Source organism: Dendropsophus ebraccatus, chromosome 11 (assembly GCF_027789765.1).
Source record: "Dendropsophus ebraccatus isolate aDenEbr1 chromosome 11, aDenEbr1.pat, whole genome shotgun sequence".
NCBI lineage: Eukaryota > Metazoa > Chordata > Amphibia > Anura > Hylidae > Dendropsophus > Dendropsophus ebraccatus.
In genome coordinates, this window is record NC_091464.1 from 60253105 (window position 1) to 60829820 (window position 576716).

Consider the following 576716-nt stretch of genomic DNA (forward strand, 5'->3'; position numbering starts at 1 on the left):
GAAGTTGCATAAAGCCCTAAGGCTATGTGGAAAACATGGATATAGTCATTGGCTGTATCCATGTTTTCCAGACAACCTTAGAGCTTTATCCAAGTTCAGCAGCTACCACTAATCAAATACCGAACGTTCGGGTTCAGATTGACTCGAAACCGAACCCGGTTCGCTCATCTCTAGCTAAGAACTCTTATGGCAGCCATATTGGTGGTTCTCCAGATTTCCTAAAGGTGCCTATTAGAGATGACCGAATATGATTCGATCGAGATGGTATTCAATCGAATATTGCGGTATTCGAAAGATTCAAAGAGTAGTGTGACGAATACACGGGAAATATTCAAAAGCCCTCCCATTCCACTTGGCGCTTTTTTTAATCCAATTCAGGGAGGCTGTGAGGGACCCTGGGAGTATGCACACAGCGCAAAAACAGCGTCTACACTCATTGGATGGCTGAACCACATGACCTTGAATATTTAATAATTGACTTCCGCCTCTCGACCACAGATCTTTCACTTTCAACCTAGTCATGGAGAAATCGTCGAGCAGGGAGAGATAGGTTTTAGTAGCGTTTTGGTTAGGCAGGCTTACTACTGAACCCAAAAGTCCTTTTCAGGGCTAAGATCCAGCGAAAAAGGTCATCCCTGAATCAAAAGCACTTCTTAGTGCTAAGACATAGATGATATAACAGCATAAGCAGCATCAGCAGCTGTATTCATTATAGTACCCTGTGTGTACAAGTGACTTATAGTGTCCCTGGTTTAGCCGATTAAGGGCACGTAAACGTTATACATATTGTGCCAGTTGCCCAGTAAAAGGCACTTGATACCTATTGTGCCAGTTGCCCAGTAAAAGGCAAGTGATACCTATAGTGCCAGTTGCCTAATCTCTGCTCTGCTGCGGCCTAGCGTTCGTACAGCGTAATGTGTGATATGCACGAATAACGTGACGCTTTACGGACACACATTGGAATCATGTATGTAACACTGCGCACGAAATACAAAGGAAATGTATTAACATTGCCGTAAACATTTGTAAAGCGTTTGCAAATGTTTTTCCTTCGCAACTGTGGAGAGTGGCATTATACTGCGATTTTGGGGTGTTGCGTGCACCCAGGCATGCTCCCCCTGATGTCACAGTGTCCCTCTGGAGGTGTTGGCATCCTTTAGGGAGGTTTCATGGGGGACTTGGTGACTTCCAAGTGGTCGAATTTGGATTTCCAAGTGCCTCAATTTTTTTCCCCATAGACTATAATGGGATTGAATATTCGTTCGAATAGTCGAATATTGTTGCCTATTCGATTCAAATTCTTGAAAGTCGAATATTTTACTACTCGCTCATCTCTAGTGCCTATGAATAAGAAAGGAGGAGTAAATATTCATCCTTTGTCTTCTTGAGTTCAGCTTTATACTTGCCTCCTCAGGCATTAGACTACACTTCCTGCCATCTCTGCCATTTACTTTATCATTTATCATTTTCGAACTTTCCAAACTAATGCAATGAATAAGACTGGAATCATGAGATGACGTTCTACAATGAGTCTGAGCAAATTACAAAAAATTAGACCTTGCCCTAGTCCATAATTCTACTCTTCATTCATGGCTTTTACATTTACCCTAAATTCCTACAGGCTCCTAGATATGCAATATTTATTAAGACCCACATCGGCCAAAAACAGCCACTGGCCAAACAATAAACTGCCTGGAAATTAACAGGAGAAAGGATCATGAATATAGAAATCAATACTGAAATCATGCTGAATCAATGGGATCCGTCAGTCACCATTTGTATCTAAAACAGGAAGGATCCAGTATTGCGTTATGGCTTGCATTATAAATCTAAACAATCATGATGATTTGACCAGAGCCTAACTTTAAAGGGGTTTTCGAGGATTAAAAAAAATATAACAGATTTCTTTTTCAAAAAACAGTGTCTGTGTTATTGCAGCTCAATTCCATTGAAGGTAATGACAGGTGTGGTGCTGTTTTTAGTAGAAATTGCCTCTTTTTCTGTTCCTTGATACCCCCCTTTAAAGTCAGTATTGCAGGTTACTATTGCAGGTTTGCATCACTTCCTCGAGTAGCCTAATTTCATGCAGAATAATGACATATTTTCAAGATTTCCCAAGAATTGTTATTGTGCACATGTGCCTGAGGCACATGTGATGATTGAACGGTCCTGTTCAAATAGGGCATCACCTGTATTGACATAAACAGTCTGAAACTACAGAATTGTGCAACATTGGGAACTACCTACCTATGAAAGCCTAGATAACCCTATGGAAGACTAATCTGATAAAGGTTTGCTTCTTGCAGCTGGTTACAGATTACAGGAAATAAGTGAGATTAAAAACGCAACAGGCAAAAATGTCATTCATTTCTTGTCTAGAAATGAGAAAACCTTGAGCACACCTGGGTTCGTCCAAACCCGAGTGTGCAGCATTTGATTACCGGTGGCTGAAGAATTTGGATGTGGCCCTAAGGACTCCTGAAAAACTTGGATACAGTCATGGGCCATAGGCTGTATCCATGTTTTCCAGGACTCCCTAGGGCTGCATCCAACCTCTTCGGTCACCGGTAATCAAATTCTGCCCCTTGGGTTCAGGAAAAACCCAAGTGTGCTTGGTTCTCTTACCTCTACTCTACACCCTGGGTGTAATAGTAGAACTATAAAAGAGTTTATGTTGTGTATCGTACAAGTGATGGCACATTCAAGTCCTCTAGGAGGACTAATAAAAAAAAGTTAAATATAGTTTTTGAAAATATAAAACAAAAAAAGTCAGAAACGATAAACCCCTCCCTTTTATCATATTTAAAAATTTAAAGGCGATCTCCAGGATTAAAATAACAGAGCAGTTTTCTCCCAAACACAGCCCCACCTGTGTCCTCAGGTTGTGTGTGGTATTACAACTCAGCTCTATTCATTTCCATTAAACAGAGCTGCAGTAAAGGAAACATATTTACATGTTTATTAAGTACATATATATTTATTAAGTCCAACGTTTTTTACGCCAGACTTAAAAATGTCATCGCATCTCTGGCGCTACGGAGATTTATGTAGAGGCGGACTGCCTCTACATAAATCCCGTGCGCGTCGGTGCGCACAGCCGAAAACCTACACTAGCTGAGGGCTGGTTTTCGGCGTATCTTTAAGAGAAAAAAATGCTGAATTGCGCAGACTATGAGTCCGCGCCCCCCCCCGTTCCGCCCCCTCCACACCCCCGCCCCCTGGCGTACTCGCCGAAAAGAGACGATTTGCGGATATTTTATTCGCAAAACGGACGATTTGCGGATAAAATATTAGCAAATCGTCTCTTTCCGCCGAACAAAATAGATGCGCCACATGATACATGTCCCCCATAATGTGTATCCAACAGAAATGGCCAAAGTAGTAAATTGTAAGGTTATAAATCTATTTGTCTCCCTGTAAAATAGAATAAAAAGACACATCTTACCTTATATAGAACCAATCAATAGTACCAAACTACAGCTCACTCCATAAAATGAGCTCCTATACAGCTTTGTAGGAAAAAAAAGCTATAGGAGCCAGAATAAAAATTTTAAGGGTACGTTCACACTTACCTGATCCTCAGCGTATTTTCTGCTGCGGATCCACAGCAGATCCGCAGCAGATTTCATTTAAATAACTGAACACAGCATCAAATCTGCACCATCAAATCTGCTGCGGATCTTCTGCAGATCTGCTGCGGATCCTGTAGGTGTGAACGCACCCTTAATGTAATAAAACATAAAAAATACATGTAAAAACAACAGCCGTATTTAATAACACTGGCCATTGTTATGCGAATAACAAAATTGTTTCAAAATTGATGGCCGTTATTTGCACAACAATGGCCGTTGTTTTGAAAGACCGCCGTTGCTTTTACACAGTGTGAACATAGCCTAAATGAGGTATTGCTATAATCACACTGACCTGCAAACTAAAGATAACATGGCAGCATTGAGGTTTTTTTTTATTTATTTTACTCCATAAATATATTAGATATTATATAGTAAAATAAAATTTGCCATAATAGAATACAACTTAAACTATTGAAAAAAAAAAAAAAAAGCTACTGGACGCCACTACATACCCCTATAAAGCGCCAGTGTATTGACATAAGAATATAAAAATCTAGATTCTGGAAACAACAAATGAAACAAGTAAAACTAGAACGAGATTATTGGCAAAAATTATATATGTGTAAACATAAAAAATGTCTCGTCTGAGCGGCTGTGTTGTTTCTGTTCATGACCAATAGGATCCTTTCTTTTTATTCCCCTACTAAATTTACAATAGAAACAATTAGGAATAACCCGTATAAAGACAAATAGCCACAACTCGTCCCCCAGGGCATTGAAACCTTACACTAGCTAGGACTAATTGTCGACATGACTCAGAGCCTTTGATGTCTGTGGGGTACATGGAGACAGGCACGCCGAGGCTTCTGGCTTTAGTTAGGATCTTTTACGGCATGTATTATTAATTCCATTTAATAGAGCTGAAAACACAACAAAGCATTTTAGTATTCCTAGACATAGTCGTAATGGAGCACTTATGGAGGTCCTGTTCCTAGAGATGTTCACATTTCAGCTCCAGTCCTGATCAATGAAGAAAGCTAATTGATTTTTCCGAGTTTGATATCTTTATATGGAATGAGTTTTTGCTATAATGCTTTTTATTTGTTTTACCTTTATTCACCTTGGAAAACGAACAGGAGTCCTCAAAATAAAAACAAGCTAACCAACCCAAAATAAAAGGGTTTTTGTTGTAGAAAGAAATATTACCCATTAGCCAATTCTATCCTTCCTTGTGTGTCGCTTTGTTCTCGCCTTTAGTTTTTTTTGGCAGTTTTAAAGTCAGGAATGGAATTTTAAGTCTAAGGGTATAAACCCACACACCTTATACGCAGCAGATTTGCTGTGTTCAGTTATTTAGATCTAATCTGCTGCGAGTTTGCTGCGAGTTTGCTGCGTATCGCAGCAGTAAATACGCTGCATATACGGTGTGTGGGTTTATACCCTTAAAGTGGACCTGACAGAAGGAAAATGGGTATAAATAAGCTAATTACTAGATAGAGTAAATGCCCTACTACTCCAAGCAATTATCGGACGTATTTGGCTGTCTATCGTCTGTCACAGGCAATAATCGTGTGGTGTAATAGGTAGTGTTAAAAGGCAACGATCAGCCGATATGCACAATGTCGCTGATCATTGTCTTTTAACAGGCTGAACTAACGAGATAAGAATATCAATTGTTTGCTGGCCATCACTCCGCGCAATGGGACCGGCACTATCTTCAATGATCGTCTCGCTCGCTGTTGGTGCATGTAATAGCACTGACAGCAAGAGGGGAACAAGGAGCAGGCAACTGCTGACTTGACAGGTCGGCGCTTGCTTGCTCCTATAGATTGGCCGTGTAATAGGGCCTTAGTCATCAGGTTTCTGAGCATATATTTTTTTTTTTAATAATCCTCTTTTTTGGCAAGATATAAGCATTTTTTCTTAATATGCAAATGAGGTTGAATTGTTCCCCAGCAGGGCAAGAGCCGAAGTAAGCCCAGTAAGTATTGTGGAGCTGGGGAACGCCCCATGGGCACTTGATCCTTTTTTGCATATTAATAAAGAGAATATATTTTTCCAATGAAAGAGTATTGTTGAAATAAAAAAAGGTATGCCCAAAATCACGATGACTAGCTCTATCAAGCCATTGGCTTAATTACACCCTTGTTTTCTGCTGACAGGTACCCTTTAAGGGGTGGGGATTTATTGAGACTGGATTCTTAAAGTCTTAAATAATCTCCTGCCAGTGCAGAGGTATGATGGATATATGTAGAGAGGCACACTTCTACATGAACCCAAAAGCTCCTGAGCTCAGAGACTATGGAGGTCCTTGTCTCTCTCCATTGCACTTACCTTCATGTCTGTGACAGGGGATGGATGTGACCACTACTTCTATTGCTATACTCTATGGTTCTATTCAAATGGGTTTTCATGGCAAATGTGAAACTTCACATAGTGCCCCCTCCATGTATAAACACTAGGGATCAAAGGAATTACAGCAATATGCGAAGCACTGCGCTAAGCTCAGCCGTAAGCTTGTCAACCAGCTGCCTTTGAACTCCATGCCACTCCTCTCTGAGTCCCTGGAAAAGCTGGATCCAGTCCTGGGAAACTGGGTGCAGGCTTTTCCTAGTGTCAAGATTGAGACATATTGGACAGGGCAGGTGAGTACACATTTTTTTCATTACAGTAAAACTTAAGCTCTGGACAACCCCTTTAAAAATACAAAATGAACTCCATTTTTATCCAGGTTTGCATTTAGAAAGATGGTTTGGGTTGTAGCCATTTTTTCCTGCATGCGGGTCAAAGGTTCCTAGCTTTGTATCTGTAACCTGGCAAAGGCAAAGTGGCATGTTGGTAGTCTCCTGGCACCAAGTAGTCAGGCCACACACCCTGATACTCACCTATCTGCTCTCCTATAATAAGTGCAATATGTAAATGTAAGGAAAATATAATTGGGCAGATGGTCCTGTATAAGTCTGTATATTACATCTCCTATCACCATCAACCCTGGTTTGACCTGTTCTACCAGATACAGCTACAGTCTCTATCTATCTATCTATCTATCTATCTATCTATCTATCTATCTATCTATCTATCTATATGTTATGCCAGTTGAAGCCAAAAAGTAAAAGCTATACATAAAACCTATAGACTGATATTTTATATCAGCTCAGACCACATCTATTTTTACTCTGTAACATGAGAAAACCCAGAGGTGCCTAGGAAACGGAACATATCCTTATGGAAGGTGACATCTAAGACGAGTCTCGTCAACATCTTGGCATATTTCATTGCTCAGCCTCTTAAAGTATCAGATAGTTACTTGAAAATAATAGGTTTTCAGCGAGAAACAGCACAAGGTTATTAATACAGTACTATTCCATTAGTATGAGATTGATGGAGTTTGATAGGTGTTGGATTAGATATTCTGAGTTATTAAATGGTCAAAGAGATGGATATACAGTACTCAGCGCTAGGGAAACATAAAAGAAAATGGTCACAAGCCAAAAAGACAGAAATGGCTGCACATCGCACCCATGGCTGACACGAAAGCTTATTCAGCTACATTTAAAACCAACATCAGAAGTTAGTATATAATTTGGCCAAACCATATTGCCTCATGTACCACGTGCAGGTCTTCTGATACACATGAGTCCCTAACCAAAAAACATCACTGTGCGGGTCAGCGACCACAATCCCCGCAAAACGTGCGCAAGCAGAGAAGGGGGGCCACGGAATGGCCCTGCAACCCCATTGTCACAGGACCAGACCCTAAAGGGCCCCCCCAAACCCTGCAGGCACCACCGGCGGAAAAAGTGGAAGCCAAGCAACACAAGTGTGAACAAGCTCTTACCTCTCTCCATTCCTCTGCAGACAGAATGGGAGAATACTAGGAGATCCTCCCCTTATGTACACAGGTGCTTCCTGCTAATTTGGATCACATGGGTCTTACACAGCACGAGTGCTAGCCACAATGAAAAAAGGGACAGAATACATAAAATATGCACAAGCCAAAAAGACAGAAATGGCTGCACATCACACCCATGGCTGACACGAAAGCTTATTCAGCTACATTTAAAACCAACATCAGAAGTTAGTATATAATTTGGCCAAACCATATTGCCTCATGTACCACGTGCAGGTCTTCTGATACACATGAGTCCCTAACCAAAAAACATCACATTGCAGCCATTTCTGTCTTTTTGGCTTGTGCATATTTTATGTATTCTGTCCCTTTTTTCATTGTGGCTAGCACTCGTGCTGTGTAAGACCCATGTGATCCAAATTAGCAGGAAGCACCTGTGTACATAAGGGGAGGATCTCCTAGTATTCTCCCATTCTACCTGCAGAGGAATGGAGAGAGGTAAGAGCTTGTTCACACTTGTGTTGCTTGGCGTCCACTTTTTCCGCCGGTGGTGCCTGCGGGGTTCGGGGGTGCCCTTTTGGGTCTGGTCCTGTGACAATGGGGTTGCAGGGCCATTCCGTGGCCCCCCTTCTCTGCTTGCGCACATTTTGCGGGGATTGAGGTCGCTGACCGGCACAGTGATGTTGTTTGGTTAGGGACTCATGTGTATCAGAAGACCTGCACGTGGTACATGAGGCAATATGGTTTGGCCAAATTATATACTAACTTCTGATGTTGGTTTTAAATGTAGCTGAACAAGCTTTCGTGTCAGCCATGGGTGCGATGTGCAGCCATTTCTGTCTTTTTGGCTTGTGCATAAAAGAAAATGGTAAAGGGTTTATGAAACTAGAAAAAACATAGATTTGCCATTAACAAAACTAAGCAGATTGTGTAAATCAGCCATCCCAGCCTTTTTTTTGCTTCCCAACCATCTATGGTCACTGCAAGCAGGCTGGAGGTGGCCATCTTGTAGGTTTGTAGGTAAATCCTTTCAATGAGGAGAGCATTGCACATGACCAACCTGTTTCCTTCTGGTTTCTCTTCCCTTCTCTTTTGGACCATATGGCCAATTTTCTTCTTTTAAATTTGGTTTAGACAGACAGACCCAATCTATCAAAAGACGTAAAGAGCTTTAGGGGTAACACTACTGGAGAGAGGCAGCCACTTGCCATGATGACCTTGACATTCAGATCCTGAACCCTGATCCCATAGTGGTTCCCCAAACCTATGGGAAGGCAAACTTATTAGCACTGTATGATAAACCAATGAACAGAGACCAACCAACCTATGGCCATTACTGCCTATGAATACACTATATATTTCATTGGTTCCAATACCCTCTTAAAAGCTAAAGGCCCCTCCTCTCCCTTACATGAATGGACCTTTATCATTTCACATATTAGCTATAAACTTAGGACCCTATGAACAAGACTTTATTACAGGTCCACATTATATAGACCCTGATGGCACCTGTAGGCTGCTGTAGGCCCCTACAGTTTGTACATATACATATGACACAGTTATATAGCTGTTAGGGTAGGGAGACATATGGTACCTTTCATATATTTGTCTGTGCTTTCAGAAAATAGAAAAATGCAAATCTCTGGTGCAAAGAGCCAGACAGGCGTTCCCAATCCACTGAAGTGCTGAGGGCTGTCACACCTCCACACACCCTCTCCTATCCCTATTGATCAGCTGGAAGCAGAGCCTAAGCAGGGATAGGGATTAGAGGTGAAGTGAGGAGGCTTTACAATCATGTGTGCTTTACCCCCCTCCCCTCACTGCTCTGGCTGTGTAATTTTCTGGTCCCGACCCCTTTAAATAGAGCCATTGAGTGTAGTAATAGAAGTAGTGGTCACATCCAGGCCATGGGGTCTGAGCACCATTCAGCGCTTGCACAGTAATATAGAGCAGTGGTGCCAGGATCTCTATATACATATAGGAGGGGACTGACTATCCCAATGTTCTGTCAGACAAGATATGCCCATTCGGCAAGTCTACATACAAAAGCTATTCTAAAAATATTCTATGGACTAGGAACAATTGGGATCAGTTTTCTGGAGACTACAAGGTGTCAAAAAATCCACCTTAGCACCTTGGCTTATTTGCATGTCTTTAGTGACTGCCCGCAAGGGGCTCCTCTTTACACTTTACAATATTCATGAGAATAGAAAAAAAAGGAAAAATGAGATAATTTATTGCATTTTATTATGTGCAGAAATACATAGTAATAAAATTGAACAATTTTTTTTACCATGACATATTTTTTTTATTTTTTATATCTGTAACTATTTGAGACTTTCTAGCTTTATGTTCCATCTTACTTGGTATTATTGCCGGTGTATATAACCTTACAGATTATTTCACTTGACATGAAGTCCCAGGTTGTCCATATAAGAAGATCAGCAATTCCGGGGATGGTGAGCAACAATCGGAAATGTCTCTAGAATATGAGCCATCCAGGAGGTGTTCTCAGACGCTTCCTCTATGCTCCCCCCCACCCTCTTTGTATTGATGACCGTATTGATTGTTACTCAGTTTTCCAGAAAAAAACAGGTACAATTAAAGGAGTATTCCAGTTTCAGCAAATGAAGGTTATTCTTTGTATAATCAAGGTATAACATTTTCCAACATATTTTTCAATCAGTTCTTTACATTTTCTATTTACTGTTGTTCAGGAACCTTCATTGTTAAATACATTGGATATCAATCAAATTTGGTCATGTGGAGACATCAGTGTTCATGAAACAAGGAAGATCCCTTTTGTCCTTTTCATGTTAGCACTTATATTTGTTGCCAACCATTGGTGCCTTTATGTGAATTGGGCAAACATGACGTATGGCAGAAACTTGGTGAAAATGTGATCTGCCGTGTTGGATTTTTCTAATAGTTGTCAATGTTGTAATTGAAGATGGCAGATGTACATAGTATCAGGGGATGACCAAACTACTCACTAGAGATGAGCGAACCTTGTGTACTCTTGGGTTTGTCCGAACCCAAATGTGCAGCAATTACCGGTGGCTGAAGAAGCTGGATGCAGCACTAAGGCTGCCTGGAAAACATAGATACAACCATAGGCCATATCCTTGTTTTCCAGGACTCCCTAGGGTGGCATCAAACCTCTTCGACCACCGGTAGTCAAATGCTGCATGCTCCGGCCCAGATGAAGCAGAGCGTGCTTGAAGTTCGCTCATCTCTTACACACACTGGATTAAACTTGGATGAGCACCCTAATTTTCGTGAAATTGGCTAGCCATTTTGAATGTATGGGGAATGTCCAAACTTTTTCCAGACTTTCCTAATATTGGAGGAATTGGGGGAAAGAGGGATTAATTAGGCTGTTGGATTTTAATATGCCGATTTTTGTTTTCACAGGAAGGATACATTAACAGAGGGAGGACACCTTAGTAATTTTTCTTTCTCCAAAGCTGAATGCCAATTATTTAGTACATGAGTCAGGGAGGGGGGGAGATTAGAGGCAGGAGGGTCTTGTCTGCATGTCCTACCAGTATCCTTCTCTGTGGTTCAGCATACCGGCTGGGATGCTTGCCGCCTCCCATGATTCCTACGATTCCCATCTGCAGAAGGCAGATTGGCACAATGCCTGGCCCAAAGGCCTGAAAGGTTCTGTTATACTTCTGAGGGAAATTTATACAAGTTTCGCCTTTTCGTTACCTCTGCTACATTCAGTCTTGGATTAGGGTAAACAACAAGTAAATATCAGGTTTTCTGCAAAAGCAACTTAGCCCTAAGTGATCCTTGCTAGGCCTACTCACCCCTGAAGGGGAATGGACAGCATGGGACTCTAACACTCTTTTCTTAAGGAGACTCAGACCTCAACTTCCTAATTTTCCTTTCTTTCAGGGCAGAGGGGAAGTCCCAGTGCTATCTGCTCCCTACCTAGAATATTCTCAATATGTCGTGTATAGCTAAGGGCCCATCTACATAGCCTGATGGGAGGCAGCAAGTGAGTGCCGATCAGCAAGATCAGTTCTCCTTTGCAGAGCCTTTACAAGGCATGGTTAATCTTCCGATTGGTAGATTGTTCATGTGCCCATTTAGATGCATTATTATTGGACACACATCGGACAAGGAGATGTGTGGGCGATAATAATTTATATGGCTGCACACAAGATTCAGACAGCAAATGAGCATTTTCACGATCATCGTCCTATAGCTGGCCCTTTTACACAGGCCGATTGTCGGGTAAATAGTCATTCCTAGGATTACTGACTGGTGTAAAAGAATCCTAAGGTAGCCCATAGTAGTGCCCTTATGGTGCATAGGTTAACCCCTTACTCACAGTTAGACGGTATTCCAAATACAACAGCTCAGAGACAATCAATTATGTAAAAAAACCTGTAAATCAAGTATAGCACCTAACTAACAAACCCATAAGCTGCCTAGTGGGACAAAGAATTGGCCAATGTCAGAGGTTTCTGGTATTGGCTTGGGAGCGTCTACAGAATCAAACTAGCTGTGTGGGCCCCAAAGAAGATCCCTTTATCGTTTGTGCGGCCATTTTAATACAATGATATTATCTGCCCATCCCCTGGTAACACAGGGAGATGTGAGGCAAGTAAACAATGACTTATAGGCCTGCTCAAAAGATGCGATCAGCCGAGGAGCGGACATTTTCCAGCTCCTCACTGATCACGGACACTTATTTATGAGTGCTTTGAAGGAATAGCTGTCAAATAGATGGGCTTTTGGCAGACAATTACAGTATTTTCCTGCGTATAAGACTACTTTTTAAATCAGGAAAATGTTCTCAAAAGTCAGGGGTCGTCTTATATGCGGGGTGTCGTCTTATAGGGTGGGTGCTGAAAAACTTGTGCAACAACTTATGGTGTGCAGCAACCGTAAGAAGGGCAGAGCAAGCTACAGGTGTCCAGGGTATGGAAAAAAGAGATATGGTAGAGTGGCGCTGTGCCCAGAAAAACACACATCTTCCACCCTTGTATCCTACCTGTATTACTGCACCTCCTGCTCTGCCTCTCAGATCTCGCTGCTGTCTGATCTTTTTAATAATTTTTATTTGGTGTGCGTTGGAAGAGGGGTCGTCTTATACGCCCAGTCATCTTATACTACAGAAAATACGGGTATATAAAGTACACGACCAACTTAAAAACCAGACCGCAACCGAGAGAAATCCATTTTGTCACACTTAAGACAAAAACCTTTACAGACCACTTACAGGCATCAATCAGTTCAGAGAATGGACATCTGAAACCCTTAACTAGTTTTGGGGACCTTGTTAGGGTCCAAGAGGACCAACCACCACTAATAACATTATAGCATATCTTAGTGATGGAGCAAAGCATTGGAAAAATGCATGATAGTATGTAAGCTCATGCATGCGAGCAGGGACCTCACTCCTCATGTATGGATAATTATATGTATCTCTGTAATGTCGATTTTTTTGTCTATGTATGTACCTCCAGAATTGTAAAGTGCTGCGAAATCTGTTGACGCTATATAAATAAAAATTATTATTATTATTATTATATAGCAATGACTTCAATGAGTGACACTGTCTTGTCAGAAAGCAGCCGGAGATGCGGAGACGTTCAGGGTGTTAACTCTCATAATATGACCAAGTTTTCAAAACATGAATTATCAGGAGTGGTTCCTCCGTCTGACAAACAGACATCAGTGTCACTTAATAATTAAACATGCATTAAATGGGTGGGGACAATATGAAGAAAAGCAGCAATCAATACACCCTAATGAGGACCTTCCAAAATAGCCTCCAAATGATGCGGGGAGAAAATAAAAGACTCATCTGCAAAAGACAATGGTGTCCCAAGGGGAAGCTAATACTCCCACCAGACAGAGACGTAGCCATTATCGGGCCATCTACTGATCTGCAGAGCCACGAAGATCAATGTCTGATGTGCTGAGGTCAGGAAGAGCTGTTCTCGGGGCCTAAAGTAATTGATGTGAATGACAGGAATAATATTATTTCACTGACATTCTCCATCATGATGTGCAGGGTGGCCCATGCTTATTGGGTACATGTTGTCTGAACTCGTTGATAGTCATTGAAGAGTCTTAAAGGGAATTTGTCACCTAGATTTTTTTTTATTAGAGACAGATATTTAATCTTTGGCACATTATTATGGGGATAGTTATGTTGCTGTTAACAGCACAAAAATGAATTCCTAAACTATTACAAATCTCACACATCACAGCAGACCCCTTCATTTTTTCAGACTCCAGACCAGACCCTACATTAATTCAGGCCTCAGATCAGACCCTTTTATTAATTCAAACCCAAACTACTGTGTTTCCCCAAAAATAAGACATTGTCTTATATTCATTTTTGCTCCCAAATATGTGCTATGTCTTATTTTCAGGGGATGTCTCATTTTTTTATAAAGAGCTCCTACTTTTGTGAACAAAAAAAAAAAAAAAAACATTTATATACTGTACAACAGGTGTCATTAGAGATGAGCGAAGCGAATCTGACAAATTCCGACTCGCAGCTAATCGGGCGTTTAATTTGCCTCATTGTGAATTGTGAATTCGCCAGATTCGCTTCGCAAATTTGCCAAACATGGTGGCCACAATAGCAAACGCACGTTAGCTTACACTTACACCGTTGTGTACATTACGTGCTTGAATATATTACACAGTTCCGAATATTACGCAGTTGCAAATATTACGCAGTTGCGTACATCACGAGATGAACGTTCCCATGTTTGAAAATGACTCTTATAACCATTCCGATCATCAAACAAATTGTTCGGATTGGCGAACACGAACAATTAGTCGCATGTTCGTATGAACATTTACGAACATGTTCGATCGCCACTATTTCTAATGAAATTCGTTTGTATGCAATTCGCGAATACTAGTGGAATATTTGCGAATTCGTGCGAATATTCGCGAACTTCATGAAACAAATTCGAGTGATTCGCTCATCTCTAGTCTCTAACACGGCTCATCTAACACGGCTTGCAGTGGGGGTCTTACATTTAGGGGATGCCTTATTTTCAGAGGGATGATTTATTTTAGGATATCCTGTAAATCTTTTACTATGACTTATTTTCTATGACTTACTTATGTCTTATTTTTGGGGAAATAGGGTAGACCTACATGAATTCTGGCCCCAGGTCATAAACCTTTATTAAATCAAACCCCAAACCATACCCTACAATAATTCAGACCCCAGAACAGACACTACATTGCCCTTTTATTAAATCAGCCCCCAGACCAGAGCCCTTCTTTAATTCAAACACTAAACCAGGCTATTAGAAATACAGTAGTTCCTACCTCAGACCTCCCTAATTTAGTCCCTGAAAAAAATTATACATTTCTAAATAAATTTGACTCCAGACCAGAATTAAAATATAAACCAGATCCCCGACCTCTAAACAAATCAGACCCCAGACGTCAAATTAAATTGGACCCCAGACCTTATGAGCAAAGACGTTTTCAGACTAATGCTGCGTTTACATGAAACGATAGTTGGCCCGATTGTACGATTAACGATGTCGGAGTAACGATTTTTTTTCATACAGATCAGCGTTTAGACGGTACGATATATCGTACGGAAAATTCGTTTTGCGATCGCTTAAGCCTATCTCACACATTGGTTAAATCGGCGAACGACTGTTTACACGTAACGATCTGCAAATTTTTTGTGAACAACGATTTGAGAACATGTTGTAAGATCAAAATTAACAAGTTCTCGTTCGTCGTTTGATCGTTCGCTGCGTTTACACTTACGATTATCGTTCGAATTCGATCGTTATCGCGCAAATTCGCACGATAATCATTACGTGTAAATGCAGCATAGGATTCTGCAGTAAACTTGTTTTAATTAAGCATGACCTCTACATGACATTGTGATTAATGCCGTGCATTTATGAGTCTCACCTATGCAATCCTATACAAATAGGCTAAGAGTACAGCACAGGAGAAACTAGTAAATGCACTCCTTTAATCACAGTGTAATGTAGGTAATGTAGCCGCCATGTTTAATTTAGAAGACATTTATTATGGTAACCTTTAATTGTACTTAGAAGCTCTTAAATTGAATTTTCTGCTGGCTGCTCCTCAGATCTTTCCTTCTCCGCATGCTGTGTACTCGGTGCACACCACTTGACGGCACCAGGACCCAGTGTGCAGCAGGCAATGCCTAGAACCTGAAGAGCGGTGATATATTGCAGATGGGGCCAACCTTGGGCCCTTTGGGGAGATCATTTTTTTTTTTTTATTGTTGCATTCTAAAAGCTGTAACTTTTTTTTATTCTTCCATTGATGTAGATAAACGAGGGCTTTTTTTTTTTTTAAGTTGTATTGGAACCAAATGTAAAAGCATCAATTTAATCATTGAGGTTTTTTTTTATGTTTTATACTTTGCACTGGTCAATGTCTCAGCTTTCTGCTGCAGCTGAATATGATTATGTTAAAGCCAAACTTATAAAGTGTTTTTAACGTTTGACTTGTTAAAAACTTTTTTTTTTACGTTCTTTTAAAGAATCACAGTCTTTATAAATAACTTATGTCATCAGGCATGTCAAAAGTTATTGATTGAAGGTCTCAGGTTGCAGGAACCTCTGTGATATGAAGTTATAGCCTGGAAGAGAGCAGCAGCGCATGTGACTCCCCGGCCGCCCTCAAATTCCAACACTTTAGCGTCTTAGGTTATTATTCCGATCAACAATGCAAACGAACGCCGATCTACTAGATCAGCGCTTGTTTACTGGGCCTATTCCACGGCCCGACAATCGTTAGCGAGGGCTGCAGGGACATCGTTACTGATGTCCTTGCAGCTTTTGTTTCATACATTACCTGTCCAGGCGCAGGTCTTCTTCTCCCGATCCCGCACGGCAACATCAGCTTCGGAGCGGCCTGACTGAACTAACAGAGCGCTCAGCCAATCACTGGCTGCAGCGATCCTGGCCAGTGATTGAGCGCTCTGTCAGTTCAGACAGGCCGCTCTGAAGCTGATGCTGCCGCGCAGGATCGGGAGAAGAAGACCTGCGCCTGGACAGGTAATTTATGATGTTTGTGTAATCGTCAGTCGCCCGCCGCCCTCGCTTTTCCACGTAGCGATGCGTCGGTGGCGACCAATGATTTTAGGTATGAACCTAAATGAACGATCAGCCGATGACCCGATCGTCGGCTGATCGTTCTCTCTATTCCATGGAGCGATAATCGGCCGATTATCGCTCCGTGGAATAGGCCTCTTAGACTATAATGGAGGTTAAAGTGTCAGAATTAGCAAGCGGCCAGGGAGTCACATGCACTGCTGCTCTCTCCCTGCTATCTTCATATTGCAGGGGTCCCAGCAGTGAGACCTGCTGCAATCAAAAACTTTTGACATGTCTGATTACACTTGACCATGGGTATTGCAGATTTACAGGGTTTGAATTATTTAACCCCTATTACTCTTACTGCTTTTCCCATTCCCATTAATAATGGCCACAACAGCCTCTTTATTAAATAAATAACATGACAAATTAGAACTCTCATTACCTTAAAATGTAAACATATACAAGAACAAAATCCCATACTCACTCCCAGCTCAGGGTTGACAAGTGTGCCAGCTCCTATAGAATCTGTGGTAACGAGTAAAACCCTGACCCAACCATATTGCTAGATATAGGGAGTTTTCCATCCTTCAAATAGGCCCTGAAAACTCAATCAGTGCCACCCGTGACCACCCCCCCCCCCCTCTGCTGGCTACCGTGACGAAGACACACCAGATATCTTAGCCCACCACCCACCGCCATCATTTTAAAAAAGGGCGGGTGGACAGGCTGTCACTGGTCTGGGCCTGTGGAATCTTATGTAAATACCCTAAATCACTACACTCCCTTAAGCCTCCCCTAACTGCTTGATAGGCTCCTAACCTTCTTCCAGCCCCCTCCCCGTGACCTCCTGTTAACTCTCTGCCCAGCATCTGATGCCAGAACCGTTAACCTTTGCCCACACAGCATTGTTTGCCCATAGGCTGTGTCCATTTTTGTCCTCCCTATTTGATCAAATGGTATGCTGAGAACCTCATTTTTTTCAGTTTTTTTCTAGTCGGGTATTTGACCAAGATGGTATACAAAATAAATTGCAATGCTATTGTCTTCTATTTGCCTATGACTCTTGCAGAGCCTAATAGAGGTACTAACATAGCAACTCAATGGCACCTCACAATTGTGGCTGGGTCAATAAGCATTCTGCCTGCTGCAGTTCCTATTCCCCATGGCATCTAAGGGGTTAGACAGAAGTGACCAGAGTTATATCTGGCACCACGGAACAGCGTGCTGGCACGCTGTAATTCTTCAACATATTATTACATCATGGGTGGAATGGGTTTACATGACATGTCTTTAAGTCAGCTATGTGCCCTGCTTGGTGTCGAGGTGGCCCCCTCTACCAATAGTACTATAATCTGGATCTGCTATCAGAGCACAGGAGATGGCCGCCCACGTAACATGCACAGAATATAAAAGAAAAAAATCTACAATCAGGCTGAAGATGAAGATTCCAACAAATGAATATGTATCTAGGTGACATTCCCTTTAAATAAAAGCTTTTATTCATTTAAAGCAAGAAACAATGTATGTTACGTTGGATGAGGCGTGAGATAGACTTTGAGTTTGCTTGATGCGATTTGTTATGTAGTAATAAATGGCGGCACGCGGCGTCTGTGGACGACACTACGTCAGGTGGGGTTGAATCACTGGAGCTGGAATCTACTGTACATATTGACACGGGGACGAAGCCGATCAATCAGTGCAGGGAGCCAATATTCCTGTTCTGTGCTCTATTGTATTACCAGCCCGGGAGAAGTCATAAACATGTTTTCGGCTTTTCTTTGAAACTGTAACAGGAGCGATGAGTTAATAAATGACAAGGCTGCGATATTACCTGGCAGTTCTTCGCACAATCTGCTTCATTGTCTACATCAGCAATAACCCCTTCGAGTTATAGTGTATTTCTGGGTGTCACAAGCACAGCTATTTCTCTTGCACAAATAGCGCCACTCTTGTCCCCAGGTTGTGTGTGGTATTACAATTCAGAACTATTCACTTTAATGGAACTAAGCTGCAGAACCCGCATCCAAACTGAGGACAAGTGTGGTGCTGTTTCTGAAAGAAGGCAGCCATATTTTTCTAATCCTAGATAAACACGTAAACCAACCCTCATATTCGTGGAGAACAAGGGCCCAGTGACCTCCATTTGTCACTCGTGGCTGGTTGCTATGTACATAGACACATGGTAACCAGTTAAACACAGTTGACAGGGTGGGGGAGTTCACCTAACTAATGTACTTAGCAGACTTCATTGGAGAAGTTACCCATAGCAACCAATCAAATTCAAGCATTCTTTTTTCAAAAAATGAAATCTAAACTCTGTTTGGTTTCTATGGCTGACTGCTCCACTGCTCCTCTGCACAATGTTTGATGCTCCCCTATATGAATGGCATGGCTCACTTTCAGGGTATGCTGGGAATTGTAGTACACCTTGATAGCTCACTAGTTTAACATTCCTTCATTTCCCCTTATTGATGACTAGGTCCTGTTGGGGGTTGTAGTTATCCATCTGCTGGAGTCCTATAGTGCATAATTTCCATGGGGGCTGGTGACACTCACCTTTCTTCTTAAAAGGAGTGTCCTAGGTTTCATATGGTGTCATGAGAGAGCGATACTGTGGTCAGCCTGGCATGGTGCATACCTCTGGGTTTTTTTCATTGTTGTTTTCTTGCTTTGAAACAAAATGAAATGTGCAAAATGTGAAATAAATCAGAGACTAAGCATTCTGGGTGACTCATACACAAGGAATGGTAGAAAAACCTTGAAGACTGTACACACAGAGTATTATCATAGCTGCCATGACATGGTACCGGATGTGTCATACTCTACCAGCTGGTATCTCTGGCACAGCCCATCACTAGTGTATGAGCCGCTCATTTATCCAGACTAATCACTCCTGGGGGAAACATATAAAACTACAACAACCAGATGTACTTGGTAAAATATTACATTGAGGGGTTTCCATATCTATTCTTAATGACTCCTCAACACAGTGGTCTCTAACCCATGTCTGTCACAGAAATCTGGATGTTGTAGTTCTGCAACAGCTTGAGATAGATGCCACTTCTACTTAGATTAGCATGGAATGCAGACTTCACACTCTTCTTAGAGTAAAGACTGGGAGTAGTAGTTTTCCAGCTGCTGACACCTGCTGTTCTGCACAATGACCTCAACACAGGTCACGGAGCATGTCCAGAAAACTTATCTGAATCACATCAGACTAAAATAATCTATGGTTCATGCTGTAAAGCATATCTTGTACAATCATGTACAAACAGTAAAGTAAAAAAATAAAAATAGGATTTAGTAATTAAAATAAGATAGTAGGAACAGAATGTGTGTCAGTATTTGGTTTTAATAAAAAAAAACCTTTAAGGAAAAAAACTTAGGGCCTGAGGGACAGAGCATGACACAGGGATCCACACAGAGCTATATTCATAATAGGGGCAGGACCAAGGGTACTGTAGTGTTCCAGCACAGGTGTGCCACTAAGTTCTTTGTGCACCTGGGCAAAGTAACTTCCTAAGGTTCTCACAGTGGGATGAAGGAAAAGTGTATTGTTTGTTTTTCCCACTAGATGTCTTTGTATTTCTTATGTATGTTTTTGGTACCATGCACAGCTGAAGGAAGCAATGGGTTAAGTGTTTGTGTCACATGTCATGTTTTATCCTGTCACAGGTGCAGGTCTTCTTTCCCTCTTTTTGTACCCTTTTGCCTTTCTTTCCTCTCTTGCACACACAGCCCCAAAAATCACCAGTAGGCTTAGTTTGCCCCATAAAGGGAGGTTAGTTCCTGGTGGGAGGAGTTCTCTTAGTGGTTCTGTTAGAGAGAGTGCAACACAAGAGGACAGTTCCTGCTGCAGTAAAGCCAGGGCCTTGCTCAGGCCAGGGCCCTTGGGGAGTTCAGGAGTTCTCTAGTTGAGTTGGAGAAAGAGGCAGAGAGTTTTTTCTTTTATGCAAGTAGTGTCCGCTAGCATGCAGTGCTAGACCCCTCAGGAGGAAGGACGTCCTCTGAGGATCACCTTGTCCATGCCAGGGATACAGTCTACACCACACAGGGCAGCATATCTGAGCTACATACTGACCCCAGTAGGACAAAGCAGAAGTTATGCCTACCTATCCTACTGCAACCTACGGCTATTCTGGGTAATAGTGGGAAGTCTGCTCAGCCCAGTACAGGTACCTGGGACCTCTTACTATCCTCACAGGACAGGTATTTTGACACCGTAGGGCATAAGGTAGTCAGATCAAGGTTATCTATACGTGAATGAAGACGAGAATCTTCTTCTTATCTTCACTACACTATTCTGGCAGAGTACACAGCTACCTTGGATATGGCCCTCAAGACGCTCCTTTACTCTACTTTCTGCTTGTCTACAAACTAATTCTACTACCTCTCATCTGCACCTGCAGTTGCCAAAGTATTATTGTATTGCAATGTTAGGCTATGTACACACTATGGAAAAGTATGGCCGTTGTTGCCATCGGCAACAACGGGCGTACTTTTTGTGGGGTGGAACAATGCCTTATTTTCAATGGGATCCCGGACGGAGTGTATACACATCGTACACGCTCCGGTCGGGATCCCGTGCGGTGCAGCAAATAACTGACATGTCAGTTTTCTGCAGCTGCAATTTAATGAATTGCGGCCGTAGGAAACCCTGTCAGTTCACACAGTGAAGCGAGCTGCTCCGGTCGCTTGCTTCACTGTGTGCTATGGGAAGCTCTGATGCGGGCACGCATCAGAGCTCTGCGGCTGGAAAGATCCGTCCGAGATGATCCAGGCAGAGACCGGCCATTCCATGACCCGGCCAGGGTCACGGACCAGCCAGCTGTTCACGTTTTGTGAACATAACCTTATCCTGGTTAAGCTATTGGATTCTGGTCAGTTCTTGCTGCACCCACACCTATAAACCAGGCTTACACTTGGGTTATCTGAACTCTGGGAAACAGCGCCTGTTTGCCCGGAAGGGTATTTCAATGCCACTCCAGGCTACCGTGACAAGTGCTTAAGTCACCCTACATCAACAGAGCTGCCACAGCACTGCACAAGCTACCCCGGCCTAACGTGGCCGGCCTTCCGCAGTACTGAGATGTAACTTCAAGTATTTGGGCCACTGGGCCACCTAAGAGGTGGCATTTATAATACTGGTGTTTTGTTGTGATAGCCCCCCACTCAGACTCCAGGGTGCAGGTCCGACTGCTACCTCTGTACACCTGCTGTTATCTCCTGTGAGCACAGTTGTTGAGACTTTTTCAGCCTCCATGTTGTTCATAATTAGGGAGAAGGGGTATGTTCACTTTAAGGGTTCAGATTGAATGACAGAAGGCATCTTCTTTATGAAGCACAAACGTCTGGCAAAAGGAACGGGTGAACTTTGTTCTGTGTATCTTATGGGGAGCGCCCTTAACAAGTACTGACTAATCATCGCCAGCGCCGAGCCTGCTATTTACACCTCTGACCTGACTTCACTGTCTGTGTTTTTTGCTCCGTCTGACTTTTCTTGCTGCCTCATTTCACCTTCACGATTCCTCTGCAGCCATGCAGAACGGCGGAGTAAGTGCCAGGGAGAGGGAAGGGAACCTGCAGAACACCTGCTTTATTACCAATTAACAATGGCTATAATAAAGATTGGATACAGGCATACATTATGGAATTGTGCGTTGAGCGATTGTCCTGTGTGTCTCTATTATCAGAACTGCACATTCTTTAAAGATGTATCTCTGGTACCAGGATTCTCTGGGTAATGGTCTATAATAATCATACAACTCCAGCTAATAAATGATAATAGTTGGATATTAGGAAATTGCTTGTCTCCAACATAATAAGTGAGGATTCACATTAGCACTGGTGTCTAAGAATAATGGGTGCTTTCTGTTTGTTTGTTTGTTTGTTTTTTTTAACCAGGAATACTTATTGATAGCAGAGCCGCCCTTAGAGGTGTAAGATCTGTACGACTTCTTGACAACGCAAGAAGTCATTGGCTCCTCGCGCTATCAGTTACTCTTGAGACCACAGGCAGCGGTCACAAAAAGCTGCTCCTCCTGCGCTCACAAAAGGCTGCTCCTCCTGCGCTCACATGAGGCTGCTCTGTACCTCCAGGGAAGGCCGCGCTATGAATAGCAGACGTGCTGCGTTAGAAGCAAATTTTGCACAGGCGCCATCTACACTAAGGTCCCTATTCCACAGGACGTTTATCGTTCGCCTAATCATTAACGATAAACGATCCAAACGACCGCTATTGTGAAAGACCTGCAATCGTTCACCCATTTACATAGAACAATAATCGTTACTTATGATCGTTCTTGCGGTCGTCTTGTCGTCGCTATTGCGTTCGTCACTACTGCGAACGACCGAACAACATCTTATTCAATGCCAACGATTTGCGAACGAGCAACAATAAAAATAGGTCCAGGTCTTATTAAACGATCAACAATTTCTCGTTCGGTCGTTAATCGTTAACTGCTATTCAAACGAACGATTATCGTTTGGATTCAAACGATTTAACGATAAACTGAACGATAATCGTTCTGAGGAATGGGGCCCTAAGGCTGGCCCTGACTGATAGTATAATGATTGGATGTAAAACTTTCTAATACACTTCGGGGCGTAGTTGCAACTTTTCGCTAAAAAAAAATAAAAAAAATTACATTTTATTTGGCAAAACTACACAAAAACAATAATTTGTGCCCCCATAAAGTAATGCCTGAATTTTTCAATTTCCTCTCTTCCCAAGGATGTAAGGCCATTCGCTCAATGGTCCATCTACCAATGTTTCTGGTATGACTAAGGGGCAATATAGTGTATGTCTGGTCTGCACCTCTTCAACCCAAAAATACCATACAGACTAGTTTTGTAGCACTTTATGTTAATTGCAGCATCCATGCAGAGGTATCTGGCAGCATCTTTCTCTCCATTGTACAGACATGCATGCTTGGCTGAATGGAGCGTGTATGTGTATGAGGGGGAGATAACTGTGACCTAAATGAGTTGGTCAGCCAACAATTGTGTTATGTGTATAGCCAAAACTAGGAGCATAGAACAAACACTGGGACACTGTATGCTCCTGCAGTGTACATTTCTGATCGTTCGGAAATTGATTACCGGTGACTAAGGAAGTTGGATGCCACCCTAGGGAGTCCAGGAAGACATGGATACAGCCTATGGCTATATCTATGTTTTCCGTACCGATTATCGTGTAAAGAATCCCTATAACAATCGATCGCTAGTGATAACTAGTGATTTAGTAGGGAACAATTCTAACGTTATTACATTCACCGATTGCTGTTATACACGATCATTTTTGCGTCATTATATGGTCGCTAATTGTGGCTCAGGACAACCGACACCGCATGTTTCATCTGTGACTTATTAGACAAACAGATTTGCGAATGATTGATGTCATCCCACCCATGATTTTTTTAACATGTTGAAAGATGACTTTTCGTCCGTCGCTTGATTGCTGGGTGTTATCACACGGCCAGAGAATCGCTCATTTTCTGTAGTTTCGGCCTTAGGGCCTTTAGGACTGCATCCAATTTCTTCAGCCTAACATCTATGTTTTTTTAAAATTCTGGACAACTCCTTTAAGGGGAATGTATCACCTAAATGTTCTTTTACTAATTAGAATCAGATACTAAAACATGGTCTCTCATTCTAATCTGTTTCTATCTTCTGACTATAATTTTTCTATGTCACTCTTTTTACATTGTTATGGAAGCTGCCATTTTGTCTGAGGTGTTTTAACAGCATTTAGTGACATGCTTTACAGCACGACTCATGGACATAGACGACAATAGACAGTTTGTCCCCTTAAGATGAATGAGAAACATTACTGAGCATACTCTGTGACCTGAGAAGAGGTCATTCCACAGGGAGCTGCTACTGTCTCCTTTATCAGTGTCATATGTCACTGCAATGCTGTACAGATCACTTAACTGCAGCCTCCTCTCATTACCACAGACTCCAAATGGGGTGAGAAGGAAAACTGCAAGATTCAGGATTATTTTATAATATAGATAGCAAAAAGGAAAATTATTTAAAAAGTCACCAACAATTCTTAAAAAATAGGTTTAACATAACATTTTTAACAATAAGGAATTTTCTGATTACACATTCCCTTTAAGTAATTAAATGGTGAACCATCGGACTTGAATTGCGCTCATCTCTAGTAGTCATCCTTCATCCAAAGATGGGCCATCAAAGTTTTGTTGAAAAAAAAAAAATCATTTTAAATCCAGCTTGTGTCTATTGCAGTTAGTGTTTATGCAGATCAGTATAAAGGAGGAGCTGGACTCTGTCATGGCTGAGGCTCCAGGCAGCAGAATAGTTAGCGATGAGCAATGCCACGAGCCTGGTAGGTAACTGAGGGTATGTTATCCTGCCAGACAGGAGGAATCACAGCCGCCTTCCTCATATCACATGCTTAACCGATGACGCCTTTGCTACTCATTTAAAGAACAACTGTAAGCCCTGAGGACAAACTCTGAGCTGGTATTCACAGAATAATGTACTCTACAAATAAGTGGTCATAGATCTGCACTGACATCATTCCTCCATTGCTACTCTCCTGTGTCACTTTTGCAGAGTTGCCAACATTTGAATTTTTTTCCAGGGAAACTTTAGCATTGACAATGGGTGTGGCTTATTGTGGGTGTGGTCTCTGTGTGTGGCCTAATATGAGTGTGGTTTCCGGCGTGGGGCTTGTCACCAGTGTTTTTTTTCCCCAGAAAATTTTCTAGTTAGAGTTTTACATTCAGAACAACACAAAATAAACATTACACGCCCCAGGTCCCCAGTATATTGCACACCACAGTATCAGGTCCCCAATATATTACACACCCCAGTGACAGGTCCTCAATATATTACACACCCCACTCAGAGCAGCATACAGGCTGTGGCCCAGAGATAGCACTCTACTGACTGACTGTATATACTGGTAGTTTGTGCCCAAATGATGCAGCTGCACCCCATATTATCATTTTACTACCCCTTTCATCCTCCTGCCCCATCATCATACTATTACCCCCTTCATCCTCCTGCCCCTCCATCATCATACTACTACCCCCTTCTTCATCTTCCTGCTCCTCCATCATCATACTACTACCCCATTCATCCCCTTGCTGCTGATGCTCCTCCATCATCATACTACTACCCCTTCATTCTCCTGCTCCTCCATCATCATACTACTACCCTTTCATCCTCCTGCTTCTCCATCATCATACTACAACCACCTTCATCCTCCTGCACCTCCACCATCATACCACTACCCCTTCATCATCATACTACTATCCCCTTCTTCATCTTCCTGCTCCTCAATCATCATACTACTACCCCATTCATCCCCTAGCTGCTGATGCTCCTCCATCATCATATTACAACCACCTTCATCCTCCTGCACCTCCACCATCATACTACTACCCCTCCATCATCATACTACTATCCCCTAATGCTCCTGCCCTTCCATAATCATACTACTACCCCCTTCATCTGTATTTAAAACAAAAAAAGCTATACTCACCCCACCGACTCCTCTCCCTGTTCTACATGACTGAGGTAACTCACACCAGCAGTGGGTGGGGATTCCAGTGGCGGGGGTGGAGTTTCCTGGGACATACCCAGAACATGGTTTTGCTGGGGCTGCCCCCTCAAAATCGGGACAGCCCCAGCAAAACCAGTACTGTTGGCAACTATGCTTCTGTGTCCCATCCCCCCATGGTGATATCACTTTGTCACTCATGTCAAACCTGCCTATGGCAGGTTACTACTCCCTGCCACAATGGCATCACTTTTATTCTGTATTCCCTTTTTTGGGCTCATCACATGATGCCAACACTAAGGGGGACATTTATTAACTCCAGAATTTTTGCACTGGGCTTAAAAATGTCCCCGTGGCACAGACGCTCGCAGGATTTATGTGAAGATGTAATGCCTCTATATAAATCCCGTGAACACTGGAGCCCCCTACATTTGTATGGAGTGAAACTTATGCAAGCTTTGAGGTTTTACTGACTTCTCCACTTCGTAAGGCAACACCCTCTCTTCCCAAAAAATTATGCGCATTGGGCCCCTTTAAGCCACAAAATGGCATCTTTACTAGATAATGTCTCTCCTGTATCCCCTCTGGCCAAGCATTTGACCATGGTAGCCAACCTCTGTTTGACATGAGGACATCACTATGGAGGACATTTATGAAACGTCCACCCGAGGTGTACGCCTGTAGTATGCCCCGCTTGTCTGATAGGTAGGCTGGGGGAGCTTGGGGAGCGTGACAAGGCGGAGAGGAGGCTTGGCCTCCTCCTGCGCCTCATTTATCGTTATTTATGCCTGCTCGCAGGCGTAAATCATGCTCCAAATCTACACCTGCTGGAAGCAGGTGTAGATTTCGTACTCCGGGCGTGCGCCTCTAAGTGAATCCTGCTGGGGGGAAGGGGGCGGGGCCTAATATATAAGACTGGCGTACTTGTATGCCGGTCTTCATAAATTCCCCCCCTATGTCTCTCCTGTGTCCCCTCTTTTGGGGCATGACTCCTGTCCATGGTGGTTAATTATTATCTGCCTTGATGACATAGCTATGACTTACACTGCACAGAGAACGCATCAGAAATCCAGGATACAAATGAACCGTCAAAAAACTTAAGTGTATGAAATCAAAGGCCACCCTCAAAGTGACCATGTAAGCCCAGCCTAATAGTGAAGGCGCACTTTAAGTATATTAAAAATAAATAATACAAAGCCCTTTTCCTCCCCGCGGTTATTTGTAGGACTCTTTGTCAATCATTCATGGTGGATCCTAATGAAAGGATAAATATTTCATATTCGCTAAGTACAATGTCTGCAGCTTCTCCTGAGAACATCGATACGACTTCCCCCAGTCTCAGCAGCTATCTGGCAGTGATCAGCAACTGCAATATATCCATCTATACATAACAGTGATCTGATGGTATGGCTGCCTATAGACCTGCCCAATCCCACCTTGATGGTGTCACCTTACATAGCAATGTCAGAAGGCAGCCAGTAAGGAGGGCGATGTGCCAGATAGCTGGTGTTGTGACTGACAACTCTGTTATGTCTCCAGCAAGATTTATGGTCCTTTACTTATTGTCTAATATAATGTGAGATGTTACAGATAATGGTTTGTAAATGTGCTGTCTATTTACCCTTATATTGTCTGGTCTGGGGACTATAGATTATTATTTGGAGGTCTGGTCTTGGGTCTCTATTTGTTTAAAGGGTCTAGTCTGACTCTGCATTTGTTTGCTAGTCTGGTGCAAAGCTGGGTCTAATCTAGGGCCTGTATTAGTTTTGGGGTCTGGAGTCTGGATTACTTTAGGGTGTTTGGGCTAGGGTCAGTATTTGTTTAGAAGTCTGTATTAGTTTAGGGGTCTGGTTTAGGGTCTGAATTTTGGGGTCTAATCTAGGGTTAGTATTTGTTTAGAGGTCTGGTCTGAGGTCTGAATTTTAGCGGTCTAATCTAGGATCTGTACAGTGGTCCCTCAACATACGATACTAATTGGTTCCAGGACGACCATTGTATGTTGAAAATATTGTATGTTGAGACCAAAATTCTATGGAAAACTGGTTATTGATTAGCGGTGGCTGCTGAACTTGGATAAAGCCCTAAGGCTATGTGGAAATCATGGATATAGTCATTGGCTGTATCCATGTTTTCCAGACAACCTTAGAGCTTTATCCAAGTTCAGCCTCGCTCATCAAATGCCGAACGTTCGGGTTCGGATCGACTCGAACCCGAACCTGGTTTGCTCATCTCTAGTTCTGAATCCAAAAAAATGTCATCCCAAAATGAGAAAAAAATAAGAATTAAAGGAAAATAAGCATATAATTAATATGGATAAAGCAAGTCATTATATACAACAATTAGAAAGAGCGACTGGAGACTGTAAATTACTTTCTAAGTAGAAGATGGGAGCGTCTTCAGGGTCCTGTACAGATCACACAGAGTCCCAGAAATATAAAATAAAGCCACCCTCACCTGGTGCCCAAAGGAACATCTCATCCTAGCACAAAGAGCAGTACAGGACATGTAGTATCACACAATACTCTAGAGAATCGCTACTAAACATCCAACCAGTGTATGCATTTCACTAATACTGGGGTTCTACCAGTAAAATGGCCACTTTCTTTGGTTAATCATCTAGTTATTTGCATCCTGACTGTCTGTAGCATTGTATGTTGAGTCTGGTCTCAAGTTACAATGGTCCAGAAAGGAACATTGTATGTTGAAAATATTGTATTTTGAGACCAATGTAAGTTGAGGGATCACTGTATTTGTTTACTTGGTCTGGGGGATCTGGTTTTACTTGGTTTGGGGATCTGATTAGTGTTGAGAGGACTTGCCATACTGTTTGGGTTTGGCAATGTTCTCTGGACCAGAACGTTTGGCATTTAACTCCTGGCAGCTAAAGAATTTGAATACTGCCCTAGAGATTCCTGGAAAACATGGATACAGCAATAGGCCCTATGGCTACAGCCCTAGGACGGCATCTAACTTCTACCGCTGCCTGGAGTCAAATCAAGTCTTCTCAACACTAGCTCTGATCTGAGTTATCAGTTTTAAAGATCTGGTCTGGGATCTTAGTAAATCTGGAAGGTTTTTCACAGCACAAAACTAAAACCCGACCATCCCGCCTCTCTAGAAGTGGCTGGTTTTTATAACAGAAAACCTGTAAAAAAAATTATGGTTTCCTTAATAAATCTGTCGGTTGTGGTGGGTTTTAAAGGACACATCCACGACATGCCCATGGGTTTGTGGACAAAAATTTGGGATTTGACTGGTTTTTGGAAAAATTTTGTTGCACACTATTAGTAAATATGTCTGAACACTGATAAAATGGACAAAAACCTGAATTTGCTATCGGAAACACGTTAGTAAATCAGCCCCATTGACTATAATAGTATCCAAATAGGCATGTGTCCCACTCCGGCACTTATTAGGCAGTGGGGCTCCACCATTGATCAGACATTTATGGCATATCCATTTGTATAACATGATCATTCATAATTTATTCTAATCCAAAGCTTTTTAAATGTAGGGTCACACTGTCCTCTGTGTCTTCCTCCGCCATTGATAGTCATATCAGATTTGGCCATGTTGCTCCATTTGACTAGCAGCTACGTTAGTGATATTATTCATGTTCGGCTCACTTAATGACACATCCCCATGGAAAGTCTCTCCAGTAAGAGCATAAAAGGCTTTTATTATCTCCATAGAATATTTTCTCACCTTAAACCATGGACGGAAAGAATGCATCCAACCTTCTGTCTGGTTTCTCTGTCTGGCTGTCTCCATCTATCCCATTGGTCTTTTCTCATGCAAACGGAGGCGAAGCATCTGCAACCTGGCAGGCTGCACAATACACAATTGTTTTCCTTCCCTTCATCTGGGCTGTAAATAGAAACAATAAGAAATTTCCACCTCTTACAGCTTCATCCATCTGCCTGAGGTGGTTTCTTGGTTGCCTATTACTCACTGTATTTTATCGTTTCATGAGTCACTAAGGGGGTTCTCCTCTATTGACAACACCCTTTTGTAGGGTTATCCAAAATAAACTGTGATCTGATTGGGATTTGGGGGCAAATGTTCAATTTCCCTGCAGCACCACCACAGGTGAAATGAAGAATTACATGTTGTTCAGTTAAATCAGTAGGCTGTCTGTCTGCGTACAGATATGATAGACTGGATGATAGATAGGAATCCCAGATTGGAATAATGGATTTATAATGGGTTTACCATGCCTAATATTGTCAAGTGCCACATCTGTCTATAGGTCAAGTGCAGGAAATATTACTGAGCTGCAATACCACAAGCAAACTGTGGACAAGTATGGCACTGTTCTAATTATGTACAACACCAGAAAGATTTTCTAAATATTCATGGATACTTGTGATTGAGAGATCTTTGACTGTCAAGGGAGCAGAAGATGGCTAAAGTGTTCTTCTCCCTGGAGCTGAAACTTTTTAAACTCCCCCCACCCTTCTGAGATGTGGGGGGACATGTCGCAATAGTAAAACATGCAAACACGTGATGTCCAATACCTTCAGTATCGGAGACACCGTGCAGCTATTTGACATTGCCACCTCCACGTCTTGGAAGGCTTACTTCCAAGATGTGGAATTTCAGGAGCACTGTCAGGGAGCAGGAGGAGCTCTTTTGTTGCTTATCCCCATAGAAAACTTCTTTTGCTTTTCAGACTGGAAAGAATACACCACTTCCTGCAGGACATACAGCAGCTGATAAGGACTGGGAAACGTAAGAATTTTTATAGAAGTAAATTACAAATCTATATAACTTTCTGACACCAGTTGATTTAAAGGAATTAATTTTTGCTGGAGAACCCCTTTAATTTTTGTTTGGACAAAGAGATGTGTGGTCAATAATTAATTAATAGCTTAAATGGCCGCACAAACTCTTCACAAGCGCTTGCTTTAAAACAGGCCGATTATCGGGATTCATTTGCTCGATAATTGTCCCTTGTCATAGGGCCTTGACTGTGAGTATCTCCAGGACAAACTAAGAGATTGCAGCTGAACTGAGCATGTGTGACCACCATGATGCTTGCCCTAAGATGGCCGTAAGCAAGGGCAAAAGTTTATCAAAACAAAACAAAAAAAAGCAGTCACATGGGCTATTACTAATTAATATCGCCTAAACAGAACATTTTTAGAAGTATTTGAACTTGTTGAATTTCACACAGTGCATCCGTTTAAAGAGAATTGAAAAAAATCATTGTATATGCAGAAGTCAATGCATGGGAAATAGCGTATAGAACGTTCTCTAGGACATTCTTACAGCACTGTTACATAACGGCCCTCCATTTACAGGAATGAAGGGCTAAAAATTCCTCCTTTTTACTAGCTGCTTGCTTTGCAGTATGTGATAATATTGCAGGCCACTCGTGTTCTTAAAGGCGATGACGCAACATTAGTGAAATCTAACTTTCGTGTCAAAATGTTCTCCTTCTCTACTTCCCTCTAAACATATCTTGTGTCTAAACTTCCCATAAATGAAGCAATCATTTGTAAGCCTCCTTTTCTATATTGCAAGTAGAAAATACTAGCACTAAATAATTTTTGTCATTCTTCTTGCTACACCCGCTCTTATGTACTGACCACAGAGGTTTACTGTAATCTTCACCAGATACCACAAGATCATCCTGTACTGGCGTCTTACGCCATAAGGGTATGGCAAGGTAGTGAGCACCCAGTGGCATACATGCAATGTGTGTGTGGGGGTGGCTGGGGAGAGGGGGCAAGTTCAGCTGAGGATGATGGTCACCACCCAAAGGCAATACCTGGGATCAGAAGATCCTCTAATCCAAAGGTATAAAACTGTCGCCTGATAACTGTTGCAAAGCTACAATTCCCATCATGCTTGGATAGGCTTGGTTCTTAAACTGCTCCATTCTGAAACAGCCTTATAGAACACATTGGGGGACAGTTATCATTTGAATTTTTTTGCGAATATTTTTGAATTTATTTGGTTATATGTTTGCGGCCTAGTCAAGTATTAATGAATATTCATATGTTGGTCATAAATCACCTGACATAACTGTGGCACTGTGAATTTTATTGCTGGTATTTATGAATTTACCTTAGTAAGTAATCTCCACTATCCTGGAACTGGAGTACAGATGCAAATAAATATTTGAAAATTCCAAAATGCGACCATGATACATCACAGAAAATTATAGAAAAGAATAACTACGCCCACTAAAATCAAAAAGGAAAAAAATAGGCGCAAGCTGACATATTCACACGTACACCGAGTTACATTGTTCAGTAAATTTGACGAAGGTCTGTGTGCATCACACATACAGTACGCCAAAAAATGGTAAGCCGCACAAAGTAAGGTATTACTTTAAGGTATTACTTATGTATAGAACCTATCACCCCTCCCCCTTCCCTTTATCCATCCCCTCCTTGGTTGAACTTGATGGACATGTGTCTTTTTTCAACCGTATTAACTATATTGCCACCTGTTCTCTAATCCTTGTTGCTGAATCCTTATTCTCATCTCAGCTATAATTATACTTGTAGGACTTGTAAAGCTAAATATTTTTGCAAATACAATCATTAAAGAGAACCTATCTAACTACTGTCCCTAATGTGTCTTTATAAGTGTCCCTAAATCTAACTATAAAGATACAGACTGCCTTTGCCTAGCTGTATCAGTGGGCGCCGCCATCTTGATGACGTCACTGCGTTCCACCGCTGAAACGCACCATGGGAACGCAGTGACATCACCAAGATGGTGGCGCCCACTGGAACAGCCAGGGAACAGAGGATCAGGTAAAGTATCAGATACAGACTGCAAAGGCAGTCTGTATCTTTATAGTTAGATTTAGGGACACTTATAGAGACACATTAGGGACACAGTAATACACAAAGATCTCGTGCTGGATAGCGCAAGATCACAGTATATTGACAGAGCGGCGGGCAAAGGATCATGGGATCCTAGCCCGCCGCTCTGCATGCCAGGAAGAACCGGGCTCGCTCCGGCCCTTTTCAAAAGAGCCGGCGTGAGCCCATAGCTAAAATTAGCTGTGGAGCCTAAACGCGGCCCCCAAAAAAGTTAGTTATATAGTATAATTAAAATTACATCATTACTGATCTAATGAGATTGGTTCATGCTGCTCTTTCCCTCCCATTGTTGACAGCTCGTTGTCTAGGTTACCAACCAGCACTCTGCTCTAAAAGCACTGGTCTGGCTGGTGTTTATATAGCTATAATGTAGATGTATTGAGATACAGAGTATATATACTGTATATGTATAAATATATGTATATAAGGTATGTATAAAGCACTACACTTCCGGGTACACGGGTGGGGGTGGGGGGGACACTGGGAAGGGGGCCATTCACAGACATAACATACATTACAATGTTGTATAACTTTGTAATGTGTGTTATTCTGTGAATAATTTTTTACCGCCGCACTACCCCTTTAGGGTATAAACCCACACACCGTATATGCAGCAAATATGCAACAAATACGCAGCAGATTTGTTGGTACAGATTTGATGCTGTGTTCAGTTATTTAGATCTAATCTGCTGCGAGTTTGCTGCGTATCGCAGCAGTAAATACGCTGCATATACGGTGTGTGGGTTTATACCCTTAATGTTTACCTGTCCTGGTAAGCTTGCTTACCTGTAACATGCTTACTGTCCTGCTCCTTTTATGTGCTGCTTCCACCAAAAATGGACTGCATACTGTCTATGCTGAGTGCTTATTTCTGATGGGGCACATGAACGGATATTATCAAATTATGACAGTGGTGGAGAGCGAGCGGCCCAGGAACTGGCAGCTGTGGCGGAGCAGGTAAGCATGCTGCATTGTTAGGTCCCTCAGCCCCTGCAGTAGCTTTAACCATTACATGATGTACAATGTTGTTATACATTACCAATGGAGACACAAAAAGGTGGAGTTCAATTTTTTGTGCCTTTAACTTAATTAATATGGTAATATATAAAATTAATAACTATACATAAATATAAATGGAAATGAACTGCGTTCTTGCAGTCCGTTTAATGGATTTTTAAATGGTTACTTTAAACATCCAAAAAAACATGGTCAACCACGTTTAAGTGAGTGCTAAAAATGAAAAAAAGATCAGTTTTTTTATTCAGTTTTTTTGTTCTGTTATTTATTTATTTTCTTTCATAATGAATGTCAACGAAAAACAGATTTGAATTAGAGATGAGCAAACCGGGTTCGGGTTCGAGTCAATCCGAACCCAAACATTCGGTATTTGATTAGCGGTGGCTGCTGAAGTTGGATAAAGCTCTAAGGTTGTCTGGAAAACATGGATACAGCTAATGACTATATCCATGTTTTCCCCATAGCCTTAGGGCTTTATCCAAGTTCAGCAGCCACCACTAATCAAATGCCGAAAGTTCGGGTTCGAATCGACTCGAGCATGCCCGAGGTTCGCTCATCTCTAATCTGAATGGATGGCAAACAATTGCATCCAATTTTGCATTTGTTTTCCCCACATAAAACAGATATATTAAATAGACTGCAAAATCGCTGAGTAAACCCAGCCTAAGCAAACATACAGGATTTCAGACTGCAACATCAATGAAAAATTTTAAAAAGTTATGGCTGTCATAACGCATCGAGGTAAAAATGGAAAAATACACAGCATTCTAAAGCCAAAAATGAAAATGTCTGTAATAGGATAGAGGGAAGTGCAGTTTTTGACTTCCCCTTTTTTTTTTCTTTACTAATACCAGTTTTGTAAACAGATTATTATTTTTGAAGATATATACATTACAAAACAACTTGTTCTACAGGAGAGTATAGTGGGCATGCTCTGTGACCTGTGCAGAGGTTACTATGTAGGGAAGGGGAGGAGGGAAGCTATAACCAACCCCTTTGATATATAGTGGATATATGCTGTCATTGAAACCCAGTCTGTGATGATAGTGAGGAGACTGCTACGGTAGACTAGAACAGGTAAGTCTTTTTTTTCTGGCTCAATGGTCTTTGACAAAAGATGGCAAGATTTTAGGATTTATTTTAAATAAAAACTAAAAACATGAATGAAACATATAGGGCAGTGATGGGGAACCTTCACCCCCCCCCAGCTAATGCAAAACTACAATTGCCATCATGCCTGGATAGCCAAGGTTAAAGCATTGGATGTCCAGGCATGATGGGACCTTTAGTTTTACAACAGCTTGGGGGCTGAAGGTTCCCCATCCCTGATATAGGGGATCGGCAGAGATAGCGGTTGGTGAATGAGCAGCTAGATTATGTGTATGGCTACCTACGGTATTATTTCTACAGGAAAACATAAGTAAGGAAATTTTCTCCCCCACTCTCCATGGTGCCCTAGGCAACTAACCACTGTGCCTATCTTCCATCCCGCCTATGCTGTTCTGTTTTGCTCACTTCTAGAGATGCTTGAGTCGATCCGAACCCGAACTTTCGGCATTTGATTAGCGGGGGCTGCTGAACTTGGATAAAGCCCTAAGGCTATGTGGAAATCATGGATATAGTCATTGGCTGTATCCATGTTTTCCAGACAACCTTAGAGCTTTATCCAAGTTCAGCAGCCCTAGCTAATCAAATACCGAACGTTTGGGTTCGGATCGACTCGAACCCGAACCCGGTTTGCTCATCTCTACCCACTTCCTTCCTTTGGATCAACACATCTAAGGCTTTTGTGTCATTAGTATACGTCGACTCCTTAGAGACCGTTTGCTTGTTTATATATTTATGTCGTACGTCTCTTTGGCTTTTTTTGTCATTTGTCTATAAACTCATTTTATGACTGGTTGCTATGGTATCACGACCGTCCTCAGCCTTTCGTGTTTAAAGTATCTATTTGCCGGTCACGCTGATCCCATGAGCCTCGGCATTGTTTACCATAGAAGTAGTCTGGCCTCACACTTAGCCGACACAAAAGAAATAATGAATTGTGTTTATATTTTTCTTTTCCTCTTATTGAAAATTTTTGGCTCAGACGAGACCTTTGCTCTGCATCAATGACTGGTAGAAAGCAGACTGTCCTTATTATGCTGGATACCTAGGAAACAGCGTGTGTTTATAGATAGAGTTAACCCGGGCGACCACCACCAGCAGGAATACGCCTCGGCAGAGGCCATTTATAGATCGGGGAAATTGAACGGAATTTTAAATGTGTCTTTTTAATTGTTCCTGAAAGAGAATTTTCCACCCGCGTTATATATACACACGGACAGTTTCCCAGTCTGTGGATAAATATAGAATTGATGTGTTCTACCATCTTTTAAAGGGTTTTCCTTGGAAAAAAATTGTTGTCTTCAATGTGTGTTTCATCCTATGTACATGACCCATATTGATCAATGGATTGAAGGAGCATCTGTAGCTATGTTACCACCATGCATGGTGACATGTTCCATTAACCCTCCAAGCACTGTGGTGGTCACTTTAGCACCCTTTTCCCTCCATGCACAGTGGTCACTTAAGCACCATTGCCCCTCCATTCTGTTAATCAGGTAGGGCCTTGGAGGCTTAAATAGGAAGTCCCACAAAATTGGAAAAAAGAAAGGCAGGAGAAAATAATAAACAAGTAAACCTACCCGTCCTTGCGCCTCCGTTGCACTGCTCCTTGGTCTCGTTGACGGTGGCCGGTTGTCAACTTCTGCTGGAATCTTGGCTGTCAACAGGACTTGGAACGGCGCTATGGGACATGAAGATAGGCAATTTTATGTTATTATTTTCCCTCACCCCCCTGCCTGTCTGCCTTTTGTCAATTTTATGGGAGACCTCCTTTTAACCCTCCATGCACTGTGGTGGTCACTTTAGTATCATTGTCCCTCCATGCACAGTGGTCACTGGCACCATTGCTCCTCCATGCACAGTGGTCACTAGCACTATTGCCCCTCTATACTGTTGATCAGGTAGGGCTTTGAGGGGTTTAACCCTTTATGCACTGTGGTGGTCACTTTAGCCCCATTGCCCCTCCATTCACAGTGGTCACTTTAGCCCCATTGCCCCTCCATTCACAGTGGTCACTTTAGCACCATTGCCCCTCCATGCACAATGGTCACTTTAGCCCCATTGCCCCTCCATTCACAGTGGTCACTTTAGCAACATTGCCCCTCCATGCACAATGGTCACTTTAGCACCCTTGCCCCTCCATGCACAGTGGTCACTTTAGCACCAAGAATCCTATTTTCCTGCATGTTAGGAGAACGGCTAAACAGAATAATGTAAGTGATACACCGATCTGTTCAGCATTTCTGTCACTAGTTTATGCTGCCCTCATTTAAGACAACATAAACCTAGTGACAGATTCCCTTTAAGTGCAAAAAGTGGAAACTGCATGAGTTCAGGATAATTTTTTTGCACTACTACTTTGGTTTTGTATAGTATATTTTTGCAGTGTTTGGTAGTCGTGGTGATTAATATGAGCGGACCATCGGACTTTTGGTCCGATGGCTTGGGCGCTCTCTCGTCATGCCTGTGATTCCGGCCGCATAGTTGCGATCCTGCGAATATGCGGCCAGGGTATTCCAGGGATTTCAACATGGATTCCCTGGAATATCCTGGCCGCATATTCCCGGGAGCGCAACTATGCGGCCAGGATCACAGGCATGACGAGAGAGTCCGAACAGTTCGCTCATCTCTAGTGATGATGTGTGGTATTAAAGTCAATGCATGATACTATTACACAGACACTAGTGAACCCTGCGGGTTCTTGTACCATTATCCATAGATCAGAGTATTATAGAGGAACTGCAGCTCTGAATCTGTTGTGCTGTGTGCATCACAGACAATTTGTTCCGGATGTGCTGTCATGGCAACTACATTGTAAAGAAATGTCATCTTCATAAGAGACAGCAATTTATCTGCAGGAGCAAGGGTTAGGATGGAGGAATATGAGCCAACGCGGGGGGATGTTGTCATCTCACCTTGCTAAGTCTATTACACCTTTTGTTGAGTTGATAGGGAAGTGACCCTAACAATACGGCTTATATACTGTAGGTGCTGGAGAGAGGGCACGGAGCGGGGGTACGCAGCCTTAGCGCAGGCCCGGCATAACTGGATCAGCTGGGGCAAAAAGCAAGGGGTAGGGGTTAATATGGATAATGTATGGTGTGGGAGGCAAGGGAGGAGCTTTAAGGGTTAAAGGCTGGTCAGGAAGTGTAGGGCCAAGTTGACTAGGAAAAGGGGAGCATTAGGTCACATACCAGAGGTGGAACTATCAAGCCTATAAAAAGAGGTGAAGATCACTTGGGGCGTCAGTTTCCTGCCAAACCAGCTTCCGCCCGCCCTGGGTAGCAGCATGGTAATGGGCGAATGTAATGGTAATGGGCATTTTGTTTTGATTCTGTCATGACAGCCTGCAGAAGGGAGGTCTTGCAGGGCACATCAAAGTGGAGTCGGTTAAAAGGGGACCAGGTAAAGGGATGATACTCCCACCAATGGTGGTGTAAGTTGTGGTGATATGGTGTTGTTCCAGTTAGGGTAGGACCCGGGGAACGGTGGTGTGGAATTGCAGTGCCACTTGACTAATTGTCAGCTCTTGAGTCGGCGCAGTGCGGCTAGGGAAAAAAGTTTCGGTACTGGTGCTGCTAGATGGCGCCCTGCCAGACCTGGATATGTTCAAATTATTTAAACAGTAATTATTTCTTTGTTCTGGTAAGCACTTTAATAAAGAAGCTGTTATGGCCATTTACACTAACATTAACCCGCATGTCCATGGTTTGTGGGATATTTTTGGGAAAGGGGGGTAGTTGGGGTAGATGGGTAGACGCACTGTAGGTTGGGAGGTAAACGTAGCTGGAGGTAACTCAGCAATACCCTGAGTCATGGAGCTCAGAGCCCCTGTGTAAATGGCGATGCCATAAGAGGGCAGAACTGCAGAAGGAGAGAGGATCGACGGGGGAACGCAGGGTAGGCGATTTTGTTATTTTTGTGTTATTTACTGACTGGGGGGGACCCTCTATAAGGGAGGGGGGAAAAGAGGGGGGCCCTCTATAAGGGAGGGGGGAAAAGAGGGGGGCCCTCTATAAGGGAGGGGGGAAAAGAGGGGGGCCCTCTATAAGGGAGGGGGGAAAAGAGGGGGGCCCTCTATAAGGGAGGGGGGAAAAGAGGGGGGCCCTCTATAAGGGAGGGGGGAAAAGAGGGGGGCCCTCTATAAGGGAGGGGGGAAAAGAGGGGGGCCCTCTATAAGGGAGGGGGGAAAAGAGGGGGGCCCTCTATAAGAGAGGGGGGAAAAGAAGGGGGCCCTCTATAAGGGAGGGGGGGAAAAGAGGGGGGCCCTCTATAAAGGGGGAAAAGAGGGAGACCGTCTATAAAGGGGGAAAAGAGGGAGACCGTCTATAAGGGAGGGGGGGAGAGGGGGACCATCTATAAGGGAGGGGGGGAGAGGGGGACCATCTATAAGGGAGGGGGGGAGAGGGGGACCATCTATAAGGGAGGGGGGGGAGAGGGGGACCATCTATAAGGGAGGGGGGGAGAGGGGGACCATCTATAAGGGAGGGGGGGAGAGGGGGACCATCTATAAGGGAGGGGGGAGAGAGGGGGCCATCTATAAGGGAGGGGGGAGAGGGGGACCATCTATAAGGGGGGGAAAGAGGGGGACCATCTATAAGGGGGGGAAAGAGGGGGACCATCTATAAGGGAGGGGGGAGAGGGGGACCATCTATAAAGGGAGGGGGGAGAGGGGGACCATCTATAAAGGGAGGGGGGAGAGGGGGACCATCTATAAAGGGAGGGGGGAGAGGGGGACCATCTATAAAGGGAGGGGGGAGAGGGGGACCATCTATAAAGGGAGGGGGGAGAGGGGGACCATCTATAAAGGGAGGGGGGAGAGGGGGACCATCTATAAAGGGAGGGGGGAGAGGGGGACCATCTATAAAGGGAGGGGGGAGAGGGGGACCATCTATAAAGGGAGGGGGGAGAGGGGGACCATCTATAAAGGGAGGGGGGAGAGGGGGACCATCTATAAAGGGAGGGGGGAGAGGGGGACCATCTATAAAGGGGGAAAGAGGAGGACCATCTATAGAGGGGGAAAGAGGGGGACCATCTATAAAAGGGGAAAGAGGGGGACCATCTATAAAGGGGGGAAAGAGGGGGACCATCTATAAAGGGAGGGGGGAGAGGGGGACCATCTATAAAGGGAGGGGGGAGAGGGGGACCATCTATAAAGGGAGGGGGGGAAGAGGGGGACCATCTATAAAGGGGGGAAAGAGGGGGGGGGGCATCTATAAAGGGGGAAAGAGGGGGACCATCTATAAGGGGGGAAAGAGGGGGACCATCTATAAGGGAGGGGGGAGAGGGGGACCATCTATAAGGGAGGGGGAAAGAGGAGGACCATCTATAGAGGGGGAAAGAGGAGGACCATCTATAGAAGGAGAAAGAGGGGGACCATCTACAAAAGGGGGAAAGAGGGGGAACATCTATAAAGGGGGACCATCTTCTAGATGATTAGCAGCCTCCTCTCCTGACATCCTCTGTGCTGCTGGGACCTCCCCTATAGATCAGCACCCTCCTCTCCTGACATCCTCTGTGCTGCTCGGACCTCTCCTATAGATCAGCACCCTCCCCTCCTGACATCCTCTGTGCTGCTGTGACCTCCCCTATAGATCAGCACCCTCCTCTCCTGACATCCTCTGTGCTGCTGTTACCTCCCCTATAGACCAGCACCCTCCTCTCCTGACATCCTCTGTGCTGCTGTGACCTCTCCTATAAGATCAGCAGCCTCCTCTCCTGACATCCTCTGTGCTGTGGGAACCTGTGACCTCCCCTATAAGATCAGCACCCTCCTCTCCTGACATCCTCTGTGCTGCTGTGACCTTGGGGGGGGGGGGGCAACATCAGGGGACCATGTGAGGTGGCAATATGTTTATTGGGGGCAACAGTGGGGGAACAAGTGGCAATATGTTTATTGGGGGCAGTGGAGGTGGGGTGCACAATGCTTACTGGAGGTAGCAGCAAGGGACCGAACATTATGTTTATTGGGGCCAGCAGGGAGGGGAGGCAGGCAGTGTTTATTGGGGACAGCGTGGAGGGGGGGGGGGGGGGGGGGGGCCTGGCCGATTATAATGTGGGCGAATTGACTGGGGGGGGGGCCCAGGTTGGGTGGACAGCCCGGGGCCCAGGGTACATTTAATCCGCCACTGGCATCATCACACAGCACATGGGACCGGAGTGGCACACAGGGGAGCAGAGCCGGGAGAAAGAGGCATCAGCACTCAACACACAGGACTGGAGGCGGACAGGGGAGCAGAGGCGGGAGCAGGAGGCATCATCACACAACACACTGGACCGGAGGAGGACAGGGGAGCAGAGGCATCACACAGCACACAAGACCGGAGGCGGACAGGGGAGCAGAGGTGGGAGCAGGAGGCATCATCACACAGCACACAAGACCGGAGGAGGACAGGGGAGCAGGAGGCATCATCACACAGGACCGGAGGCGGACAGGGGAGCAGAGGCGGGAGCAGGAGGCATCATCACTCAACACACAGGACCGGAGGAGGACAGGGGAGCAGAGGCATCACACAGGACCGGAGGAGGACAGGGGAGCAGAGGCATCACACAGGACCGGAGGCGGACAGGGGAGCAGAGCCGGGAGCAGGAGGCATTATCACACAGCAAGCGGGGAGCAGGAGGTATGTTGCATGGGAAATGATAGAATACCTGTAATGACTAGTCAGGTACAAGAGCAGAGACACAGACAAGTGAGCCCTGAACGGACCCAATCCAGTGCCCCTGCCTACTTACCACAATCTGCCCTAGATGACAGCGGGTAACTTGGAGACGTTCCCTACACTGAGTAGGTGAAACACAAGACAAAACAAGACAAACAAAACACAATAAAGAAAGGTCAGCAATCCGGGTCATACACTGTCAGGTAGCAGAGGTACAGAGTCACAAGGCAAAAGCAAGGTCAGAACACAGGCAGAAGATCAGGGCAAGCAGCAAACAAGGAAGGTCCAGGAACAAGCCAAAAGGTCAGAAACAGGAGACAATACAAACCAGGGAGCTGAAACACTGTGTGGATACACACCAAAATACCCAGCAACTCCTACAGACACAGGAGGAACCAGGAATCTGGTTCAGGACAGGATTGGCCCAGCCCATAATCTCCAACCAGAGACACCTGAAACACATACACACACACACACTGGGAGCAAACCTGCCTGTCACAGAATGCAAGCCAAACCAAGGTTAACCCTGCAATTGCCAGAGAACACAACAGAGGCAACCTGAGCAGAGAAATAGGTCAGTGTACAGATTACCATCAGCGGCGTCTTGTTCGCGCGCCCTGAGCACAGGAGACCGCTGCTGATGCAAAGTCAGGTAAGTTGCTAACAATACCATTTCATCATTTCCCTGAAAGGGATCAGTGATTTGATCAAATCACTGACTTTCTGAAAATCCTTGATGCCATGTTAGAATCACACAGTAACTGCCGCAATGCACACTTATTGCCATTGCTGTTTGTAAGGAGAAACTAGCAATCTCAAAGATGTCTTCCATAGTCCACTGGCTACCCCACTGAACAGTGGCCTATGTCTCTGTTATCATTCTGTTTACAGATGGTGCAGACCATGGTGCTACTTAACTTGACTTTATTACTTTCATCTTCTCCTTTTAGTTTTAGTTGTGGCCTGCAGCCAAAGGTGGAGTAAGTGATCGGAATCACATAAAATAACATGCTTGGCCTTTCCTTCCTTGTGTCACATAATAGTAAATGACAAATGCCTTTCATTGTGCTTAAGTAGAACGATCTAATGTTCTCTCATATTGAGTCACCCACATTGCGCAATGCAAGGCCATACCATGGGCACGTCTGACGCACAACTGTGGATGTTGTACAGTGGCCTATGTCCAAAACCACCCTCTGGATCTGGGATGGACATCAAATTAAAAAGGTAAAGAATAGGGAAAATGCCAATAGAATGATCATACCAATTGATCATACCAAAAAAAGGGACACAGCAACCCCATTCCCAAAAGGATATCTAATATTGTACCTCATCTCCACTGAAGTCCAGTTACTTGTGAAACCCTTTGGTAATAGTTTTTAGATGTTATAGGATAATGGGACATTCTCGATACTGAGACAGTCTCAGTATCGAGACAGAACGTGTAGGGCATCTTTGGGCCGCAACTTCCATGCCACGCCACCCGGTGATATCTATTCATCCTGCCTTGCACTTTATTCATATCTGTTACTTGTTTACACCTTCATGCATACACTGTTATATAGGCACTACTGATTATTTATTTGACCAGGGATTGAGATATATATATATATATATATATATATATATATATATAATTTGTGTATACTGGATACAGGTAGGAGTTGCCTATTGCCTATGTGGGTTGCAGGCCGGTGGGACCAGATTTATTGATTAGGTCTCCATTCTGTTGGATGTTTTTAATGTTTTTAATAGGATTAAGGACTTGTTTGTTTATTGCATACTTGTTATTTAATAAAGATTTTTCCCTATATATTATCTGGTGTGCCGTGCATTATATGACATACACTGTTTACTTGTAGTGATGAGCAAATAGTGAAATATTGGAATATTCGATATTCGTATGAAGATCTCCCAATTATTCGATAATTCGATCCCATTTAAGTCTATGGGAACAAGTATTCGATTATTGAAAAACATCTATTCGACCACTTGGAGGTAAAAACCAGAAGCTGGGGCATTTGAACGCTTATCGACAATTTTTCGAATATTCGGCAAACTATTCGATAATATTCGATAGATCGAATACCTTACTATTAACTACTATAGTAAGGTATTCGATCTATCGAATATTATCGAATAGTTCGCCGAATATTCAAACAGTATTCACTCATCACTATTTACTTGTGTTAATTACTGGATGTTTTCCTGGTAAGTCAGTCAATGAGCACCCATTACCAGGTGGTGCATATCCCTCATTCTAGTTTATTTGAGGATAATGGGGGGTGAGTGAAACATCATATATGTTATATTAGGTGTGTAACTCTATAGGTTGCAGGGGTTGCGGTTGTATTTCGACATTGGAATCCAAGGATGTTAAATAGGTTTGTTCCCAGTTTGAATTGACCAAAACTATAAATGATTTACGATAGTTTGGGGCTCTGTCTGTACATTCAGGCTATGATATGGTAGTCTATCTAGACCTGGAGGAATTCTTCAATGCCACAATACTACCATACTGGAACATGCTACAGTGCTTGCAATAAAGAGTTGCCCCCCCCCCCCCATAATAGAGGCAAATCCATTACCTCCATTGGCAACCATTGGATTGAAATTATACAGATTGGGGGACTACTTGGCCCCTGGAGCTTAAGAGGGCCCAAGAGCCCTGAAGTGTTAGTGGGCACATTTTGCATCATAACCCAAGATTTTCAAGTTACGCCTCCAACTGGCTTAAAAGACATTGACCTTTATTTATTATTCTTTCCTTAAAATAAAAATAAGAAAAAAAAACACAGACAAATAAAATTATTCTTATTCTTCCCGGGCGTATAAATCCAATATCTGTTTTCTATTGTTTTTCATTATTCACTGACCCAACCCTACTCTGCAGCGGAGGCTACAGAGCTCGCCTCTATTGTGTGAAATCTCCAAGTGCCCATTGAGAAATATTTTTAGAGCTTTGGGAAGACTTGCTTAAAAATACAAAGAATGCAATTAGAATAGAAAATGGGAATTGAGAATTTTTAAGGTACGGGAAGCCTTACACCAATTACAGTCTGCTGGATGACATCAATGGCCGTGTTGAGTAAGAGGAGCGATTGTTAAACTTCCTTCCTACATTAAGTGCTATTTGTTCATACACAGAGCCATGAATGAGATATTTTAGTTCATGTTTCTTGTCGATACAAACAAAACATTTGACACGTGACGACTTGGAAACCTTCAAAGAATGGTGAGAAAAGAGCCTGGTCTAACATTCACAACTATTTCTGATATATTTCCAGGGTTTATGTAGACAGGTAAAAATTCATACAAATGATCTGTCCTCCAAAGCGAAGAAGATTGCTTCTAACATTATATGGATAGCCCCAAAGTCTGTATGTCCCGCTAAAGTTTTGTTATGGTCACCATACTCTTTGTTCAAAAGTCGTCTGACAACAACTTTGGTGGGAATGGCCAGCTGAATTTTAATAGTAGTTTCTTGACTCTAACACATGATGTTGGGGAAAGAAGGATCAGCTATGTTGGATTTCAACTGCCCTAGTCTTTCTTTGCAATACATGACCACTTGGATGCGGAAGAGAAACATTTGGCAAAAAGCTATTTAAGGTGTCTAGACACCTATAAAATAGTACTTGCATAGGTATTTGCCATACAGAAAAGCTTTACATAAACTTTATAGCATGCAGACATATGACTGTTACATCTATCTATCTATATAAATATATATATATATATATATATATATATATATATATATATATATATATATTATATTGAGAGACACATATGATAAACATAATATTTTGATACCTAACATGACAAATGCAGACAGAAGGGCTCTTGATTCTTTGATCCATGACCACGATCTGATCATCAAACCCGCTGATAAAGGGGGTGCGATCGTGGTCATGGATCGCAAAAAATATGTGGATGAGGCAATGAGACAATTGAGGGACCCAGCAGTGTATGAAGTTCTACGTAAAGATCCTGTTAACAGTATTAGTTTTATGCTCACTGATATTATTTCGAAAGGCTTGGAAGAGGGTCTGATTGATGAGGGGTTAGCTGACTTTTTGAAAGTTAAATATCCAGTTACACCTATAATATATTTTCTACCAAAAATTCACAAATGCTTACACCCCCCCAGGGAGACCAATTGTCTCCAGTAGGGAGTCTGTATTACAACATACATCTATATTCTTAGATCGAGTATTGAGACCACTTGCCACAAATACACAATCATATATCAGAGACACAAGCGATTTTCTAGACAAAATCAAAGGGCTGGACATACCAACACACTGCATTTTGGCCTCTTTTGACATTGTCAGCCTCTACACTTCAATTACACACGAACTTGGAATGACAGCAGTTAGACGTAATTTACACAAACTGGATCTGTCCGACACAGCACAAAGTTTCATTTTGGAACTATTAGACCTCACTTTAAAATACAACTACTTTGTTTTTGATGGCACGCTGTATTTGCAGAAGAGAGGAGTTGGGATGGGGGCTAATGTAGCCCCTACCTTTGCAAATATTTGTATTGCCACTATGGAGGAGGACGTTGTCTATGGATCCCACCACTTCAGGCATGTCCTGGGGTGGTGGAGATTCATTGATGATGTCTTCCTCCTGTGGACAGGTGACGAGGACACATTGAATGACTTTCATCTTTTTCTCAACAGCATTGATACCAATATACAGTTTACTTTAGTGCAATCGAGGGAACGGATTAATTTTTTGGATGTCAACCTTACGTTGGAGAACAACATACTGAGAACTAACTTGCATAAAAAAGAAACTGATACTAACATGTGCCTTCATTTCAACAGTTGCCACCCCCGACCTATGATTAGGAGTCTCCCATATAGCCAAATGATACGAGCTAGAAGGATTATTGATTCACCTGAGAGGTTGGATGTTGCACTTAATGGTATGATGAGTGACTTCCGGGATAGAGGATATCCTCAGGATTTGTTACATAGACATAAAGAAAAAATTAATATGACAGATGTACCCCAAGGTAGGGAGAAAAAGAGTAGAATTCCATTCGTCTCTGTATACAGTGACTTATCTCCCAAAATTGCCAATGTTGTGAGACACCATTGGAATATAGTCAAAAACAGCTTCCAGATGATCGAGGAGTTCCAAAGCCCCCCTCTAATGTCTTATCGACGTAGTGGCAACTTGAGAGATAGACTGGTGAAGACTGATATTAGTAAAAAGACTACAACAGGACAGAGGTTCCTTACGGTGCAAAGTAAGGGGTCATTTCCGTGCAGACAATGCATCACATGCACGTACATGACTAAGGGTATAAACCCACACACCGTATATGCAGCGTATTTACTGCTGCGATACGCAGCAAACTCGCAGCAGATTAGATCTAAATAACTGAACACAGCATCAAATCTGTACCAACAAATCTGCTGCGTATTTGTTGCGTATCTGCTGCATATACGGCGTGTGGGTTTATACCCTAAGGGAAGTAAGTTTACACCCCCCCAAACAAAACGAGTGTATGATATTAAATTTTACTTGACATGCACATCCAGCTGGATAGTGTATGTACTCTGGTGCCCGTGTCAACTCCTATATGTAGGAGAAACTACCTGTGACATGCGCACCAGACTCAATCAACATCGTTACTCTATAAGGCAAAAGAAGGAGGATCTGCCGGTATCCAAACACTTTCTGGAGAAGGGACATGGTGAGAGAGAGTTAAAATTTATGATTCTCGATCACATTCCTCCGCTCTCCAGAGGTGGAGATCGGATCACAGAACTCAAAAAGAGGGAATTATTATGGTTTTTCCGCCTTGATACTCTACAACCTAAAGGACTAAATGTAGAGTTCAAGATGAATGCAAGAATGTACAGATAAAATATGTGATGACAATAACTGGTTTGGTCTAGTAAGGATTAGGTGATGTGTCCCAGCAATGAACTGGAGGACATTTGGGTTGATGCTCTGTAATTTTCGAGTTATTACATCTTTTTCTCTTCTTTTTTCTCTATAGATTTTGTTGTGACTGAGCGAGGAAACCCACCACAAACCACTGCTGAACTCATGTGCTCAGGAATAGGCAAGATGGGATACAATGGGGGACACCTCAAGCCTTGGAACTTTACATCTAACTACACGTAGAAGGAGGTACTACAACTTAGTTATGGGTTTGGGCAGGTAAGGGAGCCACCAACCCGGCGTTGCTGGGTGGGGGAGGCACCCTATTACACTTTCATCTTGCCGCAGTGTGTGAACACGGCGGTAGGATGTCAGGCCAGATAACCCCAAGTTGGATAGGATGGAGATCCTGGTAGTCCTTATGTGTAGCAGACGGTTATGTTTGTTCCCTGTCGGTATAGCAAGCTCCTAGGTATAGGTATCCAAACTTTTTATCACACCGATTAGGGCTAAGAGACAGTTACTCCCATGACAACAGATGACGCTCCGAAGTATCTGCCTACTGACGACGTCATCAAGTATCCACCCAAGGAGGCGGACCTAGAGGAGAGCCCGCACGTACCTGTATCAGTATTACCTACTACATGCCTACGTCCTGAGTTGGAACAGTTTTTATGAATGAAAACAGCAGTGGTGAGTGGTGGAAGACTACGCCCAGCAATCAAGCACTTTTTATAATTAAAGGACACTATACACTTACGAATTTATGAAATATCTTTTTTATGAAATTGAATTTCATCATATGTAACAACACTGCGTCCTAAGGGGACCTTAATGGATATCACTTTGTTTTGCACTATATGTTTCACTGTTTTCACAAATTAATTAGGATGATTTGCATTTAATTTGTATTGTTTACACATGTATATATAATGGATGTAATGCTCACAGAAACTATGCTTGAGAAAGATCTCGTGATGAGATTGAAACGTTGCATGTATTTTTCTACCTGATATGGAATAAACACTTTTTGGATTTTTTCACTATATTTGGTTGTGCCGCGGGATTCTTGGACTGTGTATAAGTGAGACGTGGATTCGGTCTCCAGCCGCCGGCACCCAGCATACCTTGATAGCGGAGTGCTCTCCACTGTGGAAGTTTATATATATATATATATGTATATATATATATATATATATATATATATATATATATATACACACACACCAATGGTATTGTGTTTGGGAAGCAGCCATTGGTGACCAATGATTTAATAGAGGAAGAATTTAAATGAGCAATTGTTCTTTTGATCATTTCAACCCCTCGACCCATTTGCTGTTTATACCCTATTCCTTGTATACAGCTAATTCCAAAAAATAATAATTTAATATCTGCATAAGAAATGTGATCAAATGAGTGTCCGCTTGTCTAGATTGGACAATGATCAGGAAGGAACATTCAGTATGTTCAATTAGTTGATTAGCAGTCTCAGTAAGAGGCCTGCACACCTATACATGCTAACAAATTAGCTTTAGTAGTTAAAATGTATATGTTTTTTTTTATCCAGTAGCTGACAGGACTATAAATTTCCTTGTCAAGAATGCCAAGTTGAGAGGACTACATCTTCACTAAAGATGAGCGAACTGGTTCGGCTGGTATGGGATCCGGTTTGGATTTTTCCAAAAGTCCGAGTCCGGTCGGATTCGGATTTTTGGAAGTCCGCTCCTAATTTTTTTTTCTTGCTTTCTAAAATGGCAGCCGCCATTTTAGAAAGCAGGAAGTGTTCCAGGCGGGAAAAGCGCTTTCCCATGATGCCCAGAACACATCCAATCAGACCCTGTAATGGTGAATTTCCTGCATAGACCCTGTAATAGGGATGGTCCAAACCGAGTTCGGTTTGGGTTCATACGAACACAAACGCTCGGCAATGATTCCCGCTGTCTGCCCGCTCCGTGGAGAGGGTGGATACAGCGGGAGGACCGCCTGGAAAACTGCGATACAGCCATAGCCATAGGCTGTATCCCAGTTTTCCAGGCGGTCCTCCCGCTGTATCCACCCGCTGCACGGAGTGGGCAGACAGCGGGAATCTGATGCCGAGCGTTCGGTTCATACGAACCTGAAACTTGTCAGTTTCGGACCATTCCTACCCTGTAATGGTGAGTTTCCTGCATAGACCCTGTAATGGTGAATATTGAAGTCTAAAAAAAAAATTGACTTTGAGATATTGAAAAGATAATGATGTTACTGACATGCAGAGCCCTAAATTCAACCAAATACACTACCCCCGTATCATATCGATGCTTTAAACTATGAAATCCGAACTTTTGGAAAAGTCCAGAACTTTTGAAAAGTTTGCTCATCTCTAATCTTCACCAGTGAGAATAAGATCTTACTGTAATCTGGGACCTGTTGGGCTTCAGGCCGGGCCTAGTCATCAGATTGGTGGAAAGAGCAACCCAACCATTGTGAATTAACCCTATTCGATGAAGTGAGTGAACTGTAGCTACTTTAACCTAGCTGTGTAAGGTACTGTCTGCGTAGATACTATCTCAGGGTGTTGCCTTGTTTTGGTCATTTACTACCAAAAAATTTGAATTTATTGCTGCTTTATTGCAAGAGACTGCCTTTTTTTATACCTACTGCATTATATTTCGCACATTACCATGTGGGGTGGGGGTCTATACTGTCAGTGCATACCCCCATGTACTTTGCACTAGTACTCATGAATGTGGATCCACCTACAAGATGCCTCGATCCTTCCTGACCATGCCCAACTGCGGTACTGTAAGGCCCAACCTGCACACAGGCTCCATCACCCTAGATGGCGCTCCACCTGAGCTGTGTCACCCAAGGTTGCACCTATGTGGTTGGACGAATCAGGAAAGGTAGCATAATAGCTTAAAGGAATTTACAGAATTACGAAAATATGGCTGCTTGCTTCCCAAAACAGCAACACTCCTGTCCATGTTTGGCAGCTAAGCACTTAAACAGACGTCATCTCTTTTCTGGAAGAGGACAGATATGTTTTTCTAATCCTGTGCAAGTCCCTTAAGAATGCTGTGATAAATTAAAACCTAGCCGAAGTGATGCAGCCCTTGAAATAATATTTTATTGTGTAACCAACCTTTAAGATGCATGGTATCAATCAGAAAACCAGTGAAGAACATGGAAGGAAGTGAGTTAGTTTCCATTTAGCACAGTCATGAAATACAAAACCACAACAAAACAAGAATTCCTTTGAAAAATTAGATCACTCAGTATTACTTGAATAAAGAACCAACATTTTTTTAAAGGGGTATTCTGGTAGATGCAATTGTAACCTATTCACTGGATAGGTGATAATTGTGAGATCAATAGGGTTCTCACACTGATTGCCAGAATCTTATTCTCCCCATCTAATTTTACATAACCACTGTATCCTGATCCCTTGTTCTTCCCTCCACATAACCACTGTATCCTGATCCCTGGTTTTACCGATCCACATGACCACTGTATGCTGATCCCTTGTAGTTTACATCCACATGACCACTGTATCCTGATCCCTGGTTCTACCGATCCACGTGACTGCTGCCCCCATCTCAGGCTGGTCACCCTGTATCTTCCTGCCCCCACCCCAGACGTGTCACCCTGTATCTTCCTGCCCTGGAAACCAAACTGGTCATCCTGTATCCTCTTGCCCCCACCCCAAACTTGTCACCCTATGTCCTGCTGCCCCCAGCCCAGACTTGTCACCCTATGTCCTCCTGCCCCCACCCCAGTCTGGTCACCCACATTATCGTTCGCATAATCGTTAACGATAAACGATCTCAAACGACCACTATTGCGAAAGACCTGAAATCGTTCACCCATTTACACAGAACGATGATCCTTACTTATGATTGTTCTTGTGGTCGTCTTGTTGTCGCTATTGCATTTGTCGTTACTGCAAACTACCGAACAACGTCTTATTCCATGCGAACGATTTGTGAACGAGCAACGATAAAAATAGGTCCAGGTCTCATTAAGCGATCAACGATTTCTCGTTCGTCGTTTAATCGTTAACTGCTATTCAACCGAACGATTATCGCTTCGCTCTGAATGATTTAACGATTATGCGAACGATAATCATCACGTGGAATAGGGCCCTCAGTCTTCCTCCTCCATAGTGCAGACTGTACAGGACCTGTGGTGACATCATAGTCACACTTTAAGGTCCTTTAGTATGTTCTCTAATGTTTCTGAATAGTCTTCTGGCTGCAGCAGTAAAAAAGCAGCATTTTTTTTGCAAATCATGGCAGAACTGTAGCCAGGAGACAATACACCACTGAAAGTATAAGTCTGGGTGGCCATGGGCTTCCTGTTCCATCTCCAGCTTGAGCCCCAGTGTAATGTTACTCTATGGGGCAAGGCTGCAGATGGGTGTTATCATGGGGTTAAAATATAAAATATTGCACCCCCCTCACAATTCAATTCACAAATAGAACTAAATACAGACACTATACCTAAAATTAATTCACATGCTGATCCCATGACCATGCTCTCTTGTATCCCTGCCCCCACCCCAGGATTGTCACCCTATGTTCTGCTGCCCCCAGCATAGACTTGTCACACTGTATCCTCCTGCCCCCACCCCAGACTGGTCAGCCGGTATCCTCCTGCCCCCATCCCAGTCTGGTCACCCTGTATCCCCCTGTCCTCACCCCAATCTGGTCACCCTCTATCCTCCTGCCCCCACCCCAGACTGGTCACCCTGCATTCTTCTCTTTACTGATTGTCTTCCCTGTCCCTTTGCCACATACCTGTAGCTTTAGACCTATTACAATCCACTACTGCACATGACCACTGTATCTTGATCCCTTGTTCTTCCCATCCACATGACCACTGAAACCTGATCCTTTGTACTTCTGGCCATGTGACCACTGTATCCTGATCCCTTGTTCTTTGGATCTACATGACCACTGTATCCTGATCCCTTGTTCTCCTAATCCACATGACCACTGTATCCTGATCCCTTGTTCTTCTCATTCACATGACCACTTTATCCTGATCTCTTTTTCTTTCCATTTACATGACCACTGAATTCTAACCCCATGTTCTCCCCATCTAGATGACCATTGTACCCTGATCCATTGGTCCTCCCATCCACATAACCACTTTATCCTCATCCCTTGTTCTTCCTGTCCACATGACCACTTTATCCTGATCCCTTTTTCTTCTCATCCACATGACCACTGTATCATGATCCCTTGTAGTTTACATCCACATAACCACTGTATCCGAAACCCTTGTTCTTCTCATCCACATGACCATTGTATCCTGATCCCTTGTAGTTTACATCCACATAACCAATTTATCCTGATCCCTGGTTCTACCAATCCACATGACCACTGTATCCTGATCCCTTGTAGTTTACATCCACATGACCACTGTATCCTGATCCCTTGTAGTTTACATCCACATAACCACTGTATCCTGATCCCTGGTTCTACCAATCCACATGACCACTGTATCCTGATCCCTTGTAGTTTACATCCACATAACCACTGTATCCTGATCCCTGGTTCTACCAATCCACATGACCACTGTATCCTGCTCCCTTGTAGTTTACAGCCACATGACCACTGTATCCTGGTCTCTTTTTTTTCCATTTACATGACCACTGAATCCCAATCCCATGTTCTCTCCATCTAGATGACCATTGTATCCTGATCCATTGATTGTCCCATCCACATGACCACGTTATACTCATCTCTTGTTCTTCCTGTCCACATGAGCACCGTATCCCAATCCTTTGTGAGTAAACCTGATAAAACCAGGCAGCGGGTACCAAGAGCTTTCAAGATGGTGGAGTCAAGAATAAGTCTTCAATTGGAGGGGGGGGGGGGGGGGGGGGCAAACTACATCAGTGGTAGTCAGAGAGAGTTAAACTTCTTTCAAAAGACTGAAAAAGAAGTTGAATGAACCGCTATAGGCTTCCTACCATCTGTCATGAAATAGCACAATGTTATTGAGGGTCCAGCTGGACTGCTGAGTGATAACTAGATTATATGATGTCATATGGTCACTAGTGAGGAGGATGTTTCAGCATAAATTAGAGAAAATATGAGAAAAGTGAGAATAAAAGGAAAATCCTAGTCATCACATAATGTAATATTTACGACCTCCATCCGTATAAGATGATCATAAGGATCATGAAATGCAGAATGGAAATATGTACACCCATCTGTAGAACTTAGTCATCACATTCGAACAACTAACTATAGAAGACAAGGGGGAGAAGCCTGGCACATTTAATGACAAGTATTATATTGTATTATTGATATAAATTATTAATATTCTACACTAGTCGCTATAATGGGCTGCATCAATATGGACTGAGAACATGAAAACTTCAAGATGGCCACACACGTCAGATACCCTTTGGCTGAAAACTAATCCAACAGTTATTTATCCCGGCCATCCTGTACTGGTGTATTCCTGGCTGCATATCATTGGGTAGAGGCAGGTACAGCGCTGCCAAATATATCTAATCTGAAAAGAAGAGGGCATGTTAACAGCAAACTACCCAATCCTTCTTTCTCCTAATGTTCTTTATTGAGAAAGAATCAGGAATCCACTGATTAATAAGCAGTGTCAAGGGATTGTGAAGTATTGGTTATTTTTTATTGTTAAAAGAAACACTCCATTTTTATTCTTCTTATACAGTGCAACATAGGCTATTATTAGAGAATAATGTAGAAGTTCTTGTGTATGCCTTGTTTTTACAAGTTTAAGCTAAAGTGACAGACATAGGTTTTTAGCCATGTTGATTCATATTCCACCTTAGCAATGATTCACTAATGCCGCCTACATGCCCCATGGATCCTCTAGCTGTGCAGAGAGAAGGGGTGGCACATCATCAATGCAGTTCATCTAATGGGGGGGGGGGGGGGAATGATGGTGCTAGGGTTCATCCAGGTGAACTGCTGAAACTTATTGTGAAAATTCAGGAAACATGGCAAAACGGCAACCTGTGAACACAGCTTTAGAAGAGGTATATAACTGCTATGATTTCATAAAGATGTTAAATTGATGAGGCTGGATAGCGAGGGGTCTGTGAGCTGTAAGAAGGGATTTGATAGATGGTGATATCATTAAGTAGTTCAGAAAAAGTCAGCTGACCCAGGACAGACCATTTCCAAACACATTAAACACTGTGATTTTCTGTGGGTCAGGTTGGTGATCACATGACCTAGTTATAGTAATGATATGTATGCATGCATATGAATGCAGCTGTGCCAGAATGAAACAGATGGCACCGTAGGACTAATGGTGGTTAGTGTACATGAAAAAATAACCTGGGCTGTTTCTTTAAACTAGCCTTAGCCCATAATGTTTTTCCTTAGCACCATACAACCCCTTTACAGCCCATCCATGCTGAATATTCTTATTGTTGGACACTTTCCACACGCGGTTCAGTTTTGGGTTTCCGTAATCACAGTTTTCTTTTCTCTGTGTATTTGTTCTGCACTGGTAACCATAATATATTCACTTCCTACCATTTCCTTCCTCCCCTAATAATGTTATCATCAATTGTTTCCTCCCGCTATCTCTTTTTCATTGTCTTATTTTTATGGTAGACAGTGGAATATATCTAAGCAGACATCATCTATTAGTCATCCGTCTCTCCCACCAGTGACTTCACGTCCTTTAAACACAAGGTCGCACATTGGGAGAATATGTCCATGTTGGTGATGGTAAAGATTTCATTTCACAATGATCATTAGTAAAAATCCTCAGACATAGAGTGGATAAGCTTGGGTGCCTTATTGAGTTACTCAAGAGAAAGAAGAGCATTGAAGTGTATGCTTCCACTTATACCAGTTCCTTAGTTCCTCATCCTCAATCAATGAAGCCAATTTTACAATTTCTTTAAAAAAAAAAAAAATTTTATTCTTAAAATTTTCTAAATATTTGTACATTTACAACTGTGGTAGTAATGCTTATGGATCCATTTTCGTGATGTACTGGTCTACTTGCAGGACATCTATACCACATCTATACCACTTTTTCGTGGCAGTAGGATAACGAATATTGTTTTATGATTATGGTGATTCCTAATTCTTTAAAGCTTCAAATTATGTTAGTGCTTTAGTTTGATGATACCTGTCACTGAATACCTAGGATAGATGTGATGTTAAATGTAGCCTACACATAACACAAAGAGTGTGATTAAGGGATGAGCAAAGGGGCAATCAATCCTTAAGATTATGTGACAATATCCTTCTGATTTATTTGTGTCCCATTTCCCCTTGATGAAGCCACCTTGGTTTGGTGAAACATGTTGGGGGAGAACCGTAAATCTTTTAATATGCAGTGTTTAGAATCCCTGTAATGGGCTGAATGATGACACAGTAATTTTTGTAGTCTTTGCATGGCATCTACAGCAGTGCTTCTCAATTCCAGTCCTTATGGCCCACCAACAGGTCGTGTTTTGAGGAGATCCCATACAAAGAGCACCTGTGATAATACCTGAGTATAATTATATCACTTGTGAAATACTAAGGAAATCACACAGTACACATTTCAGGGCCAGATTACTAAATGGGAAGACCGTACCATTGTTCCTTCAGGTCTTTTCTCCTCACCAAAACCATGTGTGACAGAGGTTAAAAGGAGGTCGGAAAGGATCCTGTGCTTTGTTAGCAAATTAGTCCATAATTACCCAAAAAGGTGTGAGATTGATTCTCTTCACTAACAGCACTAGGGACTAGCATCATGGCTGTCTTCCTTTGTTCTGCTGCTCTGTGCTGAGCTCTGCTGTTCTGGGCTTAGCTCAACTACACCAACTTTGACAGTTCCAACCACGGAGTTAGTCATTAGCCAGGCCACTGCTGATAACAGTGGTCAGGAACCTAGGCAACCAGCTGTCAACACATCAGACACATCAGAGGGCCTAGCGGGGAGCTGGAGCTAAAAAGGTAATAAGAACCAATTGCAAAGTTTTTTAACTTTTAATTACCTAATGTTTTAGATATAGTTATGGAGATGGGAATACCCCTTGTGACTTATATATGAGCGACCGAGACGCCATTAGATTGTGGGTTACAGACTTCATTGGAATAATAACTTGATTATGAATGGACTTTCTTATTTAAGTGGTTAACATAATATTTTCGACTGAAAAATATCAAAATCTATGAGTCATCCCCAACTCATTAACTCATTGTTGTCAAGTTATCTCAGTCTTTTCTATGAGTGCAGCATAGTATGTGACAACTACAGATTTGTAGGGGAAAATAAGCAGCTATTCTCACACCTTGCGTGCTCATTTAAAGGGAACCTTTCACCAAGACAATGTTATGTAATCTATCACCATCTTGTTATAGAACAGAAAGGACTGAGCACATTGATATATATCTTTGTGGAAAAAAACTCAGTATAAGGGTACTATTACATGAAGCGATTATCGGCTTGCGGCCGATAATCACTTTCTGTAATAGCTCAATTTGTAAATTTTTAAATAGAAGTAATTTACATATCTGTATAACTTTCTGACACCAATCGATCTGAAAACCAATTTTGCCCCTCCAGAGTATCCCTCTAAATACAAACTAAAATGATCACCCAAAGGTAAATATTTCAACAAAACAAAAGGTAAAAAATAAAACTGTAGTAAACAATTTGTGTCTGTGGACAATTCTGGCTTTTCAGAAAAAGCATACAATATATGACACAAAGATTCCTGGCACCAGATTTCTATTGATTCATATGTAAACTGTAGCCGTCATAGTAAACATAGGCTGACGGGCAGCGAGGTCCGGAGACGCAGCATGTTGTCATGTAAACCTTAGTGGGCCGCATGTCTCAAACAAAATCTGCTTGTGGTTACTTGCTAGGAATTACGCAAGCAAAAGTCTTTCAGTCATGCCCTATATACAGCGTGTTGTGCTGCGGCCACTTACTGGCCTCAAGTAACCTTCCTACACAACCTCAGTGACTGACAGGTCCACAGGAAATCCATATACATGGTGCTGAACAATAGAATGAGTCAGGGAGGGAAGGTGAGGCAGATTGGCAAAAAAACCCCTGCATTTATATATGCCCATAGACAATAAATAATGACTGACATGTCATTTCTCACTGGTTCTTCATTGGTGGGCTCCCAGGATGATTTCTTCTGGTGGGCCCCACATACCACAGTCTGACACTGGTGACATGTACCACCTACCTAACCATTATACACACATCCCTTAATGGCAGTGGGACCCCATAAAGAGATAAAGACGGTGACTTCAAAGTACATGCATGGGAGCTGTATACATACAATAGTAGATCTTTTTTTCACATTCAAAACTTTTTACAAAGCTGATTTCTTTTTATTTTATATGCCCTGAAGCAATAAAAGATGTTGTAAATGTGTGTATACCCTTCAAACACTTATGTAATCTTACTCAGCCTCTTTGCTTCAGGCCCTGTCTCAGGCCACACGTCAACCATGTAATCCCTGTTGCTCATATATGATGGCATGGGTGATCCAAGTGTGAGTGTGCAGCTACCTGTGCCAACTGGTGACAGAGCAACTGGGCAGACAGTAGGCATAACAGAAGTAAGAGAAAATAGAACAACGCTCCTTAGCACAGATCAGAACACACTGGTAGGTAAGAGCAATAACTGAGAAGCTCTCACCTGGTGGGGTTGTGCAAGGGGAGGCACAACTCTCAACAATAACATGTAGCAGGACTGCAGCCGCTCCCCAGATTCACCATAAAAATGGATAGCACTATCGACAAAAAAACCTTCCTCTGACTAGGGTTAATTTGGGCACAGGCCCAAAAGGTACACAGGATAAATAGTTAAAAATTTATTATAAAACATTCATGGCCACACAACGCATTTCTAAACCGATCCGGTTTCTTTCTCAAGTTTTTAGAAACGCGTTGTGTGGCCATGAATGTTTTTATAATAAATTTTTAACTATTTATCCTGTGTACCTTTTGGACCTGCGCCCGAATTAACCCTAGTGAGAGGGAGTTTTTTTGGTTGAGAAAGCATAACATGGCAGAAATAAATATCCTTGTATTTTCCTAAAATACACTGGGCTCCATTTCCCACTATACTGTATGCTTTAGTTTGACGTTTTTTTTAAATGTTTGTCCGATTAGGACTTTAGGTTTTATCTCGTTCCCCACTCGATGCCTGTGCTATTACACACACAGACAGCAAGTGGGAGGCGCTGTGGGGAGCAGCGGGAGAGGCTGCCCAGACGATCCTTAGGGTCCTATTAGAAGAAGCGATTTTTAACGATAAACGATCACAAACAAGATTGTTTATCGTTAACCTGAAATCGTTCATCATATTACACAAAACGATAGTCGTTAGTTATGATCGTTCCAACAGTCGTTACTACGTTCGATAACGCCATCTGATTCCAGCAAAGGAAGGAAGGATTTGGAATTACACTGAACGATTAGTGAACAAATGTGGAATTACAATCAACGTTTACTGAACAGTTAACAATGATTTTGGGGCGAGATCTAAATCAACGATCAACGACACACAAACGATTTTTCGATCATTGCCTGCTATTACATAGGACAATTATCATTTGAATTCAAACAATATAAGATTTTTTTTGCATGATAACCGCCCCTGTAACAGGGCCCCTAGATCACTCAGGCTTCCCATTGACGTCAATGGCAGTCTGCTGCCGCAGCTCCTATTACACAGTGACGGGCAGAAGACCGTCAGTAACATAATGGGGAATTTTTAACACATTGAAAGACCACGATCAGCCGACATTGTGCATGTCAGCTTATCATGGCCTTTTAACATGTCCTATTACACCGAACGATTATTGGTCAGAACAACCGGTAATTGGCCAAGTATGGACAATAAATGTTTAGAGTAATGTGAATACATTTCTAATAGTTTAGAATTCTTACTAAACATGGATTCTCTCTTTGGTGTCACTGCAACCTTGGTGCTCAAGGTTTTGTTAAAGAACCCTAAAGGTTTTTTCTGACCAATATTAATGCAGACCAAAATAATTTTAGTAATATATTTGCATGTATAAAACATGCCCTTTCTTCCTGAGCAGGTCACATGACCTCTGATGTCACGTACATAGCACAGGTTCCATCCGCTTTACTGTATGTTATGTCAGCACTGACCCACAGGAGGAGGGTGTGCTAGGCTGCTTAGATTGATAGAAATAAAGTCATGACCCGCCATCATATCAGCCAGAATCGGACGTGCAGCAAACTAGAAGAGTGGTAGTGAACAGACAATGCTGAAGGAAAGCCACTGAAAAATAGAATGGCGTTGGCGAAGTGAAGGAAGGAGATACCTTTTAAAGTGTGACTTTGGGGTTGGAAGACCCCCTTTAAGCTCACTTTATCTACCTAGGAGTTGAGTCAACTTTTTGTCCGACTGGGTACAGGGGGGAAGCTCCTGCTGCAGCCAGTTGTATCATACTTGTGAGAAGGGAGGACATGGTTGATGTCATAGAGCAGGTTTATTCATAGATTTCTCAATTTTAACTGTAATATGAGACAATATAGGTTAAAAGAAAAGGAGAAGATAAAGAGATGAGTTGCTGAGATTTAGTTTTTGTTCATTTTTTATCCTTACTGTTCCTTATAATGGGCTCATCAGATAGGAGCTGAGTATTATTGCATATCCAGCTCCTGGGGCCCCACCCCTATCAGTCAGCTGATGTAGGTGGAACAGTTGTGACCATCCAGGCAGTTAGTATTACATTTCATGCTTAATATGAATGACCAAACATGTATTACATTACACAGGTTGTCTGATATATATATATATATATATATATATATATATATATATATATTTGGGGGGGAGGTTAAACATGAAAAGAAGTTATACTTACCCTGAACCCCTGAACCCTCACAATTGCCTTTCTGATTGTTCCTGGCCTTTACTTGTCTATGTAGTTTCCTAGACCCCTATGATACATGGTTCCAGCAGGAGCTGCCGTTCAACCAATCACTGGCCATAGTAATGTCCCACCTCAGTCAATGACTGGCGGATCTGGCAGTCCTTATGGGGCAACACATCATGGAAATTAGGAAACAACAGTTGTAGGAGATAGGAGTATGTGAATATAACAGCTTTTTTTTTATATGTAACTTACAGAATGTCACTATATTGGCTTGTAGAGGTAGGTCCTGGGAAGAGCATCACTCTCTAAAGGGATATGGACACATATCATCTTCACAAGACAACCCCTTTAAACAAGAAGCCTTCACAGACTTATATCAGTAGCCTCATGTGCACCCTTGAGACTGAATTCAATCCAATTTTTTTATTTTATTTATACATTGAGGGACAGTGGTATGGGGCAACACAGCCTCTCCGCTGCCACCAATGGTTGTGTAGGAAACTACAGGGCTGCTCAAGCCATGGTCCTGCCATAGTTGCATTTATACTGAGCCTCTCCTGATGTTTATATAATACATGTTACCATTAGAACAGACATTACTGTTGGGGAAGTTGTCTCTGACAGTAGTGTTGTAGGTGGGGCACAGTGTAGCAGAGTGAGCAGTAATTGACAGTTATCCCCGTTCACTCTGCTACACTGTGCAGCGGCTGCAGCTCTACTGAAAAAGACAGCTTTCCCAAGTGTATGTCTATTATAATACTAACATGCATCAGAATAGGCATCACAGGTTAGTATTTCTCCTACTATATGCCCAAGCAAAATTGCCAAGTTAGGTGATGATGCAAGGGCATCCGTGTCAGAAATGGCAGCTCTAGTGGAACCTGTTCTCCCTAACAGCTGAGGGAACAGTCCAACTAGTAGTGGGCGGGATGGTATTGTAGGTAGGCCTAGACAGCTAGTGGTTGTAGGAGATTCTATAATCAGGAAGACTGATAGAATAATTTGTCGCCAAGACCGCCTCAACCGAATGGTTTGCTGTCTCCCTGGTGCCAGGGTTCGGCATGTGGTGGAAAGGGTGGATAAATTACTTGGGGGGGCTGGGGATGACCCAGCTGTCGTGGTCCATGTGGGGACCAATGACAGGATACAAGGTAGGTGGAGGTCTATTAAAAATAATATTAGAGAACTAGGTGCTAAGTTGAAGGGGAGGACCTCCAAGGTGGTATTCTCTGGAATACTGCCTGTGCCATGCGCATCGCAGGAAAGACAGCGGGAGCTTAGGGAGTTAAATGCATGGCTCAAGTCATGGTGTAGAGGAGAAGGGTTTGGGTTTTTAGAGCACTGGGCTGACTTTTCATTGGGGTACAATCTGTTTTCCGCAGATAATTTGCACCTTAATGGAAGGGGGTCCGCTGTGCTGGGGGAGAGAATCCTAGAAGGGGTGGAGTGGTTTTTAAACTAGGGATGTGGAGGGAGGACAATGTAGTATGTAATGTAGTGGCAGATAGGTTAGAGAGGGGACAGAACATTGAGGAGGGAGGAGAAGGGTCCTGTGGGGGGAGGATAAGAGCAGTGGATAGGGAGATCCATATGTTGCGGATGAACAGTGAGGATGATTGTGGCCACAGCACAGTAATAAATCTCATTTCTTATAATGAAGCGGTTAAACTCGATGGTAATATAAAGTGTATGGTTACTAATGCCAGAAGTCTAGCCAGCAAGATGGGGGAGCTAGAGGCCTTGGTTCTGGAGGAGTCCATTGATGTGGTTGGTGTGACTGAGACATGGCTGGACTCCTCACATGACTGGGCTGTCAATATTCAGGGATTTACGTTGTTCAGAAGGGACCGGTGGGCAGAAGGGGAGGAGGAGTATGTCTGTATGTCAGAAATGATATTAAAGTCAGTGTAAAAGATGCAATAGTGGGCGATGACTGTGATGATGTGGAAGCATTGTGGGTAGATCTACAGAAGGAGGTAGAGAGTGAAAAAATTATTCTTGGTGTAATCTATAGACCCCCCAACATTACTGAGGAGGTAGATGGCCAGTTGAATAGACAAATAGAGCGGGCTGCCCGGGAGGGGACAGTAGTGGTAATGGGGGACCTCAACTACCCAGATATAGATTGGGGTCACGGTTCAGCTAAAACCACAAAGGGGAGGGAATATCTTAACCTCCTGCAGGATCATTTTCTGGGCCAGTTTGTGGAGGAGCCAACTAGAAGTGATGCCTTGTTGGATCTGGTGATTTCTAACAACGCTGAGCTGGTTGGGGATGTCACTGTCCATGAACACCTGGGGAATAGTGACCACAATATAGTGACTTTTAGCTTAAAGTGTAGAAAAGAAAAACATGTTGGGAGGGCAAAAACTCTTAATTTTAAAAGGGCCAATTTTCCTGGGTTAAGGGCAGAACTTCAGGGCATAGACTGGGGGCGGCTGCTGTCACATACTGATACAGCTAATAAATGGGAAATCTTCAAATCCGCATTAAATAACTGTACTGCCAAATATATTCCTATGGGTAACAAATATAAACGGTTAAAATCCAATCCCACATGGCTTACAACCGAGGTTAGAAGGGCTATAAATGAGAAAAAAGGGGCATTCAAAAAATATAAATCAGAGGGGTCAGCTGTAGCATTTAAACATTACAAAGAAGTCAACAAAACCTGTAAAAATGTAATAAAAGCAGCAAAAATTCACAATGAAAGGCAGGTAGCTATAGAAAGCAAAAGAAACCCCAAAAAATTCTTCAAATATATTAATGCAAAAAAACCAAGGTCAGAGCATGTAGGACCCCTAAATAATGGTGACGGGGAATTAATAACTGGGGATCAGGAGAAAGCTGAGTTACTTAATGGGTTCTTAAGTTCTGTATATACAAAAGAGGATGGAGCTGTGGTGGGTGGGGCCAGTACTGAGGTGGGTGGGGCCAGTGCAGCTAACACATGTAATGTACTGAACTGGTTTACTATAGATATGGTCCAAGATAAATTAAACAAACTCAATATAACCAAAGCTCCAGGGCCTGATGGATTACACCCCAGAGTTCTTAGGGAACTCAGTTCTGTAATTTTTCTACCCTTGTATGAAATATTCTGTGATTCTTTGCTTACTGGTATTGTGCCGAGGGACTGGCGTAAGGCAAATGTAATACCGATCTTCAAAAAGGGCTCTCGAACTTCCCCAGGTAACTATAGACCCGTAAGCTTAACGTCCATTGTGGGGAAACTATTTGAGGGGCTTATAAGGGACTACATCCAGGAATATGTAGTGGCTATTAGTATTATAAGTGATAACCAGCATGGTTTTACTAAGGACAGAAGCTGTCAAACCAACCTGATATGTTTCTATGAAGAGGTAAGTAGAAGCCTGGATGGCGGCGCGGCTGTGGATATAGTGTACCTGGATTTTGCAAAAGCGTTTGACACAGTTCCTCATGGACGTCTGATGGGTAAGTTAAAGTCTATCGGTTTGGAAAATTTAATGTGTAACTGGATTGAAAACTGGCTTAATAATCGTACCCAGAGAGTGGTGGTCAATGATTCCTACTCCGAATGGTCCCCGGTAATAAGTGGTGTACCCCAAGGGTCAGTACTGGGCCCTCTTCTGTTTAACTTGTTTATTAATGATATTGAGAATGGAATTAACAGCAATGTTTCTATCTTTGCAGATGACACCAAGCTTTGTAGTACAGTACAGTCTATGGAGGATGTGCAGATGTTACAGGATGACTTAGACACACTGAGTGTTTGGGCGTCCACTTGGCAAATGAGGTTCAATGTGGATAAATGTAAAGTTATGCACCTGGGTACTAATAACCCACATGCATCATATGTCCTAGGGGGAGTTACACTGGGAGAGTCACTGATAGAGAAGGATCTGGGTGTACTTGTAGATAATAGACTACAGAACAGCACACAATGTCAGTCAGCTGCTTCTAAGGCCAGCAGGATATTGTCATGCATTAAAACAGGCATGGACTCACGGGACAAGGATATAATATTACCGCTTTATAAAGCTTTGGTGCGGCCCCATCTGGAGTATGCTGTCCAGTTTTGGAACCCGATTCATAAAAAGGACGTTCTAGAGCTGGAGAGGGTACAAAGACGGGCAACTAAACTAATAAGGGGGATGGAGCATCTTAGTTATGAGGAGAGATTAAAAGAATTACATTTGTTTAGTCTGGAGAAGAGACGTTTAAGGGGAGATATGATTAACTTATTTAAATATATAAATGGCCCCTACAAGAGTTATGGGGAAAAGATGTTCCAGGTAAAACCCCCTCAAAGGACAAGAGGGCACTGCCTCCGCCTGGAGAAAAAAAGGTTCAATCTCCGGAGGCGACAAGCCTTCTTTACCATGAGAACTGTGAATCTGTGGAACAGTCTACCACAGGATCTGGTCACAGCAAAAACAGTAGAGGGCTTCAAAACAGGGCTAGACAAGTTCTTAGAGCAAAATAATATAAATGCATATGTATAGAACCTATCACCCCTCCCCCTTCCCTGTATCCATCCCCTCCTTGGTTGAACTTGATGGACATGTGTCTTTTTTCAACCGTATTAACTATGTAACTATTACTAGGGTAACTTTATATCTATTTGTGGTGGGACCAGAGCTTCAGCAGCCCTGCAGTTCCCGACACAGCCATTGGTGGCAGCAGAGACGTTGTTTCACGCCTTATTGTAAAATGTAAACAAAATAAAATTAATTACCTTTTCTTTAATAAAGTTGTATTACAAAGTTATATAACTTTATTAAAGAATTTTTTTTTTATATATATTTTTTATTTTCTGGAGTACCCTTTTATGGGGCTAGACAAAAAATCTTGCATGCTCAGAACAAAAACATAAAACCAATTATTATGGAACTTCATAGATGAGTGAGAACTGGTGCAGTTGGAAATGCGTTGGCCCTTCATTTGTGTATTTTATGGACTTACTTATTATGCTTTAATGAGGTTTATGAGTTTTTCATTTTTGAGAGCTGGAGATCAGTGCACTTTATTCATATAAATAGATATATGTCTACAGAGATGGAACCTAAAATCTTCAATATACTACCCCCTAGTGTTTATAACACTGATGCCCTTAATGGGACAGAGGGGTATTTGGCCCTCTTAGACACCAGAGTACAGCTGCACTTGGTCTAGCTACACAACTACTCATCATTGTCTTAGAATAAACAAGTATTTATATGATTTCTAAAGAAGAACCACTAATTCCTCTTGGTGCCAGCTATGTTGAAAGCGCCTACGCCTACATGACCTATATATATATATATATAATGTAGAGACATGATATATATTCATACAGTAGATGCTGTCTTTGTAGTCAATCTGAGATTTAGATGATAAGTTTATTTCTTATTGTTTTATGTTGTTTGTTATTGTTTTATGTTTTTCAGATATTGCTTTTGTTAGGACTATATAGAATACTCTGCTTTTTTGTTACACTTTATTGTGTTTATTGTGCTCCAGGTGATGCAGTTATTGTCCTAAAAAAATACTTTTAAAATTAAAGCCCCGTGCCAAACGGGAGTATCTGTGCCCTAACTTTGCACCACCCCTCCGTCCCTCCTCCCCACCCTTTTCATCATTAGAAATGCCACTGAAACATTTTCTCCATGCTGAACATTGCACAGGTGCCTTAACAATCCAGCCCATGTGCCGGGCTGCCACAGGTGGGGAATAGGAAGCAATATGCCTGGAGCATTACTAATGATGAAGAGGGTGGGGAGGAGGGATGGAGGCGTGGTGCAAAGTTAGGGCACAGATACTCCCGTTTGGCATTGGGCTTCAAGTTTAAAAGAATTTTTTTTTGCATCACCTGCCGAACGGACCCCAGGACAGATCTTGGATTAAAAGCAGCTATCTGATGGTACAAGTGGTTTGGGGGGGTCAGATTGTGGGTACAGAGTCGCTTTAAGAGTGACAAGAACTAATATAAATATAGATTCTAATGGAAAGATAAAAATGTGTGCGTGTATAAGTAATGACTGTACTGCAGTAATATAGTCATTCAGTAACTTTGTAGGTAAAGAACATTGGAGTGTACTAGTCAATGTCTATTCTAATTCCCTGAAGCCATAGTCTCATTGCTAAGCAACGTGTACATTTATAGGTTACAGCGTTTCAGCATTAACACCATGTACAGTATGTCGCCCTGTACTGTTCCGGGTAATTAGAGGGAGTCGGGTCCTTTCACATGGGGGCCATTATTGTCACTCTTCTCTTTCTACTTTATTGTTGTTTGAAAGGTCAATGGATTATTAAACTTTGCTGTATTTTTAGACTTAATGTAATGTTCTGGAAGTGATATGCATTTCAAAGGCGGGTTTATTTTGCAGCAGGTGGAAACCATTGACTTGTATGATGTGCTGGAATAAAAAGTATTTAACTGCGCCATCCTCTCGGGTCACTATATTGTCCCACATTTCCCACCATACATAAAAGTGAGTGTGTTTCCCATTAGAAGTGGATTGCTAACATGTTAGGTGCCATAGTGTGATGTGTCCCATATGTTTGTGTACTTGTAGCCTTGTGATGTAAAGGGCTGCCAGACCCTGTCAGTATCACTAGGCCCCAGGAAACAGATTCTTGGCTGTCAGGTTGCAGGAGGAGCCAAACATCATGGGGAGGAGGGGCCAAACATCAGGAGGAGGAGGGGCCAAACGTCAGGAGGAGGAAGTACTAAGGGGGAGATTTATCAAAGGGTGTAAAATTTAGACTGGTGCAAACTGGCAGACTGGTTGCTATGGGAGGTTTGCACTGGTCTAAATTTTACACCCTTTGATAAATCTCCTCCTAAGTGTCAAGAGGAGGGAAGGAGGTGCCAAGTGTCAGGAGGAGGAGGGGCCAAGAACAAGAAGGAGGAGGTGCCAAGTGTCAGCAGGAGGAGGGGCTAAACATAAGAGGGGAGTGCTAAATGCCAGGAGGAGGAGCCAAGCATCAGGAGTGCCAAGTATCAGGAGGAGGTGCCAAGCATTAGGAGGAAAAGGTGTCAAGCATTAGGAGGAGAAGCCAAGCATCAGGAAGAGGTACTAAGCTTCAAGAGGAAGAGGTGCCAAGCATCAGGAGCAGGTCGTGCTGTCAGGAAAAGTAGATGCCAATCATGAGGAGCAATGCCGAGCCTTAGAATCTAATGTGCATGGTCAGCTGTGCATGACACATCCTGGCCAAGAATCCTGGTAAGATTTCATGACCCCCTTACATGTCCCAAGCTGGAGATGGCTGTAAGAAGACAGCACATTGGATTTTAAATCCATGTCTATGCAGAGGACTCAGAGCTTTGACACAATCCTAAACATATTTAGTTTGGTGTTCAAGAGAAGTGAACTCACCCTGTACCTGCACCATTCCTTTCCAGCACTGCCCCTATATACAATCCATCAGGGTGTGGGCAAGAATAGCTGAAAAGGATTAACTTAGCTTACATGTGCTCTGGGATTGCATCATGTCCTATGTGTTGTTCCACTTAAAGGGGAACTATCAGCAGGTTAGACAAATCTAACCTGCTCATAGCCCCCTATTGCACAGTAAACATAGAAGATGGAGGTATATCTCTTACCTTCCTCCTCGTCGCTGTGCGGTATAGTGCCAATCGCCCCCTGCCGGCCTGACACTCTCTAATTATAATTAATAAAGCGGGCCAGCCAGGGGTGGGCCACATTGGCATTATGGGGGCGGGCAGTGCAGCTAACGGCCTCATGGAGCAAAAGACTAAGTGCACCAGAACTGCGCCGAGGAGGAAGGTACGACATATACAATGGAGGGCTATAAGCTGGCTAGATTTGTCTGACCTGCTGATAGTTCCCCTTTAAAGGTGAATTTACTGGTACCCAGAAAATGGCCACAGCCAGATCAATGGCATTTCTCTACCTGTTGCCACCACTAGGTGGAGCTCCTGCTGTATAGATTTATACAGGTATTGAAGTCAATGTTTACTATATCTGTATAAATCTGAATGGGGTCACACTGTTGTTCTGCAGAGAATCTTGAAGGTATTATTTCTCCTTTTGGAGACCAGCTGATGGGGGAGTCTAAAATATCAGGCAGTGCTCCATGGGAAAAAATGTGCAAATTAGCTCCCACACAGAAGGAAGAAGGTTATTCCCCTAATGCCACCTATAGGCAGATACCCTGAAGGTCAACGCCTTAAAACATGAATTAGGAATATCAGGAACACCAGGAACTTCTCCAAATCAGAGAGCACCCATCTGTAGTCCGCCCTTTTGGGGGCTCCTGGTCCTTGACAGATCTGAATGCTGGTTAACTGGGTGATATGGTTTCAAGGGGGTAATGTGTCTCCACCTGCTGGTGTCGCAGGTCATAGAAACTGAGCTCTGATTGGTCGCTATAAGCATCAGATTCCTATAAGACTTTGTAGCCAGGGTCCAGTGTGAGGAATGCATTGCCCCAATATAAAAAGAAATAAATGCGCCCTGCCCTGTGTCTACCGCACTGTAATCACTTACTTAACAGCATCTTATCCAGGTCTTGTGGAGCCTTTAAGAGATGGAATTTCCAAGTCAGCAGAGATTCCAGCAGTGTAATTCCTTCTATTGTCCATAGAATACATATGATTAATGTCATCTCTATATGGATGTACAACCCTGGAATTGCCTGGATGTGCGGAGAGAAGCTGCGGAGCATAGGAATCCTCTGTAACCTGGGCTCCTGCCATCTTTCTTCATTCATGTTGACTCATATGGGTGTATATATTTTATGTCCCAGGTGAAGGCTGATGTATAGAGTATATCACATTCTGTGAGTGTAATGAGGCCAGTCATACCCAGGCCAAAGACTCGGCCTGCTTCTCCTGCCCTATATATCGGCTAAGGAAGAATGGCTTGTTGGTGCCCCCCTCCCCAGGGCTCATGCAGGGCAGGTTTGGATGGTAGTAAACTAGGCAATTACTCAGGTCCCTAAGTCAGCACATAGTAATATTTAGCAGCGTGTGGCAGTATTTTTTAGGATGTTAATTACAGTATTAGGCTATGTTCACATTCAGTAGGAGACCAGCCGTTCCGTGACCCCGGCCGGGTCATGGAACAGCCGGTCTCTGCCCGGATCATCCCGGCCGCTACTTAAGTACCAACCGGATGATCTTTCCGGTCGCAGGGTTCTGATCAGCACGCGCCCGCATCAGAACCTCCCATAGCACACAGTGAAGCAAGCGGCCGGAGCCGCTCGCTTCATTGTGTGAACTGACAGGGTTTTCAATTCATTGAATTGCGGCCGCAGAAAACTGACATGTCAGTTATTTGCGGCGCCGCACACGATCCCGGCCGTAGCGTATACAATGTGTATACGCTCCGGCCGGGACCCCATGGAAGCAGAGGCAGTGTTCCACAACGTGAAAAGTACGGCCGTTGTTGCCATCGGCCTTAGGCTATGTTCACACTACATAAGTTCCAGAGTACGTTTTTACAACGGCCGTGATTTCTATGCCACTTACGTAGTGCTGCCTTCTGAAAGCACCACGAGAAACTCACATGTCAGTTTTCTGCGGCCGCTATTCAATCAATTGCGGCCGCAGGAAACCCTGTCAGTTCTCACAATGGAGCGTGCGGCTCTGGTAGCATGCTCCATTGTGTGCAGTAGGGAGTTCTGATGCAGGCGCGCATGGATGCGCTAGCATCAGAGCTCAGCGGCGCTAAAGATCATCAAATGCAGTATTACGCGGATGCAGTATATGGCAGTATTATGCCACACTACATATTGATTCATGTTAGACTCTTGTACGGCAGGACTAAACCAGTTCACACTACACATAGTCACAAGGTCGAAGTGACGGTGAACGGCCATAAATCTGCCCTGAAGAATGAACAACAATTACAACAAGAGATGAGTGGAGATCTTGTATCGCTTTCCCATATCCATGGCCTATCTCCTGTACAGTACAGGACAGTATTATGGGGCACACATCTGGGCAGCTGGTGGTGATTGTACTCGTCTTCTATGACGGGACATTCTTTGGATGTTTTACAAAGTTACTGGAGAATCTCAGGCAGGAGATGAGGGGAGCTGCTCATGTGACTGCAGTGAGGCAGACGGAGCCATGAGCTCATCCTGCTATCACATGGGAGAGTGGAAAATACTCTGGGAACTTTCCAATATCCACTGACATCATACAATGTCAATAACCAGATCCCACTGGACAGTGTTACATAAGACGTATACATTGTATCACCTGGGTTGTACAATTATGTTTTCCCATGTTTTTCTTTACAGAAGCCAAATATATCTCTGCTGCCTCAGCGATATCTAATGGCATCGGACAGCAGAGAGACCAGAGACCATAAGGTGCAAAAACGTGAACAATTCTCACAGGTTACAGGTGGTTACTGGCAGATGAAGAGTCACCCCGTGTAGGGTGAGTGTTGTGTTGAATCTAGAGCCAACCACTGGGTTTCTTTGCGATATTGATGTCACAATAGTGGAATAATGTGCACAATGATGTCATAGCACAAGGACTATAAACATAGTGATTTAGCAGCACAATAATATGCACAGTGATTTTTTATCACACAGATTATACACACAATGATGTCACAGTACACCGATAATACACACAGTGATGTCACAGTACCCCGATAATACACACAGTGATGTCACAGTACAGTGATAATACATAATACAGTAATAATGCTTTTAATATAATTTGCAGATCCGCAGCACTTCACCTATCTGTATGTTTTTGGGACAAAACCGGAGTACCCGGAGGAAACCCATGCAAACACGGAGAGAACATACAAACTCTTTGCAGATGTTGCCCTTGGTGGGATTTAAACCCAGGACTCCAGTGCTGCAAGGCTACACTGCTAACCACTGAGTCACCATAAAGCACACAGTGATGTCACAGTACAGAGATAATCCACACAGTGATGTCACAGTATAAGGATAGTACACACAGTGATTTCACAGTACAGGGATAGTACACACAGTGATGTCACAGTACAGAGATAATCCACACAGTGATGTCACAGTACACGGATAATACACACAGTGATGTCACAGTACAGGGATAATACACACAGTGATGTCACAGTACAGGGATAATACACAGTGATGTCACAGTACAGGGATAATACACACAGTGATATCACAGTACAGGTACAGTACACACAGTGATGTCACAGTACAGGGATAATACACACAGTGATGTCACAGTACAGGGATAATACACACAGTGATATCACAGTACATGCATAATACACACAGTGATGTCACAGTACAGGGATAATATACACAGTGATGTCACAGTACAGGGATAATACACACAGTGATATCACAGTACAGGCATAATACACACAGTGATGTCACAGTACAGGGATAATACACACAGTGATGTCACAGTACAGGGACAATACACACAGTGATGTCACAGTACAGGGGTAATACACACAGTGATGTCACAGTACAGGGGTAATACACAGAGTGATGTCACAGTACAGGGATAATACACACAGTGATGTCACAGTACATGGATAATACAAGGATGTCACAGTACAGAGATAATGCACACAGTGGTGTCATACTACAGGGATAATACGCACAGTGATATCACAGTAGAGGGATAATGCACACAGTGATGTCATAGATGTCATAGTACAGGGATAGTACACACAGTGATGTCACAGTACAGGGATAATACACACAGTGATGTCACAGTACAGGGGTAATACACACAGTGATGTCACAGTACAGGGATAATACACACAGTGATGTCACAGTACAGGGATAATACACACAGTGATATCACAGTATAGGTACAGTACACACAGTGATGTCACAGTACAGGGATAATACACAGAGTGATGTCACAGTACAGGGATAATACACACAGTGATGTCACAGTACAGGAATAATACACACAGTGATGTCACAGTACAGGAATAATACACACAGTGATGTCACAGTACAGGGATAATACACACAGTGATGTCACAGTACAGGGATAATACACACAGTGATGTCACAGTATAGGTACAGTACACACAGTGATGTCACAGTACATGGATAATACAAGGATGTCACAGTACAGAGATAATGCACACAGTGGTGTCATACTACAGGGATAATACGCACAGTAATATCACAGTAGAGGGATAATACGCACAGTGATGTCACAGTATAGGGATAATGCACACAGTGATGTCATAGATGTCATAGTACAGGGATAGTACACACAGTGATGTCACAGTACAGGGATAATACACACAGTGATGTCACAGCCTGTTATTTTCAGTCATGCCCATGTAACCATAACTTAAAGGGTTAAATTACAGATTTAGCAGCATACTGCCTCCTCTCTTCGCATTGCAACAGTGTTGGGTTATGTAAATGTTCCTCCTTCATAGACTTTTGGAGACATTTGTGCTTTGGATTAGCAGGATATATAGTGGACGGACCCCCCTGTATGGACATTGGAGCCAGACCTCAGCTATGACTATTCCACCGCCTCAATTTTCTTTAATATTTTAGGCCTCCATATCTCTCTTGTACGACTTTTAAACCCATGAACACCATGTACGGCCAAGACTAGCGAAGGCTGAGGATAGGTTTGCCTGTCAGGTCCAGAGCAGATGTTTTCCCTTGTAGATTTCACTTTATCAGTTTGACAGTGAAACTTTTATTGGAAAGTTTGAGGTTTTTCTGTATGAAATAGATAATCAAAAAAAATAAAATAAATTCTGTGAATGGGAAAACTGCAGATACCTTTGGGTTGGATCAGTGTCAGAAGCCGCTGAGGTCAACACCTGCAGGAGATGACAGGCCACATGAGCTAATTCATGGCAGGGTTGCAGTTTGCCAAAAGATTTGCTTCCATTGCCACCTGCTGGTCAGTGGGGAGAATTGCATTTGGGAGGAAGTTTCTGTAGAACATTTGGAACAAATAAAAAGGGTTCTCTGTGAGGTCAGAGATATTTTTCTCATTTCTACTTGTAAGAGAACAAATGTGTGTAACTATATGGCATTTAACCTGTCTGCGAGACAGATGTCAGCTCTGGAGAAAATAAAGCAGCTTTGTTGGCGATGAGGGGATGTGCCCTTCTACTGCTGCCTGTTTCATAATAACATTGTAGCATCACAGATAATCTTTAATCATGTATGGTCTGTTAGTAAGTGACACAGCAACTGCAACCCGCTATAACAGGCCCCATGCTATATAGGGGGAACTCACGCTTTAGGAGGTGTATACACTGTGCACATGAGGCCTGGGGTATGGGGTTACATATAGCTACATAGATAAGTTATTAATAATGTTATTATGACCTGATAGTATTGGCAGACATTATAATGGAGGGTCACCCCAGTATGGAAACATGGAAAGAAGGGAACGAGGGAGAGATGGAGGAAAGAAGAAAGAAAAGGCACAAAGAAGGAAAATAGTATTAAAGTAACGGAAGAGGGAAGGGGACATGGAAAAAGAAAGGGGGGGGGGAGCAAGGAAGGAATAAAAAAAGAAAGAAATAACATTTCACAACTAAAAAACTGGGCTGTGGGGAGATCACTAACTAGAGTTCATAGTGATCAGTGGCTCAGCGTATAGAGAGCCCTTGTGTATTATTAACCATCAGCTTCACTCAGAATAGTCATTCATTTTACCTTACTGATTTTTTTTTTTTTTTTTTTATGTATTATCTACTACATTTACTACTACTGCTACTAAGGCTGGGTTCACACTACGTTTTTCTTATCCCTTCAACATATCCGTTTTTAATCGGTTACTTTTAACGGACAGAAAAACGTAGTCAACACTATTTTTGTGTACGTTAAAAAAACGCATCCGTTTCGATCTTTTTTTTTTTTTTTTCATAATGGAAGTCAATGGAAAAACTGATCCAAATGGCTGGCACACAATTACATTTGTTTTTTGCACCTGTTTTTTGTTTTTTTTCCCATAAAATGTATACGTTAAACGGCTGGGAAAAATGCAGTGTGAACCCAGCAGTATAATAATAATAATAATAATTATTATTATTATTATTATTATTATATGATTATTATTTCATATTTAATGTTTGTTTCCAATGCATCATTACAGCCACTAGAGGGCGCACTATCTATATGTCAGCAGGACATCCTTGCTAAGTGTCACCGCACACACGTATGGTCACTATCCATACCCAGTAGCAGTATAGCATAAAAATTTAGTATAGTAGCAGACAGTAGACTTTAGCACTGTAGCACTGCACAGATTGTCATGTACAGTGTTGTATACTATAGCATAGTGACATACAATATAGACTACTGTATAGAAACATAGAAGATTGTCGGCAGTATATTATTTCCTTTCTTATTATCCTAGGATAGATATAAGTTTATCCCAGGCAGTATGGTACAATACAGCTGAGCATAGCTGAGTTCAGTAATGTGTGCTATATGTAAACATACTGTATAGAGCCTCAGTCCTTGGTTTCCTGCCACACTCAGTAATACATATTCATAGAATAAGAAACACTATGTAACAGAAAACTATAGTAAAGTGCTTTGTGGCAAAGTGTGATATAGTATACTGTATGTGGGATAGTAAACTAGTATAATAAAGTATAGCATAGTATATTGTAGTAGAATGTAGTGTAGTAGGTTACAGTATAATAGGCACACTATAACCTAGTAAAGTACATTATAGCTTAGTGTTTTATGGTATACACTACAAAGCACAATAAAGTCTACTGGTAGAATAGTATATTGTAGTATGTAGTATTATATCTATTATATAGGATAGTAAAGTATACTGCACAATAGTGATTATATATATATATATATATATATATATATAGCACAACAAAGAGTAGTAAAGAACAGTATAGTATATTGCAGTTTAGAGTCTAATATAATATCTGTTATATACCATAATACATATTGTATACCCTATGTAGCAAAGAAGAGTATTATTGTATATAGTACCACTATATACTATAGTACAAAGCAGTATTGTATATAATAGTATAGTGTACCCTATGTAGCACAGAAGAATACAGTATATTATAAGGCTATGTTCACAAAACGTCTTTTCAGATTCCTTTAAAATGACGTCTGTTATTTTGAGTCTAAAATAACGGACGTCATTTAGCTGTCTTGCAATGAACGGTGTTGCCACATTATTCTAGTTTGGGGTTACTAATTTGCCTTTGCATGCAGCTTAACTGAAAGGTTCATTAAATGTAATAGTAAAAACGGAGAAAGAACGGTGACAAAATAATAACTGCGTCTGAACAACTAATAAAAAAAGTCAGTTGTCCGAAAATAATGAACATGAACATTATTTTGACATCAGCGATAATAACGTCTGTTAGGCTATGTTCACACTACGTATGAGACCGGCCGTTCTGTGACTCCGTCCGGGTCACGGAACGGCCGGTCTCAGCCCGGATCATCACGGCCGGTACTTAAGTACCGGCCGGATGATCTTTCCTCCGTGGAGCTCTGATGCAGGTGCATCAGCGCGCGCCCGCATCAGAGCTTCCCATAGCACAGAGTGAAGCAAGCGGCCGGAGCCGCTCGCTTCACTGTGTGAACTGACAGGTCCTTCTGCGGGCAAATAATGGACCTGTCAGTTGTTTGCGGCATCGTATGGGAACCGGCCGGAGCGTATACGATGTGTGTACGCTCCGGCCGGGATCCCATATCAAATAAAGTAAGGCTGGACGCGACCCCACCCACAGTGAGCGGAAAGCCGCCATGATGGGGGAGACAGGCCTGATAGGGTTAAATGGTGCAGGGGGATAGAAGGAGCGGGAGTTGCTAGGGGGTTGCTAGGGGGGGAAGGAGGAAGCGTGGGACAGAGGGGTCAAATAGGGGCTAACGCTCTCCTCACTTAACACTCGGTAGGAGAGCGTCTAGTTAGAGTGGAGCGGCGTGTTACCTGAACCCGAGATGTCCCTGTCGGCCCTACTGGAAGACCTTCGGGAGGTGGCTGCCTCTACTGCTGATCCGGGCTGGTTGGAGCAGCAGGTCCTGGCTGCCATTCGTCCTCCGGTTCCCCCTGCTGCTGGCGAAGGATTGGTGGCAGGCTTCCGTGCTGCGGCTTCAGCAGCTTCCCCGCCTGCTCCTGGTGCTTCCTCTCCTCCCCCTCTTTGCCAGCGGAGTGTCCGGTGGTCTCGTCCGCCAGTTCGCCTGAGCCCTGATGTCCTGAAGTGTACGGCATGGAGTTCCGGTTCCTCCGGCTGGCAAGTGGCGCTGGCGTTAGGAGTGGGGTTGGGGGTGAGTGTGTGAATTGGCAGGAGTTGTTTGCGGGTTTTCGGGCGTTTCTGGCGGCGGGGTGCGTGAGTGGGGGTGGGGCGGCCCCTTCCCCGGTTGCGGCATGGGTGGATGCTGGTACGGCAGCGATTGGGGGTGCGGCGCCGGCGGGGGCTTCGGTGGACGGTTCAGCGGGTGCGGGGTTGGCAGGGCCTTCGGGGGTGTGGCTGTGGCGGTTTAGACTGATAAGGACAAGGAGGTGTACTGGGTGCGGATGAACGATAGGGTTAAGGGGGAGGTGTACGTTTACTTCAAGGGCCCCTTGGGGGCCCACTTGAAGCAGGAGGTGAAGGATAAGATCTGGCGGGACGAGTATGTCGAAATATTTTCGCTGGTCCCGCTGGAAAAGTTTACCCTGGACAAGGGGAAGCGGTTTGAAAGCAAGAAGGAGGAGGAGAAGCGCCGGTGGCGGCTTATTACTCAAACGTTCACGAACTGGCTCCAGGCGTTCTCTATCCTGGCGAGTGTGATCGGTGATAAGGCGCCGCAGAATTGCTTTGGGCTTTTCTGTTATCTAGACTCCATCGGGGAGGCCTATTGGGTGTATGGGGGCCAGTTTTGGCTCCGATATGATGAACAGAAGGCGGTCCGTCCTAGCATCCGGTGGGATCAGAAGGACATCGGCCTCTGGTTGCGGGTGATGGGGACAGCGCATTTTGGTCAGCCCTTTTCGGGGGGGGGGGGGGGGGGGGGGCGGCTCGGTGGCGAATTTGGAGTCGGTCGTTCACTATCTGGATGACTTTCTGTTTATTGGCCCTTCGGGACCCCGGTGTGTGGTTCGTTGTTGGGCACGATGGAGTGGGTGGCAGGTCAGTTTGGGGTCCCGCTGGCCCCAGACAAAACGGAGGGTCCGGCGACTATGCTGAATTTCCTGGGGATCACTATTGATTCCTCTAGGATGGAGTGCAGGTTGCCCGAAGACAAGCTTGAGGCTCTGAGGGCCGAGGTGCGGTGGGCTCAGGCTTTGCGTAAAATTCCTCTGCGGGAACTGCAGTCCTTGCTGGGTAAATTGAACTTTGCCTGCAGGATTATGCCCATGGGGCGTTTTTTTTGCCGGCGGATAGCGGGGGCGACGGCGGTTGTGCGGGCGCCTCATCATTTTGTGCGCCTGGCTCGGGAGCACCGGGCCGATCTGGCCATCTGGGCGGGGTTCTTGGATACTTACAATGGGAGGTCCCTAATCATGGCCCCAGTGGTGGATATTTTTGACTGGGAGTTGTGGCTGGCGGCGTGGGGTTTGGGGCTTATTGTCAGGGGGAGTGGTGTGCCGGGTCGTTGCCCCGGTCGTGGGGCAAAACTTGGCCTTCCTTGAGTTGTTTCCTATCGTGGTGGCCGTCACGATATGGGGGGCTAGGTTCCCGGATCGGAAGGTCCTGGGGTTTCTAACACGGTGGCCGATTCTCTTTCTCGCCAACAGTGGGAGCGTTTATGGTCCTTGGCTCCGGAGGCCGCCGTGGAGGGGATCGCCTGCCCTCAGCATCTTTGGAGTTTGGTTGGTTGACAGCGAGGGATCTCCTCCGGTCGTCTTTGGCTCAAAGTGCCTGGAGGTCTTATTCTATGGTTTGGGCTGAGTGGGAGGCTTGGTTAGCGAATTGGGGGGAAATGCAGCCTGAGGGTGGAAATACGATGGCGGTGTTGTGTTGGTTGGGCTGTGCGGCTGCGGACGGCTGGTCGGTGGCTAGAGTTAATCGCTTTGTGTCGGCATTAGCTTTTTGGTTTAACGTTTCAAAGAATTTTTATTAAAAGATTTTTTTTTTTTCAGAATATACAACAGTAACAAATGACAGAAATAAGTCACATATATCAGGAACATACAACTGTAAAGCATGTAACGTAAGGAATAACATCCAGTTAACTTAATACCAGTCGTAAGGGAAAGGGAGGGGTAAGGGGAAAGGGAAGCGCAAAGGGAGGGGAAGAGGGAACAGTGTAGGGAAAGGAGAGGGACAGATAAAGGAGGACGGAGAGGGTGGGGGGGAAGGGGGTCGAGAAAAAGGGGGTGGGAAGGGAAGGATGGAAGGGGGGAAGAGAGCGGTATTGAGGGAGTTCTAGGGCTTGTTAGCGTGACTCTCATGGGAAAGGGAAGCTTTTTGGTTTAAGTTGAGGGGTTGTCATGATGTTACCAAGGAGTTTGTGGTGGTGCAGGCGCTTCAGGGTTTTCGGAGGGGTAGGGCGAAAGTGGATTCACGCCGCCCAGTGTCTTTTTCGTTGTTGGAGCGTTTGCTTTCTTGTCTGGCGGGTATTTGTAGTTCCGAGAGTGAAGTGGTGTTGTTTAGGTTGGCGTTTTCTTGGGCGTTTTTGGGGCACTGCGAGTGGGGGAGTTGGGGTCTCCTTCTGGCAGGCCGCCAGGGGGGTTGTTGCGGGAGGATGTGGTGCTGGAGGGTAAGAGAGTGGTGTTTTGGATCAGGAGATCCAAGACTGACCAAGTCGGCAGGGGTAGGAGGGTTGTGTTGGGAGCGGTGTGCGGCTCTCCGGCGTGTCCGGTGCACTGTTTGCGGGGTTATTTGGAGGTTAGGGGAGGGGGCAGGGGCCCGTTGTTGCAACATGTGTGGGGGGGGCTTCCTGTCACGTTTTCAGTTTACCGATGTTTTTCGGCGGTGTTTGTCAGCTTTGGGTTTGGATGAGTCCGCTTTTGCTCCGCACTCCTTTAGGATTGGGGCAGCTACGGAGGCGGCGAGTTGGGGTTTGGGGGTGGATGTGGTGCGGCGCATTGGCCGGTGGGAATCTGGGCGTTATAGGTCGTATGTGCGTCCGCACCTTGTGTAGTTTGGGGGTTTGCACTGGTTGTTTCATGTTCGGTTTTTCTGTGTTTTCTGTGTTTCAGATGGGCCCTTGTTGGTGTGGATAATGGGCCACTCCTATGTGAAACGTGGAGCGCAGCGGGCGGATGTTCGGCCGGACGGTCATCAGTTGGGATTTGCCAGACATGTATTGGTGATTCGGTTGCTGTGCATTGGTGGTATGTCATGGCTACGAGTATTGCCGGAGTTCCAACGGTATGCTGGACTGGACAGAGCCCCAGACGTGTTGGTCCTACATTTCGGGGGCAATGATTTGGGGGTTAGGCCTTTTTGGGAGCTAATTCGGGATATACGGTATGACATCTTACAGCTGTGGGTGGCATTCCCGGGTGTTCGCATAGTGTGGTCCAATATAGTCCCGCGCAGGTGTTGGAAGAGGGCTCGGTCTGTGGTGGGCCTGAACAAGGCACGGGTGAAGGTGAATCGGGCGGTAGGGGGTTTTGTGGCGCGTAATGGAGGTGTTGTAGTTCGGCATTTGGATTTGGAGGATGGGCAGGGCAATTTTTGGCTTGGGGATGGAGTTCATCTCAATGCAGTGGGTACTGACTTGTGGGCGTTGGCTATCCAAGGGGGCATTGAGCGAGCTCTGGCTTTGTGTGGGGGTTTGCATGCTTGAGGGGGTCAAGGCATGCTCCTGTGGCGGGTTTGGGGTCCTTGGGGTTGGTTCTAAATTGAAAAGGGGTGGATATATTGGATTTAATCCCCTGATGTAATAGGGTCATCCGGTGGAAGTTTGGGCTCCTGACAGTGTGGTGTCTCACGGGGAGTGGTGTACCCGGCAGTTAGTTAGGTATCTGCCGGTCGTATTAGAAGTGGGGCTCCTGAGCCAGCAGCGGGCGGCTGGGGGTCAAAATACATGGGGTGGGGCAGATGGCAATTTAAAAGTTGGAGCCTCAAGGACCCCTCCCTTGTTAGGTTCGGAAGTTTTAGGATAATGTTGGGTATATATATATATATATATATATATATATATATATATATATATATGTATGTACATGGGTGTGTATATGTTGGCATCCGAGATGTTGTCTTTACATGTATATATATATATATATATAAATATATATACTATTATATATATATAAATATATATACTATTTTATATATATTTTCTTGATGTATGTTAATAATTTATGTTAATAAATTGGCTGCTGTGCTTTTTTCCAAAACAGGTCTCAGTGTTTCTTTTAGGGTGGCCCGGTGGGTGGTGGATGGAGTTGGGAATGAAGGATAAAGGGTTCCGGTCAGGATCTGGCATACCTGCGTCATGCTATGTTCCACCCCACAAATTTACGGCTGTAGCTCTGCGGCGAGAACTACGGCCGTAGATTTACGTAGTGTGAACATAGCCTTATTTAATACATTGTGTGTATTGGACGTCCGTCTTTACATTGACTTGAATGCAATGTCATTGCAGTCAGTTAAATCGTGGCAAAAACTGACGTTATTTAAGTTAAATTGCAAAAGCGTCCGCCTTTTCTCTATTTTTGTTGTTGTGTGAACATAGCCTAATACAGTGTACAGAACAATATCCTCTATATACTATAACACGGTATTGTATGTAATAGTATAGTGTACCCCATGTGACACAGAATAGTTTAGTATGTTGTAGTACAGTGTACAGTATAATATCCACTATATACCATACATAGTCAGGGGCGGATTAACTTTACCATAGGCCCCGGGCTGCTCACCAAGCCTGGGCCCCCCCACCCCACTGTAACTATGGCGGCACTAGCCTGGTGTTCATAGTACAGTATAGATAATGTCATGATGTCCTCATTTGTGCAAAATTGCCATAAAAAAACAGTGATTTTTTGCAAATCATGGCGGAAGTGTAGCCAGGAGACAGTACACCACTGAAAGTATAAGTCTTTTTGGGTGGTCATGGGCCCCCCAGGAGCTCAGGGTCCCGGGCTGCCGCCCGAAACGCCCCTATTATAATCCACTACTGAGTATACCCTATATAACACAGAACAGTACAGTATATTAGAGTACAGTACAGCATTGTATATAATAGTAAACCCTATATAACAGAACAGTACAGTATAGTATAGTACAGTACGGTATTATTTATAATAGAATACCCTATATAACACAGAACAAATAACTATATAGTATAGTACAGTACGGTACTGTGTATAATAGTATATCCTGTATAACACAGAACAGTACAGTATAGTATAGTACAGTATGGTATTGTATATAATAGTATACCCTGTATAACAGAACAGTATAGTACAGTACGGTATTGTATATAGTAGTATACCCTATATAACAGAACAGTACAGTATAGTATAGTACAGTATGGTATTGTATATAACAGTATACCCTGTGCAGCACTGAACAGTACAGTTTAGTACAGTACGGTATTGTATATAATAGTACAATATACTCTGTGCAGCACAGAAGAGTATATTATAGTACAGTACGGTATTGTATATAATAGTACAATATACTCTGTGCAGCACAGAACAGTATATTATAGTACAGTACGGTATTGTATATAACAGTATACCCTGTGCAACACAGAACAGTACAATATAGTATGGTATTGTATATAATAGTACAATATACTCTCTGCAGCACAGAACAGTATTGTATATATTTGGAATCTTTGGTTTTCAATAAGGTGCAGTAGATTTGCGCTGCTCGGAGGGGCTCGGACACGCTGCAGCCATCCCCCTAATCCCGGGATTTCAGTTCTTTAAAGTGGAATTTCATTTTACATCTGCTGCGCTGCCAACAATGTGATATTCATTGCTGCGCAGATAACGCTCAGGGCAGTAGGAGAAGGAAGGAATCTGCTGAGCGTTGAACCACTTGTTGATAGTTGAGGGTCTATTATGCGGCAGTACATGGCAGAGGATGAGGTGTTTCATATCTCGTCTGCTGGGTCCTGGGTAGATATCACACAACAACACAACCCATTAATCCCAACTCTATGAGACCTGATGATAATGGTCACATGTGTAACGACATAAAAGAGCCGAGTATCAGGGAGAGTCCATGCATCTCTCCCTCAGCTGCTCCACCTAGTGGTCAGATTGGGCAGTGTCCGCTCCAAGCTGTGTGATTTGTTGCGTGCCGGATATTTATTTTGGTTTCTAAATCTGAAATTCAAATGAAATTGAAGAATCACAGATCAGTCACGTATGAAAACCTGAGATGACTGGGGAAAATGCAATTTGTATTTAGTTTTTCAATGTAAGGGATGAGATGATCCAAAAATGACATATTGTTCTGTAGGTTTTATTATAATATTTGTATTGTTGTTTATTTCTTTTTTTTATGTGACTATATAATAAAGAAGAAACTTAAATATTGCAGTTCTCATACCAGCCACTGTTTTTTTTTAACTTGCTTGTTGACTTTGCTGTATGTACTTGGACAGTATGAGCAGAGTCATATCCTTATCATTATAGGGTAGGAGATTTATTGGCAGCTTTTCTGTATAGACTTGAACAGTATGAGCAGAGTTATCTCCTTATTATTTTAATGTAGGGGAGTTATTGACGGCTTTGCTGTATAGATTTGGACAGTATGAGCAAAGTAATTTTATTATTATAGGCTAAGGGATTTATTGGCAGCTTTGCTGTATAGACTATGACAGTATAAGCAGAGTCATCTCATTACTATTAGAAGATAGGGGATTTACTGATGGCTTTCATGTCTGGGGGTCTAGATAATAGCAGAATGGTAAAAGGATACACACAGATACGGCTCTGTACACAGCTCTCCCTGTCATTTCCTGGTGTCAACTCCATCACTTCCTGGACACTATATTATTCTATTGTCACTTTACTGACCATTCGGTCATGGTCACACATCAATTTTTATGTCTTATTTTCAGCTATTTTTCTGTTCTCACAACGTTCTCCTAGCATTTCTTTTTTCGCTCTTGCTCTATAATTTTAGTGAACACGGCCTTTGGCTTTGTTCACATGTTTCTTTTTAGCCGTATTTTGGCCATATTTTTAGTTGTATGTCACTTTGAGGGGAAAATACGACAGTATTTTGCTAACTATAGCCATTCAAAAATATGGGTGAAAAACATTAAAGCCCATATACTAATTTCCCTAACTTTATGAGCTGTATGAAGAGCATATTTGGGGTACATGTGGTTTTCTCATAGCTTTTAAAGTGATACTTGATGAGGACTTCTCTACACAGTTGTAAAGCCTAAATTCTGCAGTTTTCATACCTTACTTTACTATAAATTTCTTGGTGCTTGGTCCAGTGAAAAATGCTTTTTACCAGTGGTGGTGTGTGCCACCTGGTCGGGGCTTCACGCCTGCAGCACCACTTAGCCCCACCCAAATCATTACCATACCTTCTGTGACGTCATTGGCCTTTAGCCCCCACCCCCTCAGCAGCCAATGTAAAGGGCTGACCTAGAGGTCTAGGCCCCCCCACTAGGCTGGCCTATTCCAATGGCCACTGAGGTGGCGGGGACTATATGTTAATGATGTCACTGAGGGGCAGGGCCTCCCAGGGGGCACAAACCACCAACGATAAAAAGCATTTTTCACAGGACCAAGCAAGGTATGAAAACTGTAGTGTGTAGTTACAGCTGTGTAGAGGAGTCCTCATACAGAAAGGGGGGGGGGGGGAGGCAGTATCATTTTAATGGGGTTAACAAATAAACATAATCCATCTTATTGATTTATTAATTTATTTTACAGCATTTACCCTGTGGGCTACAGTTTTGGATATAAGTGTGGGTTTTATTTCTTTTTTTTTTCTTCATTTTGTTTTAATGGCAGCGTAGTACTTGTGTGTAAATGTAAAAGGTGTAAACGTGCCTGGACTAGGGCCTGAGCAGCGGTGCAATTCCCAACACAGCTATAGGCTATGTTCACACTGCGTATGAGTCCGGCCGCATTTCATATGCCGCGGCTGAATCTATGGGCGTGGGAAAAATAGACATGCAGCCGGATGCGTACAAACCGTGAACATACGCCCGTAGTACAGTTATGCTTCCCTAGCTTGTTTCAAAGCGATCTGAGGCAGGTCATTTACTTGGAAATCTTCGCCCAGCCCAATAAACCACACAGAACCTTTTGGATCGAAAAATAAAGTGTTCAATTTGGCTGAAATAAGTACTTTGTATGGGACCGCATGGAAATCCACGGCCGTGAGTTTCAACATTTCCGTCCTCAAACAATGGTCTTGTTCATTTTTCTCGGCGCCGTATACGATCCGGCCGTAAGCTCATACGTAGTGTGCACTGTGCGGGCGTATATCGTATACTTTCAACTGAACGCATCAACCTCAAAACTACGTGCGTATATTTGCGGTTCGCACTACGGCCGGAAACATACGCAGTGTGAACATAGCCATAGGTAGCAGCAGAGGAGCTGTGTCACCCTTTACTGCTGGCACTCAAAGTAAAATGATACAAAAGTAAATAAATAAATATAAATATATATAATATATATATATACTGCAGCATGTCATTTCTCTGCACATCAGCAAAATCTGCAACACATCTTAATGAATAATCTGCAGTGTCTGCTCTATGTGTTACTGCACCCTAAAATTTAGACACAACAGACGTCAATCTCCAAGTATTCCCTGTGCGGTGGTTGCTGGAATCTTGGTGGATATTGGTGATTAGCAGATTCTTGGATATTTAGCAATTATGTGATCTACATTTCTACTCATCCCTATAATGAAGGCCTCCGCATGTTACCTCCATGGACACTATGTAATGGCTTCCAGCTGCCAATCAGCTTGGAATTAGGAAAATGTTTTACTCATTACATGAATCCTGATGTCAGGATCCCTATAACATTACAGGCCATTGCCATGAACCGTATCTACTGGATGGCAACTGGTTGTCTGTTTTCACCCACTAATTTTTAGGATTGCAATAATCATGGGCAGCATGTAGTTCAGTGGGTATCAGTGCTACCTTGGGGCACTAGGAGGCGGTGGACTTTTTCAGCAGACTCAGCACACTAAAAATGTGTTTATTAAGGAGGAAATAGATCAAGGTGGTGACTTGACCTCCAGATTCACCAGATATCCATCCAATCGATGCTGAAGAAACAAGTCCCATCCGTGGAGGCCCTAGCTCTGTTCTGAGGCCTTACATTAATTGGATCTTGACTTACAGGTGGCACCCGAGAGACAATTTTTACTCCTTCTTGAGGAGAGCTCATTTGCATACATTTCTCCCCATGGGTCAGAGGGCCTCATTTATTAATTGGAAACCTGCACAGAACTGTGGGAGCCATAAGAGTCTGTGTGTTGTGCACCATTTACATTTTTTTCCCCAAAAAATATTTTATTATATCACCAAACAATGATATGTACATTGCTGTAATACAAGTAGTCTCATCAACATAAGGCATTTTTTTATATCATCTCCCAAAAAAATATAGAACAAAAAGAAATCAAAATGTCTTGACACAGGCTTATCAATTAATAGATGGCATCACAAAGGAAATTAATCTTTTCCCAACTTTTAACATTTTCTGCTTATGTTTTTTGAAGGTGTTATTCAGCGCTACAAAAACATGGCCACTTTTCCCCCCTCTCTTGTCACCAGTTCAGTTGTGGTTTGCATTTAAGCTCCATTTACTTCAATGGAACTGAGTTTTAAACCCCAACAAACCGGAGACAAGAGGGGGGGGGGGGAAGTGGCCATGTTTTTGTAGCACTGGATAACTCCTTTAACTTCTCACCTTCTAAGTAAGACCCCTAACATTTTTATTTTTCTATCTTAAAAGCCAAATAGGGCTTATACTTTGACAAGTCATTCTTATTATTGGTCACACACCGCAGGTATAGCAGGTAGACAAGACGGCTTACCTATGTTGTTGGCCACACTTTATGTATCATAAAGCATTCTTATGAATTCATATAGCAACAAGACAAAATCCATCAAAACATGTACAAACAGGCTGTGTCCCTTGGTACTCCTTCCCTTCCTCTGGTGCTCCTCCCGCAACTCTGGGGCTCTTCTTAATCCTCTTGTGCTCTTCCTGCTACTCTGGGGCTTCTCCCAATTCTCTGGTGTTCCTCCCCCTCCTCTGTGCTCCTCCCCATCCTCTGGTACTCCTCCCCATCCTCTGGTACCCCTCCCCATCCTCTGGTACTCCTCCCCTTACTCTGGTGCGCCTTCCCATCCTCTGGTGCTGTTCTCATCTTCTTATTCCCCTCCCCATCCTCTGGTGCTCCTTTCACTCCTCTGGTACTCCTCCCCATCCTCTTGTGCTATTCCCACTACTCTGGTGCTCCTCCCAATCCGCTGGTGTTCTTCCCCCTCCTCTGGTGCTCCTCCCATCCTCTGGTACTCCTTTTTATCCTCTTGTACTTCTCACCATCCAATGGTACTTTGCCCTTACTCTGGTGCTCCTTCCCCTACTCTGGTGGTCCTCCCCATCCTTTGGTACTCCTCCCATCTTCTGATGCCCCTCCCCCTCTATGGTACTTCTCCCCATCCTCTTGTGCTCCTCCCATCCTCTGGTGCTCCTTCCCATCCTCTGGTTCACCTCTCTATCCTCTGGTGCTTCTCCCCATCCTTTGTAATCCTTCGTATTTTCTTTACAGGCTCCCCCTCTTCTTCAAGCTCCAACACAAATTCTTTAAAAACTAAAAAAGCTATGGCAAAAAACAAAAACAAAAATGCTTTTGACAAAATGGTTATTATATGAAAATATAACATATATGGTTATCCAGGATTACAAAAACATAGTTGATTTCTTCAATAAACAGCGCCACCCATGTCCTCAGTTTGTTTGTGGTATTGCAGCTGTTTCACTAAAGTGAAAGGAGCCGAGTTGTATTTCCCCACACGACCTGAGAACAGAAGTGGTGCTATTTTTGGAAGGGGGGAAAAAAGATGTTTTCGCTTGAAAATTCGATAAGAATTTTTTTTTTTTTCCAATTTTTTTTTTTTTTTACATAAAGTAAATACCACCTAGTTGTAGAATGGCAGTAATACAGACCAACACTAAATTACTGTATGCAGCTAACAAAAGGGGGTCTGACCTGTACATACGGTTTGAAGTTTAATGCAGGATATATAGTTTTTGAGTTTTGATGCAAATGCTTACATTTTATTGTAATTATTTTTAATGTTTTTAACTGAAAAAAAAATATAATATATATATATATATATATATATATATATATATATATATATATTAAATTTTATAATAAATGTTAAATTATATTTTAGTTTTGTTTGTAATGGATATTTAGCAATTTTTCCACATTTTGCCACATCACGAAGAGCCTGTAGCCACCTAATATGTTCCAGTCAACAAGTGACCATATGACTTCGGCCCGCCATTGCTATCTGAGTGTCTATTTTCCGAGCGTTTAAGCAAAAGTGATGTGTACATTTTTCATGTGTAATTAGGCGATGTAACATGATCCGGCGCTGCTGCCATGTGCAGCAGCCTCGCTGAATAACTTCCAGATTTCAATCCAATCTTCTCTGTCTAGACTCTACGTTGCTATTTTTTTCCCCTCCAAGCTTAAAACAGTCTCCGACATGGAATGCCAAAAACAGAAGTTTATGTGTCTTTTGCATGGAGATGTAAGGCTGTGTTTCGGCCGTGCCCGTGTAAGTGCTGCCGGTACAGGAACGTGAGCCCTTACGGCAAATATTCCGCTTTTATACTAAGGCTGAATTATGATCATTATGTTTAGATTGTGCTCTGCCCTAAGGACCTGACATCTGTTAAACAAATGGAGGTGATCAACCTTTAAATTACCGCGTGGCCCACTGCTTCAGGGCTGTGAAAGTTATCCAGTCCACTTTTTCAGTGCTGCCAAAAAATAAAAAAAAATTTAAAAAAATATTTTTTGGCATGGAGGGTGATTACTAGTGATGTGTTCATCCAGTGCTTTCTGCTAATAATTAAACTTTCTGTACAGTTACCAAAGCTCTTCAAAGTATTTGGCTAATCATAAAGTTAAACTGGACTCATCGTCTACTCACTGTGGAGGTGGCCATTAAAGACTTAAAGGGAATGTGTCACTTAGATTTTTTTTTTTCTTTTTACTGATCAGAGCCAGGTACTAAAAAAAAAAATGAATCCATTTCTGATATGGTTTTTAGGGGTGCGTTCACAGGTACAAGATCTGCAGCAGATCTGACAGTGCAGATTTGAAGTTGCATATTTGAAGCAAACACAGCACGTCTGTGTTATCTATATACTGGTGTCACCTGTTACTGTACTCCTGTTTGTGTTATCTATATACTGGTGTCACCTGTCACTGTACTTCTGTCTGTGTTATGTATATACTGGTGTCACCACTGTTCTCCTGTCTGTGTTATCTATATACTGGTGTCACCAGTCACTGTACTCCTGTCTGTATTATGTATATACTGGTGGCATTGTATTCCTGTCTGTGTTATCTATATACTGGTGTCACCTGTCACTGTACGCCTGTCTGTGTTATCTATATACTGGTGTTACCTGTCACTGTACTTCTGTCTGTTTTATGTATATACTGATGTCACCACTGTTCTCCTGTCTGTGTTATCTATATACTGGTGTCACCTGTTACTGTATTCCTGTTTGTGTTATCTATATACTGGTGTCCCCAGCCACTGTACTACTGTCTGTGTTATCTATATACTGGTGGCATTGTACTCCTGTCTGTGTTATCTATATACTGGTGTCACCTGTCACTGTACGCCTGTCTGTGTTATCTATATACTGGTGTCACCTATCTCTGTACTTCTGTCTGTATTATGTATATACTGGTGTCACCACTGTTCTCCTGTTTGTGTTATCTATGTACTGATGCCCACTGTCGCTGTACTCTTGTCTGTTTTCTAAATACTGGTGTCACCTGTCATTGTATGCCTCTCTGTGATGGTAAGAAGGGGGCTGCTGGGAAATGATTTGTACAGAACAGGAAGTCTCATATTGGTTTTAGGCCTAATGGCCATAATGGAAACTGCAAGATCTCAGGATTATTTTAAAATATAAATAATAAAATGGGAAAAAAACACCAAAATTTCCTAAATAATTTATATCCCCATTAAATAAATTCTTATAACTCTCCACTATTCCATTCCTCTATTTTTTCTCCTGGTAACATATGAATAAACTGATAACTTGGTGTTACCATTCCCCATGTCAAAGAGGTGTGCCCCTACACAGTGTGACATTGTAATAATATCAGTGTATAGAACCATACCTCAAACTGGTAACACCTTGTGGTAAATTTCCAGGAGCAACAATAGAGGGTCAGTACATACATTTCCATAATAATGACAGACATTCTATACTGTTCATAGACAGAGAATGTTCACTGAAATAACAAAAAAATAATAATTGAGAAAACAATAAAAAAAAGTAATATTCATAGTCCTAAACCTAAAGAATAAGCCAATGCACTAATACACTTATTTACGTTTTTTAAAGATTTAGTAAAATTATGAAAAAAAAATCTATAAACTCTAATAGCACCAGGGTGCAATACCACTTTTGACCAGTAGATGTTATTAAAATATTATTGCAATGAAACAATGAGAAAGAAAATTGTAAAGTTAAATTGTAATATGATATAAAGGAAATATATATATATATATATATATATATATATATATATATATATATATATATTATATAAACATAAAAATATGTTTCTAATAATTAATCTTAATTTCTCGTTTTGTTATAAGAGTCCCCTGATTATACCTGATCCTGCAGGGACTTCCAGATGTCAGCTGTAATCTATGGAAGATGCTATGTGTCAGCTGTTCAGTTTCCCTGCAGTGCCCCCACAGGAAAGATGAGGTATTACACATGTTTAGTAGCCAAATTGTGGACTGCATGGACCTACTAGGCCTCCAGGGACGCTTTTCATTCTGTTCTTTGACCTTAGAGGGACTCATTTTAATAGAGTTCAGAATAAACCAGAATAATTATTATGTTTTTTTAATATGGTCTCAGGTTATGACTAGGTGTTGGCTGATTCCATTTTTGGTGCTGGAATTATTTACACCCTGTTTTGCCTACTAAATAATCACATTTGTTTTGGCGACAAAATCCAAATGCCAACTTGGGTGAGATGCAGGAATTAGATTTACTTTCACGTTAGTCATAGACATTAGGTAAATGTATAATAATTATATCATCGCTGTTAACCCTGGTGTCTGTCTCAGCATTCTGCTGGTAAATGTAAATGTCATGTTTGGGGGCAATAATTTTGGTGATGGTTTGCGTGATGAGAGTTGAAGTTTTTTTTACCTAGAGCCAATAGGACATGAACTTACTAAATAGAGTCCTACCTATAAACTGGGAAGGGGAGATGATGCTAGATTTGTTGAACCACATGTCATCCACTTCCATCCACATTGTCTTAGTCACATGGCTACTTCTTCTCTAAGATAGTAGTTTTAAAGAGTCAAGGTGTTTACTTGTCTTACTGGTGTTCTTCCACCTAACACATGTGTATGGCATTTACAAATGTATGAAAGCTGATCGAGCATCTTTTATCTTTGAAGTTGAGCCCCACAATAAGGAGTTTATCCATTACTATCTTACATGCGATATACTGTTTATGTCTTATTTTTTGTCCAGGTGGGATCGGCAGTGCCGGCTCTGATCCTCTCTACTGTTTAGCATCATTTACTTGTGTTACTGCATCATTTTTATGAATATGCTGCAGTACTGCAATGAACCTCCAACATGTGTGAACATAGCCCTAATTTCACTGCAGACTCTTGCACAATCAGTGAAGCAACACCTGCTTCTGGCTGATCAGAGATGGTGAATCACTCAGAGGAAAGGGGGTTCCAGCCAGGCCTACTGTGACATCACGCCCTGCGCCCTGTTAGTCCCACCTATAGAAAACAGGGCTGTTCAAGGACTAGTAGGACTCCCATTGGTCATAGAAATTATTCATTGCCGGATTGTCTTCTAATTCCCTGCAGCGCCACCACAGCGGAAACAAAGCATTACACAGTTTTGGTTGTCAGCACCTGGAGCAAGGCAAAGTACTGCCCCAGGTATGGTGGTTAAACCTCCAATCATGTCCCTGATATGGTACCATAGTTCATCTCCAATTGAAGGCACTGGTATGATAGTTAAACCCCAATGATACCCCTGGTATGGTGCTTAAGCCCCCAATGATGCCCCTGGAATGGTGCTTAAGCCCCCAATGATGCCCCTGGAATGGTACTTAATGTGGCAATGATGCCTCTAGTCTACACCAAATAAAATAATGGTTTATCAAGTGTAAAGAAACTTATCAAGACGAAAGTGCACTGTATTCTCATGTATCACGTATCTTCACAGTAAACAAGATTTTATTTATTTTAATGGGACTCTGTGGTTCTTCACTAACCACCGACACAGTAATCACTTCCTTGGGTTATCTCCCGTTTCTGTGGGTGGCAGTGCCAACAGTCCAGATAGGTCACTACTCCACTCTGGACCACCGTGAAAATTGCCCAAGGGACTGTGCAACAGCCCGGCAGGTTACTGTCCACAGGGGGAAAAGGTATAGCCAGCCCACTAAAAAATGAAAGCAGGTGTGCCAGCATACCTGTGTGCCCAACCGGCACTGGCAAGAAAGAAGAAAAGGGCAGGGCTGTACGTCGGCCGACTACCAAACTAGCGACCACCACATAACACCAAACATCACACTGTATTCTCTACCTGTAACGCCACACAGCACACTGTATTCTCTACCTGTAACACCACACAGCACACTGTATTCTCTACCTGTAACACCACACAGCACACTGTATTCTCTACCTGTAACACCACACAGCACACTGTATTCTCTACCTATAATACCACACAGCACACTGTATTCTCTACCTGTAACATCACACAGCTCACTGTATTCTCTACCTGTAATACCACACAGCACACTGTATTCTCTACCTGTAACATCACATAGCACTGTATACTTTACCTGTAACACCACACAGCACTGTATTGTCTACCTGTAACACCACACAGCACACCGTTTTCTCTACCTGTAACACCACACAGCGCTGTATTCTCTACCTGTAACACCACACAGCACACTGTATTCTCTACCTGTAACATCACACAGCACACTGTATTCTCTACCTGTAACACCACACAGCACACTGTATTCTCTACCTGTAACATCACACATCACACTGTATTCTCTACCTGTAACACCACACAGCACACTGTAGTCTCTACCTGTAACACCACACAGCACACTGTATTCTCTACCTGTAACACCACACAGCACTGTATTCTCTACCTGTAACACCACACAGCACACTGTATTCTCTACCTGTAACACCACACAGCACTGTATTCTCTACCTGTAACACCACACAGCACGCTGTACTCTCTACCTGTAACACCACACATCACACTGTATTCTCTACCTGTAACACCACACAGCACACTGTATTCTCTACCTGTAACACCACACAGCGCGCTTTATTCTCTACCTGTAATACCACACAGCACGCTGTATTGCTGTATTCTCTACCTGTAACACCACACAGCACGCTATATTCTCTACCTGTAACACCACACAGCATGCTGTATTCTCTACCTGTAACACCACACAGCACTGTATTCTCTACCTGTAACACCACACTGTATTCTCTACCTGTAACACCACACAGCGCACTGTATTCTCTACCTGTAACACCACACAGCACCCTGTATTCTCTACCTGTGACACCACACAGCACGCTGTATTCTCTGCCTTTAACACCATACAGCACGCTGTATTCTCTTCCTGTAACACCACACATCACACTGTATTCTCTACCTGTAACACCACACAGCACACTGTATTCTCTGCCTTTAACACCATACAGCACGCTGTATTCTCTTCCTGTAACACCACACATCACACTGTATTCTCTACCTGTAACACCACACAGCACGCTGTATTCTCTACCTGTAACACCACACAGCACTGTATTCTCTACCTGTAACACCACACAGCACACTGTATTCTCTACCTGTAACACCACACAGCACACTGTATTCTCTACCTGTAGCACCACACTGTATTCTCTACCTGTAACACCACACAGCACGCTGTATTCTCTACCTGTAACACCACACAGCACACTGTATTCTCTACCGCTAATTCTGCTAATATTGGATTAAGGTAAAGAACTTTTTGAAATATTTTTTTTTTTCATCTCCACATATTATGATCAAGCATCTTTTATCTGTAAGGTTAAAGCCCCACAATAAGGACTTTATCCAATATTATCTTACATGGGATATACTGCTTATGTCTTGTTTTTTCTTCAGGTGGGATTGGCAGAGCCGGCTCTCATCCTCTGTGCTGTTTAGCATCATGTATTTGTGTTACTGCATCATTTATGTGAAGATGCTGCAGTAGTGCAATGAAACTCCAACATGTGTGCACATAACCCTAATTTTACTGCAGACTGATCAGAGATGGTGAATCACTCAGGGGATTGGGGAATCCAGTCAAGCCTCCTGTGACATCACGCCCTGCCCCCTGTCTGCATCATCAGCCTGTGCTCAGCAAACACACACAATGTGAGACAGAGGCATGGAACATTTGTCTCCTAAGGTGGGATAGCAGAAGGAGCAGGAGACAATGTGAATTGGCACAGAGGCCATTTTTCTTCACTTCCTGGATTTTTATCAGTGTACAGAACCGCACAGATACAGTAATACATTATATAGACACATCTTTATAACTTTTAATGTACTTTTAATAGAAAAACTGTTTTCTTTATCTGAAGTTCCCCACACATCACACTGTATTCTCTACCTGTAACACCACACAGCACACTGTATTCTCTACCTGTAACACCACGCAGCACACTGTATTCTCTACCTGTAACACCACACAGCACGCTGTATTCTCTACCTGTAACACCACACAGCACACTGTATTCTCTACCTGTAACACCACACAGCACGCTGTATTCTCTACCTGTAACACCACACAATACTGTATTCTCTACCTGTAACACCACACAGCACACTGTATTCTCTACCTGTAACACCACACAGCACGCTGTATTGCTGTATTCTCTACCTGTAACACCACACAGCACGCTGTATTCTCTACCTGTAACACCACACAGCACGCTGTATTCTCTACCTGTAACACCACACAGCACTGTATTCTCTACCTGTAACACCACACTGTATTCTCTACCTGTAACACCACACAGCACGTTGTATTCTCTACCTGTAACACCACACATCACACTGTATTCTCTACCTGTAACACCACACAGCACGCTGTATTCTCTACCTGTAACACCACACATCACACTGTATTCTCTACCTGTAACACCACACAGCACGCTGTATTCTCTACCTGTAACACTACACATCACACTGTATTCTCTACCTGTAACACCACACAGCACGCTGTATTCTCTACCTGTAACACCACACATCACACTGTATTCTCTACCTGTAACACCACACAGCACGCTGTATTCTCTACCTGTAACACCACACAGCACGCTGTATTCTCTACCTGTAACACCACACAGCACGCTGTATTCTCTACCTGTAACACCACACAGCACACTGTATTCTCTACCTGTAACACCACACTGTATTCTCTACCTGTAACACCACACAGCACGCTGTATTCTCTACCTGTAACACCACACAGCACACTGTATTCTCTACCTGTAACACCACACAGCACGCTGTATTCTCTACCTGTAACACCACACACCACACTGTATTCTCTACCGCTAATTCTGCTAATATTGGATTAAGGTAAAGAACCTTATTGAATTTTTTTTTTTTTTTTTTCATCTCCACATATTATGATCAAGCATCTTTTATCTTTAAGGTTAAAGCCCCACAATAAGGACTTTATCCAATATTATCTTACATGGGATATACTGCTTATGTCTTGTTTTTTCCTCAGGTGGGATTGGCAGAGCCGGCTCTCATCCTCTGTGCTGTTTAGCATCATGTATTTGTGTTACTGCATCATTTATGTGAAGATGCTGCAGTAGTGCAATGAAACTCCAACATGTGTGAACATAACCCTAATTTTACTGCAGACTGATCAGAGATGGTGAATCTCTCAGGGGATTGGGGAATCCAGTCAAGCCTCCTGTGACATCACGCCCTGCCCCCTGTCTGCATCATCAGCCTGTGCTCAGCAAACACACACAATGTGAGACAGAGGCATGGAACATTTGTCTCCTAAGGTGGGATAGCAGAAGGAGCAGGAGACAATGTGAATTGGCACAGAGGCCATTTTTCTTCACTTCCTGGATTTTTATCAGTGTACAGAACCGCACAGATACAGTAATACATTATATAGACACATCTTTATAACTTTTAATGTACTTTTAATAGAAAAACTGTTTTCTTTACGTGAAGTTCCCCTTTAATGGCCTAAGGACGATGTTTGAGTCATTTCCAGAATTTATTGTACATGTGTATTGTCTTGGACCATAAAAACAGCTGCCCATATTTTTGAATTACATATATATGTTTAGGAATTGATATGAACATAGTCACCAGTTGACTTTATACGGGTTATTAAAGTCAATGGAACCTATACCTTTCCAGGCACATATATTTTGATGTCCCATTCTGATAGTTTGCTGATGTATATGTTCCGTAGATTTGTGGACCCTGCATTACTCAGTAGGACCCTTGATCTGCAATGGTTTTGTCCATACTGGACTGTGTCCCCTTTAAATCTGCCCCAGTATATTTAGTTCCATATGGTCTAATGCATTTGTTGGCAATATGCTTTTGTGAGTCTTTTCGGGGCAAATCTGTTTAATTTTTCATCCAGCTTTAATTTTTCACGTCATAAAGGAGCTATAGCTCACGTCTATACATTACGTCCCTGACATTGTTTATATAATGTAACTAAACAATGGCGCTTTAAATACAGCCCTGAACACGCAAATATTTATCCCATAACTCTGAAATGTTCTTGTCCTCGGCGACCTATTCTTCACCAGATCTGTCAGTTCTAGCAGTTGACAGATGCTCCGGAGAACATGCGGCTCGTCTTATTGTGTGCAGTCAGTGGATTGATAGGAATTACGCGCTGTGAAACTTTACAGAGCGATTTGTGGTTATAACATGTGATTAAAAACCTCTGTGCGCAGCGAAAGTCAATTACACAAAAGCTCCTAATTGAATAAAAGTGTGCAGGAAAATACTGAACGGTGGGAGACCCCGCTACTGCTGGGATCTATCATTTCAAAGGGTGAATGCTACACTCTTCCTATTCTTAAAGGGTTTATCTGGGACTAGAAAAAAATGCATCTACTTACAAAAACAGTGCCCCCCCTGTGTCCAGGTTGTGTGAGGTATTACACTTCAGTTACATTCACTTCAATTAAAAGCGGCCATGTTTTTCTAAGCCTGGATAATCCCTTTAAGGTTATAATAGAATAAGAGCTGCTTACAATGATAAATGATACATGCAATACTAAAATTTCTCTGTAGGGGCCACTGTAGGGAAACTGACTGGCAGAACGTGATCCTCTATGGATCAGCGATCACTGTGATACCTAATATATTATAGGAGCTATCCCTAAAGAGGAAAAAATTGTTATAATGTATAATTTTTTTAATCGTATTAATTATTGTTGATTTCCAATCTGCCATTAAACTGAATATAAATCCAAATTAGTGGGTGGGGGGATGGGGGACTTGTGTGCAGTGTCTTACTCCAAGTATTCAGGGACAACATAAAAAAACTGACAGACATAGTGAGAGCAGAGATGGGGGAGCGAGCTGGAGGGGGGGGAGTCTTTGTAAACCTTCATGCAGATGAGTGACTGGATAACCCAAACAGCTCTCCATATGTTTTCTAATAGCTGAGTACGGCGTCAGCATGCTGGAATAATTATGTGTGCTATATGAAGGATATCTGAAAGTCACGAACTGCCCCCATACATAACAGATTGACAGCGATTCACATGTCAGTAAAGTCTGTCTGTATGTCTGTCAGATAGATAGATAGATAGATAGATAATAGATAGGTGATAGATAGATAGATGCTATATAGATATATAATAAATAGATAGATATCAGATAGATGCTATATAGATATATAATAAATAGATAGATAGATATTAGATAGATAGATAAAGAGAAATAAATAGACAGATAACAGATAAATAGGAGATAGATAGATAGACAGACAATCTATCTATCTATCTCCTATTTATCTGTTATCTGTCTATTTATTTCTCTTTATCTATCTATTTATCTATCTATCTATCACCTATCTATCTATCTAATATCAATCTATCTATTTATTATATATCTATATAGCATCTATCTAATATCTATCTATTTATTATATATCTATATAGCATCTATCTATCTATCTATCTATCTATCTATCTATCTCTGTCTGTCTATCTATCTATCTATCTATCTATCTATCTATCTATTTCTCTCTATCTATTTATTATATATCTATATAGCTCCTATCTTTCTATCTATCTATCTATCTATCTATCTATCTATCTATCTATCTATCAATTTATTATATATCTATATAGCTCCTATTTATCTATCTATCTATCTACTGTATCTATCTATCTATCTATCTATCGAATATCTATCTATCTATCTATCTATCTATCTATCGATTATCTTTCATTTATTTATCTCCTATTTATCTGTTATCTATTTATTTCTCTTTATCTATCTATCTATTTATTTATTATATATCTATATAGCTCCTATTTATCTATCTATCTACTGTATCTATCTATCTATCTATCTATCTATCTATCTATCTATCGATTATCTATCTATCTATCGATTATCTTTCATTTATCTATCTCCTATTTATCTGTTATCTGTCTATTTATTTCTCTCTATCTATCTATCTATCTATCTATCTATCTATCTATCTATCTATCTATCTACACCCCCTTAAGGTGACCATACCACCTTTGCAATTTTGGGTTGTAGCTACAACACATTAGCTGTCTATCTTTTATCTTTTAGCACCAAGTTGTGTTGAACAAGAGTGACAGACCCCCCCCCCATCCAAACATGCATGCTGTTCACCAGCCACTTTGTAGGAGAATCAGTCTGTGTCTCCATGGGTCACGGTGGCCACTACCCCACTTGATTTAATGGATCACAACCTTCACATGTTGCATACAACAATCCAGGTCCTGGGCCCACAGGTGGCAAGTCCAGTTTTAGTCCATGTTCCATATTTTTGGACCAGTCACTTTACTTTAGTTGCAAAGTACATTTACTACTGGAGTTTGTAGCACCTCTTTAAATATTTTTTTCATTTTTTACCCCCATTTAATTTTAGACAAAACTGTGACAAATCCTACTAGCGAGCCCCTTCCTCTTGAATTGTGTTGGAGGGCTATACATGGCAGATAGGATTGGCATCCCCTCACCCTCTCTGAAATCTTTTAACCAGATTTATCGCATGTACTGATTTTTTTCCTTCATTTCCTCAACGAGCTGCCAATCCGGGCCTGTTAAAGTATCGTATGTCTCCACTTTACTGGGGATCCTTGTAACCTCTGCTCCGTCCATGGCGAGCCGCGGTACCATCTGGCAAATACCCGGCCCTGAAAGGTATAATCTCTAATAACCGTGGTAATATTCCTGTTTTTTTAATTTCCTTCAATGAGATTTCTGCTAATCTTTCCCCACTTTCTCCTAGATTTATGTCCTTTGAAGATTTAAGTGTATTAGTGTGAATAATCCGACGCCATTACCTTATATAAAACAGAATCTGTGACTTCCTCTCTGGTGAACGTTTACAAAGGAGAGACAGACGGCTACTTTCTCATGTAATTCTCACGAGCGGCGGGTCGTAAAACATGGAACGCAGAACGTCTCCACCTGCGAGCTCAGAACGTGAACTTTACGACTTGCAAAAAGTATCAGTTTGGAACCGAAAGTGAGAATTTTTGTTTTTGGCTTGGCTCCTTTTTGGGGTGTTTGCAGTGATGTGGATTGGAATGTACATTGTATTATTGTGTTTTGGCTGTTGTGGGGAGTCATTCTATGACATTGTAACAAACATTACTCTAGTTCTCCTTTAAAGGGTTTATCCAGAATTAGTAGAACATAGCCGCTTTCTTGCAGAAACAGCATTACTCGTATCCTCAGTTTGTGGTTGGTATTGCAGTTAGGTTATATTGAAGTGAATGGCGGAACTGTAATACCTCACACTAAGGACAGGGGTGGTGCTGTTCTAGTTTGGGTACCTGTCGCAAAAGCTTTGTATTTTAGAGTAAAGTGGTGATGAAAGTGTATATACGTTTCACCACTATGTCACTATGTATCACTTTGTATGTTTTACACAGTTGTAGGCACTCAAGGGTTACTGTCCTATTATGTGATTCAGTGCACCAATGAAAGATAGTCTTTTCTACCTACCTACCTACCTATCTCTTTTCTTTTCTGCACACTCTTCTTCACCACTCACAGGGACTGTTACACACTCCCTGTAGGAAGTATTCACATGGTCAGAGGAAGTGTAAGGTCACTTTTAGTTAGTTCTCTGATTCTCAGTGGAGCAGGACACACACAGATCAGGCATCCCTGCTGTACTTAGCCAGGAGCCTGTCTCTGCCAGGTTCCCTGTCTGAGACAGACCAGCTGTGTTAGTGAACACATGTATGGAGAATGCAGAGACTCTTTTCTTAACAGCTACACTTACAGTCAAGATGCAGTGCTAAGCACTTCAGGAGGACAGAGGACAGAGTCATAGAACACCCCAATCCATGCCGAGAACATCTCTATACAGTGCAGGGCGGTATCCTAAAGCAGAGGAACTGACCCGGATAGAGCAAAGCAGCCATATCCAAGGCCTACATACTCTATTTCGCAGCGCAGGTGACAACGAGACAAGCTCAGACACTTAGCTCAACTCAGGTAACCAGGACTGGGGCTTGTGTCACCCTTGTAAGACGGGTAACCCGACACTGCAGGGCAGAAGGTGGTTATAGTGACATTCAGGTCGAAACACGGCACAAATATTCTTCTTCTTCTTAAGTATCTTCTAAGAATTTCTTCCCACAAGTTCCGGCAGAGCATATTACTTAACTGGGTTGGGGCTCTCTCCCGACAAACTCCTCTCAACTCCTCTGAACTCTCCTATTCTACGTCAGCACGTCAGCATCTCTCAGCACAGATTCAGTGAACTCAAGTCTGTACCTCAGAAGCCACTCGTTACCCTATTATCCTGTATTGCAAGAGACTAGTAAGTAAAGATCAGTTTATTTATTCTACTGGGACTCAGTGATAATTGCACCAGCACCTATACACACTGGCTACACCATCCTTGTGTCATTTTTCCCGATCTGTGGGTGGTGGTACTGACAGTCCGGGTGGGTCATCTTCCTACTATGGACCACCGTGATAAGATCCCAAGGGACCCATCACAGCCCGGCAGGTCACCGACCATTGGGGATCAATAAAGCCAGCCACTAAAACTAAAAGCAGGTATACCATCACACCTCTGTGCTGAACCAGCACTGGTGTCATGACTAAATCCTCACCCGCTAAGCTATATACCACCAACCAACCACCACAGAAGTGGGGTCACCAGGAACAACTTAGCAGGTGCCCGGTCAAGCTACCACACAATCATATTACTTCCATTTACAAACCCATGCATACACTTTAATCACTCTTTTATTGACCTTACACTAGACATTCAGCTACTCATCTCTTCTTGCTCTTTCCTTTACTCCCAGCCAATACAGCAGACAACATCTGGTTGGTACTTGGAATCAGGACTTAAAGCATATGGAGCAAAGGAGTGGGAGAGTTTGATGGGCATCCAAGAGATTTGCCAGTTTTTTGAGGAGTCTTGGAGAGTGTTTTTTTTCCCACACAAATATAATAGAAAAGATTATATAATATTTTCAAGGTTGCCATATGTCCTTTGATATGTCTCCACTAGTTGTCTTCTTGCACGGTCATGATTGTGGTCGTGGCTTTTGAGTATTGTCTGTTTTTGCTACTCCCTCTCCCTGGACTGTTCAGATACTCACCTCTCCCTGTTCCTGCTCTTCCTTTTTCTTCTGGCCACAATAGCAGACAAAGCCTGGACATCACTTGAAATCAGGACTTTGTGGTGGCCCCTGGGAGCCTAGAAAGCAAAGGAATGGGGAGAGGTGGGTTTGATCCAGGAGATTTGCTGGCTCTTCCAGGAGTCTGGGAGTGCTACTCTTTTTCTATTAGTGACACGGAGCATGGTGTAATAATTTACGAGTTGTCATTGGTCTTTGAACAAGCCCACACTAGTGATCTCCTTGCATGGTCATGAGCCTGCTCATGGTTTTTGAGTATCATCTATTTTAGTTACTCATCTCTCCTTGTTTCTGCTCTTCTCTTTACTCCTGGTCACTGCAGCAGAATACTCTGAGGAAGCCATTGGAAGGGTAGGAAAGCAAAGAAATAGGGGAGGTGAGTATTGTATCAAATTAGAAGGCGTGTTGTAATACTTCCAGGGTTATCATAAGTCTTTTGGCAGGCCAAAAGTCACTAGGGGTGACTTTGATGTTATTTAATGGCTCCCATCTTTATTTTGCTAACCTGCTCCTCATTTCTTAGCATTGCTTTTTTTAAAAAAAGCTTAAAGTTGTTGGCCACTTTATAGTAAAACAATTCAGTATACAGTATTAGTAAGTGTACTTACTGTATATACTGACAGCAGCTCTCTGTGTACCTCATACAGTTAAAATCAAAGCCCCCTCCTCCAGGCTGTGCTGCCCTTCTCTTTGGTGTTTCTGTCCATAAAATGGCCGACATATAGGAGCATGTGACCAGGCCCAGCCCCCCCAGTGTCCACCACTGAGTCTGTATATGCCTATGGAGGACACAGGGGCGGGGCATGGTCACAGTATATGTCAGTGAGTACACTTACTAAGGCTATGTTCGTACAATGTAAGAGACCGGCCGTTCCGTGACCCAGCCAGGTCACGGAACAGCCGGTCTCAGAAAAGATCATCCCGGCCGGTAGTGCAGTACCAGCCGCATGAGCTTTAGGGCCGCAGAGTTCTAATGTGGGTGCATCCGTGTGCACCCACATCAAAACTCCCCACTGCACGCTATGGAGCAGGCGGCCGGAGCTGCATGCTCCATAGTGTGCACTGACAGGGTTTTCTCAGCAGAAAACTGACATGTAATATTTCTACGGTGCCACGAAAGATCCCGGCCGGAGCATATACCATGTGTATACGCTCCGGCCAGGATTCTATAGAGGCCAGGTAACGTATATTTTCGTATTAAGCACGGCCGTTGTTGCAGTCGGCAACAGCGGCCGTACTTTTACGAAAATATACGTTGTGTGAACATAGCCTAATACTGTACACTGAACTATTTTACTATAAAGTGGCCAACCCCTTTAATATTTGAGCATGATCTCTCCCTTTAAGTATCTTGCTCATAAGACATAAGCAATTTAGGAAATACATAATATAGCACAGTATATACAGGCCTGTAAGTGTGCCCTGAAGAAATCTATGTGATCGCCGGGTCCGCTGATTAATAACTAAGGAGCAGACACTTAGTAAAGCCATTAATACTTGTATCCTATGAAAATACACTCAGACCGTCAGACTCAATGGCGAAAGAAGTCAAGTCATTCATCTTCTGACTTAATGTTGATCTTAAGTTATTTCCTTCTCCCTTGTGGGAGGAGAAGTGCAATATAAGAAGAAGCAAGTCTGGCTGTACAGAATACATACACGATTACCATGTTCAGGTTTACCTCAACACTACGCTTACATGCGGTTAGTCTGGCGCTGATGCTCAATAAGCATTGGGATTTTGACATTTAATCAAAATTTAGGAATTTTAGGCCAACACTAGTATGATATTAACACCATATAATGAGCCATCGCCTGGATTCTATAGTTTGGTTATAGTGCCACCTTTCATAAAAATGATATATATGAAGGAATTCTTCCTGTATCTACTTTATTGATGTTATCATACTTTCCAGTTTATTTTTCTCTATTCAATGGACAAAAACAAAAAAATAATGTGGATACCTGGAAACCATCAGTAAGCAGGTTGGACATTGTTAATGGATCTCTATGTACTGCAGAAATGTAACTTAAAGGGCTTCTCTCTGGGGGCTGGGTTAGCTGTCTTTTGACTTGGAGACATTATCTGCATCGTCTCCATGCACCTGTGCTGCTTCCACAGACTTACATGCGTCCCCGAAGTCTAGGTTTATGTAATATGTAAAGTTATAGTCCTATTTCTGCTTGCTGTCAGTGAATGCAGGCATATGTACCTGTCTTTGTGTCACAGCTCTGTATGATGTAAGTGTTATGGATGTTCTTAGAGTCTGGATAGAACTAGAATGTTTTCATTTACAGTCAGCAAGCAGCGATCTAAACCTACACTACCCCCCCCCCCCCCCAGTAAACAGATGCCCGTTATACAGCACATAGCTACACCATGCAAATGTCAGCTCTGCTACATCATCAGCTAGTATGGAATACATATTGGGGTGATGTGATGCAAAATCAGTGAAAAAACTGTCCTGTGTTTACTGTGCAATAGTGATGACAGCAGTGGGCAGAAAAGAAAGCTAAGGGGGCGAGTACTCAAATGGCGCAATCAGGGAAATGCATGATGGGAAAAGTCGTTTCCTCTCTTGGTTATAGAACGGCTTTTAGAAAAACTTGTAACCCAGGAATGGCAGCAGCCAGAAATACAGGAGATGGTGCAAAATACTCAGGCAGACTCAGTGAGTAGGAACAGCTAGCATTTCTCTTTTTTCGCTCTTAGGTAGATAACCCGTTTAAACACCTACAATGTGTCATTGAAAATATGGATGCAATTATATGTGGCATTGGGGGCTTTGGGTCAACAGAACCTGCCATGACTTCCGACTCTGCTCCTCTTATAAGTACACTAAGGCCTATGGGTCGGATACCATAGTTGTTTAGTAGGTGAATACATAATTATCCGGTATCGTGGATCGAAATGTTGGCGTGACCATTTAGATGCTCTTGGCGCAAAGTAATAATTTATAAATAATAAGAGGAATTATAAAGCTGCAGCAACACATTTTACCTGCTGGTTGATAGTTTCCATCCAAATCTATATGCAACACTTTCAATAGCAAAAAAAAAAAAAAAAAGATAAAAACAGCAAAAAGGTAATAGATGATGTTTGCCTGATTGAATAACTAATGATCAATATATTCAGGGGCCAAAAATGCCCACAGGGTTAATTTCAAATGATCAACCATCCAATAGTGTTTCTAGTGTCCTATGATTTCCTGTATATCGGACTTGTACGTTCCTAAACTCGAAACCTCTCTGGTTTTCATTTTACATGGTTGTAAAATATAATGTGATGTAATCGGCTGCTACATGTGTTTTATCAGAGAGCCGGACCTCCGAGGACTGGGAAAAAGAGTCTTGTCTGTATTATTATTATGACATTCTTTCACAGACCTTAAAGGGGAACCGCCTCCATTCCTGATATGTCTAATCTTATTCCTCATATATATGTAGAACTCGGCATTTTGTTATTCCTCATTTACTCCCCTGGGAAATATAGGACTAAACTGGCAATGGGGTGTCACTGTTTCCCTTGTCAATGGGGCGTAACCTACTAGACAGTGTGAATTGTACAATGGTTTCGAAATGACAACTTACTGAGAAAATTAATACTGGATGGGTTTTGAGTACTCATCTGTCATGGAGGAGGTGGCCACTGACACAGATTGGGGACATTAAGGTTCCAGTGGGTACTAAGAACCTAAACAAGGTATCTGTTTTCCATGGCCTGGGCACTGAAGCTCTACCAAGAAAAAGAACCAGACAGTTGACATGTGAGAAATGGGACCACTTAGAAGATTTCCTTGGTATCCAAAGACAGTATCTCAAAATCTTAGGGTAGTGCAGAGGAAAGAATGATCAGGGTGTATATACATTATCTCACAAAAGTGAGTGCACCCCTAAGTAAAAATGAAATGTCCAAATTGTGTCCAATTAGCCATTTTCCCTCCCTGGTGTCATGTGACTCATTAGTGTCACAAGGTCTCAGGTTTGAATGGGGAGCAGGTGTGTTAGATTTGGTCTTATTGCTCTCACACTCTCTCATACTGGTCACTGGAAGCTCAACATGGCTCCTCATGGCAGAGAACTCTAAGATGGCCTAGGCTATACGAAGACTGCCAACACCCTGAAAATAAGCTGCAGCAAGCCTGATGACAAGCAGACTACGGATATGGATTGGAACCGTGTCCTGTGGTCTGATGAGACCAAGAGAAACGAGGAAGCAAGCAGAGGGCAGGTGAAGACTGAGAGCGTGGACAGGTAATGTATACAATTAATTCAATCTTTAGCCGACGACTGTGCATTGCTATTCACACATCTGTAGTGCGGCCCATAACTGCAGATTCGCAATTGTGGATCACATTATGGCTGTACCTCTATAGTGCAATTCACGGCGCAATTGAGGTGTTTCTTATGCTACACCTGGCACAAAAAGCCCTTTACTCAAAGTCAGGTGGTGATGAAGGTATTTATTGGTTTGACCACTAGATGTCAGTGTTTTGTACGTAAGCTTTTACCTATTGCACAGCTGTAGTAAACAAAGGGTTACTTCTCCTTCTATGTTATGTCTTTTATTGTCCAATAGAGTTACTTTTTCTATCTAACCTATCACTTTCATTCTCTTCTTGCACACATTCTTTTCCACCATTCACAGGGGATTTCACATATCCATGTAGGAAGTAGTCACTTGGTGGGAGGAAGTGTAGTTCAGTTCTCCTCAGATTCTTGTGGGAGGAAAACACACAGAGTAGGCATCCCTGCTGTAGTAAAGCCAGAGCCTGGCTCTGCCAGGACCCCTATCTGGGACAGTCCAGCTGTGTTAGCGAGTACGTACCCACGTGTATAAAGCAGTTAAACATACTCAGTTCTTCTAATCTATATACTTCCACTATGCAGTGCTAGACGCTACAAGGAGGACAAGTCGGGGATCATCCCAGCCCACGCCGAGAACCACTCTACACAGTGCAGGGCAGTATCCTAAGCTAAGGAGGAACTGACCCGGATAGAGCAAAGCTACCATAACGAAGGTCTAGGCACTCGATCTCGCAACGCAGGTGAAACTGGAACATTTCGGACACTTAGCTTCGCCCATGTAACCATGACTGGGGCTTGTGTCACCGTAGTAGGACGAGTACCTCCACAATGTAGGGCAGAAGATGGGCAGGACTGCCGTGACAGGAGCTCAAGGGACCCATCAACAGTACAGCCAGTCATAACATAAAAGCAGATGTACAACCAAACCTGTGTGCTGAACTAGCACTGGCGTCACGACATTACCACCCCTGGCTGAGCTGTACCACACCACCTGTCACAACATCATCACGGGCGTGCAACACCACACACTGCATACAAGATAGTTATCTATGCTGTAATTATGAGTCCGCACTATGACCTATCCTTTTTTTTTTGTGAACAGGGCTACTGAAATGAATTGGTCATAAGTTCTATCCACAATTGTGGGTATGCAATTGCACACGAAACCACGGACGTGTGAATAGGGCCTTACATCTACCAGCTCTGCGATGTTGTCATGGAGGAGTGAAGAGGAGTCCAGTGGCAACCTGTGAAGGTCTAGTGATCTCCATGCCCAAGAGAGTTTAGACAGTGCTGAAAAATAATGGTGGCCACACAAAATACTGACCCTTTAGGCACAATTTGGCCATGTACACTGACTGCTTTACATTGTATCACAGGGTCATACAGTACCTTCAGTCTCGTCCCATGAAAAGATATAATGAAATATTTACAAAAATGTGACTGGTGTACTGACTTAAAATACATATTTTATTGTCGTGTGGAAAGCACTGTTTGTCAGTATTATTTATATACTCCATAGCCTTATTATTTTTTACATTATATGGCACTATTATACAGACAACACATTATGGTATTATTTGGGAGTCATATTTTTAGCACTGTTTGGCACTAATATGACACCACTGTCTTGTACTATATGCCGCTATTACTATAGAACTGTAAGGTGGCAACATTTAGGGGCTGTATGGTAGGTTTATTTGGGTCTTGTTTGGTAGTATTGAAAGGGCACTTTGGGAATAGTATGAACGTGCCACTTATCAGTACTTTATGTCACTTTTACAGTATTTAAAGGATTTAAAGAGAGTACAGCAGGATTATATGAACATGGTTCACAGTATATCAATTCTTTTTAAAACTGTATGATAGTATTATAATGGCACTTTTCATCCGTACTATGTGGATACTGCAGGAGCTTATTGTTGTTATATGTGCCACTTGTACCTGAGAACTGTAAGGTGATACCACTGTATGGTTAATTTATTTAGTTATTGTATAGTAGTATTGTGAAAACACCCAGTATTATCTGGTTGCAGAATAAATATGCTGCTTTTCCTACTATATGCCGCTAATGTGTGAGAACAGATGGTAACATTTAGGCACTGTATGGTAGGATTATCTAGGCAGTGTTGGGGCACACTTTGTCAACACTATTTGGGTATTTGTTTTTGTACTGTACTGTATGTCCTCATTATTTCAGAGTTGTAAAATCCAGATACCATGTGGTAGAATTATCTCTGCAGTGTATGATACTATTATGTTGGAACTCTATGTTAATATTACTTGTATATGATATGAACTTGTCCTTTTTGTACTATATCCCACTATTATTTGTGGATTGTTAAGTGGCATTCTTTATGGACTGTGTGGCAGTATTTTTTATAGACTGTGTGGCGGTACTATTTATTGACTGTGTGGTGGTATAATTTATAGACTAAGTGGTGGTATTATTTATAGACTGTATGGTGGTATTATTTTCTGCATTGTATGGTGGTATTAGTTATGGAATGTGTGGTGGTATTTGTAGGAACTGTGTGACGGTATTATTTAGGGACTGCATAATTCTGCCATAAAGCACTATGTAATTCAAATATATAAGGATAAATAGATATGGTGATATGGCCATTGATGAGCATTAACCATAGCTGTGCTGTAGGGTTAAAAGTTCATCCTCTTTATTTAAAAATCTAAATGATTCTAGTTGACCTATAGGTCATGAATATAAAAGAATTCATAAAAGTGTGCCCTAAATGTTATGCACTTTTTCGAATCTTGACCAACACTTGAGACAAATCCTTTAAAGTAGGTAAAGCTTAACCCGTATCAACCAATAAGATCATAGCTCCAGAAAACAACAATTGCAATCTAATTGATATACAAGGCCTGGCTAAGATTTCCCAAGACGTCGCATTACGCAACCCAAACCGGCCCATGCGGCAGAGCACCTGAACGCAATAAGTTCCAGTTCTGCACTTGGATAATTTTATACTTTCTCTTACAAACAGGAAATAGAACCGTGAAGGATTTCAGACTGGAGCTGAGAACTGGAGTAAAGACACAACAGGGAGGCAGTAAGTGGGAATCTACAGCGTACGGGGGCACACGTTCCATCCGATCAGCCCATGCCTTCACCCAGATCAGGGGGTCCTCACTTGCTATGTTTGCACTTTTTTTTTTTTTTTATACCGTATTTCTGCTTTTTTCTATTATTTTGGCAGACTTTTTGGAATGTCTAGGAGCTGAGGGCTTTGCTTCACGGAGCAAAATCCTGAAGCGAGAAAAAGGGAAAGTTATAGACTAAACCACAGTAATGTAAACATGTCTGCAGCTAAAATAACTCCACTTTCATTGGAAACACAGCTCGGTCACAATCAGACTTCTGTGTGCTCCGCGCAGTCAAACGGCACCTTAATGGCCACCAATTAATAGATTATGCAGTGCTTCAGGACCCCGGGCTGACTCAATTCTTTTTCTAGCTTCAGGACTGCAAGAGCTTTGTGTATTTTCAACTTAAGTTTCAGCCGTGTAAACACAGGGTATGAAAACGCGAGTCCGTGGGCTCCTCGAAATCTAGAATTTTTGGATTTTTTTTTTTACACTTTGATCAGTGGTGTCGCTGTCTCCCCTGCTGTGCACCCACAAGTTGTGGAAAAGAGCCCAATATTTACCTTTTTTAGCAAAAATTTCACCTCCACTGCCGATCCCCCCAACACCAAATTGCTGTCAGTGCTGCATAAGGCATGAGAAGAACCAAGGAGGGCTGGCAAGTCCTAAAGAGACGGATCTGGAGCTCTTCCTAGACAACAGGAGGGGGCCTCATTTTTACAGATACACAACACACCATCCCTATAAGGACCCAAAAGACTAAAAAAAAACCTTGTGTCACTTGGTAGGTTGATTGACGAATGATGAACGACCACTAAACCAAGTGCCGCCAGAAGTAGGTGCATTTAATTTTACTATAGAGATAAATAAAATCCTTGATTCAAAGGGTTGTCTCCCCACTGATATCTACTTTTGTTAGAGAGAAGTTATGGGAAGTGTAGTTTTACATGGTGGTTATTTAAATGAATGGGGGTCCATGTAAAACATGGATGACTTGAATGCACTAGAACGCCATTGTATAGTAGTATTATATTATGAAGACATTTTATGTCAGTATAGAGTGCAATAGAGCGCCATTGTATAGTGATATTATGAACTCTATGTCAATATTATTGTTTGTATAGTAAGGGCCAGTTCACACTAAGTAAACACTAAGTAAACTAAGTAGACCTCTCTGCCGCGGAATCCCACAGTGCTCAGTGTGCTGCTATAAGTGAATGAGAGGGCGCGCGCTCATCCGCTGCCGCAGCTAATCGCTCTGAGAAGTAACATTTTAGTTCTTTGAGTGGAGAGGAGAGGCAGCGGACAAGCACGCGCTCCCTCTCATTCACTTACAGCAGCACACTGAGCACAGCGTTTTTACTCAGTGTGAACTGGCCCTAAGAGCTTTATTTCTTGCACTAGGTAGGTCACTATTATTTAAAGGGGTACTGCGGTGAAATGTCTTTTTCTTTCAAATCAACAGGTGTCAGTAAGTTATATGATTTGTAAATTACTTAAAAAATCTCGTTTTCCAGTACTTATCAATTGCTATATGCCCTGCGGGAAATTGTATTCTTTCCAGTCTAAAGAGCAGCAGTGGTTTTCCATAGGGATTTTCTCCTGCTCTGTCATGGACAGAGGTGGCAGCAGAGAGCACGTTGTCAGACTGGAAAGAATACACCACTTCCTGCAGGGCATACAGCAGCTCATAAGTACTGAAAGACTTATTACAAATCTATATATGTTTCTGACACCTGTTTATTTGAAAGAAAAAAAAAATTCTCTGAAGTACCCTTCAAGAACTGTGAGATGCTAGAATATAGAGATTGCACATTAATATTTCATGGGCACTGTGTGACAATATAATTGAGGCATATGTATCCTAGTTATTATTTTTATTGTATTGTTCTGATAGTAATTGGAAGTATTGTCTGGGCACTATATGTACTGGTAAATGAATCCACTGTATGGTTTTATTATTTGGACACTATTTGGCAGTATATTGTGTAGGCACTGTATGGCAGTATAATCTAGACTGTATATAATTTAGTCGCTCTAGACACTATGTAGCCTAATATATTATTTTACTATATGGTCCTAATGTTTGCATATTACTTGGCAGTATTATAGGGGCACTATGTAGTAGTATTATCCAGGCACTATCTATCCTAATAAATTATTTTACTGGACGGCTCTATTATTTGGATACTGGTATGTGGGCACTAAATGTCCTGGTAGATTAATTTACTGTATGGTTTTATTATTTGGATCCTATTTGACAGTATTGTTTGGCCACTGCAGGAGAGCATTATCTAGGCACTATAGGGGGTATTTACGAAGCGTACGCCAGAGGCGTACACCAGGGTGAAGGTTCAGATTCGCCCCTTGTCCCTGGCGTACACCTCTGGTACACCCTGCTCGCCTGATGGGCGGGCTGGTGGAGCTTGCAGGGCAGGGAGAAGGTGTGGCCTACCCCGGAACCTCATTCATCATGATTTACGCTTGCTCGCAGGTGTAAATCATGTTCACAATCTACACCTGCTGGGAGCAGGTGTAGATTTTGTACGCCGGGCGCAGATTCGGGCACCCAGCCGGCTGGATTCACTAAGAGGCGTACCCCCAAATAAATTAGAATTGTCCCTTTTCCCCAGCTTCGGGCACCCAGCCGGCTGGATTCACTAAGAGGCATACCCCCAAATAAATTAGAATTGTCCCTTTTCCACAGCTAAATAGGTATGGCCGCCATTCCCATTAGAGGATGCCATGATGCAATTACAAAGCCTCTGTGCGTCCAGGACAGTAGAAACCCCCCACAAGTGACCCCATTCTGGAAACTACACCCCATAAGGAATCGAACAAGGGGGGCAGCGGGAATATGGCCCCCTGGTGACGGCCACATTTGGGACGTGAAAATGAAAAAAATTGTATTTTTTATTTTCACTGCACATGTTCTACATATGTGCCTGTTACCAGTGGGGTCCATATGCTCACTGCACTCCTTGTTAGATTCCTTATGGGGTGTAATTTCCAGAATGTGGTCTCTTGTGGGGGGTTTCTACTGTCCTGGCAGCACAGGAGCTTTGTAATTGCGACATGGCCTCCATCCTCCATTCCAGCCTCTAAATGGCGCTCTGTCCCTTTTGGTGGCTTGCCCTGTGCCCATATGGCACATTATGTCCACATGTGGGGTATTTTCGTACTCAGGAGAAACTACCCTACACGCTTTGCATTTATTTTCTTTTTTAACCCCTTGTGGAAATGGAAAAAAATCAAGGCTAGACCAACATTTAGTGTAATTTTAAATTTTTTTTTACTCTAAATCATTGATCTTGTCTTGATTTTTTAATTTTCACAAGGGGCTAAAAGATAAAAAAACCACAATGTGTAGACCAATTTCCCCTGAGTACGGAAATACCCCACATGTGGACATAAAGTGCCATGCGGGTGCAGGGTAAGCCTCCAAAGGGAAGGAGCGCCATTTGGTTTTTTGAGGCTGGATTGGATTTCGAGGGGCCATGTTGCATTTAAAAGGCCCCTGTGTTGCCAAGACAGTTGAAACCCCCCACAAGTGACCCCATTATGGAAACTACACCCCTCATGGAATGTAACAAGGGGTATAGTGAGCATATGGACCCCACTGGTGACGGGCACAAATGTGGAACAATGTGGCGTGAAAATGAATATTAAATTCTTTACACTATAATGTTGGTCTAGCCTTGAATTTATCATTTTCACAAGGGGTTAAAAGAGAAAAAAAAAACACAAAATGTGTAGAGCAATTTCCCCCGAGTCTGTAAATACCCCCCATGTGGACATAAAGCGCCATGTGGGTGCAGGGCAAGCCTCCGAAGGGAAGGAGCGCCATTTGGATTTTAGAGGTTGGATTTGGCTAGAATGGATGATGAACGCCATGTCGCATTTTCAGAGCCCTCGTGCTGCCAAGACAGTGGAAACCTTCCACAAGTGACACCATTCTGGAAACTGCACCCCTCAGGGAATCTAACAAGGGGTGCAGTGAGGATATGGACCCCTGGATGACGGGCACATTTGTGCCATGAAAGTGAAAAAATGAAAATTTTCACTTTCACGTCACATTTTTCCACATTTCTGCCCGTCACCAGTGGGGTCCATATGCTCACTGCACCCCTTGTTAGATTCCTTGAGGGGTGTAGTTTCCAGAATGGGGTCACTTGTGGGGGGTTTCCAGTGTCTTGGCAGCACGAGGGCTCTGTAAATGCAACGTGGCCCTTGAAATCCATTCCAGTGAAATCCAGCTTCCAAAAGCCAATTGGCGCTCCTTCCCTTTGGAGGCTCGTCCTGCGCCCCCTTGGCACTTTATCGCCACATGTGGGGTATTTCTGTACTCGGGAGAAACAGCGCTACATGTTTTGTGTTTTTTTTCCTTTTATCCCTTTGTGAAAATGAAAAAATGAAGGCTAGAACAACGTTTTAGTGTAAAAAATACTTTTGTCTTTTTTCACGCCATATTGTTCGGAAAATCTGTGAAGCACCTATGGGGTCCAGATGCTCACCGCACCCCTTGTTACATTCCTTGAGGGGTGTAGTTTTCTAAATGGTGTCCCTTTAGGGGTGTTTTTTAGGTTTTGGCACCCCAGAGCCTCTGCCAACCTGAAGTGATACAGTCAGAAATGACCAAATATAACGGAGCCATTGAAACTCACTAGGCGCTCCCTTATATCTGAGGCTTGTGGTTGCGTCAAATAGCGCATTAGGGCCACATATGGGGTATTTCTATAAACTGCAGAAACGGGGCAATAAATATTGGGGTGCATTTCTCTGGTAATAGGTTTATAATTATGAAAAATATTGGATTACAATAAAATCTCTGCACAGAAAATTAAAATTTTCAAATTTCTTACACACTTAGCTTTTATTTCTGTGACTCCCCTAAAGGGTTAAAAAAACTTTCTGGATGTGCTTTTGCAGAGTTTTGGGGGTGCAGTTTCTGAAATGGGGTGCTTTGTGGGGCTTTCTAACATACAGTCCCCTCAAATACACTTTCAGGCTATGTTCACACTACGTAAGTCTCCGGACATAGCGCGTTCCGTGAATAAGCAGCCGGAGATTTACGTAGTTTGCATACAATGGAAAGTATACGATCTACGGCTGCACAGTTCACACTACTTACGAACTTACGCCCGGATAGTTCGCTGCGCCGTAAAAAATGAACCAGACCATTGTTTGAGGACTAAAATGCCGTAACTTACGCCCGTAGCGTTACATGCGGTCTCATACGTAGTGGCGATTTCTTCATTTTTCCACTTTTCTTTGCCGATCCAAAAGGTTCTGTGGGGTGTCCGGGGCTAGGCGAAGATTTCCAAGTAAAAGACTGCTGTCAGATCGCTACGTAGGGCGCTCGAGAAGCGTAAGTAGACTACGGGCGTAAGTTCGCGGTCCGTACGTAGCCGGCCGCAACTTGCGTAAATTCCCGACCGGAGTTTAACACTTATATGCTCGGCCGCGAAAAAATGCGTCCGGACATATACGTAGTGTGAACATACCCTAAACCTGAACAGGTCCCTAAAAATATCTGATTTTGAAATTTTACAGAAAATTTGGAAATTTGCTGCTAATGTTTTAAGCTTTCTATTGTCTAAAAAAAATGAAATATAGTTTAATAAATGCCGCCAACATAAAGTAGACATGTTGCTAATGCTATTTAACCCCTTCGGGACCAGGCTAATTTTCGTTTTTGCGTTTTCGTTTTTTCCTTCTTGTGCTTAAAAGGCCATAGCACTTGCATTTTTACACCTACAGACCCACATGAGCCCTTATTTTTTGTGTCACTAATTGTACTTTGCAATGACAGGCTGAATTTTTGCATAAAGTACACTACGAAACCAGAAAAAAATTCAAAGTGTGTTGAAATTGAAAAAAACAAACACATTTCTTTTATTTGGGGGGAATGTGTTTTTACACCATTTTCCCAGGGATAAAACTGACTTGTTATGCATGTTCCTCAAGTCGTTATGATTAAAACGATATGTAACATGTATAACTTATATTGTATCTGATGGCCTGTAAAAAATTCCAACCATTGTTAACAAATATATGTTCCCTAAAATCACTCCATTCCCATGCTTATAACGCTTTTATCCTTTGGTCTATCGGGCTGTGTGAGGTGTCACTTTTTGCGCCATGATGTTTACTTTATATTGATACCTTGATTGCGCATATAAGACTTTTTGATCGCTTTTTATTCCATTTTTTCTGGATTTGATGCGACCAAAAATGCGCAATTTTGCACTTTGGGATTTTTTTGCGCTGACGCCGTTTACCGTGCGAGATCAGGAATGTGATTAATTAATAGTTTGGGCGATTACGCACGCGGCGATAGCAAACATGTTTATTTATTTGTTTACTTTTATTTATAACCTGGGAAAAGGGGGGTGATTCAGACTTTTATTGGGGAGGGGGCTTTATACTAATGACAACACTTTTTTTTTTTTACACATATACTAGAAGCCTCCCTGGGGGACTTCTAGTATATATACTTTGATCTCTCATTGAGATCTTTGCTGTATAGATATACAGCAAAGATCAATGAGATCGGCACTCGTTTGCTTTCGGCTGCTGCAGCCGAATACAAACGAGTGCTGAGCAGGGGACGAGTTCCCGGCCGGCATCAGACAGGCATGCGCATGCGCGCGAAATGGCCATCATGTTAACGCTGTAAGGTGTATGGCGTCTGCCCGCGTGTCTTGATGTCTTGATGTCTTCATGTCTTCATGGACTTTTAACTGCACATGTTGTGAATAAAGAAGTCGTAGTGCCACATATGGGTGAGTGCCCTCATCTTTCTCTCTTTGTTTGGACTGTTCATATACTATTATATGAGGAGCACCCCATGGACGACTGAGACATAGTCCATAGTGCCTGGAAATATTCCACAAGTAAGCCGCCGATAGAGAGTGGTGCCGGTGATCTCTACACATGTGTATCTGTTTATTAATGAATAAAGTGACACTGGTCATATTCATAAGATTTGCTCCAGTCCTTAAGGCCATTTCAGACCCTGTCCTTAAAAAAAAAAAGAAAAAAAAGGGGTGTCCTTTTGTGGCACAGCACCATTGCAGACTGTGATACCTTAAAATAAACAATATCATCCTATTGGTTCCCCTCACCTCATTTCAGCATGGAAATAGCTATAGGAGGTGCAGAAGTAACAGTCACTCTTGGGTCCTGGAGCCTGAGAAGGATCAGAGAAGACTTCAGTATTATAAATGGCACATGGTGGGTGGGGATGTTGATACAGATGTTTTACTGGGGTCTAGGAGCTTTAAGTTATACCTTAAAGGGGTACTCTATAGGGATATATACATTTTGAATCAACCAGTGGCATAAAGTTATATAGATTTGTAATTTACCTCTATTTAAAAAAACTGAAGTCTTCCAGTACTTATCAGTAGAGATGATCGAACATTGGGAAATCTTAGGTTCGATCAAACTCGAACATTTTTGAACGTGCAGCATTTGATTCCCGATGCCTTCCCAGTCCGTGGGGAAGGAGGAGACAGCCCGGGTACCGCCTGGAATTCTGGGATTCAGCCTAAAATTTCCCGATGTTCGATCATCTCTACTTATCAGCTGCTGTATGTCAGTCTGACACGTGCTTTCTGCTGCCACCTCTGTCCATGTCAGGAACTGTCCAGAGCAGGAGAGGTTTTCTATAGAGACTTGCTCTGCGCAGTACCTGCATAGTGTGTGACTCCTCCCGTCTATTAATATACCATGTTGGATAGTCCCAACATGAGTGGAGTAATCACCTCTATGGTAATATTAGCTTCAAAGTCCTCTTAATGCTTAAAGGACAAGTGCCATGAAAAACTTTTTCCTAGTAATTGTAGCACATTACAAAGTTATATAACTGTGTAATATGCTTCAATCACCTATCTGCCTCCCTTCCCTGTCTTTCCCCCCCTCCACCCCCCACCAGGAAGTGTCCTGACTCACACAGACCTGATTACTGTCGTCACCGTCACCAAGCTCTTCTCTCAGCTCCTTTTCCTGTTACAGCAGCCCCCCCCCTCCCCTATCATTTGACTCAGCTTGCTCAGCTCCCATTGGCTGAACAACTGCAAGCCATCACATTGACTGGGGAGGGGGGGGCTGCTGTAACAGGAGCTAGAGCAGCCCTCCTGCTGATGACTCATCCTCACAAGAAGGAGCTGCCTGGTGACGGTGACAGCAGTCATTAGGTCTGTGTGAGTCAGGACACTTCCTGCTGGGGGGTGGAGGGGGGAAAAGACAGGGAAGGGAGGCAGATAGGTGACTGAAGCACATTACAGAGTTATATAACTGTAATGTGCTTCAATTACTGGGGAAAAGTTTTTCATGGCACTTGTCCTTTAATCAAGAATTTAGTTTATTTGGGCATCTCTTTGCTCTATCTGTTTCTAGGAAATCTGGGTGACACCTATTATGGGTAGAATTATAGCTCAGATCCTAAAAGGTAAATCTGCTTATTTATGCTGTGATACATCAAGATAATACCCTACAAATCTGCCTTTGAGGATTGTGGGGAAGCTGGATGACAATTTTCATGGGAACTGTTAGGACTGATTTGATTGACACATGGGGTGGCAATATAGGTCCTGCCTTGGTTTGGGCCCTAACTGTGTACAGATCTATGAATTATTATTATTAATAATAATAATAATAATTATTATTATTATTATTATACTTTTTATTTATATAACTCCAACAGATCTTGCAGCACTTAACAATTCTGGGGGTACATACATAGACAAGAATCAGACATTACATATAAGTATCCATACAAAGAGGTAATCCAGTGAAAAAAAATGTTTTTGAATGAACTCGTGTGAGAAAGTTATACATTATTAAATAATTTCTATTTAAAAAATCTCTAGATTTCCAGTACGTATAAGTGGCTGTATGTCCTGCAGGAAGTGGTGTATTCTTTCCAGTCTGACACAGTGCTCTCTGCTGCCACCTCTGTCCAGGTCAGGAACTGTCCAGAGCAGAAGAGGTTTTCTGTTGGGACTTACTACTGCTCTGGACAGTTCCTGACATGAACAGAGGTGGCAGCAGAGAGCACTGTGTCAAACTGGAAAGAATACACCACTTCCTGCAAGACATACAGCAGTTGATAAGTACTGAAAGACTTTTTTAATAGAAGAAATTTACAAATCCGTATAACTTTCTGATCGCAGTTTATTTGAAAAAAAATTTCCCCGCCAGAGTATCCCTGTAACCCTTATGTCTTGTAAAACACTCTATTTAGCTTATATAAGTATAATTTTTTTTTTTTTTTATTTGTATTTTTTGCTAATAGTGTTTTTGTTTTTTTCTTTTTCATGTTTTTTAGTTGTTTTTGTGCTTATGTTTGCCTTCAGCTCTGTGACTTTAACTGGAGGAATGTATACAGTACACATTGAGAGCTTGTGAGCTGGCGTGCTGAGGTTTGTTTTGCAGGCTCGTGTGTGGTGGTCTGTGGGGTATATGATGCTGCAGTTGTGGAAGTTTCAGTCTGGGAGGACTCTGGTCGATTTTCACTCATCTATGATTGGAGAAGGGGATAGACTCATACTCTGGGCTGAGACCACTGCCAGGGACTGAGTCAGTTCACATCCCTCTCCATCCACAAGCACAGGGCTCTGCAATATATCCACATTTACCACCGCCTCACAAGGGATATATATATATATATATATATAACACAAAGACATTTCCACCGGTTGCTGCTGCTCCGAACACCAACCAAGTATCCGAAAAAACTCTCTTCCTGTATCCAGCCTCCTCCATCTGTTGCTGCTTTGTGAAAGTGCCTATCCACGGATCTATGACTTTTCCCACTCTGTAGACTCGGTGAGTTATCAGGAATTTTCTTCTTTTTAAAGATTTTATACGTTTTTCAAGTTCGACATACAGAGGTAGCACAGAGGTAGCAGAGCTGAGTCGGTGCAGCTCATGATTCTGATTTGTTATCTGTACTTTTTAATTTATTTAGACTCAGACTCTACAACAAACTCAGCTCTGCTACATCAATATTCATCAACCTCTGCTTTTTCTTAATGCTTGCAAGCTGTTTTATATAAGACATATTGCCAGGACTTTGTACCGGTCAAAGCTGCAATAATACCGTATTATTAACAGAGTTAGCTTTTATCGTTTCATTTCGTCAAGATGTAGCAGAGAGGAGTTTGTTATTAATTCTTAGTAGATGTTTTGCAGTTTGCGTTGTCATCATGAGTTGCGTCTAAGCTGTGCTACATATGACAAACACAGCATCTATGACTTATGACCAACTCAGCTCTGCTGTATCACATGTCATTCCATGTTTCTTCTCATTGACCGGGATTGAGTTGACAGATCATTCCATTCTATTAACCTGGATTTCAGGAAAGTCGATGACTATTTTGTCATTTCAGTAACAAATGATGTCTTGGAGAAGTCCAGATTTCTCCTTGAGAAGCCGAGATTGGAGGTGTTTTATTTTGACAGATGACATAGGCCGTTGCTAGGTTTAATAAGGGGAGGAGGAGGTCTGTTGGTGTTTGGTAAATGACTCTTCTTGCTTGTATCATCCAGATGGGATTAGATTTTACGTTCCGTTGTGTCGTCGGTGATTGGGATGAATGGTCATGTGTATTCCAGAGGGTGAGTGTTAGTAAGTGACCCATCGTACCCACCATACTGCACTCTGCCTGAGCTGGAGACTTAATATCTTGTAGTTTTTCGGATTACATCATTTAGAAACGTTTAATCACAACGTCTTATTCATAAAGCTACCGCCTTAAAGGGACATGCTACCTTATATAAAACAAACAGCATGTTACAGTATTGCATCTTGAGTTTGACTGTAGTATGGCTCTATACAGATCAATTCTCTATATATGGAGACATCATGTGGCAGGACATGGAGTACCTACAGTCACATATTATGGCTCCTGGGATTGTGTATACCGCCATATAGACACCATGCATACGGCTGGGGCTGAACAGTAACTTTCCATAGAAAAACCTAAATTTGTGCATTATGGCTGAGAGGACTGCAGATACCGCCATATATACAATGTGCACAGGGCTGCATAGTAACTTTTTATAGAAATACCTAAATCTGTGCATTATGGTTGCCAGGTTTGCCGATACCGCCATATATACAATATGCACAGGACTGGGGCTAAGCAGTAACTTTCCATAGCAATACCTAAATCTCTGTATTATATTTCCATGAGGACTGTGTATACCGCCATATAGGCACCATGCATACTGTAAGGTGGGCTGAACCGAGACTCTCCATAGAAATGCCTAAAAATTTGTATTACGGCCGCCTGGATTGTGTATACTACCATATAGGTTCCATGCATAATGCTCACAATTTGATCTAGTATCAATATCATTTCAAAAAGCCAAATGTGTATAAACTATCTAAAAAAAAAAAGTCACCTATAACAACTAATTAGCCATTCCAAATGGCACAGAAAGTAGTCCATGACCGGTTGCTATAGAAACAAAACTAGTCTATAGAAACGACTGTTGTTACCTGTAGCAACCAATCACTGCTCAGCTTTCATTTCTTAAAGTGTTGCAAAAAAATAAATAAAGCTGAGCTGTGATTGGCTGCTATAGTAAACAAATATAGATTTGATGAACTAGGCCCTTTGATTTCATAGCAACCAGAGATTACTATCAATTTCATGGTGCACATTAGAAGCTGAAAGCTGATTGGTTGCGATAGGCAAGTCCATGGTAATACCTCTAGGCTTAGGGGCTATTCACATTACAAATTTTCTATCTGTCAAGTGTATAAGTTTTACTAGCTGAAGAATTAAATTAAACATGATTTATCCATAGACTTTAATTAGAGAAACATGACTCCAACCAATTATCTTATTTATGACAGCATACATTTTTATTGTAAAGAATGGCGTATCAGACCTTACATCTGTCCTACATGAAAAACGTATACCAAACGTATACAGTCAATAGGAAACGTATAGAAACTTAAAGCAGCTTCCAGACATTTAATCATTTATGCGTTTTTTTATTGTCAGACATGCACAGTATTCATTCCATTCAATTCCATTTCATTTACAAGTAAAAGACGTAAGAGGAATAACATATACCCTTTACATGTAAAAAAAAGTATAGAAACGTAAAGTTATAAGTTTCAAATATAGATGTATGCAGAAAATTTTTATCAGTCGTAAAAAAAAAAATTCAAAAATTGTACCGGCGTCTGTTGGAAATTCACAACATAAACACATGGATTGGAGTGAAGCATTAACAGTCTTGTAGTTATAGATTATAGACAATCACATGGCTGCGAGGCATTGCTACTGCTATACGTCAAATCTTGTAAATTTGTAACAAAATGCTCAAAATTTGTAACAAATGCTCAAAATGGCAATTTTTTTTTCTCATATTGAACCTTTTGTCTCAGTGAAAAAATTGGTGAAATCCATGTCCTTTCTGCCATTACATCCCCAGATCTTTAGTCTGCTATGACTGTGCTAGATGTTTATCTACCCTTACGGTACATTCACACTGAGTAAATGTGATGGAATTCACCGCGGAATCCCACCTGCCTCAGTGCCAGACGGCATCTCTATGGGAAGGCTCGCGTGCCTCCGCTCTCCACTCAAGCAATTGACCTGTCAATTCTTTGAGCGGAGAGCGGAGGTGTGTGAGCCCTCCCATAGAGATGCCGTCTGACACTGAGGCAGGCGGGATTCCGCGGCGGAGAGTTCCACCACGGAATTCCGTCACATTTACTCAATGTGAACATACCCTTAAAGTTTTCCTCCATGCTCCACTAGTAAGAGCAACTGCAAAAGGCATGAGGCACAGTATACCCCCTATGCCTCATCTTCTTGAGGTTTGTACTCTTTATATGCCTTTTTTTTTAAAGATTTCATCAAGTGGTATATTACGCAGTAGGAAAGTTACCCCCCTAGGTAATGTCATGATGGAGGCATCCTATCTCAATAATGCTAGTGAAATGGTGACAGTGTGCCGCATACTTAAAGCGTAACTGTCATGTTTTTTTTTTATTGCAGAAATCAGTAGTATAAGCGATTTTAAGAAACTCTGCAATAGGTTTCATCAGCCAAAAAAGCCTCCTTCTGTACTCAAGAAGCAATCTCCCAGCCTCCCCCCCTGACTACTTATCTGTGCATTATCAGGCAAACACGTCTTCATTACAGAGAAGCCAGTGAAGACGGGTTCTGCTCTCTCCATTGTAAGCCTATGAAGGGGGGAGGGGCCGAGGGAGATGAGGGAGCAGGAAGAGGTGACATGAAGGTCAGCTGTTTGTAGACTTTCTAGGCACCTAAAACGCTAAATTCAGGTGTCAGAAAGGTCAGTGCTTATCTATGAACTTACTGAGAGAAGATTGCAGGGTGTTGTGCTGTGCAGGACTGCTCCGTGCTCAGTCCCTCCTAACAGCCCCTCCCCTCTCCATAGCCACATAATGGAGACAGAAATCCTGCTTCATCTGATGTGAGGGGGGAGGCTGGGAGATTGCTTTTTCACTACAGAAGGAAACTCTTTTAGTACATAAAACCTATTACAGAGTTTCTTAAAATCGCTTGTACTGTGAGATATTTAATGTTTTCATAAAAATGGCGCTGAAATGACAGTTACGCTTTAAATAATAATTTGAGCATAGTTATAACTCTCTAAGTCCTGCAATAATACATTAAGATATCACCAGGCGCTGTGCCCAGTGACAAATTCTGCTACGTCTGCATATTTGAAAAATATGATATAATAGAGACACATGGCACTGGGCGCCTCGCTCGTATGTATTTTCTTTGGGTTCTACTAGAACTGTGCCTCCTTTATTTTGCCTGTATCTTGCATTTGTCCGGCTCCGCATTAGTAAGCAGCTCTTGTTGAGCGTCTGTCATACACTGTAGACTTCACACCTTAAAGAGTAACCCAAGTCTCACAAGAAGCCCATGAAAGCAGATAGGGCATCTAGACTTCTCTGCCAGAGATATAACACAGGAAGGTCACATCCAGAGCTGGTTTATTAAGAAAACATGCGGAGAAGCCACTAGGGAGAAAAGTTCAGCTTTCTCTTACGGCTGAGCCCCAGTGCCGTCTCCTTAACAAGAAGCTCACTGTAGGGGTGGGAGGATTTAACCTTTTACAGATGCATAAATGTACATGCTGTGGTACTGGTCCTGTTGTACGTGTGGTTAGTATTTGTTTTACTTTTAATTCAGATGGAAAAACAAATGTGCAAATAACATTGCTGATAGTCATAGTAAAAAAAAAAGAAATAACAAATATATATATATATATATATATATATATATATATATACTTTCAGTAATAATAGAAGCACATGCAATAATATTTGGAGAGACTTTGGAGAGACTATTCACTAATCCTTGAAGGTAAAACAGACAATCAATAGTCAATTTATGAAATTTCTCTATGTTCTCCTTTCCTTTCTACACATATCATAAATTCAATTTATCATTCAGAGAAGCTGCTATATGTCTGTCTTGCAAGACCAGACTTATTGAGGGATCAGGTTACATGCTACCCATAGGAGTCTATGATGAGAGAAAAGGGAAAAGGAGTCAGCGGCAGAGGAAGACACAGAGAAGCTGTTGACAGCTCCAGTGTTCTTCTCTTACACTTTTCGGCTTACATTGTTCAGTGCTACTCTAAAATGCCCTCTATGCTGCTACTGCTTATGAAGGTGTGCTTTATAGGTATAGGTGAGCAAGATCTTATCACTCTGTCTGCAATGTATGGGATAGCAAATAGAGGATAGCGGCAGTCTGCTGCTGCCACTCCTATTCCACGGAGAGATGACAGCAGATCGCTACTATCACAGTCGTTTGTCTTTCAGCATGTTGAAAGACAAATGACAGCATCGATCAGCCGACATAGTTCATGTCAGTTTACCGTTGTCTCCTATTACACAGGACGAATACGGCCGATAGTTGTTACGTGTAATAGGGCTTTTAGCAGTATAATAAATAAAATCACAGGAAGCAGACTCTCTGAGTCTGTATCAGGGAAGGAGGAGTAGAAGTGGGGAAATATCTGATAACATTTCTCTACTCAGCGTGGTTCTTTTCCGTCTCTGAAGCTGATGTCAGCAGGTTTTGATGACTAAGGTAAAGGCAGTGTACAATAGGGTATCTTACCCTAAATCAGAAGATAAAAGTAATATTTCGAACTATCGCTCCAGTGCTGAAATAAATATATAAGCTTTAGAAATGTTATGCAAAAGCCCAGAAAGGTTCACAGAATGGGTGTTTACATGAAGACATAGGGGCTTTAGTTAGGAGGGAAAGGATTGAACATTGCTGGGCTTTTGCTTTAGCTCTTAATTTGAACATTCTAAAGCTTATATCTCAGCGCTGGAGTGACGGATTCAGGATAAAAACTCAGTTGTACACTGGTTGTAGTAAAAAGTTGCTGACAGGTCTTCTTTAAAAAACTATATATCTTCCATTAAGAAGTTTTTCACCATTAAGCTCCGGGTTCCTAACCGTCCTATTTCTTATTCAAACACTCGAAACAACTAAATACCTGTCCTTTTCAACACAACCTCCGAATTTCTTACATAGTACAATTCCTATTTTATATCATATCACACAGAAGCATAATAATATACAGTAAATATAACTCTATGGCTCCTGAAACTTTTATGGCTCCTTGTGCCCCCCCTTACTCTCTCATTGGTTTCTATAATATATAACAGTAAGATTTTCTGTTTACATCCACCTTGTTGTATACAGGAGTCCTTTGTTACAGTCCTTACTCTAGAGACCGTCTATAATACCGTAATACTCCCAGGGATGCATCTGATCTCCATTCATCACATTCTTCCTTACACTCAGCACTTAAAGAAACCTTTTCTTTCAGATATTTAGAGCCTACAAAACCAATTACAGCCAAATTCTGAAACATTTGACCTTTGTTTTATCCCCTACTGTGCCTTTAAATCTCATATTTACCGTACTTGTAATTGTAGAACACATAATCGTGTCACTAGGTGACACAAGTCAGCTACTGAGCTCCCAACAAGTTGCACAGTGTTTACAGTAACAGTGAAGTAGATCAGCCATGGATTTCCTTTAATCCATTTATTTTAACCCCTTAAGGTCAAAGCCAATTTTCGTTTTTGCGCTTTTGCTTTTTCCATTTTATGTTTAAAAGTCCATAGCGCTTGCATTTTTTCACCGAGAGACTTATATGAGCGCTTATTTTTTGCGAAACCAATTGTACTTTGCAATGACCGGCATTATTTTTCCATAAAATATGCTGCGAAACCGGAAAAAAATAATTTGCGCTGTCAAATTGAAAACAAAAACAAATTTGTTTTGATTTCGGGGAGTTTTGCATTTACGCCGTTCGCCCTATGGTAAAACTGACTTGTTATGCATGTTCCTCAAGTCGTTACGATTACAACGATATATAACATGTATAACTTTTATTGTATCCGATGGCTTTTAAAAAAATCAAAACATTGTTAACAAATACACGTTCCTTAAAACCGCTCCATTCCCAGGCTTATAGCGCTTTTATCCTTTAGTCTATGGAGCTGTGTCAGGTGTCATTTTTTGCGCCATGATGTGTTCTTTCTATCGGTACCTTGATTGCGCATATACGACTTTTTGATCACTTTTTATTACATTTTTTCTGGATTTGATGCGACCAAAAATGCGCAATTTTGCACTTTGGAATTTTTTTGCGCTGACGCCGTTTACCGTGCGAGATCAGTAATGTGATTAATAGTTCGGGCGATTACGTGTGCGGCGATACTAAATATGTTTATTTATTTGTTTATTTATTAATTTATATTTATAAAATGGGAAAAGAGGGGTGATTTGGACTTTTATTAGGGGAGGGGACTTTTTATTAATAAAAACACTTTTTTACTTTTTTTTTTACTGTAACTAGAAGCCCCCCTGGGGGGCTTGTATATACATAGCACTGATCTCTCATAGAGATCAATGCTGTGTATATACACAGCAAAGATCGATTAGATCGGTCATAGATTGCTATGGCCTGCTGCAGGCCATAGCAATCTATTGCCGAGCCGGGATCAGCGTCATTCCGACGCTGAGGCCCGGCACGGGCAGAAAAACGGATCTCCCCCCCGTGATCGCATCGCGGGGGGGAGATCCGACCCACTAGACACCAGGGATAGTGTGCATAAAGCACTTCAATGCAGCTGTCAGGTTTGACAGCTGCATTGAAGTGCTTAATTAGCCGGCGCGGCAACGGGACCCGCGCCGGCTAACAGAGGCACTGCCCGGCTGCACGTGTCAGCCGGGATCAGCGCCGTTCAGAGCGGGGTCCCGGCGGGACCCCGTTCTGAACACCCTCCGCGGCACCATGACGTATCAGATACGTCATGGGTCGCTAAGGGGTTAAGGAAGCTCCGGGGGGGGGGGGGGGGGGGGGGGGGGGGGGGGTTAAATCAACCAATGGCTGAAAGTTATACAGATTTGTAAAATATTCTATTCTTCAAGTTCTTATTAGCTGCTGTATGTCCTGCAGGAAGTGGTGTATTTCAGTCTGACACAGTGCTCTTTGCTGCCACCTCTGTCCATAACAGGAACTGTGCAGAGCAGGGGAAGTTTGTTATAGGGATTTCTGCTGCTCTGGACAGATCCTGCTATGGACGTAGGTGGCTTAAAGTGAATGTATCAACTAGATTTTATTTCTTTTTTTTACTTTGACATGTTCTTTTTTTAACCTGTTCCATTATTTTTTTTATTTATTATAGGAGTGACCTAATGCCTGAGCTTTTTGTAATGGCATTTAGAGAGATGCTTTACTGCAATCCCTATGGACTAATAGATTGCTGGAGGAGCTATTAATTTTTTTGGGTGGGAAAGTTTTGTAGGCATGCTCTGTGACCTGCACAGAGATCAATGTGCAGAGAGGGGGGGGGGGGGGGTCGGGGGTAAGGTTTGTTAAGAATGTTCTGCTCCTGTCTTATCTATATACTGGTGCCCTCTTTTAGTGTAAACCTATATGTTATGATGAAGACACTGCTGGAAAGTATCAGGACTTTTTAGACTTAATCGCTGAAATGAAACTAAAAGATTTCAGGATTATTTTATGGTATAGATAGCAAAGGGAAAATTGGTAGAAAAGATCCCCAAACATTCTTTAAAAGAATGTATTTAATATAAAAACTTGACTTGTCACTGTTGTTGTAACTTTCAAAATCTAAATCAGCAAATAAAGCAAGTTTGCAATTTGCATTAATTATTTTTTTTTAGTTATCATGGAAAACATGGCACTTCCTGTCACAGCCGCGGCGGCGTCCCGCGTTCCGGGCCGCCGCCGCGACCGCTTCCTGCCCCATGCAGCAGCCGGTGTCCATAGTCGGGGACTCGGCCCCGGGGGGCGCCTCACCTCTCCACGCTCCTGTCTCCCGCTGTGCCGGCCGGCGCGCGCGTCCCCGCCTCCTAGGGCGCGCGCGCGCCGGCTGTCTCAGATTTAAAGGGGCAGTGCGCTCCTAATTGGTAGTTGCACCTAATCACTCCCCTATAAATCCCAGCATGCCCTGTCCCCTGGGTTGGAGCCTCTACATGCTTCCCATAGCGTTTGGCCCAGCTCCCTGTTGTTCCTGTGTCCTGTCCGTTACCTGGTCCCAAGTCCCTGTTCCTGAGTCCTGTCCGTTACCTGGTCCCTAGTCCCTGTTCCTGGTTCCTGTTCCCCTGTCACTCCACCTGTTCCCGTGTCCAGCCTGTCACGTGCTCTCTCATCTGCAGATTATTGCCTGTGCCATCTCCTGCCACGCCTCGCCTGCCGACACCAGCAACCAAGCCAGGGGTAGCGACCTGGGGGTCGCCTGCCGCAGCAAGTCCATCCCGCCTTGCGGCGGGCTCTGGTGAAAACCAGCGGCCCCTTAGACTCCGCTCCCTGGTGAGGTTTGTGCCATCGCTGGTGCCGGTCCAGTGGATCCACTACTCCGGGCGTTACAGTAGGCTCCAACCATGGATCCCGGCGAGGTGCCCGATCTCCGTGACGTCGCCAGAGTGGTCACTCAGCAGGCGCAACAAATCCAGAAACAGTCACAGCAGATCCAGCAACTCACTGCCGCCTTACAGCAGCAGACTACTGCCCAGCGCACACCACCTCCTGACGCTTCTTCTTCACTCCGACTGGCCCTCCCAAGCAAGTACTCTGGGGACTCTAAGTTGTGCAGAGGATTCTTGACTCAGTGCACCATGCACATTGAACTTTTGAGTAGTCAGTTTTCCACCGAGCGCTCTAAAGTGGCTTTCATCATCAGCCTATTAGAAGGTAGAGCCCTGGCCTGGGCCACGCCACTGTGGGACCGTGATGATCCAGTTGCTGCCAATCTCCGGGCCTTCCTATTCGAGTTTCGCTCCGTCTTTGAGGAACCTGCCCGTGCTTCTTCAGCCGAGACTGCTCTCCTCAACCTCTCTCAAGGCAGCTCCTCTGTTGGTGACTACGCCATCCAGTTCCGCACCCTGGCAGCCGAATTGGACTGGAACGAGGCCGCCCTATTGGCCACCTTCAAGAAAGGCCTGTCTAGTCGTGTGAGAGACGTGCTCGCTGCCCGAGACCTGCCTACCTCCCTGAACGAACTCATTCTACTGGCCACCCGAGTTGATACTCGTTTTTCGGAGAGGGAGGAGGAGGTTCGGCATGAACATTTACTAACCCGTTCCCGTCGCCATCCCCAGCTGGCGCCGGTTTTCCAGAATCTTGACCTTTCGATGTCCCAACCCTCTCCTGAGATTCCTATGCAGGTGGAACGGGCTCACCTGACGCCTGATGAAAGAATCCGGCGCCTGGAGCAGAATCTCTGTCTCTATTGCGGTGGTTCCGATCACTTCCGGCTGGGATGTCCCCTACGTCCCCAAACATCCGGAAAATGCTCGCACCTAGGTCCGGTGGGACAGGTGTCCCTAGGTGTGAATGCCACCATTCCAAGTCTGTCTATGCCAGTTTCCATCCGGACTCTCTCAGGACGAAATCATCAGACTACTGCCTTCCTCGATTCTGGGTCAGCAGGCAGTTTTATTGCGGCAACATTGGTCCAAAGATGGCGGCTACCCGTGACCCGACTAGCCAGGCCCCTGACTATCTCCTCGGTCACAGGCGAAATTCTTACCGACCGTGTGTACTACCAGACCGCACCTTTAGTCCTCCAGGTGGGTCCTTTACATCAAGAAGAGATATCCTTCTACGTCCTGCCCCATTCTTCCCCCGCGGTCCTCCTGGGACTCCCGTGGCTGCAAGAACATGCCCCTCAACTGGACTGGAGAACCGGGGAGATTCTCAGTTGGGGTCAGGACTGTTCCAACCAGTGTCTCAGGTCACCTCAGACCAAGAGTACTATGTCGTTTCCTGTCCCAGCCAAGCCTCTATCCGACCTACCGGCAGAAGACCAAGACTCGGCGGATGCCTTCTCTGCTGAGGTGTACCCTCTCTCCGTACCCAAGACTAAGGTCGGGTCCTCTCACCACCGGGAGAACTTACAGAAGGTCCTCGTCCACAGACCCACAGTCCCTTGCCATGTTTTACCGCCTGATCGCCTAGCACCAGTCGTCACCTCCTCGCTTCGGAGAGTACCCCCCGGAAAGACTCATGTTCACCCTGCGCTTCGAAGAGGTATTTTGAAGTGGGGTCATTCCTCGTTGGAGGCCGGGCACCCTGGAGTCCGTAAGACCGGCCAACGGATCTCTCGCCACTACTGGTGGCCCAGTTTGTTTCAAGATGTCAAAGACTTTGTGGCTTCCTGTGCCATCTGCAGGCAAGAAAGAGGGGGAGGCCAAAGGGGGGGGGTACTGTCACAGCCGCGGCGGCGTCCCGCGTTCCGGGCCGCCGCCGCGACCGCTTCCTGCCCCATGCAGCAGCCGGTGTCCATAGTCGGGGACCCGGCGCTGCTATCACCTCGGCCCCGGGGGGCGCCTCACCTCTCCACGCTCCTGTCTCCCGCTGTGCCGGCCGGCGCGCGCGTCCCCGCCTCCTAGGGCGCGCGCGCGTCGGCTGTCTCAGATTTAAAGGGGCAGTGCGCTCCTAATTGGTAGTTGCACCTAATCACTCCCCTATAAATCCCAGCATGCCCTGTCCCCTGGGTTGGAGCCTCTACATGCTTCCCATAGCGTTTGGCCCAGCTCCCTGTTGTTCCTGTGTCCTGTCCGTTACCTGGTCCCAAGTCCCTGTTCCTGAGTCCTGTCCGTTACCTGGTCCCTAGTCCCTGTTCCTGGTTCCTGTTCCCCTGTCACTCCACCTGTTCCCGTGTCCAGCCTGTCACGTGCTCTCTCATCTGCAGATTATTGCCTGTGCCATCTCCTGCCACGCCTCGCCTGCCGACACCAGCAACCAAGCCAGGGGTAGCGACCTGGGGGTCGCCTGCCGCAGCAAGTCCATCCCGCCTTGCGGCGGGCTCTGGTGAAAACCAGCGGCCCCTTAGACTCCGCTCCCTGGTGAGGTTTGTGCCATCGCTGGTGCCGGTCCAGTGGATCCACTACTCCGGGCGTTACACTTCCTGTTTTCTGACTCTTTTTTTTCCTGAAAAAACAGGAAACAGTCAGAAAACAGGAAGTCAGGTGTATCCCAGGCCATCTGAGCGCTCACAGAGAGAAGGCAGTCATGTGACTAATGGACACATTAAGCCGTGACTCTCTGTACTGGTTGGAATTCCTGTGTTTAGTCTGTTTTTTACAATCAGCACAAGTTAGAAAATCTGCCCTCTAGAGAATGAACCTGTATTTTTGGTAAGCACAGCTTTGTTTTACAGCATGATAACAACAACAAAAATAATAAATGTAAATTTCAAACTTGCTTTATATCACATCTACTGTTGATTTAGATTTTGAAAGTTATAACGACAGTAACACTTTAAACAATAGGTAATTTCTGATGACACATTCCCTTAAAATTCCCTTAAATTTTTTAAACTGATCAGAGCTGGACATTAACCCTTAGACGACCCAGGGCGTATAGTTACGCCATGGAAGTCTGTCCCCAGACGACCTAGGGCGTAACTGTACGCCCTGGGTGTTTCTCACGCTATGAAGCGTGCTCCGGAGTGGAGCGCGCTTCATAGCAGGTGGGGGCCGGCTGCAATCAGCAGCCGGGACCTCACCGGTAATGACACGCTGCAGCGATCGCGCTGCCGCGTGTCATTAACTCCTTAAACGCCGCGATCGCGGCGCGACCGCGGCGTTTAAGTGTAAGTGACAGGTGGAGTCCCCTGTCACTTACCGATCGGGACCCCCGCAGTGTGACTGCGGGGGTCCCGATCGGTAAACCGGGCCGCCGGAGGTCTCTCACCTGCCTCCGTACGGTCCGATCGGCGATCTGCTACACTGAGCTCAATGAGCAGAGCGCCGATAACACTGATCAATGCTATGCCTATGGCATAGCATTCATCAGTGTAAAAATCCAAGTAGTGGATGTAAAAGTCCCCCAAAGGGACTTCAAATGTGTAAAAAAAAAAAAGTTAAAAACACACACACACAACCCCAAAACCCCTCCCCCAATAAAAGTTGAAATCACCCCCCTTTCCCATTATATAAATAAAACATATAAAAATAAATAAATAAATAGATAAACATATAATATACCGTAGCGTGCGTAATTGTCCGATCTATTAAAATATAACAAGTGTCATTGTGATCGGTAAACGGCGTACACGAAAAGAGGGGAAAAAGTGCGCGGATTACCGATTTTATGTTACATTATATATATAAAAAAATTAATAAAAAGTGATCAAAACATCCGATCTTCACAAATATGGTATTAATAAAAACTAGAGATCATGGCGGAAAAAATGACACCCCATACAGCCCCGTAGGTGAAAAAATAAAACCGTTATAAGCGTCACAATAGTCCCATTTTATTTATAATTAATTGCCAAAAAAAAGGATTTCATTTAAAAAAAATATATAACATTAGAGAATCTGCGTAAACCTGCATATGGTTGTGTTCGGACTGACCTATAGAATAATAGTATCATGTCGCTGTTACCGTATAGTGCATTACGTAGACACAGGAACCCCCCAAACGTTACCATATTGCATTCTTTTTTGCGATTTCACCAATTTATATCTTCATAAATAATATATTTGGAATTCCATCGTACATGTTATGGTAAAATGAAAGATGCCATTACACAGTACAACTATTCCTGTAAAAAACAAGCACTTACATGGCCTGTAGATAAAAAACTGAAAGTGCTGGAGCTCTTAGAAGGGGAGGAGGGGAAAACGGAAACACTAAGATCAAAATTTGCGCGGTCCACTGGGTCATTTTGGGCCTGGTCCTCAAAGGGTTAAAACATGCTACTTTTTCTAATATGTTTCTATTTTATAAAATAATTCTGTTTTACTTCTAGTACATTCTTATGGTGGCAGCCATCTTGCCTAAGCTGTTTTTTAAAAAAAATATTTAGAGAGATGCTTTACACAAAAAAATCCTAGATACAAAACAGTCTGGAGGAAACTCATTGACTTCTACAGGAGAGTTTTCTAGGTATGCTTTCTGATCTGTGCAAAGACCCTAGTACAGGGATATGGAGAAGTAGAGCTGTGACCATCACCTATTGTGAATGGTAGATCTCATCTATTTACTGGTGTCACCTTTTATTTTAATCCTGCCCTTGATGATAAGGAGGAGATATGCGTATGGTATGAGCAGTATGCTTGTTGCATACTGCAGAAAGTGGGTCGCATCGTTTCTTCTATTTGTTGATTTATGGGGCCACTAAAGGTCCAACACTCAAAGTACAAGTCATCGGTGTAGAGTCCATATTCTCTATTTATTCTTTATATGAAGATTTTTTTTTATGTTACTATAATTCTTTTCTTTTTAGGTACATTAGTTCTAAAAGTTTTTCCATAAGACCCTGAAAAAAAAATAGATGGATTTCAATGGAAAAAAAAGATATTTTAAGTGACTGGCTAGCTCTGTGGTTACAGAAAGTCCATTGCAACCGCTCCGGATTACTTACTTTTATTTTCCAGGGAACATGGCAGGATCTGGGCTCATTACGGCTTGTTTTCATTCTCACAATTTTGCATCTGACCCAGAAAAGCTATTTGAGGTTGTAGGGGTGAAAACAAAGAGGGCAACACATTGGAAGCACATTGTGTGGAAGGGCTGATACATCTGGTAACCTGCTCCTACAGCTGGTGCCAAGATTATTTACAGCAGCTATTGAACTTTTTTTCCTTTACTTTTTCATCTATACACACTCCTGCTAGATAGATAAATAGCAAACTTGATAGGTAGTGGATGGTGGTGGCCGCTGAGAGAGAGCTGACGAGAGTTACAGAGGCTGCCAAGGTAAAGATACAGAACAAAAAGGATAGGCTGCCATCTGACAGCTGCTCCATTGCTAGAAGAAGAAAGCTGAATATAGTTATAGAAAGGATAGGCTGCCATCTGACAGCTGCTCCATTCCTAGAAGAAGAAAGCTGAATATAGTTATAGAAAGGATAGGCTGCCATCTGACAGCTGCTCCATTCCTAGAAGAAGAAAGCTGAATATAGTTATAGAAAGGATAGGCTGCCATCTGACAGCTGCTCCATTCATAGAAGAAGAAAGCTGAACAGTTATAGAAAGGATAGGCTGCCGTCTGACAGCTGCTCCATTCACAGAAGAAGAAAGCTGAACAGTTATATAAAGGATAGGCTGCCATCTGACAGCTGCTCCATTCACAGAAGAAGAAAGCTGAACAGTTATAGAAAGGATAGGCTGCCGTCTGACAGCTGCTCCATTCACAGAAGAAGAAAGCTGAACAGTTATAGAAAGGATAGGCTGCCATCTGACAGCTGCTCCATTCACAGAAGAAGAAAGCTGAATATAGTTATAGAAAGGATAGGCTGCCATCTGACAGCTGCTCTATTCATAGAAGAAGAGAGCTGAACATTGTTATAGAAAGGATAGGCTGCCATCTGACAGCTGCTCCATTTCTAGAAGAAGAGAACTGAATGTTGTTATAGAAAGGATAGGCTGCCATCTGACAGCTGCTCCATTCCTAGAAGAAGAGACCTGAACAGTTATAGAAAGTATAGGCTGCCGTCTGACAGCTGCTCCATTCACAGAAGAAGAAAGCTGAACAGTTATAGAAAGGATAGGCTGCCATCTGACAGCTGCTCCATTCACAGAAGAAGAAAGCTGAATATAGTTATAGAAAGGATAGGCTGCCATCTGACAGCTGCTCTATTCATAGAAGAAGAGAGCTGAACATTGTTATAGAAAGGATAGGCTGCCATCTGACAGCTGCTCCATTTCTAGAAGAAGAGAACTGAATGTTGTTATAGAAAGGATAGGCTGCCATCTGACAGCTGCTCCATTCCTAGAAGAAGAGACCTGAACAGTTATAGAAAGTATAGGCTGCCATCTGACAGCTGCTCCATTCATAGAAGAAGAAAGCTGAACAGTTATAGAAAGGATAGGCTGCCATCTGACAGCTACTCCATTGCTAGAAGAAGAAAGCTGAATATAGTTATAGAAAGGATAGGCTGCCATCTGATAGCTGCTCCATTCCTAGAAGAAGAGACCTGAACAGTTATAGAAAGGATAGGCTGCCATCTGACAGCTGCTCTATTCCTAGAAGAAGAGAGCTGAACATTGTTATAGAAAGTATAGGCTGCCATCTGACAGCTGCTCCATTCATAGAAGAAGAAAGCTGAACAGTTATAGAAAGGATAGGCTGCCATCTGACAGCTACTCCATTGCTAGAAGAAGAAAGCTGAATATAGTTATAGAAAGGATAGGCTGCCATCTGACAGCTGCTCCATTCCTAGAAGAAGAGACCTGAACAGTTATAGAAAGGATAGGCTGCCATCTGACAGCTGCTCTATTCCTAGAAGAAGAGAGCTGAACATTGTTATAGAAAGTATAGGCTGCCATCTGACAGCTGCTCCATTCATAGAAGAAGAAAGCTGAACAGTTATAGTAAGGATAGGCTGCCATCTGACAGCTACTCCATTGCTAGAAGAAGAAAGCTGAATATAGTTATAGAAAGGATAGGCTGCCATCTGACAGCTGCTCTATTCCTAGAAGAAAGCTGAATATAGTTATAGAAAGGATAGGCTGCCATCTGACAGCTGCTCCATTCCTAGAAGAAGAGAGCTGAATATAGTTATAAAAAGGATAGGCTGCCATCTGACAGCTGCTCTATTCCTAGAAGAAGAGAGCTGAACATTGTTATTGAAAGGATAGGCTGCCATCTGACAGCTGCTTTATTCCTAGAAGAAAGCTGAACATAATTATAGAAAGGATAGGCTGCCATCTGACAGCTGCTACCATTCCCAGAAGAAGAGTGCTGAATGTTGTTATAGTAAGGATAGTCTGCCACCTGACAGCTGCTCCTTTCTTTGAAGAAGAGTGCTGAATGTAGTTATAGGCCCAGTTCATACTGAGCAAAAACAGCGTAATTCTGCAGCGGAATCCCGCTGTGCAGGACGCAGTGTCTATTCATCTATTCATAATAGAGAACTGAATATAGTTATAGAAAGGATAGGCTGCCATCGGACAGCTGATCTATTCCTAGAAGAAGAGAGTTATAGGTATTATAACCCACCTATATAACTATATTATATATAGTAGATCTTCAGCAAAACAGATATAGAAGATCTGACACTAGATTAGGCCTGGAAGGAAAGAAAGTATAGGCTGCTATCTGACAGCTGCTCCATTCTTACCGTGTCAAATCAGTATGTGATTAGTATGTGGTAACTCCTCCAGATCACCAAAGTAGATCTCCAGTCATTGGTTTTTAGGGATTGTTGCCCCAGTTTCTTGTGGCTCCTTAATTGATACCCCGTTCTTCTGTATCCCAAAATTTAGCATCCAGATCAGTCACATGATGCTTCTTGGTGCATTGTACCTGGGATTAGCATAGGAGAGAGAGAGAAAGGATAGGCTGCCATTCGACAGCTGCTTCCTTCCCACATTACTAGAAGCTTTAAGATTACCCTACTTGCAGTTACTTACAGTAACTAGGGGAGAAGACACCACTATATGAGGAGGATATATGAGGTACTGCTCCCCTTCCTATGCCCGTCTACTTGTGGTGTAAAGAGGGATTTTTTAAAGCAAATTTCTTGATGTGAGCCAAGTCAAACACATACTTGTTCCTGATACATTTCCTTGTTTTGTGCTTCATTTCTGATCTGTTGGTTCTTGTCTCGAGTTTAAACAGTCATCATTATTGTGTATTATAGTTGGCAAAGAAAATGTCATTTATTATACCTGTTTTATAAGTGCACTGACCCTTCAATTATAATAGTCACAGTGTCCATGTAACAGTGCCAACCAAAATATGCTAAAGCCTTGGCTGTTGGCATGTCCAGATTATTCTTATATATAGTGCCAACCAAATTGAATAGTACCAGCTAGATTGGCTTTCTATATTCTGTAGTACCAGTCAGTTAGTTTATTATAAATAGTACCAGCCAGCTTATTATAAGAGATGAGCACAACTAGAGCATGCTCGACCCCAATTACCATTTTATACTAGTGGCAGAAAATGTTGGATGCAGCCCTTAGGCTGCCTGGAAAACATGGATCCAACCATAGGACAACCCAACAAGGAGCAGCAGCAGCCAGCTCGCCACTGGGATAACCCAACAGGCAGCAGCAGCAAGCATGCCACTACGATAACCCAACAAGGAGGAGCAGCAGCTAGCTCACCACTAGGATAACCCAACAAGGAGCATCAGCAGCCAGTTCTCCGCTGGGATAACCCAACAAGGAGCATCAGCAGCCAGTTCTCTGCTGGGATAACCCAACAAGGAGCATCAGCAGCCAGTTCTCCGCTGAGTTAACCCAACACGGAGCATCAGCAGCCAGTTCTCCACTGAGATAACCCAACAAGGAGCATCAGCAGCCAGTTCTCCACTGGGATAACCCAACACGGAACATCAGCAGCCAGTTCTCCACTGGGATAACCCAACAAGAAGCATCAGCAGCCAGTTCTCCACTGGGATAACCCAACAGGGAGCATCAGCAGTCAGTTCTCCACTGGAATAACCCAACAAGGAGCATCAGCAGCCAGTTCTCCTCTGGGATAACCCAACAGGTAGCATCAACAGCCAGCTCGCCACTACGATAACCCAACAAGGAGCATCAGCAGCCAGTTCTCCGCTGGGATAATGCAATAAGGAGCATCAGCAGCCAGCTCTCTGCTGGGATAACGCAATAAGGAGCATCAGCAGCCAGCTCTCTGCTGGGATAACGCAATAAGGAGAAGGAGCAGCCAGCTCACCACTGGGATAAACCAACAAGTTTTGTGTCTAATTGGCACAGCCATCCCAGGGGAGAACTTTCTTTGATGTTTTTTTAGTGAATAGTTGCAGCCGCAATATCCCCATTTATAGTGCCAGCCATCGTGTTAAATAAACAAGACGAAAATACAAGCTATTCCTCAACTTTGCTCCAGCATATCTGCTGTCTGGCAGGGAGTAACATGTTAGTACCAACAAACAAAGATCATGCAGGTACAATGTGTCCAGTAGAAGTATACACTGATGGTTTCTATTAGATTTCTGGCCTTTTGAATTTCTTCCTCATTCTCCATTGATGTCATATTCTTAAAAGAGTACCCCATCCCTAGGCTAAAGATGAATATTGTACTGGTGGGCCCCTTACAAAATAGAAAAAAAACATACTCACCTAGCACTGCTCCCCTGCTGTTCCTGCAGCTCCTGTTGAACTCTTATCTAGTCCCTGATTTTATCTCTTTCTTTGACTTCTGAGATGAGTGCCTGAAAGAGGGACCTGCTTCCACAGCCAATGACTGGTCAATATGGGACACTGCAGCATCCATTGATTGGCAGATCCTGCTCCTGAGCAGTTGTGACACAAGTAGGAGAAATGGAGAAGATCTAGGGACCAAACAGAGCCAAATGGGAGCAACAAAGAACCAGGACAAGGCTAGTATTTTTTTTTCTATTTTGTAACGGGCCAAGCATGATATTAATACTTAGCCTAGGGCCAGAATACCCCTTTAAGAATGACTATCAATGTATTATACTGATCCGATCCCAGGATTAATCAACACACCAAAAGGGGCTGAATCTATCAGTGTATGGCCACATCTGGTACTTGTTTTTCTGCCAGATAGTCCACCATTTCTAAGGTGTCCATCAGTTATCTCTTATGGCCACCGCCTGTCTGAGTGTTCCTGAATCCTCTATAGGGAACAGAGCAGTAAGCTGCAGCCAGAAAGCTCTGACTTCAGCTTATCTCTTGCAGAACGAAGGGGTCAGGCAGAGATTTTCCATCACACCGACCCCTATCTTCACCACCATCATCTGTCAGTGGTCTTTCAGAAGAGCCTCATACACCTTACACCAGCAGCTGGACCCACCATGAGTGACGGTACGGCAGATGAAAGTCTAAGGTGTATCAGGGACCTTTAGACAGTCACCTGGACAATCTGTGAGGCTCAGGTCAATATGTTTTATATTCTAGATGACATTGTTCTTATTTTTTCGGTTTTGATACTTAAGTGGGAGTTACTAGTAAGACATTTAACACACTGCTAAAACTAATGGTGGAAGCCGACAGAGATGGGGCTGCCCCAGAAGCTTCACATTTCCAAAAAGCTTTTGACGACTAAAGCCGACATTTCGGAGCGTGGATATTACATCGTAAAAGTTCATTTCTAGTTTGCATTTTTTTCAGACCGCTAAAGGAAAGCTTCATATAACATGTCCAGAATGATGTTTTTGTTCTCCGGCAAAAAGGTTTAGGTCCCAAGACTGCCAATTAAAGCATACCATAAATCCTGCATTATAGGTAGTAAAACCTAAATTTAGTGTTCCTGCTTCTGCAGTGTCTAGCTTGATTGCTACCAGTTGCATGGTGGCAGATCCTGTGCGTGAACGTGCAGAGGGTATACTCGGGGTGAGGCGGGTTTCCTTGCCACATGGAAAAGCTCCTGTTTTTATTGTATACTTGTATTTCATGCGTCCAAATCCTCTGTGTTTGAAATTCTTGAGTGAGTTTGGTTTGTGAGTCAGGCATTTCATGCCTATTAATCAATGTGTTTTTTAATGTGTTGGCTTTGTGTATACAAATAGCATGTGGATAGAATTAATCTGCCTAAACTGACAAGCGGAGGGAAATTCAGATGGTGAATGCTGATTGCCGTCTGTGTGCGATTAACTGTTTCAATGACCACAGAAAGTATCTCTTACTCCAGAGTTCATAAAAATGGTGTAATACTTATTTTATCCTGTAGAGGCACTGTGGGGAAATTCTCTAGTTTACAGGTGATTACTAGGGAATCTAGCAAAGTGCACCAATGATCCTACTTAAGATTAAGGATGATCAAACATCAGGATTTTTCAAGTTCCTTCAAACTCGAACCATCGGCTTCCCATTTAAAGTGAATGGGAAGCCAGTGGTTCGAGTTTGAACGAACTTGAAAAATCCCAATGTTTAATCATCCCTAGAGATGAGCGAACCTGGAGCATGCTCGAGTCGATCCGAACCCGAACTTTCGGCATTTGATTAGCGGTGGCTGCTGAACTTAGATAAAGCCCTAAGGCTATGTGGAAATCATGGATATAGTCATTGGCTGTATCCATGTTTTCCAGACAACCTTAGAGCTTTATCCAAGTTCTGCAGCCCCAGCTAATCAAATGCCGAACGTTCAGGTTCGGATCGAATCGAAACCCGAACCCGGTTCGCTCATCTCTAATCATCTCTACTTAAGATCCTCACACTTATGCTAAACCAACATGACTGGGTGACTTCCCCTTAATAACATCCTTAAGACTGGCCACTTCAGTCCTTGAGGCTGGCCACCATGATGTTTAATGTCTTCTTAAAGAAAGTCCACCATAACTTGCTTGCAAGTTATTCAATACACTGTGCATTGGATGTCTGTCTTCCCATTGACTTTAATGCATCGCCATTGCAGTCAGGCAAAATCTCGGCAAAAACTGACTTTTTTTAGATATGGAAATCGTCCGCCTTTTCAATATTTTTGATGTTGTGTGAACATAACCATAGTCTGTTGAGTGAGTAGAGAAAATGTAATGTCAGGATCAACCTTCTCAGTATTTATCTGTAACCATGGGGCCCACAGATCTGCATAGGAGCTATATATACAGAAGATGGTTATTTTTTTTATGTTATCTCATTTTTTCATGTTAAATGCATTAGAACTATAAAAATGGATGATAAATTCTATATACCCTATAATATTGGATTTGTTTTTGTTTTTGTCTGGCCTATAATTTTGGTTGGAGAATTTTCAGCTAACACCGTAAGTGATCTGCATGAGTTTGGTTCTGGTGGAAACACGGCATTCACATCCCCCGCTTCTGTAGACACAAAACAAAATGTAACTTAAAATGTAAAGTCGGGGAAAATCTTACACATTCCCATCATGCTTCCACAGAACGGTAGTCATGTTTCACTGCCATTGCTGCTCGGAGCTTTCCATACCCCACAAAATGAATTACAAGCTACAATTCCATGTTTTGTTTGACTCCAGCTAATCTGATTGGCTTACACCACAGGCGTTCTTCCCAAATGTTTCCAACACTGAATTATCCAATGAATTGAAATGTGATTCGGAGGCCTTTAAATTTATTCAACATCTGCCCAAAGCCGAGTGTGGTTACTTTATGATCCAATGGTAAAGCCAGGAAATAGAACTGGTCAGGATGAGGAACACATTCATGGATTAGTCTCTGGATAGATACAGAGGAGGTCATAATAAAGGGTTATATACATTTTAGTTTTTTTTTATTACGGATTTAAGAGGGGTCCTGTCTGGGTCATGTGTGCACAGACAAAACTTCATTGCTGTAGCAAAACCACTTTGGCCACAATATGGCTGCCTCGGCAGCTGGGCTGTCCTGCTGACATTGCACCCACTTGAAAACCTTAGTGGTAGATGTGTCCAAGTGTTTGTGACAGTGTCACTTAAAATGTTACATGACATATAAAGACTATGGTAAAAGAACTACTCTAAAAGCTAGCTTGGGTGGTCAGGAGTAGACCAATGACCTCCCTTAGGAAATGTGACCTGGCCCTAGTACCTTATAGCTGCCAGGCATAGCCCTCCAACGCTGTCCCCACAGTGTCTGGCAGGGGTGGCAATTAAAAAAAATTGATATTTAATGCTCGGTCCCATTGACCACTAACTGGCATGGGGTGGAGCCGCAGCACCATGTAGTTGTACTGACTCTGCCCTCTTCCCAGCCACTTACACTTACTTGCCAGCCTGAGTTACCAGGCATGGACAAGCAGACAGCAAGAAGAGAAACGCTCAGCCACATGCTCGTTCTAGCTGCCAGTCAGGGTTTGAAAAAACAGACTCTGATAAATTAAAACTTTTGACATGTCTCTACAACACATAAAAAGTTTTCTTTAAAGTTATAGGTACACTTTAAGTCCCTCAGTGCAGCTCCAGCAGTTTATTTAGTGCCTCATTGTGCTGCTTGTTTCTGCATTTTACTGTGAGCAGGTGTGCAGGCCCTTAGATCAGTTAGATTCCTCAGCTACAGCACTACATAGGGGCAATACAGGGGTGCGCACAGCTGCTAGCCAATCAGCATTCTTCTTCCCTGGGCCATTATGTGCAGAGCAGAGGGACATCTGACATCATCTGAGGGTCATCTGACATCCGCTTTTAGAAAAGACCAAATGTCCTTAGTCACAGAGAATCGACTGCAGTTTCCAGTAAGCAAGACACCTAGTGGCCAATTTTATAGCATTGGTTTTTGATATAGAAAACAGGCAAAAAAATAAATTAAGTAAATTGCAAAGATGTAGTGTATCACCTCTCCTGCTGATTTACCATTATTTATTGGTAAGAACAGTGCCCATTTAATTCAATGCCATGGACATATAACTAACTAAAAAAGTACATGTCCAGGCAATAGTAATAAATGGTTCCCAAAACAACAGATCATCGAATCACAAAGAGTCATCCTCCAGCACTCAGCAAAAGAAAAAAAACCCTGTGGAGGAAACCTTTGGGAAACCATGGCTACAGAATAGCATTTCTTTTGTGTTTAAAGGATTAATTTTAACCTGTTAATCAAATTCATAACAAAATTGTGCATGAAACCATATAAACAGTGGGGAAATGTTTGCTCCAGTTCTTCTAATGATAGAAGTGGGAATGATGGGAAGTTTCATCTCTACCTAAATCTCTACCTAAATCCTGTCCTCTTCATTGTAATACACTGGTCACACAAACAGTATACTTCTTATAAAACAGTACTACTTAAATCTATACCAGCATATAGACAGTACTGCAGGGCCTATATGTCCCCAGTCCAAAAGCCATGTCTCCCTTTGCTTAGGGCTCAGGGGGAGTCTGGAACAAGAATCTTTTCATATGAAGTACTTGTATCAAATGTAAAGTAAATAGGCTTTATATAGCAGTCATTCATTGACCTAAAGTATTTTATCGCTCACTGAGTACATTGTAGCAAATTCACAAGAGCCGTAACTTGATGCTTCTGTATCAGAGCCCCACACCCCCACCCCACACACACAAACACACACACACACCAACCATGTGCCATTTATAATACTGATGTGGCTGAGGAATCATTGGTCCCCCTCAGGCATGTGTCCTAGGTGTGACCAGTAGTGGATTATAATAGGGGCGTTTTGGGCGGCAGCCCGGCGCCCTGGGCTCCTGGGGGGCCCATGACCACCCAAAAAAACATACTTTCAGTGGTGTACTGTCTCCTGGCTACACTTCTGCAATGATTTGCAAAAAATCACCGTTTTTTTATGGCAATTTTGCACAAATCAGGACATCATGACATTATCTGTCCTGTACTATGAACGCCAGTGCTGCCATAGTTACAGTGGGGTGGGCCCAGGCTTGGTGAACAGCCCCAGGCCTATGTTAAAGTTAATCCGCCCCTGGGTGTGACTGCCACTTCTGCACCCCCATAGCTGCTCCCCTAACATTCACTGTATCTGACTTTAATCCTGTTTGTCAGCTACATAAGTAACAAGCTGGAATCTGGTGGAATGTGACCGTCAGGGGAGAATCGCTATGCAAATCCTTCAGTTTCTGGCAATGAAATATGACAATGTGCCATCTCCAGGGATCACTTTATCTTGTTGGTGAAGCACGGCCAGATACTCTCCAATGGGCATGCCCCCCACCCCCGCACTGTAGTGAAGTCACCTGATCGTACAGCGCGTATGAAAGACATTGAGCAAAAGATGAATATCTCTATGAAAAAAATCACATTTTTGTTACATAAGTGATTTTTTTTTTCTGTATCAGTCTCACAATTATTGTAAGAGTTTCAAAAGGGAGAAAAGTTTACATATGGCCCCAAGTGATTTAAAGAGTCAAACAATGAAGGGATTGATTTGTAATACTGACCATAGATAACTAGATCTATTAAGGCCTCCTCTGTATGGCCCCTGCTGGGCATGTTATAGGGGCACTGCTCCTGGCTATGGTAGCACTGTGATTGGCATAGTTGTGGAGGCGCTCCACTCTTAGAGGGTGCCATGTTCTAGGGGCACTTACTGACACAGGTTTGGGGGCAGTACTTCTATAGCCACACTTTTATAGCAGTACTGTGGCTGACAGTGTTATAGTAACAGTGGCTGGCGCTATTAGGGCTCGTTCACACAGAGCAAAAGCAGCCGAATTTCTGCGCTGAAATTTCAGCCGTTAAAATAGGTGCAGAGCTAATTTCCATTGTGTTGAATGGGAATTCTGCTCTGCAGTTCACACGGTGGAATTTCCGCACTGAACTAATCCGCTTTCCGCCAGAAGAATGAACATGTTCATTCTTCCGCTAGCGGAAGCCTATACAAATCAATGGGGCTCTGATTTTCTGTTTCAGCGCGGAATACAAGCGTAATACAAGCGGAAATTACTCGCTGAATCAGCGCAGAAATGGGGAAAAAAGGGGGGAGGAGGATTCTAGTATATATTCTGGTATAGTCTAGTTTACTCGCCAAATATTCGCTGAATTTCAGTGCTGAATGCATGCGGATTCAGCGCGGATTCCTCGAGTATTCCGCGCTGAATTTGTCAAGAGCTGATTACGAGCTGAACACTTTCCTAGAGGAATATGCAGGGATTCTGCTTACATTCTGCTCGGAATTCAGCGTCAGTTGATTTCAGGCGGAAATATTTCCTTGCGTAATCCGCCCCTTTTGCTCTGTGTAAATGTAGCCTAACAGTGGCTGGCGCTATTAGGGCTCGTTCACACAGAGCAAAAGCAGCCGAATTTCTGCGCTGAATCAGCGCTGAAATTTCAGCCGTTAAAATAGGTGCAGAGCTAATTTCCATTGTGTTGAATGGAAATTCTGCTCTGCAGTTCACACGGTGGAATTTCCGCACTGAACTAATCCGCTTTCCGCCAGAAGAACGAACATGTTCATTCTTCCGCTAGCGGAAGCCTATACAAATCAATGGGGCTCTGATTTTCTGTTTCAGCGCGGAATACGCACGTATTCAGCGCGGAATACAAGCGTAATACAAGCGGAAATTACTCGCTGAATCAGCGCGGAAATGGGGAAAAAAGGGGGGGGAGGAGGATTCTAGTATATATTCTGGTATAGTCTAGTTTACTCGCCAAATACTTGCTGAATTTCAGCGCTGAATGCATGCGGATTCAGCGCGGATTCCTTGAGTATTCCGCGCTGAATTTGTCAAGAGCTGATTACGAGCTGAACACTTTCCTAGCGGAATACGCAGGGATTCTGCTTACATTCTGCTTATATTCTGCTCGGAATTCAGCGTCAGTTGATTTCAGGCGGAAATATTTCCTCGCGTAATCCGCCCCTTTTGCTCTGTTTGAACGTAGCCTTATAGTGCACTGTGATTACACTTGTATAGGGGCACTGTAGTTGGCACTAAGACACTGACCTCATACCTGTATAATAACATTGTGGCTGGTAGTGATATAGGGGAACTTTGTTTTACTGAAAAGTCTTTTCCGTACATGTAATTGGAATCTTTTTGCAACATGTTTAGGACTATCACAGAATCTGCTGTGTGTGAATGGCGTATGGCTGTTTGTGCACTGTTCCCTTCCCTCTGTTAATATGGTGCAACAGATCCATGAAATTCCCTCACTATATCCCCTCTATGGCAGTAAGTGATATGACCGGTGAAGATGGACCATACTGTGGGTAGTAATATACATTTACTCAGGAGCGGATTAACTTTACCATAGGCCCCGGGCTGTTTACCAAGCCTGGGCCCCCCAACCCACTGTAACTATGGCGGCACTAGCCTGGCGTTCATAGTACAGGACAGATAATGTCATGATGTCCTGATTTGTGCAAAATTACCATTAAAAAACTGTGATTTTTTTTGCAAATCATGGCGGAAGTGTAGCCAGGAGACAGTACACCACTGAAAGTATAAGTCTTTTTGGGTGGTCATGGGCCCCCCAGGAGCTCAGGGCCCCGGGCTGCCGCTCGGAACGCCCCTATTGTAGTCCACTACTGCATTTACTGGATCCAGATCCCTCAGCGGCTGAATCACATGGAGCTCTCGTAACATCTTACTCTTCTATTAGTGATGGTGAGAGCAGAAAACTTAGCTGCCGATTCCGTGTAAAGAAATAAACCACAAGAAAATGACAGTCTTCAGAACTTAGTTTAGTTGACATATGAGAAGGAAAGTATTTCATGGATTCTTGAGCTGGGTGGAGGGATTTCAGTGGAATTTAGAGTAATATTTTACTATTCTTACGTTTTTTAAGGTAGCAGAATGGACTGGAAAAAAATGTCTATCTATCGATCTATCTATCTATCTTCTATCTATCTCTTATCTCTCTATCTATCTATCTATCTATCTATCTATCTATCTTTCTAAATTTTTAGACCTCAGACCAGATTCCTAAATTATTAGACCTTAGAGCGGACTCTGATATACTTATCAGTCTCAGGTCTTCTTGGTCTTTATCTGCCGTTGACATTGGTAGTCACAACTGCACACAATTCCCTGATGGTGGCTAGTACCAGCAGCCCCTATGGCCAAAGTTCCCTAACACTTTGGATCCTGTAGCACCTGCCATGATGACAGTGGGCAGTGGGATGGCGTCAAGGACTTTCCAATCTCTAAAAATTGCATTCACATGGTTAATGAAAATGATATACATACTTTAAGTATACTTCATCTGAGAAAAAACAGACAAAAAAATTATATTGCAAACAATGGTACATGTGGACCAAACAATAAGCTCCCTTAGCTCCTGGATACAGAATGAATGGGCAGGGCACAGCAGTTTTCTCCAGAAGACACCTTTGTAGTATTAATTGCAGCCATTATGTCTATGAGCAACTGGAGACGTAGGATTGGTTCATCTGTCCGCAACTTATCTGTCTATCACCAATTTTGGTGCGACTGGTCAACAATGTAATGTGTGGTGGCCTCCCCTGACAGATAATGTAGACGGGAGAAGGATTTGGCATGTTAATTTTCAACTGCCCAATCTTTTTGTTTTCTAAGATAGTACACACCCGGCCAACTTAGTGTTCATTTGTATATGTGGATCAGGAAAGAAAGCTTTTGTCCTACAATAAGGCTTATGCTATTTCCCTGCTTTTGTATTGATTTACTCTGGGGTGGCCCACATAAAGCATGTATTACTTATTCACAAGCTAGATGATGAATGTATGATGACTGGAGTGATCTGAAGACTGGAGGATGAAGTGGTAATGCGCTTGTGTGAACCCTGCTCAATGGGACTGAATGATCCCAACTATAGTTTTCCACTAGTGCCATAGCCATTAGCCATTTTGCCATGACCACTCCATTCACAAGGGCACTCTGGAACCTCTGTTCTTCAGGTCAGAGTGTCAGACAACTGTAACCTATCATGTGGATAGTTAACCAACTATGGATTGATTCTACCATGTGGATAGGTAATATTATCCAACCCGTTTAAGGGTTTGCTCACATGTTGCAATCATTTAAAATTGGTCACTATGGGGGAGATTTATGAAACATGGTGTAAAGTAAAATTGGCTCAGTTACCCCTAGCAACCAATCAAATTATAATTTTAATTTCTTTGGAAAATGAAAGGTGGAATCTGATTGGTTGCTAGGGGCAATTGATTCAGTTTTACTTTATACCATGTTTGATAAATCTCCCCCTATATGTACATGTAAAACCAGCTCACCTTTCCATTGGCACTGCTCAAGCAGGACCTTATTCTTATCAGTGTACAACAAGATACTCACTCTGCAAATGTGGTATGAGATTAGAAGATGTTATTGCGCTTCCATATCAAGGACTCACATACAGCTAATACCAATGCAGTTCAGTCATAAAATGATCTTATTCATGGTTATGTCTAGAATGGGGATCCCCAGATACCTTCAACTTATTCCATAGAGATGTACTGTATCAAGAAAGTTGTGCATGGCCATTCATTCCATGGATGGGATTCGGGATAGAAAATTGGGACCCATATTGGAGATAGTGGAGGTCCCTGAGGTGGGATCTACACCTATAACTTATTTATGGCATATGCCATCAATGTCTGCATTGGAAACAACTTTTCAAGGATCCATTTTTTACTGTGAATATTTCTTGTAGAATTTCACAAACTATTTCCTCCCACAAACTCCTCTTGCTTAAAGCAGAGAAAAGTTTTTCTTTATATTACTCATCTGGTTCTAGGCCAATACTCTTAAAACCAAAAGCTTAATGTCAGATATCAAAGCTTTGTCAGGCATGACTTATATCCTGGTAATCTGCTCGCTGAAGTGACGCATCATCGCTGCTCTATTTATAAACCATCAACTTTTTTTTATTATTCTTATAGTAAATTTCTTTTATAAATTGTTTGGCAAGAAGTCCTGAGCTGCAGAGGGAAGCCAATGAGAAAGCTGTGCTGTATTATGTGCTATGGGTTATAATGAATCTGAGTATGTGATGTCATCAGAAGTTACTTGGGTGCTGCTCTGTTCTATAACATCATTGGTGGAATTTATACAAATCGGTGGCCACGTCACCCTCACAAAATATCTATGTATGGGAATAATCTACAGTATATAGTACAGGATATAACTCAGGATCAGTACAGGATAGGTAATGTAATGTATGTACACAGTGACTGCACCAGCAGAATAGTGACTGCAGCTCTGGAGTATAATACAGGATGTAACTTAGGATCAGTACAGGAAAAGTAATGTAATAGATGTACACAGTGACCCCACCAGCAGAATAGTGATTGCAGCACTAATGCCTGTAATACAGGTTATTATTTTTTTTTGCTTTAAAATAAATAAATAATAATAATAATTTTATATATATATATATATATATATATATATATATATATATATATATATATATATATATATAGTTGATCCCGAGATCATTTGCTTACATAATAAGTGTGATACTCCTTTATTATTTCTGTCAATTTTAAATTGACAGTCAACTAGGTCCTGTCTTAGGGTCCTATTACACTTGCTGACTACAGCCCGATCATTTAAGTAAACGAGCGAGATCTGCTAGATTGGCGCATTTGTACTGGACCTATTACACGGGCCGATAATTGGGCAGTAAGGGCTGCATGGACATCGTTAGCAATGTCCATGTAGCCCTTGCCCAAAAACCTTCCCGGTCTGCAGCTTCCCGATCCTGGCGGCAGCAGCGTCTGAGCAGCAGCTGTCAGCTGATAGGCCGCTCAGCTAATCACAGGACGGGACCAAGGATCAGGAAGAAAATAGGTGTACAGTAAATAAGTCAATGAATTGATAGGTGTAGTTCTCATGATTATGGGTATACCTTTCTTACCTCCATAGGCCTTTTCAGCATTGATAAATGATCCTTTTTGTTAATATGTAAATGAGGCTCAAGTCCTTTTTCTCTTATTCACTGCCTCTGTGCCCACTTGCATCCATGTACCCCATATGACTAACAGCCACTAGAAATGGAGGAAATGGTCTGTATTTACCTGGGCTCTTGGCAGGAAGCAATGCCCCCTGGGCTTTTCAGCCATATTAACATAAAAGCTTCATATCTTTATGCTGGAAAAGATAGATGAAAAGGTACGCCTGGAATCAAGAGCCCTAGCCCCAGGGCCGTATTAACAGCTACTGCTGACCTAGGCACTAATCCTGAAGATGTCCCATCTTCACTCACCAATTAGCATCAGGATTGGTTAATTGGTAGGTTATACCCCCCCTTTTCCCCTTGCTACCATGTGCCTAGTGGTAAATACGGCCCTGCCTAGCCCTCTCTAGCTATGGTCTTATTCACACAACTGTTTTCCTGTTCACAGGTCCACTATAGGGTAGCCATCCAATGTGTATGGCTGGGCCTTGTCTGTGTCAAGGGAGAGAAGGATAGGTCATGTTGAATTTCAGTTGCCCTATCCTTTTGTTCTTGGGGAGATAAACTATTGTTAGAGTGGTCTAGCAGTCTTCTGGGGGGATGGAGAGAGATAGCTGTTGGCTATCATTATCATTTTTGATTGAAAGGGAAATGTAAATCTTGGCTGTACACACAGACATGTAAATGAAAAGTGTTAATTATTTTTTATTAAGTATTTTTTTGTATTTTTAGGCTATGTTTATATATTATACCTATTCAGTATATTATAAAATAGTAAAAATACCATGTTTACTTTTCAGTGGAGAATAATAAAACTACAAGGACCAAATTACAGTCTGTGTCGGCCTACGCTTCTCCCAAATTCTTATGTAGGCTTAGATAAGTAACACCGCTGGGACCCCGGCCAATGTCGTCAGTATGGGGGTTTATCAGATTAGAACAGGGGTGGTTTGTCCGCATACAAAGACATCATTTAAATACAGGAGACCTCCATGTGGACTTCTACACGCAGATTCCTTAACTCCATATGAAGGTTTTCTTGGAATTTCGACAGAGAGTCCTGGGGAACAGAGGCCAAGAACAGCTCTCACACTGACACTTTCTAAGGGAACTTTTCTGGCACCTTGTGAATCCAACTTTAGAAAGTCGATCCATTCACAGGCGGAGAGATGAGGGGTCTCCATGCTCCACTCCTGCCATGAGTCTTTTGGCTCTGCTACATACATCCATAAGTGGTGGTTGGACCTTTTTCTCTATTGCTAACAGGCTTGTTTTATGATCTTTTATTCACATTGGGAGGACATGAGAGTATTGAGTGTGTGCCTAATTGTAGGGAGCAACACAATGAGGCATTTTAATAAAACCAACTTGTAGACTCAAAACATTTTTGTGTGCTTTTATTGTGCATTTGTATGCATTTGAGCCTTTTCACTTGCTGTAGACTAATTTGAATCCTTTTTCTCTTGGTGAATTGCCTCTCCACACACCACCAGGTCTCTTCAATGAGAATCAGTACTGCCCTGAGTATAATATAGTACATGAATTGGCCAAATAGTGCCTCCCAATGCCCACATACAGTAAATGATGCCATAGACTGATTCCAAATAGTGCTCCACTAGTGCCGTATTGTGCTTCATATTAGCCATATACCATGATACAGTGCTGAAACAGTGTTTCACTAGTGCTGTATTGTGCTTTATAGTATCCATATACTATGACACAATGCCCATATAGTGATCCTCTAGTGCTGTGTTGTTCCTTATAATATCCATATACTATGATGCAGTGTCAATATGGTGCTCCACTAGTTCTGTATTGTGCATTATAATATACATATACTATGACATAGTGCCCATATAGTGCTCCCCTAGTGCCGTATTGTTCCTTATAATATCCATATACTATGACATAGTTCCCATATAATGCTCCTCTAGTGCCATATTGTTCCTTATAGTATTCATATACTATGACACAGTGCCCATATAGTGCTCCACTAGTGCTGTATTGTGTCCATATACCAGTCCATATCCAGTATCCATATCCAGTGCCAAATCCAATCCAAACGAGGTTGTCCTAGCCAATAGGCAGGTGCAATCATTCAGAAGGGGGAAAGGTTGGGTTTATCTGCAGAAAGGAAGGCTAGCGCTACATGGGGATTTCTGGTTTGGTTGCTTGATTCTTTAAACCCCCACATTTGGCCACAATTATGACCCTGCATACAAGAAGATGAAAAAAAAAATCCAAGAGGGATTTGTTTACAACTGTGGAGTTTCGGACATGGCCATGTGTGGGTTAAAACGTAGCCCTATTCACTTGTATAAGTGGCAATGTTGTATAATTAGGTAGAATGATATGGTAGTTTCTGTTCCTGCAACCAGAAATTGCCATGAAACTTAAAGGGGTACTGCAGCGGGGGGGCACTTTTGTGCTGGGCCGGGGGAGGAGGTGGCAGAGGGAAAAGACGTCCACTCACCTCCCCGGTTCCAGCGGCGGGTCCCGCATTGCGGCGCACCGGTGCCCAGTTCCCAGCTGCTTCTGGGTGTCTGAAGCGGGCCCGGTCCCAGCAAAAAAGTGCCCCCCCCCCCCCGCTGGATTACCCCTTTAAAGGGAACCAATCACATATAAAATCACTATTCAGCTCGAGGAGTGTGCTGATAAATCATTCAGCAACCTCCCATACATATTTTTATATCCCCCGTCCCTGCAAATAAAAAACTTGAAGGGGGAGATTTATCAAACATGGTGTAAAGTGAAACTGGCTCAGTTGCCCCTAGCAACCAATCAGATTCCACCTTTCATTCCTCATAGACACTTTGGAAAATGAAAGGTGGACTCTGATTAGTTGCTAGGGGCAACTGAGCCAGTTTCAATTTATGTTTGGTAAATCTCCCCCATAATATTAATTTTATACATTGGCGCACTGTATGGCAATCTCTGGCAAGTAGTCATTTGGGTGGTGGGCTGTGGGCAGGTAGTCACGGTCCCCTGTGCATTTCGGTGTGCTATTGTGTCCGGCAACCCACCGACGTTCTCATCTCACCCTCTACAGCACAGAATGGGACTTGCCGTACCGCGCATGTGCAGCGTGATGAGAATGTCGGCGCGCCGCCAGGCGCTGCAGCATACCTCCGGAGGACGTCACAGCTTTGCCGGAGTGTGAATCACGCCCCTCACGCCCAGAGGGGCGTGATTACATTTCAGGACCGCCCAGGGGACCGTGACTACCTTCCCACAGCCCACCGCCCAGACGACTACTTTCCGGTGATTACCATACAGCGCGCCAATGTATAAAAGATTATAAGTTTTCATTTGCAGGGATGGGGGATATAAGGATATGTATGGGAAGTGTGCCGAATGATTTATCAGCACACTTCCTGAGCTGAATAGTGATTTTATATGTGATTGGTTCCCTCTAAGTGTTCAGTTTCTCTACAGTGCCACCACAGGAGAAATAAAGCATTACATAATGCTCATTTATTCCTATGAATTACAAAATGTAGTTGCTCTATTCCAAAAACAGTGCCATCAGTGCGTAATAATGCATCTCAGCCCCATTCACCTCAATGAAGCCTAGTTGCTATACCGGACACCACCAATCCACAGGCAAGGCACTGTTTTGAGGGGAAGTAGTAATTTACTTATACACTGTACAACTCCTTCAGTGCTAGGAATCGGTGGGATCTTCTCTGTGTCACCGTCAGCTCTGTCATAGGTGAGGTGTTGTTCTAGCGGTGTCACCTTCTTCTGGTGGTGGCTGTTGCCAGTCAATACCAAAGTTCTTGATACAGCAATGGAATTTTTTTTTTATGGAGTTCCCCTTTAAAGCTTGTTGCATGGATGAGATCTGGAGAGAGAACAATAAGCCTCATGCCAGGAACCTTTCCTTGTTGGCTTCTCATTCACAAGTTTTTTTTTTGTTTTTTTGTGTGGACTGCAGAGTGAAAAATAAATAAATAAGGTGCAGCAGCAAGTGAAAGCAATGAGAAAAAAGAGTTTCTTTCTTGCAATGTGTCAGACATGACTCACGTCTCCTGCTCCATCTATAGGAATGATTTTGTTTATCCTAAGCAGATTTGTAAATGGCCGTGATTGTGGAGCCGACGTTCGGGGGATTCCAGGCTCCTTCATAAACAGATGTCAGCACCAGGAATGGTTCCATTACATTCCATTCTGCAGAATAATCCAACGGATTGCAACATGTTTGTTTAGGAATATTACTTTTAAAGTGACGCACCGCCTTTAAGACGTTATACAGCTTAAAATGCATTGGTTTTGTGAATCTATTGCTCAAATACTGAATTACTTTGGGAAATAACCTAGGACAGCCATAGACAATCCCTGCAGATGCTCCCCCCCCCCCCCCCGCTCCCCCCATTTATCCCATGAGGGTCTCCACCACCACTATACTGAACCATAACACAAGCTGGCTGCAAACTCATGATGTATCAGCAATAAACCAGATCAGGCTATGTTCTCACAGTGTATTTACAGCAAAGTAAGTCTTCACTTTATTTTTTAATTTTTTTTTGCACTTTTTGTTGTGTGTCTTTTGTGTTTTGCTTTTTTGACATTTTTTGGCGCAGTTTAGGTGCACTTTCCTTGCATTTTAAAGGTTACTCCGGCAAAAATGTTTTATTTTAACTGGTCAACTGGTGTCAATAAGTTATACAGGTTTATAAAGATTTATAATTTATTTCGAATTAAAAAATCTTCCAGTACTTATCAGCTGCTGCATGTCCTACAGGAAGTGATAAATTATTTCCAGTTTGACATGGTGCTCTTTGCTGCCACCTCTGTCCATGACAGGAACTGTCCAGAGTAGTAGAAAATCCCCATAGAAAACCTCTCCTGCCCTCAGTGGGCCCCAGCACGCTAGTCCTCCTATCCCTGCTATAGATGGGGTGTCAGGAGGAGCAGGACGCTGCAGCTATGACAGGAGCGCTGGCTGCTCACCTCCTCACCAGCTGTCCTGCTATGAGAGAAGTGAAAGAAGTTCTTATCAGCAGCCAGGAGGTCAGATGTAGAGGTGTGGCTAAACAGAGGTCAGAGGTCAGCTCCCACCTCCCTCCTCTGCTGTCCTGGGGTCTGAGGAGGAGAAAGCCCCAGGTATACAGACAGGTATGGTGGGTAATGGGAGGTCTGACATGTGACTGTAGGTGCAGGGTGTATATACTGTATGTCAGTGACTGAATCTAGTGGGTGCATAGTGTATATATGTGGGGAAAATATATCAAACAAGGTGTAAAGTGAAACTGGCTCAGTTGCCCATAGCAACCAATCAGATTCCACCTTTCAATCATCATAGACACTTTGAAAAATGAAAGGTGGAATCTGATTGGTTGCTAGGGGCAACTGAGCCAGCTTCACTTTACACTAAGTTTGATAAATCTCCCCCAGAATATGTATATAGGTATAATGTGTGGGGGTGCAGAAGGCATAGCTCCCAACTGTCCCAGATTCCGCGGGACAGTCCCGTTTTCGGGGTGCTGTCCCGCGGTCCCGGAACGGCACCCAGTGTCCCGCATTATATGTGGTCCCACCGAAAAAAAACAATAAACCAGTAACTCACCTGTCCGCCGGTCCCAGCAGCTCCTCTCCCGGCAGAGCGCGCACTCCCGTCATCCTCCGGGGCGGGCAGCGGGGTATACAGACACTGACTGTGCCGGAAGTGTCCTGCAGCCTCTGTCATGAATTACTTCCGGCACAGTCAGTGTCTCTGTACCCCGCTGCCCGCCCCGGAGGATGACGGGAGTGCGCGTTCTTTTGGGAGAGGAGCTGCTGGGGCCGGCGGACAGGTGAGCTATTGGTTTATTGTTTTTGCTGGTCGGGCCACAAAGGGGAGGATTGGCTACTATGTGGGGTGCTATATGAGGGATTGGCTACTATGTGGGGCACTATATGGGGGCATTGGATACTATGTGGGGCACTATATGGGGCATTGGCTACTATGTGGGGCACTATATGGGGGATTGGCTACTATGTGGGGCACTATATGGGGGCATTTGCTACTATGTGGGGCACTATATGGGGGATTGGCTACTATGTGGGGCACTATATGGGGGATTGGCTACTATGTGGGGCACTATATGGGGGCATTGGCTACTATGTGGGGCACTATATGGGGGGATCGGCTACTATGTGGGGCACTATATGGGGATTGTCTACTATGTGGGACACTATATCGGGGCATTGGCTACTATGTGGGGCACTATATGGGGATATTGGCTACTATGTGGGGCACTATATGGGGTATTGGCTACTATGTGGGGCATATATGGGGGCATTGGCTACTATGTGGGCACTATATGGGGCATTGGCTACTATGTGGGGCACTCTATGGGGGATTGGCTACTATGTGGGGCACTATATGGAGGGATTGGCTATTATGTGGGGCACTATATGGGGATTGGCTACTATGTGGGGCACTATATGGGGGCATTGGCTACTATGTGGGGCACTATATGAGGGCATTGGCTACTATGTGGGCACTATATGGAGGGATTGGCTATTATGTGGGGCACTATATGGGGATTGGCTACTATGTGGGGCACTATATGGGGATTGGCTACTATGTGGGGCACTATATGGGGGCATTGGCTACTATGTGGGGCACTATATGAGGGCATTGGCTACTATGTGGGCACTATATGGAGGGATTGGCTATTATGTGGGGCACTATATGGGGATTGGCTACTATGTGGGGCACTATATGGGGATTGGCTACTATGTGGGGCACTATATGGGGGGATTGGCTACTATGTGGGGCACTATATGGGGGCATAGGCTACTATGTGGGGCACTATATGGGGGCATTGGCTACTATGTGGGGCATGATATGGGGCATTGGATACTATGTGGGGCACTATATGGGGGCATTGGATACTATGTGTGGCACTATTGGGGGGATTGGATACTATGTGGGGCACTATAATGGGGGATTGGATACTATATAGGGCATTTTGGGGGGGATTGGATACTGTATAGGGCACTATTCAGTCAGCAGCATGTGGTGACTGTAGGGGAGTGGCTATGGTGGGGTGCTATGGGGGCGTGGCTATGAAGGGTCGCTATGGGGCGTGGCTATGGAGGGTCACTATGGGGGCGTGGCTATTGGGACCACGGCGCACATGTCCCTCTTTTCTCTTTGCAAAAGTTGGGAGGTATGCAGAAGGTATATATGTGTAGCTGTGTGATTGAAACTGCAGTGTGTGTGTATAGATATAGAGAAACATTTATTAAAAGGCGAAAATGCCTTTTTTAAGGCGCAGATGGACCCGATCGGCAAATGGTCTATTTGTGAATATTTTTTTCACATCGGGCCGATCTGCGCCACCTTCGCCAGTGTGGCGGAAAGGGGGCGTTACGGGGTGTGTGGCAGCACGCAGAGGGGGTCAGCACTACATTGCTTTATATACTTATATATAGGCCAGCATTACATTGCTGTATTGTTTACACATGTATTGGAGTAGTACAATAACATTCTCATTTTTCCATATTGGTCCTGTTCATACTAGGGTCGGTTGGTCTGAGAAGTGCTATGAGTCACTATGTGGTGGTAATATTTGCCCCTTGTATATTGGTAATATTGGTCTTGGTTTTTTTGATTTGGTCAGTAACAGTGTGACTGTATAGTGAATATATATATATATATACACATATATATATATATATATATATATATATATATATATATATATATAGTGGTACGTCGGTTCTCGAACTTAAATGGTTCCGGAAGGAAGTTTGAGAACCGAGCAGTGTTTTTCTATAGGAAATAATGTAAATGTGTTTAATTGGTTCCAGCTACCACCAATAATTACCATCCAGTACTCATTTATTACGTTGGAACGTGCCGAGTTTTATTCCTTCAGAACAGTGCAGAATAATACTATACTGTACAGGACATTACTGTATATACAAGAAATGTTCATCAAGACCAGCAATTATAGTTGTAGTCACTAACTCCTTTCTCATCCTTTACTGTATAGAATCCCCCCATCCCAGCACTGTAACATATGGGAGATGGTGGTGCACTGTCTTTACTACTACTGTGCTGTATATGCACTCCAGCAATTTTATACAGTGTTATACAGGATTGGAGATGGTGGTGCACTGACTGTACTACTACTGTGCTGTATATGCACTCCAGCAGTCTTATACAGTACTGTACAGGATGGGAGATGGTGGTGCACTGACTGTACTACTACTGTGCTGTATATGCACTCCAGCAGTCTTATACAGTACAGGATGGGAGATGGTGGTGCACTGACTGTACTACTACTGAGCTGTATATGCACCCCAGCCATCTTATTCTGTACTGTACAGGATGGGAGATGGTGGTGCACTGACTGTACTACTACTGCACTGTATATGCACTCCAGCAATCTTATACAGTACAGGATGGGAGATGGTGGTGCACTTACTGTACTACTACTGAGCTATATATGCACTCCAGCAGTCTTATACTGTACTGTACAGGATGGGAGATGGTGGTACACTGACTGTACTACTACTGTACTGTATATGCACTGCAGCAGTCTTATACAGTACAGGATGGGAGATGGTGGTGCACTGACTGTACTACTACTGTACTTTATATGCACCCCAGCCATCTTATACTGTACTGTACAGGATGGGAGATGGTGGTGCACTGACTGTACTACTACTGCACTGTATATGCACTCCAGCAGTCTTATACAGTACAGGATGGGAGATGGTGGTGCACTGACTGTACTACTACTGAGCTGTATATGCACCCCAGCCATCTTATACTGTACTGTACAGGATGGGAGATGGTGGTGCACTGACTGTACTACTACTGCACTGTATATGCACTCCAGCAATCTTATACAGTACAGGATGGGAGATGGTGGTGCACTGACTGTACTACTACTGAGCTGTATATGCACCCCAGCCATCTTATACTGTACTGTACAGGATGGGAGATGGTGGTGCACTGACTGTACTATTACTGCACTGTATATGCACTCCAGCAATCTTATACAGTACAGGATGGGAGATGGTGGTGCACTTACTGTACTATTACTGAGCTGTATATGCACTCCAGCAGTCTTATACTGTACTGTACAGGATGGGAGATGGTGGTACACTGACTGTACTACTACTGTACTGTATATGCACTGCAGCAGTCTTATACAGTACAGGATGGGAGATGGTGGTGCACTGACTGTACTACTACTTTATTTTATATGCACCCCAGCCATCTTATACTGTACTGTACAGGATGGGAGATGGTGGTGCACTGACTGTACTACTACTGCACTGTATATGCACTCCAGCAGTCTTATACAGTACAGGATGGGAGATGGTGGTGCACTGACTGTACTACTACTGAGCTGTATATGCACCCCAGCCATCTTATACTGTACTGTACAGGATGGGAGATGGTGGTGCACTGACTGTACTACTACTGCACTGTATATGCACTCCAGCAGTCTTATACAGTACAGGATGGGAGATGGTGGTGCACTGCCTGTACTACTACTGTGCTGTATATGCACTCCAGCAGTCTTATACAGTACAGGATGGGAGATGGTGGTGCACTGACTGTACTACTACTGAGCTGTATATGCACTCCAGCAGTCTTATACTGTACTGTACAGGATGGGAGATGGTGGTGCACTGACTGTACTACTACTGTACTGTATATGCACTCCAGCAGTCTTAAACTGTACTGTATGTAAAGCCTCACCAGTGCTAAACTCACCACGTACAACTCACCATCCACGCTCACAAAAATGTTCAGGTACCGAGTACTTCAAGACTGGGGGCCCGAAAAGTGTTTGAGAACCAAGCAAGAGTTTGAGAACCAAAGCAAACTTTTCTTGAAAATACTGTTTGAGTTCCGAGCAGTTTGAGAACCGAAGTACCACTGTATATTTTATTTTTTTTACCTGTTATATCCCCTATTAGTGCTGTTCCGGAGTCACTTCCAAACACTGAACCCCCACAGAACTATGTATTCTGGTCTCCCATACAGCATCCAGTGTACAGTACAATACACCTAGGACTCAACTACAACTCCCAGCATTTATTGACAGAACACAGTCATCAGGATATGATGGGAGTGGTAGTATATCTGAACGGACAATCCCCTGATAATTGCTGGTGCTGTAAATAGATTTATTGATGGATCTTCAGGGCTGATGGTTGTATCAGACTGCTGCCACCAGAATCCTCTTTACATCCATTGCACAAAACTGATAAAAAAACGGATTGCAAAAACACAGTGTGAACCCAGCCTTAGTTCTACGGCGCCACTAGACATCCCGGCTGGAGCGTATACACATAGGGGGAAATTTATCAAGAGGTTTGCGCCTAATTTTTGGTGAATAATTGCATTTTTTACCCATTTTTGGTCTTAGTTCTATTTATGAACCAGTATTCGACAGGTGAATATTTTTAGATGCGACTTTTTTTTTAATCTGCCTGTTTTAAGTATTCACCCAAAAGTTTGCATAATCCGGGATTAGCGCCCAATTTATCATTTGCGACTTTTTAAACAGGCGCAAGCTTACGTCTGGTCAGAACCAGGTGAATAAAACTGCACATTTTTTTCATGGTTGAGCCTTTTTTGCGCCTTTTTATTTAGATGCATTTACTATGGCAGTGCTACATGTTAATGAATCAGTCACAAAATATTAGAACAAAATACACACCAATCCCCATTAGAATAGTTGTACTTATTAGACTCCTTAGTAAATGTCCCACATAGTGTATTCCTTCCAGTCTGACACAGAGCTTTCTACTGCCACCTCTTTTCAGAGCAGTAACAAATCACCATAGAAAACCTTCTCTGCTTTGGACAGTTCCTGTCACAGACAGAGATGGCAGCAGAGAGCACTGTGTCAGACTGGAAAGTATACACCACTTCCTGCAGGTCATACAATCAGTCATTGACTCATCTCTAGAGTGACAGCCCGCTCAGCCAATCAGTGACTGAGATGGGACAGCACCGCAACCAGTAATTGGCAGAGCAAGCTTTCACTCTTGTTTGGAGAGGCTGCTGGCTGGCTTTGGAGAGCTGGCTGAACTGCACCAAAACATCTAAACAATAGTTTTAGGTTTTGTTTGCAGGTTCATGCATTTTATGCCAAAAATTTGTCAAACTGTATTTTTTTATAAAATTTGCTTGTCTCAAGTGGTTATATATAAAGTATAAGGGACAATATTCAGTCCTCCCATGACATATTCTTATTACAACACAGATTTTGTTTTCCCCCAGGCAGGTTAAACCATTTTCATGTCATCATTTTGCCATAGCTGAGTCTTTCATTCGGGCCAATGACACCACTTCAAAAGTCACTTGTTCCAAAATACCAAGTACGAGGCATCAATCTTCCCATCATATTCCAGAGGGTGTAATAATAATGTGATACACCCTTCTCTGTGCTGGACCACTGCTAAGTACAGGGCGCCAATACATGCCACTGGTAAAAATTACAGGGAGACGTGAGGTCTGCCACGTGAGACTCTGTACAAAGCGAGAAAACATTTCAGCTATAAATATTCTTATACAATTCTTGTTACAATTTTATATGTACCTGCATCTGGATGTATAAACAATATGGCCTCCTTTGAGGCGTCTCTTAGGTTTTGTGCCTAGTTGAAGCTCAATGAGTAGTATATCGGTGTAGAGATGTGCACTATGTCAATTCTTTGAGGGGAGAGCGGTGAAGAGACATTGAGACACAGAGGCAGGCAGGACTGTTTTCTTCAGTGTGAACATTCTCAGCTTTAGCTATGTACGCAGATTGTAACTGGAGCAGCTATTTCTCCCCTACTCTTAGCAGGAAGTCCCAGTACAACCTGAATTGAAAACCATTGTCCCTGTTTGTAAATATTAAAGGGGTACCCCTGTGGGGAAAAAATGTTTTCAAATCACCTGGTGTCAGAAAGTTATATAGATTTGTAAATTACTTCTTTTAAAAAAATCTCCAGTCTTCCAGTACTTATCAATTACTGCCGGAAGTGGTGTATTCTTTCTAATCTACTCTCCCCTACCAGTAGCAAATCCCCAATCCCCTGCTCCGGACAGCTCCTGACATGGACAGGGGTGGCAGCAGAGAGCACTGTGTGCGACTTGGAAGACCGGAGATTTTTAAATGGAAGTATTTTACAATCTGTATTGTGTTTCCCTGAACATAAGACAGTGCTTATATTACCTTTTTCTCCCAAAGAGGCACTATGTCTTATTTTTGGGGATGCCTTTGTTCTCTCCTGACACCCCCCTTCCCTGACGGCCTCCGCGAAATACTCACCAACGTGGGACCAGCAGTGGGACCAGGAATGTGCGGCAGACATGCATTGCGTGACCTTCGGTGTTCGTCTGGACGTGTGGTAGGATGTGGGGGCCATGGACCAGTATGCCTGTGGCCTACCGGCTGTGAAGGTCCACAAGGGGATAAGGTGGGTCCCGGGGGCGGTGGGTAGGCGGCCTTACTTTCAGGGGGTGCCTTAGTTTAGAGTGGGGGTGCCTTATTTTCTGGTGATGCCTTACTACTGAGGCTAGTTGGTAGACTAGTTGGGGTATGTTATTTTAGGAGTATATCTTATTTTCGGAAAAACACTGTATAACTTTCTTACGCCAGTTAATTTGAAAAAAAAAAAACAATTCTGCTGGAATACCTCGTTTAATAAGACTCCCTCAGTATTTTTTTTAACACTTTTCACACTATACATATACTATAGATAACATACATTCTGTAATTCTACTTTATTGACAAGGAACTAGTAATCTTGCTAAAAGTGTATCTCTCCATCTCGGTTGACTGCTAGCAGCCCCCTATATCCTCCTGTTGGCTTGCGCGGTATGCACTTTATAACCCCTCTAAATAAGCCGATTGAAAGTAAATCTTCCTAATCATTACAAATATATTACAAATTTTCTCCCAGCTGCAAACATTCAGGAACAGGTACGACCAAAGCCAGGCATCGCTGCGCTGTAATGCACGTGGCTTTTTCACTCCTTTAAAGAATGATAGTTTGATGACGTGTACGGAGAGGTGCGGGACATAGACTGGATTTTCTGTGCCGTCTGGCTCGCTCGAGAGAGTGAAGGGAAAAAAAAGGGAATGAAAAGCTTGTGATTAAGCACACATGGCAGTGCAGGAGCAGATTTATGTAGTGCGAGTGACTTTTTACAGAGTGACTTATTTAATCGAATGTACACTTTAATACACACGCTTTCTGGAAGCTCGACAGATTAAGGCTTCCAAACCTTGACTCCTCTGTCTGTGGGACAACTTAAAAAAAAAATTTAGGTCAGAATTTCCAGGAGGACAAAGGCGTTACTACATGCCATACTGGGTGACAGGGGTAACTGGGCATCTGATATTGGGCCAAAATCCCGTCAGATCTTATACATTATAGACTTGGCTGAGGATACCCCCTTCTTATTTTCTTGAATCCGGGCCACAGTCTTTATCCATGTTACTGTATCCAGAGCTATTTAATCGCTAGTGCATAAAGACAAGTTGGGTGGGCGAGCGGCTTGCATGCAGCTCAGCGTTGTTTAGACTTTTAACAGTTCCAAGCGGCGGTCTTACGTGTGTTTTGCACATTATTTCAGTATTTTATCTATGGAAAATGCTGACTGGAAACAGCTAGGAGCCTTGTTAACACAAGGAAGGCTTTCACAGTCAGTAAACAGAGAACGTTATAGTAAAAACAAAAAACAAACAAAAAGACAGACGTATAGGCATCGGGTTAATGCAGTGTATGGATTGTTTAAGTATTGGGAATAAGACATTCACTCAAAAAGCTCTAAAGCCAGATAAAATAATAGTTGAATGTACTGGGAAAAACTTGCACTGGATCAAAAGTCATTAACATATCTCAGTAGTGCAGCCTTAGGCTTTAGGCCTGTAATTGATATGGCCAGGGTAAAGGGACATTGACTCATAAAGAAGTTTATAAAAGACCTCTCAATGTTTATTGTATAAAAGAATATTGACGGATTGAAATTACATGACATAATTAGAACCTGTCGGTAGTGCAGCCTCAGGCTTTAGGCCTGTAAGTTTACAGTATCTTAATGAGAGAATTTCATGAGCAGGTTAAAGTGAATCTGTGACCCTCTAATTGCGTAGCAAGCTGATGGCACCGTTAAATAGATACCAATAAAATAATTCAGGAGACATCTTTGTTGCCTGTGTCTGTATTTTTATTCTTAAAAAAAAACCTTTATGTCCCAGAATGGGTGTGCCACTACTGTTCTTAGCACTGCCACTAGGTGTCTCAATGTTTCATGTACTATGCACAGCTGAAGAGAATATAAAGGGTTAGCACTTGTTCTATGTTATGTTTGCCACTTTGTTATTTAATCATTGAGCTGGGTACCTCACACACTTCTACTTATCACACACCAAGATTCAGTCCTTTCCAGAAAGTCCCCCAGCAATGGAAGTTTAGTCCTGTTCCATCCTATAAATCTCCCTGATAGTTTCTGATACAAATCTACTATGCAGTGCTAAAGCCAAAGGTGGGGTAAACTTTGTTGGGGTGACTATTCATTCTTACTCAGGACGTTCCAGTAACAGAAATACATCTGCAGTGGAGCAAAGTGCAGTTACAGCCAAAGTACTCCGTTGATCTTTGCTCGGTCAATCTTGGGAAACCTCAAGTGGCTAGTTACACCCGGCTGTGCAAACCCGGAACCCATGCTACCAATTCTGGCCCTCAATGATCTGTCTCTCAAGAGGTGGTATTCTCCAGCCATGAGTATGTGTGTCTTCTATCAAGTATGCTACAGTCCTGTCACCCTGACAGAGGTCTTATCCTTCCTAGGCAAGGTCCCCTTGAAAGCCCCCTAGTCTTCCTCCAAGTACAAGTCAAGCCTAACCTAACTTAACTTAAACTACAAGTAACCTAAGTATACAGAAACTTATCATATATTCCTATATACCTCAGCACCCAGCTCAAGTGATCTGTGTTGTTCACAAGGAGAAAGAGTATTATTTTTCTATTGCACCTTATTGCCAAGTTCTCATATTTCTGTATTGCACTGAAATTCCAGGTTAAGTTTTGGATTATGTGGTTACCTGGCTCTCACACCAACACCTGTTCTACTTCAAAGTTGCATGCCAGTATACCCAGGGGTGGGCATACCATTCCTGGCCACCATGAGAACTGATTAGTTGGTACACCAAGACCTAGCCCACTGCTAACCCAACACCTAGCAAGCCTAGGTTACTGCAATAGTGTCAAAGAGGGGAGCCTATCGTTTCCCAGATCAGAGCACTGCTACATCTCACTGTGCTGTATGCAGAGTGTATGTCGCTGATTATGTAAGGGGTGAACATACAGCACAGAGAGGGCTAGGCCCCTGAAAACAGTAGGCTCCACCTATTTGACTCTTTTCACAGGCCAAATAAAGGTTTCGTTTTTTTTTTCAATTAAAAACCAGACAACAAAATTATGTTCTGAATAATTTCATTAGAATCAAGCCAGCAGTGCCGCCATCTCGGCTGTGACAGATTCACTTCATCAGAACCTGTCACTAGTGCAGCCTCAGGCTTGAGCCTGTAATTTCATATGAAGAGGATTATATGGCCAGCTTAAAAAACATCTGAGAATGAATAATCTATAAAAAAGGGGATTTATAAAAGACTCTTTAATTTATCCTAAAATCGTAGAAAACAATACTGACAGATTGTGATGTCATTTGAGCCCGTCAGTAGTGCGGCCCCGAGCTTTAGGTCCGCTCGTCACTATAACGGGAAGAATAGTGCTGCATGCTGTGCTATTCTTCATATACAACATGATGGAATCTATGATTGCGACATAGCCACCATTAAAGTTAATAGAGTCTGTGGGGTTGAGGGTTTTAAAAGCAGGAACAGGGCATTGAAAGTGACTGAGCTGTAATACCACACACGGCCTGTAGACAGGCTTGGGGCAGTTTACAAAGATTACAATGATCACAGCTAGAGATGAGCAAACTTACTGTAAAGTTCAGGTTCATCCAAACCAGAACTCTCGTCATTTGATTACTGGCGGCTGGTGAAGAAGGATGCAGCCGTGGGAAGTCTTGGAAAACATAGATACAACCATAGGCTTCCTATGGCTCCATTCAACTTCTGTAGCCACCGGTAATGAAATGTTGAGAGTCCAGGTTCGGACGACCCCAAACTTACTGTAAGTCCACATTCCCACGGGTCATATATACGGGCCATATGGAACGTGGGAATGTAGCCTTAGTTTAGTCATCTCTAGTCACAGAACTGTGCAGAGTCTAGGGAGTTTACCAAAGACTGTCTTCAGTCCATAAGTGGTCAGAGTTTTAATCTGAAAGACAAAATTTGCAAGACAAAAGAGGGAATAGCTGAGCAAGGACTCTTCTGCAATATGTAATTTTTTACGGGCTTCCAGCCAGAGTTAGTGCCCACTAAGCAACTATTAAGGGAACTATGACCAAATTCCTACTTACTTTAGTACTCTAACTTTACAACCCTGTGCTTTAGTTATTGGCTGGATTTCTGCATATCCCTGTTTGCAAGTTACTAGTGTGTCTGGACTGTTCATATTGCCCACCCAACATTATGGGTATACTACACACCTAGACATCTTACTCAAGTGTACCCAGGGGTCAAAGACTTTCTGTGTACAGGTCCACATTGACAAACGCTGAGACTGGCATCTACATTGTGACTTTGCTTGAGGGGCTATTCAGAAAGTTGCTTAAAGCGGTATATATATATATAATATTGCTGGTGTTACAGAGAAAATGAGAAAATAATAAAACACCGCCTAACACGCCTTCCTTCCTCCCTTCCTGGGTCCTCCTGTGACAACTTGATCTGTTTCAGTAGTGACAGCCCACTCAGTCAATAACTGACTGAAGTGAGACCGTGCCACGGCCACTTCAGATTGACTGAGTGGGCTGTCACTGTCGGGACCTAAAATCATCACAGGAGGACCCCTGAGATAGTGTGTTAGGTGAGTAATTTTTTTTTATTATTATTTTCTCTGCAACCTCAGCACTATTTAAAAAATATTAATGTGCAGAGTCTCACTTTAATTTTTTTATGTGTTTAAGATCAATTTAGAAAATTGGTTGCCAAGTGTACATACCCTTTAAAGCGACTCTGTACTCACAATCTGACCCCCCCACCCCAAACCGCTTGTACCTTCAGATAGCTGCTTTTATTCCAAGATCTGTCCTGGGGTCCGTTCGGCAGGTGATGCAGTTATTGTCCTAAAAAACAACTTTTAAACTTGCAGCCCTGTGTCCAACGGCCGGGGCTTAGATTGTGTATGCATTAGGCTGGCACAACCTCTCTGTCCCTCCTCCCCGCCCTCCTCATCATTAGGAATGCTCCAGGCATATTGTCTTCTATTCATCAGCTGTGTGGATTCTGAACATGGGCTGGATCGTTAAGGTACCTGTGCAATGTTAAGACAGGAGAAAATGTTCCAGTGGCATTACTAATGATGAAGAGTGTGGGGAGGAGGGACGGAGGGGTGGTGCAAAGTTAGGGCACAGATACTCTAGGCCACTGCAGTTTGGCACAGGGCTGCAAGTTTAAAAGTAGTTTTTTAGGACAATAACTGCATCACCTGCCGATCAGACCCCAGGACAGATCTTGAATTAAAAGCAGCTATCCAATGGTACAAGTGGTTTGGGGGGGGTCAGATTGTGGGTATAGAGTCACTTTAAGGAAGCTAAAGGCCTGTTCAGGGGTCATCTGTGAGATAACTGTGAGGAAGCTGCATTGATGGAGTCCATGTGGTTTGAGCTATTGCCATTAGTTCTGGTGAAAAGTATTTTTCATACTTATTTTAACACAGTCCAACAAAAAGTATTTTCTCCCTGTGCCTTTCACCATACGGCCTATTCATGTGATATAAAGCTTGATGAGAACATAATACTTTTTTTGTTTTAGTTACAGTTGGCATATGGCACGTGGACCACCTGAAAGTGGAGCCATCAGCCTTTGCCAATAATATCAACTGACCCTGTTTTATTTGGTTCATTTGGCACCCAGGAGGAATGGGCACAGATGATTAGGGTACGAGCCATTGACTAATGCCTATTAATAAGTGACATGGTGGTCCGCGCTCTGCTCTGTACTGTAGATCAGCTCATAAGTATGTCAGTACATCAGCATGTGAGTGTGGGGAATACTCAGGGACAGTGGTTGTGAATAATTCTTGGCAGGAATCTGTAAAATAGGTCCATTGGGTAAGTGTAGGGATTGTCTAGGATTAAACAATTAATAGCCTATTCACAATCTCTGCATGTGTTCCCACATTGTCCCTTGCATCTGCATGCTCCCCCCCACATTCCCTGGCGTCTGCATGCTGCCCCCCACATCCCCCGGCATCTGCATATTAACCCCCCCATACATCCCATCGGCCTCTGCATGTGCCCCCCCTCCCCTACATTGCCCCTTGTCTCTGCATGTGCCCCCCCGGCTTCTGCATGCCCCCCCCCCCACATCCCCCCGTCCTTTGCATGTGCCCCCCCCCCCCCCACTTCCCCCCGGCCTTCGCATATGCCTCCCCATCCCCCCCGGTTGCTGCATGTTCCCCCCTCCCCCACATTGCCCCTTGTCTCTGAATGTGCTTCACTCACATCATCCCTCAGTCTCTTCATTTTCAATCCCCTAATAGTCCCTCTGTATCTGCAAGTACCCCCCCTCACCCACATGGTCTCTAAGTGTCCCCCCACATTCCCTGTGCTCTTCCCTTGTTCCCCTCACATCCCCCCTATCTGTGTACACCCGTTCTCCCATGCCCACCACAAAAGATAAAACCTGGCCCTACCACAACATAGCAAAAGATGAAAAGATGGCTGCTCCTGCTGTGGTATATATAGCACAGAACCATGTAACCATCAGGAGTATGTGACCAGCCATGTCAAACCTTCTTCTGATAACTCCATTATAGCCTCATTCTTCGGCAGCTCCCCTGCCCTCTCCACCTTCAGCTGCACTGCCCCCTAGGTAAGGGACCTGGGAGATCATGGTCATGTGACCAAGATCAGGACACCGATAATGGAGGGCCGTCATTATCACTGTAGTTTCTGGCTGGAGATCCTGCTGTGTACTGACATCGGGCACAGACAGGGACCCCGCTTCTTACCAGACTATGCATATCACAGTTTGAGAAACACTGCTGTATAATATCTATCTATCTATCTATCTATCTATCTATCTATCTATCTATCTATCTCCTATCTATCTATCTATCTATCTATCTATCTATCTATCTATCTATCTATCTATCTATCTCCTATCTATCTATCTATCTATCTATCTATCTATCTATCTCCTATCTATCTATCTATCTATCTATCTATCTCCTATCTATCTATCTATCTATCTATCTATCTATCTCCTATCTATCTATCTATCTATCTATCTATCTATCTATCTCCTATCTATCTATCTATCTATCTATCTATCTATCTATCTATCTATCTATCTATCCATACATACCAGGAAGAACCTTGCTTTTAGAGCAGAGTGGTGGTCGGTAACCTAAACAACGAGCTTTTAACAATGAGAGGGAAAGAGCAGCATATCAGGAGAAGGAGACAAAGTTGGTAAATGAAAGTATTTGCAAAAATATTTAACCTGACAAGTCCTACGACATCACCTGGAATTTCCTCTGGCTTTGCTGGTTCACTATTCAAGACTTTTGGCAAGTTCTTCAAAGATATATGCCTATGAGACAATGTCATTGTAATCCTGATACACTTTGAGAACCCAGTAGGGGTTTAGGAAAAAAGTTTTTAGAATTTTAGTTCTCGGAATACTATTCTGAAAAAAACAAAAAAAAACAAACGATTGCTTCATTCTGAAGGTCCAACATAAGTTATGTGACTAAAGGGTTAAAAATGGAGAAATAAGGAACAAAACCATAAGTTGTTATTAACATTTTAAAGGGTGTAAAGTGAGAAGAGGGTGTCACACTGCAAGGAAAACACGTCATCAAGGGGTTATTAACGTGGGTGTAAGGAGCGGCACGCCTTCACCTTTACCTTGTAATCTCACCGACTGTATATATTTCTATGGTATACTTTATATACCGAGCCAAAATGAACACACGTAGAAGGAGGCGTATTCCTACAAAGATAGAATAGGCAGATATAGCAGAGCTGAAGCTGCTTCTTTTCTGTATAATTTGTGATATGATATTAAGATGTGAGAAAATATAAACGTCACTCTGCTGTGATTGTACCTTTATCTATATATTACCGTTAGTATAGTGTGTGGTCTATACTGGGCCAAAAATGTTAGACTGGTCGGTGTTGAAATCTATATGTTGTGGCCAGCATCCAGCTGGAGAGGACTTCTGAGAGATAGCCCATCTATCAGCTGCTCTCAGCCAATCAGGAAAGCTCAGAACACTCAGCACATTCCTCATTGGTTAAGAGCAGATGATTGACAGCATATGATATTCTTAACATCTTTTTATTTTCAGCTGGATGCCATGCTCAATATACAGTACAGCCTAGCAGAGCTGGTACTGGAGCTATTTATGTTTATGGAAATTTTTTTTAAAGGTCCTTGACTGATATTCTCACATATAGGAGCAGTATTATTGTGGTGAGCCCACGGATGATGTTGTAGAGGTGAGACGGCCAGTCACTTGCTAGGTGGAAGTGTGACGCCACTACTGTGGTGGATGGCCGAGATACAGCCGGACCTGGTGGGCACACAGGTGTGATGGCACGCCTGCTTTTAGAAAGTAAGCTCTGTTGTACCCTTTTCCCCTCTGGTCGGTGTCCTGTTGGGTTCCTGCAGGGATCCTTGGGATTATGTCACAGGTGGTCAGAGTGGTGTTGTAACCCTCCCGAGTAGCAGGGCTGTATTAACAGCTGCTGCTGCCCTAGGCACTAAACTTAAAGGCGCCCCATCTTGGGGAGCGTGGGGGACAGTGGTTTTGCCACATGCATTTCATTACATGTAGGACCATTGTCTGAATTGTGTTTTTCATGGTTTTTAACTGCTTAAAACAAACAAATTTCCACATTGAATCAATGATTAGAGCAGTCTGCATACTGTCTGAAGGAATTCTCACCACAGGATTGGTAGCTCCAGCTCCAGACCTGACCAATGACACCATACCCCCCCCCCCCACCAGATTTACTGACAAGTATGAATGGGAGGTGGGAAACTAAAAAGATAAAAACAAAAAATAAGTTGTTACCTTCCCCCTGCTCCCTGGTGCTGCCCCCCTGCAAGGTGCTGCCCTAGGCACCGGACCACGGGTGCCTAGTGGTAAATACGGCCCTGCCGAGTAGTAGTAGGACCCGCCACCCACAGATAGGGGAACTGTCCCAAGGTTGCGGTATAAGTGCTGTGCAGGTGGTGGTGAATAATCACAGACTCAGGTGATAACGTTGACTTAGTTTACTACTTGTTAAGGTGCAGCAGGTAATACAACGAATCTTGAAATATACTTGATACAGTTCCAATAAATACATGAACATAGAACCACCAGATCTGTGAGATAAGTGCTAAGTATGATTTAGTAGAGTTGATAAGGTTGTACTGAGGTAGTAAAGAGGAGAGTGCCGTGAGAGTCTCAAGCCAAGTTGTAATGTGCTCTGCGGGGAGGTTGGCGTGCATAGAAGAATACTTGTAGAAGAAGAGAAACAACCTGTGCCTGTGTATTGACCTTTCCTGTAGTCTTTACAGCGCCTTCTGCCCACTAGCTTTGGCTGAACGGTACTGATGGGTGACACAGGCCCCAGACCCTGTTACCTGGGATTAGCTCCTAGGACCTAGCTCTTTGGCTTTTCTGCGGAGACTGTCCTGCACTGTAGTGACTCCCAGTCCTCGGCGTGCATTGAGGTTATCTGTAGGCTAGTCCTCTTCTGAAGGGCTTAGCAGCGGATCATACAGCTTGTTTGGTGCTTCAAGAAAGAGGTTTGTTAGAGCTGACTGGTTTGTGTCCTACTCATGCGGGGTACTGACTAAGACTGATCCTTGTAGAGGGGACCTGGCAGAGGGCCAGGGCCCAGGTAGAGCCATGGTGGAGAGTTATCTGAGGTGCGTCCTGTCTCCACCAAAGCTCAGCTAAGACTCCTCCTCCACCCAAGGGACTTACTTCCTAACCAGCGTGTAAGAGACGCTGTGGTTGGGTGGAAAGGGTGCAATTAAGAAGAGGGAAAGAAAGAGCGGATAGGATAGAAGACATAAGTGATCCTACTGGACAACAAAATCTGGTACATATACACAAATAACCCTTGAGATACCCTTCTGGATAGTTATACCATACAGTGACATCTAGTGGTCATCTTTGGTAACACATCTTCTATAATAAGACCACAAACTAGTACAGACTTTTATGAGGGGTGTAAGGAATAGCAACACCCACAGTGGGACACCACATTATAGTAGTATTTATATTCTTGTAAATAGGGGGCAGTATTATAGTAGTTATATTCTTGTATATAGGAGCAGTATTATAGTAGTTATATTCTTGTATATAGGAGCAGTATTATAGTAGTTATATTCTTGTATATAGGAGCAGTATTATAGTAGTTATATTCTTGTATATAGGAGCAGTATTATAGTAGTTATATTCTTGTATATAGGAGCAGTATTATAGTAGTTATATTCTTGTATATAGGAGCAGTATTATAGTAGTTATTTGCGGTAGATAGAGAAGCCGGCACTATATGAAAAATGGCTACACACTAATAGCACAGGAATAGCAAAGTCCTACTGTATACCACACAGAATATAACTACTATAATACTGCTCCTATATACAAGAATATAACTACTATACTATAACAAGGGAAGAAAAAACTCAAAGCACTCACTGGGTACGCGGGTCTTCGGTGGATTTATTAATCAAACATATTTTAGGGAGGGAACGGTGACATAGGTGCGGGAGCGTCTCAACAGACAGTGGTTTCGCTCCCTGATATGTTTGATTATTAAATCCACCAAAGACCCGCATATTCAGTGAGTGCTTTGAATTTTTTCTTTCCTTGTTATATTATAGTAGTTAAATTTTTGTATATAGGAGCAGTATTATAGTAGTTATATTCTTGTACATAGGAGCTGTATTATAGTAGTTCTATTTTATATTTTTGTACGTAGGGGGAAGTATTATAGTAGTTATCAGCTCCAACAGAACGTACCTCCGCAGCTGCCCGAACTCGGCTCAATCACCTCTGGGGGTAGCTGGTCGGCTTATCCTTCCACCGGACACCTATGAACGGTGCTCTGCATGCTCAGAAAGAATCTCTGAATGTAGTACAATAGAAACAAAGATGATGCGGCACACGTCCAATACTTGCTGGTGATTATTTATTTATCACATGCTCGTGGATACAAACAAGTCATCAGGCTACGATCGCTCGCGCTCTCACCGCGCTTTCTCTCGGCCCATACGGGCGCGAGCGATCGTAGCCTGATGACTTGTTTGTATCCACGAGCATGTGATAAATAAATAATCACCAGCAAGTATTGGACGTGTGCCGCATCATCTTTGTTTCTATTGTACTACATTATAGTAGTTATATTCTTGTATATAGAAGCAGTACTATAGTGGTATATTCTTCTATATAGGAGCAGTATTATAGTAGTTAAATTCTTGTACAGTATATAGGGGCAGTATAATAGTAGTTATATTCTTCTATATAGAGGGCAGTATTATAGTAGTTAAATTCTTGTATATAGGGGACAGTTTTATAGTAGTTATATTTTTGTATATAGGAGCAGTATTATAGTACTTATATTTTTGTATATAGGAGAAGTATTATAGTAGTTATATTCTGTATAGGAGCAGTATTATAGTAGTTATATTCCTGTATATAGGAGCAGTATTATAGTAGTTTAATTCTTGTATATAGGGGCAGTATTATAGTAGTTATATTCTTGTATATAGGAGCAGTATTATAGTAGTTATATTCTTGTATATAGTGAGCACTATTGTAATTGTTCTTGTACATAAATGGCAGTACCAATAAGTCAACCAGTTAGTCATAAGAATATAAGAATATAACATATATAAAAATCTAATCGTGTCTAAAATACTGTACCTAATTGTTCAGATCTTCAATGTTTCTTGTCTGTTTTCAGCTACACCTAGAACCTGATGTGTGGTATGAGAGGCAGACTGCAGTAAGGACATGATTCAGACTGTTCCAGATCCATCAGCTCACATCAAAGTAAGTGATAAATATTAATATTATAAAATGACTTTTTAGGTGTACACTGCTATAATATATGTGGAGAGAACTATTACTGTAGGATGAGACCATAGTTTTGGCTTCAGCTATGCTGCTCTGTATTTTACAGCGTAGGTTGAGTATTGATTCAGTCCCCCCCAAAATGAAGCCCTCCACCATGTTCATGCAATGTGGACATTTTGTGTTGCAGATTACTGAGTGTGAATAGTTTATTATGACGTATAATGCACATTTGATACAATTATAGACACTGTCAGTATGTTATCCTCATTGGGTTTGCACTTTATAGGCTTTTGTCCCCAGTTATCAGCTATAGAGTAGCTCGCTGTAGTGTTGTTCTATATGATGATTGTTTTTATGATCGCTGAGTTATGTTATATCCTTCCAGTGCTTATAATTTTTAGAATTATTTGCATATATGCATATGTGATATCTCTTTTACAATGTTGCACTTTATATAACATGTTAAAGGGGTATTCTACCCAAAAGGATCTATTACCTATTCACTGGAGGAGTGCTGGGGGGTTCTAACGTCTAGGATTCCCCTTGATCGTCTGAACAGGTGCCCTCCAGTCCCCATGTATCAGCCAAATCGCCGCTAGGAGCATTTGATAGGCGCCATGGTCATACATGTGTTATAGCATTCCATTCAATATCTTTGACAAGCACTGTGATCCCATTGGTTGTTCTCTATCAATATAGAACTTACCAACTATGACCAGCCGGAGCATGTGAAAAATCCACTGGATGGCAAGTATGAATGACCCCTTCGCCATTTTACAGCCCCAAGGATGTTTATATTTAGCCTTTTTCTACCGTAGACCAATAGGAATCTTTACACTTAAATCCTCCCCTGGACCACCTGGGATGTTGATATTAAAATCTTTAAGCTCTAGACCACCAGGGATTATTCTATTAGGATTTCCCATGCTATGAACCACCAGGAACAATAATACTATCTTTTTTTCTCTCCTCTACACCACCAGGATTAATTATATTAACCCCTTTCTTGCCCTAGCCCACCAGAGCTTTTTATAGGAAACCCTTGCCTGCCCTTGACCACTAGAAATTATTCTAGTAACTTTTTCTCTCCCCATTCCTCTAGGAATGATTAGAGTAACCCCCCTACCCTAGACCACCAGGAATGTGTTATAGAACACTTTTCTTGTTCTAGACTACCATGAATATTTATATGAATTCCTTCCTTCCTTCTCCTAGACCACCAGGAATTATTATAGTAACTTCCTTCCCTTGACCACCTGGACTTATTATACTAACTTCTTCCCTGTTCTAAGTCACCAGGAATGACTGCCCTAGAACACCAGGAATTGTTATATTAACCCAGTCCCTGCCATACATCACCAGGCTTACTATATGAGCATATGACCTGCCCTAGATCACCAGGGATTTTGGAACTGACCACTTTAATACTTTAGACCATCAAAGATGTTGGCTTCACCGCTTCCAGTACCCGGACTCTCAGAAACTAACTATCCTAGACTGGTAAAGATGTTAGTAATAGCCCATTTACTGCCCAAACCCCAGGGATATTAAGTAATACAAGGTATATCTTGAAGCCTTGCACCAGAGCAACACCCATTTTATTTGTAATATAAGTGAAAACCTAAAATGTGATGTGCCCTCTCTTAAACAAGGATAAAGCAAACTCTTTTATCCTAATCCCAAAGGTCTTTGTGTTATTGAGGATAAAGAAATCCCATGCAAATAAATTCTATATGTTTTATGTAATAGTAATAGGGTGGACGACTCAAAAAGTCTTTGTTGCATTACTATAAATCTGATAAAATATCAGTGATATAATCGCAGAATATGTGATAATCCGGCATCCCTGGGACCAGGCGTAACATTACTGTATATGGAAATGAGTGGCATTCCTTACTGTGAAGTTTTATCCCTAAAGAATTCACCAACGCACCCGGCAAGGTAGCAGATCTAAGCTCTGGGACGGCCACAACCTCTTGGATCTGGAACTGATTTAATTCACATCTGTAGTAAAAGTCCTGAAATCCGTCACAGATAGACTGGTATCTTCTCATCCAAATAAAAGCATCCTGGCAATACGATACAGATGGGGGCGACACATATGCTCACTGGCCTATAGTTAAGGTGAAATCCACCCAAAGATTCCCCCTAAATGGTCAATGAAACAAAATCTATCCATCCATCCACCCATCCACCCATCCATGTCTACCTGTGAATTTTCTGCTTCTTCATCCTACAAGTATAAGACTTGACTTTGCTTTTGACATTCTTTTCATGTACCAGAAGGATCAGGATGAGCAGTGCTATAGACAGCGGACATACAGGGATTGTTAGTCAGTGGGGTTATGCTTAAACATGAATAATGACCAAACAGGAATTAAAGGAACACTCTAGATTATTATATTATGTTATTCATAACAAGGCAATGTACCACCCAAGGATTAAAGAAACTGCAAATCAAAAATTTCAGTTTTGCGTCTCCCTTTAAGCCCCACAGTAGGGGTTAGGCTGGGTTCACAGTACATTTTTGTAGTCAGTTTTTTAGATGCATTTGTGTGCATCTGTTTCAATCCGTTTTTCCATTGACTTCCATTATAAAAAAAAAAACGGACCAAAACGGACCCGTTTTTTTTTAACGGACACAAAAATAAGGTTGACTACGTTTTTTTGTACCATAAAAAAAAACATCTGTTTCCAGACATAGCCTGTTAATGCATTTTGAGATGAAGGTCAATATCAGTGGAGAGCACCTACAAAGAGCTTCTCTCTATTTCTGGAGGACCCACCCTGACCTGAATTAAGAAGACAACCTATTGATAGGTACAGACACCGTGTAATGCTTCATTTAGCCTGTAGTGGCGCTGCAGGGGCAGTGAATAATTAGTAATAGGTTTAAACACAGATAGATCACTGGGTGTGATCAGCTTATTCATAAAGAACCTATCTAACAAAGTGGACAAGTCCTTTGAGGCGTAAATAAGAGGTTAAACAACTAAGCACAACTACAGGAGTACAAGGATTAAAGAGCATGTTCTAATAGTGAGTATAATATTGAATGGGAAATCTGATATAGCATTAATGTGTACAAGTAGCAGGCACCGCACCTGTGCCGTACCATCCCCCCCATGCCAGTAATCCACGGCCAAGTTACCTCCTCGACTATACAGGAGTTCAGCGACCTCCTTCTCTGCACATTTCTTATTGGAGAACAGATAATATTTACATAAGAAGGGTAGAAAGTGAAAACCCAGTCGTGTCTGTAATTCAAGAAGTCCAGCAAAATACCGCCACCTGCAAACCTCTGGGCCGCTGTATTATTGCACAGAGCTCGGCGTGCTTATTATATCATTGGGAGAGATTTGGTTTGGAACGTATTGCTTGTAGACCCGGTGATTCCAGATTAAACCCTAATGGATTTTCTTGGAGGCGAGCTTTTCCAGGAAAGGCTCAGTGCCAGGGCCCAAGCTATTTGTGTTTGTTTACAGCGCTGTGATGCCAATATAGAAAAAAAAGACGTCGCTGCGGTATCATTTTACTAACCTGCTGGCAGGCGATGTCTCGCTCCGGCCCACGCTTCTGCTGCCGAGCAGCGCCCCTCAATGATGGGGAAATAGTTTAATATCCCCCTTTAGATGCTGGATATAGGACACTTCCTTTGATATGGAAATAGCATCTTTGAAGGATTAGGTTTGATTTTTTGTCCAGAATAGGAGAATATGTATTAACATTAAACTGGGAATCTAGTGATAGCAGGTTACAGGAATCTTATTACCGGAGACTTCCTCTAACCTGACATCCAATAGTCTATATATGATAATAAACAGGCGGCACGTGATAACCTGCAATTTCACCAGACAAGAACAAAGGTCAAAATACTCTTTACAAAATAGAATAAAATACAATACAATCATTGGGTACATGCATTACATTCCTTATCCTGTACTGTTACATCCTGTATTATACTCCAGAGCTGCACTCACTATTCTGCTGGAGGGGTCACTGTGTACATACATTACTTATCCTGTACTGATGCTGAGTTACATCCTGTATTATACTCCAGAGCTGCACTCACTATTTTGCTGGTGGGGTCACTGTGTAAATACATTACATTACAGATCATGTACTGATCCTGATTGGTCAGTTCTTTCCATTAGCGGGGCCCCTTTCAGCTTTGTGGACTACTCTCACAAACAATTCCATACATTGTGGATATACAGATCCTCAGGTCTTCATGTTTGGGGTTGCTCTGCCAGATGAATATTTTGTCTCAGACCTGAATGCCGGTTTCTCTTCTCGCTCATAATTCTGGCTCTGCGCCTGATTATGTAGAAATATGCAGCCGGAGAGAGGGGCGCACTTACTTTTTAATGCTATCTTTGTCCAAGTCTATTGGAAGTCAGGGTTGGCTTGCATAGTTTACCTCCAGAAGTCGCTCTGCACAAATATACAACGTCTCTGGTTACTTTTTTAGCTCCATAGAAATCAGGCTCAGAAATTGTCATATTTAAAAGGGAGCATCTGTTATTTTTCAGACCCAAAAAATCTGGACTAACTTAAAACAAATGAAGAAGAAAAGATTTGGATGAGACTTTTAGCCAAAGTATTTGCTTAGCGCTAAAAAGAAAGTGTGAAATTAGTTCAATACCAGCAATTTCCTGTGAACTCTGCTCAAAAGTTCACAAAACTTTATTGTAATGGTTTGACTTTTACTGTGCAACCTGCTCCCATTACAGAGTATTGCCGTATTGTACCGGGAAAGTCTGACAGTATTATATACAGAATATTGTGATACTTACAGACTTAGTCATCTTGTAATCTCAGCCTATATAATACTGCCATATTGTAACATATGATCCCTACATTACCACAAAATAATTAAATAATATGTTGATACTTCTTTAGAGAACCCACATAAAATAATGACATACACAACCCACATATTATCACCTTATATGTGGCTTAAAAATATGTAACATTCAGGTAAAACTTCATAAAAGTACCCACATAATACCACCATATAGTTCCAATATACACCTAATATATCAAATCTAGATTCTGCAATAGTGCCAATATAGTACTAATATATAAAATGGACAGAGTGCCACCATATAGCACCTAAATATTATGTAGCATTCATATAATATAATCTACATAATGCCAACATTTAGGGGGAGATTTATCAAAGGGTGTAAAATTTAGACTGGTGCAAACTGCCCACAGCAACCAATCACAGCTCAGCTTTCCTTTCACCAGAGCTTAAAGCTGAGCTGTGATTGGTTGCTGTGGCCAGTTTGCACCAGTCTAAATTTTACACCCTTTGATAAATCTCCCCCTTAGTGTCTAAATAATATGTAACATCATTTAAATATTTAATCAAAGCACTCACATAGAACCACTATATATATATATATATATATATATATATATATATATATATATATATATAATATATATATATATATATATAATGATTCCTTGATGTAGCTGAAGCACTGGAGGCTGGCCGGCCCGCCCCCAGTGGGAGGAAACCCCCACCACCTCTTTGACATGTGTGGTGTGTACCCCACTGGCCACGTGTTGAGTTGTTCCGGGTGACACCACTTCTGTGGTGGTTGGTTGCTGGAATATAGCTCAGCCGGATGGAAGGTTGTTGTGATGCCAGTGCTGACTCAGAGGCACACCTGCTTTTAGTTTTTGAGGCTGGCTATACCCTTTCCCCAATGGTCGGTGACTTGCTGGGTTGTGATGGGTCCCTTGAGCGCTTATTACAGTGGTCCGGAATAGAGTTATGACCCACCCGGACTGTTGGTACTGCCACCCACAGAAAGGGGAGATGACACAAGGATGTTATAGCTGCTGTGTAGGTGCTCTTGCAATAACCACTGAGTCCCAGTAAAATAAACTTGTTCTTTACTGACGAATAAGTTGGCATACAAGTAAACAATAACTTTGGACTTGACTTGATCTGCACCGAGAACTGTAGAGGTAGTGAACATAAATTAGCAGTGCTGACTTGGTTGCATGCAGAGAAGGATAGAGTGAGTTGAGAGTAATGGAGGAAAGTAGGTTGTAAAAGTTCAGAGTAGTGGAGAGGAGGTAGAAGTGTTGCTTTAAGGAAAAGAGTCTCTGTGTCTTCCATACGTCTGTCTACTATCACACTCAAGATTAGACTACACTGTATTGGGTAGGTGGACCTCGCAGAGCCAGAGCTCAGCTGGACTACAGCAGGGACCGTCCTGTCCCGCGTCGTCGCTCTACAGAAACTTGACTAAGACTAAGTGTGGGTCTACACTTCATCTCCCCATGTGACAACTTCCTACAAGGTGTGGTGGAGAAAAGAGCGCAAAGAGAAAGAAGGATAGAGATAGATGAAGGAGAAGAGCAGCTCTCATTGGTGGTGCAGATGCTGAGCAAGAAATTAACCCTTAGTTCACTACAGCTGTGCAAAATACATACATGAATATACATAATACTGACTAGTGGTAAAACTACCACTATCTAGTGGTAAAACTTATACATGACTTCATTACCACTCTACTTTGAGTTACAGGCTTTTGCGAGGGGTGTTCAGGCTAGTAACACCCGTGGTGGGACATCATTCATGGCTCCATTAGAGTCAAAGGAGCCGCGTCATAGAGGGGCGGGTTTTTGTTCCCACTGAGGGCGTGCCGGCCTGTCTCCAGTGCTTCACCCCCGGCCGATGCCCAGGAATAGATAGGCTCTGTGCGTGGGAACTGGCCTGCAGTCCAAAGAAGGGACCACAGCACTTGCTTCTCCTTGCCGGCACAATTCTATTCATGTGTAAACCTTAAAGCGAATGTACTAATGGTACATTTGCTTTAAAGCTTGTGGTTGTAATGCAAAAGCTTTATATAAGCCTACATGTCCACTTGTACATAATACCAACAAATGATATGGTGCACAAATGATATGCAGTATACAAATAATACTGCCATGAAGAACCTACATAATACTACTATATAGTTCCCCCTTTGCCGCCGGTGGTGAGGGAAATAGAGCTATTGAAGGTGTATGGTCGTCATTATACTCTGGGCCTAGCTGTTCTCTTGTAGAGTTGTGCAAATCCATTACTGAGGGGGTATGTGTATGTATGTATGTGTGTGTGTGTGTGTGTGTGGGGGGGGGGGTTCTTAGGTGGCTCACACCTATGTTTGGGGTCAGGGTGTCTATATTGCTTTCTTTGATGCTGGTGTCTTTTATCTAATGTATTCACCTAACGCGATCCATCATATGATAAGACAATCCACATTCTCAGGGCCTGAGCTGAAGATTTACCACCAATAAGATCAAGAAGGAGGCAGAGGCTTCTAATCAGACGGTAGTGTGAAGCAGATGTAGCCGGGCGCTCCAGGCTTTCATCCAGGCCAGCGGGGGTCACATACTTTTATAGATATCATACGTACCATGTAGACTGACAGCGGTGACAGGAGGACGCTGTGGAGATGATGACAGACCCACATCTCAGCTATTGCGACAATCATTCATCTGCCCACAGTGTTATTGGTCAGTGTACACCTAGAATGATGGCAGAGAGGCCTAGAGGAGACGTATCCACATCTGGAAAAGCTGGGTGACCACCTGTGTCCTGCCTCTTCCACTGTAACCAAATGTTATAACAAGGTGGATTTCAGAACTGTACATCCAGTCATCCAGCTTTCTAAGACCCCTGAATGACCAAAGTGTCAGATTAAAAAAAAAAATGTATATTGTGTAAGGATAAGGCCATGTCCACACTTTGTAAAACACCGGCCGTCCTGAGACCTGGCTGGGTCACAGAACGGCCGGTGTTTGACAAGATCATCCCGGCTGTGACTGCAGTACCGTCCAAATGATCTTTGTTTCTGATGAATTGGGGCACACTGATGCGCCCACGTCCCAATTCACCGCTGCACACAATGGAGCATGCAACTGGAGACGGAGGCTCCAATGTGTGCAATGACATGTCTTTTGCGGCCGCTATTCAATGAATGGTGGCCGCAGAAAACTGACATGTTTTAGCTGGAGTGTTTACTATGTTTATATGCTCCGGCGTTGATGCAAATCGGTGGCAACGGTCGGGATTAACACTTAATTTACGTTGTGTGAACATGGCCTTATGCTGGGAAAGCTGAGATACAGTGCCCTGTCCTCATAATGGGAAAGAAGGATTGGGCATAGTGGATTATATCATGCCTAATCCTCTGTTCTAGCATGAGATAAGATGTGCCAGTGAAAGGAAGGAAGTTAAGAAAGTAACAGGAAGGAAGGAAGGTAAGTACAGTAAGTAACAGAGTAAGGAAGTAAAGTACATAAGAAAGTAACAGAGAAAGGAAGATAGGTAAGAAAGTAACATATCAAGGAAGGAAGGAAAGTAGGTAAGAAAGTAACAGGGGAAGAAAGGAAGGTAAGAAAGTAACAGAGGAAGGAAGGAAGGTAAGAAAGTAACAGAGGAAGGAAGGAAGGTAAGAAAGTAACAGAGGAAGGAAGGAAGGTAAGAAAGTAACAGAGGAAGGAAGGTAAGAAAGTAACAAAGGAATGAAGAAGAAAGGTATGAAAGTAACAGAGGAAGGAAAGAAGCGAGGTAGGTAAGAAAGTTATAGAGGAAGAAAGGTAAGAAAGTAACAGAAGAAGGAAGGAAGGTAGGTAAGAAAGTAATAGAGGAAGGAAGGTAAGAAAGTAAAAGAAGAAAGGAAGGTAGGTAAGAAAGTAATAGAGGAAGAAGGGTAAGAAAGTAAAAGAAGAAAGCAAGGTAGGTAAGAAATTAATAGAGGAAGGAAGGTAAGAAAGTAACAGAAGGAAGGAAGGTAATAAAGTAACAAAAGAGGGAAGAAACGAAGGTAAGAAAGTAACAGAAGAAGGAAGGAAGGTTGGTAGGTATGTAAAAAAGTAACAGAGGAAGGAAAGTAAGAAAGGAAGGTAAAAAAAAAGTAACAAAGGAAGGTGGGTAAGAAAGTAACAGAGGAAGGAAGGAAGGAAGTAGGGAAAGAATGAGAGAAGAAATTGAGGGTGGGAAGAAGGGCAGAAGAAAAAATAAAAGGAAGGAGGAGAGAAGGAAGGATGGAAGGAGAAAACGGACAAAGGGTAGAAAGAGAAAGGAGGAAAATAGAAGAAAGGAGGAAGTGAGGATGAGGTAGAAAGCAGAGAGGGAGAGAGAGACAATAAAGGAATGGAAGGAGGGAAGGAAATATAGAGGTTAAAGGGAAAGACAGTAAAAAGTAAAGAGGGAGGAAGAAAATAAAGGAATAAACAGAGGGTTGAAAATTGGAGGGAAAGGTAGAAGAAAGTAGAGATGGAAGGAGAAAAGGTTATTTAATTCCATAATGTACATTGTTTATACACCAGAGCTACAGAAGATTCTCTAGGGTCGGCTCTTAGTTTGCCCCCTGTGTTGGCTGCTGCTGCAATTTCTTCTAATAATACCTATTGCACTTGGCTCCAGAACTTTCCAGACATGAAAGTAAATGCTGGGACTTGTAGTGTGTGGCCAGTGAAGCTGTGTCGTGCCTGCTGCTGCCCTCATTCATCCCTCCAGACTGGTCCAGATGTTTCATTGGATTTCATAAGATTGTGCAGTCCTGAATGTTGAGTATCTTGGTCTCCATCCAAAATAAAGAAAACTTTGTGATGAGGCGTGTGGACGGCATCTGACTTCCTCCCGCAGAAATCCTCAGTGAAACAATAGCTGCTGTAATGTGAGGGCGGAGGACGGAGCGGTGACAGATGTGTGAGCTCCCCACACTCCTCATCTCTATCACAGGACCCTGCACCCCACATGTATAGTATGAGCGGAGCCCCAGGCCAAGATTTAACCAAAACCTATCACTTTATATACTCATAAAAATTATAAAGTCTGAACCATTATAAAGTCCTTCTCTGAGATATGCAAAGTGCTCGGCTTTAGTTTACAGCCCGGCTCTGCCGTTTACTGGACATCAATAAAATGTGTATTTTTAGCGACTTGATCCCACGTGAATGAGCCATCTGGGTCAGGAGCCCGGAGGAGGAGGAGGAGGAGGAGGAGGAAGAGAAGCCTTGCCATCAGGCTTTAACTCTCCAAAATTTCAGCACTTTGCAACTGGAAAATAGAGCAGATGAGACATTACTCATACTAAGACTGCTGCTGGAACCATCTCTCTAGGACAGGGATACGGGCCTAGATCTCATGGTATAAAAAGAAATATTACATTGACCATTCAGTCAGCCAAAAACTTTTTTTTTTATTGATAAGCTTTGAAATTCATTAATAAGCTGGAGAAATTAAGCATTACAACTCCCACTGAAATCATTGAGCTGTTGGTGTACTGCAAGATGATTTTTTTTATATGTTTATAAAAAGTTATAAAATCATGTTTTCCTTCTAAGCATCTGAGGCTGGGCTGAGCTGCAGCATGCACACCTCCTCCCTCCCCACCAGCCATATGCCTCAATCATGCAATCAAGCTGATGTGTTTTGGGGAAACTATAGTAGTCCGTCATCTTGGATGTTGTTGTGTAAACTTTTTTGGTGACATCTACAGCTCTGTGTGTGCCTCCTTTTTCTCCAGCATCTTCTGTGGAAGCACCTTGGTCCAGAATTCATACTTTCCAGCCTTCAGCTGTTTTGCAGCACTTTGCTTTATGCCAATCTGCAAGTATTCTTCATCTTGGCCGTACTGTGGCCAGTGAATCAGGCCAGGCGCATTGGGATTACTGTGGATAAAAAAAAATAAGGAGGCTGTAGTGCCCCATTGTTCTACTGTGTATTAATGCTGGGACTTGTAGCCCCTTCCATATCACTATATACTTTATTCATTTTGAGGTTATGCTGGGACTTAAAGTGTCTCAGTGTTCAACGGTATATTTATTGACAACCTCGGTATGCTTTACCTCGTAGTGCCCCTGCCCTACTGTTTAACTGAGTGATTATTTTAGGTTAGGCTTGGTTCACACTACGTTTTTCCTATAGGTTTTTTTTTTTTTTTTTTTTTTAAACGGATGGAAAAAAACCCTGATGCATTTGTATGCATCCGTTTTGATTCGTTTTTCCATTGACTTCCATTAAAAAAAAAAAAACGGATCAAAATGGACACGTACATTTTTGTGTACGTTAAAAAAAACTGATTCGTTTTGATAATGGAAGTCAATAGAAAAATTAATCAAAACAAATGTACACAGATGGCTGTTTTTTTCATCCATTTTTTGAAGAAAAAAAACAGATAGGAAAAACATAGTGTGAACCCAGTCTTATACTGTGATTTGTAGTGTTTTAGTGTTCCTTTATGTCTTTATCACCTGATTGCACTGTGACTTGTAGTGCCGCCGTTGCTTGCAATTTTGCCACCATTAGCCTCAATAGTTGCACATTATTAATTACTACTAGGTTGTGCTGGGACTTGTAGTGCCCATGTGTTATATCATGTATCGATTCATGGCTGGGTTATGCTGGGACTTGTAGCACCCCACTTCGCTAGTGTATATTTATTATGTGGTTTTGCGGTTACTATTATGTGGCTCAGTGTTACTTACTACTATGTGATGCTACAACTTGTTTTGTCCTGGCGTTCTATAATAATTATTTTTGACTATAGTATGCTGGGGCCTGTAGTGCCTCTACATTCCACTGTTTATTTTATTTATTACTCAGTAATAGTTGGACCTGTAGTGACTCAAATTTCCACTGTGCAACTATTCATGACTACTGTAGGTTAAGCTAGGACTAGGTTAAGCTGTAGAACCCCACCGTACCTCTGTATATTTATTATGTGGTTTTGCTGGGACTTGGATTGCCTGGGGGTTCCACATTCTATTTATTTAGTAAGTTATGCTGCAACTTTTAGTGCCCCAATGTTCTATTGTAATTATTCATGACTGTGTAATGCTGGAACTTGGTAGTATCTCTAAGGGAGTAAGCAGATTGAATATGCCCTGTGTAGTCCCACCAATGGTAGATTAGCCCCAGTGTTGTCCCACCAATAGTAGATGGGCCCCAGTGTTGTCCCACCAATAGTAGATGGGCCCCAGTATAGTCCCACCAATAGTAGATGGGCCCCAGTGTAGTCCCACCAATAGTAGATGGGCCCCAGTGTAGTCCCACCAATAGTAGATGCCCCTTTCTGTTAAGAGATGGCCCCGTACCACCACAGCTGTCCCTAATTGTGCACTACTCTTGTGTCTTCCAGTATAGGAAGCGCTTATGACAGATGCTGCCTGCGCCAGAAGTCCTGGCCGTCTGTCAGCGTTTGGAGCATGCAAGCAGTATCCTCCTGTGGGTGCCCAAGTGATGTGCAGGTGCAGGACAATATCAGATGTGGGCTGTTTGGGCGACTGTGGGCCCCCAGGAGCCTCGGGCCCTGAGTGGCCGCCCACATTATGATCCACTACTGTGTGCACCAGTCACTTACCCAGTGCGGGCAAAGTTGGCCCAATATTTCATTATGGTCTTACTTAGAATCTTCTCTTCTTCCTTGAAATCTTCAGTGAAAATAAAAGCAGAGAATTAGACCAGAAAGTGAGCTACACAATACAAGGGTGCTTTGTGTCATCTGTACATTTTAGCAGTAAATTAAACACAAAAGGGTAAACTCTGTGTCAAAATGTGGTTTCAAACAATACAACCAAATTTAACCATCAAAATTCTGCTGTAAAAATTTCACAGAATGTTATTTGAGTGTGTGACAAAATGGGGCAATGAGAAATGTACTAATTACATGAGGGTTTCACAATGGAAACTGACAGTGATGTCCTAATTTCCCTGTCATTTCATCAGTGCCTGGTCTGCATCACTGCGGACTATAAGGGGGTCACCTGTGGGATGAAGGCCATCATCCAAAAATGGACCTCCCATCACAAAATACACCTCATCTGTGTGATCGGCCTTCACAAAGTCTGGCTTAGAGTCCTCAAAGATCGAGGGACGGTGCTGGAACTCGTAAAAGTAGGTGGGGTGACCAGAATCTGAAATGAGAGGAGAAGTAGTGATATCATATGTCATGCAACCAAGAGGAGAAGACCCAAACATTACGGGGAGGAATAGAAGATGTCCAGTATGGTACATCACACATCATTTTAGTAATACATCATACATAAGGAAGTTATTCTACATTTTGTAACTCGTACCTCTGTGATACTTGGCCGCTCTCAGTGCCGGGATGACAAAAATGAAGTCTGCAATTAGATCTAGAATGCGGTTACGGATTTCATTAGGATCGGTCTCTTCTCCGACATACTCGTCTATAAGGAGGCTGGTGGCATTGGAGAATGACCTCTGAAAGATATCAAGATATTCTGAGATGGCTTGAAGGTGGCAAAGCTGCATGATAGAAGGTTTGGTGGGGGTGGGGCCATCAGAGTATTAAATAATGGATGTTCCAGGTCAACTCTTTGTTTGATCTTTTGAGTGAGTACTGCATGGATATATAGGATACAGGGTTTTTTGGTAGGAGTAACTGTAATGTAAGGCCTATCACACAATGTAAGGCACAATCATGTTTTTACCACCTTACTTCAGTGCAGTGGAGGTTGGCTACCTATTTTGTTGGAGGATTTAAGGATTTTTATTTCCTCCACCCTCTCCACTCTCCAAATGAGACAAAATTATAATTTATTAAATAAAATAATAATAATAAAAAAAAAATTAGCCCACAAAGTCACTGCCAGGTGGACCTGTAGCTATGCAAATCATACTACAACATGTCCCTCTTGGTTCTTGCAAAACCATGTTTTCCACCACTGAACGCAGCAAGTCAGATTGAATTACAACATAACAAGAAATACACTGAAGGGCCCTTTGTCCAATTTTGTCTCTTTTGGAGCAGCAGAACACCCCCTCTCCCCCATAGGCTCTGCATTAGCAAAAATTAACATTGCTACCCTGTGTTTATTAGCATTGATTGCACACCCCAAGTAGAACATGACAAACCATCGGGATACCCCAGATTCCTACCAGTATAAAAAAACTTCTTAGTAGATCTTCTGCCTTCTCTTTTTCCATTCCTTTCTGGAATACTTTGAAGTTCATAACCTAGAGATGATACAAGGATGAGAATTATCATCATTATTAGGATCATCTAATGGTTTTTTACTCTATTGGTCTTACCGATGTAAGGAGCCATCCAAACTCATGGTTGTTGACTCCAGTCATAAATGGGACACTGTTAACCTCTTTATCAGCCAATATCTGTTCCACTGATTTAGCGAAGATCACCCCATCGATGGTTGCAGGCAGACTTATCCATTTCTGAAAGTTAAGAGTGCACCCTGAAATATTACTTATCATACTGTACAAATAAGAGAAACAGCTTTTTAAACTGGAAGGGATAAAAAAAACTCCTGGCTTTACATATCTCATACTCCTCCCTCATCACCTGTGGTGGTATTCTTTATCCAGAGCCACATCTACATATTTACCGATTGACCTTATAATCGCAGTCTGTTTGTTTTGCTGAGGTCTCATGATGCCTTGCTCTCTGGTAACAGGAAATTTGTGAAACAGTTTTTGTCACTTTGGAAATAAAAGTCCCCATACACTTTATACTTCTGTCAGCCAAATGATCCCCAAGCATATGGGTCTCCAGAGACTCCACTGGTAGATGATATCGGTGGATGATGTTTTGAGAACTAATGGAACTTACCCCTCCCCATAAAGAGCGCAGGAACGTTCATGTGTATGGGGAGGATAGGATGGGAGAGATAACCGTTGGCTGAACAATCATTCAGTTAACAGCAATTTAAGGTGTTTGGCCTTCTTTGTTGGAGAAGAAAGCAACCCACTGCCTCCATGCAATAGGGATACCTTGACTAAGGTCTAAGCAATGACAACAGGCTACAGGATATTCAACGCTATAACTGCATGGACCATACCATAGTAACTAAAAGAGACAGCATCTCTTCTTCAGATTTTGCCTTCAGACAATCAAACATGTCCCCATCACAGAGCAAAATGTTGGCCAAAATCTGCAAAAGTAAGACATAAAATCTCATGATAAGCGATTTGAACCTCCATATAATTAGTATCTCTTGACCCAATCTTGCCTTCTTCTCATAGTATAGCTTATTTCACAGTATAATAGTTAGTTACATTTCTCATAAAAGCAGCTTCTTCTGTGGACTTGGCCACCAAACCCGGCATTATGGCTACGCCGCTCTCGGCAATGGCTCTGTGGAATAAGCCCTTGGCTAATGGAGAGGTCACCTGAAAAGAGAAGTAGACAACAGAGGATGAAACTTTCTGGAGCTGTCTTTTACACCTGCGCCGCCTTGACTGCATGGTTGCTATGCTATTTATGATAGCCATAATATCAGACTTGCAACCATTGCATCTCACCATTGCAGAGACACTTAATCCCCCTGCAGACTCCCCAAATATAGTCACAGAGTTGGGGTCACCACCGAAATCTGCAATGTTCTTCTGAACCCACCGAAGAGCCTCCACCTGGTCCAAGAGGCCATAGTTTCCAGTAGAACGTTCATCTCCAGTGCTGGAAGAGGGAAAAAAATTTTGTGTCTTTACTGGGTTGACCTGAGATGTACATATTGGGACAACATTTGTAGCTGATGCGGTGGAAAATAAACAGATGTACCAAATTTAACACAGCATGAGCCACTATAAATTTGATGTATAGAGTCTTGGTATTAATACATCTGGCCCATTGTGCATAAACTGTTCCTTACATAAACACAGTATTGCATAACACAGGTGGTCAACCCCTGGGCTTGTATGCACGGTGTTGGGGAATACCGACAACTTACCTAAAGAAGCCGAGGACCCCCAGCCGGTACTGGAGGGAGACAACAACAACATTCTCATAGGCACTCAATGCAGAACCCTCAAACATCAAGGCTCCTCCTATCACCAAAGCTCCTCCGTGTATAAACACCATGACCCGGAGAGAAGATATAGCTGTCAAGTACTGATAAACACAGATCAGTGTGAATGTAGTGTCCACCCCGCTTCAACAATCTACCGTCAGCACTGTGTCAGAAAGAGGGGTGTAGTAGGGTGTGATGTTAATTAAAAAAAAGTAAGAAAAAAAATGGCAGCTTCAGAGACACTCTACCTTGTCCACATTTATCGTGTTGGGACAAAAATGCAGAAGGAACGGGGTACAGTCCGCAGCAACAAATCCACAAATGAAAAAATGCAAAAAAAGTCCTTAAAAACACTTACTTTATTGTAGAAAAAACTTCCATAAAACACAGCATGTGTACAGGTACATGTAAGCTAGACGTGTTTCGGCTGTCACCAGCCTTTATCACAGCTAAATGAGTAATGGACACACAACTTAGATATATATATATATATATATACATATATATATATACAGACAAAACAACAGAAGAAAACACCCCCTCATGGTATCCGGTCAGGTTTGCACATCAGATGACTAATAAATAAGAAAGGTTTATACCAGACTTGGGAGTGGGGGAGGGGAAAAAAGAGACAACCTGCACAATGCTGATTAGCTATTACCATTGTAGAGCAAAGGGGTAGTGACTCTCCTTAACCCCTTAGCGACCCATGACGTATCTGATACGTCATGGTGCCGCGGGGGGTGTCAAACCTGACAGCTGCACTTAGAGGCTTTGCTCGCACGTCCCTGGTGTCTAGTGGAACGGATCTCCCCCCCCGCGATGCGATCGCGGGGGGGGGGGGGGATTAGTTGTTCTGCCCGTGCCGGGCCTCAGCGTCGGAATGACGCTGATCCCGGCTCGGCAATAGATTGCTGTGGCCAAAGCAATCTATGACCGATCTGATCGATCTTTGCTGTGTATATACACAGCATTGATCTCTATGAGAGAGCAGTGCTGTGTATATAGGAGCCCCCAGGGGGACTTCTAGTTAAAGTAAAAATAAAAGTAAAAAATTTTTTTTATTAATAAAAAATCCCCTCCCCTATGAAAAGTCCAAATCACCCCTCTTTTCCCATTTTATAAATATAAATTATTAAATAAACAAATAAATAAACATGTTTGCTATTGCTGCGCACGTAATCGCCTGAACTATTAATTAATCACATTCCTGATCTCGCACGGTAAACGGCATCAGCGCAAAAAAATTCCAAAGTGCAAAATTGCGCATTTTTTGTCGCATCAAATCCAGAAAACATGTAATAAAAAGTGATCAAAAAGTCGCATATGCGCAATCAAGATACCGATAGAAAGAACATATCATGGCGCAAAAAATGACACCTCCCACAGCCTCATAGACCAAAGGATAAAAGCGCTATAAGCATGGGAATGGAGCGATTTTAAGGAACATATATTTGTTAACAATGGTTTGAATTTTTTACAAGCCATCAGATAATATAAAAGTTATACATGTTATATATCGTTGTAATCGTAACAACTTGAGGAACATGCACAACAAGTCAGTTTTACGATAGGGCGAACGGCGTAAATGCAGAACTCCCCAAAATCAAAAAAAATTCCTTTTTTTTTTCAATTTGACAGCGCAAATTATTTTTTTTCCAGTTTCGCAGCATATGTTATGGAAAAATAATGCCTGTCATTGCAAAGTACAATTGGTTTTGCAAAAAATAAGGGCTCATGTGGGTCTTTAAGTGAAAAAATGCAAGCGCTATGGACTTTTAAACATAAAGTGGAAAAAGCAAAAGTGCAAAAACGAAAATTGGCTTTGACCTTAAGGGGTTAAGGAGAGCTCGTCATAAAGACGTGTGGAGACTTACAGACCATTGCTGCTCCACTGAGAATTCTGGGAAGAAAGGATATGCAAAGTAGCTCTCACACCTCCCCCAGTCAGTGTTCTAAGGCTCCTTGACTGAGCGAGACTTGACTTGAAGGGACATCTCTTTGCTTAAGACAGGCATGTCCAAAGTCCGGCCCGCGTTCTGACCTTTTACGGCCCCCCAGTTATCCAGCAGCAGCAGATACCTTGCAGCTTTGCCGCTGCCGCTCTAGTGCACGGAAAAGGAAAGCCGAAATCTCGTGATGTCCGAGTTTTCGGCTTTCCTTTTTCGTGCACTAGAGTAATGAGTACTGACATCTCGGACATCGCAAGATTTCGGCTTTCCGAGATTTCAGTACTGAGTACTGACGGTGATCCGGCCAGCTGGAGATCTCGCACGTCGTGAGTTCTAGGGCTGGAGATTCTTACAACTCCTCAGAGGTCAAGGAGGCTGATGACCTCAGCTTAGTTATACACAACTTATATAAATAATATATATATTAAAAGTTCCAACGCCACCCTACTCTTCCAGAAGGGTTAGACCAGCAGGGTCCTCGAACAAAAAATTTCTGCAGCCATACATAGGTAGTGGTAGTCTCTGAAGAGGAGTTGGCTACTGTAGGCAAGGAAAAGCAGGGCTATTCACTCACGATACATAAAGGGAGCATATAGAAATCTGTGGTAGCAAGCTGTCATACCCTTCATTAACCCCTGACTGCCTTTCACTGTGCTATAATTTCATTTATCTGATGTGCGACTATTTCACAGCTTGCTATTATCTGCCTGTGTTATAAAGCATATAGCATGTAGCATGTAAAATGGTCGGCCCTCGCACATGTTCACTTCATCAAATTTGGCACTCTTCGAAAAAAGTTTGGACATGCCTGGCTTAAGAGGTGTGAGAGCTACTTTGCATATCATTTCTTACCACCATTGTAGAGCCAAATTCACATGAAGAGAAAGCTGACGTCCTAAAGATGAATGAGTGGTGCCCTAGAAGTATCAGTATAGGTTTAAAAAAAAAAAAAAAAAAAAAAAAAAAAAAAATATATATATATATATATATATATATATATATATATACACACACACACACACATATCAGCCCAGATACTGCCGAATCTGTAGTGAGAACAGGCACTTATAATAAAAATACAGTTTGTAAATATTTTACATATAAGAAACTTGGGGAGGTCGAAATCTATAAGCACACAGAGCAATGATTTACATAATCTCCCCAGTTACACAGGTAAATGTGACACTTACAGGCAGTTTTTTCCCTTTTATTCCATCTGCTGGTGTGAAGATGTTCAGATATAGGCAGTCCTCAGAGAATGACGGTATAGTAATCTTGTACTTCCACTCCTTTAATACTGACTCCATCGAGTCTCGATCCTGCAGACACCTGTAAAATACATATAGTGTATGTATTTTATATCTGATAATACCTGTCACTGAGCTCTACCCCAACAACCTCTATGGGCACTTACATTGGAGCATAGCCTGAGGCCTCCCTGGTTGAGCTCCATGCCTCGGGGGGTTCTGGGGCTGCAAATCTCAAAGCCCCAACTGGAGGTTTGGCAAAGGGGACTCCATAGAAGGCGTGTACAGTCCTATCTGTTCCCTTTACAGACATTGTCTTTCCCCGCAGCTTGCCATATTGTGTTTTCACCTCAGGGCGACCATCCTGCTGTCCTAAAGTCACAGAAACAGCTAAAAGTTGAATGCAATAAAATTTAGGTACTTCTTACTCCAGTAGCATCCCTTGCTTGTTCAGTGTCTGCAAAGAGTGTGCTAAGTCTTTGGGATTGTCTCACTTTCTGTTTCCAAAAATAACCTGCAAATTCTGAATTGGAGCACAGTTAACAGCTTACACTCTACAGGAAAGAGGACCCTGCCCATAAGAGCTTACACTCTACAGGAAAGAGGACCCTGCCCAAAAGAGCTTACACTCTACAGGAGAGAGGACCATATCCATAAAAGCTTACACTCTACAGGAGAGAGGACCCTGTCCATAACAGCTTACACTCTATGGGAGAGAGGACCCTGCCCATAAGAGCTTACACTCTACAGAAGAGAGGACCCTGCCCATAAGAGCTTACACTCTACAGAAGAGAGGTCCCTGCACATAAGAGCTTACACTCTACAGGAGAGAGGTCCCTGCACATTAGAGCTTACACTCTACAGGAGAAAGGACCCTGCCCATAAGAGCTTACACTCTACAGGAGAGAGGACCCTGCCCATAAGAGCTTACACTCTACAGGAGAGATGTCCCTGCCCATAGGATCTTACACTCTACAGGAGAGAGGTCCCTGCCCATAAGAGCTTACACTCTACAGGAGAGAGGACCCTGCCCATAAGAGCTTACACTCTACAGGAGAGAGGACCCGGCCCATAACAGCTTACGCTCTGCAGGAGAGAGGTCCCTGCCCATAAGAGCTTACACTCTACAGGAGAGAGGACCCTGCCCATAAGAGCTTACACTCTACAGGAGAGAGGACCCTGCCCATAAGAACGTACACTCTACAGAAGAGAGGTCCCTGCACATAAGAGCTTACACTACACAGGAGAGAGGACTCTGTCCATAAAAGCTTACACTCTACAGGAGAGAGGACCCTGCCCATAAGAGCTTATACTCTACAGGAGAGAGGATCCTGCCCATAAGAGCTTACACTCTACAGGAGATAGGACCCTGCCCGTAAGAGCTTACACTCCACAGGTGAGAGGTCCCTGCCCATAAGAGCTTACACTCTACAGGAGAGGGACCCTGTCCATAAGAGCTTAGACTCCACAGGAGAGAGAACCCTACTTATAAGAGCTTACACTCTACAGGAGAGAGGACCCTGTCCATAAGAGCTTACACTCTACAGGAGATAGGATCCTGCCCATAAGAGCTTACACTCTACAGGAGAGAAGATTCTGTCCATAAGAGCTTACACTCTACAGGAGAGAGGACCCTGCCCATAAGAGCTATCACTATACAGGAGAGAGGACCCGGCCCATAAGAGCTTACACTCTACAGGAGAGAGGACCCTGCCCATAAGAGCTTACACTCTGCAGGGGAAGAAGACCCTGCCCATAAGAGCTTACACTCTACAGGAGAGAGGACCCTGCCCATAAGAGCTTACACTCTACAGGAGAGAGGTCCCAGTCCGTAAGAGCTTACACTCTACAGGAGAGAGAACCCTGCCCATAAGAGCTTATACTCTAAAGAAGAGAGGATCCTGTCCATAAGAGCTTACACTCTACAGGAGAGAAGACCCTGCCCATAAGAGCTAACACTATAGAGGAGAGAGGACCCTGCCCATAAGAGCTTACACTCTACAGGAGAGAGGTCCCTGCCCATAAGAGCTTACACTCTACAGGAGAGAGGACCCTGCCCATAAGAGCTTACACTCTACAGAAGAGATAACCCTGCCCATAAGAGCTTACACTCTACAGGAGAGAGGACCCTGCCCATAAGAGCTTACACTCTACAGGAGAGAGGATCTAGCTGCACAAAAAAATCCTGTAAGTTTTGCTGCATTGAGAACTATAGTCTGTCATTGCTCTCACCTCTCCTGCTCATATGACACTGCACATTGCACAAAAAACTTTCTATGCATCCTCCGGTGTATTGTTCCTGCACCCACATTGCCCCCTTATTATAATATCTCCTTACCTGATGCCGGGACCCCCACAGCCAGGGTCCACAGCACAACTACTCTCATCAGAGCCGCCATCAGTGTAGAGCATACAGCGTCCTAGTTCTACCAGATATGCAGATCTAAGGCAACTGCTCTAGGCAGAGTAGTAACCTGTTTGGCAGAATTGCCCTGGACTTGTGATTGGCTACTGAGGGTGTCAATCACTGAAGATAAAAAGGAAACCAGGCGGGCATCATTACAATATATAATATATGACTAATGAGTGCCACAAGTGCTATGTGATTATCTAAAAGAAGAAGAACAAGAAAGAAGAGGTAGCACTAAAACTGCACAATCCATTGTATGAAAATACTACAGCTTTGACACAGGCAAAATAAAAAAAAAAAATAAAAATCACATATTAACACTTAAAACGGCTCTAATCCTCTTCTTGCAGTGTCATGGTACAGTATGTGCATCTTGAGGAATCACCCGACGCGGATTCCGCAACTCGCCTCACCGTGTGCATCTCCTCCTGTGCCATAGACTTCATTCTATGCACAGGCGCATTACGCCGTCTGCCCAAAGAATAAACCGATGAATCGGTGAGTGCAGGGGAGTAGGCAGGCAAGTAGGCAGGAATAGTTTTGGGGGACTTCGCTCTATGGCTCACTGTTGTGTTTACTCTGCCTGATCTCTCTGGTCTTATGGTCCTGACAATACATCAGAAATCTATATTATAAGCAAAATAACCAGGCAAAAGCCAAACACAATAGCGGATCGAAGTATGAGGACATGAAATAAGATATACCAGACAAAACTGTGAACAAGTATTATAAAGGCTATATAGATCTGCATATGCACAATAGACAGCTGAACCAGAGAGTTAAACCCCATGCATAGCGCTGCTCACGGTAGCTTAGTCAGGATTAATGTCATTTCGCACAGTGCTTGTTTATGTATAAGATTAGTATTGATATTGTGTTGACCCAGGGCTTCAGGTGTTATGGCAGGAGCTAGATTTTGTGGTAACACTGCAGCACTTGTCACGGGGCTTGGTAGCGTGGTAGTTAGCTCTCCCTGGGACCCAAGTGTTCCTATTACCCTCTTGTGCAGTGCAATAGTAGGGAGGTAGTTTCATTCACAGGTAGTTTCAAAACAAATAACTTACTGAACAGTCTCTTAAAGGTACGGTACAATACAATGCAATAGCATTATTCACAAGGTGCTCTTTAGTTTGAGAATACATTTTTCAGCTTTTCTCTTTTAAGATGCCCATAATCACTGTGGTAGTAGGTAGACTTAGAAGTACTCTAACTTGAAAAGTCTCTTTAGAGGGTGACTTTCATAAGCTTTAATGATAGTTATCAAGTGGACTACCTAGAGAGAACCTTTCTAGTTAGCACAGTACTCTGCTTCAAGGGGCTCTTTTAACTTCAGAGTCAATTGCATATAATTGACAATCACCTGTACTCAAGGGGGGACATTTATGAAGTCTGTCATTTTTTATGCAGGCTTCCAAATATCCCTGCAGCTCCGGAGCTCAGGGGATTTATGTAGAGGCGCACTGCCTCTACATAAATTCTGATTGCACAGAGCCTGTCTGTGCGAAAATTTTGAAATGCTGGCTGAGCTGGCATAGGTTTTAATATCGTTTTTCCACCGGAAAAATGATAAATGTGGCGCACACAGAGGCCGCGTCCCGTCTGCATGCTGCCGCACCCCCCGTAACGCTCCCTTTCCACCCCACTGGCGAAGGTGGCGCAGTTGGGGCAGATGCAAAAAAAATATTTGCTAAATTACCATTTGCAATTATTTTTACACCAATTAGCCCCATCTGCACCTAAGAAAGGCTATCTGCACTTACCTAGCCATTGTCTTGAGAATCTTGGAGGAATCATCAGGATGAAAAAGGAGATGTTGCTCAGCGTGGATAGTTTTGTCCCGTACCATCTACCACAGTATCACCATGCTCTAGCCAGACATAACTAGAAGATCAGATGTGGTGGAAAAAGAAAAGGACTGCATGCACACTCTGATTCAGTGTAGTAACCCACAAATGGGTTCTGGCCTCCAGGCCAGGCCCTGAAAGAATCCCAGCAGCAAGCTCTCTCTTGTCTAGTGCTCTCTCCAACCAACTACTACATGCCCCAACTAGCTCCATCCCAACCCTATATAACTCCTGAGAGAGAATCTAATTTGCCAAGGGAACTTAAGACGCCCTCTAGGGTAGGCTAATATCCCCCTGAGATACCTTGCCCAGTGTTGTATATTGTATGTTGGATATTGGTGTGTATCCTAAAGCATCATAGAGTGGCATTACTGTGGTGTTCAACCCCCGGTGTGATGTTATATCGGAGGATTGGCCGGTCACTTGCCAGATGGTGATGTGTTACTCCATGCTGGAGGTGGTTGGCTGAGATACAGCCGGACCTGGAGTGTTATTTCGTGACACCAGTGCCGGTTGGGCACACAGGTGTGGTGGCATGCCTGTTTAATTTTACAAGGCCGGTTGTACCCTTTTCTCCTGTGTTCAGTGTCCTGTCGAACTGCTACGAGGTCCCTTGGGTTAGAGTGATCACGGATGGCCAGAGTGGTGTAGTGACCCTTCCGGACTATCTGATCTGCCACCCACAGAAAGGGGAAGTGTCCCAAGGTTGCGGTGCGTGCTGTGTCGTGGATAGTGAGAAATCAGAGTCTCTTTAACGTGAAGAAGACTGGTTTACTCAAAGTTGCAAATGTGCGAGGGCCGGAAATCAAGACAATCGATTGGTAATTAAAAGAGAAGGTGTTGTATGGATGGGAGGTTGGAAGTGGAGGAGCCTGACCGCCCGGAAGTGGCTGCTGTTCATTATACGTGAGCGGTGGGACCTTTTGGACTGGTGGGGCCAGCTGCTCATGGGACCTGGGGGACCGGGTTCATGGGCAGTTGGGATGAATGAAATACAGCCTGTTCTTCCCTGGTGAAGCCCTTGACAGGGGTATATCTGGTGGAGGTAAAGAGCTAGAAGAGTGGATAAAATCAACCAGCTGAAATGGTAAATGCAAAGATTACTTTCTCTTTATTTGTGTTACAGAATGGTGGCATTGGGTGGGGATGGATTTTGACCCGGCTCCATGGCTCTTCGCCTCTCGGTGTCGGGGGGGGGGGGGGGGGGGGGGGCGCGGCTGACCGGCGACCTGGGGGTGTGAATGGGATATAAGTGTTAGTATAAATTATAGAGGGTGGAGGGTAGGATATAGTTGATAGGAGTAGAAGTTAAAATAAAAGAATGGCGCCCTGCAGGTTTGACTCAACAGGAAAATAATGATATGTTGGAAGGGAAAGGGGGGGGGGAGGGGTCAACGGGGGAATGGGGTGGGAGATTGGTAAGGGAAAAATGATGTAATAAGTTGATAATTTGTTAATTTTGGTAATAATATATATTAATTATTAAAAAAAAAAAAAAAAGTTGCAAATGTGCAGCAGTTCATACAGAATCAACAGTATGAGGTTTCTCTTGATAAATCACTCGAGAACACACTTGACAATAGTTCCAGATAAGTACTTGACAATACAGCAACCTGATCTGTAGTAAAAGTGCAATGTAGGATATAGTCGTGTTGACTGAGTAGTGTTGAGTAATACGAAGAAACAGAGCAGCAGAGAGGAGTATGCCATTAGAGTACTGTGCTCTGCCGGGACGTCGGAGGATGAGGTAGAATACTTAGAAGAAGAAGAACACCTGTGCCCATGTATTGACCTTTGCTTAGTCTTCACACCACATTATGCCCACTAGACTCGACTGAACCTTCCTAGAGGGTGACACAGGCCCCAGACCTTGTTACCTGGGATGAGCAGAATGCTCAGGGTACCCTGCTGACATCCGTGCTGCGAGATAGAGTTCCTAGGCTTATTGCAACTTTGCTCTATCCGGATCAGTTCCTAGCTTCTGTGGCTTTCGTGGATACTGTCCTGCTCTGTTACTTCTCCTAGTCCACAGCGTGGGTTGATGTTGTCTCTGGCTTGTCCTCTCCTAAGAGAGGTTTAACAGTGCATAATGCTGTGTAGCGTTACTTGTAAGAAAGTTGTTAGAGGTGTACTGTCTTGTGTCTTTCCCATACAGGGTTCTAGCTAAGACTGACTTACTTTTCCTGTTTCCCACATGACTTACTTCTCCAGCATAACTAACATGCACTGTAATTAGGTGAAGAGTGCAATAGAAGAAATAAGAAGAGAGGTGCTAGGAAAGAAGGAAAACAGATTCCTACTGGTCTGCAGATTCAGGTGACACATAAATAAACAATAACCCTTTACATCTTTCAGCTGTGCAGATTCCAAATACACATATACAATTCAGTGACATCTAGTGGTGAACTTTAGTACTACTTTTATCACCACACAAGTACAATAAGTACAGACTTTTGCAAAGGGTGTATTTAACTGTAACACCCGTGGTAAGACACCGCATTACTCATAGAGAAATACATACAATCAATACAGTAACCGATTAACCCTCAAGCAGTTCCTCCTTCAGCTGAGCAATATAACATATAAATTACATTGACACCTGATGGCAGGAGCAGCAAACTACAGGCTTCAGTTTCAGAGCATTTACATATACAGTACCTACCTTTACCTGCTATATAGAAGCAGTGGATTCCCAATCTGGGACACTGCATATGTAGGTATCATACATAATATCAGGACACATATATAGGCATCATGCATGCTATCAGGACGAATATATAGGTGTCATAAATGATATCAGGACACATATTTAGGTGTCCTACATGATATCAGACTGGTGCAGAGTCACTTTTATACAGGTCACATTAGATTAGTGCATACAGATCTTCCTGGCATCATGTTGCTCTCAATGGTGAATGTAATAAGGCGTCTGTGCATGGCTGCCCAACCTCTTAGCTCACACAAAATAGCAGTACTAGGCTGTAATTGTTCTAAGTTCTCCTGCGCATATGACACTGTACATTGCACAACAAAACTTTCTGTGTTTCTCAGTTTGTTCCTGCACCAACAGTGCCCCTCATTGTAATGTCTCCTTACCTGATGCCAGGACCCCTAGAACCAGAGTGCACAGCATAACCCTTATTGGAGCCCCCATCAGTGCAGAGTGTACAAAGTCCCAGTCCTAACAGATCTGCATGTCCTAATATGTCATCTGCCCTGGGCGATATGATATGTTACATGTTACAGAGTTTTTCTGGACTTTGGCTGTTGAGGGTGTCAACCATTGTTACAGGATCCATATCAGGATCATGCAGATTTCTCTATACAGTAAACATCACACAGGCATTCACTCTGTACACCAGTGATATTCAGCTAGTGGCTCCAGACCCCTTGCTGTGTGAGTTGCCATTGGACTTTTGAGTCACAGCCATATGTACTAGCAACTAACTGGTAAAACACTGATCCGACACTGACGATATTACCTGTCATTATTGGTAGGTAATATTGCCAGGACTGGGATACACCATGGGTTAGCAGAAACATGTGAGAATCTCAAGAGAGTGTAAGGCTACATTTACAAGTTCAGTGGTTTTCAGTATAGTTTATGTTTGCAATCTTCGTCCACAATCCACAAAAAAAATAATCATCCGTAATTCATTTGTATTGCATCCGCAATCCATATTTTTTGCAGATTAGCAAAAAAGGGGAAGGTGATAGTTAAGTAAGTGGGAATGGTTTAAAGATGACTCGCCTCCTCTTTATTTTCTGGTTTTGCGGACATTGCGGATGTTTTGTTACATTTTTTTATAGATCCGCAAAAATTATGGAAGTTCTCATAGAATTACGGACACTCTCATAGACTTCTATGGGACATCTGTGCTTTAGTCCATACTAAAGCTTGTCAGTAATTTTTGAAGATCCGTACTACATGGATTACAGATCCATAAAATAATGAACAGTGTAAAAAGGCCAATTGAAATCAATAGGCCCTAAATTTGTTCGTAATTGTGGATCCACAGTTACGGGAAAAGCTACATGTGAATGTAACCTAAGCCAAGTCAACAGCACTGGACCATCACCCCTTCATTCAATGTATTGCACTATATGGACAAAAGTAAGACAGGGAGTGAGGCCGAGTGTGGTCAAGACCACATGAAGTGCCAGGAAAAGCTGTGAGACTCCGATCTGCACCAGACCTGTTGCCTGCGCTGATTCTCATATGGGAACCTGTTACAGAAGCCTTGTTAAAACTACTATGCAGAAGGAAGATAAGCAGCTGCCACTGATTATGCAGCTTCTTGTCCTTACTATAGAGCTGAACGCATGCTGGCAGTGCACACCATTCTTTCGGGAGATAGGTGAAAGTCCCAGTAGTTGTACCTCACTCAATAGCTTTTTAAAGTCCTCAGGTCATAAACACAAGAAAAACCAAACACGCCATAAGAAAAATGCTCAGACACTCAACAAGTTTGGTGGCACTAATGAACGATCTCTGAAATATATGAGCTCAGTCATCTCCAGTGCTGGGAGAGGGAAACAAATGTCCTTACTGGGGTGATCTGGGATAGATAAAATTACCTCAAACCACCAAGGCATTGGTGCATTCCTAGGGCCGTATTAGACTAGCGCTTATCTCATTGATTTCAGCTTGTTTACAGTTTGTGCAGCCGTTTTCTACAATTAGCCAATGACTTTTTAACAGGTTAGACCATCACGATTAGTTGCTAAACACATTTTTGGTCATTTATTGGCTGATCTTTAGCTTTATTACACAGAGTCATATCGGCATGTGTGTCTGATAATCGCCCCATGTAGTAGGGCCATTACTCCAAGGCAGACACTTGTTTCACCTTATAAGACAAGGGTATATGTCTTAGTGAACACAGCTTGGTACAAGCCTCTACTTTGTGCCAAAGTTGGGCAATTGGTCTAGAGCAGGGATGTCAAACTCAGGCCCTCCAGCTGTTGCAAAACTACAAGTCCCATTATGCCTGGACAGCCAAAGCTTTAGCTTTGGCTTTCCAGGCATGATGGGAATTATAGTTTTAAAACCGCTGGTGGGCCTGAGTTTGACACGTCTGGTCTAGAGTATAACAGCTAAAGTATAAGAGGTGGCCTAGGATTTAACATGTGTGTCGAAATTCTTAGTGATTTAAATGTAAGATGGTGCCCCACAATCTTTTCCTTACATATACATGAGAAATTGTGTTCTGGAAGTGGTCAACTCACGGCCTTGCATGTATGATGTTGGGAAATGACTGATGACTTACCCCATAGGCATATGAGTGACAGTCAATGGATACATTACCTAAGACAGCCGAAGATCCCCAGCCAGTACTGGATGGAGACAATAACAACATTTTCACAGACACTCAATGCAGAACCCTCAAACATCAAAGCTCCTCCCATCTGCAGACCTCCTCCATGTATGACCACCATGACCTGAAACAATATAAAGCTATCTATTACTGGTGAACACAGTCAAGTCCATGTTTGCGATGCAACCCCAAATATACAGTCAAAATATTTTCATACACCTCTGAAATCATGTTTTGAAGACATCCTATTTCAAAGACAGCAAAGGAACTTTATACTATGATGCTCCCTTTACCATGCTTCACAGTTGGGATGACAAGTATCCAGGTGGTCTCGAGCAAAATTTGAGATGACCTCAGTTGTTCTTGGTCACTAGCATCTTTTTTTGTGGTGTCCTTTTACTTTTCTTATTCGGATTGCCCATTTTGTTCCTAGAGAGATTTTAACAGGATTCCAACTCCTAAGGAAGTCCTGAATTTTATAGTGCACCTCTATTCCACCCTCTTTAGTCCTATCAGGAAACCCTGAGATCTGAATCTATGAAAACCAACAGCAGTGTTCACATACACCCTTAGTTACAGAGATACCCAGTGACACAAGCAGCTTCTCCTTCTTCTCTTGGTCAGCTGGTGTGAAGACAAGATACAGACAGTCCTCAGACACTGGGGGTACGGTAACCTTCACTATCTGCACCTCCAATACAAGCGCCATTACATGCCGATCCTGTATACACCTGTAGTATAATGGTATTTTTTGTTTGCCTTTATATACTGTATATATACTAGTGATGTCACGACACCAGAATGTTGAGTTCGATACCAATACCAACTTTTTTATTTTGATACTTGATACCATTTCGGTAATTAGCGTATAATCCACCCCCCCCTAATAATATAATAATAATTCTAAACTGTTCACTATGTAATAAACTTGATGTTATCTATATTCTTCAGGTCTGTATTATTACAATATATATTCATTTTAATTTACAACTTACACTTTATAAAAGTAAAACATTTTTTAAATATATGTTCTTAAAATTGCTTCTGATTCCAATAACTTTTTTAACCCATAACTGTAAGGCTGTCTAAGAGTCATCTTTCTGAGTCATGATCTGCAGCTTTGATTGGTACCATGTTTGCATATATATTACTTTAGCTTTTTTTTTTTTGCGCAAACACTGTATACCGTGCAAGATCGGGAAGGCGATAATTTAATAGTGCAATTACGCATGCAATGATGCCAGTTTCTTTTCCATTTTTGGTTTTTATTATAGTTGTTGGAGTTAGTAGTATAATGGCTGACACACAGTATAGTGTGCTGGGGGTAGTAGTTGTATGGCTGACAAATAGCACTAGTATAGTATATTGGGGATAGTAGTTGTATGGCTATGTGTCAGCACTAGTATAGTATATTGGGGATAGTAGTGGTATGGCTATGTGTTAGCACTAGTATAGTATATTGGGGATAGTAGTTGTATGGCTATGTGTTAGCACTAGTATAGTATATTGGGGATAGTAGTGGTATGGCTATGTGTTAGCACTAGTATAGTATATTGGGGATAGCAGTTGTATGGCTATGTGTCAGTACTAGTATAGTATATTGGGGATACTAGTTGTATGGCTATGTGTTAGCACTAGTATAGTATATTGGGGATAGTAGTTGTATGGCTATGTGTTAGCACTAGTATGGTATATTGGTCACAGAAGTTGTACGGCCATGTGTTAGCACTAGTATAGTATATTGGAGATAGTACTTGCATGGCTGACACATAGCACTTATATAGTATATTGGGGATAGTAGTTGTATGGCTGACATATAGCCATAGAACTATTATCCCCAATATACTATACAAGTTCTATGTGTCACCCATACAACTACTATCCCCAATTTACTATACTAGTGCTGACACATGGCCATACAACTACTGTGACCAATATACTATACTAGTGCTGACACATGGCACTAGTATAGTATATTGGGGATAGTAGTAGCTGTAGTAGTGGAGTTGTTGCTACCTCTCAGTGTAGTCCTGCTTCTGCAGCAGAACCTTCAGCTCCCAGCTCAGTCCCGCCACGCAACACCCATATGCAGATTGGGTGTCATATAGGCCGTGTTCAAACACATTGCAGTATTCTGTCAGTGCAGTTTTTTTTACTGAAATGACACAGTGCCTCGACAATACTGCAATGAAATTGCTATGTGTGAACAAAGCCTTAAGCTCCATTATTTTCTACAAAAATCTCTTATATAGTCACTTAGAACTGGAGACTCCTGAAGACATTTGCATGGGACTGATCGGAGTGCCTATTATTACAGGCATACATTATTGTACATTATAAAGCATTGAAATCTTTCAGTCTATGGTTTTAAGGCCTTTATAAGGTCACAGGGTTTTACAAAGAACATGTACAGAAGGTGCAGTGTTATTGTGCATAGGATCAAAGCACAGGTCGCAGCTCCTTCACCCAGTGCCCTTAGTCACTTAGTCAGTGCCCTTAGCCCTTAGTGCCCTTTGTGCATAATACAAGATAATACTTACAGCGGCCGCTCATCCGAGTCACAACACAAAGAAGACCATGTTAGCAACTGGTCAAAACGTATCCAAAAAATGCACCACCATGAGGAAACAAATGGCTGAGAATGTAGTTTTTTTTTTTTTTAAATTATTTTGAATTTAGCAAAAAGATAGAATGTCTACAAGTAGAAATTAACCTTACAAGCGAGATAACCAACAGTTGTATGGCTATGTGTCAGTACTAGTATAGTATATTGGGGATAGTAGTTGTATGGCTATGTGTTAGCACTAGTATAGTATATTGGAGATAGTACTTGCATGGCTGACACATAGCACTTATATAGTATATTGGGGATAGTAGTTGTATGGCTGACACATAGCCATAGAACTATTATTCCCAATATACTATACAAGTTCTATGTGTCACCCATACAACTACTATCCCCAATTTACTATACTAGTGCTGACACATGGCCATACAACTACTGTGGCCAATATACTATACTAGTGCTGACACATGGCCATACAACTACTGTGACCAATATACTATACTAGTGCTGACACATGGCCATACAACTACTGTGGCCAATATACTATACTAGTGCTGACACATGGCCATACAACTACTGTGACCAATATACTATACTAGTGCTGACACATGGCACTAGTATAGTATATTGGGGATAGTAGTAGCTGTAGTAGTGGAGTTGTTGCTACCTCTCCGTGCAGTCCTGCTTCTGCAGCAGAACCTTCAGCTCCCAGCTCAGTCCCGCCACGCAACACCCATATGCAGATTGGGTGTCATATAGGCCGTGTTCAAACACATTGCAGTATTCTGTCAGTGCAGTTTTTTTTACTGAAATGACACAGTGCCTCGACAATACTGCAATGAAATTGCTATGTGTGAACAAAGCCTTAAGCTCCATTATTTTCTACAAAAATCTCTTATATAGTCACTTAGAACTGGAGACTCCTGAAGACATTTGCATGGGACTGATCGGAGTGCCTATTATTACAGGCATACATTATTGTACATTATAAAGCATTGAAATCTTTCAGTCTATGGTTTTAAGGCCTTTATAAGGTCACAGGGTTTTACAAAGAACATGTACAGAAGGTGCAGTGTTATTGTGCATAGGATCAAAGCACAGGTCGCAGCTCCTTCACCCAGTGCCCTTAGTCACATGACCAGCAAGCAGTGCATAATACAAGATAATACTTACAGCGGCCGCTCATCCGAGTCACAACACAAAGAAGACCATGTTAGCAACTGGTCAAAACGTATCCAAAAAATGCACCACCATGAGGAAACAAATGGCTGAGAATGTAGTTTTTTTTTTTTTTTAATTATTTTGAATTTAGCAAAAAGATAGAATGTCTACAAGTAGAAATGAACCTTACAAGCGAGATAACCAACAACATCCCATGTAGCCATCCCATAAAATGTAGCAGCGTCAGCTTTCTGTTATCAGGGGCCCCACAGACAATGCTGAACCACTGTATATATAGCGCTAGCTCAGACTACAGAACAGTGCAGCCAGGAGTACAAAAACTACATGACAAATATAGAAAACATCATGCTCAACAACGGCTCGGGGGGCACCTGGGGGAAGGGGGTGTTTGGGGGTAAGCTATGGGGTCCTGGGGGGGGGGAGCGCTGGTCTGGGGTCTGCTGTCACGGGGAGGTGGGGGGGTAGCCGCCCTACAAGTGCCAGCAGCCCCCCCACCACGCAACAGCAGACCCTAGACCAACACCCACCCCCCTAAGGACCCCACAGCTCACCCCAGCACACCCCCTTCCCCTGGGTGCCCCCCGAGCCACACTGAGAGGAGGTGCATCGCCTCCTGTGATGCCGTCTCTCTCCTATCCGATACAGCAGCAGGAGAGAAGAGAGAGAGAGCAGAGAGACACCGCATCACAGGAGGTGATGCAAGCTATTGGGTCCTTAGGAGGGGGGGCGCTAGTCTGGGGTCTGCTGATGCGCGGGGGGGGGGGGGGGGGGGGGAGGGCGGTAGCAGCCGCACTACAAGTGCCAGCAGCCTCGTCCTATGTGCCGTGGACGGGGCTGCTAGCACTTGTGATGGGGGTAGTTTGGGGATCTTTAGGTAGTGGGAGTGTTCACTGGGGGCTGCTGGCAAAGGAGCAGTTGCACCACAAGTACCAGCAGCCCCATCCTATGTGCCGTTTTTCTTACAATGTAATTTCTCCATACACTGCTGGACGCTTCACTCAGCCCTGCCCATAAGAGCTTACATTCTACAGAAGAGAGGACCCTGCCCATAAGAGCTTACATTCTACAGGAGAGAGGACCCTGCCCATAAGAGCTTACACTCTACAGGAGAGAGTACCCTGCCCATAAGAGCTTACACTCTACAGGAGAGAGGATACTGTCCATAAGAGCTTACACTCTACAGGAGAGAGGTCCCTGCCCATAAGAGCTTACACTCTACAGGAGAGAGGACCCTGCCCATAAGAGCTTACACTATACAGGAGAGAGGTCCCTGCCCATAAGAGCTTACACTCTACAGGAGAGAGGTCCCTGCCCATAAGAGCTTACACTCTACAGGAGAGAGGACGCTGCCCATAAGAGCTTATACTCTACAGGAGAGAGGACCCTACCCATAAGAGCTCACACTCTACAGGAGAGAGGACCCTGCCCATAAGAGCTTACACTATACAGGAGAGAGGACCCTGCCCATAAGAGCTTACACTCTACAGGAGAGAGGACCCTGCCCATAACAGCTTACACTCTACAGGAGAGAGGGTCCTGTCCATAAGAGCTTACATTCTACAGGAGAGAGGACACTGCCCATAAGAGCTTACACTCTACAGGAGAGAGGTCCCTGCCCATAACAGCTTACACTCTACAGGAGAGAGGACCCTGCCCATAAGAGCTTACACTCTACAGGAGAGAGGACCCTGCCCATAAGAGCTTACACTCTACAGGAGAGAGGACCCTGCCCATAAGAGCTTACACTCTACAGGAGAGAGGACCCTGCCCATAAGAGCTTACACTCTACAGGAGAGAGGACCCTGCCCATAAGAGCTTACACTCTACAGGAGAGAAGACCCTGCCCATAAGAGCTAACACTATACAGGAGAGAGGACCCGGCCCATAAGAGCTTACACTCTACAGGAGAGAGGACCCTGCCCATAAGAGCTTACACTCTACAGGAAAAAGGTCCCTGTCCATAAGAGCTTACACTCTACAGGAGAGAGATCCCTGCCCATAAGAGCTTACACTCTACAGGAGAGAGGACCCTGCCTATAAGAGCTTACACTCTACAGGAGAGAGGGTCCTGTCCATAAGAGCTTACACTCTACAGGAGAGAGGATCCTGCCCATAAGAGCGTATACTCTACAGGAGAGAGGACCCTGCCCATAAGAGCTTACACTCTACAGGGGATAGGACCCTTCCCATAAGAGCTTACACTATACAGGGGATAGGACCCTTCCCATAAGAGCTTACACTATACAGGAGAGAGGACCCGGCCCATAAGAGCTTACACTCTACAGTAGATAGGACCCTGCCCATAAGAGCTTACACTCTACAGGAGAGAAGACCTTGCCCATAAGAGCTTACACTCTACAGGAAAGAGGTCCCTGCCCATAAGAGCTTACACTCTACAGGAGAGAGAACCCTGCCCATAAGAGCTTACACTGTAGAGGAGAGAGGTCCCTGCCCATAAGAGCTTATACTCCACAGGAGAGGGACTCTGCCCATAAGAGCTTACACTCTACGGGAGAGAGGACCCTGCCCATAAGAGCTTACACTCTACAGGAGAGAGGTCCCTATACATAAGAGTTTACACTCTACAGGAGAGAGGACCCTGCCTATAAGAGCTTATACTCTAAAGGAGAGAGGACCCTGCCCATAAGAGCTTACACTCTACAGGAGAGAGGACCTTGCACATAAGAGCTTACACTCTAAAGGAGAAACATCCCCGCCAATAAGAGCTTCCACTCTACAGGAGAGAGGACCCTGCCCATAAGAGCTTACACTCTACAGGAGAGAGGACCCGTCCCATAAGAGCTTACACTCTACAGGAGAGAGGACCCTGCCCATAAGAGCTTACACTCTACAGGAGAAAGGACCCTGCCCATAAGAGCTTACACTCTACAGGAGAGAGGACCCTGTCCATAAGAGCTTACACTCTACAGGAGAGAGATCCCTGCCCATAAGAGCTTACACTCTACAGGAGAGAAGACCCTGCCCATAAGAGCTAACACTATACAGGAGAGAGGACCCGGCCCATAAGAGCTTACACTCTACTGGAGAGAGAACCCTGCCCATAAGAGCTTACACTGTAGAGGAGAGAGGTCCCTGCCCATAATAGCTTATACTCCACAGGAGAGGGACTCTGCCCATAAGAGCTTACACTCGACAGGAGAGATGACCCTGCCCATAAGAGCTTACACTCTACAGGAGAGAGGTCCCTGCCCATAAGAGCTTACACTCTACAGGAGAGAGGACCCTGCACATAAGAGCTTACACTCTACAGGAGAGATGATCCTGCCCATAAGAGCTTACACTATACAGGAGAGAGGACCCTGCCCATAAGAGCTTACACTCTACAGGAGAGAGGACCCTGTCCATAAGAGCTTACACTCTACAGGAGAGAGGACCCTTCCCATAAGAGCTTACACTCTACCAGAGACAGGACCTGGCCCATAAGAGCTTACACTCTACAGGAGAGAGAACCCTGCCCATAAGAGCTTACACTCTACAGAAGAGAGAACCCTGTACATAAGAGCTTACATTCTACAGGAGAGAGGACCCTGCCCATAAGAGCTTACACTCTACAGGAGAGAGCACCCTGCCCATAAGAGCTTACACTTTGCAGTAGAGAAGATTTTATCCATAATTTCCATAAGTTTTACTGGAATGATGCCAGCAGGCTGTCAGTGTTTTTGCTTCCTCTGCTTTTGGAGTATCTTAACTTTACCATTATGAGACTGCATATTGCACAATAAACCTTCTGTGCTGCCTCCCCTGTATTGTTCATGCACGCCTGCGCATTGTAATGTCTTCTTACCTGATTCCAGAACCTGCACAGTCAGAGTGCACAGCACAACTACCCTCATCAGAGCCGCCATCAGTGCAGAGCGTACAGCGTCCCAGTCCTAACAGATGACCTTTATGACAAGACAGCTGCTTTTTACTGGGCTAAGATACAGGGCCGTCTTAACAGCATTATGGGCCCCTGGGCAGAGGTGCGAATTGCCCCCCCCCCAACCGCCACCATCAAATCCCCCACATCTTTGCATATAGTGCCACACATAGTAGCCAATGCCCACATATAGTGCCCCCCATAGTAGCCAATCCCCCATAGTAGCCAATCCCCCCATAGTAGCCAGTGCCCCCCATAGTAGCCAGTGCCCCCCAGAGTAGCCAGTGCCCCCATAGTAGCCAGTGCCCCCTATAGCAGCCAGTGCCCCCATAGTAGCCAGTGCTCCCATAGTAGCCAGTGCCCCCCATAGAAGCCAGTGCCCCCCATAGTAGCCAGTGCCTCCCATAGAAGCCAGTGCCCCCCATAGTAGCCAGTGCCCCCCATAGTAGCCATTGCCCCCATAGTAGCCAGTGCCCCCCATAGAAGCCAGTGCCCCCTATAGTAGCCAGTGCCCCCTATAGTAGCCAGTGCCCCCCTAGTAGCCATTGCCCCATAGTAGCCAGTGCCCCCCATAGAAGCCAGTGCGCCCATAGTAGCCAGCACCCCCCATAGTGGTCAGTGCCCCCCATAGTAGCTAGTACCCCCATAGTAGCCAGTGCCCCCCATAGTAGCCAGTGCCCCCCATAGAAGCCAGTGCCCCCCATAGTAGCCAGTGCCCCCATAGTAGCCAGTGCCCCCATAGTAGCCAGTGCCCCCTATAGTAGCCAGTGCCCCCCATAGTAGCCAGTGCCCCCCATAGTAGCCATTGCCCCCATAGTAGCCAGTACCCCCCATAGTAGCCATTGCCCCCATAGTAGCCAGTGCCCCCCATAGTAGCCATTGCCCCCATAAAAGCCAGTGCCCCCCATAGTAGCCAGTGCCCCCCATAGTAGCCAGTGCCCCCATAGTAGCCAGTGCCCCCCAAAACAACAAACCAGTTACTCACCTGTCCGGCGGCCCCAGCAGCTTTTCTCCCGTCAGCGCGCACTCCCGTCATCCTCCGGCACAGGCAGCGGGGTACAGAGAGACTGCCTGTGCCGGAAGTGTCCGGCTGCACGACACATCCAGGACACAGACAGCATCTCAGTACCCTGCTGCCTGTGCCCGGAGGATGACGGGAGTGGCGCGCTGACGGGAGACATCAGCTGCTGGGGCCGCCGGATGGGTGAGTTCCTGGACTGCCTGCCCCTTCTATCGCCGCTTAGCTGAGCCGATCAGAAGCCCAGGAAAGTGCTGCTCATTGAACTTTCCTGGGCTTCTGATCGGCTCAGCTGAGCAACGATAGAAAGGGCGGGCAGGGCGGGCGGAGGGGGTCGCTGAGGGCCGCTCACTATGCATATGCATAGTGAGCGGCAATAGAGGGGGCGGGCAGGACGGCTTCCTTGCGGTGCTCAGCACTGATTGGGAGCCGTCTTCGCTTTATAGGACGCACTTAGTTTTATAAGTGCGTCTTATAAAGCGAAAAATACAGGTATGTCACAGAGGGCAGGGGCCCCCTAGGACGCAAGGGCCCCCGGGCAGCCGCCTACCCTGCCCAATGGGTAAGACGGCCCTGCTAAGATATAACATGTGGGGCAGAGTTATCCCTGGACTTGTGATTGGTCGCTGAGGGTGTTAATCATTATGGTGTAGCATGGCTGATATCAGGACATGTATAAAGGTGTCATATACTGTATGATATGAGGATCGTGCAGAGTGACCTGTGCACACTGAACATAACAACAGCATTTACTCTGTACACCAGTAATTGTATGCCAGTGGCTCGGGACCCCTTATTATGTTATTTCCCATAGGACCCCTGAGTCACGGCCATATCCACTAATAACTAACTTAACATGTTGAGCTTATATAATATTTTCGCCAACATTAACTGTAAAAATTGGTGAGGAATGGGTGGAAGTAGAGGAAGGAATGAAAGATGTAGGTACCTGGCATATAATCCTTCAGTTGAATGTATTTTTGCAGTGTTATTTGGAGCCACTACATAGCACTCTGTATCACTGACTATAAGAGAGTGGTGACAGGAAGTGAGGAATGTGTGGCTGAGACAACATGGAGTGCTAGGGAAGACTGTGAGGCTCTGCTGTGTATCAGGTACAGGAAAGTGCTGGTTATAGAATCCTTGTGGCATGTACAGAGGACATACAGAATGGATTGGCAGCTCTCATAGATTATGCAGCTTGTCTATAATACCTGGCACATAGTTCACACAACCCTAGGGTTGGCTGTGAGGAAACACATGGTTGACTGAGCTCGCACAGCCCAGGCAGACCACTAGTAGAGAAGTTTGTTTAATCCACCCATAGGCATGAGCAGCACCTAGATTTACCTTTGTTTTTTTATATATTTTTTGTACAGTATATGGCCTCTGATGAATTCAGGGACCTTGTGTCCCTTTCCGTTATGGTGGAGCAATATGGACAGTCTCTGTTTCTACATAACACACCAGACAGCTCTAACAATTAACAAATCCTTCATTTATTGCTTCATCACTAAAATTAGTTCCAGTATCAAAATATCCCAAAAATTATTCTATTCTTCACATTTTAATTCCGTGTAATCCTAACAAACTTGACATAGATGACAGGTTGGAGGCCACTTGTGTCCATATCTGTATAGTGGGGGTCCCTGCACCTTCCTATATGCTGGAGAGAGTGGCTATAGAGTGCAACATAGGTATTGTAATGTAGACTAATTCTGTACATAACCTGTATGTAATGCAGAATATGCACTGTAGGGGGAGCATTTCTGTGACCTGTTTTTGTCAAGTAGATATTACAGTATTATCAATGATGGAAGTCATTCTCCTCATCTGCCCTTTTGCTTCTAAAATAAGAGGGAGAAGGGGTGACCCTCTTACTGCAAGCTGTGACTATGGGTCAGGCCACCCCCCTGCTTTGGGGATATCTACAGCTCTTTGCGCTTTTCCTTTCCTGGTATCTGCTCCTCAGAAAGCAACTTGGTCCAGAATTCATACTTTTCAGCCTTCAGCTGTTTTGCGGCCCTCTGTTCCAAGTTAATCCCCATATAACCTTCATTTTGGTCGTACATAGGCCAGTGCACCAGGCCGGATCCATTTGGATTACTGTGGAAGAAAAGGAAACAGTGGGAAACCATATAAAATATAGAATCAGTTCAAAGGTAGAAAGAGTCGGCACTACTACGGCTTCTATCACTTTAAAAGCCCCACCAGCTGCATGTAGTAACAAATGTTCACTCGTACACCCACCATCTCATGTGGTGCAACAATCGGACAAAGTTCAGTGATAACTCTTGTAGTACTAGGCAAAGAAAAAGAAAAAATATCCGAGTGCACTCACCGGTGGGTAGAAAAAATGTTTCCTTTATTCGTGCATATTAGCGCGGTGCAAATTCAAGGGGAGAGGGACGCCAACACCTTCCACCAGGGATCCATCCACCCATCCCTGGTGGAAGGTGTTGGCGTCCCTCTCCCCTTGAATTTGCACCGCGCTAATATGCACGAATAAAGGAAACATTTTTTCTACCCACCGGTGAGTGCACTCGGATATTTTTTCTTTTTCTTTGCCTAGTACATATAAAATATAGAGTGATATAAGCTACTGGTACAGGGAATACGCAGACAATAGCAACCAGTCACACCTAGCAAATGTGACTAACGTTTGCTGGGTGTGACTGCTTCGTATTGTCTGTGCATTCCCTGGCTCCTTCAAAGTCCCTAATCTGTTTACCTGGAACATCTCATGTGTGTACAAATCTCTTACCCAGTGCGGGCAAAGTTGGCCCAATACTTCATGACAGTCTTACTCAGAATTTTCTCTTCTTCTGTGAAGGTTTCTGTGAAAATAAATACGGAGACCCAGACCAGATAATTTGATTAATGACAGCACTGTGCAGCTGATCCAGAGATATCCTCCTGAATAACATGGACAATAAATAGTCTTCTCCATTAAGTGCATGAGCCCAGTAGTCCTCAATATTCATGAGAAGCAGAAAACTCCACACACCGGCTGCTGATCGGCTGCTATCTATCCATGCGATGTGTAGGCATTCAACTGTCAATCAGCAGCTGGAGGGCAGGGGAGGGGTGCGACAATAATCCTATTATCCTGCTTATTAGGAGAACGGCTAAGCAAAATTATATAAGTAATACATCGATCCGTTCAGCATTTATATCACTAGTTTATGCTGCCTTCATTTAATGCGGCTAAACCTGGTGACAGATTCCCTCACTGCTGACACCCCCTTTAATCAGATGATATATACCGGGGAAAGATTGCAGCAGAGCGATCCACTCCCCTTCCGTTAACTTAAAACATCAAAATTTCCCATAAACTTCCATTATGAGATTTGATGGACTGTGCTGCTGGGCAGGGATTGCATGGTATTGCTGCAATCTCTTCCCGGCTGAATCTTCTGATCAGAGTGGGTGTTAGCAATCTGATGACTTGTCAAAAGTTATTTTTAGTGACAAGTATGCTTTAAATTGTACAATTAAGGGTTGCATGAGGGTTCTTTTTTTCCCAATTTATATTATGTTCCAAGACTATATCACTGCAGATTCTGAGGCCTCTGAATACCCTCTAAGTGGGTCACCTTTAAACTTAAAGTCATCCTCCAAAAATGGACCTCCCATCACAAAACACAAGTGATCTCCGTGATCGGACTTTACAAAGTCTGGCTTAGAGTCCTTAAAGAGTGAGGGACGGTGCTGGAACTCATAGAAGTAGGTGGGATGGCCAGCATCTGGAATAAAAGGAAGAGTGGTGTTATCAAATAAAAGCAACACAGGGAGGACTAAAGTGACTATGTATATGAGATACAGAAGCAATGTATGTGAGGAAGTTATTGTTTCTCTTGTACCTCTATGATACTTGGCCACTCTCAGTGCTGGGATGGCAAACATGAAGTCTCCAACTAGATCTAGAAAACGGTTACGGATTTCTGCAGGATCGGCCTCATGTCCAATATACTTGTCCATTAGGCGACTGGTGGCACTGGAGAATGACCTCTATAATATATAAAGATATTGAGAGATGGTGGGGGATCCGTACGTCCATCTGACAAAGCTGTCAGGTGGAATCAGAGTATCTTACACTACACAGCATGAGGATGTCAGAACAAGTGAACATGAGGCAGAGGGGCGTGTGCATTGGGATAGATGGATATATGGTTCAATTCCTAGAACTATCTGTGGTTGGCATGTAGTAATTTGTGGCTTACCTTCAGGATTTTTTCAGCCTTACTTCCACTTCCAGAGAGATGTGAATGCTGTGTATTATCCCACTTGGTCCACTACATAATGTTCATGCTGTTTGATACTTTGAAATGTAATTCTGTGCCTTTGGTGATTTATTTGGCACCCCTCCAGTCACTAATTGGCTGATGGGCTAGTCCATCAGACGGTACAGGCCTTTCCCCCCTGTCATCACAACTTGTGGGGGGAATTGCTTTTCGGTGGGGGTCCCGCACGGGGAGAGGTAAGTTAGTCCTTGCAATCAATTCCCCGCCTGCCTCTGCTGGCTGACGGATTTTACAATCCGCCGGACTTCTTCTTTAATGATAACCTAGCTTCTCTTCAGCAGTCAGTTAAATGGGTATGTTTTTTAGCTTCAGAATTGCCACACCCAAATATTTCGGCAAGTCCGCTTAAGACTATTCATGTATTTATTAGCTTTAGCAGCGTATCTCAAGTAGCATATGGTTCACCATCTGAATAACCCACAATCCCCATCCTGTGACCATATCTCCTACCAGTAGAGGGAAGGTCCTTAGTAGTTCTTCCACCTCTTCTCTTTCCATTCCTTTTTGTAATCCAGTGATGTTCATAGACTGAAAATAATATGAGGGTGAGAATAATTATCTTACAGATCACTGGGATTATGTGATCATTTCCTCCTCTCTTAATCTTACCAATGGAATGGACCATCCAAACTCTTGGTTGGTGATTCCAGTCATAAATGGGATGTTGTTCACCTCTTTTTCAGTTAAAATTTGTTCCACAGGTTTAGGGATAAACACTCCATCAATAGACGCTGGAATTGTTATTAGTTTCTGCAAGTACAGGAAAGCTCCAAATAAACTGTGCACCTTACAAACCATTAATATCACCCATCATACTGTGCATGTAAGAGAAGTGAAGGGAATTGCTTTACATGTGTACAGTATATGAATTTTGTACTCCTATATCACATCCCGAGTTGCTACTCGTGATAAGGAGATCTTATTTTTACATTATAAACCAGGAGCTTGGTCTACGCAAGGCCTAAAGACAACTTCCTAATAGAGATCTGAGTGTTGGATGTTATGACTGCATGGATCATACCATAGAAACTACAAGAGACAGCATCTCCTCTTCAGATTTTGCCTTCAGACAGTCCACAACCCTGTCCACATCACATCCCGAAATGTTGGCCACAATCTGCAAAAGAGAGGAGTAAAATTTTGTCTTCATCTCTTTGTGTGCTGATCTAATACCTTTTCCTTTATGTAAGCAAGTATAGGACTGATCCATTTGGTAAATTAAGACCTTCAAAAGTCCACCTAAAAAGCTGCTAGTACAGTAACCATAAAGTAGGTTAAATCACTCTATAACTTTATACTCACATTTCTCCCAAGCAGAACTTCTTCTGTAGACCTGGTCACAAACCCTGGAACCAAGACTACACCACTCTCGGCAATAGCTCTGTGGAAAAAGCCCTTGGCTACTGGAGACGTCACCTGGATATAGTAATAAATAGTGGGAGATGGGATGAAGTTTTCTTTTCCACCCAGAACTAAATATAAACCAATATAAACCATACCCCAGCTCACCATTGCAGAGACACTTATTCCACCTGCAGACCCCCCAAATATAGTCACAGAGTTGGGGTCACCACCAAAATCTGCAATGTTCCCCTGAACCCACCGAAGAGCAGCCACTTGATCCAAGAAGCCATAGTTTCCAGGAGCTCGGTCATCTCCAGAGCTGAAAAAGGAAATAAAGTATCTTTACTGAGCTGGGGTGACGTTCGTAGCTCAAGCGGTCCAAAAAGACATGAAACTCTCGGCAGAAGTTTATCGCAGAGTTAAAATGTGCCATATTTATTAGGTATTTTGCCTTTTTTGAGCCTTTCTAGTGTAGCTGATTTGGCGGGCATTGGTTAAGACTTGCCGTAAAGTCCAACTTTTTGCTAAAATTTTGGCACAACTAAATTGTTGTAAATAAGCCTCTAAAAAGAAGGTGACATAAAGTTAGTCAAATTTAACTTTAGTGTGCAGCATATCCAGCATCCACAAATCAAAAGCAACAGATTTAGATTTGCAACTGAAATCATTTTTGATGTTAGGTGCATATGGCAACTAGGAGACTCACTGTAAAAGCTCTTCATGTTGTAAAAAATCTCTTACTGTTTCCTCCCAAGGAATGGTGTCTTCTGACAACATCATCATTCAAGATTTTAGCCAAGACTTTATTGTGTTGAAGAATAAATAATATAAAATAATATTATGGCTGAAAAGGTCATATTCCCTCTGATTACTGTTAGTGGTTTTAGTTATTTTTTGACTGTGAAGCATATTGGCCAAATTGTGACCATTTGAGATACTCAGTTCAATAGTATCTGATATAGCGTCCAGGGCCGATAACTTTTCTTACAGGTATACCCGTAATGTGATCACAATGACTGCTGTTGGTATTTAAGATGGTATCACCTGTGGAGTCCTTTTTGAATAATGATGTCTGTACAATATATCCAGTGACCTCACTATATAAATTTTTCTTATTTATGTATTTAATAAATGACCACTACATAACTGTTGTATACAATAAAAACATCATCAATGTTGGGACCATATGACCAATACAATCCCTAAAGGAACTGCTAGCAGAAAACACAAGCTCCTCCTCTCACCATAATATGAATAGATTCACAAGGGGGGTTGAGGAGTATGTCTGTTCTCAATAACATCCTGAAAGTCTCTGAGGAACCTGTTTTATGTGTTTTTTCCAGTACACTACAACGCTAAACTACGTCAGCACAAAATAAGATATAAAGAAATGCCACTTTTTTGGATTTTAAGGCTGGGTTCACACTACGTATATTTCAGTCAGTATTGTGGTCCTTATATTGCAACCAAAACCAGGAGTGGAACACAGAAAGGATCTGTTCACACAATGTTGAAATTGAGTGGATGGCCGCCATTTAATGGCAAATATTTGCTGTTATTTTAAAACAACGCCTGTTATATTGAAATAATGGCCGTTATTTACTGTTATATGGCAGCCATCCACTCAATTTCAACATTGTGTGAACAGATCCTTTCTGTGTTTTTAATCCACTCCTGGTTTTGGTTGCAATATGAGGACCACAATACTGACTGAAATATACGTAGTGTGAACCCAGCCTAAACCGATAGTTTAAATGTTTTTAAAATGTTGGTGTTGAATATACTATGTGTGTAAGCACCACTGTGATAATTCCGAGCAGTCTAAATGTGAGACAGTTTTATTAATTCTTTGTGCACCATTTTTTCACACGCAAGATTTCCTATCGCAGGTGGTTAATATGCAGCCTTATGTATGATGTTAAAAAGTGTTGACCCAAGGGCATAGGAGTCATAGTGACTGTATATAATACCTGAAGAAACCGAGGAGCCCTAACCGGTACTGGATGGAAACAACTACAACATTTTCATAGGCGCTCAATGCAGAACCAGCAAACATAAATGCTCCTCCTATTACCAGGCTTCCTCCATGAATGAACACCATGACCTGGACAGAAGATAAAGCCATACGTCACTGGACAACACAGTCAGTTTGAATAAAATGTCTTGGACTTTAACTCTTGCTTCAAGGTCTATCATTACATAGACTCTGTGAGACTTATGCTCAGGGCACTCTATCTTTACAAACACTGGCTCTTACTTCACGATCTACTCACCCTTAGGGCCCTATTCCATCGGACGATTATCGTTTGCATAATCGTTAACGATTAACGATCTCAAACGACCGCTATTGCGAAAGATCTGAGAACGTTCACTCATTTCCATGGAACGATAATCGTTACTTATGATCGTAATTGCGATCGTTTTTCTTCACTATTTCTTCGCTATCTACTGCGAACGACTGAACGATGTCTTATTCAATGCGAACGATTTGCAAACGTTTTGCGAACGAGCAATGATAAAAATAGGTCCAGGTCTTATAAAGCGATCAACGATTTCTCGTTCGGTCGTTAATTGTTAACTGCATTTCAAACGAACGATCATCGTTTAGATTCGAAGGATTTAACGATTATCTGAACGATAATCGTCCGGTGGAATAGGGCCCTTAGTCTTTTTCCACCTCCAGAAGCTCTCACACGTTCTCTCAAGAACCCTTTCAGTAGAATACGCATGGCATGTCTTCATGTACAGCCCACTCAGTAATCCCCTGAGGCTTGGGCCAGTTGTCTCCAGCAGCACATGGATTGTCTCTCAGCCCACCACTCATACCATGAATACATCCATCATCTCTGCTGCTTTAACAGTCTCAACAATCCTTCTGGCAGGAACTCTTTTTGTCTTATGCATGTGGACGCATTTGGTCACACGCAAACTTGGCAACCTTCCTAATTCCAGTATGGTGCCAAAAATTCCCCAGCACTTTCTTGCCTAACTACATAGAAACTGCTAATTTGCAATGGTAAATACAATAAACATATACAGACAATTCAGTTGACACATAAATAAAATCATAATTTCACAGCAAGGCAACATATTTGGCAGTACAAGCAATGACATGTGACACTTACAGGCAGCTTCTCCTCCTTTCCATGATCTGATGGTGTGAAAATGTTCAAATATAGACAGTCCTCAGACACTGAGGGTATGGTAAGCTTGACCTTAAACATCACCTTAAACATCTCCATCATCTGATGATCCTGAAGACACCTATAGGATGATATATATATCTTACCCAATGATACTTTATGAGTGAGTGCTGAGCTTTGTCCCACCTACCTCTATAGGCACTTACATTGGAGCATAGTCTGTTGCCTCCCTGGTTGAGCTCCATGCCACGGGGGCTTCTGGGGCTGCAAATCTCAATGAACCAACTGGAGATTTGGCAAAGGGGACTCCATAGAAGGCATGGACATTCCTATCTGTTCCCTTCACAGACAGCTTCTTTCCTCTCAGCTTGCCGTATTGTGTTTCCACCTCAGGGTGACCATCCTCCTCACCTAGAGTCAAGAAAACAGATTATTGGATGCAACATATACATCATGCATTCTTTCTAGTTGCCCTCTAGAATACCATCGCCAAACCTATATGAACGTTTCCTTAAAGGGGTTTCCCCACAATGGACACTCATTATTTATACAAAAAGTGATAATAGTCTGATCCATGGAAGCCCCATAAGTTACAGGATCCCATGTCCCCACAGATGAAAGCAGTGATGGTTGGACATGCCAGCTGCAGCTGCAGCTGCAATAAACTCTTAAGTTCCCTCCATTATATTGTTGCTGCCCACTCATTGTGAGGTCTCCTTACCTGATGCCAGGACCGCCAGAGTCAGGGTGCACAGCACAACTACCCTCATCGGAGCCGCCATCAGTGTAGAGTGTGCAGCGTCCCAGTTCTAATAGAGAATCTGCAGAACTCATCAAGTCAGCTGCTCAGGGCTGAGATGTAACATGTGGGGCAGAGGTATCTCAGGATTTGTGGTTGGTTGCTAATCTTGTTAATCATTACAGTGAGTCCTGGTTAATATCAGGACATGTATAAAGGTGTCATATATGGCATAAGTATTGTGTACCTTGTGACCATATTGATCTTATGCCAGTGGCTTGGGACCCCTTGCTTTATGGTTTTCCTTAAGATCCCCCCTACATCATGTCCATATAACTGGGAAAACAAATTGGGTTGTGCTAATATTAATCTCACACTGACAATAATAATTGACAAAACTGGATAAAATACCATTTGATTTTTAATATCTACAATTCCAGCTGCAACATGTTAGTGGGCTGGACATTACCTCAAAGAACCACCAGGAATGTTACTCATATACCTGGTGATACGATGCCAGATGTAACATGACAGATGTAATTACAAATGTCTGTGCATTTCTGCTTGTTTCTGTCCTCACACATCGTCACAATTCCAATGATCAAGATGGCAGAGTGTTAGGCTAAGGGGTACATACTGTTCTTGTGGTACGTGTTACATAGGAGCTGTAGATATTGCTTTAGTGGAATAAAGTTTTTGCATTCTTTGAGCCATCTTTGAGTGGATGCAGCTTCCTTTTCTCTATAAATTTACACTCTGACAAAATATTAATGCACCCAGACATAAGAGGGCATAAAAGTGCTTTCCTCTTTGCCCTATAAAAAAGACTCTCAGAGGCTACTTTTGGGAAGTGAACCTCTGTGAAAGATTGGTGACTGCTAGACAAGACTCTACAATGCATCAGAAGATATTTTGCCAGTTGTTAGACTTTGAGAGGGGGTGCAACACTGGACTAAGATAAGCAGGATGGTCTGTCCACATATTGCCCACCATTTAGACCATTATGACCAAGCTATTAGGAATGGGTTACATGAGGACACGCATGGCTAACGGGCTCCAGATAGGACAGGCTGAACCCCCAGTAGAAGGGGCAAAGAGCAGCTCCCACAACTACCTTGTTCTTCTTGGTACTTTATATTTTTTGTCAGTGAGGTTATATGGCTCTTGATGGATTTGGAAACTGTGCCACCTTCTGTCCCTTTCCATTATAGTGGAACAATATGTACAGTCTCTGTTTGTTTCTATGATATAGAACAATCTGTGCTACAATTAAGGGATTACTCTATTTGTAAGACCAGGAATCACAGGATTCAACCGAAATTTCATGCAAATGAAGATTTTATTCCAATGTTCAATAATTTATAATCCATCCAGACCAATAGTAGGATAATAATAGAAGGCATGTTTAAAGGGGTAGTGCGGCGCTAAACTTTAATTCACAAAATAACACACATTACAAAGTTATACAACTTTGTAATGTGTATTATGTAAGTGAATAGCCCCCTGAGCATAACTGTGCTCAGCCAATTGCGGCTGAGCAGCTGATGACGCGGCATAGGAGGACCGGCGTGAGGGTCGGCTGGAGTAGTCCGGCTGTCCTCCCGAGGATGACGTCATTGTCACAAGATGGCGGCTGGGGGTCGACACGAATGCGGTCTAGCCTGGGTGGGTGGGAACATGGGGAAGGGGGCCATTCACATACATAACACAAATTAGAAAGTTGTATAACTTTGTAATGTGTGTTATTTTGTGAATTAAAGTTTAGCGCCTCACTACCCCTTTAAGGGCTACTTTTCAAGGCTGTTTCTTTAACACACATCAAACTGCAAATCATTCATTTATTCTGGATGAAAAACTAAAATTACTTCCGGTTTCAAAATATCCAAAAAATTATTTTATTCTTCACATTTTAATTCTAAGTAATTCTCACAAACTTGACATAGATTACAGGTTGGAGTCCACTGATTCAGAGAGTAAGACTTGAGTCCATAGTTGTATAGTGGGGGTCCCTGCACCTTCTTATATAGTGGAGAGAGGGACTATAAGAACAGAAATGATCTGCTGACCCCATTACAGTGCAAAATAGGTAATGTAGATTATTTAATATATAACCTGTATGTAATTCAGAATGTGCTCTGTAGGGGGAGCAACACATTTCATAAACATCTATGTGATCTGTTTTTGTCAAGTATATAATACGCTGTTATGAATGATAGAAGTTAATATCCTCATCTGCCAAAATGGTTGTTCAATTTTGCTTGTTAAAAAAGAAGGAGCAGGGTTGACCCCCTTACTGCACTACAAGCTGTGACTATGGATCATAGTCCATCCTCAGCTTCGAAAACATTTACAGCTTCTTTTGCGCTTCCGTTTTTTGGATCGCCTCCTGAGAAAGTAACTTGGTCCAGAATTCAAACTTTTCAGCCTTCAGTTGTTTGGCAGCCCTCTGCTCCAAGTTAATCTCCATGTAGCCGTCATCTTTGCCAAGTTAATCTCCATGTAGCCGTGTACTTTGTCCAACCTGGGCCAGTACACCAGGTTGGGCCCATTGGGATTACTGTGGATGAACAGAGATCAGAGGGAAAACATGAAAAAAATATACAGAGGGACCTTGAAGGAGTAAGGGAATGTGGTGAATATAGCATCCTCCATCCTACATCTAGAACACCACCAACATACAATCATACCCAACAAATGTGTGCCGCCCACATGAAACAGTCCTAATGTTGTGAGAATCAGTCTCTTACCCAGTGCGAGCAAAGTTGGCCCAATACTTCATAATAGTCTTACTAAGGATCTTTACTTCTTCCTTGAAGGATTCTATAGAAAAAAAGAAAACCAGATCAGAATTCAGAATAATGATACAGCACATAAAAATAATGTGCTGTTGTATGATGTGTAATCTGTACATTTAGGGTAGCTTCACACGTACTGGATCCGTAGCGGATTTTTTGCTGCGAGTTTGCAGCGAAATCCGCTGCAGATCCTGGTATTATAAAGTGAATGGGTCACATACCCACAGCGGAATTGTCATTCTGCTGCCAGCATGTGACCTGGCCCCTTTAACCCCCCGCATCCCGCTGCCTGCAGCCCCGGCTTGCAGCATACTTTACTTGCTTGGCGCCGTGGCTGAGTGAGGCTCCCTCGCTCCCCATCAGCCAATCAGGGAGCAAGGGGAGGGGAGCCAGGAGCTTCACACACAGCCGTGGCGCCGAGCAGGAAATCTATGCTGCGGGCCGGGGCTGCGGGACACATATCTGCAGCGGAATGAAAATTCTGCTGTGGGTATGTGACCCCATAGACCTTCACTATACCAGGATCCGCAGCGGATTTTGCTACAAATCGCAGCAAGAAATCTGCTGTGGATCAGGTACGTGTAAAGCTACCCTTAGTAATAAAAACACAAAGGAGCTCAATTTTCTCACATGTCCTAAATTTATTTTGACGAAGTGATATCAAGTCACACAAGTTTTAAATTTAGCAATGTACAAAATTTAGAATAAAACAAGTTTCATTATGGTTACACATGTCTATTCTAAAATTTCCCAGGCTGGATCACTGCATAAACTGAGGGCTCTGAATAACCTCTAGGTTAGCGAGATTAAATAACCTCTAGGTTGGTTACCTGTGTACACAATGTCATCCTCCAAAAATGGACCTACCATCAAAAAACTCAACTCATCTTCATGATCGGACTTAACAAAGTCTGGCTTAGAGTCCTTAAAAAGGGAGGGACGGTGCTGGAATTCATCGAGATAGGTGGGATTGCCAGCATCTGGAATAAAATAAGAGGTAGTGTTATTGGATGACAAGCAACACAAGGAGGACTAGAGCGACTAGGTACGTGGGATACTCCTATCACAGAAGCTACGTATGTGAGGAGGTTATTGTGTCTCTCGTACCTCTATGATACTTGGCCACTCTCAGTGCTGGGATGACAAACATAAGGTCTCCAGCTAGATCTAAGAAGCGGTTACGAATTTCACCTGGATCGGTCTCATCTCTAATATACTCGTCCATCAGAAGGTTGGTGGCACTGGAGAATGAACTCTGTAATATGTTAAGATAGAGATGAGAGGGAGGCGGCAAAGCTGCCACATGGAATTAAAGTTTCCTTCACTAGATAGGCAAAGCTATGACTGTGAAAGATTTAACCATACTAACATGTAGGAACATTCTGGAAAGAAGGCAGAGCATATTTATAATCTAGCTTCTCTTTAGCAGGAAGTCAGAGTCAGCGAATAGTTAAATGTAGAACAGGGGACGGGTCATGTCCATCTAGTCCTGTATGGCTAGTTATTTGCACATTTCCATCAAATACATCCCAACTTACATCAGCACGGAGGCTTATATGCACAGGGATTACTACCATCAACATCCCAAGTAGCACATGGATCATCAACTGAATAGCACAAACTACCCCTGCCCCCCCTCAACCCCCACATTGACCAGATCTCCTACCAGTAGGGGAAAGTTCCTTAGTAGTTCTTCCACTGCCTCTCTTTCCATCCCAGTAATTCTAAATTAATGTACAAATTTTACTCAAATTTCTGATAGCCACAACTTCTTCTGTAGAATTGGCCACCAACAGTGAGTGAGTGCTGCAAACTCTTCCTTATAGTTTTACTGTACAACTTATACTTACATTTCTGATAAACACTTCTTGATCTTTAGACAGGGCCACCAAAGTTGGCATTAGGATTACACCACTCTCAGCAATAGCTCTGTGGAATAAGCCCTTCGTTAAGGGAGATGCCACCTGGATATAATGATAAACAGTGGGAGATGGAATGATTAGAAGTTATCTTTTCCACCTAATGCCCTTTGGTTACTCCATCACTATTTAATGGCCAGAACCAGTCATAATATCCCAATATCAACCAAACCCCAACTTACCAATGCGGAGACGCTCATTCCATCCGCAGACTTGGATAAGAAAATAAAGTGTCTTTACTGGGAAGATCTGGGGAGACATTTGTAGCTAAAGTGGTTGAACATAACCTCAAACTCTCAACAGAAGGTTAGAGAAGCTTTAAAATGTGCCATGTTTATGAGAAATTTACACTTTTTGATGATTTTGGTGCAAAATATGCAAAACCAAACCATGAAGTTAGACAATATAGAATATAGTTTTCAGGGCCCCTGGGAACAAAGAGACACAGGACAAGTGGGCCCTATAGCTAACACCCCCTAAGCTGTCCCTACCTACTTCGACACAATCCGCCCTAAGATGGCGGCAACTGGGCGGCGATCCCTGCACTCAAATAAGTGCAAAACACAGACAAGACACAGTACAGGAACAAGGTACAATGACAGCAGACAAGGCAAAGTCACAAAAACACACAGAAGGACAGGACCAAGAAGGCAGCAAGGAACGGAGGGCCAAACGAACGGAGGACGAAAGCCAGAGACGCAGCAAGGCAAACAGAGAAAGAAAAGCCAGAGATGGTAGCAGGAACTAAGCAAGGTAAACTGAACCAAAAGACAAAAAAACAAGCGAAGGGATAAGGAAACCAGGAATACAGACAATCTGAGAAAAGGCAGGATCTAGCTGACAGACAAGCTGAACAAAGCTATCAAGAGCCCAGACTGAAGGGAGGGAGAAGCTTATAAGGGAACAGAAGTCCAAGCTGAAAGCTGAAAGACGGAGCAGGAGAAACACACAAGAGAATGCCAGAATGCCAGAGGTGAAGACCTGTCAATCACAACACAGCAGAGACAATTAGTGAACAGACCACAACAAGGAAAGTGCAGGGAGAACTAAGAAAACATGGACCGGATCACAAAAGACACAGGCAAAGAACAGAAGAAAACCAGGCACGGACTTAATGCCAAAAGCGCAGTCTTTGGCGCAGAGGTCGAATCTTCGCAACAGAGGGTGGCACTGATGCCTTTTCAAGCGTGATCATGACAATAGTATATCGAACGTCCACAAATTATAAGGAAAATAATTTTTTTCCCCTGCAATTGATGTAATTTGTGATGTTATACCTGTAAGCACAGCAAAAAGTATCAGTGACAAATATGTATTGCAACAGTTTTGCTGTATTGCTGTTTGCTTCTCTAAACCGAGTTGTAATGTGCAGGGGCGGTCTTGGCATTTCTGGGGCCCCCCCCTCGACATGCGTTCCAAAACAATAGACCGCTGTGTGTTGCCCCCAGTAGTATATACCTCTTGTGCGCTACCGCCAGTAATATATACTCCTTGTGTGCTGCCCCCAATAGTATACACCCCTTGTGTCCTGCCCCCAGTAGTATATAGACCTTGTTTGCTTCCCCCAGTAGTATATAGACCCCTGTGTGTTCCCCCAGTTATATATAGCCCCCCCGTGTGCTCCCCCAGAAGTATATAGACTTCCTGTGTGCTGCCCCAGTTGTATATAGACCCCCTGTGTGCTGCCCCCAGTTGTATATACCCCCTGTGTGATCCCTGACTAGTATATAGGCCCCCTGTGTTCTCCCTCAGGGGTATTTAGCCCCCCTGTGTGCTTCCCCACTTGGATATAGACCTCCTGTGTGCTCCCCCACTTGGATATAGACCACTGTGTGCTCCCCCACTTGGATATAGACCACTGTGTGCTCCTCCAGTAGTATATACCCCCTCTGTGGTTCCCCCAGTAGTATAAAGACCCCCTGTGTGCCCCACCAGTATTATATAGACCCCTTGTGTGCTCCCCCAGTTATATATAGACCACCTGTGTGCCTCACAAGTAGTATATAGACCCCCTGTATGTTCCCCCAGTAGTATATAGACCCCCTGTGTGCCCCACCAGTAGTATATAGACCCCTGTGTGCTCCCCCAGTAGTATATAGCCCCCCTGTGTGCTCCCCCACTTGGATATAGACCACTGTGTGCTCCTCCAGTAGTATATAAACCCCCTGTGTGGTTCCTCCAGTAGTATAAAGACCCCCTGTGTACCCCACCAGTATTATATAGACCCCTTGTGTGCTCCCCCAGTTATATATAGACCACCTGTGTGCCTCACAAGTAGTATATAGACCCCCTGTATGTTCCCCCAGTAGTATATAGACCCCCTGTGTGCCCCACTAGTAGTATATAGACCCCTGTGTGCTCCCCCAGTAGTATATAGCCCCCCCGGTGTGCTCCCCCACTTGAATATAGACCTCCTGTGTGCTCTTCAAGTTGTATATAGACCCCATTCTGCTGCCCCAAGTAGTACATAGACCCCCTGTGTGCTGCCCCCAGTAGTATATAAACCCCTCTGTGAAGCTCCAGTAGTCTATAGCCCCCCTGTGTGCTCCCCCTGTTATATAGCCCCCCTGTGTGCTCCCCCCATTTATATAGATCTCCAATGTGTGCTCCCCCAGTTAAACAGACCCCTGTGTGCTCCCCCTCCCATATAGTATATAACACAATAAAACAAACACTTATACTCACCTGGGTCCGGGCGTCTCCTCTTCTCTTCACTCTTGTGGCGGCAAGGGTTTTCCCTGCGATCACAAGAGGCCGCACTCCCCTTGTCCTGGCGCAGATGCTTCAGTGATGTCACTGGAGCACCGGCACCACAAGGACAAAGCTGCCACTTGTGACAGGGAAAACCCTTCCTGCGGCCACAAGAGTGACTGACAGGAAGGGGGCCAATGTCTCCCGCCCTGTCAGTGCTGCAGCATGTAACTATAAGCGCTCATAGTTACAGTTCAGATGGCAGCAGCGAGCAGGGCAGCGACCCTGTCCAGCGGTATTAAGCACAAGAGTGGGGCGTGGGGGCCCCCCTGGATGTTGGGGGCCCCAAGCGATCGCTTGGGGTGCTTGGTGCCAAAGACCGCCACTGGTAATGTGCTCTCAGTGACTACCATTGGCTTGTCAAAGGAAATTACCTGTGGACTTCTTTCTGAACAATGATTTCTGTGCAACATATCGAGTGACATCACCATGTAAGTCTCTGGGGAAAGTGTTTTATCTGTCTTTCCCTATTCCCTAGAACTTTGAACTACAATGAGATTCCAATTGTTTGGATTTTAAACTTTTGAATGCTTTCAAATTGTGAGTGTTGGATGTGCTCAAAAAAGTGTCCTGTTGAGTCGCCACTGTCATAATTCTTAGGAGTCTAAATGTCAGTATTAATAATTACATACACAGATAACAATGTGTATGGCAGGTGGTCAGCGGTAATTAGGGAATACTGATAACTTACCCTATAGACATGTGAGTCACAGGGACTGTATACAGTACCTGAAGAAGCCAAGGAGTCCCAAGCGGTACTGGATGGAGACAACAACAACGTTTTCATAGGCGCTCAGTGCAGAACCGTCAAACACCATGGCTCCTCCTATCATCAAACCGCCTCCGTGTATGAACACCATGACCTGGCCAGAAGGTGGGGCTGCATATCTCAAAGAACCAACTGGAGGTTTGGTGTAAGGGACTCCATAGAAAGCATGGACAGTCCTATCTGTTCCCTTCAAGGACAGAGTCTTTCCCCACAGCTGGCCATATTGTGTTTTCAATTTAGGACGGACATTTTGGTGTCCTAAAGTCAAGAAAACCAACAGAATATTGAATACAACATAATATTGAATACAACATATACATCATGGATATTGGGATCAGTTCTTGCATCGGTTTCCCTTTAGAATTTTACTACCTCACTGAATCACTGACTTAAAGGGCATATGTTCATAGAATAAGTGATAAGTGTCTGACCAGTGGGGTCCTGTGTCCCTCTAGTTTAAAGCCACCAATTAAGAAGTAAAGAGGGGTCCCTGCCCATAAGAGCTTACACTCTACAGGAGAGAGGACCCTGCCCATAAGAGCTTACACTCTACAGGAGAGAGGACCCTGCCCATAAGAGCTTACACTCTACAGGAGAGAGGACCCTGCCCATAAGAGCTTACACTCTACAGGAGAGAGGACCCGGCCCATAAGAGCTTACACTCTACAGGAGAGAGGACCCTGCCCATAAGAGCTTACACTCTACAGGAGAGACATCCCTGCCCATAAGAGCTTACACTCTACAGGAGAGAGGACCCTGCCCATAAGAGCTTACACTCTACAGGAGAGAGGACCCTGCACATAAGAGCTTACACTCTGCAGGAGAGAGGACCCTGCCCATAAGAGCTTACACTCTACAGGAGAGAAGACCCTGTCCATAAGAGCTTACACTCTACAGGAGAGAAGACCCTGCCCATAAGAGCTTACACTCTACAGGAGAGAAGACCCTGTCCATAAGAGCTTACACTCTACAGGAGAGAAGACCCTGTCCATAAGAGCTTACACTCTACAGGAGAGAAGACCCTGTCCATAAGAGCTTACACTCTACAGGAGAGAAGACCCTGCCCATAAGAGCTTACACTCTACAGGAGAGAAGACCCTGTCCATAAGAGCTTACACTCTGCAGGAGAGAGGACCCTGCCCATAAGAGCTTACACTCTACAGGAGAGAGGACGCTGCCCATAAGAGCTTACACTCTGCAGGAGAGAGGACCCTGCCCATAAGAGCTTACACTCTACAGTAGAGAGGACCCTGCCCATAAGAGCTTACACTCTGCAGGAGAGAGGACCCTGCCCATAAGAGCTTACACTCTACAGGAGAGAGGACCCTGCCCATAAGAGCTTACACTCTACAGGAGAGAGGACCCTGCCCATAAGAGCTTACACTCTACAGGAGAGAGGATCCTGTCCATAAGAACTTACACTCTACAGAAAGAACCCCTCTTTCTATAACAGCAATTGAAAATATTAAAATGTCTCCTCACCTGATGCCAGGACCAGGGCTGTATTTGCCACTAGGCACCCGTTGTTTTTTTTTTAACCCCCTCCGCCGCCTAGTCCGCGCCGGGGGGGGGGGTTGTACTGATCGGGGGGGGGGGGGCATGGGGGGTTGTACTGATGGGGGGGGGCATGGGGGGTTGTACTGATCGCAGGGGTCCGGGGCTTGAGCTTCCGGCACAGACAACCTGACAGAGGCCGGAAGCTCACAGCTGCAGCCACGCGATGCTTGAACTTCTCTCCTGCTCGGCGATGACGTGACCGAGCAGGGAAGAAGTCCGAAACCGCGGGGGCTGCAGCTGTGAGCTTCCGGCCTCTGTCAGTTTGTCTGTGCCAGAAGCTCAAGCCTCGGACCCCTGCGATCAGTACAACTCTTGGCCCCGGCGATCAGTACAACCCCCCATGCCCCCCGGACCCCGGCGATCAGTACAACTCCCCCAGACCTGCATGGGGGGGACCAGCCTGCCCCTGCTCCCCCTGCCCTCCGGCCGCTCCGTGTCTCCCCCCCCCCAGCCTCTCACTCTGCAACCTCAGCTGCCCCGCTGCTGCTCCCCCTGCCCCCAGCCTCTCCCCCTGCCCCCCCCAGCCTCTCCCCCAGCCTCTCCCCCTGAGCTTCAGCCTCTCCCCTGACCCCCAGCTTCTCCCCTGACCCCCAGCCTCTCCCCCTGCCCCCCCAGTCTCTCCCTCTGAGCCCCAGCTTCTCCCCTGCCCCCCAGCTTCTCCCCTGCCCCCCAGCCTCTCCCCCTGCCCCCAGCCTCTCCCTCTGCCCCCAGCCTCTCCCCCTGAGCCCCAGCTTCTCCCCTGACCCCCAGCTTCTCCGCTGCCCCCCAGCCTCTCCCCCTGTCCCCCAGCATCTCTTCCTGCCCTCCAGACGCTCCCCTGCCCCCAGCCTCTCCCCGTGCACCCCCCAGCTTCTCCCCCTGCACCCCCCAGATTCTCCTCTTGCCCCCCTACTTTCCCTGCACCCCCGAGCTTCTCCCCTGCCCCCCTGCTGCTCCCCCTGCCCCCAGCTTCTCCCCTGTCACTCCAGCTGCCCCCCCTGTCACCCCAGCTGCCCCCCCCGTCACCCCCTGCTGCCTCCCTTCCCCAGTCACCCCCAGCTGCCCACCTGCAGACGGGCAGGGCTGTATTAACAACTGCTGCTGCCCTAGGCAATAAACCTGAAGATGCCCCATCTTCACGCACCTATTGGCGATACCAGACCTGACCAATACCACCATACCCCCCACCCCCCTGGAAAAGACACCAGATTTACTGGCAAGTCTGAACGGGAGGAGGGAAACTATACAAATAAAAACAAAAAAAATAGTTTTTTCTGTCCCCCTGCTCCCTGGTGCTGCCCCCCTGCAAGGTGCTGCCCTAGGCACCGGACCACGGGTGCCTAGTGGTAAATACGGCCCTGCAGATGAGTTGTGGTCGGTGAAGTCTTCATGATGCTGCGCCAGATGGAAAAAAAAGCAAAAAGTGTGCGACGGCAATCGGAGAAGACGTCTCTTGTGAGTCATTAGTAACTGCACTATAATCACTTCTATAGTGTGCAGAGCCTGGGTACCATTGGGGTCTAAATGGGTCAGTGTATTGTTTGCAAACTTTTAAACTAGAACCCAACTACAAACAGCTGCAGGCACTACAACTCCCAGCATATCCTGAGGGCTGCAGACTGTCAGTACATGCTGGGAGTTGTAGTGCCTGCAGCTGTTTGTAGTTGGGTCCTAGGTGCATTATACACTGGATGCTTTGTGGCATATAAGAATACATAGATCTGTGGGGGCTATGTGTAGGGAAGTGACCCCAGAACAGCACTAATAGGGGATAGAACAAAAACATCTCCCCCTATCCTCTATTAGTGATGTTCTGGGGTAACTTCCCTACACTGACCCCCACAGATCTCTGTATTCTGATCTCCCACAAAGCATCCAGTGTATAATGCACCTAGGACCCAACTACAACTCCCAGCATGTACTGACAGTCTGCAGCCCTCAGGGTATGCTGGGAGTTGTAGCACAGTAGTACAATCCTCTGATAGCTGCCACTGTAGACAGATGTGTTGCTGGACCTTCAGGGCTGGTGGTTGTCACCCGCAGATTGCAGCCACCAGGAGCCTCTGCACACAGTGATTTATTAAAGGGTTGTCCTCTCAGAGACTACAACTCCCAGCATACCCTGAGAGCTGTATAAATGGAGGGATTTGTCACAGATACAGATGAATCCAGGAAAGGAGCGTGTCAGCATGTCGTGTCTCACTGGTTCTATATTGGTGGGCTCCAAGGATCATTTCCTCTGGTGGGCCCCAGGTACCCCAGTCCGACACTGGACTGAATCGGTCCCCAAACTAAGACGTCCCCGGCCTCCTTCCTTCCTCCATCACGTCTGTTTGATGAGAAGAGCGGGTATCAAGCAGAGCGCCACCCAAGTGCCAGGGTATATACCATGCATGTAACCTGCCAGTGCCGGGGGGGGGGGGGGGGGCGCCTCAGCATGCAAAATGCCTAGGGCAGCATGAACTCTAAATACAGGCCTGGCCAGGTCCGCCAGAGCCAGAATGCACAGCACAACTACCCTCACCAGAGCCGCCATCAGTGTAGAGAGTGCAGTGTTTCTGTCCTAAGATGACCTGCAGGACTTCTTATAAGGCAGCTGCTCTGGGCTGAGACGTATCATGTGAGGCAGGCTCGTCCTTGAAATTATGATTGGTTGCTGAGGGTGTAAACCATTAGCTCATGGCATGGCCTATATCAGGACAGGTATATAGCTGTCATATATGGTAGCAGATTTGTGCAGGTATCCTTATACAGTCAACACAAATGATAGATTATTGATTCCCAACCGGTTGACTCACACAACCCATGTTTGCAGTATTTCTTGGTGCCACTAGATGCTACTGTGTATCATACTCTATACCAGTGGTGACAGGAAGTGAAGAGTGTGTGGCTGAGACCACATGGAGGGCCAGGAAGGATTCTGGGGTGTATCAGTCAGGTACAGGAAAGTGCTGGTTACAGAATCCCTGTTGCAGAGGGCAAACAGAAGGTGGGGACAGATTATATAGATTATGCAGCTCCATCATACATAGAACCTGTGGGTGCAGAAGGTTTATGCAGAGAGGATGCAGCTCCCTGTACAGGCAGACATTGCACACACACTGGACTGAAGGAGGCAGGATGGTTTTTCGACAAATTTTTGCCATCTAGGCCATTCTGAGCAAGCTGTTGGGATTCATGGTTATGTGAGAACGAACAAGGTCCGGCAGCCCAGACAGGCACCAGTAGGGAGGGTTGTTTGATCCTCTGACAACTCCGAGCAGTAAGTACGGTTTCCTTTTATTGTTTCTTTATATTTTTGTTAGTGAGTGTATACATGGCCCCTGATGGACCTGGGGACCCAGCAACCAGTTACATTATTGTGAAGCACTGAGTCTCTGCTTGTTTCTACGTCACACACCTGACACCTCTTACAAGTAACAAAATCCTTCATTTATTGGTTCATAAGTAAAGTTAGTTCCAGTATAAAATATCAAAAATGGTATTCTGTTCATTACATGTTAATTCCACAAGCTCAATAGGGATCACAGACTGGAGGCCACCGATCTAGAGAGTACAGACCTGACTCCATAGCGGTTTAGTGGGGGTCCCTGTATCTTCTTTTGTATCTTATTCTGGAGAGAGCAACTATAGGAACAGACATGTCTCTGCTCACCCCATTACAGTGTAAGATAGGTAATGTAACATAGATTAATTCTATATACAACCCAGGGGCGTAACTACCACTATAGCAGCCATAGCGGCTGCTATGGGGCCCTCCACATCAGGGGGCCCCATGGCCTGCTCCTGCAATACACTGGGCCCCCTGAGCCGTCATCATTTGCAGCACCGGGTGGCCCTGTTGGTCTCCTGGGTTTTGCAAATGTCCCTTTAACTGCAAGTACTCCTGACCAGAGCTAGCAGTTATGTAGTTATGACTTTACTTGACCGTTTAGTGGTCAGTCGGGCGGGGGGGGGCAATCAAAAGTTTGCTATGGGGCCCAGCCATTTCTAGTTACGTCCCTGATACAACCGCTTTGTAATTCAGAATGTGCACTGTATGGGGAGCAGCAACTGTCATGGATAACTATGTGATCTGTGGTATTATCAATGATAGGAGTCAATATTCTCTTTTGCCAGAATCGTTTTTCCTTGTGAAATAAGAAAGTGCAGGGATAACCCCCCCCCTTCCCCCCCCCCCCCCCCCCCAACTTCATTAGAAGATTACAAGATGTGATTTTGGGTCACACTCCATCTTCAGCACTGGATACATCTACAGCTCTATGTGCTCATCTGTTTCTGGTATCTGCATCTGAGAAAGTGACTTGGTCCAGAATTCATACTTTTCAGCCTTCAACTGTTTTGCCACCCTTTGCTTCAAGTTAATCCCCATATAAGCTTCATCTTGGTCATACAGAGGCCAATGCACCAGGCCAGGACCATTGGGATTACTGTGGATGAGAAGAGAACAGTGGGAAAGCATAAAATATACAGTGACGTAAACTACTGGTACTGTGAAGGTAGATATCTTGTAAGGGGCTTCAAAGGAGTCAGGGAATGTGGTGACTATAGCATCCCCAATCCTTCATCTTGAAAACCTGTAACATACAGTCACACCCACCAAATGTGCGCTGAACACATAGAACGTCTGCCTGACACAGTCCTGTGGTTGTGTGCACCAGTCTCTTACCCAGTGCGGGCAAAGTTGGCCCAATACTTCATAACAGTCTTACTTAGAAGCTTCTCTTCTTCATTGAACGCTTCTGTGGGAATAAAACCAAAATTAAGACCAGATAATGAGGTTAATGACCCAGTACTTAAACATAACATAATGCTGTATAATTTGTACTCTGTATGTTTAGTAATAAACGTAACAAAAGTGGAGTTCAATGTAACTAAATGTTCTAAATTCAGTGCAAGAAAGTGATATCACGTTACATAAGTGAAATCTGAATCATAGATTCTTATAGAAAGATAAAGTTCTTCTATATCAGTGCAGATTCTGTGACCTCTAACTACCCTTTAAGTGGGTCACCTTTATAAACAATATCATCTTCCCAAAATGGACCTCCCATCACAGAACACATCTGATCTCCATGATCGGATTTCACAAAGTCTGGCTTAGAGTCCTTAAAGATGGAGGGACGGTGCTGGAACTCGTAGAAGTAAGTGGGATGACTGGAATCTGAAATAAAAGGGGAAGTCATTTTATCGGATGATAAACTGCATTCTGCAGAGGAGGTGAAGACCCCAACATCACAGAAGCCATACGTGAAAAGGTTATTCTGCATCTTGTACCTCGTACCTCTGTGATACTTGGCCGCTCTCAGAGCTGGAATGACAAAGACAAGGTCTCCAACTAAATCTAGAAATCGATTACGGATTTCAGCTGGATCGGTCTCATCGCTGATATACTCGTCCATCAGGCGGCTGGTGGCACTGGAGAACGACTTCTATAATATATCAAGTAATGAGGGGTCAGATGGAATCAGAGTTTCCCACACTAGATACCATGAGGATGTCAGAACATTAGGACATTATCTGTGGAACAGAATTACAGGATGTGCATATTGGTAGAAGGACATGCTGAATGGTTCATTTCCCAGGGGTATCTGTGGCTGGCACTTGTGGCTTACCTTTAGGATTTTTTCAGCCTTACTTCCACTACAGGTGCAGTGGGTTGTGGGTGCTTATTTGTCATGTTATGTAATTTCCTACTGGGTCCACTACACACCGTTTATGGTGTTTTGAAATGCAATAACGGACCTTTGGTTATTTGTTTCCAAGCAAAATTTGGCTGTGAAAGACTTACCCACTAAAACTGTAGGAGCCGTCTGGAAGGAAATCACAGCGTAATCATAACCTATGTTTTCTCTAGCAGGAATAAACCTCCAGATTTAATTGAATGCATTATTCCTTTGGCAGGTAAAGAGAACTCTGATTTATCATTTTCTTCAAGTAACCCCTGTATGGCTAGTTATTTGCACATTATCATCATGGACATCCCAATTTACACAAGCCAGGAGGCTTACATAAGTAGGGATTACTACCATCACCTTGCTAGTGCAATCCCCTCTACCCTGTGCCAGCCCAAACAGTGTGGGAGGTTTGGTGGAAAACCCTAGCTCTAGTGACCAAACTGAATCCTTCTAGGACTACAGCCCACAAGTTCAACCTACAGTATATATCTCGCTTGGTCCTCATCACCATACACCCATTCTTAGTAGAAGGGTTTTTTACTCTCAAAGATTTTTATATAGCCTCTTATATTTATTAGCTTTGAAATCATATCCCAAGTAGCACTTGGTTTACTGTCTAAATCACCCACAATCTCCCTCCAGTGACCACATCTCCTACCGGTAGGGGGACGCTCCTTAGTAGTTCTTCCACAGTCTCTTTTTCCATTCCTTCTCGTAATCCAGTAATGTTCATAGACTAAGAAGAATATGAGGGTAAGAATTATTATCATACAGATCAGTAGGGTTATGTGATCATTTCCTCCTCTGTCAATCTTACCAAAGGAAGCACCCATCCGAACTCTTGGTTGGTGACTCCAGTTAGAAACGGGACGCTGTTTACATCTTTATCAGCCAAAATCTGTTCCACGGGTTTAGGGAAGAACACCCCATCGATGACTGCAGACAGAGTCAAACTTTTCTGTAAGTGAAGAAAAGTTGCAAGTAAGGCATGCACCCTTAGACCCCTAAATGTCCCTCATCATACTGTGCATATACAGTAATAGTGAACACAATCCTTTGCTTTACATTAATTTTTGTATTTAGTACCCTTACATCAAACCCAGAGTTTTCCTCATGATAAGGAGATTTAATTTGTACATTATAAACCAGAAGCTTGGTTTGCAGTACGCCTACAGACAACTTATTATTTAAAATTATTTATTTATTTATTTATTAAGTTAGGGTGTAACAGTGTATAGATCTTACTGTAGAAATTACAAGAGACAGCATCTCTTCTTCAGATTTTGCCTTCAGACAGTCCACAACCCTGTCCACCTCACAGCCCGAAATGTTGGCCACCCTCTGCAAAAGTGAAATGTACAATTCAAGATTTATATCTGGGGGGGGGGAGTGGGGGGGGGAATTATCAGGACCAGCGTACTTGCACGTCACGTCCCTTTTTCCCGGCTGGATTCACTAATCCTCACGCCTTTTCGTAAATCCGACTAACCGTGCGCCCAGGGGATACGACAGGTGTATGCCAGGGAGAAGGGGCGAATCTGCACCTACTGCCTGGTGAATGCCCCAGCCGCAACCTTCATAAATGTCCCCCTTAGTGTGTTGATCTTTTGCTTGTTCCCTTATGTGAGTATAGGACTGGTCCGGTTGGTATTTCAAGACCTTTATAGCTACATCTGTAAATTTGCTGGTGCAGTAACCACCATAGTAGTTGAATTCTGTCTATAACTTTATACTTACATCTCTGCCAAACACAACTTCTTCTGTAAACCTGGCCACAAAACCTGGAGCCAAAACTACACCACTCTCGGCAATAGCTCTGTGGAATAAGCCCTTGGCTAACGAAGACGCCACCTGGATATAGTAATAGACAATAGAATAGATGATAATTACAGGTTATTTTTTCCACTTGTACTGTATCTGCTTGCTTACTCTATCATTATTGAATGGCCAGAACCAGTCATAATAACTTAATATCAACCATACACCAGCTCACCATTGAAGAGACGCTCATTGCACCCGAAGACCGCCCTAATATAGTCACAGAGCTGGGGTCACCACCAAAATCTGCAATGTTCTCCTGAACCCAATGGAGAGCGGCCAGTTGATCCAATAAGCCATAGTTCCCAGGAGCTCGGTCATCTCCAGAGCTGGGATAAGGAAATTATAATTTTTTTTTGACTGAGATGACCTGGGGTGACATTGGTAGCTCAGGTGGCAGAACATGACCTCAAACGTAGGGCAGATTTATGTCACTTTTTTTGTCACTTGCACATTTTTTCTGTGCTGCACAGAAATTCTCAGAAGTGGCTAAAAATGTATTATAAGGCGCAATGGCCTTGATGAATCTTGTGTATTGTTTGTCCCATTGCAGTTTTTCTGCACAATTATTTGACTAACCAAATTTGACTAAAAAACTAGGATAGGAGTGGAGTACTGCTGTGCATTGTTTTGCACAAAAGCTTAAAAAAAATTGCACAGGATAAATCTAGCTAACATGAAGCCATGCCCCCACCACCTTACCCCATGGGGGTAGAAGTCATAGTGATTGTATACAATACCTGAAGAAGCCGAGCAACCCCAACCGATACTGGATGGAGACAGTTACAATGTTTTCATAGGCACTCAATGCAGAACCCACAAACATCAAGGCTCCTCCCATCACCAGACCTCCTCCATGTATGAACACCATGACCTGGACAGAAGAAAAAGCTGTCCATTACTGGAGGATACAAATAGTGTGAATTCATTTTGAACTAGGTTCTAACTCTTGCTTCAAGGGTTCTCACTACTCTTAGTCTTTTCCCTGTTTGTGAGGTCTTCTGACCAAGAGATCTTTCAGTAGGGTTTGCATGACATCAATTCCTACAAGACCCGCTCAGCAACACAACTTTTAGCATCAAAATCAATTGTTCTGGTGTAAATCCTTCTCATTTTATTTAGGCATGGGGACGCACCAACACCTCCACCCCTGGCTCTGTTGAGATCCCCTAATAATTACGCCACATGATTTTGGCCCACAACAAAAACCTGGACCGGACCCTGCCTGCAGCCTTCCAAATCCAGTATAATGCACAGGGTCAGAATTCCCCAGCGCTATCTTACCCAACCACACAGAATGTGTAATAGGAGATAAAGTTTACACAAACAAACAATTTAACAGCAATGCAACATTTTGCAGTATAAGCAATGATTGGTGACACTTACAGAAAGCGTTTCCTCTTCACGATCTGATGGGGTGAAGATGTTCAGATACAGACAGTCCTCAGACACCGGAGGTATAGTAAGCTTGACATTAAACGTCTTCTTAAACGTTTCCATCATATGATGATCCTGAAGACACCTATTGGATGATTGATTAAATATATAGTATATACATACCTTAAACAATGATGCACAACGATGAGTACGTGCTGGGCTCTACCCAGGGCCGATTCTGGGGTTTCTGCCGCGGCCACCCCGAGTGATGGCCGGCATCCCCCCCCGCAAACCCCAACCCCCCCCCCCCCCCCCCCCCCCCCGCAGCCAGCCGCTTACCTGTCCCACGCCGCAGCCGGCCCGCGCTCTCCGCTGTCTCCACATCCCGTCAGGTCCAGCGATGTCACCCTGCAGCTGTCACAGACCTCCAGGCTGTGGTGAGTGAGTGGGGTGATCGGGTCGCGCAGGGCGGCCCCGTGCGACCCGATCACCCCAGCGCGTCCCCCACCGACCCCGGGCACTCACCACAGCCTGGAGGTCCGTGACAGCTGCAGGGTGACATGGCGGGACCTGACGGGATGTGGAGAGTGCAGGCGACGGGACAGGTGAACGGCCGCTGTCATTTTTGTTAAGTGATACAAAATTGTTAAGTGATACAAAAATGACAGCAGGGGGGACATAATCCCGCCCCCTGCCGGACCGCTAAATCTGCCGCCTGAGGCGGAAGGCTCATTCCGCCTCATGGCAGAAGCGGTCCTGGCTCTACCCCACCAACCTCTATGGGCACTTACATTGGAGAAAAGTCTGAGGCCTCCCTGGTTGATCCCCATGCCAAAGGGGGTTCTGGGGCTTCAAATCTCAATGAACCAACTGGAGGTTTGGCAAATGGGACTCCGTAGAAGGCATGGACAGTCCTATCTGTTCCCTTCACAGACAGTGTCTTTCCTCGTAGCTTGCCATACTGCGTTTCCACCTCAGGGCGACCATCCTCCCTACCTGGAGTCAAGAAAACCTTCAGATTAATGGATGCATTATACGGTAGCGCATATATATGATGCATCATGAAATCAGTTCTGTCATCAGTTTCACTTCAGAATTTCACTACCATGCTGGAACACCAAACATATATGAACCTGGCCATAATAAAAGTAGTGATTGTCGGACATTCCAGCTGCAGCTCTATAGCCATAACATAGATAGCCAGGCACTGTACTTTAATACCTTTATCAGCAGCACATGTTTCTGACCACAACTCCTTTTAACCAGGAGGACCCAGGACCCCCATACAGTAAAGACGTCCCTGCCCATTAATGCTTACACTCTACAGGAGAGAGGTCCCTGTCCATAAGAGCTTACACTCTCCAGGAGAGAATTCCCTGTCTATAAGAGCTTACACTCTACAGGAGAGAGAACCCTGTCCATAAGAGCGTATACTCTAAAGGAGAGAGGCCCCTGCCCATAAGAGATTACACTCTACAGGAGAGAGGACCCTGCCCATAAGAGCTTACACTCTACAGGAGAGAGGTCCCTGTCCATAAGAGCTTACACTCTACAGGAGAGAGGACACTGCCCATAAGAGCTTACATTCTACAGGAGAGAGGTCCCTGTCCATAAGAGCTTACACTCTACAGGAGAGAATTCCCTGTCTATAAGAGCTTACACTCTGCAGGAGAGAGGACCCTGCCCATAAGAGCTTACACTCTACAGGAGAGAGGTCCCTGTCCATAAGAGCTTACACTCTACAGGAGAGAGGTCCCTGTCCATAAGAGCTTACACTCTACAGGAGAGAATTCCCTGTCTATAAGAGCTTACACTCTACAGGAGAGAAGACCCTGCCCATAAGAGCTTATACTCTACAGGAGAGAGGACCCTGCCCATAAGAGCTTACACTCTACAGGAGATAGGACCCTGCCCATAAGAGCTTACACTCTACAGGAGATAGGACCCTGCCCATAAGAGCTTACACTCTACAGGAGAGAGGACCCTGTCCATAAGAGCTTACACTCTACAGGAGAGAAGACCCTGCCCATAAGAGCTTACACTCTACAGGAGAGAGGATCCTGCCCATAAGAGCTTACACTCTGCAGGAGAGAGGATCCTGTCCATAGGAGTTTACACTCTACAGGAGAGAGGACCCTGCCCATAAGAGCTTACACTCTACAGGAGAGAGGACCCTGCCCATAAGAGCTTACACTGCAGGAGTTTTCCTCAGACAGGGCCTATAGACTGTCAGTGCTCACTCTTCTTCTGTGTACTCTGTCACTCTGTACATTACACAATAGACCTTCTTTGCATCCTCCAGTATAGTGTTCCTCACCCCACAATACCCCCCTCATTATAATGTCTCCTTACCTAATGCCAGGACCCCCAGAGCCAGGATGCACAGCACAACTACTCTCATCAGAGCCGCCATCAGTGTAAAGTGTGCTGCGTCTCAGTTGTAACAGAGGACTGCTAACAGGTCAGCTGCTCTGAGCTGACATATAACGTGGGGCAGAGTTATCACAGATCTTATGACTGGCTGCCAATGTTGTTAATGATTGTTGTATAGCCTGGCTGATATCAGGACATGTAGATAGATATCATACATTATAGCAGGATCGCAGAACCATGCATAGTGACCTCTGTACAGTGAACATCACATAAACATTAATTCTACATACCCCCTTCTCCCCGAGCCACGACCATTTGCTCTAGCTAACTAACTGTTAATACACTTTGGGTTTTGCTGGTTTTAACCTTAAGCTGACAGTATTAATTGTCAAAGTTGGGTAAACTCTCTTTGGTCTCCTATATCTACAGTTCCAGTTTCAACACTGGCTGCACATTACCTCACGGACCACCAATGTTCTTCATACATGAGTACCTAGTGGATGTAATTAGAAGTGTCTGTGCACGTCTGCCGCTATTTCTGCCTCCACACAACATGGCAGTTCCAGTTATTAAGGTGGCAATGTTAAGGCCTTATGCACATGTTCAGCATTTTTTTCAAGTCCATAGATTCCTCCCGCTATCTACAATCCGCTAAAAATTGGGCATATGTAGTGTATCTGTAGTTGTGTAAATCTTTTATTTTTTTCTAACATGTCAATTATAACTCATCCGTATTTTGTTACGGAAATGCAGATGCCAAATGGGTTACAGTCCATAAAAAATAGCGGATCCTATTGATTTCTATGAGAGGGTCCATAGAAGAAATCTTGGTCCGCAGTAGGACATGTCTTTTTTTCTCAGCATTGGTTTGCTCGTGTGACTAGTCCTATAGACAACAATGTGCTCAAATTCGAATACGAAAATATGGATCCATAGATTGCAGGACGTGTGAATAAGGCCTAACTGTCCAGGAAGCCGGAGAGTGAAGAGAGCTCAAGTCAGGGAAAGACCAAGGTTTAGTGGGAAGATGTGAGGAATGGATATAAATGAAAGGCAGATAAGTGCCTTGCATTGTCTCTTTTCATTGATGGTACTGTATGTTTGCAGTGCTACTTCATGCCACTAGATAACACTATGGGCGACATGTATCATCCGGCGTACGGATGATTTTCTGCGGAAAGTGCCGATTTGCGTATTTTTTTTATTCGCAAATGGCCGATTTGCGAATAAAATATTCGCAAATCTACACTTTCCGCCGAGTACGCTGGGGGGCAGGGAGGGGGTGTGAAGGGGGCGGAACGGAGGGCGCGGACTTAGAGTCTGCGCGATTCACCATCCGTTCCGCCAAAAGATACGCCGAAAACCTACTCCAGTCCTCAGCTGACGTTGGTTTTCGGCTGTGCACACCGACGCGCATGGGATTTATGCAGAGGCAGTCCGCCTCTACATAAATCCCCGTAGCGCCGGAGATGCGGGGACATTTATAAGTCCGGTGTAAAAAACGCCGGACTTAATAAATGTCCCCCTATGTATTTTACTTAGAGGGTGGCGAAGCAGGAAGTAAGGAGTGTGTGGCTAAGGGGGGATATACTGTTTTTGCAGTAAATGTCACTTAAGAGTTGCACATGTTGCTGTAGTGGAATAAAGTTTTTGTACTACAGTGGATGCAGCTGCTTTTCTTTCCACATGGATTAACACTGTAACAATATCATAGTGCATGAAAATAAAAATCTGGAATTGCTTAATAACTCATGGTGCAGTTATGTCTTAGGCAGATATGTAATGGTTATATGTGTGCACTAATCAAACACTGAGTTTTGCCGCAAGAGGGTGTAAAAGTGCTTCCCCAGCTGCCCTATAAAAAAAAGGCTCTCAGAGGCTACTTTTGGGTATTGTACCTCTTGGTGAGAGATCAGTAACTGTTAGATGTCTCTACAGTGCAGAGTTAACAGATCTTGAAAGGGGTCATATGTTTAGACTTAGAAAGGCAGGATGGTCTTTACACAAATTGGCCGCTCTCTTGGCTGTTATGAACAAGCTATTGGTAGAAGGGGTTACTTGAGCGCTCACGCATGGCAAAGAGGATCTGGTTGGCCCAGGCAGACAATCAGTAGAGAAGATGGTGTCATCCATTGACAAGCATAAGCAGCTCCCACAATTGCCTTCTTCTTTGCACTGTATATTTTTTGTCATTAAGTTTCCAGCACCTGATGGATTCTGGGACTGTGCAACCCTGTGACCCTTGTAATAATGGAACAATGTGGACATTATCTGTTTATTTGTACATCACGCACCAGACAGCACATAAAAACAACAAATCATTTATTGGTTCATCAGTAAAGTTAGTCCTAGTATCAAAATATCAAACAAATTATATTCTTCACATTTTAAAGGGGTTATCCAGCGCTACAAAAACATGGCCACTTTCCCCCTACTGTTGTCTCCAGTTTGGGTGGGGTTTTGAAACTCAGTTCCATTGAAGTAAATGGAGCTTAATCACAAACTGCACCTGAACTGGAGACAACAGTAGGGGGAAAAGTGGCCATGTTTTTGTAGAGCTGGATAACCCCTTTAATTCTATGTAATCCTCACAAACTTGGTAGGGATCACAGGTTGGAGGCCACTGTTCCAGATACAGTGGTTTACAAAAAATGTGAATATTAACAATTTTTTTTTCAGTATTTCAATTCGAAGTGAACTCATATATTCTATAGAGTCATTACATACAGAGTGAACTTTTTCAAGCGTTTATTTCTGTTAAAGTTGATGATTATGGATTACAGCCAAGAAAACCCCAAAAGTCAGCATTTCAGAAAATTAGAATAATTAACCCACAACACTTGCAGTGGCTTCCTAAGCATTATAAAAGGTGCCTTAGTCTGGTTCAGTATGAAACACAATCATGGGGAAGACTGCTGACTTGACAGATGTCTAGAAGGCAGTCATGCACACACTCCACAAGGAGGGTAAGCCACAAAAGTTCATTGCTAAAGAAGCTGGCTGTTCTCAGAGTGCTGTATCAAAGCATATTAATGGAAAGTTGAGTGGAAGGAAAAAGTGTAGTAGAAAAAGGTGCACAAGCAACCAGGAGAACCGCAGTCTTAATAGGATTGTAAGGAAAATGCCATTCAAACATTTGGGAGAGATTCACAAGGAGTGGACTGCTGCTGGAGTCAGTGCTTCAAAAGCCACCACATCCAGATGTCAGCAGGACATGGGCTACAAGTGTTGCATTCCATGTGTCAAGCCACTCCTGACCAATAAACAACGACAGAAGCCTCTTATTTAGGCCAAGGAAAAGAAGGACTGGACTGTGGTCCAAGGTGCTGATTTCAGATGAAAGTCTACCAGGAAATTTTAGAGCACTTCATGCTTCCCTGTGCTGAAAAGGTTTTTGGAGATGGAATTTTCATCTTCCAGCAGGATTTGGCACCTGTCCACACTGCCAAAAGTACCAATACCTGGTTTACTAACCATAGCATCACCATGCTTGATTGGCCAGCAAACTCACCAGACCTTAACCCCATAGAGATTTTATGGGGTATGGTCAAGAGGAAAATGAAAGACACCAGACCCCACAATGCAGACGAGCTGAAGGCCGCTATCAAAGCAACCTAGGCTTCAATGACACCTCTTCAGTGCCATCAGCTGTTCACCTCCATACCACGCTACATTGATAGAAACATAGAAACATAGAAGATTGTCAGCAGAAAAAGACCACTGGGTCCATCTAGTCTGCCCTTTTAGTATTTTCTTTCTTATTATCTTAGGATAGATATATGTCTATCCCAGGCGTGTTTAAATTCTGTTATTGTAGATTTACCAACCACCTCTGCTGGAAGTTTGTTCCAGGTATCTACTACTCTTTCAGTAAAATAATATTTTCTCACATTGCTTCTGATCTTTCCCCCAACTAACCTCTTACTGTGTCCTCTTGTTCTTGAGCTCAGTTTTTTATGATTCCGTCATTCATGCAAAAGGTGCCCGACTAAGTATTGAGGGCATTTTCTGTACAGACTTTTCATTTGGTCGACATTTCTGTGTTAAAAACATTTTTTTTTCAGTTGGTTTTATATAATATTCTAATTTTCTGAAATACTGACTTTCGGGCTTTTCTTGGCTGTAATCAATAATCATTAACTTTAACAGAAATAAACGCTTAAAAAGGTTAACTCTGTATGTAATGACTGTATAGAATACTGTATATGAGGTCACTTTTTGAATTGAACTGGAAAAATTTTTTTTTGTTGATATTCTAGTTTATTGCAAACCACTGTAGTACAGACTTAAATCCATAGCTGTATAGTGGGGGGTCCCTGCACCTTCTTATATGCTGGAGAAAGTATCTATGGGAACAAAAATGTCTCTGCTGACCCCATTACAGTGTAAGATGGTCATGCAACATATATTAACTATATAGCCTGTATGTAATTCAAAATATGCACTGTAGGGGGAGCAGCACATTTCATTGACATCTCTATGATCTGTTTTTGTCAAGTAGATATTGAGTGTGATCAATAATAGGAGTCAATGGGCCTCATTTACTAACAGTGCATACATTTCAAGCAGTTATGCTATTGTGTTTTTTTTTTTTTTGCATCAAATTCATTAATGTGGTGCATGCCCTATGTAAATCTAGAAGGTATTTTAAAGGACAAAACTTGAAACCAAGGATCCCGCCACATTAGATGTGGCTGGTTTTTAGAATAGAAAACCTCTAAAAAAAATGATGGTTTGCTTAATAAATCTGTCAGTTTTGGCAGGTTTTAAAGGGAACCTGTCACCCCCCGTGCCGGGGTGACAGGCTCCCGACCCACCGTTAGAGCCCCCTATACTCACCTAATCCCGCCGGGTCCTGCTTCTGGAGGTGGTCGGGTGATGAAGATCTCAGCCGCTGCAACACCCATAGAGAATGACAGGAGAGTCCAGCGCTCCGTCATTCTCTATGAGCGTTGGACTCATCTCCCAGCGCGCGCCGGGCTGCAGCGGCTGATATCTCCGTCACCCGACCGGATCCAGAAGCGGGACCCGGCGGGATTAGGTGAGTATAGGGGGCTCTAACGGGGGGTCGGGAGCCTGTCAGCCCGGCACGGGGGGTGACAGGTTCCCTTTAAGGACAAAAATAATGGGTTTACCGGATTTTCGGGTTTACCGGACCTTTAGTAAATATGTCGGAACACTAAACTGACAATTTGTTGCCTTGAACGCGCTAGTAAATCAGCCCCAATGTCTTCAGCTGCCCAAATGGTTGTTCAATTTTGCCTGTAAAATAAGAAGGTGCAGGGGTGACCCCCTTACTGCACTAAAAGTTGTGACTATGGGTCACATTTTACCCTTAGCTTTGGTAACATCTACAGCTCTATGTGCCCCTCCGTTCCTGGTGTCATCTTCCCAGAAAGCAACTTGGTCCAGAATTCATACTTTTCAGCCTTCAGCTGTTTTGCAGCCTTCTCCTTCAAGCTAATCTCCATATAACCTTCATCTTGGTCGTACACAGGCCAGTGCACCAGGCCGGGACCATTGGGATTACTGCAGATGAGAAGAGATTAGAAAGAAAACATGAAAATATACAGAGGGAACTTAAAGGGGTTGAGGGATATGATGACTATAGCATCCACCATCCTACATCTAGAACACTATCTTACATCTAGGATACATCTACAACATACAGTCGCACCTAGCAAATGTCAGACGCACACATGAAACTCCTGAATAACACAGTCCTGATGCCATGTGCCCCAGTGTCTTACCCAGTGCGGGCAAAGTTGGCCCAATACTTCATAACAGTCTTACTCAGAGTCTTCTCTTCTTCCTTAAAGGATGCTGTGGAAATAACACCAGAGAATCAGATGAAAAATTTTGGTAAATGACACAGCTCAACACAAAAAAGTTACACAAGTAAGTTCTACATGACAGGTTCTTATTTTGTGTTACAAAATCGCACAATAAGAAATATGTGCAAGTTGCGTTAGGGTTGCACTTCTCCTATATGTTTCAGAAATTTCCCAGACAGTATAAATAAAATGAGGCATTTGAATACCATCTAGGTTGGTCACCTGTAAACACAATGTCATCTTTCAAAAATGGACCTCCCATCACAGAACACAACTCATCTCCATGATCGGACTTCACAAAGTCTGGCTTAGAGTCCTTAAAGAGGGAGGGACGGTGCTGGAACTCATAGAAGTAGGTGGGATGGCCAGCATCTGGAATGAGAGGTAGTGTTATCAGATGATAAGCAACACAGGGAGGACTAAAGAAACTGGGTATGTGGGATGTCATATAACATAAGTGAGGTAGTTATTGTGTCTCTCGTACCTCTGTGATACTTGGCCACTCTCAGTGCTGGGATGACAAATATAATGTCTCCAGCTAGATCTAGAAAGCGGTTTCGGATTTCAGCAGGATCGGTCTTATCTCCGATATACTCATCCATCAGGAGGCTGGTAGCACTGGAGAATGAATTCTATAATATTTCAAAATATAAAGAGATGAGGTGGGGGTGGTCCGGCTGTCAAATGGAATCAAAACTTCATGCACTAGCTAGTATAAGAATATCATAACACTAGGACATGCTTTAAGGGAACAGGAGCAGAATTATGGGATGTGCTTGGGGATAGAAGGATATATGGTTAATTTTCCTGGGATATCTGTGGCTGGCACACATAGGCTTGTGGCTAACCCTTAGGAGTTTTGAAGCCTTATTTCGACTATAGGTCCAGTGGTGTGTGCGTACCTGTTTGGCAAGTTGTTTAGTATTCCCCTGGGTCCACTACATACTGTTTATACTGCTTGATATTTTTTAAATGTAATTCTTGCTGATCTGCCCCAAGACAAAACTATGACTGTTAAAGATTTAACCACACTAAACCTCATAGCCTTGGGCTAGGTGACTGGTGTCCAGCATGGCCTAGCACATAAGTGGTTTTCAAGTCATGTACATTTCTCCATTTTCAACTTGATGTGTTATCTGTCTGTTTGCCAAGTAAAGAAAGATAAATGTAATTTATGATTTTTTTTAAATAAAGTGTCACTGTCGTTATAGCTTTCAAAATTTAAATCAACAGTAGATGTGATATAAAGCAAGTTTGCAATATAAATTCATTATTTTTATTTTTTTTAGTTATCTTTATTTTTTTTTAGTTATCTTTCTCAAAGAGTCCGAAAACAGGAAGTCCTATGTTTCCTATTCCATCTGAGTGCTCACAGAGAGAAGGCAGTTATATAATTGATGGACACATTGAGCTGTGACTGGACAAAATTCCTATGTTTAGGGTGTTTTTTTCCCACCAGCACAAGCCAGAAAATCTGCCTTCAGGAGACTGGACCTGGATTTCTGGAAAGTTCAGCTTTGTTTTACAGCATGATAACAACAACAAAATAATAAATGTAAATTGCAAACTTGTTTTGTTTCACATCTACTGTTGATTTAGATTTTGAAAGTTATAACAACTGGGACACTTTAAGTTACCATTGTCTGTGGCTAGTTATTTGCACATTTTCTAACTTAGATCAGCCAGGAGGCTTACATACATAGGGGCTACTATCATCACCCATCCCAAGTAGCACATGGTTCACCATCTGAGTAGCCTACAATACCGCCTGTTGACGAGATCTACTACCAGTAGAGGGAAGTTCCTTAGTAGTTCTTCCACCGTCTCTCTTTCCATTCCTTCTCGTAATCCAGTGATGTTCACAGACTGAGAATATTAGGGTAAAAGTAATTATTATCATTCAGATCATAGGGATTATCTAATTATGTCCCCATCTGTCAATCTTACCGATGGGAGGATCCATCCAAACTCTTGGTTGGTGACACCAGTCAGAAACGGGACACTGTTCACCTCTTTATCAGCCAAAATCTGTTCTACAGGTTTAGAAAAGAACACCCCATCGATGGTTGGAGGCAGAGCCATGAATTTCTGCCAGTACAGGAAAGACAAGTAAGATGTGCACCCCAAGACCCATAAATATAATTTTTCATATAGTGCATTTGTAAATGCAAATCCATTGCTTTACATTTGTATGTGTGTTTTGTAATCTTACATCACATTTAAAGTAGCTTCTCATGATACAGAGATCTGATTTGTACATTATGAACTGGAAGTTTTGTTTACATTAGGTCTAATTATAGCTTCCCTACAGGGATCAGGATCAGTCGATGCTATGACTGAATAGACCGTACCATAGAAACAACAAGAGACTGCATCTCTTCTTCAGATTTTGCCTTCAGGCAGTCCAAAACCATGTCCACATCACAGCCCGAGATGTTGGCCACAATCTGCAAAAGTGAGGCAAAAAATTTGATCTTCATCTCTGAGTGTGCTGATCTTTACCTGTTCTTATGTTAACGAGAATAGGACTGGTACAGTTGGTAATTCTAGACCTTTATAATTCATCTGCAGTGCTCTTGATGCAATAACCACATAGTACGTGAATTCACTATATAGCTTATAGTAAAACAAAGCGCAAAGAGATTCAGCACTGCTAGACACATTTATCAGCTGCACATTTTTTTTCTATGCTGTGCAAAAACTCAAAATTTACCAATAGGCCTTGATGAATCTTGCAAATTTTTTTGTGTACTTGCACATTTTTGACTAACAAAACTTGGCTAAGAAACTGCACCAGGGTAGGAGTGGAGTTGGAGTACTGCTGCACACTTTTTTGCCCCTCCACCATGCCCCCTATGAGCGCTAAAAAATAAAAAAAACGCATCTGGCCTAAACTGATGTTGCACAAAATGTTACCCTGTGCACAAAAACACCAAATTGGACAAAATAATGGCAAAAGCAGAATAATAAAAATTGTCCCATATTCCTTTTGGATGGGCTTCAACTTACTTGATGGCGCACTATAAAGAATAAACCACAACATAAAATCTTGTGATATATAATTATTGCAGGTTTACAGATGTACACCACAGGCCAACGCCCTCACAGATTTCTCAAGGCCATATCCTTGAGAAAGCTGTGAATTGTGAAACAGACTTTGGTCTGTGCATCTGTTAACCTGCAATAAATATATCTCCCAACATTCAGTGAGTGCTGCAAACTCTTCCTTATAGTTTTACTGTACAACTTATACTTACACTTCTGATAAACACTTCTTGTTCTTTCGACAGGGCCACCAAAGTTGGCATTAGGATTACACCACTTTCGGCAATAGCTCTGTGGAATAAGCCCTTGGCTAATGGAGACGCCACCTGGATATAGTAATATACAGTGGGAGATGGGATGATTAGAGGGTATCTCTACTAACAGTGACCCCAACAACCCAACATCAACCATACCCTAACTGACCAGTGCAGAGACGCTGATTCCACCAGCGGACTCTCCAAATATGGTGACAGAGTTGGGGTCACCACCAAAATCTCCAATGTTCTTCTGAACCCATTGAAGAGCTGCTACCTGATCCAAGAAGCCATAGTTGCCAGGAGCGCGGTCATCTCCAGAGCTGGGATAAGGAAATAAAGTGTCTTTACTTTATTTTACATTTGTAACTCGAAAATGACCTCAAACTCTTAGCCGAAGATTATAGAAGACTTATAAATTTAAAGTTTATTATGTGTTTAACAGTTTTTGATGATTTTGATGCAAAAGGTGGCATAAAGTTAGACAAATCCAACTCTAGTATATAGTATATCAAACATCCACAAATTTAAGGCAACAGAGTAGCGTTAAGGCCATTTTTATGTTATACCGTTGTGTGCCTTTGTAAAAACTCTCCATGTTGTGTCAGGTCTCAAATCTAAACTGGGTAAGAAAGTTTCTCCCAGTGAATAGATTCTTTTGGCTACATATCTGACATTATCTTGCTATATTTTAGAAATTATATCATTCTAATAACGCATAAGTATGTTTTTCTTAACAATGTTGGATGATTACTCCATGCCATAGGTGGCTAAAAAGGTCATATTTCTTCCAATTACTGCTGGTGGTATCTAGATATCTGAATATCTTATTATGGAGCAATGGGATTTTATGACCAAAATGTGACCATTAGGTGTTTTCTGTGTAATGATTTCTGATATGCAGAATCTGCCAGGACCGACATGCAAAAGGTTTAGGGGCAGATCCAGGTTGGATTTTGTGATTTTCTGAACAGGTATTCTCATAATGTGCTTTCAATGACTGCTGTTGGCTTGTCAAATTATACTACCCGAACAATGATGTCTGTACAATGTATCCAGTGACATCATCATACAACTTTAGAACCAAAAAGGGTGTGATGTCTGGGATGTATTGGCAGTAAACCGAAAGCTCAGATACAGTAATTTTCATTTATGTATATAATGAATGACCTCTACATCACTGTAATATACAATAAAAACGTCATCAATGTAGCGGCCATATCACCAATATACTTCCTGAAGGGACTGCTGCAAAAAAAAAAAAAAAAAAACACAAGCTCATGTCCCACCGTGATAAGAATAGATTCACAAGGGGGTTGAGGAGTGTATGAGCTACTGTACATCGGCGGAATTCCGCGGCGGAATTGTCTGCCGCAGAATGCCGTTAGCCTCCCGCTCATAATGGGAGTCTATGGGAGGCGCGCGCTTCTGCCCTGTCCACGCTGAAGAATGAACATGAACATGGAATTGTCCGCCGTGGAATTCTGCTAGTTTTGCTCAGTGGGAATGGGGCCTAATACCTGACAACGACACAAGGAACTGCCACTTGTTAGGATTTTAAACTTGTATATTTTAAATGCTTTCAAATAATGGATGCTGGATGTACTATAGCCTCAAAAAAAGTGGCATTCATAATTCTGTGCCATAGTTCACAAACTTGTGAACACTGTCCTGAGCGGTTACCCAGGCAAATACCCGGTTTTACCCTTAGGTTAAAAATTAACTTTTATTGTTCTGCATTAAAACATAAGTGTAGCTTCTGCAAACATAAAATATTGCTACTTCTTCAAATGTGCAATCAGTTTTAGTGTCAGTCGACACCCTGTATATTGATGGGTTGGCTTCTCAGTATCAGGGGTACACAGTCCCCAGCCTGGGTGATCTGTGTCCCTTACTGTGTTATTCCTGTGGGTTCTTGGTAAACCAGTGTCAGAACTCCACTCTAAGCTCTGGGCAGGAATACACACTTACAGCAGGTTACTGCTGTACCCTGAGCGATTTGGTATACGCTCTAACCCCACTGAACTACTGTTCTATGAAGCCACAATACCCATTCATTAGAGGCGCAATAATTAAAATGCTGTCCGTACAACTGACATGTTTCACCGGCTCCGCCGACGTTCTCAAAGTTACGGCACAGTGGGCGGGGTTAAGCTATCTTTTATGCTTTCTGTCAGCTCACATCCCACCCATGATCGTCATGATAGAGTCAGTGGTGATTGGTGCGGAATAAAGGGGGAGGGGAAGTGGGTTGGCTGCGGTGTCAGAGGATGGTGAGTTCGCGGTCATTTTTTAAAAACCTGTCGGTCCGTTTTTAGCATTGCGCATGTGTGCGGACTTAGAATCTTGATGGCACAGTTGTACTGCACATGTGCTGGTACTTAGTCTCTGGGCGCTCACAAACTTATCATTTTATACACAGATAACATTGAGTATTGCAGGTGGTCAGCCGTAATTAAGGAAAACTGACGACTTACCCTATGGACATGTGAGTAACAGGTACTACAGTATATACAGTACCTGAAGAAGCCGAGGAGCCCCAATCGGTACTGGATGGAGACAATGATAATGTTTTCATGGGCGCTTAATGCAGAACCTGCAAACATCAAGGCTGCTCCCATCATCAAACCGCCTCCATGTATGAATACCATGACCTGGACAGAATGTGAAGCCATATTTTACTAAAGAACAATGTGTGAGTCAACTGTCTTGAATTGTCAGCGCTCGCTTGCTCCTCGTTCCGACTGTCTGGGTGATCACTAGATTGTCCGGACAGCCCATAGAAGATAGTGGCGGTCTGCTGCACTGAGCGACGGCAGCATATCGTATTGCTATCCTAATCATTGTTGTTTCAACATGTTGAAAGACAACGATCAGCCGACATTGTGCATGTCGGCTAATCGTTGTCTTCTATTACACTAAGCGATTATTGGCAGTAACGATCAGTATCGGCCAAATACAGCCGATAATCGCTTTGTGTAATAGGGCCTTAACTCTTGCCTCAAGGACCATCATTAGATGGACGGTCTGTGAATCCTTATGCTCAGGGCACTCTATCTGTACTAACACTGGCTCATACTTCATCTACTCACCCTTTGTGTTTTTTCCTGCCCCAGTAGCTCTCACACTTACAGTACCTCTGCTTTGGGCACAACACTTTGGCCCTTATCAAGCCTAGCAACATAAGTGTAAGCTTCAACAATTCTTCAGACCCCATCTACAGGAGCCAAGGTCAGTCTACAATCTACCAGACTCCAACCTTCCTAATTCCAGTGTAATGCACAGGGCCAAAATTCCCCAACAATACCTTAACCAACCACACAGAAACTGCAGCTAATACACACTAGTAAAACCAAAATAATTACAGACTTAAATGCACAAGAAAATCTAAAGCAGTTTTACAGCAAGGCAACATTTTACAGTACAATCAATGATATATTACACCTACAGGCAGCTTCTCCCCTTTTGCACAATCTGATGGGGTGAAGATGTTCAGATACAGACAGTCCTCAGACACCGGGGGTATAGTAAGCTTGACTTTAAAATTCTCCATTAACATCTCCATCATCTGATGATCCTGCAGACACCTATAGGATGAATAATTATATATAAACCCTTTACATGGTGATACCTCATAAGTGAACACTGAGCTCTGTCTCTATGGGCACTTACATTGGAGCATAGTCTGTTGCCTCCCTGGTTGAGCTCCATGCCTCGGGGGGTTCTGGCGCAGCGTATCTCAATGAACCAACTGGAGGTTTGGCGAAGGGCACTCCATAGAAGGCATTGACAGTCCTATCTGTTCCCTTCACGGACATTGTCTTTCCTCGCAGCTTGCCATATTGTGTTTCCACCTCAGGTCGACCATCGCGCTGTCCTAATGTCAAGGAAAATGGCAGATTATTGAACACAACATAGAAAATATACATAACTCATCATGGGATCAGTTCTAGCATCAGTGTCTTTAGAATTTCACTACCACGCACTGAACATGTAAATCCAGGCTTAAAGTGAATCTGTATCACCCAAACACCACTCCGAAACCACCTCTACTGTTTGTTAGCTCTTTTCAATCCATACCTGGTCTGGAGGTCCATCTGTCTCCTGGGGCAGGTGTTTGGGTTATTTAGGAGGTGTGGCGCCATGCCCTAAATGAAGATCCAGACCAGGAACAGAGAGAGGCGCTGCAGGCCAAGGGCACAGATGCTCTAGGCCCCACCCCTTTGGCATGATGCCACACCGCCTGAATAGAAGAAGTTTTTTTACTTGAATACTGGCCCCAGGAGACAGACAGATCCCTCGACAAGGCATGGATTGGGAGACACTAACAAACAGTACCAGGGGTTACATAGTACAGTTCAACCAAGGAGGGGGAGGGTGAAGGGAAGCCGAAGGGATGATGGGAATATTCTATACATATGAAATAATGTTATTTTGTTCTAAAAACATTTCTAAGCTTGGTTTGAAGCCTTTCACTGTTATTGCTGTGACCAGATCTTGAGGTAGACGACTGTTCCAGATTCACTGTTTGGAGATAATCTGTACATAGGATGCGCGATAAGCATCTGATGGGTGGGAGTCTAAGTGCTGGAAGACCCATAAGTTATAAGTAAAGGGTCCTGTGTTCTAGTTGAAAGCAGTGATTGTCGGACATGCCGGCTGCAGCTCTATAGTCATGACATAGATAGGCTCTGTACTCCACTATCTTTAACAGCCAAGAGTTGTACCAGCAGCACATTTTCCACCACCTGTCATTTTATTCAGGTGTACTCAATGCCCCTGTACTCATCATCTGGAGGTATCCCTGTGGTCAGACCTCCACCTGTGGTTCTTTGTTGTTAAGACCCCTTTAAAGATGATCTGAGGCCCAATTATATGCAACCAATGAAGAATTAAATGGCTGCAAGGAATTAGAATTTACTTTACAAAAATAATCCAATAATCCGTTTTGTTGAAAATTCATTCATTCACTATCCAGACATGTCACAAGTGACTTGGGAAGGACTTCATATACTGAGCGGTTACTCAATAACCTTTGTAACAAACTCATAAAAACAGCAGTGTGAAAAGCTTCTTATCAGGGGCCCTGTGACAATGCAAAACATCTGTTTATATAGCAGTAAAGATCCCTATACACCTTGGACTCACAACGACTGGTATAAAGTGTATGGGGCCATCTAAAACAACCACCAGCAAATTATGTCGGATGTAATAGGGGTCAGCCCAGGTGGAAAATCATGACCGACTCCTTTGTTTAGAGAGAAATAAGCCTCAGTTAGAGCGCTTTAGTTGTGGCTTACCCCTCCGCTCTCCGTAGAGAACACAGGATTGCCTGGCCATGCCAAATGCTCCTGTATATGGGGAGGACTGGAGATATAACTGACGGCTGGATGATCATTTGACCGCCAGTTCTTTAAGGTGTATGGGGGTAGCAAGTTATCTTCTTGTCTAAATACCTATCATTTAAGATAAAAAATCATCACTTGTCATATGATAAACAAGTGATTTATCTGTGCGTGTAAAAGGACCCTTACATCTACAGGAGAGAGGATCCTGTCCATAAGAGCTTATACTCCACAGGAGAGGGACTCTGCCCATAAGAGCTTACAATCTACAGGAGAGGGACTCTGCCCATAAGAGCTTACACTCTGCAGGGGAAGAAGACCCTGCCCATAGGAGCTCACACTCTACAGGAGAGAGGACCCTGCCCATAAGAGCTTACACTCTACAGTAGATAGGACCCTGCCCATAAGAGCTTACAATCTACAGGAGAGAGGACCCTGCCCATAAGAGCTTACACTCTATAGGAGAGAAGACCCTGCCCATAAGAGCTTACACTCTACAGGAGAGAGGACCCTGCCCATAAGAGCTTACACTCTACAGGAGAGAGGACCCTGCCCATAAGAGCTTACACTCTACAGGAGAGAGGACCCTGCCCATAAGAGCTTACACTCTACAGGAGAGAGGACCCTGCCCATAGGAGCTTACACTCTACAGGAGAGAGGTCCCTGCCCATAAGAACTTACACACACACACATAAGAACTACTACTTTCTACTTGCACTTCCTCTGCTCCCAGTGTTATGTGACTGTTATTAGAAGACTGCACATTGTACAATAAAACTTCTGTTATATTGTTCATGTCCCTTCTTTCCAATGTCTCCTTACCTGATACCAGGACCCCCAGAGCCAGGATGCACAGCACAACTACTCTCATCAGAGCCGCCATCAGTGTAGAGAGTGCAGCCTTTCAATCCTAAAAGATGCCCTCCTTCTTATAAGACAGCTGCTCTGGGCTGAGACATATCATGTGAGGCAGAGTCGTCCTTGAAATTGTGATTGGATATCAGGACAGGTATATAGCTGTCATATATGGTAACAGATTTGTGCAGGTATCCTTATACAGACAACATAAGTGATAGACTAGTGATTCCCAACCGGTGACTCACACAACCGGTGTGGTTACCATATGAACTAAGGTTGTCACCTGACTGGTAAACCCCTTGGACTTTCAGTTCCAGCGCACAGGATGGCAGCACTGTGAAGGAGCTCCCACAGTAAGTCGCTATAGACTCGGCTCCCAGGTGTTACCCGTTACCACGGTAAATACCAGAGCACCTGACATACTCCTCTACCCATTAGGGACATGGAGAAACAACAGCAGCGCGCTGGGAAGCAACACAAAGCCTCCTCTTCCTCTATACCTCTCCCAAAGAGGGAGAAAACAAAATCCAAGATGGCTGTCTCCTCACACAGCAGCGCAGCACAGGAGACACAAGTGGCCAAAATAATAATACCAGACATTACTGCTTCTCTGGAAGCCACTATAATGACCTCACTATCTGCTATACAGGGAGACATTTCTCATCATACCTCCCAAATACATGAATTAGAAGAGCACCTAGGGTTAGTGGAGGATGAACTAGCCATGACTAAATCTAAGCTACAAACAACTATGAAACTTACAGCAACATTAACCCCTAGACAACCTAGGACGTACCGGTATGTCCTGGTAGTCCCTGCCCAGACGACCCTGGACGTACCGCTACGTCCTGAGCTATGAAGCGCGCTCTGGAGCAAAGCGCGCTTCATAGCAGGTGGGGACGGGCTGCAATCAGCAGCCGGCACCTCACCGTTAATGACACGCTGCAGCGGGACATTAACTCCTTAAACGCCGCAGCGTTTATGTGTAAGTGACAGGGTGAGTCCCCTGTCACTTACCGATCAAAACGTCCGATCTTCATAAATATGGTATTAATAAAAACTAGAGATCATGTCGGAAAAAATGACACCCCATACAGCCCTGTAGGGGAAAAAATAAAAGTGTTATAAGCGTCACAATAGGCCCATTTTCTTATTAACTAATTGCCAAAAAAAAAAGGATTTCATTAAAACAAAAATATATATAACATTAGAGAATCTGTGTAACCTGCATATGGTTGTGTTCGGACTGACCTGTTGAATAGTGGTATCATGTCGCTTTTACCATATAGTGCATTACTAGACATAGGAACCCCTCAAACATTACCATACTGCATTCTTTTTTACGATTTCACCAATTTATATCTTCATAAATAATATATTTGGGATTCCATCATACATGTTATGGTAAAATGAAAGACGCCATTACAAAGTACAACTATTCCTGTCAAAAACAAGCCCTCACATGGCCTTTTAGATAGAAAACTGAAAGTGCTGGAGCTCTTAGAAGGGGAGGAGGAAAAAACGAAAGCGCAAAGATCAAAATTTGCATGGTCCACTGGGTCATTTTGGGCCTGGTCCTCAAAGGGTTAAAGCTTTTATCCAGCACTAAAAAAAAAACATGGCCACTTTTCCCCCTCTCTTGTCTCCAGATTGGGTGGGGTTTCAAACTCAGTTCCATGGAAGTAAATGGAGCTTAGTTGTAGTTGCAAACCACACCTGAACTTGAGAAAAGAGAGGAGGAAAAGTGGCCATGTTTTTGTAGCACTGGATAACCCCTTTAACCCCTTAAGGACAAAGACAATTTAGATTTTTGCATTTTCATTTTTTTCCTCCTTGTGCTTAAAAGTCCATAGCACTTGCATTTTTTCACCTAGAAACCCAAATGAGCCCTTATTTTTTGCGTCACTAATTGTACTTTGCAATGACAGGCTGGATTTTTTCATAAAGTACAGTGGAAAACCAGAAAAAAAATAAATGTGTGGTGAAATTGAAAAAAAACAAACAAACGCATTTTGTTTATTTGGGTAGAATTTGTTTTTACGCCATTCGCCCTGGGGTAAAACTGACTTGTTATATATGTTCCTCAAGTTGTTACAATTAAAACGATATATAACATGTATAACTTTTCTTGTATCTGATGGCCTGTAAAAAATTCAAACCATTGTTAATAAATATAAGTTCCTTAAAATCGCTCTATTCCCAGGCTTATAGCGCTTTAATCCTTTGGTCTATGGGGCTGTGTTAGGTGTCATTTTTTGCGCCATGATATTTACTTTCTATCGGTACCTTGATTGCGCATATGCGACTTTTTGATCGCTTTTTATTACATTTTTTCTGGATTTGATGGCACCAAAAATGCACAATTTTGCACTTTTGAATTTTTTTTGCGCTGACGCCGTTTACCGTGCGAGATCAGGAATGTGATTAATTAATAGTTCGGGCGATTACGCACGCGGTGATACCAAACATGTTTATTAGTTTATTTATTTTTATTTATAACCTGGCAAAAGGGGGGTGATTCAGACTTTTATTAGGGGAGGGGGCTTTTTATTGACAACAAACCTTTTTTTTATTTTTTTTACACTTATACTAGAAGCCCCCCCTGGGGGACTTCTAGTATATACACTCTGATCTCTCATTGAGATCTTAGCTGTATACTTTTACAGCAAAGATCAATGAGATCGTCATTTGTTTGCTTTCGGCTGCTGCAGCCGAAAGCAAACATATGCTGAGCCGGGGTCAGCGCCATCTTGGCGGAGACCCCGGCCGTCTTCAGTCACGGAGATCGCTCCTCCGGGACAACATCCTGGGGTAGCGATCTCCGCCGCTAGACACCAGGGAAGTGTTGCGTCCGGTAATTGGATGCAGCTGTCAATTTTGACAGCTGCATCAGATTACCTTATTAGCGGGCACGGCGTTCGGACCGTGCCCGCTAATAGCTGCGGTCCCGGGCTACACGCGGCACCCGGGAGCTCGGCGGTTCGGAGCGGGGTCGCCGCACGGCCCCGTTCTGAATGCCCTTAACGACAACAGGGCGCAAATATGCGCCCTTTGTCATTAAGGGGTTAAGGGACAAGACAGATGATCTAGAAAATAGATCAAGACAGAGTAACCTCCCCATAATAGGTCTGCCTAAAAGCATACCGCTGTCACAATTATCCATCATCTGTTCCTCAGAATTACCACAGACCCTAGGGTTACAAGGCTTTTGTCAAGTAGAAAGGGCACATTGTATAGGCCCGCCAGCAAACACTTTAACCATTTCCAAACAGGGTACAACTAACAAACCGAGACAAATAATAGTCAAATATCTTAATTATGCAGATAAAGCTGCTATTTTAGAGGCGTTCAGGAAAATGAAAACTGAAGTTCTCATAAGAGGTCACAAAATTCTGATATTCAATGACTATTCTGCTACAGTAGTCAAAAACTAAAAGCATTTGCACCAATATGTACGGCTCTAGTACATCAGCAAATAAGATTTGCACTCCTCTTCCCTGCTATTCTAAAAGTCTTCAAATCAGACGGATCTACCAGTGTATACCAGACCCCTGAAGAAGCTTCGTCTCTCCTAGAGAATTTGAGAGACCCGACTTCTGCTACTCCTCCTGGGGATAAGAACAAGAGACGACGTCTTGATAGTCCTACATCTCCTTCAGCAGATATGGAGTGATGAACTATACTGACTAACATGTCTAACAAGAGTCATCATCTTACTTCAGATATTTATTTATATCTCCTATTCCTTTATATTCCATCATTTTCTCCCTTTACTTATGCTCCTCCTATTCTACTATGATCTCTTAAAGTCTCACCTTAAAGAAAGAGTTTTCCTTTATCAAATTAGTCATGACGGTTGTTTACTTGTATATTTTTAATCCTGCTTAAATAGGAAAATGTATAGGAAGATATATTGCTATGTAGTATTATTGATATTAGCGAGTTACGTTTTCTCGACGTGTTTCTATTTGTTTTCTTTTTTTAAATTATTTTATAAATCTTTATTTACATTTTCTTCTTTTTATCCCCATAATCAAAATAAAATAGAAAGTAATCACACAGCATCCCCCCCCCCCAAAAAAATAAAAATAAATAAATAAATAAAAGCAGCCAAAGCACCACACTGGATGGCCGAGGACCCCATAAACTCTGTCCCTTAACATTTAACAAACCCATTGTAGAGCAAAACGACTCATCCAGGGCAACACTATATTATAAAAGGGCCCATGAAAACAGCCTCTGCTCCTGGATAAATCCAAAAATTTGTCATAGGTTTCACTTTGAGAACAGGAACCCCATCTTTCTGAATCGGATTATATCAGACTGTAGAGATTCTGGGTCGGTCAGGTTTACGGATCTCCCGCTCAGAATAAAAAAAGGGGGGTTGTCACTCTCATTCATAAAAATTTAACCATTATTTCCCAAACTTCTGACACTGATGGGAGAATGCATCACATGATTATAGATACTCCTTCTGGAAATTTTAGTATAAATAATATTTATGGTCCTAACAACAGACGTACTCCTTTTTTCCAGCAATTAGAGACAATGCTTCTCCAAGATGGAGAATCAAATATTATTGTAGGAGGTGACAGTCCTACACACAAATGAAGACAGAAAACGCTCTCTCTCATTGATGAGAGATTCTTGCTCCCCTGAATTGTTTTTAACTCATTTGTTATCTACCATTAATCTTATAGATTCATGGCGACACCTTCATCTGGAAGATAGAGAATTTTATTTTTCTCACACTGTGAGATGGCCTGGTCTAGACTTGATTACATGTTAGTCTCACAGGGAACCATGAGTCTTGTAGATGATACTGTTATAAATGATCTGGTGATATCTGACCATTCTCCGGTGATTCATTAATTACTAAAAAAATTCTATAATTTATATTGGGAAAAAAAAAAAACATCAGTCCCTTCAGTATTAATACTAGTATCATACATATATGGACATATATAGCTTAGTCTTTTATTTCTGCAATTCTACCTGTATCACACCGATAGAGCGGGATATTACTTTATAGGACTCCATGAGTGGTGATGCAGATGTACCTGCCATTATTCTGTGTTCATAAAAGATGGTGGTTTTAATAAGGAGTGTCTGTGCATGGCCGCCCTACCCCTGCCCTCATGCAACATGCCAGAATCTCCTGTCCCTGGACTGGGAAACACTGAGGATTAGCAGGAGTTTTAGGGAGGTAAACTGTAGAAGCCCACCTGCATATATTGTCTATATTGTCATATATACTCTGAGAAGCACTGCATGTGATGACATTGCACTTGTTATCTCTGAGCTGTATTATACCCTGCATTACTTGTATGTTATATAAGGAATTGGATGCATGTTTGGGCTGCGTTCACACTACGTATATTTCAGTCAGTATTGCAACCAAAACCAGGAGTGGATTAAAAACACAGAAAGGATCTGTTCCCATAATGTTAACCCCTTAGCGACCCATGACGTATCTGATACGTCGTGGTGCCGCAGGGGGTGTTCAGAGCGGGGTCCCGCCGGGACCCCGCTCTGAACGGCACCGATCCCGGCTGCAATCTGCAGCCGGGCAGTGCCTCTATTAGCCGGCGCGGGTCCCGTTGCCGCGCCGGCTAATTAAGCCCTTCAATGCAGCTGTCAAACCTGACAGCTGCATTGAAGTGCTTTCCTCCGTGCATCCCTGGTGTCTAGTGGCACGGAACTCCCCCCCGCAATGCGATCGCGGGGGGGAGATCCGTTCTTCTGCCCGTGCCGGGCCTCAGCGTCGGAATGACGCTGAATCACGGCTCGGCAATAGATTGCTATAGCCTGCAGCAGGCCATAGCAATCTATGACCGATCTAATTAATCTTTGCTGTGTATATACACAGCATTGATCTCTATGAGAGATCAGTGCTATGTATATACAAGCCCCCCAGGGGGGCTTCTAGTCCATGTAAAAAAAAAAGTAAAAAAGTGTTTTTATTAATAAAAAATCCCCTCCCCTAATAAAAGTCCAAATCACCCCCCTTTTCCCATTTTATAAATATAAATTAATAAATAAATAAATTAATAAACATATTTAGTATCACCACACACGTAATTGCCCGAACTATTAATTAATCAAATTCCTGATCTCGCAAGGTAAACGGCGTAAGCGCAAAAAAATCCCAAAGTGCAAAATTGCGCATTTTTGGTCGCATCAAATCCAGAAAAAATGTAATAAAAAGCGATCAAAAAGTCGCATATGCGCAATCAAGGTACCGGTAGAAAGAACGCATCATGGCGCAAAAACTGACACCTCACACAGCCCCATAGACCAAAGGATAAAAGCGCTATAAGCCTGGGAATGGAGCGATTTTAAGTGACATATATTTGTTAACAATGGTTTGAAGTTTTTACAGGCCATCAGATACAATATAAGTTATACATGTTATATATCGTTGTAATCGTAACGACTTGTGGAACATGCATAACAAGTCAGTTTTATCATAGGGCGAACGGCGTAAATGCAAAACTCCCCGAAATCAAAACAAATTCGTTTTTTTTTTCAATTTGACAGCGCAAATAATTTTTTTCCGGTTTCACAACATATTTTATGGAAAAATTATGCCTGTAATTGCAAAGTACAATTGGTTTCGCAAAAAATAAGCGCTCATATAAGTCTCTAGGTGAAAAAATGCAAGCGCTATGGACTTTTAAACATAAAATGGAAAAAGCAAAAGCGCAAAAACGAAAATTGGCTTTGACCTTAAAGGGTTAAAATTGAGTGGATGGCCGCCATATAACAGTAAATAACTGCCATTATTTCAATACAACAGCCGTTGTTTTAAAATAACAGCAAATATTTGCCATTAACCTCTTAAGGACCCATGACGTACCGGTACGTCATGGATCACTGTCACTTAATGACCCATGACGTACCGGTACGCGGGTCCTTTAAGAGGGCGCCGCGGCCGGCCGGGTCCCGATCGGGGGAGATAGCCTGCTATATTACATAGCAGGCTATCTTTCCCTGTCGGCATGGGGGGTTGTTAACCCCCCCCATGACGACGATCGCCGCTATTGGCTGATTAGCCCATAGCGGCGATCGGAACCTTTCCGGGCCATCGGTGACCCGATGACCCGGAAAAAATAGTGGTCGGTGCTGTCCGAGGACGGCACCGACCACCATTACTGTAAAAAGTAATGGTGGTCACGGTACCACCTGCCCGATCGTCGTCCCCTTGTGGCGATCACAGTCCCCACAAGTAATAAATACCTGCTCTGGACCCCTCAGCTACCTAGCTGAGGGGTCCAGAGCAGGTATTTGTACATTACTCACCTGTCCCGGGGTCCTGCCCGGCGTCCTCTTCTTCTTGTCGGGTCTTCGGCTTCTTCCGTGACGTCCCGATCGGCTTTTTTCGGCTCCAGCGCGGGTTTTTTCGGATTTTTTCGGCTCCAGCGTCGTCTTTTTTCAGATCTTGCGCTCTGCTGCTCTCTAGCGGCTGATAAGTGTAATACACGTATCAGCCACTATAGGGATGTTCAGAGTGTAGTAAAAGTTTTTTTTTTTTTCCAAATTTTTTTTTTCTATTTTCCGCACCCTATCGCCGCTAGGTAAGTGCGCTGCTAATCAGCAACTCCTCCTTTTTGGCGTAGGGTGTTTTTTTTCTATATCCTACTGCCACGGTCTGCTGATAAGTGCTGCACATAAGTGCGGCATTTATCAGCAACACCATTTTTGGCGTAGGTTTTTTTTTTTATACTTACTGTAAAAAAACACGTAAAAAACACTACATTACACCACACTACACTACATTGAAGTTTGACACTACACCACTACATACCCCATATACCAATCTCCATATAAAAGTGGCCCCGGCGTGTTTTCGGTATCGGACGCATACGTTATTATTGCCTCCGACACCGAAACAGCCAGTGAGGATGAATGGGGGGATCCTTTATTCCTCCATTCATCCTCATCCTCATCATCCAATGACACGTCTTTTCCGCCAGTACCGTCCCAATAAGAGATGACGGTATGGCGTGAAATTCTACAAACTCTGTGAGAGTACCTCAGAGTACACTTACAGATTTAGGGTACGTGCACACTGCGGAACGGCGAAGAATAACCCTTTGTGCATTCCGCAGCTGGCACCCGCCGGCGGACTGATGCAGGTGTGCGTCTCCGCCCGGGTCATAGACTCCACTCTATGCACGGGCGGATTCCATCGTCCATCCAAAGAATGAATACGTTGGACGGAGAGAGCAGAATCCGCCAGTGCATAGAATGGAGTGTGACACGAGCGGAGACGTGCGCCCGCATCAGTCCGCCGGTGGGTGCCAGCTGCGGAATGCACAAAGGTTTATCCGTCGCCATTCCACAGTGTGCACGTACCCTTAGAGTGTATGAAGGAAGGGACACCCGAATCCAGCCCCCAGATGCCCTCCCCCCCCATCCTCGGAGTTAGTGGGAAGATCGTTTGGGAACTGATCTTCCCACTGCTGGATAAACTTTTATACCAGCACCCCCTCTTCCGATCCCTCGCTGCCCGAGCTACTGTATCTTGCTGCACGATCCGAAAATATCAGAAGTAGTAATAGAGACTATTTAGCAGCCATGGAGCGGACCCAGCGCTTCTGGATATGAAGGAGGACAACATTTTCCAGGTGACGTCCCCCACACTGGAAAACAGGAGACCCCAGAAGAAGTGCAGAGTGTGGTGTAACAGGGGGATCAGGAAGGACACCATTTTCCAGTGTGACACCTGTCCTGATCCCCCCGGCCTCTGCATACTGGATCGCTCCAAGGCGCACTACACGTCATTGGAGTTCCACATTATCTAAATTCTGTCCCTTATTCCTATTTCAGGGGTCACGTTGATCCAGGGATTATTCTGATCGCCATTATGGAGTCGGGAAGGAATTTTTTCCCAGTGATGAAGCTATTGTCGTCTGCCTTACGAGGGTTTTTTGCCTTCCTCTGCATCAACACAGGTTGAATTTGATGGACACCTGTAATTTTCAACCTTATAAACTAATAATTGGCCTAATACCCCCAAATAAATTAGAATTGTCCCTTTTCCCCAGCTAAATAGGTATGGCCGCCATTCCCATTAGAGGATACCATGATGCAATTACAAAGCCTCTATGCTGCCAGGACAGTAGAAACCCCCCACAAGTGACCCCATTCTGGAAACTACACCCCATAAAGAATCTAACAAGGGGGGCAGCGGGGATATGGCCCCCTGGTGACGGCCACATTTGGGACGTGAAAATTAAAAAATATATATTTTTTTATTTTCACGGCACATGTTCTACATATGTGCCTGTTACCAGTGGGGTCCATATGCTCACTGCACCCCTTGTTAGATTCCTTATGGGGTGTAGTTTTCAGAATGGGGTGACTTGTGGGGGGTCCCACTGTCCTGGCAGCACAGGGGCTTTGTAATTGCGACATGGCCTCCATCCTCCATTCCAGCCTCTAAATGGCACTCTGTCCCTTTGGTGGCTTGCCCTGTGCCCATATGGCAAATTATGCCCACATGTGGGGTATTTTCGTACTCCGGGGAAATTACACTACACGTTTTGCTTTTATTTTCTTTTTTAACCCCTTGTGGAAATGGAAAAAAAATCAAGGCTAGACCAACATTTAGTGTAATCTTTTTTTAATTTTTACTCTAAATCATTGATCTTGTCTTGATTTTTTCATTTTCACAAGGGGCTAAAAGATAAAAAAAACACAATGTGTAGAGCAATTTCCCCTGAGTACGGAAATACCCCACATGTGGACATAAAGCGCCATGCGGGTGCAGGGTAAGCCTCCAAAGGGAAAGTGCGCCATTTGGTTTTTTGAGGCTGGATTTGGCTGGAATGGATTTCGAGGGGCCATGTTGCATTTAAAAGGCCCCTGTGTTGCAAAGACAGTTGAAACCCCCCACAGGTGACCCCATTATGGAAACTACACTCCTCAAGGAATGTAACAAGGGGTGTAGTGAGCATATGGACCCCACTGGTGATGGGCACAAATGTGGAACAATGTGGCGTGAAAATGAAATATTAAATTTTTTACACTATAATGTTGGTCTAGCCTTGAATTTATCATTTTCACAAGGGGTTAAAAGAGAAAAAAAAACATAAAATGTGTAGAGCAATTTCCCCCGAGTCCGTAAATACCCCACATGTGGACATAAAGCGCCATGTGGGCGCGGAGCAAGCCTCTGAAGGGAAGGAGCACCATTTGGATTTTAGAGGTTGGATTTGGCTAGAATGGATGATAAACGCCATGTCGCATTTACAGAGCCCTTGTGCTGCCAAAACACTGGAAACCCCCACAAGTGACGCCATTCTGGAAACTACACCCCTCAAGGAATCTAACAAGGGGTGCAATGAGGATATGGACCCCTTGATGACGTGCAGATTTGTGCCGTGAAAGTGAAAAAATGGAAATTTTCCCTTTCACGTCACATTTTTCCACATTTGTGCCCATCACCAGTGGGGTCCATATGCTCACTGCACCCCTTGTTAGAGTCCTTGAGGGGTGTAGTTTCCAGAATGGGGTCACTTGTGGGGGGTTTCCAGTGTCTTGGCAGCACGAGGGCTCTGTAAATGCGACGTGGCCCTTGAAATCCATTCCAGTGAAATCCAGCTTCCAAAAGCCAATTGGCGCTCCTTCCCTTTGGAGGCTCATCCTGCGCCCGCTTGGCACTTTATGTCCACATGTGGGGTATTTCTGTACTCGGGAGAAACTGCGCTACATGTTTTGTGTTTTTTTTTTCCTTTTATCCCTTTGTGAAAATGAAAAATTGAAGGCTAGAACAACGTTTTAGTGTAAAAAATACTTTTGTCTTTTTTCACGCCATATTGTTCGGAAAATCTGTGAAGCACCTGTGGGGTCCAGATGCTCACCGCACCCCTTGTTACATTCCTTAAGGGGTGTAGTTTTCTAAATGGTGTCCCTTTAGGGGTGTTTTTTAGGTTTTGGCACCCCAGAGCCTCTGCCAACCTCAAGTGGTACAGTCAGAAATGACCAAATATAACGGAGCCATTGAAATGCACTAGGCGCTCCTTTATATCTGAGGCTTGTGGTTGCGTCAAATAGCGCAGTAGGGCCACATATGGGGTATTTCTATAAACTGCAGAAACGGGGCAATCAATATTGGGGTGCATTTCTCTGGTAATTAGTTTATAATTATGAAAAATATTGGATTACAATAAAATCTCTGCACAGAAAATTAACATTTTCAAATTTCTTACACAATTAGCTTTTATTTCTGTGACTCCCCTAAAGGGTTAAATAACTTTCTGGATGTGCTTTTGCAGAGTTTAGGGGGTGCAGTTTCTGAAATGGGGTGCTTTGTGGGGCTTTCTAACATACAGGCCCCTCAATTACACTTTAAACCTGAACAGGTCCCTAAAAATATCTGATTTTGAAATTTTACTGAAAATATGGAAATTAGCTGCTAATGTTTTAAGCTTTCTATTGTCTAAAAAAATGAAATATAGTTTAATAAATGCCGCCAACATAAAGTAGACATGTTGCTAATGCTATTTAATATATAATTTTTGTGGCATAACCATTTTCTGAATAAGCAGAAAAGTTTTAAAGTTGGAAAAATGCATTTTTTCACAATTTTTCACGCTATTTTGGTTTTTTTCATAAAGATTCATTATAAGTATTGACTCCAATTTACAAGAATTGTGAAGTATAATATGTCACGAGAAAACAGTCTCAGAATCAGCCGGATAGGTAAAAGCATCCCGACGTTATTAATGAATAAAATGACACTGGTCAAATTCATAAAATTTGCTCCGTTCCTTAAGGCCATTTCAGGCCCGGTCCTTAAGGGGTTAAATGGTGGCCATCCACTCAATTTCAACATTGTGTGAACAGATCCTTTCTGTGTTTTTAATCCACTCCTGGTTTTGGTTGCAATACTGACTGAAATATACTGACTGAAATATACATATACTGACTGAACTATATGTAGTGTGAACGCCGCCTTGTAGTGTTTCTTGGTGCCACTAGATGCTGCTGTGTATTATAGATACATAAGTTTTGAAGTAGGAAGGGAGGAGTGTGTGGCTTAGACCACAAGAAGGGCCAGGGAAGGCAGTAAGACTCTGCTGTGTATCAGCACAAATTATTCACTATCTAGGCCATTAGACCTAGACCACTAGACCCTGTTTGTCACGTATGGGGGCACACGTGACAAACAGGCTCCAGCGGCCCAAGCACACCACAAGTAGAGAGGATTGTTTGACCCACTGACAACCCTGAGCTGTTTCCACAGTTTCCTTGTGCTTCTTGTTACTTTATATTTTTGTCAGTGAGTGTATATTTGGCCCCTGATGGATTTGGGGACCTGCAACCAATTACATTATTGTGAAGCACTTTAAAGAGTTTCTGCTTGTTTCTATATCACACACAAGAAAGCTCTTTAAGTAAAAAAAATCCTTGATTTATTGGATCATCAGTAAAGTTAGTTCCAATATCAAAATGTACAAAAAAAATGTATTCATAGCTGTATAGTGGGGGTCCCTGCACCACCTTATTTGCTGAAGAGAACAAATATGGGAACAGAAATGTCTCTGCTCACCCCATTACAGTGTAAGATAGGTAATGTAACGTAGATAAATTTCATATATGACCCGAGCATGCACTCTATAGGGAGCAGCATATGTCATGGACATTTCTGTGATCTGTTTTTGTCAATATTAGAGTGTTTTTTAAACGATAGGAGTCAATGTCCTCATCTGCCCAAATGGTTGTTCTCTTTTGCTTGTAAAATAAGAAGGAGCAGTGGTGACCCCTTTACTGCTCTATAAGCTGTGACTATGGGTCAGATCCCTGTCAGCTTTGGGGACATCTACAGCTCTATGTGCTCCTCTGTTTCTGGTATCTGCTTCTCGGAAAGCAACTTGGTCCAGAATTCATACTTTTTAGCCTTCAGCTGTTTCGCAGCCTTCTGCTCCAAGTTAATCCCCATATAACCTTCATCTTCGTCATATGGGGGCCAATGCACCAGGCCTGGACCATTGGGATTTCTGCAAACGAGAAGAAATTAGTAGGAAAACATGAAATTCTACAGAGGGAACTTGAAGGTGTCAGGGAATGTAAGACTATAGCATCCAGCCTCCTACATAGAAACATAGAAGATTGCCGACAGAAAAAGACCACTGGGTCTATCTAATTTGTCCTTTTAGTATTTCCCTTCTTATTATCTTAGGATAGATATATGTTTATCCCAGGCAGGTTTAAATTGTGTTATTGTAGATTTACCAACCACATCTGCTGGAAGTTTGTTCCAAGCATCAAATACTCTTTCAGTAGAGTAATATGTTCTCACGTTGCTTACTCTAGAATATCTCCATCATACAGTAACACCCAACAAATGTCAGCCGCTCATAGAAAGTCTGTGTGCACGAGTCTCTTACCCTGTACGGGCAAAGTTGGCCCAATGCTTCATAAGAGTCTTACTCAGAGTCTTCTCTTCTTCCGTAAAGGGTTCTAAGGACATAAAACCAAAGAACGACATTAGGTTAATGACACAGGAGTTATACAGCACCATATAACGTGTAATCTATACATCAAGTAATAAACTTAACACAGAGGAGTTCAATTTTACAAAGTTTTCTAAATTCATTGTAATAAGTCATATAATGTTACATAACTGAGTACTACATCACAGATTCTTATTTTGTGTCACAAAACAGGCAATAAGAAATGTACAAGTTCAAAGAGGGTTGTACATTTTTTTCAGAAATTTTCTATCATATCCTTAGTGCTCAAACTATATCACTGAATAAACTAAGGCCTCTGAACACCCTCTAGTAGGTTACCTGTGAACACAATGTCATCCCCTAAAAATGGACCTCCCATCACAAAAGCCAACTCATCTCCATGATCAGCCTTAACAAAGTCTGGCTTAGAGTCCTTAAACAGTGAGGGACGGTGCTGGAACTCATAGAAGTAGGTGGGATGGCCAGCATCTGGAATTAGAGGTAGTGTTAGATGACAAGCAACACAGGGAGGACTAGAGCGATAGGGTATGTGGGATACTCCTATCACAGAAGCAACATATGCCAGGAGGTTATTATGTTTCCCGTACCTCTGTGATACTTGGCAACTCTCAGTGCTGGGACAACAAAGACAAGGTCTCCAGCTAGATCTAGGAAGCGGTTACGAATTTCACCTGGATCGGTCTCATCTCCAATATACTCATCCATCAGGCGGCTGGTGGCACTGGAGAATGAACTCTATAATATATCAAGATATTCAATAATGAGGTGAAGGTGGCAAAGCTGTCAAATGGAATCAGTGTATCCTACAATAGATAAGATGGTGTTGTCAGAACATTAGGACATGCTCTGGGGCACAGAAGAATTATACAAAATTGTAAAATGTGCATGGGGATATCTGAATATACAGTTTCCACACTAACGGTGTGCAACAACGGCCACGATTAATTCAAAATATGCATTGTGCTAAAATCAATGGGATCCCTAGCGGCCGCAGCAAAAAATGACATGTCAGTTATACAACCCTGACAGTGCACACAAACCACCGTTACCATCACCACCGTTACCATTACCGTTATAATTTTGATGTGCTTATCAAGGCATGTCCAGACCTGGGGTCTGCTGGTCTCTTGCAACCAGTATTCAGAGTAAAATCCATTTATTTCAAAGGAGCAGCAGAGTGCATTTGTGCGCTAGGCCGGCAGCGTCTATCTCCCTGTCTTTTTTTTTCCGCACGCCTCCTGCTTTCTTTTTTGGCATATGCCATACATAGGGTTAACACACTGAATTGTAAATAGAGATATGAATGTGACTTGAAAGCCATTGTTATGCTAGGTCCACCTGTAGCCTGTGGTCTAGTTCAAGGTTTGAGGTCCTTGTACAAATTTTCCTTACAGACTAAGGCTGGGTTCACACTACGTATATTTCAGTCAGTATTGTGGTCCTCATATTGCAACCAAAACCAGGAGTGGATTAAAAACACAGAAAGGCTCTGTTCACACAATGTTGAAATTGAGTGGATGGCCGCCATTTAATGGCAAATATTTGCTGTTATTTTAAAACAACGGCTGTTATATTGAAATAATGGCAGTTATTTACTGTTATATGACGGCCATCCACTCAATTTCACCATTGTGTGAACAGAGCCTTTCTATGTTTTTAATCCACTCCTGGTTTTGGTTGCAATATGAGGACCACAATACTGACTGGGCATTCGGGGTAAAAACTAATTTTTCCCGGCAACGCTGCAAGGTTTATCCTACATAATAAATGGTTTACCATATACTGTAAATAACCTACAATCCCACCTTCCCGCAAGACCACATCTCCTACCAGAAGGGGGAAGCCCCTTAGTAGATTTTCCACCATCTCTTTTTCCATTCCTTCTTGTAATCCAGTGATGTTCATAGCCTGAGAATAATATGAGGGTAAGAATAATTATCATGATACATATCTTTGGGTTATCTGATCAGTTTCACATCTATCAATCTTACCAACAGAAGGGCCCATCCAAATTCTTGGTTGGTAACTCCAGTCAGAAACGGGACACTGTTCACCTCTTTATCAGCCAAAATTTGTTCTACGGGTTTAGGGAAGAACACCCCATCGATGAATGGAGGCAGAGCCATCCATTTCTACAAGTGCAGGAAAGCAGCAAGTAAGCTGTGTACCCCAAGACCCATAAGTATAACTCAGCCTACTGTTTAAGAGAAGTGGACAGAATCCTTTGCTTTACATTTCTATGCGTATTTTGTACTCTTACATCACATCTGGAACTGCTCCTCATGGTAAGAAGATCTGATTTGTACACTATAAACTTGTAGCTTGGTTTATGCTAGAACCAATGACAACTTTCATGCAGGGATCGGGATATTAGATGCTATCACTGTAAAGACCATACCATAAGAATGACAAGAGACTGCATCTCTTCTTCAGATTTTGCCTTTAGACAGTCCACAACCGTGTCCACCTCACAGCCCGAAATGTTGGCCACAATCTGCAAAAGGAAGATACAAAATTCGATCTTCATCTCTTACTGTGCTGATCTACTACCTGTTCCTTTATGTTAGCAAGAATAGGACTGGTCCAGCTTTTAATTCTAGACCTTCATTGTTCCACCTGCAATGCTAGTGCAGTAACCACATAGTAGGTGAATTCACTCTATAACTTTTACTTACATTTCTGATAAACACAACTTCTTCTGTAGACTTAGCCACCAACAATGGCAATAGGATTACACCACTCTCAGCAATAGCTCTGTGGAATAAGCCCTTGGTTAAGGGAGACGCCACCTGGATATAGTAATAAACAGTGGGAGATAGAATGATTAGAATTTATCTTTTCCACCCAATGCCCCTTGGTTACTTCAAATGGCCAGAACCAATCATCATATCCCAATTTCAATCATACTCCAGCTTACCAATGCAGAGACGCTCATTCCACCCGCAGACTCCCCAAATATAGTCACAGAGTTGGGGTCACCACTGAAATCTGCAATGTTCTTTTGAACCCACTGAAGAGCTGCCACCTGATCAAAGAAGCCATAGTTCCCAGGAGCTCGGTCATCTCCAGAGCTGGGATAAGGTAAGAAAGTGCTGTTACTGAGGTGAAATTCATATCTTAAGTGGTTGAACATGACTCCAGACTCCAGATTTACAAGTTAAAATGGGCCATGTTTATTAGGTACTTTAGACTATTTTTGAGCCATTCTAAAAAAAGGCGTTTTGGCTAACATTAAAAGTGGGTAAGGTGGCATGAGGTAAGACAAATCCAACTTTAGGCCACGTTCACACAATGTCTGACACAGGCCGTTCTGTGGCCCGGCCGTTCTGCGACCCTACCAATAAACTTCTGTGACCCTGTCGTTCTGCAGTATCGGCCGGATAATCTTCTAAATTTCTATTGAATTGGGATTTAACCACATCCATGTGCGCCCGCATCCCAATTCACTATTGCACAAAATAGAAAGTGTTGCAAGAGTCGCACTCTCCATTGTGTGCACTGTCAGGGTTGTGCGGCCGCTATTCAATGAATAGTGGCCGCACAAAAGTTACAAGTCAGTTTTCATTGCGGCTGCTAGCAATCCCGGCCGGAGCGTATACTATGGAATCCAGACAGGATTCCATTCTTTGTCAATGTAAAGTATCTTTTGAATTAATCATGGCCCTTGTTTCAAATTGCAACTACGAACGTGATTTATTAAAAAAATAAGTTGTGTGATCATGGCCTAAGTATGTAGTATACCTGGCATTCTAAAATTAAAAGCAACCAATTAAGAGTTGCAATTCATGTAATTAGTTTTAGTTTTAGACCTAGTGGTGAGAATGAAAACTTCAAGATTTCAGGTTTATTTTATAGTGTAGACAGCAAAATTGAAAACTGAAAAAAAAAGAACTGTAAAAATGTTTGACATAAAAATTAGATTTAAACAATAGGTCAATTATGGATGTTGAATATAAGAAAATAAAATAAATCTCTTTAAGTGTCTCTCTAAAGGTGAGACGGTATTAATAATTCTGTCCCACTACATGCATAGATAACATTGTGTATAGCAAGTGGTCAGGGATAGTTAGGAAATACTCAAGACTTACTCATAGGCATATGAGTTACAGTTACTGTATACAATACCTGAAGAACCCAAGGAGTCCCAACCGATACTGTATGGAAACAACGACAACGTTTTCATAGGCGCTTAGTGCAGAACCGTCAAACATTATAGCTCCTCCCATAACCAAACCTCCACCGTGTATGAACACCATGACCTGGAAAGAAGATGAGGCTGTCGATTACTATAGAACACAGTGTGAATGAAGTGTCTTGGACTAGGCTCTCTCGAACCCTTGCTTGAGGGCTCTCATTACATGGACTGTCTGTGAACCCTTATGGTGATGGCACTCTACCTGTACAAACACTGAATCTTCGTGAACTTCTTATCATCAGTCTTTTTCCTGCTTTAGAAGCTCTAACACTCATTTCTGCTCCAGATGTCTTTTGACCAACTTGGGTCAGTTGTGTACAGCAGCCCATGGCTTTTCCCACCACTCATACTATTAATACCTGCCATCATCTCTGCTGCTTTAACAGTCTCAGGCCACAACACTCTGGCTTTCATTAGGCCTGACAGCAAAACCTTCGCTATCAACAGCAATTGTTCTGGAAGGAATCCCTCTTGCTCTATGCAGGCATGGAGGCTCAATCAAATGTGCACCAAACGGCACCCACCTATAGCAGTCACTGCAGCCTTCCTAATTCCAGTATAATGCAAAGGGCTAGAATCCCCAACACTATCTTATTAACCACACAGAAAATGTGGCTAATATGCATTAGTAAATGCAACATACATATAGAGATATAGGCACAAGAAAATCTAAAGTTTAACAGCAAGGCAATATTTTGCAGTACAAGCAATGATGCATTACACTTACAGGCAGCTTCTCGTCTTTTTCATGATCTGATGGGGTGAATATGTTCAGATACAGACAGTCCTCAGACACCGGGGGAATAGTAAGCTCGACTTTAAATATCTCCTTTAACATGTCCATCATCTCACGATCCTGCAGACACCTATAGGATGATTGATTATATTTACACACTTACTTGATAATAACTTATGAGTGAGTGCTGAGTGCTGCCCCACCAACCTCTATGGGCACTTACATTGGAGCATAGTCTGTTGCCTCCCTGGTTGAGCGCCATCTTACGGGGGGTTCTGGGGATGCAAATCTCAATGAACCAACTGGAGGTTTGGCGAATGGGACTCCATAGAAGGCGTGGACGGTCCTATCTGTTCCCTTCACAGACAGCGTTTTTCCTCGCAGCTTGCCATATTGTGTTTCCACCTCAGGGCGACCGTCCTGCTGTCCTAAAGTCAGGGAAACCAGCAGAATATCGGATTCACAACAGCACGTATATTATGCATCATGGGATTAACTCTGTTATCAGTTTCTCTGGCTTAGTCCTATCTCTCCCAGAACAAAGGGGTCAGGTGGTGATCTTCTATCACACCACTGACATCATTTGTCAGTGGTTTTTCAGGGAAGCCCAAAGCATTATATACAAACGGCCTTAAGGCCCTATTACGCGAAATGATTATCGGCTGTATTCAGCCGATATCGGCCTTTACGGCCGAAAATCGTCTTGTGTAATAGAAGGCAACGATCAGCCGACATGAACAATGTGTTAAACGTGTTAAAAGACAAACGACTAATATAGCAACGATCTTCTGCCATCGCTTAGTGGAACAGAAGCGGCAGCAGCAGACCGCTTCTACCTGTTATGGGCTGCCCGGACGATCCAGCGATCTCCCGGGTGGTCCCTATTTGAAAGCAGCTATGGTCAGACAGACCAGTCTCAGCTGACTTAGAAAGCCAGGCACTTTACTCAAATATCTTCATTAGTTTTATAGAGTTAAGACAGCAGCACGTTTCCGACCACCAGTGCTTTTAACCAGGGGGACTCAGGACCCCTGTACTTGTGATTAGTGTGTATCCCAGTGGTCAGACCTCCACCTGCAGATAGGTAAGACCCCTTTAAAGAGCCCCCTCATGTTGAATTATCTGAGGGCCCAGCAGATGCAACCAATGAAGAATTTAATGGCAGCAATGAAATAGGATTTGCATTATAAAAATAATACAGAGTAATACAACACAAGTCGTCATACAGAATCAATTTATGCACTGTTCGGATATGTTGCAAGTGACTTGGGAATGACCATATACAGTATACTGAGCTGTGCCTCCTGAAGTTAATCAATAACCTTTGAAAGAAACACAGAAAATACTGCAGTGTCAGCAGCTTCTTATCAGGGCTCTTGTAACAATGGAAAACTTTTGTTTATATAGTACTAAGAGATTAAACTCTATAGGTGAGAGGACCCTGCCCATAAGTGCTTACACTCTACAGGAGAGAGGACCCTTCCCATAAGAGCTTACACTCTACAGGAGATAGGACCCTGTCCATAAGAGCTTACACTCTACAGGAGAGAGGACCCTTCCCATAAGAGCTTACACTCTACAGGAGATAGGACCCTGCCCATAACAGCTTACACTCTACAGGAGAGAGGACCCTACCCATAAGAGCTTACACTCTACAGGAGAGAGGCCCCTGCCCATAAGAGCTTACACTCTACAGGAGAGAGGACGCTGCCCATAAAAGCTTATTCTCTACAGGAGAGAGGACCCTGCACATAAAAGCTTACACTCTACAGGAGAGAGGACCCTGCCCATAAGAGCTTACACTCTACAGGAGAGAGGACCCTACCCATAAGAGCTTACACTCTACAGGAGAGAGGACCCTGCCCATAAGTGCTTACACTGTACAGGAGAGAGGACCCTGTCCATAAGAGCTTACACTCTATAGGAGAGAGATCCCTGCCCATAAGAGCTTACACTCTACAGGAGAGAAGACCCTGCCCATAAGAGCTTACACTCTACAGAAGAGAGGACCCTGCACATAAGAGCTTACACTCTACAGGAGAGACGACCCTGCCCATAAGAACGTACACTCTACAGGAGAGAGGTCCCTGCCCATAAGAGCTTACACTCTACAGGAGAGAGGTCCCTGCACATAAGAGCTTACACTCTACAGGAGAGAGAACCCTGCCCATAACAGCTTACACTCTACAGGAGAGAGGACCCTGCCCATAAGAGCTTACACTCTACAGGAGAGTGGATCCTGTGCATAAAAGTTTACACTCTACAGGAGAGAGGACCCTGCCCATAAGAACGTACACTCTACAGGAGAGAGATCCCTGCCCATAACAGCTTACACTCTACAGAAGAGTGGATCCTGTCCATAAAAGTTTACACTCTACTGGAGAGAGGTCCCTGTCCATAAGAGCTTGCACTCTACAGGAGAGGGGCCCCTATACATATGAGATTACACGAGAGGCGTGTAGACTTTCACTTCCTTTGCTCTCAGTGTAACGTGACCCTGTTATAGTGAGACTGCACATTGTGAAAAGATCTGTGTTTCTTACGCTGTATTATTTCTGCACCCACAATTAACCTTATTATAATGTCTCCTTACCTGATACCAGGACCCCCAGAGCCAGGGTGCACAGCACAACTACTCTCATCAGAGCCGCCATCAGTGCAGAGAGTTCAATCATAAAAGATGACCTGCAGGACTTCTTATAAGGTGGTTGCTCTGGGCTGATCCATATCACGTGAGGCAGGGTTATCCTTGAACCTGTGATTGGTTGCCGAGTGTGTTGACCATTATATCATAGCATGGCCTAGATCAGGGCAGGTGTATGGTTGACATTTATGGTAACAGGTTTGTGCAGTTATCCTTATACAGTCAACATAAGCGATAGACTAGTAATTCCAGACCAGTGACTCACACAACCCCTTTACTGTTTGGTTGACCAGTAAACTATCAGCCCCATCAATATTAATCATTTTTAAAGAAAAATATTTATATATATGTAGTTTAGCCTTTCATTCCTACAAATCCAGCTGTATCAGCCGAGTGGGGTATTACCTCATAGGACCACCAGGGTGGTAATGCACATGTATGTGACATTGTGTTATGCTCATAAAACATGAATGCAACTAGGAGTATCTGTGCATGGCTGCCCTACCTCTGCCCTCATAAAACATGGCAGTGGAATAGGGGGAGAGTTAGGGAGTGGAACTGTAGGGGCCTCACACCAACCCACCTACATATATTGTCATATGTGCCCTGAGTAATACTATATGTGATGACATTGCACTGGTTATCCCTGAGCTGTATTATGCGCTACATTATTTGTTATATAATGCATTGAAGGTCTGCAGTGTTACTTTTTTGCCACTAGATCCTGCTGTGTATTATAGACAATTAGTAAATGGTGAGGCAGGAAGTGAGAAGTGTGTGGCTGAGACCACATGGAGTGCCAGAGAAGGCTATGAGACTCTGCTGCGTATGGCTGATCTGCTGCTGCTCAATACAGTACAAGGAAATGCATATTTCAAGGTATCTTCATGCATAAGTGCATGTTCTTCACCTTTATAAATAATAAAGAACTTAAAACTGAAAATGTTACTTCTGCAAAAATAATCTGGGTGTAATAGTGGAAAAGGCCAATCTACTAAATACATCCTTCTTTACTGAATTTACACAGGAGAATCCTATAACAAATTACATGACTTGGGATCATGTAAATCCTAACATAAACCTCACCTGCAACACAACAAGAAGTGGGGCGATGCCGATGACTTAAAAACATTAAAATCCACAAATCACCGGGCCTAGAAGGCATGCATCCCAGTGTTTTGCAAGAATTAAGTACGGATTCCGCTGCTTGTCCCCACATGCTCCCACTTGACTCTCCACTTGTGCCATAGACTCCAGTCTACGGTCAGGCAGATTCCGCCGTCCACCCAAAGAATGGACGGGTTCTCCTTATTCCCAATATTTAAAGACTCTATAATCACAGGGACTGTTCCACAGGAGTGGGGCATAGCTAATGTGGTACCAATATTGAAGAAGGGGTCAAACAGTCACCCTCGAAACTATAGGCTGGTAAGTCAAACTTCAATGGTGGGTAAAGTATTTGCCAAGGCTAATAAAATAATGGGATACATAAAAAAAGGCATGGATTCTAAAGATGAGAACATAGTTTTGCCTCTTTACAAATCACTGGTCAGACCACATATGGAATACTGTGTACAGCACCAGACACCTGTATTAGAGAAGGACACAGCTTAACTGGAGCGGGTGCAGAGGAGTGCGACCTCATTGAGGAAATGGGATGTCTAAGGGGTGATCTGATCACAATGTACAAATATATGAATGGACAGTATAGAGATCTTTGTAGTGATCTTTTTTCACCTATCCCTGTAACCATAATGAGGGGGCATCCTCTATGTCTAGAGGAAAGCAGGTTTCACCATCAACACAGATGCATATTCTTTACTGTAAGAGCAGTGAGACTATGGAACTCTCTGCCACATGATGTTGTCGTGGCCGATTCATTAAATAGGTTCAAGGGAGGCCTGGATGCCTTTCTCAATAAATATAATATTACAAGTTATGGGCATTAGATAATATGTTATAGAACATAGAGCGTTGATCTCCTACATCAAAAACCAGACTGAAAATAAAATGAATACATTTTTTATGTACGAAGTAGATTTGTGCCTGGTTTACTCCTGCTTCCCCATGTGTGTTTTTTTTTTTTTTTTTTCACTGAACCTAAAAGCACTGCAATACCAGGTCAATGCCAGGAGAGGACAGAGTGAGCGCTTTTTCCATTTCCTTGTTCTATAAGTTCATTTAGTATATGGTCCCCAGATAGGGGACGTATCAGATATTAAACTGATAAGAACAGATACTACACTTGATCAAAGCCAAAAGGCCGAAAAGCTAAACTTGTAGGGGACATTTATTAAAGGGTTAAAATGCCTTTTTTAGGTGCAGATGGGCCCGATCAGCGTAAAAATATTCGCAAATGGTCTATTTGCAAATAATTCATTCGCCTCTTGCCAGTGGCGTAGCCACCGTGGTCGCGGGGGTCGCCGCCGCGACCGGGCCCGCCACAAGGGGGGCCCGCGGGGCCCCCCGATCAATCACTCTTGTGACCGCAAGCATTGTTTTGCTTGCGGTCACAAGAGACTGGCTCCGTCTTTCCCCGGCTTCTGCGCGGCTGCCGGGGGTGTCGCGTCTTACCCCCGGCAGCGCGCGCATCCCAGAACTCCCTGCGCGCCTTGGGCCCTGACTTCCGGTTTCCGGCGCGCAGGGAGTTCTGGGATGCGCGCGCTGCCGGGGGTAAGACGCGACACCCCCGGCAGCCGCGCAGCAGTCGGGGACAGACCGAAGGCGAAGGAGTGAGGATCAACGTGGGAGCGCGATGTCAGGTGAGTTAAGTTTTGTTTTTTTATCAGCCTGTACGGGTGGGGGGAAAGAGGGGGACATCTATGAGGGTGGGGGGAAAGAGGGGGACATCTATGAGGGTGGGGGGAAAGAGGGGGCCATCTATGAGGGTGGGGGGAAAGGAGGGGGCCATCTATGAGGGTGGGGGGAAAGGAGGGGGCCATCTATGAGGGTGGGGGGAAAGGAGGGGGGCATCTATGAGGGTGGGGGGAAAGAGGGGGGCATCTATGAGGGTGGGGGGAAAGGAGGGGGGCATCTATGAGGGTGGGGGGAAAGGAGGGGGCCATCTATGAGGGTGGGGGGAAAGGAGGGGGCCATCTATGAGGGTGGGGGGGAAAGGAGGGGGCCATCTATGAGGGTGGGGGGAAAGGAGGGGGCCATCTATGAGGGTGGGGGGAAAGGAGGGGGCCATCTATGAGGGTGGGGGGAAAGGAGGGGGCCATCTATGAGGGTGGGGGGAAAGGAGGGGGCCATCTATGAGGGTGGGGGGAAAGGAGGGGGCCATCTATGAGGGTGGGGGGAAAAGAGGGGGCCATCTATGAGGGTGGGGGAAAGGAGGGGGGCATCTATGAGGGTGGGGGGGAAGGAGGGGGGCATTTATGAGGGTGGGGGGGAAGGAGGGGGGCATTTATGAGGGTGGGGGGGAAGGAGGGGGGCATTTATGAGGGTGGGGGGAAAGGAGGGGGCCATCTATGAGGGTGGGGGGGGGGGAAAGGGGACCATCTATAAGGGAGGGAGGAAGGGGACCATCTATAAAGGGAGGAAGGGGACCATCTATAAAGGGAGGGAGGAAGGGGACCATCTATAAAGGGAGGGAGGAAGGGGACCATCTATAAAGGGGGGGAAAGGGGACCATCTATAAAGGGGGGGAAAGGGGACCATCTATAAGGGAGGGAGGAAGGGGACCATCTATAAAGGGAGGGAGGAAGGGGACCATCTATAAAGGGGGGGAAAGGGGACCATCTATAAGGGAGGGGGGGAAAGGGGACCATCTATAAGGGAGGGGGGGGGGAAGGGGACCATCTATAAGGGAGGGGGGGGGAAGGGGACCATCTATAAGGGAGGGGGGGGAGAAGGGGACCATCTATAAGGGAGGGTGGGGGGAGAGGGGGCCATTCATAAGGGAGGGTGGGGGGAGAGGGGACCATCCATAAGGGAGGGTGAGGAGAGAGGGGGCCATCTATAAGGGAGGGGGTAGAGGGGGCCATCTATAAGGGAGGGGGTAGAGGGGGCCATCTATAAGGGAGGGGGTAGAGGGGGCCATCTATTTGGGGGGGCAACATAGGGGGAGAGGGAATACACAGAGGGGGGCATATATTATTAGGAGGTCACATAGAGTCAGGGCTACCCACTAAATGAGGGTGTAAAGGGGACAGTACAGATGTGCAGTGTGTAGAGAGATGAGGATGGTGTCAGAGTGAGGAGACTAATATGTCTGTCTGGCAGATTCTGTGGATTCGTGGCTCGGAGAAGTTCTCATAACGGCCCAGGACGGATGGAGAAGATGATGAAAAGGAAAGAACTCCGATCAGAAAAGACGTCTCCTGTGAGTCACCTGATATAACTGCAGTGTAATGTATATGGTGTATAGAGCCTGTGTAGAGCTGGGGCCACCTCTATATGACTGGATGAGGTGATTTAGTGTACTGGATTTGGTCAGTAACAATATGGTGGTGATGGTAGTGGTTGTGGTGTGGCGGTAATGTTTCCTCCCTATATACTGGTATTACTGGTAATATTGGTCTCAGTATACAGGATTTGGTCGGTAACAGTATGGCAGTAATAGGTAATATCTGTCTTGGTGTGTGTGTGTGTGTGTATGTGTATATATATATATATATATATATATATATATATATATATATATATATATATATACAGTGGTACCTTGGTTTAAGAGTAACTTCGTTTAAGAGCGTTTTGGTTGAAGAGCTCACAGTTTTTCAAAATTGTGACTTGGTTTAAGAGCATTGCTTTGGTTTAAGAACTTCCTGTATTGGGTGGGAGCGCGAGTGGAGAAGGGGCATGGCCTGCATAGCGGGGTCTACAGCACTGTACTCTAAACACCTTCCAAATCATAGCAGATCCCCTTCAGGCTGGGGCTTACATCAGGGGACAGGACTGTGTGTGGGGGGGTAATCTCTCCATAGCTGTAACCCCTCTCTCCCCGGACAGAGAGTGCTGCATGTATGTGCCCACATCTGCCCTGCTCATTCCTTCATACTCCCTGCAGTCTCTGTCCACCCTTGTGTTTCCCATCCTCTTCATTACTGTACAGTACAGAATAATAAATATATTTGGGGTGTGGAACCAATTGTCTGCATTTACATGATTTCTTATAGGAAAATTTGCTTTGGTTTAAGAGTGGATTTGGATTACAAGCACGGTCCTGGAACGAATTATGCTCATAATCCAAGGCACCACTGTGTATATATATAATATATATACACACACACACACAACAATAGCATCACTTGGTCGTGAAAGGAGGGGGGGGGGGGCCCAAGTTGGCCTCTCGCACCAGGGCCCAGGAGACATTAGCTACGCCCCTGCCTCTTGCGTCAGTGGGGCAAGGAGGGGGTGCCGCAGCATGCAGAGGGAAGAATGGAAGTGAAACCTAAGCCAGCTGTGACCTGACATAGGTTTCACTTTGTTTGATATTTCTCAGCCTTTGCTTTTGTCTCTGGGTCCTTATGTATTCCTGTTAGATGTTTTACAGTAAGTTATGCTGATTAGAGTTTTCATCAGTAATATTTTCAGGGTCATGGAGAGTAAGTGAGGGTGGGTTTCAGGGAAAGATCTAGGGATAGATTCATGAAAACCTAGTTAGGGACAGTTATTGAAGTTTTTGTTTCGTCATCCCTTTCAGTTCCTGGCTGCGAACCTCATCAATCATGGGTGCCATCATTTCTTTATCATTACTCTTTTTCTTTCATCTATTGGTGAGTTCATATTCTAGGTTTTTGTTATCTGTTTGCATTGATGCTTCAGACATCTGTTGTTGTGACTGTCTAGCTGTTACAAAACTTGGCTCTACAGTCCTGGGGATAGCTGTGGCCAGGACGCCTCAGTGCACTAAACTGCTCTGGCCACGCCTCTATGACACTTCAGAGCAGCAATAATAGGTGACTGCAGCCTAGGACAAGTACAATAAATATATAGATAGTCTTACTGCTTACATGGCTTTTTTGCAATGTAAGCAGTTTGAGTTGTCTTTTATAGCTGATAGTACCCCTTTAACTTATGCCTATACCACATACATCATGCATAGGAACCTATGTTGAAAATACATATACGGCATACTATACTCTTTAAGGGGATCCAGCAGGATGAAAACGCACAGTACTCTGCACTAGATGACAAAGTCTTTGCCTCTGTTAGGTAAATGGGCTCTGTGGTTCTGTTTGATGCCTCATACCCATAATGCACTGTTCTAAGTTACAGCAACCTAGTATATTTGTTTGTGCTACCTGGGTAGTGACTGGGGTGTAGTGCAAGAACAATAAAGTAAATCATTTTGTCCACATGACAAGAAGCTCTGACATGGAGTCTAGCTGTAATGTAGGCCTTATGGATTTTTCTCTTAAGGGATGAGGATATCGGACACAGACCATCCCATAGAAATCATGATAGACAGGATCTCTTGTTCAGATTTTGCCTTCAGACAGTCCACAATCGTGGTCCATATCACAGCCTGAAATGTTACACAATCTGTAAAAGCGAGACATTATGGTGATTATTTTTACTATTTTTTTATTTTATGGTGATTATATTTACTGTTATTTTACATAAAATGTAACGTCTCGGTGGCGATACGTTTCTTAACCACAAATGATACAGTTCAAAATACCACGGCACTCTTTAAGATTTGCAGTGAAGTGTTGTATTTTTATTATTTATAACATACACTCTTTTAAATCCAACCAGATAAATCAGTAAACAGAGATAATGGGAAAGATTTTTTAAACATGGTGGAAAGTTAAACTGGCTCAGTTGCCCCTAGCAACCAATCAGATTCCACTTTTTATTTTCCAAACAGTCTGTGAGAAATGAAAACTGAAATCTGATTGGTTGCTAGGGGCAACTGAGCCAGTTTCAATTCACTCCAGTTTGATAAATCTCCCCCAATGTTATTAGCAGGCAATGTTTCGGTCCTCCCGTACCTTTGTCAAGCCCAAATCTCTGGTAGAAATGTATGGGAAGCGTGGAGCTTGGTGAAGAGCCAAACTCCATGCTTCCCATACACTTCGACCAGAAACTTTATGGGGAATACAGATGACTACAATAAATATTCTGTCATTTTGATAACGTTACAGATTAGCCATTATGTGCTGTATTCATCTGTTTTCCTCACAAACCAGACTGCCTGAGATCAAGGGTGACCCCTTACTACACTTGGCTGGTGTGTTTCTGGGGAAACTATAGGTTAGAGTCCACCATTTTGGAATCTGGAGACATCTACAGCTCCACATGCTCCTTCATTTCTTTCAGTGTCTTTTGAGGAAAGACCTTGGTCCAGAATTCATACTTCCCAACTCTGGGCTTTTTCGCAGCCGTCTGCTTTATGTTAATCCCCATACAACCTTCATTGTGGTCGTACTGTGGCCAATACACCAGGCCGGGCCCATTGGGATTACTGTGAATGAGAAAAAAAGTAGAGAAATAATTGACTACTGTGCCATGTAAAGCATTCAGTGATGTAAATTATTGATGCTCTGTGTTGGTGGCCTGGAGGAGTCAGGGAATGTAGGGACTACAACATTGGTCCTCCTAGCTAGCAGACTACTGTATGTAAATGACTGTGCAGCAGGTAGGTCACATATAGTATCCACCTCCAACATACTGTACAGTCACACTCAATAAATATAAGGGTCCTTTTACACACACAAATGTCTGACAGATTTTTGAAGCCAAAGCCAGGAATGGATTATGTTTATAGTCTGTTCCTGGCTTTGGCTTCAAAAAATCTGTCAGATAAATTGGTCAGATATCTGTGTGTGTAAACTTCACACATAGAACATCTGCCTGACACAGTCCTGATGCAGTGGGCACCAGTCTCTTACCCAGTGCGGGCAAAGTTGGCCCAGTACTTCATGACAGTCTTACTCAGAGTCTCCTCTTCTTCCGTGAAGGCTTCTGTGAGAATAAAACCAGAAAACCAATAATTCTCAGTGTCACAGAGCTGCCTTCTACATTGCAGAAAGTTTCTTGTGTCACTAAATACAACAGAGTTGTGGAAGTGTACAAGTTGTACAAGTTGCTTGAGGGTTCAACAACAAAATTGAAAAAAAAAAAACAAAAAAAAAAAACTGATCCTAAGGACCGATACACACAAATCAGTAGTTCTTCATCTAGCTGCAGAAGCACTATGGAATTGCAACTGCAAGCTATCCACATTGGCATAGACCCCTTAGATAGTTGCCAATATAGATCTTTACCACATACAGACATGTGTATGGGGCCATAGAAATTAAAAGGTCCACATTCTGTCTGCATTTGCAAGCAGATTTATTAAATGTGTGAAAGGGACCAAATTCCTGACTTTTTTTTATGAAACTTTCCATCATGTCATTAAGTCTGTTATAGAAGAATATTCTGAGACCTCTGTCTAGTCTCTAAGTGGGTCACCTCTGGGCTGAAGGTCGCCCTCCAAAAATGGACTTCCCATCACAAAGTACAATTCATCCATGTGATCGGCCTTCACAAAGTCTGGTTTAGAGTCCGTAAAGAGCGAAGGACGGTGCTGGAATTCGTAGAAGTAAGTGGGGTGGCCGGAATCTGGAATATAAAAAGATGAAGAGGAGAAGACCCCCCATGTCAAAAGGTGAAATAGAGAACATCCTATGTAATTATACACACACATTTGGGGGTATTTCCTATGTTTGTAGGGCAGTACATATAAAGAAGAAGTTATTCTGCATCTTGTACCTCGGTGATAATTGGCGGCTTTCAGTGCCGGAATTACAATCATGAGGTCTCCAGCTAGATCTATAAAGTGGTTGCGGATTTCAGCAGGATCGGTCTCATCTCCCATGTACTCATCTATCACAAGGCTGGTGGCATTAGGGAATGAGCTCTGAAATATATCAAGATTTTCCCAGTAAGTCACAGATAAGAAGCTTTAGATGCAGGGCAGAAGCAGGTTTGTTTTCATTAGGCAGCATAGGGATCTCAGGACCCTACAGACATCTTAGTCCATGACTAATGCAAGTGATTTTACAGACTTTTAGGTGGGCACGGGAGAATCACTGTGGGTGGTTTAAACACCTCTGGTTTGGTTCAACCAGAGGTCATTAATATTAACCTGAACTGTGGGTGCTCCATAATAGACATGAAGGGGGGGGATTTATGAAGACTGGCATACAAGTACGTCGGTCTTATATAAGGACCCGCCCCCTTTTCCCGACAGGATTCACTAAGAGGCGCACGCCTCTTAGTGAATCCAGACAGCCGGGCGCCCGGCGTACCAAATCTACACCTGCTCCCAGGAGGTGTAGATTTTGATCATGATTTACCCCTGCGAGCATGCGTAAATCATGATAAATGAGGCGCAGAAGGAGGCCACGCCTCCTCCTCGCTTTATCGCGTCCTGCAAGCTCCGCCAGCCCGCCCATCGGGCAAACGGGGCGTACGGGAGGCGTATGCCAGGGAGAAGGGGTGAATCTGCACCTTCTCCCTGGCATACGCCTCGGGCGTATGTTTCATAAATGTCCCCCGAAAAGTACAACCATCTCTGTGGTAATAGTGAGATTGTCATTGGCTATAATCATGACTTAAATAACAAATAAAACCAGATATTATAAATCTGTACACAAATATAGGTAATTTCAAGGGTTCACTTTCCCTTTTCTCCCTACACTGTGAATGTTTACGTAATGTGCTCAGTAATACATAACCCACAATCACCCGCTATATGCAGCTTGCCTACCAGCATTGGAAAGTTCTTTATAAGTTCCTGCACTGTCTCTTTTTTCATTCCTTCTCGGAATCCTGTGATGTTCATTGACTGGAGATGATACAAGGACAACAGTAATTATCATTATACAGATCATTGGGATTATGGGATTATTTCCTCCTCTGTTATCCTTACCGATGGGATCATCCATCCAAACTCTTGGTTGTTGACTCCAGCCATAAAGGGAATACTATTTGCCTCTTTATTAGCCAAAATCTGTTCAACAGGTTTAGAAAAGAACACCCCATCAAGTGTTGCAGGCAGAACTATTGATTTCTGCAAGTGGAGAACAGTGGCAAGTTACTTGTGCACCCCAATGTAACTCATTATACTGTGTGTATCTAACACTTTACAGAAATACTCAAATAAAGTCATAGTCAAAGGAGGTATCTAAGCAGTCCAGTTGCGGTTGTTTTGTGTCCTACGGTCTCCCTGGTGTTTGTGTTAGGGTCAGTTTTGAAGGTAAGGGTTTCATTAGGGATATTTGCTGGGAAATTAAGGGGTTAAAGGTTCAAGATTCTGTTTGTTCCCCACAGCAACCAATTAGAGCTCAGCTTTCGTTTTACCAGAGCAATATAAGAAATGATTGGTTAATAATCATACTGTGTCACAGCTTGATAACATTCCACCAAGAGAAAAACTTTTGTCTTTGTTACCAATAGCAACTAATGACAGCTCAGCTTTAATTTTTTAGGAGCGAAGAACAAAATCAACCCCTTAATGCTATGGAACATACATGTATGGCATATGGGCATTGAAAGAGATTATGTGCTGAGTCATACTGGTGAGAACCAGCTTCTATTAGCAGCTGGCACTTACTGCTAATGACTGACATCGGTGATCACGCAGATGACGGTCATTTAAATGCCATGATCAATAACAATCAAATAAATGGCTAAATATCCTATCACAAGGGTTTCCAGTGACCAAATGGTACCTAAGCAACGTGAGCACAGGTTGCTGATTGGTTAGTATTGCATCTTGAAGCCTTTACAAGGCCTTGTGCAAGCCATTGTAACTCTATTTATACAGTCTGCCTCAGGCAGGCTCTACTGGCAGATCACTGATCCAGTAGAGCCTATTTTGAAAATTGAAAAAAACCCTTCTTTAATAAAAATTCATTTAATTCCAGAATAGAATTGGTGCAATTTTTACATGCGAGTTTGGATTTTCACATGATTTTCATGTGAAAATCAAAACTCACATGTAAAAATCGCACCAAACACGCAGCGATAAATATGCAGCGTTAAATACGCAGCGATACGGTACGTGTGAAGCTACCCTTTTACAGTTTAATAAATCTCCTCCATGACTGCACAAGGCCGTACCATAGACTTTCTGATAGACAGGATCTCGTCTTCAGACTTTGTCTTCAGACAGTCCACAACTGCGTCCACATGACAGCCTGAAATGTTGGCCACCATCTGCAAAAGATATGAGAAGAGATCTTTTGTCATCTACTGCATAGGTGGATGTATCGAGGGGTAATATAGTGTGAACTGAGTAGCTAACCCGGCTCTACATCCATCTAATTCCTACCAGATAACTAGATAATGTTCCTGGCCATTTTCCCCTCAGATGCTGATTTCTCAATACAATTTTGTAAATTAAATAAAACTGTTAAAAAACTGTTAGAAAATACAACCTGTCCTCCAAAAAATGATGATTTCTCAGTGTAAACTATACTTACATTTCTCGCAAACACAATTTCTTCTGTAGATTTAGCCATGAAACCTGGCACTGTGACTGTACCACTCTCGGCAATGGCTCTCTGGAATAAGCCCTTGGCTAATGGAGATGCCACCTGGATATAGTAATAGACAGCAGGAGATGGGACTATAAGGGGTTATGTTTTCCACCTGCAGCTATTGATCATAATAACCCAAATATCAGCCATACAAGATCTCACCATAGCAGAAACACTGACTCCCCCTGCAGACTCCCCAAATACAGTCACAGAGTTGGGGTCACCTCTGAACTCTGCAATGTTCCCATGAACCCACCGAAGGGCTGCCACCTGATCCAAAAGGCCATAGTTCCCAGATGCTCTTTTATTTCCATTGCTGGGATAGAAAAACAAAATTTGTTTACTGGGGTGACCTGAAATATATTGGGGGCAATATTTGATCTGCAGAAATGAGTGGGTACACTAGATGCCATTGAATAGGTTGTGTTGGGGGTTTGTTAAGGTTAGTACTGCTATTTGTAGCCCATTATTCCTCTTATTTTCTGTTATCCTGCCCAACAGCTCATTTAAAGGGGTAGTGCAGCACTAAGAAATTATTCACAGAATAACACACATTACAAAGTTATACAACTTTGTAATGTATGTTATGTCTGTGAATCGCCCCCTTCCCGTGTCCCACCACCCCCGCACGTGTACCCGGAAGTGTTGGTGCATTATACATTACCTGATCCGCGTCGCGCATGTCCGCCATCTTGTGCCAAACGTCATCATCGGACGGACAAATCGCTGCCGCCGTCCCTCCTCTGCCGTGTCATAACTGTGCTCAGCCGCGATTGGCTGAGCACAGTTATGCTTAACCCATCGCGGCTGAGCAGCTGATGACGCGGCCGCATCATCAGCCGCTCAGCCGCGATTGGCTGAGCATAACTGAGCTCAGCCAATCGCGGCTGAGCACAGTTATGACACGGCAGAGGAGGGACGGCGGTAGCGATTTGTCCGTCCGATGATGACGTTTGGCACAAGATGGCAGACATGCGCGACACGGATCAGGTAATGTATAATGCACCAACACCAACACAGTTGTATAACTTTGTAATGTGTGTTATTCTGTGAATAATTTCTTAGCGCCGCACTACCCCTTTAATGTTTGTGAACCTTACCAGGCATGGGGGTACGGCTCCGAGGACAGTGGGCATTGTTTGGTGGAAGGCACCACTTGGTGGTGAGTCAGTCAAGTAACCAAGTCAACCAAGACAAAATGTGCAAAGATGTGCCCAGTCTAACATTCAGCATCTAGTCTAGTCACTATATATAATACCTGAAGAAGCCAAGGATCCCCAGACGATACTGGATGGAGACAACAACAACGTTTTCATAGGCACTTAGTGCAGAACCATCAAACATTATAGCTCCCCCCGTCACCAGACCGCCTCCATGTGTGAACACCATGACCTGGACAAGATTATAAAACTGTCAATTTCTGATAAATACAGACAGATTAGTGAGAATGTAGTGTTAACACGTCAGTGGTTAACTGCATAGAAATCTCATTTCACAGCGAGACATGTAAGCACAGGATAATGTAACCTGGGGGAAGGCAGAGACTATGTACAGTGTAGTGGTGTAGCTACCATGGAGGCAGACCACACAACTGCTACAGGGCCCTTGCACCATCCCCCGTGGACCAGTGAGATCAGTGCACAGGGGATCTGGGAGATCAGAATGCCTCAGGACTGCAGTGGGTTATGTGAGTATGGGTGGGGCTCTTACAGGATTGATGGGGCCCCGTACAGTTTCTTGCTATGGGACCCCAAGAATCCTAGCTACAGTTATCCCCAATGTCATCCTCTTTTACCCACATATCATTATACCCTGAGGCTTTACATAGTCACTAGTTGGGGAAGATGCATGTCATGTTTGTGGCCTCTGTGGCACAGATATGTTGGAATAGCTTGAAAATGGGGTGTAAATGTATCTGTATATGAAGAGGCACAAGTCCTTATACTTTCAGTGACATCAATGAAATCAACTATTGTCTACGATTAAAGGAGAAGTCTGGTGAAAATATGTATTAAAGTGTTGTATTGTCCCCCAAAAGTTATACAAATCATACAAAGCTTTTTTCCCTGCACTTACTACTGTATCAAGGCTTCACTTCCTGGATAAAATGGTGATGTCACGACCCGACTCCCAGAGTAGTGTGGGCTGTGGCTGCTGGAAAGGATGATGGCAGGGGGATGCTCAGTGTCCCTCCAGTGCCCTGTGTTCCTCAGTGTCACCCTGCCATCATCCTCTCCAGCAGCCACAGCCACAGCTACAGCTCTGGGAGTCGGGTCATGACATCACCATTTTATCCCGGAAGTGAAGCCTTGATGCAGTAGTAAGTGCAGGGAAAAAAGCACTTTATAAGCATTTCCCGTAATAAGTGTATATTGGTGATTTGTATAACTTTTGGGGGGCAGCACAAAACTTTAATAAAAATTTTCGCCAGACTTCTCCTTTAACCCCTAGGCGACCCTGGACGTACCCGTACATCCAGGGCCGCCTCCATATGTTCAGAGCGGGGCCGCGCGGTGGCCGCGCTCTGAACCACCGCGGTCCCGGGTGCCGCTTGTAGCCCGGGACCGCGGCTAATAAAGTAATTGGATGCATCTGATCCACACATTTTACCCCATCTGATCCACACATCTTACCCCATCCAGGGCGCTGATCCTGGCTCGGCACTCGATTGCTTCCGGATGCAGCAGCCGGAAGCAATTAATGAGCATAGATCTGTATGAGAGATTAGAGTGCTTATACTAGAAGTCCCCCAGGGGGGTTTCTAGTATAAGTGTAAAAGTAAAAGTGTTGTTATTAATAAAAAGCCCCCTCCCCTAATAAAAGTCAGAATCACCTCCCTTTTTCCATGTTATAAATAAAAATAAATAAATAAACATGTTGTTTCGCCCAAACTATTAATTAATCACATTCCTGATTTCGCACGGTAAATGGCGTAAAGTGCAAAAAAATCCCAAAGTGTAAAATTGTGCATTTTTGGTTGCATCAAATCCTGAAAAATTGTAATAAAAAGCGATCAAAAAGTCACATATGCGCAATCAAGGTACCGATAGAAAGAACACATCATGGCGCAAAAAATGACACCTCACACAGCCCCATAGACCAAAGGATAAAAGCGCTATAAGCCTGGGAATGGAGCGATTTTAAGGAACATATATTTGTTAACAATGGTTTGAATTTTTTACAGGCCATGAGATACAATGAAAGTTATACATGTTACATATCGTTGTAATTGTAACGACTTGAGGAACATATATAAAAAGTCAGTTTTACCCCAGGGCGAATGGCATAAAAACGAAAAAAAAAAAAAAAAAAAAATAAAAGAAATGCGTTTGTTTTTTTTTTAATTTCACCACACTTTGAATTTTTTTCTGGTTTTGCAGTGTACTTTATAAAAAAATTCAATTATTGCAAAGTACATTTAGTGGCGCAAAAGTTTTGTCTCATCTCAAAAGTGCTGCAATCCCCTCTTTGGAGTTTGAAAGTACTGGTATATGCTCAGAAAATTACTAGCTAAGTTTGGGGCCCTTGCCTCTCTGTGCATCGATTCGTCAGGGGCCCATTTTCACATTTTATCAACATATTCTACCATGGAGCTCAAACATGATGCAAGCTAACTGACACTTACCGGCAGCTTCTCCTCCTTCGCTTGTGCTGCTGGTGTGAAAATATTCAGATACAGACAGTCCTCAGAGACCGGAGGTATAGTAACCTTTAATTTCAATGTCTCCATTGTCTGCTCAATCATGTGACGATCCTGCAGACACCTATGAGATACATATATATTTTATATTTGATGGTTCCTTGTTCTAAGTCCATTAACCTCTATGGGCACTTACATTGGAGCATAGTCTGTTGCCTCCCTGGTTGAGCTCCATGCCTCGGGGGGTTCTGGGGCAGCAAATCTCAATGAACCAACTGGAGGTTTGGCAAAGGGCACTCCATAGAACACATGGACGGTTTTATCTGTTCCCTTCACAGACAGCGTCTTTCCTCTCAGCTTGCCATATTGTGTATCCACCTCAGGGCAACCGTCCTGCTGTCCTAAAGTCACAGAAACCAGCAAATTATTGGATGCTACAAAGTGCAGATACATCATGCTTTGTACTCCAGCGGCATATACTGTATAGTCACCTAATATAGGCGTTATTAGTGGTCGTCTGACTGTTTCCATTAACAACCACCAATAATGCATAGGCTGATGGATCCATGCTGCATATTGCCATGGTGTAATATTCTGTACAATACAGATCAAGCCATTAAAGCTAGGTTCACACTGCATTTTTGCTATTCGTTTAATTTATGGGGGGAAAAAATGCAAAAACAGATGCAATTGAATGCCATCCTGCAGGATCATAAAAAAAAACCCATTAACCATTACGTTAACCATTTGTTAACGTAAACAAAAATGTGGTTGACCATGGATTGAAACGGTACAGTAAAACGGAAGCAAAAACGCAGTGTGAACCTAGTCTTATAAGCACCACAATAGTGGCTAATATTATCACCTATAACTGGACACGCTGGGTGACAGCAGATACATTATCGAGGCTGGGTTCACACTACGTATATTTCAGTCAGTATTATGGTCCTCATATTGCAACCAAAACCAGGAGTGGATTGAAAACACAGAAAGGCTCTGTTCACACAATGTTGAAATTGAGTGGATGGCCGCCATTTAATGGCAAATATTTGCTGGTATTTTAAAACAACGGCTGTTATATTAAAATAATGGCCGTTATTTACTGTTATATGGTGGCCATCCACTCAATTTCAACATTGTGTGAACAGATCCTTTCTGTGTTTTTAATCCACTCCTGGTTTTGGTTGCAATATGAGGACCACAATACTGACTGAAATATATGTAGTGTGAACCCAGTCAAACAGTAACCAGGTCTGAGAGCTTCATACTGTCACAGTACAGAAGGTGCAGAATTAACATGTATGGGATTGGATTGCTGAGTCACAGGGCACGACTCCATCTCCTAGTCACGTGATCAGAAGGGGAGCATAATACAAGATAATACTTGCCTCACCTGTCTATAAATTTATTACCTGACACCCAAACCACCTGCCATCTAACAAATGAACATTGTGTTACAGTGAGACCTTATATAACGTGAGAAGGATCTAAGGATCCAGCAGAAAACTGCTGATTCCAGTTTATATAACCTCAGTTACCTGGACAAAGACAGTTTTCCTGTCCATGGGATCTTACACTCTATAGGAGAGGGGGGCAGGTGTTCTCACTCTCCTGCTCTCAGTGTAATATGACTCATTGTTAGGCTGCACATTACGCAATAAACATTCTGCATTGCCTTGCATGTATTGTTCCTGCCCCTCATTGTAATGTCTTCTTACCTAATTCCAGGACCCCCATAGTCAGTGTGCACAGCACAACTACTCTCATCAGAGCCTCCATCAGTGCAGAGCGTGCAGCTTCCCAATTCTTAAAAGATCTCCAGGTCTCCTTATCAAGTAGCTGCTCTGGGCTGAGATATAGCATGAGAGGCAGAGTTTGCCGGAACTTGTAATTGGCTGCTGAAGGTGTCAATTACTGATTTATAACCTGCCCTTACCAGGACATAGACGTCATGTATGATATTAGGATCCTGCACCACAGTAATGCACATAGTGAACATTGCACAGGCATTTATCCTGCACACCAGCGATCCCTTGCTATGTGGTTTGCCATAGGATTTCCGAATTGTATGATCATATAAACCAAGGTATCCTACAATTCAAGTGGCAGGACATTACCTTTTAAGACCACCAAGGGTACTTCAGCTCTGAGTATGCAAACAAACATGTATCTGGCACCTGCCCCTCTGCAAACTTAAAGGGGTTTTCTGGGTAACAAAACCAATATTCTAAACAACCCCCCTTCCCAATACCACCATATGTCTAATATACATGTATAACCTATCTTGCACCCTTTCTGCTCTGGAAGTCTAAAATCCTCTACTCTCGTTCCACTCTGACCATACTCAGCTCCCTCTTCTCCCCTCCCTTTGTAGTCACAGGACACGTGATCTCCTCTCTGGGGGCCGGGTTAGCTGGCTATTGACTTGGTAACCCGAACCCCAGGAGACATTATCTGCATCATCTCCATGCACCTGTCCTACTTCCACAGACCTACATGTGTCCCTGAGCCTAGGTTTTTGTAATATGAAATGTTATAGTTCTATCTCTGCTTGCTGTCAGTGTCTCAGCTCTGCATATTGCAAGTGTTATAGATGTTCTCTCTGGATGGAACTAGAATGTTTCCATTCACAGTCAGCAAAATCTAAACCTACACTACACCCCCCAACCCCCAGCAAACAGATGCCCATTATGCAGCACATAGCTACACCATACGCGCGTCAGCTCTGCTACATCAGCTAGTATGGAATAAATATTGGGGTGATGTGATGCAAAATCTGTGGAAAAAAACAGTCCTGTGTTTACTGTGCAATAGTGATGACAGCAGTGGGCAGAAAAGAAAGCTAAGGGGGTGAGTACTCAAATGGCGCAATCAGGGAAATGCATGGTAGGAAAAGTAGTTTCCTATCTTGGCTAAGATTGGATTTTAGAAAAACATTTAACTCAGGAATGGCAGCATCTAGAAAGACAGGAGAGGGCTTAAAATACTCAGGGGGACTTGGCAAGTTTTTAGGTGGATAACCCCTTTAATTGTAATATATGTCCTGAGAAGCACTGAATGTGATGGTGTTGCAGTGGCTATCTCTGTATTATTTGGTTCCACTAGATGGCACTGTGTATCATAGGCTATAAAGTGAAGCAGGAAGTGAGGACTGTGTGGCTGAGATCACATGGAGTGCCACGAGAGGACTGGGAGATTCTGCTCTGTCATAGTTGCCAATAGTCCCGATTTTGGCGCGACTGTCCTGATTCTGAGGAGACAGCCCCGTCAAAATCATGTCCCGGGAAGCTCCGTCCCCGCCGTGGGAAGCCCCGTCCCTTGCAGCGTGAGTGATGTCACTCATGCAGAGCAGAGAGAGGAGTCCCTGGGGGACTAGAGGAACCATACTGGTGAGGTAAGTAAAGCTTTTTTTGTTTTAAATACAGATGAAGGGACAAGAGGATGCTGAAGGGAGTACTGGTATGATGATGAAGGGACAGGAAGAGGATGAAGGGGGAAGAAGTATGATGATGAGGGGCAGGAGTATGAGAGGAGTAGTACTATGATGATCCAAGGGCAGGAGGATGAAGGGGGTAGTAATATGATGATGGAGGGGGAAGGAGGATTAGAGGGGTAGTACTATGATGATGGAAGGGCAGGAGGATGAAGCGGGTTGTAGTATGATGATGGAGGGGGAAGGAGGATTAGAGGGGCAGTACTAGGATGATGGAAGGTCAGGAGGATGAAGGGGCTTGTAGTATGATGATAGAGGGGCAAGGAGGATGATGAAGGGGGCAGTAATATGATGATGGAGGGGCAGGAGGATGATGAAGGGGTAGTAATATGATGATGGAGGGGCAGGAGGATGAATAAGGTAGTAGTATGATTATAGAGGGGCAGGAGGATGAAGAAGGTAGTAGTATGATGATGATGGAGGGGCTGGAGTATAAGGGGGTAGTAGTATGATGATGGAAGGGCAGGAGGATGAAGGGGGTAGTAGTATGATGATGGAAGGGCAGGAGGATGAAGGGGATAGTAGTATGATGATGGAGGGGCAGGAGGAGGATGAAGGGGTATTAATATGATGATGGAGGGGCAGGAGGATGAAGGCGGTAGTAGTATGATGATGGAGAGGGAGGAAGATTAGAGGGGCAGTACAATGATGATGGAAGGGCAGGAGGATAAAAAGGGTAGTAGTATGATGATTTGGGGTGCAGCTGCATCATATGGGTGGGGTGTGTAATATACTGGTGACCTGTAACTGGGGTGTGTAATATACTGGGGACCTGTAACTGTGGTGTGTAAAATACTGGGGACCTAATACTTGGGTGTTTAATGTTTAATGCTCCTTTAATGCTCCTTGTGTTGTTCTGACTGTAAATTCTAACTGGAAAATTTTGAACCCACACCCATGATAGGCCACACCCCACCGAGACCACACCCACAATAAGCCACACCCTTTTTAACGCTAAAGTGTCCCTAGAAAAAAAATTCAAATGTTGGCAACTATACTCTGTATGGAGGGAACAGCACAAGACTTGTGGCAAGTATCGTGGGTATGTATGGAGATCGCTTTGGCAGTCTCCCATTATAACGTCACTCTGAGACTGTACATTACACAATAAACCTTCTGTGCTGCCTTCCTTGTATTGTTCGTGCACCTACAGTGCACCCTCATTGTGAGTTCTTCTTACCTGTGAGGACTCCCAGACCCAGGGTGCAAAGCACACTTACCCTCATCAGAGCCTTATGCAGGGTCCCAGTCCTAACAGAAGGTTTGCAGCACTCATAAGAAGTCAGCTGATTTGTCCATGACATATAGAATTCTCCCTTGACTTGTGATTGGCTGCTGAGGAGGGTGTCAATCATTTTTTTGTAGCCTAACTTATAATAGAACATGTGTAAAGGCGTCATATACGAAATCTGGATCATGCACAATGACCTTTAGAAAGTGAACATCACCCAGGGCCTTACTCTAGAGGTACTGGTTAGCTTCCACCATGACCTTTGGAGGTGTTATTGCTATCTTCATGAGGGATTCAGTAGAGACTTCCTGGAGTAGTGTCTTAGGGATACATAGTATTTTTACAGGTTAGCTTTTATGATAGAGAAGAGCAGTACCATCACCTAACAGTAGTTCCGCAGGGGTGGTGCCAGCTAACGATTGGCTGCTCAAATACCAAACTCACTATGCACAGTCCTATGCAGGGATTTGTATGTAGGGATTTGAGTCAGAATCTTGACCCTGGTTGAAAACAAAAGCCTTCCTTTATACAATATTAGCCACAGAGAGGCCAGGACAACAGTGTACACCTGCTTCTGGGGTCATGTCATCACTTTTGGAGGCAAAAATAGTGTTGCATGTAAAAACTAAAGGAAAAGACATGAACAGCAACTGGAGGAGATCGTTTTTTTCTCCTACATCAAAAATAAGACTTACAAAAATATTAACAAATCCTTCATATAATTCACTCAGCCGTTAGTTCCACTATAAAAATTTTATAAAATTTATTTTATTTTTGACGTATTAATTCTTTGTAATGCTGACAAACCCCATAGGAGACACCTGGAGGGCCAAAAGTCGGAGGGCATTGATCCAAATAGTACAAAGCTGAATGTATAGCGTATAGTGGGGTCTCAACATCTTATATGCAGGATAGAAATGTCATTGCTGACCATGTTAGAATATAAATAATGGAACGTAGATTCATTCTGTACCCAACCTGTATCGTGGGGTATAGAGCATGCGCTCTACGGGGAGCAGGTGTGTTGAACGCAGCTAATTTTAGGGACATTTCTGTGATCTCTATATTTTTGTTAGGGAGATATTACAGTCAGAAATCAATGTCCTCATTAAGAATTTCAAGTCAAATGGTCGTTCCCTTTTGCGTGCAAAATAAGATAGATAATGGACTTGTGTGTTTTTGGGGAGACAATGCGTCCATATCCTGGATGTTCTTGTGTCTTTGGTGACATCTACAGCTCTATGTGCTCCTCCTTTTTATTCAGCATCTTCTGAGGAAGCTTTTTGGTCCAGAACTCATACTTTTCAGCCTTCAGCTGTTTTGCAGCCCTTTGCTTTATGTCAATCTCCAAGTATTCTTCATCTTGGCCGTACTGTGGCCAGTGAGCCAGGCCAGGCCCATTTGGATTACTGTGAATGAGAACAGTTGAAACTGAACTAGTATCATCCCAAACATTAAAAATGTTCAATGGCTTATTAATGTTCTGTGATGGTAGACAAGTTGTGAGGAACCTTGGGGAAGTCAGGGATTGTGGTCACTATAGCATCTAGTATCCTGCATCCAAAACACAACATAAACACACCACATATTGAATCCATCTGCTACGCACAGTGACACCTAACAAATATAGAATGTTTGCCTGACACAGTCCTGATGTCATGTGCCCCAGTTTCTTACCCAGTGCGGGCAAAGTTGGCCCAATACTTCATAACAGTCTTACTCAGGATTTTCTCTTCTTCAGTGAAGTCCTCTGTAAAAATAAAGCCAGAGAATATGACAAGAAAAAAAAAATACATGTCACAGTACTTGAAAACTGAATTGGGTACTGTGCACAATTTGTTCACTTTGTAGTACATTAAACACAGGATTAAATTAAATCAAACTAAATTTGCTAAGTTCTGCTTCATAAAGTAGTACCAGATTACACATGTTGTATAAAAAATGTTTGGTTTTTTACAAAACTGCATCCCAGAATGTTATATTGTTATTTCAAAATGAAACAAGAAATGTGCAGGTTGCATGAGGTTTCCAGAACAAAATTAAGGAAGCTGATTCAAGCTCCTTACTGTGATGATGTTCTAATTTGTTCTGAAATTTCCTATCATATCATCGGCATCCAGACTCTGAGGCCTCTCTGACTACCCTCTAAGTTGGTCACCTGTGGGCAGAATGTCGCTTTCTAAAAATGGACCTCCCATCACAAAGAAAATCTCGTCCACGTGATCTGCCTTCACAAAGTCTGGCCTAGAGTCCTTAAAGATTGAGGGACGGTGCTGAAACTCGTAGAAGTAGGTGGGATTGCCAGAATCTGAAATGAAAGAAGATGTATTGTTATCAGAGGGTAACATTTTGCAGACGATGAGAAGACCCCAACGTCACAGAAAGTAATAGAGAACCTATACACACAATCTTAAGGGTATTTCCGACATTCCATGTATGAGAAGTATATTTCACATCTTGTATCTCGTACCTCTGTGATACTTTGCTGCTTTCAGTGCTGGGATGACAAAAAGGAGATCTCCAACTACATCTGTAAAGACATTACGAATTTCAGCAGGATCGGTCTCATCTCCGACATATTCATCCATCAGGAGGCTGGTGGCATTGGAGAATGACCTCTGAAATATATCAAGATAGTAAATTAATAATTTACATGCAGTTGTTCCGATTCAGCACATTAAAGGGGATATCTGAAGATCCAAAGTTATCCCCTATCCAGAATAGAGGAGCACTGGCTGCTTGGTGGTGGTCTGACCCATTCTAAGAATGGACACCTTATAGTCTAAATAGAGCACTGGCCATGCATGCAGAATGTCACTCCATTCTGGCGAACACTTGTCCTCCTTTCTCTGTGTTGGGGATCACAGTGGTCGGACTCCTACCTATAACTTTTCATCTTGGGATAATCCTGGAGGCTGGGTTCACACTATGTATATTTGAGGCTGTATTTGGTCCTCATGTCAGGTCCTCATAGCAACCAAAACCAGGAGTGGATTGAAAACACAGAAAGGCTCTGTCCACACAATGTTGAAATTGAGTGGATGGCCGCCATATAACGGTAAATAACTGCCATTATTTCAATACAACAGCCGTTGTTCTAAAATAACAGCACATATTTGCCATTAAATGACGGTCATCCACTCAATTACAACATTATGTGAACAGAGCCTTTCTGTGTTTTTAATCCACTCCTGGTTTTGGTTGCTATTACAGCCTCAAACATACAGCCTCAAATATACGTAGTGGGAACATAGCCTTAAAGTAAAACAGCTCAAGAATTTAATAACCTTTAGATCTCTTTTAGCAGAAATCTCATTTTTTTTTACCTTTTATCCCTGCAAATGTCTATATGTCATGGGAGAAGTAACTGTGAATCCCACTCTTCCCATCTCACCTGCTATAACAATTTTTATCAATCAACTGTTGAGGTCATTACCAAAAAGGTTCACATAGTACTTTCTCCCTGCACTATAGATGTTTACTCCAGGTGATCAAAGAAACACATGAACTATACAACTGTTTGTGTTTTATTAGTTTTTTTATATTGTGTTTGCTTATAATTCAGACTAACAGAACAATTAGACTAGCCTGAAAAAGTATTCAATAGAGTAATCAAGTAATCAATATCTTACCAGTAGGGGGATGTTCCTTAATATTTCTTCCATTGCCTCTCTTTTCATTCCTTCTCGGAATCCTGGGATGTTCATAGCCTGGAACAATACATGGAGAAAATTTATTATTACTATAAAGATCATTAAGATTATATTTTAACTTTCTCCTCTGTCGATCTTACCACCGGGCCGAGCCATCCAAACTCTTGGTTATTGACTCCAGCCATAAGTGGGACATTGTTCACCTCTTTATCAGCCAAAATCTGTTCCACGGGTTTAGGGAAGAACACTCCATCAAAGGTTGCAGGCAGAGCCATCATTTTCTGGACGTGTAGAAAAGCAGCATATAAGCCGTGTACCCCAAGACTCATGAAAATTACTCATACTGTGTGTGTATATTTAGAGCTTTATATAAATTCCTTCATTTAGGGATAAACAGGATGTGGTTTTCATATCATTACTGTATATTCTCCTATACCTATCCCTGCCTTTTGCAGTTTGGTGCGGATTATAGCGTATTTCTCTAGCACTTTGTTGTAGCCTTGTTTTCTTCTTTCTGGTACAGTTTGGCAGAAGGTTGGGGTAGGAATTTATGACCATTTAGACTCTGGCTTTTGCAATATGCTGCAGATTAGAATGTATGATCTGTGTGATTGAACCCATTAATCCTCGTATTTCACAAGTACTGTATCTTGTTATAACCTAGTTTGCTTCCCAGTTCATTCTTGTGTAAACTGTATCTGTATCTTGTAGTTGCTGTTATTTCTGCAAGTTTGGTCTCCTCTGCTCCTAAGTTTAGTACTGCTTGGGTTTGAGGCCTAGAGCCCTCCTCTAGTATATGTTAGAGTCACTGTTGCAGATTAGGGTTTTCATTATTGATATATTTTCAGGGACGTTGAGGGCAGGGCCGGTGTCAGCACCAGGCTTACCTGGGCAAGTGCCGGGGCCCACAGCACCCTTTAGAGGCCCAAAGAGTGAGAGGGGCCTGGTGCTCTAATGTTCAGCCCACTCTCTGTAGTGTAGGATGAACGGGCTGAACATCAGAAGGCAGTGTGTGAGTGCGTCAGTCAGTGTGTGTGTCAGTAAGTGTGTGTCAGTTAATGTCTGTATCAGTAATGTTTGTTTGTTTATGTTAGTGGTGTCTTAAGTGATTGTGCATAGTGTAGGGATGGATGAGGGGCCCACTGAGGCTCTGTCGCCCAAGGGCTCGCAAAAACCTGGAGCCGTCCCTTGTTGAGGGTCACTGGTATCTGTGGTTAGGGTAAGTGTTCAGATATAGATCTAGACAAAAATTCAGGGATTGTTAGTTATGATCAGTTCTTGTAGTTTGTTTTAGTTTGTCTCTCTTCAGTTTCTGCCATCTTAATCACTATTTAGTTCCCATCACCTATCGGTGCTTTTTCTATTCTTGGCGTTTCTTACTTAGTTAAGGCAATTCTTCCCTTCGAGTTCAAGGGTTATATGAGTATTAGAGCCACTGTTAGGCTCTGTTATAGGTAAAGTGCAGTTCTACCATCTAGTAACCAGCTGGTGTTTTTACACCAACAATGCACTGATCTCAAGTAAATGGTAGTACAAGAACTATAATTGAAAATTTTCCGCCACTTAATACAGAGATCTGATTTTTCAACTTGGAGCTTGACCCAATGGCAGCTTTCCTTTGAGGTTTTCAACAGGGATGACTTACGGAAGCTAAATGAAACTGCATAAAATGAACGCTGTACTGTGATTGCTTGCTATAGGCAACAAAGACAGAATCCCTTTTTATTAAGGGACCGTACCATGACAACTGAGATGGATGTAATTTCGTCTTCTGATTTCGCCTTCAGACAATCTACCAATGTGTCTACATCACAGCCCGAAACGTTGGCCACAATCTGTAAAAGTGAGACATAAATCCAATGAAACGAGTTAAAGCGATTGTACCAGATGATTTATTAAAAAAGGTTTCCATACCAATGGCAATGGCACCACCGCATAGATTGTAGCGGTGCTGTCCATTTCTCATATCGCCGCCTTGTTCCTGAGATCTCCGGTTTGTAAATATGCCAATGTCTAGTTTGGTGCACTAGAGGTGGGCCAAGCACTCTCAGTGTACTGATAGTCCCTTCCTCTCGGTGAAGTGCCGCCTTCTGAATCAAGTCTGTCCACGGCCTGGACCTTCACTGAGAGGAGGAGGAGCTATCGGTGCACTGGGGGTGCTGGGCCTACCTTCAGTGCACTAATCTAGACATTTGCATATTTACAAACCGGAGGAGATCCCAGGAACAGAGCAATGATACAAGAAATGAACAACACTGCTAGAATCTGTTCAAAAGTCTTTAGTAATTCATCAGGTATATTTATCACCTACGACATAGGATGTACATACTCTGCCACTTTGGCAAATTTGCTATTTAAGGAATTTGTTAATGTATAGGGAATTTTTTTCAGGGTAAATATGTTGTGGGTCTCAGGAGTTGTGACTACTCCACACAACCAGACACCCACTGATAACTCTGATCCTGGTCATTTTCCCCTCAGATGCCACAGTTAATAGTGACCAAAGCATCTAAGGGTTTAGACAAAGAATGGATGTCCTTCCATTACCCAATAATTCCCTCCTTTGTGCCAGGTTCTCATCGTGCTGCGATTAAGAGATATAGCCGGGGCACAAAGCACATGGCAGCTGCACTTCATACCCCAGCCACCCGTGAGATACTTACATTTCTGACCATTACAGCTTCTTCTACAGAGCTGACCACAAAACCTGGTATTAAGGCTACACCGCTCTCAGCAATACCTCTGTGGAATAAGCCCTTGGCTAATGGAGACGCCACCTGGAAATAGTAATAGACAGCAGTGGATGAGATTATTGGAGGATGTCTTTTCCACCCATGGCTCCTTGGCTTCTCCATCACTATAGAATGGCCACTGGATAAGATGATTTTTCAAGACCAAAAGAGAATTAGTCATAATAACCTAAGTATCAGCCATACAACATCTCACCAGTGCAGAGACGCTGATTCCTCCTGCAGACTCCCCAAATATAGTGACAGAGTTGGAGTCACCACTGAAATCTGCAATGTTCTCCTTTATCCACTGAAGAGCAGCCACTTGATCCAAGAAGCCATAGTTCCCAGGAGCTCGGTCATCTCCAGTGCTGGAATATGGAAACAACATTTCTTCACTTGAGTGACCTGTTATACATTGGGGCAACATTAGTAGCTGATATGGTAGGTAATGACTGCAAACTGGTGACTCTCAGTAGTAAACTGGGACTTGGTGGAAGGCATTACTTTGTTTCCAAATTGTGTTGCAAAAGAATTGTTCTTAAGTAAGTTACCAAGAAGTGAGGTACCAAAGATAGCATAAAGTATGAGCCTCCTTGATACATTTGGAATAGTTCTTAGTTATCTAAATTTAAGATGGTATTAATAAATCTACCCCATCATGCACATCATTTCATCAAACACACAGATAACATTGTGTATCGAAGATAGTCAGCATATGGCTTTGTATGTATGATGTTGGAGAATACTGACAACTTAACTCATTAGCCTATTAGTGACAGTCACTTTATATAATACCTGAAGAAGCCAGGGACCCCCAGTCGGTATTGGATTGAGACAATGACAACGTTTTCATGGGCACTCAATGCAGAACCATCAAACATCACGGCTGCTCCCAACATCAGACCTCCTCCATGTATGAACATCATGACCTGGACAAAACATAAACATGGCGGCTCCATAAAACATACATGGTGCATGAGGCAAAATTCTATCTCTTGTTGCAAGGGTTCTTACTACAGACACTATATGACTAGTATTGAGCAGACAAATTGTTCGGTTTTGGCAATGTTCTCCTAACCCAAATGTTCGGCATTTGACTCCTGGGGGCTGGAGAAGTTGGATGCTGCTGCTAAATCCATGTTTTCCTTGTAGCCCTAAGGTGGCATCCAACTTCTCCACCTGCCCAGAGTCAAATGACGAGCGTTGAGGTTGAAGAATGATGCCAAACTGGAACAGTTTAGAAAGTCTGCTCAACACTACTAATGAACAAGGTTCTCTATATAAACAGTTTCTCCCTGCAATTACTACTCCCTCTGGTTTTGACTATGGTTCCAAGAGCTCCAACAATCTTAGTACTATAGTTGTCCCGCTGTCTAGTTGCTCTTGCTTTCTCAGACTAGGCACAGACTTCTACCCGACCTGGCACTGCCTCTGCTTCAGAGGTCTTCTCAGGTGCTTTCTTGGTAACAATGTTATGCCATCTATTCCTCCGCAGCTCACACAATAATCCTCACAGGCTTTGGTAAGTGGTCTTCAACATCTCAAAGCTTTCTCAGCTTCTCGATCCATCACCACCAATGCTTCCCATCATCCATGCTGCTTCAGCAAAGACACCATACTTCCTCACTACCTGCTGGTTTGGGGCTATATTACTCACTATCATTTGCACCTCTTCCCTTTTGGGAAATGAGCAGCAATAGGCCTTCTCACCATGTAGATTTATTTCAGATCCAATTCATTGAAATCCGCTGTTGGACTCGATTTGGTCTGAAAAAAATTCAGTCCAAATTCAAAGCCCCACAATTCACCTGACTAGTCATGCATATGACTCTGAGGTTGCCTAAATTTCAGATCCAAGCTTTTACATCACCACAGAGATTGCTTGTGTTTTGGGGCACCACATGTACATGTTACACTTACAGGCAGCTTCTCCTCCTTTTCTCGATCTGCTGGTGTAAATATGTTCAGATATAGACAGTCCTCAGACATTCGGGGTAAAGCAAGCTTTAATTTAATGTTTCTCGATGACTGTTCCATCATATCACGATCCTGCAGACAGCTATAAGATAGATGTATTTTATATATGATAATACCTTGTGCTGAGCTCTCCTACCTCTATGGGCACTTACATTGGAGCATACTCTGAGGCCTCCCTGGTTGAGCTCCATGCCACGGGGGGTTCTGGGGCTGCAAATCTCAATGAACCAACTGGAGGTTTGGCGAATGGAACTCCATAGAAAGCATGGACATTCCTATCTGTTCCCTTCACAGACAGCGTCTTTCCCCGCAATTTTCCGTACTGTGTTTCCACCTCAGGGCGACTGTCCTGCTTCTCTAAAGTCAAAGAAACCAGACAATAGTGATAAAGTGATGATACATGAAGCTTTGGAGCTTTGTGTATAGTTGCACCTCCTGCTTATTTAGTGTCTGCACAATGATTGCTCTGGTCATTTGCCTTCTGGGATGGGACATCTTTACATCAGATACAAAGTACAGTCATCTGAAGAAGCTATTAGAGGGCGACTGACTTGCTTTCGGTTCCATTAACAACCAGCAGAATTGTGAGGGGGTTCCTGGTTCTAGATTGTGTTGACTGATGTATTTTATAAAACAATTGCTTTCCTCACTCTCTGGGTCCAAGGTTTATATAAGGTCACAGATCATTTACAGAAGCCGCAGTGTTGATATGTATGGGCAGGATCAGAGTGTTGAATCACTGGGCACAATTCCATCTACGAGTCAAATGACCCATGAGCGGAGTGTAATACAAGATAATAATCACCCTGTTCTGATAAATGTATAACCAGTCACCAAACCCATGTGCTGCACTACACAACGAACCATAAGAGCTTACACTCTACAGGAAAGAAGACCCTGTACATAAGAGCTTACACTCTACAGGAGAGAAGACCCTGTACATAAGAGCTTACACTCTACAGGAGAGAGGACCCTGCACATAAGAGCTTACACTCTACAGGAGAGAGGACCCTGCCCATAAGAGCTTACACTCTACAGGAGAGAGGACCCTGCCCATAAGAGCTTACACTCTACAGGAGAGAGGACCCGGCCCATAAGAGCTTACACTCTACAGGAGAGAGGACCCTGCCCATAAGAGCTTACACTCTACAGTAGAGAGGTCCCTGCCCATAAGAACTTACACTCTACAGGAGAGAGGACCCTGCCCATAAGAGCTTACACTCTACAGGAGAGAGGTCCCTGCCCATAAGAGCTTACACTCTACAGTAGAGAGGTCCCTGCCCATAAGAACTTACACTCTACACGATAGATCTCTGCTGGATAACAATTCCCTTAAGTTTTCCTATGAGTTAGATTGCAGGCTGTCAGTGTCCTTACGTACTCTGTTCCCAGTGTAATATGACTCTGTTATTATGAGAATGCAAATTGCACAATAAACCTTCTGTGCTGCCTCCGCTGTATTGTTCCCATGCCTACAGTGCCCCTTCATTATAATGTCTCCTTACCTGATGCCAGGACCCCCAGAGCTAGGGTGCACAGCACAACTACTCTCATCAGAGGCTCCATCAGTGTAGAGAGTGCAGTGTCCCAGTCCTATCAGAGGATTCACACGTCTCCTACTAAGGCGGCTGCTTTGGGCTGAGGCATAATATGTTTGGCAGAGTTGTCCTGGACTTGTTATTGGTTGCTGAGGGTGTCAATCTTTGTTTTGCAGCCTGGTATCAGGGCATGTAGATAGGTGCCATATATGATATCAGGATCATGTACAGTGACCTTTATACTATGAACATCACACAGGCACTTACTCCAAGGGTGGGGACTAGCTCCTTTAATTTTGACATCAAACCACAGCCAAAGGTTGTAGGGTATATTTTTGACTAAGGCTCTATAGTCTGAGGTACAGTATAGGGGTCTGTAGCCTGATGTGAGGTATAGCGGATCTATAGCATGATGTGAGGTATAAGGGGTCTATAGTTTGATGTGAGGTATAGAGAATCCATAGTCTGATGTGAAGAATGGGGTCAATGGTTTGATGGTAGGAATGGGGGGCCCGTAGTTTGTTGTGAAGAATGGGGGTCTATGGTTTGATTGGAGGAATGGGGGGTCTATGGTCTGATGTGAGGAATGGAGGTCTATAGTCTGACATGAGGAATGAGGGGGTCTAGAGTCTGATGTAAGGAATGAATAATAGGCATGGAGGTCTACAGTCTCATATGAGGAATGGTGGTCTATGATCTGATTTGAGTAATTTGAGTCTATAGTCTGAGGTGAGAAATGGGGGTCTGTAGTCTGATGAGAGAAATTGGGGGGGGGGGCTATAGTCTGAGGTGAGCAATGGGGGGGGTCTATGGTATGATGTGAGGTATGGTGGTCCATAGTCTGATGTGGGGAATGAGGGTGTCTATAGTATGATGTGAGGACTGTCAGTCTGTATTTTGATGGGAGGAATAGGGGTCTATAGTTTGATGTGAGAAATAGAAGGGTCTATAGTTTGATGGGATCTGTTCCTGCATTCAATCTCATGGCGACACATGGCATCTAAATATTTCCATACAGATATTCAGCCCCCCACAGATTTAAGGGAACTTTGATGGGATAACATTACCACTATGTACCAGCTCAGTACCACTCGTAACATTCACGTACGTGAGGTCTAACACTCGCCAATTCACCCGTCGTAAAGAGTCACATAAATTTTCATTAAACAAATCTTTCCTCGGATTTAGCAGCCTAGAAATGCTGATATATTGCCCTCCACGAGTGTTTCCGCATAACCAATAAAGCAAATATAGACACAAACTGTAAAAATATATATATGAAAAGTCTGAGACTTTTTTTTTGTTGCCAAGTGGTATAAAAGGTGATATATTGAATTTGGCCCGGGCCTTGTTTTAGTTTGTTTAAGTGCACTTTTCTACATTGATGTTGAGTTCCCCTCCATCGATGCTTGGTCTACTGCATGGAAACATTTCAAGGAATTGATAATAAAATTTCTTCTAATCACTTTGCAAACAGTTCGATCTTGTGTCTGCCTAGATGTTTGTCCAGGGTTACTCAAGGAGTACTAAAACATATGTTTGGCAAGTATTCCAGGTTTTACGCCGCTGCGAATAAAAAATTTATATTTGCAAGAATATTGAATAAAATTTCAAGAAAATCTAAATTTAGTTTTCAATAAAGTCTGATAAAAAATAGAAATAAAAATTAATTTAGCAATAAAAAAAATGTCTAAATGAAGACATGGATAAAAATTCAAAAATTCAAAAATCTAAAAATATATAAGATATTAATTTGCAAATGAAATACGTGAGCCCCCTTAAGAGAGCACCATGACCACCCATGATGTCCACCTTTGGCAAGAACCAGGAAACCAGAACTGGTAATCTCAGCCAGATGGTAGGATGAACCACCATACTTCTCCATACTTCACCTTCTTCCTCATCTAAAGTTATATTTTCTCATTTGCTTTAGAAACTTATTAGCAATCCAGCTGCTTCAGAGAAGGAAAAACTCCAAGCCGAAAAAAGTCACTGTATTTTATAAGGAATATTAGATGTTGGCATTGTGTTTGGTCACCTCGAGTCTTAGTCATGGGGATGGGCAAGCAGAATAAGGTCACTTGAAGCATTTCGCTTTCTTATTTTAGCTCTCACCTTAAAACACCCTAGCAATTATGTAATGATGTCTTTTTTTCCACCTCGTTTCCCCAATGAATTCCAAAAACTTCATTGCCGAGTAATCTTACTTCATCTCTGTGTAAATGTTTCCATTGATGATCTTTCCGACCAAAGCTAAAGAGCCAAAGAGCGTGTGGCAAGTTCATAAACAGCACACAAGGCTAGCTGGGGGCTGTCTACCTAAATAAAGAAAATCAGTATTGAGAAGAGTTGTTTGCCTAATAATATCTCTCACAAGGGCCAATAAAAGTTTTGGTTTTTATATTACTTCTATAACTGTCGCCATTACTCATTCCTCTTATACATGCAAACTTGAGCTGCATGTGTTCTCAATGGGAAGCAGGAATCTCTGGAGGTGGCATATCTCCCTTGAGATCAAAAGGATCAAAGGATCAGGCACTAAAAATTTACATACATGATCCTTCTTTCCCTGGTCAGCCATTTTGAACTTCTGAGCCTTTTTTGACACCTTGTCACCTAACAACATGTCAACTATCATTTCAATACCAAATTTAATGCTACAGTCCTGTCTACCCAAAGAGCCTGGGATTCTTTAACTTTGGTTAAAGTTCATCCCTTTTGACATTGTGTTTCAATAAGCCAGTCTTGAGAAGAATGGAATAGTTGGCGGGTATACACAAAGGGGGAGATTTATCAAAGGGTGTAAAATTTAGACTGGTGCAAACTGCCCACAGCAACCAATCACAGCTCAGCTTTCCTTTCAGCACTGTCTAAAGCTGAGCTGTGATTGGTTGCTGTGGGCAGTTTGCACCAGTCTAAATTTTACACCCTTTGATAAATCTCCCCCAAAGACTCTTCTTTGACCTCTATGCGTTTCATATCAATCAGATTTATGTATGTGACACCCATAGTCAAGACTATGTGGATTAATTGTCATTAGTACTTTAAAGTGCTGCCATGGAGGTAGGAATGTCCACATGACAGCCCATACGTACGTTAAGCCTATAAATGAGTACGTTCTTTCTCAAGGGTTTTCTTCAAAGAAATGTTTCTATCCTATGGCTCATCCACAATTCAGGTGGAACCACTGCTAGGACAGCAGGGAACCCCCAAACCCTCACCCCCACTAAAGATACATCTATCCACAGAAAGAATAGACAGATGGCCCCTATATAAGCATGGCTCTTTCCTTTCGAGTCTAAAGAATAGACATGTATGGAGACTTGAGCCATCTTTAAAATATTTCTTAAAGTAGTAAAATATTTTTTAAGTTTGAGTAAATCTTAGTCAGCGGCTGATACACGCTTCTTGACATCTCCGGCAATCTAATTTTAGAAAATAAAAGAATTTTTATTCACATTTGCGGAATGCATTAGTCAATTGTATCTGGGAAGCAGGATGCAGATTCACTTTGGAGGCTTGCCGCCATGGAATGCAGGTCATCCACTAATAGGGACTTTTTGGATTTTTTAGGGTGGACATGGTATCTTTTATTATTCAAAATGTTTCCATTTTAAATTTTAAAAAGTGTTTGGAATGAAAGCAGTGATCTCCAACCTGTGGCTCTCCAACAGTCACACAAATGCAACTCCCATCATGCTCTGATAGCAACTAGTTGTGGGGACATGCTGGGGGTTGTAGTTTTGTAGAAACTGGAGGGCAGTTGGTTCTAAAGTCAGTAGTGGTGTACCGCAAGGATCATGTAATATTGATTAATGTAATGCACTTAGGTCGCTGCATTTTTAGTAGTGCATATACTGGACAATAAATGAGATAAAACAAGGGATTTCAAGGAAACAACTCTGACAACAGGATAATCCTGGCAGTGGTGCTCAAAAGCAAAATTCAAAAAGCAGATATTACTCTGTCATTTAGCTTTTGTGACAGGTCGCTTTTCTTACTGCAGCTCTTGTAGCAGACTGTCTCTCTCTTTCTGCAGAGTAGCACATGTTGCAACTTGCAGGCTGTCTTGTTTTCTGATCAGCAACTCTTGTAGCAGACAGTCCCCCTCTTTGCAGAACATCTCTTATAGCAATATGTAACCCCCTTCTCAAAACTGCTCCTGTAGCAGACTCTCTTCCTAACTGCAGAGCAGCTCTTGTAACAGACTTTTTCCTTTTTTTATTTTCCTTTCTTGCTCTGCAGAACAGCACATGTACGGTAGCATGCTGTCTCATTTTCTGTAGCAGCTGTCTACCTCGCTTCTTTTGTAGCAGACTGTCCCTTTCACTGAGACTGGACTGTGTACACCACAACTTCTCTGCACAAATGTGCCTGAACAAGGACAGCTCTCCTTTTCCTGTATTTGAAGGGCCTGTACAGCCTGGTCATGTGACCACAGCTCCTTTAACAGCTTACTTTTGTACATTACCTCCCAATTCCCTGTAACACAAAATTTAAAATATGTGATTCAGCATTAGGCTCCACATTGTGACAAGGATATAGGATAGTCTGAGGTAGAGGTAGTTATTCTGGTGTAAGGTGAGCAACTAGATAATTTAAGGGTAAGCCATCACTTTAGCTCCAAGAAAATTTTTACTGTGTGTTTAAATTTCCCAATCTTTCATTAGCCTGGAGCAGGGGAGTCAAACTCATGCCTCCCCAGCTGTTGCAAAACTAGCAAACTAAAGCCAAAGCTTTAGCTATCCAGGCATGATGGGATTAGTAGTTTTACAACAGCTAGAGGGCCGCATTTTGACACCTGTAGCCTAAAGTTTGCCTGCTATTGGGCACATTGGGAGTTGTAGTTCTGGAGCCGAAGATTTGATAACCATTCAGAAAAGTCCATAAAATTACTTTCTAAAGCCTTCTGGGGTGTTTCAACTCCATAAATGACTTAATCCAGTTGTGAATCTTGAAAGCAAATATGTCTGTGAAGAAATTCAAAGAGCGTCCTCTCCATTGTGTCCGCGTTATCAAACAGCTCCGATAATTGGGCCCATATTTGTTATTTCATCAGTTTTTAGCAGAGCGTTTCTTTTTCAATGCTGCTAAAGTTATCTGACAAACACGGATTGTGAAATTTTTTTGGCTTTGGCTAAAAGGCAATTCCTTATGTCTGCCTATTATTATACAGGCTTTCTATAATGATGTGATAAGCACGCACCACTAGGCACCGAGCCAACCTTCATAGGAACCCTTATGAACGGAGGGATCTAAGACCAGTGTAGACAAGACTAACCGAGATGTATTCTTCATTAGCCTGCGTCTGGGCGAGTGTGAACTCAGCTGATAATATACTGCACCTCCTCTGGTCTGGACCGAGCATTAGGGGAGATTACCAGTAAAGACTTTCCTTAGCCTCATGCTCAAATAAGTTTGGGATTTTAAAGGGGTTGTGTAAGATTAGGGAAGATAAATAGCACCACCATAACCACAGGCTGTGGCACAGGCTCAGTGCCATTTACTTTAAGAACTACTTTCCCTTTCATGTGTATGGTAACTGTGTCATAGCACATAGCATGCTGTTCCTTACTCCAACCACTAGATGTCTCTCACGGCACAGCTGCAGCTAACACTAGGTTTCGCTACACAAACACTTACCTTTATTGCAAGGACTTTCCTTTAGTGACTGCCTGGCTACAGGCCAGACAGGAAGTGTATATAATTGTTCCTGCCACTAGTTACCCAATCACCATGGGTTGCTAAAGTAAACTCGGGGGAAGGCCGGAGACAGGGGAGCCTTCACCCTTGCCTACGCCATGGATCAGACAGCTAGAACAGGACAGTTGACCACCTTAGAGAAAAGAGACAAATTATTGAAGACTGAATCTGCAGTAGAGCACAGTTTCAGCAAGCCGCTCTCTACTGACAAGACTCTCAGCTTTGTAGGAAAGTTTCTACTAGCCTGCTCCACCAAGAGAAGGGATCTGGGACTCGTACTTCCCAAATAGGATGGAAACCCGATACTGTGGGACAGTAGTTGGTTAGGTGAGATAACTAGACTCATCCACACGTGAGTACGAGGATTCTTCAAACACTAGAGACACTTCACCACATCCCGGCAGACTACATAGTACACTAGGCAAGGCCCCTCCTATCCGGTCCCTGACACTTACAGTTGCAGTTTCTTCAATCAACTCATCTACTCTATCTACCTGCTGGTCTATCATCATTGACCTTTGCACTAAGTACCTGAGCACTGTTTATCACTGCTTTGCACTAAGTACTTGAGCTGCTTCTGGGGCAGAGCTATTGTATTGTATACATTGCCATTCATTTTAAATCTATCTGGCCAGGTTGGTAGCTGAAAAAGAGTGAGACCCCCTTAATAAAGGTAATCTAGAAGACACTTGTAGAAATCTGCCCCAGCAGGTGCAGTAATATCTCATAGATGCAAGTCATAAATCTATGATTCCGTTTCTCAGAAACAGTCAAGCACATACTAAATAAAGCAACTCTGTTAGAAAGCAAAAAGTCACAGCAACATGACAACTGTATCAGCTGTCTCTAAACTAAGCTGTGACTATATTCTTCCACCTCTCCTAAATGATCTCTACTATTGTATCTGCCCTTAAGGAAAGCTTCAAAAGACCTGTGGAATCTTATAGACCATGCAGTGCTCCACTACTCTAGAAGGCAGAGATCTTTCTCTCTGGTGCCACCTACTGGAGACAAGATGTGTTAATATTCTCTTTGGAGGAGGTTATGACTTGTTCAATATGACTTGCACGGTCGCTAACTCCAAGAAGTGGAGAGATCAACAACATTTTGATCTTTAGAACTTTGATTGCTACAAATATGCCTGACCAGTTTAGGATATTTGTTTTCCATTGGCAGCTTGTCTGTATTAGCAGCCATGCATGGTACTGCAGCTCGTTCCATGTGGCCCCAATCTTAGTGATCAGATCCTTAAAGGTAAAACCTTGTCATAGTCCCATCATAGAACCACTTTATAAATAGTAACATTAGGAGTGATCTGCCGGTAAGCGATGCCCTCATTTTATACAGCCTCACCGTCAAGTGGTCATCCCCAGGGATGTAGGAAAATGTCTGAGTGCTCCTATTTGCATTATTAGGCTGAGCTAATATTATAGTCATCCTTCTCATTTTGGCTGCACTTTCCCCTTTGATGAAAAATGTGTTGGAATTAATTAAACAAAAAGGCCGTTATTGAGCGCTCCCACAAGTTCTGTACTCGCTGGTAGTTTTTGGCTCCTTGGCCGCAGGAAATTTGATGGTCGGCCAGAAGTGTGACTTATTTGGCTTCCAGTAAAATGTGTCTTTTCTCCGTCTCTCTGGGGAAGTGGCTGTAAGTGAAGACACAATTTGTTATATGGTTACGTCTGTCTACCGCCAACCAGTGACTGATGTCCCACAGGCACACGACGCCTGTATCTTACTGTGAGAAGTAGTAAGTCAACCTTGGAGATATAGAGAGAGAGGGAGAGAGAGATAGATACGCTTGAAAATGGTGGAGGAGTCCATCGAAATGTCGCATCCTGCCATATGTCGTTTCTAGTTACTGCAGGAGTGATGGAATAAACGCACAAGTTTTTTCACTTTATCTTTGTGTGCTGCGGAGTATATTTTCTATTGGACTGACTATCTGCATCCTCGGTCAGGATTATCCGCTGGCACCAACTACTGCATATTGGAGTGCTGCTCTGTATTTTGAATTTAGATAGATAGATAGATGAGATAGATAGATAGATGAGATAGATAGAAAGTTGATTGATAAGATAATAGATAGATAGATAGATAGATAGATAGATAGATAGATAGATAGATAGACAGACAGACAGACAGATAGATAGATAGACAGAAGATAGATAGGAGATAGATAGATAGATAGATAGATAGATAGATAGATAGATAGATAGATAGATATGGAAGAGGTTAATTTTAGTCAACCATGTGAAGTCACTATTGTTACCTATGTAGATAGATGGAGATGGCAATTCTCCGAAATGTAAAACATATGGTCCCACCCCAAGGCAACACAAAGGCAATAAAGTCTGTAGATCTTGCTGTCATACCACAGGCTACCATCAATGGAGCAGGAACAAAAAAAAAAAAAAAAAAAAAAAGGAATTTTAATATTGCTGTCTGGCCAAGTATATTAATTTAAATTGGATGCGCCTTATTGTGATACTATGGCTCTGAGGCACAATGTTCTCCTGGCACAGCCTCCTCCATACTTCAGAAGGTTCGGATCAGATCATGAGCACAGGCTTTATCGGCTATTAGCATTTTCTGAGGGATATCCAGGAAACTCTGTTATATAATATAACTTATGCCTTCCCTCCAGAATTATTCACTGGGGTAGAAATGGTGTCACAAACAATTGCAAGATAGATAGATAGATAGATAGATAGATAGTAGATAGATAGATAGATAGATAGATAGATAGATAGATAGATAGATAGATAGGAGATAGATAGATAGATAGATAGATAGATAGATAGGAGATAGATAGATAGATAGATAGATAGATAGATAGGAGATAGATAGATAGATAGATAGATAGATAGGAGATAGATAGATAGATAGATAGATAGATAGATAGATAGATAGATAGGAGATAGATAGATAGATAGGAGATAGATAGATAGATAGATAGGAGATAGATAGATAGATAGATAGATAGATAGATAGATAGATAGATAGGAGATAGATAGATAGATAGATAGATAGATAGATAGATTAATAGATAGATCAAATGATGGTTCGATTTTTATTGTGCAAATATCATAACATACAGATGTACACACAGATGTGTCAGGGAGCTAGGTTAAGTCAGTTAGAAAGTCAAGTTAAACGTGTTTTTGTGATCAAGTTAATCCTGGCTACAACTCATGTTAAGCCTTGGTACATCTGTACATGCATGTACGTTATGATATTTGCACAATAAAAAATTGGCTGATCCACGGGAAACTGGAGTGCTGTAAGACCTCTGTTCGTGTAAATAAATAGATATATAAGAGATAGATAGATAGATAGATAGATAATCCTTTAGTATGAGCACAGTCCTACAACCTTCAGAAAAAGCTTATTTTGCAAAAAAAAAAAAAAAAAGTTTCTATCTTCAGCTCATCTGGACTGCATTGGCCACTAGTGGACACTAGTAGCATTACATGGAGCTTTTTCAAATGGACAATTCCTGCAATCAAGGGGTTGTCCAGTGAAAATCTTTTTGTTTCAAATCAACTGGTGTCAGAAAGTTATATAGATTTGTAAGGCTTTCTATAGGGATTCCCATAGGAAACCTCTCCTTTTCTGGACAGTTCCTGTCTCGGCCAGAGATGTGAGCAGAGAGCACTGTGTCAGACTGAAAATAAAACATTTCGTGGATGACATACACCAGCTAATAAGTATGGGAAGACTTGAGATTTTTTAATAGAAGTAAATTACAAATCTATATAACTTTCTGACACAAGTTGATTTGAAAGAAAAACATTTTCACTGAGCAACCTCTTTAAACAAACTGGTTCCACCAGAAGAACAAAAGCTGCTATATATTTTTTTTTTTTTGGGTATGGTTAATAAAAGGGATCCTGAGCAGCCCCCCCATTTACCCCCTTCCCCCATTTATAAGGTTACCTAAGATGAGACAAGCCGTAATTTCAGGCATGGAGTCTTGCTCGTTGTGTGCGGGGCCTGTGCTCTGATGTGTGATTGAATAATAAGACTGGGTCAAGGAGCTCCGCCATACAATCTAAGCACTTGTTGAACATCTGGATTCCATATAGCAGTGAGGTAGTGTTACTCTGTAGAGCAGACTGTGTGTAGGACAGGGATCAGAGCACAGGGGATGGGGTGTCACCCACCACCCCCATCAATCACACACCGCTTCACTTACAATCCCTTCGCTTCCTATGGCTCCTCTATGAACTCATGTTTACACCTCTATGCTCGGAGGTACTGTGGGCCGTAATGTTCACTATTGCTCATTACTGGCTTATTCAAGAATAAATACTATAGCTATGGGGCTTTTAGACTATGGATGTAATTTTTTGTGGGGTTTTACATGTCAAATAAGACTTTTTTGTGGCTTTTGCATCCATAACAATTGTTATAATACATTACGTTAGGGCTGCTGCATGGGGGCTGATATTTTTGGGTGGGGGATTTCAAAGAAATTTTTTAAAAGTGGGGGATTTAAAAGAAATTTAAAAAGTATAGCAATAATAATAATAATAAATAATATAAATTGTCTCTCTCTCTCTATTTGTTTTTAATATTACTATACTTTTTTATTTCTTTTAATTCCCTTACTTTTTTTTATTTCTTTAAAAAACCCCAGTTACAGGAGACAATTAGCACTGTCAATGTGGTGGAGCCATTCGGGCTTCAGGTAGACCCAGAGGCTCAATCCTATGTCTTAGAAGACTGTGGTATATAGTAGACTTCCCATAGGTCTTCCCTGTCTTGCATGCAATATCAAGCAACAACATATTCCATTCCATTCTGCATACAGAATGCATTTATCCAGTTCCTGCTCCCAGTAAAACTAATGATGTGAATACCAATAACCTACAATGGGGTCCAGTGCTGGAACCACTTTCTGCCATCCCACCCCTAACACCCAAGTGCCTTGGTTTGTTACGCCCTTACCCCCTTCCCATACCTTGTAGCATTAACCCTCTGCCCATAGTCTGAACTGGATGTTCTTTGGCCTTACTGCAACTATCCTGTATGTAGTGCTTCAATTAAGTATATTTTTTATAGTTTAGAATGTAACTGAGCACCTGGAGATGATGCAAATCCCCGCAGATATCACCTGGTTGGATTCATCCCCAGTTCACTTTTATACATAGTTGTAAGGTGAATCTATAGGAATAAAAAATAACAACCTCATTGAATGTTGTCGATGTATCGGCAATTCCCACATCTACCACAAGGGGCATTAAACCATCTTGGTTGTTGCCATTCTGGAGAGATTTCTCTCTAATAGTCTACGTCACACGCTGCGTTATAACTGGAGAAAGCAGGAGTTTAGGATAACAACCACTATGAGATGGGCCGTGGGTGGATGGGGGTGGAGGAGGCTATTTTTATACGTCCAGTAGATATTTTAACCTCTGTGTTTATGTTACGCTGAAGATTTTGCTTTGGGCACTCACCCTGTTGGTTTTGGACATGTAGTAGATATGAATCTTCTCAAAAGTTCAGAATTATTTGCTTGAGTTACTTTCAAGCATATTCATGTTGATAAGTTTCAGTATTTGTATTACACGTTTAAAGGGATGTTCACTTTAAGCTTGTTTTATTAGAGGGGCCCCTTGGAAATAGAGTGATCACAGAGATCCTCAAGAATCAGTTGAAACCTGGAGACAAGTGTTTAGTTTCTCTGTACTGCCCCCACAGAGGAAATCAAGCATTGCACATTTCCCATTGAGATTAATTGGCTGTCCATATAATGCAAGAGAAAGGCGCTCTTTGTAGCAGCTCTGCTTTCTGGCTAATAGATGGAGGTTACGAATAAGAGGCCCCTTTCTTCTATTAACCTGGAATTTCCTAATAAGAGATTTCTAAGCTGACATCCCGGCTGAGCAAACATTGATCCAGGTAATGATGAAGGCGGCCATAGACCGCGCACATGACTCCCAATAAGATGCATATTTAATTCAGACACAGGTATTATTTCAATACAGCAGAAAGATACGCCGCTGCCACACACCTCTGGTGCCCCCTTATCTCTAGGAAAACAAACAAAACCAACAAAAAAAATGAGCACAGAAACTTTACTCTGCCCACATTTCAGACATTTTTTGGCAGGACCAACTTTAGTTTGTATTTAATTTATTTAGTATCTTTTTTGCAGTAATAGTATAGTTACATCTAGTATTACAAATAATTGTATTCTCCCAATATAGACGTATGCAGAGCATTTCACAAAGTAGCAACCTCCTAAATCTGTATGTGCAAACTTCCGGCAGTCCTTATTGTGTATAGGGGGTCACTCAAAGGGTCCTAACGCTGTCAACTCTTCTGGGCAGTAAATCAGAGCATCAAGACAATACATTGGCCTCACCATGTAGACACATACTTAATGCGGTTGCCTCTTAATAGTATAATAGTTCAGTGTACAGTATTAGTAAGTGTAGTCACTGTATATACCGACAGCAGCTCCCTATGCATTCCACAGCACTAAAATCAGATTTCCCTCCTCCAAGCTTTGCTGCCCTGCTCTGTGGTGAGTCTTTTCATAAAATGGCTGACATGATGGAGCATGTGACCATGCCCCGCCCCCCAGTGTCTTCCATAGGCATATACAGGCTCAGTGGTGGACACTGGGGGCGGGGCATGGTCACAAGCTTCTCCATGTCAGCCATCTTATGCACAGAAACACCACAGAGCTGGTCAGCCCAGCCTGGAGGAGGGGAGTGTGATTTTAGCTCCATTAAAGAAGTGTCACCCTTTGACAAAGTATGATAGTGGGGGGAATGTCCGCTGAAGCCCCCTTCAATCTGGAGAACAGAGACCCAAGTCAGCCATTAGAATAAAGTGAGGGGTCATACATGTGTAACACCATTCCTTAATTATTTATGGGAGCTGTGGAAAGAACCATAGAGATCCAGTGGAGTAGTAGTACAGATGCTTACAGTAGACTGGAGTGCCCTTGAGATCATGAGGGGTCCTTCTGTTCATAGGGGATAACTGTGAAGTGGGAATACCCCTTTAGAGTTTCTCTCATGGAGACAACCCCTGTCGGTATGTTCTAATAGAGGGGGACTCCATCTATAAGGCAGAATAAAGAGGCGCTCTACAAGCCATCCTTATATTATACAGACAGTCATACATCAGTATGGTTGAGATATGATTCTAGGGGAAAGCAACTTGTAACTGCGAGGGAAGGTTACAATTCTGGATGACCATATCCTGTCCTGTATTACACAAGCAGAACATTGATATGAATGGACACAGTGCAATACTTCATTTCCCCTGTGGTGGTGCTGCAGAGAAACTGAAGACTTATTACCGGACTACCACTGAAGGTCCCAACAGGAAGACGCTCTCTGATCTAAATAATTGTCCAAAGGTGCTCGATGCTGGAACCCGACACATCAGGTTATATCTCTGACATCACCCGGAGCTGTGTATCAGAGAATTATACGGTGCTAGCTTTAAAGCTTTTTATCTATAGATCAGAAGCAGATGAGATCACAACAGCCAAAGAGCGATAGACTTGGTCCAGTGAATGAGTTCCAGTATCCCTCCGCGATGTGACGACTACACCGCCCCCCTCGTCCTCAGGACAGATGATTTCATCCTTAGTTAATTATACCCCAATATTTTATATTGACGATCTGACACGACTAGTTCTCCGATAGAGCCAAATCCTCACTTGATCAATGATTGCCGGGGTATGGATGACATGTGATTGACACGCTTGGTGGGCTACCCCTATATCTTCACCATAAGTTCATTGAGGATAGGGCCTGGAACCACACATTTAGATGAAGAATTTGGAAGACTGAGCCGGGGGGATGTTATACAGATGTGATCATACGGAGAGCCGGCTGCCATAATAATGCAGAAAACTCCAGAAGACTTTCCATCCCCGACCAGAAAGGAGGAAAATGCAAAACAGCTTTGTGCAATATGGGAGAAGAATCTTTGATAAGACGGGTGGGGGGCATCTGCTGGGCCACCGATTCCCCGCTCCTGCCTCTTGTTAGACATTGGATTAAAGAAATCTCCTTTTAATTACCAGCTGGCAGTAAAATCAAAAAAGTTTAATAAAACTGAGAAGAACTTAAAGATGTTCGTAGTTTATTAGAACTTTCTGCCACCGAGCAGGTGACCTTCTTTGTTTCATGCTTGCGCCCAGACGGTCGTCTTGCAGACTTCTGTTTTACAAACAGAATATTGGGATGTAATTATAAGAGAGTGTGGCGCCCTCTAGTGTACGTCGAACCTATAGACTTTTACAGTACAGAGAGAATCAGCAAAATGAATCCAAGCGACTGAAAATGGATGCAGTGAAATAATTGAATAAGGCTAGGTTCACACTGCGTTTTCAGCATCCGATTAACGGATCCGTTTTTTTTTACGGTTAAAAAAGTAGAGTCAACAGTACTTTATTTGGCATAAAAAAACCGCATCCGTTTAGATCCGTTTTTTTTTAAATAATGGAAGTCAATGGAACAACGGATCAAAAACGGATGCACACAAATGCACCCATTTTTTGCAATCTGTTTTTTGCAAAAAAACGGATCCTTTAAACGGATGCTGAAAACGCAGTGTGAACCTAACCTAAGCAATGATTGGAAAAGTCGTCTATTATATGAAGGTCTCATTATAGGGGCACATAGAAAACATGATTGTATGGCTGAAAAGAAGGTTATTAGGATTACTGGAGTAATAGGAGGAGATTACAAAAGCAGACGTTCAGTACAACCAGCAGCATGGTGGCTCTTGAGAGTGTCATGTACAGATTTATAAAAGATGGGTCTGATCTTAACTTACAGTCTGTATTACACTCCAGAGCGGCACTCACTATTCTGTGGGTCGGGTCACTGTGTACATATATTACATTACTGATCCTGTACTGATCCTGAGTTACATCCTGTATTATACTCCAGAGCTGCACTCACTATTCTGCTGGTGGGGGTCACTGTGTACATACATTACATTACTTATCCTGTACTGATCCTGAGTTACATCCTGTATTATACTCCAGAGCTACACTCACTATTCTGCTGGTGGGGTCACTGTGTACATACATTACATTACTTATCCTGTACTGATCCTGAGTTACATCCTGTATCATATAGGGGACCCATAAAAACATTTATTATACATATCGTGATCGCTCCCATCATATACATTAATCACAGTATAGCCTAAACAAGGCAAGTCTAGATCAGTTGGAGTCTGGACGATGCGGATGGTGATAATGGATCTGATCTATATTGATTGTATTACGTCAGGATGTCAGCATGGTAGCGTGAAGCATAATAGTCCTTCCTGTGTTTTCCGAACCCGTGTAGATCCCTGGCTGCCAAGTCGCTCTTTGTTCTGTCTCCTGAACTCTTTACTTTGATGTGATCGTGTTATGAGAACCTCAGTGACGCAATGAATCTGTATACTCCGTCCTGATCACAGGCAATCCTGGCTGATTACATGTAACAGAATTGTTGGCTTTTATGGGAATACTGGGGAGAACACTTTACTAGGACTTGTAACAACTCCTGACATGTTTGTGTTCCCAACAAAAGATTCTGAAGTGAATGGGAGCTGAGCTGCAGTAACCCAGCACGGCCACTACACAATGTATGGTGCTGTCTGCCTGTCCTGTCTCTCTGTGTATGCCTGCACTGCAGTTCTGGCAAATAGCTGGTCAGCTGGGATGGCAGCTGTCAGCCCCACCGGTATATATATATATATATATATATATATATATATATATATATATATATCATTAATGAAACTAAAATTAAAGTGGCAGGAGGGTGCACATAAATTAAAGGAAAGATTTAATATGTACTAATGCCTAGCATAGTTATCTATGACCATCAAATAGTCTGTAACCTTTAATATTCTGCAACTATAAACCCTCATTAATGGTAAATTGCGGACATATGAGGTGGGTGAAGCGCCCCCTGTTGTGGCTTCTCCCATACTTCGCATTTAACCCCTTGAGCCCAGACAAGGCCAGTCTTCTCACAGGAGAAGCTAAATGTATCTCGCATGTGTTTATGTGGGGGAAGTGATAAGAAAACAATACAGCGTTATCTCACCGCACCGAGTTCAGGGCGCAGATGACAGGATGCGACCTCTCCAGCACATCCTCTATTTTACTATTTCAATCTTGTAGATAAAGATTGAAGACAAGAATAGCTCCTAACCTTGTGTTATTTGTCTGTAGATTGTATGAGACAAGTCATGTCTCCAACTCTCCTGCATCGAGTTATATGTGATTGGGCAATAGACATCATACCAGGTTATATATTGGGCCTATACATATATGTACATTAGGCATTAGGGATATTAGTATACATAACTTGTAGCGCTATGTGGTCCTCTAGGTGGTGCTGTCCTTATTCGCATGCTATACTCTGTGTCTTCTATTGACCCCATTAGTAGCTGGACGGCGTATATAGTGTGCTGCAAAAAATAACAATAATAATAATTACGGATTTCTAAATAAATAAATAAAAATATATTGATACTTACCTACTCCGCTGCTGCTGTTGCTCCAAATGTAGATGGGTCTCTCTTTTAGGTGACATTTTGGCACACTGGAAATGTCTACAAAGACTGGACTGGAAAAGTCTACAAAGTAGGTGCCACTAGGGGGTGCTAAATTGACAGTATTGTACATTGGGGGCTCTCTGCTCTTCCTTTTTGACAGGAGGTGCTTGTGGTGCTACAGACACTTTTTAAGGGTAGCTTAACCCCTTAAAGACAGAGCCAATTTCGATTTTTGCGTTTTCGTTTTTTCCTCCTTGTGCTTAAAAGGCCATAGCACTTGCATTTTTCCACCTAGAGACCCACATGAGCCCTTATTTTTTGCGTCACTAATCGTACTTTGCAATGACAGGCTGAATTTTTGCATAAAGTATGCTGCGAAACCATGAAAAAATTCAAAGTGTGGTGAAATTGAAAAAAAAAATTTGTTTATTTGGGGGAACTGTGTTTTTACACCATTCGCCCTGGGGTAAAACTGACTTGTTATATATGTTCCTCAAGTCGTTACGATTACGATATATAACATGTATAACTTATATTGTATCTGATGGCCTGTAAAAAATTCAAACCATTGTCAACAAATATATGTCACTTAAAATCGCTCCATTCCCAGGCTCGCTTTTTATTACAATTTTTCTGGATTTGATGCCACCAAAAATGCGCAATTTTGCACTTTGGGATTTTTTTGGCGCTGACGCCGTTTACCGTGCGAGATCAGGAATGTGATTAATTAATAGTTTGGGCGATAGCAAACATGTTCATTTATTTATTTATTTACTTTTATTTATAACCTGGGAAAAGGGGGGTGATTCTGACTTTTATTAGGGGAGGGGGCTTTTTATTAATAACAACACTTTTTTTTTTACTTTTACACTTATACTAGAAGCCCCCCTGGGGGACTTCTAGTATGTGCACTTTGATCTCTCATAGAGATCTCTGCAGCATAGATATGCTGCAGAGATCCATGAGATAGGCACTCGTTTACTTCCGGCTGCTGCAGCCGGAAGTAAACGAGTGCTGAGCCGGCCGGCTTCAGAAACGGAGATCACTCCTCCGGGATAATATCCCGGGGGAGCGATCTCCTCCACTAGACACCAGGGATAAGCTGCGTCCGGTAATCGGATGCAGCTGTCATGTTTGACAGCTGCATCTGATTACTGTATTAGCGGGCACGGCGATCGGACCGTGCCCGCTTATACCTGCGGTCCCTGGCTACAAGAGGCACCCAGGACCGCCGTGGTTCAGAGCGGGGTCGCCGCTCTGAACTCCCTTACCGGCAATAGGGCGTAAATATACGCCCTTTGTCGTTAAGGGGTTAAAGGGGTACTCTGGAGAAAGAAAAACATTTCAAATCAAATGATGCCAGTTATACCAATTTGTAAATTACTTCTATTAAAAAAAAAAAAAAAAAAAAGAACTCAAGTCTTCCAGTACTTATCAGCTGCTATATGTCCTGTAGGAAGTGGTGTATTCTTTCCAGTCAGACACAGTGCTTTCTGCTGCCACCTCTGTCCTTGTGAGGAACTGCCCAGAGCAGGAGAGGTTTTCTATGGGGATTTGCTGCTGCTCTGGACAGTTCCTGAAATGGACAGAGGTGGCAGCAGAGAGCACTGTGTAAGACTATGGTCACACTACGTAAGTTCTGCAGAAATCACGGCAGTTGTTACAACGGCCGTGATTTCTGTGGTACTTACGTAGTGCTGCAGGCTGAGGGAATCCCGGCCGGAGTGTATACTCATGGTACTGCAGTCATGGAACTTGCAGTCTTATACAGTGTGTGAACATAGCCTAAGAGTAGCTTCACACGTACCAGACTTGCAGCGGATTTCACGCTGCTAGTTTGTAGCGAAATCCGCTGCGGATCCTGTAGTGTTAAGCTGAATGGGTCGCATACGCGCATCGGATCTGCTGCCTATATGGGACCCAGCGGTACTGTACCCAGCGGTACTGTACTAATTCAGTATCTAAATTATCTGTACCCACAGGCATATGAATGGTCACCAGCCTTTCTCTCAGCAAATTAGAAATTTTCGATACGTTATTAGGCCATTTTCACACAAAGTAAGTTTTGTATTAATGTATTAATCATGGCCATTGTTGCAAATTGGCAGCAACGGCCGTGATTAATACAAAACTTACGTTGTACTGCAGTCAGAGGGAATCCCAGCCAGAGTGTATACGCCGGACTTATAAATGTCCCCGCATCTCCGGCGCTAAGGAGATTTATGTAGAGGCGTACAGCCGAAAACCTACGCCACCTGAAAGGTGGAGTAGGTTTTCGGCGTATCTTTGCGCTGAAAAAATGATAAATCGTGCGGACTCTGAGTCGCGCCCCCCCGTAACGCCCCCTCCACACCCCCGCCCCCCCGCATATCGGCACTTTACGCCGAAAATCATCAGTACGCCGGATGATGCATGTCTCCCATAGTATACACTCTGGATGGGATACCTAGCGGCCAAATGAAAAACTGACAGGTCACACAGTGAGGCTCTGGCTGCACTCTCCATTGTGTTCTTGGTGAATTAGGATGCGGGCACACACAGGTGCGCCCGCATCCCAATTCAATAGAATTGAAATTTATCCGGCCAGTACTGCAGTACCGTCGTCTGGAATAAACTTCACTGACACCGGCTGTTCTGTGATGCAGCCGGGTCACAGAACAACCGGTATTTTACTTAGTGTGAACTCGGCCTTATAGTGTATTATTTTTCTTAATTGTTGTTGCCCTTTTGGCATCATGAAGTGCAGCCATATTTGTTGTCACTTTTGAATGATTACCGTGTTTTTCATAGAACCTATATGGCCACCCTTCCTGTTAAAACTTTTGCACAAATGGCTGACAGAACAACCCATAAAAATACTCTTGCTTATCTATAAAGCTTATGGAAACCTTGTATAGATTCATCACCCATCGGTAAAGGGGCTTCCTATGCGTCCTAGGGTAGGTGAATGGCCCTCCTATGGTATGTACACCCTTTATACTATGACTTCGGACCATTATACTGACAATTATGAAGCCCAAAAATTACAAGGACCTGCAATAACATAGAGTCATAAGCAGTTTTATTATTGGGCGATTGCTCCATCTCAATCAGCAGCAATGTAGGCCGGGGTATGGGAGGCCAGAAAATGTGTCTCAGCCCTGATAACTTTCTTATCATCCGGCTAATTAATTATAGCTTTCCCCATTTCTCTAGAAATATCTCTCCGAGGAGCCTTCTTCCTGTGGTATAAGATAATCACAATCACGGCTACAAATATGCTGTTATATGGTTAGCTGGTAAAATAAGAGTTACATAAAGAATAATAGTAATATGAAGCATAACAGTAGTATAGAGCATAACAGTAATATAGAGTATAATAGCATTATAAAGCACCATAATAGTATAAAGCACAATCATAGTATATAGCATAACAGTAATATAGAGTATAATAGCATTATAAAGCACCATAATAGTATAAAGCACAATAATAGTATATAGCATAACAGTAATATAGAGTATAATAGCATTATAAAGCACCATAATAGTATAAAGCACAATAATAGTATAAAGCATAACAGTAATATAAAGTATAATAGCATTATAAAGCCCCATAATAGTATAAAGCACAATAATAGTATATAGCATAACAGTAATATATAGTATAATAGCATTATAAAGCACCATAACAGTATAAAGCACAATAATAGTATAAAGCATAACAGTAATATAAAGTATAATAGCACTATAAAGCACCATAACAGTATAAAGCACAATAATAGTATAAAGCATAACAGTAATATAAAGTATAATAGCATTATAAAGCCCCATAATAGTATAAAGCACAATAATAGTATATAGCATAACAGTAATATAGAGTATAATAGCATTATAAAGCACCATAATAGTATAAAGCACAATAATAGTATATAGCATAACAGTAATATAGAGTATAATAGCATTATAAAGCACCATAATAGTATAAAGCACAATAATAGTATAAAGCATAACAGTAATATAAAGTATAATAGCATTATAAAGCCCCATAATAGTATAAAGCACAATAATAGTATATAGCATAACAGTAATATATAGTATAATAGCATTATAAAGCACCATAACAGTATAAAGCACAATAATAGTATAAAGCATAACAGTAATATACAGTATAATAGCATTATAAAGCACCATAATAGTATAATGCATAACAGTAATACAGAGTATATTAGCATTATAAAGCACCATAATAGTATAATGCATAACAGTAATACAGAGTATATTAGCAATATAAAGCACCATAATAGTATAAAGCACCATAATAGTATAAAGCATAACAGCAATATAAAGTATAAAGCCCCATAATAGTATAAAGCACCATAATAGTATAATGCATAACAGTAATATAGAGTATATTAGCATTATAAAGCACAATAATAGTATAAAGCATAACAGTAATATAGAGTATAATAGCATTATCCTGGAGCTGGTCCCGGGATGGAGATATCCTTGTCGGAAGCCCGGTGCACGCGCTGCAGTGACTAGTCCGATGCCCATAGAGGATGATGGCTCCATTCATTGGGGAATAAGCCGCTGCCAGGTACCCTGGAACATTCCTGATCCAAGTGTGTCCAGATCCTACTGTTGGGGAGGGTCAGGACACCCTCCAAACATATCCATTCCCATACACAGATGTGCTTAGAGGAGCTGCCACTTTCTTACCACCTGTAAGAGTAAATCCATCTTCATAAATAATAGTCTATATAGAGTGGGCAGGCACAGATGATGGCTGAAGATGGGCAAACTTTTCAAAAGTTCAGTTTTGCAAATACGCCGGACTCTAACTAAAAGATCAGATTTGTCCAAACTGAATCTTAAATGAACTGCACTAAAACAGCTAAACAATTGCAGCTGTTTAGCTGTTTAAGTACAGTTCAAAAATGTCTTTTATCTGTACTTACTAGAGATGAGCGAACCTGGAGCATGCTCGAGTCGATCCGAACCGGAATGTTCGGCACTTGATTAGCGGTGGCTGCTGAACTTGGATAAAGCCCTAAGGCTATCTGGAAAACATGGATATAGTAATTGGCTGTATCCATGTTTTTCAGACAACCTTAGAGCTTTATCCAAGTTCAGCAGCCCCAGCTAATCAAATACCGAACGTTCGGGTTCGGATCGACTCGAACCCGAACCCGAACTTGTTCCAAACTTTGCAAAAGTTCAGTTTGGTGCTGAACTAAACTTTTTGGAAATTTCGGAACAAATCTCAATTCGGGAAGTATGGTTTACTCATCTAATGTTGGCACCTGCTATCCTGTTCCATTGTAAATTGTGGTAAAATAGAGGCATATTTCCCTCTATTGGCTCCACTTGTAAGGCCCCATAGTCAATTCAGTATGTTCAGTCCACAGGAGACAATGGTGCCTTCCTAGCACTGTTTAGAAGGGTTCACATTGGTCAGACTTTCCACCCAACTGGACATTGGTGGCATAGCTTAAAAATCTCACTCAAGGTAGGAGAAGATAGGAGTTGACACCACTGAAACACCCAATGGGTCCGTGTAATGCACTGGGTCCTGATGAGAATGGGTGTCCAAGTGTAGTGTCCTGGAACAGGTGGTCCACTAAGTCTTTATACCACCTGGGTAAAGTGCCTCTGTCATGTATCTCACTAGTGGGGATGAAAGTGCTAATTTTTATTTCCCCATTAGGTGGCACTATCTGTCTTTTGGGTAAGTCTTTTTGTGGAAGCACAGCTGAAAGAAAACCATGGGTTAACTATTATGTGTTAAATCCTGGTGTTTAACTAATCACAGGTGCAGGTGCTTTCCCTCACTTTCCTACCTCTTACACTTCTTCTCTCTTCCACAGCCCAACCAATCACAAGTTTAATTGTCCCTATAAAAGGGAGATCACTTCCTGGTGGTCGATCTGAAGTCAGTTGCCTTTTGTCAGTTGGTGTGGATGGACTAAGACACAGGAAGAAAGAGTTTTCCATACTGAGAGATTTGCTTCAGTATGCAGTGTTAAACCCTCAGGAGTGGTAGCTGTCCTCCGAGGAAACCTTATCCACTCCTGGGATCCCTCTCCTATATTCTCAGGGCAGTACTTACCCCTAGCTAGGGCAGCTCGGTACTGAGCCCCAGTAGGACAAATAGCTGGAAGCTGATATATCCTACTGACAGAGCACAGCTCTTCTGGGAAGCCTCGGAAAGTCTGCTACACCCAGTGGGGCTGGGACTCGTACTACCCAGCTTGGCACTTGCTGAACTTGGGCAGAAGGCGGTGAGATAGCACACTATCTTAAAGTGAGTACAGGTATTCTTCTCTTCACTTCTACAATTATGTAAAAAGAGTCAGTGGAGCCTTATTTATCCATATATGCCATCAGGGATGGGTCCAGTCAAGAGGTGTCTCCTGGTAGAAGACCACTAAAACCACCAGAGGGGAGGATAGGGGGAGGATGGTGGGAGGACAGGAGAGTTAACTGATGGTGGCACAGTCATTCTGCCATCAATTATTGAAGGTACAGTATATGGTCACCTTAAAAATCCCCATACACTGTAGACTCTAGGCAACCAATCTAAGGTGTATGGGGCTTTCCTGACCGTCCACTGACAGATGCTGGAGAAAGAAGTCAGACATGATGGAAAATCAAGCCCAGACCCTTTGTTTCAGGAGAGATAAGCAGTAGCAAGAGCAGAAGGATGGACACCAGTTGGCACAGATAACTGATGGCCAGACAATTGTTTGGCTGTCAGTAACTGAAGGTGTATAACCACCTTAAGACTCTTTAATTTCCATCAGACAAATGTTCAGAACTGAGACTTCTATCCTCTCCGCTCCCAAGATAAGCGAATCCCAGGATGCTGAGTAAAACAATTCTGTAGGTGTTGGTGACCGTAGCCGCTACATGTCTATTGGCAAAACTACTGCCACTTCAAACCCTACAAAAATTTGTAAAAAAGAATACAACACCTACAGTACAATGTTAGAAAACCCAGACCAGCAGAATGAATAATGAATATTAAGCATAAAATGACACATACAACATTGCCTTTTGGAGCACAAAACATGTTCTTATCCTCAAGGGAGAGGCTACAATAAACTGAGGCAAAAAGTTGGCTGGCAATTCCAAGCATCTGTATCCTGCCTGAACTCACATATCACTGAGCATTGCCTTGTGTCACACCTGCCTGAGCAGACATGGGCAAATGACATTTACAACAAAAAATTATATATATATATATCTTCTAGCACGTATCATCAAGAAAAACATCATTGTTTTCAAGCTCTCTTATCTTGGTTCTCCCAAATATCCTGTTTCTTAGAGTAACATAGGCCAGCACCAATAGGACTCTCTTCCTGTCATTGCCTGACTTCATTTCCCGAAGCTCGCACAATCTCATCCGCTCCAAACAACACCATCAAATTCTACTTTCTGGTCGGAGCGAGGCAAAAAAAAAATTATATTACTTTTTATAAGAATCAATAAAACTGATCGGCAGGATGGCAAGTACGATCAAGGTGAGCCAACTCTCTTCTACTCTTCGCCTATTTTGTTTGAAACTTTTTGGTTTATTATGTTGGTTTTTTTTTTGCTTTTTTTATCAAGAGAGATAAGTTTGGGTTGGGCAAGAAACACCCCCACTGCCACAATAGAAGGCAACAAGATTTCCTTTGCAACGCTTAGTAAATTTCCTTTTTCCTATTTCAACCATCCGCAGGCTTTAAAAACCTGAATCTCTGCAAAAACATTCTATTTACTGTAATTTTTTATTTCGCGATTCACTCAGGGGGATCCTGCCAACTTTCAAATAGTTTTTGTTTTTTTTATTTGTCTTTTAGGTTTTTCAAAATTTGCTTTGCCTTTTGCATTTTATCTCTAGGAATTTCAATGTTTTTTTTTTCGGTTAATTGGATTATGATTATGGAATTTTTTAAGATTTTAAATAATTTTTTATTAAGTTTATTGACTATATAATGTGATTGTTTTGTGTTGTTTTTTTATATCTGAGTGTAAGCTGGTAGGTAAAATACTTTTTGCTTTTGTACTTTTTTGTCTGTTTGTTGCTATTACCTTAACAGGTGATTATATATTGCAAATACATATGTTTTTATGTTATTATATGATGATTATTATCGTTATTTTTATCCACCTACATGGTGTAAAGATGTGTGACTTGTTATAATACATATATATTGTTAGCAGAACACTCTTATAATACATGATGTAATTACCGAAATATAGGTTAGGTTAACTGCACACTCATATAATTTTCTGGGATAAATTTTAGCAAATTTGAATTTTTTTTTCATGTATTTGAGTATGTTACTTGAAATCTTTGATTATACAGTAAATATCCAGTCGGAATTTTCAGGAACAGTGAAGCAGGGGAGCATTATATTTCTATCACTTGTTAGTGTCTGGCCTGACTTGATAAGAGTTACATTGTTTTGTTAAGAGAAGACTGTGGAAAAGGGAACTTTGTGGGAGTCACAAAAGGGTATTTAGAAATAGCTATTAAGTAGTAAAACTTCTCGAATGTAAGAAAAAAGGGAATTTAGAAATAGCTGTTAAATTGTGAAATTTTTTGAATTTGTAAAAGGTTACCCTAAAGACTGTAGAATTTGAACTGGTTAATTTGGCAGTTATGAATTTTTTTTGCTTTTTTTTTTTCAAATTCCCAGTTTGATAAAATGTCTAATCATTAATTTGAGAAATAGATTTGGTTTTCTTCTTCTGATTTTTACAGCATGTATTTTTATACCTCTTGGTTAATTACTATACTTTATTATATTTGTAAGATTTTTTAATTTTTACATTTTTAAACTTTATAAACCTTAAAAGAGAATATATGAGAGTATTTGTAACCTACAGTATAACTCTTATAGGAAAACATCAGTCAGTAGATAATGGTTGGGAGCTGTGTGTATGTTTGTGTTGTATTATTATTTTTGTTATAGTTATTCTATTGAAAGATGTTTTGCGGAGATTTTTTCTTCAAGGGGGAAAAGTTTGACATAGGCTGGAATCACACATGCAGGTTTATGTTGTTTTTTAATGCAGTTTTATGAGGCCAACACGAGTCGATACTAAAAAGAGGGAAGAGATAAGTCTTTGTTCTATACTTTTTTCTTTTGGATCTAAGGCATCAAAGAGAAAAACAAAACCCCCTAAAAAATGTTTTTTGCTAAAATCATCCGTGTAGTTTTTGCCACAATTTCTTTTATTGCAATATTTCTATGTAGGAGAGTAAAGTAGATCTAGAAAAGAGGAGACCAGTCTTCCTGACTTTGGTTGGAAAAAAACATACAACTACATGAAAAAAAAAGACTTTTTTAATTAGATTTTTTTTTTTGTTTTTACATTTTTCTTGGGGTGAGGGTGGGCGGGGGGATGTTGCGACAAAAATTGCAGATGTGATTAGACGGCATTCACACATTTATGCATTTTTTGCCACCACAATTTACTATGTGCATTAAAGCATTAAAGGATTAGAAGCAACACAGTGCACAAACTGCGCCACCCCTGTCCTCAGGTTATGTGTGGTATTACAGATCAGCTCCATTCACTTTAGTGGAACTGAAAAACCTACATCCAAACCCACATGAGGACAAGATCAGTGCCTGTGTCGTTTTTGATCCACATAAGTGGACATAAAGTCGAAAAGTAATTTCTTTCCCTAAGACCTATCAGTCTAGGAGTCCAGGTGGTTTAGCTCATAGAGCATTTTCTACACTGGATACAACTGTATCACTTATCACCTGAGAGCAGGACTAGCTATGTACAATGTATCAGTCTGTAGTCCAGGCTGCAGAGCTCACAGAGCATTGTCTACATTGGATACAATTGTATCACTTATCACCTGAGAGCAGGACTAGCTATGTACAATGTATCAGTCTGTAGTCCAGGCTGCAGAGCTCACAGAGCATTGTCTACACTGGATACAATTGTATCACTTCTCAGCTGAGAGCAGGACTAGCTATGTACAATGTATCAGTCTGGAGTCCAGGCTGCAGAGCTCACAGAGCATTGTCTACACTGGATACAATTGTATCACTTCTCAGCTGAGAGCAGGACTAGCTATGTACAATGTATCAGTCTGGAGTCCAGGCTGTTTAGCTCACAGAGCACTGAATACATACACTTGTCCTGTTGAAGTTAATAGTAGTAACACTAATAGGGCAGCACCACAACCTACTTAGATTCTCTATCTCCAGAACTACAAGATCAGTGTAGGAAGTAGAGTTGAACGAATCTCAAGCACGCACAGGCTTGTCCGATACCGAACTCTCTGCAATTGATTACTGGTGGCTGAAGTAGTTGGATGCAGCCCCAGGGACACCTGGAAAACATGGATACAGTCTATGGCCTATGGCTGTATCCATGCTTTCCAGGCAGCCTTAGGGCTGCATCCAACTACTTCAGCCACCGGTAATCAATTGCAGAGCATTTGGGTTCGGACAATCCATAGCGTGCTTGAGATTTACACATCTCTAGTAGTTAGCAGTGCTATGCTGTTTATGCAATTTAGCTTCCATAGGAGTTACATAAACTGTGTGAAATTACTCATTTGGCTGTTTTCTGCAGAGGTAGTCCAGAGTGGGTCCTGGAGATATTCCATAAATGCCCATTTAATGTTAATGCACCTTTAAGTCACTGCTTGTGGCAAGATATATACTGATATATACAGTACTACGATATATACTGAAGACATCACATCCTTTAGTGAACTATTAAACAATTCTCCATCTATCAGCCATAACTAATGATACGGTGAGGAAGGATCCACCACATCCTCTTTTCCACCTTAATCACCTCTTGTATTGTTCTTACTGCAGCTTCGGCCGCTCTTCTCTCAGGGGAGGGGGGAAATATTGCGCAGTGCAAACTGCCTTGTTTTCTGTTGAGCAGATGGCGTATGGTGAAGTGCTAACTCATGGGCCTCCGTGACATGTTGAGGTTTGTGGTCACTCGGCAGCTCCGCAGTGTTTCATCTGTGTGACTGAGGGCAATTATTCTGAGCGTTGTAACTGACTCACAGACCTCTAACCGCAGTCCCATGCAAGAGGGGGCCGATGGAATGTCTAGAATGCAAGCGATGCATACAGGAGCCCACCGAGACTGCTGGAAGGACACTAATATATTCTGTCTTTGTCCGTTTTGGAGAATCTTTTCTAGTTAGAATAAGTCAATTATAGAAAATCCTGATGTTGAATTCCCAATGATCAGTGATCACATAATAAGTAACAAGCGTATAATTTCCCTGCAGTGCCACCACAGGAGAGATGATGTATTACATGGAGCCCATTGACCTATGTAATGCAGTATTTCTTAAAAGGGTTATACAGTTTTGTAAACTACTTCTGTTTAAAAATCTCCAGTCTTCTAGTACTTATCAGCTGCTGTATGTCCTGCAGGAAGTGGTGTATTCTTTCCAGTCTGACACAGTGCTCTCTGCTGCCACCTCTGTCCATGTCAGGAACTGTCCAGAGCAGGAGAGGTTTCCTATGGGGATTTGCTGCTGCTCTGGACAGTTCCTGACATGGACAGAGGGCAGCAGAGAGCACAGTGTCAGACTGGAAAGAATACACCACTTCTTGTAGGACATACAGTAGATGATAAGTATTGGAAGACTTGAGATTTTAAAATCGAAGTAATTTACAAATCTATATAACTTTCTGACACTGGTTAATTTAAAAAACATGTTTTCTTCGGAGTACCCCTTTAACCTGTAGATCTCACAAATGGACAGCCACAGGGTTCAAAACAGTGATATAGTGCAGAGATGTGTTTGGTCCTATCGAGTGGGAGACACTCTTTTTAGTCAACCTGACTTATTGATGGAGGATTGGATAAAGAAAATTTTTTATTTTTGTATTTTTTTACTGGATGTACATAGCAGGAAGATCACGGTTAGGGTACCTTCACACATCCCGCTGTGAGTTTGTCAGCAGCCCGCCCCGTTAACCCCCCAGCCACCGGAGCGTATACATCACCTGGTCCTCGCTCCGGCGTGCTTCAGGGCTCCAGGTGTCTTCACGAGAACCCCCGAAGCAAGCCGGAGCGGGGACCAGGTGAAGTATACACTCCGGCAGCTGGGGGGTTAACGGGGCGGGCTGCTGACAAACTCCGGCGGGATGTGCATCCTGCTGCGAGTTTGTCTGTCCATAGAGTGTACTGGGCAGGGATCCGCAGCGGGTCTCGGATCCAGTATGTGTGAACGTACCTTTACGTTGTATTTCAGTGCTCAGTATGGACCTCTCACAGTTCTATGGATGACAACTAAACTGTAGTCTGTATAAAACTGGACTCCGATCCATTTGTGCCCCATTTTTTTAAACCTATGACTAGAGATAAGGTAACCTTCCACTAACCTCCTTCGACAGGAGTCCCTGCTCCTGTACATTGTTCCGTTACCCACATGTTGGGTATCCCCACAAATGTAACATGTACTATAAGTATATTTGGCCAGCAACAAATGTCATAAAAAATAGGAGAAAAAAATACGGCAGCTTTTTTTTAATTATTATTTTGCTCCAATAGTAAACTATCAAAATATAACAATAATATCCAAACTGCAATGTAAAGAAACTGATAACTTGTCTTAAAAAGAGTTAAAGGGGTACTCCAGAGGTTTTTAAAATCAACTGGAAGGTTTTACAGATTTGTAATTTACTATATCAAAATCTCCAGTTTTCTCGTACTTATCAGCGCCTGTATGTCCTGCAGGAAGTGGTGTTTTCTATTGTCCATATCTGGAACTGACTTGAGTAGTAGCAAATCCCCATAGAAAACCTGACATGGACAGAGGTTCCTGACATGGACAGAGGTGGCAGCAGAGAGCACTGTGTCAGACTTGAAAGAATACACCACTTCTGGCAGCACATACAGCAGCTGATAAGTACTGGAAGACTTGAGATTTTTAAATAGAAGTAAATTACAAATATATGTAACTTTCTGATACTAGTTGATCTGAAAGAAAAAATATTTCTCTATAGACTAGAAGACTACTACTTTTAAATATAATTCTTCATAAAATATTTTAAGTTCCTGAATTGATTCCAATTTGGCTCCCCTAGATATCAGCTGTAATATTAAGTAGTACATGTTCATTTTCCCTGTAGCGCCATTTCAGGTGAAATAAAGTATTACATGGTTGTCACTGAAAGTAATAGGTTGTCTGTCTAATCCTCCAGAGTGCGAGACATTTTATGTAACTACTATGACCAATACACATAACCAAAGAAATTGAAAAATAATTTAGAAATATAACAAATTCTTTATTTTCATATATAACATATACAAAATGTTAAAAATTCTGAGATTTCATTGGGAATGACACAAATAACACAAAGGCCAGAGGGGGAGAAAGATTCTATGACCAATATGAGAATCCTGAATGGCGCCCCCCTGTATTAACCCAGTACTCACTAGTAGGGTATGTGGGAGTGGGTTTTGTAATCTAGACAACCCCTTTAACACTGTGCTGCATGTTTTCCAGTCTGATGGCACCAAACTGCTACTGCAGCATAAAATCCAATGATAAAAGGTCTGTAGACAGATACTTCCTCTGTCAATTTCCCATACAGATAGTGAGCCAAATCAAGGAGGACTAATACAGGAAACGTTTCCAGCTTCCTGTCTAATAGAATTCTGTCCTCTGCCTTTAACAAAGGTGATCCAGCCTTGTGACATGAATGCAAAAAGTACCATATACCTTTTGGAGGTTCCATTATATGCCCAATTTTCCATTATATATATATAAAAAAAAAATTACTAAACAAATTTACTCAATTGCCAGGAAATGTCTAACTGGCCGCAGCTTCACCCTTTAAGGGGGATGTTCCTGCTTTAAAGTATTAGGTAATTCCACGTGTAGATTCCCACAGCGGAAAATCCCTAATTCTTCATTGGAAAATCCGTACAATACTGGAAAAGATTTAGGTGCAGATTTTCTGTTGTTTATTATGCTATCTATGTATGTAATTTTTTTCTGCAGATCCACTGATTTACTGTGGATTTTTATTTCCCATTAAAGTCTATCATTAAATCTATGAAGTATCTCTAGAATAATTTTTTTTTTAATGTAAATTTAAAATCTGAAGAGATTTTATACAGAGTTTCTATTGAGCCTGTGGATCAGACTTCTTCATATCCCTTCCATACGCTGTGGATGTACCCGGCCTGTATCCGTATTCTTAACGTAAATGCACATGTACTGTAGCATTAGTCTGTGTTCACATGTAGCAGTACTGTCTGTTATTGCTGCAAATGAATGAAATTGCAGTAAAAACATTGCACATTGTTGTAAAAACACCTAATATTCACTGAAATTTCAGAACATTTTGGCAAAAACACAGAGGTACCGTGGCACAGTAAGATGTGTGAGCACAGCCTAAGGGTAAAAAAACACAATGTGGTTGCATTGTATTGCAATCAGCCAATATTTTGGAAATGCTGCTGTCAGGCTGTGTTCACAAATTGTGGTTTAAAGGACAACTCCGGCGTCAACAACAACGACAAAAAAAAAAAAAACACACTAACAGACACCGAACCTATACTCACCATCCCTCCTAAGTTGATAGCCATTAGAAAATCCTGCCGCCCGCGGTCCTGGTCAACCCCGTCCGCATCTTCATCTTCTCCCTCACTTCCGGGGTGCCACGGCATGAATGAGAGCGAAAAGGCTGCCTTTTCATTCGCTGGATCTCATCACATGGCTTCCAGCTTGAGCAGCCAATCAGAGCTGAGCACTCTGAAAGCCATGTGTTGCATTCCAGCCAATGAAAAGGCTGCTGGTGCGCACGCGCTTCGATTTATTATAAGGGCAGACGTTGAAGAAGAGGATAACCAGGCCCGCAATCCCCCCAGCCCCCCGCCCGCTTGTGATGACATTGTCACAAAATTGCAGCGGGAGAAAAGGACGGGGTCAACAGTAAATGCGTAAGATGGAACTGCTCCAGGCAGGTGACTAACACAGATTACAAAGTTATATAACTTAGAAATGTGTGTTAGTTAAGGGGGAAAAAAACGCGGGAGTTGTCCTTTAAAGCCGTCTTTGCTGAGATTTTACACAATTTGCGCACGTAATAGTAAAAAAAATGCTAATAGTTTACCAAAATCATGATAAAAACACATAGAAGGTGTGACTCCTGCCTTAACTTGCCGTTTGCTAAATTGCCGTAATTGTTAAAACTAGCAAGTATGTTTTAATAACCGCAGGTAAAAGAAGAACTCTGGGCAAAAGTAAAAATTCAGGGTGGGCAGGGGTTGGATGGAACATAATAATGAAGTGATACTTACCTGTTTCCAGTGCCCCCATAGTGTAGCACTAGCGGTACAGCTTACAGTCAACTGACATTCTCCTCCATCTTCCAGTCCTGTGCTGTCACGTGACTAAAGCAGCACTGCAGGGGCATTGGCATGGGTAAGTATCACATTCATTATTATAATCCAACCATCAATGTTCCCTCTAAGCTCCAGCCACTGCTGAGCGGAATGACAAGAGAGTTGGGTTGAATGTTCAAGCAGAGTTGGGCAAACTAAAAACTTAACTTAACAGGAACATCAATACTTTAGTCTAAAAGCTAATGTAATATAGCAAATTAAATCTCATGCATATAATGATACGCATCCCCTGTGGTTAAGTACCCAATAGTAAGCCCCCCAGTATGTAGTATTCCACATGTAGGTAATCCCTCCTGGTAGTTAGCAACCTCCTCCCCAGCAGGCATCCCCCTGGCAGATAGCCCCCCAAGTATGGAGTATCCCCCAATTTAGTAGGTAATCCTCTTGCAGATCCCCAATGTTAGGCATATCTCTTGTTAGTTAGCATCATCCAGGAGATAGCATGCCCCATGTTTGTCATATGTCTTGTTAGTTAGCAGCCTCCATGTTATACTCCCCCCAGTTGTGAAAACAAGGCAAAAAACATATACTCACCTGGCTTGCACCTCTGTCCTCTGGCATCTTCTTCATTTACCTACTCTGCGAGTGCATGAGTGAGGCTGAAATGCTGGGGGAGGGAGCGACCTCTTGTGGCCGGAGGCTACCTATGGTTGTAAGGGACATTTGCACTAGTGATGAGCGAACATATTCATAAATGTTCGTATGTTTGTGCGAGCATGAAGCTAATTGTTCGTGTTCGCCGATCATTTTTTAACATATTTTAACTTGCAAGTGTACGCCACCGCGTAATTTATGCTTTGCGCTTGATAATTTGTATGCGTTGCGTAGACCAAAATGTACACTTCTTCTGTATGTTTGTTATTTGTTAGTGAATGCTCACCGAACACTAACCGATCACGATATTTTTTTTTTTATGTTCGTGTTTGGGACCTCGGTCCTAAAATTGGGAAGTTCGCTCATCACTAATTAGCAGAGGGGAGCCAATAGCTCCTCGCTGTGGCAATCTTTGCCAGCTGCAGCTCAGAGATCCTGGGTTCTGGCCGTAGTGAACAGGGATTCCTTTTAGGCTATGTTCACACTGCGTATGAATCCGTCCGTAGTGCCAACCGCGAATATACGCACGTAGTTTTGAGGTTGATGCGTTCGCTTGAAAGTATACGATATACGCCCGCACAGTGCACACTACGTATGAGCTTACAGCCGGATTGTATACGGCGCCGTGAAAAATGAACAAGACCATTGTTTGAGGACGGAAATGTTGAAACTCACGGCCGTGGATTTCCATGCGGTCCCGTACAAAGTACTTATTTCTGCCAAATTGAACTTGATTTTTTGATCCAAAAGGTTCTGCGTGGTTGACGGGGCTGGGGCTGGGCGGCTGGGCACATGTACGTCGGCGTACGAACTACGGACGGACTCATACACAGTGTGAACATAGCCTAAAGCTGCATGGCCAGGAGCCACGCAGCTTAAAAGGAACACTGCCCACCTCCCTCTGCCCTCCCTACATTTTTACCTTTGCCCAGAGTACCCCTTTAACACTATGTTCACACAATGAATTTTTGATGCATTTTTGCGGCAATAGTGGGAAAAAAAAGTTAGCAATTTTACCACAATTTGCAAAAAGCGTATAAAAAATGCAACGTGTAAACACAGCCTAACAGCAGCAAGAGATACAGTACATACTGCATATGGCAACACAGCGCAACTGCATTGTGTGTTTTTCCACCTGCTTGAGAAGTTTTTTAATGCTGAAATTTACTTACGGTGCAAATTTATGATTCTTCAATAAGTCAATAAAATGTCTTGTTGGAGGTGTTCCCTGGAGCAATTAATCTGTCCTGTGTGCATTCACCATGTGGCTGTCAGGGCATGCTGGGAGTTGTAGTTTCACAACACCAGAAGAGCCGCAGGTTGAAGACCGCTGCTGCTATAGATTTCTATGTGGGATTTGTTGCTGCTTTGTACCTGTTGTTTATGACCCGATTACATAACTGGGAAATACCCCCCGATGGAAGTTATCAGCTAATGTCGTCTTTTCTCCTGCCTCACGTAACAATGAAGCCGTGAGCTCAGCCCTATGATTTATAGTGAAATGTGAAGGTCTTGTTGAGTTGACTAAAAAATGATAAGTATTTTTGGAAAGTTCTCAACCATCTGGCAGAATGAGATAAAACAGTCTGTGCACCCGGCTCACTGCTTGGACGCTGGACTATTTGCGCGCTCCATCCAAGGCAACATGAATCATAGGATCGGCCAAAGCAGTCTGGAAATTATAATAAAATATAACAATAATCACTGTTTTGTACTATATTTTATTAGCTCAGCACATTAGATTGATTTATAAATTTAGGTTATTAGTAGTTGTGTGTAGCCGCAGACCGGTTATGCTGACCCCTGCCACCCCTGACCCCTTGCATTGTTTACAATGGACAGCATAGGTGGACCATAGGGCAATGGAAGAATGTACCTGGTCTGATGGCTCACGTTCTCATCATGTGAACGGCTGGGTACGTCACTTACCTGGGGAACCAAAGGGAGTAACATTTCTCCTTAAAGGGATTATCCAGCGCTACAAACACATGGCAGCTTTCTTTCAGAGACAACACAACTGTTCAGTTCAAGTGCGGTTTGCAATTAAGCTCCATTCACTTCAATAGAACAGAGCAGTAAAAACCCCACCCAAGCTGGACACAAGAGTGGGTCTGTCTCTGGAAGAAAGTGGCCATGTTTTTGTAGCGCTCGATAACCACTTTAAGGCGAACCTCCTGAAAACATATGGAGATTTATATGGAGTTATTTATGTTCCACTGGGAATTCTGGGAAAAGGGCTATGATAATAAGCTATCTGACACCACCTTTTGGAGGTAGCTTTCTATTCCAGTAGGTGTTTGAGCTGGGAAGAAGCCTTAGAACATTACTAGGGATTTAAGCCAAGCAAGACAACTCTTCAGTAGGAAGGTTACTAGAGATGAGATAATTTAAGGTTAGTTTGGCCGAACCCAAACCTGATCACTCGATTGTTGATTGCTTCAGCCTGCAACCTGGAAAAGCCCAGGCTGACAGTCATACAGGAGGTCTCGTAGAGCTACTTTCATCTTTTCTAAGCAGTGTCATTAGAAGGCTGATAGGTTAGGTTAAGGTTTGGCCGAACTTACTGTAAGTTGGCTCATCCCTAAAGGTTACCTATGTATGGGGTAATCTATGGTTTCAGGAATACTACCCCTCATCAGTACAGAGCATAGTGCTGGGGGCTAGAGAGAGGTGAGACCAAAGGGGCACTCTTTCTATTTTGAGAGAGCATGCTAATGTGGCATCAGAGACCTGCTTTGCTTATATCCGTCTTCCCAGAATTCCCAGTGGAAATTGAATAACCTAAAAGTCTATAGGGTGCACTATGGGGGGAAAAAAACTAAGACCGATGGTGCAGTGTGATGATGGCGGGGCAGTGTGATGGGTAATGTTCTGCTGAAAATCTTGTGTCCCGGCATCATGTGGATGTTACTTTGACACGTCCAACCTACCTAACCGTTGCACACCAAGGTGCCCCCCCCCTTCTTGGCAGTGGGACCCCCTCATGGCAGCAGATGATGCCCTGGGGGCCACACTGCAGACATTTTTCAGGAATCTGAGGATCAGGTGGTGACTCGATTTCGCAGATGTCACATAAACAGATTGTTAACTCTTGATGATATAGTCAGTGAATGAAAAAGATTCCCTTACGATGGACAACAATGTAAAGTATAGAACATTTTTGATCTCACTATCCAGTATGCGGCTGTATCATCTTGTATGGGTGGGTCACCTGTAATAGGAGCTGTTCCATGTGGCGGTATGTCATTCAGTGGTGTGGTCATCCTCTGGGCCGTGTGCTGTGCGGTTATCATCCTACAACAACGGAATACTAGTGTTTCCTGCATTGTTAGCAGAATTGATAGGTTTCACAGTCTTCTTCCTGCTCTCACGTCCATTACTGCTCATCTCCTTCCTGGATTGTGCCTGGTTCTGAGCACCCTCTGGACACTTTGTACACATTCTGGTCACTGCTAGCACCTGGTGTTAATATGACATCATCAACAGATGCCTCAAATATTAGAATATTGGTGGCCCCTAGTAAGGAGAATACTGCCAAGAAAGTTCAGTGCCCACAACATCCAACTCATTCTTGTAAGCTTAACCAATGAGTATGACAGCATTATCTGCTATTCACTAAAGGCGACCATACACATCAGGTGAATGTCTGCCAAATCTGACAACCTTAGTGGGACCAAAGTGACCACCTAAGGTGTGTAAGGCTGCCCTATCTCCCATGGATAGATGTTGGGTGAGTTCAGCCTGCCTGATAGTTTCATTCTCATGGCTATCACTGAGAACACAGCCAAGGTCAATGGGACATAAGAGCAGTATTATAATAGATATCGTCTTGTATAAAGGAGCAGTATTATAGTAGTTATATTCTTGTATATAGGAGCAGTATTATAGTAGTTATATTCTTGTACATAGGAGGCAGTATTATAGTAGTTATATTCTTGTATATGGGACAGTATTATAGTAGTTATATTCTTGTATATAGGAGCAATATTATAGTAGTTATATTCTTGTATATAGGCGCAGTATTATAGTAGTTATATTCTTGTATATAGGAGCAGTATTATAGTAGTTATATTCCTGTATATAGGGGCAGTATTATAGTAGTTATATTCTTGTATGTAGGAGCAGTATTATAGTAGTTATATTCTTGTATATAGGAGCAGTATTATAGTAGTTATATTCTGGTATGTAGGAGCAGTATTATAGTAGTTATATTTTTGTATATAGGAGCAGTATTATTGTAGTTATATTCTTGTATATAGGAGCAGTATTATAGTAGTTATATTCCTGTATATAGGGGCAGTATTATAGTAGTTATATTCTTGTATATAGGCGCAGTATTATAGTAGTTATATTCTTGTATATAGGAGCAGTATTATAGTAGTTATATTCCTGTATATAGGGGCAGTATTATAGTAGTTATATTCTTGTATGTAGGAGCAGTATTATAGTAGTTATATTCTTGTATATAGGAGCAGTATTATAGTAGTTATATTCTGGTATGTAGGAGCAGTATTATAGTAGTTATATTTTTGTATATAGGAGCAGTATTATTGTAGTTATATTCTTGTATATAGGAGCAGTATTATAGTAGTTATATTCCTGTATATAGGGGCAGTATTATAGTAGTTATATTCTTGTACATAGGAGCAGTATTATAGTAGTTATATTCTTGTATATAGGAGCAGTATTATAGTAGTTATATTCTTGTATATAGGAGCAGTATTATAGTAGTTATCCAAAAAAGGAGACAAAGAAGCTTGCACTCACCAGAAAACCGCTGCGGTATAAGTCCGTTTTATTTCGTCTTGATAGACACGAGTGGGGAGGGGAAGTGAAAGCAGGGGCGTCCAGTGGCAAATTAGAGTAGTTATATTATTGTATATAGGAGCAGTATTATAGTAGTTATATTCTTGTACATAGGGGGCAGTATTTCAGTAGTTATATTCTTGTACATAGTGGACAGTATTATATTATAGTATTACTGTACCTTGTATGTCCAGGATATAGATTATGTAGCAGTGAACATTGTAAAATGTACTCATGCTGTCAGGACTGGCAGGCGTAGACAAGACAAAAGACAGTGGGCCCTAGATCTGAACCCACCCACTGTCACCTGCCTACTTGCCTCAGTCGTCCCTAAACGGTCGCGGACAACCACGGAGTCGGTCCCTACACTGCGTAAGTGAATACACAAAACGTAATGGAGGATAGTCAACTAGCATGGTCAAAACAAAACAGACAATGCAGTACAAAATCAGAAGGAGAGCGGATAGTCAAATGTCAAGCAAGTGGTCAGAACACGGGCAGAGCAATAGCAAGGGTATTGGAACAGGGAACGCTGGGAAAGGAGCAGGGGAGCTGGGACTAGTGTGAACTAATAGTCAGCAGGGAACTGAGGATCTGACTGCTTTTTAACCAGGATCAGAAACTAGGTCCAGCATCTGATTGGAACAGCCCTGATCCCAGCACCAAGCTCAGCTGAACAGACCTAGCACTGCCAGAAGTCTGACAGGCAAGGCGGGTGTGGCTGAGAAGTGAAACACAATTCAGACACAATATTCAGTGCAACAGCAGACATAAAATCAGCGCTTCCTCGGCCGCCCGACACGGACTGAGAAGTGCAAAGTCACATTCCTAACACATGCACTAAACTGTTGGAGAATCAATTTGATTTATTAGAAAAAAAAACTTAATACAGGTCATAAAAAGCATTGGGGGTTACCTGTATTAAATTTCTTTTAATATTTTTTTTTCTTGTACTTCTTGTATGAAAAAAAATCTGTCCCTTAGGGATATGCTATTAGATGTACAGCGGACACAGTGACTGCAGTGATGATATTCCCATTTACAGGCCATTATTAGTAAGGATGAAGGTGTTATTACATAGAGACCGGCTGTGAATAAGTGATAGTGACATCTGTAAAATCTTGTGGAACTCTCTGTGGTTGGGGTTTGTTCCACAAGTCTTTCAGCCCTGGCTCTGTCCCAATCCTCTTTTGGCTCGGTGTTGCCTAATATATTTGACTTGGAAACCTCTGTGTTGTAATTATGTGCAGCACAAGAATAAGTAAAATAACCATTTGTGAGCTTCTGTACAAAATATTTGTGTTCCATTATCTTAAATGTGCAGGACGAGAAAGGTTTTATGTTCTGCGGAGTGATTCAGACTAATGGACTGAAGTGTAAGTACGTGCGCTTTACCATCTGCCTCTTGACTCTGAGCTCTACATTTAACAATAGAGAAGGCATGAACTATGAAACATGTTATATTTATGGTATGGTAATCTCATTTTATCTATTTTATTAAATGGAACATAATTTATCTGGTTTATTCATTAATATACAGGCAAAATGTCTACGAAGCCATCAGAGATGTCGTAAGAATCCCATTGGCATAGATACAGCATGGTTGGGATCCTGCCAATACTCAGGACAAAGGGGTTCCGCCTGCTGAATTCCCATGGATGTGACTCTTATGTCTCACTGATAGGTCATAAGAGTCTATTATCAAAGGATCTTGTTCAACATTATACATTGGGTGGGTCCACAATGTCGTAGTCTTAGATAAGACCCCACTAGTCATTACTTAGGAATTATTGCAGTTTACTAGGTTGAATTTTGGCTTCGTGGAAGGAGTTGTGTCTGACGAAGACTGGAAGAAACTGGGTTTTAAAGGAAGTACTGGAAGCTTCTGGGCAATTGCCCTTTTTGTCCACCTGTTAACCCAGGTCTAAATGCAAAAAATACTAGGGTTGTAAATGCCCTACGTTGACAGATGCCCTACTGTCTAGTCAGTCGACATATCCCCTAGATGTTCAGATGTTTTTCTTCAAAAGGGCCCTTAAGCTGCTGTAAAGGCTATTAAAGGTAGACAGTGTTGAGCAGATCTGACAGAATGTTCAGGTTCAACAATGTTATCTAATCCCGAACAATCAGTGTTTGATTCCCCTTGGCCGCAGAAGTTGAATACGGCCCTAGGGAGTACTAAAAAGCGGCCCTGGAGTAGCATCCAACTTCTGCAGCCATGGGGATTGAAACCCCAAGCATGTGGGTTCGGATAACATTGCTCAACCCGAACATTTTACCAGATCCACTCAACACTAAAGGTACTAATAATTTTATGGTGGTCAAAAGAAAATCCAAGCAAAGACAAGTTGCACCTGATATTGGGGAAATATGAAAATGTCATGTAATTCACATCTAAAAGGAAATTCCATTCATCTTACGGCCATGTCAACAATTAACCCCCATGCCAATTACAACGCTGGACTAATAGACTTTCAAAAAGATATGGCAGGAGTATGGTAGCCACTACGCAGTCCATGGTATAAGTCATGTTCTAGATTGAGGAGATGTAGAGGACTGCACAATAATCTAATGAACGTTCCATGAACTTAATTAGGCAGGTGGGAACATTGCAAGAATTTGCTACCCAAAAAAATAAATTCTCTTGATTTTACGACATTTTCATGTCAGGGATTAACTCCCATTCCAACCTCAACATTGGACCAGTATGCTTCATACTAGAAAGTAAATGTCCTTGAGGTCACAACCATTTCCTGGCAAGGAAAACCTCAAATGCGAATAACAACACTGGACCAATAGACCAATAGAGGAAAAGTTCTGATGTATAATTGTATAATGCGCACCATTAGGTCCAAGTTCCATATTGTTCCAAGTTCTTTGTTGGACTAGGAGAAACCCTTAAGTTCACAATGGGATATTGCCCCATTAGTCACTTCTCAAAGGAATAATAACTCTCCCATCTTCTTATAATATCCATTGTTCACAAACAGAATGGAATTCATAATCTCCCCTCTGCATATTGCATACTCATCGTGGAATTCAACCCATTGATGTTTAGTCTACATGGAACATGGGATCCTACCCCCTTTAATGTTGTTTATTGCAGCTGAATGGAGCTTGTCAGGTGAAGGTTAATAGCCTGCTAGTTAAAGTAGCTCCAAGCCCAGATGGGTTATCAGCCCTGAACACCCGTTACATGATTAATCTCATTTCCGACAAGACTTCCTTTTCCCTCAACTGATTCGGCTCAGCCATTTGACCTGTCATCGGCCGTTGGGAGAGGGCTGGATTACCAGGGGTCTATGAAAGCCCTTTGCTCAGTGAAACAATGAAGAGACCGTATCCTATCGCAAAGGAACATCTTTAAAATTCGAGTCAATTTCAGTCTAGTTTGAAAGGTTGTGATTCATAAACAAGCGAAACAATCGCTGGTGGATTTAATGAGATCTCGCCGTAAACCTCTCCAGCGTTTTATGTATTCAATGGTAGGCTAAATGTATTCTCATTGTGTTATCAGGCCTTTGAACATTATTTTCCTCTTGGTGGTCACTGATAGAACTTTTTTTTCTTTTTCCCTTCACTTAATGAGGTTGACATTCAACTAAAGCACAGAACATCATATCGCTATCGGAGAAGGGAGTGCAGGCAAAAGATCACAGGCTAATATTGCAGAGTTGGTGCTATTTAGGCGGGTAATACAAAAAAAACTGAGGAAAACCTCACATATACTTGGCACCCATCCAGGGGAATAATTAAGGGGTGCAAAGGGTGTGTTTGCTCCCTGAGGGGCCAAATAAGTCCATCTACCACATATAAGATCAGTACTTAACATGGTGCACCATAGGTAGCCCCCCTATACAGATTTTGCTTTAAGGCCTAGAAGCTTCAACTTGGTATACACCAAATGTAATCCCTCCGTCATGTCAGTAGGACCCTGTTCACCCAGTATATATAAAAAGTGTGTCCCTAGGCTATGTAAAAATTCGATTATCAGCCATATTCGGCCTATAATTGTCTTGTGTAATAGAAGACAACTATCAGCCGACATGCACAATGCCATCTGTTGTCGTTCAGCATGTTGAAACATACATGATCAGGATAGCAGAGATATGCTGCCGACACTCCATCGAACAGGAGCGGCGGCAGCTGACACCCACTACCTTCCATGGACTGCCCCCCATATGACTATCTACCAATCACCTGTGCAGCCCCCCCATACCCCCCTCCCTGGCTCTTACCCGCTCGCTGTCAGCACGTGTAATAGTGCCGTCAGCAAGCGGGGAACGAGGAGCAAGCACGCACTGACCTGACAGGTCTGAGCTGGCTTGCTCCCTTGCGTTGCCCTATGTAATAGGAGCTTAAACAAAAAGCATGGTCAACTACATTTTTACAATGGGAGGGCCCTAACATGCAATATTCCACTGTATGGTATTCCTCTGACATCCCAACAAGTGGGAACAAAGCCCTACCTTTCAAAATGAATGCATCAAGTCTACATCACCTAGATAGCTAGTTCCTTTAAATATAGAATATAAAGTAGTGGAGAAGCCTTATACTCTTGAATAACTCTTGTGTATCCCCTTATGTCTTCATAAAAAACCTGCAGTAAATGTGAGCGATGAAATAAAATCTAATCTGTTGCCTTTTAATATACAGTAGGAGACTAATTTAAAGGGGTTTACAATTATTAGAAAATATTTTCCAGTAAAAGCACCTCTCTTGTCCTAGGTGTCATTTTACAGCTCAGTTCCATTGAAGTAAATGAAGCTGAGTTGTAATACCACACACAGTCTGAGGACAGAGGTGGCACTGTTTTTTGAAGAAAGTAGATACGCCTTGTTTAATACTGGATAACCCCTTCAAGGTGGTTGTGGAACATGATTTGGGTTTTTAGCCCACAGAGTTCAATAGATACATCAATATAAAGATTCTGTCACACCCCTAACCAGGTACAATCACTTGACTAAGTGTTAAATCTATAGTGAAGCCATTTGTGAGTCAACTTAAAGGGGTATTCAGCATTGTAAAAATGTATATACTTCTGAAAAATAGAAAACAATATATACTTACCTACCCCCAGTCCCCTACTGCTCCCCTGCCTTTGTCTTGGAAGAAGGAAAAAAGCAGAAGCTTAGCACCACTTACATAAAGTTGAGGCGCAGTTTCAGACACAGCCAAAGGACAAGAGTGGCGCTCTTTCTAGAAGAAAATAACCATACTGTGACTTGTCACAATGAAATGCTGAATTTACCCCTAAAGGTTTCCTTTGACATGACTTCCCATCATTGCTCTCCCACTTATTCCTGCCAACAATGACCAATGTGACGGGCATCACACTCACACTCAGGAAATAGGCAAAAGGATCCCAGGTCTAATTATGTTTGTTACAAGGAATTCTAGTGAGCGCTCCATCAGGGAGGAAAAGAAATTACTAATGTTCTTTGTTACCGTAAAGAGCGTCAGAAGACAATGGCGGGATTTAGTGTACAGTCCCTCAATAAGAACAATGCACCCCTAGAGTAAATGATTAGGATGATGGGCATGACTAAGAAATTCCAAGGACATTTGTAAGAAGATGTAGGTAAGATCCGAGAGAATGCCCTGGCTGCAGTACAGCTCATGCCCTGCAGATGGAGATGTAGTGATGTCACATGAGCAGGGCCTACCTACTGCATACCAATTACATCTATTATTAATAATAATAATAATATTTATTTGTAAAGTGCCAATAGATTTAGCTCATAAGCATGAATCTATGTCTATCTATATCTTCTATTGCTTATATATTATTCATATCCATTTATTGATCTGATGTATAGCATATCTATCACCTATCTATCTATTATGTTTCTCCAAAAATAAGACAGTGATGTATATTAATTTCTGATCTCAAACATGCGCTAGGTCTTATTTTCAGGGGATGTCTTATTTTTCCATGAAGAAGAATTCACATATCACATGCACAGCAGGGACAGAGCATGCATTATGGCGGCTTCCAGCCACCAGAGGGAGCTCACCACAGCACACTCATACAGCACAGTAGAGACAGCGTACAGTATGGAGGCAGGCAAAGGGAGAATGGCAGACTGTGTGCAGCTCTACTTTTGGCGGTAGGGGACAACAGGGATGGCGGCAGACGGCGGTCTTCATGTCCTGCATGCAGCTGCTCTGCAATGGACAGTGAAGGTAGAGGACAACAGCGGCAGGCTAAAAAGAATGCCCTGGTGTTCTGTTTGGCGGGCATGCTTTCAAACAAAAACTTTACTAGGTCTTACTTTCAGGGGAGGCCTTATATTTAGAAATTCGGCAAAACCTAATCTGGATCTTATTTTCAGGGTATGTCTTATTTTTGGGGAAACAGGATATCTATCTTTCTCATATATCTCTATATAATGTGAGATTCTCACAGACAAAAAATTGTGGGAAAAATACTGGATTCGTTCCCACCAAGTATCAAATACAGGAAGTTCTATGCTACTGAGAATAGAATTTCCTAAAATGAGTAAAAAATAAATAAAACATCCAGATTATGCAGAAACCGTCACGAATCTGCTTGTTTGGCGCCAAGGTGTCATTGTTATTAAGTGAAAAATGTATAGCGCCTTTGAGTTGTATACACAATTTTTGACCCATATTATTTCTGCGTAGTTCTCCTGAGAATTCAACAGTTTTTGGCAAAATATAGTTAAGTTCTGTATCTGAAGAACACTCAGAATGATGGATATTTTTATATTTTCACCACTTCCTCAATCCTGAGTCTAAATTGTTTCTATTGTGTTTTGCAATTACAGTAAGGACTTCACAAGTTATTTGTGGTACAAACCCTTAAGATATTGGATGTAATCACTTATCTCTTGCAAAGTGTTGTTACCGGGGATGTAAAAAAAAAATCATCAATTTTATTTTTTGTTTTTCTCTTTAAATATTGAGACTATAAAATATATTTAAAAAAAAAACATTTTCTTCTGTCCCCATTGTCCTGTGGTTTGCGTCCACCGGCCCTGTGGTGCATTTTTGCACCCCATCCATGATGTTGTGTGATTTGTTACTTTGTCCCTGGAGTCCTGTGGTTTGCTTCCATAGTCCTTGGTGTGCGTTTATTTTATGCGCCTTTCCTTGGTGTCCTGTCATCTGGTTCTCTTGTCTGCTGATCCGTGATTCTTTCTACCCGTCCTTAGTGTCCTGTAACTTGGCCATCTTGTTCCTAGAGTCCAGTGGTTTGATTTCTCTGCCCCTGCTGCTCAATGATTTTGTTTGTCGGCCTGTGGTGTACAGTGATTTGGTACACCCTTCCTCTGTGTCTAATGGTTTTGGTTCCTTTGTCTGTGGTGTCCAGTGGTTTTGGATCCCTTTTCTCTAGTGTGCAGTAATTTGGTCATCTTGTCTCTAGTGTTTGGCGGTTTAGATCCCTTATCTCTGCTGTCCTGTGGTTTTGTGCACCTATCCTGTGACTAGGTCACCTTGTCCCTGGTGTCCAATGGTTTGGTTTCCTTGATTTTCCTAAGATTCTATTCATCATGACAAACAATTTTTCATCTAAGTAAGGGTCCGATTACGTAAAATGATTAGGCTGCTTTGTGGCCAGATTCTGGCAGATATCGCTCTGTGTAATAAAGACAGTAGAGATAATTCTTAGCCAAAGACTGCAATTAGCTCGTCGGTCTCCCAACATGTTTGAAAATTATCAGCCATGCATCACTCTGTGTAATAGGAAATGAGCGACCAGAGGTACTCGTCATGAGTATATAAAAAATAATAAAGATTATGCTTACCCCTCCATATCCTCCTGGCTTGTTTCTGCGTCCCCTGCTGACTGTAGCCACCACCAACACTTCCAAACCCATCTCTGCAGTAACAGCCTGCTCAGCCAATCACTGACTGTTGCATTGTCCCATCTCTGTCAGGGATTGGCTGGTCAGCCTGTCACTGCAGAGTTGGGTTTCGAAGTGGGGAGGCAGAGACAAGTTAGGAAGACACCGGGGGAGCAGGGGCTGCACATATATCGCTAACAATGTCCACACAGCCCCACCCATGCGATTATGGAATTGTGATCGGTTCCCACATTGTTTACTTTTCTAACAGTTCATTAGGACTAATTCATTTTCCTATGATTGACTTTATAAACCTGTGAAGAAATGTCAGTTGTAGATTGCACTTTGTACCAAGGAAGTTTCCCAATTATTTTTGCTGGTACAAAGAGTTCTATAACTTCCTGTATATCCCGGTGACCGGGAACAGATATGTAGAAATGTATTTTTTTTTACTTTGTAATCACCTTGTAGCTAAGTACAGAACAGTTCATTACACATAACAGGGTCACAGTACCAGGGGTTATAATTCATGTACAGAAGGCATCCATGGCGATCTATACAGGAAGCACCAGTGTTGCAATATTCAGGTCCTGGGTTGTGTTGTTATTTTTTTTTCTCTCAAGGATATGCATCCGAGAGAGGAACAAACTAATGAGACACAAAGGGGGATATTTACTAACAAATCTAAAAACAAGATTTTGTCAAAGATGTTTTGGCATAATTTCCAATCTAATGTGTTTAGTCAAATTTATGTAAATTGTCTAATAGCATAGTAAATGTGTCTTAAAAATAATGGTCTTTTAATTAGTCGAATAAATTCACCTGGTTCGGAGTAGACGTAGCGATGCGCCAATATATGCGACTTTTTAAAAAATTGAGCAGTTAATAAATTTAGCTAAAAAAGAGTTCTGGCGCACTTTCGATCTAATTAAAAACAAAAAATCTAGATCAAAAAGTCACATCTAATTTGCATAGTATTGTCTAAAAAAGCTTCATAAATTCATATTAGATTTATTTTGAGTGCAAACTAGATATATTAGACTAAAAACAGGCGCAATTAGTTTGATAAATGTCCCCCAAAGTATCATGGAGAGGGAATAGGAGGAAACTTGGTGGGAGGGTACAGTCTCTTAAAGGGTACCTATCACTTCAAGAATGACATGTCAGCACCGGAGGGTCCAGGTGCAGAGATCACCAACGCTTTGTAGAAAGTGAGCAGAAGCACTCAGCTGTTTCTGCTCAGCATGGGTTAGCTCTGCGTGGAGGGTGGTGTGAGTGGTATATGGACCTATAGAAAATCCTTGTGTTATGCTCCACCCCTCTGGTCCAGCTCTGGGTATAACGCATTGGGAGTGATTGACTAACAATCCATCAATTTTAAGCCATTATGCTGTTGGTTGCGTTTTTATTTCCGCATCAAATTCATTATTGTGGCGCATGCCCTTAGTAAATCTAAAAGGAATAAAATAAAACCCGACTATTCCGCCACATTAGAAGTGGCTGGTTTTTAGAATAGAAAATTTTGGGGGAAAATGATGGGTTGCTTAGTCAATCTTTCAGTTGTGATGGCTTTTAAAGAACACACCTATAACATACCCACAGCAAACCCACTTGGTTTTTGGACAAAAATTATGGGTTGCACACCTTCAGTAAATATGTAGGAATACTAAACCAACAGGGAAAATGGACAAAATCCTGCCAATTTTCTGATGGGAACATGTTGGTATATCAGCCCCATTGTACCTGTCTTTTTCATCCTCAGAAATTTGGAGTCTTTTTTCAGAAACAGCGCCACTCTTGTTCAGAAGCAGTGTGTGGTACTGCAGGATAGCCCTATTGAAATTGATGGGACTGTACTGCACTACCAGATAGACAGGTGTGGTGCAACCATGTTTTTCACCTTTAGGCTATGTTCACACTTTGTATGTGTGCGGCTGTATTTTTTATGCGGCTGGAAATGTGCGGCTAAAACTACGGCCGTGGGAAAAAATAGACATGCGGCTGAAAACATACGGTCATTTACTTGGAAGTCTGGTTCAACTAAAAATAACAAATAAAATCTTAAGAAAGTGATGCAAACACCTCTGGGAAAGCAGGGAAACAGTTTACATGAATTGCTATTACCGGGGTTTGCGTTCCTCTGCAGTATGCCGGTGGTCCCGGAGCGTCAAAATTGGCGCTCCTGGACCGGGCGGCAGCAGGCTGGTAAGATTTAGGCTGGGAGGGCCTAAAACAATGTTACCAGGCTGCTGTCGTTTGGTTTTTAACCCGGCTGGTTATAAAAAAATGCGTTTTTTTTAATTATTTATTTAAAAAAAAAAACGCATAGGCTCCCCCCTATTTTTATAACCAGCCGGGTTAAAAACCAAACAACAGCAGCCTGGTAACACCAGGGTGGGAAGAGCCATTGTTTTAGGCCCTCCCCAGCCTAAATCTTACCAGCCTGCTGCCGCCCGGTCCAGGAGCGCCAATTTTGACGCTCCGGGACCACTGGCACCCGGCTCTTCCCAGTACCCCTGGTGGCATTGGGTACTGGGGTAATAATGGGGGGTTAGTGTTAGCCATTTTATACCGGCTAACACTAGGCCCCGACTTAGTAATGGATTCCGTCTATTAGACGGCTTCCACTACTAAGTCTATAAAGTAGAGAGGTAAAGACAAGACACAAGTTAAAAAAATTTTTTATTCAAATAAAAACACCCCCACACCCCTCACTGACCATTTTATTAAAAAAAAAAAAACAACAAACAACCGCTGGTCATCGACGTAGTCCACGTAATCCGACGTAATCCACAGGATACCGATATCTGAAAAACAAAAAGGGAGAAACACACAAAAAACACACAAACAGGAGCACAACACCCATCATTGTGAGCGGTGTTGTGCTCCTTACAGTATGCAGCATCTTTACAGATCGCGGCTTACAGTCTGGCCCCCAAGGGGTTAAGGGAGGATGTATTGTATCCCCCTCAACCCCTTGGGGGCCAGACTGATGTCAGACTGCACCCATCCCAGCAAGGAAGGGGTTAAGTGACCCCCCTTCCTTGCTGGGATGGGTGCAGTGCTAGGGAGGGGGTGGGGAGAGCTTTATACTCACCCCGATGTGTCCTCTTCGCTGGTCCGCAGCACAATGAAGTCACTGTGCTGCGGACCCGCTAATTATACGTGCGCTGAGCCGATCAGCCAATCAGCTGAGCGCACATATAATTCTAAATGTTTCTTCTAATAAAGCTATTGTGATAACATAATTAGAAGAAACATTTGATGTTTTAATTAAAGTAAAGTGATGATTAGTACAGAATGCTCTATTGCCGGCAATATGAATTAACGGCTTATGGAGCTTCCTGTACTAATTAATATTTAATTAATAAAACACATTTTCGTTGTAATAAAATCAGTTTCGTTGTTCAATAATTTAATTTAAACGAATCCATCATTGTGCAATTAAATATACTGTCAAAAAATAAATATATATATAAATATACATTTATTTATATATATATATATTTATTTTAACAGTATGTTTAATTGCAAAATGATGGATTCGTTAGAATTAAATTATTGAACAACGAAAGGGACTTTATTACAAAGAAAATGTGTTTTATTAATTTAATATATTAACTATTAGAGGCACCGGCATTCGGCATCATTGCCGGCTATTTTTGAAGTACTCCGTACGGACCGCCTGTCAATCCTCGGCCGCATGTCCAGCCGCAAACAATGGTCTTGTTTATTTTTTACGGGTCCGTTTACGATCGGGCCGTAGATTCATACATAGTGTGCACTGTGCAGCCGTATATCGTATACTTTCCAGCGTACGCATGAACCGGAAAAATCCGGCCGATGATTTACCGTCTGCAATACAGCCGCACAGATACAGAGTGTGAACCTAGCCTTAAAGCGTTTATTCTCACTGAAACTGAGATTGTCCCTGTAGGGAATGGAGTGCAGTATGCATAGGTGGCCAACACTCCATTCATTCTCTACGAGACCATTAAACATTTCTAAGTACAGTATATGGAAATGTTTGGTGGCCCAAATGAGAATGAATGGAGCACTTGCCATGCACACGTGATGAGCACCACTAATTGTGGGAATGATTTTGTCCCAATTCCCAGCAGTCAGACCCCCACTGATCATCTTGCTATCTATACCTTCTTCAAATGGAAATAATCTCTTTATGGATTAAATTCTTGAAAAGAGTAAAAGGCTTTAACAGGATCAGGTACCTGCTGTTTTTGAAGGGTTAAAGTCATTAAGTTTAAGGGTTGTACAAGATTACAGAAACATGAAACAGCACCACATCTGTCCACAGTTTGTATGTGGTATTGCAACTTAGCTCTATTTACTTCAATAGAGCTGAACTTCAGTGTATATAATTATTGCGGAATTCTTAGCTCGCGCCGGCTCGCGAACTGTGGCGGGCGGGCGCTTCTCCACATGTGTCATAGACTCCATTCTATGCACGGGTGGATTTCGCCCTCCGTCCAAAGAATGACCTTGGTTATTCTTTGGACGGATGAAAGAATCTGCCCGTGCATAGAATGGAGTCTATGACAGGGGCGGAGATGCACTCGCCCGCCGCAGTCCGTGAGCTGGCGTGAGCTGAGAATACCGCAACAGAGTTTCCATTAAAATTACTCAGTGTGCAAATACCCCTAGACTGTTTACATGTACGGATCATTGCCACAACCCAATATACAGCTTTGGCTGTCCAGGCATGATAGGAACTGTAGTCTTGTAACAGCTGGAGGGCCAATGGTTTCTCATCCCTGTTTCAAATTAACACTTATGGATGAACAACACCTAAGAAGTTGGAAAGCTCAAGAGACACGACTCTCGTTGCAATGATCCACAGACTCAATGACCCATCAGTAGATGCTCTAGAGCAGTGTTTCTCAACCTGCGGTACGCGTACCCCAGGGGGTACGTGCCGCAGGTTGAGGGGGTACGCGGCCGGAGTGTAAAAAAAATGAAGTTTGGCTTTGGGTGCCGGGACACTGCTATCACCCAGCAATGTCCCGGCACCAGTCACCGCGGCAGCTCTCTCCTTTATTCCCCCAGCAGCAGCTCCTCAGCAATCTGTGGGGGACGGGAGATGCTGCGGGGGAAGATGGAGAGATCCAGAGAGATCAAAGGGGGATCAGGGCACCAGCAGCGTCTGCTGCATGCTATCCCCTTGCGGCTGCCGGAAGGTCGGCAGCGGGTGAGTGATGGGTGCAAAGGAGGTGGATTTTGCGTCAGGGTCTAATCGGGACGGGAGGGTCTTATTCTGACCTGAGAGGGGTCCGGCCAGCTCCCAGACTACTGGGCCGGCAATGAGTGGTGGTGCGCGGGGCTCCCCCACCCGGGCTGTGACAGATGTGGGATGCAGACTGGAAGATTGGGTAGCCCCCGCGTCCATCGGCCTGCCTCCCGGGCTGCCCCATCTTCCAGTCTGCATCCCACATCTGTCACAGCCCGGGTGGGGGAGCCCCGCGCACCACCACTCATTGCCGGCCCAGTAGTCTGGGAGCTGGCCGGACCCCTCTCAGGTCAGAATAAGACCCTCCCGTCCCGATTAGACCCTGACGCAAAATCCACCTCCTCTGCACCCATCACTCACCCGCTGCTGACCTTCCTCAAGCCGCCGCTCCCGGATCCGGCAGCCGCAGGGGGACAGTGTACAGCAGACGCTGCTGGTGCCTTGCTCCCCCTCTCAGCCCCCATCACCTCCTATCAGCCCCCCATCACCTTTTCTCAGCCCCCCATCACCTCCTCTCAGCCCCCCATCACCTCCTGTCAACCCCCATTACCCCCTCTCCGCCCCCCATCACCTCCTCTCCACCCCCCATCAGCTCTTCTCAGCCCCATCACCTCCTGTCAACCCCCCATCACCTCTTCTCAGCCCCCCATCACCTGCTCTCAGCCCCCTATCACCTCATCTCACCCCCATCATCTCCTCTCACCCCCATCATCTCCTCTGAGCCCCCATCATCTCCTCTCAGCTCCATCATCTCCTCTCAGCTCCATCATCTCCTCTCACCCCCATCATCTCCTCTCACCCCCATCTTCTCCTCTCAGCCCAAATAATCTCCTCTCTACCTCTATCATCTCATCTCTCTTCCTCTCTCCCCTTCACCTCCTCTTTCTTACTCTCTCCCCTTCACCTCCTCTTTCTTCCTCTCTCCCCTTCACCTCCTCTCTCTACCTCTCTCTCTTCCTCTCCCCCCTCATCTCTTCTCTGCACCCATCACTCACCCGCTGCCGACCTTCCTCAAGCCGCCGCTCCCGGATCCGGCAGCCGCAGGGGGACAGTGTACAGCAGGCACTGCTGGTGCCTTGCTCCCCCTCTCAGCCCCCATCACCTTTTCTCAGCCCCCCAATCACCTTTTCTCACCCCCATCTCCTCCTCTCAGCCCAAATAATCTCCTCTCTACCCCTATCATCTCCTCTCTCTTCCTCTCTCCCCTTCACCCCCTCTTTCTTCCTCTCTCCCCTTCACCTCCTCTCTCTACCTCTCCCCCTTCACCTCCTCTCCCTTCCTCTCTCCCCTTCACCTCCTCTCTCTTCCTCTCCCCCCTTCACCTCCTCTCTCTTCCTCTCCCCCCTTCACCTCCTCTCTCTTCCTCTCCTCCCTTCACCTCCTCTCTCTTCCTCTCCCCCCTTCACCTCCTCTATCTTTCTCTCCCCCCATCACCTCCTCTCTCTTCCTCTCCCCCCTTCACCTACTCTCTCTTCCTATGCCCCCATCACCTCCTCTCTCTTCCTCTCCCCCCTTCACCACCTCTATCTTTCTCTCTCCCCTTCACCTCCTCTCTCTTCCTCTCTCCCCTTCACCTCCTCTCTTCTCCTATCCCCCTTCACCTCCTCCCTTCCCTGTCCTCCTCTCCCCCTTTCACCCCCTCTCTCCCCATCACCGCCTCTCTCTTCCTCTCCCCCCATCACCGCCTCTCTCTTCCTCTCCCCCCATCACCTCCTCTCTCTTCCTCTCCCCCCATCACCTCCTCTCTCTTCCTCTCCCCCCATCACCTCCTCTATCCCTCTCTTTCCTTCTTTCCCCCCTCAGACCTTACTCTCCCCTTGATCTCTTTGTGGCTCAGAGGCTGGAGAAGAGAGGAAGACCCCCTTCATGCCCGGATTACGTGAGTATGAATTTTTTTGTGTGTTGCGGCAGGAGGGGGAGGGAGTAGAATGGTGGCATTACTATGGGGGCAGGGCAGGAGGCATTATTACTATATGGGGGGGGGTCATAGAAGGGGATATTAATTTTAAATGAGGGATCCTAAATACGGGGACAACCCACACACCTACTCACTTTACAGCGCATGACACCAAACAGCAGAATTATTACTGTATGGGAGCGTATAGGTAGGAAAAAGGGAGGGAAGTTAGAGGAAAACTGCGGCGCCAAAGATGTTTGGCAGGTTCTCTGGCAAGAGATAAATTGTAGCTGCAAGAAATCGTCATGGTGGTCTGGGCCAGATGGAGAAGAAAAGGAAAAGTGATATCTGGCTACATGGGGAGGTATCTGGCTATTGAAGGAGGTATCTTAACTACATGGGGAGATGTCTGGTTGCAAGGGGGTGAGTATCTGTCTACATGGGGGAGAGGTATCTGACTACATGGGGAGGTATCTGACTACATGGGGGAGGTATCTGGCTACATAAGGGAGATATCTGGCTACATGGGGAGGTATCTGACTACATGGGGGGAGGTTTCTGGCTACATGAGGGGAGGTATCTGACTACATGGGGGGAGGTATCTGACTACATGGGGGAGGTATCTGACTACATAAAGGGAGATATCTGACTACATGGGGGGAAGGTATCTGGCTACATGGGGGGAGGTATCTGACTACATGGGGGGAGGTATCTGACTACATGGGGGAGGTATCTGGCTGCATAGGGGGAAGGTATATGGCTGCATAGGAGGAAGGTATATGGCTGCATAGGGGGAAGGTATATGGCTGCATAGGGGGAAGGTATATGGCTGCATAGGGCAGCAGAATGAAAATCCTCTGTGAGAATGCAGAGCCATAGGCCATAACAGTACAGAGTATCGCAGTGGATTCCGCTGCGAAACGTACACGTGAATCTACCCTGAGGGTATATTCACACGAACGGACCGGCAGGTCCTGGCAGTTCCCACACACTACATACGTATGTAATTCTACCACCCTTAACCCCTTCTGCTCCCGCCCGGCTCACCCACTGTAAGCAGTGGGTTGCCCAGCCGCAGCCACTGATTGGCCGGACGGGAGAGCAGGACGCCAGACCCGTGCAGCGAGGACAGGTAATGTATACTTACAGCGGGGGAGCCGGGCGGGAGCAGAAGGGGTTAAGGGCGGCAGAATTACGTACTCGCTGTGGTCGTTCAGACCGCAGCGAGTATATAGTGTGTGGGAACTGCCAGGACCTGCTGGACTCGCAGCGAGAATCTCGCTGCGAGTCCGTTTGTGTGAATATACCCTAAGGCAATGTTATTAATGGATGGCATCCTTGGGGGTACTCGGCTGGAGCATCTCGTCGCATGGGGGTACTTGGCTTGAAAAGGTTGAGAAACAATGCTCTAGAGTGCACATACCCTCTAAGACCCCATACATTCTGTTGTGATGAGTATGCTCTCCCATCTCCCAGCCATACACACATTTTATTATTACAGTTAGGGCAGGTGTTTTGTGCAAAATTCTGTTGGGATTGTTGTCCTGTGGTTTGTACAAATCATGTCATTTGTGGTTTTCTTGAGACTTGATCCAGATGCTCTGCAGACCACCATTCGGTGGCAACGTTCCCATGTATATTTCATACATGACATATTGAGTCAGTTACGAAACAGAACTATTGTCATGATTTATTGTCATGTGGTTGTTTAGTTCTGACCAAAATGCTCTTGCAAATTATACAGAATTTTATCTGGTTTTATTTTAGTTGCCAAAGGGCCTAATGAAAGTTCGCTTCTCCTCACTTAGGTCTTGGCTGTGCCAATACATTTCTTCCAGCAGCCTTGTTTAGTTACATATATTACAATATATTGTATGTTATCTTCTTACCTATACAACCAACATTATTTTGTAAGTAGTTTGCCTTTAAATTCCTTATTGGGCAACCCATTTCCATTGGATGTTTTCCAGTCAGGAACCTACAGCGTTAAATGGAATGTTAGAGAAAAAAGGATCTGGATTTAAATGCACCTAACCTTTTGTACTTAACAGAATAAAAGAAGATAAGACATCACCACAGCTTATTCCACAAAAAGTTGCCCAAAGTAGCCTTAGGCCAGTTTCACACGTAACAGATTCACACCGTATTTCACACTGCAAATTTGCAGCGAAATCTGTCACATATCCCCTGCCTGTTAGTTTCTATGAGAATCCATACTCGCAGCGGGATGACAATGTAAGTGATACACTCCGGCTTCAGTGGCTGCGGAGGGGCAGCGCACTAATTTGCTGAGCAGGACGTCCAGCCGGGAAGCCCGAAGCAAGCCGGAGCTTAGAGCAGGTACGGTATGCTTCAGCCGGTGGGGGTTGAGGGGGCTGTCAATTACATCCCACTGTAAAGGTTCAAACCCACTTGCCGGATCTGCAGCGAGTCTCCATGCTGCGTTTTTGCAGCGAGACTCGCTGCAGATCCCAGCCCTATACTTTCATTAGCAGAGAAACTCGCAGCAGGGATGTACATCCCTGCTGCAATTTTGTCTGCAGCCCTCCCCATTAACCCCCTAGCCGCCGGACATTATACATTAATGGGTCCCCGTTCCTGCTTGCTTCGGGGCTCCCGGTGTCTTCATGGCGCGCCCAGCCAATCAGTGCGCTGCGGCAGGGCAGCGCACTGATTGGCCGGGCAGAACATGCCGGGAGCCGCCGAAGCAAGCAGGAGCGGGGACCTGGTAATGTATATCCTGCCCGCCCCCCCTGCAGCCCCGATCGCCCCCGGCCGCATGATCGCCCCCCGCACCCCCCGGCCGCATGATCGCCCCCCGCACCCCCCGGCCGCACGATCTCCCCCCGCACCCCCCGGCCGCACGATCGCCCCCCGCACCCCCCGGCCGCACAATCGCCCCCCGCACCCCCCGGCCGCACGATCGCCCCCCGGGGGTGCGGGGGCTATCATGCGGCCGGGGGAGATCGGGGCTGCAGGGGGGGCGGGCAGGATATACATTACCAGGTCCCCGCTCCTGCTTGCTTTGGCGGCTCCCGACACGTTCTGCCCGGCCAATCAGTGCGCTGCCCTGCCGCAGCGCACTGATTGGCCGGGCCGGCCGTGAAGACACCGGGAGCCCCGAAGCAAGCAGGAACGGGGACCCGGTAATGTATAATGTCCGGCGGCTAGGGGGTTAATGGGGAGGGCTGCAGACAAAAGATGTACATCCCTGCTGCGAGTTTCTCTGCTAATGAAAGTATAGGGCTGGGATCTGCTGCGAGTCTCGCTGCAAAAACGCAGCAAGGAGACTCGCTGCAGATCCGGCAAGTGGGTTTGTACCCTAAGTATGGATTCTCGTAGAAACTCGCACTGTGGACCCGGTACGCATGAATCTGGGCTTGAAGAGTATTTGTCCACTACTTTTGCATAACTGTTTTAGAAAAACTTAAAGGGGTTATCCAGCGCTTCAAAAACACGGCCACTTTTCCCCCTACTTTTGTCTCCAGTTCAGATGCGGTTTGCAATTAAGCTCCATTTACTTCAATGGAACTGAGTTTAAAACCCCACCCAAACTGGAGACAAGAGAGGGAGAAAAGTGGCCATGTTTTTGTAGCACTGGATAACCCCTTTAACAATTTCTGCGAACAAACTACAGTATGCTGAAGAATTACAGTACATAAAACCCTCTTATTCTGCCTGAAAATTTATGAATGTACTGAAAATTGGATCTTACCATTCCCCACACTAGGGGTGTGTCTGACTTATTGAGTGTCAGGCAGTGTAGGGAAACAGCATATTGACAATGGAAAAGTAACACTAGTTGTCAATGTATTCATACATTTTCCAGGAGTAATGAGGAGGAGGAACAATACAGTACATGTATTGTACTATTGTTTAAGAAATTTAGTTAAAAAGAACATGTCAGGAGTGAAGTTCTAGTTTACTTTAGTTTTTCATCTATTGTCTTTTTCTATTCAAAAACTTTTGGGAAAAAAAATTCGGCTTTTTGAATGAGAAAGTTATCTGTGTCACCCGAAATAAGTTCACTCTGTAAACAACCCTTCTGTAAAATAAATAGATATTTCATGTGTCCTGAACGCACTGGAAGATGAGGAGAGATAATGAAAATATTTTCAAGTTGTTATTTCCTTCCAAACAAAAGAAAACATGAACTTGTCTTCAGAGTTTCTTCCAAGTTATAGGTAGAGAATGCTTCACTCCGGAAGGGCTGGAATCCATTGGTTACATGTTAATTCTTTTGGGTGCCTCGCTGACCAGATGCAACAAAAGTGGCAGCAAAGCTTGACGGACAGCCATCTTGTGTAATAGCCGTAATTGGTACAATGGTGTTCCAAATATCTAGTCATTGACTTTTATGATCATTAGGTGTAAAGTCCTGTATGTAAAGAATGGTAAAACACCATAGGTAGATTGCCTATAGCTGACGATGGTCAGTAGTCACATGAACAATTAGTCATTAAGCCAACAAGCCAGTCATGAGCTGGAGGACAACACTGTTTATAGAGTACCCCAAAAGAACAAAAAAAAAAATCCAATCACTGGTACTGGTTATGACGCCTATTGTTATATGTGCTTGCGTCAACCTATCTTTGATGATTCCTCACATACTTGTTGGCAAGGACCAATCTGGCCTTGACACCCCCCCCCTGGCCATTTTTATTTTACATTAGCCCTTGAACATAGTTTGACTTTATCCCACCGCATGGCATACTATTTTGTCATGGGAACTATGCAGTTCCCGAAATAATAAATCATAATGATGAAGTGTGCCCACGCCATCACTTATAGGTGCCATCCTATTTTAACATCATCTACCAACTTAGATGTTGCGGGCTCCTACTGTCACCCCATGTGCCCCACAATGTTTAGTGGTTACCTCTGCGCACTCTGATCTGGAGTTCCAATGGATTCCATCTCCTGCAGCAAGACAGAATGGCAGCAAACTGGGTAGTGAATCGACCAGCTGCTGAATTCTCTCAACTCCCTCAGTCTAAAGATCTTGGGGGTCTGAAGACTTAGACCTTGACTGACCCAAACTGTTGACATGTCTCTGTGACACAAAAGGCTGTGATCAAAAGTTTTTGCAAATGACGGGGGCACTTCAACTGGAAACTTGAATTAACAAATCTCCATCTACTAAGATTAAGTGTCTTATTGTGGCATATTGTGGTCTTACCACCCCAAGATGACTACCATCACCCCAAAACAACCTTTACTTACTAACCAAAGGTGAATCCTTATCTTAGTTCAGGACCGCTGCTGTATATATCTGAAAATTTCCTTTGTTGTTGTAAGTGTAGTGCAATGTTGATTGTAACACATCCTGACCAGAATATTAACAAGATCAGGAGATGTCTGGTGATGCCGAGACACCTTCTAACACTGGCAGAAGGCCAACAAGACATAACTGTTATAATGTGATGGTGAGGTTAGCCAAGAATAGAAACGCATGGCTGCTCTCACCACAAACGGCACCACCCTTATCCACAGGTTGCATGTGGTACTCCAGCTGAACCTCATCCACTTCAATAGAGCAGGGCTGTAATACTTGACAAGCCTGATATATGTATAGCTGGTAAAAAAAGGAGAAATCTGCCATGCCCTGACTACCTTGTTAAGAGTTGTAGGTTCACAGAAGCTGGAGAACCACAGGTTAGAGACCGCTGATCTAGATCCTTGGTACAAGTATGTGGTACTTGCACGCTAGGGGTTTCATGCCATGTCTCTAGATACTTCCCCTGTGTTATTGCTATGCTTTCAAAATGATGTCTTGGGGCTACTTTAAAATAATTTATAAGTGTGGGGTACTGAAGAAACTTAAGAAACGTTACTGTAGGCATCAAATGATGGCTTAGGTGTCGGAAACTATATGTGGAAACTATGTTCTTTGATTATTTGGAGCCTCTGTAGCTGGACCCATAGTGATTGATCAATGTCTCAGTAGTTTGACATTGTCAATGGTGGACCCATAATGATTAATGGTGGTCTCAGTAGATAGACTGTTCCCAGTGTCTGGACACATAATGGTGTATGGAAATCTCAATGGCTGGATCCATAGTCATTGGTGGCTAGACCCATAGTGGTTTGTGGGAGTCTCAGTAGCTAGACCCATAATTACAAAAACTATTTAGTCCAAAAAAAAAAAAATTGAGACTCTTAGTGGGATTCTTTTTGTATAACTTCTTTGAGAAGCATGGACTGTTGTCTGGGCTTCTAAAAGACCTTCATCTCCAATCGCACCTTATGTTAGGAAACAAGGAAAGAACAACTTCTGAAATAATTTTGAGACGTTAGAACAAAGTCAGGCCACTTGTACCATCTCAAGTCTTTTGGTATTTACAGAATATTTTGCAACCTCCATCTTACCGCATAGGCAGGGGAATCATACTCATTATGTTGTGTCAATTTAACATTTCTGACATTGACTTAAGGCCCTGTTACACCAAGCAATTATTGTCCGTATTTGGCTATGTTCACACAACGTTTTTCATCTGTTTAAAATTACGTCCGTCATTTTGAGTCTAAAATAGCGGACGTTATTTAGCAGCCTGACCTCCTCTTAGTGCACTGACTGGTGTTTGTACATTATTCTAGTTTGGGATTACTAATTGGACTTAATTGAAAAGTCCATTGAATTTAATAGTAAAAACGGAGACGGAATGGTGACAAAAGGAAAACTGAGTGTGAACTACAAATAAAAAAACCGTCCGCTGTTTGCAAAACACGTCCGAAAATAATGATCATGTTCATTATTTTGACGCCCGCTGCAAAAACGTCCGTTATTCAATACGCTGTGTGCATTGGACGTCCGTCTTCCCATTGACTTCAATGCATTGCATTGCAGTCAGTTAAATCTCGGCAAAAACGGATGTTATTTTAAATATGAAAATCGGACGCCTTTTTAATATTTTTGACGTTGTGTGAACAAAGTCTTTGGCTGATTGTTGGCCGCTACGGCCGATAATCGCTCGGTGTCATAGCTTCTGTAAAAAGGCAACAATCAGCCAACATATCCTATAATGGTTTGTAAACTTGTAATGCAGTCTGAGGATAGATAACTCTAACAGGGTAAACATGACAGGGTGGCGGGAGCTTAGCATGCACATCCATGATAACCTCCAGCTTAGACCTTGATCTTAAGCGTTTTGTGACTCCACAATTTGCTGAGAGCAGTTACAAAAACCTTCCTCAAAGCAATCTCTCAAGTTTACTCCTTCCTCTATTCATCAAGTCCCTTGGCAATCGTAGGGCTAAGTGTATTGTTCTTTGGACACAGTTATTCTGAATTTGCACTTTGTTTTCCTGTTGTTCCTCTGGGAAGTTGGACATGGTGCAGGAGATATGGGAATGGCATGCAACTACTGGGCTTTTGTTTAAAGAAAACACTCAGACAATGGAGACTTTAGTTATTTATTTTGACCCGTAATTGCTCAGCTTGGATTTATTTAACATATGGGACATGAAGGAAGAAGGACGTAGCAAATACCCAACATTACTCTCTGAAGGGTAGGGCAAAGTATTGTGGGAGGCTCGCATATCTTAGCTTCCATGTCATAAATTATAACAATAACAACATCAATATTAGGATGTTTATACACCTAAAGATACTGGTAAAAAAATATATTAATAGCATTAATAATGATGAATAAGTAAATACATATAATAAAATATATAAAATAATGCAAACATAACAAAAAGAAGTACATGTAGCAATTAATAAACTAATGCAACATAGTAAAAGAATAAATATAATACATATCATTTAAAGGTAAACTGATCTTCATAATTAAAGGCTGAAACACATGTAATCCAGATATATAATACTAACAGTAATATTAGCTATAAAAAGTACAGTGAATACACTAAAACACAAAGTAATAGCAATAATAAAAGTACATTTAAAACAGAATGGTAATGGTAAACTAGCTCAAAAATGATAATGCCATAATAAACGATAAAAGTGTGAACAGTCATAATAAAAGTATGAAACATAAAAAATGCTTTTTATACCAATACAATTATATTGTAATAAAAACACAATAACTATATATATATATATATATATATATATATATATATATATCAATAATACTACATATTCAAAATAATAATAATAATAATAATAATAATAATAATAATAATAAATATAATATGAAAACATTTTGAGTTTTCAGTAAAGTTGAGCCATTAGGACATTTGTTTTATCTGTTTTGGGCTGATTGGCATTGGCTATGATAAAAGTTGTCCCCAAGCTCTCTTAAAGTTCTTAATAGCAAATCTGCTTCTTGTGCTGCTCCATTTTCCTGCACACAGATACTAGGCGGTGGTGATAGGAGTTATAATCAGGATCGCACTTCTCTAGTGTGAGGCCCATGTTCTTGCACAGTAATGGGCCCTGAAGGTCTTGCAGAATAGCCCCATGTGATGCTATGATAGGGGTTTAGTTTGATGTGCACATGTGCTGTACAGCTAGATGGTGGGCTTTGAAACCCATTTCCTTTGCTCATTACAATATGACCCTTCTGTCCAAACACCACCCAATATAGAATGGTACACTGAATTCATGTATAATAAACATATGCAGACTTGGTGTCTTCCTAGTATGAGTGGCTGGACTAGGTTTGTCAGTCTTCATATGATATTCCATTGCCTCCTACCTTCCCCTACCTGGGCTGGACCTATGTTACTATCCATCCTTAGCCTCCTGGTTCATGGATATAATTCCAGAATAACAGTGCATTATGACACTTAAGAAATAAAGTAGAATTGACGTCGAAGTAAGAGAGAAATATTACAATACCAAGGCCAGTCAGGGTCTGCAGAAAGTGGAGAGAATGTCTTTGGATGGATCTACCTTGTCCACATGACACAGAACAGACTTCACGTCCATGGCAGCCTGAGTGTTATTTACTGTGGGACACTGGGATAATGGTTTTCACATTGCAGCAGATTCTTGCTCCTGGCTGCCTTCGCACAGCTCAACGTTGGCCAACTGGAAGCAAATAACAGAGCCTGGCACAGTCTGTTCTTGTCTAACTCGTGGTCACCAGGACTATTTTAGAGTTGGCGTCTATCATTAAAAAGAAAAGAAAAAATTTCCATCTTCTCTCTTTTTTCTCCCTTGGCTCAGCGCTGGCATCAATGAGATAATTGACGTACGATATTGGCTCGCACAACAAAATAATCGCGTTATCCCTTGATGTAGATCTACGGTTTTGTTTATTGTTTTAAGGGGGAGAAATAGCATGTGGTTTCACTTAGGCTAAAAACGCCTTCTGAGGCTCAAAGGATTTCATTGCACCTACTTCTCTAAAAATGGAGCAGGGCTCTGTGCGGCGATCCGTACAATGACATATTCAGACTGCGTGGAAAGTTTCCTGCAGGGTGAGCCTGGATGGGAAAATGGCCTCTTTAACAACAGCAGATTCAATGGTTTAGCGAAACGCGTGCAGCAAACATGTGCCCAGGATTACTTATGTTTGTCCCTCGATTGGCTAAACAGATGAATATGTCTAATAGCAAACGGGTGCCTAGGGTTTGTCACATAAAACAGGTGAACATGATCAATAGTAAACATGTGCCTAGGGTTATTTATGTTTGTCCTATAACTGGATAAGCATATAAACATGATCAATAAAAAATGTTCCTGGGTTTCCAAATGTTTGTCCCATGATTGGCTAAACGGATGAACTTTTAAAACAGCAAACGTGCCTAGGGTTACTTATGTTTGTCCCATGATTGGCTGAACTGATGAACATAATCAACAGTAAATGTTTAAAGGTTTACTTATGTTTGTCCTGTAAGTGACTAAAAAGCAGAACATGATCAATGACAAACATGTGTCTAGGGTTACTTATTTTTGGCTACAGAGCAGAACATAATTTTTAGTAAACCTGCACTCAGGGTTACTTATGTTTGTTCCATGATTGGCACGAGCAGAACATGATTAGTAAAAAACAGATGCCTAGGGTTACCCATGTTTGGTCTGTGACTGGCTAAAAGGCTAAACATGATGAATAGAAAACATGCCCCAAGGGTTACCTATGTTTGCTCTGTCATAGTCTAAAAACCTGAACGTGATCGTTATGATTGGCCAATGACTGACTAAATAACTCAGGGGGCCCTATAGAGCCAGGTCCACTATTCATGAGAGGGGGTGAGAACCAGCCTTGTGCAGTGCCCTTCTCTGGCTGCAGGGGGCAGCATTTGTGCAAATGTATATTGGTGTACATGAATAGGTTTTAGGGCCTAATGGCACACTTCATCTCAAATAACCAAGTGGAAGCCCCACTGTATGGGGTTCTTTATATAACAGAAAGATGTAAGGCATACATACACTAGAGGGGGCTCTATAGTATGATTGTATCTGGTGGCGACGGCCGGCATAGGAACGTGGTCAGGCTAACAACTAAGAAAGTGCACAATACTTGAGAAGTGATAGGATGGGGACCCCAGAGATGCAGTGTGGTAGTGCCCGTCAGCTCCTAAAAAGGGCCTTCACTTTTATCTTTGCTATGGGTTATCTATGCACAGCAGTATTGATGGATTTCCTTAAAGGGGTTGTCCAGCGCTACAAAAACATGGCCACCTTTCCCCCTACTGTTGTCTCCAGTTCAGGTGCGGTTTGCAATTACTCCATTTACTTCAATGGAACTGAGTTTTAAAACCCCACCCAATCTGGAGACAACAGTAGGGGGAAAGTGCCCATGTTTTTGTAGCGCTGGATAACCCCTTTAATGTGTGTAGAAATGTAGGGTAAATTCATAGTCTATAAATGTCTGCCAAATATGATGAGCTGGTCATACATGGGCACGCTACTCCACCAAAGAGGCACAGTACTCCACCATGGAGGCATGGTACTTCATCATGGGGGCACAATATTTCACCATGGGGGCACAGTACTCCATCATGGAGGCATGGTAGTCCACCATGGAGGCACGGTACTCCACCAGGGGGGCATGGTACTCCACCATGGGGGTGCTCTTGCTTGGCTGTGTCTGTAACATAGACTGTAATAGTATCAGAAGTACCTTTCATCTGGCATGAGTAGGGCTGGATAAGTAAATATTTGGATTATCAGACTTCTATAGAGGTATATACGTTATATACGCCTAGGTCAGTAGACACAGCAGTCGTGTGTCTGCAGACATGCTCTGTATACAGCTGATCATAGACTTATACACACTGATATGACAGGACATGTCACAGATGAAAAAATGACTTCCATGCAGAAAAAAAAGCGTTATCTGAACTTGTGTTTTATGAATGGTTTTCTTGACAAGCGATTCTAGTGGAAAGGCCAAAGGAAGTAAAACAGGAACTAGCAATGCTGTGCATGAGATTAAACAAGGCCGACCCTCCTTCTGTGGACGTGTCAATCACCGGACTATCCACACACATGCCCAATGCGGTTTCACAATATCCTCCTGAAACAATAGTCACAGACCCTCCAAGAAGTATGGACACATCTCCGTGTCTCTAGCAGAAACAACCCGCCTCGGACCTGCAGGATATCTAGTCTCAGCTCCTTGGGATACAATGGCGTCTTGACTCGAGGATTTGACTTTTTTTGGAAAGTTTTATCAAAAGGACCTAGAAGGAAATTATGACAATTTGGCTGTCAACCCTGGAAAGATGCTGCAAACACAGTTCATTTCGCCCTATGAGGACTACCCCCCTGTAAGTCTCTGTATCACTGCCGTTTAGTGCATCTTTTCTCTTGTATACTGTACAGCTGACATTGTAGTAGGGTCAGGCAAATGTAGACTCAGGAGTGAAAATCAGAATGAGCCCCAAAATTCGCAGCCACACCCCTCCAGTCTGCAGACCTTGAGCCCATTGGGGACAGAGCGGCCTGCTTGGTTTTTTTCTCTCTTTTGCAAAACTCACTTCAGCTATAACTGGAATTATTTATCTATATATTTTTGTTTGATTATTTATTTTATTTTATTTATTTATCTATTTTTTTTTTAATTATCTGGCAGATTCTGCTCTGTTGTTCTGTAGAGTAGTATGACAGCAGAAGACCATATATCAATGCATCTACTCTTCTACTGTTAATAACTCTTTTCTTAAAGTTATTTTGTTGTTGTTATTATAAAAAAAGACAATAATATTAGTAGTAGTAGTTTTTTTCCGTCAATTTATTTTCTAAATATGTAGCTGTGCAAAGAATTTTTTACAGTATGTAATATACAGCTACATCTATCTATCTATCTATCTATCTATCTATCTATCTATCTGTCTATTAAATAGGATGTCTTATCATTATATGCTCTTCTTATACTGAGGCCTGCCTGTGGACCAGCTGATCTCTGCAGATCCAGCTTCAGAACCTCTTATAGAAATGTGGTATTACATATCAACCTTACATATAAACAGACAGCAAGGGTGGAGATTTATTAAACTGGTGTAAAGTAGAATTGTCTTAGTTGCCCCTAGCAACCAATCAGATTCCACTTTTCATTTATCACAGATTCTTTTAAAAAAATGAAAGGTGGAATCTGATTGGTTGCTAGGGGCAACTAAGACACCAGTTTGATAAATCTCCCCCAAGGTGTTTGTATTGGCTGCCTGCTCTGGCTCATAGCGGGTGTCCTGAGCAGAGTGTCCTCTTCTATAACTTCCGTCAGCATAGTGTGTATTGTAGGCAAAGGTTGCCATAATGGTAGAAACATAAGACATATACAGACATAAAACATATATGAGAGGTTTGGTTTATGGATGAATCTTCACATCATTTTCTCCACTGTCCAAACATAATACATATATGATAGGCCCGGTTTATTGACGACGTCTCTGATGACATCCCTGTAGACAATATGTACATCACCCTATATCATAATTATGAACGTCTCTTCATATCTTTCTCTCATTCTCTCCACTGTCTAAACGTAAAGCATAAATGAGTGATCTGGTTTATTGACGACGTCTCTGATGATATCCCTGTAGACAATATGTACATCGCCATTATCATTATCATGGATGTCTCTAGTTGTCACTCTTCACATCACTTCCTCCTGAACTGAACTTCATGCCTGGTTCACACAACATTTTTCATTTCTATGGGGTCTGCCACCTCCTTGACCTGTCACTTCCCTGTTAGCGGTGGTTGTGCTCCTTGCAGGGTACCCCAGTTGCAGTCAGATTTCTCGGAATCAAATAATCTGATATTTTCGCTTACAGCTGCTACTTCTGGGATCTGAAGAACCTTTCAGTAAAGTTGGCAAAAACATTGGGTACATTTTTTTTTAGTCTGATCCACTTAATATACCTTGTTCATCCATTCTGTTATAGAACAAGAAAGAACTGAGCACTGATAGTTTATTAGGGGGGAGTCTACGGATGGGCGTACATCTCCTCACTAACCACCAGGGCCAGATTATAGAGAGAGGCAACCACCCAGAGGCCTCCACCACATGCACTTGTCAGGTCCCATCACAGTTCTTTATACCGTAATACTAGTTCTAATATTAGAGTCATTCAGTGCTTCCTCCAGTCACATCCAAAGCTGCTTTCAAAATTCTTCTAGCTGCCCTGGCTCCGCCCACAGTCAGACATGTGACCTATGCTTACTGTCATCTGAGCTGCCTCACTGCTCTGCTCCCTGATAACTCTAACCCAGCACAATTTTAACTGTCAAAGTTTTTAGGTATCTGTAAGATTTATAATTTACTTGTGCCCCATATCTGAACCCATAGTCATTGCTTTTTTAAAGAGAGAAACCTGACAGTAAATGATCAATTTCCCTGCAGCGCCACCACAGGGGAAATAAAGCATTGCACAGTACTCATTGAAATCAATGGGCTGTCCATGTAATGCATTGGGCATGCTTGGTCCTCAAGAGTGAGAAATACTCTGGTTAATAGAAATGATAAAGAGATGGAAGCAGACAGCTCCATACAGTGTATAGTGGCTGTGCTGGGTTACTGCAACTCAGCTCCAATTGAAATAATTGCAGTAACCCAGCACAGCCACTATACAATGTATGGAGCTGTCTGCCTCCGGCTTCATTGACTGTATATATGCTGGTGCCATGACTGCCAAACAGCCGATCAGCAGGGGTGTTGAACCTCCACCATCGAGTATTTATGGTTTATTCTTGCGTATCCTTAGTATAGTATAAAATTGTGACTGTAAAACTTCTTTAAGTGGCTATCACCCCTCTATTAACCAAGAATTTCTTAAAGGGATTGTTCATGGAGCTTAAAAGGTATCCCCTTCTCTGCCCTCTGTATATGTCAGAAGTATATCTTCTAAGACAAGAGGGGGTGAATACCAACACATGATCATTGTGTGTGGGAGAAATCATGTCTGCATATGATGTCCAATGGTTGTAGGGAAAAAACACGTCCATGTGGAATGAACACAACTTTATACCCTCCACTTTTCACCTTGAAAGGACACCTGCTAAGCGTGAAAGCGGACAACCCCTTTAATACATGTAAGCCAGATGACCCCCTATAAGGTCTTTCACTTTTTGTTTTATCCACCTGTATGTCTGATATGTTTATTATATATATATATATATATATATATATATATATATATATGTTTATCACACTACTATCCCTCTATAACTCATTCTGGTTATAATTCTTCACAATCGGATAAATACATGTAACCATTTGGACCTTGTCTTATCTTCATCAGAACATGTATTGCATTCTTTTGATAAATTATAAATCTTCGGGATTTCCTTTGTTTGTTTACAGGAAGCGCTATCAGTGGTAAGCGAAGATCAATCATTATTCGAGTGCGCCTACGGAACGTCCCACCTCGCCAAGGCGGAGATGACGGCTTCATCCTCCAGTGAGTATGGGCAAACTTCAAAGATGAGTCCCCGTGTCCCGCAGCAAGACTGGCTAACACAGCCCCCATCCAGAGTCACCATCAAGATGGAGTGCAACCCCAATCAGATTAATGGATCCAGGTACATCAGTCACTACTATATTCAGTTCAATTGTTTGGACAAACTGTCTTTGTTAGGAAGTTTACTGATCATAGGGTGTTCTACAGCTGATCTACTGTGACCTGTGGGGGATACTAACAACAAGTGTTCAGTTTTTCTAGAGCACCACCACAGGGGAACTGAGGTATTACAACACTGGGTCCTCCAGAGGATGAGACTCTTTCTATAACTGTTCTCCTCTCTGGACAACTAAAGGGGTTTCAGAGGTTACAGTCTTCTCAAGTGTTTGGGGGGCTCAAAGTTCCTTCTGACATATAAGAAGACACCAGAATTACTTGGAGTTACTTGGATAAAATTGTCCCCAGCCAGCACTCTATTAATTTACTTTGAGGTTTCTGAACATTACTGAGCCCTGAGATGACATAGACTTAACTTCCCCCTTGTGCCCCCCAAGCTAAATAGGGTGACTAGTGTTTTTAGTGATTTAGATCCATGCAGAAATTTCATGAAATCACAGCAGCTGACAAATAAAGGACATTAGGCAGCAGAATGTTTCAGTAGTGCAGCCTCAGACTTCAGACATGATGTAATCACATTCTCTAACTAGTGCAGTCTCAGGCTTCAGGTTGTAACATGATGCCATTAGAATCACTTAGTTGTGCAGTCTCAGTCATATGCCATAATCTCAGTAGTACAGTCTCAGGCTCAAAGCTGTAACACAACGTCAACAGAATCTCTCAGTAGTGGATTCTCAGTTATATGTCATAATCCCAGTAGTGCAGTCTCAAGCTTTAAGATGTAACATTATATCATAATATAATTAGTGTAGTCTTAGGCTTCAAGCTGTTACATTATGTCATAATTTCAGTAGTGCAGTCTCAGACTTCAGGCTGTAACATAGCGTCATCAGAATCTCTCAATAGTGCATTCTCAGCCATATGTCATAATCTCAGTAGTGCAGTCTCAAGCGTTAAGATGTAACATTAAATCATAATTAGAGATGAGCGAACCGGGTTCGGGTTCGAGTCGATCCGAACCCGAACGATCGGCATTTGATTAGTGGTGGCTGCTGAACTTGGATAAAGCTCTAAGGTTGTCTGGAAAACATGGATACAGCTAATGACTATATCCATGTTTTCCACATAGCCTTAGGGCTTTATCCAAGTTCAGCAGCCACCGCTAATCAAATGCCGAAAGTTCGGGTTCGGATCGACTCGAGCATGCTCCAGGTTCGCTCATCTCTAATTATAATATCATTAGTGCAGTCTCAGGTTTCAAGCTGTTACATTATGTCATAATTTCAGTAGTGCAGTCTCAGGCTTCAAGCTGTTACATTATGTCATCATTTCAGTAGTGCAGTCTCAGGTTTCAAGCTGTTACATTATGTCATCATTTCAGTAGTGCAGTCTCAGGCTTCAAGCTGTTACATTATGTCATCATTTCAGTAGTGCAGTCTCAGGTTTCAAGCTGTTACATTATGTCATCATTTCAGTAGTGCAGTCTCAGGCTTCAAGCTGTTACATTATGTCATCATTTCAGTAGTGCAGTCTCAGGTTTCAAGTTGTAACATTATGTCATAATTTCAGCAGTGCAGTCTCAGGCTTGGGGCTGTAACATCAGTAGTGGATTCTCAGCTATATGTCATAATCTCAGTAGTGCAGTCTGAAGCTTCAGCCCTCTAACTTAAAGCGATCATATCTCACCTTATAATTAAAATATTAAAAATAGTTTTGACATTTTTGATGTACAGTAATGGGGCCGTATACATTTTCCTCTGGTCAATCTACACATTTCCCCCTCTGTCGGATTCAGCAGCGTACCCGTCTGTGACCAGGCCTTTATTATTATGTCTGTAACATCAACACTGGAGTGGAAAAGGTGCCGGGAATGTAAATGTTTTCCTGCTTTGATCTGGCTTTAGTAGTTTTATTTAGCAGGGAATGTAGTTACATGCCCGTCTCTGGCAGTCACGTTGGATTTGATGTGGTGGTAAGGAGAGTAGGCTGGGCCGCTGCGTGCCAGTCAACTCTGTTTAATTTAAGTTTAAAAAAATCATAAAATACCCTGAAAGAAAATATTTTCCCATATGAAAGTGAGTAATAAGTCAGAGTAAAGCCTGGAGGCAGCGGTGTACACTGAATACAGCCATGCTCCATTCATCATATAGTAATGCAGTATACTCCCTCTTTCATAACATTACATATACTTTGTTTTTTACTTGTACCATTCATTAGGTTATTGGCAGTCTACCCTAAGCTGTCCAGCTGTTACAAAACTACAACTCCCAGCATGCCCTGACAGCCAAGCACTTCGCGCTGCAGCTCTGATTGTTCAGATTGGCTGCTGTGTACAGTACATACACAAGCTCAGCATGGGGAGTGGATGTATATTATGGAAGGGTAGAATAGATGGGTGACAACAACCACTAAGGGAACCTATGTTATCACCCAGATTCCCCAGAAACAGATCATTGTAGCAGTGTAATTAACTGTATGTATGGTATTATTTACTGCAGAGTAGCCTGCAAATAACAGTGTGTTATAGATTGCCATCTACAGGTCATCAGGGGTATGACAGCTATTGTTTTTTTACCCCAATGGTTCTATGGTATACATAGGTTATTTAGCTTTGGTATATATCCAAATCTCTGCAGCAAGTGCTCTTAGTACAATCTGTATGTTAGCAGACACATGCTCAACCACACTACTGCAATAAACGTAGATGTCACCGCTAACAAACACATTCCACTGATATTTTACTGTAGTTTTCTATTAACAACGTATCTTTTCTATTAATCACAGCCGTTGTTGCAAATTGCAATGATGGTCGTGATTAATAGTACAGATCTATTGCATTGAAGTCAGAGGGAATTCCGTCCAGAGTGTATACACGTAGTATACACTCCGGCCGGGATTCCTAGCTGCCGCACAAAAAACTAACATGTCTGCACAGAACTGACAGTTCACACAATGCAGCTCCAGACGCACTTTTCATTGTGTGCTATGATGAATTGGGATGCGAGCACACACGGATGCGCCCGCATCCCAATTTAACAGAAATGAAGTTTATCTGAACCTCACTGACACCAGTCATTCGGTGACATGGCCTGGTCACAGAACGGCCGGTGTCATACATTGTGTGAGCCCAGCCTTAATGTGTAAGCAGAATTTGTTACTTCACCCTATCAGCCTGTGCTTTCCCATACAGCTTACCATATAACAATATCCAAATTAAGCAAGTTATACCATTTGTTCTGTATTCCTACTGTTATAATGGGCTTCACTATCTTAATGCGGCCCATAGAGATGAATACACTGAGCCCCACTGTGTATATCTGACCACCACTCAATGACAAATAGGGGGGTGCATGTTCCTTGTCATCCCACCATTTAGACCCCCCCTCCCCCCAATGAGACTTTCATCCCCTATCTTGATGACTCTGTTTCCTGGGCCAGACCCACTCAATGAGGTTGTACTGTATACTGCTAGTGGGTCTCAATAGAAGGGCCTACACAAGGAACACTAGTATAAAGAACATCAATATATTAGTGGCATTTCCCTAGTAAATTAAACTATGATTGAACTGTATTGGTCTTTATTTCTAGGAATTCCCCAGATGACTGCAGTATGGCAAAAGGAGGCAAAATGGGTAGTGGATCAGAGCCTATGGGTATCAACTACGGCAGCTACATAGAAGAGAAACACATACCACCCCCCAATATGACAACCAATGAACGAAGAGTAATTGTGCCAGCTGGTAAGTCTCCTTGGAAAGGTTACAAGGTCAACATTGGTTCTCATCAACAGGAAAGAGTCACAAAAAGTAAAACCTAGACTTTGGGTGAAATTAGCCCTAAAAAAGGAACCTGTCATCGTGAAAAAGCTACCTAAGCTATTGGCATCATCATGTAGAGCGGAATAAGCTGAGCAGATTGATATATATATATATATATATATATATATATATATATATATATACTGTATATATATTTATGGGAAAAGATTTAGTATAACTTGTTATTAACTGAATAAAATCTCTGATGTTTCCATGCTAAAGAGTCCATTCCATTGAGTGACACTGCCCCCTGGACTCCTTAACACAGCATGAGCAGGGATTTCTATCAACACGTTACTGAAAGTTTTATTGAATCTTTTCCAGCAAAGATATATATTAATCTGCTCAGTTCCTCCTGCTCTATAATATTATGTTGATAATTACATAGCATTATCTTGGTGACCGGTTCCCTTTAAAATTCACCCCATGATTTATAAATATCTTAAGGTTATCAAGCCTGACTATCGCCCCTCTAGGGCAGACTTTTTTTAAGTTTACTTCTACTCAAAAGAAGATGTTTTAAAGCAAAATTAGGATGGTCCTTAGTGCTTTTTTGCACCAAGAGACACCCTTTGTTTTGTGCTATACAGCCCCTGTTGGGTGGTGCCAACCTAACTCTAAACAGTGATGGATGACTATCCGAATATCTGGGATCCACCAATCCCATGATCTCCAGGATAACAGTATGCCCAACATTTATGGAAGCTACTTATGGTTGTGTTTCATGATGGAGCAACTTAGGAGCAGCCTAGGGGATGGGAGAGGTAAGCTGTTGACAGACTGCTCTGGTGTTCTGCTCTGGTTGAAAATACATCATGTCTAACCCTTCTACCATTATCTGTGAGTGAAAAGTTGGAGGCCCCCGTACAGTATATACTGTTGGCCAAACCTGCTACTCAGACACCTTAAGAACTGTTTATCTTACCTTAGATGTTGACTATTTGCATAGAGTCTAGAAGGTTCCATCTATCCACACCATGAGCCCAGGAGATTGAGTCACTGGAGGATATGCTTTATAAATCACTGAACTTGTCCACTCCATTGACCCTATGGCCTATCCTTACGTAGACTTATGTGTAAATGTGTCCATCCTTACCTTTCCTGTTATCTCAGGACATAAGCTAGTGGTGCGAAATAATTAACTATAAAAAAAATTCTTTGGATATTGGTCGTTTTGTGCAACCAATACTGGGATATCTTGAACCAATAAGTAAGGCAGGAACACATCTAAATTGCTCCTTAAAAACGAAAACAGAGAGGAAGTAGATATGCTGGCCATGGAAACCACTAGTCACGTTCCAGCCATTGATTATCTAACCATGACCGTTGGACCTGTATGATCACTATAATAAGAATCTCAGTACACATCACATATGAGTTCAATTAGATATTTTGTAATCAAAAACACAGTCATAAAGCATATTTCTATTTGAACGATTTAGCTATGTCAAAAACATAGAGCTCCTAAACGCAGCTGTAAACAAACATTTTTGGAATTGATTATTTTTCAGTTGATTGGCAGACACTTTGGCAGGAAAGAGCTACACATTAATTTGTATTACCTCCAGTCTCTTCGGAGTCGTCTTAGGATGGGTGTTGCCTATGGCACATTTTCTTGGCTTGACTCTTTGTATAGGATACTGAAGCCAATGAGCATTCCATAAATTATCATAAAGGTTAATTGTATGTCACAGACCAGAAGATATTCAACTCATGGCCCTTCCAGACCCCTTCCGATCCCTTGTTCTCATCGAAGTTTTCAACATTGGGTTAGAACTATTTATTTTGTGATGAAAATCGGACATTTCATGATGAATGTTCTAGAATTTTGGGCGCAGCGAGGCAGCTGTCCCACATCCAGGTGTTTTTACATTTCTGTTCCTTCGCTGCCTGGATGTGCTTGCTCAGCAAAGGACTGGATCAGCGGCAAAGCCAAGCACATATTTTCCTGAATAGCTAATTGTGCAGATTGTCTTTAAAGTTTCAGGACTGTGTAAATACATAGCACTAATCATTACAGGGCTGCTAGAGAAATATTATGAACCTTGGCAGTCGGAAAGTTTGTCCAAATCGTAAATAGCACTTGCAGTTTTAAGAGGTTGAAGTAATATAACAACTTTTTTTTTTTGCTTCTTCAATACAGTTATATAATAAACTAACACCATAAGAAGTATATTAAAAATTAGAAAAAAAAACTGTGCTGTAGTAAATGTCTCTGATCTTAAATTAAATGGAAAGTTCTTAAAAATCAGATGATCCCAGATGGAACCTTTTTTTTACATTGTCTAGAGATTCCCAAAAATTTTGTATGTTTGGAGGCGGGTCCAGAGCGTCTACTCAGGGGCGGATCTATAGGTAGTGAAGGAGATGGCGTTACAGGCCTAAAGGTGCTTGTTGATTTGCTGTCGTACAAACAGGTATCCTTCCAGCTTCCCAATACACATGACCATTTGATAAGACCAAAAAAAAGAGAGTCTAGTGCTCACAATTCATCACACTAACCCTTCTCTCCACCAACATCACTTGTTAGAGGATAGTAGGGCAACCTGTATACACATTTTATTATTGGACAAACCTACCAGTGGCAGCGGCTTCAGCCAACTTAAGTATAAGGTGTATGGACATCTTTTGGCTTAAAAAAAAAACCTCTACTTCATATAAGTAGAAGACCTATAATAGTTTGAGGTTATTATTTTTTGCATTGGGATCCAGGACCTTGAAACTCTTCCTTTAGTTATTCTAGTACTAGTGGCCAACATTTTAGAGAGTCATACAAAACAAATCTCAAAAGTTTTGGGACTTTTTAAAAAAAATTTAGAACAAATTTGATTCATGCTAATCATGTCTCTGTTCTTTAACGAAAAAACAATTATAAACAGTCATCCAATGAATCATCAGTCTTAATCTGGCACCAATTAGATTATGGACCTCTGGGATCAGGATCATGGTGCTATGAATTGATATTTAATTTGAGTAAAAATTTTTGTAACCGTATCCATAAACAAATCCAGAGCTTCCAGTCCATTAGAGGACTCAATACCGGAGTTTGCATTAAAATACATAAGGTTTAGGTGTGTATTCTAGATTTCTGTTGAGGTCAGAGATGGTCTGAAAGAGGTGGTTTTCTGCAAGGGTTTGGTTGGCTACATTCAGAAAATTTACACTATGGAAGGTCATAGCTGAAGAACACTAAAGAAAATAATTGAACCACTTCATCTACAAAATTTGTTATTCAAAAAGTGAAGAATTAACCCACACAAAACAACAAACATGGATTATTGTATTTTAACAGCGAAGTCTAGTTGTATAGGTCAAAAACTGTATCTAGATATGTATCTAAATAATGGGTTTTTTTTTTTGCAATTGTAGACCCAACCTTGTGGAGCACAGAGCATGTCCGACAATGGCTGGAATGGGCAATAAAAGAATATGTACTCCCCGATGTGGATGTAATGCTATTCCAAAATGTGGATGGGAAAGAGCTATGCAAAATGACCAAAGAAGACTTTCAAAGACTCACCTCATGCTACAATGCAGAGATCCTTCTGTCACATCTTCACTACCTCAGAGAAAGTATAATAATCCTTTATTACATTTCAAATACTCTACATAGTGTTCAATAGTCAAAAATACTATGTTCACATTACTGTCATTCTCTGTTCCATCACGTTTCACTATTCTTGCCAGATGGGCGATGGGAGGTTGACAGGTAGGTCCACCAGAAATTGTTGGACTCTCCTTCAAAGTTGATCCATCATGGCTGTGTTGAAATTGGAAGCCATAGCGGTCATGAAAGCAGGGCTTTTTTTACATTTTGACCCGCACCAAATCACGATGACTTAAGTAGAACTGTAAAAAATAGACCCAATAGACAATGAGACTTCTTCAACTTTAGTTTTATTATAGTTGAAGGCAAGCACTGGAAATCTTGATGGAACTTCTGATTGCAAATGTGAACAGCGCCTTATTTATCTGTTACTTTTGTATTTGGTAGATGGCTGTTTTCATAATAATTATCAACTGTTATACATAATGTTAAAGGTCATGTTCATTTTAATTGTATTTATGTACCATGGTTGAGGATCTGCATACATAAATCAATGCATACCATACCAAAGATTAAACAGCTAAGAATGTTATAAAAAAAAATGGAAATATGTTTTAAAATCTTTAAAAAAAATTGTGAATCAAAATTTAAAAAAATTTCAGAGGTCACAGATAATTGATTTTAATTATTTAAGCCTAAGAAAAGTCAGACACTGTCTAAATATTAAAAAGAAACAGTTGTACTATTCAACATTACTAGCGATCAGCTCTCCTTTACAAAGCCTTTAGATTGCTCGATCATTGATCATTTTGACTATTTAAAAACACGAATATTGCTTGCACATCCCCTTACACCGGGTAATATGGGACCGATAACGATTATTTATTGGCCACAACAAAAGATGCAATTCGCTGATCACTCGCTTATTACACGGGCCAATTTTTGGGAATGAGCTATTCTATGTATGATCCTTTGTCCAATAATCGGCCCTTGGGGCCTTTAGGCCTTGCACAGTAATGCTGTAATAGTGAAGCAAGTTTTGGTTAGAAAATAAATTTAAATATTCCACGTATTTTACATTTTTTTTATATTTTGTTTATTAAATAATTTTAAATATATAAAAATTGAAAATACATTAAAAAATTTTAAGAGTATAAAAAAATTAGTAACTGAATTAAAAATATTTTCTTATTTCTGTTATTGTTATCCTATAAATATAACAATAGGAATCATTTTTGGAAGTGTTAACTAAGTATTTTCTTGGTAAAATATTTTCAAACTTTGGTATTTTTTAAGCAATGTTGTAGCCGCTTCAAAATTCATAAAAAGAACATTCTGGTATAAGGACCTCTCAATTTTTCCTTTTTTCAATTTGGTGTTGCTTTGTTTTGTTTTGCAGCTCCTCTTCCACATTTGACTTCAGATGATGTTGATAAGGCCTTACAAAACTCGCCACAATTAATGCATGCTAGAAACACAGGTAATAAAACATTGATAGATCTGCGAGTTGGGTATAAAATCTATAATGTTACAGTTTCAAGTGTCACTGAGTAGTAGTATTTTCTTCTCTGATAACCTTTATTTATAGCCAAGGGTGCAGAAGTCACAATTGGCCACAATGGCACTTGCACCCAGAGTGAAAATTATTATTCTCGTTTGTAGAACATTTGGAGCTTTGGGAATTAGAGAACCTTTGAGGTTGGAATGTCTACATGCAGTCTATATATATATATATACTGCTAGTCCACAATTCTATATACACTGAGTTGGTTTAGGTAGTGAATGCCCCCTTCTACTACATATGCTTTGCTTTAAATACCAATAGGAAGATAAGTGGGAGTATTATATTTAGAAATGAGCAAATTTTTCAAAAGTTCAGTTTGGTGGGTTCGCTAGTATTTGAAGCAAAGTTTAGGTTCGTCCAAACTGATCCCTAATGAATTGCAGTAAAACAGCTAAACGATTGCAGGCATTTAGCTGTTTTTGTGCAGTTCAAAAAGTTTGTTCATCAATACTTACCTGTCCTCACTTTCCCGGTGTCCGCACTCTCTTCTCTGGTCTTTGGTGTCTCCCACAGCCACCTAATCACTGACTGAGACAGGACAGCGCTGCGGCCAGTGATTGGCTAAGACAAAAGTGAGTTGACAGTGACAGGCAGCTCAGCCAATCACTGGCAACGGCGCTGTCCCGTCTCAGTCAGAGATTGGATGAGCAGGCTGAAAGTGGCTGGAGACACACCGGAGACCCATAGGAGGAAACCAGGGGAGCATGGACAGATGGGATACCTGTTTGTTTGTTGTGCGGTTGCCATCTTTAAGAACTTGATGCAAACTTTGCAAAAAGTTTGGTTGTGTACCAAACTAAACCTTTTGCATAATTTGTAATGAATTTCATTTCGTAAGATTTGGTTTGTTTATCCCTAATTGTATTGTTCTAGTTTAGTGGGAAGTATGATGGTTGGCACAATGTCTGGAGCTACTCTATATCCATTACTATGTCTAGTACTATATGTCTGGCACTATTGCCCCTAGACAACTAAAAACACAGACATGTCCCAATATAATTATTATAATAAATTTACCATTTTGCCCAAAATGTGTTTTGAATTAAAGATATTATTTACTTAGAATTGGTATGATCAACCTTTGATTTTCCAGCCAATCCATAAAAATATTATGAATGTCTGTAAATCTGAAAAAATTAATTCTGCCTGAATTAAGACAATTAAAACAGATAGTCTAGTGAATGTTAAAAAACATCTTGTTTCTTGTTTGACTGGACTGCCTTGTAGCAGTCTATTAAAGTTGGTTCTAGGATTTTTTTTTCACCTGCCCAAACATATATTTTTACCTTACATGTTTCTGCTGACCAACTGCTCTCCGTCATCAGGGGCATAGGTATAAACAGCCTCGGTCTGACTCTGGCAGCAGGGCAGCTAGCCTGTGGGGGTTGCAACAGACCAAGCACCTGTTATGTTTTAAAGGAATCAATAAGGAAGAATTGAGTTGAATTATGAGACAAATGCATTCTCGCTACTTGCACATGGATTGTTAATAAGTTTTCACCAGTTTTTCATCACATTGGAGTGCTGCAACATTTTTGGAACTAGATAGATAGATAGATAGGCACATGTAAAATAATTTTAGAACTTTTAGAAACTTTATGGCTCATTTTAGTGTTATGCTAATTTTTTATAGGAGGTGCAAGCTTTATATTCCCTAATACATCTGTTTATCCTGAAGCGCCTCAAAGGATCACAAACAGGCCTGGTATGTATTGCCTTTTATGTTGTGTTTTATATTATTACTGTGTATGACATATCGAAAGCGCAAATAACCTGTTTTCTTTTTTTTTTTTTTTTACTATCATGTGTTCTATAGAAAGTGGTTATCTAGGCTTAAAAAGACATGGCACATTCTTCCAGAAACAGCACCAATGTTGTTGTCATTTTGTGTGAGGTTTTTAAGCTTAGTTCCACTGAAGTGAATGGAGCTGAACTGTAATACCGTACACAACCTGAAGACAGGGGGTGGTGCTGTTTTTTGCAAGAAAGTAGCTGTGCTTTTTTTTCCTGGCACTAGTGCATGGTGCTATAATAACCATTTTGTCTTCATACATCTTGAACAAAGGCTACTTTGTTAGCCTCAACCGGCTCTTGTAGTGAATTTTTAACTATAAATATACCTTTTGCAGATTTAGCCTATGAGCCGAGAAGATCTTCATGGCCAAACCACCCTACCCCCCAGTCTAAAGGTAAGTAATGCCATCAATTTCACATTCTATGTCCATTTTATAGAGTTTCCATATGAATAATGAGACAAAGAGCCATATTACACTACCCGAGTAAGGCTATGTTTACATAGCATATGAGACCGGCCGTTCTGTGACCCAGCCAGGTCACGGGATGGCCGGTCTCTGAAAAGATTATCCCAGTACCGGCCGGATGATCTTTCGGATAGTTCTGATGCGGGCGCATCTGTTCACGCCCGCATAAAAACTCCCCAGAGCACACTATGGAGCTTGCGGCTGGATCCACTCGCTCCACAGTGTGCACTGACAGGGTTTTCTACGGCTGCTGTTCACTGAATAGCGGCCACTGAAAACTGACATTTAAGTTGTTTGCGGCGCCGAGAGAAATCCTGGCCGGAGCGTATACTATGTGTATACTCTCCGGCCAGGATCCCATAGAGGAATAGGCAACGTTTTTTATTCGTGAAAAGTACGGCCGTTGTTGCCGATTACAACAATGGCACTACTTTTACGAAAACACGTTGTGTGAACATAGCCTAACGCTGTAAACCATCTCTGATCTCCAACATCGGAGCTCATTTACACAGCCTATAACACGGATCAGTAACCGTGTGGCCAGGGCTGGACAAATGATTGTTAGATTGTTGGCAAGGCTCCTTTTTGCAATCATCTGTGGGCCATACATGCCCTATTTAACAGGGAGATGGCAGCTACTAGTGTTGAGCAGATCTTTTAAACTGTTCAGGTTCGGCAGCGTCCCCAGAACTTGAACACTTGGCATTTGATTCCCTGCGGTTGCAGAAGTTGGATGCCGCCCTAGGGCTACCAGGAAAACATGGATAAATATGGATCCAACTTCTGCACCCACAAGGAATCAAATGCCAAGCATTCCGGTTCGGAGAACTTTGCCGAACCCAACAGTTCTACAGATCTGCTCAATACTAGCAGCTGCTGATCTTTTGACAGTCTGATCAGCTGATAAATGAAGATGACAACTAGCCCTCATACACACTGATAGTTATCCCCTGTAAGAGGACCCTGAGAGTAACCTCTTCTATAGCGGTGTCACGATTTCTAAAAGGGTTAAGTTGTAAGCCTATATTCACACTTTTTTTCATGTGTTTGGCATATACATCAGAAATGCTTTTAGCTCAGCTGCCAAACTCCTCCATATGCTTTAACTGACCCGACATATGGGCAACGTATGGCATACAGTGACAGATATCTGAAACTCATCTGCCTATTCTGTTTTTTTTTTGTTTTGTTTTTATGGAAATGTTCCTTTTTATCTTGTTATACCTGCACAGTAAAAGGTGATCCTCTTGGGGTTATATCAGAACTGTGCTATGTCTCCATGTTGCCCCCTTCCCTTCTGTTACTATAGCTTTGAAATTGCAGCCCCATGCTGCATCCATTGCTCATCACTCTCCCCCTTTTACTGTTCCACATTGATAAATTTTAGAGAGGCTGAGGAGGTTCTACACCATGGATCTCCAAACTGTGACCCTCCAGCTGTTACAAAACCACAATTATCATCATGCCCGGACAGCCAAAGCGTTGGATTTGGCTGTCCAGGCATGATGTGAAATGTAGTATTGCAACAGCTGGAGGGTCGCAGTTTGGAGACCCATGTTCTACACAATGCCAGAGAGCTGCATGTAGAAGAATGGGAACTACTACAGGCTGCTGGAAGATGCACCCCTAATAAGATACATTACAATGTCTTTCATGGTTCCATATACTACTGGTTTGTGCAAAAATAAATTATATTATTAGACAAATGTTAAAATGATTGAACCCTCTCAGAGCTGAACTTTAGTGAACAAATTATAACCAATGGAAATATTGTTTTTCAGCTTCCCAACCACCGTCTGCGGTGCCAAAAACAGAGGACCCCAGGCCCCAGCTAGGTATGTATACCCCAAAATACAAAACTATTCCATACAGTAGGTAATAGTAACAAGACCATAATACTGTATGTCTAAGGTCTACACTAGGGATGGTCCGAAACTGCCAAGGTTCGGGTTTGTATGAACCCGAACGCTCGGCATCAGATTCCCACTGTCTGCCCGCTCCGTGCAGTGGGTGGATACAGCGGGAGGACTGCCTGGAAAACTGGGATACAGCCTATGGCTATGGCTGTATCCCAGTTTTCCAGGCGGTCCTCCCGCTGTATCCACCCTCTCCATGGAGAGGGCAGACAGCGGGAATCATTGCCGAGAGTTCGGGTTTGTACGAACCTGAACCGAACTCGGTTCGGACCATCCCTAGTCTACACCTCTGCCCCAAACATGAGGCCACCTTATCGTGGTGGGGTGGTTTACACTGTTTGCAAATGGTAACCAAGAGACCCATTATTTTTGTGGGAATTTTTTTTTTAGCAGTTGGGAGGGCTGCTTTTAAAGGGGTAGTGGGGCGGTAAAAAAATTATTCACAGAATAACACACATTACAAAGTTATACAACTTTGTAATGTATGTTATGTCTGTGAATGGCCCCCTTCCCCGTGTACCACCACCCCCACCCGTGTACCCGGAAGTGTAGTGCATTATACATACCTGATCCGTGCCGACACGCGTCCGCCATCTTGTGCCAAACGTCATCTTCGGCCGGCCGGCCCCAACACCTCCGATCTTCCCGAGTGCCGGCCGCGTCATCAGCTGGCCGACACCCGGTACACGGGCGGGAGTGGTGGGACACGGGGAAGGGGGCCATTCACAGACATAACATACATTACAAAGTTATATAACTTTGTAATGTGTGTTATTCTGTTAATAATTTTTTACCGCCGCACTACCCCTTTAACTATTTTCATGTCTGTAGTGGGTCTGTATCTTGCCATTCAGTGAGCTGTTGCATTTTTCTGTGTTTTTGTGTGTCTGCCAGGAGTAGCTTATAGTGTGACACACACTATTCCATAGAAGATGCAGTATATGTCAGTGCTATGAAGGCATGATATAGTAATATTATGTTTATACTATAGTATATTAGCTTTTGTTTATGCATTGTATGATTGTATTTTTTTTTAAAACTGACATATTTTAAATTGGATAGCAAAGTGACCTCACGTTTTTAGTCCTTAGAACCCCAGGCAAGCTTGTATATTGTTGCTTTTTATGGTTTACTAGATTTTTTTTCATCATTTAAGAATATAGAATATATATGATAGGTGTCCTTTCTTTTATGTTTTTAGATCCTTATCAGATTCTTGGCCCAACCAGCAGCCGTCTTGCAAATCCAGGTAAAAAGACAAAACATTGTACAAATGTACATGAATAAAGTTCTATTCTTCACATACTGCACAGTAATCTATAGCCATTCTATGGCATCATCTATTTATCTGGTCATGAAACTTCCAAGTGACATCTCCTTTATCATATATTGGGTGTCATAAAAGAAAATATAAACAGGCTCAAACCTTAAGGTCAAATGTTTTTCAGCTTTTAAAGGATTAAAGTATAAAAGTAAAAAAAATGGAAAATCACTAAATGGTGGATACTTTACAATGATCACAGCTGATAATCTGTGGATATTACAGGAACGGTCACTCTATACATCTCTCAAAGGAAAAAAAAAATATTTCGACTGTGACCTTATATGCCCTTGAAGGCCCCCAGGGTTCTCAGCACTGTAATATCTGAAGAAAAAAACACAAATCTGCAGCAAAAGACTTTTATTAACTGCAGTATTGCAGATTCCTATTGGAAGCAATAAATATATTCAATGTGCTGAAACACAGCAATTGCTAATTCACTTCAGATGGGACTCTAACCTGATATGACAACTTGAAAGGAATTGGTATTTCATAAAGCAAAACCATCTGTCATCTGCTTATGATTAACAGGGATTAATAAAGTCAAGCTGATTGGTTAACACTTAAGCATCAGGTCCCCATCACTTTTATCACACACATCAACCTACACATACCCATAACTTTTACTTAATGTTTCTATGCATGTTTCAATGCCTTAAAGGGAATTTATACTTTTACATCCATTCTTGCTGTAATACATCTAAAAAAATTTCAAAAATGTTCCCCATGGTACAATTTACAGTGCTATCAAACCTTGTATGCAGTGGCGTAGCTACCATAGAGGCAGACCACACGACTGCTACAGGGCCCCGACAAAACGTGGTCGTGGGTGGGGTGGGGTGATTGCCCTCCACTAGAGAAGTCTGTGATCAGCTCTTCCTATAACAAAAAACATCTGAAATGATATATAACTTCTCTCTAGATTCAAATGGCTCTCTTTATTACACAGGTTTTCTTGGGAGAAGTAATGCATTATCTGAGTGTAATATTCTCTCTTCCTTACTATCCCATCAATGTCTTCCTAGGTAGTGGACAGATCCAACTATGGCAGTTTCTCCTAGAACTTCTATCGGATAGTTCTAACTCTAACTGTATCACTTGGGAGGGAACCAATGGTGAATTTAAGATGACGGACCCAGATGAAGTAGCCAGACGTTGGGGCGAAAGAAAGAGCAAACCCAACATGAACTATGACAAGCTGAGCCGTGCACTCCGTTACTACTATGACAAGAACATTATGACTAAAGTCCATGGAAAGCGCTATGCATACAAATTTGACTTTCATGGGATCGCCCAAGCCCTTCAGCCTCACCCACCAGAGTCCTCAATGTACAAGTACCCTTCCGAACTTCCATACATGGGCTCTTACCACGCCCACCCACAGAAGATGAACTTTGTTGCTCCTCATCCACCAACTCTACCTGTGACATCATCCAGTTTTTTTGCAGCTCCGACCCCTTACTGGAATTCACCACCTGGGAGTATCTATGCAAATAGCCGACTTCCGGCTAGCCATATGGCTTCTCATCTTGCAAATTACTACTAATATTTTTTAATGGGGAAAAAAAATCACTGTGGATTATAGTTTTCAAACAACTCTGAAAGGAGATCATAATGTGTTACCTGTGCCTTCAGGAAGATGGCCAAAATAAAAAACATTGTAGAGGTTAGCGATGAAGACAATTTTACTAACGAAGTTCACATGCTAGTGATGTAATATAGGATGACATCACAGCATCGGACCAATATGTATTTTTCGGCTTTCGATAGTGGAAGCTTTTGAATAAATGACCGAAAATAGTGATGAAGGGAACGTAAAAACTTTTAAGGAAACAAATAAAAAACTGTATAAAAATACTACAGGGACTACCAGCTTACAAAGAAACTACCTGTATTTAAGAATGAACACCCAACAACACAAATTCATGGCTAAAATTTTGGTAAAATTTTTACTTAATGGGGAAAAGAACTGTTGAAATAACTGTGAAGACTTCATACATTCCTTGATGTATCAAAAATATATATATAAAAAAGATTGATTGATTGAGCCGTTATGAGGAACCAAGAAAGTGTTCTGGAAGAACTGTAGAATAGAAGGCAAAACTATAGAAGGAAGAACAGAACGTAAAGAAGGAAAAAGAAAATTCTGTATCTGATGGTAAACTTACAACCATATGGAAGGTAACCAAAAAATTTAGAGACTTGCGTGAGAGATTTTATCAGTATTATATTATACTACAGAAGGAGACCTCTTGTATACAGAAAACAAAAAATTAAGGTGATGATGAAACGTATTGATTAGAAAAAATTATCTTGAATGATGTAAAACTGGAATTGTCTGATATTTAAAGGAACATGCAGGACCTCATCTGTTATGACAGTAATACTACACCCTACATTTTCCATAGAGATGCCATGGCTAAGGTAGAAAAAGGGAATTTAGAAACAAAATACGTAACTTTTTGGACCAAAAAGGTTCCCATTCATATTCATCTAGAAATGCAGAATTTTGATACAATTTTTGATACCGTTGAATGCTGTATTACAGTTGCTTGACATAACATGTCGATATAAGCAACCTATAATTTTTTTTACATGGCACTGATGACGTAAGCGATATCCGTTGGTGGAACCCTATAGAGGCCTTCTCCAGTTCCGCTGCCAGTGCTCTCAGGGTGGAATTTATACTCAATGCTTTATTATAGTAAAGGGAGATTGGGTTGAATATAAATGAAGCTCCCTAGTCAAAACTCTATGGGTTTTTCTTTTTGTTTTTTGACTTTTTTTTTTGTATAAGCAGGTGCCAGTTTTATTTGAGTCGCGAACGCTGTGCGCTCGTCAGGTTGAAGTATACAAGTCAATGGTAGTTTTCATTTTTATATAATTATATGTAACTTATGCATTTATACACTACGAGTTGAGCTCGGCCAACCAAAGAAAAATAAAGAAGGGATGTTAAAAGAAAAACAAAAACACACAAAAAAAGGACAAAAACATTGTGGCCTTGGATTTAAACTCTGTATGCTTCATGTTTACAGTATGACCTTAGTACTTAGGATGAACTTTGTATGCAATGCAATAAGCTTGGCCTAGCATGGCGGTTCAGATTTAGATTGTAGTTAGTGTGCAATTCGCATTTTGTTTTTTCTTTTTTCCATTTCTGACCAACCTCATTTCTCATAAAAAAAAAAAAATTGAAGCAATTTTTAGTCACATTTGGTACTTTTACGACCTCCCAAAATCTTTCAAGAAACTGGAAACCAATACTTTGTGTCGCACATTGTAAATATCTGCCATTGTGAATAACCATAATTCAGAAACATTCAGCAACATTTTTTTCCCTATGGCTTGCATCAACTTCTATTATCTCAGGTCATAGGTCAGTATGGGTTATGGCTTTTGGTCAGCTGTGGGTATAGATCTTAATAGATTCCAAACCGATGTCGGGAATATTGCCACCAATTTTAGATAAAATTAAAAGTCCAAAAAAATTATAAATAAATCTGCTGTATTATCCATTAAAGGTGACTGGATAACAGCTTTTTAGAATGAAAGCAGACTGGCGATCTGCTGATCAACATGGGATCGGCTGTGCTAACTTTTTTGCTGAAAAAAAAAGTTATATGTAAATCTTCACATAGCTGGGAAGACGAATAAAAGTACAAGCACCACAATTTTGGAACAGATGGGCTTTTTAAATTTCAATGATCCTGCTTTTTTCCCCCAACATCTGCCACTAGGGAGCAGTAATGAGGCCACTATACACCTTGAAAGCCAAGTGGGTGGTGTAAAAAGTATATAGTAAACTCCACTGTGTAGATTTACACCGTGTACAGTAGAGGATCGGGAGGGTCAAAAGACTTTTTTGCTTGTAAAAAATCAGAGAATTTCCCCTTTAATTACCAACCTGTTTATAATGGTTCTATAATGATCAGCCTAGAAGTAAAATCTAGAATCTTCCACTACAGACAAGTAGGATACGTATCACATAAGTGCCTTATTCTTCACTTTTTTCACGAGTCCCTAGTGGACTGATAAGCAGTTACATAGCAGCCTACCACAGTATATTGCAATATACAATATAATAGCTTAAAATATAGAAGAAGAATAAATCTTCCAATGGCCAAAGCACGCGAAACCTACAAAACTTACAAAACTGAATTGTTTTGTAATTAAAAAAGTTATTTATAGACAATTTTCTCCTTAAAATTGGGTTTTCTTATGAGCACTTAAAAAATAATTGTCCCTATTGTAGCTCCGGGTCACATAACCTGGATAATCGCATTATGATAGGAAATAATAAGCTTATAACAGATTATCATCCCGCTAAGATTACCTATATTGATTGGATGCGATAAGGGAACTAGCAGCAAGTGTGCCTTATCCCTGCAGTGCCACCACAGGTAAAATGAGGTATTACACTAAACCCATTGAAATAAATGAGTTGTATAGGTTCTTCAGACAATATATGATACTCGTAGTCGTTCTGCTGTAGAAGTAATGGCTCTAAATAAATCCCCAAATTCTACAAACTCAGGAATCCTTTATAGGATGTTTCAATGGGTTTTCAAAGCCCTCTATTGGGGACTAAAGGTAGTGCATCTTATAAGCCTTCCCAGATCTGCTGAATGACCAGAGCTATCACAGAGGAACAAGGCATAGATGGAGCCCTCTGATTTCTTGATATCCCTAATGTAAATGGGTAACAACTATAAAATAAAATACAAAGCCTTATAGGTTTTCATATATGTCGTAAAAGGGATAATTCATGAATCTACTATTTACCCAGAAACAACACCAATCGTGTCCATAAGGTCTGCCCAGTATTGCCGGTTGGCTCCAGTTATTTGAATGAAAATGCGCTGCAATACCAGAAACAACCTGTGGATAAGAGTGGCGCTGTTTTACCCAGGAAATATTTTAATGGCTGCACTCACTCCAATATCAAATTCTTCTTTCCCACTTTGATCAGCATATGAACTAGAACTACTCTGATACAATCCTGTGTAACCTAGATGACCATGTTGGGTTCTTCTACTACACTTGGCATGTAATGAAAACTCTGAGCAAATGCATTGTATTTCTAGAACTCATGCCTTACATCCAGCCACAGCAAAGACCATTTACAATGAGGGAGAAATGGCGTCCAGCAGCAGAACTATTTTTGGATATTTTTGCACCTCTGTAGATGGGACAAAAGGGCAAGATGGGTTTTGGTATATACCGCCATATATCATCATGTAACATTGTATGAGAGCCCTATAAACTGTTGTGCCATAGCTCTGTGTAGCATCTGTCACATCATGGTGGTAATACGAGTATGGATGCCCAGGTATACAGGCCCGGGCACTGCTGATGTGTATACTGATGGGCTCTGCAGCTGGCCGCTCTTCTTCCTGGGTTGTACATGAAGCTGTGCCGGATAGACACCCAGCGTACCTTCTCTGTTGTATGGACCACTACATTTGTATGTACTATGTAACAAGGTTTAGTTAAATTTTTAACCAAAACCTAACACTAATCCGAGATTTGTCGCAGTTTCGGCAGCTTCTTAGATGTTTTCAAAGAAAAAAGATTTTTTTTTTTGTCTAAAGCAGCAGCAGTACTAATATTATTTAAGTAACTGAAATATCTAAACCAATAAAATCATCAAAAAAAAAATGTGTCCAACTCCATCTGATTTACTGCAAGTGATGGTGAATGTGTATGGTGGTGACCATGTGATTCTATCTATCTATCTATCTATCTATCTAGAAATAGGAAAAAAGCCGCACATCCAAGAAATCATGAAGCAGGTGCTGTACAGAGTCAGTCCCCTGGCTTGGGGATCCCCAAAAGTATGCAAAAATGTTCTGCAGCACACCAGCATAAGAGTGAAGGGTGATTTATTCCAAAAATACAAAGGAGTACAAAAGATGCGACGTTTCGACCTCCTCACTCGACCTCCTCATGCTTGATAATGATCTCGTGAGGAGGTCGAAACGTCGCATCTTTTGTACTCCTTTGTATTTTTGGAATAAATCACCCTTCACTCTTATGCTGGTGTGCTGCGGAACATTTTTGCATATCTATCTATCTATCTATCTATCTATCTATCTATCTATCTATCTATCTATCTATCTCCTATGTATGTGATGACTAGGGCCTTTGGTTTTTAACTCCTAAGTCAATGATGCACACTGTATGTTATATACACCCTAGAGATTATTTATCATTATTACAGTTGTGATGTCACCTTCCTTTAGCATACTTGTGATCTAAGAGAAGGTGACACTGGATCCCATGTGTGATGTCACCGCAGTCAATTTACAGGAATGTGATATCAAGAGCTCATGCTTTCTGGATACAGATGGACCCAACTCCTGCTCCCAGTACATACATGGCCGCCATCTGGAATTTTAGGGCCCCATACTGCTCACCTTACCAAAGGCAATAATCCTTAAGGGTGCGTTCACACATACAGGATCTGCAGCAGATTTGATGGCACAGATTTGAAGCTGCAGATTCAAAGCAAACCAATTCTGGGCCATCAAGCTGCGGATCTGCTGCAGATTCAAATCAGCGCCATCAAATCTGCTGCAGATCTACTGCAGATCCTGTATCCCTTAGAGTGCATTCACATGTACAGGATCTGCAGCAGATTTGATGGCCCAGAATTGATTTGCTTTGAATCTGCAGCTTCAAATCTGCGCCATCAAATCTGCTGCAGATCCTGTACGTGTGAACGCACCCTAAAACTTGTCAGTTTGGACGTATCTTAGACTATTTACAGTCCATAATATGGGTTTAATTATAAGCCAATCAGTCCATATTGTTCTATGCAAGAATGGCTGAAAGGCTGGTCCTTTTATTAAGGGTCGTTTTTCATGAAAAATGTCAGGTCTTTTTGTTAGTGTTTCTGTTATTTAATTTACCTTTTGGCACATCACTCAGACATGTCAAAAGTTTAGATGAATCAGAATTCACTGAATTCTGGCCGCAGAAAACTGACATGTCAGTTTTTTCCCGGCGCCGCACAAGATCCCGGCCGGAGCACATACGATGTGTGTACATTAAAAATAAGTCTATGTCCCACCCCGCAAAACTACGGCCGTAGTTCTGTGGCGAGAACTACGGCCGTAGTTTTACATAGTGTGAACATAGCCTCATACTGTTACCACACAAATCCAATAGACTAATACATCCGTTACCAATAATACTACTACACAAGGGACAAATAATGCAACCACATAATAACTATATTTGAAAACCACACAGTGACCAAATAATGGTGCCATAGGCTGATACTGAATAAAACCAATCACCAAGATCAATATAACTAATGATATTAGTATTATGGCACTTTGACCACAAATTACCACCCCTAAATGCCTGGCTAGTACCGCCATACTGCTACTGTATGCAAACACACAATACAAAGACCGACATTACCCCCATATAGTGACTACAATGCAGCTATATCCAGTGACTCACAGGTGACATCTTCACTGATCAGAGTAATTCACTTTCTTTTTCTTTTCCTTCCTGCCTAGATGGCCCTAATGACTTCTTCCAGCCATGAATCGTTTGTACAGAATCTGCCAGACAAACATCCTAAGCACTTTTACAGTACCCTACACCTAAACATCCTATCCATAGGCCACCACACAATTATAGTGCCTTCCAGTTCACCCCCACAAAGTAGTTTGCCTCCCTGGTGGTGCCTCCTAGTAGATCACCACGCAGTGGTTATCCCCTTAATAGTGCCCTGCACAGTATTTACCCTCATAATAGTGGCCCCACTCAGTTGTTTGCCCCCTCTTAAAGTGTCCTCTCACAGTAGTTACCCCATAATAGTGCCCTACAGAGTAGTTACAGCACTATACAATACCCCTTACTGTACCAGATCGTGCACCAATATAGTACCCTACACAGTGAATGGGCCCCTCCCTCTTAACAGTGCCCCATCAGTATAATAGAACAATAAATAAATAAAAGGGGGACACCGGCCCTTAAAAAAAATTGTATATTGTTCCCTTTTTATAGTGCATTATGAATAGCCTATTCTTACCTAATGACACTCCCATGAGGTGGACTCATCTCAGCAGTGACAGCTCACTTAGCCAATCACTGGCCACAGAGCTGGCTCATTTTAGTCAGTTCTTAGCTGAGCGGGCTGTCACTGCCAAGATGAGTCACTCTTGGAAGTGGCGGTGGAAGCGGGGACCTAAGGCTCCATTGGAACCTGGGCAGGTAAGAATAGGCTGTTTATTATGTTCTATAGTAGGGCCGCAATATATTTAAAAAAAAATGTTATAGGGACCCCTTATTTAAGAGTACCCCTTTAAATAAACCTCTTCTCTATCCCCCAGTTCCCATGCTGTCGCTCCTCATCCTGCCTGACACACCCAGTGCAGGCAGTTTGATGACATCATCACGCTGTGTGCGCCGGGATGTTACATTGCTGGCTCCAGTTGATGAGTTGCAGATCACAGGCCTAATGCAGCTACAGGGGTGATAGGGGTGCCCGCAGCTATGTTGGAAAGCAGCAACTGTCTAGGGAACTGAGGCATGTAGCCCTGGAATCCCAGAGGGGGGCTGCAAAAGGATATAAATGGTTTGAGTGGCTATGGGCAACCGGGGAACCCTGGGCAGCTACTCAGACCACCCCTATTATGGCATAATCCACCACTGTATATATGTATACATATACACAAATACGACAGAGATACACAAATGCACACACACAACACACAATCATACTAATACACACAAATAGACACATGACAAATACACAATTGATGTGTGCACACATACACACAAAGATAAAGACATTACATAGATGCACAGACATGCAAACACACTTGTTTCTTGTGTCAGAAAGTTATACAGATAAGTAAGTTACTTCTTATGTAAAAATCTTAAGTCTCATCAGCTGCTGTATGTCCTGCCGGAAATGGTGTATTATTTTCAGTTTGACACAGTGCTGTCTGTTGCTACCTCTGTCCATGTCCGGAACTGTCCTGAGTAGTAGAAAATCCCCATAGAAAGAAAGAATACACCAATTCCTGCAGGACAGACAGCAGCTGATAAGTACTGGAAGACTTGAGATTTTTTAATAAAAGTAAATTAAAAATCTCTGGCATTTCCAGTTTGTTTTGAAAGATTTTTTTTTGCGAACTACCCCTTTAAAGTGATACTGTGATTTAAAAATAAAACTTCATATGTCACACAGACAAACATTTGGATCAGTCAGGGTCTCAGATCTGTAGATATAGCAAGGAGAAGTATACGCCACGTCTTCGGACTCTGAAATAATAAGTCTATGGAGCCTGTCTCCTGCAGGGAGTCTGAATAATCTGGGGTATGAAGCTCTGTTTTTTTTTTTTACTGGAGTTAATGGGTCCAGTTATAGTTCCTATAAATTGACTTCTCTGAACACTTTTCTCAAGGGTTGAAATATAAATTTTAAACTAAAGTCAGGAAAATATATATAGTGAGGCCTTGGATTCTGGGCATAATTCGTTCCGGGACGGTGCTTGTAATCCAAACCACTCTTAAACCAAAGCTAATTTTTCCATAAGAAATCACTGAAATGTAGACAATTGGTTCCACACCCCCAAAATAATGATTTTTTATTCTGAATAACATGTAGAACAGATGAAACAAACAATGAGAAACAGCTGAATATGTGATATAAGTTACTGTACAGTATAACAATCAGCATGTGGAGTATAATGTATAGTAAGTGCATAAACCTGAAAATAAAATACAGCACCAGTTTGTAGATAAAGGATGGAACTGCAGACAGGGGCGCCGCAATCATGAGGCGACTTGAGTCGTCTGCCTCAGGCGGCGCCACCAGCTATCTTCATGGGGGCGGCATTCAGTGGCAGATTATAATATGGGCGGTTCGGGCGGCCGCCCACATTATAATCCGCCACTGACTGTACCATGTACTGGAGCCCCCCCGCCCCCGGGCAGTATCTGTAATGAGATGCTGTGAGCGGCAGAGACTGTATTCATAAGCGCCGCGCTGTACTAAATCAGCCGCGCGGTGCTGATACTACAGCGCGGCGCTTATGAATACAGTCTCTGCCGCTCACAGCATCTCATTACAGATACTGCCCGGGGGCGGGGGGGCTCCAGTACATGCCCTAGTCCCCCGGCTGATGTGCAGCTGCCGGAGGTGTCCCGTCCTGTCCCCGGCAGCGCGCGCATCAGAGAGCTCCCCGTGGGCCGGAAGTCACAGCCACAGGCGCACGGGGAGCTGTCTGATGCGTGCGCTGCCGGGGACAGGACGGGACACCCCGGGCAGCAGCACATCAGCCGGGACCAGACCAGAGAGGCTCGACGGGGGAACGGAGGGCAGGTGAGTTGTGTGCTGTTTTTGTTTTTGTTTTATCTGCTGTGCAGGGGGGGGGGGAGAGGGGGACCATCTATAAGGGAGGGGGGGGGGAAGGGGACCATCTATAAGGGAGGGGGGAAAGAGGGGGACGATCTATAAGGTAGGGGGGAAAGAGGGGGACCATCTATAAGGGAGGGGGAGAGGGAAGAGGGGGACCATCTATAGGGGGGGGAAGGGGACCATCTATAAGGGAGGGGGGAAAGAGGGGGGCCAGCTATAAGGGAGGGGGACCATCTATAAGGGAGGGGGGAAAGAGGGGGACCGTCTATAAGGGGGGGGAAGAGGGGGACCATCTATAAGGGGGGGGAAGAGGGGGACCATCTATAAGGGAGGGGGGAGAGGGGGACCATCTATAAGGGAGAGGGGACCATCTATAAGGGAGGGGGAGAGGGGGACCATCTATAAGGGAGGGGGACCATCTATAAGGGAGGGGGGAAAGAGGGGGACCGTCTATAAGGGGGGGGAAGAGGGGGACCATCTATAAGGGGGGGAGAGAGGGAAGAGGGGGACCATCTATAAGGGGGGGAAAGAGGGGGACCATCTATAAGGGGGGAGAGAGAGGGAAGAGGGGGACCAACTATAAGGGGGGGGGAAAGAGGGGGACCATCTATAAGGGAGGGGAAAGAGGGGGACCATCTATAAGGGAGGGGGACCATCTATAAGGGAGGGGGGAGAGGGGGACCATCTATAAGGGAGGGGGGAGAGGGGGACCATCTATAAGGGGGGGAGAGAGGGAAGAGGGGGACCATATATAAGGGGGGGAAAGAGGGGGACCATCTATAAGGGGGGAGAGAGAGGGAAGAGGGGGACCAACTATAAGGGGGGGGGGAAGAGGGGGACCATCTATAAGGGAGGGGAAAGAGGGGGACCATCTATAAGGGAGGGGGACCATCTATAAGGGAGGGGGGAGAGGGGGACCATCTATAAGGGAGGGGGGAGAGGGGAACCATCTATAAGGGAGAGGGGACCATCTATAAGGGGGGGAAGAGGGGGACCATCTATAAGGGGGGAAGAGGGGGACCATCTCCTAAAAGATCAGCACCCTCCTCTCCTGACATCCTCTGTGCTGCTGTGACCTCTCCTAAAAGATCAGCACCCTCCTCTCCTGACATCCTCTGTGCTGCTGGGACTTCTCCTATAGGATTAGCACCCTCCTCTCCTGACATCCTCTGTGCTGCTGGGACCTCTCCTATAGGATTAGCACCCTCCTCTCCTGACATCCTCTGTGCTGCTGGGACCTCTCCTATAGGATTAGCACCCTCATCTCCTGACATCCTCTGTGCTGCTGGGACCTCTCCTATAGGATTAGCCCCCTCCTCTCCTGACATCCTCTGTGCTGCTGGGACCTCTCCTATAGGATTAGCACCCTCCTCTCCTGACATCCTCTGTGCTGCTGGGACCTCTCCTATAAAGTCAGCCCCCTCCTCTCCTGACATCCTCTGTGCAGCAAGGGACCAAACATTATGTTTATTGGGGACAGCAGTGGGGGGGGGGGGCAGTAGTGGATTATAATGTGGGCGGATTGACCGGGGGGGGGGGGGGGGGGGGGGGGGGGCGTCATTCTATAGTTCGCCTCGGGCAGCAGAGAGGCTAGAATCACCCCTGACTGCAGATCCCCATAATGCAGTAGCGTAGTCCAACAGGCTAGAATAGAGAAGCAGGGCTGCTGTCAGAGGTCTGTGTGGTCACATGACAGCAATGGGAAAGGGGGTGTGTTCAGCATGGACCAATCAGGAGGTAAGAATCACAGAGCTGTGCAGGAGGAGGACAAAGTCAGGACGCGTTTCGACGTTACCGCCTTTCTCAACTGCCTAATACACACTGGAGCACTATCTCTACTTATGGGAAATTCTACTCATAATGATGACGCATCTCGCCTCTCGCGCGGCGCTCCCAGATGACGTCAGCCATTGTCTTGACAACACATAAACAAGTCCATTAGCGCGATTCCCTCTGAGATTGGATCACAGCCGCAACTAACAATATGAACAAGAATTAGTACATAACATAACATAAATGTTTATAAACAATAAAGATATTAAAGATAATCGCCTACCCCACATGTACCTCAGTCTCTTATAGTAACGTGTGATAAATACATTGAAAAATATTTTAGTTTAAAACCGTATATGATTATGAAAATACAAAATTACAAACAGTACAAAATTACAAAACGTTCTTTAGCGATATCAAACAAGTGTAATAAATATACATAGTATCCAGGAACATTTTTCACATCAATGCTGAAAGCTCATACTCGCGATTTAACCCTCGAGGCTCCAGGGTACGCAAAGTATGGATCCAATAGGCCTCTCTGCGACGCGAAAGTTTTTTTATATCACCTCCTCGCTTAGGTGGGTATACTCTCTCGATCACTTGAAACTGTAGTTGCGATATATTATGATTGAAATCCCTAAAATATTGTGGGATGGGGAGTAATGTGTTGCCACATCTGATCGTAGATTTGTGTTTCGATATCCTACTTTTAATCAGCTGCATTGTCTCCCCTACGTAGAGCTTACCACCCGGACACCTAATTAGATAAATAACATTCTTGGTGCCACACGTGTGGTAACCTCTAATCTCATACGATTTACTGTACCTGTCTGAGGATGAAAGAAAAATCTGCCTTCAATTACATTACTGCACTGTGCACAGCGCAGACACGGGTAAGTACCCTGCTTTCCTGGAGCTAGTGTCATCTGTACGCTCCCACTACTTCTCGCACTACTCTCTGCTCTCACTAGAGTATTACGTAAGTTCGGGGGTCTCTTGTTACAAATGAGTGGGGGATTTTCTAACTCCTCTATCTGTGGGTAAGCCTGTGTAAGTATGTGGCAATGTCGTCTGACAACCTGGTCAACCTTGTAGCTCAAAGGGTGGAATTCTCTTACGAATGGTATCCTGTTCCCTGAATCCTCTCTTCTCACTACACTACTAGTGGTCTGAACACGGCTTGCTTCCTCTAAGATCCTATCGGGATATCCCCTATCTCTAAATCTCTGCTTCATCTCCTCTATCCTACTCTCACATGTCTCTGGATCATTTACAATTCTTCTTACTCGTTGGAATTGGGATCTAGGAATTGATTTCTTTGTCGATGTTGGATGGGCACTTCTAAAATGAAGAACACTATTTCTGTCTGTCTCTTTTCTAAACAAATCCGTGTCTAGACCACCCACACTGTTCTTTTTGAGTAGGACATCAAGGAAACTCACCATATTTTTATCCACCGTTACTGTGAATTGTAACTCCCTCCAGACTGAGTTAAGATGTTCCATAAACTCCATCAGGCTCTCATGTGGCCCACCCCATACGCAAAAAATATCATCTATAAATCTTCGCCATATTTTGGCGTGTGTCTGAAACAACCGATGGCCATAAATAAAATATTCCTCAAAAAATGTCATATAACCATTTGCGTATGGGGGGGGCCACATTCAAGCCCATGGCCGAGCCCCTCTTCTGCAGATAATATTCATCCTTGTACATAAAATAATTTTCATGTAATACCAACTTCAAGAGATCAAGAAAAAAAGTTTTTTGTTCAATATTGTATGTACTTTGGTCAAGCAACCACTCAGTTGACCTATACCCCTTATTGTGTTCTATAGAGGTATAGAGGCTTGTAACATCTATAGTTACAAGCAAATCCTCCTCTCTGATACCATTCAGATTACTCACCACTGTAAGAAAATCAGATGTGTCAACCAAATAAGATCTTGTGGTTTTCACTAACGGTGTCAACACTCTATCGAGGGTCTTGGATAGTGGCATCAGGACAGAGTCCACTGACGCCACTATAGGTCTCACTGGCGGATCAATTAAAGTCTTGTGGACTTTGGGTAAAATATAGATCACTGGTGTAATAGGATTTTCCTTCCTTAAATAATTAGCCATTTTCACATCTATAACCCCTTTCTCCACATTAGTCTTCAATAGATCCTCTATCTTCCTTTGTATACCCGAGAGTGGATTACCTGGTAATCTCTCATAGGTTTCCCCATCCGTGAGTTGACGCATGATTTCGCTTATTTAGGAACTTGCTGAGAGAAGATTGCAGGGTGTTGTGCTGTGCAGGACTGATATTTCTCTCCTCCATGTTTACTCACTCCTCTCAACCCCTCCCCTCTACATAGAGCATAATGGACACAGAAACCCTGCTTATTCTGAAATGTGAGGGGGAGGGGGGGACAGTTTTTTGACTACAGAAGGAAACACTTTTGGTAAATAAAACCTATTACAAAATTCCTTAAAATCGCTTGTACTGTTGATATTTATTGTTTTCTGAAATATGACCCTGAAATGACAGTTACGATTTAAGATGACTATACACTTATAGCCATCACTTACTCCTATGCAGTTCCCACACACGGTGTCTCCTATAACTCTTGAGCGCAGTATACCATGTTGACAAAGGTCGTAAATGACCGAAACATCCAGTGATATGGTACACCAAAACTTATGTTAAATCCTTTCTACCTGTGTTGGAAACTGTAAAAAAATCTTTTAAGTGCATAAAGTAAAAACATAAAAATTAATGGCAATTGGTGTGCAGTTGGGGGGCAATTTTTAAAAAGTCGCACAAACAGGTGCAGGCTTACCTCTGGTCAGTACCAGGTGAAAATGCTTGCGCAGTTTTTGCATTTTTGTGACTTTTTGTGTGACTTTTTACTTAGATACATTTACTATGGCAGTGTTACATGTTAATAAATCAGTCACAAGATATTGGAACAAAATACACACCAATCCCCATTAGAATAGTTGCACATATTATGCTGCGTTTACACGGAATTATTTTCGTTCAAATTTGCACGAATTCGAATGATAATCGTACGTGTAAACGCAACGAACGATCAAATGACGAGCGAGAAATCGTTCATTTTGATCTTACAACATGTTCTTAAATTGTCGTTCGCAAAAAATTTGCAGATCGGTCCGTGTAAACAGTTGTTTACCAATTTAACCTATGTGTGAGATAGGCTTGAGTGATCGCAAAACGATCGCAAAAAGATTTTTCCGTACGTTATATCGTTCCGTCTAAACGCTGATCCTTATTAAAAAAAAATCGGTACTTTGAAATCGTTAATCATACGATCGGTTGAATTATCGCTCTGTGTAAACGCAGCATTAGGCTCCTTAGTAAATGTCCCTCTTAGAGCTTTGATTGGCTTAAATGAGGCCAATAAATGGTCCATGGAATTTATCAATGCCAGAATAAACAAAAAGTTATAGATTTTAATAACCTCATCATATCAAAAAATTTCAGCCAAATATAGCCCCAAAAAATCCAACATCACCAATCACTGATATTAATCTGCAGCTGACCATCACACACTATTGTTTACATTTCATTTTCAAATGATGTGTTTCAAAAATGCGCTGTTTCAGACAAATGTTATCTCATGTCTATGAGGGTAAAGGGTTAATCTAATAAAACAATTCAGATTTATATAAAAAAAAAACTTTTGAAACAACGTATAACATAATTGCTATTCATATACATTGACTGCACTGCTGGCTGGGATGTGTTGTTCACCAGTTACACAAAGAAACCATAAGTTCAATTCCCCTTTTCCTAGCCCACCCTAGACCTGCTGAAAGAGTTGACAGGCTAACTGCAGCCCATGGAATGGTTGTCTTATTTTCCTTTTTTTCTATATGCCAAACAACAACTGCTTTGCAATATCACTTTTACTGCCCTTTATAGAAGTGTTAACATTATAGCTGTAGTAGCGGCACTTGTACCACTAGATGTCACCATAGCTCCATAGTACTTCTAGGTCTGCCTACTTTGGAAGAGCTGTAGCTGCCCGAGGAGCAGTCAGATCTGGGTCTGCTCCACAGCTGCTACCACAGTGCACAAAAGGGAATCTTATACAAAGGGTTTTGTTTTTTTTGCAATTTTAAGATGCCTTGAGTAAGATAAGATATTATGGATTTTTGTTATGTAAAGTTCCCTTATATAAAAATTATATTTGTAAAAAAACTGTACTATTGCTCCCCCTACAGGATTTAGAAAAGTAGTGAAGATCTAACTTTAGACACACATAGAAGAGATAGATAGATAGATAGATAGATAGATAGATAGATAGATAGATAGGAGATAGATAGATAGATAGGAGATAGATAGATAGATAGATAGATAGATAGATAGATAGATAGGAGATAGATAGATAGATAGATAATAGATAGATAGATAGATAGATGGATAGATAGATAGAAGATACATAATAGATAGGAGATAGATAGATAGATAGATACATAGGAGATAGATAGATAGATAGATAGATAGATAGATAGATAGATAGATAGGAGATAGATAGATAGATAGATAGATAGATAGATAGATAGATAGATAGATGATAGATAATAGATAGATAGATAGATAGATAGATAGATAGATGGATAGATAGAAGATACATAATAGATAGGAGATAGATGGATAGATAGATAGATAGATAGATAGATAGATAGGAGATAGATAGGAGATAGATAGATAGATAGATAGATAGATAGATAGATAGATAGATAGATAGATAGATAGGAGATACATAATAGATAGGAGATAGATGGATAGATAGATAGATAGGAGATAGATAGATAGATAGATAGATAGATAGATAGATCGATAGATAGGAGATAGATAATAGATAGAGAGAGAAAGAAAGAGAAAGAGAGAGAGAGAGAGAGAGAGAGAGAGAGAGAGACAACAAAAATTGCAGCAGCAACCGATAGGTGCAAGGGCCTACCTTATATATACTCCTCCCAGTGTACACACGATAAACACCTGCTCTGTAGATATTAAAAAATGAGGATCTTAGCAAACTATCAAACAGAGTGTACCATGTCACCAACGTTAAGGTGCTAGAGTAGGGACCATGTCTCTCAGGACACCTTAACGTTGGTGACATGGTACACTCTGTTTGATAGTTTGCTAAGATCCTCATTTTTTAATATCTACAGAGCAGGTGTTTATCGTGTGTACGCTGAAAGGAGTATACACTGTAGGCCCTTGCACCTGTAGGTTGCTGCTGCACTTTTTTTTTTTTTTTTTGTCTGTACTTAAGCCACTAGCAGCGTGTAACCTGCAGTGTGAACAGAGTCATGGTAGTGATGCCAAATTTTCCTATTTTTAGATAGATAGATCACTGCGTGCACACAGTGCTGTGTGCACGCAAACCAAATACAGGCTCTAAACCTCATGGAAGAAAAAACCCCTGATGACTACTTGCTAAAAGAAACACTTTGTGTTGCTCTAACATCATGTGAAGAAGCCCCTATACATAAATCCTACAGGGATTTTACAAGTTTCTTCACTAGTTTCTTCTCTCTATACAGACATATCATTACATACAGTATGGATTAAGTGTGATTATAGCTGCTTTCAAAACCATAAAAATAACACTTTGGCATAAATAAATTATATGAAATGGGGCTTCAGCACCAAGAATGAAAAGCACTTTCAAAATAAATGTGCAATATCATACATGTGCAATAATAACATGTGCAAAAACATGAAGGAGTGTGTTATGGTGGTGAAGGCTGCTTTACAATTAAGAAGTATATACACTGGACAAACGGACTGAACTTTAAACATAATGAAATAAATGCAATTTAAATCAAGTTTTATATTATTGTCCTATATTATAGATATGAAATAGATAGAAAAGAGATAGATAGATAGATAGATAGATAGATAGATGATAGATAGATAGATAGATAGATAGATAGATAGATAGATAGGAGATAGATAGATAGATAGATAGATAGATAGGAGATAGATAGATGATAGATAGATAGATAGATAGATAGATAGATAGATAGATAGATAGATAGATACAGGGGCATAGCTAATGTCTCTTGGGCCCTGGTGCAAGAGTTCAACTTGCCCCCCCCCCCCCTTTCTCGACCAAGCGATGCTATTGGTATATCTCAAGACCGATATTACCAATAATACCAGTATATAGGAAATATTATCACCATACATATATACATGTTAGTAACCAAATCCTGTATAGTGAGACCAATATTGCCAATAATACCAGTATACAAGGGGCAAATATTACCTTCACACCACAACCATCACCACCATATTGTTACTGACCAAATCAGTATACTAAATCCAATAAAGAACAGTAATAGATTACAAGCATACTGACTAACACTGCCACCTGCTGACTAACACCGCCACCTACTGACTAACACCGCCACCTACTGACTAACACCACCGCATACTGACTTACACCACCGCGTACTGACTAACACCGCCACATAATGACTAACACCACCGCTGCTACTGACTAACCCCACCACCGCTGCTACTAGATAACATGCACTGTACCCAGATCACTATCACCTCATCCAGTCATATAGAGGCTGACCCAGTCCTTCACAGGTTCTGTACACCATATACATTACAGTGCAGTTATATCAGGTGACTCACAGGAGACGTCTTCTCTGATCAAAGTTCTTCCCTTTTCATCTTCTTCTTCTTCTGCCCTGGGTCGTTATGAGAACTTCTCCGAGCCATGAATCCACAGAATCTGCCAGACAGACATATTAGCCTCCTCACTCCCTTAGGCACAATCCTCATCTCTCTACACACTGCACATCTGTATTGTCCCCTTTAAGCCCTCATTTAGTGGGTAGGCTGACTTTATGTGACCATCTTATAGTACATAACCCCCTCTGTGTAGATCACTATAGTATATGCATCCCTCTGTGCATGTCCTATTGTATACGCCCCCCATGTATTCCGCCTTATAGATGCTCCCCCAATGTTATCCTCCTTACAGATGGCCCCCCTTGTGTTATCCCCCTTATAGATGGCCCCCAATGTTTCCCCCTTATAGATTGCCCCTTTTGTGTTGTCCCCCATGTTATTCCCCTTATAGATGCCCTTGTAATCCCCCTTATAGATGGCCCCCATGTTATCCCCCTTATAGATGCCCCCCATGTTATCCCCCTTATAGATGGCCCCCATGTATCCCCCTTATAGATGCCCCCCAAGTTATCCCCCTTATAGATGCCCCCCATGTTAACCCCTCTTATAGATGCCCCCCATGTATCCCCCTTATAGATGGTTCCTCTGTGTATTCCCGCTTATAGATGGCCCCCATGAATCCCCCTTATAGATTGCCCCTCGTGTTTTCCCCCTTATAGATGCCCCTCCTGTTATCCCCCTTATAGATGCCCCCTATGTACCCCCCTCTAGATGCCCCTCCTGTTATCCCCCTTATAGATGCCCCCCATGTATCCCGCTTTTGTTGCCCCTCCATGTTATCCTCCTTATAGATGGCCCCCATGTATTCCCCTTTTAGATGGCCCCCATGTTATCCCCTTATAGATGCCCCCCATGTATCCCCCTTATAGATGGACCCCCCATGTATCCCCCTTATAGATGCCCCCCATGTTATCCCCTTATAGTTGCATCTCCTCCATGTTTCCGCCTTATAGATGCCCCCCCATGTTATCCCCCTTATAGATGGCCCCCCATGTATCCCCCTTATAGATGCCCCCCATGTTATCCCCTTATAGTTGCATCTCCTCCATGTTTCCGCCTTATAGATGCCCCCCCATGTTATCCCCCTTATAGATGGCCCCCCATGTATCCCCCTTATAGATGCCCCCCATATTTTCCCCTTATAGATGGCCCCCCATGTTATCCCCCTTATAGATGGCCCCCATATATCCCCCTTATAGATGGGCCCCCATGTATCCCCCTTATACATGGCCCCCCATGTATCCCCCTTATAGATGGCACCCCCATGTTATCCCCCTTATAGATGGCCCCTCCATGTATCCCCCTTATATATGCCCCCATGTTATCCCCCTTATAGATGGCCCCCCATTTATCCCCTTTATAGATGGCCCCCCATGTATCCCCCTTATAGATGCCCCCCATGTTATCCCCCTTATAGATGGCCCCCATGTATCCCCCTTATAGATGTCCCCCCATGTTATCCCCCTTATAGATGGCCCCCATATATCCCCCTTATAGATGGCCCCCATGTATCCCCCTTATAGATGGCCCCCCATGTATCCCCCTTAAAGATGGTGCCCCCATGTTATCCCCCTTATACATGGCCCCCCATGTATCCCCCTTATAGATGCCCCCCATGTTATCCCCCTTATAGATGGCCCCCCATGTATCCCCCTTATAGATGCCCCTAATGTATCCCCCTTATAGATGGCCCCCATATATCCCCCTTATAGATGGCCCCCATGTATCCCCCTTATAGATGGCCCCCCATGTATCCCCCTTAAAGATGGTGCCCCCATGTTATCCCCCTTATACATGGCCCCCCATGTATCCCCCTTATAGATGCCCCCCATGTTATCCCCCTTATAGATGGCCCCCCATGTATCCCCTTTATAGATGCCCCCCATGTATCCCCCTTATAGATGGCCCCCCATGTATCCCCCTTATAGATGCCCCCCTATGTATCCCCCTTATAAATGGGGCCCCCCTGTACAAAGCAGATAAGAAAAATAAATTACTCATCTGCAAATCGCTCCCCCGCCATGTCTCTCTTCTGCAGGCTTGGCCCCCCGCTGATGCCCGGCTTCCCGGCTCGGTCCCGTCCCCGGCAGCACACACACCAGTGAGCTCTGTGTGTGCTGGGAATGTTCCTTCCGGCTCAGGGGCGCTTGTTATAGATGCTCCCTGTGCCGCATGTACTTCCCTGGAGCACACAGAGCTTACTGACACGTGTGCTGGGATAGGAGATAGATTGATAGATAGATAAATAGATATGAGATAGATAGGAGATAGAAGATAGATAGATAGATAGATAGATAGATAGATAGACAGACTGTTACCTTTCCCATTTGGCTACATGGTAACTCTGCATACCTCTATATTACAATACTTGTGTATTTCTTGAACCTAAGCACATCTGTCACAAGCACACTCCGTGTAGGAGATGTAGGTGGAGTCTTATAGAACAGTGAAATGGACAACCTCCTCTTGTTATTATTAGAGATTAGCGTAGTAAATCTGGCAAATCAAGATTCACTGTGAATCGCGTCAGTTTGCTTCGTTCTTTGAATTCACAGCGATTCATTCTAAATTTGGCTAAACATGGTGGCCAAGATGGCGGCTGCACATGTTAGCTTATAGCACTGTCACTTGGCGGGAGCAAGGAATTATCCATAATCCCTAGCACCCCATCAATCATCTCCATGCCCCTCTGGGATGTCAGGACACCCCCACCCCCTCTATATAAGGTGATTGGCTTCCTGGAGGCAGCCAGTCGGCTCTGTATAGTGCAGAGCAGGATCGCTCAGCAGGCAGTAGCGGGACGGAGAGGATACATCAGTGGGATTGTGGGTAGATTCCGGATGGATTGTGGGTGGTTTTCTGTGGCAGCAGGGAAGCCAGTGTCCAGTATACAAAGTAACTGGGTGACTGTGTTGCATTATACAAAGTAACTGGGAGCAATAAAGAGAGTGTCCATCTTAATAACTCACTGGGTGCTGAAAACAGTGTAAAGAATTCACCAGGTGCACTGAACAGTGTCTATCTGGGAAAAGGTTTCATTTCACACCTCTCATTGACCAATATCACCTGCTGTCCTAAAAGAAAATGGATATTACCCCGCTGTTCCACCAAGGTCCACTACTGTCCATGGCGGAAATTGATTGATTGACAGGCTGATTTACATTTTTTTTAAATTGTCATTTTCCAATTTTTGACACTGTCACAACAACAGTGCCACTACTCTGTAATAGTCCCACTATTGTAGCTACTGTAGTTTGGCTGTTTTAACCCCTTAAAGACAGAGCAAATTTTCATTTTGTTCACTTTGTTTTTTTTCCTCCTTGTGCTTAAAAGGCCATAGCACTTGCATTTTTTCACCTAAAGACCCATGTGAACCCTTATTTTTTACGCCACTAATTGTACTTTGCATTGACAGACTTAATTTTTGCATAAAGAATGCTGTGAAACCAGGAAAAAATTATATATGTTGTTAAATTGAAAATAAAATGCATATTTTTTTTATTTGGGAAGGTTTTGTGTTTACTCTTTTCACCCTATGGTAAAACTGACATGTCATACATATTCCTCAAGTTGGTACGATTACAAAGATGTGTAACTTGTATAACTTTTATTTTATTTGATGGCTTTTGAAAAATGAAAACCTTTTTTTTTTTTTAAATGTTCCTTAAAATGTGCAATTTTGCACTTTAGAATTATTTTGCGCTTACGCTGTTTACTGTGCGAGATAAGAAATGTGATAATTTAATACATTGTGCGATTACACACGTGGCAATAACAAACATGTTTATTTATTTATAAAACTGGAAAAGGGGGTGATTCAAACTTTTATTAGGGGAGGGGATTTTTTTTTATTAATAAAAAAAGCATTTTTTTACACACTAACTAGAAGTCCCCCTGGGGTCAGGATTATTTTCCCTGGGGGACTTCAAGTATAACTACATATATCTCACTGGGGGGGGGAGGAGATCCTGCCCACTAGACCACCATAGATGGGGAAAAACAGCCATTTATATTCAGCTGTCAGCTTTGACAGCTGCATTTAAATGCCTTATTAGCGGGCACGGTGATTGGACCATGCCTACTAACTGCTGTGGATAGCAATCGGGACTGCGGCGGTTGAGAGCGGGGTCGCCGCACAGCCCCGCTCTGATCTCCCTTAGTGACGCCAGGGCGTACATGTACGCATTGTGTTGTTAAGGGGTAAGGGAGATTTAATAACGAATGTTTACAAATCCAAAATTCGCAAACCTCCCAAAATAAATTTTCATCTGCTTTGCTCTTCCCCAGTTGTTATATTGCACAGATGAATCCTTGAAGGGAAGAGCTGCTTTTGCAGTAAAGGGGCGTGCAGTGCAAGGGGCAACTTTCTGTTACCTTCATGCAACCTACCAGGATATAGTGATATGGACCAAGACTAGAAGAACAGAAATAGATCCTCTGTACTGTGCCTATGTGGGGATCTTACTACTGACATTCTGCACAACATCTCTGACATCTGTGGAGTCTTTCACAATGTAAGATGCAATAACTGAACTAAGTTGCAAAACCCGATGACTCGACTGTACACAGTCATTGCCCAATAGCATCATGGGTCATTACAGAAGGTGTGATCAATGCATCTTATCATGTTACAAAGAAATCAATGGAGCAATAATATCCCCAGAGCCAAGACAAAGTGTTCACACAATTTGATTTTACATTGTGTCAAACTTCTCACACTCCAGGGGTCGGCGCTCCAGTGACGTCACTAAAGCATTGACACTGCAAGGAGAGTGTGGCCTCTTGTGACCGCAGGCGAAATGCTGCCTGCGGCCACCAGAGTGCGGGTAGGAGGAGGAGATGCGCGGCCCAGGTGAGTGTAAGGATTTTGTTCTTTTTAGTAAGTTTGGTTGTTTAGAAGGTTTACTGCTATATGGGAAGGGCTAGGGTTAGAGAGCACACAGGGAGTCTATATATAACTGGGGTGGCACACAGGGGGTCTATATAATTCTGGGGGAGCACACAGGGGGTCTATATATAACTGGGGCAACACACAGGGTATCTATATACTTCTGGGTTAGCACACAGGGGATCTATATATAACTGGGGCAGCACACAGGGGGTCTATATACTTCTGGGGGAGCACATAGGGGGGGCTATAAATAACTGGGGGGAGCACACAGGGGGGCTATATATAACTGGGGGGGCACACAGGGGGGCTATATATAACTAGGGAGCCCACAGGGTTCTATACACTTCTGGGGGAGCACACAGGGGATCTATATATAACTAGGGGGGAACACAGGGATCTATATACTTCTGGGGAGCTCACAGGGGGTCTTTATATAACTGGGGGAGCATACAGGGATCTATATATTTCTGAGGAAGCACACAGATGATCTATATATATACATATATATATATATATATATATATATATAACTGGGTGAGCAAACAGGGGGTCTATATATAACTGAGGGAGCATACAGGGATCTATATACTTCTGGGGAAGTACACAGGGGGCTATATATAACTGGGGGAGCACACGGGGACCTATATATAATTGGGGTAGCACACAGGGATCTATATACTTCTGGGGCAGCACACAGGGGATCTATATATAACTGGGGGGGACACAGGGATCTATATACTTCTGGGGGAGCACACAGGGGGTCTATATATAACTGGGGGAGCACACAGGGATCTATATGCTTCTGGGGCAGCACACAGGGGGTCTATATATAACTGGGGGAGCACACAGGGATCTATATACTTCTGGGGGAGCACACAGTGGGTGTATATATAACTGGGGGAGCATACAGGGATCTATATGCTTCTGGAGCAGCACACAGGGGGTCTATATATAAATGGGAGAGCACACAGGGATCTATATGCTTCTGGAGGAGCACACAGGGGGTCTATATATAGCTGGGGGAGCACACAGGGATCTATATGCTTCTATGGGACCACACAGGGGGGCTATATATAACTGGGGGAGCACACAGGGATCTATATACTTTTGGGGGGAGCACGCATGGGCTCTATATACTACTGGGGGCAGCACACAGGGGTCTATATACTACTGGGGGAGCACACAGGGATCTATATACTTCTGGGAGAGCACACAGGGGTCTATATACTGTACTACAGAAGAGACCAAAAAAGGGGTCTATATACTACTAGGGGCAGCACACAGGGGGTCTATAAACTACTGGGGGCAACACACAGGGGGTGTATATACTACTACTACACAGTTGGTCTATATATAACTAGGGGCAGCAAGCAGGGGGTCTATATATAACTAGGGGTGGCACACAGGGGGTCTATATATAACTAGGGGCAGCACACAGCAGTCTATACTATACTGGGGCTGCACAGAGGAACCTTACTTCTATACTGGGGCACAGGGACACCTTAAAACTATGGAGGCACAAAGGGGTGTAACAACTATATAGTGGTACAGGGGACCCAACTACTGTATGTGTTGGAGCCTAAAATGTTTCTCTGGCAGATTGTGGAGAGAAAATTCACAGCCAGGAGAAGACTTCAAGGTGGCCCATGCTGGATGGATGAAGAGAAAAAGAAAAAGTGACAGACTCTGATCAGAGTCACTAGATGTAACTGCCCTCTGTTATAAGGTCTGTAGTAATAGTGGTCATGGTTTGGCGGTATTATGTAATGGTATCATTGGTGATATCTTTCTGCTTTGTTAAGAGCAGTTTTAAGGCAATATGTAACCACTGTGTGGTAGGAGTGTTATAATAGAACTACCATATGTATTGGGGCTGTTAATACAGTTAAGAGGCACTTTCAGGGCATTATACTGTGTTTGGAGCACCTATTCTGATAACGCTGAGTTCAAAAGGGGGGGGGGGGGGCGCCATTTGCCTTCTCTGCCTAGGGCACCTAAAACTCATTGTCCCGGTCCTGCTACTGTCCTAGGTAAATCCATCAGATAGGCAAGTTACTCAGGACTTTTCAGGAACCTGGTACACCTCAAGAGGTTGGGCTGGACTGGGAATGCTCTCACTGGGCCTTATAAGAGTATAATCGACTATATGTTCTGCACACACCTGTCACAAGGAGGTTTTACACCTCAGTTTTTCATTGAGAACATTGACATGGGAATGCCGCAGTAAGGAGGAGAGGCCACATGCAGCTGATGAGGCCATTTCTTGTGGCTCCTTACTCTTAAAGGTATATTCCTACAATATTAAGTGGTGGCATTACATGCTGATCGATGGAGATCAAACTGGTGGGATTGCTGAAGTCCTCAGAATAAACTACAGCTAGGAACACACGTTGCAGATATTCCTCAAATTAAGCAGCAGATGTTGATCAAGTTAGGAAGTTTAAAGGCATGTGGGACCGAGGTCTTAAAGTGTACCTGTCGTTAAAAAACTTTTGACATGTCATAGAGACATGTCTAAAGTTTTGATCGGTTCGAATCTAAGTGTTCAGACCTGTACTCATTGGGAGATAGAGCGGTGAAAAGACGTGCTCCAGCTTGCTTCGGGAGTTCCCAGCTGAATGTCCCAGCGCACTGATTGGCTGAGCGGGATGTCCAGACGCTGGGAGCCCCCGAAGCAAGCTGGAGCGTGGAGCAGTTTTTAGTTTAGAGATGCTGGCTATACCCTTTCCCTTTGTGGTCGGTGACCTGGGGGGCTGTGAGAGGGTCCCTTGGGTGCTTATCATAGTGGTCCGGAGTGGAGTTTTGACCCACCCGGACTATTGGTAAAGGGGAGATGACCCAAGGAAGGTGCAATTACTGTGTAGGTGCTTAGGTAATAATCACTGAGTCCTGTTACCATAAATAAACTCTTCTTTAATTCAGTAATAATTGGTACAGTGATATACAATAGACTTTCGACTTGACAATAGACTTTATGCTGTAGTAACAGCATTAGTGCTGAGAGCTTGAGAGGTAGAATAGCCGTGCTGGCACGGCTGCATGCTGAGAAGTAGAGTTCGTTTAGAGAAGTAGAGAGGAGGATGTCGAGAGAGTCTCAACCCAATGTAGTACTGTGCTCTGACGAAACTTTAAAAGTAGAATAAGTAGAATACTTGAGAGAAGAGAAAATAATTGTGCCTGTGTTTTGACTTCTTGTCTTTGCACCACCTAATACCCCCCAATATCGGGTGACCTGTCCTATGAGGGTGACACAAGCCCCAGACCTTGTTACCTGGGTTGAGCAGAGTGGTCAGAGTTGTCTGATTACACCCGTGCTGTGAGATAGAGTACGTAGGCGTCTAGAAACTTTGCTCTATCCGGATCAGTTCCTCTTGCTTTAGGATACTGCCTTGCACTTGATCTCAGCGTGGGCTTGGATGATCCCTGACTTGTCCCCTCTATGAGTTCTTAGCACTGCATAGTGTGTAGAAGTGCTGCTTTCAAGAAAAGAGTGTTCATACTTCCCATGTGTGTCTGTAGACTAGACTACACTGGACTTGTCCTCTAACAGGGGACCTGGCATAAACCAGGGCCCAACGTGACTACTGTAGGGACTGTTTTGGCTTGCGTCCTCTCTGTACAGGAACCAGACTAAGTGGGTGTCTACACTTCCTCTCCCCATGTAAAAACTTCCTACAGAGTATGTAATACCTGCTGTTAGTGGGTGAGAAGAGAGTGCAGAAGAAGAAGGGGAATAGAGATAGGTGGAGAAGAACTCTCATTGGTGCACAAATCACAAACAAAAATAACCCCTTACGTACTACAGCTAAGCAATACATAGGTAAAAGATATACATACTAGCTACATCTAGTGGCAAAACTTAGGTACTACTTTATTACCACTTTTACTTATGCTCCGGAGAAAAGGCACACAAGATTTTCAAGATTTTCATATTCATAATGTATACCATTGATGCTTTAATGGTATACAATATGGATAGGAAAATCTTGTAAACACTGACAGGTTGACTTACACTTACTGGCTGACACACCACTGACTAACTGACTGACTGAAATACACTGACCGACTGACACTCACATTCGGACTTACAGATCAGTCTTCTCCCTCTTCCTCTCTGTCAGGCTGCCCTCCACACTGTAAGGTTGAGAACCTTCGGGTCATGTGATCAGGTCCTTCACCCTTTTCTCTCTCTGTGTTTAAGATACAATGCTATACACCTGAACCAGGTATTTTTGTCTCTCAGGATAAGACAGATGTGATATACACACTATCAGAAGTATAGGACTTGTATATCTGTACTCCATGTTTTGGTTCCGTGCACCCTTTTCTTTCCAATGCCTAATCTATCTATCTTTCACCCTCTCTATATTTCTCTCTCAATCACTAAATGTTTCTCCTCTCCGCTTTCCTAATCTTTTCTTTCCTTTCCCACAATATCTTCTCCGTAGTCTGTAGTACACCACAACAATAGCAGCTTGCTTCTTTTCTCTCTCTCTCTCTCCCTCTACACACTGCGTGGTGCGGTCATGTGACCGCTCCTTTTAAAGCAATACCGACGTCACACAGGGGGTGGGCTAGTACAAGATCCCTGCTGATTGGATGTGTTCCGGGCATCATGGGAAAGCACTGTTCCCGCCAGGAACACTTCCTGCTTTCTAGAATGGCAACTGCCATTTTAGAAAGCAAGAAAAAAAAAAATCGGCGCAGATTTCCAAAAATCCAAATCCGATCGGACTCGGATTTTTGGGAAAATCCGAACCGGATCCCATACCGGGCGAACCGGTTCGCTCATCTCTAGCTATGACTACTCTTTGAGCACTGCTGCTTGAAAAGTACAATTTTATGAATAACTCTGTGGTGGGTATGGGCAACTCTATGTCAAAGTAATTGGGAAGAAATAACTGGAACTTAACACCAGGGTATATGAAACAAGTAAGCGTCACAATTGTGAACAATTTATTGGTCACTGGTCATCGATCCTGGCTCTATCTTCTCATATTGTAGTTCAGTAATATCAACCTAGTGCCTACCTTAAGGCTTGAAATGGATTGCCCAATAAAGTTCTGCTGGGAATGCAGTGGGCAAAAATTGTGTAGCCCATCCTTGCTCTACAAATTGTGCAGCCCATCTTCATTCTAAAAATTGTGTTGCCCATCCTCGCTCTAACATTGTGTAGCCCATCTTCATTCTAAAAATTGTGTTGCCCATCCTCGCTCTAAAAATTGTGTTGCCCATCCTCGCTCTAAAAATTGTATTGCCCATACTTAAAGGACCACTAGGGCATCGTATGGGACACAGATGGGATATTATAAGTCACAGGGATTAAGACACTTCTCCACAATTGCCCTTTTCCACATCGTTCTCTATCCATCTACTTATGCCAAGAAGGATGTGGACGCTGTGATCAGCTGTCTGTTATTGTGTTGACTCAAATGACATGGCGCATTGTAATCCAATTTGCACTTGGACATAATGGACTGGAGTCATCGTAAGAAATTAAACTCTATCACTCGACTCGATGCTATTCATGAGCTTGTATTCTGGCTGCTGATATCTCTTCCCAGTCCATTGTGTTATTTTAGCAGAGCATAACCTATTTCCCTGAATGTCTTAAGCAGCGGCGTAATTGTTTTGGGAAATGACAAAACCTCAAATATTGATTTTTCTTCTTTGCTAATGGTGTTGAGGTTGGCACCCGCTGGAGGCCTCGAAAAACCAAACAATTCAAGTCGCTGCAAGGACGTGGAGAGCAGTAAGGGCTGTAATTTAAAACTGCATGGGTGCCGCTTGTCATCACTAAAACAGAGCAGATGTATAAATCAGCTGACTGAGCAGCATTACCATAGCACACAGTAGGCTTATTCATGTCCCATGTAGTCCTTTATTATCTTTTAATATTCCCATGCTTGGATTTCTACTTTATCATCTGGAATCCATAACAATGCAGACAAGAACCATTTTGATATATCACTCCTGGTGGATCTTCCAGGTACTGCAGCACAAAAAGAATTTTATACCTGCATAAAAGGAGCCTTTCAGCCAGAAAACCACTACCCTGCCCTGTACTGATGAGGAGCACGAATAGTAATACAGCTGTCTTACCATTTTAATCCATACTGTCTATAAACAAAATAAATGCTTCATTCAGTTCTCTAAGAGTACAAACACACACACCGTTTATGCAGCAAATACGCAGCAGATTTGATGGTGCAGATTTGATGCTGTGTTCAGTTATTTAGATCTAATCTGCTGCATATCTGCTGCATGTCTGCTGCGTATCGCAGCAGAAAATACGCTGCCTATACGGTGTGTCGTTGTTCCCTAAAATTTCCTGAGCACCACTGAAAAACACTTTTTTTTTTTAGAAAGAGCGCCATTCTAGTCCATAGGCTGTCTCTGGTATTACAAGTCAACCCCAATGAATACCAGGCCAATAGTACAATTTCAGGGTAAAAGCAGGGTAATGCTATTATGAGTTTTAGAATAAATATCTGTGTTTTTTGGCATCAATATCACATCCCGTTCAGCTCTTTTTCTTCTTTCCCATAAGGTTCACATAGTCATAAATTTAAAAATTTTCAGCTTAGTTACAGACATGGCCTGAAGGTAAAAGGTGTGTATGTTCTACAGAGAAGGTGCAATGACCATCAATAATTTAATTTCACAATGAATCAACCTCCACTTCAAGTCAAACAGGCAGCCGGCCAAAGATATGATTTCCCCAGTAGTAGACAAAGACAATACAATTGCACTGTAAAGCAGAAAAACACTTAATGCACATCTGTCATTTCGGGTGACTATCCAGAATTAGCTATTGTCTGTAAAAATGACTCTTTTTCCAATCATAGCTTGTATACCATGATGGGAATTGTAGTTTTCCGAAGGGGTTATTCCAAGATTAAAAGTTATCTCCTGTACACAGAATAGAGGTTAAGTAGCTGACCAGTCGGGGTCTTACAGTTGATACCCCACTGATCATGATAATGGAGGTCAAATGTTCCCCGAGCTGCAGCACAAATACTTGAACAATGTCACCATCCATTGTGCTTCCAAACATAGTCTGATTCAGATATATTCAGAAGTCTAATAGACAGGGACTGAAGCAGTAATAAAGCATCTACTCAGAAGACAAGGCACCTCCATTTTCATGCTCCGTAAGGGTCCCACTAGTCAGACCTCCATGACCAGATAGTTACCCCCTAACCTGTGAAACTATATCACTGTACTGTTTTCCATGTTATAGTCAAAGGGGAAAATCATATTAGTCCCTCCATGGCTTTAATAAACTCTAGGACAATGAGGACAGCACTATCATCTTCACGTATGGGCACAAGTGGTTCTCATAGAAGATTTCTTGTGGTCCCATAGTTATTCTCCTCCCAGGGGCACAGGCTGCTTTACAACTTTTAGTTGCATACTTCGTTGACTTGTAGTTCTTCAACAGTGGGGTTTAGACTGACGTTTGTAGGCACTTTTTGTTTACAGGTCCAGCCAGAAGCCTATCTGGTCCTAGATCGGAACAAGGCACTTGTCTTCATACTCTCATCCTTGCTTACCAATCAAGTTGGTTCTCTCAATCATTGGACTTTATAATAATGGTAGGTAGAAACCCTCCTGAATAGGCACAGTTACTCTGGGTTTTGGTTCTCTTTACTAGTGATGATTGAACAGTAAAATGTTCGAGTTCAAATCGAACCTCGAACAGTAGTGAAGTTCGGTTCGAAGTTCAACTCAAACTTGAACCCCATTAAAGTTAATTGTGGCACCTATATGTAGTAGGAGAAGCTGGAATTACCATCCAGAAGAGTAAACAGGATACATATAGCTAGCCTAAAATTTGGCTATAAGAATAAAAGGAGAAAAAAAGGGGATAAAATACTGCATTTCTTTCAATGCATAAGTGAAAAGAGGACAGCTTGCAAGCAGTGGCATAGCTATAGGGGGTGCAGAGGCGGCAGCCGCTACGGGGCCCTACATCCTGAGGTGGCCCAGAACTCCGTGGACACATAGGATGCCGGTATTGGTAATGGCACATGGTAACTGGCAGGGGCTTTGCACCATGGCCCAAAAAATAAAAGTTATGACTCTGCAGGCTGGTTCGAAAGGGGAACATGGAGGTACAGCTGGCAGGAGCGTAGCTATAGGGGGTGCAGTGGTAGCAGCCTCTGCAAGCTGGAGTAGATTAGACAGCACAGCAGTACCATTGGTGGACAACTCTATCTCTACTTCTTCTATCTCCCTACACCTGTTGTTGCTCGTTTACAACCTCTAGTTCTCACCAAGTTCAAAAGCTAAATATGTGGCACAAGATATATGTAAAATAAAATACAGAAAAGTATATGTATATATATATATGTATATATATATATATATATATATATATATATATATATATATATATATATATCACAATAATGCACTGGTATATTTCAAAATTCGATGCATTTAAACGCTGTGAGACTTTTTGCTGTTGAGAAAGATTTAGCAACAGAGAAAACTTTATTTCTTGGATATATATATGTATGACAATAACACATGGTATATTTGAAAGGTATTTCACCTACAAAGCTAACAATAGGGGGCTTTTACCAACTCAGGATAAATTTAACCACCAACTCCTCTGTACCAAAGATTGATTCATCTAACAGATGTTAAGATTATTTATATAAAAAAAATTATTCTGCAATGCATACTGACAAAAATGGGCTTTTTACCCACTTAGGAAAAATTTAAGCACCAACTCCTATCTTTCAAAGATTGATTCATCTAACAGATGTTGAGATTATTAAAAAATATATATATATATTCGGCAATACAGACTGTCAAAAATGGGCTTTTTACCTGAGGAAAAATGTAAGCACCAACTCCTCTGTATTAAAGATTGATTCATCTAACAGATGTTGAGATTTTTTTTTTTTAAACTTATTCAGCAATGCAGACTGTCAAAAATAGCTTTTTACCCACTCAGAATTTTTTTAACCACCAACACCTATGTATCAAAGATTGATTCATCTAACAGATGTTGAGATTATATTTTTTAAAACTGATTTTGCTATGCAGGCTTTTTTCTTTATCAGTAAAAATTTTACCACCAACTCCTCTGTATCAAAGATTGCTTTATCTAATGTTGAGATTATTTTTTTTAATTATTCTGCAATGCAGACTGTCAAAAATGGGATTTTTACCCACTTAGGATAAATTGGTACCATTGGTGGCAGCGAGAAGAGCCCAGCGGGGAACACAGAGGTTGCACTTCAACTAAATTAAGTAGCAGAGCAGAACATGGCAGGAGAGATGGAGGCATTTAAAAAAAAAACTATTTGGAGGCCTACATGAGGATGAGGAGAAAGAGGTCTATGCAGTGCGCATCAAGTTCATACAGGTGTATTTTTCAAAAATAAATTCAACTGTAACACTTTGAATGTTAGCTGTGGGCAGTAGTAAAATCCAATTTTTAGAAGCAGCAGGCATAGGAACTACAGACAAGTGATGTAGTGTAGTGGAAATATGTATTTCACATTTTCAAAAAGACATGCTACAGTTTACTAGTGACATCGGCAACCGGGGCAACAAAATGGTGAGGGATCCACGCTTGATTCATTTTTATAAATGTAAAACGATCCACATTGTCATTGGATAGATGTGTACGTTTTTCAGTTATCACCCCGCCAGCTGTGCTGAATGTGCGTTCCGAGATAACACTGGCTGCTGGGCAAAATATGTCTATGGCGTGTCGAGCAAGCCATTCATCCAGTTTGGACACCCAGAAGTTGAATGGGTCAAGACTAAGTCCGAAAACATTGATGTTGAGGCACAGATAGTCATGGACCATGGTCTTAAGGCACTCTCTGTGTGTCTTTATGCTGCCCTGCCCTGCCTTGCCAGCGTTAGTGAGGTGGTAAAAATTTATTGCCAAATGTTATCCAGTAGAGTTCTGCCACACTACCTGTTGCTGCTGCTGTGGCTACTTGTGATTCTAGCGTTGACGCTATTCCACCATGACATTAGAATGTGAAGACCCAAAAGATGTCTCGAGTTGGTCAATGAGCACTGTCTCAAAATCCTGTATTCTACTATCAATTTCTGTTGGTGGAAGGAAATTACTCACTTTAGTCTTGTAACGTGGGTCTTGAAAGGTTGCCACCCAGTAATCTCTGTTTATTTTTATTGCCTTGCTGCGTGGATCATGTTGGAAGTAATGTAGCATCCAAGCACTCATGTGTGAGATGTTACCAGGGTCTTCCAAGCCTCGGGGTCAAAGTGCACTAACAGGATCTTCATCTTCTTCCTCCTCCTCCTCCTCCTCCCCCTGTAATCTGTGTCTACCTCTTACCAGTGAGGGGTAATCATTACCAGTGGTGTCCACCCCTGCCTCCTCATCCTCCTCCACTCCTTCCTCCTGACCGTCACCAAAGGCCTGGCTAGCACCATGCGCTCTACCGTGGGAGTTGTACCACCCTCGACCTAGAACCAGTGCCTAAAGGAGACCTATACAACTGTGAAGCAGTTGGGTCCTCTACTTCCTCCGGTGAGTAAGGTTCCGTGTCTGCCTCCTCCTACCCCTTCTTCATCACTGCGAAGACCTGGTGCCGCAGAGTGTCTAACGCTTGTTCCAGTAAAAATATCACCAGAACAGTGATGCTGACAAGGGCATCATCTCAACTGACCATTTTGGTGGCCTCTTCAAAACTGGCAAGGGTGGTGCACAGATCCTTCACCTGTCTCCACTTTCTATGAGTGAACACCCAGAGGGCACCACTGTTAGTCAGGCCATGCGACATTTCGTACTGCATAATGGCATTATGCTGCTGCCACAGTAGCTGAAGCATGGGGAGCGTGGAATTTCAACGTGTTGCCACATCACAGATGAGGCAGTTGACGGGGAGGCCCAGATCCCTTTGCAACGATGCCAGTCATGCCGAAGGAGGGTGCAGGGTTGGAAGTGGGAGCTAGGACCTCAAGCCTTTTTCAGGAGACCGTCAAGACTGGGTAGCACTTAAGAAATTTCTACACAACCAGGTTCATGACGTGTGCCAGACAAGGCACATGCGTAAGTCTGACGATCTTAAGGGCAGCAAGGAAATTGCTCCCATTGTCGCACACTACCTTACTTGGTGCCAGGCTCATAGCATCCAGCCAGTGGTCGGTCTGAGTGCGCAGAGCCCCCCACAGCTTTTGACCTGTGTGCTGACAGTCTCCAAGACAAATTAATTTAAGAAAGGCCTGGTTTCTCTCAGTACGTGATGCTACCTGTTGGGGTTGGGGATCCTGGCTTTGCACCATACCAGCAGTTTTAGAGACTATCGACGGAGACCCAGAGGCACCAGAGGCAGCGTCATCCACCAAAGTCACCAAGTGAGCAGTAAGGGATATATAACGACCTTGATCGTGCTTACTGGTCCATGTGTCTGTGGTCAGATGAACTTTGGTGGACACAGATGCAGCCAATGCACTTAATATATATTCTGCAACGTGCTGGGCCAGGGCAGGGACAGCTGTTCTTGCAAAGAAATGCCTGTTACTGGGGGCATGCCAGGGCCAGAACATAGCTCAAGCCATCTGTGACCACTAGGCAGAAAGGCAACATTTCCAAAGCCAACAGCCTGGCAATGCTGACATTACATTTTTTTGCTTTGGGATCGTTGGGGTGGTACACAGAAGGCTGGCTGCTGTACGGTGTGCAGGTCACACTGGTGGTAGGAGAAGGTGTGAGCTTCTATACTCCCCAAGAGCAGTGCTTCAAAGGAAGATTATCTCCAGTATACATTGTGTATTGGTATATGTCTTGCAGCTCATGCCTCATGCCTTATAGCTAATAAATTGATAGTAGATTTTGCCAACATCCGTAAGACCTGTAATTATACAATAAATTACAAAAGCTCTGCCAACAAACAATCAGGAACAAATATTCACCATGAAATGTGGTAAAAGTTCAGTCATAGGTTATAAAGGATGTGTCTGATCTATAACTTTAGCACTAAAATGTATCAAACCAGAGAGAAAAAGCTGCCATACATCAATGATGAGTTCAGAGATTAGTGGTACCTAGGTGAGCAGTGCCAGATATGGCAACTATTGGGGAGGGGGGGAGGCAGTGATGCATCCTTTATATTGTATCACCTCCTCACCCCCCCATACCTTTTTGTCCTATGAGTGCACCACCATTCACAATCCTTTATAGTGCATCACCCCCATACCCTATAATGCAGTGAGTGCACCACCGCCCTTTGTAGTGCGGAGGTGGGGGGAATGGGTGGGGAGTTGCACTATGAAGAATCGGGTGTTAGGATCTCCATTAGAGATGAGTGAACTGGTTTGACCGGTATGGGATCCGGTTCGGATTTTTTCCAAAAGTCCGAGTCTGGTCGGATTCGGATTTTTGGAAGTCCGCTCCGAATTTTTTTTTCTTGCTTTCTAAAATGGCAGCCTCTATTTTAAAAAGCAGGAATTGTTCTGGGTGGGAAAATCGCTTTCCCATGATACCTGGAACATATCCAATCAGCAGGGATGTTGCACTAGCCCACCCCCTGTGTGACGTCGGTATTGCTTTAAGAGGAGCGGTCACATGACCACATGAGGCAGTCTGCACAGAGAGAGGAAGGAGACTGTTAGCAGTGCACAGAGCTAGTCAGTGACAAAACGCTGCTGTACTGAGAAGATATTGTACAAAAGCAAAACACAAAAAGATTATTAGAAGAGGAGAGAGGAGAAACATATAGTGATTGAGAGAGAAAAATAGAGAGGGCGAAAGATAGATAGGTAGATAGATTAGGCATAGGAGAGCAAAGGGTGCACAGAACAAAACCGTGCTATACAGATATCCCCTTGCGAGAGTGTATATGACATAGGTGTTTTCCTAAGGCACAAATATATACCTCGTGCATGTGTGTAGAATAAAACTCTAAAAAAAAGGTGATATACAGATATACAAGTACTATAGTTGGACCCTTGCGAGAGTGTATATGACATAGGTGTTTTCCTGAGACACAAATACTGTATATACCTCGTGCACGTGTGTAGAATAAAACTCTAAAAAAAAGTGCTATACAGATATACAAGTACTATAGTTGGACCCTTTTTCCTGCATATACCCTGTAATGGTGAATATTGAAGTCTAAAAAAAAATTGACTTTGAGATATTGAAAAGATAATGATGTTACTGACATGTAGAGCCCTAAATTCAACCAAATACACTACCCCTGTATCATATAGATGCTTTAAACTATGAAATCCGAAGAAATCCTAAATTCGGTCAAACCAAACTTTTTTTAAAAAAATCCGGAAATCCGGTCGGAACAAACTTTTGAAAAGTTCGCTCATCTCTAGTCTCCATGTGTTGAACCCTTTGCAACCAGTCAAAACTACAAATACATTTATGGCATATAAATATTACAATACAACACATTAGACAAGTCAGCAGTTGACATCAGGCACCTAACCCCTCCATTGGGACACTGCACTATAACAAGCCACATGGAAAACTCCTTAGTAATTTTTGGATTAGATTTTTGGTGCATTGTTTGGTTTACTCACACCTCACATATTTCACCATAGTGGTAAAATTCACTATATGATTAGGACAATGCTATCAGATCGGTTACTCTGAGGTCATACTTAAATAAACACACTCCTCCCTTTCTGGGAAATGTTAAATTCTAAAGTAAAGCCAAAGACACTTCCTTCTAGACGACTTAGAGAATGGAAAAAAAAAGTATTTTTTTTTCACCACACCTATTGGCATCACTTTGTGTACAACAACCACTGTATTTCTATTATCAGTTTCTAATGGAGTCAAACCTCTCTGCCCCCATCCACCTGGAAAACACCCCCCCCTCCCATCCACCTGGAATTCGCCCGTTCTAGACCCTTTATAGTCCTTTTTAGAGGCCTTTTAATTGTTCCCCAGCTGGACTGTAGCCACGCAGTAGTTGATGGTACTAGAAGTTGGTCGACATCCACTTTGTGCTGGGGTAGAGTGAAGCAGAATTCTAACAGAGTGGGTCACAACCATTTATTGTCCTAGATCCATGCTCAATATCTAACGTAGCTTCTAATCAAGAAGCAGTAGTGGAACGGCACTGTGCAGACTTCTAGTCAAAGCGGCTTCAAGCCAGTGGGTGCACGTCTCTCAGGTAGTCGACCCCCGACTCCACAGCATAAGTAATAAGAGATGGGAAGACGGCACTCCAATAGTGAAAAAATGCGTGATAATTTATTCACCCATACACGTAATGCGACGTTTCGACTCAAGCATGAGTCTTTGTCAAGCCAGGCTTGAAAAAGACTCATGCTTGAGTCGAAACGTCGCATTACGTGTATGGGTGAATAAATTATCACGCATTTTTTCACTATTGGAGTGCTGTCTTCCGATCTCTTAACATAGCTTCTAGGTACTTAGATACTGATCCCTTTTAGCCTCCATTTGGGTGTAATAGATCAACAAATTTACAGTACACTGCAATACATAACAATTTCAGTGTACTGTATGAGAAATCAAGCAATCTCATAGGAAAGTTCCTAATGAGGACTAACAATTAAATAAATTTTAAATCAAAAGTTAAAACTCAAAAAAATAAATGTAAGCTTAAAAATTTATTTAAAAAAACATATAATTTCCCATATTTCAAAATAATGCAAATTATATAAATGACAAAAAATACAGTCACTGCATGCAGAAATGTAAAAAGTATTAAACTTGTCACAGCCTCTTGCAATGTATATATATATATATCAGTTTTGCGTGAGAAGCAGTGTATGAAGATGCTTGCTGCTAATTCCCTGATGCCAGTCATTTAAAGTGTATATGTCATTTACATTTTTTTTGTTTTGCAGAAATCAATAGTTCAAGCAATTCTGTAATAGGTTTTATTAGGCAAAAAGGCCTCTTTCTGTACTCAAAAAGCTGTTTCCCAGCCTCTCCCCATCTGTTTATTATCAGGTAAAGCGGTCCTCATTACAGAGGGGCAAAGTAAAGACAGGTTTGCAGAGTCCATTATAACTTATGGAGGGGGAAGGGGACAAGGGGGATGAGTGAGCAGGGAGAGCAGAGAAGCAGTCCAGCAGTTTGGAGACACTGGATTCATAGGTCAGAAAGGTCAGTGCTTATCTAGGGTCTTGGTGAAAGAAGATTGCAGAATATTGTTTTGCATATGCCTGCTTTTCTCCTCTCCGTGCTCACACATCCCCCTCTGCCCACCCCTATCCATGGAGCATAATTGACACTGACAACCTGCTTCTTCTGAAGGGAGGGGGCAGGTACAATAGGAAAACAGCTTTTTGAGTACAGAAGGAAACTTTTTTGCTTAATAAAACCTATTACAGAGTTTCTTAAAATCGCTTGTGGAGTATTGATATTTATTGATTTCTGAAAAATGACATTTAAGCCAATTTCGATTTTTGCGTTTTTGTTTTTTCCTCCTTGTGCTTAAAAGGCCATAGCACTTGCATTTTTCCACCTAGAGACCCACATGAGCCCTTATTTTTTGCGTCACTAATTGTACTTTGCAATGACAGGCTGAATTTTTGCATAAAGTACACTGCGAAACCAGAAAAAAATTCAAAGTGTGGTGAAATAAAAAAAAAACGCATTTTGTTTATTTGGGGGAAATGTGTTTTTACGCCATTCGCCCTGGGGTAAAACTGACTTGTTATATATGTTCCTCAAGTCGTTACGATTATAACGATATGTAACATGTATAACTTATATTGTATCTGATGGCCTGTAAAAAATTCAAACCATTGTCAACAAATATATGTCACTTAAAATCGCTCCATTCCCAGGCTTATAGCGCTTTTATCCTTTGGTCTATGGGGCTGTCGGTACCTTGATTGCGCATATACGACTTTTTGATCGCTTTTTATTACAATTTTTCTGGATTTGATGCGACCAAAAATGCGCAATTTTGCACTTTGGGATTTTTTTGCGCTGACGCAGTTTACCGTACGAGATCAGGAATGTGATTAATTAATAGTTCGGGCGATTACGCACGCGGCGATAGCAAACATGTTTATTTATTTATTTATTTACTTTTTTTTATAACCTGGGAAAAGGGGGGGGGAGTTTTTTAACTTTTACACTTATACTAAAAGCCCGCCGGGGGGACTTCTAGTATAAGTGCTTTGATCTCTCATAGAGATCTCTGCAGCATAGATATGCTGCTGCAGCCGGAAGTAAACGAGTGCCGAGCCGGGGACGGCGCCATCTTGGAGCAGTCCCCGGCTGGCTTCAGAAACAGCCGCCACTAGACACCAGGGATAAGCTGAATCCGGTAATCGGATGCAGCTGTCATGTTTGACAGCTGCATCTGATTACTGTATTAGCGGGCACGGCGATCGGATTGTGCCCGCTAATACCTGCGGTCCCGGGCTACAAGCGGCACCCGGGATCACCGCGGTTCAGAGCGGGGTCGCCGTGCGGCCCCGCTCTGAACTCCCTTACCGGCAATAGGGCGTAAATATACGCCCTTTGTCGTTAAGTGGTTAAATGACAGTTACGCTTTAACCCTTTCAATGCCAATCAATAACAATTACAGCATTAAAATGGGTAAATCATGGCAGACTGGCTCAAGCAGAATCTACTAACAGAGCACCGATCTAACTGATCTTTGCAATGTCATAGGATGAATATTCTTTTTTTTATTTATTTTAAAAGTAGTAAAATGAAACAAAATCTTCACAAATTGGGTACAGTTTTAATTGCACAAACCTACAAAATACAGGTAGCACGTCCCCCACCCCACCCCACACGCACACACACAAAATATTGATAAATTGCAGTTTTTATGTTTTCCAGTTTTATATCAGTAATGGAAATTGAAAGCAGAATGGCTCTAAAAGGCTCTTTAAAAAAAACAAAAAAATGACATTAAACCTGGTCTTTACAGCGTTAAAATGCAAATGTTAAATTATACAGCATGAACTGTTAAAAATATATATAATGTATATTGGTCACCTCAAATCTAAAAAATGATGGATAAAAAAGTAGTTAACAAGTTGCATCTACCCTAAAATGGTACCAATAAAAACTACATATTGCAGTGCCCCTTATCCCGACTCTGCAGGTGAAGAACACTCACAAAGACCATGAAGAGTCGGTTTTTCACTGAAGTTTCCCTTAATGGTCTGTAGGTTTTGAGCGGTAACTCAAGGGTGCGTTACCTAATTGCACAAGGAGGCGTGAAAACGGAAACAAAGCTTTGGGTTTATTCGGCAACATCTGTTCCTAGAAATGCGCCATGGACTTAGGTAATCTGTCTATCCTACTGAGAGCGGCTTCAGAGGCCGCGCTCTCATTGTAGGCGCTCTATAATTTATGACTGTTCATTTTAATGCACAATTTTCAGCTTGTTTAGCTCCTATTAGATGGTATTGTATCTGTTTACCTCTAGCATTGCTCAGCGTGCAGTAGAACAATGACAGATTGCCCTGGGGGGCGGCCAAAGACACAAATCAGAGGAGCTCGAAAAAGTCATCTGTATATAATGGGAAGGATAAGCTTCATTTCACGCTGCTGAAAATGTTCTTCATTAGGCAGGGGAACAATACATAATTGTATTCATTATAATAACAAATGCTGATCATTACCCTGATGGGAATAGAAATGGAGCTATAAGACACACAGTTCTGTTTCTTACTGGGGCCCAAAGGACCATCTGTATTATTAATGGTGCATACATTGTTACCCACAGTCCCAGTTATGCCGGGACAAACCTGTGAACTGAACCACAAAAGAGATGGGGGTTGTGCGAAAACATCCAGGAGAACGTATTCTGGGCAGGGGCGTAACTACCACTGTAGCAGCCATAGCGGCTGCTATGGGGCCCGCCGCATCAGGTGACCCCATGGCCAGCTCCTGCAATACACTGGGCCACCTAAGTTGTCACCATTTGCTGCACCAGGTGGCTGAGCAGACCTGCGGGGATCGACAAATGTCCCTTTAACTGAAAGCACTCCTGACCAGCGCTTGCAATTATGCAGTTATGATTACACCTGATAGCTTGGTGGTCAGTCGGGAAGAGGGATCAAATGTTTGCTATGGGGCCCAGCCATTTCTAGTTACGCCCCTGATTCTGGGGTTGTTTCTGACGTGGGGCTTTAATGTCGTGGTGACTTAAAGGTTATTGGGTATTGCTACGATATGGGGCAAGTTGGTTCATAGGATCACCATTTTTAAGATCCACCGCTCTCTCGCCGAAACTGTGGATTGGGTACATGACTACAACCAGTTTTATTATCATTACAAAGTAAACCCTGGGTCATGTAGACAACTAAGCACATATAGTGCCCCTGAGTATGAGACCCTGGGACTACTGCCTGTACCTCAACCATTGTTCACCTCAATGATCCTGACTCCCGGATGTCTTAGTACAGCCTGTCCTTCCACAGACTAGGTGCAGCACATAATTCACAGGATACTTCCTAAGTCATTGACCATCGCATGCAGGCATGATACTGCAGTGACCGGGTTGGGCTAGATGTTGCAGTACCAAATGAGGCACTTGTCATGCTGGCCAGGAGTGGTATGTTGCCCACCCTTGGAAACACTGACACACAGCTTCTTGGTTTTGTAAGACAGATGCAGGTAGTGCAGATGCTGTGTAATAAGAAGACTTTCCTTGAAATCCCTTTGTAGAGCAATACAGGATATTTATGCTGGCAAATAAGAAAAGATAATAGATTATACTTTTCAGACTCAGCTTTGCACTGGGAGCAAGATAGAAATAAGTACTTGACACAGTCACTGAATACAATAGTTACTTGAAATAGACTTGACCTTAGTTATAGTGAATTGAGAACTGTAGTGGGCTTCAAGTGGTTCAGGGAACCAGGCCCTGTCTCGATCTTAGGATTCTCAGCTGTAAGGGCTTTAGAGAAGAAAGATCTACATCCAAATGCATGAATTTTTGCCTAATGCTGTCTATTGTCACAGAGTGACACAGATCCAGTGATGTAGGCCCCACCTTGTAGGTAGAGCTAGCCATCAAGGCGACCGCTTAGAAAACCTAGCAGTTTGCTGTAGAGACTAAGCTTACTGCACTTAGCCTGAGGCTAGGGTCTGGACAAATCTCCCTGCAGGTTCTCTGGATATAATCTTGCTCATACACTCTAACAGGAAGATCTGGCCCAACTAGTCCCAACCCCACTATATATACTGGCTCTTCAGGGGGGAGTCTAATTGGACCAGGGAACTAAGATAACCCTCTCTGATAGGGCAGTGATCTCTGAGGTAGCTAGCTCAGCGATTGGTTAGACACAAATCACCAGGCAGTGGCATTAAATACACATAATCAATAGAGACATCAGTTAAAGGAATACTCCAGCGGGGGGGGGGGGGGGGACAGGTGCATTTTCTTTGATGCGGGACCCGCCGCTGGAACCCAGCAAAAAAATCCCCCCCCCCCCCCCACTGGACTACCCCTTTAACGCTTAGTATAGTTTCTCCTTCAGCTGTGCCAAATAAGGTGCAAGTCACAGTGACACCTGGCGGTGAGAGCAGCAAACTACAGATTTCAGTCTGAGATTATATACTGTAGACAAACACAGTACCAATCTATACATGCTTAAAGAAGCAGAGGACTCCCACTCTTGAACACTGCAATACCATCCATCATGTCAAAACCTCAGGTTTAGATCTTTAGATATATTCCTTTGGATATCTTAGCAGTATATGTCCTACAGGCTCCTATGATAAAAAATTAATTTAAAATTAAAAAAACATATTCCCTGGATGTGTTTATTGCATATGTTCATTGTTTGATTTTGTCCATAATGCCTCAAACAACAAGAGGAGACAAAGTGACGTTCCCCAGACAAAACCATTATACTGCTTTGAGTATCTTTAGGGAAGTATAATTATAACCCATGTAATTCTGCTTCCTGCGGCCTCCTATCTGACAAATCTATTCTCAAATAACTCTGAAAACAACTCTTACCCCCTCTACGTACAGCCTGTAGTGCTTAATTTCCCCTATAGAGGTGCTGCAGGAGAATTAAACATTTGATGCTGAACTATTCCCACCCGACCATTGGGGGCATTTTATAAAAGAGAGGTACGGTGTTCTCCAAATCAGACTAACAAACAGTAAAATATGTATGGTAATCCCGCTCACCATAAAATAATTTAGGTGTTTTGCTAAGTAATGTAAATGGAAACAGCCGGAATAAACAGGCTTTATTCATGTATTGTACCTTCATAATTATATATATATATATACCGTATTTTCTGGTGTATTAGATGACATTTTAACCCCAAAAAATCTTCTTAGAAGTTGGGGGACGTCTTATACGCCTGGTATGGCGCCCCTATAAGATGCAGGAGTTAAAAAATGTCCACATCCCCACCGTATGGGGCGACCACTATAAAAAAAATAAACAATTCTTCTCACCTGTAAACTGTTCCAGGCCGCGCGTCTCCTATTCTGTTCCCGTGACGCACACTGCCTGCACTGGCGATCCCCGAAGCTCTCCCAGACAGCTGAGCGCCTTATCAGAGAAGCTCAGAGACTCTCGGCTGCTGGGAGAGCTTCAGGAGAATGACAAAGGTGCCAGAAGTCCCCGAAGCCTCTGTCATTGTCCCAAAGCTCTCCCGGCAGCTAAGTGTCTCCGAGCCTCTCCGATCAGACGCGCGGCTGCCCAAGAGAGTTTTGGGGACCTCCGACGCAGGCAGTATACGTCACACTGCCTGCGTCAGGAACGGGACAGGAGACACGTGCCTGCCGGAAACAGATCACAGGTGAGTTTATTGTTTTTTTTCTTTAGCTGCAGTTAACCCCTGCTTGACCCCAGCAGGGCTCTAGCTAGTAAACCTTGCTGCGGTCAGGTAGGGGTTAACATTTTCTCGCCTATAAGGCGAACCCCTGAAAATCTTCTTAAAAAGTCAGGGGTCGTCTTATACGCCCAGTCCCCTTATACGCCGGAAAATACGGTATATAGATATACAGTATATATAAAAAAAACCCTTATTAATAAATTCAATTGAAAATTTTACTAATGGCAGAGAAATAGTAACCAATTCAGTTTAGATCTTTATATCAATAACACAACATCAAAGTAAACCTGATAAACATTCAAATATCCCTTAGTGAGAAAATAACAATTCCCCAGATATGAGTCCTTACTAGAAATGAGAGGACTTGAACTGTAAAGTTTGGGTCTGTACCAAATAACCGTGTTCGGGTCTCCACGTTCCCACAATCAACAAGCTTTAAGGCTATGGAAATGCATAATACATCTATTGGCTAAGCCTGGGTGTGGTCTAGTGTCAAAAGGTTACTCTAGGGCGGAACTTAAACTGAAGCATCCCTAGTGATCTCTTGGTGGTGTTGTCTCTATGTACTTTATCATTTATGAATAAAACACAGGATTTTTTACAACATGGTAAAATGTTTCAAATGTGTTATTTATTTATTATTTGTTCGGCGCAAAAATTGCAAATCTTACCAAAATACATAGACATTGATAAAAATAAAAAAAATTAACAGTGATTCCACTACCTATTTACCTACATGATATACCAAAATATGGTGAATTTACATAATTTATAAAATATATTTACAGAAATTTAAGAGCAAATCCATGAACATTAGCAGCTGATCAGATTTCTTACTGATCTTAACAGTATACAACAGTGAGTGGAAATTAAAGGAGTGTTTTTTGTGTTTTATTATTCATATTTTATATTATTTTATATTATTCATAATTTATATTTATATAATATTACAAACCCATATCCCCATTACAGCAATGTCTGTCCCTATGATCATATCAGTGTCTCATAGGGACACTGGGACATATAGCAACCATTACATTGACTTACATATATGAAGGCTACTACAAGGTTTAGGCTGTCTATCATAACACAATACTGCAAGAGCAAAGAAGTAGTAAGTGTTTCCATGGGGAATTAGCTTTACAGGAGACTTATAATTTCAGCCTCGATGTTTAATGGTAAAGGGGTTACCTTCATGGGCCAACAAGAGCACTATACAATATTTTTTAACATTTTAAAAGTTTTTAAAGGGGTTGTCTAGTTTTCTTTTTTTCTTTCTCATAAACAAATACTCCCCCCAATTTTTTTTTTAACTCTCATTTGAATCTTTTTGAAGCATGATCTAATTAAACAAGGTGGAGTTGCCAAAATAGTCCCATTGAAGACACAGCCCAAGACCCACTTCGATTCCTGGAATGGTTGGCAATTATGTAATATGGTAAGGCTGTACCTGTGTTCTCTATGGGAAGAAGCAGTAGCAAGACTCCGCAGGGGTTGGCTTACCACTCCCCCCAAAAAAAGGTTGGGTAGTAAGAATCCAATACATCCAACCCCTATCTCCACCAAAAGAGAGTTGGGAGCCCCCCATAGACCTTATACTGTCGACCACATCTGCCGCCAGCAGTGGGTTAAGCCTACTTTACTATAAAGTGTGTGGACATCTTTAGACAGTCTAAACTTAGACTAGACTGTGGAATAGACTAGACTTTTTGATAAATCTGTCATATTTTTATACTTTATTTTAAAAATAAATCACATTACTGGGGGTCCATAAAATGGGGGTAAAAAAAAGCTATCCCATTTGACTCCTTCCACTCCTGTGGTGCTCCTGTCCTTCTCCTGCTTTCAGCATGAGAGTTCGGAGCAGGACCCGCCCAATGACTGGCTGAGATGGGACACTGGCATGGCCACTGATTGGCTGAGCAAGCAGGATCATTCGTTGCTCAGCTTGATAAGTCTGCCATATGCGGGCAGCTTTATTAGCACTGGACAAGAATAAGGGAAGTGAACATCTGGGTCTAGGTTTAGTAAATTTTTAGTTAATTTTTTTTATTTCTTTGGTGGCTAAAACAGTAAAAGGGTTAACATCACATTGCTTATTAAGGACCTGGGCTCTTAGCTCCCCATGGAAATATCAAGTACAATCACTCTATTCCCATAGGAAATGAAACTCCCAAAGTGACAGCAATTAAATTCATGAGACGCTGTTGTGGAGTATATCTTTTGTCACTATACATACCTCCTGAAACTAGGAAATATGAGTTCTTGTCCTCAGTATGGGGGCACCACCAGCTAGACATCCACTGATATGTGATTAAATTATTAATAGTAGCTACCCTGTAAGTTAATGTCCAGCCCATTAGAGAGCCTGAAGAGTGACATGGGATAATGTGCCAAAAGAGAAAATCCTTCAAAAGGAAGAGAACCCATTGATAGACGGCCATTTTAGACAAAGTAGGGTGTAGCAAGACTGTTATGGGTCAAACATTGATTTACAAGATAACAACTTCCAATAGTTGGCACTTTGGGACATAGGCTTTTCCCTCCTGGAACTCCACTTTGGTTACAAGAAGGTTGAACAGGTGTAAGCACAACCACCTCATTATAATTGCTGGGTGTTCTACAGGTTTCTATTAAATGGAACTAGTCAATTGTTGGCAACATAAAGAGATATGCCAAATGTTTCTATTGGTTAGGGTTTGAATATTGAGGCAGTGACCGATCAGGAGAACGCATTCCTCGTCTGGCTCTGTGTCACATTATGAGATGAGCCGCATAATAAAAGTCTATGGGACACTTTTCTTCACAGTGACCCAGAGTGAGGAGTTAACTGCATGGCAGCATGGTCCTCTCTCCACTCATTTCTCTGACTCTTTCAAATGGCCATGCTAAGTGCCAAAAACTTTCTTTTTGCAATATCTAGCTATATGAATATGATGCAGCACTTTAATCTCCATTTTTATAAAAAGAAATGTTAAATCTGCATATATGTCCCTTAAACAATTTAGTTCCAGTTGTCCAGTTGCCTAGCAACCACCTGTTTTCCAGTCTGGGTGACTACCACTTCAGTGCATGTAACTATATAAAGTTGTCACTAGAATTTCTATCTAATCTATATCTATATCTATAATACACTACCTTTCCATACTGCTCTGAACTGCTGGACATAATTTACTGTGGCAAAAGGATACCATTCAGGCTTAAAGAGAAACTTGTACATACGAACCTCCTGATATGTATCTGTTGTGGCAAAGCCGCTTATTCTGGCACTGGTCCTGTATTTTCTTACGTGGAGCAGTTTTTTTTAGTATTGATATCTGAAAAAAACATGCTAATAAGTCTGTTTGATGCACTGGGGGCGTTGCTCAAGCCCTCAATGCACTGTTCTGCTCACTCGTCGGCTTTTACATCCCCTACCACCTATGCATAAGTAGCCACGAGTCTCTCCTAGGAGAGAGTAAGAGGGGACGCACAAGCCGGCAGGCAGGCGAAAAATGCCCCCAGGCACCAAACATGTTAAGGCCCTTTTCCACGGAGCGATTAACGTTCATAAACTCGCTCCAACGACCGCTCGTTAACGATAATCGCTTCGTGGAATTGGTGTAAACGAGCGAACTACAAAGGCAAAATCGTTATATTGTCATTCAAAATTGTTTTTCAGCATGTCGAAAAAAAATCATTGGTCTTTGAAAGATAATTCGCTAATCGGTTCGTAAAATTAAAAATCTTTCAGTCGTTGGTAAAAAATTAGGTGTGCCGTATGGTCATGATCACCCCGGCGAACGTTTTAAACAACCATTTAACGACTGCAAAATAATTAGTACATATATCGTTCACGTTCCCACATGTGTTATGTGTTATCGTTAGTGATTGTTAACGAGCGGACGTTGGAGCGAGTTTAAGAACGATAATTGTTCCGGGAAATAGGGCCTTTAAGTAGCATACTTCTTTTAGATTTAAATACTCAAAAAAGGCACCACATAGGAAAATAAGAAGACCGGCACGGGAATGAGCAGCTTTGCCTCTGCAGGTACATATCAGCAGGTACCAAGCTGCTGGTAGTTTACCTTTAAGGCTACAAACCCACTTGGCGGGTCTGCAGAGAGTCCCCTCGCTGCGTATTTGCAGCGAGACTCGCTGCAGATCCCGGCCCTATACTTTTAATGGCAGACAAACACGCAGCAGAGATGTACATCCCTGCTGCGAGTTTGTCTGCAGCCCACCCCATTAACCCCCCCGGCCGCTGGAGATGATACTTCACCTGATCCCGGCTCCGGCGGTTCCCGATGTCTTCAGCAAGCCGGAGCAGGGACCAGGTGAAGTATATGCTTCAGCCAGCCGCCCGCAGCCCCTCTAACACCTCCCGCAGCCCCGGCCGCCCGATCGCCCCCCCGCAGCACCGATCGGTGCTGCGGGGGGGCGTGCGATCGGTGCTGCGGGGGGGCGATCGGGCGGGCGGCTGGCTGGAGCATATACTTCACCTGGTCCCCGCTCCGGCTTGCTGAAGACATCGGGAACCGCCGGAGCCGGGATCAGGTGAAGTATCAGCTCCGGCGGCCGGGAGGTTAAAGGGGTGGGCTGCAGACAAACTCGCAGCAGGGATGTACATCCCTGCTGCGTGTTTGTCTGCCATTAAAAGTATAGGGCCGGGATCTGCAGCGAGTCTCGCTGCAAATACGCAGCGAGGGGACTCTCTGCAGACCCGCCAAGTGGGTTTGTAGCCTTACACTTATATTAGAAGTCCCCCTGGGGGACTTCTAGTATAAGTGCTTTGATCTCTCATAGAGATCACTGCAGCATAGATATGCTGCAGAGATCCATGAAATAGGCACTCGTTTACTTCCTGGCCGGCTTCAGTAACGGAGATCGCTCCTCCGGGACAACGTCCCGGAGGAGCAATCTCCCCACTAGACACCAGGGATGATGCTGCAAACGGTAATCGGATGCAGCTGTCAACTTTGATAGCTGCATCCGATTACTGTATTAGCGGGCACGGCGATCGGACCGTGCCCGCTAATACCTGCGGTCCCGGGCTACAATCGGCACCTGGGACCGCCGCGGTTCAGAGCGCGGCCGCCGCGTGGCCCTGCTCTGAACGCCCTTAACGACCGCAGGGCGTAAATATACGCCCGCGGTCGTTAAGGGGTTAAAAGACGTTTAAAGGGTTTATTCAAGAAGCTAAATTAGTTTTACCTTTCCTTGCAAACTGGTGTCTTACTTCCAGCTCCAGGTCCGCGTCCTCAGGAAGTGTTTGCTCAATAAAGATTCTTTACATTTGAATACCTTGCTTCCGTCTCTGTTTCTCAAGGCTATAAAGGGGTTGGCTATGTTGCTGTAGCAGGTACTAGATTGTGACAGCTGCATGCAGGCACAACTACCTGGCCTGGCCCCTTCAAGCCATGGGAAACTATTGGGCTATGTTGCTACATAGCAGAAAGTAAGCTGCCAGCAAGGAAATGTAATACCTTTTCAGCGCCCCTTTAAGTATCCTGGTAATAATGGGGTTTGTCCTTTTATTATTGTTTTAGCAATTTTTCAAAAGCATAAATCCCTCTCTGGGGGCGGCGATGTTGGAGACATCCACTTCCTTCCTGTATAGTCAGTACAAGAGGGAAGGAAACAAAATACATGGTCAGGGGAGGGCTTAGGATAATATTCTTACAATGTATTCTATATACATAAACATACAATACAATTCATAACAAAATAATTTATTGCACAAAAAAAAAATATCTGAACATTTTTTCCGGATATTATCTGTTCCTTTCCATTAGGATTTGGAACTTCAAATTTATTATTATCATTTTTTTTCGGATTTATATTTTCAATTAACAGAATCTGCTTTCATGTTTTGTGATTTGTCAGATATTTGTTCCCATTATATACATACAAATTGCTTTCCAGTTTAATATATATATATATATATATATATATATATGTAATTCTATATGTTCTTATGTACAGTTCATTCCCAATATTAGATATGACACAACTTAAAGAAGAAGTGTTTCTTAAACTTTTCTAAACCTAGTACCTTTGAAATACATTCAAAGTACCCCCAGGGGGTATGTTCATACACTGTGCTGTATATATTATGGTTGGGTAAGTATTTTAGAGACTGGCATGTACCCACTAAGTTAAATGTACCACAGGTTGAGAACCTAACACGTAGAGTATCAGTGAGGAATAAGAATTGTAGTCTTAGAGAACCATTGAACCCTTAAAAAAGGTTATCGGTTAATCAGACTGTACAAATAAAATATTAGTGTGTAGTATTTTTGTTTAGTTGTAGTTATGTATAGTTAAGTTTGATCTCCCTAAAGCAGGAATGGAGAATCTTCAGCCCTCCAGCTGTGACAAAACTAAAATTTCCATTATACCTGCACAGCCAAAGATAAGCTTCAGTTGTCCAAGCAAGATAGGAATTGTAGTTTTGCAATAGCTGGAGGGCCAAAGGTGCCCGATCCCAACCTTATGGTTGTGTATTATGAAATTGTAAATACTGTGTGCTCTATTGTGCCACCATATTGCACCATTTATTGTTTCTTGCAGACAATACTTCCATAAAATGTCACAATTACATTCCATATGTGTCCATTTAAAAAGTCATTGCCCCATAGATTTCTATGAGTGCTGCATGATTGATCCATATAACACGGATTGGTATTTCACACACGTGCATAAGCCTAATGGTCTTCAATATGCAAATGGAATCTATGCATAGACTCCAAATCTTGGATGGCGATATGAAGTCCATGTAGTTCTATAATTTAGTCATTGACACTTTATGCCTTGCATCATGGGGGAATTGATCACAGTACATTGCTTCTAGGAAAGGATACTTCTATAATATAGTATGTGATGGCACATGACAGTTTATCTTGGAATCCACAAGTTATATAGTTATAATGCTGTACACCGCTGGGTCCATAATTCTTTTGATCCATATCATGACCATGTGCATTAGTCCTAGGGGTCATCAGTTCTATAGATGGAATTGCTAAATTAAAAGTTCAGTAAATTCAGAAAGAAATAATTCACCAGTTTGCATGTACACCAATAATAAAAACCCATTCTCCACAGAGTTCAAAATATAGATACGTCAAACATCACTTTGTACTGACATCACTGTAAAAGTGTGTCTCTCTCTCTGTTCTTGCTGCCTCAACTCCTCCTCCAACCTCTGCTTCTCGAAATTTGTAAAGTATATTTTTTGGATCTCCACGTTTTTCCTGATTTTATCAAAGTTACTGAAATCTGCTACATATTTCCCTTGAGGAGACAAAGAAACAACAGGAACAAATTCGTAACCCCAGTAGATCTCATCAGGAAGGTATGATGTTCGGCTCTGACAGACTGTGCTTGTCGACTCCACTGTGGCATTGAGAAGAACAACAAGTTCGAATTCTTTTGTCTTTATGTTTTCGGGAGTGAGATCCCTTAGTGGGCTATTCTCATCAAGAACATGGTAGAAAGTTAATGGTAATATTAAAAAGGGACTTTCGGAAGAAGAATCCACATGGAAACTCATGTTGGCTTGCTTGAGTAGGATCTTCTCCCCTTCTTTAGTTTCATATGTATGAAAAAGCTTCCCATAGAGTTGACATTGTATTAGAAGACTCTTCCTCATGTTTGCCACCTGTACTACTAAGCACATCTTCCCATTATGTTTTGTAATGACTGCTTTATTACTAAACTTTATAGTCTCTGCTCGTTTTTTAGGTCTGGCAATTTTGGCAAGGAAAGTACCCGTGATAAAAATTTCAATCAAAGTGGTTAGCACCAACTGCACCACAAGCAAAATGATGGCCACTGGGCATTCCTCTGTAATGAATCGGAAACCATAGCCAATTGTGGTCTGTGACTCTAGGGAGAACAAGAAGGCTCCAGTAAAGGAGTCAACGTTCATTACACAAGGAGTATGGTTGGAAGTTGGGTCTCTACGTACATCTCCATGGACAAAGGCTATGACGAAGTAAATGGCTCCAAAGAAACACCATGTCAGGAAAAAGGTTGCAGCAAACAAAGTTAGTTTATACCGCCACTTCATGTCAATCACAGTTGTCCATAAGTCTTGAAGGTACAGAAAAAAGACTCCATCCACTTTGTCAATTTTCACATTACTGTGTCCAGTTTTCGATATGACCCTAGGTCTGTCCGGCTTTGTTTCAGTTTGAACGTCACTACCTACCAGCGAGTAGCTGGACATATCTGTGTGGCTGATGTCCATGGTCACTTCCGGATCAGTCCTACAAGAAAATAAATAACATTAGAAATTCCCAAAGATTGTAAGGCCATGACCACATGAAGACATAAAGCTGCCCATAAGTCGCAAAACAATTGTGATGACACCGCACTCCGCAAGGAGAAAAACGTTAAGATGGCAATATGGGCATTTTCTTTCTATATGGAAAAAGTCTGGTGTAAATACAATTGTATTGTGACTCGTGGGTGAGTTTGTGTCACTATGCAGACCCAGACAATGTATTTTTGTTCTACTGTCTAGGATTTACACATATAAAGGCTGTTTGACCAACTTTAACAATTACAAGATAATTGGACAAGTAGAAGTTCAATGAGTTGAGGCAGAGCAGTGCACATCTATGCGTGATAGATTCGGAAAGATGAAAAGAGAAGAGGTCTGATGGGCCATTGGTGTCAGAAGTGAGACATCTGCCTATTTATGACTGTCATAATACATGCAAACAGATACTTGCCATGTAGTAAAGTATACATAGGGTTTGTCGACAATGTCAACATTCATATCAAATGCTATTGCATGTAAAGAATTGACAGTAGCAAATAGGCATCAGCCAACTGTCCCTTATAGCTCTGTTCCCTGACTACTCCTTAAACATAAGGTCAATTTAATAGGGAAAGGAGATAAGGTTTCATGCACCCATTGTAATGGTTATCTGATAAGAAATAAAGGAACAAACAGTCCAGGACACATTATGGCAATGGTGGAATATAACATGGCTGGCATATGCAGTTCATCAGGGCACTGAATCTGCCCATCCTCCACAGCACCTCCTGCCCCCAGAGATGAGGGCTTCAGTAGTGGCATCTTCATCCTGGAACTCAAAAGGTATGTGCCCCAGAGTGTTTCCATGTTTCTATGATGGAGCAGAGAGCCAATGGCTCCCTGCCATGTCACTCTCCCATGTAAATCGTTTCAAGTCTGGTATTGTGGCTCAACCCTATTCACATAAATGCTGCAATACCAGCGCATGGAAAAAGGTGGCACTTTCTCTGAGGGGAAAAAAAAAAAACATGAAAAAAGATTTGATTGGCGAATATGCAGGGCTGTCCTTAGGGTTGTGTGAAATGTGCGACTGCACAGGGCGCATCACCACAATCAAAACGGGGGGCAATCAGGTGAACCCGGCGGCACCCCCTTTTTTAATGTCAAACTGGTGAAAATTCTAATCCTCCAGTGGGTTTTGACGGCTGCAGGGCCATCCTGGGGATCTGTGACAACTGTGCGCTGGCAACCAGGACTTCTGGCACTTGCAGTGTCTCTGACGCAATGTTACACAGGGAGACACTGCTGCGGTAGAGCCAGCGTTAGGTGAGTGTTTTTTTTGTTTTGTGTCTGGGGGGAGGGGGCATTACTATAAGAGGAGCTCACAGGGAGGGGAAATTACTATAGTGGGACCGCACTGGGGCCTAACTTTAAGGGGAGCTCATGTGGAGGGGACATTACTATGAGGGGACCTCACAAGGAGGGCATTATTATGGGGAATCTCACAGGGGTTATTACTATGAGGGAACCTCACAGGGGCTATTGCTATAAGGGGAGCACACAGGCAGAACATTACTATAAGGAGAGCACGTAGGGGGGCATCACTATAAGGGGAGCTCACAGGGGGGGCATTACTATAAGGAGGGCACATGGGGCATTAATATAAGGAGAGCACACAAAGGAGGGCATTACTATAAGAAGAGCACATGGAGGGAGCATTACTATAAGGAGAGTACACGGAGGGGATATTAATATAAGGAGAGCACACAGGGGGATATTACTATAAGGAGAGCACACAGGGACCAATTATTATAATGAGGGCATACAAGAGGGTAATACGGAGGGGGGGTGTCATTGCTATAATAGTACTCCACAGGGGGCCATTACTATAGGGGATTGAACAGAGAAGGGGCCTCGACTATGGAAACTACACAGAGGGGGTATCTACTATATAGACTGCATGGGGAGGTCTTACTATAGGGTACTGCACAAAGGGGGCAATTACCATAGGAAACTGCACAGAGGGGACCATCAACTATAGGGACTGCACAAGGGGGACATTACTTTCGGGGATGGCACAGAAGGGGGGGACACCTACTATACAAAGACTGCCTCCTGGGGGGGGCACCTTCTATATATGGTCTTCACAGATTGGCCAAACTATTATATAGGGGCACAGGTTATTTAATTACTATATGTACTAGAGCAAGGAGCCTAAATGTTTCTCTGACAGATTCTGGAGAAAGGATTCATAGCCATAAGAAGACTTTAAGAAGGCCCGGGCTGAATGGACACTGAACAGTGAATGACTTTGATCACAAAAGATGCCCCCTGTGAATCACTGAATGTAACTGCTCTCTCACAGGGTCTGTAGTGATAGTGGTAATAGTGTGGCAATATTATGTAGTGTTATCAGTGGTAATGTCTTTCTGTTTTGTTTATAAGCAGTTTGGAAGCAATATGTAATCACTGTATGGTGGAAATAATGTGATAACATAACTATGTACGTATTGGGGCACTTGATACTGGGGGGGGGGGGGGATTTGAGGGCATTATTCTGTGTGTGGAGACTTAGAGTGTGTCCTTAAAGAGGTTTATGTAAGCAGTAAAAATGACCAGAAGTGCACTGTCTACACAGTATATGAGCGTACTCCCTACTTACATTTTGGCCTCATATCCTGTTGTTTTCGACATTCTAACTGTGCTGTGTCGTGGAGTGGTCTGCACCAAAAGTAAATTCAGCACAGGGCGTCATCTACCCTAAGGCCATTTTTCAAATATGTTTGTTACCCTTCTTTCAAGTATCCATAAACCATGTTCTTAATTCTTGCCTATGTCCCTACTGAATAGTTTTGTATATGTAACACCCATAGTTTATGCACTGTCCACATGACAGCCCTCGTGACCTGGTCAGCTAACCATAATGAGAAAGATACATGTTTTTCTAATTGGATCTATTACAGACCTACATTAATATTGTACTCGCACCTTATCTGCAATCTGTACCAGGAATAGTAAAGACAATAAAATGTCACTAAAAGAGTATCTGCATCCCTGGGTCTACACAGAGTTATCACAGACATCTACAACTTTACTTACAGTATGTTCTTGTACAAACCAGTTAACCTCTAGTTTTCTTCAGGGTCAATAGACATGCAGGTATTTATTATGGTGTCAGCTGAGCTTTATATTGAGGATTGTATTACCTGGCCAAAACTTACACTGGTAAAGGACCATACCAGAGACCCCTAGCTAGTTTACAGAACTATTTGTTTGACTTGGTTTTTGCTGGGTCAATGAGTTATTGACCTGGGTTATTGTGTGTTGGGAGGAGATGGCCTCCTATGTGTCTGCTGGAAAAGTGGGATATTCCTAGAGAAATTACACTTTCATTAATTTGTATATTGCGTTGCCCAATCCCTCTGTTTAGTGGAACAACCACAAAGGGGTTCGGAGTTTGTTGGGACTACCCGAGAAAACAATGTGGTTCTCTTCTGCTGGGCCTTTGGGGACCATATCAACCATTGAGATTACATGTTTACAGCCCGATGGAGCATTGGATTTTTCTCCATGAACACAGTTTTGTTTTTATTTGTTTCTTCTAATTTCTATGTTTTCATACTTGCCCATACTATCAATCCAATCTACCAAATTTTCTCTTTAACCCCTTCAAGACAGAGCTCTTTCATGCACAAAAGTCCGGGTCAGATTAATGCAATGTTCCTCCCCTCCTTCTAAGAGCCATAGCGCTTTTTCGACCTCCAGGGCTGGTTGGGGTGTCATTTTTTGTGCCATGATCTCTAGTTTTTATTAATATCATATTGGTGTAACAGAAAAATTTTGATTGCTTTTTATAAAAAAATTTCTGATATATAATTGATTAAAATCAGCAATCCTGATGTGTTTTTTTTTTTTTTCCCGTTTACACCGTTCACCCTGCTGGAACAATAATGTTATATTTTAATACGATATGTAATATGTTTATTTATTTATTTATTTATTTATTTATATTTATATTTTTACAAGGGGGTATTTTAAACTTTTATTGAGAGGGGGTTTATAAGGTTTTTTTTTAATAGTTTGAAAAACTTTTTTTATTACACTTTTTTTAAAAAAAAACCTTTTTATCACAGTTAAACATGCAATCAATAGATTGCATGTACTGATCTATGCTATGCCATGCCAGTGTTATCGGCGATCTATGTATAGAGCCTGCCTGAGAGCATACTCTATAAATGGATTGCCATCCGTCAGGACGGAGGTAAGTGACGGGGGTGCCAATCACTCAGTGAATATGCAAAAGAGGAGCCCGTGGAGCCTCACTGAAGAGTCTCAAAACACAGGACTAGCCAGATTTCCCTACGGGAAGGACCCAGCCAAGGGGCAGCTCCTGTTAGGAAACCACCAAATCCACCATATTAAGTGGCCCTATAAGTCAGTGTAATGACAAGGGATAAACCATGGCTAGGTAACCATCCACGTACAGCTGTTTCGGGGTGTTGCCCCTCATCATTACACTGACATATAGGGCCACTTAATATGGTGGATTTGGTGGTTTCCTAACAGGAGCTGCCCCTTGGCTGGGTCCTTCCCGGAGGGATATCTGGCTAGTCCTGTGTTTTGAGACTCTTCAGTGAGGCTCCACGGGCTCCTCTTTTGCATATTCATGTTTCCCAGGGGGCAATGCACCTAGGACTTAACTGCATTGAGCGCTTTCACTAGCAGCCGGCAGTGTTGTCGTTTGGCTTGTCGTTTGGCTGGTCTCCCTGAGTTCAGTAATCACTCAGTGACAGATGCTTGTTCTGCCACTAAGTTCCTTAAACGCCGTGTTTAAGCGGTTAATGAGACACAGCTGCGGGATCGCTGCTGTCTCTTATCACCTCCGGCTCCGGACACACTGATGTGTGCGGAACCGCTCTCACTGCAGCAGTCCCGCACACATCAGAAGCCCCATCAGTGTAGGAACGTGTATATATACATGTTACTGACTGGAAGGGGTTAAATAGGTTGTCCCATTAAGAAAACTAGGTCAATTGCCTGATCTTTCCTATTATTATTGGTAAATGGTCTCCACTGTGCAATTTTCTATCCAGTTGATCTTTGGGCGGTTAGGAGCCAGATCACTGGGTCCTCACCAACACTAAGAACAGGGGCAAGGTTGTCTCAGAAATGAATGCTCTGCACCATCTTTGCATGGCTTTTTTATCTATGCCCAGAGCAGAGGAGGTTTTCTGTGGGGATTTGCTACCACTCTGAACAGTTCCTGACAGGGACAGAGGTGGCAACAGAGAACACTGTGTCAGACTGGAAATAATACATTGCTTCCTGCAGGACATACAGCAGTTGATCAGTACTGAGACTTCATTTGATTCCTCACTGGAATCTTCATGCCTGTGTACTAAATACTTCCATGCACCCTGGAATACAGCAATAGTTGAGCTGGACTTACTATATCCTACACCATATAATTGAAACAGCTGCTATCTCTGTCCTGCACACTTATCATCACAGCCCATCCCTATAACATATCTGGATATACAGCCATCACCCCAGCTCTGTATTACACCATTTGTATAGACAGCTGTACTATCTTTGGCCATAAATATATTTGAAGAGCCTATGTTTCCAGCAGATGTCTAGTACAATGAGCCAGGACCCAACTACAACCCTGAGTTCATCCGTCTGATACCTCCCAAAGTACACAGTGTATTAGTGCAAGATTACCGGAACTTCAGTACCATCTGTGTCACTAAGCGTATTAACCATCAATACACTAAAAAAGGATAAAAAAAAAAAGAACAAATGTAAAGTAGGGCCAGGACTGGTCACGCTTCACTTAAAAAAAAAAAAAGTACAATACAATTAAATATTATTATTATCTGAGTGATAAAGTCCTCAGTTATCAAATCTTACATATATACAATATATATAGCAAAAGTAGATCTAGAACATAAAAAGTTAATAATTTACTGTCCAAGAAATTTTCCCAGAGAAAACACTCACATTCAAATGGAGCCAGATGTTTCCGCTCACCAGTAACTACGGAGCAATGAGGGATGCTAAGACGTGGATGTTATTCCACAATGAGGTCCATGGTCAGTCGTGGTAAAACAGTTAAAAAAAAGGTGAAGACCGGCAAGAGTATCCAAGTATTCAAACAAATCCGTCCTTTAGTCCGTTTGCAAAATGTACCAATAAAGCTATGCCAACGCATTTCGAACATACAAGTTCTTTAGGAAGGCAGATTCTCCTAGTGTATGCATGGTATATATACCAAATCTAATCATCTGCCTATTTATGACATTATGTACCTGCCTAACAGCTCCTGTGCATTCTCTAACTGCTACACCCTCCTACTACTTGGAGGTAAGAATTCTCCCTACAAAATCACACCCCCAGCCACATTCATAGCAAGTGTAAATGGTATTGATGAATACAAATATACAATTTCCAAAAGCTACAGACCAAAGCCTGGGGGACTAGACGTCTTTGAGTGATAAAACCATGATGCTGGGTGAATAACTTATATCACTGGATTCTAACCTGATTCTGTCCCTGCAATGCCTAGGCTGCAGCACCGGGAAATTTCTCACCCTCGCTATAGCTTTTTAAAAGCTGTATTTGTTTCTTCGACATGTTTCGTAGTTAGGCGACATCACTAGGAAGATATGGTATTGATGTTAAGCGTTATTTGATGGGTACCCCTGACCCACCTGAGAGATTCAATGACTTGAGAACAGATATACATCACAAACTTCTTGAAAAGGACACAATAGCAAAAAAACACAAAAAAACAAAGGACATGTCATCTGATAAGTATAAACACAATGATCTGTCAATAATATTACGACACCTCTGATTTTGCACATATATGTGTGCAACGTGTCGGCAACTCTGTCTAACATGTTATATTACAACAAAATCAAAGCAGCAAACTTCTTAAAGTCATGGAAGCAATTACACCCAATAACTGTTGGCCCAAAATGCCCCAGGAAGCCAGAAGAACTGATTTTTGCTACCCTTTTAATTTTTCAAGGGGCATCCCACCTAAGACATCTATGGGATATCAACAGGAAATTCTGTAAGTGTCAGATAGTTGTATCTCAACAATGGGATCCTCCAACTCAATCTTGCCTGGTGTTGGAGAATAGGGAGGTGACCACACATGGGCATGGCTTATATGACCCCTTTAAGCTCTTAAGATTTGGACATATTTGACTTTCCAGACCATGTGTCAACACTGTGGGGGCCAAACTGGTGGCCCAATTGTGCCCTCTATTTCTACCATGGCAGGGGTGTGTGTACCATGGAGACAGATCATGCAGCTCTTATAGGAACTTCGAAGAGAGAGGGGCCCAATCTCAGTTTGACGCGTTACCTTTGCTACTGGAGCGGAGAACCAATGTAGAACACCTTTCTCTATAGGAACTGCATTGTTGTTTAACAAGAATATGCGGAACTAGCCCACAGGCCAAGAGACGTTTTGTTACCCAAGACAACAGAATGTAAAGTAGTAATAAAGATAGAAAAGAAATATGAAAAGTGATACCTTGTTTTGACCTTTAACACAAACACAATACACAATACATACATCTAAATTTACAATACCTTATTTTGTTTCAGGGGCTAAAAATTCTAACACCGAGGTAACAGTTGACTCTTAAAGGAGAAGTCCGGTGAAAATTTTTATTAAATTATTGTATTGCCCCCCAAAAGTTATACAAATCCCCAATATACACTTATTATGGGAAATGCACATAAAGAGCTTTTTTTTCCCTGCACTTACTACTGCATCAAGGTTTCACTTCCTGGATAAAATGGTGATGTCACGACCCAACTCCCAGAGCTGTGCGGGCTGTGGCTGCTGGATAGGATGATGGCAGAGGGATGCTCAGTGTCCCTCCAGTGGCCTGTGTCCTGCAGTGCCCTCTGCCATCATCCTCTCCAGCAGCCACAGCCCGCACAGCTCTGAGAGTCGGGTCGTGACATCACCATGTTATCTAGAAAGTGAAGCCTTGATGCAGTGGTAAGTGCAGGGAAAAAAGCACTTTATAAGCATTTCCTGTAATCAGTCTATATTGGTGATTTGTATAACTTTTGGGGGGCAATATAATACTTTAATAAAAACTTTCGATGGACTTCTCCTTTAATTGCTACAGATGGGAAATTTTACCCTTTAAATGACCTTCATCTACTGGACATCACGTGTTGTTTTGTGACTTCATTGTTTGCTTTATCTTCTTGTCTCCTTTTGCCTATGTGAATGGATAAGCAAAGAGCTCTAAGTATAATAATATCCAAAGGGCGAAAGAGAGAGAAGAAGAATTACATAAAAATAAATTCCACTATAAACTCCAAGACAATGGGACCCTTGGTATGGACCAGATAGGAGCGACAGTATATGAAAAAAACATTTCCACCCTGTAATATGTATATATGGCTGAAGAAGGCTTATCTTAACTGCTCCACAGGTTGAACTCAAACTATGATCAGCTGATCAATGGTGTAGCTGACTTTAGAGTAGGGGTTAACCAATAGTGCAGTATCATGTATCAGCTGTGTATGCTACAAAGTCTAGGGCTATGGACCCTTAAAGTCACCTGTTTGATTGTTTATCTATAGGAGATAACCAATATGACCACCAACATGTCTTAAAGGGATTGGCATAATGTTTTTACAGACATGAAGGTTGCGTCTACATAGTTGTCTGGAGTCTGGGTGATAACTGCAGAAGCAATATTGTTGGACACTTGGGTTGTCACCCCTTTTGCCTCAAAAAACAACTTGACACGAGAGGACAACTCATCGTCATTGCCTCAAGAAAATAAAATTTCAAAGACTTTAGATCAATGTGGTTTATACTCCATAAGTCGAGAAGGGATCTGATGACGGAGATATTGATTTGCTTTCTCAGAATTACAATTGAATATAATTGGATTTTATTTTCATCCTTGTGATCTTTCTATGAGTCATTGACTGTATCGTACTAAGTAAAAGTTAATGAACACTTGTTCTTCAATGACCTGAGTCTGCAGAGATGTGAGACAGTTGCGTCCAGTTGTTAACCATTTCCTCACCGCCTCAATTGTCGTAAGAAGACATTAAAGTCATCTTTGGCACGTGATATACCGTAAACTGGGCATTGGGCAACTTCTTCAGTAAACAATCTCCCAGATGAAAATCAAATAACAAGCCACATATTTTCTGGCATGCACGTCTTATTGCTAACCCTTCCTTGATTTAGGGAAAAGCAGTAATTCTTGGGTTTGATGCATGTAGGTATGAATGGGGACCTGCCAAATTTCTCCCAGTTCTCCTTATTGTTGCACTATTCTACCATTAGAGGGAACCTGTCACGTTGAAAATGTAGTTTATCCTGAAGGCAGTACGTTCTAGAGCAGCAGGAGCTGAGTAGATTGATATATTGTTTTGTGGAAAAAGATTCAAAATAACTACTATTTCTGACCTCCTAAAAGTCTCCTAAGCCGAGAATGAGCAGAGATTCAGATCAAGAAATAACAAGATTGAACATTGAATCTTTCCTCACAAAACTGCAGTATATGTTTTTCTGCTTGTCTCCTCCTGCTGCCTACAAAATGGACATTTTCAATCAGAAAAGTTTCCCTTGGGAGGGCCTCGCATTAAGTCTTGAAGACAGCAGTAGCAAGAGGACCCTGCAGCCTGCAGCTGCCCAGGTAATTGCCCAGGTACATAGGGTATTTCCATGAGTGGTATATACTAGAAGTCCATTTACACAGAAAGATTATCTGACAGATCATCTGCCAAAGATTTGAAGCCAAAGCCAGGAATGGATTTGAAAAGAGGGTGTTTATAGTCTGTTTCTGGCTTTGGCTTCAAATCTTTGGCAGATAATCTTTCTGTGTAAACGGGCCCTAGGGCTGGGTGATAATGGCCTAAATCAACATCACCATTAATTGAACATGTAACCTCAATTACAATTAGTAAATGATTATTGTACCATGCCTCTTTTATAAGCCACACCCTTTTTGCAAGCCACACCCATTTGGGCTTGCCAAACTGCTGAATATTTGTATCACTTATTATTTTCATGTGTAATTGCTTCTCATAATAGACAACAACTATATATATCTTTGATAAGGCTGGGCGATATGGCCGCATTTTTTTAATTTTATTATGCTAAATCTATCCCTATGTGTACTGATCCCTACTCTTTACTGTAGTACCCCCCCTCCCGTGTAGGCTAGTATACAAATACTGGGGCTCTTACAGTGTACATGGAGAAGACTGCCACAGTATACACAGTAGACTCTGTATATACTGTGACAGTGCAGTGCCGCGTCTCCTTCCTCTCCCCCCGACATGGGCAACAGCATCAGCATATACAGCATTTGCACTGCATGAGTCAAAAGTCTCAGGAAACCCTTTTATTTCAGAAACAAAAGGTAAAATTATATATCAGAATACCCCAGCAAGTATTGGTCGGGGGCCTATCTTTTAGCTTCCATATTGGATCAAGGGCAAGTTTTTTTCAATGGGAAGGTGGTTATGTAGTATATCAAAGACGGCCAGAATTGTCTCCGAAATCGAAAGTCACAATCATATTTGCAATCTTTTATGTGGTTTATAAGTCATCAACACAGAAAATTGCATCTAGGAATGTTTCCTGTACTGCACAGATATCTGACATTTTGAATGTGTTGTCCATGGTGCTGAACACAGAGCTGAAGCTGGACACTTTTTGTGTTGATCCCAATAGCAAAACAGATGGGACCAGGACCGTGCCCTCAACTCAACATGCTGCAGTTGCAAGGACTGACTTTAGGGTATATATCAGTGCAAACAAGAATCAGCAGAAGTTTTATCTAGCTCAAGGATGGGGTTGGGGTCCTGATCTCTTATTAATAGATGCATCTCTAATTCTGGAGGACCTGTTCTATCATGTGTTACCCAGACAACCTATTGATTTAAATGGACATGGTGTAATACTTAATTTCTCCTGTGCTGGTGCTGCAAGGAAACTGAACACAGGTTTTCCCAAAGATTAGAGATGATCATTGAGTTTTCCAGCAGGTGGACACCTTGTGATTACTGGTTTTGTCAAGAACCCCTTATAAGTAAGGATTGTATAAAAGCAGACAACCCCTTGAAAAGAAAAAGGCGATTATACCTTTAAGTACAACTTTATAAACCCACAGTTTGTTTCTTGCATACAGTAATGTTAATATAAGTAAGAATGTACAAAAAAGTTAAATTACTTTTATTTTTTGGAGATGGTTGAAAGACCTTTACTATATGCCAGCATGGACCAGTGCTGGTATACATTAGTCTATATTAAAGGATATGTATTTCATTAACAGCTCTTTAAAACTTTGGAAAACTAGCAATCATCTCTTTGAAGTCCAAATATATATATATATATATATATATACACTAGAAAATGTACCCGACGCTGCCCGGGTATAAAGTGTCAGTGTGTTAATCAGATTTGTTCTAAGGTGCCCAGGAGGCCAAGCTAAAGGTATTGTTTCATCTGAGTTAATCAGTGGAATTAGTGTATACCTGTAGTGCATAGTTGGAGGGGTTCTGTATACCCACAATGTATAGTTTTTAGGGGTCTCGCATATCTGTAGTGCATAGTTGGGGGGGCTGTATACCTATAGTGTATAGTTGGGGGGGTCCTGTATACCTGTAGTGTGTATTTGGGGGGGGGCTGTATACCTGTAGTGTATAGTTGAGGGAGGTCCTGTATACCTGCAGTATACAGTTGGTGAAGGTCCTGTATACCTGTACTGTATAGTTCGGGGGTCCTGTATACCTGTAGTATATAGTTGGTGCTGTATACCTGTAATGTATAGTTGGTGGAGGTCTTGTATACCTGTAGTTTATAGTTTGAGGGTCCTGGATACCTGTAGTGTATAATTGGATGAGGTCTTGTATACCTGTAGTATATAGTTCGGGGGTCCTATATACCTGTAGTATATAGCTGGTGGAGTTCCTGTATACCTGTAGTATTTTTGGGGTCCTGTATACTTGTAGTATAGAGTTGGTGAAGGTGCTGTATACCTGTATTATAGAGTTGGTGTAGGTCCTGTATACCTGTAGTGTATCGTTTGGGGTCCTATATACCTGTAGTATATAGTTGGAGTTCCTGTATACCTGTAGTGTATAGTTTTGGGGTCCTGTATACCTGTAGTGTATAGTTTGGGGTCCTGTATAGCTGTAGTATATAGTTGGTGGAGGTCCTGTATACCTGAAGTATATAGTTGGTGGAGGTGCTGTATACCTGTAGTATATAGTTTTGGGGTCCTGTATACCTGTAGTGTAAAGATTGGGGTCCTGTATACCTGTAGTATATAGTTTTGTGGAGGTCCCGTGCACCTGTAGTGTATAGTTTTGGGGTCCTGTATACCTGTAGTGTTTGGTCCTGTATATACATGTACTGTATAGATGGAGTAGGGGGTCCTGTATATACATGTACTGTATGGATGGAGTAGGGGGTCCTGTATATACATGTACTGTATAGATGGAGTAGGGGGTCCTGTATATACATGTACTGTATAGATGGAGTAGGGGGCCCTGTATATATATGTACTGTATAGATGGAGTAGGGGGCCCTGTATATATATGTACTGTATAGATGGAGTAGGGGGCCCTGTATATATATATATATATATATATATATATATATATACTGTATAGATGGAGTAGGGGGTCCTGTATATACATGTACTGTATAGATGGAGTAGGGGGTCCTGTATATACATGTACTGTATAGATGAAGTAGGGGGTCCTGTATATACATGTACTGTATAGTTGGAGTAGGGGGTCCTGTATATACATGTACTGTATGGATGGAGTAGGGGGTCCTGTATACATGTACTGTATAGATGGAGTAGGGGGTCTACCAGTTATTACTGTGGATGTTGTGAGGCAGCTTCCCTAGCAACCATTGCTCCCTGTGAAAATGAAAGCAGTAATCCTATTGGTTGCTAAGGCTCCAACTGCCGTGTCTGCTGCAGCTAATTATATCTCCTGTGTTTGCAGTGAGGAGATTTTCCCATTCATCTCTATGGGGCGCCTCTCTTTCCCCTCCCCCTCCCCTCCTGTACATCTGGCGGGGATGGGACCTTCGCAATAACCTTCCCGGGCACCCAATGTATCTGTGGGCCAAATTTGGGGTCAAACGGTTCAGGTGTTTGGAAGTCTATAGAGGACAGACAGACAGACAGAAGGACAGACAGACAGACAGACAGACTTTGATTTTTATGATATAGATTTCTCCTCTTTTCAAATTCACTTCTGCCTTTGGCTTCAAATCTTTGGCAGATAATCTGTCAGATAATATTTCTGTGTAAATGGACCCTAAATCAGTACCTTGGCTCATAACCCTATATCCCACCATATGGGATGGGTTTCCTTAACCCTTAGGCGACCCTGGACGTAAATGTACGTTCAGAGCGGGGCCGCGAGGCTCTGAACCGCCGCGGTCCCGGGTGCCGCTCGGTATAAGTATACTTATATAAGTATAAGTATAAAAGTAAAAACAAAAGTGTTGTTATTTGTAAAAAGCCCCCTCCCCTAATAAAAGTAAAAATCACCCCCCTTTTCCCCATGTTACAAATAAAAATAAATAAACAAACATGTTTGCTATCGCCGTGTTCGTAATCGCCCGAACTATTAATTTATCCCATTACCGATCTCGCTCGGTAAATGGCGTAAGCGCAAAAAATCCCAAAGTGCAAAATTGTGCATTTTAATCGCATCAAATCCAGAAAAATTGAAATGAAAAGCGATCAAAAAGTCATATATGCGCAATCAAGGTATTGATAGAAAGAACACATCATGGCGCAAAAATGACACCTGACACAGCTCCATAGACCAAAGGATAAAAGCGCTATAAGTATGGGAATGGAGCGATTTTAACCCCTTAAGGACCGGGGCAATTTAGATTTTTGCGTTTTCGTTTTTTCCTCCTTGTGCATAAAAGGCCATAGCAGTTGCATTTTTTCACCTAGAAACCCACATGAGCTCTTATTTTTTGCATCACTAATTGTACTTTGCAATGACAGGCTGAATTTTTGCATAAAGTACACTGCAAAAGCAGGAAAAAATTCAATGTGTGGTGAAATTGAAAAAAAAAAAAAAAAATTTTGTGTATTTAGTGGATATGTGTTTTTATGCCATTCGCCCTGGGGTAAAACTGACTTGTTATATATGTTCCACAAGTCGTTACGATTAAAATTATATATAACATGTATAACTTTTATATTATGTGATGGTCTGTAAAAAATTAAAACTATTGTTTACAAATATATGTTCCTTAAAATCACTCTATTCCCAGGCTTATAGCGCTTTTATCCTTTGGTCTATGGGGCTGTATGAGGTGTAATTTTTTGTGCCATGATGTTTTCTTTCTATCGGTACCTTGATTGCGCATATACGACTTTTTGATCGCTTTTTATTAACATTTTTCTGGATTTGATGCGACCAAAAATGCGCAATTTTGCACTTTGGGATTTTTTGGCGCTTACGCAGTTTACCGTACGAGATCAGGAATGTGATTAATTAATAGTTTGGGCGATTACGCACGCGGCGATAGCAAACATGTTTATTTATTTATTTACTTTTATTAATAACCTGGGAAAAGGGGGGTGATTCAGACTTTTATTAGGGGAGGGGGCTTTTTATTAATAACAACACTTTTTTTTTTTATTTTTACACTTATACTAGAAGCCCCCCTGGGGGACTTCTAGTATAAGTGCTTTGATCTCTCATTGAGATCTCTGCTGCATAGATATGCTGCAGAGATTCATGAGATAGGCACTCGTTTACTTCCAGCTGCTGCAGCCGGAAGTAAACGAGTGCCGAGCCGGGGACGGCGCCATCTTGAAGCGGTCCCCGGCCGGCTTCAGTAACGTTGATCGCTCCTCCGGGACAACGTCCCGGAGGAGCGATCTCCCCACTAGACACCAGGGATGACGCTGCAAACGGTAATCGGATGCAGCTGTCAACTTTGACAGCTGCATCCGATTACTGTATTAGCGGGCACGGCGATCGGACCGTGCCCGCTAATACCTGTGGTCCCGGGCTACAAGCGGCACCCGGGACCGCCGCGCGGCCCAGCTCTGATCGTCCTTAACGACCGCAGGGAGTAAATATACGCCCGTGGTCGTTAAGGGGTTAAGAAACATATTTATGTTAACAATGGTTTGAATTTTTTACCGGTCATCAGATACAATGAAAGTTATACATGTTAGATATCGTTGTAATCATAAAAACTTGAGGAACATATATAACAAGTCAGTTTTACCCCAGGAAAAACAGCATAAAAACGAAAAAATCCCAAATAAAAGAAATGCGTTGTTTTTTTTTCAATTTCACCACAATTTGAATTTTTTTCTGGTTTTGCAGTGTACTTTATGAAAAAATTCAGCCTGTCAATGCAAAGTACAATTAGTGGCGCAAAAAATAAGGGCTCATGTGGGTCTCTAGGTGGAAAAATGCAAGTGCTATGGCCTTTTAAACACAAGGAGGAAAAAACGAAAATGCAAAAATTTAAATTGGCCGGGTCCTCTAAGGGAAGTACAGAAAATCTTTCTTTTTTCTTTTTTTTTTTTTTTTACTGCGGTCAGGCTGGGGCTGGAATAAAAAAAATAAACAAACCTGTACTCACCTTGCGCCCATCACCCCTGGTGCTGATCAGACCCTGTAGCCATCTGCCTTCTATCACCTACTGGTGCTGATCAGACCCTGTACTCATCTTCCACCTATCACCCACTAGTGCCAATCAAACCCTGTACCCACCTGCCTTCTAACACCCACTAGTGCTGATGAGACCCTGTACCTATCAACCCCTGCTGCTATTAAGACCCTGTACTCACCTATCATCTGCTGACGCTGTTCAGACCCTGTACTTACCTGCCACTAATCACCTTGCTGGTCTACACATGGTTAAACCCTGACCGAGACTTTAATTAATAAAGACTCTTGATAAGTCTCTACAACACTTTTTTTTCTTTACACATTAGGTACGCTTAAAGCTAAAACTGTAGACTCAAATAAGCGGCCTACAAGCAACTGTAATAAATATATATATATATATATATATATATATATATATATATATATACACTATTGGAAGCCATTTTGTTATTCCTTGTGGTTTAGTACCATTGTTGAAACAACCAATAAACTTTTAAGGCTACAAGTTTTTTTTATTTCTTTTATTGATGGTTTTTACAATCAATTAAGGAAATCTTATACTTGATATCAATAGGAGAGGGACTTGGCTCCTCTGGCCATTGGAGGCCAATGGTCTATAGGCTGCAGAGTACTGGTCTACACGATGGAAATAGCCTAAGACACACAAAGAAGTCCACTTAGCATAATACAGACTATGTGGGTTGACATTCCTGTTTTCGAGCTGTTATTGCAGTGAATGGGGAACATTATGTTCTGGTTTATGTTTTATTACGTGTTAAGAAAAATGAAGTTATAATGGACGTAGTTATCTGGGGTGGCGTTGGAAACTAAATGCTAAAAAAATGAATGATTCATTCTTACAGACTGAAATTATACCTGGGTGTAGGTTCCATTCACTCAAGTCTATTTTATTACTGTTTGATTTGAGTGGCACTTTGTTTTTCTAGAATTTTATTATTAAAGCAGAAAACGCCCACCTTGGGACCAGGATTGGCACTTTTGGGGATCAGTCATTTCAGGAATGTGTCTCATAGAATACTGTCTGCGGCATTGAAAACATTTTTGGGATATTTCAGAATTTTGTTTAGTAATTAAAATTTCCAGAGCTGTAGTTGTGGGGGAATAATATAGGAGGAAATAACCTGGACCGGCCAATGCCAGGCAGGGAATGCAATGAGTGACTTCTATATTATACAGTACTTGCCAACATTGGAGAAGGAAGATGGGGTAGGAAGTTGCATGTAGAGATCTGGCCTGACACAATACTGACCCAGTAGTTCTAGTAGTCCTCTTTACCCCTATGCAACATCATATACAACTACCTAATAACAGTCCTGATGTTAGGGCAATGTCTGTGGTGGTGGCCAGGAGTGAACAAAAGTTGCCTTTCATTCTCAATAACTGGTGTCCAAACGTTGCAGATGAATGCTGCTCTGGTGGTTCCACCTGTACATAGCTCTGCACTCTGCAGTGCTAGGACTACACTAAGACCTTCATGTTGGTAAAGTAGTATTTCTATGTCATAAAGGTATTTTATCGAGAAGCCATCAGGTTGTAACTTGGAAAAACCCTAAGAGTGGAGGCTCCAGGGTTCTATTATGAAGTGATCTCATATCCTATATATTTTATAAGCTGGGAATACCCCTTGAAAACTGAAATACCTGAGGGATGATAAAAACACTAAAGCACTTGGGGAATGACACATACATCTAGATAATAAATAGAATATTGGTTTAATCCAAATGAAAGTCACAGAAATTACGTGAACTTTCTACACACTGGGAAAGTCAGACGGCAGGTATGGCTATTGACCAATAATTTTCTGCCTAACCTAAATCTAATCAATGTCCACTGGACACTGCCACCGGACATGTCCCCACGGCTGCCACTACCTCTTGCGTGCAAAGTCAGTATATTAATCAATATCACAACCTGGCGCTTGGTAGCTTGCAGTAAATTCATCACTGATGTGTCCCATTGGTCCAGTTCCCGCTCACCTGGGAAACCCATTACTAAACAAGATGTTGTTTAGTGACCGGTTGGAGTGTATGAATGGTGGGCTTTATCCATGAATGGCCTGTGGTTGTTTTAATATATTCTTCCTTTCTCTCTATCTACAGACTTAGCCAGTGTCACTGTTACAGCTGATGCCACAGCTGTTGCAGAATTTGCTACAATAGTCTGCAGCTATTTCTATACTGGCCGCACACACCATGATGGCGGTATAAGCATTGAGTATCTTCTAAGTGATGGGTTGTTTTTAAATTAATAGCTACGAAGTACCACTATTTTATTTACAAAAATATTAAAAGCTATAAATATGTAGCTAGCCACTATAGGGTGTGTTTTGGGCTTTTGGCCATTAAAGGTGTGTGTTCAGAAGAGGCAAAAACACCATTGGTGGGACATCAAAAAAGTCCATGCAGTATAAACATAAAGTAAGCTCTGACAGAGATGGTGATACCAATGTGAGCACAGAAACACTTGTATTAACCAGGGGTCACTGTTAGATTACATGACCCAATTGAAGAAAAGACGTCCAGAAATTTTTGGAAAAGTCAGGAACAAGATTGATATAATACTAGCTAAAATCCACCTGTACCTGTCCCCAAACTGGTATGATATCACTCTAATGGAGCTAAGCTGCAGTGCCAGGTACAAGGTGTGGTGTGGCTCCTAAAAGGAAAGCCGCCATGTTTCTAACCCTATCCACATTGAGAGCCAAAGGCTGCACAATCGACTCCGTCCCATTGTTTGCATTATGCACTTGCTACAATGAAACGAGTTTCCAAAGGTGCAATGTTATAGAGACCAGTCATAACGCTGCGGCCATAACAAGTTTGTTTTTATTGTTGGAAGGTACCAGAACAAAGTTACATGTGTTCATGTATATAAAGGTTATTGCAGCCTCGTGACCATATTAAAAGTTTCCTAGTAGCAACAACTCTCATTGAATATACATGAACCTCACTCACGTCCCTGCACTCTTCTGAGAACAGAATCCGGTTTTCCAAGCGTCTGTCTGAAGTGGTTGTTTAGTTGATGTGTGCCAGGGTAATGTGCCAAGGCATGCCTGTACCCAACCACCCACACGCTGCAATTCCTTCTCCTACCTCAAATAATCTACTGGAGATAACCATATTGTTACATAGACAATGAGAGCTCCGTATTACATCTTATTATTACTTCAGGCATATGCTATGCGTTGCATTTATTACCTATCAAACAGGTGCTGTCTAAAGCTGGCCTTACATGCATGATAGCTGACTGACAGACAAACCTAAATGATAGCTGCCTGACAACTACAGTATGTCTTCAATACTAATTTCTAGCTGGGTTCACACTACGTATATTTCAGTCAGTATTGTGGTCCTCATATTGCAACCAAAACCAGGAGTGGATTAAAAACACAGAAAGGCTCTGTCCACACAATGTTGAAATTGAGTGGATGGCCGCCATTTAATGGCAAATATTTGCTGTTATTTTAAAACAACGGCCGTTATTTACTGTTATATGGTGGCCATCAACTCAATTTCAACATTGTGTGAACAGAGCCTTTCTGTGTTTTTAATCCACTCCTGGTTTTGGTTGCAATATGAGGACCACAATACTGACTGAAATATACGTAGTGTGAACCCAGCCTCTGTATGTAAAGTTAGTCTTAATCAGAAGGTAAAAATCTTGCTTTGTGCTGCCCCCTATGGAAGTCATTCTTTAAAGTGACACTGTCTCCCCCTTTGTGCATTCTGACTTCTCTACACAGGTGTAATGGTAAATTTAGCTGTTTTCATACCTTATTTTATATCATACGTCATGGTGCTTGTTCAAGTAAAAGTGATCTTTTATCAACTACAGATTATGCTAAGTGGGCGGGGCGAGGCATATGTGCCTATGTCGTCATGGGGGGGGGGGGCAACTGTGGTGCTGTGGGCAGGGCCAAGTGGCGCTACTGCCGCGATGCCCCGCCCAGTTAGCACAATCTGCAGATGAAAAACGATCACATTTTACTTGAACAAGCACCATAACATATGATATAAAATAAGGTATGAACACTGCAAAATTTACCCAATACACCTTTGTAGAGAAGTCACAATGCAAAAAGGGGGGTGACAGTGTCACTTTAAGTCGTTCTTAGCCTTTAAGTCATTCTTAACCTTTGAAATATGACTGGTAAATACTAAATACTATCCTGGCCAGAATCACGCCATAAAGGAAAGCTACCCATCTATGTATAGAGTTCTTGCACCTCATCCGGACTGAAAAAGGTTATGAATGACCTTCTATAGGTCACATCTGAGCTGTATAGTCTGTTTCTGCTTCAAGGGGGGGGGGGAGTTCTCCACTAAAAGTCTGGACATGGAGTAGACCTTAACTATGAAATGCTAGTAAGATTAAAATAAATAAACTGCAGCAGGTGGCAGTAGAGAGCAATCTCTTCCCCTTCTGATGGAGAGCTACTTTGCATATTTTTTCCCATGTGGCATTGCATGGCCTATACACACCAGCTTGGCAGTCTCCTCAATGCGGCATACGACTTTCCCAGTCTTATTATCAGTATTTGAGCCCAACCTTCTTTAGATAAGTCCACATCACCAGAAAGAGATGGAAAGGATGGAAGCCAGTGTTGTTGTGTCTGTTTTGTATGTTTGATATGCAAAAACGTAATAAAATAACTTTTAAAGTTAGAAGGAGATAGAAGGATGTATGCACATGTTTTCTTTTTAAAGGGAATGTCCACAAAAATTTCTATAAGCCACTGCCTAAAGGGATTGTCTAGTCTTGGAAAAGACTGGTTTGGTATGTTCTCTTTGCTGTAAAAAGTACCTAAAAATAAAATTAACGTGATCAACAGAAACAGCTCAGTTCCATTAAAGTGATTGGAGCTTAATTATAATACCACACACAACATGAGGACAGGGGTGGTGATGTTTTTGCAAGAAAGTAGCTGTGCTTTTTCTAATCCCAGAGAAGCCCTTTAAGAACAATCACTGATGTAGTAGGAATCATGGACGAAGTTAGTGGGTAGAAAGAATGTAGCCAACATGAGCTACATAACAGCTATATGGATCCACATGGGTCCCTTAGCAGCTACATTGGATCACTCAGTTGTATATACATTTGTAAACCTTGATCAATGAATAACATTGATTTCTGCTGCCTTGAGCTAATGATATGTCACCTTTGGCATCAGTTTAGTTTAGGCAGTGCTGTTCCTCCAGCAGATCTGTGATATAATTATCGCCCGCGTATGCAGAACACCCCATGTTCTTTCTTAATCTAGGTGGCAATTAATAGGTAACCTTTAGTAAGTGGTGGCCAGTCAGGCCTGACGCTAATGTTAATTTATAATATAAAGCAGTAAAACTTCTACCAGGTGTTTGGATCAGAGTTGGAGCTATAGCTGGGGATGAAGATTTAGTCCTGTGGCATAGCCCTTAATATAAAGACCATGTTTGGATGATGGTCTTTTTAGGTCCTGACCTACAATCATCGGCCGACAGCTGATGAATCTGTAAAGCAAATAATAAAGTTCATACGTTACCTCAGCATCTATAATACAAGCAAGCACCTTTAATCATTCCAAACCAAGCAGCGTGTTGTCAATTTTAATTTTAGGTTGCATGACCTATTTATTATGTTATGTCCATGTTATATATCATGGATAAAGCTACTCCAAACAAAATTGCTCCTGGGAAGAAAAGAGATTGGATAGAGCTCTATATGTCAGAGTTCTCCTTTAAGACCTGATCATAATTTACAAGGACTTAAGCTCAAAAGCTTAGTTTAAAACAGGGTCAACCGAAGCCCACCAGAGTAATAGTGGGACAAGGCTCTAATACAATAGCCCACTTGTAACCGATCACTTGGAACTAGGGTCTGGGTTTATGATACAATTACAATATACATGTATATGTTCTGTATGGATAAAGGCCACTGGATGGTCCCAGTGGATGGAGTCTATGTGTTTGACCTCTTTATTAATGATCTTGTTGATGTAGTAAGACAGGGGCCATTTTGTCATTTATATGTTAGCACATGTTTAAACCATAAAAAGAAATATCCCCAGGCCAAAGCCACACGCAAGAGCGATTTTATTGTTTCTTAACGTCTCCTCCGTTCTCCATAGATCCTTGTGAAGTCGCTCAAGGTCAGTCACTGGGTTTGTTTGCATGCCGGCTTGTTAACATTTAAACAGAGATGTTGAGCAACGTAAATGATGTTATTGTTATCTGCCGATGGCTGAACTAAAACCGCTAGGTGCGTCCTACACTGTAACCCGCAATATTACATTAACTTCCTCTAACTGGTCTGTCACTATAGACTCCGGCAGTCAGATCCTGCCAAGGTCTGAGAATCATTAGCCAAAACTTCTAAGTAGAAAAAGTCATAATTAATGTGGAGTACATTAATATCCCTAATCTACCGCTTATGTAACAACCTATTGATTTACTGTTTAAGTCTGAACAATTTGTTGCATTCCTGGTTAGAAAATAAAGCCAGGTATTGGGCAGGATATTTCTATATGAAATGATAAGAAAAATAAAATAAATCAATAAATATAAAAATTTATATATAACAATATTTATATTGAAAAATAATGATAATATAAAAGACAATAAATAATAATAACAACTACTACTACTACTACTATTATTATTATTACTATTATTATTACACATATGAATAAGAGCAATAGAAGAAAATGTGTCAATGCTAATTAACAGTTTGTATTAATACTGTAACCAATGTAACCAATTAAGTTTAAAGAGGAACTATAAGCAGATTAGACGAATCAGTTGCTAATAGTTCCCCTTGAAGCCATGTTTATTATTGCAGAAAATAAAAAATCTGAAGGGTCTCTTGTCCTCCCCTTGTTGGTACATTTTTTCTTCATGCTTTCCCATGTGTATGATGCATGAGCTTTGCTGATGGGTATGATGTAAGAGCTGTGCAATGTTTAGGGTGTAAGTAAGCTTCACAGGTGGGTTTGATTTAATAATTGAGCAAACACAGAAGGTGTAATATAAAAACTGTGAGCAATGTTGATAGTTGCGATGTAACAACTGTGCTGATAGTCGTGATGTATTTATTTATGTGATGTAAGAGCTTTGCTAATGCACATGATATAACCGCCATGCTAATGTGTGTGATGTAGGAGCTGTGTGTAACGCCTGGAGTAGTGGATCCACTGGACCGTCACTAGCGATAGCAATAACCTCACCAGGGAGCGGAGTCTAAGGGGCCGCTGGTTTTCACCAGAGCCCGCCGCAAGGCGGGATGGACTTGCTGCGGCAGGCGACCCCCAGGTCGCTACCCCTGGCTTGGTTGCTAGTGACGGCAGGCCCTTTAAATCTGAGACAGCCGGCGCGCGCGCGCCCTAGGAGGCGGGGACGCGCGCGCCGGCCGGCACAGACGGAGACAGGAGCGGAGGAGAGGTGAGGCGCCGCCAGGGGCCGAACTAGCAGCAGCGCCGGGTCCCTGCACAAGGACCCCAGCGGCTGCATGGGGCAGGAGGAGGTCGCGGCGGCGGCCCGGAACACGGGACGCCGCCGCGGCTGTGACACTGTGCTAATGCTCATGATATAACCACCATGCTAATGTGTGTGATGTAGGAGCTGTGCAGATGGATGTAATGTAGAAGCTGTGTAGCTGAATGTGATATAAGAGCTGTAACCTTTGCTGATAGGTGTGATGTAAGACATGTATATCTGGTGTGATGTAAGAGCTGTGCTGATGGGTATAAAGTAGGAGATGTGCTTTGTGCCAATCAGATGTCCCTCCCTGTTGCTCCTTTTCCCCTCTCACAGCATGCTGTCTTATCCTCTCTGGCCATGCTAATAATATAACTGTTGACCAGTTATTCCTCCTGACTATCCATCTATACACATGCACACTCCGTTTATTCAAGTACACATGTGTTCTACATAGGAAAAGGAGAATAAACTGTTGTCATACACCTGTCAAGGAGGCTTATCTACCTTGAGAACAAAAGGATCAGGCAGGTTGAAAGTTATCATTCTTTCGGAGCACCCCATACAAAGTATACAGTCGAGCATCACAGACAAAGCTTATCCAATGTGTTTGGTCACCATGAGACAGACAATCAGCAGCTATATCCTATACTCCCTTCTCTCCTCTCTGCTATATAACTTCAGCTGGATTTTGGGGGTTGTGGAGCTTTACAGATCCCACTTTCCTCTTGTAAGGTGTATAGTCACATATTTTCATGTAGTCACCAAACACATTCTATCTACTGGCATGCTCCAGGCAATGGGCCATAAGTAATGACAATGCGTTCAATACAAAACTAACAATTACAGTCATCATTCGTCGGATTGTGAACATTGTGTTTGGTCAATTATCATTTCTGTTTAGTGACAACCTAGAAGGCAACTATGAGAGTTGTCACTCAACTTGTCCATATAGGGTTTAGGGATTTTACTGTATGGAGTTATAGGGAAAATAAATAAAATGTATTTAAAAATAAAAAGTATTAGTATACTAAATCCTAATAATTGGGAACAATAATGCTTTCGCATCATATTTGCTCAATGGAATTTGTGCCACCATCAGACAGTATCCGGTTACAGTTACAGAAATAGTAATGAAAATAATAATAATAATAATAATAATAATAATAATAATTACTCAGCATAAAAAAGAATGTCCTCATAAAATTATTTATATACTATGTCAGCTACATTTGGCTTCTTTCATAGAAAAGAACAATGGAGAATGCAATAAATTAATATGGGGTTTTACAATGATGTCTTAAAGTTTGTGAACCCTTCAGAATTTCTTGGCATAAGGGCTAATGCACATGTCCGCAGAGAAGTGTGCATTAGCCAAGTTTGACCTAAAATTACATCAGATTTTAGAGACAAAGTAGACAAAGAGAATTAAACCAAATGAGTCAAAAATATTAGACCTGGTCAATCATTAAGTAAGGAAATTGTTCAACTATCATATGTCTGTGGGTGGTAAAATTATGTCAACCTTTAGGACTAGCAGATAATTTTAAGGTAGCCTCAAGTGAGATGGTGATGAGCTGTAGGTGGGTGACCTGTTCGAAGAATCATGGTTTGGGCCTGTTTTGTTGCATCTGGGTCAGGACATCTGTCTGTGAGCTGAATCTCAAGAGAAAATGGATAATACAGCCAGACAACAACCATAAGCAGTGTTTGACTGGAGTACTTGGAGCCTACTGGAGGAAATCATTCACGGGATTCACCCTTAAGCCCCAAACCAAATTTGTACAATTTCCACAATTGACATTTGTAGACAAGCAGTCTTGTTATTATAGCCAATAGCCACATGATGGAGAATGTGGGAGGGTGATGGCCAGGCAGCCAGGAACTGCTACATCTGCAGGCCCCTAGAGTAGTAATGTGCCTGGTTGGGCCCTGCTGCCTGTGCATACAAGGCCCCTGTCCTACCCGTTCCTGCACACTATGTCAGCTGTCAGCTCTCAGGAGCCATAAAATTACCACAGATCAGAGTACAGTGCACAGCTGGGGCCCACCCGAGGATCCTCCAGTGGGCCAGTCCAACACAGACCATACACACACAAGCCATTCAACCAAACAATGGCTAAAGAAGAAGAAGAAAGCTAAAGTTTTGCTGACGCAGTGCAAAACTGTAAAAAAACAAACATAACAAAACCTGAAGGGTCACAAAAAGCACTCTTAGTCTTTTAAGGGCTCACAGGACAATTATCATTGTGGTGGGGAATGAAGTTGAACCACAATTTACATTTGTACAAATTCCAGATATGACATTTGTAGAAAAAGCTTTCCCGTCATTATCGCCGATAGCCACATGATGGAGAATGTGGGAGGGCGATGGCCCTGGGCTGTGGTTATATCTGCTGGTACAGTAGATACCAACGATGCATAACCTACTTTTTTCCCCTGGCAATAAATTTTGTCTGACAAAACTGCCGATGGATCCTCTGACACTAATTTGAACGAAATGTATGATGGCCTCCCAACTCTCCTCTGCTAAGTTCTCATTGAGATAGGTCGTTGCCACTGAAAACAATACCATTGTCCTATGGTTATTTTATGTGTATGGATAGATTTAACAATGAAAAGGAATTAGACAAAAAGGGCCCAATGTACTTATTTCCCTAGCTGTGTACCTATCTACAAGGTTGGCCTGATGAAGGTGCTGCTCCAGTGCCAAAACATATAGCTGTTTGTTAAATGCTAATAAAGATTTCTTGATTGTATCGGCCTTCCTGGATATTAGGAGTACCATTTGTTCTCTCTCTTTCCTGACTCTTGGACACTATTCAAGTGGTGATATACATTACCATATCATCCGGTTTGGAGGAGCTGCAACTGACCCACATCTGTATTACAGGCCATGTACCCTTGAGTGTATCACATCACTAACATGGCAGCTTAAAGGGAATGTATCACCTAGATTTTTTTGTACAGATTAGGGCTTTGTTCCGACTTCAAGAACATAGGAAAGGTAGCTGTTTCATTATAATCACAGTTGTTATTCATGGCAATAATTATAATGAGATGGACACCTTTCCCCACTATGATCTCGAAGTGGAAACACAGCATAGAGCCACATACTTGACCAATACCGCCATACTGTGACTGGATAACACTGCCAGACACTGCCATACCACACCTGACCAATACCGCCATACTGTGACTGGATAACACCACTATACCAGACCTGACCAATACTGCCACATTGTGACTGGAGAACACCGCCACACCAGACCTGACCAATACCGCCATACTGTGACTGGATAAGACCGCCATACCAGACATGACCAATACCGACACACTGTGACTAAATAACACTGCCATACCAGACCTGACCAATACCACCATACTGTGACTGGATAACACCACTATACCAGATCTGACCAATACCGCCATACCCCCCTCGAAAAGACACCAGATTTTCTGGGAAGTCTGAACGGGAGGGTACTGCCCCTCTGCAAGGTGCTACCCTACGCACCAGACCATGGGTGCCTAATGGTAAATACGACCCTGCAGGTATACAGGACACTACAGGTATACAGATCCCCAAAACTATACACTACAGGTATACAGGACCTCCACCAACTATATACTACAGGCATACAGGACCCCAAACTTTACACTACAGGTATACAGGACCCCAAAACTATATACTAAAGGTATACAGGACCTCCACCAACTATATACTACAGGTATACAGGACCCCAAACTATACACTACAGGTATACAGGACCCCCAAACTATACCCTACAGGTATACAGGAACTCCACCAACTATATACTACAGTTATACAGCACCTTCACCAACTCTATACTACAGGTATACAGGACCCCAAAGCTATATACTACAGGTATACAGGAACTCCCCCAACTATATACTACAGGTATATAGGACCCCAAACTATACACTACAGGTATACAGGACCTCCACCAACTCTATACGACAGTTATACAGGACCTTCAAACTATGCACTACAGGTATACAGGACCCCCGAACTATATACTACAGGTATACAAGACCTCCACCAATTATACACTACAGGTATCCAGGACCCTCAAACTATAAACTACAGGTATACAAGACCTCCACCAACTATACATTACAGGTATACAGCACCAACTATATACTACAGGTATACAGGACCCCTGAACTATACAGTACAGGTATACAGGACCTTCACCAACTGTACACTGCAGGTATACAGGACCTCCCTCGACTATACACTACAGGTATACAGCCCCCCCAACTACACATTACATGTATACAGGACCCCCCCAACTATACACTATAGGTATACAGCCCCCCCACCTATGCACTACAGATATGCGAGACCCCTAAAAACTATACATTGTGGGTATACAGAACCCCTCCAACTATGCACTACAGGTATACACTAATTTCACTGATTAACTCAGATGAAACAATACCTTTAGCTTGGCCTCCTGGGCACCTTAGAACAAATCTAATTAACACACTGACACTTTATACCCGGGCAGCGCCGGGTACATTATCTAGTATTCTTTCTTTTTCCTGACTCTTGGACACGGACTGGGGTACCATGGCCCCACCAAGTAATTTGATTCTAGGGGCCCACCCTACATACACCAGATATAACCAGCGCCAAACCTTTAACATTATAATAGCAACTTTGCCCAAAGCTGTGTATGTGACAAGCTAGCATCCACTCACTGCTAGTAACCTGTCACCTGTCTACCTATGTGCAAACAGCATTGTCTGCCACTGAAGTTTCTTGAAAGGAGAAGTTCCATGAAACAAACATATCTCAAGCAGGCAGGTGGTTGCGGGAACACAATAAAGAAAATATACTTATCAGTCCCCATGCCCCATAGCACTTCCTGAACGATATCCAACAGCTGACAGCCTCCAGCAGCTCCTCCAGCTGCAATGTCCGAGATCGGTTGATGGATAGCCTGCTCAGCCAATCAGTGACTGGTCCAGGACACCACTGCAGTCACTGATCGGCTATGCAGGCAATCCATCAGCCAGTCTATGAGATAAGTCTAAGGTGTCACTGGTCTTCACCAGCGCCCACCGCAAGGTGGGTCGGACTTGCTGTTGTGTAGTTGCATCTGGGTCAAGACATCTGTCTGTGAACTGAATCTCAAGAGAACATGGGTAATACAGCGAGACAACAACCATAAGCAGTGTTTGACTGAAGTACCTAAGGCTCTCCAGAGAAAATCATTCAGGGGCCCACCCTTCAGCCCCAAATCTCAAAGTTCAAGGTTTAGGGGACCTTTAGACTTGTCTCCTCGTCCCCCCACTTGATAGTACTTATTCCAGTGCAGCAGTCAGGACCTCAGATAAGGACATGGCTTTAGTCATGCAGTGTAGATAACCCTTGGCACAGGCAGCTCTACAGGGGGAGCTTCCTGACCCTGGCCTACTGTGCGGCCTTTACAGGCTGCTATGCCGCGGGTCCTCCCATCCCCCAGACCCAACAACCAGGGGAATCTCCAGGACGGCAGCCCACAGCACTGCACACAATGTAAGTGAATGTTACTGTGCATCCTCTAGTCAGACAGCCAGGACCTGCTACCACTGTAGGCCCCTTTGAGAAGTTATCCACCTGGTTGGGCCACGATGCCACTGCATAGAAGCCTACCTCACACACACACACATGTTCCTGCTCGCTACATCAGCTGTCAGCTGTCAGGAGCCATAAAATTACCACAGATCACAGTGTACAGCTGGGGCCCACCTGAGGATCCTCCGGTGGGCCAGTCCGACAGTGACCATAGGCACACAAGTAATTCGACTAAACAATGGTTAAAGAAGAAGACAGCTTAAGTTTTGCAAAACTGTAAAACAAAAGAAATAAGCTTGAAGGGTCACAAAAAGCGCTGTATGTCTATGCCTCACAGGACAATTATCATTGTGAGGGGGAATGAGGATGAACCACAATTCACATTTGTACAAATTCCAGAAATGACATTTGTAGAACAAGCTGTCCCGTCATTGTAGCCGATAGCCACATGATGGAGAATGAGGGAGGGTGATGGCCCTGGGCTGTGGTCATATCTGCTGGTATAGATTCATGGATTCAATAAATTCTGTCTGACAAAACTGCCGATGGATCCTCTGACACTGATGTGAACAAAAGCAATCTATCATGGCCTCCGAACCTCGGCTATCTGCTATGGGGAAGATAACGTGTAAGTTCTCATTGAGATAAGCTGTAGCCACTGCAGACAATAGTATTGGCCTATCACTATTTTATGTATATGGATAGATTAAACACTGAAAAGGTATTAGAAAAAAAGGACTTACTTATTTCCCTAGCTGTGTACTCATCTACAAGGTTGGCCTGATAAAGGTGCTGGTCCAATGCCAAAACATATATCTGTTTGTTCAATGCTAATAAAGATTTCTTGATTGTATCGGCCTTCCTGGATATTAGCAGTACTATATGTTCTCTCTTTTTCCTGACTCTTGGACACTATTCAAGTGGTGATATACCATATCATCCGGTTTGTAGGAGCTGCAGCTGACCCACACCTGTACTACAGGCCACGTACGCGTGAGTGTAGCACAACCCCAACATAGCAGCTTAAAGGGAATGTATCACCTAGATTTTTTTCCTTTAGCGATTAGGGCTACGTTCCCACTTCAAGAACATAGCGGGGAAAGGCAGCCATCTCATTATAATCATGGTCGTTATTTACGGACGTAAATTTAATGAGCCTTTCTGTGCTTTGTACTTGTAGTGGGAAATATAGCCACAATGGCGTCCTCCTTAGTTGGTGATTGGCTTAGCAGAGCAGTTTCTGTGGGGACTTTGTATCATCAGGAAGTAGCTGAGAGGATTGGGCATTTTGAGAAAATCCAACTTTATCCCATGACAACCCCTATAAAGTTTATTTTAAGAATTTATAGGCCAGTTCTGCTTTATAACAATGTACAACATGAAAAATTTACATAAAATGTTTAGAAGTCTAGAAATGATTTGCTTTAATTACCGTGTACTATTTCTGAGATTCATTCATTCATTACTAAACCTAAATGTATACACACTTTTGAGGAAGATCATGCAACTGTTACCGGGCCATCGCATACCCCCTGCTGCACCCCCCAGGGGTGAGAAACAGTGCAGGGATCCCATCTCTAGAAGCCCAAAAAACATTACAAACCAAGGGTGTGGGAAATTTACCATCAAGACAAATGGAACGAATCATGTTAGGGGTGAGGCGGAAAGAACGGGAAGTCTTTCCTTACCTTTTAGAAAAAGAATCATCTTCAGTAAACAGATATGCTCAGCTTGCAATATTACAGCTTAGGCTTTCTCTCCTGCATAGAGTACAAGCTCCGCCCCTACTTTCCATGTTTTCTCCTGATCTAGCTGTTACTACAGACAGATTTCCCCTGACAACAGGCATTGGACAGCGGGTTACACAAAAGGGACACACCTAGTGGCCAAGAATTACATGGAGGAAATTTGTTTGACATGATGGTGACCAGTGAATATTGTTCTATATTGTATAAAATATAATAATAGTGGGGAGTGGGGACATTTCCTTTATTCACATTCGTAGAATATGACAGTTTTGTTTTTGTTTTTTTCATTTTCAGACCTAGGTGTTATGTTATGTGCAGTATTGACTGTGATAATATAGTGTTCATATCCCAAAATATCTTATCAAAGGTTCCAGTAATCACATATCTACACATATGGAACCAGCTCCTTATTATATCTATGATAGGGCCGACCTTTATGGCTACACATCTATACAAGTAACATGCTAATACAACATACAGCTGCTTATCTTGGAGTTCATCTTGGAGTTCTTATCTTGGTGCAGCGTTTTTATCCAGACCTTCTGGCAGATGTATCTGCTATTCTGTTGTGCAGAGTTCAGCCGTTCAGTTTGCTAAAGTGATCAGCTGGCGGAACAGGCAGGTTAAATGTCCTGCAAATATTATTTCAAGTGGGGAATGACTAGAACTCTCTATCCCAGCATAGCAAGTGGATACACAAGCTGAGATACATCTGTAGATTATATGGTTATAAAGGAAACCACATGAACAAGACTATAGTGGAAACCAAAACTCATCTAAAAAGCCCCCTTTTCCAAAAATCTTTTTCTTTCAAATCAACTGTTTTCAGAAAGTCATATAGATTTGTAATTTACTACTATTTAAAAAAAACCTCAAGCCTTCCCATTCTAATCAGCTGCTGTATGTCCTACAGGAAACTGTGTTTTCTTTCTCTCTGACACAGTTCTCTGCTGCTGCTTCCTGCAGGACATACAGCAGCTGATAAGTACTGGAAGGCTTGAGATTTTTAAATTACAAATGTATATAACGTTCTGAAACCAGTTGATTTAAAAGAAAAAGATTTTCGCCAGAGTACCCCTTTAACTATGTTTAACTAAAGAAAAAGTGCCACAGCCTCTTAAGTGCTTCATGTTGCTCATCCTGCATTACTGTACTTTTGGCAGCAGCAGTGCGAGGCTCTTTAGTGCTATTCCAATCAAGTGAATGGGAAACCTTGCAATGCTTTAATGATTAGGAAGTTAGATCCTTTTATTCTGGCTACTTTAACCCTTTAGGACAGAGCCAATTTCCATTGCACCTAAAAGGCCACAGCGCTTGCATTTTTTCACCTAGACAACCAAATGAGCCCTTTTTGTGCCACTAATTGTACTTTGCAATTTTTGAATAAAGTATGCTGCAAAACCAGAATAAAATTATATGTGTGGTGAAATTGAAAATAAAACGTTATTGGGGGGGGGTCGGCATTCACCCTAGGGTAAACCTTGTCTGACTTTTATTTTATTTGATGGCTTTTTAAAAATTAAAACCTTTTTTAAAAAATAAATGTTCCTTAAAATTGCTTTTTGACCATGCTTATAATGCTTTTTTTTTTTGGTCTATGGGTCTGTGTGAGGTGTCATTTTTTGAGCCATGATCTGTACTTACTATCAGTACCTTCATTGCGTATATGAGACTTTTTGATCACTTATTACAATTTTTCTGGTTTTAATGTGACCAAAAATGCGCAATTTAGCATTTTGGAATTCTTTTGCACTTAAGCCGTTTGCTGTGCGAGATCGAGAATGTTATAATTATGCACGTGGCGATACCAAACATTTTTATTTTTTTATTTAATTATTTATTTTTATACTATAATATTTGATTTGATCAAATCCCTGACCCCTTTCAGGGAAATGATGGAATGAGGGGTCGCCCAGCTCTATGTATGGCGGCAGAGGCGGACAGGGGGAGCAGAGCGACACACCTCCCAGCAGGCATAAGGCGGCGGGGAGGACAGGAAGCAGAGCGGCACACCTCCCGGCAGGCATATGGTGGTGGGGCGGACAGGGAGCAGAGGGGACAGGCTGGGGGAGCAGGGGGCATGTTGCAGAGCGGGGTGTATGGGACCAGAGGCAGACAGGGAGCAGAGCAGCACTCTTCCCGGCAGGCGTATGGCAGCGGGGGCGGACGGGGAGCAGGAGGCATGTTACAGGGAAAATGAGAGTTATCTATATACTGGTGCCACCTGTCACTGTACTCCTGTCTTTGTTATGTATATACTGGTGTTACCTGTCACTGTACTGCAGTCTATGTTATCTATATACTGGTGTCACCTGTCACTGTACTCCTGTCTGTGTTATCTAGATACTGGTGTCACCTGTCACTGTACTTCTGTCTGTGTTATTTATATACCGGTGTTACCTGTCAATGTACGGCTTTCTGTGTTATCTATATACTGGTGTCACCTGTCACTATACTCCTGTTGTATCTATATACTGGGGACACCTGTTACTCTACTCTTGTTTGTCTTATCTATATATTGGTGTAACCTGTCACTGTACTCCTGTTTGTCTTATCTATATACTTGTGTCACCTGTCACTGTAGGGATGTCTGTATTATCTATATACTGGTGTCACCTGTCACTGTACAGATGTCTGTATTATCTATATACTGGTGTCACCTGTCACTGTACCGATGTCTGTATTATCTATATACTGGTGTCACCTGTCATTGTACTCTTGTTTGTCTATTGTATGATAATAAGGAGGACACTGCTGGGAAATGAAGTGTACAGAACAGGAAGCCTAGTTTTAAGCCTAGTGGCCAAAATAAAAACTGCAAGATTTCACAGTTATTTCATAATATTAATAAGTAAAATGGAAAGTTAAAAAATGACCAACAATTCTTAAAAAATATGCCAGCTCACTCTACAGTGGGTTAATGTTGCAGAAGGTTCTTGTTGCCGCAAGGATTTCTATGGTAAACCATGTGAACCATGCATGATCTAGCACCATCCCCTCTATGTATACCACTGGCCCTCAGTACAAACAAGTCTCAGGTTTCAGGTTTTGTGCAGCAGTATGTAAATCCCATGGTAGCAAATCTGTATAGCACTTCGTTGTACACAGAAAACACGTTTTTTCACCCAGCCATTCACCAACACCCATCCGACTGGTTTCTCTTGTTCCCATTCCTGCTTTGTGAACTTTTGCAATGGCAATTACTGCATATTAATGCATTTATTAGTTTACATGGGCTGGCCCAAGTTTGGTGCAATGCTATGTCATACACTGTCTGCCCCAGGACTTTGGATTTTGGACACAAATTTTATTGCTCTTAATATACTGATAAAAAAAGAACAAAATAACAACAGCTGAGCAGAGACATGTGTATGAATGTAAGAGAATGTTTCTTTATACTGTATATCGCAGTCCGTGACTCATCTAGACAATTAGATTATTCTACCTGGGAAGCTCCTTAGTCAGTAGCGCTCAGAACCTGGGTTCAAATCTGACTGATCGGCATGGAGTCTGTAAGTTCTTTATGGGGTTTTCAGGTTTATCATATCAGTCTTCTAAGGGACTAAATAGCAAGTTGATGGATGAATAACAAAGATCTTAACAAAAAAACAAAACAACTAAAAATGATATGAATTCAGGTTCTGAGGGGGCGGAGCATGATAATGTGACAGCCCCTGCAGAACCTGCACCAGGTATACTTTATGTTATATTGTACCCAGTTTTCCGTGCGGCCAGTTGGAATCCCGGCCAGAGTGTATACTATGTGTATACACTCCGGCTGGGATTCCATTCATTCAAATACAACGTATCTTTTGCATTAATCACAGCCATTGTTGCAGATTGCCGGGAATTAAGTAAAAGGCAAAACTTGTTGTATATACACTGTAGTGTAAAGTGTGGAGCATAGCACAAAAATTCAAAAGGAGAATCCAATGTTCAGTTTTTCCTAGAATCCTCCTTTAAGATGATCAGACGGGATACATTATAATCTATTTCATTGTCTTTCGGGGTGAAGGAGCATTAAATGTTAATTAAAAATCAAAAATTAAAAAGCAGGAAAATTAAAAAAAAAAGAATAAAAACATGGTAAGTTACGTAGCATGCGGTTCCCTTGTTTCCAGTGTTTCCTATGTCAATAATGGAGAATATGCTTTCATTGGCCGAGCTCACGCAGAAAAGTCTGCAGCTTCAAAGAAGTCATGTCTACCTGTGTCCAAGGAACACAGTCTGGCCCTTCTATTTACACGGTGAGTGAAAAAGCAACAGGAAATAGCACTTTGTCAGGGGAAGCAGCTTTACTCTATCTGTCAGAAAGTGGAGCCCGGCTTACACTAGAAGTAGAGAACCTACAGCAGTGGCTGGTGGAACTACAACTCCCAGCAAGCAAACCTGGCAGGTCCCTAATTAAGGGACATAAAGCAAATCTCCTTTTCGGGTCTGACCTTTGCAGAGATTTCTTTCTTATAATAACGTAAAGGTTTTTCCTGACACAGAGCTCCAAATCCCCTGCATTGTCAGAGATTTAAAGGGATTTTCAAATCTGGTTCACATATTTAAGTTAAGGCATACCTGTCACCATAAAAACTTAGCCATGTAAAAAGTTTTTATCGGTCAAGTTCTGAGCGTTCAGATCGCAAACTGATCAGTGGGGAGAAATACATGGCGATGCATGCTTCTCACCCAATTCTGTGTCTATGTGAGCCAAATGGTCTCATTGACTTACATTGTGTGGTCGTTTTGGTCATGGGAAACAGAAGCTATTTTGTATTGTATAAAAATTGTCTTTGTACACATAGATTGTTACCACATATATGACGCTCGCTATCATGTGTACACACTAAATCCATGAGAGTTTCACACACTTCAGCAGAAATCTGTGCTAGATTGCCGAGGACGCCATCTACAGCCTAAACAGAATGACTATGCTTGTATACTCCTGGCATAGGTTACCCGATACTGTAAAAATACACTTTATTTTAAAGCCATCATTTTCTTATTCCTCAAAAAACAGAGGGGTCATCCCCAGTGGCTTCTCTCCCACTGGCCTTGATTGGTAGATCTCTCTATCTACTAAAACAGGAGATAGATCAATCGAGTCTGGAAGCAGGAGGAGAAGCCACTGGGGACAGCTCCCCCTCAGTGTAATGTCTATCCTAGTACTAACATGTATCATATGGGCATCAGGGGAGGCTTCAGCACTAGTGATACAGACAACTCTCCCTAGTATAATGTCTATCCTAGTGCTAGCGTGTATTATATAGATATAAGGGGAGGCAGCAGTACTAGCGACAAAGACAGCTTCCACAGTGTAATGTCTATTCTAATAGGAACATGTATTATATAGACATCAGGGGAGGCTTCAGCACTAGTGACACAGACAGCTTCCCTCACTGTAATGTCTATTCTAATGGTAACATGTAATATATAGACATCAGGGGAGGCTGCAACACTAGTGACACAGACAGCTTCCCCTAGTGTAATGTCTATTCTAATGGTAACATGTATTATATAGACATCAGGGGAGGCTTCAGCACTAGTGACACAGACAGCTTCCCTCACTGTAATGTCTATTCTAATGGTAACATGTAATATATAGACATCAGGGGAGGCTGCAACACTAGTGACACAGACACCCCCCCCCCAGTGTAATGTCTATTCTAATGGTAACATGTATTATATAGACATCAGGGGAGGCTGCAGCACTAGTGACACAGACAGCTTCCCTCACTGTAATGTCTATTCTAATGGTAACATGTAATATATAGACATCAGAGGAGGCTGCAGCACTAGTGACACAGACAGCCCCCCCCCCCCAGTGTAATGTCTATTCTAATGGTAACATGTATTATATAGACATCAGGGGAGGCTGCAGCACTAGTGACACAGACAGCTTCCCTCACTGTAATGTCTATTCTAATGGTAACATGTAATATATAGACATCAGAGGAGGCTGCAGCACTAGTGACACAGACAGCCCCCCAGTGTAATGTCTATTTTAATAGGAACATGTATTATATAGACATCAGGAGAGGCTGCAGCACTAGTGACACATACAACTTCCCAAAGTGTAATGTCTATTCTAATAGGAACATGTATTATATAGACATCAGGGAAGGCTGCAGCACTAGTGACACATACAGCTTCCCAAAGTGTAATGTCTATTCTAATAGGAACATGTATTATATTGACATCTGGGGAGGTTAAGGATCTGTATGCAGCAAGTCCTGCAGTTCCCAATATAGCCACTGGTGGGGGCAGAGGGAAAAATGACGCCTCAGATCAAAGAAGACGCCACCTGTGAGTCACTGAATGACTTTTTTTGTTTGTTTTTTGAGCGCTTAAGAAAGATTCGCCCTTTAGTCAAAACTACCTAGAAACGGCCCTGCCTGATCATCCCTAAGTATGGCACCGTGCTCTATATTACCCAATATGGCCGGGTACCATGGATCCAGCTTACTCCAAGCTGTCCAGCTGTCTTCCCATAGCTATAGACAGCTGGAAATATGTGAACTCGGCCTAACATATATATACACTGTTAAACTGTTGTGTGGTCCAGGACATATGGGGGCTCACAAGTCTATGAAATCCCTCACCAGCCAGCAGGTTGTAGCATAAAGAATGAATAAAGGATAAAAGGAGGCACTCACCAGCAGTGTATTCAGACCATCCGGCTTTTATTGCTGTGCGCAGGGGGAACGGGGGAGACAAGGTGGGTGACCGCAGTTTCGCGGCTTAGTGCCACTTTGACGAACCCTCATGTGACTGGTACGTCACTTCCTTTTATGTGTGCAACTTTATCAAACAATGTGAGTGACAAACAAACAAACATCAATTAAAATAAAGTACAAATTACACTGGCTAGCATATTCGGATATAGGGATTCATGCAATATTCACATCACTATGAGTATGAAGACCCAGGGCGCCAAGCGCATCATATTTAATAATAAATTCAGTTTCCTTTTGAAGGAGCAACTGCTTTCTATCACCCCCACCTTTTGGGGGAGGGACAATACATAACCCAGCAAAATGTAACTGTGAGGAATCCCCATCATGTTCCTGCTGAATATGTCTGATCATGCGGGGGCTACCTTTCCCTGTCTGCACTGATCTGACATGCTCTGAGAATCTCCTCCACATGGGGCGGATGGTCTTCCCTATATAATATTTGCCACAGTTACAAATCAAAGCATATACCACATACTGGCTTTTGCATGTCATAAAGTCATTAACCACATGTTCATGGCCACCTAATTTAATGTATCTACCATTATTTAATGATCTACAGTAGTGGCAATGGCCACACCTAAAATTACCCTTGGCTGACCTGGATGTAAGCCATGACCCTTCTTTTTGTGGATTCTGTTTATCAAGTCTCCCATGGACTAGTAGATCTTTAATGTTCTGAGTGTGTCTAAATGTCACTGTGGGGCGCTCAGCAATATGTCCTCTTAGATGTTCGTCATGTTCTACAATGTGCCAGTTTTTGTAAATAGCGTTCTTAATGGTTCTCTCCAGGGGTGAATAATCAAATGTGAATGCCACTCTTTTTTTATCTGCCGTGTGTTTTTTATTTACATGTATATTACGCTGTTTTGTTGTTGTGAGCAATTGGAGTCTGTTCACACTTGACGCCCTCTGGAGGCTCTCGCTAATTAGTTGTTGGGGATATCCTCTTTTTCTCAGTCGGTGGCTCAATTCCTCTGCCTGTTTAGTGAATAAAATTTCATTGTTATTTATGCGTCTCAATCTGATAAATTGACTGTACGGTAACGCTCTCTTAGTGTGGTGTGGATGGTAGCTAGAGTAATTAAGCAGTGAATTGACAGCCGTCTTTTTTCTATAGCATGATGTGGTAAGTGTGCCGCTGCTAATGTCCAGGTGTACATCTAAGAAGTCCAGCTCCAGTCCCCCATACACAGATGTATAAAACATGTTGAAATTTTTTTATACATCTGGGTCACATTGTTTGATAAAGTTGCACACATAAAAGGAAGTGACGTACCAGTCACATGAGGGTTCGTCAAAGCGGCACTAAGCCGCGAAACTGCGGTCACCCACCTTGTCTCCCCCGCTCCCCCTGCGCACAGCAATAAAAGCCGGATGGTCTGAATACACTGCTGGTGAGTGCCTCCTTTTATCCTTTAATCATTGTTCATACAGCATGTTTATTTCGGATTGAGCACCACCACATACCCAGCCTGAGATAGTGCCATCTAGTGGAGAGCCAGGCAGTGCCATCACTTTTTTCTTTCTTGTTGGATTGTAGCATAAAGACATTCACAACTTTTTACAAATGTTCCTTAGTGGAAGGCGATTAGGCTATAGAATATTTATTACTACAATGTCCAATCATTTCCTCTTCTAATAGGTGTTATATAACATAAAGACCTGTTCTGTGTGTTAATAAATTACCTAGCAACAGAATGCGTATGGTGCTAGCTGAGCGGAAAGCAGGCGTGACTAATAGGGTGGATTTCAGAGATGGCTGGATAGATAGATAGATAGATAGATAGATAGATAGATAGAGTTAGTTATGGCAGCAGCCTGGCAGTCATGTACTGGGAGTGGGGTAACCTCTTATTATCTCTTTGTTTGCCTTTGGGGCTCCAGATAAACTATGGGACATACCACAGATAGTTTGGCTTATTGTCAAAGCTGTCATTGCATGGGTAAAAAACAACAAAACATCTAGTACTAGTAAATATAAATCACTTTGCAGGATTGCAGGGGAGGGGATTATGGGAGGAGAGAGAAGCCACCAATTGGATGTTAAAGGGGTTGTGCCGGATGAGAAAAAGCACAGCTACTTTCTTGCAAAAACAGCCCCACCCCGTCCTCAGGTTGTGTGTGGTATTACAATTCAGCTCTATTTACTGTAGGTGCAGGTGCGGCAGAGAAATGAGCACAGAGTCCAGTACTTTTACTCAAATACAAGTTACAAGTTAAGGTAGTAAACAGCTTTTTAGGTGCAGGTACAAGTATCAGGGGTGCTAGAGGTAGTGACTTAGGGGCCTATTTCACGGAGCGATAATCAACCGTTCCGTGGAATAGAGAAAACGATCAGCCGATGATCGTGTCATCAGCTGATCGTTTTTTTTAGGCCCAAACCTAAAATCATCGGTCACCCACCGCGCATCGCTTCGTGGAATAGCGGGCGGCGGGCGACCGACGATTTGAGAAGCACCATACATTACCTAGCAGGGTTTCTCCTCAGCTCCCTCTTCCCCTTCCTCAGCCAATCACTGGCCGCTCTGGAGTTGATGCTGCCCCGCGGGACCCGGGGAGGAAGACGGAGCGGAGAAGAAGCCCTGCTAGGTAATTTATGCTGCAAGGGCTGCAAGGACATCGGTAACGATGTCCCTGCAGCCCTCGCTAACGACTGTCTAGCCGTGGAATAGGCCCAGTAAACGGGCGCCGATCTAGCAGATCGGCGCTCGTTTACATCGTTGATGGGGCCCTGATCGGCCCGTGGAATAGGACCCTTACATAAGCAGGTAACAGGAGAAGAAGTGTAGCTTGTCCTTGGAGAGGTGCAGGGGCTGTCTTGCGGACCTTGCCTAATTTGAAGTGTACTCTGTCGGGATAGTGTAAAGTGTGACTTAGTGTTTCTGTAGAAGATGCTCGTACTCACGGTTGTATATGTATATTTTGGACTTGGTAGAAAGACTTAGGGGCCTGTATTTGGCATGTTTATGTAGGAAGGTATGATGCAGTAAAAGTTATGTGTTACTACACAACTAAGCCCATGTATCATTCAGGACTGTAATAAATGTGGTTGACAGCTCTTGTGGACTTTCCCATGCTTGATATAGCCTCGTAATGTGGCGGTGCGGAGACGGTCCTCAGGCCTGTAATTATAGATAGTTCTACTTCCTACAGATGTAACGTTAGATGTTAACAGTAAACAGGCTTTATAGAGCGGCTGTATTGACAACACTTAAGACAATTCACCCCGCCTCATAAAAGGAGAAAGCCACTTACACTTTGACCTTTTGAGATTCCAGTTCACATAGTAAACAAGAAAAATAGCAGAGGGTGATATCAATAAAGATGTGCATGTATCAGAGCTGACTACGTCATTTAAAGGGAAAGGCACATAACAAGTAGGACATCGACTTGTCACAGATGTAAGTAGGTCACAGAGGGGACTGTCACCTTGGAGCCCCGTGGGAACTACAATTCCCATCATGCCTATGGGAACTACAATTCCCATCATGCTAGGACAGCCAGCATGATGGGATTGTAGTTTTGCAACAGCTGAGGGGCCAAAGCTTCCAGATTCCTGCTTTAAAAGATGGGATCCAGACTGTGGCACTCACTCAGTCCCCTACATTGTGTAGCTGAAAGGAGTGGCTCATCTATACGGGCATATGTGAAGGAATACACTGAGCTCTATGCTATGAACATACTAGAAAGCCTTTGGGGAAGATTTATCAAGATATCCTATAGTAAGATTATTTCTGTTGCCCATAGCAACCAAAGCAATATAAGAAATAAGAGCTGAACTTTGATTGGTTGCTATGGGTAACAACAACAACCCCCTGTCCATATATACTTATAGGGTATGTAAACGTCATCAGGACCCCTGCCCTTGTGGAATTCTTCAATTACATCCCTGAATAAGGCCCCTATGACAACACTTCCGTATGATGTAATCTATACACAGGAGTAAAAAAAATTTCATTGTAGCAAACAGGAGTAAACAAACCTGGCACGGAGTCTGAAGGCAGAGACTATGGCTTAGTTCTCTGTCTGCATCCATATTGGACGTAACTGTCATACAGATCATTCTTATGGCAAGGGGGCCTGGAACCTAATCTGACCCTCTCTACAACATGGACGGGGAAACCTCAGCCCTCCAGCTGTTGCAAAACTACAACATCTGTATCATACATCCTATGGCCGTGTTCCCACTGCGTATAACACCGGCCATTCTGTGACCCGGCTGGGTCACAGAACGTCTGGCGTTACTGAAGATCATCCCGGCCGGTACTGCAGTACTGGCCAGATGATCTTCATTTTTGGTGAATTCGGATGCGGGCGCACCCGTGTGTGCCCGCATCCCAATTTACCGCTGCACACAATGGAGCATGCAGCCAGAGCCGCACACTTCATTTTGTGAACTGACATGTCTGTAAGGCCGCTATTCAATGAATTGTGGCCGCAGAAAACTGACATGTCAGTTTTTCATGCGGCCGGATGGAATCCCGACCGGAGCGTATACTCTGGGGGAGATTTATCAAACATGGTGTAAAGTGACACTGGCTCAGTTGCCCCTAGCAACCAATCAGATTCCACCTTTCATTCCTCACAGAGTCTTTGGAAAATGAAAAGTGGAATCTGATTGGTTGCTAGGGGCAACTGAGCCAGTTTCACTTTACACCACATTTGATAAATCTCTCCCTATGTGTATATGCTCCGGCCAAGAGTCCATTCATTCAAATACAACGAATGTTTAGCATAACTCACGAAATTGCAACAACGCCGGTGATTTATGCTAAACATATGTTGTGTGAACATGGCCTATAACAACAACAACATACCTCCCAAGTTTTGGGACGGCCAAAGAGGGACACTTGTGGTTTACAGACATTTTAATTTAAGGATGCATTCACACATATAGGATCTACTACAGATTGATGCAATCACACATACAGGATCTGCTGCAGATTGATGCAATCACACATACAGGATCTGCTACAGACTGATGCAATCACACATATAGGATCTGCTGCAGATTGATGCAATCACACATACAGGATCTGCATATCTGTATATCATGTGTATACACTCCGGCCAGGATTCCCTCAGCCTGCAGCACAACATAAGTATCGCACTAATCACGGCCGTTGCAACAACGGCTGTGATTACCATGGAACTTAGGTTGTGTGAACATACCCGTGGACAGGATTGGGCATGTGTTTTAGTAACTGTCCGCATTTGCAAGGACCCACTGTCACATAGGGGACACGGACGCACATTGGCTTGATTGTTCCTTTCTTTTGCGTCATGTATCATGTCCCCAAAACGGATCCATAACACCTACAGATGTGTGTATGGGGCCATATGAACTGCATGTGTGTTGTGTGAAGTGGGTCATAATGTCACAAGATTCATCTAAATATAACAATTTTTAGGATTTATTGTGCACCACATGATGGAATAATATGAAATTTTGTGTCTATTATAAAATAAGAAACCAAACACTTACAGCAACATAGAAAGTTCATCAATGCCAATCTCATTTCTAGGACAAAAAGAGAGACATTTAATTGGCAAAGAGGGACACAGAGATGTGGGTCAAAAGTAGGGATTGTCCCTCTAAAAAGGGACACTTGGGTGGTATGCAACAAGAGTTATGCAGCTATGATATACAATATAATGGTATGGTATGATAGTATGGAGGAGGCTATCATAGCTCCTTTAGGGTCCTGAGTATAGCAAGAGAAGTAGAAAAACAGGATGACAGCCATCAGACCAGAAGGAGCCATCTCACTTGAAAGTGTCAACCATTAACCTTTGACTCTGGACAAAAGTCCTGGGCAAGGGTCCTGGGTGCCTGATAACACCATGAATAATGTAAGGAGCTTGTCAGGTTGAGGACCCAGGGTCCTTAATGGCCCTATTCCACGAGTCGTTTTAGAGGAGCAAACGAGCGCTATTAGCGCTCGTTTGCTCCTCGTTCCCCGCTCGCTGCCGCCGCTATTCAACGCGGCTGCAGCGAGCGGGTGAGTGCGGGAGGGGCGGCGGGGAGCTGCGGGGGGGCTGCCCGGGGGATCGCTGATCGTCCGGGCAGCCCATAGGATATAGCAGCGTCTGCTGCCGATGCTCCTATTCAACGGAGCGACGGCAGCAGATCGCTGCTATATCAGTCGCTTGTTTTTCAACATGTTGAAAAACAAGCGACTGCAACGATCAGCCGACATGAACGATGTCGGCTGATCGTTGCACTCTATTCCACGGAACGATTATCGTCCGTAGCGGTGGATATCGTCCGAAAACGAACGATAATCGTTCCGTGGAATAGGGCCATAAGTCTCAAGATATCCAAGACAATCTTCCTAGAACCAACTTTTCCAACTAGCCCTAACCATCAGAATGCAGAATAACTTCCAAAATACACATATATAATACCTGCATATAGATTCAGACTCTGCTATAGAGACCTGGGCACGGACAAGGTTCCACCCACAGTATTGTGAATCTACAGTATATAGGGCTTCCTGTCTACACACATGGTAGGAACAACTAAGTCTACAAGAACTGGTATGCATATTAAAAAGAAAGATGGCCATTTAGTTCTGCTTATTTGAGGTAGCTACCCTGTAAGTCTCCACGTCTTTTGGAGGAGATTCTGGTTTGGCTGATAATCTTTAGTAATGTTTTGAAGCTCTTTAATGGGTTAGATATTAACTTAATGTATGGTGTAACCACCTCCAATAGATGGCACTAGAGAGCAAGAATGTTTCCTACTTCAGGAAAGCTAATTTGCATAACCTTTTCCCAGGGTGCATTGCTTGGTCTCTAAGACTCCCTATGCACACTTGGTGCTCTTCACAAGGAGAAACAAGGGTATAAAAACTAAGAAGATGGTAGAGGCATAGTATGACCCAGTATATGTGGTTGGTGATGTTCACCAGCACAGGGGAAGAGCAGCATGTATATATACCTATATGGCCACCTCTTCTATGTACACTGCTGGTAAGCCCATAGTAACACGAAACATTTTAGAATACATTCCATTTCAGTCTTCTTATCTCTTCCTGTATAAGTAGCATATTGGTTAAGGATGGACAAGATCCAACCATGTCTGTCCTCATTCCTCGAGTGTTTGGATAATCATCCATTGTTAACTTTGGGATCAATGCTCAAAGCAGCGTATTAGCGGAGCTTTGTGTAACCCAACATAGTAAGACTGGCGACAACTTCTATCTTAGCTCAACAAGCAAAAAGTACTTCACCTTATCCAATAAATCACTATATCATATCTCCAACTGTGGACATTGGAAATAGTCGTCTCCTAATAGTCTGCATACTTTTAGTCTCATCCTCAGTAGCAAAGAGAATACTTATTGGCGTCTTGAAAGAAAACAACAAATCAACATAATAAACGCAATAAAATACTAAAGACTGATAGCGATCAGGTGAGTGAAGAAGACAAAGTCTACGACCTAAGGATGAGCTGATTAGGATGTTTGCAGTCCTCCTCCCCCTTTACCAATGGATTATTTATTTTTCCCACTCTCTCGGATCTATTAATGAGTTGTGTGACTTTACTTTAAAAAACTTAAAACATAATCTAAAAAAAATTGATATTATAAATTTTGGTATAACATACAAATATGATTACATTACAAAAGCTGTATCTTTTCCACTTTTCCCCAATTATTGGAAATAAATTGATGACGATCTTTCAACCAATCGAAATGTTGATCAGCCATGGAATTTTTTAATTTTTTACATGATTGGTTGATTACTTTTTCCCCATTTTTGTTCCTATTTTTCTTCCCTCTGGATGTCTTTGACTTCAATTGGTCCTAAATGTCTGTAGTATTGTCTGATGGTCAATAGATTGTTATGCAGGCCAGGCAGCTCAAATAGCTGTCGGGCAAACGCCTGTTTGGCTGACAGCTATACGTCACAATTCCCCTGTACACCTGGCCAAGTATGAATGTATTTGCAATGGAGACAAAAGACAAAAGTAAGTACTACTCTGGGGGTAGTTTAACAAGATGATCAGACGTATTGAAGTCCAAAACACCCGACTGTTTTCTCCCTGAGTAGTTGTCGTCAGGGGGAAATTAGGAAGCCACCATAAACAATATATGTTCAGCAGATCCTGGCATATTTGTCAAGGGAGTTAACCCCAATATCACATTCCCATATATCACTATAACAGAGGTCCTGGAAACTGAGATATTGGGAGCTGTTTGTAAAGGTCCTCACAGCTGCCCGCCTGTGACATGAAGTGAGGAAAGTGGTGACCCTGCAGGGTCAGAAAATGCTATTTTTGACTCCTGGACCCTGTACTGCTACTATTTTGTTTCTGGACCCCCATGAGTGTGATATGATGGGATATTTAGGGGCTTACCCTTAGCCGCCTGAGCTTTCAGCATCTTCAGGTTTAGCCCAGTTGTCTAAGAGAGTCCTCTACTCTGTCATTACAGATCTTGCAAAATCCATTTGTAGTACAGTTTGTTTCCGGATGTGGTTAAAAGGAGAAGGAAACTGAACTATGGTGTCTCAGGAACCATCACTAATAACATAACGTAAAGTTAGTGTAAACTTCATTGTAATGTTTTAGTGTTTTTATTGTGTTTTTGGCAGTTTTTACGATTCAAAACTGTGAAGTGCAACAAAAAATTCCCCTAGGTCTTTGCCAAGTTGTTGTGTGGCCAAAAACATCTGCCCATTATTATCAGGGTCTGTTCACAATGATGCGGCAATGCTGCACTGTGTGTGCCCAGCTTTCCCAGCTCCCTGAAAACCAAGTCTATAGCGATATCATTGTCGAGGTGGTTATAGGAAAGCTGGGTGACCATTCTAGACATGAGTGGTCATCCAGATTTTCCTGTTTACACAGATGCTATCTCTTTAAGTATACTATATCACTAAAAGTGAACAAATCTATCCTGTGCGTAGATATAGCAGAGTTGAGTTTGTCACTCACTGTGTCAAATCCAGCTCTGCTGGGTGTTCCATTATCATCTGTACTGTGTGCAGAGCACGCAGCCTGTGATTATCAATGACCATTACTATGAGTTTTAGATTCCAGAACATAGAAGCTCCTTACCTGGCTAAGAGAGTCCAGTGTACACAGTCCTTAGTAGAAGTTAAGCCATGACTCCATCTCCAGCTTCCTAGTAAACACAGTACACAGACACCCAGGAACAAGTCAGCTCAAGCCTGAGTTGTAGGCAAGCACCTGATTCTATGGAGTGCACAGGAATCTGAGACTTCCAGTGATGTCAGCAGCATGTCTTAAAGGAAATCTCCAGCTCTGCACATGTTTTACAGCATGGGACTGCCACACTCCTCTGCAGCCTGCCCAAATGCTCAGACACACACCTGGCTTATAGGAAATAGTCAGCCTTGCAAGGAATGTGGGTGATCTTGGACTGTAGTGACCCTTTCATTGCCAGGACAGTTCCAGTGTTTCCCATATCAAAGCCCCAGGTTAATGAATGGCTAGACAGACACATGGAGTGAGTGCAGCCACCAGGCACGTCACAGTGCAAGTTTGGAACAGTTTGCAGAAGTAAGAAAAGTTACAGTCTTGTATTATACTTAATTATCTGCGGAAGTTGTAAACATATCCCTAATAAGAATACATAGGCTTTAAGGGAACAGGGGCAATGAAAATGGAATCCTCAACATGTCATAGAGCAAAGGCAGATTGATATATACTGTATATATATAGTTTTTGGAAAAAAATCTGTATACGTTGGAGTCTTCAATAGTCATGACTGTCAATAACTGGGTAGGACCGCCCACTGGACGTTTCAGCCAACAATAAGCAGAGATTCAAATGAATAACATTTAAGTTATACCCAAATAACTATATATCTATCTGCTAAGCTCCTCCTGCTCTATCCCATGATACTAGCAGATCAATAGAGATTTGCCCCCTTTAGGAGTCAAAATAATTCTCTAATCTTTTTCTCATGTGAATGCCAGGTCGCCAAACCCATCTGTCTCTATCTACTCTTGGCAAATTGATCTTAAATGAGTAAAATAAGAGGGGTGGCTATTGGGGGCAATGATGTAGCTGTTAAAGGGGAACATTTACTTGGCTTTCAGATACACAATGTTGGTATTATCCATAATCTGGTTTTGGATTTGCATCAAAGCCCCTCTGATCTGAACGTCTCAATACCAGACGTGGCTGATGGATAAGAGTGGTGCTATTTCTGGGGAAAAAAATGACAGAATTTAAAAGAGAATTCTAAAACAGCCAAATCTAAAAATCTCTGGTGGGCAGAGGGTGGGGAGAACATAATAAAGAATCTATACTTACCTGTCCCTGTTTCTCATGCAGCACAGTGTCACCAGCTCTCTGTCAGCCTTTGGTCTTTCAATTCTCCCTGCTTTCTGTATTGCCACGTTGCTGCGCGAAGTACCCTGTCAGCCGGTCATGGACTACAGCAGTGTCCTGCCCCATTTTGTACCCATCCTTGTGTGGATGGGTAAGTGAGGGTCCATAAGCGGTGATGCTGCACTCTGGGGGCTTCTGGGATGGGTAAGTCTGACTTCTTTATTATATTTCCTCCACCCCTACATGCCCAAGATTTTTAGATTTAGCCAGAGTTCTCTTTTAATCTCCTTTGGACAAAGGTGGGTGGAAACTTTTTTTTTTTTTTTTTTAAATCAAAGTAATTTTTATAGAATTTTTTTGAAATTGTTGGGTGGAAACTTTAATGGTACTTTTAAGAAAGAAGTCAGTAGTAAGTCTCTTATACCTAGGCACTGTTAAAAGAGGGCACTCTTCACTGTTAATAGGGGCACTCTGATGATATCATTATAGGGCTACTCTTGAAGCACTTTTTACAGGGGCATTTTTTTTTTACATTACTAGTAATAATTCCTTTATTTATATAGCGTCATCTTAATCCACTTGTCATCACTAAAATTGGTCCTTGTCCCCATTGGGTCTCACAATGGAAATTTACCTACCTGAATGTTTTGGAGTGTGAAAGAAATCCATGATAACACGGAGAATACACAAACTCCTTGCCAATTACTACTAAAGGGGCACTCTAATAGAACGTATAAAAGCACTCTCTCAGTGCATAACCAGTGATTTATACGCATCTTTCCCATTCTATGTGGCCTCTTGTGGTCTGCCCTTATTTGTATTGTTAATCATCTCTATGATCCTTTATATTATTGCACTAAACCTCTACTTCCCCATTGAGGATGCAGCATCAGGAGCCCCTTTAAATTAAAGGAAGTACATTACAACGCTCCCATGTCCACTGTCATAGTTGCCAGTCTTAGATTCAGTCTGGATTACTAACGCTCTCCTCCAGGATGTGTAATATGGAAGAAAGGTAAACCGACAGGTAAACATGGAGGAGGGGAGAGTACGGGTTTACAGCCACCTGTGACTTCAGGGGATTTTCTATCTGAACTAAAAGTTACATGTCACTATGAGAATAATTTACTGCATGGAAACTTTTTGTACCTAAGAGATGAGATCAGCCCATTGCCCCATTGGACAGAGACAATAATCTGTGTTCAAATGTATAGGAAAATGCTGGCTAGAGTCAATACCTTAAAAATTATTTTATAGGCTCGGTGAAATGACGTACGTTGTGTTAAAGAATGAGACTTTTTTTTTCCATATACAGAAGGTACTATATGCAGCCACAAACATTTTAATTGAAATGTTATGGATATTGATCAATAAATTATAAAGGATGGCATCCACAACAGAGTGTCATTGTGCTCCTAAAGGCGGTGAACGGGATTGTGATATTGATGACTTATCCTAAGGATATTAAAAGAATAGGGGTCTGAGTGGGGGTCAAGGCACAGCTGATTGATGGGACCACAGCGTTTGGGTGAACGCCAGGTCTTCTTCATTGTTTAGAAGACACAGTGCCATATATCTGAATATGGCTGGGTACAGTCACTAGAGAGGAACCAACCTCCAGCACACTTGGGTTCATCCAAATCTGAGCGTGCAGCATTTGATTACCAGTGGCTGAAGAAGTTGGATGGAACCCTAGGGAGTTTTGGGAAACAAGGATACAACCTATGGCCTATGACTGTATCCATGTTTTCCAGGCAATCTTAGGACTACATCCAACTTCCTCAGCCACCGATAATCAAGCCGATGCTCGGGTTTGGACGAACCCAAGTGTGCTAGAGGTTGGCTCATCCCTAGTGGCTGTACCAAGCCATTTCCAGATGTATTTCATTGTGTCTGCTAAACAATGAAGAGGGCATGGCACTCACCCGAATGCTGTGGTCCCATCAATCAGCTGTGCCTGGAGTTGGACCCCCAGTTAAAAAAAAAGCATTGAGGGGAGATGGCTCCAACTGCTATTGATGGCCCATGTTAAGTATCAATATCACAGTTCTGCAAAAACCCTTAAGGCTATGTTCACACTACGTAAGTTTCCGGCCGTAGCGCGTTCCGTGAATAAGCGGCCGGAGATTTACATAGTTTGCATACAATGGAAAGTATACGATCTACGGCTGCACAGTTCACACTACGTAAGAACCTACCTACGCCTGGATCGTATGCGTCGTCGTAAAAAATGAACCAGACCATTGTTTCAGGACGGAAATGCTGTAACTTACGCCCGTAGCGTAACATGCGGTCCCGTACGTAGTGGTGATTTCTTCTTTTTTGCACTTTGATTTGCTGATCCAAAAGGTTCTGTGGGGTGTCCGGGGCTAGCTGAAGATATCCAAGTAAAAGACTGCTGTCAGATCGCTACGTACGGCGCTCGGGAAGCGTAAGTAGACTACGGGCGTAAGTTCGCGGACTTACGTAAATCCCCGGCCGGAGTTTCACACATATATGTCCGGCCGCGAAAAATACGTGGCCGGACATATACGTAGTGTGAACATAGCCTAAAATGTAAAAATAAAAGGCTTACCCTTATGGGTATGCAATATTTTCAGTGGACACTATTTCATTGTATTATTTGGGTACTTTATGGTACACTATATGGTGTAAAAACACTGCCGATGGTACAAGCACCAATATATCACTCAAACAATACTTATACTGGATTATATACTCATAGCATCGGCTTACAAACTTTCATGTATTAGCAGCCTTTCCCATGTCCTGAGGATCCATGGAGAAGACGGCCTTCAATTAAGAAATACTCCTTATAAGATAAAAGTTATAGGGCCAGTTCATTTACACAAATGGAAGGGATTTATAACAAGACTGAGCAGCTTGAAGAGGCAGTATACTCTACAACATTTTTCATGCCCTATAGTAACTGCAATACATGAAGCTACATGGACTCAAATTGTTACTATTATGGACTGCAACTGGAGCTATTTAATATATGAAGAAGAAAGAAAAATTTAGATTTCCCAAAGGCCAATAGGGGCATTCTGGGTCAACAAAGAAGAATATTAAACATAGGACCTTCATTACATAGCTGGAGCATCCCTCATCCCACAGAACAGGGATGGGGAACCTTGTGGCCTTCCAGCTGAAAGGCCAAACGTTTCCCACCCCTGCTATAAAACATAGACAGATCACTAATTTCTATTAAAAAGGTGTAATGCTTCTACCTTCCTGTGGGGGCACTGCAGGGAAAGGTGACACTTTCTGATTGCTTCTCTACAGATTCCACTTTTGAGAATCACTGTATGTTGTAAGTGGAGGCCCCCTTTAAATTATGCATGTGCTTTTAGTGGGAATAAATACTGAGGCTGGTGATGACAACACTATGAGAATTTCCCAGTTCCTGGACACGGTAAACCGGCACTGCCGTCACATTGTTATTGGAGGAATATAACAAAATAATGCCAAAATCTGTGTTTGTCTGGTAACCAAATGCCGAGCAGTGTTTATGTAATGGTTGCCTGATACTGTCTGCGATAAAGCTGTTTGTGTAACCTTGTAATGCCTGCCTCTTGCTGCCATGTCTGCTTGTTCCCATACTATAACATGATTACACACCACAACCAGCCCAGACGGCTAGAGCAACAAAGGAATAAGTCAGGACAAAGCCAAGGCAGGCATGTAATATTATACAATAGCAGATATGTACAGGTCTGCACAAAATATTACCCATAATTCAATGAGGGCAGAATCTAAGAGATATCAGTGTGGTACTCTGCAGTTATCTAAGGAGGCATATAGGTGGCAGCACTGCTTATTGCAGCACCTTTTTTTCTATTTATCTGGATCAACGATCAGTGTTGATTAAAGTTTAGCCAGTAATACAAGTTAGTGGTTAAAATGCCTGGACATCCATATAACATGCCCAGGCTGGGTTGCTCTACCGGTCACATATATAGTTCGTGGGTGAAGTCTATTTCATCTGCTACTTTTCCATCATCATTCTAAACCAGGAATTCTGTGTTAAACCTGATATATCAGAAGAGCTGCAATCTGGTCTCCGGGTCTCCTTTCTCATATTACAAGTCTGGATGATGACATCAGCATGTACCCCCGGGACTTCCCTGTCTCCTTCCGTCCCCCACTCATGTTCCTGTCAGTCAGTGTGAGTGCCATGCTGTGCAGGAATAGTCACATCCACATAACAATGACCTTAACCACCTTTTCCTGCAAGAACGCCGTTTGTGATGATGTCAGCTAATATCAGTGATGACAACATAAGCAATATACTGTATAAGCAGTTTCACTGTATATTAGCATTAGGATTGTAAGAGGTGAGTATTTTACTTACGTACAGATCTGAGCTGGAGACTCCATCGCAAATTTCATTCAAGATGAACAATGAACACTAACAGATCCCATTGATTTATGGGATTATAACATGACAAAAAATTACAGTGAGCACCCATGATTTATATGGAATGGAGAACCAATGCCGATGGTCGACCATTCATGACAAAACCGGTGGCTTTGGGTGACAATCGTCTATGTATTTGCCAGCCATTAGTCACATAGAATTGGAAAATACTTAATCGTGGGGTCATCCCAAGATTAAATTCTATCCCCAGTCCAGAGAACAAGGGGTATCTAGCTGATCAGAGTGAGGCCTACTACTGGGATTCCCTCCGAAAGTCAATTGTCTATTCACTGTCTATGGGGCTTCTGGAGATTGTGGGATTCTGTACTCAGCAATGTCCCTTAGAGAAATAATGGAGTGATGGTTGAACATGTGTTCTGATAATCCATTCACTTGGGGGACATTGACCTTTACTCTCATGAACCGTGGGGTCTAGTTTTATTGTTGGGATAACCCATATAAGTCATGAGATTAATAATATCCTGGAGACTAGAATGTGTCTGATACTTACTCTAAAGCCCCTATTACCTGGGGCGACGAGAGGGAGGCAGCTTGCTCCTCACTCCCCGTTAACTGCCGGCACTATTACACGCACTGGTAGTGAGCAGGTAAGTGCAGGGGGGCGTGGGGAGCTGCGGGGGTGCTGCCCAGGTGATCACTAGATCGTCAGGGCAGCCCATAGAAGATAGCGACAGTCTGCTGCCACCGCGCCTATTCCACGGAGCATCAGCAGCATTTCACTGCTATTTAGATTGTGTATGTTTCAATGTGTTGAATACCGCCGAATACCGCTGCATATGGCCAATAATCCCTTTAAGTCATAGGACCTTGAGCAAGAGGCTCATTCTATGTAAAGCGAAGTTTGTAAACCCCCCCCCCCCCCCTTCTCTTTCATTGCTGCATTATTGGCTGCCTATGGCCAGTTTAAGCTGCTTTAGCATGGGAATTTTGGCCACAGTTACCCTATACCTTCCACACTGTTTGCACTTTCTTACAGGGGTCTTTTTGTATACAATCCCACACCTCTACTAAAGACCATTCTATACAGAAGATGTTTACACAGTTCCTTTATCACACCCAGGAAACAATAGCAGCGTACACTGATGCTAATGAACAAAAGGATGAACCACAATGCAAAACCATAAGAAACACCACAAATATACAAAACCATATACAAGACTATTATAATGGGGATACTTTGCTTGATCACCAAGCATGTTGGTTACAATGTATTTTAAAAACTGTATGTAGGTGTGGATTATAGTCTGAGGGTCACATTTCCAACATTTCTGGAGTATTAAAAGTAAGATATAAGGATTTTTATAGAAAAGAAATGTGTGAAAGTATATATATGGGAGTCATCCATCTCTTAAGTTTATGCATTTTTTTGGCAAATTTACTACATTTATTATAACTGTCACCGTATACAGCTTAGGACATACAGTAAGCTCCATTTGACTGACATCCAGGACAGCCCCTAAAATGCAATGGAGGTATTAGGTTCTTCTATGGAAATATAGTTTGTTTTCGTCTCAAGTGTATGAGGCCGTGCTGTATTGTTGGATCCCCATCCAGATTAACTATGTGTTCTTCAAAGGGTTGTTCAGATTTTTTAAAAATTGTTCCAGGGATAGGCGCTGACATTCTATTCTCACCTCTGCAAGGACCCCACAGCTGCAGTTTGAACATCCCCAGTTACCCATTGAATTACATTTCTACTGGGATCACAGGACCTGTCTGGGGGTTGTTGTGACGCCAGTGCTAGTCCATACCCCCGGTGTTCCATGGACTGCCGAAAGTCCATAAGACAATCTTCCCACCTCCATTAAGACCAGTCATTTCTAGCATGGGTTCACTGTCAGAGAAACTGAGCATTTGGATCGACAGTTTGTTACAGCCTCTAGTCAAGCCTCTTGTGTAGGCCACCTCAAAGATAGCAAAGAGGTGCTCAAATCCATGCATGGTTTGAAATGAAGAGAATCGTACAAATGGTTTTCCTGCGATGTAGTGGGTTTGTATTCATATATTCCCCATGATTTGGCACTTGTCGCCTTGGAACATCATTTTAAGGAAGACAAGTTTATATTCTAATGAAATCAATACGTTTGTTCTTTTGGCTGTGGTATTTTTGCTGAAGAATGACTATTTTTATTTGGGAATGAATTTTTCTTTCAGGTGGTTGGAGCTCCGATAGGCTCGTGTTTGTCACCCACCCTTGCCAACCTATACATGGCATGGTGGGAGGAGAGATTTCTGTTTTCTGACATCAATCCATTCAGGCCTTGTATTATTTGGTATGGGCGGTACATCGATGACCTCTTGTTCATTTGGGGTCACGATGTACCGCCCATAGGGTCTTTTGTTGAATACATTAACAACAATTGCAATATTAGGTTTACCAATACGGATTTAGTTGATACCATTGAATTTTTGGATTTAACTCTTAAAGGGGACCCTTTGAATAACACTGTTATCACCTCCCTTTACAGGAAGCCGATCACATGCAATAACATCTTGGACGCACAAAGTTGTCACCCCAAACATACCATTTCAGCCATTCCCAAGGGAGAATACCTTAGGACTAAAAGAGCTTGTTCAAGGCAAGAAGACTACGACAGAGAGGTATAGGGGATAGAGAACAGACTGTTAGAGAGACACTACCCCCCCTGGATGTTACAAAGGGCCAAAACCCTTAAACACTCTAGAGATCGTGATTCACTACTTTTCTCTCCCAACACTAGTGGGACTGAGAAAAGTAGGGTTAACCGAAAGACACAAAAACATAATATCACATTTACCACGTCGTATAGTACCAAATTAAGGGGGATCAAACAGATTTTTAATAAATATCTTCCTATTTTGCATCAAGATGAGAAATTGAGTAAAATATTGGAAGAAGGATGCAGTGTAGTAGCAAGAAGGGGTAAAACAATTGGTAATGTTATCTCTCCTACGGTCACCCCTCAGAAGCCCAATACAAACAAAACATGGTTATCCCAAAAGGGTTTCTTCCGATGTGGGGGGGGGGGCCCGATGTAATGTATGTCAATATGGCAAAAAAAAAACTAAGATATTTACTTCAGATAATAGCAGAAGTTTTGACATCTCCTGGTTCATGAATTGTAATAGTGACCATGTTGTATATGGCATTGTATGTTCTGGTTGTAACAAACTGTACGTAGGCTGCACAGCTAGAAAATTGAAAACCAGGATAGCTGAACACATATATGATATCCACAGGAAAGGGGACAATGTATCAGGGGCAGCTAAACATTTTATTATGACACATGATGGTGATTTGCGATATTTTTCTTTTTTTGCTATAGAAAAAGTGTACAGGAATTACAGAGGAGGCAGCTGGTCCCAAAAGTTATTTAATCGTGAAGCATATTGGATATTAAATCTGGATAGCCGTTTCCCAAAAGGACTGAATTACAGGACTGATCTGTTATATATCTACTAATGCTGATTCTGGTCTTCATTGTTGGCCCACGTTCATATTGTATCCACAAGGAGCTGAGCGGCTTCTCCCACTCTCCAGGAGCGGTGTCATGATTTCAGATGCAGAGAGCCTTGTCTGATTTTGACGCATGCGTATGGTATTCACCTGGACGCCGATGGAGGTGGGGGTAAGTGCCAGCTCCTATTGTTTCATTTCCACTTTCTATATATATAAGTGTTTTTAAATTAGTATGTGTTATGCTATGATAAAGACGGTTGCGTCGAAACGCGTCGCTTTACACACAGGTATATGATTTTACTGGGATGGAGTGCCTCATATGGACTTTTGTTTTTGGATTGCTGATGAGGACCTAGAAAGCTCCTAGGTTGAGACTGCACCCCCCAGGATACCATTGGGACACAACCAGGACAGGTTTGCACATGAACTATTTTATAGCACATAATTTTGGTTGAGACGGTGAAGACTTAATCTTTTGTTCAAGCTCTGGAGTTCTTGACCTTTGTTCTTGGAGAGGGTGCTTTAGGAGAAGTAAGAGAGGAAGTTGTAGCAGTACTTGAAGAGTAGAGTGGAGTACAGTAGAGGAGTTGGCCAGAGGAGCCCCAACCCAATGTAGCTATGTACTCTGTCGGAACCTGAAGATATCTTTGTAGTGAAGACTTACTTGTACTTGTGTATAAACTTGGTCTGACCACTTTCTGCCCCCTGGTTTTGGTGAACCCACCCCAGTGGGTTAGTACAAGCCCCAGCCATGGTTATCTGGGTGTAGATAGGTGTCAGTTACCTGCACTGTGCGATAGGATACATAGACCTTCTTTACGGTAGCTTTGTCCTATTGACATATAAAGAAAGATAATAAGTCACAAGAAAAGAACATCTCCTATAGGTCATCAAAAAACACATGGTACACATAAAACATTAACCCATTACTACCTTAACCTGTACAACACATATAAATATAAAATGCTGACACCTAGTGGTGAAACCTTAGAATACCTCATCACCACTTTAACCTGAAAGAAAATAGCTTTTTGACAGGTGCACAAGAGAGACAAAAACACCTGTGGTGGGACGCCACATCTGGTCAATCAGTGGCTGCAGAGGCACCCTGCCCCAGTCACTGATTGACTGATTAGAAAGGTCCTATGAGGATTGCACACAGACCAGAAGAAGTGGAGACCAGGGCAGCTGCATTGGACCGCAGGAAGTGAGTATAGTATAGTATCAGTAGCGGTCTTGGGCACCAAGCATCCCACGCAATTGCGTGGGGCCCCCGACATCCAAGACCCAAGACCGCTGCGGCTAACTATGTGCGCTCATAACGAGCGCACATAGTTACAGGCAGCAGCGACACTGACAGGGCAGGAGCCATTGGCTCCCTCCCTGTCAGTCACTCTTGTGGCCGCAGGAAGTGTTTTCCCCAGCGGTCACAAGAGGCCGCTCTGTGTCTCTGGTGCCGGCGCTCAAGGCGTCACTGGAGCGCCGGTGCCATGACAATGGGAGAGCAGCCTCTTGTGACCGCAGGGGAAACACTTCCTGTGGCCACAAGAGGGAAGAGAAGAGACGAGAAGAGAAGAGGAGACGCCGGACCCAGGTGAGTAAAAATGTTTTGTTTTTTTTTTGTGTTATATACTATATAGAAGGTAGAGCACACAGTGGGGGCCTATATAAAATGGGAGGAGAGCACAGGGGGGCTATATAAACAGGGGGAGCGCACAGGGGGCTATATAAACGGGGGGAACGCACAGGGGGCTATATAAACAGGGGAGCACACAGGGGGGCTATATAAACGGGGGGAGCGCACAGGGGGGCTATATAAACGGGGGGGGGGGCACAGGGGGCTATATAAATGGGGGAGCGCACAGGGGGGCTATATAAACAGGGGGAGCACACAGTAGGGGTCTATATAAACGGGGGAGCGCACAGGGGGGCTCTATACAAGTGGGGGAGCGCACGGGGGCTATATAAACGGGGGGAGCGCACAGGGGGGCTATATAAACGGGAGCACACAGGGGGCTATATACAAGTGGGGGAGCTCACAGGGGGCTATATACAAGTGGGGGAGCTCACAGGGGGCTATATAAGTGGGAGCACACAGGGGGGCTATATACAAGTGGGGGAGCTCACAGAGAGGCTATATACAAATGGGGGAGCACACAGGGGGTATATAAAACTGGGGGCAGCACACAGGGGGTATATACAACTGGGGGCAGCACACGGGGGGCTATATACTAGTGGGGGAGCACACAGTGGGTATATACAACTGGGGGGAGCACACAGGGGGTATATACAACTGGGGGGAGCACACGGGGTATATACGACTGGGAGCAGCACACAGGGGGTCTATATAGTATACTGGGGGAGCACACAGGGGGGGCTATGTATAACTGGGGGATCACACAGGTCTATATATAACTGGGGGAGCACACAGGGGGGTCTATATACCAATGGGGACAGCACACAAGAGGTATATACTACTGGGGGCAGCACACAAGTGGTATTTACTACTTTCGGCAGCGCACAAGGGGTCTATATAACTGGGGGCAGCACACAGCGGTCTTTATTACATTGGGACTGCACAGAAGTGCCTATATGCCTTTCTACTATACTGGGGCACAGAACATACCTAATTATTAAGTGGGAGCACAGGGACACCTTTAATCTGTGGGGGCACAGAGGGGCGTAACTACTCAATGGCGGATTATAATGTGGGCGGTTTGGGCGGCCGCCCGGGGCCCAAGGCTCCGGGGGGGCCCGCGCCGCCCACATTAAGATCTTGCATAGCAGCGCCAGCAGCACATCACTTTCGGGGCCCAATGGGCCCCCGAGTGATGTTCTGCTGTGGCGCGCTGTCGTCGGAGTCCGCCGCGGCACCGCCCCCTCTCTCCTTGCCGTCTTTGCGGTGCCCGTACTTCTCTCCTGGCGGCGTGATGACGTCACATCCTGCGCGCCGCCAAGCAGAGAAGTTCGGGCACCGCGGGGCTGCACTGTGAGCTTCCGGCCTGCTCTCTCAGCCGGAAGCTCACCCTGGCTCCCTGCCGCCCGAATATACCCCCTGCCACCCGGCTGTACCCCTTGCCCCTTAGCTGCTCTCCATGCCGCCCCATCTTCTCCCCCTCCTGCTACCCCCATCATCTTCTCCCCCTGCTGCTACCCCCATCATCTCCCCCTGCTGCCACCCCCATCATCTTCTCCCCCTGCTGCCACCCCCATCATCTTCTCCCCCTGCTGCTACCCCCATCATCTTCTCCCCCTGCTGCTACCCCCATCATCTTCTCCCCCTGCTGCTACCCCCATCATCTTCTCCCCCTGCTGATACCCCCATCATCTTCTCCCCCTGCTGCTACCCCATCATCTTCTCTCCCTGCTGATACCCCCATCATCTTCTCCCCCTGCTGCCACCCCCATCATCTTCTCCCCCTGCTGCTACCCCCATCATCTTCTCCCCCTGCTGCCACCCCCATCATCTTCTCCCCCTGCTGCTACCCCCATCATCTTCTCCCCCTTCTGCTACCCCCATCATCTTCTCCCCCTGCTGATACCCCCATCATCTTCTCCCCCTGCTGATACCCCCATCATCTTCTCCCCCTGCTGCTACCCCATCATCTTCTCCCCCTGCTGATACCCCCATCATCTTCTCCCTCTGCTGCTACCCCCATCATCTTCTCCCCCTGCTGCCACCCCCATCATCTTCTCCCCCTGCTGATACCCCCATCATCTTCTCCCCCTGCTGCTACCCCCATCATCTTCTCCCCCTGCTGCTACCCCCATCATCTTCTCCCCCTGCTGATACCCCCATTATCTCCCCCTGCTGCCACCCCCATCATCTTCTCCCCCTGCTGCTACCCCCATCATCTCCCCCTGCTGCCACCCCCATCATCTTCTCCCCCTGCTGCTACCCCCATCATCTTCTCCCCCTGCTGATACCCCCATCATCTTCTCCCCCTGCTGCCACCCCCATCATATTCTCCCCCTGCTGCCACCCCCATCATCTTCTCCCCCTGCTGATACCCCCATCATCTTCTCCCCCTGCTGATACCCCCATCATCTTCTCCCCCTGCTGCCACCCCCATCATCTTCTCCCCCTGCTGCTACCCCCATCATCTTCTCCCCCTGCTGCTACCCCCATCATCTTTTCCCCCTGCTGCTAACCCCATCATCTTCTCCCCCTGCTGCCACCCCCATCATCTACTCCCCCTGCTGCCACCCCCATCATCTTCTCCCCCTGCTGCCACCCCCATCATCTTCTACTCCTGCTGCTACCCCCATCATCTTCTCCCCCTGCTGCCACCCCATCATCTTCTCCCCCTGCTGCCACCCACATCATCTTCTCCCCCTGCTGATACCCCCATTATCTCCCCCTGCTGCCACCCCCATCATCTTCTCCCCCTGCTGCTACCCCCATCATCTCCCCCTGCTGCCACCCCCATCATCTTCTCCCCCTGCTGCTACCCCATCATCTTCTCCCCCTGCTGATACCCCCATCATCTTCTCCCCCTGCTGCTACCCCCATCATCTTCTCCCCCTGCTGCCACCCACATCATCTTCTCCCCCTGCTGATACCCCCATTATCTCCCCCTGCTGCCACCCCCATCATCTTCTCCCCCTGCTGCTACCCCCATCATCTCCCCCTGCTGCCACCCCCATCATCTTCTCCCCCTGCTGCTACCCCCATCATCTTCTCCCCCTGCTGCCACCCCCATCATCTTCTCCCCCTGCTGCTACCCCCATCATCTTCTCCCCCTGCTGATACCCCCATTATCTCCCCCTGCTGCCACCCCCATCATCTTCTCCCCCTGCTGCTACCCCCATCATCTTCTCCCCCTGCTGATACCCCCATCATCTTCTCCCCCTGCTGCCACCCCCATCATCTTCTCCCCCTGCTGCTACCCCCATCATCTTCTCCCCCTGCTGCTACCCCCATCATCTTCTCCCCCTGCTGCTACCCCCATCATCTTCTCCCCCTGCTGCTAACCCCATCATCTTCTCCCCCTGCTGCCACCCCCATCATCTTCTCCCCCTGCTGCCACCCCCATCATCTTCTCCCCCTGCTGCCACCCCCATCATCTTCTACTCCTGCTGCTACCCCCATCATCTTCTCCCCCTGCTGCCACCCCCATCATCTTCTCCCCCTGCTGCCACCCCCATCATCTTCTCCCCCTGCTGCTACCCTTCATCATCTGCTGCCACCCCCATCATCTTCTCCCCCTGCTGCTACCCTTCATCATCTTCTCCCCCTGCTGCTACCCTTCATCATCTTCTCCTCCTGCTGCCACCCCCATCATCTTCTCCCCCTGCTGCTACCCCCATCATCTTTTCCCCCTGCTGCTACCCTTCATCATCTTCTCCTCCTGCTGCTACCCTTCATCATCTTCTCCTCCCGCTGCCACCCCCATCATCTTTTCCCCCTGCTGCTACCCCCATCATCTTCTCCCCCTGCTGCTACCCCCATCATGTTCACCCCCTGCTGCTTCCCTGCCTTCCCAGCTTCCCCCCCCCCCCCCCCTCCCCGGCCTCATTTGCCCCAGCTTCTCCCCCTGTCGCCCCAGCTGCCTCCCTTCCCCAGTCACCCCCAGCTCCCCGCCTGCAGTTGAGTTGGGGCCGGAGAAGTCTTCATGATGCTGCGCCAAATAGAGAGGAAAGGAAAAAGTGAGCGACGGCAATCGGAGAAGACGTCACCTGTGAGTCATTAGTAACTGCACTGTAATCACTTATAGGCTGGGCTCACACACAGTATATTTCAGTCAGTATTGTGGTCCTCATAGCAACCAAAACCAGGAGTGGATAGAAAACACAGAAAGGCTCTGTTCACATAATTGAGAGGATGGCCGCCATTTAATGGCAAATATTTGCTGTTATTTTAAAACAATGGCTGTTATATTGAAATAATGGACGTTATTTACTGTTATATGACGGCCATCCACTCAATTACAACATTGTGTCAACAGATCCTTTCTGTGTTTTCCATCCACTCCTGGTTTTGGTTGCTATGAGGACCTGACATGAGGACCAAATACTGCCTGAAATATACATAGTGTGAACCCAGCCCTATAGTGTGCAGAGCCTGTGTACCATTGGGGTCTAAATGGGTCAGTGTTTTGTTTGCGGTAGTGTACTGACACAGCCCCGGGGTCACTGCAGTACACTAGCGAAAACTTTTAAACTAGAACCCAACTACAACTGCAGGCACTACAACTCCCAGCATATTATGAGGGCTGCAGACTGTCAGTACATGCTGGGAGTTGTAGTGCATGTAGCTGTTGTAGTTTGGTCCTAGGTGCATTATACACTGGATTCTTTGTGGCATATAAGAATACATAGATCTGTGGGGGCTCAGTGCAGGGAAGTGACCCCAGAACATCACTAATAGGGGATAGAACAAAAACATCCCCCCTATCCCCTATTAGTGATGTTCTGGGGTCACTTCTATATACTGATCCCCCTCAGACCTATGTATTCTTATATACCCCACACAGCCTGCTGGGGTGGCTGGGGGGGGGGGGGGGCCCAGGTTGGGTGGACAGCCCGGGGCCCAGGGTACATTTAATCCGCCACTGTAACTACTATATAGACGTAGAGGGGACCTAACTACTGTATGTGATGGAGCCTAAAATATTTCTCTGACAGATTCTGGAGGGAAGATTACCAGCCGGGAGAAGACTTCAAGGTGGCATACGCTGGATGGAGAGAGAAAGAAAAAGAAGTAAAAGACGTTGATCAGAGAAGACGCCTCCTGTAAGTCACTGGATGTAACTGCAGTCTGTTATAGGGTCTGTAGTGATAGGGGTCATGGTGTGGTGGTATTATGTTATGGCATCATTGGTAATATCTTCCTGTTTTGTTCAGAGCAGTTTTAAGGTGATATGTAATCTCTGTATGGTGGTAGGAGGGTTATAAGAGGACTACTGGGGGGGGCAGCGCATGTCGAAGGGGGGGGGGGGCACGGGGGGACCCCAGACATGACTTCGCTTGGGGCCCCAGAAATGCCAAGACCGCCCCTGTATAGTATGTTTATTATTCTCTCACCACTCTCTCTGCTCTGTAGTTTTCTTTGGACAACCACCTTAAGGAGGCTAGTTGACTTCAATAGCTCCTAGCTGAACAAGCTATTCCTTATGTTCTCCCCATCCACATTCATGTTTGATTCAGCATGTGGAGAAGGAAGAACAAGCCATTGCCAGGCTCTTTTTATTTCGTTTTTGACTAAAAGCTCTGAGTGTTCATATCCCACCTGAAAACTTGGGGCTTGGTTGACTTTGCTCTTACATGTATGGGCACCTTAGGGGGTCAATATTAATTCCCAGAAAACTTGTTTAGTGATTTTGTGGCTTTCTAGGCAACATCTTGGCTCATCATATAAAATTGATGTCTTTATCAACTTACATCTAGCTTATTACAGTGAAGATGTTCTAGTTTTCAAAGTTTTACTATGATATAAATTGTGCTGGTACCTGTTGACAGAAGAGCTAAAGATCAGGGAGTGGTTATCACACAGAAGGTATCCTGCTGGTAGCATGACCTAGGGATGAGTAGAGGACAGAAGCATGTTGTTTTAGGTTACTTCCTAACTCCTTTCTGTTCTGAGCCGTAAAGTTCAAAGTCAGCACTGTCCACACCGCTATGTGCTATTACAATGCAGGTGCACACACCACTATGTGCTATTATATGGCAAGGGCTGACACCACTATGTGTTATTATAGTCAGGGCCGCTTTAACCAGAGGGCACATGGTGCACGTGCACCGGGCCCACTGGTTAAAGGGGCCCCCCGAGCAGGCCGGCAGTTGCTATGTGCGACCAATGCGGTCGCACAGGGCTCCGGCCACCAGCCTGTCAGGGGGGAGCGCCATGGATGGGTAATCTACTTACCCCTCCATGGCGCCCCCTGCAGGGCCCCCCCGTCCGCCGCTGCCCCCGCCCGCTGCTGCTGCGGCGCTTCAGCGCTGCAGCAGCAGCGACACTGACAGAGAGAGAGCCATTGGCTCCCTCCCTGTCAGTCCCTCTTGTGGCCGCACTTCCTGCGGTCACAAGAGGCCGCACACTCCCTCTAGCGCCCGACGTCACTGGAGCGTCGGCGCGAGGGTAAAGGGAGTGCAGCCTCTTGTGACCGCAGGAAGTGCGGCCACAAGAGGGAAGAGAAGAGGAACGCGTGGACCTAGGTGAGTAAGTGTTTGTTTTTTTCAATGTTGTATGGGAGGGGGAGCTATATACTATGGGGGGGGCACAGGGGGCTATATACTATGGGGGGGCACAGGGGGCTATATACTATGGGGGAGCACAGGGGGCTATATACTATGGGGGAGAACAGGGAGCTATATACTATTGGGGAGCACAGGGGGCTATATACTATGGGGGAGAACAGGGGGCTATATACTATGGGGGGGCACAGGGGGCTATATACTATGGGGGAGAACAGGGGGCTATATACTATGGGGGGGGCACAGGGGGCTATATACTATGGGGGAGCACAGGGGGCTATATACTATGGGGGAGCACTGGGGAGCTATATACTATTGGGGAGCACAGGGGGCTATATACTATGGGGGAGCACAGGGGGCTATATAGTATGGGGGAGCACAGGGGACTATATACTATGGGGGAGCACAGGGGAGCTATATACTATGGGGGAGCACAGGGGGCTATATACTATGGGGGAGCACAGGGGACTATATACTATGGGGGAGCACAGGGGAGCTATATAGTATGGGGGAGCACAGGGGACTATATATTACTGGGGAGCACAGGGGTCTATATACTATGGGGAGCACAGGGAAGCTATATACTATGGGGGAGCACAGGGGACTATATACTATGGGGGAGCACAGGGGAGCTAAATACTATGGGGGAGCACAGGGGACTATATACTACTGGGGAGCACAGGGGTCTATATACTATGGGGAGCACAGGGAAGCTATATACTATGGGGGAGCACAGGGGAGCTATATACTACTGGGGAGCACAGGGGAGCTATATACTACTGGGGAGCACAGGGGGCTATAAACTACTGGGCAGCACAGGGGGCTATATACTATGGGGGAGCACAGGGGGCTATATACTATGGGGGAGCACAGGGGGCTATATACTATGGGGGAGCACAGGGGAGCTATATACTATTGGGGAGCACAGGGATCTATATACTATTGGGGAGCACAGGGGTCTATATACTATGGGGGAGAGCACAGGGGGCTATATATTATGGAGAGAACAGGGGGGCTATATACTATTGGGGAGAGCACAGGGGGCTATATACTATTGGGGGGGAGCACAGGGGGGCTATATACTATTGGGGGAGAGCACAGGGGGGCTATATACTATTGTGGGAGAGCATAGGGGTCTATATACTATTGGAGAGCACAGGGGGGCTATATACTATTGGGGGAGAGCACAGGGGGGCTATATACTATTGTGGGAGAGCACAGGGGGGCTATATACTATTGTGGGAGAGCACAGGGGGGGCTATATACTACTGGGGAGAGTGCACAGGGGGGCTATATACTAATGGGGGAGCGCACAGCAGGACTGTATATAACTGGAGGAGCACATGAGGGTCTATATACTACAGGGACACCTTAAAACTATGGAGGCACAGAGGGGTGTAACTATGTAGGGGTACAGAGGGGTGTTACTACTGTATAGGGGTATAAGGGACCTAACTACTGGATGTGTTGGAGCCTAAAATATTTGTCTGGCAGATTCTGGAGAGAAGATTCACAGCCAGGAGAAGACTTCAAGGTGGCCCAGGCTGGATGGAGAGAAAAAGAAAAGGTGACAGACTCTGATCGGAAAAGACGCCCCCAGTGAGTCACTGGATGTAACTGCACTCTGTTATAGGGTTGTAGTGTTAGGGCGCTATTATGTAATGGTATCATTGGTGATATCTTTCTGTTTTGTTTAGTGCAGTTTTTATGTAATATGTAATCACTGTATGGTGGAAATAGTGTTATAAGGTAACTACTGTATGTATTGGGGCTCTTGATAAAGTGTGGGGGCAAATTCAGTACATTATACAATGTGCAGAAAGGTAAGGGGGGGCCCACTTTTGAGGGCTGTGCACTGGGCCCACCAATGTATTAAAACGGCCCTGATTATAGTACAGGTGCCCACACTACTATGTGCTATCGCAGTGCAAGTGGCCACACCGCCAAGTACTATTACAGTGCGGGGGCACGCACAACTATGTGATATTACAGTGCAGTTGCCCGCAACACTATGTGCTATTACATGGCAGGTGCCCACAACACTATTTGCTATTACAATGCAGTGGCCCACACCACTATTTGTTATTAAAGTGCAGGTGCCCACAATGCTATGTTATTTCAGTGCAGGTGCCTACACCACTGTGTGCTATTACAGTGCAGTTACCCACACCACTATGTGCTATTACAATGCATGTGGGCACACCACGATGTGCTATTACAGTGCTGGTGCCCAAACCACTATGTGCTATTACAGTGCATGCGCCCACACTACTAAGTGTTATTACAGGTCATGCGCTGACACTACTATGTAATATTTCTGTGCATGTGCCTACTCTACTAAATGTTATTACAGTGCATGCGCCCACACTACTATGTGCTATTACAGTGCAGCTGCTCACACCAAAATACACCCTAATATACAACTAACAACCTGCTGCATCAGCCCCTACTGGAGATAACTCCAATCCTGGCCATTTAACTACTCATATACATTGGCCATGAATAACCACAGCACATAAGTATTTTTACAGAGGAAGGGGTCTCCCTATGCAAGCCCATTGGTGCCATGCAATGTGATGCAATAAAGGCACATGTCTATCAAGCTTAACCAAGAGAAGGGAATGTCATGGCTCTCACAATGCAGCAACAAAATGTTTAAAATGTTACTATATCCATTAAAAAAAAAAGAAAAGAAATTGTGTCTAGTGGCTGGTGGCATGTTTGGTGATATTCTAGGAGGAGCTTCCTATGTTCCCATTGCCCCCACAGGTACACCTACCTACACGGGAAGGCACGGGGTCTGATAGGTCAGTGTTAGTGCCTCTTTTAACCATATTGGCATGCTCATGGCACCTGGGAGTTGAATGCATGTTCAGGTGAAAGCTGTGACAGGGTACAGAGCCAGGTAATTTCCCCCCAGTAGGTAGTTTCCTCCCTATCTACAGGGGGAAACTACCTACTGGGGGACCACCCCGAGTGTGTATGTGTGGTGGAGTGCCTACTAGAGTGACCAACCCACCTGTGCCTTACCTATGAGACCATTTCTCTATCAAATGTACATTTAGCTTATTGCATTTCCATTGTTCTTGTTCTCTAAGTTTGATATCAATGAAGAAAGAAAGGTTGAAAAATTGTCACACAGAAGGAACCCTGCTGGTAGCATGTAAGAATGAGTAAAGGAAAGAAGCAAGTCATTTTAGGTTACTTGTTAACCCGTTTGTACACTGTACCATAACAGTTCCGAGATGGTACTGCCCACACCACTATGAGCTATCGGAGTGCAGGTGTCCACATTATGAGCAGTAGGTACAGGTATGAAGCAGCCTGCAGTCTGGAAGTGATGAAGAGAAGGCAACAGTGACTTAGGGGGAGCCATGAGCAAGTGAGAATAGGTTTCTTTTTTCAATTTTATTAACGGGTTCCTTCTGCTGGGACAAACTAGCTGTTGGGGCGGGGGCTACATACTGTATAATGATGAGACTACCTACTGTGGGACCTACCTAGTACGGCGATCTACCTAGTGACGCACCAAAAAATAATGGGAAAACTGCCTACTGAGAGACCTACATATATTAAAGTAAACCACCTACTGGGGGACCTACCTAACACAGCAACCTAACTAGTGAGGGTCCTACATATAATGGGAGAAACTACCTCCTGAGGGACCTACATATAATGGGGAAACTACCTAGTGGGGGACCTACCTATTGGAAAAACCTACATATCTACTGTGAAAATTACATATATTAAATCTACTGTAAATCTACTGGGGGAACCACCTATTGGAGCAACCTACCTACCTACATAGTTGGGGGGTCCTACATATAAAGGGGAAAATACCTCCTGGGGAACCTACATAAATTAGAGTAAACCTACTGGGGGACCCACCTAATGATAAAACCTACCTACTTGAGGCACCTACTGTACCTTATGGCGGGGGCCTACCTATGATATCATTTCTCTATCATCTGTATATCTTGCTTATTGCAATGAAGATGTCCTTGTTTTCTGACTCTCACTATGATATCAATTGTGCTGGTACCTGTTGACAGGAGAAAGAATGGTCGAGAAATGGTTGTCACACAGAAGATATCCTGCTGGTAGCATGACCTAGGGATGAGTAAAGGGCAGAAGCAAGTATTTTTTAAGGTTGGTTCTTAACTCCTTTATACACTGTACCATAACAGTTCAGACTTGGTACTGCCCACACCACTATAACAGTGCAGGTGTCCACATCATTAGTAGCTCGATCTACATATAGTGATAAAACTGCCTACTAGAGGGATTACCTAATGGAGCAACCTACCTAGTGGGGAACCTACATATAATGATGAAACTACCTACTAGGGTAACTACCTTATGGAGCCGCCTACCTAGTAAAGGACGTACATATAATAGAGGAAAATACCTGCCGGGAGACCTACATATGCCAAAGTAAACCACCTACTGGGGGGCCTACCTAATGAAGCAGCCTACCTACCTAGGTTGGGAAACTACTGTACCCAATGGAGGGGACCTACCTATGAGACAATTTCTCTATTTAAAATTTTTTACCTTATCTACCTTATGGCAATAAAAATGTTCTTGTTTTCTATGATGTGCTGGTACCTGTTGACAGGAGAAAGAAAGGACGAGAAATGCTTGTCACACAGAAGAGATCCTGCTGGTAACCTGTTGTTAGGATGAGTATAGGACAGAAGTAAGTCATTTTTAGGTTAGTTAGTTAGTTAGTAGGCACTGCTGACACCTCTATGTGCTCTCGCAGTGCAGGTGTCCACACCATCAGCAGTATGTATCGGTTGTAGACATACATTTCCATATTGTAATAGGAAGGAAGCTAGCCAATGGGCTGGAATTTTTTTACTTACTTCTGGCTTAATGGCTAAGTGTACATCCTGTAATAGAGCAAAGAGCCATTTACTTCTTGCTCCTCAACTCAGAAAGAAACACTTCTGGTCTCTTACAACCATAGGCATGGAGCTGCCTGCAGTCTGGAAGTGATTAAGGGACAACAGGGACTTAGGAGGAGCTGGGAGCTTAGTCTTGTTGAAGAGATTCTTCTACTGGAGGAAACTACTTTCTGGTGGATCTACATATAATGGGGAAACTTCCTAGTGGGAGACCTGACTAACAGAACGACCTACCTACCTTGTGGGGGGGACCTACGTATAATGAGGGAAACTACCTACTGAGAGATCTAGCTATTTGGAACAAACTACCAACCTAGTGGGGTGACCCACATATAATGGGAGAAAATACCTACTATGGGACCTCCAAATACTAGAGTGAACTACTTACCGGGGGATCTACCTAAGGGCATGTGCACACTGAGTAATTTTGACGGAAACTCTGTTGCCGAATTCTCAGCTTGCGCCTGCCCGCAGACTGCGGCGGGCAGACGCGTCTCCTCCCGTGTCATAGACTCCATTATATGCATGGGCGGATTCTTTTATCCGTCCAAAGAATGATCAAGTTCATTCCTTGGACAGATGAAAGAATCCGCCCATGGATAGAATGGAGTCTATGACACAGACAGAGACGCACGCTGAGAATTCCGCGACAGAGTTTCCGTCAAAATTACTTAGTGTGCACATACCCTAATAGAGCAACCTACCTACTTAGTGGGGTGACCTACAAATACTGGAAGAAACTACTTACTGGGGACCTAGCTATTCGGAGCAAACTAACGACCTAGTGGGGTGGCCCATATATAATGAGGGAAAATATCTGCTATGGGACCTACATATACTAGAGCAATCTACCTACTGGGGGACCAACCTAATGATGCGATCTATCCACATATGAGGGGGACCTACTAATGAGAGAATTTCTGGTTTGGAGAAGTGGTTGTCACTTTCAAGTTTTCAAGTCAAGTTTCTGTTTTTAGAGCAGAAAATTTAAGGCTGGGTTCACACATAGTATCTTGGTCAGAATTTACCTTAAAACCAAGAATGGATCCAAAACATAGAAAAAGTTTTCTTTCCAATAAAGTTTTCTCTTTGGTTCTCTTTGGTTCCACCTCTGGTTTTAGTTCAAAATGCTTCATGTAAACTGAACTCTATACTACATGATTTTCTATAGGATCAGGCCTCCCACACTCTAATCCCTGATATCATCAAACAATCTGCATTGTCTCCCACCAGTGTGTGACTCCTTACTGTGGTGCAAGGCTCTTACATGATACCATATCTTGTGTGCAGAGCGGTGATACTGCACTGCATGCACCAGCAAACATAACAGTTCGTGACGTAGCAGCCCTTAAAGCAAATATTTTCGATGGCAAGAAGAAAGGAAAGAATCTGAGTAACATAAAAAGAGACTGATTAAATAAAATAATAGAACTGTAAAAGGCTAAGAAGTATGATTAAAGGGAAGGACGTGGGAAAAGATGTTAGAAAGCAGAAAGAGAGAACAAAGTGAAGCTTTACCTTGAAGAGTTTGTCCCGTCAACACTTATCCCATATCAATGTGTGATCGCTGTGTGATCAATGTATGATAGATGTGGTTTTAATTGGGAGATAAGACTCCTTGGGAGGAACGGTCGGTCATGTTGATATCTGGTTTTCTAATCTTGTTAAATTCAATATTTTTGTAAACTTGACTCCTCCTAATATGTTGCTCTTTCTCTCTGATTTGTGACAGCTCGCTCTCTAAGTTACTGACCACATCTCTACTCTAAAAACAATGGTATGGCTGTTATACACAGATGGGCTATGTTCACACTAAGTACAAAAAAGAGAAAAGGCATCTGCTTTTTTTAATGATGTATGTTTTTACAGAATTTTAATTCACCTCAATGGAATTCATCAAAGCCAATCAAATGATGGCCGCCCAATGTACACAGGGTATAAAATGACGGACATTGTTTTCGGACGTCTTTTGCAAAAAAATGGACATAATTTTTTAGTTGTTCACACACAGTTTTTCTATTTTCACTGTCATTTCACTGTATTTACCATTAAATTCAAAGGACTTTTCAATTAAAGACACACCCAAAGGACAATTAGTCCACCCAAGCAAGAATAATGTACTAGCCAGGGCCGGCCTTAGGGGTGTGCCAGCAGTGCAGCCACACAGGGTGCTGTGCACTCTCAGCAGAAAGGGGGCGCCACCTGCGGCCTCCTGGGTCCATATATCTGGCCCCTGGCTTGGCATAGCAGCCTTGTTGAGAGACAGAAAGGAGAAAACTCTTCTCCCCAACATGTGACTGCAGCCTAGCCCCATCCCCCGCCCCCCACAGCGTCTCCCAGCTCACAGATGCCTTTAACCCCCACCCTTCCTCCGGACAGAGACAGATCAGCAGTGTGATCCTCCGCTCTACCTCCTCCTCCTCCTCATGGGCAGAGACATCCTCCACTGCTACTTCTGTGTGGGTGAGTATATGTGTATATCTGTCTGTGTATATGTCTGACATGGACTGACAGAGACTGCAGGGAGCATGAAGGAATGAGCGGGGAATATGTGAGCACAGTATAGCAGCACTCTGTACTGGGAGAGAGGGGTTACAGCTATAAAGAAATTACCTCCACAGTCCTGTCTTCTGATGTAAGCCCCAGCCTGATGTGGATCTGCTATGATTTGGAAGGTGAGGGAGATTTCTTGACTCAGAGTACAGTGCTATAGACCCTGCTATGCAGACCATGTCCCTCCCCCACTCCCGCTCCCACACAGTACAGGGAGCTCTTAAACCAAAGCAATGCTCTAAGGGTGCGTTTACACAGAAAGATTTATCTGATAGATTTTGAAAGCCAAAGCCAGGAATGGATTTGAAAAGAGGATAGATCCCAGTCTTTCCTTTCTGACCTGATCCCTGTTTATAGTCTGTTCCTGGTTTTGGCTTCAAAGATCTGTCAGATAAATCTGTCTGTGTAAACGCACCATTACAATTTACAAGTTACAATTATGAAAAACTGTGAGCTCTTAAAAAAAAAAAAAAAAAAAAAACGCTCTCAATCCAAGTTACTCTTAAACCACGGTACAGTACCACTGTATATACATCTCTGCTGTCAGTTTCCATGGCTGCAGGAACGATACAAGGATCGTTTGTGAGGCCTGGTCGCTCGATTAACTGTTCCATGTAAATGCATTGCAAACGAGTGCTGATCTCACTGATATGTCCACGGACAGCCAAAAATCTGTTAACATGAAGGACCCTTAGAGTTAGCTAGTAAAATAGCTCAATAGCTTTACCTATAAAAAATAATAAAAATTCACACATACCACATTATCATGTCACCTTAAAAGCATCAGCATAAATTAAAAATATGTTAGCCAAAGCCACCAACAGGCCATCTGACTATTTATGTGTACAGGGGCCTCCGGACTCACAAGAGATGATGCCAGAGAAAGAAAATCTTTTATTTTGAATTCCAGCATCTGATACTTTTGTTCTTGAAGTGATATTCCATATTAGAGCTCTTATTCCTTATCCACAGAATGGGGAATAAGTGTCAGATTACAGGCAATCCGGCCACTGGGATCCCTGCAATCTTGAGAACAGGGCACCCTAGTCTTTGTTTTTAATAAAGTAGCTCTTTAAATTGTCTATGGAGCTGCCAAATGTATCCAAGCTATCTGAGCATTTTTACTTAGCTATCGCCATCAACTCTATAGGGGCAAAAATCAGACACATTTTATGTACAATGTAATGGGGGCTGCCATCTTGCATGAGCAACTGTTAACAGCATTTAGTTACATGCTTTACAGCAAGCCCCATGGACATAGACGACAATGGACAAAGTCTGTCTCCTTGAGATGAATGTGAAACATTGCTGAGCGTACACTGTGACTGTACCACCAGGCCCAGGCTGAAGCACTGGAGGCGGGCCGACCCACCCCCAGTGGGAAGAAACCTCAGTCCCTCCATAAAGTGACTCCATTACAATCAATGGAACCCTATCATAGAGGGGCTAGGCTTTCCTCCCACTAAGGGTGGGTCGGCCTGGGCCTGGTGGTACAGTCACTTTAAGAAGAGATCATTCCACAGGGAGCTGCTATTGCCTCCTCTATCAACTGGTGTCACATGTCACTGTAATGCTGTACAGATGACTTTACAGCAGCCTCCTCCTTATCATCACAGGCACAACAGGAAGTCTCAGCTTAGTTTTAGACCTAGTGGTGAGAATAAAAACTTCAAGATTTCAGGATTATTCTACAATATACACAGTAAAATGGAAAATTATAAAAGCCATCACCAAAAAATATGTTTAACATAAAACTTATATTCAACCAATAGATGATCTTCTGATGATACATTCCCTTTAAGGAGAGAAGTCACTGCTGGAGGTATCTGCCGTCACCCCAATGAAAACACATACTTGTTCTGCTGAGCTGAGTAAACTTGTATGCGAGAGTTGAGCTGATAGCTATGAAGGTGTATGGGTATCTTATGAGCCAAATGACAAACTCATTTTTTATGACAAGGTTAGCTCTACTACATTAGTGTACATACAGTATGTACAGTATATACATATGTCATATTGTAAAATGGTGTGATTTCTTGGAAAAGAGGTAAATAAAGCAGGAGCTACAACAGATTTCTCATTCTTGCAAATGTTCCAGAATCTTTGGATCATTTAAGGTAATAAATTAATATAAATCACATTACGACTTGTCACAACATGGATTTACTGCACAGACACCACCGAGGAGCGGGGGGCCCTTATTTTTGTGTGTAAACATTGTAAACATGGAAATAGTATAATTACGGTGATGAATGGACTGGGGAGGAATGACTTCACACGCAGGAAGGGATTATACAGCCGCCTATAAATCCTCGTAATGCAGCGTATTAAGACGTTACCATAATACATAGGCCAATTCCTAAGAGCTGGAAAAAGTGCACAGCAGAGGTAAATGCCTACTAAATTATAGGATTGTAGATTTAATGGACAGCTATGAAGGAATACAGTATCCAGTCCATCTCCACACAACTATGTCTCTAGAAGTAAGTGACCCCTTCTTGATGGAAATAGGTGGGAGCACATTATGTCAGATAACATCAGGGGTGGCAGAAATATACCCTTGGCCCAGGGCTGTCCACCCAACTATTATAGCAGCTGCTGCAGAAAGTCTTTAATAGCAGACCTGCCAATCATACATTACATACTGGCTCACCAATCATACATTACATACTGGCTCACCAATCATACATTACATACTGGCTCACCAGAGAACTGGAGGAACCTTCGGTGGGCATCCAGCTTTAGAACCTGCACTTATACTGACTGACATGTCGTTTCTCACTAGTTCTTCATTGGGGGCCCCCAGGATCATTTTCTCTGATAGGCCCCAGATACCCCAGTCCGACACTGCACACAGATACCATACATACATACATACATACAGATACAGAATACAGTACAAACAGATACAGTACATGTACTCTGTGTGCAGTATAGGCTGGAGGCTGAATTGCCAACATTCAGTTTCAGCAAAGCCCCCTGTGGCACAGACTTCATTCATTCTGCCTCATGGATGGAGTAGCCCTGAGAGTGATAATGTTGGGCATTTTGGACAGTCATAGGCCCCACAGGAGCCTCAGGCCCCCGGGCAGCTGCCTAAACTGCCCACATTATAATCCACCCCTGGATAACATTGGTTCATAGTGCAGGTACCTCATTATGGTTCTCTAGACACCTTAATCACCTTTTTCCACCATACTTATTTGTTGTACATTGTTAGGATTTACTAATTGTGGTGGCTTTTTTTAACCATATATCAAAGGGGCTTTGTACAGTTTGGTGTCTCACTCTAACACCAAATACCTGCACAGTGGGAGTAGTAGTGGAATCCCAGACATTGAACATCCACCATGAGAAATTGACAATTTATAGTATAACAACTCTGGCACAGCCAAATGTTCCTGTGTTGTCTATGGGAAGAGGTATAACAGCCAGACCGCACTGGTGTCAGCTTATCTCTCCCAGAAAAAAGGGATCGGGCAGTGATATTTCATCATACTCAACCTTTCTGTCCTATGCCATTATCTTAGTTAATCCTCTCTGCATGCCCATGACTGGCTACCCAGAAGCCTTATTCATCTGAATGGGACAGGTTCTGTCCACTGCACCTATGGTCCATGGGGCTTGCTGTAAAGCATGTCTCTAAATTGTTAAAATTACCATTAATATATATATATATATATATATATATATATATATATATACAGTTGTGCTTTTTTCAAAGACAATTAACACAAAAACTTTTTTTCCACTCATGGTGGAAGAAATACTCTTTTTCTACTCCCCAGAGTGGCTCAATGATAAAGCCAAAAGAAAGCCATTTCTGTGCGAATGCCACAAAATATCTCGCCTACAATACGTCAAACAGCACGGAGACAAATCTCAAAACTTTTGGAACAAGGCAATTTGGAGTATGAAGACCAAAATCAAACTTTTTGACCACAACCATAAATATTACATTTGAAGAGGCGTGAACAAGGCCTATGATGAAAGGAACACCATTCTTACTGTAAAGCATAGGGGTGGATTGATGATGTTTTGGGATACGTGAGCTACAAAGGCACAGGAAAATTGGTAAAAGTTGAAGGAAAGATGAATGCAGCATTTTATCATCACTCATCAGCACAAAAGCTGCGTATGGGATGTACTTGTCAGATGTACTGTCATTAGCTACAGCAGAACAAAGTGAAGGTTCTGGAGTGGCCATCTCAGTCTCCTGACCTCAACATCATTGAGCCACTGTGGGGAGATCTCTGGCACATAGTTCATGTAAGACCCAGCAATTTATAGGAACTGAAGACTTTTTGCCAAGAAGAATGAGCAGCTTTAACATCAGAGAAAATAAAGAGCCTCATCCACAACTACCACAAAATACTTCAAGCTGTCATTAATGTTAGAGGGGGCAATACATGGTGTTAAGAACTGGGGTATGTGAACTTTTTGGTTGTCATTATGATTTAAAAAGAGAAAACATAGTAGTTTGACAATAAATGGCCTCACCCAATCACTAACCATGAGCAGAAGAAATGTTTATGTGTTATCATTCACATTCTCTGAAAAAAGGACAAGAAAGCAAAATTTCTACACTTTTGAGCCCAACTATATATATTGTATAGTATATAGTTATTGTTAAAATAGCTCAGGCAAGATGGCAGCTCCCATAATAATGTACAATAAAATATACAATTACAACCAGAAAATAGAAACAGATTCTGAAAAAAGAACATGTTTTAGTACCAGGCTCTGATCATTAAAAAAAAAAATCTAGCTGATCCAGTCCCTTTACGTGTTTAGTCATATTACATGTACAAGAAATAACACAGGCCTGCATACTTGAGTAGAGGTCTGACCTCTCATGTTGCGGTGTACCTATTGATATGCTATAATAGTTAATAGTAGAAAATCCCCTTGAAATGACATATTGAGATCGGCTATTAATGCAGTATTATGAAGACACTTCCCACTTTCCCACATCTACTGTATTACACACGTCCTAACATCTATTGAGGACGCGGACTCAGCTCATGTTTCAGATTCTATTCATTTTCACCTTCACAAAGAATCGTCAGCACCTGCAAAATCCAGATGTTTTACAGGGAATAAACAAGGATATTACATGTTATATCACACCAAGCTGGGATCAGATTAGCATTACATTGATCAGTCACCACATTACAGGGCAAGAGGTTTCTTCTGTTCTTCTTCTTTATATATCCGGCACCAATATATGAAAAGAGTGAATTAGGACTGGATTTCCTTTTTTGTCCTCTCTAATCCACAATTTTTTATTTTATTTATTATTATTATTATTATTACTATTTTACATTACATTGAGTAACTGCAGTAAGGGGTGACATCAATGGCTGTGTTAGGAATTGCAGAACTGCTGAAGCCCTGGTCCCAGTACAGTTACATATAAGCCCAAGCTATGCTTAGCCCCCCCTGATGTCTATATAATACATGTTAGTATTAGAATAGACAGTACACTTGGGAAAGCCGTCTGTGTCAGTAGTGCTGTAGACAGAGCATCCTAAAGAAGAGCTAGCAGTGATTGACAGTTATCCCCACTTACACTGTTCGGTAACTTCAGCGCCTGCAATTCAGACAGCTACCCTAAGTGTAACATCTATTCTAATGCTAACATGTATTATATAGACGTGAGTCTGCAGCACTAGTGACACAGACAGCTCCCCCGAGTGTAATATTCTAATGGTAACATGTATTGTATAGACATCAGGGGAGGCTCAGTATCTCTAGTGCTGTATGTATATGTAACTTTGTGGACAAGGTGCTTAAGCAGCCCTGCAGTTCCTTACATAATGGCAGCAGAGGGGCCTTGTCCCATGCTGCCACTGATTGTAAAAATGTTTTTTTTACTAAATAAATGTAGAAAAAATTCTGTCAGAATATCCCTTTAACTTTTCTTTTCTCTAGCTATTGGAATGGGAACTAGCTGTATAAGGTCTTCCTGGCAGTCAGAACCCCCATTCTCCATCTTTTTTAGTTTGCAGACGCATTATCATTCAGCCTATGCCTATAAGCTTGAAAACATGACCTGTTATCAGTGACTGATTGATTGTTCATGTTCTGTAATAGGAAACATGATTAGGTTGTCCATTACCTGACTGTGTATTTGAGATAATGGAAATCAGATTATGGGTTCTATATAGTCATACTGAAGTTATCAAGAAGTAATGTTGTTGGAAATAAATCCGCTGACTTAAAGGGAATCTGTCAGCACCCGGGCCCTACCTAAGGTGCTGACAGTGTGCTGTAGCTGGCAGTCCCCTAGTGAGTATGGTGCCTTTTGGTAATTTATCCGTGCAGTGGTTTATGCACAATCCTACTGTAATGAAGTGTCAAAGAGGAGTTGTTTGTGCCACACTTTGACATGCCTTACTTCCTCCCCCATGAATAATCACTGCTGCCCGGCCTCCTGCTCGCTCAGCAGTCAGCCAGTGTCTCTGATTGCAGATCAGTCCTCTGTAGGCAGGTTACGTCTGAAACTAACGCTCCAGCTATAGTTGAATCTTTGAACCCAAATGTCTTGAAGCTGTGGTCTAGGGGTAACTCATCTGTCAGGAGACCTGCCAGCAGTTCATTCTTTGGTTCAAATAACCTGTTGAAACTGAGTGGCTGGCTGCCATTTAATGTCAAATAATTGCTGTGCGTGAACATAGCCTTTCTGTGTTTTCAATCCACTTCTGGTTTTGGTTGCAAAATACTAACCATAATCTTAAGCAAAAATACTCTGTGTGAACATAGCCTTAAAAATTATACAATAATGAGAAAAAAAGAAAGACCTATATTTAATTTCCATCAGGGAATTTGAACCAAAGAATGAACTGCTGGCCGGTCTCTAGACAAATGAGTTACCCCTAGACCACAGCCCCAACACAGCCCTATTATACCAAGCGGTTATCAGTGGTAATGGTCAGTAAACCAAGTTTGGCCAATAATCGCTTTGTGTAATAGGGCCCTTAGAAGGGTGTTTTATACTGTGTGAACAATTATTTTCTTAACACAATATCTACCTTACATGTCTTCTGGCTTTGGAAAACCCTCTTTCCTTCATCCTGCATGTTCACCAGTTTTGTTTTTTCCATATGTACAACTCCCCTAAGATAAGTAAGTAGAAGACAAAAGAGAGAAAAAAAAAAACAAGATAAGAAAAAAATGGCTGCTTCTTTCCAAGAACAGGTCAAGAGACTGCGCGTGGTACTACAACTCTGCCCTATTCACTTCGATAGAGCTGAGCTGCAATACCAGATAACAGTACATCATGCAGTATGGCACTTGTTTTGGAAGAAAGGAGCCATGTTTCTCTAATTTTGTACCAACCTTTCACTTATGTAAAAGATGCATGCCATGTAATATTATCGCAATTATTTTCTTATTTGTTGGCCTCATCTATTAAAAAAGATGGCCTCCTGTGTGAAACTTTCATTCAAATGACATCACTTATAAAGTTTGCAAGTTTGGCTCCTCCGGTTGGCGTCTGAAGTGAACCCCCAACTTTAGTTACTTCTGATCTTGGTAACTCTACAGTATGGAATCTAGAGAAAACTAAAACGATCTTGCTTGTGTTATCAGAGATGAGCTGCAATACCAGACATGACCCATGCAGTATGACACTTGTTTTGCAAAACAGCAGCCATGTTTGCCTTATTCTGGACCAACCTTTGACTTAGATATAAAATACAATACCCTATGTAATATGATTGCTATTGTTCTTACATACATTAGCCTCATCTACTCCAAATGATGGCCCCCTGTAAGATTTTTTTAATCTAAATACATTGTTAAAAGTGTACGCTCATCTGGTTAGGGTCTGAGGTGAACCACCAACCTCAGTTGCCCCTGATCTTGGTAACTGTACACAATGGAATCTAGAGAAAAAGAAATAGGAGATGGCCCCACCCCTGAGGATCTTGAATGTGTTGTTAGAGGTGGTCTTTTGTGTCCAGTGTCTTGCTTCCTAACAAACCCTTGAACTAACTGATGAAATTCACTTAAAAATTAGACTTGAGTTTATAGAGGTTTGGTACATGGGAATTTTGGAATGGACTTTGGTGGCATCTGTTATAGTTGATATTAGGTTATAAGAATTAAGGTACCAATTATAAGTGCTTCCGTGTCTGGAGTGTGGTTTCATATTGATGAGACATATTTGATTTGGCACGTGAGATGGAACATTTTGTGTTTAGATTGTTGAGTAGGTGAGTCTAGGCATGATGAAATATAATGGTGCGGTCTGGATCCAAACAAACAAAATGTCAATTAGGACTGGAAAAGTGAATGCTCTTACACATAACTCTTATCTATTACTTCATATATTGTATGAGTGTGATCTATGCCCTGTGGGGTTCTCACGATACTCTATACTACTACCTTAAGTATAAAATCAGGAGACAAACACCCCAAGGTTTAATGACTTTCCTCTAGTTTTGTTATATGGTATGGCTATGTATCAAAATGATTTAGAAATCCTGCTGGCTAGTTTTAATGTGTCCTACAGAAATAGCCTGTGTTAAACATGTCACACTGGTGCAATATCCCAGTACTGTAGTGCACCTTGCATAACATGGGCACAGTACATAGCTCTAAGCAGCTGCACAAACTATACAGTAAGCTAAGGATGCTTTATGCATGCATAGCCTACTGTCAGTAGTTTCCCAGTGCTGGAGCCTGTAAATCCAGTCACCCCTCCCCCCCCCCCCCCCCTCCTCCAACCCAACTATAGCAGTGGTGGCTTGCTGACAACTACTTACTGAAACAGTGGGGCAGAAGGAGAAAAAGAGTAAAAGTAAGATTATTGCGTATTTTATTTCCTTTTTTTTTCTTTTTCTTCTACAGGAAGAAGATTCGGCCTAACTCAGATCAAGAAATAAAATGTTAAAATAAAATGTTAAAGGTTTTAACAAGGCATGTCAGGGGATTTTATTTATTTATTTTTTTTTAAATCCTTTGTGTGTGCATTTTTTTTCCTACGTATGTGGCTAAGTAGAGAAAGCCATCTTGTAGAAGGCATTGTTTGCTAAGTCAAGATTGCCCCACCAGAGTAGCATTGGATCATGGAGCCACCATTTAGACTGCTACATTTACTTCCTATAGGTAGATTCACAAATGACCTATGATATCTTATTGATGACCTGTCCTGTGTGCACAGTGATAACAACAAAGATTGCAGGTATAAGTGGACGTCATACTTTCTGCATAGATGAATAATACAGAGTACAATGGTGTGAATACGGTTACTACAAAACTCCTATATACTCCAGCTTCCATATCCTCAAAGAACTTTATAAAATACTATACAGTGGCGGACCTATCGCTTATACAGCCGGTTCGGCTGCACAGGGGCCTGGCAGTCCCCTTCAATGCCCAGGGCCCCGCAGTAGCCTTACCAGCTACACAAGCCCCTTTCTCTCTGGGATCGGCCACGGGGGGGGGGGGGGGGGGGGGGGGGGGGGGGGGTTTGGGGGGGTAGGAGAGGGCGCGAAACTGCCGCTGTGAGCGGTGGTGGCAGTACACAGGGACACAGGTGAGAGGACGCCTGGGACCGGGCTGCAGCAGCTTCCTGTGGGACCCGGCCACCCTGCAGTCGCACACCTACTACTGACCATGGCTGCGGAGGTACCGAGGACGTGCTGCCGGGAGTGCCAGGGGGACATGGGGCGCAGGACTTGCTAGTTTGTCTGTCACCAGCCGGGTGTCAGGATTAGCGGTGAAATCCATGGCTGATCCATAGAGACCCGAACTTTCGGATCAGCCGTGGATTTCACCGCTTATCCTGATGCCCGGTTGGTGATGGACAAACTAGCAAGTCCTGCGCCCTATGTCCCTCTGGCACTCCTGGCAGCACAACCTCGGTACCCCCGCAGCCAGGGTCAGCAGTAGGTGTGCGACTGCAGGGTGGCCGGGTCCCAAAGGAAGCTGCTGCAGCTCGGTTCCGGCTACATTATGAGAGGAACAACTACAAGGAGAGGTATACAGTATGGGGGGAATGACTACAGGGAGGAGGTATACAGTATGGGGGGGGGGGGAAACGACTACAGGGGGGAGGTATACAGTATGGGGGGAGCGACTACAGGGAGGAGGTATACAGTATGGGGGGACAACTACAGGGGGAGGTATACAGTATGGGGGGGACAACTACAGAGGGGGAGGTATACAGTATGGGGGGGAGACTACAGGGGGAGGTATACAGTATGGGGGGGGACAGCTACAGTGGGGGAGGTATACAGTATGGAGGGGAACAACTACAGAGGGGGAGGTATACAGTATGGGGGGAACGACTACAGGGGGGAGGTATACAGTATGGGGAGGAACAACTACAGGGGGGAGGTATACAGTAAGGGGGAAGCGACTACAGGGGGATGTATACAGTATGGGGGGAACGACTACAGGGGGGAGGTATACAGTATGGGGGGAACAACTACAGGGGGGTGTATACAGTATGGAGGGGAAACGACTACAGGGAGAGGTATACAGTACAGGGGGGACAACTACAGAGGGGGAGGTATACAGTATGGGGGGAACAACTACAAAGGGGGAGGTATACAGTATGGGGGGAACAACTACAGGGGGGATGTATACAGTATGGAGGGGAAACGACTACAGGTGGAGGTATACAGTACAGGGGGGACAACTACAGAGGGGGAGGTATACAGTATGGAGGCGGAACGACTACAAGGGGGAGGTATATAGTATGGGGGAAACGACTACAGAGGGGGAGGTATACAGTATGGGGGGGAACAACTTCAGAGGGGGAGGGAGATATACAGTATGGGAGGGACAACAACAGAGGGGGAGGGAGGTATACAGTATGGGGGGGCAACTACAGAGGGGGAGGGAGATATACAGTATGGGGGGGGCAACTACAGAGTGAGAGGGAGGTATAAAGTATGGAGGGGGGGGGGCAGGCACATTTTTTGCACAGGGGCCCTATGCAGTCTGTGTCCTCCCCTGCTACTATATCAATGTTACAGCCATGTGCCCTGCCCAATAAGGGGATGACGTGGGAGGGTGATAGAAGAGCACTGTTGTGATAGAACTAGGTTAGGAGTGGGTTTACTTTTAACAATATCTGTTTTGAATGTATCTCTGTAAGGTGGTCTATTTTTAAACATTTCCTTTTTGCAAATAAATAAACAATAAACTCTGTGTCGCAACTTTTTGCTCTCGCAGGGTTAGTAAAAGCAATTACCCAAGTGCCTGTTTTGTGAGAACAGCACAGCCCAGGTATCAAACAGAACCTGCCAGACAAGTTGTTAGTGATGTAAAACATTTTTCTCGATGAGAAATCCCAGCAGGCTCTGCTACTTCAGTCTGAACTGGTTTAGTTTGGTTGCCTGTAAATGAGTTAAAATTGTGTTCTAGTAAATGTCTGTGATTGTATCAGAACTGGAGGAGAAGGACACTTAAGAAAGAATCGCCTGTAAACAGTGTAAAAATTTCAATAAAAAAAAATAAAAACATTTCCTGAGAATGAACATACGTCCTTTATGGGACTGTAGAAGGACTTGTGTTGATCGAACTGTTTGAGAAAAGTTGGGTTCGAGTCGAACATCTTGATTTTTTTGAACTCGAACAGAACATTTCACTGTTCGTTTGAGTTAGCATTCAAGTTTGAGTTAGCGTTCGATCGCCTTTTTGCCAGCCAATCAGTGCAGAGCACAGAGCAAGTGTCAGAAACGTCATTGCTGAGGTGTAGGGGTCTCATTGGCTGCTAAAATCACATGACCATGTCACATAAAAGTCAGTGTTCTGCGTTCTGGATGCCATTTTCTCCTCACTCACTGTGCTGTACAGACTGCTATCTCAGTGTATCATTGTCTCCCTGCATGCTGGCATTTCGATTAGACAGATAGGTAGTGAGATTAGTGATATTACTGAGATAGGTATTGAGATTACAGAGATTAGTGGGTTGTTTAGCAAGGTTAGGCTAGCATATTTGCAACAAGCATTTTCTTGTCTATAGACAGCATTGCAGTCACATCAACACTTACTGTCGCTTTGGTATTGCAGGCTGCATATTGGATTTGCCAATTTATACATAGTGCCCAAAAGTGTATTGTGGTCTGCTCACACCTGTTATACAGTAATTAAATGTACATTTCATTTGTGTATGTGCATTTGTTTAATGATTACAGCTCTATTCCTATAAGCTGAAAAATGTCCTCTGTCTGTCAGCAAAAATACGAAATACTAGACATCTGTTATTAGGTAATCAAACGTACATCTCATTTGTGTACATGCATTTGTTTTGTGATTACACCTCTATTTCTGTAAGCTGAAAAACGTCCTCTGTCCGTCAGAAAAAATATGAAATACTAGACATCTGTTATACAGTAATTAAACGTACATCTCATTTGTATACGTGCATTTGTTTAGTTGTTACAGCTCTATTCCTATAAGCTCAACTGTGAATTGTGCATTATTAGACTCCTCCACACCTACAGCCCTCTAACTGGTACTGTAGGATTAAATAATTATTAACATGTGCTTGGATGATTTGGGGCATGTGAGAAAAATATGCAGCAAGGTGGATGATAAAAAGGAATGCAAAAAATGAAGACAAACACTGCATACATAAATAACATTTTTATTAACAATAAAAAAAAGAATTTTTAAAAAAAGAAAATTAACTCTGCCTTTGGCGTCGCCTTGCCAGCATTGTCTGCATTTCTGCAAGCTCAAGTTGCAGGCCTCTCAGCAGGTGACTAGCTGCATAAAGGCAGGTGGACATGCGCCAACATGTTGCCTCCAATTCAAAGTCGGTGGGTGTATAAATCCTCCCTTGTGACAACAAACAGTGATAGAGACAGAGAGATCCAGTGTATCCAGCACATCTCAGACAGAACGCCGGGGATCAGCGGTATCTGTCATACTGGTCTAATAACCATACGCTCCACATAAGGAGATCTTTCACCTTGGAACTTAACCTACAAACAAACTGACTTTTGAATTTTAACCACAAAGTTGGATCAGTTTAGTGAGCCAGGACTACTAACCCCATCTGCCTGCTTTCACTGTGTGATATTATTGCAAGTCAGTGAGAGGATGATGGGAATTCCTTCCTTGTTTAGGTGAGTTCTCAAGAACTGGGCATAGTACTCCAGATGTGGTCTCACTAGAGCTCTATACAGTGGAATAACAATCTCCCTTTTCCTACTGGTTAGGCAAAAAAAGTCAGCCGTTGGAATTCCCAGTCAGTCTCTCATGCCGGTACTTGCAGGGCCTTAAAGGGGTTCTCTGGGCGGGGGTTATTTTTAGGGTATGGCCGGGAAAAAGGTGGAAATAGAGGCCTCTGGTCACTTACCTCCCCGGTTCCAGCACCGGGTCCCGGATCGCGCCACCCCATTCTCCCGTCTGGCCGCCGCTTCCTGGTCTGAGCTGCGGCTTAAGACGTGACGTCTCAAGGCAGCTCAGCTGAATAGCTGAGCTGCGGCTTGAGACGTCGCCCTAAAAATAACCCCTTCCCAGGTTCCCCTTTAAGGCGCATGGCAGTATGCGATCTGATGAGGGCAGACCCCTTCAGCTTAGAATGTCTGTTAAAAGTAGGAGAATGTAAATTAATGTGTCAATGATTCCTAGAGCTTGGACATATATAAGTTTGTAGGAGTAGGGGTTTGTTCATACTGGATCTTGGAACGGCCCAGATGAAAAGGTCCTGCAGAGAGAGAGGGATGAAGGACCTGCTCACATGACCCGCAGGTCCTCAATACTACAGCGTGGAGATCATAGAGGAAGAGGGCGAAGACTGAGCTGTAAGTGCTGTGTCAGTCAGTAAATGCGTGTGTGTGTGTGTGTGTGTCAGTCAGTCAGTAATGAGTGTGTGTGTGTGTGTGTGTGTGTGTCAATCAGTATTGTGTGTGTGTGTGTGTCAGTCAGTATTGTATGTGTTGGTCAGTAATGTGTGTGTTAGTCGGTAATGTGTGTGTTTCAGTTAGTAACATGTGTGTGCGTCAGTCAGCAGTGTATGTGTCAGTAATGTGTGTGTTTGTGTATGTTAGTGGTGTCTCAAGTTTTATGGTATGAAGCACTTTTTATGTGGGGAGGCAATGGGGGAAAACATTTTTTGCCGCACTACTTCTTTAACCTCTTAGGGACATATGCCGTACCTGTACGTCATATGTCCCCAAGAGTTGTTCAGAGGGGGGCCGTTCCGACTGCTATCTGCAGCATGGCCGCAGCGGTTCGATCGCCGCTTCTGCTAATTAACACCGTTGGATGCAGCTGGCACACATGACAGATGCATCTAAAAGTGTTAAATGCAGCCCATCCCTGGTGTCTAGTGGCGGATTCGCGGAGGGGGGATCCCTTCATCTTACCGGGCCGGGCCTCAGCGACGTAATGACGCTGATCCCGTCTCGGTATTCTATTGTATTGGCCTTAAGCAGACCAAAGCAATAGAGCACCGATCTCATGGATCGGTGCTGTGTTATACAGCTACACTGATCTCCCAGGGGAACTTCAAATTAAAGTGAAAGTAGAAGAAAAAAAGAGTTTCCGTTAATAAAAAGCCCCCTCCTCTAATAAAAGTTTGAATCACCCCCTTTTCCCATTTTATTAATAAAAATAAATAAATAAACAAACATGTTTGGTATTGTCGCGTGCGTAATCGTACAAACTATTAATTTATCACATTCCTGATCTCGCACGGTATACAGCGTAAGCGCAAAGACCCGCCAAAGTGCAAAAATTGCACATTTTTGGTCACATCAAACCCAGAAACATTGTAATAAAAAGCGATCAAAAAGTTGCATATATGCAATCAAGGTACCGATAGAAAGAACGCATCATGGCACAAAAAATGACTACTCAATCAGCCCCATAGACCAAAGGATAAAAGCGTTATAAGCCTGCGAATAGAGCAATTTTAGGGAACTTTTTTTTGCTGTAGAAGGTTTTATTTTTTTAAAAGCCATCAAATAATATAAAAGTTATGCAAGTTTCATATTGTTTTAATCGTACCAACTTGAGGAACATGTATAACATGTCAGTTTTTCCATAGGACAAACAGCGTAAAAACGAAAAAAAAAAAAACAAAGGAAAAGAATTGCGTTTATTTTTCAATTTCACCGCTCACATAATTTTTTTCTGGTTTTGCAGCATATTTTATGCAAAATTAAGTCAAAATACTAATTAAGTACAATTAGTGACACAAAAAATAAGGGCTCATGTGGGTTTCTAGGTGAAAAAAATGCAACTGCTATGGCCTTTTAAACACAAGGAGGAAAAAGCAAAAACGCAAAAACGAAAATTGGCTCCGTCCTTAAGAGGTTAAGGCCATTTTACAACATTAGGGGTTAAATATACATATCTTTACACTTACTAGAAGGTGTGGGCAGAGGATCCGCCTGTCTTGGACACTGCCTGCATTGTTGGCATCGCTCTACAAAATAAATTAGTACCCACATGTCATAAGCTGTTTTATTACACACCCTGGTATGAGGTCCCCAGCATATTACACACCCCAGTATGAGGTCCCCAACATATTACACACCCCAGTATGAGGTCCTCACCCACCTTTTTGCAGCTAGTCACCTGCTGACAGGCCAGCAACTTGAGCTTACAAAAATGCAGGCAATGCTGGCAAGGCGACTCCAAAGGTAGAGTTATTTTTTTTTCCTTTTCTTAAAAATTCGTATTTTATTGTTAATAAAAATTTTATTTCTTCTTAGATTAAACTTCCTCTGCGAGCCAAGTATTATTTTTTTAATTTTATGTTTTGTTATGCAGATTAGGATTAGACCAAAACATACACTTCTACTTCACGTTCATGCACCCAGGCATGCTTCCCCTGGTGTCCCATATGGATTCCAGAGGTGTTGACATAATTTCATGAGGTTTCATTGTGCACTTGGTGACCTCCTAGTGGTCGAATATTAATGTCCAGGTCCCAAGGATTTTTCTCCAATAGACTATAATGGAATTCGATATTATCGTAGAAATAGCGGGAGCTATTCGATTTGAATTATCGAATATTTCATTATTCGCCCACCTCTTTCATTCTTAAAGCCAGATTTCAGGCTATAAGTTGTTCCATGTTTCCAGTTTACTGTTCTGGATGATAATTACAGTTTCTCCTACTACATATCGGTGTCAAAATTAACCCGAACATCTCCCATTGACTTTAATGGGGTTCGAGATCGAGTGGAACTTCAAACCGAACTTCACTACTTCATTTTACTGTTCGATCATCACTAAGAAAGACCTGAAAATAGAAGCAACATGAGAAAATATTACTGTACTGAAAGAGTAGTAGATGGTTGGAACAAACTTCCAGCACATGTGGTTGGTAAATCTACAATAACTGAATGTAAACCTGCCTGGGATAAACATAAATCTATCCTATGATAATAAGAAGGAAAATACTAAAGAGGCAGATTAGATGAACCCAGTGGTCTTTTTCTGCCAACAATCTTCTATGTTTCATAAACATTAGATTTTTGTCAGAACCTTTTGACCTCAAGGGGATCTGCATACTATAACTTAATGTTTATATCCAGCCCATTTAGGCATTATAAGGAGTTCTTATCACATATTGAACCCAAGGTCCTCCATCAACTTAAAAAGTGCCCATACACCTTAGACTAAAGTTGATGAAAACAAAAAATGTAATCCAAAACGATTGTCCAGCAGGTAAAGTTTTACAATGCATTTGCTTTGGCCAACCAATGCCAGACTGTTATCATCTGAAAAGAAGTCGGTTGTGTTGGAAATTTTGGGGCAACTGTCAGGCAAAAGATTGTTTGTCAACAAGATATATTTCGGAAAAGAATATTTTCAGGATATTCCCAGAAAGATTGTTCATCCTTTGCCCGATGTCATGGATAGCCAATGTTAACATAGAATGTATATGGCTGCTTCTGTGAAATGATCGTTGATCAGACGATCGTCTGTTTAACAGTTGTTCAATCATCAAACTACTTTAAACTAATGTGAATGGCCACTGATTTTAATGTAGTCTATTGGTTTACTAGTAAAAGTCAATATAGTTTGAATATACTTTTTTAACTTATTTTCAAACTCTCCTCAATCAACAGGATGGGGGAGTTGAAATCTATCATGTTGATCCTTCTCAGGAGTCAGGAGGCCACCATACACCTTAGATAACCAAACCCACCAAAGTGGACAGGGCATGGCCATAACACCTGCTTGATTTGCCCTTCTACACCAACAGTTCCAGGGAGCTATTGTAGGTTGTAGCTGAAATCTACTAGTCTTACTGAGTTCCATGCTTATCTTCTAAACTATAAACTAGAACCATTTCTAGTTCTTGTAGCTGAAGAATAAGTTGAATCCCCCAAAAATTATAATTTATTTTTGTCAGTAGAACATTGATGGGGTGAGCACAGCTGTAGTGGTTGAAATAAATATTTACTACTACAAGACAAATGACATAATGTGCATATGCGGAATGCTTGAAGAACCTTTGTTGATTTCATGCCCTATTGGACGAGTAAAGTATATTTTCATTGGCACGGATATGGTAGCATGGGTGACGACATCTATGATGACACAGATACGGAACAAATATACAAGAATAAATATGAGCACAGGGAGGAAGATTCATCATCTGCCCTTAGGCACTAACTGAAAGGGTTCCTCCTTGTATCAGCTACAAAAGCAACCACAAACACCATTATTTTTCCTATTCTTACTCCTGTCAGTAAGACTTTCTTCTTGAATGTCAAAAACTCCCTGTCCGTCTGACCCTGAAACCCCCCTCTGACCCCTGCATACCTGTGACCAATGAATGGCTGACTATGTCCTAGCACATTACCGCCGACTTGTTCCTACATGTTCTCAGCCCAATGTCTGCTCTTCACAAGTTGTTCAATCCTCTATTCACTCTTCCTCCAAGAGGATTTTAAGGCTCTTCTAAATTTCCTTTTGTACCCTTTCTAGCACGCTGAAGCCCCTCTGTTATTCTTGAATAGATGTCACTTGTCCGCCACATTAGTAACTACAACCAAAACTATGTACATAGTCAGTAACTCTTATAGTAGCCCTTTGTAATTTTTAGAATTTTAGTATCCTAAATAACCTGTCAGTACTTAGGACAGTATGATCACAGCTTGTGGAGCATATTTTCTAAAAAACAAAACAAACAAACAAAAAATGCCCAAAATTTCTATAAGCTTACTATGGTAAAGGTCCTGACTAAGACATCTGAAGTTTTACATGCCTCAGGTTAGACAAGGTTGGTCAACTTTTTGTCATCAATTCAGTCTGTTGTAAATCACAGTTAATCAAAAAACGGAAAAAAAAATCTAAAAATAAATATATTAATATTTTTACTCAATTTTTTTTAATTATTTGCTGTTGTATTACATTGTAGTGTAACATTGTTTACATGATGACTATACAACACCCAGATTTTTAAGCAGTTCTTTTCAAAGCTGGGCTTATTAGAAGGTCAGAAAGGACACGGTCTTAAGGCAAAAAGTATGGAATGGGTATATGAACACATAGATCGCTGTATCAGTCATGAGTTGACAAGTCATTGACCAGGTATTCTCAAAAATAATAATATTTTTTTTTTAAAAAACAACTATGTAGGGATATTTTAAATAAGCGCCTGTTCACATCTACATTAAAGACTTCTGGTATTCTAAAAACACTACCGCCCTACTGACCTGACTATTATGTTGCCCTTTGCATTTTCAACAAGGTGTACTTTTCTTTATTGCTGCTTGCTGCTCTATGTTTTTGGAATTCTTGCTGGAATCAATGATGAAGCCTCTGACACAGAGGTGACAAGGCCCTGATTTTTTGCAAACTTTGAAAAGTTGTGCCAAGATGATAAGGTCTAGAATGATCTATTACGTTGATACAACCTGCCTTTGGGCGTCTGCTAAGGTGGTCACACATGTTTAGTTCAACTGCAATCTCCTGATCTGTCCCATCAGTATTGGCGGTTGGCCTTCACAACAAATGGAAGCAAGGGGGATTGTGGGAGAGGTTAATTTGCACAGCAGGGTGACAGTTCAGAGAGGAAACCAGGAAGTAATCAGATACATGAGGAAAAGAACAGTGCAAGGACGTGAGTTATTTTACTTAAACATCACATTTCCGGTTCCTTACATATACCTATGTGGTAGACATCTGATTTTACTAGCTTTGCTTTGTGGGACTGCCCTTTTAAAATGTTAAATTCTTGGAAAGTTACATGACTAGAAAGAAATTCTGGTGCAAAATGTGAGTTCCATTTCGGAAAATTGTATGTCACAGTTGTAGTTATGATAACCTCATGAGTCAGAATACTGATTCGATTAAATGGACATGTGTGCTGTGCACATCTAACCCCTTCCTTCTAACGATTGTTGGGGGTCTCAGCACCCAGACACCGTCCAATACAAACTTCTGACATGTCAGAAAATTGTTTAAATGATAGGTATTCTTTAATACAGGCATAGAAGGGGCAACAAGGCTTGTCAGAGTTACACTGTCTCTTACCCTATCTCTTACAGTTCTGCAGGCTCGCCAAACTTTAAAGCAAAATTCCGGTTTGGTTCTGATTAACCAGAATTTTTCATAACCCCCTAAAATTTATTTTTACTGTACACAGTAACAGGTTAAGCAGTTGCATACAGTTAGTTTTCTGTCAGCTATCTTTCCATAGATGTGATCCCTGAATATGCCGATTGCTTTCTATTTCGCCAGCTTGTTTTGTGAATATTTACTTATAACAGCATGTTTCCTTTCCAATGTTTTTAGTTTCCAACAGCAACATTTGTATGAAAACACAATGTGACAAGCTGGCGGGAGACACCAGAGACCCATCGGAGGACACTGGCGAGTAAGAACAGATAATGATAGGCTCTTTTTTGTTTCTTATGTGTATATAATAGTGTGGTCACCATCTTTACAAACTTTGCAACAAATTTGTACATGTTACATGTAGGCAAATCACCCCTCTAAATACCCTCTCTCTACAAAAATATTCCAGGGAGTCTTGTCCCCAGAATGTCCTTGTTAGCTGCCGGAACACTTTGTTATTGTAGCAGGTACGAGTTGTATTGCACGTTTTATTGGAACCCACTTTTATGTTGTTTGTTTCTCTGAACTTTCCATTGGCTTCTGTTCAGGACCTGTGTGTAGGCTAGAAGCTGCTGTTGACTTTCCGCACCCTCACTCACCTGCGGGAATTATATGTTGTTAATAAATAAGAATTATAATTAAACTGGAGACATTGTTAAGACTTGAGCCCGACACTTTGTTAGAAGAACATGATAGAGCTTTTGTAATCTTGGCTGTATGCAAGTAATTACATAAGCAACAAGTCACCTTGTAATTACTGGTATACATAATGTTTCCACACCACCAGTGCGCCACCTACTGGGGACTTTGGAAAAAGTCTTGTGCCCATATCAAGGTAAGTACAAAGTAGGTTTCTAAAAGGGGTGTTCAACTTGGCCACCATTTCCACCCAACTTCTCCTTTGTTTTTTTAGTAAGATGTGGGGGCCAAAAAAGAGAGACATGGAATCTCATCCCAGCCATACTCATTATGTCTGGTGAGCTCCTTTTGCACTTATCCCCAGACTCCCCTAAATAAACCACTCCCCAAACTACCCCCCTAAATACACATAGGTCACAGTCCTGACCCCCTAAAAACATATAGACCCGAAATCAGAAACCCAAGATATAGACCAGATGCTCTAAATACATACAAATCCCACACCAGGCTCCCAAATACATCATAGACTGGGGACTCTAAATTTATTTGGATGTTAAGCCAGACCTCTAAATACATATAGACCCCCAAACCAAATACTATCAACAAATACATAGTGAAGACCAGACACCATAAATACATACAGACCCCTAAAACACAAACAGACCTCAGACCAGACCCCATAAGAATAGACAGACCCCAGACTAGACCCCCTAAACTAATACAGACCCCAGCACTGACCCACTAAACATCCAAACCCCATATCAGACCAGATAGATTAAAAGCTCTAAAAAGGGACCTTCATTATGGCCGTATGAGTGTCCATGCTGATTGGGGGTCATTTTGAAGGTCAATATAGAGGACTTGTCGTGTTACCCAGTTGCTATGTTTATCCTCAGTTATGGATATCAGCTCAATTGTATTATTTGTGTATTTGCATGTTGTGATTAGATTAGCGGAGATGTAGCCAGCAGAACTTTCCAGGAAAACAGAGGGTAGAAGAGGAATGTGGGAAAATCACAATGACATCTAGAGCACATCTCTACAGCAGCCCATGTGAGTGTACAGAAGTGTCCCTGCCTACACGAGTGTACAGAAGAGCCCCTGCCCACACAAGTCTACAGAAGAGCCCCTGCCCACACAAGTGTACAGAAGAGCCCCTGCCCACATAAGTGTACAGAAGTGCCCCTGCCCACATAAGTGTACAGAAGTGCCCCTGCCCACATAAGTGTACAGAAGTGCCCCTGCCTACACAAGTGTGCAGAAGTTCCCATGACGACACAAGTCTACAGACGTGCCCCTGCCAACACGAGTATATAAAATGTACACTATATAGTAGTATTATGTCGCTATGGTATAGCGTTGTGGTAGACACTATATGTAGTATTATGTTGGCATGGTATAGCACGATAGTAGACACTATATGTAGTATTATGTTGGCATGGTATAGCACGATAGTAGACACTATATGGTGGTATTATGTTGGTATGGTATAGATCTGTGGTAGACATATAGGGGGAGATGTATCAAACTGGTGAAAAGTAGATCAGATTTCACCTTTCATTTTTCAAAGAATCTGTGAGGAATGAAAAGGGGAATCTGATTGGTTGCTAGGGGCAACTAAGACAATTCTACTTTACACCAGTTTGATCAATCTCACTCTATATGATGGTATTATGTTGGTATGGTACATCGTTGTGGTAGACATTGACTATTGGTGGTATTATGTTGGTGTGGTATAGAATGGTGGTAGACATTGACTATATGGTGGTATTATGTTGGTATGGTATAGCGCTGTGGTAGACATTGACTATATGGTGGTATTATGTTGGTGTGGTATAGAACGGTGGTAGGCATTGACTATATGGTGGTATTATGTTGGTATGGTATAGCGCTGTGGTAGACATTGACTATATGGTAGTATTATGTTGGCACGGTATAGAACGGTGGTATATATGGTGGTATTATGTTGGTATGGTACAGCGTTGCGGTAGACATTATATGGTGCTATTATATATGCATGGTACACAGCAGTATTAGACATTTACTGCAATATGTAGATACTAGATAGTAGTATTATGGTGGCAGGGAGACTTTCTATAAATCTAACATGGCACAATCATCATTCAGAGAAGATATGTTCAGACATGATGGGGCACAGTGCTCAGTTAAAGTGAATGTACCATCAGTGCTCCGAGCCATTGGTCGGGAAAAGACCAGCGCCGAGCATGGAAACCTGGCAGTGTTTAAAAAAAAAAAAGGACTGTGATACTGGGATCCCCGTGCAAGCGCCGAGTGGCTAAGGTAAAAAAAAAAAAAAGCCATGTACATGATGCTACATTTGTTTTAAATGTTATGAGCAATGGGAATAACACACTCCTCTTACAGTGCCATCTGCAGGACAACTGTGGTACAGCACATAACACATAGTGGTACTTAGTCCTCCATAGTGAGGGGCTGGGGGTCCAGATGGGGAAGTTTCCTTTATGATACATCTTATATACAGGTGACATCCGCTAATACAGTCTCAGTTGTACAATAAGTACACAAAGCCGCCACTTGGGGGCCACTTAGCACCAGTAATACTTTTCATAACCTTGCATTAAGTGCATTGCAAAGAGTTTTTTTTCCCACTTTCTTTCTATTTCTTAGTAGGTTAAATCACTGAGCTGAGGTCTCGCTTATCAAGCTGTTGTGTATAATGCTGATATGACAGATGAGTGGGCAGCAACCTATGATAAGTCATTTACTGTAAGCAGTGAGGAGATAAAGGAGGCACGCCATGGGCCCATAGGACGCCATGCTAATGAAAGGCACCAGAATCAGAAAGAAAATGTTCCTATTCTATGCCTGGATCTGAAGGATCGCACATGGGTGTTATTACTCTGAGGTCATGCTATGGAGATAGCTAAAAGGACACTAAAACTATGAGCTGTTATAGCTGGGTAGTTGCATGTATGGTGGGTTTACACAAAGGTCACCTCCATTACCCACCGTGGAAGATGTAGTGGTAAATGTGTATCCTGGTGTGGCACTATATGGCACTACTATGTTAGTTCTATATGGAAAATAAACAATATTTACTGTAATAGGTTGCCACTTTATGGCGGAAATATGTTCGCACTGCATAGAACAAGGGTAGATAACATTTATTCCCATATATAAGCAGTATATGGAGGTAGTATTTTACATTGTATACAGCAGGTGTGAGCAACATTTACTACAATATGCAGGTGGTGTATGGTGGTATTATGTGACCACTGCAGACAAAGGTCATTGCAATATATAAGCACTATATGGAAACAGTATGTATGCACCGTGCAGAGCTGATGTAAGCTGCATTCACTGCAATACATATGCAGTGTTTACTGAAGTATGTAGGCAGTATATGGAAGTATTATAGTGCCCAAGAATAAGGGTACCTTTAGTAACATAGAACCATAGATGATAGTCGGCAGAAAAAGACCACCTGGTCCATCTAGTCTGCCATTTTAGCATTTACTTTCTTATTATCTTAGGATAGATATATGTTTATCATATAGGTGGAGATCAGTTACAGCAACATGGGCACTATATGGCAGTATTATATGAGCAGAAGTGAAAAAAAATTGTTACAGCAGTGTATGGAGGTTCTGGAGATTCTGCACAAAAGTTGGATAGAGCAGCAGGGGTAACCAACATTTACTGCAAATTGTAAGCATTATATGGAAGTATTATTAAAAGCGCTATAGCATGAGTGGATCCCTGGCAATGTACTCAGCACCTGCCCCTGACAGATGTTATTCAGGCACCACATGGGGCCAGCATTATCAGTGTAATATTGTCTCCATTAGCTTCCCTGCAAAAGGTATTAGATAGGTCTCATGTGTTTTTTCCCTTTAACATCCACAAAGTCTGATCTGCCATATTGTTCCCTGTTTTTGGAACAATTTGTCTCAAAAAGAGTCTAACTACAGAGTCCTTATAAGATTTCTCTGTCACTTGTCGCCCCTGCTGGGAATCTCCATTTACCTGAGTATATGCGGGGGATATAGCAGCTCATCATAGTGAGGACAATCTCTCTCCTCTCTCCTCTCTCTCTCTCTCTCTCTCTCTCTCTGTCTCTTTCTCTCTCTCTATATATATATATATATATCTATCTATCTGCAGTGTCCCAGAGAAGGTGTGGCCCCTGCTATATTCTTGCCCACCTGTAGTAAGGTACCTTTGTGTAGGCCTCTCTGGTGAAGGGAATCTGCATTCTACCTTCATTTTCTATTTCTACCAGTATATCCTATTTCTGCCTGCACTTCCTATTTTCTACCACTAGATATCACTGTCGCTGCCACTGTATTTTATGTACTGTATGCACAGCTGAAGGAGATTACAAATGGTTAACTGTCCATCTGCGGACATGGAGAAAAAAAGGAGCTGCTGCACATCACAACTATGGCTGACACTAATGCCTTTCGGCTACATTTAAAATCCAACGCCAGGATGTTGGTATATAATTTGATCAAACAATATTGCCCCATGTACCACGTGCAGGTCCCCTGGTTTACTTGAGACCCTACACTAAATCAACACTGTGCTGGGTGAGGAAGCTAAGGATTCTCTGGTTCAGGATGTTAAGGAGTTTCCTCAGGTTGCTGCTGACACATATTCCTTGCTAGTTGACTGGGTCATGCCTGTCCCTGCTGTTGTGTAATGCCGTTATGACACCTTGGTTCCAGGCATGAGGGAAGTAACCAGAGCTCAGCACCATCTTGTACCGTTATGCTGTGGCCGCCTATATTGCTGATGAGCTGTACTTCATTTTTCCAGGTGGAATGTCATATGTACCATTGGCTTTCTTACAACTTATAGTTGATATTCTCTCTTATATCTCATGCAGCGTTATGGATGAATCCAGAGGGTTTTGGAAAACCTTCAATATCTCCTCCATGGCCTTCAGTTTTAATATAATTTGTTCCTGCTCTAGGTTTTGTTCCTCCTTTGGAATGTCTCAGTAGAATTATCTTAAATACTGGGGCCAGATGTTGCCTTTCTTAATGTGGAGGTTGTTTTGCTTCCCCTTTGTGCCCAGCTGGTTCTATAGGAATGGGCCCTAGGTGAGTTAAATGTTTTTGGGGTTTTTTTTATAGTGGTCGCCCCATATGGTGGGGATGTGACTATTTTTAAGCCCCCCCACCATATGGGGCGACCATATCCGGCGTATAAGACGACCCCGATTTTAACCCCGATTTTTCGGGGTTAAAAAGTAGTCTTATACGCCAGAAAATATGGTAGATGTTTCCATATGTGGTCAAATAGTCCTCTTTCCCTGCCTGTTCTGCAAATGAGATCTCCAATGATGAGGACCTTGCCTAGGGTTTGATAGTGGGCATCTTCCATTTTTCTGGTTTTCTGGGTTATAGTAGGGGGACTCTGGCAGTGGTATGTAGGCAGTGCAGAGGTAAATGTCGGACTGGGAAGGGAAGATGGAAGGGTCTGTTCTGATTCAGATGTGTCTGTCTCCTCGCTTCACCGGTCTGATCATGGAGCTTTGCTTTACACCACACTAGTATTTCTCCTGAACAGTGGCCCAGTTTGGTGGTTTTATTTTTCTCTCTGTCCAAGTCCATGTTTATAGGAGGATTTGGATGTTGCTATTTTCCAGATCTATCTATCTATCTATCTATCTATCTATCTATCTATCTATCTATCTATCTATCTATCTCATATCTATCTACACCAAAAGGTGTGTACTACTAACCCTAAGGGCCCTATTCCACCGGGTGATTATCATTCAGATTATCTTTAAATCGTTCGAATCTAAACGATCGTTCGTTAGAATAGCAGTTAACGACTAACGACCGAACAAGAAATCGTTGATCGTTTAATAAGACCTGGACCTATTTTTATCGTTGCTCGTTCGCAAATCGTTCGCATTGAATAAGAAGTCCTTCGGTTGTTCGCAGTAGTGACGAATGTAATAGCAACGACAAGACGACCGCAAGAACGATCATAAGTAACGATTATCTTTCCATGTAAATGGGTGAACGATTTCAGGTCTTTAGTAATAGCGGTCATTGGATCGTTTATCGTTAACGATTATGCAAACGATAATCATCCCGTGGAATAGGGTCCTAACTCTACTTTGATTCCTGAATGCTGCGACCTTTCACTATCTATCTATCTATCTAAGGTAAATCATTGCAGCATTCCAAATAAAATCAAACAGGTGAGTTTATTGCTCTCACAGGTGCAATGTTTCGCTCATACAATCAGAGCTTTCTCAAGCAGGTAAATACATGTGTTCACTGCTACCTTTTATACATCAGTGCATCACTACTATTGGTTAATTACAATCACATGACTAGAGTGTATTGTCACAACACAGCAAAAACAAATATATCCCGATATGGGTTATAGATCACTTTCACTCCATATATTTGTTTTAGCCATCTTTTAAGAATATGCTCTAGTCATGTGATTGTAATTAACCAATAGTAGTGATGCACTGATGTATAAAAGGTAGCAGTGAACACATGTATTTGCCTGCTTGAGAAAGCTCTGATTGTATGAGCGAAACATTGCACCTGCGGGAGTGCTGCGGTGATTTACCTTCTATATACAGTCTCCACGGTTGGTTCTACTGTGGACATCATTGGCACCCACCTTCAAGATTTCACCTTTGACTGCTGCATCTGCAATACTTTTTCTATCTACAGTATCTATCTATCTATCTATCTATCTATCTATCTATCTATCTATCTACTTTAATGCTTTTATTTGTATAGCACCAACTGTCCCTGTACTCATTAGGGCTCACAATCTATATTTACTTATGGTTTTTCTTTGGATGTGGGAGGAAACCGGAGTACGCGGAAGAAACCCACACAAACACATCTATCCCATATCTATCTATCTATCTATCTATCTGTCTGTCTGTCTGTCTGTCTGTCTATCTATCTATCCCATATCTATCTATCTATCTATCTATCTGTCTGTCTGTCTGTCTGTCTGTCTATCTGTCTGTCTGTCTGTCTGTCTATCTATCTATCTATCTATCTATCTATCTATCTATCTATCTATCTATCTGTCCTCAGAACCTAATAGAGGATTCTGAACACAGGCGACTCAGTATCTTCTCTCATTTATCTCACTTTTCTCCCATTCTTCCATGTTTTCTTCCTCCCATTATTCAGGTATTGTTTACTTGTCCCGTCTCCTGGTCTCCATCTGTTCGCTGTCTCTTCCTCCGCTGACAATAGCTGGCGGCTCCTCTTGTCTTGTCTGGCTGCTATAATCTGTTTCCTTATTTTTTAAGAAAATCTGCATTCTGTATATGGATTATTATTATGGAGTGCACTCATGGTGGACACCATGGTTGATACCTGCTTTTGTAGTATGGCTGGCTGTGTTCCCCAAATGGTTGGTAACCTGCTGGGTCCCTTGGGCTCTTGTCAGGGTAGTCCTGAGTATTAACTGACCCATCCGGACTGTCGGTACCGCCACCCACAGAAGGGTGTATGGTGTATGGTGGTGTGCGTATGGGTGCTGGTGCAGACAGAGATGAGCAGAGTCCCCTTAACATAAAAATATAACAGCTTTACTGTAAGGCATTGTAGTTTCACAGTACACTTGACCTTTAGTGCTGGAGGTAGGTGCTTGAGAGAAGTAAGATAGGTAGAAGTAGCAGTGCTTGTAGAGTAGAGAGTTTAGCAGAGGAGAGGAGTTTGCCAGAGGAATCCTGACCCAGGGTAGCTGTGTACTCTGCCGGAACATTTAATAGATATCTTGAGGGAAGTTATACTTGTTCTCACATTTAGACACTGTCTGACTGCCTTCTGCCCTCTAGTAGCATAGAACCCGTCCCAGTAAGGTAGTATGAGCCCCAGCCGTGTTTATCTGTGTATAGCTAGGTGTCTGAGGTGTCCCAGTTACCTGCACTGCGCAGTAGGATACGTAGACCTTGTATACTTATTGCTTTGTCCTACATAGGCTAGTTCCTACCTTGTTCAGGATACTTCCCTGCTCTTTTTAGATGTGTTCCTGGCGTGGGTCAGAGTGTTCTTTGGTGACTACTCTCCCTGTTGTGTGCTTAACACTGCATAGAGAAAGTGGTAGTTAGGTTGAAAGAACTGTTGAGCGCTATCTGCTTCTGTTCACAATCGTGGCTAGACTCAACTGAACTGGGTACTTCCTCCCACACGGAGCTAACTAACTCCTCCTACAGCCCTACAGAGGTTGAGTGTGTGTAGAGAGCCAGGATAGGTTAAGAGAGAGAGAGAGAGAGAGCACCTTCCATTGGTCAGTAGAGAACACATGGTATAACAAACATCAACCCATGACCTCCCTTCAGCTGTGCAATACATATAAATATATAGGAAACACTGGCACCTAGTTGGGAAACTTAATATTTCTCATCCACCACTTAACCTGAAGTGAGAACTTTGTTACAGGTGCATGGAACACTAACAGTGGGACACCACAACAGCCTGCAAGATCACTGCATCCAGTATCTGAAAAATTACTATAAAAATATTTTACTGTAATATATGTGAAAAAGCTGCTATTAGGAGGTCCTGCTGCCATGATGGGGGGACTTGGTGTTTATAATGGCTTAACTGAATGCCGAGTTTTCAGATCCAGCTATGTGGGTAAACCTGAACACTTTTCTGAAGTTCGCTCAACACTAGTCCTGGGTACTCTAATAATAATAATAATAATAATTGTATTTATATAGTGCCAACTAATTCCACGTCTTTCTATCATAGTCTGCAGTAGATTTTTTTGTGCTGTAGATGTGTCCACCTTTACTATTCTGTGAATTTTACTAAGGACACCAATTCATCTTTATTTAAATTTACAGTGTCATTGTTGTTATAACTTTCAAAATCTAAATCAACAGTAGATGTGATATAAAGCAAGTTTGCAATATTTATTCATTATTTTTTTTTGTTGTTGTTATCATGCTGTAAAACAAAGCTGAACTTACCAGAAATCCAGGTCCAGTCTCCTGTAGGTAGATTTTCTTACTTGTGCTGGTTAAAAAACCAGAGTAATGACATGAATTCTGGCCAGTACAGAGAGTCGTGGCTCAATGTGTCCGTCAATCACATGTCTGCCTTCTCTATGTGAGCGCTCAGATGGCCTGGGATACACAGGACTTTCTGTTTTCTGACTGTTTCCTGTTCTGTTTTTTTAGAAAAAAAATGTCAGAAAACAGGAAGTGCTGTGTTTTCCTTGTTAAAAAAAAATAGAATGTAAATTGCAAACTTGCTTTATATAACAGCCGCTGTTGATTTAGATTTTGAAAGTTATAACGACAGTCAGGGCCGTATTTGCCACTAGGCACCCGTGGTCCGGTGCCTAGGGCGGCGCCCTGCGGGGGGCGGCACCCGCAGGACACATTTATTTTTTTATTTTTTTTTTTTTTTACCCCCTCCGCCGCCCCGCCGCTGACATCCGCGCCCGGGTGGTGCGGCGGGGGGGGGGGGGGGGCATGGTGGGTCTTGTGATCAGTCGGCCGGGGGATCAGTCGGGCGGCAGGAACAGAGGCAGGCTGGGAAGGAAGGTCCCCCTATGCAGGGCCGGCGTGAGCTTCCGGCACAGACTGTCACACAGGCCGGAAGCTCACAGTGCAGCCCCGCGATGCCCGAACTTCCCTGCTCAGCAGCGGCGTGATGACGTCACACGCACGCTGCTGAGCAGGGAAGTTTGGGCATCGCGGGGCTGCAATGTGAGCTTCCGGCCTGTGTGACAGTCTGTGCCGGAAGCTTACGCCGGCCCTGCATATGGGGACCTTCCTTCCCAGCCTGCCTTTGTCCCTGCCGGCCGGCTAATCCACCCCCCCCCCCCCCCCCCCGCTGGTCCCTCTGCCCCCCTCCAGCTGGTCCCTCTGCCATCCCCCCCCCCCCCCCCCGCTGGTCCCTCTGCATCCCCCCCAGCTGGTCTCTCTGCGCTGGTCCCTCTGCCCCCCCCGGCTGTTCCCTCTGCCCCCCCGGCTGCTCCCCTGCCACCCCAGCTGCCCTCCCATCTTCTCCCCCTGCTCCCCCTCCCCCTGTCGCCCCAGCTGCTCCCCCTGTTACCCAGCTTCTCCCCCTTTCGCTGCCACCCCTAGTTGCTCCCCCTCCCTGTCGCCCCAGCTGCTCCCCCTGTTACCCAGCTTCTCCCCCTTTCCCTGCCACCCCTAGTTGCTCCCCCTCCCTGTCGCCCCAGCTGCTCCCCCTGTTACCCAGCTTCTCCGCCTTTCCCTGCCACCCCTAGCTGCTCCCCCTCCCCCTGTCGCCCCAGCTTCTCCCCCTGTTCCCCAGCTTCTCCCTCCCTGTTAACCCGACTGCCCCCCTGTTGCCCCAGCTGCTCCCCCTGTTCCCCAGCTTCTCCCCATGTTCCCCAGCTTCTCCCCTCCCTGTTAACCCGACTGCCCCACTGTCGCCCCAGCTGCTCCCCCTGTTCCCCAGCTTCTCCCCATTCCCCAGCTTCTCCCCCTGTCGCCCCAGGTTCTCCCCCTGTCACCCCAGCTTCTCCCCCTGCCACCCCAGCTGCCCTCCCATCTTCTCCCCCTGTCGCCCCAGCTGCTCCCCCTGTTCCCCAGCTTCTCCCCCTCCCCCTGTCACCCCAGCTTATCCCCCTCCCCCTGCCACCCCATCTGCCACCCCATCTTCTCCCCCTGTCGCCCCAGCTTCTCCCCATTGCCCCAGCTGCCTTCATCGCCCCAGCTGCTCCCCCTGTTCCCCAGCTTCTCCTGCTCCCCCTGTCACTCCAGCTACTCCCCAGCTTCTCCCCCTCCCCCTATCACCCCAGCTGTTCCTCCTGCCATCCCCAGCTGCCTCCTTTCCCCAGTTACCCCCAGCTGCCTCCCTTCCCCAGTCACCCTGCTCTGCCCGCCTGCAGACGAGTTGTGGTCGGAGAAGTCATCATGATGGCTGCACCAGATGGAGAAGAAAGAAAAAAGTGAGCAACGGCAATCGGAGAAGACGTCACCTGTGAGTCACTAGTAACTGCACTGTAATCACTTCTATAGTGTGCAGAGCCTGTGTACCATTGGGGTCTAAATGGGTCAGTGTATGGTTTGCGGTAGTGTACTGACAGCCCTGCGGTCACTACAGTACACTAGCACAAACTTTTAAACTAGAATGCAACTACAACAGCTGCAGGTACTAAAACTCCCAGCATATCCTGAGGGCTGCAGACTTTCAGTACATGCTGGGAGTTGTAGTGCCTGCAGCTGTTGTAGTTGGGTCCTATACACTAGGTGCTTTGTGGGAGATCAGAATACATAGATTTGTGGGGGCTCAGTGCAGGGAAGTGACCCCAGAACATCACTAATGGGGGATAGAACAAAAACATCTCCCCCTATCCCCTATTAGTGATGTTCTGGGGTCACTTCCCTACACTGAGCCCCCACAGATCTATGTATTCTGATCTCCCACAAAGCATCCAGTGTATGATGCACCTAGGACCCAACTACAACAGCTGCAGGCACTACAACTCCCAGCATGTACTGAGTCTGCAGCCCTCGGGATATGCTGGGAGTTGTAGTGCCTGCAGCTGTTCTAGTTGGGTCCTAGGTGCATTATACGACATATAGGAATACATAGATCTGTGGGGGCTCAGTGTAGGGAAGTGACCCCAGAACATCACTAATAGGGGATAGGAGTAGATGTTTTTGTTCTATCCCCTATTAGTGATGTTCTGGGGTCACTTCCCTGCACTGAGCCCCCACAGATCTATGTATTCTGATCTTCCACCAAGCCTCCTAGGACCTAACAGCTGCATGCACTACAACTCCCAGCATGTACTGACAGTCTGCAGCCCTCAGGATATGCTGGGAGTTGTAGTAAAGTAGTACAATCCTATGATAACTGCGGCTGTAGACAGATGTATTGCTGGACCTTCAGGGCTGATGGTTGTCACCCACAGATTGCAGCCACCAGGAGACTCTGCACACAGTGATTTATTAAAGGGTTGTCCTCTCAGAGACTACAAATCCCAGCATACCCTGAGAGCTGTATAAATGGAGGGTGTTCTGAGATTTGTCACAGATACAGATAAATCCAGGAAAGGAGCGGGTCAGCATGTCGCGTTTCACTGGTTCTATATTGGTGGGCCCCAGGTGCCCCAGTCCGACACTGGACAGAAGCTGTCCCCAAATTAAGTCCCCGCCCTCCTTCCTTCCTCCATCACGTCTGATGATGAGAAGAGCGGGCATCAAGCAAAAGGGCACCCCAGTACTACTGACAGTCGGGGGGTGCCGCTCAGTAGTACTGGGTGCTGGAGTGCCGGCCTGCCAGCTGTGCCAGGGTATACACCATGCATGTAACCTGCCAGTGCCGAGGGGAAGGGGGCACTAGTTCGCCCGGGGGGGGGGGGGCGCCTCGGCATGCAAAGTGCCTAGGGCAGCATGAACTCTAAATACAGGCCTGACGACAGTGACACTTTAATACATTGATAGGCTATTTTTCCACATAATATTGAAAACACAGATAGGCTATGCTCACACACTGTTAAAATTTAGTCAATGGTGGCCATTATCTGATGGCAATTAATTGCCGTTATTTTAAAACAATGGCCGTTGTTTTGAAAAAACAGCCGTTATTTGCTGTTAAATGGCCACCATCCACTAAATTTCAACAGTGTGTGAACATAGCCTTTCTGTGATTTCAATCTTTTTCCGGTTTTGGTTGAAAAATACTAATCAAACATAGCCTAAAAATGCACTAGCTAAATCATTACAGGCTGCGATTAAGGGGCACTCAAAATCCCCCTAGAAAAATTCTCTGTGTCTGATAATATTCCCCATCGGCTTCTCTTTTACACAACAGGTTCCTTCTTATTAATAAAGCAAAGACTAGTACAAGTAAATCAGGTCCTGGACAGGAAACACCACAGGACTCGCTCAGTCACTGACCGCGGCGCCTCCTCCCCTCAGTGCAATCACATACACTCAAATGCGATTTGTGATTACGCTCTTTTATGTTATTACGCTCCTCTATGTTATTACGCTTTTGATAAACTTCATTTCTGTGGCTCTGGTTAAATTAGGAACTTGCATTGATTTAGTTTATTAGGAAGCAAATTTAGTCCCGGGATGACAGTAATATAGAGTGAATGGTGACTGAGAACAATTCCATTGGGAGATGGGTATGTGGTGAAGCATAAGGTATTGTGTAAGAGTTTCTTTATGTGACTGGCAGGATCCAATCATAATGACTGTTATTATAGGGCTGTGGGGGTGAGAGCACCGAGCAGGGTGATATTACATGTAAGGCTATATATCTGGTGTTTTATGTGCTATAACATGTAATAAAAGTGCTTTTACGTGATATACTATATATGCCATTATATGTAATTACTTTATACTAAGTGTGAAATTATGTGGGAAAGTGTGAAATTATATGTGGCATGATATTATGTGTAATAAAAGTAATAGTATATGTGATGTGTTGTGTATGTGTTATTATGTATCATAAAAGTGACACTATGTGTGATAGTGTATGTGTTATTATGTGATGTTGTACAGCCAAAACGTATATTTGATTTTACAATATATCATTGTATTATATGATGTGATGTGATAATAAATGTAATATTATGTGTGTATTATATGTAATAACACACAAGATATGTTATGTGATAGCAGAATACATTACAGGTGATACTATTTGTATACAATATGCAGTATTATATGGGGCATTATAAATGATATTACATGTACACAATATGCAGTATTATATGGGGTATTATAAATGATATTACATATACACAATATGCAGTATTATATGGGGTATTGTATGTGATATTACATGTATACAATATGCAGAATTATATGGGGTATTCTCTATAATATTAGCTGTATACTGTGTATGGGGCATTATATATGATATTAGTTGTATACCGTGTATGGGGTTTTTATATATGATATTACCTGTATACAGTATATGGGGTATTGTATGTGATATTACCTGTATACAGTATATGAGGTATTAGTATATGAGGTATTATAAATGATATTACCTGTATACAGTATATGAGGTATTATATATGATATTACCTGTATACAGTATATGAGGTATTATATATGATAGTACCTGTATACAGTATATGAGGTATTATATATGATATTAGTTGCATACAGTATATGGGGTATTACAAAAGATATTACCTGTATACAGTATATGAGGTATTATATATGATATTACCTGTATACAGTATATGGAGTATTCTCTATAATATTAGCTGTATACAGTATATGGGGTATTATATATGATATTAGTTGTATACAGTATATGGGGTATTATATATGATATTACCTGTATACAGTATATGAGGTATTAGTATATGAGGTATTATATATGATATTACCTGTATACAGTATATGGGGTATTATATATATATTACCTGTATACAGTATATGGGGTATTGTATATGATATTACCTGTATACATTATATGAGGTATTATATATGATATCACCTGTATACAGTATATGGGGTATTCTCTATAATATTAGCTGTATACAGTATATGGGGTATTATATATGATATTACCTGTATACAGTATATGAGGTATTAGTATATGAGGTATTATATATGATATTACCTGTATACAGTATATGGGGTATTATATATATATTACCTGTATACAGTATATGGGGTATTGTATATGATATTACCTGTATACATTATATGAGGTATTATATATGATATCACCTGTATACAGTATATGGGGTATTCTCTATAATATTAGCTGTATACAGTATATGGGGTATTATATATGATATTACCTGTATACAGTATATGAGGTATTAGTATATGAGGTATTATATATGATATTACCTGTATACAGTATATGGGGTATTATATATATATTACCTGTATACAGTATATGGGGTATTGTATATGATATTACCTGTATACAGTATATGAGGTATTATATATGATATCACCTGTATACAGTATATGGGGTATTCTCTATAATATTAGCTGTATACAATATATGGGGTATTATATATGATATTACCTGTATACAGTATATGAGGTATTAGTATATGAGGTATTATATATGATATTACCTGTATACAGTATATGGGGTATTATATATGATATTACCTGTATACAGTATATGGGGTATTGTATATGATATTACCTGTATACAGTATATGAGGTATTATATATGATATTACCTGTATACAGTATATGAGGTATTATATATGATATTACCTGTATACAGTATATGAGGTATTATATATGATATTAACTGTACACACTGGAGGAAATTATCAAGACCGGTGTACTCTATTGTCTTAAAGAGATTGTACACCCCAAAAAATGATTCTTTCATATCAACTGGTGCCAGAGAGTGCCAGAAATGTGTAATTTACTTCTATTTAAAAATCTCATCTTCCAGTACTTATCAGCTGCTGAATGTCCTGCAGATACGTGTTTATTTGTTCCAGTCTGGAGAGCAGGAGAGGTTTTCTCTGGGGATTTGCTCCTGCTCTAGACATTTCATGTCACAGACAGAAGTGGCAGCAGAGAGCACTGTGTCCGACTGGAAAGAGAACACCACTTCCCACAGGACATACAGCAGCTGATAAGTACTGTAAGATTTTATTTATTTTTTTAAATAGCTTTAATTACAAATCTATGGCATTTTATGGCACCATTTGATCTGAAAGAATTTTTTTTTGTGAATGATCCCTTTAAATAAAGCTCCGCTCCATGCAGTTAATTGTTTTTACTAAGAGGTGCATACCTGTTTCACAGGCAGCTTCCTGAGGCAGAAGTTTCCTAGGTTCATCCTCTTTCCAGGTTAGAACCAATTACAACAAAAAGCCCAGAGAAATAGGACATTCTAGATTAGTCCTAGGCAGGGGCGAATTAAATTTACCATAGGCCCCGGGCTGTTCACCAGGCCTGGGCCCCTCCACCCTACTGTAACCATGGTAACACTAGCTTGGTGTTCATAGTAAAGAGTAGATAATGTCTTGACGCCCTGATTTATCCAAAATAGAGGTAAAAAAGCAGTGATTATTTGCAAATTATGGCAGAATTGTAGCCAGGGACAATACAGCACTGAAAGTATAAGTCTGTTTTGGTGGCCATGGGCCCCCCAGGAGCGCAGGGCCCCGGGCTACCGCCCGAAACGGACCTATTATAATCCCCTACTGGTCCTAGGCTAGCCTGACTCTGTCTCCTCCAGTCTTAATGCTAGTTCTGATACTAAGCCTTAGGCCTAGACAGTTCCCGGTTACCTGCAAACTTGTGAAAGCAAGTAACAGCTAACAGTACATTAGTGTACTGCTAGGACATGTTGGGTCCTCCATAGTGAGAGACGCTCTTTGTAGCTGATAGATGATGTTCCATAATGAAGATGCCCAGAATTAAAGGGGTTGTCCGGCGAAAAAAAATTATTCACAGAATAACACACATTACAAAGTTATACAACTTTGTAATGTATGTTATGTCTGTGAATGGCCCCCTTCCCCGTGTTTCCCCCCACCCACGCTAGACCCGGAAGTGTGGTGCATTATACTCACCGCATATCGTGTCGTCCACGGTCTCCGATCGTCAGCAGTGACGTCTTCTTCGGGAGCTTGGCGGATCTTCCCGAGTGCCGGCCACCCTCTGCAGCGTCATCCGAAGCTCAGCCGCGATTGGCTGAGCATAACTGTGCTCAGCCAATCGCGGCTGAGCGGCTGATGACGCGGCCACGTCATCAGCTGCTCAGCCGCGATTGGCTGAGCACAGTTATGCTCAGCCAATCGCGGCTGAGCTTCGGATGACGCTGCAGAGGGCGGCCGGCACTCGGGAAGATCCGCCAAGCTCCCGAAGAAGACGTCACTGCTGACGATCGGAGACCGTGGTCGGCACGCGACAGGTAATGTATAGCGCACCACACTTCCGGGTACACGGGTGGGGGTGGTGGGACACGGGGAAGGGGGCCATTCACAGACATAACATACATTACAAAGTTGTATAACTTTGTAATGTGTGTTATTCTGTGAATAATTTTTTTTCGCCGGACAACCCCTTTAACTCTAAATCCATACTATTATTTTATCAGTCCCCCTTTAAGCGGTGTAAGCCCCCTTTAAGTAGGCTTTATTGTGCTAGTCCAGCAGATGCCTAATTCACGTTTCGCTTTCTATATACAATTTTCTCTTCTTTACAGAAGCGCCTTGGGCCCGGCGCAATAGAGCCATGTAATGTTCTCTCCTAAGGACATTGTGATTATCCGCTCAGGTGTACTACAGCTGCAGATACAATGGACGTGGAGCCATTTACAGGGTAATCAGTTTGCTATTACAGAACACAATGTTAGATTTGCATGCGGAGCTCCGTGTAGCCTCAGGTGCTGTCTATCCTCTGTATTCACCTCCATGGTACATGGCCAATACTGATAAAAGCTTTCAATGTATTTACTTAGGACAGAAAACATAGATGAATCCATTGTGTTACCGCTCAGCGGATATCAGGTTAGAGGTTTTCATTCACTGCCTCTGGGGCCATTGTGTCCCACCATAAATATAGGTCTTTCAATAATTTGTACATGTAAAAAATTCTATTATTTTCTATAGGCTCTATGGTTTACACGGAGAATAATTCACTGACCATTGTTTCCTGTAGAGCTGTAGGGGGGGAGGGGGAGGATCAGATGTGCTATGTCATATGTATGATGAACTATTAACCCTGAGTGGGGTATGTACTGATGGGGCGCATGATAGATAGATAGATAGATAGATAGATAGATAGATAGATGATTGATAAACAGATAGATAGATAGATAGATAGACAGACAGACAGATAGAGATAGAGAGATAGATAGATAGATAGATAGATAGATAGATAGATAGATAGATAGACAGATAGATAGATCGATAGATAGATAGATGATTGATAAACAGATAGATAGATAGACAGACAGACAGATAGAGATAGAGAGATAGATAGATAGATAGATAGATAGGAGATAGATAGATAGGAGATAGATAGATAGATAGATAGATAGATAGATAGATAGATAGATAGATAGATGATTGATAAATAGACAGATAGACAGACAGACAGACATAGATAGATAGATAGATAGATAGATAGATAGATAGGAGATAGATAGATAGATAGATAGATAGATAGATAATTGATAAACAGACAGATAGACAGACAGACAGATAGAGATAAAGAGATAGATAGATAGATAGATAGATAGATAATTGATAAACAGATAGATAGATAGATAGACAGACAGACAGACAGATATAGATAGATAGATAGATAGATAGACAGACAGACAGATAGATAGAGAGATAGATAGATAATAGAGGATAGATAAACAGATAGATAGACAGACAGATATAGATAGATAGATAGATAGATAGATAGATAGATAGATAGATAGATAGATAATTGATAAACAGATAGATAGATAGACAGACAGACAGACAGATATAGATAGATAGATAGATAGATAGATAGATAGACAGACAGACAGACAGACAGATAGATAGAGAGATAGATAGATAATAGAGGATAGATAAACAGATAGATAGATAGATAGATAGGAGATAGATAGAGAGATAGATAGATAGATAATAGAGGATAGATAAACAGATAGATAGATAGATAGTGATGAGCGAATAATGTTTGATCGAATAGATATTCGATTGAATAGTGAGATATTCGAATATTTGATATTCGTACGAATATCCTGCGAATATTCGATAAATATTCGATAAGCGTTCAAATCCCCCAGCTTCCGGTTTCACCCTCTAAATGGTCAAATAGATGTTTTTCACTAATCAAATACTTGCTCCCATAGACTTTAATGGGATCGAATATTCGATCGAATATTCGCGGGATATTCGTACGAATATAAAATATTCGAATATCTCACTATTCGCTCATCACTAATAGATAGATATGATTGACAGTTATCCCTACTTGCTCTGCTACACGATGCCATGGCTGTAGCACTACAGACAGCCCCCCCAGTGTAATGTCTATTCTAATGGTAACGTATTATAAAGACAACTGGGGAGGCTGCAGCACTAGTGAGACAGACACAGTTTCCCCCAGTGTAATGTCTATTCTAATGGTAATGTAATATACTATATAGACATCAGGGGCAGGGCCGTATTAACAGCTGCTGCTGCCCTAGGCACTAAACCTGAAGACGCTCCATCTTCACTCACCAATTAGCATCATGATTGGTAGATTGGTAGGTAATAGCTCCAGACATCACATTTAACACCGCCACACCAGACCTCAACAATACCACCATACTTTGACTGGATAATACCGCCATACTAGACCTTACCAATACCACCATGCTGCGACTGGATAACACCGTCATACCAGACCTGACCAATACCACCATACCCCCTCCCCCCCACCCCCCTTGAAAAGACACCAGATTTACTGGCAAGCCTTAACAGGAGTTAAAAGTTGTTTTCTTCCCCCTACTTGCTGGTGCCTAGTGGTAAATATGGCCCTGATCAGGGGAAGCTCAGGATTGGCATGCAGCAGGGCTAGTGATATGTAATTTTGCCAGTGCCAGGGCTTGAGCAGCCCTGCAGTTCCCAACACAGCCACTGGTAGCAGCAGAGAGGCCGTGCCACCCCTTACTGCTTCCATTCAATGTTAAAAAAAAAAGAGATTGTTTAACCCTTTAAGGACGTGGCCCATTTTCGTTTTTACGTTTTCGGTTTTTCCTCCTTGTGTTTAAAAGGTCATAGCACTTGCATTTTTCCACCTAGAAACCCACATGACCCCTTATTTTTTGCGACACTAATTGTACTTTGCAATTACAGGCTGAATTTTTGCATAAAGTACACTGCGAAACCAGAAAAAAATTCAAAGTGTGGTGAAATTGAAAAAAAAAACGCATTTCTTTTATTTGGGGGAAATGTGTTTTTACGCCATTCGCCCTGGGGTAAAACTGACTTGTTATGCATGTTCCTCAAGTTGTTACGATTAAAACGATATATAACATGTATAACTTATATTGTATCTGATGGCCTGTAAAAAATTCAAACCGTTGTTAACCAATATACGTTCCTTAAAATCGCTCCATTCCCAGGCTTATAGCGCTTTTATCCTTTGGTCTATGGGGCTGTGCGAGGTGTCATTTTTTGCGCCATGATGTGATCTTTCTATCGGTACCTTGATTGCCCATATACGTCTTTTTGATCGCTTTTTATTACATTTTTTCTGGATTTGATGCGACCAAAAATGCGCAATTTTGCACTTTGGGATTTTTTTGCGCTGATGCCGTTTACCGTACGAGATCAGGAATGTGATTAATTAATAGTTCGGGCGATTACGCACGCGGCGATACCAAACATGTTTATTTATTTATTTATTTGTTTACTTTTATTTAAAACCTGGGAAAAGGGGGGTGATTCAGACTTTTATTAGGGGAGGGGGCTTTTTACTATTAACAACACTTTATTTTTTTTTTTTTACACATATACTAGAAGCCCCCCTGGGGGACTTCTAGTATATACACTTGGATCTCTCATTGAGATCTCTGCAGCATAGATATGCTGCAGAGATCCATGAGATCGGCACTCGTTTGCTTTCGGCTGCTGCAGCCAAAAACGAACGAGTGCCGAGCCGAGGACGGCGCCATCAGGTCCTGGAGGAGCGATCTCCCCCACTAGCCCCCAGGGAAACGTTGCCTCCGGTAATCGGAGGCAGCTGTCAACTTTGCGGGCACGGCGATCAGACCGTGCCCGCTAATAGCAGCGGTCCCGGGCTACTCGCGGCACCCGGGATCGCGGCACTTCAAAGCGGGGCCGCGCTTTGAAGTGCAAGTGCGGACATATGACGTACCGGTACGTCATATGTCCTTAAGAGGTTAAAGGGGTTATCCAGCGCTACAAAAACATGGCCACTTTTGCCCTGCTCTTGTCTCCAGATTGGGTGGAGTTTGAAACTCAGTTCTATTGACGTAAATGGAGCTTAAAGGGAACCTGTCCCCCCCCCCCCCCCCCGTGCCGGGGTGACAGGCTCCCGACCCACCGCTACAGCCCCATATACTCACCTGATCCCGCCGGGTCCCGCTTCTGGATCCGGTCGGGTCACAGAGATTTCAGCAGCTGCAGCCAACGCTCATAGATGAGCAGTAGCGGTCTTTGGCACCAAGCACCCCAAGCGATCGCTTGGGGCCCCCAACATCCAGGGGGGCCCCCACGTCCTGCTCTTGTGCTCAAGACCGCTGGACAGGGCTGCTGCCCGGCTCGCTGCTGCGATCTGAACTGTAACTATGAGCACTCGTAATGAGCGCTCACAGTTACATGCAGCAGCAGCACTTACAGGGCAGGAGCCATTGGCTCCCTTCATGTCAGTCACTCTTGTGGCCACAGAAAGTGTTTTCCCTGCTGTCACAAGTGGCCACTTTGTCCTTGCGGTGCCGGCGCTCCAGTGACATCACTGGAGCATCAGCGCCAGAACAAGGGGAGTACAGCCTCTTGTGATCCCAGGGAAAACCCTTCTTGCGCCCACAAGAGTGAAGAGAAGAAGAGACGCCCGGACCCAGGTGAGTATAAGTGTTTGTTTTATTGTGTTATATACTATATGGAAGGGGGAGCACACAGGGGTCTGTTTAACTGTGGGAGAGCACAGCGGGGGAATATATAAATGGGGGGAGCACACAGGGGGGCTATATAATAGGGGGAGCACACAGGGGGGCTATATATAACTGGGGGAGCACACAGGGGGGCTATAGACTGCTGGGGCTTCACAGAGGGGTCTATATACTACTGGGGGCAGCACACAGGGGGTTTATATACTACTTGGGGCAGCAGAATGGGGTCTATATACAACTGGGGGAGCACACGGGAGGTCTATATTCAAGTGGGGGAGCACACGGGGGCTATGTACTACTGGGGGAGCACACAGGGGGTCTATATACTACTGGGGGAACACAGAGGGGTCTATATACAACTGGTGGGGCACACAGGGGGTCTATATACAGCTGGGGGAATATACAGGGGGTCTTTATACTACTGGTGAGTCACACAGGGGGTCTTCATACTGCTGGGGGCAGCACACAGGGGTCTATATATAACTGTGGGAGCACACAGGGGTCTGTATACTACTGGGGACAGCACACAAGGGGTCTATATACTGCTGGAGGAGCACACAGGAGTCTATATACTACTGGGAGAGCACACAGGAGTCTATATAATACTGGTGGGGCACACAGAGGGTCTATATACTACTGGGGGAACTAAACGGGGTTTATATACTACTGGAGGAGCACACAGGGGTCTATATCCAAGTGGGGGAGCACACAGGAGGTCTATATACAAGTGGGGGAGCACACAGGGGGGCTAAATACCACTGAGGGAGCCCACAGGGGGGCTATGTACTAGTGGGGGAGCACACAGGGGGTATATACAACTGGGGGAAGCACACAGTGGGCATATACGACTGGGGGCAGCACACAGGGGGTCTATATACAACTGGGGCAGCACACAGGAGGTCTATATACTTCTGGGGGAGCACATGGGGGGCTATATATAACTAGGGGAACACACAGGGGTCTATATATTACACAAGGATACAAGGGGTATATACTATTGGGGGCAGCACACAACACAAGGGGAATATACTACTGGCGGTAGCGCACAAGGGGTATATACTACTGGGGGCAGCACACAGCGGTCTATTGTTGTGGAGCGCATGTCGAGGGGGGGGGGGCCAGACATAACTTCACTTGGGGCCCCATAAATGCCAAGACCGCCCCTGTAGATGAGTCCAACGCTCATAGAGAATGGCGGAGCGCTGGACTCTCCTGTCATTCTCTATGAGTGTTGGACTCATCTCTCAGCGCGCCGGGCTGCAGCGGCTGAGATCTCCGTGACCCGGCCGGATCCAGAAGCGGAACCCGGCGGGATCAGGTGAGTATAGGGGGCTGTAGCGGGGGTTCGGGAGCCTGTCACCCCGGCACGGGGGGTGACAGGTTCCCTTTAAAGGGGTTGTCCAGCGCTACAAAAACATGGCCACTTTTCCCCCTACTGTTGTCTCCAGTTCAGGTGCAGTTTGTAATTAAGCTCCATTTACTTCAATGAAACAGAGTTTCAAAACCCCACCCAAACTGGAGACAACAGTAGGGGGAATGTGGCCATGTTTTTGTAGCGCTGGATAACCCCTTTAATTGTAAACAACACCTGACCTGGAGACAAGAGCGGGGCAAAAGTGGCCATGTTTTTCTAGCGCTAGGTAACCCCATTAAATAAAATAAATATTACATACTTTATAACTTTATTAAAGATATATATATAGCCATAATACCACTTTAACTCTGTGCTTATATAGGTTATTTTGGGCTTTTGAGCAATATCAATATGTATTGTACACATTTGATTTTCTTTGTGTTAAAACCCTTAAAGGGATCCATATTATATGACATGAATTCAATGTATACAATTAAAGAAAGTGAAATTTTTGGTGTTTTCCACTTTAATGTGACTGGTAGGGGGATAAGCATAAAACCTTTCACATTTATAAAAGTACAGGCTGCAGATCTGCGTCTCTATGGCTCTGTGGATATCTCACTGACTGGTATTAATGGCACAAGTCACTGGATGTGCTGTTTCTCATTGTTTCCGTAGTGGAAACCTGTGATAACCCAGAACATTCCGGTGTAGACCGGCTCAGTAATGTACAGATGTTCACCTCCCGTTATAGAGACTAGAGTCCTCTGTCGGACACTGTTGGCAGCTCTGGCGCAGCGCTCGGAACACGTCACAGACTTAATACTGTTGCCGAGAGACATCACTGGGTGAAAAATGTTAATGGACCAAATGCTCCCAGAACCACTTGTGCTCCTGCTCATTCCTGCCAGAGATTCGTGAATAATTTACTTCTAGCTGGAATTGTTCTCAGCACAGAAATCATCTGGCCCTTCCGTCCTCCTGGCAGCACAATGGTCGGGTGTTCTGCCCCTGTGTACTGGTAGAAAGGATAGAATATTTAAACTAAACTTTACTTTAATAAACTAATTAAAACTCCGCCCCTGCTTAAAGACCTAAGCAAGCCCCTCCCTTTCTGTAGTATTTACCCTCTGAGACGTAGGACAAATGTTTTGCTGTTTTGCGCCTATTTATACATTTTTTCCTCTCTTCACTATTTGCTGCTTTATCTGACTCTTGTTGTATAGCAGTCCTCGTATCCAGGAAAGATGGGGTACAGGGTAGGCTGCCTTGTTTGCTGGGGGGGTTCACTGAACAGTTATCTATCCCCTATTCTGAAGATAGGGAGTAACTTAATTTTATGGTATCCCCTTTATGTAAGTTTTAGTAAAAACTTATAAAGGCTGAGCTGCACTACTAGATGCAAACGGTGGATTTGAAAATAAGTTTCTGTCAATATAAGTTATAATACATTGCAGAGATATTCCATTATTAAAGGGATTGTCCAGGCTTACAAAAACATGGCCACTTACTTCCACAATCAGCACCTCTCCTGTCCTCAGCTTGGGTGTGGGTTTTGCAGTTCAGTTTAATTAAAGTAAATAGAGATGAATTGTAATGTCGCATATAACCTGGGAACATGGGTGGCGCTATTTTTTCAAGAAAGCAGCTAAGTATTTTTCTTTCTAATCCTTGATAACCCCCAAGGAAGTCCAATCTCCTAGATTATTCCCACTAGTAGATTAAATTTGTAAACATTTTTATTCCCTATCCACATAACAGAGGACATTTAGCTGATCAGTGGGCTTCAGTCAGAGTTGTGAAACCCCCACCAATGTGTGCATCCTCGATCACCTCTCTATTCAGAAATGCCATTGGCAGTGAATGGAGCAGTTCTCAAGTCTATACACTGCAGCTCTATTTGCTTAGTGACCATTAACCTTTTGTTCCTGGAATTGATAGGTTTCCAGCACTCGGACCCCCGCCAATCAGCTGTGGATATGGAATAATTTTTAATGGTAAAGGTGGCCCCTTTGAATAATTTTAATATAATTTTTATTAACAGCACTGGAGCAATAAAGTGTTAAAAAATAATATATGCCCCTGTATGGCTTGGAATATATATATATATATATATATATATATATATATATATATATTTATATATATATGATTTGATTTCTAAAGAAATATTCTTTTTCCTATATAGATTTGCTCGATGTAAGAATTCCTCCATTATGCCGACCTCACTGAATTAACCTATAATACTTAGTCTTTGCTGTCAAGATTATTAGTTTGGCTCCAAGGAAACAGGAAGCAAAAGGAATTAGCTGTCAGATGTACAGAAGCTCAAGTAATGTATAACAATCTGTCTCCTTTATGGGAGGCTACATAACCCTGAGCGTATAGCAGGTTGCATTGACATTGGACATACTTTACATATACTGTGCATTATACATATATATATATATATATATATATATATATATATATATTCATTTTATTTTACAGAGCTAAGGCACAAATGACTTGATTAGAGAAGAATGTTTAGCACCCCCACAAAAACAAATGCAATTGTGTGCCATCCGTTTAGATCTGTTTTTCCATTGACTTCCATTATAAAAAAAAAATGGATCAAAACATGTCAGTTTTTCTTAATATACACAAAAATAGTGTTGACTACGTTTTTCTGTCCGTTAAAAGTAAAGGATTAAAAACGGATACGTGGAACGGATAGGTAAAAGTGTGAACCCAGTTTTTGCAATCCCTTTTTTTTCATCCATTTTTGCAAGAAAAGGATGGAAAACGGATGGAAAAACGTATACATTTGTGTGCATCCGTTTTTCCATAGACTTCCTGTCATGATCGTGCCTGAAAAAACATCAGTGCCACCCTCTGCGGTGAAGATCAGACCTCTGCGCCAAAACCTGCTCTTTTGGCATTATGTCTGTGCCTGGTTTTCTTCTGTTTTTTTTTTTTTTTTTGCTTTTGTCTTCTGTGATCCGGTCCATGTTTTTCAGTTTTTCCTGCACCTTCTTTGCTGTGGCTCACTCACTGATAGATTCTGCCTGTGTTCTGATTGACAGCTGACCTGGCCAGTTAGCTGTCAGCACCTAGGTTCCTATCCACTATTTAATTCAGCCCTAGGCCTCAGTTTAGTGCCTGTGAAAGAGCTTTGAGCCTGGATCAAGGGGTTCTCTGTTTGTTAGCTTCTGATATCCTGACCTTGTAGTTTGTTCCCTGACCTTGCATACATATCCTGATTTTGTACCTTAGCTGCCTGGTTGTTGCTGACCCTTTTCTGCTGACCATTCTTTGTTACGTTTGTTTGTCTTGTTCTGTCCTGTGTTTTACTTTATTCAGTGTAGGGAACGCCGACCTAGTTGTCCGCAGTTACCTAGGACTGTTGAGGCGGTGCCAGTGCAGGGCTGCACTTGTCTTATTGTTTTCCCAGAACCCTAACTGACACCTCCATTATAATAAAAATGGATCCCTTTTTTTTTAACATGCACAAAAACGTAGTCGACCTTAATTTTTTAGTCCATTAAAAAAACAGATCCATTTTGATCGTTTTTTTTTTTTTTATAGTGGACGTCAAAGAAAAAAAGGATCAAAATGGATGAACACAAATGCATACATTTTTCCATGTTTTTTCATTCTTTTTTTTTTTTTTTTTGCAAAAACGGATGAAAGAAAATGGATTGTAAAAAGGTAGTGTGAACCCAGCCTAATAAAGCTATATCTAGGGACTGTGCAAATAAAAACTGTTGCACAGAATAGTAAAAACTGCGGACAAAATGTCTGCCTTCTTTCTAGTAGAAACACCTCCACTTTTGACTATGGGCAATGATATGCAGCCCATCTTCATGTATGTGATAGGGTCTGAGCTGCAATATTAGATGCAAACCTTCATGGAAAACACCTTTAATTCATAGTATTGTTTTGTAGTAGGACTTCTTGCAGGACTTCTTGGAAAATGCAGTCTTTGGCTATGTTCACACAACGTCCAAAAAAGGAAAGAGGCATCCCCTTTTTGTGTTTAAAAAGACGTCCGTTATTGTATCAATTTAAGTGACTTAAAAAGACTATGTTCACACATCGTTTTTTTTTAAAGTAAAGAACGGACGTTGATTGCAATTGCCTCATCGTCTGTTCTTTACTGCAGGGGCGGCATTGCATTAAAGTCAATGCAATGCCACCCGCTGTGTTCATACATCGTTATTCTAACGTCCGATCTTTAGAACGGGCGTTAGAGTAATGTGCCTGTCAATTATTTCCAGATGCTGTTCACTGAACGCACATTGCATTGAAGTGAATGGCTATTTGATTTGCGGGCACACCCAACGGTGCCCACAAATCAATTGTGAAAAAAGAATGTTCCTGCAGCCGATACGGAGGTGCAGCCCCGCGGTCGGCTGTTTAACATTGTTAAATGATGTGCGAACATAGCCATAAAAAAGGCATTGAAGTCTATGGAAAAACTGACATCTTTTGAGGTGGAGGCATTCAATACAATGTGTGAAAAAGACGTCTGTTATTCCATAGACTTCAATGCATTTTAGGCAACCAATTTAAAATGATGCAATAACGGACATTTTTTTTAACCACAAAAACGGACGCTTTTTTTTCTTTTTTGACATTGTGTGAACATATCCTATATGGTTGATTAAAATGTGTTAGCTTCTCAAGAATTCCATTCTTGAAATATTTTTTCCCCTATGATATGATCAGACATGCAAATGCAGAACATGTGTATAAATGTGAATGTGAGTAGTCCTATAATATATGCAGGGTGTAACTACTTTCCATAGCCAGGCTATTGTACATCCAGCAAGTAAACAATGGGGTATGGGACAGAGCGTCTCTGCATTCAGATGGCTGCTTATTCTCTGAGCAGGAACATTTGCAAATGGCTAATGCTCGAAGATCTCACTCTGGATGCATACATTAAACTGAGACGCAATTAATGCCGTATATAATATTCTCCAATACACTGAGGGCCGGAATGGAGTCTGCTTTGTGTACATTGCCCATCATACACTGGGAATCCTATAACAAATATTAATTCTCCTATTTGTCATTGGAAGCAATAGAATTAGTAAAGACCGTGCAACCATAAAATCATGGGAGCTATTGACTGTGGCTGAACATGAAATGAACTTCTCAGTATGGATATCACAATCAGATTATGTAGTGGTTATATAGATGATGTGGTAGAGGGTCGATGTGGGTTAATGTTAGCACCCCCGCAGTGCACTGGAACAATAATGCACCGATCACTCACAATTAGTTGCAGCTAGAAAATATTGTGACTATACTGTATATCTAAAGAACACTGGTAAATGGTTCCTAAACACATAGATGATTTTATTTACCCATAATAAGAATAAATGTATAAAAGTAGGAAAATAACAAATTAGTACAGGCCAAAGTCAGACTGGCCATCTGGCATTTCAGGCAAATGCAAGAAAGGCCGCTAGCCACTGGAGGCCAGTCGCGTGCTGCTCCTGACCGAGCGACTCCTTCCCCCTACTGTAGGGAAGGGCGTCACCAGTCCAGGAGGAAGACAGGAACGGCCCACAGGAGGGCAGTGTCAAACTTTACAGTGCTCCGGGGCCATCCGGGACACCAGTCTAGTAATCCTGGGTGAGCGCCCTATTCAATTATGTGTGCAACCTTTACTCCCAGGGTGAGGGGGAATGCATAGGGTGCTTATCTGCTAGAGGGGACCCCGTGGGGGTGCGCGGCATTTACTATAAGGGACTGTGGGGAGCGTTATCTACTATAATGGAGGCTTATTTGCTATGAGGGACTGCATAGGGGGCCCTCTACTATAGGGGGCTGCATATTGGGGGTGGAGGTGGGGCATTAGCTGCTATAAAAGATTGTACAAAGGCAGGTCCTACAACTCCACCGGACATCTCTTGGACATCTCTTGCCATTGACACCAGCTCCTGAAACCGTTTTCACTGCGAAGGAGAAATTGCAACAGCAATACAATTTTGCACACCTGGGACATGCACCGCCACCACCCAGATGTTCAAAGATAACCATAACAATACCAAGACACACCAAAGGAGGTGACAACACCCACACCCGATTAACTGCTGACATCACCTCCAAGTTGTCCAAGGAAAAACAGAGTTTTTGTGCCTGAACCTAATGCCACGACAATGAGGAACAGCTAGAGACAAACCAAGTTCTTTACGAGCCCTGCCTCCTTCCATGCATCCGGCTACACCTCCCCACACCCTTTACAGTAGATACCAAAACCAAAACTGCCTGCCGCTTGCGTATATAGCGCAAAATCAGCCACATCCCTCCCTGCCTCGATCAACAACGATCACCCATTGTACCGGTCTAAGAACTCCTCCCACACAGACAAGTCATCCTTCAGTTCCACTGACAGAAGCAAATAGTGATACTGTGCCCTAACTCCTGTCGTCGCCATCGCCAGTCACCGACTGAACACCTTTGCTATGCGGTACGCAAGTCAGCCAGCTCCTCCTTCAGCAAACGACCCTCCATCCTAACCATGTCGAGCACAATCTCCAAGAAACATAACTCCATACATGACCCTTCTGCCCTTTCAGGTTTTTTCTCCAATGAGAAACGTGGCGAACGTTTGCAGCCAATTAGCAAATGTCCATGGGATCAATTTGTACCATTGCTTCTCTTCCTTCTCCATCACCCTCTTTTCTCTGTCGAGATTAAACTTTTCAAGCGGCAACAGGGAGAATATCTCTACATATTCTCCCTTCCATATCTGTTTACGCACGTCTTTTTTTAAATAGGCTCACAGCCAGGGGCGGATTAACTTTACCATAGGCCCTGGGCTGTTCACCAAGCCTGGGCCCCCCCACAGCACTGTAACTATGGCAGCACTAGCCTAGCGTTCATAGTACAGGACAGATAATGTCATGACATACTGATTTGTGCAAAATTGCCATTAAAAAAACAGTGATTTTTTTGCAAATCATGGCGGAACTGTAGCCAGGAGACAGTACACTACTGAAAGTATAAGTCTTTTTGGGTGTTCATGGGCCCCCCAGGAGCTCAGGGCCCCGGGCTGCCGTCCGAAACGCCCCTATTATTATCCACTACTGCTCACAGCAGCCCCTCAAAGCAGACATAAACCTCTGATTTGGCATCATTATCCAACCTTGTTACTTCCACTTCACTGATGCACCCAAGGTCCACCCCCTGGCACTCTCCCTAGCTGAAAGCCGAACATCTGACACACCAGCCCCATCCACAGGCCCCCCTGGCACACCACTACTGTTCCTCTGGGGGAAAATCATGCAGAGGACAGCGACGCACACAGAGCCCCCAAAGACATCCCTAATCCCCTTACTAAGCCTTGCAGACCCACAAAAAAGGCCCACAAACAACCCTGTGGCCCCTGATCCCCCAATCCCCTGATGGCACCACAAGTTTCAACCCGCTTACACTGGCCCCAAGTGAATTTGGTAGCTCACTTGGCTGCCTGAGTGCTGTGTCCCCAACAGACGATGGTCCTGACTCCATCCCATCCTCTTCTTGGCACTCCCCGCGGCAACACTGTAGGTGTTGGGCCTGGACTTCCTGCTCCTACATGGGCACTCCTGGGATCCTCAATTTGCTCTGTGTCCCCATGCCTCCTTCCAGCGCCCCCAGAAGGAGAGTGCACATCATCAGAAGCCAAGCTTAGGCTGGAGGGTTGGGGCTGGATCCTTGCTGCCCGATTTTACTGCGCTAAAACGGATGGTCCAGCGTCCTGCTCTCACCTCACTTGGTTCAGCCGTCACTGCTGATCTTTGTGTTGCAAGGGGAGGGGGACTCCTCTCCCAAAGCAGGCCTCACTGGTAAGCGGGATTCTTCTCGGGCGATGTCCTGCAAGCAGCAGATGGTCTGGCAGAGGCTGAGTACGGCGGGTCCCTTGAGAAGCTCACCAGAAGTAGCGTGCACATCATCAGAAGTCGGGCTGAGGTTGGAGGGGTCAGGGCTGGATCCTTGCTGCCCAATTTTTCTGGACTTAAACGGCCGCTCCGGCGTCCTCCTCTGACCTTGCTTGGTCCAGCCACCACCGCCAATCTCTGTGTTGCAAGGGGAGGGTACTCCTCCCCCAGATGCAGACCTCAACGCTAAGCAGGATTCTTCCTGGGCCACGTCCTGCAGGCAGCATCTGGGCCCGAAGGGTGCGTAGGAGGTCTTATTCTCCCCAACTGGTGTCGTGATGAAGTCACCTCAGCAGTTGGATCCTCAGACTCCACCAGCAGGCCCTGAAGCTGAGCTTGCAGCCAGTCTGGCCCCCTACTCCTCCGCAGCTCTCCTAAACTGCACCAAAACATCATCAACTGCCTCAAAGAATGATGAAGCCTTAATACAAATTGTTAACCCTATTACTACCATTGGGAACTACAACACCCAGCCTACCCTGACAACCAGGGCCGCTTCTGTCATGAGGCGAAGTGAAGACTTTGGCTCGGTGGAAGACCATACATCCCACGAGGGGGCAGCACCTGAAAAGTCAACGTTCTTTACACCACCCTCACTCAACTTCACTTTCTGTCACACTACCCTATATAAGATAATGGTTTCCTGGTTCTGTGCAGTTAAGAGCAGTCTAAATTCTAATCCAGTTCATTGAGAGACTACCAGACAATATGCTGTGCTAAACCCTAGAGATGGGGTAACCGGATACTAATACCAACCCTTGTCTATGCTGTGGATTTCTTCAGTCAGGATATTCACCCCCTAAAGGAAAAGAAGAGGGACTGATCCCCAGTAAAGCAAAGGAGCACTAAGCTGAAGTACTTTACTGACACTACGCTCAACTAGTTGTGGTAGTCTTAACTAGTCAGCTCCACCCAGAGATGAGGGACTTGTTCTACCTCACTTAGCAGTCTCCGAACCAGTGCAGGCAAAAGGTGGTCAGATACAAAGATATCTAAACGTGAGTATTAGGATTCTTCAAGAATTCTATTTAACCTACATCCCAGCAGAGTATTATTACTAATAAGACAAGGGATCTTAAACGACCCCTACACTGCCCTCACAGACAAGCCTCTTTCTTCTATTAACTTCTACCTCAAAAGTCTACCTAAAGTATTGTACTATTTTTGCACTAAGCACATATGAGCAGTATTGCTATTATAACCTGTATTGCACTGAAGTTCTTTTAAGTAAAGTTAACATCTGGTTAAGTTGGGACTATGTCCTCAAGTGTGTCACACCTTGCACCTGCACATCACACTAGTCTATCAAGGTTCGGTGCCTGTGTGTCCGGGGGTGGGTACTACCACTCCTGGCCACGGTGATAATTTGCCCCAAAACACCAGTGCCCACCAGCTGCACACAACACCTGCAACCAGCACCCCGGCCCACGGCATAGGTACTGTATAGCTGTATTATTTATGATCTTTGTACTGTACAGCAGACTATGCTGAGCAGAGGATGCAGCTGCTTTTCTCCTGGAACAATGGCGGCTAGATCCTCTGTTCAGCACTCTGCTGTCCTGTACACAGCCTCTCAAATTTGAGAGAGAAATTAAAAACCCTTAGCTCTTCCCTGCTGCGCTAGTGGTTGCGGCTTATGCATGTGGTAATGAACTCTAGGTGCGGCCTGGACCCGCACATGCTCAATGTGCAGAAATGCTGTGTTCCTACATTGTGTTTTTAACATAAAACCTACACTGCCTAACACTCACCTCTCCCCGCTCCGGACTGTATGGTATCTTCCCCTGCACTGAAGCCTATAGTGATTATGTGACACAGCCTGTGAGTCCTGACTAAGGAGCAGAACACCTGTCATTTTGATAGGTGTTCTGTTCCTCTACATTAAAAATCAATCTGTATAGATAGCTGCATACTGTCTGGCTGGGTTAAGTTAAAGGGGTTGTCCGGAGATAAAAAATTATTCACAGAATAACACACATTACAAAGTTATACAACTTTGTAATGTATGTTATGTCTGTGAATGGCCCCCTTCCCCGTGTTTCCCCCCACCCACGCTAGACCCGGAAGTGTGGTGCATTATACTCACCGTATCTCGTGTCGTCCACGGTCTCCGATCGTCAGCAGTGACGTCTACTTCGGGAGCTTGGCGGATCTTCCCGAGTGCCGGCCACCCTCTGCAGCGTCATCCGAAGCTCAGCCGCGATTGGCTGAGCATAACTGTGCTCAGCCACTCGCGGCTGAGCGGCTGATGACGCGGCCACGTCATCAGCTGCTCTGCCGCGATTGGCTGAGCACAGTTATGCTCAGCCAATCGCGGCTGAGCTTCGGATGACGCTGCAGAGGGCGGCCGGCACTCGGGAAGATCCGCCGGCCTCCCGAAGAAGACGTCACTGCTGACGATCGGAGACCGTGGTCAGCACGTGACAGGTAATGTATAGCGCACCACACTTCCGGGTACACGGGTGGGGGTGGTGGGACACGGGGAACGGGGCCATTCACAGACATAACATACATTACAAAGTTGTATAACTTTGTAATGTGTGTTATTCTGTGAATAATTTTTTATCGCCGGACAACCCCTTTAAGTGGGAATGCACAGCATCGCCACTTAACCTTCTTGGGGTCAGATGTAAGCAGGGTTCTGTATAGGTCGCAACTCATTTTAAAATTCTTTAGAGAGCAAAAAAAGTGTGCACTTAAGAATTTTTTAGTCACTCATGCAGTGGAGGGAGGCCAGTTGTGCACCCCCTTTCACCTACTGGGCCCTGACTTACACTTTTGTGTTTAGTCTCTGATTCAGCCTATTCTTAAATTAGTTTCTTGGACAAGTGTGTGTGACACCCAATATAGTCAACCAATTTTTCAAGATGCTTCAGTGTTGATTCTGACTAGTTATTCAGTGCTATTAATATATTCTAGTTTCTTCCCCTCTACCGGCACAGTTATATATTCACGTCTATGTGATAAAAACCGCAGTCTTTAAAATAGCAGCAGTGGTGTGAGCGAAGCCGGATCTGTAACCATTGTGAGATATTCTTAAAGTCACACATGGAAAGATTTTTCCTTAAAGGGGTATTCCCATCTCATAAAGTAAGGATACATCAACAGGATAAGAGACCTTTGAACTACTAGCCTGCTCCCGTTCACCTCTATTAGGAGCAGTATTGTAATAGAGACTCTTCCAGCAGCAAAGTTGCAGTCAGGCGTGTTAGGGCTGTGGCAGCATTCCATGCTCTTGATGCTGCTTCCCCTTTGGTCTCCTGGGGCGCCTCACCTCTCCACGTTCCTGCACTCTGCCCTTCATTTCTACCTGTGGTTCCTGCTGCCTGTGGTCCCAGCCGTGTCTACTGTCTTGGTTCCAGCCGTGAGTCCTGCTGTGTTCCTGCCTGCCTTCCTGCCTAGATGTCTCCAGCTGCACCCCTCCTGCCTCTACTAACAAGCCAAGCAGCGCCGTTTCTGGCTGCAGGTGGGCCCGATGACCGCAAGGGGCATCGACAGCTAGGGGGCGCTCGCGGCACCTCCCCAGGCCTCACCTAGCCGTGTGCACCTCCACCCGCCGGCCGCATCATCTGCCTGTTCGCCTGCCCCACTACCTTTGCAGAGCGGCCCCATCACTTGCCGGAGCGCAGCCCCCACCCCCCAAGCCCATTGCCTCACATGCCGCCGCTGCCACCCCGCGCCCCCGATCTTCTCTTTCTAGCAGGCGTCTTGAAATGACGTCATGGCGCCTGCTGGAGGATAGGCCTGCTCCTCACAGGCCGGAGAAGATCAAAAGAGAGAGAGGGACCGGCTGTATACAAGAAGGTGAGTATAATGGTTTGTTATTTTTTTTTGGTGTGTGTGTTTCTCTGTGTTGTGTTTGGCAATGAAGGGGGGGCTGTATTATTATGGAGCAGAACATGGGAGGGGGCGATGAATACTGTTGGGCAGAACATGGGGAGGGATTAATACTATGGGGCAGAACATGGGAGGGGGATTAATACTATGGGGAAGAACATGGTAGGGGGGATTAATACTATGGGGCAGAACATGAGAGGGGGGATTAATATTGTGGGGCAGAACATGGGAGGGGGGATTAATACTATGGGGCAGAACATGGGAGGGGGGATTAATACTGTGGGGCAGAACATGGGAGGGGGGATTAATACTGTAGGGACAGCACAGGGGAGATTATTACTATGGGGGAGAACATGGGAGGGGGGATTAATATTGTGGGGACAGCACAGGGGGGATTATTACTATAGGGGAGATAGCAAGATTCGCCCTGTAGCCAAAATTACCTAGAAACGGCCCTGAAGCCAAGCTAGAGGTAGCAACCTGGGGGTCGCCTGCTGGAGCAGGTCCATCCTACCTTGTGGCGGGCTGTTTTGAAGACCAGTAACCCCTTACACTCAGCTCCCAGGTGTCACCTACGTCATCGCTGGCAGTGGTTCAGTGGATCCACAACTCCATTCGTTACAAGGCGTCTCCATTCCATCTATAAAGCCCGTCCTCTATAAAGTATCTGACAATCCTGGTAATGAAGGAGATGATCTATTTCCATGTCATTCTCCGCCTGTAATTAGTGGAAACCTCTTTAATTTGTGTCTTAATACAGTCACTTACATAAAACAGCGAGTGCATATTCCTGCACTGATAAATACTCTTTATTACTGCGTTTAGTGTATAATTGCTGTTTGTGCTTGTTTATAAGAATATAATCAATCACTAATACCAGAACTGCAGCTGTATGAGTCTGGTAGAGAAGTTACATACAGAGTAAGTCATACTGTCTGTGCAACACTGTTACTTGCATTGGGCCCTGAGTGTAAGGATGCCAGGGCCAAAACCTTCAGATGCAATTACATGGGAAATCACTATTGTGATGACCAAGGGGTCTGCAAGGTGGTGTAAGAAGATTATCGAGTACTGCTCTGGCACTTGATACGGAGCTAAGTGATACACTAGCTTCCCAAGATCTTAACGAACCAGGAAAGTATTCCTATTACCCATTCTCCACAATGTGTTGGTGTAACACACAATAACAAGGAGTTCAGGGGCAAACTTCAGAATAGTAACTTTACTTGGAAAATCTTAAAGGTGCAGTACACAAGAATACAGTCAATAGTTCACAAAATACCAACCTTATTAGTTTGAGAGTGGGTCTGTTGGGTACTTCCCTTCCCTTAAGTCTTCCCTTAAGACTTCTGCTTTGTGCAGGAATTGTGAAACAGTCTCTGATTTGATTTACTTGAGAGAGTTTAGGCAGTGGTGATAAGGTAGACTACTTGTACAGTACAGTACAGGTACTGTACTTGGCTTGGCTTAGAAGGCTTAGAGAGAAACCAGTACTCACTGTAAAAATCCAACCTTGCTGTGATGCAACACCATTCTGGTACATGCAGGAGTACTTGGCCTAAACGTGTAAGCTGGTAGGAGCCGACCTTGGAAATAGGACACAGTGAAAGCAGGGTTCCCAGTCGGCAAGAAATGCAACTTCTCCAAACCCTGGCTTGAGACTTATTGCAGAACAAAGAACTTGACTAGAGATTTGATGATGACCCTCTCAACATGGACAGGGTGGATACCTCTGGTGGTCGTCTTATCTCTGGTGTTTAGTAAAGGGATACACCTGAGAAAAAATGTTTTACATCAATTAGTATCAGAAAACTATTCAGATTTATAAATTACTTCTATGTAAAAAAAAACTCTCTTTCAGTACATATAAGCTGCTGTATGTCCTGCAGAAAGTTGTGTATTCTTTCCAGTCTGACACAGTGCTCTCTGCTGCCACCTCTGTCCCTACCAGGAATCGTCCAGAGCAGTAACATATACACATAGAAAACCTGCTCTGGACAGTTCCTGACATGGATTGGATACACTTGCAGTATTTGACTTTTTTATTTTTTTTTTTGCTTTTATTTTCAGCAGATAACTTCTACCGTGTAGACTTTATAGCATTCTTAAAATCTTAATGGGAAACTTAAAAACTTTATTCCTTACCTTACAATACTTTAAAGCCACATCCTGCTTTCTGCTATGTAAAACTTAAGGGTATTGGAGGAAAAGTACTGACATAAGTGAAATTATTCATCTGCTCCGGGCTCCGGCTTCTTTGTAGAATACAGGAGTAATAACCCGTGTTATTGTGCGAGGAACGACTGCACATGTAATGGCTGAAATCATTGCTCACAGCTTCTGTGACTTACTCAGGATTGTACATAGCAAAATGCAGTGTCCTGAAGGTTGTAGCTAAGCTCACATATCTTGTTTCTAGTGTTCATACCCCACAATTCATGGTCTCAAAATCCTGTATATAAGAAGTTTTTTATTACATACTATGCAGTTGGCAGTGTGCCCCATCTGTATTGCTCATAGTAAATCCTGATTCCTCGTATGCGCTCTCTGTCCTGGACCCCGGCCATCCGTCACCTGTAATGCTAAGAATCCATCCAAGTTTACCGTGTACGATGTATCCGCCATATCATTATTTTCTGACAGCATTATGACTCAATAAAATGACTCACAACCTGATTTCTGAGTAAGCAAATTAGTCTTTATTTTCATCGTAAGCCTGTAATAGTTTTCTTGTTATGGAGCCAAGAAAGTACTTCATAGCATAAAGCTAAAACCAGAGTCCTTAGCTACAGATCTGAGGACACATTGTGCACTTCTACCCGATATGACACCATGTATGGAGAGATCTTACCACATGGTCAGGTTACTGAGGACCCATACAACCCAAAGTGGGGGATTTATCGAGTATGCCGGTCTTCAATTAGGCCCTACCCCTTTTCCGCCAGCCAAATTCACTAAGAGGCATCCGACCGGGTGCTCGAACATGCACTCAGCATACCAAATCTACACCTGCTTCCAGAAGGTGAATATTTGGATTATGGTTTATGCCTGTAAGCACGCATCCTCCCCGCCTTGCTGCATTCCCTGGGCCCCCTGCTCACCCTTGGGGTGAGCGGGGGATACGGCAGGCATACACCAGGGAGTTTTGTAAATGTCCTCCCAAATGTTTAATTGCATCTCTATATTAGACTGAGCAAGTTAGCAAGTAGAGATGAGTGAACCTGCCGAAAGTTGGGGTTCGCACAAACTGAATCGATCGGCATGGTGTTTTAGTGCCCCTGAACTTTCAGCAGTTTCACTAATCTCTATTAGAAAGTCAACCAATCTTCCATTTATTGGTATTATCGAAAACTTTTAAAAATGGATCAAAAAAGTCCTTTAATGTTTTTAGAAATCTTTAGGATCCAAGTTATAGTGAGACAAGGACAATGTATTGGAGTGGTCCTAAATAAAGCTACTCAAGCCAATAGGCACAAACCTATGATGAAGGTCCTCTCTCACCTATGGGTCACTTGAATGGCACACAATGGTTTCCATACTGCTGACTTCATGGCATCAGCTACCTCCTACGACATAACCTGAGGGCCGAGTGCTGAGGCCACCAAAGGACAAAGTGGAAAATCTTGCCTGGCTTTCTCTAACAAGTAGATGAATTATGGACCAGTTGGACCATTGGGTGATGGACGATACTCACCAGGTGTTCCTTAATTGCAAATTAGAATTTTATACTGAGTTATTCACTATATATTCACTTGATATGTATACTACTTTATTATTGGATGTATATCCTCGTACTTGTTCATTTGATGTGATTGATTTGTAATATACACGTTGTTCTGAGTTGTTTTTACACTGATTACCTTTTGCTACGTCACTTCACCAATTTAGTCACGTATGTATATAAGATTTTGCCGTGCATGTGTGTTCACTATGGCTTGAAAAAGGCCCATATGGTATGGGCTGAAACGTTGCTGCTTTTTTTTCCTTGAGCAAATAAATAATACTTTATTCACTATTGGAAGTGCCGCTACATTTTTGGACTATATATATATATATATATATATATATATATATACATATGGATTTAGTACGTAATCACCACAGAACATTCTACCTAAAAATGATATAATATAATAGGTAGAGAAGCAGAATTTCATTCAGTGATGATGAAGTCATAAATAGTATAGAATATTTCCATTCATTGCATACTTTGGCCACATTGGTTTCCATGGTTTCCGATCATTATGTATATATCCATTCTACAGTGCCTATGTTCAATCCCATATATCTTCATTCCCAAGGAGATGGCACACAGATACCTGATAGGGTTACGACGCCTGGCCCGATAATGACTTGTCAGGAGCGGAGTGTAATGCTATAATAAGGATATAGTTTCATGTATATGTATTAATCAGCTATGCGACCCATGTAAAGTTATTTATTGGAAATAGCAGAATAATAGGATGTACTGATGAAAGAGCCTGTATGTTAGAGTTCCCTGCAGTCTACACCCTATACTTTCTATTGTATGGTGGAACAGAACATTGGAATCATAGTCGGCCATTTTGAATCTCTATTTGGTTCAATGGTCCCAGACCACTCCCTGATTTCTTATCGAAACACCTAGTGAGTAGAGATGAGCATGCGTAGAGCATGCTGTCTTACCTAGACCAAGTCCGTCCGAGCCTCAGTGTGTGGCAATTGATTATTGGTGTCTGAAGAAGTTTGATGCCACCCCAAGGAGTCCTGGAAAACACGGATAAAGACATAGGCCTATGGCTGTAGCCATGTTTTTCAGGACTCCTTAGTTCTACATCCAACTTCTTCAGACACTGGTAATCAAATGCTGAACAATCAGGTTTACTCATCTCTACTCATGAGATCTTCATCTTCCTTTATAGCTTATATAGAAAGTTATAGCAGTTATCTATGATTAGAAAAACATGTCTGATTTCTTTCAGAAACAGCACCACTCTTGTCCTCAGTTTTTGTGGTATTGCAGCTCAATTCCATTGATGTGAATGGACCTAAGTTGTAATACCACATACAACCTGAGGACAGGGTGGCACTGTTTTAGAAGGAAAGCAGCATGGCCTCCTCCCGCACCATGAACCAAATCATGATCCAAATCTACACCTGCCAGACGGATTCAGGTGTAGAGGCGTGACCTCTTAGTGAATCCGGACGGTGGAAAGGGGACAGGTCTTGATAAATCCCCCCAGTCCTGGAGCTGGGTGTAAGGTGCAGGTCCTTATCAAGTCTGACTCACCCCTGGTTGCACTACATGGAGATGCAAAAAGTTTTTGCAATTACACTTATTTAGCAAACTTTCCCCTGATATGCTGCTCTTTCCCTTCCATTATTGACAACTCATTGTCTAGGTTACCGCCAACCGCTCTACTCTAAAAGCATTGGTCTGGCTGGTATACTGTATATATAGTCATAATGTAAAGATAGATAGATAGATAGATAGATAGATAGATAGATAGATACTGTATAATATATATAAATTTATACACTATATAAATATATAGACCAGCAAGACCAGTGCTTTTAGAGCAGACTGGTTGGTGGCAATGAGTTGTCAACAATGAGAGGGAAAGAGCAGCTTATCAGGAGAAGGAGGCAAGTACGGTTAATGAATGTATTTGCAAAAATATTTCGTTTAACGAGTCTTAAAAGTATGAATATGTTAGTTAAGATAGGAATAACCCTTTAAGTACCCCTTGTCCAAGAAAGGATGGGCTTGAAATGAGGTTGTGGTGGTATAATTCAGCACCATATAGTCCCTATATTTGCAGTTGTACATGAAGGTTTATCTGCTCCATTTTAGAAAGTTGATCTAGCACTCCGGGGCCGCACCAATTACTCATCCCTAAAACAGCTTGTGTGCAAAGTGCTGAGCCTAATAACCTAGCTTCATGGAGATTTTAGCGGTGCTTACTAATGTAGGGCACATTTCCAGACGGCCATATTACGAGGGCTGATAAGGACAGACTGTTTATACAGCACCGTAACTACAAATAATTACCTAGAACACAGCACTTTTAGGACTTCCACTATACTAATGCTTGCTCCGCACCCACATGAATCACCCAAACACACCACTAATCGCAGGCAAATTAACTCACTGCACGAAAAACCAAATACACATAATAAATAGGATTTCATTAGGCTGAGGCAGAGATTATAAGTCATGGCACCTCCGGAGGTCTTCCTTCCCAGGAGTGTTGGGAATATCTATAAAGTTATCAGGGGATTTGGGGATAGGTGCCAGGCATGTTGAAAGATCCCTGTCTGTACCCCCAAAATGTGGAAAGGAAAAAAAAAAAAAGGTGAGCCTTATCAGGGGAGCAGAAAAGGTCCTACATGTTCTGTTCTCCAATCTCTATAGGTTAGAAGGGTCACTTGAAGATACTGTAAGCAGATTTCTCTTCAGCACCCCCACAGGACAAATGATGCATTACACAGTGTCCATTCAAATTAAGGGGTCTGTCTGTTTCACACAGGACATGACAGGTCCTCCAGAGAGAAAGACACTCTTTAAAGCTGCTTTCTACTTCCCTGTATTAACTAAAAATTTACTAATATTGTAGATAAAAATGTTTCCCCTTTTAAGGCCCAAATATACTTGTTCATTATGGGGGTTTTAGCCTTGCATAGGTGTCTTTGTCCAAGATGGGCCCAACTTTGGGGCAGCTAACTTGAGGGGTCCCAGTAGCCTGGCTGAACATCTATTCTTGTAATGCAGGAAGGATACGATCATTTCAGCCTTTAGTAAATGCGGAGTGATTAATAAAATGCTGGGTTATAAAATCTGCCGGACATTGTGTGGGGGTCGGATCTCCATTCTAATGTTAAGTGACAACTTCACAAGGGAGGAATGGGGATTTCAGGACACTAAACTGGATGTTCTCCTGAATCAGCAAAGCTCCTGTCTCCTTAATTCTTGTCTCATAGCAATAATTTATGTCACGCTTTGTGACAGGCCTGATGTGAGGTCATATATCTTCCTATGGCAGTGACGGTTATTATAATGCTGGGTGAGCTCCTTAATGTATGGTGTTCATGGTGGGACGAGGATGGATGTGTCTATGCGAGCAGCCTGGAAGAAACAATGCGTGACACTAAAAGGGACAGTCTGGAGAATTCAGCTCTTTTTATGGACAGAGAGCCCTTAGCATGGTGCTGACCCTATATACCCTGCCAGGGGGAATGGGGACGACTTAACACACCCATCCTATGCCTCCATGTGCCCTCAACAAAACTTGTACTAATATAAAAGAACTGACACCCTCTTTTGTAGATCAGTGGAGGGAATAAAAACACAATATGATACACCACCACACTCTCAGATAACACTGACATCTAACCCATTCACTGCCACAATCCAACCTGAAAGGGGAGAGCATTGTGAATAAGTAGCGTGGAGACTGAGGAGCACCATATGACATTGATATGAGAGTTAAATGTCAGCTATGAAGGTGTGTGCGATTAGACCGACACGCTACAGGAACACTATTCCAATAGTGTTATGAAAGTTCATTCTCGGCACTCACCCGAGAATGAGTGCCGAGAATGAACTTTCATAACACATCCATGTAAAGGCGCTCTTAGTTGATCTGGTTATGAATTCATCCTTACAGACCAGATACATCTGTACAAGGTGTTATGCTGTTTTGACGCCAGTGCGGGTTGAGCACACAGGTATGATGGCACACCTGCTTTAAGGTTAGTGAGGCTGGCTATACCCTTTCCCCTGTGGTCAGTAACCTGCCAGGCTATTTGAAGGTCCCTTGGGCGCTTATCACTGTGGTCTGGAGTGGAGTCGTGTCCCACCCGGACTATTGGTACCGCCACCCACAGAAAGGGGAGATGACCCAAGGAAGATCTAATGACTGTGTAGGTGCTTAGACAAGAATTAATGAGTCCCGTTACAATAAATAAACTCTTCTTTACTGCAGGAATACTTAATACAGTGATTCACAATAGGCTTTTGGCTTGATAAGATACCTCGGACTTTAGTAACCAGATCTGTGCTGAGAATTTGAAAAAGAGTACAGCCGTGCTGACTGATTTGCTTGCTGAGAGGTAAAAGAAGTTCAGAAAAGTAGAGGGGAGGTTGTCGAGAGAGTACCAACAAAACGTAGTACTGCCGGAACTTGAGAAGTAGAATAGAAAGAAATACTTGAAAATAGAAAGAATACTTGTGCTTGTGTTTTGACTCTTTTGGTCTTTGTACCACCTATTGCCCACCAGTGTTGGGTGATCCGTCCTAGAGGGTGACACAAGCCCCAGACCTTGTTACCTGGGATGAGCAGAGTGGCCAAGGTTTCCTGGTGACACCTGAGCGGCGAGATAGAGTACGTAGGCTTCTAGAAACTTTGCTCTACCTGGATCAGTTCCTATTTCTTCAGGATAATGTCTTGCACTTTTAGACTGGTTCTTGGTGTGGGCTGGGATGATCCCTGACTTGTCCTCTCTAAGTGTGCGTTCAGCACTGCAAAAAGTGTACATGACGGACATGGAGAGAAAGGAGCGGTTGCACCTCACACCTATGACTGACATTAATGCCTCTCGGCTATATTTAAAACCAACGCCAGGATGTTGGTATATAATTTGATCAAACCATATTGCCTCATGTACCACGTGCAGGTCCCCTGGTTCACATGAGTCCTTACTCAACACTGTGTCGGTCAGCGACCGCTAACCCCGAAAGGCGAGCGCAAGCAGGGAAGGGAGGCCGTAGAATGGCCCTGCAACCCCATTGTCACAGGACCAAACCCCAAGGGCCCTCCCTAACCCAGCAGGCTGCGCTTGCGGAGAAAGAGGCCACCAAGCAACACAAGTGTGAACATGGACTTACTACTCACCATTGCTCCTGCAGGTCGAATGGGAAAAATAGGAGGTACTTGCCATATGTACACAGCTACTCCCTGCTAATTGGGGTCATATGGGTCTTCCCTGAAGGTATGCTAGCACTCAGAAAACAGAGAAACGTAAAATACAGACATGGAGAGAAAGCAGCGTCTGCACCTCACTCCTATGGCTGACACTAATGCCTCTCGGCTACATTTAAAAACCAACGCCAGGATGTTGGTATATAATTTGATCAAACCATATTGCCTCATGTAACACGTGCACCTGTTCACACATGGCAAGTACCTCCTAGTTTTCCCATTCTACCTGCAGGAGCAATGGTGAGTAGTAAGACCATGTTAACACTTGTGTTGCTTGGTGGCAGCTTAATCCGCCGGCGGTGCCTGCTGGGTGTCGGGGGGGGGGGGGGGCCTGGGGTTTGGTCCTGTGACATTGGGGTTGCAGGGCCATTCCATGGCCTCCCTTCCCTGCTTGCGCTCGCTTTGCGGTTGGCGGTCGCTGACTGACTGTGTTGAGTTAGTGTAGGGACTCATGTGAACCAGGGGACCTGCACGTGGTACATAAGGCAATATGGTTTGATCAAATTATATACCAACATCCTGGCATTGGTTTTTAAATGTAGCTGAGAGGCATTAGTAGCAGTCAAAGGTGTGAGGTGCAGCCGCTCCTTTCTCTTCCTGTCCATATAGTGTTTAGAAGTGCTGCTTTCAAGAAGAGAGTGCTCTTGCTTCCAATGAACATCTGTTCACTATCACACCTCACTGACTAGTTGTGAGTCCTCTAACAGGGGACCTGGCATAAGCCAGGGCCCAGTATGACCGCTGTAGAGACCGCTCTGGCTTGTGTCCTTCCTCTACAGAATCCAGATTAAGACTCCCAAAGGTGTGGCTACACTTCTTCTCCCCACGTGACAACTTACTACAGCATATGTACCATGCTGCAAGTGGGTGAGAAGGGAGTGCAAGAAAAAAAGAAGGATAGCAATAGGTAGAAAAGAGAAAGAGCTCTCATTGGT

The 576716-nt window shown here is 43.0% G+C and overlaps 10 protein-coding genes, 2 long non-coding RNA genes and 1 other non-coding gene across 23 annotated transcripts; 2 read left to right on the forward strand and 11 right to left on the reverse strand.

Moving 5' to 3' along the window:
* Positions 1 to 18039: 18039 nt before the first annotated feature.
* On the reverse strand, positions 18040 to 29890 carry LOC138768063 (uncharacterized). Its single transcript, XR_011358929.1, has 3 exons — positions 29749 to 29890; positions 19065 to 19176; positions 18040 to 18292 (listed from the first exon to the last, which is right to left on the reverse strand). It is a non-coding gene; the product is annotated as an uncharacterized lncRNA (long non-coding RNA).
* Positions 29891 to 109699: 79809 nt separating this feature from the next.
* Positions 109700 to 393748, forward strand: ERG (ETS transcription factor ERG). Of its 7 annotated transcripts, none has more exons than XM_069945884.1 (11): positions 109700 to 109761; positions 172764 to 172852; positions 373467 to 373684; positions 377269 to 377420; positions 380868 to 381071; positions 382445 to 382525; positions 384243 to 384314; positions 384739 to 384798; positions 386652 to 386705; positions 387988 to 388035; positions 389133 to 393748. In XM_069945884.1, the coding sequence occupies exons 2-11, from the start codon at positions 172814 to 172816 to the stop codon at positions 389651 to 389653; spliced, it is 1449 nt and encodes a 482-aa protein (XP_069801985.1). In that variant the 5' UTR covers positions 109700 to 109761; positions 172764 to 172813; the 3' UTR covers positions 389654 to 393748. The 7 variants fall into 7 exon arrangements, with proteins under 7 accessions (XP_069801985.1, XP_069801984.1, XP_069801988.1 ...); XM_069945883.1 differs by lacking the exon at positions 109700 to 109761 and adding an exon at positions 118560 to 118760; XM_069945887.1 differs by lacking the exons at positions 109700 to 109761; positions 172764 to 172852 and adding an exon at positions 246481 to 246523.
* Positions 183074 to 199338, reverse strand: LOC138768085 (fatty acyl-CoA hydrolase precursor, medium chain-like). 2 transcript variants are annotated; one of them, XM_069946124.1, is made up of 13 exons: positions 199212 to 199338; positions 192029 to 192233; positions 191803 to 191943; positions 188603 to 188734; positions 188178 to 188331; positions 187932 to 188045; positions 187715 to 187807; positions 186951 to 187091; positions 186798 to 186875; positions 185972 to 186119; positions 185660 to 185809; positions 185257 to 185326; positions 183074 to 183565 (listed from the first exon to the last, which is right to left on the reverse strand). In XM_069946124.1, exons 1-13 carry the CDS (start codon positions 199267 to 199269, stop codon positions 183388 to 183390), a joined length of 1662 nt encoding a protein of 553 aa, XP_069802225.1. In that variant the 5' UTR covers positions 199270 to 199338; the 3' UTR covers positions 183074 to 183387. The 2 variants fall into 2 exon arrangements, with proteins under 2 accessions (XP_069802225.1, XP_069802224.1); XM_069946123.1 differs by lacking the exon at positions 199212 to 199338 and adding an exon at positions 194200 to 194294.
* LOC138767959 (fatty acyl-CoA hydrolase precursor, medium chain-like) lies at positions 211557 to 219726 on the reverse strand. The gene is made up of 13 exons (XM_069945879.1): positions 219592 to 219726; positions 219077 to 219281; positions 218853 to 218991; positions 217698 to 217831; positions 215893 to 216046; positions 215686 to 215799; positions 215405 to 215500; positions 214993 to 215133; positions 214834 to 214911; positions 213943 to 214090; positions 213676 to 213825; positions 212844 to 212916; positions 211557 to 212185 (listed from the first exon to the last, which is right to left on the reverse strand). The coding sequence occupies exons 1-13, from the start codon at positions 219650 to 219652 to the stop codon at positions 212008 to 212010; spliced, it is 1671 nt and encodes a 556-aa protein (XP_069801980.1). The 5' UTR covers positions 219653 to 219726; the 3' UTR covers positions 211557 to 212007.
* Positions 221680 to 227892, reverse strand: LOC138768047 (carboxylesterase 5A-like). The gene is made up of 7 exons (XM_069946054.1): positions 227804 to 227892; positions 224071 to 224128; positions 223512 to 223659; positions 223235 to 223384; positions 222357 to 222429; positions 222129 to 222166; positions 221680 to 222096 (listed from the first exon to the last, which is right to left on the reverse strand). Exons 1-7 carry the CDS (start codon positions 227890 to 227892, stop codon positions 221957 to 221959), a joined length of 696 nt encoding a protein of 231 aa, XP_069802155.1. The 3' UTR covers positions 221680 to 221956.
* Positions 233564 to 240705, reverse strand: LOC138767961 (fatty acyl-CoA hydrolase precursor, medium chain-like). The gene is made up of 13 exons (XM_069945881.1): positions 240605 to 240705; positions 239044 to 239248; positions 238262 to 238397; positions 237616 to 237749; positions 237051 to 237204; positions 236795 to 236908; positions 236303 to 236398; positions 235875 to 236015; positions 235716 to 235793; positions 234664 to 234811; positions 234394 to 234543; positions 234049 to 234121; positions 233564 to 233809 (listed from the first exon to the last, which is right to left on the reverse strand). The coding sequence occupies exons 1-13, from the start codon at positions 240663 to 240665 to the stop codon at positions 233632 to 233634; spliced, it is 1668 nt and encodes a 555-aa protein (XP_069801982.1). The 5' UTR covers positions 240666 to 240705; the 3' UTR covers positions 233564 to 233631.
* On the reverse strand, positions 245760 to 256214 carry LOC138767960 (fatty acyl-CoA hydrolase precursor, medium chain-like). The gene is made up of 13 exons (XM_069945880.1): positions 255926 to 256214; positions 253431 to 253635; positions 253207 to 253345; positions 252279 to 252412; positions 249928 to 250081; positions 249717 to 249830; positions 248811 to 248906; positions 248407 to 248547; positions 248248 to 248325; positions 246944 to 247091; positions 246682 to 246831; positions 246376 to 246448; positions 245760 to 246154 (listed from the first exon to the last, which is right to left on the reverse strand). Exons 1-13 carry the CDS (start codon positions 255984 to 255986, stop codon positions 245977 to 245979), a joined length of 1671 nt encoding a protein of 556 aa, XP_069801981.1. The 5' UTR covers positions 255987 to 256214; the 3' UTR covers positions 245760 to 245976.
* Positions 268791 to 277030, reverse strand: LOC138768135 (fatty acyl-CoA hydrolase precursor, medium chain-like). The gene is made up of 13 exons (XM_069946220.1): positions 276970 to 277030; positions 274600 to 274804; positions 274368 to 274506; positions 273571 to 273704; positions 272363 to 272516; positions 272121 to 272234; positions 271844 to 271939; positions 271437 to 271577; positions 271276 to 271353; positions 270033 to 270180; positions 269764 to 269913; positions 269359 to 269431; positions 268791 to 268968 (listed from the first exon to the last, which is right to left on the reverse strand). The coding sequence occupies exons 1-13, from the start codon at positions 277028 to 277030 to the stop codon at positions 268791 to 268793; spliced, it is 1671 nt and encodes a 556-aa protein (XP_069802321.1).
* On the reverse strand, positions 279105 to 279295 carry LOC138768229 (U2 spliceosomal RNA). The gene has a single exon (XR_011358960.1). It is a non-coding gene; the product is annotated as a U2 spliceosomal RNA (small nuclear RNA).
* LOC138768062 (fatty acyl-CoA hydrolase precursor, medium chain-like) lies at positions 283861 to 293990 on the reverse strand. Of its 2 annotated transcripts, XM_069946077.1 has the most exons (13): positions 293859 to 293990; positions 292337 to 292541; positions 292126 to 292264; positions 289759 to 289892; positions 288663 to 288816; positions 288444 to 288557; positions 288082 to 288177; positions 286889 to 287029; positions 286727 to 286804; positions 285727 to 285874; positions 285427 to 285576; positions 284862 to 284934; positions 283861 to 284434 (listed from the first exon to the last, which is right to left on the reverse strand). In XM_069946077.1, the coding sequence occupies exons 1-13, from the start codon at positions 293917 to 293919 to the stop codon at positions 284257 to 284259; spliced, it is 1671 nt and encodes a 556-aa protein (XP_069802178.1). In that variant the 5' UTR covers positions 293920 to 293990; the 3' UTR covers positions 283861 to 284256. The 2 variants fall into 2 exon arrangements, with proteins under 2 accessions (XP_069802178.1, XP_069802179.1); XM_069946078.1 differs by lacking the exon at positions 288082 to 288177.
* LOC138768139 (fatty acyl-CoA hydrolase precursor, medium chain-like) lies at positions 297613 to 306866 on the reverse strand. The gene is made up of 13 exons (XM_069946223.1): positions 306732 to 306866; positions 305379 to 305583; positions 305170 to 305308; positions 304045 to 304178; positions 303464 to 303617; positions 303181 to 303294; positions 302257 to 302352; positions 300658 to 300798; positions 300497 to 300574; positions 299335 to 299482; positions 299023 to 299172; positions 298542 to 298614; positions 297613 to 298273 (listed from the first exon to the last, which is right to left on the reverse strand). Exons 1-13 carry the CDS (start codon positions 306790 to 306792, stop codon positions 298096 to 298098), a joined length of 1671 nt encoding a protein of 556 aa, XP_069802324.1. The 5' UTR covers positions 306793 to 306866; the 3' UTR covers positions 297613 to 298095.
* Positions 393749 to 438353: 44605 nt separating the features above from the next.
* KCNJ15 (potassium inwardly rectifying channel subfamily J member 15) lies at positions 438354 to 487547 on the reverse strand. 3 transcript variants are annotated; one of them, XM_069945531.1, is made up of 3 exons: positions 487187 to 487547; positions 483605 to 483640; positions 438354 to 440907 (listed from the first exon to the last, which is right to left on the reverse strand). In XM_069945531.1, the coding sequence occupies exons 2-3, from the start codon at positions 483610 to 483612 to the stop codon at positions 439761 to 439763; spliced, it is 1155 nt and encodes a 384-aa protein (XP_069801632.1). In that variant the 5' UTR covers positions 483613 to 483640; positions 487187 to 487547; the 3' UTR covers positions 438354 to 439760. The 3 variants fall into 3 exon arrangements, with proteins under 3 accessions (XP_069801632.1, XP_069801633.1, XP_069801634.1); XM_069945532.1 differs by lacking the exon at positions 483605 to 483640 and having other exon boundaries at positions 487187 to 487545; XM_069945533.1 differs by lacking the exons at positions 483605 to 483640; positions 487187 to 487547 and adding an exon at positions 486485 to 486534.
* A 20266-nt stretch (positions 487548 to 507813) lies between these two features.
* Positions 507814 to 520882, forward strand: LOC138767769 (uncharacterized). Its single transcript, XR_011358848.1, has 3 exons — positions 507814 to 507886; positions 508557 to 508653; positions 520824 to 520882. It is a non-coding gene; the product is annotated as an uncharacterized lncRNA (long non-coding RNA).
* Positions 520883 to 576716: the final 55834 nt, after the last annotated feature.

Excerpts from the sequence above, each read along its gene's own strand:
- LOC138768085 (XM_069946123.1), bottom strand. The coding sequence starts at position 194,260 with ATGGCGGCTCTGATGAGAGTAGTTGTGCTGTGGACCCTGGCTGTGGGG. Across the intron at positions 186,876-186,950 it reads TTGGATGGCTCCTTACATCG|GTTATGAACTTCAAAGTATT; the intron begins GTAAGACCAATA and ends TATCATCTCTAG. Across the intron at positions 183,566-185,256 it reads GCCAACTTTGCCCGCACTGG|TAATCCCAATGCGCCTGGCC; the intron begins GTAAGTGACTGG and ends TTTTATCCACAG.
- LOC138767959 (XM_069945879.1), bottom strand. The coding sequence starts at position 219,652 with ATGGCGGCTCCGATGAGGGTAGTTGTGCTGTGCACCCTGACTCTGGCG. Across the intron at positions 215,501-215,685 it reads AAGTTCTGCTTGGGAGAAAT|ATTGTGGCCAACATTTCGGG; the intron begins GTGAGTATAAAG and ends TCTCTTTTGCAG. Across the intron at positions 214,091-214,833 it reads TAAGGACCTTCCCTCTACTG|AGGTCATTCTCCAGTGCCAC; the intron begins GTAGGAGATATG and ends TATATATTATAG.
- LOC138768047 (XM_069946054.1), bottom strand. The coding sequence starts at position 227,892 with ATGGTGTTTGACGGTTCTGCACTGAGCGCCTATGAAAACGTTGTTGTT. Across the intron at positions 223,385-223,511 it reads AGTGGCCAAGTATCATAGAG|ATGCTGGCAATCCCACCTAT; the intron begins GTACGAGAGACA and ends ATTTTATTCCAG. Across the intron at positions 222,167-222,356 it reads GCCAACTTTGCTCGCACTGG|TAATCCCAATGGGCCCAACC; the intron begins GTAAGAGACTGA and ends GTTCATCCACAG.
- LOC138767961 (XM_069945881.1), bottom strand. The coding sequence starts at position 240,665 with ATGGCGGCTCTGATGAGAGTAGTTGTGCTGTGCATCCTGGCTCTGGGG. Across the intron at positions 236,399-236,794 it reads AAGTTGTGTTTGGCAGAGAT|AGGGTGGCCAACATTTCGGG; the intron begins GTAAGTATAAAG and ends TCACTTTTGCAG. Across the intron at positions 234,812-235,715 it reads TAAGGAGCGTCCCCCTACCG|AAGTCGTTCTCCAGTGCCAC; the intron begins GTAGGAGATGTG and ends GATATATTATAG.
- LOC138767960 (XM_069945880.1), bottom strand. The coding sequence starts at position 255,986 with ATGGCGGCTCTGATGAGAGTAGTTGTGCTGTGCATCCTGGCTCTGGGG. Across the intron at positions 253,346-253,430 it reads GCAACAGACTATGCTCCAAT|GTGTCTGCAGGATCATCAGA; the intron begins GTAAGTGCCCAT and ends TTCATCCTATAG. Across the intron at positions 246,449-246,681 it reads AGATGACATTGTGTTTACAG|CATCCTTTAAGGAAGAAGAG; the intron begins GTGACCAACCTA and ends TTATTTCCACAG.
- LOC138768135 (XM_069946220.1), bottom strand. The coding sequence starts at position 277,030 with ATGGCGGCTCTGATGAGAGTAGTTGTGCTGTGCACCCTGGCTCTGGGG. Across the intron at positions 274,507-274,599 it reads GCAACAGACTATGCTCCAAT|GTGTCTGCAGGATCGTGAGA; the intron begins GTAAGTGCCCAT and ends ATCATCCTATAG. Across the intron at positions 272,235-272,362 it reads GAATGAGCGTCTCTGCATTG|GTGGCGTCTCCCTTAACCAA; the intron begins GTAAGCTGGAGT and ends TACTATATCCAG.
- LOC138768062 (XM_069946077.1), bottom strand. The coding sequence starts at position 293,919 with ATGGAGGCTCTGATGAGAGTAGTTGTGCTGTGCACACTGACTATGGGG. Across the intron at positions 292,265-292,336 it reads GCAACAGACTATGCTCCAAT|GTGTCTGCAGGATCGTCACA; the intron begins GTAAGTGCCCAT and ends TGTATCTCATAG. Across the intron at positions 288,558-288,662 it reads GAGTCAGTGTTTCTGCTATG|GTGGCATCTCCATTAGCCAA; the intron begins GTGAGATCTTGT and ends TACTATATCCAG.
- LOC138768139 (XM_069946223.1), bottom strand. The coding sequence starts at position 306,792 with ATGGAGCCTCTGATGAGAGTAGTTGTGCTGTGCACCCTAGCTCTGGGG. Across the intron at positions 303,618-304,044 it reads GGGGTCCCTGGCTTCTTCAG|CACTGGAGATGACCGAGCTC; the intron begins GTATTATATAAA and ends TCCATATTCCAG. Across the intron at positions 298,615-299,022 it reads AAGCGACATTCTGCCCACAG|AGGACTTCACTGAAGAAGAG; the intron begins GTGACCAACTTA and ends TTATTTTTACAG.
- ERG (XM_069945882.1), top strand. The coding sequence starts at position 370,387 with ATGCTGCAAACACAGTTCATTTCGCCCTATGAGGACTACCCCCCT. Across the intron at positions 384,315-384,738 it reads AAGGATCACAAACAGGCCTG|ATTTAGCCTATGAGCCGAGA; the intron begins GTATGTATTGCC and ends TACCTTTTGCAG. Across the intron at positions 388,036-389,132 it reads CAGCCGTCTTGCAAATCCAG|GTAGTGGACAGATCCAACTA; the intron begins GTAAAAAGACAA and ends ATGTCTTCCTAG.